Source organism: Thamnophis sirtalis, unplaced genomic scaffold (genome assembly GCF_051295495.1).
Source record: "Thamnophis sirtalis isolate CommonGarterSnake01/CBP01778 unplaced genomic scaffold, rThaSir2_p1.2 scaffold_4, whole genome shotgun sequence".
NCBI classification, from domain to species: domain Eukaryota; kingdom Metazoa; phylum Chordata; class Lepidosauria; order Squamata; family Natricidae; genus Thamnophis; species Thamnophis sirtalis.
The window spans coordinates 75,193,444-75,696,169 of record NW_028261384.1 but is presented as its reverse complement, the minus strand read 5'-3'; the positions used below and the strand labels follow the sequence as shown (position 1 = coordinate 75,696,169).

Genomic DNA, 502,726 nt, shown 5'->3' with positions numbered 1-502,726 from the left:
TCTGTAGATATAAATAATCTCCAACTGTCCATATCCTTTGTACTATTACAGTCAAATAAATTTGCTTTATTCAGAATGCCTTCATGACTTTCAGTTCATATCAAGGCACCCTACCATCTTTGTTTTTGCTTTATTAAGCCACACATCCTTTCCTTAGAAAAGTGCAGTTAATTCATACAGTTAACATACAGTTAATTCAAATATTTGAACAGCACTTACTAGTTTAGCTGAGCCTTTTGTCATATTTTTTAAGACCTGTCAACATTTTAGCCACAAAATTGTTTACAGCTCCACAGGTTTACCTCCTAGTAAAAAATAATATAGCAACATAATAGTGACTTTTTTGTAATGCACTTGTTTACATAAATCTCAGAAAGGTCAATTTTAATTATCCATAGTAAATAATTTTCAAAATGGAACCACAATTTGTAATGACATTGCATAATATTGTTTAAATCAAATAATAATGAAACTGAGGATAAAGAACAAAAGAAAACTGCAAATTCAGTGTTACTTTGTTCTCAATTCATGCAAGTGTGATGGGTAATATAAAAATGTAATAAATGCAAACTAAAATAAAATAAAAAAATAGTTCCTAAAATACAATTAGGCAGGCATCCAGATGAGGTAAGCTGAACTATAGAGGCTGAGCATTGCACTGTGGGGAAATGATTTAAGGTGCAATGACATTCTGTCTTTTGTGTGGTTTTCAACAAGTACCTGTTGTCAGGGCATTACATTGTCCTTTCAGAGTTCCAAAGAAAATGACAAAAAAGGCAATGCTTTTAAGGAAAATGTATTAATTCACCTTCTCAGCAGCCCTGCATTTTTGTGAAGAAGCAAACCATCCTTGTATACAGCATTTCAAGAGCATCTCAAATCCAATACCTATTAGATATTCAACTAATGTAATTAAAGAAATGGGCATTTAAAAATATCATTTGGAAGATATGTAGCATTGGGTTCAGGAGATGTAACTCTGTATGTAGATGAAACTGCAAATTGAATATGATAATTAAAAATGGGAAAATGTATTGTCTATTAGAAATATTCCTTCCAGCTATTTAATAATATGGAACCTTTGACAGGGTATTCAGCAGTGTGGCTTTGTGCTGGGAGAAATTTCATGATTTGTTATATAAACAAATAAAGTTTTTGCAACTACCAGAGACTACCAAATATTGACTGCTGCTACATTTTTGTTGTCAAATATTTTCATGCAGAAACTATTGAAAAGCCCCTACGTGTTCATGCTGTATACACATGATAGAATATCCTCAAGTCCATCTAACATAATAATAAAGTTTGCAGATGACACAATAGTGCTGGGGCTCATAACTGGAGGGGATGAATCAGCATACAGGGAAAAAGTCCATAAGGTATCCACATGGTGTTCAAAAAACAGCCTACATCTAAATACTAGCAAGACAAAGGAGATGTTGCTAGATTTCTGGAAGCACAGAGAGGAACCTGATCCACTGTATATTTAGGGGGGCTGTGTGGAGAGGGTTTCCTCTTTTAAATTCTTGGGAGTGCTCATTAGTCAAGATCTCATCTGGAAAAATGCCCCTGGTGGTTAATAAGGCTCAATCGGAGAGCGGCAGGGGCAGCGGACACCTGCTTAAGGCATCTGCATGGCCCATATGCTTACCTGGCTGGTAGTGCAGCCGGTAAGAGTAAGCAGAGAGAAACTCAGACCATTGGGACATGCGGGGCGAGAGAATGGGGGGGTGGCGCGATCACCCACCAGGATGCCGAGGAGGGGCTTATGGTCTGTCAGGAGGGTGAAGTGGTGGCTGTAGAGGTAGTGATGAAACCTCTTCACTCCAGCTACGGCCGCCAGAGTTTCATTGTCCAGGTGGCTGTAATTTCCTTCAGCCATGGACAAGGTGCGCGAGTAGTAGGTGATGGGTACTTCAGAGCCATCAGGGAAGGAGTGGCTCAAGACAGCACCCATGCCATAAGGGGAGGCGTCACAGGCTAGGAGGAGGGGTAAGCACTCGTCATACTGCAGGAGCACCGGGGCAGCTGTCAGAAGGCATTTGACAGCCCCGAGCGCATGCGTCCAGGCCCAGGGGGCAGAGGAATCCAAGAGGCAGTGGAGGGGCTCCACCACTGAAGCCTTATGGGGAATGAAGGCGGCGTAAAAATTTAACAACCCCCCAAAAGCTTGCAGCTCTGCCTTGTTAGAAGGGGTGGGGGCGTTAGTGATGGCTTCCACCTTGGCGGGAGAGGGGTGGATGCCATGGGCATTCACGCAGAAGCTGAGGAAGTCGACGGAGGGAACCCCAAGGTAGCATTTGGAGCGCTTCAGGTGGAGACCTGAGGCGCGGAAACGGGAGAGGACTGCCTGGAGGGTGGAGATGAGTCCTGATTGGTCCGGAGCGGCAATCAGGACATCATCCAAGTATGGCGTCATGCCAGGGATGCCATGAGCAGGTGCTCCATGAGACCCTGGAAAAGGCCGGGGGCGACGCTGATGCCAAATTGCAGGCCCGTGCATCAGATCGCCCCCCCCTGTGCGTGACGATGGTCTGGGCGGTGGCAGTGGTGTCGTCCACAGGCAGCTGCTGATACACTTGGGCCAGGTCCAATTTTGCAAAAAATTTGCCCTGGCCCAAGGAATGCAATACATGCTGGACGATGGGTACTGGGTAAGGGTGGGCCTGCAGCGCCTTGTTGACAGTGATCTTGTAGTCGGCACAGACCCTCAGGGAGCCATCTGACTTCAGGGGCAGAACAATAGGGGTCTCCCAAGGGGCATGGTCCACAGGTTCAAGGATGCCCTGGGAGATGAGCTTGTCCAGCTCTGGGTCTATCTTAGCCCGCAGGGCCAATGACACTCTGCAGGCTTTTAGGTGAATAGGGGACACCAGGGGGACAAGGGTTAAGGAGATAGGAGTGCCTTTATAACAACCCAGGGACTCGCTGAAAACATCAGCGAACTCGGAAACCAACAGGTCAAGATCAGAAGCTAGCTGAAGGGAATTAACGCCAGCGATGGACAAGCCGAAAGCCCGGAACCAGTCCAGCCCCAGGAGAGAGGTCAAGGAGTTCCTGACCACTATGAGGGGCAAGGGACCGTGGAACCGCCCATACTGGACCGGCAATGTGAGGCACCCAAGGACAGGAATAGGAGTCCCCTAGTAGTCCAGGAGGTGGCAAGGAGCGGAAGACAGTCGTTCCTGCGTGAAGCAGGGGAAGAGTCGTTTAAGCGTGTCCCATGAGATGATGGATCTCAAGGAGCCGGTGTTGAGCTCCATGTGGCAAGGGCGGCCAGCGAGTAAGACGCGGAGGTGCATCTTACCCCGGCCCCCTGAAGCAGTGGAAGCAGAATCCAGCAACCAGTCGGGTGCGAGCCCCTCGGGCTCGGAGATGGCGTAGCACTGGGAAGAAGAAGAAGGCATGGAGGCAGGACGGCAGCCGGCAGGAGCTCTGGTGGGCCATGGAGTCGAAGCAGGGGAGTGGCACACGGAGGCGATGTGGCCCTTCTTGCCGCATTGGCAGCAGAGCGCGGCCCAAAAACAGCAGGAGGAATGCGGATGGTGGCTGCCACAGCTGAGACAGGCCCCGGCGTCTTTGAACGAAAGGGACCGAAGCCAATCGATGGAGGCGTCGAAGTCTGAGCGAGGCTCATCGTGGGAAACATGGCACTGGAAGGATGAAGGAGGAAGAGATGCCGTGACCGAGGGCGGGAATCGGCGAAGATCCGGCGTGGACTGGCCAGCCATCTCGTACGCCCGAGCCTCATCAACGGCAATCTTCATAGACAACACAGAACCTGACAAGATGCAACGATGCAGGTTCAGGTCGAGGAGACCATAGATGAATTGCTCCAAGAGAGCATCGTCTAAATCAAGGAATTCACAGTCCATGGCGGCGGTGCGAAGAGCCGCCACATACTGGGTGATGGACTGGCCCTCCTGTTGGATACAGCAACAGAAATGCTGTCGCCTGGCATAGCGGGAGGGAGCCGGTTTGTAGTGAATCTTGAGGCGGGAGAGGAGAACGTCGAAAGGAAGAGCGTGCGACGGTGAAGGAGCAGAGAGGGTGCGGGCGGTGGCAAACATCTCCTCCCCGCAATAGTGGAGAAACACTCCCTTCTTGCGCCCCTCAGGTAGGTCAGTGAGCCCGTGGGCTTGAAGGAAGACTTTGAATCTCTCCAGGAAGGCATCCCAACTCTCAGCCTCAGGATGGAAAGGCGAGAAGGAAGAAGCAGCGGCAATGGCCGGAACGTGCACTGGGTTGGCGTCGCTCATCCTCGTCGCCAGGTTTTAAGTACGAAGACAAGGCATGAGGTAACTGCAGGAACGTTTATTCAACAGAAACAGTACAACTGACAGATCAGAACGCGTGCGCTGGACAGCGCCGCCTGACAGCTATTTATATGGATAACTGTCAGGCGGCCAGCCACTGGGAGAGCCACGATTCTCCCGCCGGCAGCCAGCCGCGCCTGGACCAATCGGGTTATTGCAAGGTGTGGCTTGGCTGCCGGCTGCGTCAGGAGGACGCAACAGGTTTCCTCTTTTAAATTCTTGGGAGTGCTCATTAGTCAAGATCTCACCTGGAAAAATGCCCCTGGTGGTTAGTAAGGCTCAATAGAGACTTCATTTCCTTAGAGTCCTGCGGAAAAATCAGGTAGAATAATGGCTGATAACTTCTTTCTAACGGTCCATGATAGAAAGTGTCTTCACATACTGTATAACAGTATGGTACACTGGTTTAACAGGTGTGGACAGAAAAGCATTACAGAGAGTGATCAATTCAGCACAAGAAACCATTGGCTGCCCTCTAACATAACTGGATGACATTGCCAAGTCATGCTATTTCAGCAGAGTAAGGAAGATTTTTAGGGATGATTCACATCCTGGCCAGTGTATCTTTTCACTTTTATAATTGGGCAGAAGACATCAAAGTATAGCCAGCCAGACAAACAGATTTAAAAATAGCTTCTACCCAAGGGCTGTCAGACTCCTAAACACAATCACAATCACTCCATGTATATATGGAAACGTATGACTAGCTTTCCCCACCCCAATTACTTGTATAAGAATTATTCTCTATACCATTTATATTGTCTTGTATTTTCTGTTATGGATTGCACCAGTAGAGGCTAAACCAATTTTGTTGTATACATGAATAAAGGCTTGTATTGTTTTTGATGTTGTTGTTGTTGTTGTTGTTGTTGTTGTTAAATTGAGTAATTTTTATTTAAAATGATGGGGTTCATTTCTGATTGAAGATGTAAAAAAAAAATGCTGCAAAACAGAAAGTCCTGATTCCTGGAAACGCTGATACCATGCTGCAGTGTAGGAATCCCTGAGAGAATAGGATGTGTTTTTTTTTTCAATTCATTCAAAGTACAAGAGCTTATATTCACATCCAATTTGTCCCAATCCAGGTATGAGCCAGTAACATTTATTGAGGGCAGAAATGTATGAATTGGTCCTGCTTGTCAAGAGTACACTTTTTCCATTTATACCAGCTTAAATAATGCTATTGTATAGACCCTAATTATATCTTCATTTTGTAAAGATTGATTTCACCATGTGCTTCATATCTTCCATTATTACTTTGTATTAGCTGGCAAGATGAATGGAGGCAACACTGAGGTAACCAAAACCCCTTTATTAACTTCAAACAGGCAACAGATCTAAACCACAACTTCAGCCTCATGCTCTGCCTGACACCTATTTATACTTGAGCTGCAAGCAGAGCAACCAATCAGCTCCCTGTAAAATTCCTGCTTTAGCCAGGCACATCTTAACCAATGGAAGCTGTCCTCCGGTTACCAGGCTGCAGTGACGTGCAGTCAGGGGAGGCAGGGGAGGCAGGGCCTCACCACTGTCATCATGAAAAGAAAAAAAATTAAAAGGAAAAAGGCTGAGGTAGTTGCTGCCAGAGTCACAGTGGATGACTCTGCTTAGTGCTTAACTGTTTAAAAAAGCCTCTTTAAAAAGTGCCCTCTGCAGGAGGAGACAAGAGAACCACGTGCCTCATTTAGTCTATCTTTATGATCACTTGAGCAGAGTTAATCAAGGGTTAAAAGCTGAAAAATTCCTTATGTAGATGAGGCACGTGGTTCTCTCGCCTCCTCCTATAGAGGGCACTTTTTTTAGAGGCTTTTTTTAAACAGTTAAGCAGAGTCATCCATTAGAGGCTCTGGCAGCAGCTAACACAGCCTGACTTCAGCAGCTCTTGCCTTTTTCTTTTTACATTTTTTACATTTTCATCATGGCAGACAAGAGCAGAGTTGAAATCCTCTGTGAAACAGCTGGAAAAGGTATGTGGGTCGGAGGGAGGAATTCAAAATTATTGTAATTTGTAAGTAATTGTAATTTGTATTATTGTACTTAATTTGTGTGTGTGTGTGTGTTTTCGTGACCCATCAAAACCGCGGAGGACAAAATCGCGCTTGACGAAAGCATGCATGTGACGTCATCACAGCGCGACGAAAAAAATTAAAAATTGAAATAAAATTAAAATTAAAGCAAGCCGATTCACATAAAGGTAAGGGTTAGGTTTAGGGTTAGGGTTAGGGTTAGGTTAAGGGTTAGGGTTAGGTTTAGAGCGTTAGGGTTAGGTTTAGGGTTAGGTTAAGAGTTAGCGTTAGGTTTAGCGTTACGTTAACGGTTAGGTTTAGGGTTAGATTTAGGGTTAGGTTAAGGGTTAGGTTTAGGGTTAGGTTTAGGGTTAGGTTTGGGGGGGTTTTAGGTTTTAAGTACGAAGACAAGGCATGAGGTAACTGCAGGAACGTTTATTCAACAGAAACAGTACAACTGACAGATCAGAACGCGTGCGCTGGACAGCGCCGCCTGACAGCTATTTATATGGATAACTGTCAGGCGGCCAGCCACTGGGAGAGCCACGATTCTCCCGCCGGCAGCCAGCCGCGCCTGGACCAATCGGGTTATTGCAAGGTGTGGCTTGGCTGCCGGCTGCGTCAGGAGGACGCAACAGGTTTCCTCTTTTAAATTCTTGGGAGTGCTCATTAGTCAAGATCTCACCTGGAAAAATGCCCCTGGTGGTTAGTAAGGCTCAATAGATACTTCATTTCCTTAGAGTCCTGCGGAAAAATCAGGTAGAATAATGGCTGATAACTTCTTTCTAACGGTCCATGATAGAAAGTGTCTTCACATACTGTATAACAGTATGGTACACTGGTTTAACAGGTGTGGACAGAAAAGCATTACAGAGAGTGATCAATTCAGCACAAGAAACCATTGGCTGTCCTCTAACATAACTGGATGACATTGCCAGGTCATGCTATTTCAGCAGAGTAAGGAAGATTTTTAGGGATGATTCACATCCTGGCCAGTGTATCTTTTCACTTTTATAATTGGGCAGAAGACATCAAAGTATAGCCAGCCAGACAAACAGATTTAAAAATAGCTTCTACCCAAGGGCTGTCAGACTCCTAAACACAATCACAATCACTCCATGTATATATGGAAACGTATGACTAGCTTTCCCCACCCCAATTACTTGTATAAGAATTATTCTCTATACCATTTATATTGTCTTGTATTTTCTGTTATGGATTGCACCAGTAGAGGCTAAACCAATTTTGTTGTATACATGAATAAAGGCTTGTATTGTTGTTGTTGTTGTTGTTGTTGTTGTTGTTGTTGTTGTTGTTAAATTGAGTAATTTTTATTTAAAATGATGGGGTTCATTTCTGATTGAAGATGTAAAAAAAAAATGCTGCAAAACAGAAAATCCTGATTCCTGGAAACGCTGATACCATGCTGCAGTGTAGGAATCCCTGAGAGAATAGGATGTGTTTTTTTTTCAATTCATTCAAAGTACAAGAGCTTATATTCACATCCAATTTGTCCCAATCCAGGTATGAGCCAGTAACATTTATTGAGGGCAGAAATGTATGAATTGGTCCTGCTTGTCAAGAGTACACTTTTTCCATTTATACCAGCTTAAATAATGCTATTGTATAGACCCTAATTATATCTTCATTTTGTAAAGATTGATTTCATCATGTGCTTCATATCTTCCATTATTACTTTGTATTAGCTGGCAAGATGAATGGAGGCAACACTGAGGTAACCAAAACCCCTTTATTAACTTCAAACAGGCAACAGATCTAAACCACAACTTCAGCCTCATGCTCTGCCTGACACCTATTTATACTTGAGCTGCAAGCAGAGCAACCAATCAGCTCCCTGTAAAATTCCTGCTTTAGCCAGGCACATCTTAACCAATGGAAGCTGTCCTCCGGTTACCAGGCTGCAGTGACGTGCAGTCAGGGGAGGCAGGGGAGGCAGGGCCTCACCACTGTCATCATGAAAAGAAAAAAAATTAAAAGGAAAAAGGCTGAGGTAGTTGCTGCCAGAGTCACAGTGGATGACTCTGCTTAGTGCTTAACTGTTTAAAAAAGCCTCTTTAAAAAGTGCCCTCTGCAGGAGGAGACAAGAGAACCACGTGCCTCATTTAGTCTATCTTTATGATCACTTGAGCAGAGTTAATCAAGGGTTAAAAGCTGAAAAATTCCTTATGTAGATGAGGCACGTGGTTCTCTCGCCTCCTCCTATAGAGGGCACTTTTTTTAGAGGCTTTTTTTAAACAGTTAAGCAGAGTCATCCATTAGAGGCTCTGGCAGCAGCTAACACAGCCTGACTTCAGCAGCTCTTGCCTTTTTCTTTTTACATTTTTTACATTTTCATCATGGCAGACAAGAGCAGAGTTGAAATCCTCTGTGAAACAGCTGGAAAAGGTATGTGGGTCGGAGGGAGGAATTCAAAATTATTGTAATTTGTAAGTAATTGTAATTTGTATTATTGTACTTAATTTGTGTGTGTGTGTGTGTTTTCGTGACCCATCAAAACCGCGGAGGACAAAATCGCGCTTGACGAAAGCATGCATGTGACGTCATCACAGCGCGACGAAAAAAATTAAAAATTGAAATAAAATTAAAATTAAAGCAAGCCGATTCACATAAAGGTAAGGGTTAGGTTTAGGGTTAGGGTTAGGGTTAGGTTAAGGGTTAGGGTTAGGTTTAGAGCGTTAGGGTTAGGTTTAGGGTTAGGTTAAGAGTTAGCGTTAGGTTTAGCGTTACGTTAACGGTTAGGTTTAGGGTTAGATTTAGGGTTAGGTTAAGGGTTAGGTTTAGGGTTAGGTTTAGGGTTAGGTTTGGGGGGGTTAGGGTAAGGTTTTCGCTTTATTTTTACATTTTTCGATCACAGCGCGATGTTTTCGTCGCGCTGTGATGACGTCAAATGCGCGCTTTCGTAGAGCGCGATTTTGTCCTCCGCGATTTTGTGGTGGAACCGTGTGTTTTACCCGCCTCTGCTGGCACGCAGCCTGGCCCTTTATTTTTTTTATTTTTTAAAGCCCTGCCGCTCTTTGTGCCAGAGAGCAGGACTCATAGATGCCGGATAAGGGCATCTGCATGCATTTTGCAGTGTTGCATATCTTCTGGGAAGATCAGAGGCACAATTGACATTACCGCCGCAACCTTCTCCTTTTCTTGCTTGTGTTTAATATTTTTTTCCCTGGTGGGATGTCTTTTAAAACAAAAAACAATCCTTAGTTCTGTTATGAACCTTAGTTGTTGATTTGTGTGTGTGTGTGCGCGTATCATATGAGTGTTAAGGTTTATGAGGCATCCCAGGTTTAAAAACAGGTGCACTGATTATCCGCTTGGTAACACTTCACAATTAGTTCATCGGGGAAAGGAATCGCTATTAAACAAAAGGCTGCCGGGGGGGGGGATGTCAGAAGGAGCCCACGAGGAACTCGGGATTTGAGTCATTTGACTGGCTTCCTCAGTGGTGCAAAAAGAGCCTTTTGTCTTTGACTTTCTTTGGGGAACCATCAAGAAGAGGCACAGCCAACCCGCAGAAACGACTAAAATTCAGGGAGGGAAGGAAGGAAAGATGCGGAGAGGAGGAAGGGAAGACCAGCTGTGCCTTATGTCCCTGTCCTAATGTCCCCATTTATTTGTACCCATTTCCTGTGTTCTTATTCATGTTTATTATTCTTAATTCCTGTTTTCTTGTACATGAGTGACAAAATAAATAAATTTTAAAACAAATACCACCCCTCGCCTTGTTGGTGCACAGGCTCGCTTCTCCCTCTCATTGAGGTCATAGCAGGCGCTGGTGGATTGCAAAGGGTTTCTCATAAATTAGCTGCAGATCTCAGAGCAGGGACTTTGCCTTCAGTTGTAGCCTTGAGCGCCAGTTTACCCGTAACTCTGCCAGGGAGGGGATTAATTGATGCAATCCGTCCCAGCTCGCTAGGTGAGGAGGCGTGAGATGGGTCCCTTATAGCTAATGCCCAGCTAGATGTGGGGTGGCTGTTGGCCCGGTTTTGCTCGGTCTCTTCCTGATCAGACCACCTCTCTGGGTTTAGAAGTGCTCAGTGTCCCCCTGGTTTTCAGCACGTCCTTGGAGGGACTCGGGTAAGGTGGAGAGGCTGGAAAGGAAGGGATCTGGAAGTTCTCCTTTTGAGATCCCTGGCAAGTAGCGTTGGGTAAAACCAGGCAGGGCCTTCCGTTTTCTGAAAAGGCTGGACGGTTGAGTGACATCAGCTTCTGATTTAAAGCCCACTATTTCAGATACAATAAAGCAGAGAATGGGTGTCTTTTTCTCTTTAAAGATGAAACAGAGGTGGGGTGGGGGAAGAAAGGGAGCAATGATGTTAAATGACAACTTTCTAGATGCAGTTCCGAAGGGGAAAGGGGAAGAAAAAAAGAACAAACACGTAATTTCGTGAATGTCACAGTGATTTTTCCTCTTTCTCGCATCCCCCGTTGCCTTCTCTTGCTGTCTTCTTTTGTTATTCGCTTCTTCGTCAAGGGATTTAGATTAAAAAACTGGTTTCTGTTACCATTGGCTGCCTGGGACTGAAAGCCTGTGTTGACGGTCTCCTCATTTGCATATGACATTGTGATGTCACCAAGGCCAGCCCTTTTCAATCTCCCTCCTGGTGCCTGCTTTCAAGAAAGAAGCTTTTGGCCGCTCCGGCGCTTGTCTGACATAGAAGCGGGATGCGTCGGAGTCAGACAAAAAGCACCTTTCTTTTTTCCTCACCAGCCATAAACCTCACCGCACATCACTGCCAGGCTGACAGGTCGTAAGTCGAGGACCTGGTGCTGGTCATAGGTTAAGGACTTTGTGCTGGTCATAAGTCGAAGACTTAGCAATTATTTACAGAGGTAGAAATGTCAAAGCTAATTTCACTGTGGGCTAATAAAAATAAAGGTAAAGTAGTCACTGAAGGTCTTACTCCACTTGTGCCAATTGTGGGGATGTTGCTCATCTTTATTTCAAGGACATTGAGCCAGCATTGTCCAAAGACATTTACGTGGCCATGTGGCCAGCACGACATCATGGAATACTGTTATCTTCCTATCAAAGTGGTATTTATTTATTTACTTCTTTTTATATGTTTTCAAATTGCTTGGTTGGTGAGGACAGGAGTTCATTCCGTCACATGACACTCACTGTTGAACATGAGCTGTTGGCTTTTAAACATCTTAACCACTAAGCCATTGTGCCACCCTGGGCTAATAAACAAACTTAAAAAAAGATCAGTGAAGGTGAAAGATGAATAGAGACAGAGACAGGCTCAACAGTGGAATAGCAACATATTAGCCTTTTCTTTTCTTTTACACATTCATAAATAGAGGATCTTTTTTCTTTTAACCAGGCAAAATTGACAAGTTCCACAAGTTTCCCCTTATAGACTAAGTGACAGTAATAACAATAAAACTAATTTCTTTTCTTTTTGTTCTTTCCTTATTTCTTTGGGACAGAGAAGTAATAGACTGTTATTTAATTTCTTTTTAAAACAATTAAATTTGAGATAAATTCATTAGAATCCACTTGTTTCCTCACCTTTTCATGGTATGAACTGGATACCAAAGAAACACTTTAAATTAATCGGCTTTGGCTTAAAAGGCAGATGATATCTCTAAACAGCAACAGCAAGTCTAACTCTGTAGAAAGCTGAAAGTGAAATTTCTTGAGATGTAGAAATGAACTGGCTCATATAGTCATATTAACCTTCTATTAAAGTTATGGAGAAACAGTATATTTTGCAGTCTTTCTGGAAAAAAACCTAATGGGCAAGTGCAAAACATTTCATACTTGCCTTTTCAAGTGACAGATAATAAATAGATTAAATCTATTTAATCTATAGCCTATTGGCTATAGAGGGACATGACCTCCCTCAGGGATGGCATGCCTCCGTCTGGCAAGAAAGAGACATCCCCCATAGGTACTTCATGGGACATTATATTCGGAAGATTTTGATGGGGGTCTGGGAAAAGATGAGGAAAAAATATATCTTAGGGTTCCGTGCTGGTTGGCACCATTAGAGGCCTTAACACATCCCAGTGTATTTAATTGGATAAGAAACATAACATATAAAGACATCATGACAGAAGATGGCAACATGAAAACAAAGATGGAATTAGAGCAGCTGGGCAGGAATCTGGAATGGTGGGAATATTTACAGGTTAGAAACAGGTTTAAAAGCAATAAGGTACGGTTTGGGATCTACCCAAACCCTCAGGGGCTAGATAAGATTTTGTTTGGTGGAGACAAGAAAATGTTATCGAAGATTTATCAATTTTTGACCTGCCAAGATGCTAATGAAGAGATGGATAAAAGCTTTCTAATAGCATGGGAGAGAAACTTTGGCTATGAAATTGAAATGGGCAAATGGTGGGATCTATGGAGTAAGACCATTAAACTTACAATATCTACAGCATTCAAAGAAAACATATACAAGATGGTTTATAGGTGGCACTTCCCCCCAACGAGGTTAGCCAAGATGTTCCCTGGGTTATCTCCATTGTGTTGGAAATGTGGAAGAAAGGATGGCACATTCTACCATATTTGGTGGTCCTGTACTGAGGCCACGAAATACTGGAAAAGGATTTAAAAATGGCTAAAAGAGGTTACCGGGGCAAACATGGAATGGAGACCCGAGAACCTTCTACTAAGCATTAAACCAGAAAACATGAGCAGTTCAATATGGCATTTGAGCCTACATATAATTGTGGCCGCAAGAATAACTTATGCACAATTTTGGAAATCCACTACCATACAGTCGGAAGATGCTATAATTAAAAAGATCTATGAATGTGCAGAAATGGACAGAATGACGGGTTGGCTGAGGGACAAAGGAGAAACGGAACATTACCTTAGCTGGAACTTAGGGTATATGTGGGCGACAAGGAGAACAGCAGGGACTTAAAATGGGGAAAGTTAAAAGTGAACATGGGTATTGTAATAGACCCCTGAACTTTGTAATGAGAAGCTTAGAGATCTAACAATGAGGAAGGAAAGAAAAAAGTTGGGCTGTGAATGACTGTCACCGCGGGGGGGGGAGGGGAGGGGGGGTTGTATGTTTAAAATTGTATTTGTATTTGTATGTTTTACTCTTAAAAAATGTATAACTAATAAAGATTACTTTAAAAAAATAGATTAAATCTATTTAATCTATTTTGAGCAGAGCAATCAGGATGATTAGGAAATTGGAGACTAAAACATATGAAGAATAGTTACAGGAACTGGGCATGGCTAGTCTAGTGAAGAGAAGGACCAAGTGAGACATGATAGCAGTGTTCCAATATTTGAGGGCGCTGTCACAGAGAGGAGGGGGTCAAGCTATTTTCCAAAGCACCTCAAGGCCAGACAAGGACTAATGGATGGAAATTGACCAAGGAGAGAGTCAACCCAGAAATAAGGATGAACTTTCTGACAGTGAGAACAATCAACCAATGGAACAGCTTGTCTTCAGAAGTTGTGGGAGCTTCATCACTTGAAACTTTCAAGAAGAGATTGGACTGCCATTTGTCAGAAATGATGTAGGGTCTCCTGTTTGAGTGGGGTTTGGACTAGATGACATATAAGGTCCCTTCCAACTCTGTTAATATGTTTAAAAATAAACAAATAAAGGAATAAAAAACAATTTTAAAAAACAACATAATGGAACAGAAGCAACTGCATGCCATCTAAATACATTCTAATCAGCACTCTAGTATCTAATTAATTTATCTAGCACACTAATCAGCTAACATACTAAAATACAAACATGAATTATAACATAATAAATGCAACAAAAATTGCAATAAAGAATAAAATGACCTTATTAGTAAAAAGAAAAATGTCTGTTGGAAAAATAATACCTTCAACTGCTCACATTACAGAAAAAGGGGAAAGATCAATCATATTAGGATTTCCATGCACAGATTTTTGTCCCATTAAGTGATTTACATTGTATTGAGATGTTGTTAAAACATCTATATGACTGTGGTTAGGAAGTGAACTTCCTGGGAGTATGGATGAAATTGAATAAAAATATTCCTGAGTCCTCCAGGTCTCTATTTCAAGATGAAAGCTAAATCACTGCTATTTTTAGGAGAGTTTAGCTTCAATCAAAATACAATGGCATTATGCCTCCAGTCTGATAGATCTCAAACAATAGCTAAAAGTAATTATTGATTTGAATATAGATTTCAATTCAGTTCATTAACCCTTGTCTAGTTAATGACTGGATTAAAAATGGCTCAAAAGTGCAAGCAGATAGCAAGAATTGTGGCTGAAAATATTTTATGGATAATTTGTTTTATACCTTCAGATGATCTGGTATTTTCATGCAAATGTTAAAAGAAGATAGGATGGAACTCTTGGATGTCATAATTTAGGTGCAAAAGTGTCACATCTAGGCCTGCTTTGTGGACATTGCTTTCCAAAAAGAACCTGAATTACTGTATAACTAGCCATCCAATTTCCCCTTTCAAAAATGTTAAAAGACTTCATGTTTTTAAGGTATCAAAAGTAACTGAGAGGTGAAACAGATGGGGGACAACCTTATTTAATTCTTGACCATTCATTATTTTAAATAAATGTTCATCCTAAAACTGACCAAAAGCAAAACCATATTTTTAAAGTCACTTTTGCTTTGCATGCCTGCTACCTAACTCTCTCCATTCCCTGGTCTCTGCTAAGTTGACTAAAAGTGAATTTAAAAGGCAGAGTTGTTTTTTGCAGACTTCATTAAATCCCTAAACTAAAATTTTTTGCCCTCATCTCTCTAGCAGCATCCTTGGTTCTTTTCATTGTTTAAGTAATAGATTTGTGAGGAAAGGCAGAGCTAATTCTAGAAGTGGATGATTTCTTCAGATCAAACATATCAAGAACCAGGAAGATGAAATGAGGAGCTTCAATGGAAATGATTTGTGTTTTCAACCCTGCTCTCATTATTGTTAATAAAAGTGCCCTTTTTGTCACCAGCTGGAGTTAAGTGAATATACAGTGAAATAATAGCTTGGGCTACAAAAAGCTTTTAGGAAATGACACTACCTGGAAAAAGGGGAGTTTTTAAATAGGAATGAGGCTTGATGGGTGTGCAGCCTCTGCCACTGTGAAATATAAGTGTATTATGAATAGAGCATTTTCTTTCGCTGTCGCCTGTCTTTTCACACTGCACAATAGGGTAATGGAAGAAACCTTGAACAGTAGATGAGGTGTTAGTAATCTCCCCTGCTGGAGTGGAGAATTTGAAGAGAATATGAGATCACAGGTGAAAGTTCACACAATGCAACAGGATTTTCAGGCACCTCTTCATTCTATTCTTTCTCTTCTTTAATCAAAATTCCATGGACTAAATATTTCAAAAGGAGCAGCAGTATAGTGTAACCATTACGAACAGTTCCTTATCTATGCCATATCTTGATTCTCTGGCCCTGGTTTTCTTCACTGAGGATTGTTGTTGGCCTCTAATTTCCACTTTGAGAAATGTTGAAAACAGCACACTTTAATTTTGCTGCCAATGGATAGTCTTGTTCTAATAAGCATTTTGCACCAAAAACATTTTGCACAAAAGCATTTTGCATCAAAAGTATTTTACCTGTGACTTTATTTAACTCTATCAAGTATTTCATTAAAGCTTTTTAGATATGGAAGAATTTGATTAAAACAAAAATTCTTTTAAACTGTAGTTCTAAGGACCCATCAGGTTCTTTCAAAAATCTTGTAACTAGAACATGGACTGAACACTCAGATGTTGAAAACATATACACAGTGTATAGGCAAGATCAGCTGGTTCTTCAGTATAGCTGAATTATTGTAGAGCTTTTATTTAGAGAATAATGCCTGGAAATTCAAATTAGCAGTAGTATAGTATGTTCGTGGAGGAAAATACTGGAAACTACCACAGCCATACAACCAGTCAGAATTGCCAGCCATTGTTTCAGGGATAACTTCACACTAAATAACACATATCTGCTTATTTAGTTATAAATCTATAATCTTACACTTATTTATTTATTTATTTATCCCTTGATACATGCATACAATGTATATGCTACTCAACTCCCATGGCTCTTGGTGGCTTAGGCAAGAATAGCAGAAAAAGCCATTATCAAAGCAAAAGTTAAGGGAGCCTGAGCTCAGGCCAAAAAAGTAATAGTGTGTGGGTGTATGTGTGTAAGTATAACAATAGCAATAGCACTTAGACTTATATATCACTTCACAGTGCTTTACAACCCTGTCTAAGTGGTTTACAGAATCAGCATATTGCCTCCAACAATCTGGGCCCTCATTTTATCAACCTCAGAAGGATGGAAGGCTGAGTGAACCTTGAGCCTGATGAGATTCAAGCTGCCAAATTGCAGGCAGCCAGCAGTCAGCAGCAGTAGCCTGTAGTACTGCATTCTTACCACTGCACCACCGTGGCTCACATGTATGATACATTGTCCCCTGTATACAATGTTAGAGGGAGGGAGGGGGAGGCAGATTCAAACTGGCAAGATTCTGTCACTATATCCATTACATGTAGTCATAGACTTACAATCAGAATTAAAGTTACAAAATTACAGTTGCAGAAGGTATCTTGTGATTTTTTTATATTTTTGTGGTGATTATTAAGCAATTTGTATGGTCATTAAGAGAACACAGCAGTTGTTAAGCAAATTAATTTTTCCTAGTGGGTGTTTTTTGCTGGAAACCAAAAGTAAGTGCTGGAAACTGGCAAACAGGGGGGAAAAACACCATATGTCAAGACTGATTCGCACTTTTACCTGTCCTTTCTGTCCTTCGGTCACAGCTTGACAAGAACCGGAAGGGGAGGTGGATCGACTGCAAGGGAGGAGAATGGTATTCATGCATCCATTAGCACCATGGAACATTGCTGGCATCCCAAGGACACACTGAGCAGATGTCCCAGTGTGGCTGGCTGTTTCTCATAACAAAATGAACAGGAGTGATTGGTGGACGTTTTGGACTGTGGGTAGCCTGTGGGGTGGAAGGGAAATTAACTATGCTTGTTTTTGCACGGGAAACCCAGCTGGTTTAACTTCTTCTGTGCTAATGTGGTTTACTCAGTAAAGTTTTATACTGTTGTAAAAATAATTTCCCAGGAGTTCTTTTTCTGGACTTACCAATTGGACAGTTGACACCATAAATCACGATGATAGGTAAATGGCCATAAAGGTGAACCAGTTCCCAAGTTCCCAAAATGTGATCACATAACCATAGGGGGATACAGCCATCATAACTTCAAAAATAAGTCAGAAGTAGCTTTGGGAAAGTTGTTTTAGCTTTGAAGAATTGTTAAGTAACTGGTCACAAGTTGAGGACTACCTGTACAATAAAAGTAGTTATTATCTACATCACATTGGTTTCTTAGTCATGCCTACTTTGGAGAAATCACAATTTAAAAAGTAAAATACTACAGAGGATAAAAAGAAATCATAAACAGCCCGCAAAACAACATATAACTATAAAAATCCATTTTTCATTCCACTGAGTCTGGGAGACTTTATCCAGACATATCCAGACATATAATAGTTTATGAATATCATAGGATAATACTCCAGAGGGAATATATTGCAATTAAGAAAGGCATAACCCAGAGGATGACACTACTTAATTGACGAGATTGGAAGACTTTGCCTGATTGTACTGACAGGCAGAACCAAGATTATAACTGGACTAGGAGGTCCTGCTCCCAGTAATTCATGCCATTGTAACTTCTTGTTTAGACTACTGTAACATGCACATGGGACTGCCCCTGAAGAGCATTTGGAAATTTCAACATGGCTGAATATGGCTGTGCAGGTCATAAATGATGCTAGATATACAGCATATGTATCACAACTATTGTGTGAGTAGCATTAGTTATTGGTGTGTTTCTGTGTGCAATTCAAGGTGCTGGGTTGTCACTTTTGAAGCTCTACATGGCTTGGGTCCATCTTACCTGAGTGGCTTTTTTCAAGAATCTACCTGTCCAACATGATTTAGTAGAATAGGCAGATCCCATTAGCCAAAGAATGTCAGATGGGAGAGAGTATAACATGGACTTTTTCTGCAGTGGCCTCTATGAAATATCCTCCTTTGGAGATCAGAATAGCCCTAACTCTGTTAGTCTTTCTTAAGGTCCTAACATACCTAATCCTCTTTTCTCTTCCTATTTTCCCCACAACAATCCTGTGAGGTGAATTGGGGCAGCAGAGAGTAACTGGCCTAAAATCACCCAGCCAACTTTCATGCCTAAGGCAAAACTAGAACTCCGTTTCCTGGTTTCTAGCCTGGTGCCATAACCACTAAACCAAATTGGCTCCTTCTCCATTCCACCATTTATTGGATTTTTAAAAAAATAAAGTCTAATGATTCACCATTCATCATATTTCCAGCCACTTGAAGTAAATGCCAATAAGAAAATAAGTCAAAGTAAGAGTATGGACTCTTTTACTTCAGTTATTGGAGAAGTGATGAAACAGTGCATTGCTACGCTTGGCAATAATAATAATAATAATAATAATAATAATAATAATAATAACAACAACAACAACCTCAACAACAACAACAACAATAAAGACGTCGTGCTAAAGTACAGTAGCTACAGTAGTAGCTCAAGAAAACAATAACTTCTTGAATTTTGTATATATAATGAATGTATACACACAAACATATGTAAAGGCATAGGCATTCAATAAGTCTCGTCAACAACAAAAAAGTGACACTGTTAAAACTGTTTCAAGACAATATTTTTAAGCCATTTTACAATCAATAAGACCCTTTCCTTCTTTTGATGTTAATTCTAGGCCCACAGTTCCTTGAACTCTCATTTCTTCGAATTTTTTAGTCAATGCTATCAAATATATTGTGTTTGGAGCACCTCAACCAAAGTCAAAAGAGAGAATTTGCTGTTTGGCAGCAGGGAGGTATGACAATCATCTTATGCAGTGAAATAATATGGGGAACTGCATTAGTTCTCTATTGAATTTTTTTTGTATAGCATTGCCAGATTCCTGTGAATAGAATTTAAAGAGTTTCTGGCCTTTTTATCATAACACTTAAGGCAGAATATATTTAGCTTTCTATATACTTTGCTTTCAGCATTTGTCAGCCCCAGACTACCTTAGTTTCAGCAAGCCTAAAGCTTAAATTAAGAAATCTTTTCTCTGTTATGACATTACCTTTATTCCCAAACAGCTGGATGCAGTTAATAGCTATATCATCCTTGCCAGAGCAAACAAATTAGTAATCACTGTGCATAATGTACAAAGTATGATTCTAACATCAGTTGTGAAGCACATAACCACAGATAGTCTCATCTGTCTCTGTTCCATAGCGATATTTAATGAGATACTAAATTTGTTTTTAGCTTGCAGATTTTAGCTGTTTTACTATCATTACGGTATTTGCATTTTATAGGGGATAAGTATTTTAAATCTGTCTTTTTTATTTTTTTATTATTTCTTTTTTCTCTTTTTGTAAGCCGCCTGGAGTCCCTCGGGATTGGGCGGCCTATAAATCTTATTAATAAATAAACAAAATAAATAAGTAGGGTGAAGGACTAAAAAAAACATCTTTTAATAATGTTTTAAAGATAGGGGACTTGGTTTAATATTTTCTGGGCATCTATGAAGTTGGATGAAGAAAATATTCACCTATGTTTTCAATTTCAACTTCCTTTTTTGTACACATATATATGTATAAGTGTACATGTATATACATGTATATATCATGCATATGTGTATGTATATATGTGTGTGTGTATATACATATACATACACACACACACATATATATATATATACATATATACATACACATACACAAACACACACACACACACACATATTCGTAGATTTTCATGGGTACAGATATGCAGGTCTTGGTGTATTCGGGTCTTTTCCTGTGTAAGATTGAGAGTATCTTGGCAACGTTTCGACGAGGTCCCACTCGCCATCTTCAGACTGGTGTCTTGGGCTTCATGCTTGTGCGAGCAAAGCATGATTACATACATATCAGGGGTATGTTGCTCCCGGTTCACACCGGTAAGGCAGGAGGGGTTCATCAAATTTACTGTACATTTTAGAACCCCTTCATCCGGTGGGACAGTACCAGAACGCTCCCTCCTGCCTGCCTCCCCTCGCTCGCTCCCCCTACCCATCAGGTCGCTGCTCGCTTGCCCCGCCCATTCCATCACCGCATGCCCAACATCCCTCCGGACAAAGCTTGCCCCGCCCACCATTCACTGATTGGCTGCCTCACCAATCACCCCGTCTCTGAGAGGTAGTGGGGAGTGCTTTCTTGCACACCTTTTTTTCTCCGAAGGCATGCAAGAAAGCCCCCCCCCCATTGCCCGAACATGTGAAAGAAGGAAGCTGCAGGCTCATTTGCCTCGGCTATGCTATCTCCTTTCATTCTCCGTCTGCTTCATTCATTCGTTCAGGCAGCAGAGAACAAGAGGAGATAGCGTAGCTGAGGCAAATGAGCCCGCAGCCTCCTTCCTTCAGATATTCAAGCAATGGGGGGGGGCTTTCTCGCATGCCTTCGGAGAAAGAAGGCATGTGAGAAAGCCCCCCCCCCCAATGCCTGAACATGTGAAGGAAGGAGGCTGCAAGCTCATTTGCCTCTGCTACGCTTTCTCCTTCTGTTCTCTGTCTCTCTACTTCACTCGTTCAGGCAGCAGAGAACGGAAGGAGATCACGTAGCTGAGGCAAATGAGCCTGCAGCCTCCTTCCTTCACACATTCAGACAATTGGGGTGGGGCTTTCTCACACGCCTTTAGAGAAAGAAAGAAGGCGTGTGAGAAAGCCCCCTCCCCATTGCCCAGATGTGTGAAAGAAGGAATCTGCAGGCTCATTTACCTTGGCTACATTATCTCCTTCCGTTCTCCATCTGCCTCATTCACTCATTTGGGCAGTAGATAACGAAAGGAGATAGCATAGCCAGGGCAAATGAGCCTGCACTGCAGCCTCCTTCATTCCTTCCTTCCCTCAGTGCCCACCAAACTGTTCCCCCTGCTCGGCTGCTGTTGCTGCTGCCACACCCCCTCTGCGTGCCCACCCAGCCTCCGGCCTGAGTGGTAGCAAGCGATGGCAGTGGTTACTCCTCCTGGGCTAGTTGTGGGTCATGCTGCTTGGAGGAAAGTGCCCCGACTCCCCTGCCACTGCTGTGCCACCTCAGCAGCAGCACCTCTCACCCACAAAACCAAAGCAGGGAAGAAGATCGAGAGACATGGAGCCACAGACTCTCATTTCCAATTTCAGTGGTGAGCCTAAATATTATTTGTGTGAGTTTCACTAAACCCTGCCTTTTAAAAAGTAATGTATTCATTTATTTAAAACTATTCATCTTTTTCATCACTCAAACAATACCAAAATATTTTTTTAGCTGGTAGGAGCCAGGATTATTTATTCATTTTTATTTGTACTCTGCCCTATCTCATCAGAATACTCAAGGTGGTTTCTAACAATCAAATAAAAATTAAATTAGAGTTAACTCTACCATTTTAATGTTTAATTAAAAAGAAAACAATTCTAAAAATATTACAACTCAATTTAATATTCACTTTCAACAAAGTATAGAAAATATTTGTGTCTCTCTCTATGTGTGTGTTTTAGTTTCACAATGTGAGTTAAGGCCTTCCTTTCTGTTTGACCTCTTTGTTGCACTTTTTTCCCACTGTAAGTGGAATATGTGCCCAGTTCTGAGGAGACATGAGACTCTTTTCAAAAGAAGCTGTAAATCATTCAATTTCAATTCAATTTCAATTTAATAAAATTTGTATGCCGCCCACTCCCTTGGGACTCTGGGTGGCTTATAGAGAGATAGAAAAGCATTTAAAAATTTAAAAATAAAAACATACAATTATTAAAATTACACGCCATCCATTCAGTCTAAGTGGGGCTGGACATTGATCAACAGCCCCAGGCCTGCCAGAACAGCCAGGTCTTAGTGGTTTTACGGAAGGCCGGAAGAGTGGTAAGGGTCCGGATCTCTATGGGTAGATCGTTCCACAGGGCTGACGCAGCTACAGAGGAGGCTCTTCCCCGGGGGGGGGGGGGGGCGCCAGCTGGCATTGTCCGGTCGACGGCACCTGGAGGAGGCCCAACCTGTGGGATCTTGTTGGTCATTGGGAGGTATGTGGCAGGAGGCAGTCTCTCAGGTAGCCAGGTCCTAAACCATGTAGTTGGCTCAATGTCACCAGGAATATGAGAACTGGCAGGAGGTTATTTTTATTTGTCTGCTTGGTATAACCACATATATATTGGATATATATTGGATATCTATTAATAATAATAGACACAATGTACATTGCCATGAAGAGTAAGCTTATTATTTCCCTCCCACTATCCATAAATTAAAGCACATTATTTTATTAATATTATATCTATTTGGATAAATAGGTCATGACAGGTTTGATTGCTACAAAAAATTAATTCCCAGTTTTTTCCATTATGCAATCTATCATATTGTTACAGGTGCATATCAACCATTGCATGTTTACAAGAATTTTATCCTTCCAGATTTCTCTTTTACTTGAGGAAAAGAAAGAGGGAAATATATTTTTCCTTAAGGAATAGTAGACAGGGAAACCAGATTTCAACCACTTCCTGCCTTTAAGAAGACTTGCAATATTCTATGAATGGTTGACCCATGTATCACCTTGATCATGGGAAGGATTTGTTTTGGTTGTCTGCTGTAGCCAGCTACCTACTGTGAAAATTCCTATTCAAGGGAATTCTTAAAACTCCTTAAAAGAACATTAATTGGTGGTAGATGTTTTTGAAGAAAGACTTTAGCTTTATATCTAGAGAGAGAGAAATTGCTTTCCAAATTCATATTTCAATTTTTAGTCCTTTGTTTACTGTATGGTTGAAGTGTTCTTACATTTGCTATCTAAATATTTTAGAGTGTGTTTAAGTAATTATATTATAAAAAAATTAAAAATTGGAAAAGAAAATCTCACACACAAATGAAAAACAGTTTCAACTGGCACAGAGCAGAACATATATTTGTAGAGTAGATCTAGGAGCATATAAGGGAACATGGAGGTAATGTAGTCCAATCCCTTCCCAAGGCAGGAGTCCTTCCTTCTCTCTGAGAACTGTCAGTGGCGGACATGAGGGAAATGGTGTGAGAGTGAGTGTGTGTGTGTGTGTGTGTGTGTGTGTGTGTGTGTGAGAGAGAGAGAGAGAGAGAGAGAGAGAGAGAGAGAGAGAGAGAGAGGGAATGAGAAAGAGAAAGAGAAAGAAAATTGGCGAGAGAGAGATAAGACAGAAGGAGAGAGGGAAGGAAGGAAGGAAGGAAGGAAGGAAGGAAGGAAGGAAGGAAGGAAAAGAAAGAAAGAAAATAAGTGGGGGAGAGAGACACAAGAAGGAAAGAAGGAAGGAAGAAAAAGAACTTATGTTCACAATTGGGCCCAAAATTTTGGCTGCTAAGCAAGAGTGTTGTTAAGTGAGTTTCACCACATTTTCCAACTTGGCCATGCCCACCTGGTCAGATGACCACCAAGCCACTCCCACCCAGTCACATGACCTGTTTTGTGAGCCCTCCCACAAAACAGGCCACACCTACAGAATAGATTCTAAAATTTTTGAAACCCACCACTGCTACACACACACACAGACACACACACACACACACACACACGATATGTATGTGTGTGTATGTGTGTGTGTGTGTGTTGTATTTAAGCTGATAAATAAATAAAGGGAGACTAGTATAGATCTATTTCAAGCTATTTAGCTCTCATCAGCTAGCCATACCCTTACTGGGATTTGAACCTGTGCTGTATTACATATTAAGCAGTTATGTGTGTATGTATATACATATATACATATATACATATATACATATATACATATATACATATATACATGTATACATGTATACATGTATACATGTATACATGTATACATGTACACATGTACACATGTATACATGTATACATGTATACATGTGTACATGTATACATGTATACATGTACACATGTACACATGTATACATGTATACATGTATACATGTGTACATGTATACATGTATACATGTACACATGTACACATGTACACATGTATACATGTATACATGTACACATGTATACATGTACACATGTATACATGTATACATGTATACATGTATACATGTACACATATATACATGTACACATATATACATATATACATATATGGCATAGAAATTTTTTAACTGAAGGATCTGAAACATACTACCTCACCTGCCCCCGCATGGTTGAGTGGCACAGGTCAATAAAATTGGGGCAAGACAGTTCTTCAGGTGATGAAGTTCTATGCCAAGAATGCCTTGAAATGGATCTGGAACCAAATCAATAATAAATGCAGCTCACACAGCAGAGATGTCACATATGCAGCCCCTGAGTGTCCAAAACTGCTTGCATGGCTGCATTCTGCACATCTGAAGTTTCCAGATACTCTTCAAGGATAACCTCATTTCAGTAGTCCAAATAGGACAGTGGTGACCAATCTTTTGATTCTGCATACTTGCGGGTGGGGGGGGGCAGCAGCGGGGGGGGGGATTATTCCATGCAGGCAGCAAGTATGCCCACTTGCACATGCACCTACCACTTGTTCAAATGGAATTTTGTGTGCTTTCCCACTTGCCCGCTATTTTCATGGCCTGGTTCAGACCAAGCCATAAGTGGTCTAGTGTAATAGAACCCTATTCAAGACCAAAGATAGTAAACCACCAGATGCAAAGAAACCCACAATCTCCATATCTTACTGTGATGCAATTGAAGCCTGTTAGTCTCCATCCAGACTTCTACAGCCTCTAAGTATAATGAAAGAACATCCGTAGCACCACTTAATTCACTCAGGATGAAAATATACAACTGGATACAATATATATACTGATGAAGCATAATCCATTCATGATGGAAGATTTCACCAAATTGTTCATATAGATGTTGAAAAAGAGCAGAGAAAGTACTAAGTACTAAGCTCTACAAAACCCCACAAAGCAAAGACCATAAGCTGTACCTCTTGTCCCCAATCAATAAAAAAGGGTCAGACAATGAAGGAAGGAGGTGAACTAGCACAAAACTGTGCCCTTCACCTCAAATCCCAATTGTATCAAAACCAGCTGAGAAGTTAGAAGGAGCAAGGACTGATGCACTATTTTCATCCTGTTCCTGATAGAGATTACTCAATCAAAGCTGCTTTGCCCCATATCCAGGCCTTAAACCTGCAAGGGGACAAGGCAATCAATTTCATTCAGAATCGTCTTGGAGTACAGGAAGGTTGACTCAGGCTTCCATCCTTCCAAGGTCAGTAAAAGGAGGACCCAAATTGTTGGGGGCCATATGCTGACTCTGTAAACCACTTACAACGTGCTTTAAAGCACTGTTCTCAACCATATTTCATAGAAAGGGTGAACTAGATGAAAAATATTCAACTTTGTGGAGTCCAATGGCTTCTTAAGAAAAATGGACCAAAGGGTGCCGAGAATACTCCCTCCCTCAAAGATGAATTAACCATCACTAAGACCCACTCCCCACCAGGAGGAGACTGAGTCTAGATCATAGGTGGCTATGTTTAGAGTTCCAAGGATCCTGTTCACTTCAAGTCCAACAGGATCAAACTCTTCTCAGGTAACTGGGTAAATCTGCTCCCCAGGCATCTTCAAAGTATTTGCACTTTGCTTAACCTCCAAATGGAAACCAATTCGAGAAATTTCATTGACTAGAGGCAAGGCAAATAAACCTCAAGCTTCATATAATCTGGAAACAAGACCACGAAATAGCACTGTGAATGCAGTCAGAGTAGAAAAATACCAAACATTTTGATTGTTTATGACTATTATTATTTGGTTATTCTACTTCTCAAACTGTATCAATACTGGAAGAATCATAATTTATCTGCACCATGGATTAACTAATCACCCATCCATCCAAAAATACATAAACTTGGAAACAAGAATTATACTCCAGTTTACAAATTAGATTTTAGAAATGTGATCACTCTACTTGCTACATGAAATAGAAAAATAATAATTGGAGGCTATTAAATCATCCATATCTCTACAAACATCCTTGGATAATCTAACATATTATACTTTTGATGGGCTTCTGCCCAAGACCTATCAAATTGTTAATTCTAAGACTAAATAAATATATTCATGAGCTTATTCCAGCTCCAGGGACAAATTTGATCAGTCCCTCTTGTGAAGATAGTAGAGGCAGAGAACCTGAAACTTTTGCAAAATACTTATTGTACAATTGTAATAAATACATCACCATGATCAACTTAATTTGCTACAGCAGTCCAAAAGCTGAAACGGGGTGTTGGGTGAGATTTCATGACAGAAATGTGGTAGTTATCAAGGAGACTAATTGCTTTATCCTTTATCTCTGGTATAACTAATGAAAATGTTTTAATGCATGTTATGTTTTTTCAAGTGATACCCACTTGCAGATCTCAGAAGCTGTGTTCTATTGCTCCAGAAATGTTTTTGATGTATGACAGGCTGTACTATATAGTTGGTCTTATACCTGCTTTCTTCCTTTGTCTTCCTGGCTTCTTGCACAGAGATCTTGTAATAAATGCTTGTTTGTACCCATTCTGATTGTTTATCTACTGTAGGTACCTTCTCTCCAGTTGTTTAGCTTTTTGAGTATTGCAGTGGGTTCTTACCCTGACATATAGCATTCTAATACAGCTCTGTGTGACAGTGGATAGTGATTGTTAAAACTAAGAATGTGCAGACTGTTGGTGCCCTTGTGATAAACCATGGTTTCTAGTCTTCCATCTTCCTGCCTGCTGATAAGCACATCTAAAAATGATAGTTGTCTTGTTGCAGCAGATTGAGGCTTTCACCACAATGCTCAATAAAAACGGGACGTGAGACCATGAAGGTGCAAGAGAAACAGGTTTATTGATGCATCGAGTTCAGCGTGTTCACAGACCAAAATCTGAACTGCCTGGGCTCTGCCCAGGATGCTACTTTTATGCCGTGTTCCACACTGAGCATTCGCAAGGCATTTCCATACATGAGACAAACATGACATTTCAAAAAAAAGAAGTTCATTTTGGAATGTTACAAACAGAGAAGTACATAGGAAAAATACAAAAAGAGAAGTTCCTATAATGTCCTAAGCTATCGGCAGTTTCACCTCTGTTCTATCTTACACCCACGCTTGGCTTCCTGTGCCCCTCCTTTACAGCGTCTTGCCACACTATTCCAGTAACATTTGTTACAACTTAATAAAAATCCATATTAAGTCTATATTGATATTCAAAAGCTAGTTAGAGCCTGTGGGCTTATATACCCAGGTGATATGGTCATATTTTGGCCGTTTTCTCCCGGCTGCCTCATTCCCCCCTTTTGAAACTTCACCCTAATCAAAGGATTAATGTGTAGTTTCATAAAATGTTTCATTTTAGGGTGGAGGTGTATTAGAGTGCATGTGCCAGTCCAATTGGTGGGTAAACATAGACATGCATTTCTCCCAAATAGAAAGAAAACACAATTTTCTCCTACATGTACACCGATGTTCACGGAGAAGGCATGGGCTCGGAGGTTCCTTTCATTAGTCCAGACTTGTAAAGTTCTTGCTAGGAACATACCAGTCAGGGGCTGTAATGGAACTTCTTGATTAGGATCCATTAACTTATTCCTGAGGTCTGGCCCTTCAAAGAGATATTGCAAAAGCAAACACAAACTCCCATAGTAGATTGTATTGAAAGCCAAATGGGAAGTCAGGGTGGTTGGAATGGCCTTGGGCAGCTTCCAGTGGTCAGATTCCCCTCCCATCGGTTAAAAACAAGTGGAGGTGGGAGCAGAAAAGTGACTTTCTGTTGGAAGATATTGTGAGCAAAGGGAGACATGCTGCAAGCCAATTTTACATCTACAAGGGTTTTCCTGGGAACAAGATACAGTTCAGATGGGCATTGTTCCTCTGATAGTGACCCCACAGGAATGCCAGGCTCCTAATACCATTTGATGCACAAGGAGGGTGACGCTATAATTTCTACACCAACTGCTATGGGGCCAACGATGGGGAGACGGCTCATCCCCAGTCTTTTCGCCATGTAGCTGGACTCCTGCCGTTTTACCTTACCATCTACCTCCCTTGTTAAAAACGATCGTATCTCTGGTCATTTCCCCAAAATCTGGCTCAACTGGGACAGCATTGTAAGATTCAGAAGTTGGAGACAAGCACAACAAGCATTTTTGATCTAGGTCAGGGTCAGATCAATTGATTAGGCTTTGACCCAACTCCAGCACTCTTAACTTATAATTCCCTTTTCTCAATTGTTGCAGGGGCCTGTTTTCCATCTGCTCTGCCCTTTTTCTTGCAGGGTTTGTCATGACTTTAGGTGCTGGAATTGGCTTATGTTTCCATCCTCAAGCATAAATGATGCACTGTTGGTGGGAGTAGACCTGTTCCACATCCTGTAACTTGATTCCACCCTGTTCTCTGGGATTTTTGACATCCTTGGATTTCTTCAAGAGCAAGGGGGGTTGCTCGGGTATTTTCACAACATTGGGAACTACTATTCAAGACATTATCACTTAGCAAGCTCTTTGCCAATAACAGCCTGAGCCACAAAAAGCTCATAATCATCCCTCACACAAAACTTCTCCTAACACAATTCTTTTAGCCTACTGAATCACCACATCAGGGAGAAGGCAGGGGTTCTATATAGTTTGAGGAAGGGCAATATCATCTTTGGGCAATCTATAAAACCAAATCTTATTTGCTAAACATATCACCCACAATCCAAAAACTCCTATTATACTGCAAAGAAACTCACTCCCATGGTTCCTCAAACATAAGTGTCATCAGAAGATTCACACTCCTCTTTGTCACAATCAATGATTTTAGCCTCAGCAATTGTTTTCCTCTGGAGGGGGCAATTCCTGAGGGATGAATATGCAATACAAATATGTACATTCACTAAAGCGAGAGATAGAACAGTTATAACTATGAATACTTGGCTTGCCATTTCCTGACAGGTGCTCAAACTTTCTAATACATCTTATATCTAATAAATGGAACGTTGTCTTCCTTCCTTCAATTCTTTAGCCGTATGTCAAGAAACCAGCTTCCGGTTGTGGTTCAGTAGGGCTTCTTCTGTTGCCGGTAGGGAAGCTTATAGGGAGCGTTTCTTTAAGCATATCACTAGAGGATGGGCTTCATCCTGGTCTGCCTCCCAATAATCAGCAGCAGCTGGCTACGCATTCTGTAGGGAACCCAGCTACTTCGAAATCCCAACAAAAGAGTTCCACTCAATGCCATGGTCCTGGGACATATATCCTTCAGTAACCTTTTTGGTTTCCTTCCTCCTGGCCCCACCTAATGAGACCATTTGTTCATTCTAACCAATATCTGATTCCACCTTTTGTCTCCCTGGGTCTACTACCTTTTCAGTGTCAACCACTTCATGTTAAGGCTGCACAGATGGAGGGCACTGTTATCAGAGACACACTCTCTCTTTCTCTTTTTAAACATTTAAACACATCAACAAAGACAAACATGCAAGCTAAAACAGCACAGGAACTAAATGTTTCGTTGAGACTCTCTGTCTTTTTTCCTTTTCCTTTTTGTTTCTTTTCTGTTATCTATGTCTCTTTTGTGGACGGTGGTTTGGCTAGAAGGGCAAAATTTGGTATCCATATTCTACAATACCCTGCTACAACCAAAAACCCTCATAATTGTCTCCTATTAGTTGGTTTTGTCATTAAATCAACTCATTAATTTTTTCAACACCACTACTCTGTGGGGAATAGACAGCATGAAATTTCCACTTAATTCCAAAAGCCTAGGAAATAGTTTGTGTCACCTGAGCTGTGAAGTATGGGTTCTCATGCTTCAGGAACAAAATGAACGGGTAAAATCATTTAACAATAACTACAAGGATGAAACTTTTCTCATGTCCTTTTGGATTGGAGACATCTTAGTTTCAATTACCTTGATGGTACACAAAGACTTAGACACACCTAAGAATTTCAACAGACATTACATTAAATTAATCAAGTTCAATTACCTAGGTCTTCCCATTCAATAGACTTTTCCTTCTTATTACCTGCTAAATTTCTTACTTTTGCTCAAAGTTATGCCCGATGTTCTATCTCCTTAAGCACTAGATTGTTATATCTGTCTCTGTCCTGGGGTGTTCTATTTCTAATTTGAATCTGCCAGCGGGCACTGGCTAATTTTTAAAGATCCAAACTCTTCTATCTTGATCTCCCAGCCCGCGCTGGCATATTTTTAAAGGTCAAAATGTATGGAGACTTTCATTAACGCATCGTTTGCATGTTCTCTGAGGTTTTGAGTCCTAAGTTATGTATGCTTTATATGCTCATTCCGTAAGTTCAGAGATGCTTTTTTCCGGGCTTCCAACCCTGAAGGTAGTCCATTCTCCCTCACAAAACTTTCTGAGATCATGTCTGCTCCACTCAATTGCATGGTCCTAGGACATATATCCTGCCTTAAAGTTTTTTTTAACATACATTGTAGGGAGGTAAGGGGAACACTTCCACCACCACCCATATTCCTCCCGGGGCACCAGACACAACAAATAATGGTTGAAACGATCACACATCTGACCCAGGCATCCGGATCACCATGGTCTCCGATGGGAACTGCGGACGGCACATGCACTTGCTACTGGCCCAGGGTGCCGGATCGACACGGTCACCATAAGGAACTGCAGTAGCCTCCCAGTGTAAATACACTTAAACACTCCTCCCACAGGTATCTTTCCTTAAGCAACGGGGGATCAGGCCATGCCTCCAGCTCAACTAGGAGTCCGGGTCTACACCTCCGGCTCAACAAGGAGTCTGGGTCTGCTCTGGGTCCCCAGCAATACTTGCCTGTTTGGGTCCCTTCTTCTCAGCCAGCTGGTCCTTTTTGTCTATGTGCGCATGTGCAGGAATGGAAGATGGCTGCTCGAGTGGAATGCTCAAGCCTCGCGAAGAGAGGAAACCAGAATGGTGAGGGATGGAGCTCCTAGACCTTGGAAGGGAGAAGTCCCCCCATTGAGGCTATTCATCAGGCAAGCCGAGGGAGCATTTAGTTGAGAGGGGGTCGCCTTAAACGCCCCCTAGATGCTTTAAACACTCCTGAAACTCTCCCACCCCCCATGCTGGCTTGCGACGAGATGGCGGCGCTTTGAGATCGGCGCTCTGAGATGACGTTTTGAGTTTGGCAGTGGAGGCAGCGACAGTGCTGGGATGGCGGGCTCCTAGATTCCAAAGGGAGGAGTCCTCTGTGTAAGACTATTCCATCCATCAGGCAGGCCCGGGGGAGCGTTGGGTGGTAGGGGGTCACTTAGGCGGTCCTGGACGATGAACGCTCCTGAAACTCTTCTATCTCCATGCTGGCTTGTGATGATGATGGAGTCGCTTTGAGATCGGCAGCGGTGGCGGCAACAGCGTTGGGGCGGCATGTGGCTCCTGACCTTGATACTGGAGGGGGACACCGAAGTGAATGCCGGTTTGAAGTTCCATCTGTGTTAGGCATTGAATGCGAGACTGAAGCCTTCGGTGAATGGTAGCAGCAGTGGCGTGTTTAGAAAGACGTGAGCTTCTGATCTGGGCTTATTGGACCCTAGATTTGGATTGCTGGACTTTGGAAATAGTGTGCTGTATTGGGGCCCTGAGGAGGAGCGGTGAGTGGATTAAATATTGCCAGGATTGGTAATAATTGCCAGGATTGGGTGGCTGGCCTGTGCTGTTGCTGCTGCAACAGCCTTTCCAGGATTCCCCCCTCCTCCTCATTCTCTTTCTACTTATTATCTGCCATCTGCTGCTCCTCAAGAAGACTTTCTACGACCGCACCCCAGGCTGGGTTGGCCATCATCGTGAGGTGGGAGGGGACGAGACTGTGATCCTTCTATCTATTTTAACAGGCGTCCACCCCCCCCCTACAACCACTCCAGCCATTCTTAGACTCTGGACTTTGGGACCTTTTGCCCTCGCCCTCCCCTTCCCTCCATCTCCGGACTTACAAGATGGAGAGGGGCTGTGGAACTCTTCCCCCTTTTCCTTCCACTATCATTGATTTCCGACTGTGATATTTTTGCACTATCCCACTTGAGTGGCACAATTTTATGGATGAGGTGTGTATGGTGTGATTGTTGATGTTTGTACCCACTTTTATTAATTTTTATTACCATTGTATTTTGTATTTTTAATTGACTTATGTGGGGACTGTATGGGTGAGTGGCTGTGTATGTATGAGAGGACTGGGAGTACAGCCTGGAGCCTCCTCCACTGAGTGCTATTGCAGAAGTGGTAGGGGACCCAGGCCTACCTCTCGTCCTAGAATGAATGATATAAATGGCCTGCCGGAGAGAGTGGAGGCTACGGGAGGGCAAATGGGGTCTACGGGTGCGGGGGTGGGCCGGAGCATTATGGTCATGATGGGGAGGGGCAGGTACGACGGGAACTTCAGGGCTAGCCATTACCGGGGAAGGAGGGTCCGTTACGTCACAGCGATCCCTCCTTCTGGCTCTGTTAGCTCCACTCCAGGACCAGATGGTGAGAGTTGTCAGGGCCCTGGTCTCAGGCTGTTGTTGCTAAGTGCCAGGTCTGTGGTTTACAACCTCCCCTCATCTGGGACCTAATATTAGACGAGGGGGCAGACCTATATTACTGAAACCTGGCTGGGCCAGGAGGGAGGAGTCCCCCTCACTGAAATGTGCTCAGAAGGGTTTCAGCCGCAACTCCAGAGAAGGGGTGGGGGAGTGGCTGTCATCATCCAAAGGTCATTAGTTCCTCGTAGGATCCCTGCTCCGGAGCTTGTCGGGTGTGAATCCCTGTTGGTGAAGTTGGACCTTGAAGGTCAAGTGGGATTGTTGTTAACGTACCTACCTCCCATCAGCATTACAACATCCCTCCCTGTGCTCCTCGAGTCAGAAGCCGAACTGGCGGTAGAGTTCCCCAGGATTATGGTGCTGGGGGATTTCAACCTGCCTTTGCTCGGCGAACGCTCTGATGGAGCGCAGGAGTTCATGGCTTCCATGACAGCCATGGACTTCACCCAAGTAATCCGCGGTCCGACTCACTCAGCGGGTCACAAGCTTGACTTTGTATTTCTCTCGGAGCAGTGGAGACGAGATCTAGATTTGAAGGGCATTAAGACCTTGCCCTTGTCATGGTCTGATCACTCCCTACTGAGGCTTGACTTTCGGAAACCAATCCCCCACTGTAGGGAGGGGGAACCGATTAGGTGGTTCCATCCCAGGCGCTGATGGACCCTCTGGGATTTCAGATGGCGCTTGGTGAAATACCTGACGCTCTCGTCCACAGTCCGACAGAGTCCTTAGTCACTGCTTGGAATACAGCGGCGGTGGGGGCTCTAAACCAGATTGCACCTTTATGGACTCTCCGAGGTAGTGGATCCAGGAGGGCTTCTTGGTTCACCAAGGAACTCCGGGAGATGAAGGCCAAAAGAGATGCCTAGAGTGCCGCTGGAGGGCCAGTAACTCTGAATCTGACCGAGCACTGATGAGAGCCTATATCAGGACCTATCTTGTGGCGATACAGGTGGCAAAATGTGCGCATTTTTCCGCTCTTATTGCATCCACAGAATCATGCCCAGCCGCCTTGTTTAGAATAGCCTGCTCCCTCTTGAAAGGGAGGAATCCAGACGACCCATTTCAGGGTAGAGCTAAGGAATTTGTCCAGTTTCTGTCGGATAAAGTCACTCGGATTTGGATGGACCTGGACTCCAATTGCACAGTACCAGCCGAGGTACTGGGGGAAGGTCGGTTTTATGGAGCGAGTTTCAACTTGTCGCTCCTGAGGAAGTGGACAAGGCCATGAGAGCAGTGAGTGCCTCCACCTGTATACTGGACCCGTGCCCCTCCTGGCTGGTCTCGACCAGCAGGGAGGTGATACGTGGTTGGCTCCAGATGATTGTTAACACCTCTCTCCAGGAGGGAACCTTCCCACACCTCCTAAAGGATGCGGTGGTGAGACCCCTCCTGAAGAAACCTTCTCTGGACCCAGCCATTTTGAACAACTATTGTCCAGTCTCCAACCTCCGCTTTGTAGGGAAGGTTGTTGAGAAGGTGGTGGCCTTTCAACTCTGACGGACCTTGGATGAAACTGATTATCTGGATCCCTTTCAGTCGGGTTTCAGGCCTGGTTACAGCATGGAAACTGCTTTGGTCGCGCTGATCGATGATCTCTGGCGAACCAGGGATAGGGGTCACTCCTCTATCCTAGTGCTTCTTGACCTTTCAGCGGCCTTCAATACCATCGACCATGGTATCCTTCTGCGACGGTTGAGAGAGGTGGGAGTGGGAGGCACCGTCTTACGGTGGTTCTCCTCCTACCTCTCGGACAGGTTGCAGTCAGTGTTGGTTGGAGGGCAGAGATCGACCCCTAGGCCCCTCAATTATGGGGTGCCGCAGGGCTTGGTCCTGTCCCCCCTCCTATTTAACATCTACATGAAGCCGCTGGGTGAGATCATACGCCGGCACGGGATTAAATACCACCAATATGCGAACGATACTCAATTGTATCTGTCCGCCCCGTGCCAACTCAGCGAAGCGGTAGAAGTGATGTGCCAGTGCCTGGAGGCTGTCAGGGTCTGGATGGGAGCGAACAAGCTTGCACTCAATCCCAACAAGACTGAGTGGCTATTGATGCTCCCTCCCAAGGATGGTCCAGCTATCCCATCTCTTAGCCTGGGGGTGAAACTATACGCCCCTCAGAGAAAGTTCGCAATTTGGGAGTCCTCCTGGATCCGCAGCCGATGTTAGAACATCACTTGTTGGCTGTGACCAGGGGTGCCTTTGCCCAGGTTCACCTGGTGCACCAGTTGCGACCCTATCTGGACCAGGAGGCTCTTCGGATGGTCACTCCCGCCCTCATCACCTCAAGACTGGATTACTATAATGCGCTCTACATGGGGCTGCCCTTGAAGAGTGTTCGAAGACTTCAGTTAGTCACCTGATTTCTAGTCTGATACCTTAACAATAACACTACCATATTACAAATTTAACCACCTAACTATTACACCAAACTGGCTCCAAGCCCCATTAATTTTCCCAAAAACTTCATTAAGCCATCACAAATCTAGCTGCAGCCATTCTGAGATGTATAAACTCATCTCGATGATTCAAGTCTTGTCAATATTGCTGGTAAGCAGTTTATTTAACTCTACTTAAATAATGTTCTTTCTTTTTAGAAAATGTGGATATATCTCAGATCCACATGAAGGACTGAGTTATTAATTAGGCCTATCCTGACAAAATCAGGGTTTTGAATTAATATAGTATGAAGCTATGGATAAAAAAAGAAGGGAAATATGTTCTTCGTGTAACATCAGAAAAACATTATGGAAATTGCCTGGGGAATTCAGGAAGAAATTAGGAATAAAAAGGCAGTATTTCTTCAGATAATGTATAATTAATGTATGAATCTATACAGCACACAAGTGCTAACTTAGAAATGTTTACAGCAGTCCCTTAATTATGAATTTCAATGATCATGGCAGCCCAACTATATGGAAGCTGTAGACCATCAAAGCTGGAAAGCAGCAGTTGAGAAAAGTACTTTAAATAGGTTCTATTATCAAGAATTCATCATATATAATTAGATCAATAAACAGTTGGATTTTATCTGGATATTATACAGAAAAATAACGATCTTGCAAAAAGTCAGAGCACTGTATATTGTAGTCATTCATTCCAAATGTACATTTAGAGGTGAAACAAACAAAGAGTATGGTTGATGGAATAAACTGCCAGACATATACAGTATAAGAAAGAAAGTATTGTTTTGAATGACATATAAGTAGTTCTGGATGTATGATCAGAATTGAGCCCCAAATAGCCTTCGCTAAGCAAGACAATTGTTAAGTGAGTTTTGCTTCTTTTATGACCTTTCTTGTTAAATGAATCACTATAGCTGTTAAGTTAGTTAAATGAGTCTGGTTTCCACATTGACATTGCTTGTCAGAAAGTCACAAAAGATGATCACATGACCCCAGGACACTGCAACCATCATAAATATGAGCCAGTTCCCAACTGTCTGAATTTTGATCACACAACCATAGGGATGCTTCAAGAGTTGTAAGTGTGAAAAATGTTCTTTACTCTAAAAAATAAACTTTCTCCACTGTAATCTGTTCCAAATGTAGTCTTTCATATTTTCTAATGGTGCACATATCATTGCATCCATATACCTTGCTGCTGTCCATCATCTTTACTTTTCTTCCAATTTCCCAGCATAATAGATTTCTCAAGGAGCTGATTCTTAATATATTAAGTTGAACACAAGGGTTTTTTTGTTTCTAGGAAGAACTCTAGATTGATTTTTTTATGATGCGGTTGTTTGCTTTCTTACTACTATTTCATGATATTGTTTTCTTTCTAGCCTGCTTCTTCAAGCGGATCAATATTCTTTCTATTCTGCTTCTGCAAAATTTAGCTTTCACGTTCATAAGATGTAATATTGCCTGGATAATTCTGATTTCTGATTATTGGCACATACCACGTCTGAACTTTTGTTCAAAGATTTCTTCACTATGTTACCAACTACTAATTTATGTGATACTGTTTGATTGCCCGGTCTATTCTGTTGACAGTCAAATCTAAAAGGCAGAAGTTATGCACCACTTCAATCTCTTCATTGTCACTGCTAAGACTGATTTCTGTTCCTGTGCTCATTAGTTTGATCGTCTTTATATTTAATATTAGCTTATTTTTCACTATGTTCCTTGACTTTCTTTATTAAAACTTTCTGTATATATGTATATTCAGCTATCAGAGTAGTCTAACTGGTGCTTCTTCTGCCAATTTAAAACAAGGCTCAACTTCTTTTGATAGTTTCTCACAATATATATTCATAATATACTGTATATTGAATAAATATACAAAATTATTTCACTCCTCTGTTATCCTGAAGCCTATTCTACTATGTTCTGCCCAGATTATGGGGTTTTGTCTTATGTATACATTTTAGAGATAAGTAAACATCTGGCAAAACTAACTGGAGTACCTCCTGAACACTATTGGCATTGACAAAATCACCATTAGTCTTTTTTGGTATTGTTTTTTTCTTTTCATCTTGGCAATCTCCATCATTTGTTTTGATACTCAGTCTGCTTTCTTCCATTTCTTGGTCTTTGGCAATCTCTTTTCACATTCATTCTTAATAAGTTTTTTGACTTCATTCATTCCAGAATTCCTCTGATTCCATATAATATAAGATTCAGAATTTCAAAATATTTTCTGACATACATCTTAAAGGCTCAAAATCATATTGTAGAAATTGCTGTTATTGTTTTTATTTTTTTATTAACTTGACTTGCAATTTGCAAGTGAGAAGTTTATGTTCTGTTTATGGAGTTTATGTCAGTCTCTGCCCATGCCTTTGCTCTTATATATGAATCTTGTATCAATAATATAAAATAGTCACTTTGTTGTATTGTATAATTGGATAATTTACCTGACTATAAGCAACATCTGTGTTGTTTGATGACTCTGTTAGCAATGAAAATATATGCATACATATATGCATATAATCTGGTCTAAAAAGGCTGCCAAATTCCATAATACATACCAACTCGCAAGAGAGCAGCTGCCCAGCAACCCCCCTTTTCAGCTGGGCAAAGCGCTGCTCACCAACCTAGCGGTATCCTAAAGGCACCAAGCAATGCAATCACCTTTGCCACCCCTGGTTCCCACGGCTTGGCATCTTCAGGATACCGTTAGGTTGGTGAGTGGCACTCTGCCTGGTCGGAGGTGGGGGGGGTTGTCCAGGGGGCTTATTTTTGCCCACCAGAAAAATGTGGCATGGCCTTATTATCAGGACATGTCGTATTTTTGGGGAAACACGGTAGTAAAGCACAATGAAGATTGTATTTTAAAATTACATTTTTTTAAAATGGCATAACAAAGACCAAGCCTCCAAAAAGATATCTCAATCCATTATACTCAATTGCAATTGTGCTTTGTGACTATAACAAAGACATGACAGGATGCTTTTCCTTGGTATTGGAAATACAAATTTAACTGTTTTTTTTAAAAAGAAAAATACTTAAAATATATGAAAGTATTGTTTCTTTCTGTATCTTGAAAATGGTGGGAAATGTACCCATGTGTATTGTTGGTTCAAACAGAAAATGTATATATTGAAACAATAATGTATTTTTCTATAGCCAAATTATTTGCTAGTGAATTCAAGTAAGTCTGTTACTTTCAGTCTCTTCATGTTGTCTCTTTTTGCCAATCATCATATAAAGTTGCAAAGCCATAGTATTGCAATGGCATGATGCATAATTTTCATGAGTGTTTATGTCAAACCTGCTCCAATCCAATTTCTTAAGGAATCTTTGACTCCATTTGGTGAAAGCAAAGGGTTCTTTTATTAAGGATGTTAAAGTCAAGCCAGCTCTAAAGTTACCACACTCACTGGATACAAAAGAAGGTGTAGGTTTGCCCCCAGCCCATCTCTCCCCTCCCCAACCAATCCGTTTCCAGACAACCGGAGCGACCAAAATGTTTTGAGAAATCTGAGGTTTCTAAGAGGTAATCCCCATATTTCTCAGTGTGCCTGGTTGTGGAATGCTGGTACAACAGGATCCAGCTGCTCTGGTCCTTATCACCTGTCATTCCTTCTTTCCACGTTCTTATCACATAGTCACAGGTTTTATTGCCTTTTCATCCTCCCTCTGCCCTTTTTGTGGCAGGATGCCTGTGAGGCCCCAAGCCAAGCCAGGCAGAGTTGACATTCTCCTTCCCCCCTTGACAGAGATATTAGTCCTGCAAAAAAAAGAGAGAGAGAGAGAGAGAGGGAAGGGAGAAATCAATATTTCTCATTTAGTAAACTGTTCAATGTGGCTTATCTGGGTATTGGTCATGAAATTTTTAAAGCAGTTTGGGGGCTTTAATATGTTGGGAGTTGACATTCAGTTTCTGAGGGGGAAAGTCTTTCCAGACTACTTAACACAGGGTTAGGGTTAGGGTTAGGGCAGTTCTACAATGAAGTCCATTGATATCTAAGGTGACCAGATTTTCAGATTGGTAAAGAGGGACACCATTGATCGGGGGGGGGGGGGGGGGGCTTGATTAAAAATTTTATATTTTGTCAAACATGACCCCAGGACACTGAAACCATCATAAATACGAATCTGTTGCCAAACATCAAAATTTTGATCACGTGACCATGAGGATGCTGCAACAGTCGCTAAGTGTGAAAATGGTCGCTAAGTGTAAAAATGGTCATCAGACACTTTTTTCAATGCCATTGTAACTTTAGTCACTAAATGAACTGTTTGAAAGTTAAGTCTAGCTTGCATTATAATGCCTTATGCTAGCTTACATTTTCAAGAGAGAGAAGCTAAACTCCTTGTTAGAATTGAAATAGAAATGAATAGAGTAGAGTAAAATAGAATAGAATAGTTTATTAGCCAAGTGTGATTGGACACACAAGGAATTTGTCTTTGGTGAATATGCTCTCAGTGTACATAAAGAAAAATAAAATAGTAAGATAGTGGGATCCTTGCTGCACCAAGCCTTCACTAATCCTCTCACTTTCATCAAAAACAGTAAAAATCAATCATGCTTTTTTATTTCTATTTATTATTTTGCTATGGCCACATATGAATATATATGCACATTCCAAACAGATTTTCTTACTAAACAGCCACCATTCTCATCCATAGGCCACTAAATGCCTCACCAACCTTTTCTGTATTCTTTCATTTCCTTCCATCCATTTTATTTATTTAACAGAGTAGATTAGGCTGTCAGCCTTAGTCATTCTTCTAACATGACAACAATTCTTACCAACAAGGACGGTATTGGCACATTTTAGCTAATGTGACCTAAACATAACCAAAGCCTATTTCACTTCAAGTATGCTAACTTTATTCTATGCCTTCCCACGCATTACATGGCTTGAACGTTCGCGGATTGCCACCAAATTGCACAGGTGGTTGTTCTACCAGATGGACATCCTTACTTTTTCTCGAAAACGGAAGAGAGGCTGCCTTTCCTAGTCTAGCCCCATAACAATAACCCTACGAGGTAGGCTGGGTTTAAAAAAAGCGAGTGTCGGGGAATTCTGCGACTGCACCACCTCTTCGCTGCTCTCGCTTCCCAGGGAGCCCCCTTTCCTCTCGCCGAGCAGCCCATTCTGGGAACAAAATGGAGAGGCTCAGAGGCGGATACGCCTGGCAGTCGGTGGGGACGGTGCCAAGAGGGGCTTGCGCTGGGAAAGGGAGCTTGCACGGTCCGCCGCACGCCGCCCTTTCCCAGCGCAAGCCCCTCTCGGCACCGTCCCCACCGACTGCCAGGCGTATCCGCCTCTGAGCCTCTCTGCGCAGTCACCCCCTTCCCCGTTGTGCCCCCCACCCCAAAAACAAACCACCAGTGCTCCTCCCACTCCCCCACTCCTCAGGCCTGCAGTGCCTTTTCTTCCCATTCGGCTCCGAGCCACCGTCACGGACCTCTTTTGGCTCCGCTCTAGGCACTGGCCGCCGCGCCGCCATCCTCCCCTCCATCATTCCCCCTCCTCCCAGAGCACCACTGGAAACACGCCAACCTCAATACGGATGCAAAGGCGTCACATCACCGCCACTCATGTTCACGAGGCGCCGGGCATCGCAGGGCGCAGAGGAACCCAGCAGACAGACGGGAGACCGGGGGAGGGGGGAAGGAAGAGATCCTGTCCAGGGTAAAAAGAGGGAAAAGCGGAGAGCCTACCCTGGATGGGATCTCTTCCTCCCCCTCCCCCCCAGTCTCCCGTCTGTCTGCTGGGTTCCTCTGCGCCCTGCGATGCCCATCTGGGTTGGCTTCCTTGGACACTCAGCCTCCACCACCACCACCACCTTCCCTCCGACCAACTGTCAGTTTATTCTTCGCTAAAAAAACACCCCCTCTTTCCCGAAATACGGAAAAATTGCTTTGGAGAAGGGGGAATAGAGTGGGGGGGAGACGTCCGCACCACCCGGAGGTTGCCGGCGCCTCGTGAATGTGGGTGGCAGCGATGTGACGCCTTTGCAGGTGCCTCAGTTGCCCCCGATCGTGGGCGGATCTCCATTGACGAGGAACTCAATAATCCTGGCACATAAAGCTTCCCCCCCCCTCGGAAACTGAAGCTCGTTTAAAGAAAAAGGGAAGGGCGTGGTGCATCAGTGGGGTGCGTGCTGGGAGGAATCTCTCTTCTCCCTGCACGCACCCCACTGGTGCCCGCATCAGAGCTCGGGCGTGATTCAGGCGAAGGAAAGCACTTTTCTTTCGCCAGCATCAGAGCTCGGGCAAGCAAAAGCAAGTATTTTAATCAGTGGGCTATGAATATATCCCCTCCTCCCTGCACGCATCCACTGATTAAAGTGCTTCCTCTGGCCCGCCTGATCTCTGCTGTGGGCGAAATGGAGCTGGGAGGACAGGAGATTCCTCCCTGCACATGAAAGCGCTTTAGTCAGTGGGGTGCGTGCTGGGAGGAATCTCTCTTCTCCCTGCACGCACCCCACTGGTGCCTGCATCAGAGCTCGGGCATGATTCAGGCAAAGGAAAGGACTTTTCTTTCGCCGGCATCAGAGCTCGGGTGAGCAAAAGCAAGTATTTTAATCAGTGGGCTGCACGCAGGGACGAATATATCCCCTCCTCCCTGCACGCATCCACTGATTAAAGTGCTTCCTCTGGCCCGCCCGATCTCTGCTGTGGGCAAAAGGGAGCTGGGAGAACAGGAGATTCCTCCCTGCATGTGAAAGCGCTTTAGTCAGTGGGGTGCGTGCTGGGAGGAATCTCTCTTCTCCCTGCACGGACCCCACTGGTGCCTGCATCAGAGCTCGGGCGTGATTCAGGCGAAGGAAAGGACTTTTCTTTCGCCGGCATCAGAGCTCGGGCGACCCCTTTTCTTCCTACCTCCTTCCCTCTTTTCTCCCTCCCTTCTTCTTTTTCTTCCTTTCTTTTTCCATCTTCCTCCTTCTCCTTCCATTCTTTCTCCTTCCTTCCATCTTTTCTCCTTCCATCTTCTCCCCCCCTTCTTCTTTTCCTTCCCCCCTCCCTCCTTCCTTCCTCTCCTTCCCACTCCTTGCAACTGCAATCGGAACTGCAGACAGGGAAGAAGAAGAGGAGGAAGCGGTGGCCGAGCCGAATCCTTTTGAGAGGGGACGGGCACGACCTGGGAGACACAGGGAAACTCTGCAAAGGGGGAGAAGGAGAGGAGGGCCATCTCCTCCCCCCAGCACCTCCCGATTCCCACCGGTACCGTTACTCACCAGTTAAGCTGCAGCAAGCAAAAGACGAAATGAAATGGAGACTCGCGCGGTAAGCTAAGCGGACTCCAGCCAATCAGTGAGCTGGCTGGGATGGAAAACTGCGTGCTTAAAGTTTTCCATCCCAGCCAGCTCACTGATTGGCTGGAGTCCAGGCCAATCAGTGAGCGGCAGGCTGGGCTGGCTTAGATTTTTAGTGTAGATAGAACGGAACGAGCGAGCAAGCTAGCAGCTGATGGGCAGGGGAGTGAGGGAGCTGCGAGCGCCAAAATAAAGCGGGTTTTTTTAAGAACGGCCCAGGACGCAGGAAAAATTATGAAAATGCATGCCTGTCCCACCAAATGCGGGACGTCTGGTCACCCTATTGATATCTCTTTCCAGGGAGCTTTGGACTTTGCTACTGGCTGGAAAACCCCAGGTATATTCCCTTGTCACCTTTTGGCAGAGGCACAAATGGGGCAGCTATCCATGTAGTTCTCTTTATACTTTTTCAGTGAGTCACCAAAATTGCTGCATGATTAGTTGCAGGCTTTTTACATAGCTAAAACACCACTTTTGAATCATGTTTTTGTTTTTTTGTAGAACCATTAATCATTGGCTTTGTGGGACATATAATTTGGCTCACACCCAAGCTAGACCATCTTGCATTGTACATTCTCCCTTGTGTATTTGGAACCACTTGTCCTCTTCCAAAGCTGCCTTTAGGGTACCCTTAAGTCATCAGCTAGCTGGGTTTTCATTTTGGCTTGTGCCCAGGTGGTGATTGGAGCTGCCAGTTGCCTGCAGGGAATGACGGGTTTAATCACCTCTGGCTTTGAACTACTGCATTGTGGCAGTCTGGATAAAGCATCTGCTAGAAAGTTCTTCTCCCCTGTGAGGTATCTTAATGTGAAGTTGAATCAGCTAAGTACTGGGCCCTGTGAGCCTATTTGGGTGATAGTCTCCAGGGGGTTTTCAAGGCTTCTAAATTTTTATGGTTAGTCCATACTTCAAATGGGGTTTTTCCTTCTTCTAGAAAATGCCTCCAAGTTAGGAGCACTCAGCTTCCCACCCATTTTTTTTAAATTTTCCGCTTATTCTTTTTCAATCTATCCTGGTTGTAGCAGTATTTTCCTCAAGCTACTTGCTTCTTATTTTTCTCATATCTTTTTCTCATGCTACATTTTCATCACAGGCAGATTGATAACCTCCCTGGATTTCAAACTGGGAATTGTGTTTTTTAAGGAATTGAATATTCTGAACTATTCAGCCAGGTAATGTTAGTAGTTTCAGTATCAAACTATTATATGAGTTAGCTAGTGTTGCAAGTTTGGGCTGCCATATATTGCTTGGCAACTGTTAGGTGATCTGGGCTTAACAAAAAAAAATAATATTGCTTTATGGATCAAGATTTATCTCTCCAGTTTTAGAACGTTTTGGTTTACAGCTAATGATAAGGTCCTTAAAGTAATACTGGTGCTTAAATTGGGACTAGACCCTGATAATGGATTCTTTTTATGCTTTTATTTTTTTTAACTGAATTCAAAAGGAGGATTAGCAAGTGGTGTTTTCTGCTCTGGGTGCCAGTTTGCTTCCTAGATGCTATGCTTATAAATAAAGAGAGGCTACCAAAACCAATGCAGATTTTTGAATCTAGTATGCTGGTTTAATTTAAGGCAACAGAGCCAACAAAGAGACCTATATTGGATTTTGCTATTCCCCTCGGATGAAAGGCGATGAAAATAAGCACAAACTAGTTTTGAACATTTTGTTAAATGATATATGAAAGTTAAATGAAACTCTTTTGTTGCAAATTTCTGTAAAATCAAACTTTCAAATAGATGAGCTCAGATTGATTCTTAGCAGCTTAATTTAGACGCTTGATGTACGTTACTACACAGTATATGGCAATATTCTATATATAGAATGAGTGAAATCTCATTTATTTCTGCCATCACATAAAATACTGCAACATTCTTTCTCTTTTTTAAAATCCCTTGGCACAGAAAGAGTTTTTAATTCAAAAACTGTGTGTGCCACTGTGTGGTCTGAACAGCCATTAAATATTGATCCTTTCATTTATGTAAAAAATGCATAAGTCATAGAATAGCCTTTGCAGGATGATAAACACAAAAACTCATTTAGCCACCTTTTATTTTATTCAAATTGGCAATAGGCACACTTATTTAGGGCAGAGCAAGCTAGCAAAATGGCATTTTTCTTGGGATCAGTGCCATGCATATATTATATTCAATCTTCTATAGAAAGTAGTGTTTAGAAATAGTTTTATATCTTGCTTTTTTATAATGGTATCTGCCATCTTTCTCCAGGTACATATATGAATATTAAGCTAGTTCAATAGGCCTCTGTTTCAATTTCCTAAAGCCATCCAAAGGGTTTTGAAATTGTTGTATCTTTAGTTTATTCTTTTGCTTGGAACAATGACAACAAACTGGGAACTTCAAATGAAGCACTCAGTGATTAACAGAGTTCAATCAATCAATTACTTAGTTGTTACTATGGCCACAGAGCAACAGCTCTTTCTGAATTAATCAAAATATCCTTTCGTACTCCTGCTACACTTATGCGGTAGAGTGGCTCTTTTCCTCTTTATGCCTCTGTTTTTCCAAACTCAACATTGTGCAAAAATTCAAAGCTATGAATGTAATATGAAAACTGTCTGGTTGTCAAAATGCCACTCTTCCTGCAGTTAAGTTCCCAGTTAAAACTATAATGATGGAATGATACTATAGTTTGGCAATCACTGTTTTTCCCAATACTGATACAGAATTCCATTTGTGTCATTTGGGCAGGGAGAGAAAGCACAAGTAGTCCTCACTTATGACTACAATTTAGTTTAAAATTTCCATTGTTAAGCAATACTGTTGTTAAGTGAGTTTTGCTCCATTTTACAACATTTCTTGCTATAGTTGTTAGGTGAATCAGTGCAGTTTTTATGTTAATAACACGGTTAAGTGAATCTGGCTTCCCCTTTGACTTTTCTTCTCACAAAATCACAAAAGGTGATCACATGACCTAGGGACACTGCAATCATCATAAATATATGTCAGTTGCCAAGCATCCAAATTCTGATCACGTGATCACAAGGATATTGCAATGGTCATAAATATGAAAAATGTTCATAAGTCACTTTTTCAGTGCCATTATAAATTTGAATGGTCACTAAACAAATGTTTTGCCATTGGAGCTGGCCACAATTGGGCCAGAAGAAGGTGGGATGGTTTGTCAATATAAGATATTGTGGGAACAGAAGAGTAGGGTACCAGAGCAGAAATGACACATTCTGAACAGAGAATGTGTTGGCATGCACCTTTTTTCCTTAGAAAGAAAAAAATATCATAGTATTCTTTATATTTTTCAAATCAACATGTTTTCCTTCAAATATTATCTGATTATCTGGATAATTTTTTACATATGTTTCATGTTGACATATAGGTAAGCCTGAACATTGTTTTTATTGAAAAGAAACTGACTAGTTTTGTGCCGAGGCTGAATAGCTTTGCCAATGTTTGCCTGCATATTTATACCAAATGATGGTGGTTCTAGAGTTCTTAATAATGATAATCCTCTGTTGGGTCTCATTATCATCACCATAAAATCCATTCTGCACAAGTCTGAGTGTATTTGGAGAGATTGTCCAGCTGGCTCCTTCAACACAATAGGAGTCTTACGTGCATAGTAACTTGTGGGTTTTGCCTTATTGAAGTATAACTGTCAGCCTCTGTTTTGCTGCTTGCTTTTCGGCTGCCATTGAAACGGGGATGGAGGGCATGGTATTTGGGTGTGGGAATTAATCTGTACAGGAGGACTGGCAATTGGGAGTTGTTTTCACCATCTACTGCGCATGTGGGAAGGAGGGAGTTTCCCGCCAAGGCCAACTGTCCGGCATACCAACCTAGTGATGATTTTTGAAGATGTCTCCCACCTGACAGCTGTGGAGATATTGGATTGGACTATGGACTGGGGTTACCAAGGGGATGGTAATGGGTCATGTATTGATATCTACTGCTTGTGCGCGCTTTTGCTCAGATCCAGCTTTACTTAGTTTCTATTTACTTATAATCAGTAAAAGTACTCTTAATTCTGCAAAATGGAGTTGAGAGGTTTCTTTCTTGGTTATTAAGTGAAGCAGCCTTGACATTAATATTAAAAGCTGGAAGGCTTAGCTCATGATATTTTTCTATCAGTTACCTTTTTTGCTTTGTGTCTTGGTCTTTGCATATAGCCATTTTGTTCCCTCAACCTACTATTTTCACTAGCATGTGAATTTGCTCAGCAGACTTTAATCACTTTATTTCAAATTCCTTGTGCTTCCTTTCACATCCCTGATTACTAGGATTTTTATTTCATTATCTCTATGCCTGGACAAATAGAAAAAATACATATCTCTCTATTTAATTTTAATATTTGTGGGATCATATGATCTTAGCAGAAAAAAATGATATTAGCAAAGGAAAAAATGCAGCTAGGGGAATGGTTGAATAAGAGGCAGCCTATCCCACAGCAAAAAATGTGCATATGATAAATGTCTTAGAAGGGACCATGCCTAATTTCATGTGGGAGGGGAGAAAATCTTCACAGCCTTTAGATACTAAGTCCAAGCAAAAGCCACTAGATAACCAATCACATAAGAAGGTAGGAAGTAAAGAGAAAGAAGAACTAAAAAGAAAAAAGAAAAACACAATGAAGTAGAGAGAGATTAAAAGGATGGAAATCCCAATTACAAAGTAGGAGATATAAGAAACATATCCAAGATCCATAAAGGATTAAAATGCCTATACGGTAATGTTCAAAGTTTAGGGAACAAACAGAGTGCAATTGAAGTATTAGTACATGAAGGAAGATATAGTTGAACTTTTTGCTAATCAATTAACGAATGTAGATAGGAAACATGGTCCAGTAGTAATGGGAGACTTTAACTACCTTGATATCAACTGGGACACAAAGTCTGCAGCAGGTGGAAGACCAAACAGATTAGTAACCAACTTAGCTGACAACTTTGTCATATAAAAGGTAGAGAAGGAAACTAGAGAAACAGCTGTACTGGATCTAATTCTTACTAATAGAGAAGAAGTGATAAAGGAAATTGAAGTTGCTGGAACCTTGGGCAAGAGTGACAACATCATATTGGAATTCAATGTAATGCAAACACAAGAATATAATCCAACCAGTGTCTTAAACTATAAAAGAGCTGATTTTAATAAACTCAGAGTCTAAGCAAAATTTCATGGATAAAAATCCTAAAGAGGAAAGCAACTCAAGAAGCATGGGAAACTATGAAAAACATGATCATAAAAACCCAGTCCAACACAATACCACTAAAAAGAAAAACAAGAAATTCAAGAATAAACCAGGATGGTTGCACAAATATGTCTTTCATAAACTGAAAGACAAAAAGGATAAATACAAAAAAAAATGGAAAGTGGGAGACATAACTAAAGCAGAATATCAACAGATAGCTCAAATTTGCAAAGATGAAGTTGGGAAAGCAAACACTCAGAATGAACAAAGACTTGAATAAAAGGCAAATATAAGTTTCTTTTAATATATAAATAACAAGAAAAAAGTCAAGGAAACAGTTGGTTCACTAGAAAGAGAAGATGGCAAGGAAGTAAAAAGCAGTAAAGAGAAAGCAGAGCTACTTAACTCATTCTTTACATCAGTTTTTAGACAGAAAGAAACTATAGCCCAACCTACCCAACGTGTCATAACTGTAAAACGGGGGTGTCAAACTCAACTTCATTGTGGGCTGCATCAGGGCTGTCTGACCTTGGGGCGGCCTGGTGGACATGGCCAGGGAGGGTGTGGCCAGCTCAATGTCACTCATCAAAGCTCAGTTTTCAGCCATGCTGGCCCTCCTGGGCTCCATTTTCAACTATGATGACTCCTGCAACCCTCTGCCAGTGAAAGTGGAACTTGGGGAGGTTGAGTGCAGCTCTCCTTGCCTCTGTTTTGGGCCACGACAGCCTCTTGCAACCCTCTGCTGCATGGTCCTCCTGGCTCCCTTTTAGCTGGCAGAGGCACCATGGGCTGGCCCTTCACTGTTTTCAGGGTGGGCCTGCAGGCCAGATCTAAGCACCATGTGGGCCGGATCAGGTCCCATGATTTGACACCCCTGCTGTAAAAGACTAGAAATCCAAATTAAAATAAGCAAGAAAATGATAAGAACACCTATCTGACCTTGAAGAATATAAATCACCAGGAACTGCTGGATTATATCTCAGAGTTCTGAAGGAAATGGCATATGTTACCTCAGAACCATTGTACCATATCTTTAAAAAATCCTGGAGCACCAGGGAAATATCTGAGAATTGGAAAAGAGCTGATGTGGTTCCCATCTGCAAAAAAAAAAAAGAGGGGAGGGGGAATACAGATCTAGGAAACTACAGACCAATCAGCCTAACATTAATACCTGAGAAAATATTGGAAAAAATAATAAAAAAACAGATCTGTCCACATCTAGAAAGAGTAAAATAATAACTAACAGTCAGCACGGATTTGTAAAAAACAGATCATGCCAAAGCAAAAGAGATCTGTGAACATCTAGAAATAAATAAAGCTATAACTACCATCTTTTCCTGAAAATAAGACCTATCTCAAACATAAGCCCTAGCTTGACTTTTACATGTGCGTCCAATATAAGCTCTACCCACAAAATAAGCCCTGGTTAAGACACCATTGCACTTGTACAAGATGTGGTGAGACGCATGGGTAAAAATAAAGCTAGGGTGGGGATAGGGGGTGGAACTGCCCCACATGCCCTGTATCCACTTACATTAGGACAGTTACAACCAGGCCTCCCACACCCCAACACCTGACTCGTCTTGCCAGCCCACTTCTTCTGCCGCCACTTGCATGTGTCACCCCCTGCCTCCATTTCACATCAGAGACCTTCAGGAAAGGTCTTTGCAGTCGAGAAATGAGGTCCAGATTGATGTGCATAGTGCTCCCTTTCAGAAGGCTTTGACAGACTTGAGCAATGGGCCCTATCCAACAACATAAACTTTAGACAAGAAAAAACAAAGGTACAAATACAGATTAGGCAAAGCCTGGGTCAAAAACAGTAACTGTGAGAGGGATTATGGAGTCCTAGTCCAAGATGTTGAGACTTTGAAAAAAGTGCAAAAAAGAGCAATTAAGATTATTACGGGCCTGGAGATAAAAACAGTTCTATTCTGATTGATTGATTGATTGTTACAGGATCCTTATCCTAAAACTTTACGAAGTCTTTTATAAAATAGTATTGCAAAGATAAGGTCATATGAGGCTCATCAAGTGGCAAAATTCAGAATGCAAAAAGCTAGCTAAAACACTTATGTCAGGGGTTGTCTTTTTCTTACTGATACTTGAAACACCACAGAATGTTCAGCATTTTCTAGATGTTGGGTTTACCCTATCATTCATACATGTACATACTTATGTACGTACATGTATTTATATGTATGAATGATAGGGTAAATCGAACACCTGGAAAATACTACGTACATATGTATATATGTATATGTTCTTTATATTCTTTCAAATATGTGCAATGTAATTCCTGACCGCTTGTAAAATAAGTCGATAGGATAGAAGCACACAGAATCAGGAAATACAACAGGAGTTATAGTACAGATAATGATAAAAGGATTTATATAAAGGTGGTCCCTTAAACTATGGAATATCTGAAGTGAGACAGAAAGGGGAACCAGGTGATGATAAGTTATTTGTGAAATGTCCAACTTTCACTTTATAATTTAACAAGCTAAGAAATCCTTTCTGGTTTCTACTTCTTATTTTATGAATTTTTATCACCATCTTGAACATATTTTTACTGAATGTGAATTCCTCAGAAAGAAGATAGGCAGAAAAGCATCAATTTCACAGAGGAAATAAAGAACATCCATTTGTCTGATTATGCTGAAACAATCTAAGCAATTAGTATAAAAATGAGTCCTATTTTTATTCCACAATAAAAAGGCAGATGGCTTCATCTACAGAATGCATCCAATATAGCAGCATATATTTAATTTAATTCCTAAATTTTATTCACAACTGAAACAGAAAAATTGTTATGTGTATCTTTGATGACTTTTAAAGAGTATTTTCAAAGACCAAGTGAACTGTGCCATTACCCTTATAGTCTAATGTTATGCTGCATTTAATACATTGCACAATGTATTTGCTTTAGTAGTATAACTTTTATTGTCATTGTACAAAATAAATACAACAAAATTGGTTTTAGCCTACTGGTACAATTCATGACAACAAATACTTGTTGTTTAAATGTATTTCCCTGTCATTCATTTTATAACTGTGTAACTGAATCTTTATTCTATTACTATATTTTCATTCCACGGGAATAAAAATGGAACATATGTTGGAAACATCCCCCCCTTGGAATATTTTTAATTTTATGAGTTGAAATAACAATTTTTTCAAATGTAGAGGATGCTTTGCTCGAAAGATGGAAAACAATTTATTTCTCATTTGATTCTTTTTAGAACTAGTGACTATTGCTGATTTTTTTAAAAACCTGACTGAATAGTATAGTGCCAGACATTTTTGGCATGTGTAGGGCCTGTATATTGCATCATCTATTACTGATCCTATCAGAATTTCCTATGTTCTCTCTACTCAGAGTTAGTTGTTTCAAGTTCTATATAAACATTTGCATTCTAAAGTTTTCTTCTTGGTTTAAGACAAATTAGGATGTTATGTTGTTTCAGAGGTTCTGATGTCCTGCAATTGATTTTTTTTTAAAAAAAAATCTCCAATCAATGAAGATCAGAAAAATATATTTACCAGTAAAATAGAAAAGCCAGGTCCCAGGTCTGCTACCAAAAATTGAAAGTGATTGAGAGGAATAGAGGAATTATGTGGGTAATTGTGAGCAAGGACTGCTTCAATATATGTTCATTGCCTTGAATTATTTTGGTCTCTTGGTTTATGTAAAGGGATACACTATAGATCAAAGATAAATGTGCAAACCATTAACTATGGATTAGTCAAGCACTCCCCATCTGTATTATAGTTCACTGCATGTGCCGCATTCTATGCCACTTTGTATAGATGCCCTTGGTTTGAAAGAAGTCTTCTGTGAAAAACGTGTATCATTTGTGAAGAAACAATATATGGTTTTAGAATATTTCCATGAATGTAAGTGAAGAAGATGCCAGATAAGAAGCAGATCATGTTCATGCTACTCAATTACCTTTCTATAAGATGCTATAAATAGAATAAAATAGAAAATTTTATTGGCCAAGGTTGATTGGACATACAAAGAATTTGTCTTGGTGTATAAGCTCTCAATGTACACCCAAATACCAAAGCGATCAGTCATAGATGATAAATCATAGTTACAATTATTAATCATAAGATACAAACAAGAAGTGATAAAACATAAAGTGCCAATAGCAGAAGATAGTAGGAAAGATGAGAAGGTGAAAAATGAGAAGATGAGAAGATAATAGCAATACAGTCTATTACATGGTTAAATATATTTAGGCCTAAGACTGTGCTATGTTCAGCAGTGTGTGTGTCTTCGTGTCTAATTGTTTTGCACGCAGTGCCCTATAGCAGAGTGGGGAGAAGTTGAAACAGGTTGTGTCCAGGATGCGTGGGGTTTGTAAATATTTTCTCAGTCCCCTTTCTGGGTCATGCAGTATACAGTTATTCAATGGAAGGCAGACTGGTTGCAATTGTTCTTTCTGCAGGCCTAACTATTTGTTGAAATCTGTATCTGTTGTTGTACCATTACTACTGGTACTATCTTTTCTTTCTTTTGCCACAGTTCTTCTACTAAAGTGAAGGTAGGGCTGGCGGTTTGGATATGACATGCAATCATAGCAACATTCTTTTGTGAGTGAGTGCAACATTAGTGTGTATATGAAGAGTTGGGTTTAATCGCACATTCAGACTTAACATCTTGGCTTTTGGTTCCCCTGCTAAAGCTTCATTATTAATCAAGAAACCTGATTTTGAACAATGTTTGTACTCAAGAAACTAAATTAATCAATTTAGCTGACTTGCTCTGGTTAACAAAACAAGATGTCATTTATGCCATAGTATTTAATATCAGCACTGTAGCATTTTTTTAGATTCTACCCATTAGACCAATACAAGGCTCAATATTTGAAAAACTGTATCAATCTTTTTAAGTAAACCAATTCATTGTTACTGAAAGCTTTTGAATTGTCATTATGGTACATAGGAATCCTTCTAATCCCTTGTTAAGTCCTCGGACTTACGAATGACAGCTCGGCAACAGCCAGGTGCGCCGGAACCAATCAGGTGCGACCTGCGGTTGCCGGGCTGTCAAAGGCGCGGCTATTGGTCTCCCTGTCTGACAGCTCCGTATAAATAGCTGTCAGACAGGGAGGAGGTGCCGGTTTACTTGTTCATGCTTGCGAATGCCTGTTAATAAAGTTGGTTGTGTTTAACTTACCTCAGACGCCTCCAGCCTCCTTCTTCTAGGGAACTTAACACTGGCGATGAGCTGGTGGGATTTTGGGCTCTGAGATTCAACCTACAGAGGCAAGTAAGCGTAGTTGTTAGGTGCTCTGCACTGCCGGCTAGTTCTCGCTGCGTCTCGCTACTGTTTAAAAGGCATTTAACTATGGCCACAATGCCTACGTTCGCTCCGTTCGGGACAGCCGGCGAGTCATGGGCCGCCTTCCTGGAGCATTTTGAATGCTTCCTTATTACTAAGAACTGGCAGGGATATTCACAGGCTCGGAAGTGCGGCTTCTTCCTCAGTGCCTGCGGCCCCGAGATGTTCGGGACGGCCTGCTCCTTCGCGCCCCCGCGCCCTGGGACGAGCTCATGGAGGGGCTAAAGAATCATTACGCCCCAACTCCCTCTAAGATCACACGCCGGTACGCTTTCCGCCTGTGTGTCCAAAAAGCATCTGAATCAATCAGCCAGTTCCTCCTGTCGCTACGGGTTGCTGCCATTCAATGCGAATTCCCCAATCTAGAGGACAACCTGGTTGAGCAATTTCTTTGCGGGGTGAAGGAGATCCACCTCAAGCGGCACCTCCTCTCCAGGGCAGACATTACCTTGACTCAGGCTGTCGACGAGGCTAGGGCTGCGGAACTCTCGGAGCTGTCAACAGTGGAGATGGCCAGCTATCTGCCTTCCTTGCCTGCATCACCATCTCTGCCTCCGCCGCCTTCCCCGCAATCGACCTGCCTGATAGACAGGCTGGCCCCCTTGCCGGTTCCGATCTATGAAGACCAGGTCGACCGCCTCCGAGCCGTTCCCCGGCGGCAACAGCCTCCACAAGCCCGAACCGCAGTGGCGGTTGCCGCCTGCCTCGGCTGTGGCGGCAATCATGCCCAGGCGTCCTGCCCCTTCAAGGCTTTGATGTGCCGCCATTGCGGCAAGAAAGAGCACCTGGGCCAAGTCTGCTGGACCACCCTGCCACCTCCAGCTCAAGCTGACCCGTCTCTTCCGGTCTACGGTCCGCCTGCACCACCCAGGAACCAACCGCCCTGTCGCCAGCAGACCCGCCGAGCCAACTGCTACGCCCTGGGAGAAGACCTTCCTGCCACCCCTGCAGTGTCGGTCAGCCAAGCCGCAGCTGGTATGAAGAAAATTATCATCACCGTCTCCATCAAGGGGTCCCCCTGCCTCATGGAGGTGGACTCGGGCTCCTCCCGGTCTCTCCTGTCGTGGGCCACTTTCTCCCGCCTGTGCCTGAGAGTCCCCAAAGTGCAGCTGTCTCCCCCGGACACTGTACTCAGAGACTACCAGGGGACTCATATTCCTACCCTGGGCTGCTATGGGCTGCGGGTACAGTACGGGGCAAATGTTGTTTCCTACAGGTTTTGGTGGTGCAGAAGCCTCTACCGGCTTTCTTGGGCCTAGATTGGTTCACCCCCCTGGGCTTATCCCTTTCTGGGGTGAATTCTGTGGCGGACATGCCCCCGGACATCGCGGACATCCTGGCGGACTATGCCGGTGTCTTTAATGGCGAGCTGGGGAGGTATAAGGGGACCCCTATTTCTCTCAACCTAGACCCACAGGTTGCCCCCATCCAGCTGAAGGCCCACAGGTTGTCTTTTGCCTTGAGGCCTAAGGTTGATGTCGAACTTGATAAGTTGTTGGTGCAGGGGATCCTGGAACCCATCGACCATTCCCGCTGGGAGACCCCCATAGTGGTCCCCGTGAAGGCCAATGGGTCCATCAGGATATGCACCAACTACAAGTCGACCATCAACCTTGGCCTCCAGGCAAACCCCTATCCAATCCCTGTCATGCAGCACCTGCTCCATTCCTTGGGGCAGGGCTGCACTTTCGCCAAACTGGATATGGCGCAGGCCTACCAGCAGCTCCCGGTGGATGATGATGCGGTGGCTGCCCAGACCATCGTCACCCACCACGGGGCTTTCCGTTGTCGCCACCTTCAATTCGGCATTTCCGTTGCCCCAGGGATCTTCCAGAGCCTCATGGAGCGCTTGCTCCATGGGCTCCCTGGCATTGTCCCGTACTTCGATGACGTCCTGATCGCTGCAACCAGCTGCTCAGGGCTCATCGAAGTACTTTGGAAGGTCCTCGACTGTTTCAGTAGACTTAGTAGACTTAGACTTATATACCGCTTCATAGGGCTTTCAGCCCTCTCTAAGCGGTTTACAGAGAGTCAGCATATTGCCCCCAACAATCTGGGTCCTCATTTTACCCACCTCGGAAGGATGGAAGGCTGAGTCAACCCTGAGCCGGTGAGATTTGAACCGCTGAACTGCTGATCTAGCAGTAGCCTGCAGTGCTGCATTTAACCACTGCGCCACCTTGGCTCTTTCAGGGGCGTGGGTCTCAAATTAAAGCTCAGCAAGTGTTCTTTTGCTGTGCCTAGGGTGGAATTCCTGGGCTTCATGATTGACGCCCAGGGAATCCACCCCACCCCTTCTAAAGTCGCGGCCATCAAGAACGCCCCTGCACCCACCTTCAAGGTGGAGCTGCAAGTGTTCCTCGGTCTTTTAAACTTTTACGCACCATTTCTTCCTCACAAGGCATCACTAGCCGAACCGCTGCATCGGTTGCTTGACCGATCCGCGGCCTGGCAATGGGGCAGCTGCGAAGCGCATGCATTCGCGGCTGTCAAGGCCATGCTGACATCAGAGGCAGTCTTAGTGCAGTATAGCGACAAGATGCCCCTGAAGTTAGCCTGTGACACCTCTCCTGTGGGTTTAGGGGCGGTCCTGAGCCATGTTCTGCCCAATGGCTCGGAGGCCCCCATCGCTTTTTACTCCTGGACACTTTCCTCAGCCGAGAGGAACTACAGCCAGATTGACAAGGAGGCTCTGGCTGTGGTGTCCGGGGTTAAAAAGTTCCACAATTACTTATATGTTCTGCACTTTACCCTCTACACTGACCACAAGCCGCTCCTTGGGCTTCTGGCCGGTGATAGGCTGACCCCTCCTATCCTGTCTCCCAGTATGACCCATTGGACGGAGTTTCTCGCTGTGTATTCCTACGCGCTGAGATACCGTCTGGGCAAGCAGCTAGGGCATGCTGATGCCCTCAGCTGCTGCCCCCTTCCCTGCTCTGACCCCCAGCTGGTCCCTTGTCTGTCGGTTCCTCTCCATTGCTGAGCTGGACCTCCCTCTCTCTGCCACTGACCACTGACGTGGCCGCCCACTCTCAAGCTGCCCCTGTGCTCTCCCAGGTCATGGCATGGGTCCTGAAGGGCTGGCCTACAGAGGGCGTCTCTCCCGAGTGCCGCCCTTTTAAAACCCGTCAGTTGCAGCTGTCACTCCACTGCGGTTGCCTTCTATGGGGCGACCAAGTGGTCATCCCTTCCGCCCTCCGCTACCAGGTCCTCGAGCGTCTCCATGCAGACCACCCCGGAGACGCGCACATGAAGGCGCTGGCCCAGAGTTACATCTGGTGGCCCTGCTTGGACGACGACATCGAGGCCTGGGTTACTGAAAGCTTTTGAATTGTCATTATGGTACATAGGAATCCTTCTAATCCCTGATTTGCGATAGAGCATTAATTATACTCTTCATTGCTCAAATCTAGAGAGACCTATAAATCTTTTAGGATTTTGATATGCAACCTGAAAACCTTTAAGATTTGGGGCAATAATGCCAAAATCTCATAAGATTTCAATTCAGAATATCAAAACCTTGCAGAGTTTAGTTATCTTTTCAGGGTTTTTTTTAAGTTTTATTTGTTTTTTGGGGAGCACCATGGATCAGTTAAATGTTCAGTACGAGAACAAATAACAGCTGGCTACAGGAATTCTGTTTCAGGGCCTTTATCAGCATTGAATTCATCTTTTAGATGGCATGGAATACCTATGAGCATTTTGTAAGGTCACAATAATCACAGTAACTTGTTGACCGAAAAGAATTAAGCCTGTGGGAGAGGAAATATGAATCAATATAAATGGCTAGAGTTATTGATTGTAATACAGAAGTGACATTTATGAAAATGTTTTTATTCAAGTATAGGTAGTCCTTACTTATGTTCACAACTGAGCCAAAAATTGTTACTAACTAAGACAGTTGTTAATTGAGTTTTGCCCTATCTTGCAACCTTTTTTTACCACATTTATTACAAATCACTGGAGTTAAGATAGCAACACAGTTGTTAAGCGAGTTTGGATTCCTCATTTAGCTTGCTTTCAGAAAGTTTGAAAAGAAGATCATATGATTCAGGACATTGCAACCATCATAAACTCAGGCCAATTGCCAAGCATCGGAATTTTGAACACATGATTATGGAGATACTACAATGGTTGTAAGTGTGAAAAAATGGTTATAAGTCACTTTCTTATGCCATTGTTACTTTGAACAGTCACTAAATGAATGATTGTAAGTAAAAAACTGGTACTAGGTTTGAATAGAGTAAATCGTTCTATAAAGCAGCAGTCTCCAATCTTTCTGGCTTGATGGAGACAGCAGCAGTGGGGAGGGTAGAGGCAGGGATGAAAGAACCAGCAGGTTCTGACAGGTTCTGGAGAACTGGTAGCAGAAGTTTTGAATAGTTTGGAGAACTGGCAAATGGCACCTCTGGCTGGCCCCAGAGTGGGGTGGGAATGGAGATTTTGCAGTATTGTTCCCCTGCCACACCCACCAAGCCACACCCACAGAATCAGTAGTAAAAATACTTGAATTTATCCACCGGGTAGAGGGGATGGCTTCTGTCAGTGTAATTATGAACGGGGATAGTCATAATGACAAGTCAGCCAACGGATGACTAAGAACCATGTCAGACAGCTCAGATCCTTGGCATGGCTTAGCTAGACTGATCTGTGTGTGTGTGTGTGTGTGTGTGTGTGTGTGTGTTTGTGTGTGTGTGTGTGTGTATGTATGTGTATATATATATATATGTGTGTGTGTGTGTGTGTGTGTGTGTATGTATGTATGTATGTATGTATGTATGTATGTATCAGTGACGTGCAGTCAGGGGAAGCAGGGGAGGCACAGCCTCACCACTGTCAATCATGAAAAGGAAAAAAAATGTAAATGGGAAAAGGTGAGTGCTGAGGTTAGGCTAGCTAGCTGCTGCCACACCATGAATGTCTGCCTGTTTTAAAAAGCCTCTAAAAACGCCCTCTACTATGAGGCAGGAGAACTGCATGCCTCATCTATTCTGACTTTTTAGGCGCTCGAGCAGAGTTAAGTGAGGGTTAAAAGCCTAAAAAATCCTGAGGTAGTTGAGGCATGCAGTTATCCTGCCTCATAGTAGAGGGCGCATTTTTAGAGGCTTCAACTCTGTCATTCTGTTTAAAGCTGCAGTGTCGCGTTCACTCTTCCTCCTCTCTTTCTCCATTTCTGATGCTCCCCAACCTCAACCCATGCTCCCTCTTTTCCTTCAAATTTCCTTTTTTTCTTTTTTCTTTAATAAATGCAATGCTCAGGCATTCTCTCCTCTCCCGCAACATCCCACTGACTAAAGCACTTTCTTTCGCCCGCCTGAGCTCACGGCAGCCCGCCTAAGCTCTGCTGCAAGCTCAGGTGGGCAAAAGAAAGTGCTTTAGTCAGTGGGGTGTCGGGGGAGAGGACTGCCTCACCAGCCATGAACCTCACCGCACATCACTGGTATGTATATGTGTATGTGTGTACACACACACACACACACACACACACACACACACACACACACATATATATATGTGTGTGTGTGTGTGTGTGTGTGTGTGTGTGTGTTTATTTGTGCTGATAAATAATATATATACATACATACATACATACGTATGTATGTATGTATGTATGTATGTATGTATGTATGTATGTATGCCTGCCTAGTATGTAATATAGCCCAGGTTCAAATCCCAGTAAGGGTATGGCTAGCTGATGAGAGCTAAATAGCTTGAAATAGATCTATACTAGTCTCCCTTTATTTATTTATCAGCACAAATACAACAAAATGTAACAAAAAGGCAACAGTAAAAATATTGGGTTTCTGCCTGGATGGTCTCTTGTGACGAGCCGAAGGATAGAGAATGGAAGTAGTGATCTTCCTCCCATATTTGGGCATACCTGGGGTTGTAAAAATCTAATAGATACCTTTCACCCTGGCTTGGCTGATAACGGATAAGAGCCTGTGGCCTAATGGCTAAGATTCTGTGAGTTCTGGTTCTGGCTTCTGCTGCATGGGTATTGTATACATGTGTCATGCTTTATATTACTGTATATAAAGACGTTTTCTTTTATACATGAATTCTGCTGAATTATTTACTTGTATGCTGGTTGGATTGCTGCAAACTCTAATAGTTTCCTGTGCCCAACTTAATCTCGCATTTCTGCAAATGAAGCTTTGCACATTTGCCCACCACTTGCATAGCCTAATTCCCAATGGGCTGCAGGCCAACATTGGTCCATGACCTGGGTTGGAGACCCTTGCTGTAAAGGATTTTTGAATAATTTAGCAAATGCAGAATTATATCTAAAAAATTAGATGTTGATACTGTCATTTTATAGTAAACCCTAGCCCTGTGATGGTGAACCTATGCAGGTGGCACACGAGCCATTTCTGAGGGCACAGGAGGCGTTGCCTGTCAGCTCCAGCGCACAAGCACATGCTGGCCAGCTAATTTTCGGTGGTTTTTCGCTCTCCAGAGGATTTCCTGAAGCCTCCAAAGGGCGAAAAACAGCCCAATGCAAACAGGAAATGAGGAGAGAGTTGCTGCCACAGAGGAAAGACAAGCGGCAAGGAAAGAAGAAAAGAGGCTTATTTCCCTCATGCTGGATGCTCTGTTTCCCCCCGTCCCCTGTGCTACTAAAGAGGATCCTGCCTGATCGCTGGAATCCAAAGGGAAATGAGCAGAGAGCTGCCTGCATGGGGAAAGACAAGTGGCAAGGAAAGAAGAAAAGGGACTTCTTTCCCTCATGCTGGCTGCTCTGTTCCCCATCCCCCATGCTACTAAAGAGGATCCTGTCTGATCGCTGCAATCCAAAGGGAAATGAGGAGAAACCTGCCTACACGGGGGAAAGACAAGCAACAGGCAAGGAGGAAGGAGGAGCCACGTCACGATGTCACAACATGCAGTCTCGATACTCCGAAACCGTCATTGACACTTTTGCTGCTGGACGGTCCATTGAGACCTAAACTGTCCCGTAGAGATGGTGATCAGGAAGACAAAGCCTTGCTGGTCTCAGGGACATCGCAATGTCCCTGATTGACCCAAGGGAAGTGCTTCAAGCCAGCGGTAAACAGGTAATCCCCAGGCTGATGAAATTGGGACGTTCCGGAAGGAAGGAAGTGAAAAGAGAAAGTGAGTCCATCTGGTGAGGTATTTTTTCTATTTTGTTAAAGACTGCCCAAAGAAATTTTTCTTTAAAGCCAAATTAGATCCTTAAGCAAAAGAACTGAGCGGCGAAAATAACCTTAATTGGATTGCTGTGGAAAGTTTTTTTTATTTGTAACTATTCTTTGTGGATTGAAGTGGTCGCAATGTTTTTCATTTCTCCTCTTAAAGTGAACGGATTGATTTTTTTCTTCTGTTTTTTGTTGCTTTATTTTTTGACTTCTGGATTAAAACCTTCCTTCTTATTTTAACAATTTTTCCTATTACTTGTTATTAAACCTCACTAAAAGAAACCTAAATAACTTTGTTTCCTATAAGCCAGAGATAAATATTAGAAGGTGAAAAATTACCACACTGCCACTTGGAGATCAGAGGCTGGAGTTTTTGAAACAATGTATCTCTTTTCTTTCCTTATTTGACTTCACTAACTTTGTAGCTGAAGCGTTTGCAACTTGTTTACAGAAACTGATAAAGAGCCAAGGGCACGAATTGTTTTCACAGGTGCCTCTGAGAACTATTTTGGCAGGGGAAAGAAAGGGTGGGAATCAGAACCCTTCTCCTTTGAAGAGCATAAAAGAACTTGTGTTCAAGTCATTCTAAAATAAAAAATAAAAGAGGCCTGGAAGGCTAGAGTGGCACTGGTTATTAGGGTTGTTTTTTTCTCTTTCTTTTGTTTTGGAAACATGGATCAATATTCAGATGAGGAAACCTTAAAATTCCAAAATATCTTGTCTGGAATTCAAAATCTATTGGAAGGATATGGGAGAATTGAGAAGATAGTCTTCCTCACAGCAAAAGATGATGGGGTTGGAGCCCCCAAAATTAAAGGGGAGAATGAAGATATAGAAGATAAAGACAAGACAATAAATGAATGTACTAATGGAGCAAATATGGGTGAAAGTGGAAAGAAGGGAATATGGAAAAGGGAATTTGACAAATTGTAGCTCTACCCCAGATTCCAGGACACAGAAAAAGAAAAAATACTAATGATGATAGACATAAGAAGAGAAACTTTTTCAGAAGCAAGAATGACAACCAAAGACAAGCTAATTTTAGTAGCAACTGGTGGGCAACGAGATTATCTGAGAGACCCTTCAAGCAACAAAGTGTGGAGAGAAGTCTATAAAAACCTTATAAAGGAGATAAAAAGAAGACTGACACCACAATTGGCAAGAGAGATAAGATTGTTTTGTTACTGGAAAGATACAGGTTGACAATGAAAGTTATTAAAAAAATAGTTTAATTGTTAAAAATTGTTTAACAATACATACATGCTATGGTATTGGCAAAAGTAACTTGGATATAAATTCTAAACAGTGAGTTAGAAAAAAAGGAGGGAAAGGTTTAGAAACTTTATTAATTGACTTTTATTTAAAAGATGTTATAAAGGTGTAATGTTATTGGAGGATTTTTTGAAATAGCTAATGAATGCCATTATGTGGTTGTGTTTTTAAGTATGAATGATTTGTGGTAAAAGCATGTTCAAGTAATTTTAGTCAAATGAGAATTGTGGTACATTAATAGTAAGATATACAAAGATTTTTGATTTAAAGTGTATAATCTAATATGAACTGTAAGTAATGACTGTGGAAGAAATGCACGAAAGTTATCTGTAACCAATGACACGCTTTCTACAAGAATAATGAAGGGTGATTCTTTTTTTGTCTTTTTGTTCAATTAAAATAAAAAAAATTCAAAAAAGGAAACAACAGGCAAGGAGAAAAAGAATGTTGGTCTTTACCTGAACATGTCTTTTCAGTAGAATAGAGGGAGGGGTAACGCATGGGTATTCTCAAAGCCTGATTGATCCAAAGACTGAGGAAAATTTCTTTAATGTTCCACCATTCCCTATTGGCTCCTAGTTTCCTTGAGGTCGGATGAAGAAACCTGCAAATAGAAGCAGACTACAGGACCTCCAAGACCTGGCTAACCATCACAGCTAACTAGGATGTAACCCCTCCCTCTATTCTACTGAAAAGACACATTCAGGTAAGGATCAACGTTCTTTTTCCAGTAGAATTGAGGGAGGGGTTATGTGTGGGATATACCCAAGCTCAGTCCCAGGGAGGAATACTTAAGACCCACTACCTGCTGTAGAACCCTATGCCCAAAGGATGCCTCTGCAGATGCGAAAATGTCCAGATGATAGTGCCAGATAAAGGGGATCGGGGATGACCAAGTGGCCACCCAGCAAATGTCCTCGAACGGGGCACTGGTTGCCCACACTGCCATAGTGGTGGCACTCCGCGTGGAATGGGCCATGATCCCCAAGGGAGCCTGACCTGATGCCTCATAGGCAGTGACTATGGCCTGTCTTAACCACCTGCCAATTGTGGCAGAAGAGACCCTGGTCCCCAAGGAGCCAGGTTGAAAAGAAATAAAAACAGCCTCAGATCTGCGAATCGCCAACCTGCATCAGAGATAGATGTGCAAAGCATGGCGGATGTCCAGGCGATGCCAGAGGCGTTCCCTCTCATGAGAGGGAGAAGGGTCCCCGGAATGAGTAGGAGCAGGGGAAGGCGTAAAATAGGCCTAGTGGCCATCTGCTTCTGAGAGCATCCGTGCCTTCCGTGGTCTGTGCCAGGAAATGGGAGAAGAATCTTGGTAGTTGTGTGTTCGCTGGGGTGGCAAACAAGTCCACCAGCAGAATGCCAAACTAGAGACAGATCTTCTGGAATAGTTCGGGTTGGAGCTGCCACTTGCCGTGGTCGATTGTTGCGTGGCTCAGCCAGTCAGCCTGGTGGTTGGCTATGCCCGAGATGTGTTCTGAGATCACTGATGTCAAGTGTCTCTCTGTCTAGGAGCCGAGGTTCAGGGCCTCCAGCCAGAGACTCCTGGAATGGGTGCCCCCCTGATGGTTTATGTGTGCTTTTGTGACTACATTGTCTATCAGGAGGAAGACGTGGTGGCCAATGTTTGAGTCTTTGAAATGCTTTTAGCTCCAGCCAGTTTATGTTGTGGCACAGGTCTGAGATTGTCCAGCGACCCTGCGCCAGTTTGGAGTTCATCAGGGCCCCTCAACTGAACAAGCTTGTGACCGTAGTGATCATAACTCGATCCGGCTCCCAGAACTCAACCCCCATTGCAGGGCCAGAGATAGCCACCAATGAAGGGACAGCCGTGCTTCCACTGACAGAGGAATGGAATCCAGGGAATTGCTCCTGCATTGCCGCTGGTATGGGATGAGAGTCCATTGGAGAGTTTGGGAATGGAGACGGGTCCAAGGCACTATTCCTATGCATGACACCATCTTGCTGAGCAACTAGGACAAGGCCAGGATGGAAACTGATTGACCTATGTGTACCCAGAGTGCCAGCAACTGAACGCTGACGAGACATTCTGGGGAGAGGTGGACCACCCCCACAACTGAATTTATCCGTCCCCAGATGAAAGATCCGCGTTGAGGGAGAGAGGTGACTTTTGGGGAAGTTGATGGAGAACCCCAGGGATTGGAGTGTCTGGATGGTCAGATGAAGGTCGAGGACTGCCTGAGCATGTAATTGGGCCTGAACTAACATGTCATCGAGGTAACATTGGAATCTCACCAAGGTGGACTGTAGGTGAGCCGCCAATGCCACTAGGACCTTTGTGAAGGTGCACGGGGCTGAGGCCAGGCCAAAGGGAAGGGCCCGGTACTGATAATGGAGCCCCTTGTGGGAGAATCTCAGATATCTGCGATGAGCTTGCAGAATCGGAATGTGAAGATAGGCCTCCAGTAGATCCACGGAGGCCAGAAAGTCCTCCCGCCAGATCCTCTGGAGGATAGATCTGAGAGAGGACATCTTGAAGCACCTGTACACTAGGAATTGATTGAGGCGCTTGAGGTCCATGATTGCCCTCCAGCCTCCTGAGCTCTTTGGGACAGCAAACAGGTTGAAGTAGTGGCTCAACCCGTGTTCTGCCTTTGGAACCAGCTCCACCGCCTGAATGTCCAGCAGTGCTGAATGGATAAACCCATCAGGTGCCATCAAACCAGATCCCGAGACGGGGAAAATGTCCTGAAGAACGTCAGAGACAGGGAGAGAAACTCCAGATGTAGGCCGTTCCTGACGATCGACCTGACCCAGGCATCTGACATTATCTGGTCCCACTGGTCCACGAACTGTTCCAGGTAGCCGCCTATGGGGAGATCCAGATTGGAGTCATTTCCCCTTGTGGAAAGGACGGCCACCCCCTCCACGAAATGGCCACCAGGACTGACCCTGTTACCTACCCCTGTCCTGGTAAAAAGGGTGTTGAGGCTGCCTATTGGATCTGTAGGAGAAGTGCCATATATGGGGCAGCCACTAGGTTCCATTTGGCCTTGTTGTCCATCTGCCAACTGCGTAGGCAAAGCAGCCGCCTGGAGATCACCGAGGTAGAAATCGCTCGGGAAGCATATTTAATAGAATCCAGGGTGGCATTGGTAGAGAACTGTGTGGCTGCAATGATCTTTTTGATGTCCTGTAGGAGGCGCTCATCCTGGACAGGAATGCAGTAAGTTCTGCACACCTGTCCTCTGGCTTCATTTTGTCAGCTGCATCCCCTGACACTACCGAGGAGGAGGAGACAAGGGCAGCAACTGCAGGGCCTGAGTGAGTGGGCCTGCTCCATGTTGAAGAAGTGGTGATTGCTGCTCCTAGGATTGGGAAATGTGGAAGGGCGGGCCCACTGGTTCTTGACCACCTCTAGGAACAAAGAAGGGGCAAGCACCACCTCCTTGTTCTTAGTGGTGTTGGATAACATTGCCAAGTTTGGCTGGGAGACCGCAGGGTCCCCTGTCCCAATCTTAGTGGTCTTTCTGGCCTTGTGTAAAAGTGTCTTAAACATGGATAGAGGGAAGAGCCCAGGGAAGGCTGGGGGTGTCAGGAGGAATGATGTCTTCATCCTCTGAAAACCCCATGTCCTGTTGAGCCTCCTTCCCAGAATGAAACCCTCAGTGACCATTGAAGGGGAAGAAGGTATAGTGTTCTTGTCTGCGAGATGTAGAAGAGGACTCCTGATACTGATGGTCTACAGAGGGCCTGCCATCACCATGGGAAACATGCTCTCGCTGGGACAGACCTGTCGCAATGCCCTTTGTAATAGCTGTGGAAATAAACTGTCTGATGCTCTTAGAGAGAAGATCTAAGTCCTCAAGGTCATCCTGAGATGGGCCTGCCACTGGAGGGCCTGGGGAGCCAGTCCAGGGGCTGATAGAAAGTCCCTAGAGAAGCTTCTAAAGGGTCCCCCCATCACCCATGAGGGCCCACATGGAGATAGGCAGGAAAGGGGACACCTCCTGTCTGGAGTGCCTTTGTGGTCTAGCAGGGGAAACTGAGGAGGAAGAAGGACTGAATCCCGTTGGGGGAGAGCCAGACTGGTGAGATGTAGGCCTGATAGGAGACCTGGACCTACTGGCAGAACTGGGCCTATTAGTCTGGGCCTGCTTTTCTACCCTGGCAATTCTCTTCTCCAGAGCTCGTTGTCTCCTGAATTCATTCCTAACTGTGGCTTTGGAGGGATGAAGGCTTGGAGGCTGCAGCCCTAGTTCTGGGCCTGTCCTTGTCCCCTTCTCTGGTCTCACTTTGGGCCTCTGATGAGGTCTGCGCCAAATTGAGTATTGTTACTGCCATTGCAGCCATTCACGTGCGCCTCACTACAGAGTAGGTCACTAGGATGCCCACCGGTGTCTGGACCCTTGGAAGCTGATTGTGCAGCAGTCCTTCAGATAGTGACCTGCCGGCCTCAATTAGTGGCTGCAATGCAGGGCTGCAGCGCCCACCACTAGAGGCTGTAAAATGGTCGCCTCCACATGCTCTGCTAGAAATGGCTGCCGGAGCCACTGTTCGGGGCGCTGATTGTAGAGCCGACCGCAGTTTGTCTCTTTAAAAGTGCAGCTCATCCCTGCAAGCCACGGCACACTTTGAAGTGCCGGAGGCTCTGATCGGAACTCAGATAGCTGTAAACAGCTGCGGCTTGCCTTTTAAAGCTGTGGTTCGCGTTTCCAAGCCGCAGTGCACTTTGAAGTGCCAAGGCTCCAATCAGAACTCAGATAGCTGTAAACAGCTGTAAATAGTTGACAGCCTCGTTGATCATCTGGTCGCGTCCGTGGAGATGTGGTCGCTCCCATGGAGCAGCTCTGACGAAGCCTATCATCCCCGTTCGCCCGGGGACCAGACAGAGCTCCCAAGCCCTGAGGTAGGAGGGAATACCTCACACAAGACAGAAACAATGGTCCCTGAGGGCAGCTGCTCAGTCAATTTAAATTACTTTAGGTGCAGCCAATTAGTCAAATTAAAAATTTATTTATTTATGTAAATAATTGCTCCAAAGAAGCCAAAGCAGTGCTTGGATCGAAGACTGAGAGGAAACTGGGAGCCAATAGGGAATGGTGGAACATTAAAGAAATTTCCCTCAGTCTTTGTCCAATCAGGCTTTGAGAATACCCACGCGTAACCTCTCCCTCAATTCTGGAAAAAGCGGCCTTTTCCCTCCTTCTGTTGCCCTTTTCTCCATTTCAGTGCCATGTCATCGAGGTTGCCCCACCCACCATCACCCAGGCCCTCGCTTCTCCCAAGCATTTTTTTGCCTACCTGATTTCTAGCTCCATCACATTTTTTGCCACTGTGTGCAGAGAAACAAAGTTTGTGGGAGTAAAAAACCTACAAACAATCAATTCCAACTTCGGGGCGGGGGGAGATATTGCAAATTTGGAATTGATTGATTGAAGATTATTTTTAATCCTAAAAACTTTGTTTTCCTGCCCAAAATGGCAAGAAACACAATGGAAAAATGCGACGGAGGGGAAATCAGGTAGGCAAAGAAATGCTTGGGGGAAGTGAGGACTTGGGTGATGGTGTGTGGGGCAGGCTCCATGGCGTGGTGCTGAAATGAAGAAAAGGGCAACAGAGCAGCCTCCTTGAGAGAAAAAAAAACCTGCTTTTTCTTCTTTCCTTGCTGCTTGTCTTTCCCTCATGCAGATAGCTCTCTTCCTCATTTCCCTTTGGATTGCAGTGACCAGGCAGGATCCTCTTTGTTACCACGGGGGAGGGAGAAAACGCACGGACTTGCTTTGGGCACCCAACACGAAAAAGGTTTGCCATCACTGCCCTAGCTATAGATTGCTAACATTATTGCTGCATAGCAGAATCTGTCCTAAACTACTGAACACAAATTACCATTATATTACAATAATATATTCTTTAGATATTATATTTTCTCTAAATAATGATGTATTAATATACTGCAACGGTTTGGTAATGTATCAGATTATTTAATTAATATACCGTAAGTTTTATATATTTCCTATAGGTTCTAATATAACTATGAAAATCTATGGGGTTTTATTTGGTGTTTGAATTTTAGATATATTTAGTTTTAATTTTTTATCAAAACATTTAAACAAGAAGTTAAAAATTAACAGAAATTAATATAAGATAAAGAAGCAGAAAGAAATAAAAGAAACAGCAAAATGCATGAAAAGAAAAAGGTTGAAGAAAGACAGAAAAATATATAAAGAAATGGCTTCTGGTACTCTTCATAATAGTTATAAGTACAAATATATTTCTGTAAAATTATATTCCATTTCTATCTATGCTGTCTAATCATTACAACTGTAAATTACATTTTTTGTCACTTTTTCACAATTTAACATATCAGCTTTGGATTTTTAAAGCATGGATGTAATTTTAAAAAAGCTTACTCTTTTGTGATAAAAAGATAATGCTAAGCTAGCCTGCCGACTCCTGAAAAATTAATACAATAATTTGCCAATGAAAAAATTAATGGCATGAAGTATTTTGCTAGCTGAAAAATACTGACAGACACTGTTTATCTAGGTATCCTGCCAAATAGTAGATGATGCCATATATACAACTATGGATTAAGTTAAAATTTCCGTTGTGACTTATTTTAAATGGCATTTTCACAAAACCTCCATTTTACCCCACACAAAGAGTGAATAGTTTATTCTGTTGAATATACTGAGCCTTTCTACAGAAATATAACTGTGAGGTTTTTCATAGATTTTTTTCTTTTTATTCTTTGCTTGGTATTTGTTAGGTGTTAGGTTTGATACTTAAATGACTGAATCTTGGGCTATATAATGCACCCTCTAATGATTAAAAACTAATCCTGCCAGGTCCAACAATTAGAAAAGGTTTTGCCAACATATCTCCTTTGAGAGTTTTAGTGTATAAAGTATTTCCCTCCTCCTCCCCTCCCTCCCTCCCTTCTTTCCTCTTCCTCCTTAACAAATATAACTGCAATAACTGAACTAGGCTATTCATGTATCAGCTGCAAAGGTCTTTGCCAATAGCCAGCTTAATACAGCAATTAAAACAGATGAAGTTTGAGTTTAATCTGAGGGACAAGTAATACGAGCTGATGGAATTGTGCATGCTGTATTTCTTGAATTGTGTATTAACACATTAAATGGTTGCAGTGCTAGCAAGGTGATGGTTCACCCCCTCCTGTTTTAATCTTTTTCACTTTGCTGTTTCTAAGGAAACAGTGATAAAGGATAAAGTGGACTTGACTGCTTTGGGAGATGCAAATTTCACAAGTCCAGATTTCAGGTGCAGAAGAGATTTGCAAGGAATAGGCTCAAAAAAACAACAGCCTATCATTTTGCACAGAGGAGTTTGATCTCATTGCCAGCATACAGAGTCAAAATCTGGGCTTTGTTCATAGCCTCATATCCTTCCTAGTACCCTAAAACCTTCTGGATTACCTTAGAATCTTCATAGGACATTTTTCTGCATGGGAAATTATTCAAAAGGAAATCAGATATTTTAATATGTCAATTTCATATTTGCTTGATTCCATCATTTATTTATTTTTTGACTGTCACATCCCATGATTCTCAATAGGTGAGTGAATCTAATTATTCCAAACTCTGATTTAACAGAGATTACCAATTAAAATTCTGTCAACCCATTCCATATTTTTTTATTCATTCCCATCATCAATCTATCTGAGCGTTTATCAGATATTGATTAATACATCCATGTTGTTTCTGTCCAGGAAAGGCTACTGCTCCCTTAAGGCACCCCCCCAAAGTTTTCAAATAACTAAGATGGATCTAGTAATTCACATGAGCTGCATACTATTATTTCACAAAGCCACTGCAGAATGTATTTAACACCTATTCCCAGGGAACCAGGACCTTTTGCTTTGGCAGAATTTACTATGGTTCACTGAGTCTCTCTAAACAATTATGAAATTGTAGCACATTTCCTACTGTTTCACATGACGGTGAGAAATAGTGCTGAGTGCTATCATTTTTTTAATCTTTAAAATAGGAGAAAAATTTCCAGTACAAATCAATAAAATGATGGGTCCGTTTCCTATTATGTTCCTCTGGCTTCTATAAGTAAATAATATTTTCTCAATGTTCTTGGAGAGTCCATATGGCTCATGGCTATTGGTCAGTGATATATTCATAAATCATTGTTCCTTTTAAAAAATTCCCTATGCCAACAGGCAAATGTAATCAGAGGTGCGCTGCATTTACCTTAACAGCTGGTTCGCTGGTTGTGAGCACATGCTCACAACTCACTCTAAAGCAATGATAGATGATTGACCACTAAAAGAGAATATAGAAGATTCAATGCAAAATCCTTAGGCCTCTGAATCTGTATATCTCTAGATGCAGACAGACTATCTGCAATCTGTACAGCATTTCCCCAGCTTTGCCCCTTATTTCCTACGTTGTTTACTGACTCCCTTGACTTTGCTTCATAAAACTAATTGAAAAAAGCATGCACAACAATCTAATTAGTAATTTAATAATTAATAATTTTAATATGTTTATTAAAAATTACTACAATGATGGAAAACTAATACAAATTTAAAAAAGAAAAATAGGTCAGAAAAGAAAAAAATAGAAAAGAAAAAAGAATATAGTAAAGAAAAAGAAATATATAGCATGATTTAATCTGGGTTAATCACTAGACCAGAGGTTTAGTCTTCTGAACTTTTGGATTCATGCTGGAGTCTATCCTCAGTATACTTCTCTATAGCAGAGTATGTGCTAGAGAAATGGGAAAACAGACCCCTCATCAGTCAACAGGAGAACTGATTTACCACCAGTTTTTCAAGTACTTAGGAGGCGAGGGCTTGGCAGCGCAAGGAACAACAGCCAACAATTTAATAGCTGGCCATTCACATCCCAATGAACAACTAAAAAGACACACACAATCAGGCATCATATAAATACCACACAGAGGATAGGTTAAAGCACACAGTCTGCTAGAGAGAAGTTCCCTGAGGAAAACACACATTCTGCTACAGAGAAATTCCCTCCAGTGTGAATCCCAAACCTCTGGTCCCAGTGACTGACTCAGATTGGATGTTGCAACATTATCCTAGGACATGTTCAGTCATAAAAAAATATATGAATGATTTTCCCTTTAGTCACAGCAAATATAAACAATTTTACTAACACATCATCTTGCCTTAAAATACAACAAACTATTGCTTCTTCTAATATCCCATCTCTTATCTACAAACAAATTCTTAAAAACATCACCATTCAAATCCTGATAAACAAAAGTCCATTAAGGGTTACCATTGATCATTCATAGGTAGGGTGTTGGTCTTTACCTGAGACACCTCTTCTCATAAGGTGAAGGTAGCATCCAGGGTGAGTTGACCTTCATCCACTCATTGCGAGGACTGAACCTAACAGTTGTTGAAACCACGCCCCCTGTCACTAGGCAAAGCCCAGTTCCGACGAAGGATGTCAGACTCAATGTACCATTGCTTCCCGAAATCCAGCACGTCAATCTATCAAGTGTCCAGTGTAGAGAAGTCCTGTAGAGATGTATAAAGCAAAGTTCAGTCACAAAACCATATGCACCAAAGAACCACAATGAGAACAAGCTCAACAAGAGATCTTGAGCAAAGGAACCAGTCATGCCATGGGAGGGGCTGGATGCTACCTCCACCCTATGAGAAGAGGCATCTCAGGTAAGGCCCAACACCCTTTCTCCGTAGTGGTGGAGGTAGCATCCAGGCTGGGATGTACCAAAGTAACATTCGTCCCCTCGGGAGGGCTTATGACTGGTTCTGCAGAGTGCTTGTCCTATGCACCGATTGTAGCACTCTGCAGCCAAAGGCTGCATCTGCAGATGCGAAAATGTCCAGTTTATATTTCCTGATATGGGGTAGCCCAAGTTGCCGCCCTACAAATCTTCTGCAAGGAAGCTTGGGCCGCCCACGCTGCCAAGGTAGCAGCGCTCCTTGTAGAATGTGCGTTCAAGCTACTTGGAACTGGAGCACAGTGGGAGTGATAAACTGCAGCTATACAGCACACCTTTGGGATGAAAGAGTGGTCAAGACTTAGGACAACCCAGTCCGGATGGAACATACACAGGTCTTCTCGTACCAAGAGTGCTTGCAGCTCTGGAATCCTCCTGGCAGAGGTCATGGCCACCAGAAAGGATACTTTCAAGGTTAAGAACCGCAGTGAGACCTCCCATAGTGGTTCGAATGGGGCTGTTGTAAGAGCATCAAGAACTCTGGGCAAATCCCATGAAGGATATCTGTGCACTGCCGGTGACTTAAGGTTGGACGCTCCCTTAAGGAAATGATGCACCGTGAGCTGTTGGGACAGTGAGGAGTCCCCACAAGTCAACATGGAGGAAATTGCGGCCAGTTGGTGCCGGATCGTGTTTGTGGCCAAACCCTTGTCTAACCCATCCTGGAGGAATTCCAGGACGTGGGGAATCGTAACCATGACAGGATCCAAAGTCTTACCGGCATACCAAGAACAGAAGGACCGCCAGGTGGACTCATAGATGTGATCAGTTGAGGGATGCCTTGCGGCTTGGATAGTTCGGAGGAGTAGTTGTCCTCTCTCAAGACTCTCTGCTTAAATACCAGGTGGTTAACTGAAACCATTGGGGATCAGGATGTTCCAGCGACCCCTGGCTGAGGGATATCTGGTCCTGAGGGATCCTCCAGGGCCTGTCCACTGAAAGTGTCCATAGGTCTGCAAACCAATGTCTGCGCAGCCAGTGAGGGGTGACCAAGATTATTTCCACCTTCTCTCCCATGATCTTCTGGATGATGCAAGGCAGAAGAAGGAGCAGTTGAAAGGCATAGAGGAGACCCAACGGCCACCTGCATCTCAGAGCATCCACCCCTTCTGACCGCTGCGCCGGAAACCGAGAGTAAAACCTCGGGAGCTGGGTGTTGAGAAGGGTGGCAAAGAAATCAATCACCGGCATGCCAAACTTATTCACAATGTCTTGGAAGATCGATGGGTGCAGGCGCCACTCACAATCTTGCAATGCCTGCAGGCATCCACAACCTTGTGGCTGAGCCAATCCACCTGCACGTTTGCTACCCCCGAAATGTGCTCCGCAATAAGAGACAGCAGGTGCCTCTCGGCCCAAAGTCCCAACTGCATGACCTCGTCCATCAGGAAACACGATCTGGTCCCCCCGATGGTTTATATGCTCCTTGGCTGACATATTGTCCGTCAACACCAAGACATGTTTGCCTACCACCATGTCCTGGAAGTGGTGGAGAACAGACAGTTTATACTGTGAGTCTGGTCCACCTGGTCCCACTGCCCCTGAGCCATCTGCCCATGGAGATGCCCCCCCCAGCCAAAGAGGCTGGCATCTGTGGTAAGAGTCAATGAGTCCTGGTCCTTGAACAGATGGCCCTTGGTGATGGCCTCAGACATCCAGCACAGGAGAGAGCGGGAGGCCTCTGCAGGAATTCGAACCTTGGCCCAGGAGCAGCTCAATAGTCTCTTCTGAAATGGTAAGAGAAACCACTGTAGCTGCCGGGAATGCAAGTGGGCCCAAGGGACTATCCCAATGGTGGATACCACGGTGCCCAGCAGTTTAGAAAGGGTGGCTAAGGTGTCCCTGCGTTCCCTGGCTACCTGAGATGCTAAAGACCTCCTGCGATAGGAATACTCTACAGTCAATAGTATCAATTAAGGCACCGAAGTGCACCAACCTGGAGGTTGGATGGAGATGACTCTTGAAAACCCATGCACCTGAAGGGCCTGCATAGTGGTCACCAGGTCCCTTCACGCCTGACTAGGTGAAGAAAATTGTATAAGTATGTCATCTAGGTATGCCTGTAATCTGATAGGGACCTCCCGGAATGCCATGACCAGGGCCACAAGCACCTTGGTGAACACTCAAGGTGTGGAGGAGAGCCCAAAGGGCAATACCGTATATTCGAAATGATGACCAAGGTAGGAAAAATGTAAATACTGCCTATGCTGGGGCAAGATAGGAATGTGGAGGTATGCCTTTGTTAAATTAATTGATGTTAAAAAAATCTCTGTGTCTAATGCTACTCAAAATAGTCTGTAAGGAATGCATCTTGAAACATTTATAATGAATAAACTTGTTTAATTTTTTAAGATCAAGGATGGCTCTCTAGCCACCCGAGGCCTTGGGCATGACAAAAAAGAATAGAATAAAATCCTTAGCCATGTTGGTCCACCGGCACCATCTGAACTGCCCATATATCCAAGAGATGTTGAACTGCCTCTTGCATGAGATGTCATCAGGTTGGGTTGTTTGATAACAGGCAGGCCCTGAAAAGCCTGGGGGGCTTGGAGATGAACTCAAGGGCAAGCCCTGAACGAACGGTAGATCTAACCCAAGCATAGGAAGTGGTTTTATCCCACTGATTGGTGAAAAAGGCCAATCTACCTCTGATGGGATAACTGGCTGCCTGCAAGTTAGGAGCGACGGTAAAAACATCCCCTGCCACCGCGAAAGGGGCACTTGGAGGGTTTCCCTCTCTGGTAATGGTCTGATTGACTCCTCTGCCTAGGGAAATATCCCCCCTGTTGCCTATACCCCTTTCCGCCCCCCGAAAGGACGAACCATAATCTTGGTTCCAAAAGGATGACAACCCCCCCCCCATCGTGGCCACGAAAGGAAGGCCGCCTGGGGTATGGAGCAGAGTGGGAAAACTCCTTCTTGGGCACCATCAGTAGGACCTTTCTCTTGTCCTTGTTCTCAATGAGATAAGGATCCAAGGCATCCCCAAAGAGAGATTTGCCCTTGAAGGGGGCCGAAGCCAAACGCCATTTGTGTCACACATCTGCCTGCCTTTGGTGGAGCTACAGCAGCCTGCGCGAAGCCACAGAAGATGCCATGGCATGGGAGGCAAACCTGGATGATATAAGGATAGCATGTGATGTAAATTGCACTGCCACCACAAGCTTAGCGATGTCTTGATGGGTGCGTAAGTCTGCGATTGGAATACACTGTTGCAGGTCCTGCAGCCAGAGAAGACAGGAACGGGTGAAAAAGGAGATAGTGGTTGACTCCTGGACTGCCCATGCCACTGCCTGGCAGCCATGCTGCAAGGTAAGGTCCACTTTCTTGTCCTCTGGTTTTAGGACGTCTTCGGGGGCCCCCAGCATATTGGCCGAAGTGTAGAGGGCAGTGACTGGGGCATCAATTGATGGGAGTGACAGAACTGTGCCAAATCGTTGGCCACATTAAAGAATTTTTTGTCAGAAGCTGATGGAGTTGGTCCAGAGGTGGGGGCTTCCCACTGCCATTGAACCAGGTCAATGAAAATCTTGGGGGTCGGAATCATTTCTGAGGGAGGCTCTTGCTCAGAAAAGAGGGTGTCAGCCGAAACAGCAGTGGGTTGAGGAGCAGTCGGTGCCGGCTGAGCACCGAAATTTGAGGCCATCTTGGCCTTATATAACAGTGATGGGAAGATGATTGGAGGAAAAAGGCCAGAAAAGGACTTCTGGTCCAGCTCCCTGCCCTCATCTTCTGACTTTTCAGCTTCCTTTATCTCCCCCTCCTTGGAATCAGAAGAGTCAGCTGATGTCTCCTCATTTGGTACCAAGACAGCCGCTGTAGGCAAAGGAGCTGGGGGCACCATAGGATGAACAGGAGCTGGTGCTTGAGTTGCTAGTTTTTGGGATTGGGTATCCCTCTGCTGCAAGCCAGCTGCAATGTCCTGGGAAATAGCAGTTGCAATGATGTCCTGGAAATTTACCATGCATAGAGGGTTTGGTTGGTTAATACCTGCTATGGCTGATGACCCAGTTGAAGTAGAGGGCATAGTGTCCATCCTTTGCAAATTGGGAGGCATTGTAGGAGAAGCAGAGGAATTGCTCTCCTGCGGTGGCCCCCAAATGCTAGAGACATCAATGGGAAAAATAGGGTTAAGGGAAGCTTCCCTACCCTGCCTATCCCCAGAGGAGAGCTGCAAAGCCCGTTGTATTTGAGCAATTTGTGGAGTATCAGTAGGTTGCAGGGGGCGGGGGGTTGCCTTAGAAGCAGCCTTTTTGTGAAGTTGCTCCAAGGTATTCTCCTTCCATTTCTCATAGAAGACAGTTTATGCGACTTTTTAGCCTTACTAGCCCTGGTAGATGACTTTATGGGTTTCTTATTCCCCTTTTCAATGTCAGAAACATTAGAGGTTGAAGGTCTAGGGGGTGATTGTGAGCCTCTATGTCCTTCCACCACTTGAGGGCACTCACTTTCACTAGGATTGGAATTATTAGTCTCCAATGGTTCGGTAGAAGTGGCAGTCACCATTTTGAATGTAAGGGAAAGGCGCGAAAATGCAAAAATGGCGCTTTGCGCCTTTTTTGCAGCCATTTGGAACTGCTGAGAGGCAAGGTGACTCACTGAAATACACGCTGCTTCACTCAATGAAATCTGCACCTTAAAGGCTCGGGTTGCTCCGTGGTAGCCTAAAGTCACTTACAAGTTGATTGAATAATTAAAGCTACCATGGTTCGCCACTCAACTGCAATCAGGAGACACGGAGCATTTTCCTGAGCCTGGCTGCTGATTATAGCGCGCAGGGTAGGTGTGCGATCTGAGCACAATAGGCAAAAACAGACGGCGGAGTCTGAAAGACGCGGCAATGGTGGATTTTCAAACTTTAAACTTCACTGCCTGTAGGGCTATTAGAGCCACATTCATGTCACAAGTCAGTCAAAAGCCAATTTTAAACGAATGCCGCCTCCTGCAGCCTTTATGCCCCAAGGGGCTTACAGGCACAGACCCACAAGACTCTTGCTCCTTAAAGGGGCTTCAGCCATCCAGGGTTGCTGCCAATGCGATTCAATTCTTCTTCCAATGTTCTCACAAAACCAATATTTTTCAATTCAGTCAAGAACAAAGCGATGGTGCATCCATCCTCATTGAGGGACTGAGTCGGAACTGGGCTTTGCCTAGCGACAGGGGGCATGGTTTCAACAACTGTCAGGCTCAGTCCTCGCAATGAGTGGATGAAGGTCAACCCAGCTTGGATGCTACCTCCACCACTATGGAAAATGCCCTATTTTCATTATTTTCAAATAAACTAACTTTCCTCTTAATTTTAGTATTTTTGATCTTCAAGTGTCTTCAACTAATGTCCTATTTTTTTAAAAAAAATCTTTGTTTTTTATCACAGAATTCTTCACAAAATAAATGATCCAACAAATTAGAGATTGAAAATAATGTGTTGTGTCTGATAAAAATAAAAAAAACGTGAGAGACCGCCTACTGCCAATTACCTCCACTAGACCAATAAGATCCCACAGACTAGGCCTCCTCCGAATTCCATCAGCCGCCCAGTGTCGACTGGTGACTACCCGGAGGAGGGCCTTCTCTGTGGTGGCTCCGACCCTGTGGAACGAACTCCCCGTGGAGATTCGTACCCTCACCACCCTCCAGGCCTTCCACATAGCCCTTAAAACCTGGCTGTTCCGACAGACCTGGGGCTAAAGACTTGCAGCCCCACTCCAAATGGTATGATTGTTGTGTTTTTTAATTGTGCATGGTCTTTATGTTTTGTAATTTTGTTTGTTTTTCCCCCTTCCTGAATTGTGAGCTGCCCTGAGTCCCTTCAGGGAAAAGGGCGGCATACAAATAAAGTAAAAATTCAAAAAAATTCAAAATTCAAATTCAAATAAAAATACTTGATCAGACACAACACATGATTTTACAGTATGACAGATAAAAATCATCTGGTTATTATTCTGCATAATATGTAAATAATAATGATCTCTGAAAGGTCACAAAAAATAAGAAATAAATGAAATAGGTAATCTACACCAGTAGTTCCCAAAGTGGGCGGTACCACCCCCTGGGGAACGGTGGGATGACTTAGGGGGGCACTAAGAGGCAAGGGAGGTGGCAGAGGAGTGCTGGAAGTATTCTGCTGTACTGTACTCCTGACTCGCCTAGCTTAGCGTGCAGGCGCGGAAGGGAATGCAATGGAACCAAAAGCAAGAGTCCTTCCCGACGTGGCTTGTGTGGAGGTGGCGGCTCAGTCTTGCCTCACCAGAAACCAGCGACACTGCGCCTTTGGAAAGGCTTGGGTCTTGCACATGCCTTCAATGGGTGGAAGGACTGGGCTCTTGTTTGTTGTGCGAGACTGGCAGTGAAAACTACTCATCCAGCTTAAACGTAGCGATGAAGGTGTCTTCCCTGCTTCTCGCTGGCTTTGCCACCTTCCTTCTCCACGGCCCGCTGTTATTTAATAAATGGGTGTGTGAGTGAACAGCTTCACAAGAGCTGAAAGTCCTGTCCCACCTGATATGAGCGCACGGAGACCCTCGGCCAGACTGTCATGCTGTGTAGAAACTGAGCTGCTGCTTCCGTAAAAAATTGCAGGGGCATGATTTTGCAACTACTTCATAGATGCACATTTTTTCTATAGTATTAGTATTGTTAATAGGATTCTTTTTAAAATCATCTGGATTAATAAACAATCTTAATCTTGCCCACTGCTGGAAATATTCCAATGTGTTTTAAATTAGTAATAATTTTTATAGCATTAGTTGGCTGGCTGATCTGCTAAAAGAGGGAGGCACATTTTGTTCAGAATAGTTTGTGGAATTGAGACAAGTGGTTCTCAAGCATTGACACACCTAATAAAAGTAGCTTATAGTGAAGTTTAACATCATGTCCTGACTACATCCTTGTGTTTCCCCTCAAAATGAATTGTCATTGCCCTGATCTCATTCCCAGTAATGAATGAAATATCTTTAATCATTAGTTGTACTAGCTATAAAGTGGCATTTTTCCTCCTTTCCTATTGACTTTGCTTGTCAGAAGGTCACAAAAGTGACCAATATGACCCTGGGACACTACAACCATCATAAATATGAGTAAGTTGCTAAGTGTCTGAATTTTCATCACATGGGCATGGGAATGGTGCAACAGTTATAAGTTTGAAAAACAGTCATAACTCAATTCTTTCAGTGCCATTGTAACTTCATACTGTCACTAAACTAATAGTTGTAAGATAAGGACCACCTTATTTCACAAATTGCTAGGGAAGATACAAACTTGCTCTCTTCCTGCCTACATTCCAAACTCTGCTATCTCTTTGCTCTCTGAAAAGCCTTTTCCCTTCTGCTGCAGACTACAGGTAGTCCTCAGATTATGACTATAAGTGAGCCCAAAATTTATTTTGTTAATTGAATTTTGCCCTATTTTATTAAGTGAACCTGGCTTCTCCATTGACTTTGCCTTGTCAGAAGGTTGCAAAAGATGATCATAAGATCTCGGGACACTGCAACCATCATAAATACAATATGAGTCAGTTTCCAAGCATCCAAATTTTGATCTTATGACCATGGGGAGCTACAATGGTCATAACTGTCAAAAATGGTCGTAAGTCACTTTTTCAATACCTTTTCAAGTTTTTTGTGACCATTTGGACATGCTGCATAAAGATATGTCTGAGCGATATCAGGATCTTCTTTTGATGGAAATTCCAGATTGGGTGATAAATCCATTTTCAGATACTGAGGAAGATGGGGTAGTGGAGGAACAACTCATAGAGCTGTAAAATGACATTGAGTTGAAGCCAAAGTTTAAGAAATCGTACCAAGAGTTTTGGTTACAGAAAGAAATTTCTGATAGCTATCCTACACTACGGACAGTGGTTAAGAAGTTCCTTGTTGCATTTCCAATATCATATTTGGTGGAATGTGGCTTCAGTGTGGTCATCCAACTTCTCTCCAAGCAAAGAAATTGACTCCAGATTACTGAACCTGGTGATTTAAGACTCCTGCTAAGTGACTTAAAACCAGACATTGGGAAACTGGTATCTCTTCATCAAACCCATCAATCACATTAAGAATTAACTGAACAGTGAAGTAGTTACTAAATTTTACTGAGTTTACTAAGTTACTAGTCAGAGGTTTTTGATAAATGACTATCAGACTTTGAAAACCTAGTATCACTGGCTCATGTTCAATAATTTTGTTGAATTAACATTAACTAAAAAGGTTTTTAAATTGGATTTTGAATAAATATGCAATTAATTGTTACAGTTTTGAATTTTACTGTTACTATCTTCCTTCCATCGTGCAAACTGCCCAGTCACATGACCCCACCACCACCACGCCCACCAAGCCATACCCACAGAAGCGGTAGAAATTTTTTTTGAATTCCACCACTAGATGGGGGCACTGAGGATCAGTTCGTAGCACCAAGGGGGCGGTGGACTGAAAAAGTTTGGGAACCACTGATTTACACAAATGGCTTGCAAACTATTCTGTCCAATCCAATCTAATCTAATCCAAAGAGCCATGTTGGAACATATTTCTGGCCCAACATTCTGGTTCCATGGTGGTCAATTAAATCTATCTGGGAAGAATGACTGTAAGAATATTTTCTAAATAACTCTTCATACATTCTCATTTGTTTTGCTGAAAAACTAAGTTCTAAATGCTCAAAAATGTTGAACTGCCCTTGGCACTGTTGCTGATTTGTTAACTTATTAACCAAATAATCTTGGGTTCCTTCATAAATATATCAAATTTTTGTCTCAGATTTCTCTGTCAAATGTCCAATTTTCCCATCCGCTCTGTTATTTTACAATTGCAAACTGTTGCTGTAGCTATGTTGCTTGATTTTTCTTAGCAGAAATTTAATCTCCACTTATTTGGTCTATAGCATTTTGTCAAGAAAAAAATTAACAATAGCAATAGCACTTGGACTTATATACTCCTTCACAGTGCTTTACAGCCCTCTCTAAGTAGTATACAGAGTCAGCATATGTCTCTCAATGAAAGGCTGTGTCAATCTTGAGCAAGTGGGACTTGAACTGCTGGCAGTCAACAGAATTAGCCAGCAATACTGCATTCTAATCACTACATCACCATGGCTCTGTCTAAAAAAAGAGGGCGGGGTGGGGAGAATAAACAAACAGGGCAACAATAGTTCTATAATTCCAAATAAATAATTTGAAACAAAAGTAAAAAAACAACCACATTTAGCACTGAGCTTATGTTTTTGAAATTGTATAAGCTTCTTTTCTAGATCCATCTCTACCTCTACCTTCAAATCTTGGTTTCATCCACATTCTGCTGGAAAGCTTTCTACTGCTTAACTCTGACATTGTTCCCTTCTCTTTATTGGGATTAGGAGGTGATTCATCCATCTCACTGGCTTTTTTAAATTTAATAGTGCTTAATAAATTGATCCTTATTTTTTTCTCATTTAAATTTAGACAAATCTGGAAATTATGTATTTTATAAGATACATCTATTTGCCACTGAAAGTAGTTATATACAAGACCAATTTGAAAAGCTCAATTCCATTACAGTTATAACCATAAATTGTAATGATTTTTGACTTCCCTCCACTCCTTTATTTGTAAATCCTAATGATGCAGCCCAGTGATGTGCAGTGAGGTTTATGGCTGGTGAGGCATAAAGTGGAAGTGAGGTATTATGGAAGTGAGGTATTTATTTATATTAGATGGAAAATCTGTGATTGTAAATGTAATTGAGAATATGGATGCAAAAACACTTGTAACCAAAAGACATGCTGTATGTAATGGATGAGAATTTTTTATGTTGTTTTTTATGTTTAAAAATAAAAAAACAGATTGCAAAAAAAAAGAAAGCTTGATGCCAAAAGCCCTGCCGTTATGTCCAAAAGCCCTGCCGCTATGTCCGACATAAAAAATGCACCAGCCTGCGCACCAGCAGAGACAGGTAAAACACAAACACAGACACAAACAAAAATTACTTACATTAATACAATTACTTACAAATTACAATAATTTTGAATTCCTCCCCCTCCCTCCGACCCACATACCTTTCCAATTGTTTCACAATCACAGAGGATTTCAACTCTGCTCTTGTCTGCCATGATGAAAATGTAAAAATATAAAAGGAAAAAGGCAAGAGCTACTGAGGTCAGGCTGGGTTAGTTGCTGCCAGAATCCGCAATGGATGACTCTGCTTAACTGTTTAAAAAACCTCTTAAAAACACACCCTCTACAGGAGGAAGCAAGAGAACCATGTGCCTCATCTACATAAGGAATTTTTCGGCTTTTAACCCTTGCTCGAGTGATCATAAAGATAGACCAAATGAGGCACGTGGTTCTCCCACCTCCTCCTGTAGAGGGTGCTTTTTAGAGGCTTTTTTAAACAGTTAAGCACTAAGCAGAGTCATCCACTGTGACTCTGGCAGCAACTAGCTCAGCCTTTTTCTTTTTAATTTTTTTTCTTTTCATGATGACAGTGGTGAGGCCCTGCCTCCCCTGCCTCCCCTGCCTCCCCTGACTGCATGTCATTGATGCAGCCATCTATCTGTCATCTATCCATCAAGCCATCCAGTTTACAATTTATTTAATATATGAATAAACTTTATAGTTTAATCGGTTCAGGTAATAATGTGTCCAAACCTTCTAATTACAGTAAGTTTTCATCATTCCAAATTGCAGTTATTTAGCACTACGAAAAAAATACTTTGCATATCCATAATAACATGTTTTCCCAAAATAAGTTCTCTCTTTTCCCTTATTTTAGGTACCTAATTTATTATTTATTCATCCATCCATTTAATTGATTTATAGTGCCCCCCTCTTCAGCACTCAAGGGAGGTGGTGTACATCACTTTAAATAATAATAATAATAATAATAATAATAATAATAATAATAATAAAAAATAAATAAATAAATAAATAAATAAATAAATAAATAAATAAAAACTTCGCCATTGCCGGTCCCAAGCCCGGATGAGAAAGGAGGAGGGTTGGGGTCAGGTTGGCATCTGGTCCCGTAAAAAAAAAACCCGCCAACCCATACAATATGGTGAAAAAAACAAATAAGAATTCCATACCGCATCGGTCGTCGCGCGGGTTAACAAGGGCCGCGGCGGATGTTGGGGTCCCTGGACATCCGTCGACAAGTGGGCTACAAGTGGACCAGCCAACAAAACGACAAAAATATAGTGCAGATGAAAACCGTGCCATAATGGCCTGTTACTACAACTCAGAGCCAGAAAAAAGAGGCTATTTAAAGAGAATGTATGAATTATGGAAACAACAATATCCAGATTCAAATGTTAGTGAACAACGACTAGCAGATCAAAGGCGATTTATTATACGGAATAAAGTGTTTAGTGAAGTTGAACATGAGGAAATTCAGGCAAATTGCAAAACCCCAAAAACAATATCACAAGCGGAAATAACTGATATTCAAGACACAACTAAAGACATTATAGTAGAACTCCCAGAAGAAGCTCTCGGGAAGGAAATAACATCACCACCACTAGAACCAGTTATCACTGAACCAACTGATGAACTAACTCAAAAACAAAAAGAATTGAAGGATAAGATCATGGAGCATTTTCTGCTTAATGAGGAAAGGCAACGTTTACCACCACTAAAAACTGTGCTTAAGAAAATTTTGGGCCCTATCATGAAAATGGTTAATGCAGTGTTTTCAACAATTGAACCGGGATCCATCTTGGAAACAAACCAGTTAATGTACAGCGCAGCTGTAATAGTCACTAATGAACTAGGCATTAAAATTAAAGTACCTAGTCACACAACAGAAAAAGCATCAAAGCCAAAGTGGAAAATCCGTTTAGAACAAAAAATCAAAAAATTAAGGGCAGATGCTAGTAACTTAAAGAACATGCATGAGCAACGGCTTAAAAACAACAAAATCATAGATCGGCTAATCAGGAGATATAGATTGGATACAAGAAACATCAATGAAGCTGTAGAGATTGTAAAACAGCAGATAACAGCAACAGCTAGAAAAATTGAAAGATATGAGGCACGAATCATCCAATATAAACAAAATCAGCAATTTCGATCAGACCAACGGCGTTTTTATCAAAGTCTTAATGTAAATGGTGACACCAAAAGTGAAAAACCAGAAAAACAGGCCACAGTTGAATTCTGGAAAGAATTGTGGGAAAATGCAAAGGACTACAACAAGGAAGCAAAGTGGATACATGACTTTGAGAAAAGCATTGGCAACAAACAAATGCAAGTATTAGAAATAACAACTGAGATGGTCAAAAATCGAGTTAAAAAGGTAAAGAATTGGACATCACCTGGAAAGGACCAATTACATGGTTTCTGGCTCAAATATCTGACCAGTTTACATGCAATATTGGCCAGGCAACTGAATGAAATTTTACAAAAGGGCCAAATTGATGAATGGTTGACAACTGGAAAAACATACTTGATTCAGAAAGATGCAACTAAAGGAACAACACCTGAAAACTACAGACCAATAACATGCTTGCCAACAACCTTCAAATTACTCACAGGCATTATTGCAGATAACATAATGGATTATTTGGAAACAAACAACATCTTGCCAGTAGAGCAAAAAGGCAACAAAAGAAGGAGCAGGGGCACGAAAGATCAGCTTCTAATTGATAAAATGATATTAGAAAATTGTAAGAACAGAAAAACAAACTTGAATATGGCCTGGATTGATTACAAAAAGGCATTTGACTCACTGCCACATAGTTGGATCATAAAATGCTTAGAAACAACTGGCATTAGCAAAAATATTACATCCTTTACTGAAAAGGCGATGAAACAATGGAGAACTGAGTTGGCAGTGGGGAATGAGATCTATGGAATGGTTAATATCAAGCGAGGAATTTTCCAGGGTGATTCACTTTCACCTCTTCTCTTCATCATCGCAATGATCCCACTATCAGTAATCTTAAAAAAAATGAAATTAGGCTACCAAACAGCCAAAGAAGCTGAAAAAATTTCACATTTACTATATATGGATGATTTGAAACTCTATGGAAAGTCAGAAATAGAAATCCAATCATTGACAAACACAGTCCGAGTATTCAGCACCGATATTTCAATGCAGTTTGGCATGGAAAAATGCGCCACTGTATCCATAAAAAGGGGCAAAATCACTGCATGTGAGGGAATTGAAATGCCCAATGGCCAATTAATTAAATGCAAAAAAAATGAAGCCTACAAATACTTAGGCATTCTGCAGTTGGATAACATCAAGCATGGAGAAGTAAAAACTATTGTCAGGCGAGAGTACACCAACAGAGTTAGGAAAATTTTAAAATCTAAATTGAATGGTGGAAATACAATCAAGGCCATAAATACCTGGGCAATACCAGTTATAAGATACACAGCTGGTATAGTTAACTGGACACAAGCTGATTTGGACCTTTTGGACCGAAAAACCAGGAAACTAATGACAATGCACTACAGTTTACATCCACGTGGTGATACTGATAGACTATATCTGCCCCGAAAATCAGGTGGCAGAGGATTATTACAAGTGAAGCAAACAGTTGAAGAAGAAAAACATGCACTGGCTGATTATTTAAAAGAAAGTCAAGAACATCTATTAATCGAAGTAAAGAACAAAAATCTACTGAAGGCCCAACAGACGAAACAAGAATACAGAAAAGATGTGATAAAATCAAGAATGGAGAGTTGGCAGAACAAAGCACTGCATGGCCAATTTCTGGAAAAAATAAAAGATAAAGTGGACAGTGAACAAACTTGGTTATGGTTAACAACAGGTACATTAAAGAAAGAAACAGAGTCACTAATCCTGGCTGCGCAAGAACAAGCTATCCGCACAAATGCCATTAAGGCCAAAATCGAAAAATCCTCTGATGATGCCAAATGCAGACTTTGCAAAGAAGCTGATGAAACTGTTGATCACATACTCAGCTGCTGTAAAAAAATCACGCAGACTGATTATAAATTGCGGCACAATTCAGTAGCACAAATGATCCATTGGAATTTGTGCAAAAATTATAATATCAAAACAGCAAAAAACTGGTGGGAACATCAGCCTGAAAAAGTCACCGAAAATCAGATGGTCAAGATCTTGTGGGATTTCCGTATACAAACCGACAAAATACTGGCGCATAATACACCAGATATCACACTGGTTGAGAAAAATAAGGTCACAATCATAGACATCGCAATACCAGGTGATAGCAGGGTCGCCGAGAAGGAACATGAAAAAATCGCGAAATACCAGGATTTAAAAATCGAAATTCAACGACTATGGCACAAACCAGCAGTGGTAATTCCAGTGGTAATTGGCACACTGGGTGCTATTCCAAAAGCACTGGAATTACATTTAAAACAGTTAAAAATTGACAAAATCACCATCAGTCAAATGCAAAAAGCCGCACTGCTTGGATCTGCATGCATATTACGAAAATACGTTACGACGTCCTAGGCCCCTGGGTGGGGCCCGACTAGTAACCAATGCCAAATCCGGCGAAACAACTGGCCGCTGTGATACAATTGTGTAATAATAATAATAATAATAATAATAATAATAATAATAATAATAATAATAATAATAAATAAATAAATAAATAAATAAATAAATAAATAAATAAATAATAAATAAAAACTCCGCCATTGCCGGTCCCAAGCCCGGATGAGAAAGGAGGAGGGTTGGGGTCAGGTTGGCATCTGGTCCCGTAAAAAAAAAACCCGCCAACCCATACAATATGGTGAAAAAAACAAATAAGAATTCCATACCGCATCGGTCGTCGCGCGGGTTAACAAGGGCCGCGGCGGATGTTGGGGTCCCTGGACATCCGTCGACAAGTGGGCTACAAGTGGACCAGCCAACAAAACGACAAAAATATAGTGCAGATGAAAACCGTGCCATAATGGCCTGTTACTACAACTCAGAGCCAGAAAAAAGAGGCTATTTAAAGAGAATGTATGAATTATGGAAACAACAATATCCAGATTCAAATGTTAGTGAACAACGACTAGCAGATCAAAGGCGATTTATTATACGGAATAAAGTGTTTAGTGAAGTTGAACATGAGGAAATTCAGGCAAATTGCAAAACCCCAAAAACAATATCACAAGCGGAAATAACTGATATTCAAGACACAACTAAAGACATTATAGTAGAACTCCCAGAAGAAGCTCTCGGGGAGGAAATAACACCACCACCACTAGAACCAGTTATCACTGAACCAACTGATGAACTAACTCAAAAACAAAAAGAATTGAAGGATAAGATCATGGAGCATTTTCTGCTTAATGAGGAAAGGCAACGTTTACCATCACTAAAACTGTGTCTAAGAAAATTTTGGCCCTTATCATGAAAATGGTTAATGCAGTGTTTTCAACAATTGAACCGGGATCCATCTTGGAAACAAACCAGTTAATGTACAGCACAGCTGTAATAGTCACTAATGAACTAGGCATTAAAATTAAAGTACCTAGTCACACAACAGAAAAAGCATCAAAGCCAAAGTGGAAAATCCGTTTAGAACAAAAAATCAAAAAATTAAGGGCAGATGCTAGTAACTTAAAGAACATGCATGAGCAACGGCTTAAAAACAACAAAATCATAGATCGGCTAATCAGAAGATATAGATTGGATACAAGAAACATCAATGAAGCTGTAGAGATTGTAAAACAGCAGATAACAGCAACAGCTAGAAAAATTGAAAGATATGAGGCACGAATCATCCAATATAAACAAAATCAGCAATTTCGATCAGACCAACGGCGTTTTTATCAAAGTCTTAATGTGAATGGTGACACCAAAAGTGAAAAACCAGCAAAACAGGCCACAGTTGAATTCTGGAAAGAATTGTGGGAAAATGCAAAGGACTACAACAAGGAAGCAAAGTGGATACATGACTTTGAGAAAAGCATTGGCAACAAACAAATGCAAGTATTAGAAATAACAACTGAGATGGTCAAAAATTGAGTTAAAAAGGTAAAGAATTGGACATCACCTGGAAAGGACCAATTACATGGTTTCTGGCTCAAATATCTGACCAGTTTACATGCAATATTGGCCAGGCAACTGAATGAAATTTTACAAAAGGGCCAAATTGATGAATGGTTGACAACTCTTTCTTAGGAAAGAAAAACCAAAAGTACACTTGGGTGAAACCAGGCTTGGTAGCAGAAACTGAGAGGCAGATCTCCAGCTAAATATCAGCCAGCAGTGTGCAGCAACAATACTAAGCTGCATTAACAGAAGGATACAATCAAGATCACATGAAGTACTAATACCACTTTATAAAGGCTTTGTAAGACCACACCTAGAATACTGCTATAAAAAAGATGATATGACTCTAGAAAATGTGCAGAGAAGAGCAACCAGGATGATTAGGAGACTGGAGACTAAAACATATGAAGAACAGTGACAAAAACTGGGTGTGGCTAGTCTAGTGAAGAGAAGGATCAAGGGAGACATGATAGCAGTGTTCCAATATTTGAGGGGCTGTTACAGAGAAGAAGGGCTCAAGCTATTTTCCAAGGCACCTGAAGGCCAGACAAGGAATAATGGATGGAAACTGACCAAGGAGAGATTCTTCCTAAAAATAAGGATACATTTTCTGACAATGAGAACAATCAACCAATGGAAGAGCTTGCCTTTGGAAGTTGTGGGAGTTTCATTACTGGAGGCTTTCAGGAAGAGATTAGACTGTCATTTGTCAGAAATGATGTGGAGACTCCTGTTTGGGTGGGTGGGGTTGGACTAGATGACTTACAAAGTCCCTTCCAACTCTTTTAATCTGATTAAATAAAAAATATATTCTAAAGAATATCAAGACACTAATTACATGTACAACATAGATTGTTGTGGCCAGGTGGCTAAATACTAGAATGTGCAAAAATTGCTAGGCTAATATTTACAAGAAAAAGAAAAAAACTGAATACTTTTTGACTTGGAACTTATTTTATCAATTGTTATCTGACAAAAACAGAAGTTAGAATCAGGGAAATATATGGTCATATAGTCTATGAAGGTGGGGAGATTAGTGATCCTTAAGTGACTTCCTATATTTTTATGCATAAAGCATTTTTCTATTAGAGTCTTCTTTCATAGATATGCTGCTCAGGATAATCTGTAATTTATTTTTATTTTTTTAAAGGAGACCAACGCACAGATCCCTAAAAAGGATCTTAATTTGCCCATTTTTGACAGGGTTTTTCAAACTTGCAATCCTAAAATGTGTGGATTTCCAGAATTGCCTGGACAGCATTCCGGAAGTTGAAGATTTGAAAAACACTGATCTATCAGAACTTCTAGCTCAGGGGTGTCCAACCTTGGCAACTTTAAGACTTGTGAACTTCAAAACGGGCCAAAAATGGATGGGGGAGGGGGAGGGGCCAGACAATCGTGGGATTAGCACTAATGGGTCCAAACCTGCTGAATCTCAGCTCTGCCTTTGAGGTGAGTGGCTGGCAGGTGGGGGTTGGTGTGATGAGTGATGTCGAGTTGGCTATGCCCACCTAGTCACATGACCATCCAGCCACGCTTACACAGCCAGTCTTTAGGTCAGAGAACCGGTTGTTAAATTATTTGAATCCCACCATTGAAGAGAGTTATGTTAAAATGGTTAAGTAAATATCATCGTCATCATCATTATTGATATTATTATTATAATCAATATTAATGTAATGAATACTGTTGTAAATATTTGGATTATTATTTTCTAAAACTATTTCTACCCAGACAATTCACTGTTTAATTGAAAATGGAATTTTTATATGTTAAAAAATAAAAAATAAAAAGAAGTTGTGGATACGTTTTAATAGGAGGTTTTAAGAAGCGATTGGACAACCATTTGTCCAGAATGATATAGGACAGTGATGGCTAACTTTTTTGTAAAGACATGCCAATCTAATTCAAGAGATCTTAATCGATTAATTGGCCTTTTTAATGGCGGACATACCGCCAGAACGGCCAAAAGCCTCTTTCTTGACAGCACTTGACAGCGTTGTTGGGGCCCAGGGATCAATTATCCCAGAAAAATTGCCAATTAAATTGATTAAGATCCCTTGAATTAGATGGGATCCCTAATTGAGGGCAGCTGTCACAAAGAACAGACGAACTTCAATTTAAACCCACCGGGTTTCCCTCAAGCGGGAATTCTCGTCTTTACCTGTCCTAATTCAGACACTTTCCTTTCCTTTTTGGATCACATTCTCTTCAGCCAATCAAAAGGCATGCTGGGAATCAAACCCAGTTCGGGGCTGAGGAAAAAAGCACCGGTCATCCTTGCCAATCCCTTGTGGCTGCTGATCCCTGAATCACCAGATCAAAGCCCCGCATCCGCAGCCCTGGGATCCTCCGCTTCAAGATCTCCCTCACAAGCTTCAGCAGCCCCAATGACAGCTCGGCATGCTTCTTCTTCTCCGCACACTCCCCTCCCTCCATTCTTTTCCTCAGTTCCCACGCCCCGGCAGGTCCACACAAGTTCCTTGCCTAGTTAAGCGCGCCTTGGATCCCAGCCCCAGGGCACCTTTCCACGGATGGCGAAGCTCCTGCTCTCCCCGCAAAAGGCAGCCTCGTCGCCACCTCTCTCTATTCCCTTTGCCCGCTGTCAGTTAAGAACAAAGCCCATGATGGGGAAGCTGCTTGTTTGTCTGTCTGGGATTCTTTCTGTGTGTGTGTGTGTGTGTGTGTGTGTGTATGGCGGACCGCCAAAGCGGCCAAAAGCCTCTTTCATGAAAGCGCTGTCAAGAAAGAGGCTTTTGGTTTTGGACCAAATTTTTAATCAAGAACCCCCCTCCCCCCCCCCCCGGTCAATGGTGTCCTGCTTTACCAATGTTAAAATCTGGTCACCTTAATATAGGGTCTCCTGTTTGGATGGGAAGGGGGTGAGTTGGAACAGAAGATCTCTAAAGTCATTTCCAACTCTGTTATCATGTATTCTATAACCCTTGTATTTGAATTATTACTCCTAGCAGTATAAAAAGTAGATATGAACAATATTCAATCATATCAGAAATACCAGAATATATATCTTTATATATCTTTATGCATGCATGTTTCTATTTTTCAATTAGTTTTGCTTACACTTTTTTTTCTAGTGATTAGAATGGTTTCTATGTCTAAACATAGCAACATAGCATCCATGTTGTGGATGTGTGTCTGTTTATGCAGACAGGTACAAATAAATTTTTCTTCACTTATATCTTAATTCTGTAAATTGTTTCAGCATCTGTAGTTTCCAATGGGCTTGGAATCAATGAACTTGCTGATAACCTTGCTTTTTTACTGTATTCTGCCCAGGAGTAAAGAATTCTGGAATAATAAATTGGTGGAAGAGGATTATTTAGAGAACTGTAAGTTTTTCTAGGTGATGGTACACATCCTATTTTAACTGCACTTAAAGAAGAGGGTACGGGCCACCAAGCTGCAGCTGAGAATTATGCTCTTGATTAAATTCAATTAATCTCCAAACTGCAATTCATTCATAGATAGAAAAAAAAACTTACATTTTCTTAAATGTACACTACATTTAAAAGTCAGTCTTTCTCTGCAATTTGAGATACTTTATAGCTCCTGACTCCACTAAAGTATACTGTTTCCACTCCCATGCTTGCTCACATTGTATAATTAATGTCCCAATTTCCAAGCTTGAAAAAACAAGAGATGGTCCATTTGAAGGTGGGTAACAATGATGCTTTTTTCCTAGCTATCTCCCGGAGAAGCAAAATCAGATGAAAGATGCAGTAATTGTGAAAACGAGGGAGATAAGTGGATGGATAAAAGAAAGAGGGTGATTTGACCAAAAATAATAGACAGAAGATCAAAAGTGAATAAGAAAAAGAGAGGAGATGGTAAGTAAAAGAAAGGTGATGTCTTCCCCTTTTTTATTTCTTTCCCCTCTGCCTATCAGATTTCATTTATCAGGTACTAATCAATAATAGACAGATAGACAGACAGATTGACAGATATGCAGAAAGGAAGGATGAGAGAGAGTCTTTTATTACTTTTAACTTAGGAGAAGAAAATATCAAAAGCTTCATTAAAAGTCCATGAAGTGTTTCAAAGTGAGAATACAAATGTGATTTTTAACCACACACACACACACACACACACACACAGAGAGAGAGAGAGACTTATGGAGCATTCAAACACAGTAAATAAATAAATACAGAGAAACATACAATCTAATTGTTCAAACCATAAGTCATAATTGGGGGGAAATGGGTGATAGAAACAATGAGAAGACTAATGAATAGTTTGACTGTGATGAGGGAATTATTTGTTTAGCATAAGGTGACCAGACGTCCCACTTTTGGCGGGACACCCCCGCTTTTTAATGCATTTTCCCGCGTCCCGCACGCTTTTTAAAAAAGCACGCTTTTTTTGGCGCTCGCAGCTCCCGCCCATCAGCTGCTAGCTTGCTGGGCTGGCTCATCGTTCTGTTCTCTATCCTACCTACCTACCTACAAATTTAAGCCAGCCCAGCCTGCCGCTCACTGATTGGATTGGCCTGGACTCCAGCCAATCAGTGAGCTGGCTGGGATGGAAAATGCGGCGTGCTTAAAGTTTTCCATCCCAGCCAGCTCACTGATTGGCTGGAGTCCGCTTAGCATGCCGCATGAGTCCCCCGCCCATCCGTTGCCGCTCGCATGGGCGGGGTAGCATAGCGAGTGAGCGGGGAGCGAGCTCGCCTTTCCAGCTCCACTTCCGGACAAGCTGTGGGAAAACCTCTGCGAAAAGTGCCACCTGGGGCCGCCGCTTCTTCTCTGAACTCAGAGTAAGTGACGGGCGGGGCGAGTGAGCGGGGGGGTGGTGGGATCGCCGCCTGCTGCACTGCAGCTGACTCACCCCGGGCCGGGCGGGCTGGGAGGCTCTGGGCGTCCGGGCGGGAAGAGCGCAGAGAAAGGCAGAGCGGCGCTCGACGCGACTCTGCTATTTCTGCTGGAGGAGTCCCTAGATAGGGAAGGCGGGTGGCGAGGCAGAGCAAGGGAGCGCAAACGGCGGATCCCGGGCTCATATGCAGAGGGAGCTCTCCAGGCACAGGAGCGCTGGAAAAGTGCTCCGCTCATGCACTCACCGGGACGGAGCACGCTCGCTCGCTCGCTCCAGCCCTGCCTGCCGGCACGACTTTGAAGTGTTGGCTTGCCGCTTGCCTTCCATGTCGGCCCGCGCGGAAGGCAATCCAGCCCTTTCAAAGTCATGCCGGCAGTTTAGAACTCGCCCACCATTCAGCGAAACATCTTTCGCTGAATGGCGGCCGAGGGGCACGCTAAAGTGCCGGCATGAGTTTGAAGGGCTGGCTTGCCGCTTGCCTTCCACGTCGGCCCGACGAGCCATGTAGATCCCTTCTTCTTTTCCCCCCCCCCTCCTTCCTTCCTCTCCTTTCCACTCCTTGCAACTGGTGGCGGCAAAATCATAGTGATCCGAAGGGTTTGATGGCTGGCACAATGAAGGTCTTCTTCATCTCCTTTACCTCTGCAGCGTCCCCCATTTTCCTCCCCTCCCACACCCGCAGAGCCTCTTCCCCTCCCCTCCCCCTATAAGGGATCTGCAACCCATGCGGGAAGTTTGGGGGCGGTCAGCGGTCCCCCAAGGACCGCTCTCCTCGCGCCGCCGCTTCTTCTTCTTCCCCGGCCTTCCCAGTTAGCTTGCTTGAAGCTCCGAGGAGGCGGGAGGAGGGTCGCAGGAGTGGAAGTGGGGGGAGGTCTCCCCGGCCGGGAAGAGCTGAGAGGCTGCCGGCCCTTTCACAGGAAAGTTAACTTTTCTTGGCGAAATCCTGCCCCCCCCCCCCGCATGGGTGAGTGGTCGGCTGTCCTCTTCCCGTAAGCCGCCCGGAGTTACCTGTGTGTGAGGTGGGCTGCCCTATGCATTTGCGTGTGTGCGCTGGAGAGAGAGTGAAAAAGAGAGGGAGAAATAATTATATTAATTAGATAGATCAATCTTTCTCCACCTTGGAGACTTGAAAGTGTGTGGACTTCAACTCCCAGAAAGGGAGTTGGGAGAAAGGGAGAAAGGAGGAGAGAATGAAAGGAAGATGGTGGAAAGAAGAAAGAGGTAAGGAGAGGAGGATGGAAAGGAGAGAAAGAGGGGGAGAGAGGGTAGAAAGGGGAAGAGGAAGAGCAGGAGAAAGGTAAGGGAAGAAGGAAGGGGAAGGAGAGGAAGAAGGAGGCAAGTAGAGGAGGGAGGGAGGGTGAAAAGAAAGAGCTAAGGAGAGGAGGATAGAAAGGAGAGAAAGAGGGGGAGAGAGGGTAGAAAGGGGAAGAGGAAGAGCAGGAGTAGGAGAAAGGGAAGGGAAGAAGGAAGGGGAAGGAGAGGAGGAAGGAGGAAAGTAGAGAAGGGAGGGAGGGAGAAAGGAAAGGGAAAGGAAAGGAGGATGGAAGGGAGAAAAAAGGAAGGAGAGAGGGTAGGAAGGGAAAGAGGAAGAGCAGGAGCAAAGGAGAGGTAAGGGAAGAAGGAAGGGGAAGGAGAGGAGGAAGGAAGAAAGTAGAGAAGGGAGAGAGGGTGAAAAGAAAGAGGTAAGGAGAGGAGGATGGAAAGGAGAGAAAGAGGAGGAGAGAGGGTAGGAAGGGGATGAGGAAGAGCAGGAGTAGGAGAAAGGTACAGGAAGAAGGAAGGGAAAGGAGAGCAGGAAGGAAGAAAGTAGAGAAGGGAGGAAGGGAGAAAAGAAAGGGAAAATAAGGTGGTGTTATAACAGGAGGAAGGGATGGTAAACAAAGCAACCCAAACTGTATATTATAACCTATTAAATGAAATAATAAATGTATAAGAATGATAAATGTTAAAACACTTGTAACCAAATGACATGCTATATGTGATGATGGGTTTTTTTCTTTTTGTTTTGTTTTTATTGTTGTGGGTATGTGTCGTCTATGTAACAAAAAAAATAAAAAAGTTGATAGGCAAGAGGAAGGAGGAAGGAAGGAAAAAAGAAAAAGAGGGAGAGAGGAAAGAAGAAAAGATGGAACTAGAAAGGAAAGAAGGGAGGGAGGGAGGAAAGGGGAAGACAGAGAAAGAGCAGAAAGACAGAGAAGGTGAAGGTAGATAGGCAGAAAGAAGGAAGAAGGAAGAAATAGGAAAGGAGGGAAGGAGGAAGGAACAGAAGCGAAGAGGAAGAGAGAAATGGAAAGAGCAGAAAGACAGAGAAGGTAGATAGGCAAAAGAAATGAAGCTGAAAGAATGGAAGGAGGAAGGAAGAGAAAAAAGGAGGAACGGAGTGAGTGAGGAAAGAAGAGAGGATGGAAGGAGAAAGGAAGGAAGAGAGGGAAAGAGCAGAAGACAGATAAGGTGAAGGTAGATAAGCAAGAGGAATGAAGGAAGAAGTGAGGAGTCTCGAGGAGGGGGAAAACATTTAGTGACCAAAGTTACAATGGCATTGAAAAAAGTGACTGATGACCATTTTTCACACTTAGCGACCGTTGCAGCAACCTCATGGTCACGTGATCAAAATTTTGTTTGGCAACAGATTTGTATTTATGCTGGTTTCAGTGTCCTGGGGTGACCTTTTGACAAAAAATTTTTTTTTAATCAAGCCCCCCCCCCCCCCCCCGGTCAAAGGCGTCCTTCTTTTCCAATCTGAAAATCTGGTCACCTTAGTTTAGCAGAGTGATGGCGATTGGGAAAAACTGTTCTTGTGTCTAGTTGTCTTGGTGTGCTCTATAGCATTGTTTTGAAGGTAGGAGTTGAAACAATTTATGTCCAGGATGTGAGGGCGTCTGTAAATATTTTCATAGACCTCTTTTTGACTCATACAGTGTACAAGGTCTCAATGGAAGACAGGTTGGCAGTAATAGTTTTTTCTGCAGTTCTGATTATCCTGTGAAGTCTATCTTGTTCGGTTGCAGAACCAAACGAGACAGTTATAGAGGTGCAGATGACAGACTCAATAATTCCTCTGTATCCTTGGGCAGTTTCATCTTTTTGTTGGTTCATGTCAAGATTTGAACTCCTTTGTTTCTTTAGAATCTTATCATTATTCAACTTGCCATTGAACTAGGGGAACGGAAGGATTGGAATGCTGAGATTTTATGCATAAATCGTGAGAGCCTGGAAACCATCAAGGTCATTACTGCAGGTGCTTGATAAGGAGGTGGATTATTTCCCTAACAAAAGGATGTCTCATAATTGGACAATGTGAACACCCAGGGATGGGAAAAGGGGAAGCTATTGCTTAACTAAGCAAGCCTTTGCACGGGAAAAGCAGAGCTGGTTTTCTTTCTTCAGTGCTGAAATGGTGCATCCAATGATTTGAATTTTGGGAATTCAAAGCTTCCAGGAGTGTTTACTTCTTTTGAGTCCCTAGTTGGACAGTTGACATTCACATAGCATTCAGAAGACCAGGCTCATTATTATTTGCTGAGGTTTTTATTACTTGATGCAGAAGTTTCTGCTGTTATAAAGAATCAGTTACAAATTCAAGTTACTACTAGCCTGGAATGTGAGAAATGTTATGGAAAATCCAGAAATCTAACCATACTAGTCAGATCTCATTAAAGGAAAAAAGTATCTCTCTCATAAACAATACAGTGAGAGATAGTTCATGCAGCTCATGCAACTTAATGAAAAAAGTTCACTATAAATATCTAGGTATTCTTCAGCTTGACAACATCAAGCACATTAATGTTAAGATTGGTAGTGAAGAAGATCTTAAAGTCAATTAAATGGCAGAAATACCATCAAAGCAATTCCAGTCATTAAATATACAACTGAATTAGTGAACTGGACCCAACCTGAAATAGAATCCCTGGAAGCATAGAAAAATAATGATAATGAAATATACTCTTCATCCATGCAGCAATGTTGACAATGATGAATGCTTACTGAATACTAAAGAGACCAAACAGGCCTACAAGGAAGAGCAAATGAAGAATAGAAGGGACATGGTAAGGAAAAGTATTACATGACCAGTACATTAAAAACTAGATAGTAGATAACCAAAAGACCTGGCAATGGCTTAGAGCAGAAAAATTGAAGAAAGAGGCAGATTCTGCCTGCATAAAATCAAGCCTTAAAACAAATGCATGGAATTGAAAAAAACAGTAACAGACAGCAATGTTATCTCTGCAAAGAAGCTGAAGAAATAATAGACCATTCAGTTAACTGCTGCAAAAAGATTGCACTGTCTGATTTCAAACAAAGGCATGACAAAGTGGTAAAAAGGTACATTGGAAAATATGCAAGAAATACCATTTGCCTGGAAGCAAAAGCTGTTGAGACCACAAAATACTATAGATAAATAAATAGAGAATGAAGAAAGTAAAGTACTCTGTGCTTTAGAATTCAAACAGACAAGCATCTTGTGTACAATAGCCAATCTTATTTTTTTTAAAAAACCAAAAAGCTTTAGTTAGTGGATGTTACAGTACTTGGAGTAGAAAAGAAAAGGAAAAACAGAAGAGGAAAAAAGAATAACATAACACAAAAACCTGCAAACAAAAGTAGAATGACTGATTAAAATAAGACAAAGTACCAGTAGCAATAGATGTCTTGGGTGAAATCCCAAAACAACTGAAGCATCACTTAGACACCATCAGCATTGACAAAATCATTAGTCAATTGCAAAATGCAGCTTTATTTGTAAGAACTTATAAGTAATGTCATCTTTAATACTATTAAACAAAAACTTTTGCTATTGCAGGTCCTTGAGAAGGACTCAATAGATAGAAATGCCAAATCCATTCTAAATATCTGACTGAATGTGTGACAAACAAAATTTAATGTTCTGTAGAATTGTGTGTGTGTGTTGTGTGTGTGTGTGTTCATTCCTTCATTCCTATTATTTATGGACATCCATCAGATTTAGTATCTTTTTAATATTCTAGCTCATTGTTTGTCTTGACTTCTTACAGAATTTTAATTTTATTCTTTCATTTTAAGTAGGGTTCTCTTTGGAAATGGACTCTTGGGAGATCAACAAGCAAATGCAGGAATTGATGGAGATTACAATATATGACATATGCATTGCATATGATCACTTTGGGCAAAAGCAAGAGCAAGGCAGTGGCAACTACCTGGTCCTGATCCTAAACACGGACTTGGCTTACTTAATATAAACTGCATTCATCCATGAACAAAGAGCAGCAAAATTCAATTGCTATATTTATATAATGTGTTATGTCCCAATATATAATAGTATGTCTTAATGTGAGGGTCAGGTCAACATATTGCGTATTAAGACATTAACTGGGTTGATTCAGTATGTTGAACCCAAAAATGCCATCCCAATTCACTTTAGTTTAGCATGTTGTGTAAATTCAACTATAGACTCTCAATCTCTCTCTCCTCCCACCCCTCTCTTTTATACTTCCAGGTCTTTTTTGGACTTTAACAGTAACAATGAAGTAATCTTTATTGTGCTATTTCAACATAATTCTCCTATACCTTGATATTTGTTTTTAATTTTATTGAAGGCTGCCATGATTTTGCATAGAGTTGGTGATATATAAATTCAATATAAATTATTATTTCTGTTTATAAAGGTGGATAATAATTTATGATGAGTTGAGCAAATAATTAATTGAAAGGATTACTAGATCAAAAAGTGCCTTTGTTTTAAGAGGTAAAAAGCACAATTAAATATTTTTCTTTGCATAGCAAGGCATGAAGCCTCCAGCAGGTGTGCAACTATTATTGCAACATTTAAAAAATAATAGCCAGCCTTTCAATTTCAAATGCCTGAAAGGAAGACCAAATGTTCACTTTATATTCATCAACTACATTTGTTTGAAGCTCAGATGAAAAACCCTGGGAAATGTTGGCTTTTAATTAGGACTATATAACTAGCTCTTGACTTCTGCATTTGTTATGAATAGCTTTTGATCTATCATAGTTTACCAACCTGCTGTATCTAGCTGAGAATTATAACCAGATTAGTAATATTATTGTAAGCTTCCATGTGCTGGAAGGCTAACTTACATGCTTGTAGAACCCTGAATGACAGTGATTTGAAAATGAAGTGAATACTTCCTAAGACTATATACTCTGTAAATAAGCAGACTTACAGAGTGAAGTTTACATTTGATTTTTCTCCTGTAATTCATAAGGATCTTCTTTTTAAAATTCTATTTTAATCTATTTAGAAATATACAAGAATATTACAACAGAGGAAAACAACTAATAATAAAGAACATGGGAAAATATTATGGAAAAACTTCTTAGTGGTGCATTGGATTTAGCAATTGGGTTTAATTAGGGATATACCCAATGCTAAACAGCACTATTAAATATTTATACTCTTAAATCTGTTATTGCTGGAGTTATTGCTTGAATCTGTTTAAGTAATTTCATCTGTTATTTTGATTGGTCTCATAACTTTCATTTGTACTATTGTTGCATATTCTCATTTTGATCTCCCAATCTGATTCTATTAGCAATATTATGCCAAATATGTTTTGCATCTGTCAACAATTTTAATAATTTTTTTCATTTTTTAATTTAGGCATTTTACTTAATAAAATACAGTTCAGTTTTTGAATTTTCTGATTATTTTGATATATTTATTTCCAGTAATTTTGTGTTTGTTTATCTGTGCACCATTTATAATAAAAAAAAATCTCTGTTGTAACATTTGTTCTTGTAGGATTTATCCATCTTGCTATCTATTGACCTTCTGTAAAATAATAATAATGTGAAAAGCATAATCTAAATGACTATATTATTTATACTCCTATATATTAAGGAAGCTAAGTTATACTCCTATATATATATATATGATTAAAATACTATATAAGACTCACAATGAACAAAGGCTTGCAACAAAAGTAAAAAAATAACAAAAAAAGCTTCTTCCAACATATTTAAAAAAAAAGAAAAAAGTCAATGAAACAATTGGTCCATTGCTGGGAGAAAGTGATTAAGAAGGTGACAAGCAACAGGGAGAAAGCAGAATTACTTAAGTAATTTTTTGCATCTGTCTTTACACAAAGGAAAAAAATAGTCAAACCTATCAAAAAATAGCACCCCAAAAAACAATTAGGAACTTATTTAAATAGGAAGAAAATGGTAAGTGAGCACCTGTCTACATTAAACAAGTTCATATCACCGGGACCCGATGGAATATGCCGCAAGGTTCTGAAGGAACTGTCAGATGAGATCTCAGAGCCAATGAACGATATCTTTTAAAGATCCTGGCGCACCGAGGAACTGCCAGAGGAATGAAAAAGAGCTGATGTAGTTCCCATCTTCAAAAAAAGGGAAAAAATAGATCCAGAAACTACAGACCTATCAGCCTGACTTCAATACCAGGAAAGATTCTGGAAAACATAATCAAGCAACGAATCAGCGAAAACCTAGAAGCAAACAAAATAATAAGCAAAAGCCATGGCTTTTGTCAAAAACAGAACAGATATTTCCAACAATCAGCTGTGACACATGATTTATATTAGCTAGAATCGACGGATTTTCTGCTTTCTAGCTAATCTAAATTGTATGGCACAGTGGATTCCCCACCTCTTGCTATTCTACTTACGTTTGCAGACTGGGAAGGCTTCAAAATGTTCCTTTTTTAGCATACCTCAAGCACGCCTGAGACATGCATGCACACATAAAGTGCGCACTCGTCAGCTAACCAGTAATAGACTTCAGATGATTTCACCATTGGTGTAGTCCTCAATTGAACTGCATCTACATGGAGGGAAGTATGCAGTGGGGTACCTCAAGGCTCTGTTTTAGGCTCAGTACTCTTCAACATCATCAATGATTTAGACAAGGGTATAGATTGGGAACTCATCAAATTTGCAGATGACACCAAGCTAGCAGGAATAGTCAACACTCCAGAAGATAGGCTTAAGATAAATTTCCTGACAGTTAGAACAATTAATCAATGGAACCACTTGCCTCCAGAGGTTGTGAATGTTTCAACACTGAAAGTTTTAAAGAAGAGATTGGATAACCATTTGTCTGAAGTGGTGTAAAGTTTCCTCCTAAGCAGAGGGTTGGACTAGAAGACCTCCAAGGTTCCTTTCAACTCTGTTAATATGTTAATTTAGGCATGAAAAAATACTATAGTATGAGCTTTTCATAATACATACTAAACTTGCATTTGAAAATTAAATGCAGACTTGCTCATTATGAATTTTATTTATAGTTTAGTTTATATAATTTATATAGGAATTATTCATTATTTATAAGTATGCTTATTATTCCATGATTATCATTACTAACTTTACCACTTTTTAAGATGTACTTGATATGCAGCACTGCTAGTAAATCCTATGACTATTATTAAACTAGGGAACGGGAAGGAGAACCCTCTTATTTGCAACATTGAAAAACCACATTTCTTTACACTGCTTTTGCCAGCACCATCTCTCTGAATTTGTTACTAAAGTTATAAATTGCTTGCCAGCTGTTTAATATCTATGTTTATGGTACTATTGCAAAGGGGAAGGCAGAAGGTAGGTTTGGAGTATATCATAAGAACTTCCAATTCTTTTAAGAAAAATTACAGTTCCCCCCCCTCCCAAATTGGATTGCAGAATTAAAAAACAAAACAAAACAAGGGGAAAACTGGTTGTGTGAGAGAGAAAAGATTTGTGTGCAACATCAATTCTGTATTATACAATGCACATTTTTAAGGATTAACATACACTCAGAAATAATTTCTTTCATCGTGCAATTTGCCTTCTTTTTTAATTTGCCCTCTTTTTTAATTTGCATTTTATATGTATTCAGTGCAAGGATTAAATACTTTAGCCACCTAATGAGAACAAAGGACTCGCTGGAGAAGAGCCTAATGCTGGGAACAGAGAATGAGGTGGCTGGATGGAGTCACGAAGCAGTAGGCATGAGCTTAAATGGACTCCAGAGGATGGTAGAGGACAGGAAGAAGAAACGTTGTCCATGGGGCCACGATAGGTCAGACATGACTTCACAACTAACAACAACAATACAATAAAATAAATATATACAACTTGATTTTTAAGTCATTATTCTATCAACTTAGTATCACAGAGACATAGCATGCCAACTATATTAAACTAACTTATTTGGCTATATCTAACCATATTTTGTCATATATTCTTTGGATAATGAGGTGAGACTATCCTTAAAAATCATCCCGAATTCCAAATGTTATGAAAGATGTGTCCAGGGTATTGACAATAGTGGGAGTATTTGATTGCTAGTTACACTAACTACCAATCTGAAACAAATTCAATTCAATTCAGTGGACTTAGAAAGATCTAAATGGTTAAAGATCATGCTGCTTAGGTTATAACTTTCTCTTCTATTACCTTGCTCAGATGAAATCTGAAGAAATTCTTGTTTGTTTTGTAGCAATATATAAAAGTTGTTTGTGAATGGAAGTCTTATGCTAATATGGAATAACATTCTTATTAAAGCTTAAATTTATCCCTTCTGCTAGTCTTTTTAAAATTAATGATGGTTTTATTAGAATGCTGTTTTTATAAATTGATGTGCTCCTACCTGACTTTTATCTGACTTTCATTATTTTTACAGAAACTAATATCTTACTCTGTGACTTTTGAAATTACAGATGGCATTACCGGTATTCTTAGTTGTCTTTTAATATATTTTATAAGAGGAAAATATAAGAAAAGAGGAAAATAATGAAAAGCTAAATTAAAGGAATAAATGAAGACATTTTTTGGCATATGCTATATATATATTTATTTACCTTAACTTTGCTTAGTTAAAAGCATTTGTAATGCCTTGAAAACATATGGAACCAAGCTATTGGAACAAAACAATGTTATGGGAGATAATGATGACCACAATTAGCAGCTTAAGCTGCTATTTGAAATGTTAGGTTCAATGGATTTCTTTTAAGATGTGGCTGTTAATTAGTAAATTAGTCCTTTCTGAGGGGATGCATCCTGTTAAAAAAGGTTCTAAGAGAGAAAAAAGACTGAAACAAATTACATAAAACTATAGATAGGAAGAATTGTGGCAGCTCTTTTGCAGATTCAGATGTTTATTAAAAAGTAAAACATATAATTACACTCTTTCCATGTCACTTTTTCTAAATATTATCAAACACATATAGTGAAATTCTGTAGCAATTTGGAGGAGAAATGGATTTTTATTCTTATATTATGCTTTGGAAAGAAGCTTTGAGAGAGTAATACTATATTCCTTTTGCAACAGATATGGATGTGTTCCTGGGGTATTTGTATACTAGTATAGAGATGATTCTTTTTCTGTATATACAGAATGGCTGTAGTTTTAAAGCAAAGTAAACCTTAACCTAAAGAAAATAATTCATATTTTCCTTTTCATTACAAGAGGAATGATATGCAATAGCAAATGTGCATTTTTAATTAGTGAATGTAGTTATTTCCCCAGAAATCTGCCTACTATTAAATTATACTAATACAATATGTACAATAAATAAATACCCTACTATAATAAAAATAGCTACTCAAACAATAAACAACTAGTAATTGCTATACTAGATGGGGCCATAATTAAACAGATATATTATTTCATCCTGTTCTCAAAAGGCCTTTTGAAACAATCAGATTTTAAAATCTTCTAGAAAAATATGAAGGAAGCAATGTTTTTTTCAGAGGAAGGGAGCACTGACAGAGAATGCCTGCTCTAATGACCTTTCCCATTAAACATCTTGGATTTATTGTCCCTGTTCACCAAATTTTCTTTCATGGTACTGAATAAAGGTAACCTATTGCCTACTTTTCATCTCTGTTTTGCTGTTACAGGTAATCTTGCTTATTGATAATTCATTAAAGACTATTCAATGATGCTTAGTGAGTAGTACTTACAACCAGTTGTTGAAGTTGCAGCTATACTCCTGCAGCCAGATGGTTGCAATTTAGGCTCTTAGTAACCAGCTTGTATTTCTGATGGTATTAAGGCCACTATCATGTCCTGTCATTCTGTTGGAGGGGAGGGAGGAAGGAAGGCTGGTATTTTTCATATGCTTTTGCTTTTGCTGTACGTTTGGGAATAAGGGAGGGGGATTGTCTTTGGAGGCAGAGCAGACTTTCTCCCAGCTAGTTTCAGTCTGGATCCAAGGTGGTTGTTCCCTGAGAGTGACTTGAGAGTGTCTAGCACCTCAGCATTCTTAAAACAGCCTTGTGGCATCACATTGACTCCTAATAGACTGGTCAGTGGAGTTGGGTTTGGGAAAATGGAAGAATTGCTTCTTGCTTTGCTTGGGACCTTCAGTTTCTGCCTGACTTTACTTTCTCTCAGTAAAAGTTCTTTTGATTCTTTTGATGGAGCCAAGAGTTTTGCTTTTTTGAGGGGCCAGCTGGGTCAGGTCCTTACAGATGGTTGCAACTCCTCGTGGTCACATTATCATCATTTTCAACCTTCCCTGCCAATTTCCCACATGCCAAGTCAATGGAGAAGCTACAGAGAAGGTTGCAAGCCTCTCTGGTAAGTCCCCCTGGCTTTCCTGTGCTTCCAGTCCACCCCCGATCTCACTGTGTTTATACCCTGCCACACAGTCCAACCCCTGGTTTTCCTGTACTTGTCCCCAATCCTTCCCAGTTTCCCTCAACATATACATAGACTGCTCTGACTCTTTCAGGGATTCCCCTAGTGTCTCCCACCCCCTTACATAAGACTTCCACTACTTCTCATTTAATGACCAGGGGGATATAACAACAACAGGGCCTAGTACCATTGTTATTACTAAGCAATGGGGTCATTCTACTTCATGGAAAAATCACTTAGAGAGGGGAATACTGGTCCAAAATGCTATTGTAACTTTATGGTTACTTGTTAAAAAAAACAAAAACAGTTACGATTAGACTAACCAAAGACTACTTCCTTTGGGACTCTCCATGCTAAATATCTTCAGTATTTTTCTAGATGCTCCACAAAAGTCTGTGGCTTTTGATATATACATAACTATTGCTATAAATAATGTAGAAAATTGATGTTAAAACCTCTGCCTGTGGTTCATCATTCATTTTCTACCTCTCTCTGCTGTGGCCTGCTTTTGTCCCATTTTCCCACTAACTATTTTTGATCTTTGCTGATGCTTAATAAACATCTAGTTAGCTGAACTGTACCATGACCTAGATAAAAGGATTGGCTGGGAGTATGTTGGGTGCAAGCTAAACATATTATCCAATATAATCTTCAAATAGATAGAAGGAGATCTTTAGCAGGCATACTCTACCTGCATGCAACTGTTGGGCACATTTTATTTGAAACAATATTCTTGAAGGTAGGACTGTGATTGTGAGCTATATCAAGCCATATATAGCTTTATAGGCAATAAACAACATTAGACCTTGAAACATAGTGATAGCTTTGTTATGTGATAATACTGGGTCTAGCCTTTTATCAAAAGAATAGATGTTTTCTAGACCAACTGAAGTTTCTAGGCATTGCTGATTTTGGTCCCCCTCCTTCTTTCTTTCCCATCAAGTGACCCAAATCAGAGCATATGCAACTGCTCCATGTAGACGTCTGGACCGACAGAAAAGGCGACAGACTGGCTGAGGTAAAGTGGAAGAGCTTTATTGCAAAGAACAACCAATGAAGTAACTACGGAACACTTCAGTACCCTGCTCTGCTTAACAGCTATTTATACGGGAGCTGTCAAACAGAGCAACCAATAGCAACACAGCAAAAAGCCCACTTCCATCCTGGCGCGTCCTAGTCAATAGACACTAGCTTTTGGTTGCCGGACTGTCAATCGTAAGTCGAGGACTTTAGACTGGTCACAAGTCAAGGACCTTACACTCCAGATCACACATACACTCAAAAATACAGGGATGCAACGTAAGGGGAAAGTAGAAACATTTATACAAAGACAATACATTTGTACTTTCGTAATTAGAACCTTACAAACATGTTTCTACAAACAACACATATGCCCAGATAATGATTATCCCTGGTGAGAAATGTATACTCAGTACTTTCTGTAGACACAAAATGCAGCTGTCTCCTATGGCCACAGTGATAAAGACAATAAAAAAAATTAAACAATGCGTCTACCTTTTGAATTTGGAGTGCATTTCAGTCTTGGTATATCCATCCCTGACTTTCATACTGAAGTTTAATATTTTGATGCTTCTCTCCATTCCCACCAAATGTCTCATATGCCAATCTGTATTTACTTTAAAAGCAAGCATTCCTCTCATCCTCACATGAGCATTCATGCTTTCAGCATTAGCATAAAAACCTTAATAAAACCTCAATATAATGAAAACCGTAAATTGCATTTCCATTTCTACTATCAATCTGTTAACTAATTTACAATAACAGCGTTGGAAGGGACCTTGGAGGTCTTTTTGTCCAACCCCTTGCTTAGGCAGGAAACCCTACATCACTTCAGACAAATGGTTATCCAACATCTTCTTAAAAACTTCCAGTGTTGGGGCATTCACAACTTCTGGAGGCAAGTTGTTCCACTGATTGATTGTTCTAACTGTCATAAAATTTCTCCTTTGTTCTAAGTTGCTTCTCTCCTTGATTAGTTTTCATCCATTGCTTCTTGTCCTACCCTCAGGTGCTTTGGAGAATAGTTTCACTCCCTCTTCTTTGTGGCAGCCCCTGAGAAATTGGAACACTGCTCACCCCTCGTCCTTCTTTTCATTAAATCAGACATACCCAGTTCATGCAATCATTCTTCATGTCCCCTAATCATCTTTGTTGCTCTTCTCTGCACTCTTTCTAGAGTCTTAACATCTTTTTTACATTGTGGTGACCAGTAGAGTGTGGATACAGTATTCCAAGCGTGGCCTTATCAAGGCATTATAAAGTGGTATGAACACTTCACCTTATTTTGATTCTATCCCTCTGTTTATGCAGCCTGTTTATGCAGCCTAATTAACCAACTGGTAAGCAGAGAACATAGATATCCACAAATTTCCTTTGTGCAGACTACTACGTTATCATCAGAAACTTCTGAGAATCAGTAATGTGACACTTTAACATTAAAACTCAGACTGTCATTGCAATGCCTGGGAACTATGACATATCAAAGGAATAACACTCTAAGAAAAGAATCTGAAATTTTTTAAAGGAAGAATTGTTATTTTAACACAGTGGATACTTTAAAGCCATTGAGAGAATAGCCAAGTATATTTTGACTCAGAAAGCAAGGAGGAAAAAATTAAGAGTTTAAACCATGGCGCATGCTTACATTCAGCCTTTACCGAGCACTATTAAAAGCTTGCATTGGAGCATACCTCTCGGCAATACGGACAGCCAAGAACAATTATATTGCCGCTCTGATAGCGTCCGCTGAGTCACGCCCTGCCGCCTTGTTTGGGGTGACCTGCTCCCTCCTAAATGCGAGGGTTGCAGATAACCCCTTACAAGGTAGAGCAGAGGAATATGTCCAGTTCCTCGCGGACAAAGTTGCTCGGCTTTGGATGGACCTGGACTCCAATTGCGCAGAGCCAACTGGGGTACCGGGGGAAGGTCTTGAACGACATCTCTGGACTGACTTTCAACCTGTTGCTCCTGATAAAGTGGTCAAGGCCATGGGAGCGGTGAGTGCTGCCACGTGTATACTGGACCCGTGCCCCTCCTGGCTGGTCACGAACAGCAAGGAGGTGACACGGAGCTGGATCCAGGCGATGGTGAATGCCTCTCTTCGGGAGGGCTTCTTCCCACCGGCATTGAAGATAGCGGTGGTGAGACCCCTCCTGAAGAAGCCATCGCTGGATCCAGCCATTTTGAATAACTACTATCCAGTCTCCAACCTCCCCTTTATTGGGAAGGTTGTTGAGAAAGTGGTAGCCTCTCAACTCCGACGGTCCTTGGATGAAACCGATTATCTGGACTCCTTTTAGTCTGGATTCAGGCCTGGCTACAGCACGGAAACTGCTTTGGTCGCACTGACCGATGATCTCTGGAGAGCCAGGAATGGAGGCCATCCCTCCATCCTAGTGCTTCTCGATCTCTCAGCGGCCTTCGATACCATCGACCATGGTATCCTTCTGAGACGGTTACGAGAGGTGGGGGTGGGAGGCACCGTTTTTCGGTGGTTCTCCTCCTACCTCTCGGACAGGTCGCAGTCGGTGTTGGTCGGGGGGCAGAGGTCGACCCCTAGGCCCTCGGGGGGCCGCGAGCCCCTAGGGCTCGCAACTTGGGAGTCCTCCTGTATCCACAGCTGACCTTAGAACATCATTTGTCGGCTGTGACCAGGGGGGCATTTGCCCAGGTTCGCCTGGTGCACCAGTTGCGTCCCTACCTGAACCGGGAGGCACTCGCAACAGTCACTCATGCCCTTGTGACCTCAAGACTGGACTACTGCAATGCACTCTACATGGGGCAGCCCTTGAAGAGCATTCAGAGACTTCAACTTGTCCAGAATGCAGCCGTGTGAGCGATTGTAGGTGCACCTCGGTGCACCCACGTTACACCTATCCTCCGCGAGCTGCACTGGCTACCGATCGGTCTCCGGATACGGTTCAAGGTGCTAGTCGTCACTTATAAAGCCCTTCATGGTATTGGACCTGGGTACTTGAGAGACCGCCTGCTGCCAATTACCTCCCAAAGACCCATTAGATCGCACAGGGTTGGCCTCCTCCAGGTTCCGTCTACTAGCCAATGCCATCTGGCTATGACCCGGGGGAGGGCCTTCTCTGTGGCAGCTCCAGCCCTTTGGAACGAACTCCCCGCAGAGATTCGGACCCTCACCTCTCTCCAGGCCTTCTGAAAAGCAGTTAAAACCTGGCTGTGTCGGCAGGCCTGGGGTTGATGAGCTCCCTTCCCCTCTCGACCTGTGTGGCTGTTGGCTATTTTAAATGCTTGTCTTGTACTTTTGTGTTCCCTTTCCCCCTTGAGTTGTTCGCCGCCCTGAGTCCCACTGGGAATAGGGCGGCATATAAATAAAACAAATCTCAATCTCAATCTCTACTGAATGTCAGCCAAGGTGGCACAGTGGTTAAGGTGCAGTACTGCAGGCCGCTTCAGCTGACTGTTATCTGCAGTTCAGCAGTTCTAATCTCACCGGCTCAAGGTTGACTCAGCCTTCCATCCTTCCTAGGTGGGTGAAATGAGGACCCAGACTGTGGGGGCGATATGCTGACTCTGTAAACCGCTTAGAGAGGGCTGAAAGCCCTATGAAGCGGTATATAAGTCTAACTGCTATTGCTATTGCTATTTATTCTGCAACAAGTGAAAGTATTGTATTGGGTTTTTTTTTTACCTGCAGTAACTATACAAATCTTGCTTAGCTCTATTTTGAATAAAAGTTTGAATGTTTGGAAGGGTGAGATTTACTGTACATCTATATGAAATATTGTAGCTAGATCTGCTGACTTTACCCTCATCACTGTGGGAAATAAGGAATTCATAGCACCCTAAATCTCAAAGGCTAGGAAAACCAGAAGAGAAGCAATGAGTAATAAATGCAGACATGCACAGTTTTACTTAGACTTTCTGTTATTCCTGAAATATTGCTACTAGCCTCTAGTATCACAGAACTTTACTGAATTCTGACTGACATACAAATATGTTCTGTCCATTCAGCCTTCATACTGGAAAATCCACTATCCATTAACTAGGAAAGATAGGAGGCAACAGTCTAGAATTTAAACCCCAGGATATAAAACTTTATATAAGCTTTGATTTTGACGTACTACACATCTATGTGAGGGTAGCTTCATTCATTTTACAATAAAGATACTGATCTTATCCAGTTGTATCTGTATCTTCTGCATAAAATAGTTTTGAATAAGGCATTAACTATTTAGCGAACTGTGATTGAAGATTGTTCCTGATGTGAAATACAAATGATCCCTAATCTCCAAAAATGAATAAATAAATAAAAATAGTAAATAAATAATAGTAAATAAAACAATGTAAGCTCAGTGAAATAGCCAGCGCTTGTAAAATTGCCAAATCTCAATATGTTTTTCATGACATATTGCAAGACTGGCTAAAGGCAACAAATCCTATGCAATTTCAGATAATACTGTACGGGAATTGGAAATTTCTGTTAATTTAGGTCTCTAAAGACAACGTTTATCTTGCTTCGGAACCTGTACGAATGATCAGCTTTAGGACTCTTGTGGACCAACAGTGGCTCCAAAATATAGACTGGGAATCTCTGCTTTTATAAAAAAGGCTAAAAAATAAGCAATTGACAGTATTAACATCAAAGAACATTGTGTGTGTGTGTGTGTGTGTGTGTGTGTGTGTGTGTGTGTGTGTGTGTATGAGAATGAGGGGGGGGGGTAGATAGAGATAGACAGAGGCAGCAAATGTATGTGTGTATATATGTTTTTCCTACAAGAAAGTTAAAGTGATATTGATTCTGAAAACCTGTCAAAAAAATTCTGAAATCTGCTAAAGCAATGCTCACTTACCATTCATTTCTAAAGTTTTATAAATTGGTGGTTCTCTTCTTCTCTAACTTTTTAGCTTACAGTACAACTAATATATTTATGTAAACTGTATCACTAATTAAAAGAGCATCCCTCAGTCTCCTTTTCAAAGTTGCTTCTTTCCTTTTGCAAGTAATTTCTCGTTTCAAAACATGGATATCTTTGTTGTTCTTAAATAAGCATAACATAAACAAAAATTTGAATACAGAATATAGCAGTTTAAAAACTTGGTTGCCTTAGCCTGCAGCTGGTAACTCACTGGCATATACATATCAAAAAGCATATCAGGATTATATTTATGACTTTTTAAATAACTTCCATGACTTTGTTTTTATGTCCTTAAATAAATATCTCTTTTTTATTTTAGTTGTCTTGGTAATGTATAAATAAGGAAATATTAGTACACCCTTCAGCAAACAGAGATTTTTTTAAGAATTATTTTTACAGCATACTCCATGTGATTTTGTTGCTGTAGGAGCTAAGAATGAAGTATTTTAAAGTAAACAACTGAAATTTGCAAACAGATTTTAAATATATTCAGTACCTTTAAATATTGAAGGTATTTTAAAAGTCACAGGAAGATGGAGTAGAAGTAAGGATCAGAACAAAAAAGAGGGGGTCAAACTATTCTCCAAGGCACCTGAGGGTAGAACAAGAAGCAATGGGTGGAAACTAATCAAGGAGAGAAGCAACTTAGAACTGAGGAGAAATTTCCTGACGGTTAGAACAATTAATCAGCGGAACAGCTTGCCTCCAGAAGTTGTGAATGCCCCAACACTGGAAGACTTTAAGAAGATGTTGGATATCCATTTGTCTGAAACGATATAGGGTTTCCTGCCTAGACAGGGGGTTGGACTAGAAGACCTCCAAGGTCCCTTACAACTCTGCTATTGTATTGTAGAACTTTCATAAATTGAAATATTTCAATTATTCTCCACTATTGGATAAAATATACACAAAGCTATTCACTCACTGGCTGAGTTTACACACTGTAATATTATGTATTGTTTAATTTTGGCTTTGTGATTTAAAGTTTGGTGCAGCCCTTTCCTGTGGCCATTATAACATCACCCATATTATCTTCTAAATATGAAAGCATTAATTTTTAAAATAAAAGTAAGTTTTATATGTGAGGAAAATGTTGAATTTCACACTAACATTTAATTCTAATGTTGATTTTGTTTTACTGGGAATTCAATAATTTATTTGAAATAGACTGAAAGATGAACACCTATCTGCTGTCTTCAACTTGCTTGTTTTAAAAGATGTAACTCCAGCAATTTAATTATATTAAGTAGGCATCATATAGCCATTGTACGGAAAAAACAGAATGCTTTCACATGAAGAGCTTTTTAATGTTATACATACATACATATCTCCCTATTAATGCATTTAAGGTGACTGTAATAACAATAGATAATAAAGCAGGCATTTGTGGCTTAAATTTGAATAACACTGCACTTTAAAAATTAATCTCATGAAAAAAAACAAGAATGATATGTGGATAGGACTTATGGCTACAGGCGACAAGCTGTTTGGTAAACAATTTACAGAGTGTCTCCTCTCTTAACCATGGGCATTGCAAGCTCATTCTATTAACCTTAATAGGTTGGCTTTCAAAGTGTTTTACTTGGAAGATTAAAATATAAACATTGTAATATGTCAGCTTAGAGGGAAACCAAAACAGTAAACAGAAAAGTAAATCCAGTGTATTCATCAAATTTTGTACATGAAGGTTATTGACAGCCTCTGCATGATGAAGCAAACTTTCTATTTTTCTGATTATACAACAATGCAATGACAATACATGATACTTAATGTTTCAGAAGATTAAAAAAAGGCTTGATATTTAATCCAGTATTATGTTTTCCAATAGGCCAGTATCTATGGCAAACCCATTAACGAGACGTAAATGAAGTAGAAACTCTAATTGTGTTTCCTTAACATATTGGAGATAGTTCATAAATATTGTGATTATTACCCAATGAAATCCTTATTCTCCTGTTTATGTTTTTGAATACTTTTATGTTCCCTTTTCACAGAAATCAGTGGGACAAGGTGAAAAGTCCTATGCAAAGAAGATTCAGAGCATTGTTTATTCTGCCATTCTGAAAGGCTTTTTAAAAATTAATAAGAACAATAGTGGCATCTAGAAAAACTGTCTAGAATTCTTCAACATTGTAACATATAATAAAACTATGCTTAAATATTTGATGTCATCAGCATTGATTTCCTGTGCAGTGCACAATGATCAGAGACAATGGTGGGGATTCGAGAATTTGTGTAGAACAATAAGAAGATTCAGAAGATCAAACCAGTGTTCTGAGAAAAAGTAACGCTTTTCCCCCTATCCAGTTGTTTCTGACTCTAGGGGACTGTGCTCATCTCCATCTCTTAGCCAAGGAAGCCAAATGATCAGCATTAACTTCTCACTGAAGTGGTACCTATTTATCTACTCGTATTTGCATGCTTTCAAACTGCTAGGTAGACTCTAAGAACTGATCTGCTTCAAAATGTTCTACAATTTGAGAGAAAATTCAATGCCTGGATTAACTAAGATAAACAAACCAAGTTGTATTATGACTTAGCTCAATGTGTCAACCAGACTTGTGCAGAAGACATTCCAGTGTGTTTATTTGTTTTCTTTCTTTCTTTTTCTTTCTTTCTTTTTCTTTCTTTTCCTTTTCTTTCTTTTATATTTCTTAACCATCCATCTCTTTCCTGCCCAATCATCCCTTGTTTATCTATTAACGATATTTGCAGGTAGCCTTTTCTCAAAGTTCATAATTTATAATAACAAATCATAAATATTGGTATTATGGCTGTGACCAGTTTTTTTTTGTTTTATGCAACTTATTCATATACTGTTTCTCCCTGCATATTTCTGAAGGGTCCCAATGTATTTCTAATGTATCAGTAAGTGATAACTGTGAATGATACATACATACAACCTATATTAGTGGAGTATCATGAGAGACATAAATTAATTCCATATAATTTAATTCTAGAAGAAAAATAACATGGATGTGTTGTACAACGCTTTTTCTTTTCTTTGTAGCAGCTTTATACTTTTACCAAAGTTTCTGAATTCTTGCTCCTGCTTCTTTTCCTTTATACTTTTAATTCCATCACTGTCAGCTATGAAAAGGCGTGGCCAATAAATTTTTGCAATTTTTCCTTTTCCCTGCCATCTAGTCACCCCATCATAATCTGGCAATTGCAGTTTCTGAGTAAAATTGCTGCAAAGCTTCAATTTCCTGCTCATGATGGTTTTCATAATATCTGACATATTACACTTGTGTGTTGCACTGTTTTCTGATAATATTTTTGGGAGATAACTGTGTATCAGTGATGCACTGTTTAGGAAACAAGTTCAAGGTGGGTATTTTTTTTGCTCTTGGCTGTTACCGATTTTGTCATGTCCTTTTTTTCTGCTGGTTCTGCAGTTTTAATAGTAATGCAATGCAATACTTCTGACTGGAGTTCAAAACAGATGATTCAGCTCACATGCAAAGTATACTGCTTGTACCACTATTCTGTAATACTTTAAAATATATTTATACCCCAGGTGCTCTAAAGCACTTTTCTTACTCAAATCCAAAGTGTTGCACAGTTCTATTGTATACTCATCTCCTTCAAGTCTGAAGTAAACAAGAAAATAAATATCTCCAAAATTTGTCACCAGAGCAGTTATCATTTCTTTTCCCTGCATTGATTTATCATATGCCATCAAGTCAGTATTGATTTATCAAGCTGAATTGGTCTCTTCACATGTCATCCTTAGTGAAGCATACAAACCACGTCTGCATTTCCTGCGTCAGATGAGGAAAGCACATCTTTCTCCTTCTGTCCTGGCCACTTTTTACAGAGGCACAATTGAGAGCATTTTAACAAACTGCATCACTGTTTGGTTTGATGGCAGCAGTGCCTCAGATAAAAGGTCCATACAGAGACTGGTAAGGACAGCCAAGAAGATTAAAGGAAGCTTGCTTCCTGTTATTCAGAATATTGCTTATATGTACTATGTGCTTAGAGTTCTAAGCATTGTTAGAGACCCCCACACATCCACTTTACGGTCTGTTTCTGTTGTTCCTTTCTGGGAGGACGTTTCTAAGTATTTCTAGCAGGAGTACCAGATTCTGTAACATGTTTTGTTCCCTATGCCATCCATCTGGTAAATTCACAAGATTCATTTTTCTTGCCATGTACATTTATACATTCAAACTAGACTGTGTTGTTTCTCTGTCTCATATGATATATGTAGATATACACATAATTTTCTATTTATTTATTTTGGCATTTTATATAGTTATATACTTGTCCAAAATTTAAAATCTTATTTAGTTTTCCTTTTCTCTTTTCTACTATCACCTTTCTTTTCTTTGACTCGTAGAGTGTTGTGTTGGATAACATTAATAGTCCAAATCCAAGTTAATCCACTAGATTTCTTCAATCTTTCAAATCCATAACCCAATAGCCAATTTTAATAAAGTTTAGTTATTAGTTTCTTTTAAAAGTCTTCAGAAGGGAAAAAACCTCATTAAATGTTCTCAAATTATCCAAGTTGTCTTCTAGCATAAAATCAATGTCAGGTCGTCTTCCAGGTGTTATTACTTCTCTTCTGTGTATTAGACTTTGTATGTATTGAGTTCACTTTAACGAAGTAGGCTATGGCAATAGTGCTGTAGTACTTCTTCCATTAGATGGCACTCTCATTCCCAAATCCAATGTTAAACAGTCTGTCAAAAACAGCTGATTATCAATAAATCCAGGTTTTTAAAAAAATAAAAATAAACAGAACAGTTTCTCCCAAAAATCACTGTTCAAATTGTTTGAGCTTTTTCCAAGCTTTCTGTGTTGTAGAGCTTTCAATTCTTAATTTTCAGGGTCTTTTTCTCTGTGTGTGTTAAGTCGCCACTTTCTTAGGCTTAGGAGTTATCTTTTAATATTCTTGTATTTACATCAGTTCTTTAGAGTAAAAGTTAGTAATTATCTCACCCAATTTCAGTGTTCTGTCCATGAAGCGCTCCAGCACAAATCTTGTGGCCCTGGTTGTCTCAGCTTTGTGACTGCCTAAAATAGCCATTGTCCCTGCTATTCGGGAGAGCTTGCTTCAGACTTAATGAGGAAATTGTGAGTTCCTCATGGTCAGGAACGTGCCTCTCCTTCCTTCACTGCCCCTACAAGGCAGCCATGGCCTCTTAGGGTCTCCTGGCACTAGTTACCGGCTGGATTTCTCAGAGCTTGGCAGAGCCCACTATTTTCCAGCCGTTCTTGTCACATCGTCAAACGGAAGTCAATACTATACAAATTTTTGTGCACTCTGTAAAGTATTCTTTATTGGCATATCAATCTAGAGTTACTTCTTCCAACCTGTTGACTACTGTGTTCTTCAACTAGCAATAGCAGTTAGACTTATATACCGCTTCATAGGGCTTTCAGCCCTCTGTAAGTGGTTTACAGAGTCAGCATATCGCCCCCACAGTCTGGGTCCTCATTTCACCCACCTCGGAAGGATGGAAGGCTGAGTCAACCTTGAGCCGGTGAGATTAGAACCTCTGAACTGCAGATAACAGTCAGCTGAAGTGGCCTGCACTCTAACCACTGCGCCACCTCGGCTCTTGTTTGGTATATGGTTGGTATAGTTTAGTAAGAACCTTTACCAATTATTCCTCAATTGCTTGCCATATTTCTGTATACATCCCATTATTTTCTATTGACTTCCAACTTGATAATGACCTGAAATGCTGCTATAAATTTATCTTCCAGTTCTGGAAACAATTAAAAGTCTTTGAATTGGCAGAAATAAGTAATTCTCCTGCTTCATTTTTCTTTCCTAGACTATGCAGTCCAACTATGTTTTCCTTCTTAATATTTCCAATTTTGCATTCCTCATCTTTCTTGCATGTTTTATCATTTTTTCCTTGAATTTAACCATAAAACTCACCAATCTCTTCTTCTTCTGCAGTGTATTTGGAATATAAACTTGCATAATTAAATGTAAAGATTGTTCACAAAGCTAATTTACTAATTTAATTTATACCTGAGAGTATATCATCTGGCAACACATCATCAGTCACTATTTTATCTATCCATATAGTTTTCTTGACAAAATCCAGGAATGATTTACTGTTGCTTTCTCCAATGCATTATGAAATGATGTCTTCACCATAGTCATCCATGTTCAGCATTCTCCTATCAATCATTCCTAATAAAGGTGCTTTAACTGGCAGTTGGGATGATCTTGGGTGATCCTGCTGTGTGTATATACTTCCAATGTTCTTTGCTCATTTCTTCCAGAGGTATGCCACTGTTTAAATGAGGCAGCACAGGACTTATAGGATGTGATATGTACTTTAAAGAAAGAAAGGGTACTGTATTTTTTGAGTATAAGACACTCCGGAGTATAAGACGCACCAAGATTTGGAAGCGGCAAATTAAAAAAAAAGTTTTTGCACTCTGCAGACCTCCCAAAAATGGCCTGTTTTTTTGTAAAAAAAAAAAAAAAAGGACATGCATAGCCTTTAGGAAGCTTGTAGAGTGCTCCTGGGAGCTGGGGGGGGTGCCAAAATGAGCAAAATTCTGCCCGTTTTTTGCTCATTTTTGCCCTCCCCATGGAAATTGAACTTGTGAGATATATATTTTTTTTACAGGGTGCTTCCCTGGACAAAACAGCGAGAAACATGACAGAGCTGCAAGTCTTGGGTAGGATGCCTGTCTCACAGCCCAACTTTTCTCTCCCCACCACAATGCTAACAGAATCCAGGCTGCTTCCCTTCCCCACTGTCTCTTTAGCGAGACAGGTGGCAGGTGGGATGGAGGAAAAGTGAGAGGTGTGGAGCGAGACATGGTTTCTCTGGTTGTCTCTTCTCCCCCCCCTTGCCGGGCATGGCAGGCTTCCTTTGCAGCTTCCAAGCCAGGGCAGAGAGGAGGCAAAATGCTCATCCCGGGGGATGAATCAGACGCTTCACTGGAGAAACTGCCCCACACCAACCCCGGCTTCCTAAATCTCTCACTCCCCAGATTGTTCCCCTCGCAAAGAAAGCCCAACCCGATGCAGGGCGGTGACAGGACACGTCAGAGCAGTGCTGGCCAGCCGCTTGGCTGGGGCAAATAAGACCCCCCCCATAATAAGACCAAGACCATATTTTGTGGGTTAAAATAAGACCCTGTCTTATTTTTGGGGAAACACGATATATTTGCCTTAATTCATGACAGAACACCTTCATTGCATATGAGCTTTATCTGAGTGGGGAGAAAGATCTTTTTTTATGACTTCCGGCGGGAGGGCCTTGCTGTCGCCGGTAGCTCAACGGAGCTGCCCTCAGAGTTCTGGTTCATATATCTATTTAAGATCTATAGATATCTCTTTTTTCAGGCAAGAAAGAAGCAGGGAGGTACTCAGTCGTTAGAATCCTCTTTGTAGTTCACAGCTTTTTTTTTTTTTTTTGGCTGTGAACGGAGAAGAAGGTTCAACAAAAGCTGAGTCATTCACTCCGGCCAGATCTTCTCAGCTGTTTTTTTTCAGCTCAAGGCAAGTTACCCCCCCCCCTCAGGACAATTTTTTGAAACTAAGTTATTTAAAATCAATCCGAGCAGCGACCATTCCTGATAACCCTTTTTTTAAATTATTATTCAAAATACCAGCTTCAATTTTATAAAAAACTCCTTTGTTTAATTGTTTTTTAAAATGGCGATTTTATAGCTTCCGCATTTGTTATATGATATATTTCCACCTTCCTGGCACAGAATCAAGGGAATAACTTCTCACAAACTAATTAGCCCTGTTTCCTTGAAGACTTCTTTTTATCAATTGCCAAAAGTTTATTGAAAGTACCTTATCTTAAACCAACGTGAGCAGAGACTCTGTTTGTTTCCTTTTTATAATGGCTCCGAAATCAAAGCAGCCGAGACGTTTTTTTAACAACACATCCCAAGCAATTGCTACAAAGCCGCAGCTCTTGCCTTCTACGCCCTCTACTGGAGATTTGTTAACGAAAGAATTTCTTTTTGAAACTCTTAAAGAATTTAGAGAGGAAATGAAGCAACTTATTTCGGAATTATGTGACAAGCTTGATGCCAAGATTGCTCAAACAAAGGAGGATATGATCGGAGTCATAACTGTAATGACAGACTATATTGCTGGAATGGAAGATAAGCTGGAGCTCCTGGAGGAAGCTAATTCTAACCTGACATCTAAAATTGAAGTGTTGCAACAGGAAGTTGAAAACGTAGAAAAACAACTTGTTATGACAAATTATAAAAAGACGGCGCTTGCAATAAGAGTTAGGGGATTGCATGAAAATGAACAGGAGAATTTGAAACAGACTTTTTCTGAGGCTTTCAGTCGTTTGGTGGGAAGACCGGGACTCAACTTTGATTGGCAGATCCAAAAAATTTACCGCCATAATTCGTGGGCGGCAAAACAGAGACAGCTTCCGAGAGATATAATTATATATTTTGCTACAAGAGAATCCAGAAATGCGATATTACAAGAGTTTTATAATAACAGGCTGCGAATTGATGGACAGGACTTGATCGTTTTCAAAGAAATACCACCCCAAATGTTAAGAGCCAGGAGAGACTATGCTTTTTTATCTAAAGAACTCAGAAATTGTCAGATACAGTACAGATGGGATGTGCCATTTGGTATTATAGTTACATTTGATGACCAAAAATATCGTCTCAACTCTGTTTGGGAAGCCCGAGATTTTTATTATAAGATCCTAAAGGCGGGACATCCTGAATCACCTGGACTTGGAGAAAGACAAGGAGAAGTAGAAGAGAAACAACAAAACACACAACTACAAGGCAGGAGGTATCGCTTTCCCCTTCCGGAAGAGCAGAAGAGCAGAGAACAAGGACTTGCTTCCAAAACATTTGCTTAATTCTTAACTTGAACAATACTCTGTGACTTTTGTCTTGCATAAAATGGTATAGTTGTATATCGATGAAGAGACATTAAGGCTGAAAGAACTGATGCTGATTTCCTCGGAAAATATATTGTATGGGACTTAAAAAAGACTTGATGGATAACTCTGAACTTTTATATAAATTGCTCATGATTTATTTTCTAGGGTGAGGAGGGCGGAGATCGTGGTGTTCCTGGATCATGGTTCAGGTTGAATGGAGTTGGGAAGTGTGGTGTAGATGGGAGGGTAGTGAAGGTTGAATTAGAGCTTATTTTGAGCCAGAAAGTAAGTTGATTTTTGTATAAACTGTTACTTGAATATAATGTTTGGAAGGATATACCCAGGGAGTTTGCAGGAAGGCGGAGCAAATATGAGAGGAGTACGGATGAAAATAATATATATATATGGACATGGGTAGAGGCAGGACGAGAAGAGTTGGAAAAGGAAACTGAGAGAAGAATTTGAGATGTGTTTAAATTGCTTCATAGAGAAGGAGGTATAAAAGGGACAAATTAAAGGTTTGGAAATAGATAGATATTTAGATAAAGAGATAAGGCCCCTAGCTAGAGTAGAATTCTATTTGATCAACTTATTTGGTTTCAATATAGTTTGAAATCCTGCAAGCAATTAATTAATTGAGATCAGGAATGATGTACATTGTTTAAGTTCTAATAATGATGGGAAGCTGAGCTCAATGTAGAGAGTTTATTGATTTTTCCCTTTTTTTTGTTTTTTGTTTTTATTCCTTTCTTTTTCCCTTTTTCTTTTATCTTTTAATTTTTAACCTATTTGGTTCTAATATACTCTAGACTGTGTTTGATAAAAAGCTATGCCGGGTATGGGATCTGGGAAGTCGGAAGGGGGGTAGGGAGGGGGGTTTACAGGGGGGAGGGGGGGAGGGGAGAAACATAGTTTCAATTTCCAAAACAATAAGAATGCACTCGTATACTGTTGCTCCTTTTTCTTTTTTTTCTTTTCCTTTTTTTTTCTTTTTTTTCTCTTTTCTTTCAATTTTAGTATAAAATACAAATCGAATAGATTAATGAATAGTAGAAATACACCGAAGTAAGGAGTAGAGGGAAAGAAGAGGGAGGAGTAGAGAGGGAGTGAGAGGGGAATGTAAGGAGGGTGAGATGGAGGGAAGGGGAGAAAGGAACGTTTGAGGGGGAGGGGAAGTAGAAGAGGGGAATGCTGGAGGGGAGAAATGAAAGTTGGAGGGGGAGAAGAAAGGGTGTATGGAGGGTTGAAGTGTTATGTTGGTTTTCTATGGTGGAATATAAGCTTAATTGCACAGTATATAAGTGATTGTATAAAATGAAAATGAAAACGAAATAAAACAGTCTTCATGAGAACAAAAGATCTTTTTTTATGAGAGCTTTAAGATTTTGCAAGGGTATTTGTATTTGCTATTTATTTATAAACAATGACAGTGCTTTGAAGTTTGCATCATGCAGAAACTGTAGGGAAGGTCCAAGAATGGATTTAATTTATAATCTCAATATATTTGATGGCAGATCTCACATTTGAATTGTCTTGGTATCATTTTCTTTTCCTTATCAATAGTTCTATTGAACCTTTATGGCTAAATGGAATTAAATTAATCTCTGATAACATCATTTTCATTATTTCCCTCTCTTCATCCTTCCAGTATCTGTAATATTGAAATTAAAGTTTGTGGAATAAAAGCATACTTTTTTTCTGGTCGTCTGTAGGGAATAGCCAGACATCTATTGATAATTATTTAGTTTTTTAGAATATCAGATATTATAATAAACACAACCTTTGAACAAGAAGTTCAGAGTGACACTATTAATTTTGGATTAAGTTTAAAAAAGAAATAGAACTTTCTTAGATCCACATATGAGATTAGGCAAGAGTTGTTATCTATATATGATTCTGGTAATAAATCCATAATCTATGCTACCACATTTTACAATGCCCTAAATCTAATTCAAAACAAATTCATTATGTTAGCCTTGCATTGCATATGTCAATGTACATAATTATTTCTTAATAATAATTCTGTAATTCCTCCTGCCTAATTTGTTTTGGCAATGCTTAAAAGAGATTGCTAATGATATCCACGCATTCTGTACAAATTACCATATAATTCCAGTAAAAGTAGTTATTAATAGAATTATTTATTTAAAAAGTAGTTACAAATGTCAAATGTGATATATCCTCATTAATCACATATATAATCAAGAGGCAATTTTGCCTAATAATATATGATATGTGGGAATCTTTTCCTGTGTATCTCCCTCTTTCAGATTTGGTATCAATGAAGGATCAGTTTTCTTGCTGCTGCCTTGTTCTGAGAGAGAGAGAGGAGGAGAGGTAGAAGGGGAGGGAGGGAGGGAGGGAGGGAGAGAGGTAGAGAGAGAGAGAGAGAGAGAGAGAGGGAGGGAGGGAGGGAGGGAGGGAGGGAGAGAGAGAGAGAGAGAGAGAGAGAGAGAGAGAGAGAGAGAGAGAGAGAGAGAGAGAGAGAGAGAGAGAGAGAGAGAGAGAGAGAGAGAGAGAATTCTAAATTGGAAATGACCTAGTACAGTGATGGTTAACCTTTTTGGCACTAAGTGCCAAAAGCGTATGCGCTTACATACTGCAAGCATGCCAGAGCACCAGAACCCAGAAGAGAGTAGCTAGCTGGTGCTAATGCACGCGATGGCCAGTTGCACTTCTGGGTTCCATCACACGCATATGCGCCGGAAAGCTGATCTTTGCGCATGCACATGCCAGAACCCAGAAGCAGCTGGCTGCATGCACATGTGCAAGTACAAGAGAGCAGCTGGCATGCGCACTGGACCAACTGGCCAGAATGCATGCACGTGATGGAACCCAGGTGGCGACAGCGTACATGCCCACAGAGAGGGCTCTGCGTGACACATCTGGCACATATGCCATAGGTTCACCATCACGGCCCTAATGGTTTTCCTGCCAAGTACTAACTAATCTTCTTAATTTTAAAGCTCAGAGAATATTGGTTACTTTTTTTTGTTTCCTGAGAAAAAGCAGGGTACAATAATTACTTAACACTACTAGAAAGTCATTGCCACTATAATTAGTATTATTATTAGTCATGTACCAATTAAAATAATGTTAATCTCGGAATGGATTTAGGTATAATAATAATTTCCTTACTTTTCATTTTTTAAAAAGAAGTGAGGTTTTATTACATAGCTCTTGCTTTCATCTTGACTCTTTCAAGACTGTATTACTATATGTCTGGTTAATTCTGCACATTGCAGATATAAAAACAGGGCTCTTCCCTCTACAAACAGAACAGATAAGAGTTGAAAGGGACTTTGGAGGTCTTCTAGTCCAAGCCCCTACTCAAGTAAGAGACCCATTTCAGATAAATGGCTGTTAAATCCCATGCTTATTTGATTCACCCCCCCCCCCCTTTTAAGGTGGGAACTATGTAAGTTATTTTTCAGCTCTCTGGTAGTTCCTGGTGCACCAGGACCTTTAAAGATATGGACCTTTAAAGTGGTTCTGAAATCACTTCTGCCAGCAAATGAAAGCAATATTTCTTAAAAGTATGGTGTTAGGACCCCAAGGGTCTCCCAAGATTCTCACAAGACCCATCAAAATTATTTGCCAAATTATGTTGAAAAATAATACTCATCAGAGTGAGAAGTGGTGGGGGCAGCAAATGAGTCAGTTTTAATTTTTAATATAATAAATATTGATACTACACATAGAAAGAAAAGTTATTTTGAGGTCCTCCATAATTTTTCAAAATGAGAAGGGGCCTATGAGAAAAAAAAAATCAAGAAACATTAAGAAGGATAGTTCATTTCTTTTCCACTGGACAATTTCCATAGGAAAACAACCTTAGTCATGAAAGAATAAATGGCATTCCTTCTTGGAGAGATTATGGATTTCAATCAAGCCAAAGCACCATTTACAGCACCAACAGACAGGATGATGGTGAAGTTTTAATTCTAGAAAAGTATTTGAGGTCCAAGAGTAAAATTTAGCATTATTCTATGACCTTGTCTTTTAAAAAGACGGCTATTCTAAAACTAGTCACACATCCACAAACAAGTAAATTGTTAGAAAGGAAGGCAATGTTGGAGGCTTATTGGGATGATTCACTTTGTTGCTGGGTCACTAATACAGAGTTTACCATAATTTGGGGACAGGCCTAAAATAAACAATATTTTAAATTTTGGAAGACTTCTTTTCTTAAGCCAATTCCTAACTTGATAAAGCATGTAAAGTAGGCTTCTAAGAAGGTATGCAATTATTTGTATTACACACTTGTAAAGTTTTTTTTCCTGAAAAGTGAATAAACTTTTAGTAAAAGTTTTAGCAATTCCCTAGTAATTTCTAAGAAGAGTTCTTCAGTTATTAGAAATTAGAGACTACTAAACTCTAAAAGAAACATACAGAAAACTTTACTGATATTCTATAAAAAATGGGAATATGGGTAACTTAACTTAACAACTACCGTCCAGTCTCCAACCTCCCCTTTATTGGGAAGGTTGTTGAGAAGGTGGTGGCCTACCAGCTCCAGCGGTCCTTGGAGGAAGCCGATTACCTGGACCCCTTCCAGTCCGGCTTCAGACCTGGTTACAGCACAGAAACCGCTTTGGTCGCATTGACCGATGATCTCTGGAGAGCCAGGGATGGAGGCCACGCCTCCATCTTGGTTCTCCTCGACCTCTCGGCGGCTTTCGATACCATCGACCATGGTATCCTTCTGCGACGACTGCGGGAGGTGGGGGTGGGAGGCACTGTTTTGCAGTGGTTCTCCTCTTACCTCTCGGACAGGTCGCAGTCGGTGTTGGTCGGGGGTCAGAGATCGACCACGAGGCTCCTAACATATGGGGTGCCGCAGGGGTCGGTCCTGTCCCCCGTACTATTTAACATCTACATGAAACCGCTGGGCGAGATCATTCGGAGGCACGGGATAAGATACCATCAATATGCGGACGATACGCAGCTGTATCTGTCCGCCCCGTGCCAACTCAATGAAGCGGTGGACGTGATGAGCCGGGGCCTTGAAGCCGTCAGGGACTGGATGAGGGCTAACAAGCTTGTACTCAACCCAGAAAAGACCGAGTGGCTGTTGTGTTTCCCTCCCAAAAATTTGGTTAGTGTTCCAACGCTCAGGCTGGGGGGCCAAAATTTACACCCCTCAGACAGGGTCCGCAACTTGGGGGTCCTCCTGGATCCACAGCTGACCTTTGACCACCACCTGTCGGCTGTTTGCCCAGGTTCGCCTGGTGCGCCAGTTGCGACCCTACCTGAATCGGGAGGCCCTCACAACAGTCACTCGCGCCCTCGTGACCTCTAGGCTGGAATACTGCAATGTGCTCTACATGGGGCTGCCCTTGAAGAGCATCCGGCGGCTTCAGCTAGTCCAGAATGCGGCCGCGCGAGTGATCGTGGGTGCACCTCGGTTCACCCACATAACACCTATCCTCCGCGAGCTGCACTGGCTACCTGTTGATCTCCGTGTGCGCTTCAAGGTGCTTCTTACTACCTATAAAGCCCTTCATGGTAGTGGATCTGCGTACTTGGGAGACCGCCTCCTGCCAATCACCTCCTCTCGACCCATAAGATCCCACAGATTGGGCCTCCTCCGAGTGCCATCTGCCAGCCAGTGCCGGCTGGCAACTACGCGGAGGAGAGCCTTTTCTGTAGCAGCTCCGACCCTCTGGAACGATCTCCCCGTGGAGATTCGTACCCTCACCACCCTTCAGACCTTCCGCACAGCCCTCAGGCCTGGGGGTAAAGACCATAATTTGCCCCCGCCCGAATGTTGAATGAATGTTGTTTGATTTTAACTATATACTGTGTTTTTATGTCATTGTATGTCTTCCCCTCCCATAAGTTGTTAGCCGCCCTGAGTCCCCTCAGGGAAAAGGGCGGCCTATAAATAAACGCAACTGAACTGAACAACTGAAAAGAGATTTCAATTTAGTGAATTTATTAATAAGGAAATTTTTATTTGCACCATAAATCATTAACAGAGCTTGGCAGTTTACCATTTCTGTGTTATTTCTAGTATAATGGATCTTATATTCCTTTAGAATGGTATTTAAAGAGATAAAGCACTCAAAAAAGTAGATTGCAATTAATCAAATATTGCACTAAGGCTTTATTACTGAAAGTGGAAAGTATGCAAGTTGTACAAGAAAATGAAGGATAGTTTGCTTTCATCAAATTTATTTCTTGCTTTTTCAATAATAAAAACAATCACAGCAAAGGATATAATTCATACAGTAGTTCATTGGATACTTGTTTCTGCTCTCCCCTGACAAATAATTTGATTTCACATCAGAAATGAATTTTTCCTCCTACATCTGACCCTAAATTTTGATAGAAAAATACAGTGTTATTTAAGTCAAACATGACTCTCTTATGATAACTGTAGTATCTAGTGAGATCTTATAATAAGATTTTTACTGCATTTTTCAGAGCTATTTGCCCAAGTTAATGAAGTCTTAAAAAGAAAGGAAAATAGAAGTTGGATTCTACATAAATATGGATGCTGAACTGCTCTCAGTTTTAGGGAGGAAGGACATGGAAGGCAGGTATAAATATGGCATTAGATTGTTGCTTCTAAAGCTCAATAGTCCCTCAACACCAATCCTATCTTATTTAGCAACATATTTGGCCCTTATATGTACTCACATCATACACGTCAGAAGCCCCGAGGGGCTTCCAGATTGAAATGATTGGCCAGTGATATCACTGTTGCCTGGGGATGCCCAGTTGGGGACTCTTTTCATGTAGCCAGCAGGAGCTGGAGTAAAGGAGGTGAACTCATCCCATCCCATGGCAGCACAAGAGTCTCAAATATGAGCTTGCTAACCTCCAACCCAGCAACCTAACCATATGAGCCATTATAACAGAATTATAACATACTCTCGGGTAGTGTGTGCTTGGAATAAAAGAATCCAAAGTACCAGAAACTGAGAAACATGATAATTGATCCTTAGAAAATAATAATTGTGCAAATGTGGAATTTTCAAGGTCCAAACATACCCTAATTTAATTAAATAAATGGTACATTTTATTTTAAACTAGAATGCAAACTTTTTCTAGCATGCACAATTTACCTAGCTTTCAATATTCACATTTCCTTTATTATATATTTTGTATACATACACATATACTGTACATAGAAAACAAAAAGAAATGAAGTGAAATATTTAACATATAACATTATATAACAATTGTCTTGAATGATTTCATTCATACATAAAACAGCAGTAGAGTATTATGCAATTTACTTTGCATCAAGAGAGATACCTACAATTTTTGGTGTCCAATATATTATTGGTGTCCTTTCACTTATGCAGTGATGTTCCTTTGCTGCCCCCTACTGCAGAGCATAGCATCATTTTCCAAAGGACCTCTCATTCTGACAAATTAGTGGAATGAAATCATAGACTGTAACTTTCGTACTAAGGCCTACCCAAAGTTATATACTAATGCTAATTTCTTCATATCAATCATCCCAGTAAGTTTAATATACTAGTAGAAATCAGTGAATACTATTTATTATTTTCTAACTGCTGAAGGCTTTTTAATATTAGTGTAATCAAAATATTCCCCAATTGATACTTCTAAAAAATAAAAAGATTTAGTTGGCACATATCTAGTCAGGTAGCAATACTATCTACAAACAGGAAGTATGACCAGTAGTGGGATCAGCTGGTTTGCGCCAGTTCAAGAAACCAGTAGCTAACTTTCTGAGCAGTTCAGTGAACTGGCTGAAGCCCATCACTGCACTGCTTGTTTAATTAAGGGTGGGAGGGGGTAAAGGATTAAGCTTAAAGAACTGTGCCTTTAGCTTTAAAGTTTCAGATACTTGAAGAGCATAAAAATATGCTACATTTGAAGGATTAAAATACAAATATTTTTTCCCCAGGCATATATAACAACCAATAAGGATTCATGATAAAAACATCTGAATTAATGGTTGAACACACATACAAGTCTGCTGCCATCCATCAAAGCCTTTGTAGGAATGGCATCTACAACATAATGCTCTATTTGTATTTTTGTACAGGTTATCCTTGACACAATAGTTCATTTAATGACCATTCAAAGTTACAATGGCACTGAAAAAGATGACTTATGACCGTTTTTCACATTTACGACCATTGCAGCATCCCCAGAGTCATGTATCAAAATTCAGGTGGTTAAACTGTCTCACATTTATAACAGTTGTAGTCTCCCAGGGTCATGTGATTCCCTTTTGTAACCTTCTGACAAGCAAAGTGAATGGGGAGGCCAGATTCACTTAACATATGTGTTACTAACTTTAACAACTGCAGTTATTCACTTAACAAATGTTTGGCAAGAAAAGTTATAAAATGGGGCAAAACTCATTTAATAAATTTCTCACTTAGCAACATAAGTTTTGGGCTCAATTGTGGTCATGGTGAGGAGAGGCCGGGCGAGGCAAGGCTGGGCATGACAAGGAGTGGCTAGGAGAGGAGGGGAGGGGTGAGGCATGGCTGGGCGTGGCAAGAAGGGGCCAGACGAGGTGAAGCGGCCCTCAACAAGAGTGATGTCAAGTTGACTACACCACCCGTCACAGGACCACCCAGCCGCACCTACCCAGCCAGTCATTAGAGCAGAGAATCAGTTGTTAAATTATTTGAATCCCACCACTGGGTTGGTAAGATTGGCAATGGCTTCCACTATCAGTTTATTGGGAAAAAGAGATTAGAGTCACAGTTCGTTCTTTTAACAAACAGGACAATTAAAAAGAATAGGAATATTGAAAAATAAGTATTATTACCTGCATATATCATCCTTACTCTTTTTATAAGCTGAAACGTTATTTTTGATTAATTTGTAATGTGGGTTTGGAGACTTTGTGTTACAGAATGAATAATTGAAGACAAAATGATGAAGCTGGCAGATTAGATGCTCCAGATTTGGAGGCAATAGCCGCTACAAAAGATAAAAAACAACAAGAAGATACAAAATTTTAAGTGGGTAAGAACGAATAAAATGAAAGGTATGTAAATAATAACAAGCTACATGAAAATAGAGTTGCAAGTTAGGCATATGAACAGAATTCTACGCAAAGAGTATAATAATCTCTGAACAGTTCTCAGTTTGTGCGTAGAAATATTGTTTTACCAGTAAAAATGATTAGCAAGGCATGAAAAATCAATATACAATTAGAAGCCTCTGCAAGCTCAAAGCATTGATCCATTGAGATTCTTGCTCTCTACGTGATTTGCTGATCTCATCTTGTGTAATGGCCCCTTCTGGATAAATTTGTCCAATTCCTTCATTAGATATAGGGGAGCATTGGTTTCCGGGATAATAATATGTGTGTCATAATTATGAAAATGTTGCAATTGATGTCATTCTGACTTTGATGCTTCTTTGCAGCAGACACTAAGCAGGAACTTTCCATTATTCTTAGTGCAGCTGGTTCCCCCTCCCATATGGTTCGTAACTGCATTTCCTAAATTCTTGAGTTTTCTGTGGATGGAATTATAAATTAAATAATCATCTAGAGTAACTAGTTGGTTACTGGAGGGTCTGTAATTTTGCAAAGGTGAACAGGCTATATATGTACTATATGGCTGCACGATTTGAAACTTTTGTATCTGTACATAGGCCATGGTTCTGGTAGAGGATGTGAGGACATATTTGGCATTTCTGACCACTGCCTATCTAGTCGAGCTCTTCAAGAATCCAAGGTATTTTTATTTATTTATTTAATTTCTACAAACACCCCCCCCCCTCCAATCCCACCTAAGTGATTTTGGGCAGCTCAGAAGATATACACGTGAAATTCTCTATGTACCCATTTTCCATCTTTACAACTGTTTCAGATATGTACAAACACCTAAATTGTGTTCATGACCTTGGACAACCAATTCAATCATTTAACATTAGTTTCCACAGAAAATGGAGAATTTATTACAGTATGATTTGCTTAAAATCATTGTAGCAAAATATAGATCTGCAAATAATTGCAGATTATACCAAGATATTCAAAACAATAAAAGCCTCTCAGAATTTATTTGCAAAGTACAGACACTAAACCTACTTTTAAAATCTGTAGCAGAAGAGAGCCCACATAAGCTTTTTAGGGAAACAAGGGAGAAATGATCCTTAATTTTAAAGTAGTTCTTAGGAATACATCTAGGGCTGAAAAAGTTATGACCTGAAATTTTGTGCTCATAAATCTGATTTTAGAAGAAAGCTTGTAATTTATTCTTCCAATTGCAAAGATACGGTTGTACCTTTGATTTGTCGCATGGCTTGTCGCAATGCTACCAAGCACTGCGGAGGTTAAAGTGTTAACGCTCGTTTCAAACGTCTGTGTTTTCCTGATTTGGAATAATGAAAGGCCCACGAACGGGAAGCCACGCAGTTGGCAGTAGCAACTTTTTCTACGAGACATCCTCCATTCTATAGGTGGTGCTTTTCTCATACCACCTATTTATTTATTTTTGCTTCGGTTTCTCGGCAATAGGGACAGCCTTCCTTCCGCTTCCTCTCCGGCACTGTTACAAATCAAATGCCGAGTCGGTGATTACCGTGGCAATCGATGTGATCGCTCTCTCACTTCTCCTACACGCTGCGTTTGCGGCGCGCCAGTGTAAAAGGAACATTTGGAGAAATGCATGACTGGGAAGGTGAGCCGGCGACATCAGGTTCTCTGCAGAGCTAAATACCCCCCCCCATCTTTGCTTATTAATTCCTTCGTGTTTTCTGTAAGGGGCGAGAGACAAGCTATAGTTTCAAGAGACGGCTGTAGCGGCGACGACGACGACGACAATGATTTTTTCAAACTCTACAATTACTTGGCAGTAAATCCCTCTGGAATTCCTGCGACCTATCTCTAAGAAGAGCGTGTAGGAACGTGGATCTTGACCCTAGGTAGTGTTGTTTTTTTGTAGCGTCTTAACGTTTCTTTTGATTTCTGCATCTCTTTCACAACCTGTCGAGGGATAAAGTGAGAACGTAGAGGCTCTTCCTGTCCTTAATTAAGAGAGGCCTCCAGAGATCTTGACGGATCTTAATTTCTACAGCGAGGTCCTAAGTTTCAGACCTGCCGCGAGATTGCATGTTAACTTTCTCAATCCTGATCTCATTAGAAACAGGTTTTTAACAAGAATTTAATCCCTCTGCCCACCTTTTCCAAATATACCACAACTCAGACCGTTGTATACCTTCCAACACATCCTTTGATAAAGAACGCTCTGGTTGCCAGTGAGGGGTGTTGTGGCGTTAAGGAAGAGATCTGTTTTATAAATAATAATTCAGATCTCCCCAAATGCATCCGAGGAGGATTTAAACAAACAAGTTTGTCACTTGTCAGCGAAATTTTGGGGCACTATGGGGAAAAAAATCCTGGAAATACCATGAATGAATTATCTCACAAGCAGGATGATTAAAAGAAACATCAATTAAATTTTTGGATGTCAATATCAAAAAAAGAAACCAAAGAATGTTAAATGTTTGCATTAGCACTTGATGAGGGGGACTGTGTTTTAAGCTCCTTATGCTATTTTTCCCCTATCATAATTGTATCCTTGCTTTTATTAGACTCCTAAAAGTAGAAATGGAGGGGTAGCAAATGACTCAAAAATCCCAAATGAAAACAACAAATCCCAGATGCAAAGAAAGGCAGACTAATCAGAACACATTTGTCCTGTATCTTAACTGATTTATTATGTATCATGGTTTTATTTTATACATAAAAAGAGCACTATAACATTTTTACACATGTATTCTTTTAAACTCTAGTTAGTTGAACATATCAGTACAACATGAAACTAGAATAGGGCAGATTAAAATTAAACCCAAGACAATATTGGTAACCTTGATTAACTGTCTTATCAGTCTAACCCGCCTCCCACAGTTTTCAAGAAGATAAAAAGATTAGGTTGCCTACTTGAAGAAAGGGATAGCATCTTTGTTTTAAAAATAATCTGCTTAGAATGTATAATTTGGATAAGAATATTTTAGAGAAAAGTGTAAATATTTCCTTTACAGCCATTGCCAAAATAAACAAATGGGGTCTTATTTTAATTTTTTTGGGGTGGGGAGTCAACGTTTTCCTCCTGCATCTGTTCTCTCCTCACAGCAACCCCCACTTAGGCAGTCTGGTCTCAGAGAGAGAAAGTGGCCCAAGGAGCTTCTATGGATGAAGAAAGACTAAAATCTGTGTCCCCTTGGCTTTATTCAATACTTGTATTGAGAACTTAGGGAGTCTTCCAGTTTTTGACTGCAAAAACCTAGAGACTACTACATGTATTTCTCTAGAGCAGGGGTGTCAAACTCAAGGCCCACAGGCCAGATTTGGCCCTTGGTGTGTTTAAATCCGGTTTACCAGGCTGACCTGGAAATATCAAAGGACCAGCCTGTGGTGCCTGCTTTTGGCCAGCAGAGTTTACAGGAGGCCATGGAGGGTGAAAGTGAGGCATAAGCCACATCCCGTTTTAACTGGTAAAATACTTCAGGAGGCTGTTCAGGCTGAAAACAGGCAGAGTTTTGGCCAGCAGGGTGTTGTAGGATGCCTCCATCCTATCTCCCCCCCTCCACCCCCCCTCCCACTGACCTGTGGAGGAGATCTACAATGCTGATCTGGCCCTCAAATAAATCCAGTTTGACACCCCTGCCATGTAGTGATTATTGTGACTTTTTCAGCTGAGGTAAGAGCAGTATAAATTTTTATTGACTGAGTTTTAAAGAAGATATTGCTGAAATGTCTTCATGGAACTAAGCTGTAACTTAGCACTAAAGGAAAAGGACTAATGCCCTGCAGTTTTCACTTAGATCTGGATTCAGTTTGTATTATCAAAGCTTTTCCCATGTCAGGAAGCTACAGAATAGAAACAGCTCCACTATTCTCTGTATTTGTAAGATGCACATATTACATAAAATTCTTATATTATAATGTATTATATATATAATATAGAACAGTTTATAATATTTTGATAGCCAGGTTGATCTAGCAGTTAAGGCACCTGACTAGAAGTTAGGAGATTGGGAATTCTTGTCTTGCCGTGTGTATGAAAACTATCTGGGTGACTTGGATCAGTCACTTTTATCCTAAGCAACCTCACAGATGGGGAAAATAAAAGAAATCAGTTATTGAGTTATTTATAAAAATAATAAAAAGTGTATTATAAATAAATGATACCACAATATCTTTAGCAACATCAAATAACAACATATGTGTATCCCATAAGGGTGCAATAAGTAGATGAAAAATCCAGTTTAAAGGTCTCACTGACTGTAACAGAAGGCATGCATTGGCTTGCTTGGCTAGGTTAAATTGTTCAGTAAACCATTATTTTGTTTCTTGGCTATCCAAAGTATTGTCTGAAGTCTCAAGAAAACATGTTGGGTCATATTTTCTTATAGATTTGCAAATTTCATAAATCTTGCTTTTTAAAGATGTGTATATGTGTGATTCTTACAATCTTTATACACACACACCTGCTTCTATCATACATTTAGTGCTTTTAAATATGTATTCCTTTAAACCACAAAACTTTATTGATTGTACAATCATTATTGAAGAGAGTGCTTTATTTAACATGACAATTCTGACAGAGTTTTTATTATTGTATAATTATTTAAGCACTGCATAAAACTCAGGAAACTCCTTACAAATAATAGGCAGATAAATAATTACAGATCTTTTGTGAGTATAGATTTTTCCTATTCATAATCTGGTTCATCTCTGCTGTTTTCAGAATTCATTTGCTTTAATAAAGCCATTCCAGGGCCATCCCATGAATGCCTACTCAGAACTCATTGTTCCCAAGTGATACACATAGGATTACAGGTTAAATAATACTGCTTGTACAGATATCATTAATGTACTGATTAACTGTATTTTTATATACTTTAGTTTAAGCTGTTAAATTTGTGGCATTCCAGTTTGGACTTTTCCCCAATGATTATTTTCAAAATATACCGGTAGGTGATAGATAGAAGCTTTGGATGTACTTCTAAATTCGTGAGCCTTGAGGGAGATACTTCAAGAGGGATGCTTCTTGTGCTCAGATATATTTTTCTCTTTACTGTTAGTTTAGCTAACTTAAGTACATGGTTTGGGACTGAATAATACTATAAATTAAGGTGTGTTTTTCCTATAATAAACAATAGTAAACTGTACTCTTGGTGACTATTATGGTAGGATAGTTACATAATATTTCTTGCTGTTAAATGTTCCTTCTTTTGGACTGAATGTATTCCCATTTGGAAAGGCAGGCAAGGAATAGGCACTTATTAATAATAGTTTATTACATCCATTTTAACTACAGATCTTAGGTATTATAGCCTTTGCCCAACAACTGCTGGCAGAGAAAATGCATCAGATAAAACTCAGTAAGGTACAATAAAAAGTTCAAAATCCAGAAACAAAAGAGCAACATGGAGGAAAACTAGTTAGAAGTACTGCTTAAAATTAACTAAATAAAAGTGGGAAATTATGTAGCCTCATCTTAAGAGTGGTTACTAGGGAGTTCACATGTTTCTAGGGCTTATGTCTAAAATAAATGAATATCAACTATAAAATGCTGAATTGTAATACTGTACAATAATGCTTTATTTGCTAAGGTTTTACCTGTATAGTTTTGAGCAGGACTGGCTCTCTAGTAAACATGCTAGAAATAATTCTCCTTGTCTTCTGTGGGGTTTATAGGGGTGTGCTTTAGATTATAGTCTGATAACCAAAGCCTAGCCCTAAGTATATGTTTGATTACTTCTGCATCCCTGTTTTTTAATAAAACTTTGCTTCCTAGAGAGTGAGTAAGGTGTTTGCAGGATGGAGAGAAAGGATGAAAGCAGTACTGTGCCGCTCTGATGCAGGCTCCTCGATTTTTGTACATGCATTGTGTCAACAATGCAGCTCTGGAAAGGGAAAACACTGGCCTACCCTTATTAGACCATTGTTTTTGGCATTTTAATTAAAATTGGTGCTTGCAAATATTTGAAAAAGAAGCAAACTAGGCAATCTGTATCAGTGTGTGGTTCATTTATGAGGAAGAATCACACAAAAAAGAATGGCTGTTTTTATGAAGAACTGTATGTACTCATCTCTGACTTGAAACAAAATAGAATTTTAATAAAACCCTTTTATTGCAAGGAACATACCATTACTCCCTAAAATACAGATAGATTCAACTTCTACAAAGAAACCAACTTCCTTGCATGCTCTTTACTCAGTAGCATTATTTATTCATGCAACTTTCAACATGATTCAATTAGTCTTTTAAACTTTTTGATTCTATGTCTGCTTTCTGTAACTCATATAACAGCATCTGAGGAAGCATTGCTTCTTTTAGAAGAATCCTACAACTGCAAAATAGATGTTGTACTTAGAATTCTTTAAGTTCTGATGAAGCCCAATGCCAGATAATCTATATTCTACTAAAACTCTTGTATCTGATTGTTTGTAAATTCAATTAGGCAAAACAGTGCATAATAGGGCAATAATTTTTGAATCAACTTATCTGAAATGGGCTATCTGGGACCATAATTCCTATATGATTGAAATTTGAAAAAGCTGTGGTTACTTCAGCATCACTGCACATTCTGACTGCACATATCCTAGATACCTGTAGTTGTGTGGCAAAAGGGAAAAGAGGAGAGATGTATCCCCATCTTCTTTCCTGCCTTCCAGTGAGTTGGCTGGGGCAAGGCCTTATGACCTTATGATGGTAGGATGGCTGGGGACTACTAGATGTCAACCCTTTTCTGGAATGGGGAGTGAGGGCATAGTTTTCTGTATAGTTCCTCACTTCCTAATTCCCCCCCTCTCCAGAAAAATAGCAGACTGTGGATTAGCTGAAGAGGAAGAGTGATTTCTGATGCTCCCTGTCAGCTTCTGATATAGTTAGTGAGGAAGTTGGCAGGTAATCATAAGTCAGTACCGATCACATTGCTTTTTTGTCTGCCCATAATCATTCTGTTTCGCTGTTTAGATAAGAAAACATCTGTAAAAGAATGGATTAATAAGTCATTTAGAGGAGGACACCCTAATTGGGAATAACATTTTGAGATCCAATTTACCATTTACCATTATCAATTTACCATTATCATGATTCTCTGTATCTCTTTCTTGACAGACTACTTTGGCATATCTTCATTTGTGTTTACTTCAGGTCCAATTTACTGCAATCATTCATTATTATGTCTCCTAGATTCTATGCATTATTTCATGAACTTTAAAATGAATATTTTGTTGTTATTCAATATTTAAGGACATGACTTTTCTCAGTACCATCATATATTAGTGATCATGTTCTTCTATTGTGGTACCTCCTACATTGCTGATTTCTGGAATCGCTTCCAGAAAAGTTGAATTATAAAACACTATTGCAGCATTTAAAGCTATACCAAGTATATCATATCTTATCCACAGACATATTTTTTTTTATCCAGTGATGTGTAATACTAGAGTTGAATCCAGTGGGGAAATTCATTTTTTTTACAACTGGTTCTGTGGGCGTGGTTTGGTGGGGATGACAGGGGAAGGATGCTGCAAAATCTCCATTCCCACCCCATTCTGGGGCCAGCCAGAGGTGATATTTGCTGGTTCTCTGAACCAGTCAAATATTCCACTACTGGTTCTTGAAAACCTGTCAGAACCAGTTGCTGAATTTCACCCCTGGTCTAATCCTAATCTGCATCACACATGCTATTTAACTATAGCCCAGCAACAACAGACAGCCAGTCAAACAGTCTGAAATCAGACCATAATTCAGAAATATCTGAACAAACAACATTCAAACTACTTTGCATCTCATCAAAAGGTATTTAAAGATCTGTGTTTTGACAGACAAGCAAAACTCAAAACACGCTGACAATGTCTCCTCGAATGATGATGAAACCAAATTGTCTCCTCGAATGATTTGCAACCAAATTGCCAGGCTCAGAAGTCAAACCAACAAGCTACTAATATTCAAATACATTTCACATCCTTCAGAGTGTAATTACTACTTATCTCAAAGAGTAATGGCTGCTCTTAATGCTGCAGTTAGCTTTCTAGCTTTTTGGTGTGACTGGACAGTGACCATTTCCTTCTTTCAACAAGATGCCCTGGATCTGTTTAGAACATCATCACTGCCAGTGAAGGATTCTGCTTCATTTTGACATATTTATTACCTTTAAGATCAGTTTGGATTAACCTCTTACCCTGAAAAAAGAGGAAGTGTATTGTGAGGAATGGATTTCCCATACCAACTAATTTAAAATAGTGTCTAAAATCAAGAGGGTTAGTATTTTGACCCTTCAAAAATGTGGAACCTCTAAGAGAGGTTCTAAGACAAGATTTAAAATATTTCTGACAAAGATGATTTACAGAGTGGTGACAAATGGTGGAAAAATTATAAAACAACTTCAAATGAAAGCCAGCATTTGGATATATTTAGAAGATAGTTCCCAAATATATCATTGCCATGCAATGGGTCTTAAGCATTTCCTTTGATTAGTTTGCTGCTTGCAATGCTCTGTTTTAAATCTTCTAAATTTGGCTTAGTAAAATTATTGGAAAGTATTCACTTTCTAGGCTGCTGATTGTCATTTGGAATGAACTTAAATCAGTCATGTTTTTGATGCAGTGATGATATATACTATAGGACTTATACTTGTCCCTTAGTAGGTATTAGTTGTATCTATGATTATTGTTCTTTTCTTTACCAAAGTTTTTTGTAGGAATACTATGTCCTATCTATGTTAAAAAAATTATGAAATCAGAATCAATTATTAGGCCAAAGTGATGTTGCAAGACACAAGGGAAAGAAGATACTGTGGGGCTTAATGTCATTCTGACTGCTATGAGAAAGCCTCAATGGCTGGGACCTTTTCTTGGATGATCCAGAATTTCTGCTAAATATTATTATTCATGATGATCCATTTGTTGTCTAAGGTATTATATGCATAGGTAAGTAGGTTTCTGGAGGTTCTGATACATTTATCAGTAGATGACATTCTTGATCTTGCGTTAGTTGCTACAATATCAGATGGAACTATGGATTGAAGTCCTTGGATACAGGATGTGGGGATGTGATATAATGGGCTTTTTAAGTGGGGGAAGTGATGTGCCAGTGCCTGGAGGCTGTCAGGGTCTGGATGGGAGCGAATAAGCTTGCACTCAATCCAGACAAGACCGAGTGGGTATTGATATTGCCTCCCAAGGATAGTCCAGATATTCCATCCCTTAGCCTGGGGGATGAAATTGTACACCCCTCAGAGAGGGTCCGCAACTTAGGTGTCCTCCTGGATTCGCAGCTGACGTTAGAACATTATCTGTCGGCTGTGACCAGGGGGGCTTTTGCCCAGGTTCGCCTGGTGCACCAGTTGCGGCCCTACCTGGACCGGGAGGCACTTCGAATGCTCACACATGCCCTCATCACCTCAAGGCTTGATTACTGTAATGCGCTCTACATGGGGCTGTCCCTGAAAAGTGTTCAAAGACTACAGTTGGTCCAGAATGCAGCCGCGCGAGCGATATTGGGTGTACCTAGATACACCCATGTCACACCTATCCTCCGCGAGCTGCACTGGCTTCCTATCGGTCTCCGAACGCACTTCAAGGTGCTGGTCATCACCTTTAAAGCCCTACATGGCATAGGACCTGGATATCTGCGAGACCGCCTCCTGCCACATACCTCCCAACGGCTGATAAGATCTCACAGGTTGGGCCTTCTCCGGGTGCCGTCGACTGGACAATGCCGGCTGGCGACCCCTCGGGGGAGAGCCTTCTCTGTAGCTGCTCCGGCCCTGTGGAACGATCTACCCGCAGAGATCCGGACCCTTCCCACTCTCTCGGCCTTCCGAAAAGCCACGAAAACCTGGCTATTCCGGCAGACCTGGAGCTGTTGACCTCATGAATGAGGTCCGGCCCACAAAGATTGAATGTATGGTGCGTTGCTTTTAAATTTGTTTTCCCCTCTCCCTATTTTTAACTTTTTATCTTTTTAGTCTTGTTTTTGTAAGCCGCCCAGAGTCCTACGGGATTGGGCGGCATATAAATTTATTAAATTACAATTACAATTACAATTAATTCTGCTTAGCTGAATTGTCAAGTAAATTAAGATGAATCAGATCATTGGATAAGAATGATAGCTTATTGAGGAGTCAATTTGGTTTTAAGTAGTTAGACTTGCATGTTTGCTGTGACATTTCATATTTTCCTGACTTTGTAGAATTGTCAATTTACAGGGGTATGAAGGTATATGGCAATTCTTAATATGGCAGCCATCAGATAGGAAGTCCAGATACACCAGCTCAATCATGGTTTAGGGATTGTTTAAGTTCATTATGTCCTTTCAATATTTCTTCCTATTCCCAGTTTGGTAGAATTGCAAAAGAAGTAATTAAGTCTGGTCCTAAGATTTCAAGAGTTAATTAAGCCTGGTTCTAAGATTACAACCCTGATTTCATGTTATTTCTGTGTTTTTTTGTAAGTTGTCTTATCAAGCACCATGATCGAGTTATTTTGTCATCATTTGACAAAATGCCCATAATAAGAGGCAGCATAAATCCAACCTGATAATTTCTGAGAAATTGACTCCTTTTCTCATCATGAAACACTTCCAATTGATGTATTTGGGAAGAGCTCTGGAAATATTTCATTTTGGAGGACATTTAAAGGATTGCGAGGTGATCAACATAATTATTTTGTAATCTGCCATGCTTGGAAGTCATTCAATAGCATGCACATTGAGCATATGATGTTGGCACTGAAGAATATGACTAAGAGAGTGAACAACAGCTTTTCTGGTAACCAGTGTGATCAGTAAGGCAGCCTCATTTGTTTGAAGTATGCAGCTATTCCTATATGATTTTGATCCTTTGGAGGCAGGGGTGGGGGGGTTCATCATGCCACAGATTGATAATTCTCCATACTGTTACTGTTTTGAAGATGTCATCTGTAGACTGCTCCTTCCTTTGCACGAACAATTCAGATGCTATTGTTAAAAGATCCACACTTTCATGTATGGATAGAAATTCAAAAATTACTGTTTGTGCAGTCAGTAAGCATTGCCTGGCAGCAAGATTTGTGCATTTTGTGTTTCTGCTTGCCCCTCAAAGAAGAAAGATTTATTGAAGAGGTAGCAGTTATTTCAATCCCAGCAGCATAAGAAGCTAAATGGTGCAGGGAATCATGGTGCTGTGACTCCTCATGCAGAGAAAAGGAAAACTTCAGTAATTGGTGTTTCCCAAGTTGAGGATCATATCTATTTGTGGTATAGATAGAGTAAGTAGAGTAGGAGGATTTTTTTAATCAGTTTTACTTACAGATTTCTCATTTACTTCTCCACTCCAGCTGTCTTAGAGTCTTTCAATAATAAACGTGTGTCAATTTTTATCTGCTTGGCTGATGTAGGTATTGGTTGGAGTCCAAGACAGATACCATAATTATTTTTCCTTTTGTCAATATTATGCAAACTAATGATAGGACTTTCTCCTTCTTCTTTAGCTTCCTTCTTGGTTTTCTTAAAATCCTTAAATTCTTTGGAAAATTTAAAACTTTTATAGGTGTTAAGTATTAAATGTTTTAAAGAGGCAATTATACTATCCATTTGATTTAATGGTTAACGTCCCAGGCCAGAAACCAAGAGATTGTGAATTCTAATTCTGACTGAAATATAAAAGCCAGTGAGTGACTTTGGGCTAGTTACTCTAAGCTTAACTCATCTAGTTGTGGGAAAATAAGAAAAAGGATGAAAATTAGATATGTCGCTATCTTGCGTTATGTATAAAAATAATAAAGGCGGAATAAAATAAATCTTTAAAAAAGGAACAAGAGGCAGTGAGCAAATAAACTTTCATGTTAACTGAATATCACCTTGCTGCTCTCTTCTCCGTTCCCCTCTCCCCATTTTTTGAGCCAAGGTGGCGCAGTGGTTAAATGCAGCACTGCAGGCTACTGCTAGATCAGCAGGTCAGCGGTTCAAATCTCACCGGCTCAGGGTTGACTCAGCCTTCCATCCTTCCGAGGTGGGTAAAATGAGGACCCAGATTGTTGGGGGCAATATGCTGACTCTCTGTAAACCGCTTAGAGAGGCCTGAAAGGCCTATGAAGCGGTATATAAGTCTACTGCTATTGCTATTGCTATTTTTTTTTGCTTGATATGCACACGTTCTTATTGCCAGCCTCCTTTATTTGATTCTCCTAGAGTTTTGGTTATTGAACTATATTTATTCTTTCTACACTACTCATAATTATAAAGAATGAGAAAGGTGGATCTATACATTTTAAATAAATACATTATTTAGTTTTGACTTCAGGGAACAACTTCTACAACAATCAATATTTGCCAGTTAAAAATTGAAGTCAAATTTGGGTCCTTTATGTTACAATTTTCCTGCTTATCTAGAACACAAGATTTACAAAGCTGTTGAATTGTAAATTGTACTATCTATCCATCCATTTGATGTCTAACATACTTGCACATTAATCTCAATTTGGAATATGCTTTCTGCTACCTGCTGTATGTAACAGTCTGTGGTTTTCTAGAAAAAGATTTTTTTTGTGGCTATCTCAGAACTAATCTTTTATACAAATATTATGCTCTGGGCATGATTTAAATATAGTTAAATGTTGCATTAATAACTAGGTTTAATGAATTTTAACTTATTTATTTTGATTTCATTTTAGTTTTAAAAGCCCAACAGCAATCTGCTATGGAACGGATGTGTACTCCATTGGAATGTCTACTTCCCACTGGTATAGTACCTACTCCTTACTTATTTAGTTATTCATGTATATATACATATTCTGTGTATAGTATTTTAGAATTTAGTGTAATGTTTTGATTGCTAGTGGTATGATTTTACACTATTTTAAAACAAGATAATGCATCACTGAGTCATACTTTAGTAGAGTAAGGTAGAGTAGAGTAGAGTATGGCTACAAACTATATCGTGATCATTTCAGAAGGATAAATAGGCACTAAATTTTAACTTGGAAAATCTACATTTGTCTTAATGATGTATAAGCAAGAATGCTACCATTGTACCAACTGCTGCATTTCTTCCCAACTCTCCTTGCTGGGCTGCTTGACTCATACTTTGGGTGAGAGTAAGAGACTACCGACAGCCTGCTTCCCCTCCTTTCTCATGCTGCACCAAAGAGAGTTGCCTTCTTGCACTTTTATGTCTGGCCAGACTGAGGCAATTTCAGCATCTTGACACTCCTCTAATTGCCCTGCTCCACCCCTCTCAAAGCAAGTGACAGCCGCATAGGCAAAACTACTAAACAGGTAACCAAGCTAAGTGCCAAAAGAATTCATCCCATTACCGGGAGTCCAGGTGTCTCTTCCTAAAAGCATGGGACTTCTTGCGACCAGAAATGCTGACTTGAAATTGGGTCTGCTTCAGCCTCCTAACTTGGGTCTTTGGGCGAAGGCTGGAGGGAAGTGCCTCTGGTGGTGAAGAGCCGAAGGGCTTAATTCCAGTGGGACTGCATAATGGCTTTGAACTGGCTGAGCATCTCATCCCTGCTAGGCCTCCAGGCGCCAGGACCTGGCCGTGCATTCCTGCAGGTCATCCCTTTGCTTGGAAAGTCTATGCTTATAATAATCAGTGAGGTGTTTGTGCTGAGCCTCCTTTTCGGCTAGATCCAATTTGAATTGTGCCAGATGTTTGCCAAATCTTTCTCGTGATGGCTGCTTAGCTCCAACAACTGCTTTCTGTTGGGACCCTAAGAAGACTGGGCGGTGAGATGAGGAGTGGCTGGAGGAGAGGGGCAAGGAGAGACTGGGCGAGGCAAGATACCCCTCAACATGAGTGACGTCGAGTTGCCCACACCCACCCAGTTACATGCCCATCCAGCCATGCCCACCCAGCTGGTGATTACGGCAGCGAATCGGTTGTTAAAATTATTTGAAACCCACCACTGCATTCATCCATTGTGGAAATTAAGTAGACCTTCAAAGGATGGAACAGTGAGTCAATCTTGAGCCAATGAGAATCGAACTACTGAACAGCTGGCAGTCAGCAGAATTAGCCTGCAATACTGCATTGTATCCACTGTGCCAATAGCAGCTTATTTTCAGTTGCTTCTAGACTATGCTGTGACTCTAAAATTGAAGAATTACTTTGTGACTAAGCATAGGAAGTCCATTGAAATGATTGAATGACTCAGTCTATCAAAATTAAAGCTTTTATTTAAAACTCTTTTTATATAATTTTTTTATTAGTTTTATTACAAACAAACAAACAAACACACACACACAAACATCATCTGTCATTACATCTTGTAGAAAGCGTATCCATTGGTCACAAGTACATTTCGTGCGTTCTGTCCACAATCACATATATTCCATTCAGTCTAAATTGTACATGTTAAAAATTTACATATTTTACATACCACAATTTCATTTAGTTAAGATTTCAAAAACACAGCCACCTGCTGGCATTTTTTCCCCTTCCCCCAGTTGCAGTCAATATGCCATATCTCTATATCCTTATAACATATATAAAAAATAAAATAAAAAAGTCAATTAGTAGGACATCTTATATTTCCTTTCTCTAACATATCTTTGTTATTATTATAGTTAACTAAGGGTTATTTACATTTTTCTCTTCTCTTCTCTCCACAAATGCAAAAAGCAACAATCTCTAAACAACAATCTATTAATATGTGTTAACGAAATGACCATTTAAAATCTAAGACAATCTAAAGAAAAAAGAAAAAAATATTGACATTTCTAATTAATAATCACCAAAATATATGTTAACCTTCCCTTTTGTTTTTATAGTTGAAATACGGGGGGGGGGGGGACCAATTGTTTGCCATTTCCACTCCAAATTAAAATTTCTAATTGAAAATCTCCAAGATGTGCATTAACATTCCCTTTTATTATTGTAATTAGAGAAAGACAGAGAAGGAAAGAAAAAAAAACAGTTGTTTGCTATTTATGTCACATCACCTCTTATTCTAATCCAAATTATTTATAGCTTCATAACAAGGTCTAAAGCACAAATTTATAGGTTTTATCATTCCACCAGATCTCAGTTGCAATTTGTGGCCTGGTTATTTATCCTAATTAAGGTTATCCTTTCATTGTTAATATCATGATATATTACATGTTAGCGACTAAACATTCAATAATAATCTATAAGAGTCTACAAAATACTAAAATCCCTACTTATTAACCATCAAAAATTAACTAATTTTTATCATCAATTGGCATAATCAACCAGTGTCCTTCCAGTAGCAAAATAAATCTTTCTCGCCAGCAGCTGTGTCATCTCTCTTATTAGAATTTTTTCAGAATTTATCATTTCTCGCCGCACTCTGTAGCTTGAAGGATCTCTCATGTAATTTCGTCGCTCTTTTATTGTTATTAACGTAGGCTTAATTTTGGTTATCAAACTGGTTTCTGGATATATGTGTCTTCTTAGTTCCATCTTTTTCACTCTTTTTTTCCCTCCTGCATCTTGAAGTTGAAAGAAAGGCTCCAAGTTGTCAAAAACACTTTTCCAGCTTCCCTTCTTTTCACTTTCGCTTGTATTTAGTCCATTGATAGATTCATCTGACATCTTATCTTTATTTTCTATATTTTTATTATTATCTTTTTATTTTCTATATTTCCATTCTCTTCTTTAATCTCTGGGGCTCCAACCCCCTCCTATTTAACTGTAGCACCCCATAAACTGTCCCATTTCTTGTCAAATCTCTTAAGTCCTTCTGCAATATTTTGAAGTCCAGCCAGGATGTTTTGGATTATTACATTTTCTGTCTGAATTTCTGTCTGAATTTTGATCCATTTTTCAGAATGCACAGAAATATAAAGGAAAAGAAATAGGAAGAGGAATCTGCCACTCTAGCCTGTCAAAATTTTAGGAAATGTGTCTGTATTTATTTTGAATCTTAAACACCAGTCCTTTCAAGGTTTTTTTTAAAAAATAGGAGGGTTTTTATTCTTGCTTGTCTTTTTCCTTCTCTTGCCAAAATATTGCTTTTATTTAAAACTTTTAATTGCACTAATTTTTCTTCAGAATGGTTAGATTTCTTTTTTCCATTAAGTTCAATTGGAGTTAAATGAGTAGATACTTTGAGCTGACGATTCTAGTGTTTCAACTGAAAATCATTTAAAACAATTTGTTTTATTTTCCAAGTTGTTGGTCTATTGCTGCTATTTTATTTTGTAGAAGTGATAACACAATTATCTGTGTTTAATTCAGTTTAACACAAATTATTCAACTTCCTATGTTTTAGGTAACTGGAATATTTACAGTATTCATTGACCTCCCCTCCCCTCCCCTTCCCATGTTTCTCTCACAAACATATAATTTACTGCATTTGACACAATAAGATGACACTGCATTTAAGGAGGTCCCCATCCTCAAAGAATCAAAGAAACGTCATAAAAAATAAACTTAAAAATCTTGAACATTGCATGGCTGGTCTATCTTGTCAATTAAAGTTAATTCTTTAAAAAAAGAGCCTAGAGATCGTTTATTCTCTAACGAATGTGGCATGTGACAGTTTTGTGAATATGCATTTACATATAAGCGCTGGCCATAATCCAAAATGGTGTGTTCAATGCTAGAACTTAAATGAATATTAGCATATTTCATAGCTTTTTGATTAAAATTAACAGCACTCCATTTTTGAAATTATCCACCATATAAAATAGAGAAGAAAAAACTAAGCTCCTTTTCCTGTACGCTGCTTGGAGATCCAAGAATGGGTTAAATTCTGCCTGACTGCCCTGGACTGAATTGAAAGCTCTTTAGCCACGCCTCCTCTTCCGGCTCCTCAGATTTTTTTCAGTTCAGCCCAGCCCAAGGACATGTTTTAAGTGGTTCCAGACTATCAACAGATATTTAACCTTAACTTGGATTTTCCAACCAAATTCTTCTTCATCCTGCAAAGAAATAAGCCTTTCAGTTCTTGTATTTGAGTCTATTGCTGCTATTTGTTGCCGGCGCTTGTCCCAGGCTTCTCCCGGCGCGCACAATCCCTTTAAATTGCTGGGCAATGCGAGCCGGCTTGGGAGCCACCATGATCGCCCTTTATCTTCGCACAGCAGTCAGCGGTGAGAGGGCCCAGCTGCTTGCGATATACTTGAACATTTGGCAGTGGTGCGAGGACCCAGCCGTTCACGCCATCACTTTGTAGATTTGAATTTTGGCACCATTTTTCCAGCAGTTAGTCATTGCAGTGGCCATTTTGATTAAGGGAAAAACTTCTGGCAGCCATTTGGTTTGCAGTTTTGCCATGTTTTTCCTTTCCATTAGTGAGTCAACATTGGAGAGTGATGGCAGCGCAACTTGTTCTGTCCAGCAATCTGGCGGTCAGTCGCTCCCCACCCCACTGATTGTTAATTGATCAATAACAGCGAGGTGTTGGTCCTTGCCTTAGACCTCCCTTTAGCTGTTAACCCTGCAGGCGCTGGAAGGTTGGATCTCGCCCCAGAGGTTTCCTTGTGGCAGCACCAGCTTAATTACTCATTTTAGCCATCAATCTTCACGACTCTGAATCAGCAGCTGCAGCTACCCTCACATCCCCAACTGTGTTCCAGGTGGTGAGTGGTGCCCAGATTACCCTTACTCACAGCATAATGGCAGATAACACTAATCAAGAGGCAATGCAGCCAGGGCCCTCTAGCAGCAGGAGCCTTACCAGACAGGCTAGCAAAGCAGCTTCAGAGCTGCTCAGCAGACAGAGCCAGGTTGGGGAAAAGAAAGGAACAAAGCCTCAAGACCAAGTTGCCCCCAGGCGCCAAAAAAGCACCAGAGAAACAATCTGAACAAGCCCAGCAACAACCGGTGGCTAGTTCTCCAATTCCTGCAGTAGAATCCCCGGAGGCCCGAGGGCCAGGAATTTTCATCAGATGACTACTCTGAGTCAATTAACTCCCCTAAACCATCCATGGGAGATAATGCTGATTTATTTCATTGCTCATTAGAAGCAGAGGATTCTCCTCCAGTTTTATCACTAGCTCCACAACATCCTCTGCTCTGCTGGGCCACTAAGCATAGGCAGCCTATAGAAGACCAAGGGTCGGCCCTCTCCCCTGAAATGCAGGAAGTCATAGCCAAGGCTATATCCCAAGGCATTGCAGAGGGCCTCAAACAATGTGCCAAACGACCTCGCAGGTCCAGGTCTTCTTTCTCTGGGATTGTTCCTTCAGAGGCTCCCCAGGGATCTGCCTCTCTCCATTCCTCACTGGACAGCGAGGATTCGGCTGTAGATGAGGAGGTCCTTCCAGAGCAGGAGTTTTCCGGGGACGAGGGAGCCATCACGGATAAGCCAGCCTTTACTGGATTGTTTAAACATGCTTTGTTCAAATCTTGAGCAAAGCTAAAACAGCCACGTGTATGGTAGTAATGGCCTCAATAGACCCATCAGACCCTAGCAAAGGTCTTTTTGAGGAACCAGTTGTTCCCCAGGAGATTGTGCCAATTCCTAAGTTATTTTTGAATGAAGTACAGAGACAGTGAGTTCAACCGGGCAGTCTAGCCACGCCTAGTAGCAGTGATAAAAAGGTTTATATGGTGGATGTCTCCCTGGAGGATTTATTAAAATTACCTCAGGTGGATCCTCCAGTACAAGTCCTTACATCCTCCTCAGTCTTGACCTATTAGAGGACTTGAAAGCAGAGGACAAGAAATCAGAAAGGGCATGTCACAAGACCCATCAGGCGGCTGCCTGGGCCATTAAGACAGCCACCTCGGCATCTTTCATGTCCAACGCATCTCTTCTCTGGTTCAGACAGATATCTGCCAAGCTTCCGACAGGTGACACCAAACTGAGGCAGGAGTTCAATAAAGTCTTAGCGGCAGCAGAATACACTGCAGATGCCACCCTCAACTCCACTAAGTTCGCCTCCAGGGCCCTAGCCTCAAATGTCACCACCAGGTGGCTCTTGAGGCTTCGCCACTGAAACGCTGACCTGAGGTCCAAGTGGAAGTTGGCCTCTGCCACATTTAAAGGAGGGAAGCTTTTCGGGGAGTCCTTGGACCCTGTCCTAGTCGAAATCAAGGACAAAAAGAAAGTTATGCCGTCCGTCACCAAGAAAAAGAGCGCAAAGGCTCTGGTTATTTTAGAAAGCAGTCTTTTTGTTCCTCAGAACCATCCACTAGCACCAGTCAATAAGACCGTCAACCCTTTTGAGACAGGGCCAGACAGCAATCCTTCTCTAAGCGGCCCTTTTGTGGCGGATCAGGCTCTAGGCCTTTCCATCGCTATAAGTGACAGCCAATTGACGGCTCCTTTCAGAGGGCGCCTGCGCTTATTTTAGGACCAATGGGAGCAGACCATATCAGCCAGTGGGTACTTCAAACAATCCTCCTAGGTCTGACTCTAGAATTTATTTCCCCCGCCACTTCATTTGCTTCTCCACTCCCTTCTCCCCAGCCAAATGGTCCCTAATGGAGCAAGAGATTCAGCACCTTCGGGAGATTAGGGCAATAGAACCAGTACCAGCAGATCAAGAGGGGTCAGGTTTTTACTTGATCCTTTTCCTTGTCCCAAAGAACTCTGGAGAGTGGAAGGGAATATTAGACCTCAAAAGACTTGCTTAGTCGATCTTGAGCTGTATCAGGCCAGGGGATCTACTAACATCAATAGACGTCCTGTCTGCAAGGCTCACCGCAGGTTCCTGAGATTCTACTATGGAGAAACGCATTATCAATACCGAGCACTACCATTCGGCCTCTGGCCCCCAGGACCTTTACAAAACTTCTGCCAGCCGTGGTAGCATCCCTGAGGTCACATCCAGTGAGACTTCAAGCATACCTGGACAACATCGTCATATAATCGCCGTCCCACCAGCAACTGGTCTGAGACCTCCAGGTGACCATGAGAGCCCTGCAAGATCACGGGTTCTCCGTCAACATGGACAAAAGCCATCCCACTCCCACCACCAGGTTGCTGCATCTCGGTGCCATAATGGACACTGTAAGTTGCCAAGTCTTTCTGTCGCAAGAGCGAATCTCCAGCCTCAGACAACTGATCCTTCAGGTGAGAACCTCGTGGACCGCGCTCAGCGTCCTGCTGTTGAAACTGCTGGGCAAGATGATCTCTTGCCTATCGATAGTACCGTGGGTGAGACTACATTCACGACAATTGCAATGGTGCCTTCTACCCCACCAAAGGGCCAAGAAGAGCAACTCTCCTCCGATCCCGGTTCCTCTCAAAGTCCAGCAGTCCCTGAAGTGGTGGGATTCTCCTGCTCTGACTCTTCCGCAAACCGAATCGGTACAAGTCTCTGAGAATAGAGGGAGTCAACACCCTTCTTTGCCACTGGCCACCCGGCCTGCTCTACGCATTTCTACCATTGCCTCTACTTCCCAGCGTCATCCGCAAGACTCTCACAGAACAGACAGAGGTAATTCTCATAGCACCATTCTGGCCCAGATGGGCTTGGTTTGCCAACCTTGTGAGCCTCTCCATCAACAAGCCGTGGAGGATTCCTCCAGGTGAGGTCTCTCTCAGCCAGGGGGCTCTATCATATCCGGAGCCCCAATTGTTGCAGTTAGCCATCTGGCACTTGAAAGGGACCTCCTAGAGAGGGACAGGCTCTACTCCAAGGTCATCCAAACCATCCAGGCTGAACGACGACCATCGACTACCAGAATTTATGAGGCCACCTGGGCGGCATTCGCAAAATGATCCGTACCTAGGCAGATAAATTCAACTTCACCTCTATACCGCAAATTTTGGACTTTTTGCAAGATGGATTGGACCAGGGGTTGGCAGTAAACATGCTCTGTCATCAAGTGGCATCTACTGTCTTCGCTCCCAGCAACCATCTATCCCCAGCATGTCATTCCAAGGTTAACAGCTTCCTGAAGGGAGCCTCCAACTTGCGGCCCCTGGTCGTTCATTGATATCCGACCTGTGAGTTGAATGTGTTACTCTGGGCTCTAGTCGAGTCCATTTGAGCCCATTTGAACCTGTGATCTGAAGCACATAACTTTTAAGTATTCCTGACCGCGATCACCTCGGCCCGTAGGATTTCAGAGATGGCGCCGTGTCAGTCAGAGAGGACTTGTGTGTCATACATTCAGACAGTGTCGTTCTCCGCTTAGATCCTTCGTTTCTCCCAAAGGTCAACTCTTGGCTTCTTCGGAGCCAGGAAGTCATTCTTCTGGACTTTTGTCCTCACCCAAGACATCCTACAGAGCTCAGATGGCACAAACTTGGTGTGCGTCGAACCATTTGCAAATACATCAAGCGCACTGCGGTGTTAAGACGATCGGAATCACTTTTAGTTTCCTTTCAACCTGCTACCATGGGTTGCAAAGTCACCTCTGCCACCATCAGCCGATGGTTGCGTCCTTGCATCACCCTTGCCTACCAGTTCCAGTCTAAACAAGTACCACGCCGCATCACATCCCACTCTACAAGAAGCGCCACGTCCACAGCAGCCTGGGCAACCCAAGCGCTCATGGAAGAGATCTGCAGAGCGGCTATGTGGGCTTCACCATCCCAATTTGTTAGAGCCTACAAATTGGACAAGTTTGCATCAGTGGAAGCAGCGTTTGGGACATGGGTCCTTCAGGGTGTCCATGCCTCTGGAGAGACCACCGAAACATTCTTCCCGCCCTAGTGACATTTAGCTTGGGTATGTCCCATGCTTGGACTCTCCAAGCAGCGTACAGGAAAATGACCATTGGTTTACCTGAAGGGTCCTTTTCTGTATGCTACGAGGAGAGTCCAACCCCACCCTAGGGTCTTTCTCCCAGCTTCCATTTGTATCTGATTTGAACTTACATGATGTGGATTTGTAATTTTCGTTTCCGAATTTGACATGCAATCTATTTGACTTGACTAATGGAACTCAATGGAACCACCTTCGAAAAGTGCCTTCATTGACAAAATCTGAGGAGCCGGAAAAGGAGCCATGGCTAAAGAACTTTCAATTCAGTCCAGGACAGTCAGGCAGAATTTAACCCATGCTTAGACTCTCCTCACAGCATACAGAAAAGGACCCGTCAGGTAAGCCAGTGGTCATTCTTTTTACAAAAAATAACTGTGCTCTAGATACTTTTGCATTCAGTTTGTGAATCCAAGGCTCATTGAATTCAAGGATTCTTACATTGGAATAGGTATGCTTATGATTTCCACTCTGTTTCAGTTATTTTGCTAGTCTCTTGCTCTTTGCCAGGTTAGAGAATGTTTGCAGTGAAGAACTTATTCTGATTTTTGTTATCCGCATGGGCAGGCTTTCCATTGTAGATGCTTATCCATTGCAAGTGGAGAACGCCAGAGATGAAATATCTATTTTCCTTGAAGTAATTCTTCACTTTCTATATTACTGTATTTTCAGAGACTGTAGGATTTTCCTTCATTTAATCTACAGGAAAAATGTATCTTTCTGATAAATACAGTAACTAAATGCTAGAGACATTACTTTCAAGGATGAGAATGGAGAAGACTTTATCTATGTCTCTGTGGTTTAATTTATGATTCTCACTAAATAACAATCATCATTATCTAGATTCTGATGGCCAATAATGGATTAAACTTTAGATGAGCATTTTTTTGGCATACGCACTTGAAATGGCACAGAAAGGAAAACAATGGCATATTTGAAGAGCTTACTATGAAAAAAATGATCTTTGTCCTGAATTCTAAAGTGTTTTGCCTTAGAGATAAAAATTTTCAGATGTAGCATGTCTAAATATGTGTACGCACATATGCGCACACAAATAACTGTGTTTTTTGTGGTTTATTAATATTACCCAGCAACTCCCTTCACAGTCCAGCCACAAGCAGACTAATGCTAGTACACAGAGCAATGGCCAAGGAGTCTACAAGGCACTTGAGAGTTTCCCAATCAAAATAAACCCACCAGGCAAAATTAAATCCACAGTACAAGACTCCAGAGTTCATAAGGCATGATTCAAGTCAAGGCAGGGTGGCAATCCAAAGCAAGTCAAGAATCACAATAATAGAAAAGAAATAGCTAGGAAATAAACTTGTTGTTCCAAGCATCGCTTCCCTCTGACTGCTATGCTAAATTGCCAGCTTCTGGTGCAGCCCATCAAGAAGGGCAAGGGAAATCTCTTTTAACCTCCTCCTTTCCCTGTTGGCTCCCAGTCCTCTCAGTATTTTCATCTAAACACTGCTTTTGGTTCCCAGAGAGAGTGAGTAAATTCTTGCTATTTGATTCTTGATTTGATCTATTGGCTACTCTAAATCCTAAAACATTGAGCTGCTAGCTTTCAGGGACTGGGTCCTCTATCTTGCAGCAAGCTGAGGGAGAGCTAATTGGTGTTCTGCTCTCTCCTCATGAACTCCGAGAGCTCTGACTAGTCCCTGGAACCGTGGGGGTGTCAGGCTCCGTTGCAACAGTTCCGTGGGTAGGACTGCGAGCTAGAGGCACCGATTGGGCTGCGGGCGGCTTCAATTCAGGAAGCCGCGCTTGAGCACAGTGAGCCGCAGCTAGCTAATTCAAGCCGTGACCGGAGATAAAAACATTTTATTTTGGAAGCGCGCATGTGGTGGCGGCCATTTTTTCTAGCCCTGAGTCATCGGCTTGCATCGCGGTTGGGTCAAGCCAGTAAGCTTCAGCCTCTGCAGCCCGACAAATTCCCGCAAGGCCCTTGCACCGGCTGGTGACTTTGGGCAGACAAGAACTACCAGGACACATGAGTGGCGCTAATGGCAGATAGCAGGCTGGCCACTTCACAAGCCCAGGGGAGTGCCCTCAACGAGGCCCAGGAGAGAGAGATGGTGGGGACCAGAACCAGGGCAGCAGCAAAGTCCAAAGCAGCCCAGTGCCCCTCCAGGGCAACCCAGAGGGATGGAAGCCGGCGTCAGAAGTCCCTGGAGAAGAGGATTGCCAAGACAGAACACAAACCCAGGCCAATAAGCCCCCTTCTCCAATCAGATCCAGATATCCCTTAAGGTCTGGATCTCATCAATCGGCCTCTCCTCACAGGGGGTTTAGCCCTTCTTCCCCTTCTATCTCTCTCACTGGGGCACTCAGGCAATCCTGTCTGGAGATTTCCCCATCCCCTCCTGCCTCTCTTCCAGGGCCTAGGGAGGTGGTTAAGAACCCATTAGAGGGTTCATCTCGTGATTTCCTCCCTCCCTACAATCTAGCTCTGCAGTTTCCTCCTCCAGGACATTCTGAGGATGAGTTTGAGGATCTGGAGTTGCTCCCTGAGAGCATTAAGAGACTTATTTCCTCAGCCATTTCAAAAGGGGTTGCCACTGCAGTTTCCTTAAGGGAACAACAGTCTTCAAGGGAGCCTATGCCCCAGGTTTCCCATCAAGCCAGGAGCTCTTCTGAACCTAGACATCTAACTGCGAGACCCCCTTCTCCCTCAGTGGTTAATGAGGGCCCTGTGTTAGGGGATGACCCTCGCCAGGACATGGAGTTTTCAGAAGATGAAGAGACTGTCCTCCCGGATCCTCCGGCTTTTCCCAATCTCTTTGCCTCCCCCAATGTTTAAGACTTTGTTACACAAAGCTACGAAGACCACTAAGGTCGGGACAGGGGAGCCTGCCATTTTTCCACCCAGAGACCCTAACTTAGTCATGTTTTCCAATACAGTGACCTACAAGGAGGAGGAGCTCCTCCCCCTTTTTTATAGGTGATGTAGAATCAATGGGCTCAGCCTTCCACCTTTCCCTATCCCAGGAGCAACAACCGCTGCTTCTACAACATGGAGCAGGCCTTCTCCTAGGCACTTCAATTGCCTAATGTGGACACTCCAGTAGCCACCCTTGCCAATGCCTCTTCAGTAGTGTCAGGGGACGTGGCTGATAAGTTGAAACCAGAAGACAAGTGGGCGGAACTTAGGTTGCGTAAGAATTTCAACGCCTCCGCGTGGGCTATGAAATACACTGCAGCTGCCTCTTATTTCAACCGATCAGCGATCATGTGGCTTCGCCAGTTGCAGGATCGCATTCCTGTTCAGGATGAACGACTCTGCCAAGATATTACAAAGATAATTGCTGCCATGCAGTTTTCTGCGGATGCCACTCTAGATGCCATAAAATACTTGTCCCGAGCCCTAGCCACCTCGGTGATTTGTAGGTGGTTGTTATGGTTACGTAACTGGCAAATGGATAAAAAAGTCCAAGTGGAATTTGGCGGCTGCCCCATATACGGGCACCAATCGTTTTGGCGAATCCTTAGATCCGATTGTCAGAGAATAAGGACAAGAAGAAAGTCTTGCCGCTACTATGGTGGTGTAGGCCATGAGGGCTCCATTTGAAGACATTTGTCGGGCGGCCATTTGGTCATCCCCGATCCCATTCATTCGACACTATCGGTTGGATACCTTTGCATCGGCCGAGGCATCCTTTTGGCATAGGGTTCTACAGCAGGTAGTGACTGCCCCTCCCCCGGGTCTTAGTTTTCCCTCCCAGGGACTGAGCTTGGGTAACTCCCAAGAGTCACCCCTCCCTTGAGTCTACCAAAAAAAGAACATTGGTCCTTACCTGAACGTTTCTTTTTGGTAGATGAGAGGGAGGGGCAACATCCCACCCCAGTTAGACACATGTGATAGTCAGTGGGGGTGAGGGGCGGCAGGGTAGTTTTTCCTTGCTGTTGACTGTTTTTTCGGCAGCATGCGACTTCGAGGAACTGGGACCCAACAGGGAAAGGAAGAGGTTAAAAGAGATTTCCCTCAGTCTTTTGGACCAATCAGGCTATGAGAATATCCCAGGAGTCACCCCTCCCTCTCGTCTACTGAAAAGAAATGTTCAGGTAAGGACCAACATTCTTTCTCTGCCCTACTTGGATCAGGGGCAGAAGGCAGTTCTTCTACCTCATCACTGATGGCTGTAGCTTCATGCTTTCCCCACCTGAAGCCTCAGGTCTGTTGTGCTACAACTGTGCTTCAATCAAATCCCTCTCAGATAGCTGCTAGGAGCCACTGACCAGCTCCTCTCCTTATGTGCCTGATATTGCTTCATCCTGGGGATGCATAAGTGAGAGATATAACAACATGACTTTTGGCTTATTTCTTTCACCTTCAGACATACTTCATTCTGATTTCAAGATTATGAACAATTTCCAGCAAATTCAAAGCAAATGACTATTATTAATTTTGTTTTATTTTATTTTTTTCAAAAAAAACAAACACCCACACATATTAGGTTCGCCCACAAACCCTGTGTGATAGATTAAAATGAGAAAAGGTTATTAGCCTGTAATCACTCAAGTTAGTTTCATTGTTGATTGGGGATTCTAGATCTTAACCTTATATAGTAATTCAGCCTTAGTCCTTATCATGTGCATACTGGGTTTGTTGCTTGTATAGTATGAGATTTTGATGAAGATTGCTAAATTAATTTTAGAAGATACAAGGGTCTTTTCCCGTGTAAGATTGAGATTGTCTTGCAATGTTTTAGTGAGGTCCCATTCGCCATCTTCAGGCTGGTGTTTTAGTGAGGTCCCATTCGCTATCTTCAGGCTGGTGTTTTCGGCTTCATGCTTGTGCGAGTAAGGCATGGTCGGAGTGGTCATCTTTCTATGAATCTTGGTGTGTGTGTGTCTGTGTGTGTGGAGTGCTGCTTTTTGTTGCTGTAATTGGGTTGATTGGCTGTGTAGTTGCATCCTGATTGGTAGATGGAGTTGATGTTTGTAGATTGGTTGGCTGTTTCGTATCAACCTGTGTGGATGAGGTGTTGGCTGTGTGTCCGTTGTTCTTTAGTGTTGTAACGACCTGGGTGATGGGTGGGGTTTGTTTGTTGACTAGGGCTGGTTTCTAGATGTTCGGTAGGTTTATTCATGTTGTGGGGGTGTTTATTTTGATGGCTTCCATCAAACTCCAACTTCAAGTGGTGCTGCTGCTGCTCGTGCTAGTGGTGTTTGTGCTGGTGACTGTTGTGGATCAGCTGATTGCTCCTCTCGGTTTTATCGAGAAGAAAGTGGTCATACTCTGATGCCTCTTCTTCATCCTGTTAAATAATACTAACTGCAAAAGAAATAAAACAATATTGGACTCGATTGTGGTTGTAAGCTGAGGACTACAGGTAACAGAAGGGACCTCTGTTTTCACCCAGCAATGTACAGACTTTTCAGGAAGGATGTCTCCCAACAAACAGGAAAGATATAGTTTTTCATCTAAGAAGTTAGATCAAGAAGAATGAATGTCATAGGTAGATTCACAGAGCAATACAAATTTCTTTTTCTGAAATTTATTCCTCAGTTCAAAAAACAGGAATATATGAATTAGGCTCCGTATTTAGGTCAGTCCAAGTAGCTATTCAAGAGTTAGTGGTGTCATGGTTAGAAGGAATGGTAAAGCAAGATATGGATTTAAAACCAGAAATATTTTGGGGGGTATTTCAAAGGGAATACAATACATATTTAATTTTACAAATGTTAACAGTTTCTGGAATTTTGTTTGCACAACACTGGAAAAACAAAGATATGAAAATGAATAAATATTAGAATGTGCAGGAATAATAAATTGACAATTAAAATCAAGAAGGCTTCGAATACTTTTTCAATACAACATATCAGCACAAATACAACATATGTAACAAAAAGGCAACAGTAAAAATTTTGGGTTTCTGCCTGGATGGTCTCTTGTGACGAGCTGAAGGACAGAGAATGGAAGTAGTGATCTTCCTCCCATATTTGGGCATACCGGGGGTTGTAAAATCATATATATATATATATATATATATATATATATGATTATATTTGTTATATATAACAAATATAACAATATATGATATATATATGTTATATTTATGCTGATAAATAAATAAAGGGAGACTAGTATAGATCTATTTCAAGCTATTTAGCTCTCATCAGCTAGCCACACCCTTGTTGGGAATCGAACCTGTGCTCTATTGCCTCTCAGGCAGATGTGTTAACCATTGAGCTACACAGCTCGACTCCTTATCAGCCAGCCAGGGTGAGAGGTATATATTTAAAGTCACAACCCCTGGTATGCCCAAATATGGGAGGAAGGTCACACTTCCATATATATGTTTTTTATTTGTGCTGATAAATAAATAAAGGGAGACTAGTATAGATCTATTTCAAGCTGTTTAGCTCTCATCAGCTAGCCATACCCTTACTGGGATTTATCAGCACAAATAAAAAACACAAATATAACAAAGGCAACAGTAAAAATATTGGGTTTCTGTCGTGATGGACTCTTGTGACGAGCCGATTGACAGATGATGGAAGCAGTTAGCTTCCTCCCATAATTGGGATACATATACATATACATACACACACACATATATACATATATATATATACATACATATACATATATACATACATACATACATACATACACACACACACACACACACACACACACACACACATTGTTATTGTTATGGTATACAGTTTTTTATATATAATTTTATGACCAATTCTTAGTTGTGGAGCATTTATGGTCTCGTAGTGTGATGTTTAACATAGCAACATGAGTGAACTTCTGTGACATTTTAAAGATCACTGTAATATACTTAATCTTGTTCTGATGGATGTACAGTTCTGACAGATAAGTAGAGAGAGGAGACAGAGGGGAAGGGGAAAGTCAGACATATTCAAAATTCATTTGCAGTTATTGGATTGATGCTGGAGTCTAATTTGACATCTATTAAGTACATGATTTTGAGGAAAGAAAGATACTCTTAATTCACACTGCAGACTAAAATGTTGTGCATGCTTTTCTTATGTTTTTGTATTATCTCTTCCTTCTTCCCTCCCTCCCCCTGCAGTTTGAAAGTTCATTTTTGTCCAATATTTCTTTTAGGATTTTTTAAATTTATTCTCCAAGTTATCATATCTTTTATGTACCCCAGGTTGTTGAAAATCTATATTTCCAAATATCCCTCATTAGCCATTGCTGATTATACTGGGTAGATGAAAGAAATCAAGATTCTGAAATTCAAACACCAATGGAACTAATCAAGCTTCTTACTCTAGCACATTCTTCCATCTAAAATATAATTTGTTATATTTGCTTTGCAAGCAGTTTCTCCATTTTATGTTTTATTGTTTATATTGCATCTGGATTTGGACTCTGAATTTTCCTCAGATAGAATGTTTGAAACCAGCAGTATTTTTCCTAGTTGCCAAATATATGCTTTATATATGCATAGTAATCAATAGACAGTCTTTAATTAAGTGAATCGAACTTTGTTGGGTGGATGGTAACTACGCAAGTTTAATTCACCAAGATAACTTCAGCCATTACTTTAAGAGACTTTAACAGATAGTCAAGTGCCGTGATGGTGAACTTATGGGATGCATGCCACAGGTGGCATGCGGAGCCATTTGTTAGGACACACGAGGCATTGCCCTGTCAGCTGATTTCGGCCTTCATTTTTGGCCGTTTTTCACCCTCCACAATCTTCCCTGAAGCCTCTGGAGGGTGAAAAACAACCCAATGCGCAAACCGGAAGTCAATTTCAGGTTACAATCTTACGGGTAGTTACTCATTAAGGAAGTGACAATTTGCTGCAACATTTTATTTTAAGAAAGGTTCACATGACTTTTGTGTAAGAACTATGAAGTGCACTTGGTTTTTTTTGCTTTTGTTTTGCTTTCTTTTTAAATAACATACACATTGCTGTTCTCTATAAATACCTCATGCTCTTAAAAAGTTTAACCAGTTGTATATGAAATGTTATTTCATTTTTTTATATGAAACCCATTGGCTTAATTTTTCAGCAGGAGTTAATATTTGGTGTTTATGAAAATAAATATCTTAAAATGTCTCAATTTCAGTTTCTAACACATACACAGAAATAATCCACATAAAGGTAAGCTCTTTTGGGTCTTTGGTCATTTTTCAGAACGCAAAGGGGTCCTGAGACAAAAATGTTTGAGAACTGCTGACTTAGACATTCTAGGATACAAGTCAGAAGACTATTTTCTTTATTGTCTTCTTGAAAACATGAAGGGCAGACTTTAAATTTTATCATTATTGATTAAAAGATTGTGGCTGATAGATTTTGCACCTCTTTTCGGTGCAGCAATTTGGTTCCTGTTTAACTCTTTGCTTTTATTGCTCTTGAATTTGTTTTCATATTCATGTTTTATTTTTCATTTCACTTTTAATTAGTATCATTATATTTGATGGCAGAATGTTAAGTTTATCTTCATTGTTATTAGCCTAATTGTTTCTCTTGCCTTAAGTAATATCTCATTAACTTTATAAGCCATCTTTTCCACATCATCTACAGAATTAATTTCCTGTGCATAGACTGCAGTCAGTCTGCAGCATTTCCCCAAAAACTTTCTTAATTAGTATTTTTATTGCTATATATTTTTTCTTCTTGTTTTCTGTTTAGAACTAAGCTTCTGAGGAGATCTAATAAAATAAGCATTACTGGTTCATTGTCTCTTTTTTAACATGTCCAAAAATCAAATTATTAATACTACTATTACTATTATTTTTTCAGAAACACTAAACATTTTTAAAAGATATATAATAGCACTCTATTAAAATATTTTTATTATTTCACAAAAGAACAGGAAAATTCACAATGTCAAAATGAATTATTCTTCATAAGTAGTAAATAGATATGTTTACCTGAAATTTTCTTCAACTACACAGCAATAATTGCTTTCACTTCTTCCAGTTTAAGTTAAGGACACACATGAAAATGTCATTTCATAATCTTTACACTGTCAGAATTCACAGACTATTAGTGATGAACTCAAGAATGAAATTATATTAGCATTATATTACACAACTAAGGTATTGATAATGATGATGATAATAATAATAACCCATTGATAATCCAAACTGCTGACTTTGCAACAACAAAGTCAAAAATATTTCACATTTAATATGTGAATGCTCACTTGACTGAGTTTCATGTTTAATGAATAAAAGAAACAACAACAACAACAACAACAACAACAACAACAACAACAACAACAACAACAACTGGAAGGACATTTTTGATGCAAAAAGATAAAAAAAGAAGAAAGGACCCTGGAAACTATAGGTCAATCAACTGCTTGCCAACAACATACAAGCTCCTTACTGGCATCATTTCAAATCAAATTTACAAATATTTGAAAAGAAATGATTTTCTTCCTATAGAACAGAAAGGATGCTGCAAAAATTCAAGAGGAACAAAGGACCCACTTCTGATTGACAAGTTAATCCTAAAGAATTCAAAGAAAAGACGAACCAACCTGTTCATGGCTTGGATAGAATATAAGAAAACATTTAATTCAGTTCCCCACAACTGGATCAAGAAATGCCTGAAAATCTTTGGCATTAACAGCAACATATAAAAATTCATGGAAAATTCAATGAACTTCTGGAAAACAAAGCTTTTGGCTAATGGAAAAGAACTGGGTGAAGTTGAAATTGAACGAGGCATTTTCCAGGGTGATTCCCTTTCACTCCTACTTTTTATACTGTCAATGCTACCACTGACAACCATTTTGAAGAAAGTGAACTGTGGATACGAACTTGCAAAGAAAGGATTGAAAATTTCGCACTTGGTGTACATGGATGATTTGAAGCTGTTTGGTAAAACAAAAGCTGAACTGAATTCATTAATTGAAAGCACAAAAGAATTTAGCCAAGACATTGGCATGCAGTTTGGAATTGACAAATGTGCAACAATGGCAATCAAAGCAGGCAAGGTCATAGAAGATGATGGAATAGAACTTGAGAATGAAGAAATGGCAGTAAATCCAGAAAAAGGTTACAAGTACTTGGGGATTTTAGAGGCCTATGACTTAATGCATAATAAAGTCAAGGAATCAACTTCAGCCAAGTACATTCAATGAATCTGCAAGATATTAAAGTTCAAATTGAGTGGAGGAAACATAATAAAAGCAATAAATTCCTGGGCTATACTTGTGATTCGATACACTGCAGGAATAATTGACTGGACCGTGATGGAGTTGGGTAATTTGGACAGAAAAACAAGGAAGTTTATGACAGTGAATCATGCCTTGCACCCTAAAAATGATGTTGACTGATTATATCTACCAAGAGCAGAAGGTGGTCGAGGACTCCTACAAGTAAAGCAGACTGTGGAAGAAGAAAGACACAGCTTGAATGACTACATCCAGAAAAGTGAAGAACCAATGACTAAGAAAGTAAATAAAGGAGGCCTTTTGAAGACAACTAAGTTGAAAGCTGAATACAAGAAAGAAGTAATTGAGAAGTGAGCTGAAAATTGGGAAAGCAAAGCTATGCATGGCCAATACTTGAAAAGTATTGAAGGCAAAGCTGACCAAAAGCTAACTTAGAACTGATTAAAATCAGGAGTACTGAAAAAAGAAACAAGGCTTTATTTTGGCAGTTCAAGAACAAGCCTTAGCCACAAATTGCATGAAGGCAAAAATTCAGCCTGTTACCACCAACAGCAAATGTCGCCTATGTAATGAGAAAGATGAGACGGTCAACCATTTGATCAGTGGGTGAAGCAAAATTTCACAAACTGACTACCTACAATGCCATGACCGGGTTGCTAAAATCATTCATTGGAAATTGTGCCAGATGTTTGGATTTGAGTGCAGCAAAAACCACTGGGAACATCAGGTTGAGGTTCTAGAAATGAAAAAGTGAAGAACTTGTGGGATTTCAGAATTCAGACTGAAAGGCACTTGGCCTACAACACACCTGAGATAACAATAGTTGAAAAGGAAAAAGTTTGGTTCATTGATATTGCAATATCTGGTGATGCCTGAATTGAAGATAAGCAGCAAGAAAAAAATCACAAAGTACCATGACTTGCAAATTGAAGTTGAGCGACTGTGGGGAAAAAAACCCGTGTTGTCCCGATTTTAATTGGAGCCCTTGGAGCAATATCTAAAGGGTTACCTCACTATTTGGAAATTCTACATTTATTGGACTTGAACATTCTGATTCTACAAAAAAAACCACCCTACTTGGAACAGCTTATAGAAAGAAAGAAGGGAAAAAAATGGAGGGTTGAATCACTATCACAAAAATGAGTCATTTGGTTTAAATAATTTGGACAAAAAGGAGAAAGCAGAGAAGTGACAGATCCATTCAAACACACACTATAAATTTTTAAAAGATACTAGGAGGGTGAAACAGAAACCAAAATTTCAAGGAGAATTGCTTTGTTGAGTTACTTCTAACTAATATATTTTAAGCAACCCCAATTAATGAGAAATTGAGTGTAACAAGGGAGAAAAACTTCAAGAAGAAAGCACTGTTTTCTCACTGATAATCTAATCTTGTCTGTGCGGCGAATGGGATGCGAAACTCTGAGCAGAAAGTTTTAATTAACCAATTGCCATAAATCAGAATTTGGAAAAGCAAGAGGCAAAGAGAAACATACTGGAGTTTGGCTGTATTTGAGTTTGTTCCAATTAATATATTTTGAGCAACTATAACCAACGAGAGGCAGAAGGGGGAAAAATAATAAAATCAAGAACTGGGAATATATGAAGGGTTTTTTTTGCTGAAGGAAGAACAAAAGTTCAAGATAGCTCCTGCTTCTCTTCCTCTTCACATCAGCTGAATTAGCTAAATTTAAGGTGGACCAGAACTCTGAAATAAGAACTGTATAACTAACTGTAATTTTGGAACTGGACATTAAGGTAACAAGGGGAGGGGTGATAAAATCAAGACCAGGGAAAGGACAACGTTTTTTTTCTTTTCTTTTGGTTTTTTTGTTGCTGAAGGAAGAACAAAGGATCAAGATAGCCCCCTCTCTTCCGCTCTACATCAGCTGAACTAGCTAAATTTAAGGTGGACTAGAACACCGAAATAAAAACTGTATAACTAACTGTAATTTTGGAACTGGACATTAAGGAAAGGAGGGAATTTGAAGAACTACGTGAAATTATAAAAAATATGCATAAATTATTAAAATCAATCTAAATAGAATTTTGAAGATAGATATTGACGAGAACCAGGAAGTGAAGGAAGAAGTAAAGGAAGAAGAGGGCGGGATAATAAAGGGGTAGAAACAGTGGAAAATAAAAAGCAGACAAAAAACTTCATTGGGTTTGACAGTGATACAGGGAAAATTGAAAAGGGGGGATGTGTCTCAACAAAAGGAAATAAAAAGCAGACAAAAGATCTCTGTGAGTTTGACAGTGGCATAGGGAAAATTGAAGAGGGGGGTTACACCCCAACAAAGGAAAATACAAAAGATTTCACTGGGGTTGACAGTGGCTTGGGGAAAATTGAAGAAGGTGGGCCTGTCAAAACAGAGAAAAGGGAGAAGACAGGAAGAGAGAAGTGGGACAAAAGACTTACTAGGAAAAAATCAAACAATTAGAAATCGTTATAGGGGAAATATAAAGCTGATATATGTGGTTTATTCCTATATATGATAATAAAGCTGAGTTGCTAACTGCTTGAATATGATAATGGAAAGATAATTAAATAAAGATTAAAATTTATGGAATATGGACAAATATGAAACTATTATATGGAGAATGTAAAGTAGAGGTATGTGATTCACTTTTATACACGATAATAAAACTGAGTTGCTAACTGATTGAATATGTCAATGGAAGGACAATTTAAGTATAGGTTAAATATATGAAATATGGACACATATAGAAGTTCTAAGATGATTAACAAAGTGAGATGTATACTGCTTGTTTTTTTATATAGTAGCTTAATGGAATTGTAATGAACATTGAACAGTAAGGATTATTATTTAAAGACAAGGGGTAAGCTAATTCAAGATATGGAAAAATGGAGATGGAACATGAAATATACTTACAATGGGAAATTATTGAGATTATAAAGACAGAATTACAAAATTGGGGTGTGTAAGGATGCATAGCTATATAAAAATAATGATGAGAATATCTGGGAATCGTAACCAGGTCTACATTTCGGCCAAAAATAGGCATTTGTGTGTATTAAAAATACAATTATTATATATGTATACTTTTTTCTTTTAAAAAAGGAGGAAGATATATATTAAAATTAAAGATGTATATTGAAAAGGAATTATAATTACCATCAACGTAAAATGGAGTTTACTCAGAGACTGAAATACAAGTAAATGAGGAAGGGTGTGAACTAGAGAAGAGAGGTAAGGGAAGAAGAGAGGGATAGGAGAGAGGGTGGGGGGAAAAGGAGGAGAGAAACGAGTGGAAAGGGGAGAGAGGAGAAAGAGAGGAGGGGGAAGTAGAGAAGAGGAGGACGACAGAGGGAAGAAAGGAGGTAGGGAGGAGGAGGAGAGAGGGAGAAGAAAATGATGGATAGGGTATAAATATGGTATATGGAGAGCAGAAAAGCCAATAATTGTTTTTGGGAGTTGATGGTAAGACAAATTGATGTAAACATTTACAATATAATATGATGTTGGTTATGTAATAGTATACATGTGTTTATTGTATGAAAATGAAAAAATAAAAACCTTTAGGAATAAAAAAAGAACAAGCAGTACAAACTAATGCAATGAAAGTGAAGATATAAAAATCCACTGATAATCCAAACTGCCGACTATGCAATGACAAAGTCAAAACTGTTTCACATTTAATATGTGAATGCATTAAAATTGCACAAACTGATTACAAAGGTAGACATGACCAAGTTGCTAAATTAATCCACTAGTCCCTATGTAAAAAATACAACTTACTTGTATCCAAAAAGTCATGGGAACACAAAGTGGAAAAAGTTACCGAAAATGAGAAGGTGAAGATTTTGTGGGACTTTCAGATACAGACGGATCGTCATTTGGAAGACAACATGCCAGATATCACCATTGTTGAGGGCTGAAGCGTACAGTTTATTGATATCACTGTACCAGGAGATGCCAGAGTCAAAGAAAAAGAACTGGACAAAAAAATATGAAATATTACAACTTGGCCATCAAAACTATACCGCTTTGGTTGAAACATGTAACAGTGATACCCATTGTCATCGGGGCACTTGGTACCATGTCCAAGAATTTTATAAGAAGCATCAACAAATTGCAGTTTCCTGCAATAACACCAGCTTAACTGCAAAAAGCTGCGCTACTCAGAATATCATACAACTTAAGAAGGTACTTGGTTGATACTTAGGATGCTGGCAGCAACCCGAATCAACCATAAGCACCAGTGATTGGTATTTGTGATGCATTTTTGAATGTTCAGTTGACTGAGTTTCATATTTAATGAATATAATTTATAATTTATAATCTCAAGCCAACATGGCAAGATAAACCATCTACTATACATGAATGATTTTAAAATGTATGTGAAAAGCGCTACTGAACTTAAATCAATGCTAGACACAGTTCAACTGTTCCGCAGTGACATCAAAATAAACTTTGGACTTGAAAAATGTGCTATATTATCCATGCAGGAAAAATGTAAAAAATAGAAGGAATAGAACTAGGAAATAGAAGCAAAGGATGACGGTTACAACTACCTAGACATATTCGAAACAGATAACATCTTGATGGGAAAAGTCAGTGTCTTTTTAATCTTATGGCAGCTTCTAAAACCATTTTCCGTAAGAATATCTATGATATGTAAATGAGAGGAAGAGTTGTTGGGTTTTATCTTTCTTGAAGAATAATAGTAGCACAAAGTGCTCTTCTGTGTCACAAATTCCTAATTTTGTTCCTGTGTTGAATTATCCTATTCTTGTTTAATTATTGAATGAAGTTTGATAATGGTCCAATGAAATATAATCAATATAATGATGCCACTTAAAGAATAACATTTACTTCCACTTGAGTTTTTGTGCTTTTGATGAAATGGGCTATGATTCATGTAGGCTTATTCCTTATACTTATCCAGTATATGGTGTTTTTTTTAAAAAAACAATTATGAAGGTTACCCTCCTGGAAAAGTCATAATATATTCATAATATGCTCCTCCTGATTTCTCTTTGAGACATAAGATGTGATTATAAAATGGCAAACAACTATATTTTATCTGGAACTTGTAAGTTATCTCTACATGAACTCATTTATATTTATTTACATGAACTACTTTTCAGTCAAAGCTCCTCTGAATACAAAAGCAACACAGTGCAATAATAACTAGCATATAGTAGCAGAAATGCAATATAAGGTTCTGATAAAACAATACTAATATAATTAACTTGGCACTGGGAGTTTCACAAGAATTAAGTTGCAATGGCCTTCACTTTCCTAGTAAAATATGTTTTCTAGGAAAGTGAAAGCATATTTTTTATTTAGACAAATAATTCCAGAAGAGGTGAATTGCTATCGAGAATATCTGCTTTTATATCATTTGGTAGATATGTAACTTTATTTAGTAACTAGCTTTGCTTATTTTATTTAGAGTAGTCTTATGTGTATGGCTGTTGGTTTTACTATTTTTCCTTGTTTTCTATTTTCCACAAATTCATTCTATGTTGGAGATTCAGCTACTTTTCAGGGGAAAAAATCTTATTAAAAATACAATTAAGTACAAGACCTCAAAGGTTGCACAGATATTATCAGGATTTGTTTAACTTTGTACTTCTTGGTTTGGAAAAACCTGGAACACTTTTCTGTACTTTCTTCCTTATAATTTGGTTGCACAGAGACTTAGAACTCCCCAGCTGAGTATGGGTACCAGGTTCATCCTGACTGGTGGCAGCTGATTATCATTTTAGGAATTTTAGTACTTGACTTTATGAAAACGATAAAAGATATAATGTGTGAGACTCTGCTTTAGTTTTAATTCCAAAATTGTGCCTCTGAATGTCCTTAGGCACAAACATTACATCTATCTGCAAGTTGATAAAACTTTTGCTCCTTTTTCCTGGATAATAGGTAGATAAATTGATAGCTGCACATTCACAGGAAAAGTGGTTATTATTCTCTTTTCACAGATGCCAGTTCTTTTACTGGTGTCTGTCTATAGTCATCAATTTTTTTCTTAAAATCTAGGATAGTGTTTCTCAACCTTTGCAGCTTTAATAGTAATAGCACTTACATACCACTTCATAGTGTTTTACAGCATTCTCTAAGTCCGGTATGGCGAACCTATGGCTAGGACTAAAACGACCCTACAAGCAAACTGGAAGTCACATCCGGTTTGCTCGTAGGGTGTGTTTAAGCCCTCCGGAGGCTTCAAGGATCTTCAAGAGGCTTCCCAGAAGCTTCCAGAGGACTAAAATTGATCCTACGAGCAAACTGGAAGTGACTTCTGGTTTGCTCATAGGCTCATTTTTAGTCTCCTGGAGGCTTCAGGGAAGCCCCCTGAAGGTCCCTGAAGCCTCCGAAGGGCCTCCAGGTGGGGGCAGGGGAGGCTGTTTTTGCCCTCCCCAGGCTCCTATAAAGCCTTTGGAGCCTGGGAAGGGCAAAAAAAGCATGCAAAAAATGGGGGGAGCCCTCTCATGCACACATGCACACTGGGGGGTGTCATGCATTGCATTATGGGTGCAGCACGCCAGCGCATGTCCCCCTGCACTCCCCCACTTACGGCACATGAGTCAAAAAAGATTAACCTCGCTGCTCTAAGTGGTTTACAGATCAGCATATTGTCCTCAACAATCTGGATCCTCATTTTACTGACCTCAGAAGAATGGAAGCTGGAATCAACTTTGAGCCGGTCAGAATCAAACTGCTGGCAGTGAGCAGAGTTAATCAGCAATACTGCATTCTAAGCACTGCACCACCATGGCTCTTTTAAGCTTTCTGGACTTTAATTTTCAGAATTCTCTAGTCAGCATGGATAAATATGAAACATAAATGTGCCGTTTTACAATTTGTAAATTGTACATTTTACAAATTCTGTCAATGGGCAGATTTTCTAATCAATATTTTTGTTAGTATGTTACCAAGTGTGCTGATAACCATTGGGACTATCACTGCAGATTTATGCCATATTCTTTAAACGTTGATTTTGTGATTTCCAATTCTTTGATTCTATTCTATTATCCCACAGTGTTGTCACAACTGTTCCTCAGATTTTCTACTTTTCAGCCACTAATGTATTATGAACCAACACTTTATCAGTTTGTATTAAAAAAATCCAACTATATTGTTGTTATGGTTGATCACACACACACAACTATTGTTAGATTTCTGTTTTGCCTTTTTTATAAATAACTAAAAGTAGTGAACAAAGTTTTTCAGATAGGCATTAGGTCTCTGCTTTTGTTGGATATAAAAATCTTTTCTAGATTTTTGTGCTGCACAAATCTAATAAAGAAAATAAGAGACAGCTAAATATGTGTCTTTAAAATGTTCAGACTTAGCCAGACATTACTTCTGAGAAATAGACTTGGTGTCAAGTAACTTTCTTCCTGTTGGATAATCAGACTAGGTTATCCTTGTGCTTCTGCATCATGCTGAGGTTTTTATTGAATAATTACATGATCCCTTGCAGGATACTAATGTAAGATTAACTTCAAGCTTGTTCTCAAAAATACCTACAGTTAAGAGAATTCTATTACATTTAGATGAAAGTAAACCTATTTTTTTGTAATTTGGTATCTGACCTCTTCTTGAGGTATACATAAGCATTCTTTTCTCCAGTTCTTCCTCCAAAGAATATTTTTGGTAGGAAAAGTAACTGACTCAGAGAGTTCTCATAGCTGAAGATAGACTTTAACTTGACTTTGCTCAGTTCAGATATAACACATTAACTACTAACCCACATTAACTTTCATCTTTCATCTTTCTTGAGCTTAGATCACACTATCAATTCATTCTAGATTTAATTTGCAGGAACAAAATGTAGCAGAATGTGCTTTCGAAGTTGTTTAGCTTTGGTACATCTATAGCTCATCCAGCTGACTCTTGTGGATGATTCCTGATAGTCCTGCCATGCCTATTTGTGCAACAGTATGGAAGCCAAATGGTGATCTCTTAGGTTATGGCTGTCTACATTATTCAGTCAGAAATCATATGGCTCTTTTGTTCTTAATTTAGTGAAGGATTAAGTAGCATATTACTACTTAGATCCTACTGAAATCCAGAAATAGAATCTATTCCTTTGCTCTTTGCAAACTGCTTTGGATTCACATAACTCTTTCAAATGGAGTGACACAAACTGGCTAGGGAAGGATAATTATCAGTCATTTTCTGAATTCAGTCAAAACTTTCAAACTATCATTTTTCTTTCCAAAGGTAATAAAATAAACATAGGATCAAAGGAAGCAAATCTTTATGGAAGAACAAAAATTTAATGTGGAGAAGAAGATTTAATTTTTATATCCGACATGACAATATTCTAGTTAAGTTTTGATTATTAAAAACCTGTTTACATGCATGTATAATTAATGTTACAGAGTGTCAGAATCAATTTTAATATAAATATGTGTAGCATAATTAGCCATTCTTACTCATCTTAAAAATAGGTAGGGTATTGTGTACTTTGCATCTCACTGGTTTTTTTTTCATTATAGGGAGGCTATGACAATCCCAAAGAACTCCAATTGCTGAAAAAGCTTTTATTTAAGTACTTATTTGAAGATACATATTCCTAAGAAGCATCTCTTTCTAAGGTGAAATAGATTGCTGGCCTCAAAAATCTTGGGCACTCTTTTTGAATCCCGTTGGCAGGATTTAGGTATATATGAGATATGTGACATTAAATTCACTTTGGCATTTAACACAGATACTTTTTAAAATGCAAATAAGAATGGCAAGATAAGATGTGCATAAAAGAGGTATATAATATACACTAGGAGAATTTCATAGGTTATTTTTGGTTGCTTTTGGAATTATTTTAGGAATTAGACAAAAAATTGTGGGGAGGAAGGAATTTGGATGAATACCATATTGCCTTTCCAAAAAGTGTTATTCTGGAGGTACTTAATAGCTGTAGAAAAACACTTTAGAGGGCGGGAAGTGTATTCCTATAGCACTTATTTTATTTATTATTTAGCTAAGTCTTTAAAAAGGCAAAATTAAGCTTCTACTCGAGCAATTGAAGCAACTGATTAGATATGTCTCTCAAAATCCCATAGACAATTTATTTGAAAGTAGCTTAAAACGGATCTCACATCATTTTTTTGCAGTAGATGGGAAAAGAATGAACACTTCTCCTAGGTGCTGCTTGGAGTGTCCAAGCTCGGGTTAACTTCAGCTTGCTGCCCAAGGAACTGAGTTTAATTTTTTTTGTAGCTCCGCCTCCTGGTTGCTCCAGAGGCTCAGTTTTAAAAAAACTCAGTCGCCCTACAGGACATTCTTTCCAGGGGCTCCAGTCCTTGTGCAGCAAGCTGGACCCCACTTCTTAATATTTCCTAGAGATATTGTAGCTCCTTAATTTTGTTAGAGGTTATTTAGAGTTAGATAGGTTTCTTGCCTTTCCTACCTCTGCAAAGAGTTTCTCAGTTCACCTCTTCGCGCAGGGAGGCTGCCTGGGGCGATTGCAGCCCAGCCTCTTCCTGGGACTGCTGCTAGGTTGGGTTTTCCCTCGTGGCAAGCTCAGTGAGTATTGGGGAAGGGGCGATCGGCCAGCCATAGCCCTCCTAAGCCCCTGACAGGAGCACTAGGCTCCAAAAGACCTGACGATGCTCCAGGCACGCGGCGCGAACGAACGCCATTTAAAACGGCCCGTTTTGGCGCGATTCGATTCTCAGGCCTCTAATCTTGCCGCGCAGCCTCCTTTTGAGTTGCGGATCGCCGCGGAGGGCCGGCTTAAGCCTGGATCCTCACGTGGGGAGCCACGCAGGCTCTTGTCCTCCTTTTGCCTTTTAGCGGCTGCAGGGAACCCGAGCTTCAAACCCCCGCCTACCTGCCTCAGCGCGGATCCGCAGGAGCTAGGCCGATCTCTTCAGCCAGCTCCAGCCTCCCTCTCCTCTCTTCAGCTGACTAGGCCTCTGAGCCATTAAAGGCCCATCGCTTGGATCAGGCTCTGGCCTACCTCAGGCCTGGTTTACTGCCAATGCCACGATGGATCAGCAGCAGAATTCTACCACCATGGAAGAGAGGCATGGGGAAAAGACCGGGCCCACTCCCAGTAAACGTAGTAGGCCCAATCCATCAGGCAAGGGAGTTGGGGGGGGGGGTATTTCCCCAAGGGAGAAGCAGCCTAAGGTAGGCTCGGCCTCCAATGCTGAGGAAAAGATGGCACTGCGCCGCCAAAAGGCCATGGAAAAACAGTTCCAGAAGGCCCAGGCCGCACAGTGCAAGATTCCTGGGGAATCCCCCCACAGTGAGTTGGGGGGTGGATCTCCCAGGGGCAAATCCCAGAGAGGGGAATCTCCTTTAGGCCAATGCAGCAAGGATTTTGGGTTCTCCCCCAATCCTCATAGGGCATCCTTGGGATCCCCTAGCCGTTCCATGGCTATGGATTCCCTACCAGATCTGGATTCGGGGGCTGAGGAGGAACCCCTAGCCCCCTCTGAATTGGAGCCCCCTCCCCCTCAGGGTCAGGAGTCACTCCTATCCAGGGCCATGGAGGAGGTTGTGGCTCCTGCCATTTCTAAAGGTATCACCGATGGCATGGTGCAGTTAGCGACCCAGTTGCCCTCTGTGGCTCCCAAGCCTACTGCCAGCCAGACCAAGGCCCCTAAGGCCTCTGAGGCCAGGGCTCCCTCCCTCACCCCATCGGGGCTCAGTGAGGTGTCAGACCAGGAGGAGGCCGAGTCGGAGGCTCCGGCTCTTTCCGATGATGAGACCCCTGGCCCCCGCACAGGCCACGGGCTTAGCCCTATTTAATCCGGCCATGTTTAGGCCCCTTCTTACTAAAGCTAGGGCTCCAGGTCCCCAGATGGGTCTCCCAGCCCCCGCAGCCAAACCTGCATCAGATCCGACTGCAGGTGTAGTCATAGGTCCCCAGGACCCCGGCGCAAGCCTTTTTAATGAGGTGCCTCTGCCCTTGGACCTCGTGCCAGCCCCCCAATTATTTTTGGACATCATCCAATGACAATGGGTCCAGCCGGGAACTCTGGCCAATCCAAATGGGACAGATAGGAAGTTATTTACCATGGAAGCTCCCATGGAAGAGCTCCTCAAAATCCCCCAGGTGGACGATCCAATTATGGCTCTCACATCTCCCTCTTTCCTTCCAGCCGAGCTATTGGAAGGGCTTAAGGCTGAGGACAAGAGAGTGGAATCCGTGGCTCTAAAAACCTGCCTGGGTCATGCGCACTTCCGCCAGCTCCTCTTATTTTGGCAGGGCAGCCCTCTTCTGGCTCTGCAAACTGCGGGCTGGTCTCCCGGCAGGCAACTCCAGAACTAGGCAGGACATCACCAAGATTATTGCCACCGTGGAGTACTCTGCCAACGCATCCCTGGCGGCCACTAAATTTTCTTCCAGGGCGCTGGCCTCAAATGTCACCTTGAGGCGCCTGCTGTGGCTCTGCCACTGGCAGGCCAACGTGAAAGCAAAATGGAAGGTGGCTTCCGCCCCCTTTAAAGGGGGTAAGCTGTTCGGCGAGGCCTAGATCCATTCTTTACCGAGAATAAGGATAAGCGCAAGGTGCTCCCTCCGTTCACAAAAAAGCAGGAACGGAAAGGTCAGCCCTTTCGCAAGAATTCCTTTCGGAATAATGAGCCCTCCACTTCCACTGCCAGTCCCAGTCGTGCCTACGGCACATTGCAGGATCATGCCCAAGATAGGCCCTCCTTTAGAGACAGAGGGAAGCAGCAGGGTTTCCGCAAACCCTTCTGGGGAGGCTATTCCAACAAGCCCTTTAGAAAGTCAAAGTGACCGTCACAGGGCTCCCCCCATAGGCGGCCACCTCCAGCTCTATGCCACCCAGTGGGAGGAGACCACGATGGACAGCTGGGTCAGGAACACAGTCTGCCACGGGCTGACCCTGGAGTTCCTGTCCTTCCCCCTGAGAACCTTCCTCCGTTGCCCTATCCCCAGCTCCGCCCACAAGTTACAACTGATGAGGACAGAGATAGAATATCTTTTAGAGATAGCGGCCATAGAAGAGGTCCCCAGAGGTCAAGAAGGCAGGGTTTTTTATTCCATCCTCTTCCTGGTCCCCAAGTCATTAGGGGGGGGGGTGAGGGCGATCCTGGACCTCAAGAAGCTGAACAAGCATCTGGCGTACAAGCGCTTCAAGATGCAGTCCCTCCAGACCATCCTGGGCTGCGTCAGACTGGGCGATCTGCTGACATCGATTGACCTGAAGGAGGCGTATCTGCATATTCCGATCCACCCGGCGTACCGCCAGTTCCTGAGGTTCCAGTTCGCCCATCGCCATTACCAGTACAGGGTCCTTCCCTTTGGGCTCTCGTCGGCCCCGCGGACTTTCACCAAGCTGCTGGCAGCTGTAGCCGCACGACTCCGGTCTCTGCCCGTCAGATTGGAATGCTACCTGGATGACATACTTATCCATTCGTCATCCAGGGGGCAGGCCCACACAGACCTGACCCCCACCATCAAGGCCCTGCAGCTTCATGGGTTCTCCGTCAACCTCACCAAGAGCCACCTGAACCCGACCTGCAGGATCCAGCACCTCGGAACGATCATCGATTCCGAGACCTGCCAAGTCTTCCTCACTCAAGAGCAAGTCAACAGCATCTGGACCCTGGTGAGGAGCATCCGCTCGACCGGGTCAGCCTCGATCCTCCCTCTCTCACAACTGATGGGGAAGCTGGTGTCTTGCATCATGGTGGTCCCATGGGCGCGGCTGCACATGCGAGAACTGCAATGGTTTCTGCTCCCTCTCCAAAGGAAGAAGGCCAGCAACTCCAAACGGGTGGTACGGGTCCCACCGAAGGTCCTCCGCTCCCTCCGATGGTGGCAGATGGAAGCCCTTCTCAAAGGCACACGCTTCAGGGAGCCGAAGCGGCTGATAATCACCACAGACGCCAGCCTCTTCGGCTGGGGTGCTCATCTGGGGACAGCGGTGGTCCAGGGCAGGTGGTCGCAGGTGGAGCTCGCCCACAACATCAACTGGCTGGAGCTTCGTGCCACAAGACTCGCCCTGCACCACTTCCTCGACCAGGTCAGAGGCCACGATGTACTGATTCTGACAGGCAACATCACCGCCAAAGCCTACATCAACTACCAGGGCGGCACGCGGTCTCTGGCGCTGATGTCGGAAGCGGAGACTCTGGGTCGCTGGGCGGAGAGCCATCTGGCATCAATTCGAGCAGACCACATCTCCGGCGTGGACAACGTGACAGCGGACTGGCTCAGCAGAACCACCATTCAGAACTCGGAATGGCGTCTGCACCCGAGACTGTTTTACCAGCTATCTCAGAGATTCGGCCACCCGGTGGTCGACTTATTTGCCTCGCCGGCCAACGCCCAACTTCCCAGGTACGTCACCCGGTTCCATTGTCCCGGGGCGGAGGGCACGGATGCTTTAAGATCCCGCTGACCCCTGGGTCAGCTGTACGCCTTCCCCCCGCTTCCTCTTATACCATATGTCATTCGGAAGATTCTGGAGGAGGCTGTGGAGGTGCTTCTAGTTGCTCCTCACTGGCCGAGGAGGACTTTGTTTGCCGACCTTGTCAGCCTGTCGGTGTCCCGGCCGTGGCGCATACCTCAGGAGCAGATCTCCCTCAGCCAGGGGGTCGTCCAACATCTGGAGCCCCAGTGGCTGCAGCTGGCCGTCTGGCACTTGAGGGAGACCTCCTGAGGCTTCATTGCTTTTCCGACAGAGTCATCCAGACAATTCAGGCCTCCAGGCGACCGTCCACCGTCAGAATCTACAAGGCTATGTGGACGGCTTTCTCCCGTTGGTGCCTCAATCACCACCTTGTGGCATCCTCCGCGACCATCCCGCAAGTCCTGGAATTTCTTCAGGACGGTTTGGACAAAGGGCTAGCGCCAAACACTCTCCATAGACAGGTGGCTGCCCTGAGCACCATTCTGTCTTCTGACACTCAACTTCCGATCTCACGACATTCTCAGGTAAAGGGATTCCTGAAGGGGGCGTCCAACCTTTGCCCGCCCACCATTCACAGTTATCCTACCTGGGACTTGACTATTGTTCTGCAGGCATTGACCGCATCACCCTTTGAACCGTTGCGGACGGTGGGCCTACGTCACCTTACGCTAAAGACTGCCTTTCTGATCGCCATCAGCTCCGCCCGCAGAATTTCGGAGTTGGCAGCCTTATCTGTCAGAGGCGACCTTTGCATTTTCCATTCCAACAGAGTCATATTGAGACTGGACCCTGCCTGTGTCCCGAAGATTAATACCATCTTCCACAGAGCGCAGGAGGTGATACTCCCTGACTTTTGCCCTCGTCCCAAGCACCAGAGGGAAGTCACTTGGCACAAGTTGGATGTGCGGCGGGCGGTGCGCATTTACATCAAGCGAACGGCTCCTTTCCGTAAGTCGGAGGCCTTATTTGTGTCATTCCAGCTGGCTTCTTTGGGGAAGAAAGTCACGTCCTCTACCATCGGACGCTGGCTCAGAGCGTGCATCAAGATGTCTTACGAGACTCAGGCCAGACCGGTTCCCTCGCGCATAACAGCACACTCTACGAGGAGCGCTGTGACTTCGGCTGCCTGGGCTACGCAAGCACCAATTGAAGAAATCTGCCATGCTGCAACGTGGTCTGGTCCGTCTCCATTCATACGTAACTATAGACTGGACACTTTTGCCTCCGCTGAGGCGTCCTTTGGGAGGAGAGTTCTACAGAGGGTCGTGGCAAGCACCGCGGCCCCAGACATTTCTTCTTCCCTCCCAGCTTCGACATGTCCCGAGCTTGGACACTCCAAGCAGCACCTAGGAGAAAGACCATTGGCTTACCTGAATGGTTGTTCTCGAGGCGCTGCGGAGTGTCCAAACCCACCCATAAGGTGGGGCCGCGAGGTGTGTGAATTGCACCTTCATGTCTTGGACTTGGACTTGGACTGGTTCAGTCATGGACTATTGATCTCCTTCCTTTTTTAAAACTGAGCCTCTGGAGCAACCAGGAGGCGGAGCTACAACAAAAATCAAACTCAGTTCCTTGGGCAGCAAGCTGAAGTTAACCCGAGCTTGGACACTCCGCAGCGCCTCGAGAACGACCATTCAGGTAAGCCAATGGTCTTTTACTTTCTTGTAAATGGTCTAGTAACTCAATTAAGTTATTTGGAAAAAGTTGAGAGGAGGGTAATTTCACAAAACCATTTCTCTAAAAATTCTGCCCATATATTTTTTGTGAAGCCACTTATTTATTTATAGCTCTAGCTACAAAATAAGATTGCTGTAAATGAAGAGCATTCCTAAACTTCCAACTGGTTCAGAACATGGCTGCACAGGTAGTAAATGAGGCCAGATATTACAGCACACATAGCACCACTTCTGTGTGAGCTGCATTGGTTACTGTTGTGTTTCTGAATTCAGTTCAAGATGCTGCTTGTCACCTTTTAAACTCTAGATTACTTGGTATCTGGTTATCTTAAGAGTTGGCTTTTTTTCAATAGTCTTTATCCATCCAACCAAATCAAGCAGAATGGACATGCTGCATCTCCTGTCAACCGAAGAGTGTTAGCTGATAGGGATTAGAAGTGGGGCTTTTTTTTTTGCAGTGGCCTCTCTGCTCTATGGAACATCTTCCCTGCGGAGATTAGAATGACCCCCAGCCTGTTAGTCTTTTATAAGTCCATAAAATCATGGCTATGTTCCCAGGTTTGGGACACTGAATGTGCTAAGAATTCTGTTGCCTAACTGACCAAGTGTCTTGGCTGCTATGTACATTTATTTTGGATGTTTTTATTGTTTTTTAATGTTTTAAAATATACTTCAATATATTCTGAATAGGCATGGCTGCTTTACAAAAATTTGAAACGTGTGTTTTATAAGTCAAAAATAATTTCTAATGTGCATATACTCTGAATTTTAGTATCTTGACAGAATCAAGTAAAATATTGATTTTGTTTTTAATTAGGTCAAATAAATCACATGCAATACAACAGAAAGAAACGGAATTTACATGGAAAGACCATGGTCCACTAAAATCAAAAGAATATTTATTGTTTAATGTAGTAAGTTGGAAATCATATTCTCATGAGTTGAATCACCACAGGTATATTTAAATATTCCTCCTACAGAACAATTTTTGGGAGAGCAGGAGAGAAGAACTGAACTATAGTGGAGAAAGAAGAAATGATTCTCCAACCTGCACAACCCAGTGTGATATGTGTATATTTGAGAAATTACTTTGAGAGCTAGCTTTTTAATCTAATGTGTTTAGTACTAATGATTGAAAGTAATTTAATTGTTGCTGAGGTTAATGAGTTCCTTCTCCAATCAAATCTTTATTATTGCCCTTGGTCAGAAAGCCTGACAATAAAATACATAAGCCTACAATTATTAATAAAACTAAAAAAGACATAAAAGGCAATTCTTATTCAGCACATTAATATTGCATTCTCTGCCCGAATTGGCATGTCAAAAATCTAAAAATAAAGGCATCAGTTTTAGAGGTTGATTCCTTTAGAAAGAGGAGGCTATTTCAATTGATGGCAATATTTATATTGAAAGTTCTTTGTGTGTACATTAAAAGTGACATAAAGGCAAATTCACAAGAGGCTTTCATATAGTCTATGTTATGTTATTTGGGGAACTTTTTAAATTAACATAATATGTTAATTTATGATAATTTTGCTCTATGTTGTATAGACTTTAGGACTGTTTTTATCTTAACAGCGACTTTATATTACCAGTAGATTCTTTCTACTTTACTGAGGAATGTCAGGTTTTACCAACTCATATTTACCTTGCAATTGATACTCTTCTTCATATGGATTTGTAAATGGTTAGTTGCTGCCATCCATTTTCTTGAATCATTAAAACCATTTGAAACAATTTATTGTCACAACCAGTGATATAAATTTTTGGTCACTTGTTAGGTCAAGACTGTTGAGACTCAAAAAAATTCTATCTTGTTGTGATTTCAATATGTCTACTAAACCCCAGTTTGACAAAGCTAAGTGGATGATAATTTTACTCCATTTCTACAATGATTCTCTCTCTTAGAAAATCTTGATTTGTTAAAAAAGAAATATTAAAAGGTTTTGAGGGGCAAAAAACAAAGTTACTCAATACCAAATTGGTCAAACAGTAACGAATTAGGACAATTGACTGTTTCTCAGCCATTATTTAGTATAATGCTAATGCCAGTAATTTAATGTTTTTGGAATTAAATATTTTAGTGATTTTTTTCATTTATTGATTAGATTTATATTATACTTTTCAGTCAGGAGCTTAAGAAGCATAACCATTATTCCATATTGATTCTCTGAGTTTCTTCTTCCTAGGCACTAAATGTTTATTACCTGAGCAATAAAGCCATTCATTGGTGTCTTAACAGTCTGTTATCATTTTTTTTTATTTTTCTGCTTTGGGATGTTTGTGTATGTATGTATATAAATCTGAGTTTCATTCCCATGTTACTCTGACTTGAGTTATTGACACTGCAAAATGTTCACAAAGTTACCAATTGTGTTTGAGCAAGGAAAAATTCCAAATTAATTGAGGCCATTATTTTAATTAGAACAGGTTAATTAATTAACTGATTCTATGAATCAATTAATACTGCTCATTATAATGGTGGCTCTTTAACATTACAGCCATAAATATTCTTTTGTTTTAAATATGAAATGCTCAACAGGTGTGTAAATAATGCTTTTAAATCTTGTTGCAGTTCAATTGTGGCACACAGCAGTGAATCTAAACCTTGGGCATTTTGGTGGCAGAGGTTGCTTTCCATTTGTTTCTGTCTAGCTCTTTATATTAGCAGAAACAGCCAAGGAAACCCAAAATAAAATTTAGAATTTATCACTAAATTTCTGTTATGTTCCATTTTGTCCCACTGTCTTAACAACTGTACTCTCAACCCTACCAAAAAGCATTAAGTGTTGCAATAAAGACACCATTCCAACAGGCCGTAAAATCCCCAAAGGTTTATTGAATAATCATATTTTTCTAACACTATAGTAACCCTGCATGGAGGACATGATCTAGAAGTATGAAGACAAGCTGTTCTACAGATGGGGATTGCCATGAAGATTATAGGATCCCTAGAGGCAGAATTCCTTCAGTTTGCATGTTATAATTAACTAAACAGCATATTTCTATCCTCTTAATTTTATTTTCCTAAAGTAAGCTTCGGTCAGATTCAGATACTAAATGAAGAAAATTTGAAATGATAGCATAAGTATCAACAATATTTTAAGGAATTCTGCAATCATAATTTTCTAGATGAGTTTATCTGAAACATTCCTGAGAAACAAATGATTGTAGGTTTCTTTAAGCTAGCTAAAACAAAAATCATAGTATAGACTCAAAATACCTTTTCATTGAATAGGAAGACCCTTTTATTTGGATTAGGAAGTGGAGATTCTTATTTAAACAAAAATAAATTATTTTTGGTTGTTTTCATTTAAGTTTTTGTACAGGTAGTACTCAATTTATGATCACAATTGATCCCAAAATTTCTGTTGCTAAATGAGATAGTTGTAAAATGAGTTTTACCCCATTTTATGACGTTTCTTTCCACAGTTGTTATGTGAATCACTACAGTTGTTAAATTAGTAACACAGTTGATAAGTAAATCTGGCTTCCCCGTTGACTTTGCTTGACAGCAAAGTGATCATATGACCCCAGGACACTGCAACTATCCTAAATATTGCCATAGGTCTATACTACAGGCCACCCAACCAAGCAGAGGAAGTAGATGAACTTTTTGCTAGTTAGCTAACTAAGGTATGTAGGAAGCACACCACAATAGGAATATGGGATTTTAACTACCTTGACATCAACTGGGAAACAAACTCTGCACCAAGTGGAAGATCCAACAGGTTCCTAACAAACTTAGCAGACAACTTTGTTTCCCAAAAAGTAGAGAAGGGAACAAGGGGATCAGCCATATTTGACTTAATTCTCATTAACAGAGAGGAAATGATAGAAGGTGTTGAAGCCATAGGAACCCTGGGGGCAAGTGTCCATGCAGTATTGGAATTCAACATTATGCAAACACAAGAAGTATAACAAAGTCAAACTGGAGTCTTGGACTTTAAGAGAGCCAATTTCAATAAACTTAGAGAGAGCTTGGGAAGAATTCCATGGATGAGAATCCTCAAGGGGAAAACAACTCAAGAAGCTTGGGAAATTTTGAAAAATGAGATTACAAAAGCCCAGTCTAGCACAATACCAATGAAGAAGAAAAATAACAGCTCCCAAAAGAAACCAGCATGGCTGCATAAAGAACTCTCTGACAAATTGAAAGATAAAAAAGTTAAGTATAAAACATGGAAAGAGGGGGACATAACTAAGGTAGAATATCAGCAAATAGCTCGAGCCTGTAAAAAGAAAGTAAGGAAAGCTAAGGCTCACAATGAAGAAAGGCTGGCCACAAAAGTTAAAAATAACAAAAAATGCTTCTTCCAAAATGTTAAAAACAAGAAAAAGGTTAAGGAAACAATTGTTCCATTGCTGGGAGAAAGTGGCAAGAAGGTGACAAGCAACCGGGAGAAGGCAGAACTATTTAACTCATTTTTTGCATCTGTCTTTACACAAAGGGATAAAACAGTCCAACCTATCAAAACAGCACCACAAAAATCAGATTAGGAACACAAGTTAAAATAGGAAAGAAAATGGTAAGTGAGCACCTGTCTACCCTAGACAAGTTCAAATCACCAGGACCGGATGGATTACATCCCAATCAAGCAACAAATTATCGAACACCTAGAAGTAAACAAAGTAATAGCCAAAAGCCAACATGGGTTTGTCAAAAACAGATCATGCCAGACTAATCTTATTTCATTCTTTGACAAAGTGACAAAATTAGTGGACCAGAGGAATGCCATTGATATAGTTTACTTGAACTTCAGTAAGGCATTTGATAAGGTAGACCATAACCTAATATTAGATAAAGTAGAAGAATGTGGGCTAGATGTGGGCCATCACCACCAGATGGATTCATAACTGGCTTACCAACCGCACTCAACGTATAGTCCTCAAAGGAACTGCATCTGCATGGAGGGAAGTATGCAGTGGAGTACCCCAAGGCTCTGTTTTAGGCCCAGTACTCTTCAACATCTTCATCAATGATTTGGATGAGGGAATAAATGGGGAACTCATCAAATTTGCAGATGACACCAAGCTGGCAGGAATAGCCAACACTCCAGAAGACAGACTTAAGATATAGAAGGATCTTGACAAAGGGATAGAATCAAGATCACGTGAAGTGTTAATAACACTTTATAATGCCTTGGTAAGGCCACACTTGGAATACTGCATTCAGTTTTTGTCACCACGATGTAGAAAAGATGTGGAGACTGTAGAAAGAGTGCAGAGAAGAGCAACAAAGACGATTAGGGGACTGGAGACTGAAACACATGAAGAACAGTTGCAGGAACTGTGTATGTCTAGTTTAATGAAAAGAAGGACTAGGGGAGACATGATAGCAATGTTCCAATATCTCAGCGGTTGCCACAAAGAAGAGGGAGTCAAACTATTCTCCAGGGCACCTGAGTGTAGAACAAGAAGCAATGGATGGAAACTAATCAAGGAGAGAAGCAACTTAGAACTAAGGAGAAAAATCCTGACAGTTAGAACAATTAATCAGTGGACCAGCTTGCCTCCAGAAGTTGTGAATTCCCCAGCACTGGAAGTCTTTAAGAAGATGTTGGATAGCCATTTGTCTGGAACGGTATAGGGTATAGGGTTTCCTGCCTAGGCAGGGGGTTGGACTAGAAGACCTCCAAGGTCCTTCTTGTATTGTATTGTATTGTATTGTATTGTATTGTATTGTATTGTATTGTATTGTATTGTATTGTATATGAGTCAATTGCCAAGCACCTGAATTTTGATCACACAACCATGGAAATGCTGCAATGGTCACATGTGTGAAAAACAGTCATAAGTCACCTTTTTCAGTACTGTTGCAACTTCAGTTTCTGAATGAATGGTTGAAAGTTCAGGACTATTTGTACCATATTCCCCATTATTCCAAAGCATCCTCAACCAGCCTTTCAGAGAATAATAGAAGGGGAATGGGGGGGAGTAGCAGTTCTTTCTATTTCTCCAACAGCTGCATCCTAAAAGCAGACATAACAGAAACTCTTAAACCTGTTCAATTTCTGGCAGTAATGCGAAAAACTCAATTTGTTTTATAACAATTTTGAATTTAAGGTAGAATGCGAAAATGTGTTTAAAAAACTGAAATCATTTATTTATATTTCATATTTTTAAATCACCTGTCTCCCCCAGAGAGTGGCTCTAGGAGGTGTAAAATATAATCAATATATAAACAATGTATAAATTTTTAACATTAAAATATAACAAATAATTTAAGATTTAAAAATTACAAGATTATGACATAAAATTTCAAAATATAAAAAAATCAAAGATACCAATTTACCATTAGTTAATACAGTCAGGGGTTTTTTATGGGTCTGCCCCCTACTGAAGGATGCATTAGTTCAGCAAAATATTTCACAAAATAAAAGGTTTGATTTTTTTAAATGAAACTCAGATATCATCTTACAAATTGCAGAATAGACATTAAAGCTTAAATCGTGTGCTCTAAAATGAAGCTGTATATTTGATATTATTTTACAAAGAGAATTGGGAAAAAACCTGAGAAGTACTGAGAGTTGAATGCAAGCAAATAAAACTGATGCTTTTATTGGAGGATAAAGAAAAGGTGATAGAGTTAATTGCTACCACATCCAAGTCACTTTAGAACTAGCAGGAGGAAATTAGTTGTTGTGCAAAAAGAGCATGAAAAGTAATTCACAGCAGCTGTCTAATTTAGCAGCAAAAATACACTGCTCATATTCTTCAGCGTTGTTCACTTTGAGCACTTATTTTGGCCTGCTCAGATGGCTAATGCTTGCTGTAGCCTGAAAACAAATTTGCAAGATTTTATTTTATTTTTAATTGGACCAAAAGAAGAATCTTTGAATCTTGCAATATTCTTTTCATTAACACTTCAGTAGGATTTCTGCTAGAGAGATCCACATTTTCTATTTACATAATTAACATTTTATATTCTGTTTCCACCTTGCATCAGCACAGAAATTCTTGAGTGATTGGGTGAGCCTTAAAAAGAGCAAACTTGTTCCAAATAGTCAGCTCATAAGTGTTGGTTTTGCTTTGTTTTATAAAAGGGATTTATAGTCCAAAGAACCAAAAAGAATCAGTTGTTTAAAAAGCTCTCCATAAATATATGTAATGTTTTAATTATAAGAGATACATCTTCCCTTTCTTTGAATAAGGATTACAGGATGAATAGAAGTTCCAACCTATAGCAATTTTAGCATCTGTTGCAGTATATAGGCACAGTGTCACCTAGGGGAGAATAGAATTGCGTATCCCAGTATATTTTTGTGGTTAGCTTCATAAGTTTGCTCAATTATCTGCAAAATGTGTATAATTTATTCTTTGTTATATGAAGTGCATTTAAAGCAGCACCTATAGAGAAATATGAGAGAAATATACTGTGTGAACTGTGAGAAATATAAACTGTATATTTACTTTTTGGTTCTACAGCTGATCCTCATTTAATGATTACTTGTTCAACGTACAATGTCAACTTACAATGTTCAGCAAAGTAGCTACATCTGTATTTCATACCATGATCATGATTTGCAATCTTCTCAAGCAATGAGAAAGCTGGCAAGAAGTTGTAAATTACGATCATGTGAGGTCCTTGCTTTTGACCCATGTAATCCTTATTTAATAATGGCAGTGAGATCTGCTAGAACTGCTGTCACTAAGTGGCATAAGTCTTCAATTTGCAACCACTTTGCTTGATAAATTTCCTTTCCCATTTGCCACTATGAAATGATGACGACCTATATTCTGAAGTTGATGGTCTTCTTAGTGCTTTATGATTAACATATCTGAATTGTCAACCACTGTATTATGCTGTTGCAGAACAAAAAGCACAATAAAAGTTTCATTAAATTATTCATGATATAAAGAAAATAAAAGAAAAAAAGGCCATACTCCTTTCTCCACTTTATACAGGTATTCCTTATTTAGCAATTGAATCAGAAAACAGTTGTTTGCAAATATGACAGTAATAAATGATAATAAGTATAATCATTTTCTGACCACTGTTGGGATTTACAACAATAAAACCCTCAGTGTGAAATTGAGTATGGTCTAGTTCAGGGGTGTCAAACTCTGGGACCACACGCTGGAGGTATCACGCCCATGGCTGGTTTAGCGAAGAGGGAAAAAGTCCCAATACATCACGTGGTGCCACTGTGACAATATGAGTTTGATTTCCCTGGTCTAGTCAGTTTCAAGCAGCAAGTAGGATGGACGGGAGAATTCTAATCAACTAACTACATTCACAGAGCTGAGCTTATTAACTTTCTGCTAGCACTTTTGAGGGACCTGCTGCGGAGAAAAGCAGATCAGGAAGAGATCACTTCTTTAAGTCATCTCCAAACACTGTGAGGGAGGAATAAAGGGGGGGGAAGGGCACCTCATGAGAACTTAATTTGAACAAGAAAGCACCAACTAGTGATTTTCACAACTTCTCTGTCTCAGTTACATAGTTTGATTAGTGATTGTGTCACTTAAGCAGTGGTGGGTTACGACAGGTACACCCCGGTACGGGCGTACTGGTGCCTGCCGGAAGCACCGGATACTGTTCTAGTACAGTGCTCCGGAGGGCCTACCCACCCACGCTCCTTACTGATATTTCAGGTCTTCGGGGCTTACGTGCACACACACGAAGCATACAGCACCTGCGCGATGCTCCGCTGAGCAGCTGGAGCATTGTGGAGGCATCGCGGAGCATCGCAGGCAGTAAGTACGCATGCGTCGGTGGGTGCGTGCTATGAACGTTCATGTGGTGGACGCCGGGCCCCGTTGCACTATATTGGTTACAACGGGATCCAGAACCCGCTACTGTATTTAAGGATCATTTTGCAGTCACTAAATGAGGATTGCCTGTAGTAGAACTCTGGGATCCCATGTGATAGATTGCTTCTTTGTTTCTTTTTTTATCACCGTTTTAACACCTAGATAATGTTCTGCTCTGACAGTTGTAATAGGTGAATTCTGGTTCACAGAAGGACTGAGAATGTTATTCTCAATAAATGTTTTATATGAACTGGATTTGATTTAGCTTGTTTAATTGATTTTGGAAATATATAAGAGAGTTCATTTTTGCACATCATTCAGTGTATTTGTAAGAAAGCAGAATAGCTGGTGAGTATATAATTATAAAATTGTGACTTTTATGAAACTTTGCATATAGGATTACATTTTAAATTGCTCATTGCTAATCTTTAATTACTAGTTTATATCCAGTTTTTCTGCCAGTAGGGCATTTCATGTGACTGCCAAGCTAAGAATTTGTGACAAATAATATGTGGTGATTATTATGAAGAATGATATTGATTAACTACTAAATTGGGTAATTGTAGCTAAGTAAAACTCCCTAACTGAAGCATGTACTTCATCCTTTATTAATTGTAGTTCTATCTTCTCTGTGGTCTTGGAAGGGGTTATCATGCATCAAAAACGTGTGTGCACAGAAACTGAAATTCTGTACACAGAGCATTTTATTAGAATTGGAGAAGGAAAACTCTTTTGTGTCTCAAGTGTGACCAAATATCACTTTTTGAGTTTGGCCTATTTTATTTCCAAGAATTATAAGGCCATCATGGGAAATACAAAATAGAATGCCAGATTATAGTCCCCAAGTTTGATGATGTTTTTATTCATTATCATTTATTCATTATCATTTATTCTCAAGTTTTATTCATCATAAACTGTAGATAATTTTTAACTGAGCAGAAAATTATGCCAAGAGCAGGAAAAAGTGTTTCTTTAATTATGTGTTATTGTGCATGCTACAGCTGTTACCTTGTCTCTCAAGAGTTAGTTGGAAACAGTCAAGACAATAACTGAAGTAGAAAGAAAATCACCCCTCATGGATGATTTTTTTAAAGTCACAAAGTCTTCAAAAATGATATTTTCAGTTCTTGCTGTGTTACTGGAAATGTGGAATAGAAATGTTTACTTTGAAAGCACCTGTATAGATGTTTTCAGGTTATTGTCCATACATATAATGAATATCAAATATACTTTTATCTGTTCATAGGCAAAGTTAGCTTATACATAGTCTAATTGGCTTGTTCTAAATTCTATTTCCAGTAAAAATGGCCTTTGGCTGTTCTCATGTGAAATCCAGGACCAGAAACAATGTATGAGAACTCTTAGTATGTTCTTTAAGCTTGTCAAACATCAGGTTTTTGTGGATTCACTCCAGGCCCTTAGATGTGAGATGCTTATAAAATAGAACAGATTATTTCATTGAATGATGTAGTCATGATATAGCACCTAGCATGTGTATTTCCAAAATAGTTTGCCAGTCAGCATCTAGAATTTCCTCATTAAAAATACAAATGCTTTTAAATATGGACTATTTGGATTCCTGCTTAAATTTAAGATAAATGATCACCTATTGTAATAGATATTTGTTGAAGATTCTGGACATCCCTTAGTTGAATGATTAGTGGACATGTATAAGAACTGAAGCTGATGTTGGAACTAGTGATTTTCTGACTAGATAGAATGCTAAATTAACGTTGAGGACATGTCCTTCAGTCTCAAACACAAAACAATGACAGCAAGATTGCATATACTGCATATACTGATTTGCAACACTAAAGAGACTGTCTCGTTTATACCAAAATTGAATTTGGGTACAAATCCTCTTGCAAGCTCATTAAACACTGATTAAATCACCAATGCCTTGAAACTTAGATGTATCAGGAAATTTAGAAAGAATAGTCAGCTAATTACGAGCTGGTGTTTCAGAAGCATCTGGATGGTGGGCCAAGAAGAGGTGGGAATGGTAAAGGCAGCATTGTGATGAATAAATATTGCTTTTAGTTTTTTGATTGTGGACTCTCCTGCTTGTGGTTCTTCTTTCATAAGCCATGCATGTATGGAAAACTTCAACTGCATACAGCATTTTTTCTTTTTTTGGCAGGTTGGATGTCCAGTAGTACACATATACTTTGTAGAAATAAGGATGAATATGTTTTTAAGGCAAGATACAGAATTATTTTGTATATGTCTTTTTTCTTGATTGTTTGTATATATTGCTAAAAGTCTGCATTAGTAGTAGATGCTACTTCTGCTGTTGCTGTTTGAGGAAGATGGCCTGAGATGATACTGGAACATACTTTACCCCGGAGAGGCAACTAAAACTTTTCAGAGCATTCAAGAGTAGAAAAAATTTGATAGAGGAGATTGCCTGTGGGAGATATGTCATTGCAGCTGTAACTTGGAATGAATAGTACAAGGAATAGAAATCAATTTGACAAAAGGGGGATGAGTTCATTAAATTGAAGAATAGCAAGCAAAAAAAACCAATAAAAACAACAAGAAAGAGCTCCCAAATTTTTTCTCATGCCAGATGAGAGAGAAAGAGAAGCTCTTTTTTACATAAAGAAATGGATCGTATCAGCATGGAACAATTACTGTGGAAATGAAACACTCATAAAACACATTAAGACAATTCTAGGTATATATAGAAAAGAGTTGAGCATAAAAATTACCAGATGCATCTAAGATTAGTAACAAAATCTATATTGCAAATAATTTTGTTATAAAAGTTGCCCCTTTGCTAAGTTTAAATTGTTTGTTTCCCTTGCTTGGGAATGAGCATCATACAAAACCTTTTATCTTTCTCTTCTCTGATAAAAACCCAGACAGTAATTCACATTTATAGTAAAGAAGTTATAATTACTGTTATAATATTGTTACCAATCCCAGCCCAAGCTACAATAGTTATTGCTGGATGATCTGCACAAATTCAGCTTTCTGATACCATGTACCAGTTTCTGCCTGATAATTAGGATGGATGTTTACTAGCTTCTCCCCTTATGTGAACTATATAGCTCCCTTAAGGGAAGAGTATTTTCTAACCATCTGATCCCAAGTAGGCTTTTTAATAACTTTAATGATAGAGGCAGCTACAAAACTCTCCTGTTGCAGAACAGTTGAACCACAGGGCAATCATTTTATGTGACAGGATACTACTGATTTTTGGCTGTTAGGTCAGGTTATGATTTGGAATAAAAAAGGATTGACAGATCAATTCACAGAGGAACTTCAGTTGAAATACAAAAAGAATTATTCATAAAGTTATCCCGGAAATTTTATCTGCTTTAATCCTGGTCTATCCGACTATTGATAGAAAATATGAAAATTTGCTACAAAGTACATGCAAAAAGGGAAGATGCCACACTACTACTTTATTTTGTTCCTTTCTCATGCTGGCACATCAAAAACTTTGGAAGTAGAACAAGTCAGCAGAATTCCATCTGTTTGATAAAAGTTGTGGCAGTGTTCACAAGACTGTGTTTATATTGTGAACAAGTCAACCACTTTATATATGATCAACTTGCTAAGGTTTTCCCTTTTGAAGCATATGTTACCTTGCATGTGTAAGGAAAAGGGACATTTGACAATTAAATACATCTGTTCCAGTTGGCTGAATAATAAAGTTACAATGATAAAGTTGGGCCTTGTAGTTGACCATAGAATAACACATTGACATTTATTTGTTGCTTTGTAATCCCAGACTTATTTGTAAGCACATGTTCAGGCCTTGGTAGACAGATGCCATGGGAAACTTTTTTGAATCTTACATCATATACAAGTATATGGTCATAACAGTCTATCTGAACTCTGTTAGAGATAAGACAATTGATAACTTATAATTATGCACAGGGTCCATTGATACCTCAACCTATTTTTTGCTATTGGCAGTTTTTTGTTTTTTGTTTTTATTTGTTTGTTTACCTTCCTTCTGTTTTTCCCACAACAACAACTCTGTGAGGAGAGTTGGACTGAGAAAATGGGACTGTATCAAATCATCAATAGTCTCCTAGTTTCTATCCTGAACCCTTAACCAAGTATAAGTAGTCCTCCATTTATCATCACAGTAGAGCCCAGAATTTCCATCCCATGTCATGATAGTTGTAAGTCAAGTACCAATGTGACAGACCTAATTTTATGATTTTTTTTTCAGTTTTGGAATCATGGTGGTTGTAAAGCAAACACCACAGTTGTTACTGTGTTTCCCCGAAAACACAACAGGGTCTTATTTTCTTTTGCCCCACGAAATATGGCCTTGGGCTTATTATCAGGGAGGGCTTATTGTTTTGGGGTTGCTGGGCGGCTGCTTCCTTGTGAGCGGGCTCCCGAACTGCCGGCCACAGCCTCAGGGGCGAAGCAGCCATGAGGTAATAACGCTCATGAGTAGCTGCCCGGCAAATACCCTCTCCAGCTGGGCAGAGCGCCATTCACTGACCTAGGGGGTATCACTAAGGCGCGAAGCCACGTGGCACTCTGCCCGTCCCCCAGCTCCCGCAGCTTGGCACATTTGAGATACCCTCTAGGTCAGTGCATGAAACTCTGCCCGGCTGGAGAGGGGGGTTGTGTGAGTGCCTGTTCCGCCCCCAGCCTGCACAGCTCTCCCAGGGCACCACTGTCGCTTGCCGCCGCCATGCTCCGAGCATAACTTCCAAACTCCAAAAATCAACTGCCGAGTCTTCCAGCATTGGCCGCTCTAGGAGTGTTCTCTATGGTGAGTTGGCTGCTGGAAGACTCTCTGTCGGAAGACACTCTGTCTGGAAGACTCTCTGTCTGGAAGACTCTCTGTCCAGCAGCCAACCCACCATAGAGAGGGGGGGGGTTGTCCAGAGGGTTTATTTTTTGGGGTGGGCTTATATTTTTGCCCATGTGAAAAATGTGGCAAGGCGTTTTGGGACAGGTTGTATTTTCAGGGAAACACGGTATGTGAGCTCATTGTCCATAATGGGCATTTTTTTTCTCAGAAATAGCAATAGCAATAGCAGTTAGACTTATATACCGCTTCATAGGGCTTTCAGCCCTCTCTAAGCGGTTTACAGAGTCAGCATATCGCCCCCAACAATCCGGGTCCTCATTTTACCCACCTCGGAAGGATGGAAGGCTGAGTCAACCCTGAGCCGGTGAGATTTGAACAGCCGAACTGCAGAACTGCAGTCAGCTGAAGTAGCCTGCAGTGCTGCATTTAACCACTGCGCCACCTCGGAAGTAAATGCTAGTTTCTGGGAAAAATATAGCAACTTATGTTAATATGTCTGCAGAATGCCAGTTGTTGAATCCCCAGAGTTCAACTGCAGGGGGATGTAGTGATGGTTATCAAATGCAAGTCATAAAAACTGTTTGAAGGTTTTGACGATCTGTCATAACTTGGACAAATCTACACACACACACACACACGCACACACACAGAGAGTATATAAATTTTTTGTTGGTATAGCCTACCGGATAGAAATCAGGAAAGCCCCAGTTTGAATTTTGCCTCTCTCCTATTAACTTTCCTATTAAGATGTTAATAATAAAACATTATTTTTCAAATCTAATGTCTCTTTCTGCATGATCAGCATCATTTAATGCAAGAAGTGAAAAGTAACTTGGCTCCTGGGAAAGGCCAGGCATAAATAAACAGGGCACTTGCTCAGTTATAATCTATAATATAAACTTTGTTCCAATTTGAATTGCATAGTCTGATTTATCATTTGTCCAGTAGCAGATAAAACTGCAGTCTAAATGTAAATTATTATTTTATTTATATGGCTACCCATTTTATGCTTGTTATTAAATGCCTCAGTGTCTCAGGGAGAGAAGCAACTTAAAAAGAAACTTTCTGACAGTAAAAACAATTAACTAGTGGAACGGCTTAAATTCAGAAGTTGTGGGTGATCCATCACTGAAGGTTATTAAGAAAAGTTTGGACAGCCATTTGTATGAAATGATACAGGGTTTCCTACTTTGGGGGGGGGTGGACTGGAAAGCATTTGGCATTCCTTCAAACTCTATTATTCTGTTCTTTTACTTTGTTATTCTTTTTATGATTATATTTATCCATCCCATGAAGTCCAAAGAAAGTCTGGAATGGTATAGGATCTTCTGCCATGATTAGGAGTTTGGACTCCAAAATCCCTTCCAACCCTATTATCCTATATTATATGTTTGAAAATATGACAACATGATGACATCATGTACATATGATGTGCAATAGTGCTTTCATATTTCACAGAAGAATAACATCAAATAGAGATTTGCAGTCAACTGAAAAGGGAAAAACCTTCATTAAATGAAATGTCAACTGAGTCAATATGGCAGAGTCAACAACATTTTCATAGAGTTTTGCAATCTTGTATTATAGTGCAAGTGTTAAAAATATTTTGGAAAAAGTATTATAGAATGTCATAGCTTATCAAATATCAAACTTTACCCATACATTCTTATATGGTCTTCACAAAAATCATGATTTGTCAGTCTCTCAAATTCTGTTCTATTTAATATTTTTGTTAAAAAAAAGATTATTCAATTTTGGAAATTCTGTTAATTTCATTTAGGTGTGTTGTTGATGTTATAATACCAACAGTCGCCATGCTATTAATGCCTGCATGTTACTAATCCATTGCTATAGAATAATGCAGATTTTAATTTTCTAGATACTTAATAAAAACAATGCAACTATAGTTTGGAAGAAATATTATTGGTATAAAATGGCAAATTTGTGTTTGGATGTTATTACTTTATCATTTCATATGGCACTGTATGTTGCTTAGTTTCTGTGTAATAGAAACAGCCTTTCTTATAAGAGTAGAAGAATGGTAATCGAATAGAAGGCCTGTTGGCGCAGTAGTTACAATGCAATATTACAGGCTAACTCTGCCTACAGTCAGGAGTTCAATCCTTTCATCTTTCCAAAACTAGTAATAATAATTCAGATTGTTTGGGGTAATATGCTGATAATGTAAATTGCCAAGAGAGTTCAGTAAAGCACTATGGGGCGGAATATAAGTGCTATTGCTATAATAACTCTGTTCTTCCTCATCTGTGTGAGAAAATATTTAACCAAAAAGGAAAGTATAATTAATTCACACTAAGGTAAAATAGGGAAGGTGTGCAGTATAACTTTCAAATGTTTTTCAAAGTCACAGTGAGTGCATATGTACAGCAAGATCTACATAGCTCAGAGGCAGTTGTCGAACCATGGCATGGAGGGGGGTAGAGGATGACCGAGCTGTGCAAACAGCATGGACGGCACGGCGAGCAGCAAATGAGCCTTCGATGGTGGCAGCTATTTCCGGCTGCGCCAATCAGCTGTTCATTGCTACACTGTCTGTTTGTCAGTTGGCCGGGAGCCAATGCCCACCTGCCTGCCAGCTGATCGAGCTGGGGAGCGCACCGCCACCACCAAAGAGGGATCCAGATGCCACACCTCAGGCGCCATGCGCAGCTGCTGCCCTGCATTTCTGGAGCCTAGAAAGTTTGCCGGATGGTAGCTGCCAGGCTGGGTGTGTCCTGGCAGCTGGAGGGTGTGGACCTGAAGGTTGATGCTTGACCTGGGCCGAACTGAAACAAACATGCTCAGGAACCATCAAGCCAGCAATACGTTTAATCAGACCAGAGCCTTGGTACGCAATGATGCTTGAGTGTTTCAAACACTGCATCAATTATTATCACTGATGCAGGTCTAGTGGGCACAGAATTTCCAACGGTTCCGGTTTATCCTGTGTTACGTTCCAGCTGGTAGGAACTGCCTTGTCACAGATGCCCCAATACAACAGCCACCGGGAAGAGATTGTTCACGCCATCATACCCTTCTCTTCCCATTTTGTGCTATGCCATGGACTTCCCTCAGTGCGACGGTTGGCTAAAATATGTATTTTATGTGTCTACCGCCTCCATGGATTTCCACGGCAGACAGGGAGGTCAGTTCAATGCAAAATTTGGGCAGGAGTTCAGACAGGGAGGTCAGTTCAATGCAAAATTTGGGCAGGAGTTCATCTGCATGATCGGCTCCTCCCAAGGCCTTAGTTCCATGTTCCACCCTAGCAAAATGGTGCAGCTGAGAGACTGAATGCTATGGTGAAATGGTATCTTAGATGTTATATCACCTATCATGAAACCAACTGGGCAGAACTCCTGCCATTTGCTGAAGTGGCATACAATAACATGGTGCATAGCAGCACCAGTTTCACCCCTTTCTGAGTGGTTAACAGAGTGGAGTTCATGCCCATTTCTGTGTGCCCCCAGTACCCTTCTGCACCAAGCAGCCCAAACGAGTGGATGGAGACAATATGGAGCTCTGTGAAAACAGCATTAAAGAAAGCAGCTGAGACCCATAAGGCCCATGCCAACAAAAAAATGTGCTTCCCCAAAGCTGTTCCAGGTGGGAGATCAGGTATATCTCTCAATGAAATATTTAAGATTAAAGGTGCCTTGTAAAAAACTGCCCCCAAAATATCTGGGTCCTTTTCTGATTGTTACAGTGATCAATCCGGTTACTATGGAGATGAAACTTCCCTGCCTATTGGCTCGAGTTCACCCAGTGTTTCACAGCAGCCTGCTAAAGCCAGTGGAGGCCAATATCTGATGCCTCCCCCAGTTGCTGGGTCTTGTGGCGGGGGACGATTACAAAATTGACCAGGTGTTGGATTCCTGACTCCATAGGGGCAGGCTGCAATACCTAGTACAGTGGAAGGGGTATCCCTCCACAGACGCTTCATGGGTGGGGGACAAGGATATGAGGGCCACATGAGTCCCTAGGCAGTTTCATCAGCAGTATCCCCACAAACCTGGGGGTTGCTGGTGGCAGATTGGGCATGCCTGGAAGGTGCCATTTCTAATGCCTGTGTTTACTGTCTTTCAGGTGCACCCCTGATAGAGGGGAGCCATGTGCGAACTCCAGTGTGGGGTTCGCCATACCTGGGGGTGGGGAATAGGTAGCTGGGCGGCTGAACTGTGGCAACAGCATGGACAGCGTGGTAAGCAGCAGGCAAGGCTTCAGCAGCGGCACCTACTTCTAGTCAACCTAATCAGTCCTGATCTGCTTCCGGCATTGCTGCACTGCCTGTTTGTCAGCCGGCCGTGAGGCCACTGCTCACCCATGTGTCAGCTGATCGAGCCGGGGAGCACACTGTACTGCTACACCACTTGTTTGTGCTGGTACTGCGCTGCTACCCCTGATAGAGGGGAGCCGTGTGTCAAACCCAGTGTGGGGTTCGCCATACCTAGAGGGGGATGGGTAGTGGGTTGGCCGAGCTGTAGGAACAGCATGGACAGCGTGGCAAGCAGCAGGCGAGGCTTTGGTAGCAGCAGCTACTTCTGGCAGTGCCAATTAGTCCCTGACCTGCTTCTGGTGTTGCTGCACTGCCTGTTTATCAGCAGACGGGGAGGCCACCGCCCATCCGCATGCCAGCTGATTAGCAGTTAGCAGTTAGACTTATATACCGCTTCATAGGGCTTTCAGCCCTCTCTAAGCGGTTTACAGAGTCAGCATATTGCCCCCAACAACAATCCGGGTCCTCATTTTACCCACCTCGGAAGGATGGAAGGCTGAGTCAACCCTGAGCCGGTGAGATTTGAACAGCCGAACTGCAGAACTGCAGTCAACTGAAGTGGCCTGCAGTGCTGCATTTAACCACTGCGCCACCTCGGCTTGAGCCAGGGAGCGCACAGCCGCTGCTAAAGAGTGGTCTGGATGCTATGCCTCAGGCGCCCTGTGCAGCCTGGATGGTAACTGCCAGGCTGGCCATGTATGGCCAACTGGAGGGCGTGGACCTGTGCCATTAAAGCACAGAAGCTCCCAAGGCTGACTTTACAACAAATTTTGCTCAAGGATTGGACTCATTGCGTACTGAGGCTCTGGCCTGAAGAATCTATTGCTGGCTTGATTGTTCCTGAAAATGTTTGCTTCAGTTTGGCCCAGGTCCGGCCTTGGACTTTTGAGGGAAGTGGTCAATATGTGAAATATTTATAGTAATATTTATATTGCTCCTGTAATTGGCTAATATGTGTACAAAACTGCTTATATTTTTTGATAAAATCTTTAAATCACTCATATGAATTAGAGCTCTTTGGAGAGGGTGAAAAAGAAGCCTAAGGAAATGATGACAAAACATTTCATAAGGAGTTCAATGATCTGCATTTAAGACTACTAGAAAACTTAGTAAGTTGTTTTTTTAAAAAAAATATATGATAAAGTAGTTATGTCTATATACGAGCTGTGTAAAAAAGTCCTGCACACTTTATGGTTTATGGTTTATGACATTTTTTGGATAGGCCATTGATTTTATAATATTTTATGCTAATTGCTATGCAAATATTGTTATATTTAAATAAATACTGATGGTTTTTAAGTGAAAAACAATAAGCTTTTTGCAATGTGATGCTATTTGGATGGGGATTGTGAATTTTCTTGCATGCTTACAATGCATGCTTACAATGACTATGAAAATAGATTAACTGATGCATACACAGTGGCATACGTGTTGCAATTATTAAGGCCAATGCTAATGTTTTGTTAACATTTGTTAAACAGCCCTGAAAAGCCCTTTTTGCTTATTACCAGGCGGCATTGCTTCGTCATAGACTGTATAAGTCTTTGCATGTGATCTTTGGTGACAATGTGGTGCCAGGCTGAAATAATGGATTCAATAAGCTCCTGCTTGATCTTCGGATGCTTCTTGCTTATTTTGTAACCAATCTTGGCCCACAAGTTCTCAATTGGGTTCAAATCTGGGCTTTGAGCTGGCCAATCCAGAAGTTGAACACCATGCTTCTTCATCCACTGCTGGACAAACTTGGCTCGATGACAAGGAGCATTGTCATCCTGGAAGTAAAAGTCCTTCTCTACAAGTTGCTGAGCTAAAGGAAGCATGGTCTTTTCCATGACTTCAACATACTCCCCATAGATCCTTGCTGCTTTTGCACCTTTTTCTTCCACACTTTTCCCTTGCACATAACTTTCTATTAATGTGCTTTGATACAGCACTTTAGGAACATCCAACTTTTGCAATTAGCTTTTGAGGCTTTCCCTCCTTATGGAGGGTGTGAATGATGGTTTTCTGCACAACTGTCAGGTCAGCAGTCTTTAAAGGCTCAGGAACCCTTTGCAGGTGTTATGGCTTAATTAGCTGATTGGAGTGGAATACTTTGAGCCTAGAATATTGCACCTTTTCACAATATTCTAATTTTCTGAGATTGTGGATTTGGAGTTTTCATGAGCTGTAAGCCATAATCATCACAATTATGAGAAATCACGGCTTGAACTATCTTGCTTTGCATGTAATGAGTCTATCTTATATATTAGTTTCACCTTTTAAGTTGCATTACTGAAATAAATGAACTTTTGTACGATATTCTAATTTTTCAAGTTTCACCTGTAAATATTATACAAAATATTATACTGTACTGAAAATTATCTGAGCAAAACATTGCCTTGTAATAAATATTTATAGAAGAGAATTATCCTTGCTTTATGAACTGGGATAACTTCCATAAAATGTTTTGATTACTGAGAACATTTTGGAATTGAAATTACTTTGCATACTTTTTGAGAGATAAAATTGTTGTATTCAAGAATTTTTTCAAGATTGCACTAGCATGTGTTTTATAGGGTAAGCGTTAATTTACTTTTAACGCATAGTGTGCCATTTATATTCAGAGGCTTATATAGCAAGTTCATAGATCATTTAAGTACAACAGGCAAAATCATTTTGCTAATGTGAAAATGATTATTAGATTTTTCTTTAATTTGGATTGGTTTAATGAAACAAGGTCAGAAAAGTGTAATGAAAACATACTTGCGGTGACATTAAGGGTTTTTTTCTCTTAATTATAATATAGTATGATTAATATATTCAGTAATTGGATGTTAAATAGACCTTCTTTGTTTAAAGATTATGCTTTCCAGGGCCTGCTTGTGTTCTATTTACAATGGACAGATTTGATTGTAGCACGGAATTTTATAATCTGACATTTAAAGTTATTTCATAATTTTGAAAAGTAAATTGATAAAATTGTTTCAGAAAAATATGTGTGTGTGTGTTTTCAATCATACTTGATTAGATTGTATGCAATGATTTCCCATATAGAGAAAATAATTTGATCATTAGCCTGAATTCCCGACTATTTATACAGAAATATAGCACCTTCCACAATATCTGAGTCAGATTTACAATCTGTCTACCTACCATGATTTCAGATATTAGATATGTCTGGTCTTCAGCTACAATTAAGATTCATTCATTCATATTGGGGAATTTCTCTACATTATGTAATTTTATGTTCATTGTTGTTAGTTATGAAGTCGTGTCTGATTCATTGCGATCCCATGGACAACATTCTTCCAGGCCTTCCTGTCCTCTACCATCCTCTGGATTCCATTTAAGCTCACACTGATTGCTTCAGTGACTCCATCCAGCCATCTCATTCTCTGTCATCCCCTTTTTCTTTTGCCCTCAATCTTTCCCAACATTAGGCTCTTCTCCAGTGAGTCTTTCCTTCTCATTAAGTGGTCAAAGTATTTGAGTTACATCTTCAGGATCTGGCCTTCTAAAGAGCAGTCAGGGTTGATCTCCTATAGGGCTGATATAATGGTTCATTATAGTAAGTAACTATATGGAACCTAATAGTTTATACATATATACACTCGCTATATAGAACCAAAAATATATTCTTAGCTGTTCATTTATTTGTTAGAAATGCATCCTACTTCTAAATGAAATCCTATTTCATTTAGGGACTTATAATTGAACAGATAGCACTCCCTCCTACCCCCCCCCCATTTCTCCCCACAATTTAAAAAAAAAGGTATGAAGAAATTTGGACTGAGAAACAGTTACCCAGTAAATGTCCATTCTAAGAATAAACTTGAACTCGGATCAACACTTTGTACAACCTCCTCTCTCAGTATTCTTCTTAAGTTAGTCTTACATAAACTTAAATATACTCTGAATATGAAAAAGACATTTTTCTTCAAACAGAGAAAAAATTAAAGTGACTTCCTGCCTTTTGAGAAAATATTATAATGAAAATGTTCTGCAGACTTCTCGGATATGTGTGAATGTTTCTTTGCATATAACATTGCTTCAACTTTATTCCACTTGGAAAGAATTTGGCAGGGGGTTCACGCCATTATCTTTAGGCTTGAGATACAGAAGGATCTTGACAGACTTGAACATTGGATGCTATCTAACAAAATGAAATTCAGTGGTGAAAAAAGTAAGGTTCTACATTTAGGCAAGAAAAATAAAATGCAAGGGGAAAGTATATATGGTTCCTTGCTCAATAGTAGTAACTGTGAGAGAGATCTTGGAGTCCTAGTGGACTCCACCATTTAAATATGAGCCAGCAGTGTGCAGCAGCTGCCAAAAATTCCAACACAGTTCTAGACTGCATAAGCGGATAGAACCAAGATCACATGAAGTGTTAATACCACTTTACAAGTAAGGCCATACTTAGAATATTGCATCCAGTTTGGGTCGCCATAATGTAAAAAAGATATTGAGAGTCTAGAAAGAATGCAAAGAAGAAGAACAAAGATGATTAGCGGACTGGAGACTAAAACATATGAGGAAACTCGGTATGTCTAGTTTAATGAAAAGAAGGACTAGGGGTGAAATGATAGCAGTGTTTCAATATCTCAGGGGCTGCCACAAAGAAGAGGGAGTCAAGCTATTCTCCAAAGCATCTGAGGGCAGGACAAGAAGCAATGGGTGGAAACTAATCAAGGAGAGAAGAAACCTAGAACTAAGGAGAAATTTTATGACAGTTAAAACAATTGATCAGTGGAACAACTTGCTTCAAGAAGTTGTGCAAGCTCCAACACTGGAATTTTTAAAGAAGATATCAGATAACCATTTTATCTGGTGGGTTCCTACTGGTTCAGACTGGTTCAGCCAAACCGGTAGTGGTTTGGCGGCCTGGGTCACTGGAACTGGCAGCAACCAACGCCTGCTACGCCCCCGAACCAGTTCCCTGGTCGGCACCATCTATGCTGCCATCTTGTTTTTCAGTTCTGCGCATGCGCAGAACAATTTTAATTGGATTGTGCATGCACGCGCAAAGCGAGCACACAAGCAAACTGGCAGTAGTGCCAACCAGAGCCCACCCCTGCTTTGAAGTGATGTAGGGTTGCCTGCCTAAGCAGGGGGTTGTATTAGAAGACCTTGAAGGTCCCTTCCAACTCTAGTAGTCTGAATCTCGCAAACATATCTTTGAGCCTTGAGACAAAGAAAACAGAAATGCCATTTGTGCTCAGTGCGCACCCATATCCAAACCCACACAAAGTTTTCATGTCTTCTTCAAGAGCATCTCCATAGTGTGCAACTAGAGAGTCCATTAGATGTGAGGTGACAAAGATATGAGTGACTACTTGCTACAGGATCTTGGTACAAGACTTTCAATGAATGAAGCAGCTGGAAATGAGGAAAGACCACCTTGGCCAGAATCTGAATTTGCACAAGTTTAGGAAGGCTTCCAAATCACAGACCACTTCTTTCTCTGGAAGTACATCTCTATCTAGAAATAAAAGGGTTCAAACATTATCTTTCACTTGAGAAGGAGGATGTTTTTGTTTAAATGGAGTATCAGTTATAAGTATTGATAAAATCAACACTTAAATAAAATAATATTTTTGGTAGAACATTCATCTTAATTACAGAGATTCTACAGAGTAAGGATAATTGCAATATTAAGTGTTTTTGATATCATTGCACACAGAAAGTTGTTTTGAAACCATTTAGAATTTGTCAATGTAACCCAAGACATTTCACTCCTTTCTCCACTTTGAAACCAGACCTTTTTTTGGTCAGTATTTCAAAATCCTGAAAAGCCATATGTTGACAAGAATTGTTGTTTTCTGTTTATTTTGAACATGTTAAAGCTCCAAAGTCATCTAGTTTCTTCATCAAGCATTATATACCATTTTAGGTCTTGCAAAAATATGATTCAATTGTCAGCAAACGTTCTCAATTTATAAGCTTCCTTTTTAATATTTATGCCTGCTTTTTTCTCACCATCAGCAAAAGAGATGAGACATCCTTGTTTCATACACTTTTGAATTTCACACAGTTTAGTTAAGTTTCCATTAATAATAATCTTTGCTTGCTGTAAAGTATAACTCATTTTAACCCTTTGAATAAATATTTCCCTGAAGTTCATACCTTCCAGGACTTTAAACAGAAAGATCTAGGACGTTTACGCACCAACCCTTCACCCCTAGTCCCCCTCCTCAGCCAATTTACCCAGCTTTCCTCCTCCACTGGCCCACCCCTGACCTTTCTCCACAGCCAATGGGCCCCTGACCCTCCACCCCTTGCCCTTCACCCCTGCCTATTCTTTCAGACACAGTTTGACATGGGAGTTTTACTGCATGGGATAAATAGCCCCCAGCCAATTAGATGGCAGGAAGAGGCAATGGTGCTGTGGGGGGCAGTGTGCTATGCAAGATTTGTTTTAAAAAGTCCCATGGCTGCTTCACATGTTTTTTTTTAAAGAGGCTGCACTTTCCGACCAATTGGGTGGCTCCAGAGCTGTGGTTTTGACAGGTTGTGTAGAGGGGAATGGTGCCTGAATTATAAAAAGAAGGTGTCAGAGCGGAGCAGACAGGCAAGGAAGGGAGGGGTGCCTCTAGGGGGCATTGGAGAGATAGCTTGCTCTTAATTCAGCCAGCTTCAATGAAACAAAAAGGAGGAGGAGGAAGAGCAATCTCGGCACTGTTTCTGGTCCCCATTTCCCCATTATTTTCATTTTTTCTATTTTATTTCCTAATAAACTTAATAAAAATGTAAATGTCAAAAAAAAATGGGAAGAGGTTTGTATAAGAAAGGAAAGAAGCAGATGGAAAATTCACCGATTAAACTTAGTATACTTAAAGTCTGAAATAAGTTACTATGCTTCAGCCCATTTGTAAATTTCTATCAATCCCACAGTGGATGCTTCAACCTACAGTTTGAGAATTGATTAAAATGTTTACTATTTGGGAAGAGGAAACTGAACAGCTTTTCAGATGCTTTTGAACTAGAATTTTAACTTCAATAATAAACTAAAGTCAGGGTAGAAACATTTGGCAAAATTTCAAGCACACTATGATTTATAATGAAACAGAATCATATTTGAAATTCTAAAAACAAATAATTCACCAAGTTAGTACTTGCACTTTAACCACCAGTTGAGTCTGTAACTCAGTAATAAAATCCGGCCTATGTACTATAATAGTTCAGTTATTAGACTCAATAACTTCAGATTTAAATCCAACGTCAGGCATGGATATTCACTGAATTAATCTTTTTCAATCTGTTACAAAGTCTGTCAGCCAAACATTCTTTGCAGGATTCTTAATGTAAAATGAAAGGAGATCATGAGAATATGATTATTAATCTACTAGATTCTCACCCTGATGATAACACTTTTAGTTTCAAAGTATTTTTTAGAAAATATGCCTAAATGGAGAGGTGATTTTTTAGAGAATTAAGATATTTGATGGAACCGGACTTCCGGTGGTGACATCATTGTGCTTAGAGCGGTGTAAGGGAGTTCTCCTAACCCCTAACTCTAACCTCTTTGTTTGGGCTCTTTTTTGGAGCACTGCTGATCCCGAAGAGATCAGCAGATCAAAGGGGATACTCTGTAGACGCTGGGGTGATAAGGCAAATCCCCTGCGGATATGAGAAACCTCCTAAACGGGCGAAGAAATATCCTACCTTTTGGTTAGGACCTTAGCAATGGCGGCCGCATAGAAGGAAGAACAGAGATAGAAGCAGTTGAAATCGGATGCTTGTTATTATTGCTGACAATCAGAGAGGAGAGCAACGTGAAACTGGCAGAGAGGGTGAGCTGGAAGAAGAAGTAGCCGGGAGAGAGGCTGTTTTTACAGTACAATTTTGCCGAGAAGGAGCGGAGCAGAGATGTTGTGTTAGAACGGACAAGAAGGGACATCCGGAAGAGCCTAAAGATCAGCAACAGTAAGAACGAAAACCCGACATGGACTTCAGAAGATAAAATTTGCTGAAAAGAGTTGGAAGGTTCAAAGAAGTGACTGCTTAATAGGCGGGTTGGTAAACGGAGTTCCCTTTTTTTTCTGCTCACCAGTCCTCCTGCTGCTGTGTTGAATTTTTAAGTATTTGATATTTATCTGACTAGGAGCTTGGAACAGTGCCAGAGACAATAAATAGAGATCTGTCTGGAAATAGACTTTTGCTTCGTGGATATTAACAGTGACACTAAGGAGAGAGTGACAACTAGTGGACTGTAAATTTGAATGGCAAAGCTTGTCATAAGAGAACATAGAGAGATTAATTATTAGAATTGAATACTTGTATAACCGATAAAATTGAGAAACATTTATTGATGTAACATAAGTGTGATATATAAATTTATTATATATATTAATCAAATTAATTAAATAGCATACTACATAGGAATGTTTAAGTATTGAAAGGTGATATCAAGGAAGGTTAATAGTTGAATTGTTGCTGAATATTGGATTATACAATTATTTATATTATTGATATTACTGATAAAGTATAAACAAGGTTAAAGTTATAGCCAATTGTGGGCAAGGACAAATAGGGGGTTAAAAATGGCAACCTCAGTAAAATTAGGGAAAAAGACTATACCCACTGTGAGTTCAGCAACACCCCCCTCCTCAAATCAAAGGTCAATCGAGAGTGCATGGGGTTTGGAGAAAGCTGAAAAGAGGGCAGAATCAGCGGGACCAGCACCAACGATGCAGAACATGCAATTGATGCTCCAATTGATACAGGAGACTTTGGCAAAAAGCCAAGAAGTCAAGGAAGAATCATGAAGAATTAAAAAATGAAATGGGAGAATTGAAAGGAACTATCAAGAATGTAGATGATAAAGTCAAAAAGATACAGAATGCCTTAGCAATCAATGAACAGAAAACTCAATGTATGGAAGAAAAAATACAACATTCAGATCAGAAGATGGGAAAGATGGAAATAGAATATAGACAACTTAATAAGGAATTAGAATTATCAATAATCCGACTTGAAAACAAAAAAGCGGCATTCTACCTAAGATTTCAAAACATACCGGAAGAGAAGGAGGAAGACCTGAAAGAAAAAATGATTAATACCCTCACTGAATTTCTGCAAAAAAAAAGAACAGGAAGTGAGAGGGAATATTGATGAGGCTTACAGGGTGAATACTAACTATGCAAGAAGACATATGCAAGAAACTCACATGGAAGACGGTGGAATCCGGGTCCAGGAAGGTGGTTCCGGGCGCGAAAGGAGTAAGAACTCCCCAGGATATCCGAGCCAGCAGTGGACTGAGGTGACTTGCCTCCTCAGAGCTGTTAGGCTCGGAAGACGCGGGCGACGTGGGGTGATTGAAAAAAGCCGAAAAAGACCGAAAAAGGCTTTGGGGCTGGGCGGAGGCGGAGGCGGAGGCTGCCGGCACTTTAGAGGCGACTGGGGGAAGCTGTCGATATCGGCGTGGCCTTTCTGTGCGACTGAAGACGTTGCTACCGGGAGGAGCTCGGAGTTGAGCGCGGAATTGAGCTAGGAAGAACTGGACAGTCGCAGGTGGCCTTCGGTGGTGTCGAACACCCTCCCCCCTTCTTGTACGAACAGCAGCTCGGTTGCCGGCACTGTTGGACGCCTCCCCCCCCTCCACACACGGGCGACGGTTTCGGAGTTTGCCGGCGTTGTCGGGCACCCCCCCCCCATACAGACCACTGCCTCTCAGCGTGCTATAAGCTGGGACGACGGTGGCAGCTGCTTTAGACAACTGCAGCTTGAATTGGTGTGGGTGAGTGGGAAGTGGTGCTAGTGGATGGCCAGCGCTCTTCCCCATTGTGAGAGACTTAGATCAAGATGTGGGCTTATTAGACCAGCACCCCATTAAAGAGGGAGTGGTTGAACTGTTTACACCTATCTGACTGAGTTTAGTGGCTGGTCTTCGGCCACCTTAATTCTCCAGCCTCCCCCTCCTTGTTTTTGGTGCACCCCTCCCCTCTGCTCGCTGTTGCGAGTGGCATATGTACAATGGCGGCATCCCTTGTGACCTTTTGGAAATTGCAATACTTTCTCTCTACGCCCACCCGGTGGCCCAGCCTGTGGGATCCTTTGAGGACCGTTTCGGACTACCATTACCATCCTTCCATCAGATGGAAAATCTATAAGAGGGCACATTGGACCCTTGGACTTTGGACTTCCACTGCTACACCCCCGTATCCCACGGCTGGTACACAGCTACCTGAACTTCATTTTTAACGACTGCGTAATTTCTCTCTTTTCCTTTTTTTCTCTCTCTCCTTTTTCCTTCCTTTGTATGGGATATACATGAGATATGCGTGCGATTGAGTGAATGCTCCCACTTTTTACTACCCTATATTGTTGTATTTATGTGTTTTTAATTATCACGTGGGGATTGTCTGAGTGAACGAATGAGTGTGTCTGATTCGGAGGGCCTGTCAGGGAATGCGGGAGCTATAGGTGTGGTTGGGGGGACCACGGACACGGGAGTGGGCCGGAGCATTACGGTCGTAACGGGGAGGGGCAGATATGGCGGGGACTTTAGGGCTGGCCATTACCGGGGAAGGAGGGTTCGCTACGTCACAGAGATCCCTCCTTCCGGCCCTATGAGTCCCACTCCGAGGCCAGATGGCGTGAGTAGTCAGGACCCTGGTCTCCGGCTGTTGTCGCTAAATGCCAGGTCTGTTGTTCACAAGGCTCCCCTCGTCCGGGACTTAATTTTAGACGAGGGGGCAGACTTGGCATGTATTACTGAAACCTGGCTGGGCCCGGAGGGAGGAGTCCCCCTCGTAGAGATGTGCCCAGAAGGATTTCAGGTGCTTCATCAGCCGAGAGCTCAGGGAAGGGGTGGGGGTGTGGCTATTGTTATTCGGGAGTCTTTAGTACCTCGTAGGATCCCTGCTCCGGAGCTTGTCGGGTGTGAGTCCCTACTGGTGAAGCTGGACCTCAAGGGTCAAGTGGGCCTGCTGCTAACGTACCTGCCTCCCAACAGCGTTGCAGCAGCCCTCCCCTCGCTCCTCGAGTCGGTAGCCGAGCTGGCAATTGAGTTCCCCAGGCTTATGGTCCTGGGGGATTTCAATTTGCCTACGCTCGGTGAACACTCTGATGGAGCGCAGGAGTTCATGGCCTCCATGACAGCCATGGGCTTGACCCAGATAATTCGGGGCCCAACTCACTCTGCGGGTCACACGCTCGACCTCGTATTTCTTTCGGAGCAGTGGATTTGTGATCTTGGTCTGAGGGGTAATGAGATCATACCCCTGTCGTGGTCAGACCACTGCCTACTGAGGCTCGACTTCCGAAGACCAAACCCCCACTGTAGGGAGGAGGAACCGACCAAGTGGTTCCGCCCCAGGCAACTTATGGACCCTTTGAGGTTCCAGACGGAGCTTGGGGTTATTCCTGATACTCTCGCCCACAGTCCGGTAGAGACTCTGGTTGCTGCCTGGCATTCGGCAGCATCGGAGACCCTCGACCGGATTGCGCCACTACGGCCCCTCCGAGGCGGCGGATCCCGGAGGCCTCCTTGGTTCACCGAGGAGCTCCGGGAGAGGAAGCGCCGGAGGAGACGCCTAGAGCACCAGTGGAGGTCCGATAAATCCGAATCGAACCGAGCACTCTTAACAACCTGCACCAAGGATTACATCAGGGCACTTAGGGCAGCAAAGAGATCTTATATTGCCACCTTGGTTGCGTCCGCCGAGTCCCGTCCAGCCGCCCTGTTTAGGATAACCCGTTCCCTCTTAAATAAGAGGGATACGGGGGACCCCTTGCAGGGTAGGGCTGAAGACTATGCCCAGTTCTTGGCGGACAAAGTTGCTCGGTTTCGGTCGGATTTGGACTCCACCTATGCAGAGCCAGCCGTGACACGAGAGGACGATTTGGTTGACCATCGCTGGGTTGAGTTTCAGGATGTTACCCCCGGGGACGTGGACAAGGCCATGAGGGCTGTGAGTGCCTCCACCTGTGTACTGGACCCGTGTCCCTCCTGGCTGGTTGCTAACAGCAGGGAGGTGACACGAGGCTGGATCCAAGCGGTTATTACCGCCTCGCTTCGGGAGGGGCACTTCCCCGCCGCACTTAAAACGGCGGTGGTGAGACCCCTCCTGAAGAAACCATCCTTGGATCCAGCTATACTTAACAACTATCGTCCAGTCTCCAACCTCCCCTTTATTGGGAAGGTTGTTGAGAAGGTGGTGGCCTACCAGCTCCAGCGGTCCTTGGAGGAAGCCGACTACCTGGACCCCTTCCAGTCCGGCTTCAGACCTGGTTACAGCACAGAAACTGCTTTGGTCGCATTGACCGATGATCTCTGGAGAGCCAGGGATGGAGGCCACCCCTCCATCTTGGTTCTCCTTGACCTCTCGGCGGCTTTCGATACCATCGACCATGGTATCCTTCTGCGACGACTGCGGGAGGTGGGGGTGGGAGGCACTGTTTTGCAGTGGTTCTCCTCCTACCTCTCGGACAGGTCGCAGTCGGTGTTGGTCGGGGGACAGAGATCGACCATGAGGCCCCTAACATATGGGGTGCCGCAGGGGTCGGTCCTGTCCCCCGTACTATTTAACATCTACATGAAACCGCTGGGCGAGATCATTCGGAGGCACGGGATAAGATACCACCAATATGCGGACGATACGCAGCTGTATCTGTCCGCCCCGTGCCAACTCAATGAAGCGGTGGACGTGATGAACCAGGGACTTGAAGCTGTTAGGGACTGGATGAGGGCTAACAAGCTTGTACTCAACCCAGAAAAGACTGAGTGGCTGTTGTGTTTCCCTCCCAAAAATTTGGCTAGTGTTCCACCACTCAGGCTGGGGGGTCAAATTTTACACCCCTCAGACAGGGTTCGCAACTTGGGAGTCCTCCTGGATCCACAGCTGACCTTTGATCACCACCTGTCGGCTGTGACCAGGGGGGCATTTGCCCAGGTTCGCCTGGTGCGCCAGTTGCGACCCTACCTGAACCGGGAGGCTCTCACAACAGTCACTCGCGCCCTCGTGACTTCTAGGCTGGAATACTGCAATGTGCTCTACATGGGGCTGCCCTTGAAGAGCATCCGGCGGCTTCAGCTAGTCCAGAATGCGGCCGCGCGAGTGATTGTGGGTGCACCTCGGTTCGCCCACATAACACCTATCCTCCGCGAGCTGCACTGGCTACCTGTTGATCTCCGTGTGCGCTTCAAGGTGCTTCTTACTACCTACAAAGCCCTTCATGGTAGTGGATCTGCGTACTTGGGAGACCGCCTCCTGCCAATTACCTCCTCTCGACCCATAAGATCGCATAGATTAGGCCTCCTCCGAGTGCCATCTGCCAGCCAGTGCCGGCTGGCAACTACGCGGAGGAGAGCCTTTTCAGTAGCAGCTCCGACCCTCTGGAACGATCTCCCCGTGGAGATTCGTACCCTCACCACCCTTCAGACCTTCCGCACAGCCCTTAAGATCTGGCTATCCCGCCAGGCCTGGGGGTAAGACCATAGTCCGCCCCCACCCGAATGTTGTATGAATGTTGCTTGGTTTTAATTATATATTGTTTTTATGTTATTGTATGTCTTCCCCTTCCATACAAGTTGTTAGCCGCCCTGAGTCCCCTCAGGGAAAAGGGCGGCCTATAAATAAACTAATAAAATAAATAAATAAATACATAAACTCCCGAGAGAAGTGCACGTAAGATTCACTAAGAAAACTGCCAGAGATGAAGTGTACAAAAAAACCTAGAGAAGAGACGATTATACTACAGGGAAAAGAGCTGACCACGCTTAAACAGATCCCACAGAGAATTCGGGAACAACGTAGGCAATACCAATTTTTAACAAACGAGTTAAATAAAAATTGAATAATGTACAGATGGCTGGTACCAGAAGGGGTTCTGGTATCTTGGCAAGGAAAGATATAAGATAGAGAATTTAGAAGAAGCACACAAATTCTATGAAGAACACTGCAATAGGGAAGGAGAACAACGAAGCAAAGAGGAACTAGAATGCAGAGGTCAAGAGGAAGAAACATCAGAAGACAGCGGAAGAAGCAGGAGAGAAGAACAGAGGCAAGAAAGAGAGAGAGCAGAGAAGGAAAGCGCGAGAGGGAAAAATCAGATACAAACTAGAAGTAAAAGAAACAATCCCAGCTAAAGATGGATAAAAAAAATAACAATTATGTCGATAAACTTGAATGGACTGAACACCCCCCCCCCCAAAAAAAAAGAGCCCAGATGTTTAATATTCTTAAGAAATTGAAAGTAGACCAGATATGGCTTAATTGGTATGGATGGATGGAGCAAAGAAATAAAAAGCAATGAAAGAATAGAACAACTCTCAAAAATAATAATTATGAGTAAAACAAGGGGGTCATGATTGGTGAAATCAAATCAGGATGATAGCTGGCATATAGACTATAGAATGATAGAGAAAAAAGGAAATGATATGAAAAAAATGGACTTGTGGAAGTAACATCCTCAAGAAAACAAACTGGATTTGAAAGAGTCACCTATAACAATAGAAAAAGAAAGGAAGGGAAGAAGGAAGGAAAGGAGGGGAGGAAGGAAGTAGGGAATGGAGGGATGAAGGAAAGAAGTAGAGCGTGGGAGAGAGAGAAGGAGAGGAAGAAGAACTGTGGAGGAGAGGTAGGGGAAAAAGAAAGAAGTAAGGAGAGGTGGGTGGAAGGGAGAGAGAGAAGGAAAGGAGGGAGGAAGAGAGAAAAAGAGAAGGAGAGAGGGTAGGAAGGAGAAGAAAGAGGGTAGTAGTAGGGGAGAAGTAAGGGAAGGAAGAAGGGGAAGGAGAGGAGGAAGGAAGGAAGTAGAGAAGGAAGGGAGGGAGAAAAGAAAGAGAAAATAAGGTAAAATGTGGAGGAGAGGTAGGGGAAGAAGAAAGGTAAGGAGAGGTGGGTGGGAGGGAGAGAAAGAGAAGGAGAGGAGGGAGGGAGAGAGAAGAAGAGAGGGTAGGAAGGAGAAGATAGAGGGTAGGAGTAGGGGAGAAGGAAGGGAAGGAAGAAGGGGAGGAGAGGAGGAAGGAAGGAAGTAGAGAAGGAAGGGAGGGAGAAAAGAAAGAGAAAATAAGGTGGTGTCATAGCAGGTATGAAGGATGGTAAACAATACATTCCAAATTATACTTTATAACCTTTTAAATGGAATAATAATAATATAAGAATGGCAAAGAAAAAGAATAACTATGTGAATGTATACCTATAACTGTATGTAAGAGAATAAATGACAGTAAAAATATAAGGCACAATATAGGTAAATAATACTTGATCATAAGTAGCTAAGTATAAATAAATAAAGAAATGTATATAAAAATGGATAATGAATAACGAGATTATGAACGCAAGATAGAAATGTATAGAAGGGAAAATACTAACTGCAAAGAAACCGATTCGGAACTGCTGTATGATATACGATGGGACTTATTGTTCCTATGTTGTTTTTAAGTTATGTGTTTATTTTTGTTCATGTGTTTATCTGTTCTGTTGATGTGTTTATGTGTATAAAATAAAAATTCAAAAAAAATATTTGATGGAACCAATTTCAGGAGTTTCAAAATGCTGATCTGTCATTCAGTAACTTACAGAGCAGACTTATAGTTTTACATTTAAATATCTCATAATATTCAGTAACATTTATTTTTTAAAAAAATAATAACATTATACAGGTAGTCCTTGTAGCCACATATCGCAATGGCTGTTAAAAGAAGCATTTCACTTAATAATCTTCCCATCCCTGTTCTCCCTAATGAATCGTTAAACAAATGTGGCGATCATTATGTGTAGCATTTTGGTGCCTCGGGGGTTGAGAAGGCTCTTGAAGCCCTAGTGCAGGGTATCGCACCTATCCCAAACCTCTCCTGCCCCTGAGACACCTTGTGCTATGCTTTCTGTCTCTTGGGTCCCCAGAGGAATTTTGCCACTCCAACTGGGTCCCCAAGCATTATCACATAAGTTCATGAATCTTTGGGAAGGGGCTAGCAGTCAGCTGGGCTTATAGTAAAGTTGTTTCAGACATGCCATACATCTTGTGCAGAAAATTGTTGTGATGCATATCTTGCTTACTGTGATACAATGCACTATTTTAATTTTCTGTAATGCTTTGAAACATTGTAAAAATGTAAATGAAAGAACCTTATAGTTGCTACACATAGTTGCATAGATATTGCAGTATGCTAATACTATCTGTATCTGTGGTGAATATAGCAATCTATACAATACAATACAATACAATACAATACAATACAATACAATACAATACAATACAATACAATAGTAGAGTTGGAAGGGATGTTGGAGGTCTTCTAATCCAACCCCCTTCCTAGACAGGAAACCCTATTCCGTTCCAGACAAATGGCTGTCCAACATCATCTTAAAGACTTTCAGTGTTGGGGCATTCATTCACAACTTCTGGAGGCAAGCTGTTCCACTGATTAATAGTTCTGTCAGGAAATTTCTCCTCAGTTCTAAGTTGCTTCTCTCCTTGATTAGTTTCCACCTATTGCTTCTTGTTCTACCCTTAGGTGCCTTGGAGAATAGTTTGACTCCCTCTTCATTGTGGCAACCCCTCTATAAGATTCAGTCTAATACCTCATTTTACTGTAATACTTATAAATCTATGGCTAATGTACTTTCTACTATTAATTTATTTCATGTACTATATTAATACAAGTGCCATATGTCCCTATTAGAGTTTTTAAACATATTGTTAAAACATATTCAAAATACTTTTTTGCTTTCTAATCATCATACAATTTGATGTAAAGTTTGCCTTTTTCTTCAGAAATGATACAGTAATGTGATATTTCTAGGTTATCTTAGCTGTATGTTGAGAGGAAACAAATGGTAGAATTTTAAATTCTGAACAATTTGTCAATATTACCTGTTTTTCAGGAAACCTAAAGTTTTGCCTTCTGATTCTTAATCAGCCTTTGAACAAAGAACATTTTTATCATTTGTGGAATAAAGGTAAGAATTAATGTATGGATTCTTCTTTGTCTTTGCTGTCTGGATTCACGGAGAGTGTTTTAGCAACTTTTCAGAGTATGGGAAATTAGAAATCAAAGTCATTGACAAATACTAAAATAATTTTAGCACAGATATAGCAATAGAATTTATCCTAGAAAAATGTGCTACAGTAGCAAAAAATCAAATCAAATAACAGTAAATCAAAAGCAATAATGGAATTGTTGCAGAAGCTATCAGGAGCAAAACAGGATGAAGCCTGATATTTAGGCATTTTACACTTTTGACAACAAGCATGGAAAAATTTAAATTTAATAAATAAAGAATATATCAGAAGAGTGAAAAAAATGTTTGAGGCAAATTGAATAGCAGAAACCCTATCAAAGACATCGGCAATACCTGTGATAGAATATATTCATGGAATTTTTAATTGGACACAAGCTGTACTCAACAATTTGAACCAAAAAACCCCAAGAATGACTATTCACTATTCGTTACATCCTTGTAGTATTGTGAAAACTTTCCATTAGTCAATTGCAAAAGGCTACACTTCTTGCATCTGCACATATGCAATACTGACAATTCTTGGGAAGATTGTGATGCTTGTGAAGGCCACTACTAGCTGATGAACTAGTATCTATGTCTTCACAACATTGTGAACAGATAATAATAGACAATTCAATAAAGAATTTAGAAGCTAAATTGCTTTGGAACTTAAGAATTCGAACAGACAGGCATCTGCCATATAATATCCCAGATTTAAGAATTGTTGATAAGAAAGAGCAAAAAGAAATCTGTATAGTGGAGATTGCACTACCTAGAGACAGCAAATAGAAGAGAAAGAACTGGAGAAAACCACAAAATGCAAAGTCTTGCAAAAGTAAAAAGTCTGAATATTCCGTTCTCCTGTGTGCTGCTTGGAGAGTCCAAGCATGGGTTAAATTCTGCCTTCTGCCCAAGGACTGAATTGGAATTTCTTTGTCCACGCCTCTGGTTCCTTGCTAGAGTCAGTTTTTTCAATTCAGTCTAACCCAAAGAGATTCTAGCAGTTCTTGATAGATAAGTTTGGACTCTTCTCTTATAATTGTCTTTTGATTTCTTCCTTGATTCTTCCCTTTTTTCTGAATTTCCTTTATTCATATTTTTTTTCCCCCTTGGGGTGGGTTGGGAGTCTTTTTAGCTTTAATCTCCCTCATCGGCACCGTGACGCTATGGGTTAACTCAGGCGCCGCAGCAGTCAGCCAGAGTGCTCAGCTCGCCTGTGACTTTGATGTGGCTGATTGAACCCGTGCACAGGGCTCTGACCAGGTTCTTCTCCAGATTGTCGGAGGTTGGAGTGCTTCCTCACCAAGTGGCAAGGTGGCCATTTTGAGTTCTGGAATTTTTTGCACCTTTTTTCTCCTTCACGCTTTCTTTTGGCTGTTTGCCTGCCCCACAGCCGATCGCTGCCAGCATCTTCTCCTGTCTGGCAGGGTTGTTTTGCCTGAGCCTTGCTCTGCGGCTTCAGAGGTCTTGGTCTGCCTGGTCAGCCTCCATGATCGGAAATGTGCTTTGGCACTGGGAGCAATTCCGGTTCATGTTAAAAGCTATCATCAACCTGCAAACTCCTGCAATCAGTGAATGCCCAGCAGCCTCACCCGCAACCCTTGGATGAGTGGCAATGCATCTCTTCGCCCCTTGTGAGCACTGAAATCAGCCTGCCTTGCTTTCTGCATTTCAAGAGCCACCTTCTGCTCCCATGGCTTCCATAGACCCCAGAAAGGAGGCAGATCAGCCAAGCCGCTCCACCAGCAGATATTAGTCCAGGGAGGCTGGCAAAAAGGCTTGTGAGGCCCTGAAAGTATCAGGACTCAATACCAGGGCAGGAAGCAGGCCAAGGGGCAGAACAGGATAGCAGCTAGGCACCAAAAAATGCTGGAGAAACAATTTGTCAAGGTCCATTGACAGGCTATGGCTACTTCCCAGCAATCTTCCCCTCCAGGCTCCCTACCAGGCAAGTTTCCTCTCGCATAGACCACCCTATATCTGATAGTGAGGAGGAACCCCAGGATCTATCCCCTAATGACGCTTTGGGGCACCCTGGTTCTGCCTTAGAGCCGAGGTGGCGCAGTGGTTAAATGCAGCACTGCAGGCTACTTCAGCTGACTGCAGTTCAGCAGTTCGGCTGTTCAAATCCCACCAGGCTCAAGGTTGACTCAGCCTTCCATCCTTCCGAGGTGGGTAAAATGAGGACCCAGATTGTTGTTGGGGGCAATATGCTGACTCTGTAAACCGCTTAGAGAGGGCTGAAAGCCCTATGAAGCGGTATATAAGTCTAACGATTGCTTGCGATTGCTTAGTGGGGCTGGGGAGTTATTTGCCTGGTCTCCAGGAGGAACAGCTGACCATTTCCTTGCCAGTGGTTCCAATGCCTACTATAGCTGCAACTGTGGCTCCATCACGCATGGTGGAGGATCAGGTATCTTCGCTATCCTCAGAGATGCGAGAGATCATAGCTAAAGCCATTTCCCAAAGTACATCCAAAGATCTTCAACAATGAGATCATTGCCAGCTCCTCAACTAGCCCTCAGTCCAGGGCAGGACATGGCTACAGCGTTCATCATCTCCCCACACCTCTCTGGCTAGAGGAGAATCTGTCTGGGGGGACAATGATACAGCTGAGCAGGAATTTTCTGAGGACGAAGGCTTTGTTCCCGAGTTCCCTTCCTTTGCAAGGCTCTTTAAGCCGGCCTTATTTAAATACATCTTATACAAGGTCAAGGCCTCCAGCTAATTGGGGGTGACCCCAGCCCCTGATCAGGGCACTAAGGCACCCCAGGATCCTAGTGAAGGCCTGTTTGATGACCTGGTCCAGGCTCAGGAGATCATTCCTTTGCCTAAGTTATTTCAAGATATAATTCAGAGGCAGTGGGCACAGCCAGGCGCCATTGCTACCCCAGTGACACTAACAAAAAATTGTACACCATGGACCCTGCATTTGAGGAACTCTTCAAGTTGTCTCCAGTGGATGCCCCTGTGACTTCCCTCACCTCATCTTCTGTACTTCCTCCAGACCTTTTAGAGGGCTTAAAGGTGGAGGATAAGAGATCTGAGAAAGCCTGTCACAAAACTCATCAGGCAATGGTATGGCCCATTAAAGCGGCCATGTCCACATCCTTTTTTAATAGGGCTTCCCTTTTATGACTTTATAAATTGCAAACTAGGTTACCTGCCGGCGAAGCCAGGCTGCACCAGGATGTAAACAAAATAATAGCGGCGGCAGAGAATTTGTCGGATGCCATGCTTAATGCCGTCAAGTTCGCCTCAAGGGCTCTGGCCTCAAATGTCACCATGTGTCGCCTTTTGTGGCTTCGATATTGGAACATGGACATGAGGTCCAAATGGAAATTGGCATCTTCCCCCTTCAAGGGGGGAAAATTGTTTGGGAAATCCTTAGATGTAGTCCTTTGCCCTCTGTCTCCAAAAGGGCAGACCATTGATCCCCTTGTTACTTCCGCAGGCAGGCACCCAGGTGACTGGCAGGCACCCAGGTGACTCCTGAACCGGTAATTAGTTCCACTTCCTTCCAACGCCCCTATTCTCAGAGCTTTGACCATCCCAGGACTGGCAGTCCTTTTGGGACAGAAACAGGCCACAATTTTTTTTCAGGCGGTCATTTCAAGGGGGGGGTCAGGCTCCAGACCCTTCCATCAGAATAAGTGACCATCATCAGATCCCTCCCATTGGGGGGTGACTACAACTGTTCGCCAACCAGTGGGAGTTGATCACCACAGATCAGTAGGTCCTCCAGACAGTGAGGCAGGGCCTCACCCTGGAATTCATCTTCCCCCCACTGCGCCACTTCATTTGTTGCCCCACTACCTTCTGCCCAGTCAAGAAAAGTGTCCAAAAACCAAGATCCTTCATCTTCTCGACATCAAAGCCATAGAGTCAGTGCCCCAGGGACAGGAAGGTAGGGGGTTCTATTCAATTCTATTTTTAGTCCCCAAGAACTTGAGCAGGGTGAGAGCAATTTTGGATTTGAAGCTGCTCAGCAAACATCTAGCATACGAGCGTTTCAAGATACACTCCCTACAGTCGATCCTGGGCTGCATCAGGTAGGGAGATCTGTTAACATCCATAGATCTGAAGGAAGCATCCCTGCACGTTCCCATTCGGCAGTCACAAAGATTCCTGATGTTCTCAATACCGAGCCTTGCTGTTTGGTCCGTCATTGGCCCCTAAGACCTTCACCAAGTGCTGTCTGTGGTGGCACCTTTCTCCAGTCGCACCCTATCAGGATCCAGCTTAGCCTGGTTGCCTCCAACTTTATGACAGACACTTTGCCATGTCTGCCTCCCCCATCGCCTGGTGATAGAGCTAGTCTTCCGAGGAACCAGTTTGTTCTCTTGGTTGTTCGAGATGCCGCTCTTTTTTCACCTTCACTCCAAGAAGGTTCCTGACTAAAAGACCCCCAGGCAATGGTTTGTCAGCCTGGATTCCATGGGTCACTCAGGATCTGTTTCCCAGTCTGTCTCGTTGCAGTGCTAACTGGAAGTTGATCCAGGCTCCAATGCTATCTGGCCGACATCCTGATCCCGTCATCCTACCGGCAGCAAGCTTTGCGCGACCTCACCATCATGATGCACAGTCTTCAGATCTACTATTTCTCCATCAACCTGGAGAAAAGCCACCTGACTTCCAACACCAGATTGCTTCACTTGGCAGCAGTAATAGACACCTTGTCTTGCCAAGTATTTCTCTTCCAAGACCGCATCAATAGCATCAAGTCGCTGATCCAACAAGTTCAGGCCTCGCATCAGGTGACCATTGTCATCCTTTCCCAGTTGCTCAGAAAGATGATCTCCTGCCTGGCCATAATACCATGGGCACAACTGAGGGAGCTCCAGGGGTTTCTTCTTCCACTTCAAAGAGCCAATGTCAGCAACTCCCTTGCCAAGGTTCAAGTTCCACAGAAAATCCTCAGGTCCTTCCGTTGGTGACACTCTCCATCCATGATGAAGGGCAGTCTCTTCAGGGAGCCTGTCATCTGACCATCATGATGGACACGAGCCTATTCAGGTGGGCCATCCGCTTGCACAACCAGGTGGCGCAGGGCAGATGGTCCCCGCAGCAGCTGTCCCACAATATCAATTGGCTGGAGCTGAGGGCAGTTACACCTCACTCTATGATGCTTCGGGTGGAGATACAACATCAACATGTACTAATCTTAACATATCAGTCGCTAGGGGGGCACTCATTCCAAATCCCTTTTGGCGGAGGCAGAAACTCTGGGAAAGTGGGCGGAACTGCATCTCAGCTCCATCAAGGTGAAACATCTCTGAGGTCAACAACATTCAGGTGGATTGGCTGAGAAGGGCCACCATCAATCAATCAGAATGGTGCCTGCACCCGGGCTTGTTTCCACAGCTGTCGTTGAGGTTTGGCCATCCAGTAGTCAACCTCTGCCCGCCTAGAGAACACTCACCTTCCCAGGTTCTTCTCCAGATTCCTGACACCTCAGGCAGAGGGAGTCAATGCCCTCTGCTGCCCTTTGCTCCCTGGTCTCGTGTATGCATTTCCGCCACTACCTCTCATATCCAGGGTGATCAGAAAAATTGTAGTGGAAGGAGCAGACATTCTTCTGGTAGCTCCTCACTGACCAGGTGAATTCCCCAGGACAAGGCCTCTCTCAGCCGGGGGGTCTTCCTCCATCCGAAGCTTCAGTGGCTCCAGTTGACTGTCTGGTGCTTGAGAGGAACCTCCTGAGAAGGGACAACTTTTCCACCAAAGTTATCGAAACCATTCAAGCCTCCAGATGAATTTGTACCATCAGAATCCACGGGGGTGACTGATTGGCTTTTTCAAGTGGTGTTCCACCAAACACATTGTCTCTGTGTCTGTGTCCATTCCACAAGTTCTGGACTTTTTGCAGGATGGCTTCGACAGTGGTCTGACTCCCACCACCCTCAGGCAACAGGTGGCAGCCTTAGCTATAATTCTCTTGGGTGACTCTCAACATTTCTTCAGCCACCACCCTAAGATGCGTAGCTTTCTGAAAGGGGGCACAAACCTATGCCCAACTGTTATCCACTGGTTTCTGTCTTGGGAGCTTCCCATCATGTTGCGGGCTCTTACCTGCACACCGTTTGAACCACTCCATGCTTCTAGCCTCAGACATTTGACATTTAAGACAGTTTTCCTCATAGCCATCACATCGGCCAGAAGGATTTCGGAGTTGGCCGCACTATCAGTCAGGGAGGATTTATGCATCTTTCACCCTGACAGGTCATCCTCCGTCTGGACCCTTCATTTATTCCTAAAATCAACTCCTGGTTCCACAGGGCCCAGGAGGTTACACTACCGGACTTTTGCCCCAAACCTAGACATCCCAGGGAGCAGCGTTGGCACACCCTGGATATCTGTAGAGCCATAAGGAGATACATTAAGTGGGCCGCTTCTTTTAGGTGATTTGAAACACTCTTCATCTCCTTCCGACCAGCTTCCATGGGCCACAAAATCACCCCTTCGACCATTGGACACTGGCTCAGAGCTTATATCGCCTTAGCATATGAACACCAGGCCAGACCCTTGCCAGGTTGCATAACAGCTCATTGTTCTAGGAGTGCAGCTACCACAGCAGCCTGTGCAACACAAGCCTCGATTGAGGAAATTTGTAGGGCGGCCACTTGGGCCTCCCTCTCTCCCTTTGTTGGAAACTACAAATTGGAAAAGTCTGCATCAGCAGAGGTATCCTTTGGGACGCAGGTGCTACAAGGGCTCCACTCCAGCATGGAGACCCGCAGCTCATCTGTTTCCTACCCTAGTGCCTTCATTGAAAAAAACTGACTCTAGCTAGAAACCAGAGGCGTGGCCAAAGAAATTCCAAATCAGTCCTTGGGCAGAAGGCAGAATTTAACCCATGCTTGGACTTTCTCGCAGCACCCAGAGAACGATCATTCAGGTAAGCCAATGATCAGTCTAAACATCTGGATGACTGTAATCAACCATAATAATAAATCTGTATTAGAAAATGAGTTTGTCAGGAAAAAAAGATTGAATTTTCTTTGCTATTAAGTAGTTTTCTATACTGAGCAATGTTTTGGTATAGAATAGTTAGCTTTTAGTTAACTATTTTAGTTAACAGAAGCCTTACCTACATTATAAATCCACATATAAACTAAACTAACAGCTTTATGGCTTCAGGTGAAAATAGTCAAGATAAATCTTTCTCTCTTTTTTTGCCAACAGCACTAGTTAACCGATGAAGCAAATTCTGAATTTTATGTGTCAGTTCCCACTCAGCAATAAGGTAAATGCACTTATGTGGGAAAAACAATTTTAGGAATATTTGCTAATTAAGTTTGTAATAAAATTTGTTCATCAACGATGCCATTATATTTTGGGAATATTTGTTTCAGAAAGTTATCAAGAAAGGTGGCTGGTTTAATTAACATGTAAAAAGCTGGTAACCTTTTATCATTAGCACTGGGAGTTAGTTACCTCCCATCCTTCTTTCAGTTGTGGATCTATGGGATTCGAATAAGCACTATAGAACTTGGTGCCCTTAGAGATATATAAACCATGAGAAGTTTGAAGTTATTTCCATGGGAGAATCAATGCTGAGTATAAATTCTTACTTTCAAGATTCTTACAGCATCTGTAAGCTGAGCTAGAAACCTATTTCCAACACTCATGTATTGAGTTTCTAATAGCCAGAAAAATTGAAAGTGAGGCAAATTAGGATTTTTGGTATAATTAGACAACAATAACAAAAGCTATATTCATTTATCAGAACAATTTATAAAGGAGGCAAAATATATATAAAGCCTGCAATTTTATTAAGCTGAAGCATCTCTGTCATCTTCATCATTTGTAATATGAAGATCATAATGCTATTTGTATTCTGCTTATAAATACCTGTCTTCTATTATATGATATTGTTGCATTTAAGACTCATTGAGAGATGAAACTCCTAACATTACTATAGTGACATAAATACCATTATAATAATTATTTTATCTTTAAGTGTTGCAAATTAAGCACGTTACTATGGAATGGTTTTTTTCTAAAATTGGGCCTTAAGAGATAGTAATATTTTTTAATCTTACATCAGATCAGACTGGTATTCCAGAAAACAGGAATTAAACTTCTAGGAAGTCCTGGAAGAAATTTCTGTCATTGTGTAACATTGCATTTGTAGTAGATCTTCTTAGTCTTGCGTACTCCACTGGAGACAATATGGGAATTTAAATCAATATTTCTGGAATATTCCCAACTTCTCCATAATACTTCAAGCTTATAAAGATCAGCAGCCTAGTTCGTCATTTAATAATTGAAGTTTTTTCACATATTAGCATCCATTTTATGAAAGATTTCCCAAAAGATGCTTAACAAAACAGGTAAGTATGGTTCAGCCCAACTTAACAAAGTTATAATACAGCATGAGTTTTCTACTCATTCTCAGTGGCCTCTCAGACAAAGGAAATTTTAAAACAGGTAGTACTAGATATCAGTGCTCAAACTGGCATAGAATTATTGGTTTAAAACAATTTTCTAAGTTGGTTGTCTAAGAGCAAAACTGATTTCCAATCAGAAAAATGTCAATGAATCTGTCACCATTTTCAAGAAGGGCCTACTCTAGAGAAAGATTTGTTGGATTCCATGGCAAAATCTGGGTGGTTCCACCCCTTGCCATATCATGAGAGGGCTTACTTATCTGCTACCCCAGCCGTTGAAAATATTGCTCATCTGTTGTTTGATTTGGGAACCGAATTACAGATTATTTTATTTCCTCCTAGGTTCTAATGCATATATTGTAAAGAGAACTGCTAAGTTTTTAATTAAGGCTGTTGAATCTAATGCATCAAACAAATTAGGCTATCCTGCAAGGAAGATTCATTTATTTGATTGCTGACTCATTGTATTATCAAATATATATTTTACCACTGTATTACTATCTAGTTTATTCTGTAATCAATTTTATTTTTCTTTAATCTTTTTGATAATGTCATAAGACTAATCAATAAATAAAATGTTTATTTTCTACTTCCTAAGGACAATGTAATGGTATTTATGTATGAACATGGGATATTGATAAAGAGATGCTACCTAAGGAAAGGTCATATAAGCGACAGTATAGGCTACAGGTGCAAAATGAGCAGGGCAAGAGGTATGGGCTGTATAAATGATGGTCAATGGTGGAGGAGTTCTATTTCAGTTTCTGTTTTGACATGCAAGTTTTATTAATTTTGTTTTACCTAACATCAGAGGTAGGTTCCTACCGGTTTGAACTGGTTTGGCCAAACCGGAAGTGGTTTGCCGGCTTGGGTCACTGTAACTGGCAGCGACCCAGGCCTGCTATACCTCTAAACCGATTCCCTGGTTGGTGCACATTGTATTTTTATTTTTATTTTGCTTTTTAAATGTTCTGCACATGTGGGGAACTGAGCATGCGCATAGAGCGCACACCGAATTGCGCATGAACCGAACTGGCAGTAATGCCGGCAGCAACCCACCCCTGCATAACATATAATTAATTTATCTGGTTGTGTTTCTAGCTGGACTACCTGGTAAGATTGCAAGCCATTGGCAGCATATTTTCAAGCTCTTAGGTTATTTTTTTTAAAAAAATACTTTAAAAAAATACTTTTTCAAAGGGTAAATTGACTTTTTCAAAGGGTAAATAATATGAAATTCAATTTGGCTCAGTATGCGTATGATTCTAACTCAAAAGATTTAAGATAGTTAAAAAGATAGTTAATTAGTGTCTGATGGATCTTAATACAAGAGCAAGAGTAAGCGTATTGTTAGCTGCTTATTAAGATTTTGGTGGATTGTTTTATATTTCATAAAATTCTCTGTAAGAGAGAACATAAGAAATAACAGACCTCTATTAGGCAAAGTGTTTTGATCAGGGACACTGCATTCAGATCATCCCTACCTTAATTAAGTATTACTTCTGCACTGGGACTTTATTAGTAAAATCCACACAAATATTTTAACATTTCAGAGACGGGATATGCTGAATTCTTGGAAAAGGAATGTTGTTTGCATAAATAATAAGAGATTAGTCTTCTGTGTTATTTTAAAATGAAGGGAAATGAATAATTAATATTTCAATACAATCCTTTGAGGTTCTGACCTTAAGTTCTTAATAACTGAACAATTACAATGGAGAATTGCTTTGAAGTATTTTTCGGGGTATATGACGCACCTTTTTTCCTCAAAAAGAGGCTGAAAATCTGGGTGCGTCTTATACACTGAATACAGCATTTTTTGCCTCCCGAAGCCCCACCCCTTTACCAAAATGGCTGTGCATACCCTTATGGGGGCTTTCAGAGAGCTCCTGGGGGCTGGGTAGGGCAGAAATGAGCAAAAAATGGGCTATTTTTGCCCCCCCCAGCCCCCAGCAGCACTCTATAAACCTCCATAAGGCTATGCATGCGGTTTTTTTGACAAAAGGGCCCATTTTCGCAAAAAGAGGCTGTTTTTTGCTCGTTTTGGCCCCCAGCCCCCCCCCCCCCCCAGCAGCATATTTATTTTTATTTTTAGTCATAAAACTAACTTGTCTTTGCTATCTGTTCAACCTTGCATCAAATCTAGATGTGTTCTCATTAGTGCTCAGCTGTTATGGACAGAGGGTGAACTTATAGACTTCATTCTATGTATAGAGACATTAAGGATTCTGGTAGCTGACCTGATTCCAAGGGCACTGGCTTTGGAGCTGGCAGTAGAATATTTGCATCCACAGCATATTACTAAAAGAAGGAGGGAACATTTCAAGATGCCATAGCAGAAATATGGACATAGCCATAGTCATAGAATTTCAATGATCTTGGCATACTCTATGGTGTTTTGTGGAGGATTTAAATTCCTTGCCTCATAGTATGGTGTTTATGGGGACTTTGCAGTGTCCAAATATATTATGGGATCAACAAGAGTTCTCTATTTACAAAAAATACATTCAGGACATTCTCGAAAGCCATGGTTTAGTCCCATTATGGCGAACCTATGGCACGCGTGCCACATGTGGTACACAGAGCCATAATTGAGGGCCTACAAGGCGTTGCCCTATGTCATCTCCAGAGTGCATGCGTGCGCTGGCCAGCTGATTTTTGGCCTTACGGTGGGCCCATTGGGCTGTTTTTCGCCCTCCACAGGCTTTAGGAAAGCCTCCAGAAGCCTGGGGAGAGCGAAAAATGGACCTACTGGACCCATTGGAATTCGGAAAAATGGGGCATTTCTGGCCTCAGGAAGGCCTCAGGGGGGAGGGCATTTAATTACAGTGTGACCATGCACACATGAATGGTAGCGTGGATTCACTTTTGGCACCCGAGGGGAAAAAAGGTTCGCCAGCACTGGTGTCTATGGTTGCCAAAAATCAGAGGAGTCTGGTAATGGTCAGAAAATATGCTCTTAGTAGAACCAAGAATATATATAATGCAATTTATGGTAAATGCTTATCAAATTATCAAGTAGGAGTAGTGTCACATTTTTCAACACTCCTACCTCCCAGCAGACACATCCCATTTTCACTAATAGTCTTATCTTCAATAGGAGTTATGTGACAAAAACAACACTGTCCCTTTGATAATCAGATTAAGCAAATTTCCATCTTTTAATATTCAGGCATTGAAGCCTAATAGGAGCAAATTAAGGCTCTCTACAACAAAACCAAAACAGTATAAAGATGTTATTTGGTTTCTTCCACTATAGACAGTGATAGTGCATTCTGGCTTCTATGAAGCCATTTAAAATTAACACTGTTTCTCAGATGCTTTATGGCTCACAGGTATGCAGCTATAACACTCTTAAACCCTAAAGGTTGTTTAGTTCATTTTTATATACTCCTGTTCATGTTCTATATTGCATTCCAAACACATGTTGCTGAATTAGGATTCTGTCTGTCTGTCTGTGTTTGTTTGTTTATTAAATAAATGTATTTCCCATCCATCTCTTATTCAATGACTTATAATGTAAAAACATTGAAAGGCACACACATCCCACGGATGTTAGGAGTCTGTATTAAGGCTGCTGAGCCTGAATTAGTATTCCCTAGCAATTCTCTGTGCCGCACCATCTCAACCCCAATGAATTCCACAGGCTACTCAAATGAAGTCTAGCCCTCAAGGCAAAAGCAAATTCCCAAGGCAAAGGCAAGTCCATAGACAAAGGCAAAGGCAACAGCTGAAGACATTTGATCCAAAGTTCAATGAAAGAACACACAGCAAGGAAACAGACATCCCAGCATTGTCTTCATCTATTTGCTGTGCTAAATAACCAGCTTCTGGTCATCCAGAGGGACGAAGCTGTCTCCTCACAAGTAATCTTCTTGATCTTCACTGCTCCTGCCTTTTCTCTGCCCTATGTGTTCTTGGATCAGGTGCAGAATGCAGCTCTCTTCCTCATCACTGACTGGCTCTAGCTGCATGCCTTTTTCACCTGAAGCCTCAGGGATACCCTGCTGTAGCTATGCTTCAGCCAAATCACTCTCAAATGGTTGCTTGTAGTCATTGACCAACTCCCCTCCTGACATGCCCAGAACTGATTCATCCTTCTCTGAGCTGACATCTGGAGAGGTGAGGGAGGGGAAGCATCCAGAGTAGTCATGAGAAAAATATTAAAATCATCCTTTATAAAAATACAGCAAATAGCAACTTTAATAGACAAAATCAAGGAGACAAGATGGCAAGTAGGGAGACAGACATATTGGGGAGGGGAGGTTTGGCATTGAATTTTAATTAATCAGCCACATCCAGTGTGAATCTCCCCTATTGGGTCACCAAGCCATCTTGAGAAAAGAGCCTGATCTTGAGGTTCTTTTGAAACATTAGTATAAGTATAATTTTTATTGTCATTGTACTTAAATACAACGGAATTTGTTTTAACCTCACTGGTGCAAAATTATAACAGAAACAAAAAAAGAAAGAAAAAGAAAAAAAAAACTACCATGTGCATGGAGTGATTGTGGTTGTATTTAAAAGTCTCACAGCCCAAGAATAGAAACTATCTTTAAACCTGTTCATTCGTCTGGCTATACTTTGATGTCTTCTGCCTGATGGTAGAAGTGCACTGACCAGTATGTGAATCATCTCTGAGTATCTTCCTTACTCTGCTAAAGCAGCAAGATCTGGCCGATGTCATCCAGTGGTGTCAGAGGGAAACCAATGGTTTATTGTGCCAAATTGATCACTCTCTGTAGTGCCTTCCTGTCTGCAGCTGTTAAACCAGCATACTATGTTGTAATACAATATGTGAGGACACTTTCTATGGTGGACCGATAGAAAGAGGTCATCAGCCATTGTTCCACCTGATTTTTTTCGCTGGATTCTAAGGAAATGAAGTCTCTGTTGGGCCTTTCCAATCACCAGAGACGTGTTGTTTTTCCAGGTGAGATCTTGACTAATAAGCACTCCCAAGAATTTAAAAGAGGAAACCTTCTCCACACAGCCCCCCTCGATATACAGCGGGGCAGGTTCCTCTCTGTGCTTCCGGAAATCTAGCACCATCTCCTTTGTCTTACTAGTATTTAGATGTAAGTTGTTTCTTGAGCACCATGTGGATACCTTCTGGACTTCTTCCCTGTATGCTGCTTCATCCCCTCCAGTTATGAGACCCAGCACTGTTGTGTCATCTGCAAACTTTATTATGATTTTGGAATTGGCAATTGGAAGTGAATTTCACATGAGAAAGTTAAATGTTCCAGAAGGCAGAAGCCATGGCAGAAAATGCTCCTCTTGAAAAATTCCTTGTCAAAATTTCCAGTCAAAATTCCTTGACTGACAGGATCTGCAATATGATCCCTCTGCCAGTGAGGGTGGGACAGGCCAGTCCCATCAGGGTGAGATGTTTCCTCAAATAGACTGGACCCATGCTAGGCAGGTAACTTTAAAAATGATGATCAACACCTTGAATTGCACCCAGAAGCAAACTGGCAAACAGTGCAGCCCACGAAGCAGTGGTATAACATGGTCTTAAGAACTGCCCACATAGTGTGAAAGCCCAATTTAGTCTAAGAAAGAATTATTAATCTGGTTTTCATGTTTAAGAGGAGACTGAAACCTGAGAATCCCTGTTCCTAGTTAAATCATTACAACTTAACTAGTTCAGGATATACATGTAAAGCTGCATATACTAAAATTCCATCTATAAATTTATCCTTTATTACTTTAATGCAATTCACATTTAATACAACTATTTCAAGAAAACTTTACTTAATATAAACATATTTGGAGGATTCTCAGAAGTGCACCACATGCAGTTCTTACGTAGTTGAAAACTAGTTTCCATTCAAGAATGGACTTTGAAAGTTATGAACTTAGCCGAAATGGCCAAAATTTCAGCATATCTCAAAGAACATTCAAACGAGAGATATAAACGAGACTGGAAAAAATGGATTGATTACATAAAAAGTAAATATGGGACTAAGAAACTCCAGATAGCTTATGCTTAGTATCAGTAACAATTTAAATTGTTTAAAATTTGGGTAACAGTAAGAAGCTGAGCTCAATGTAGAGATATTTTAGACTGTGATTGTCCAAAAGTTATACCACGTATGGTCTTTGGGAAGTTGGGGGGAGGGAAGGGAGGTGGGGATTTAGGGGGAGGGGGGAGGGGGGAAATACAATATGTGTTAAATTCCATGATTGCATTTGTATACTGTGGCTTTTTAATGTTAGTGCGAAAACAGAACAAACCGAATATACTGGAAGGTAATAGAAATATACCGAAGGAAAGAGTCGAGTGAAAGAAGAAGGAGGGTGGAGAGGGGGAGAGAGAGGAGGAGGAGAAGGGAGGGAGGGAATGGATTAGAGGGAGTGATAGGGTTAGGGTTAGAAAGAAGGGGAGGGGAAGTAGGCGTAGAGGGGTGTGTGAGAAGGAAGAATGAAAGTTGGAGGGGGTTGAAAGAGGGTGTATGGTGGGCCAAGGTGGTATATTGGGTTTGTATTGTAGGGGGCATTTTCTATATAAGTGAGGGCCGTGTTTATTATTCAATGTTATATGCCCTGATTAAGCACAGTAAATATGTGATTGTATAGAATGAAAAACATAATAAAATATATATTAAAAAAGAAAAAGAAAACTAGTTTCCAACCTGATACCTTCAAGATATATTAAAGTTACAACTTTGAGGATTCTCAGCCAAACCTTTGGCCATTTTACAAACAAATTTATCAAAATAATGTTGCTTTCTCTGGCTTTTCTCTGACAAATCCTATAAAATCCATGCCATAGAAAGAATTTATTTGAAGCCTGAAACCAAAGAGCATTTGCTAAAATCCACTCTAGATATTTTTAAACACCATCAAGTATTTCTAAATTTGTTTTGTGCCCTTGTAAACTATAAAATACGATTCTATGAAAATAATTGGTTATTGGAATGGTGCTGCTAAAAAGAGGTTTTGTTAAGTACAGTGAAAAAATCTGGACATTTAAAAAAGACCTCAACTACAAAATTCTCTTCAAAACTTTTAGGAGACCTTTTAAAATAAATAAAAAAGGAAGACTAAAAAAAATCCTTTTCTGGCCAAATAATCTATCAAAGGAAAACTGGAGCTGCAGCATGGAATTTCTAATAATATAAAACATTTTTTACGTGTAGCAGTCATTTTTTAAGTCTGCATGCATATACAAAGTAAACGTTTTTAAAAGTATTTGCAGTCATTTATCCACCCAATTAAGAAATTTTATTTGGTTTCTAAAGTCAAAAGTTACCTTACAATACAATACATAGCAGAGTTAGAAGGGACCTTGGAGGTCTTCTAGTCCAACCCCCTGCCTAGGCAGGAAACCCTATACCATTTCAGACAAATGGCTATCCAACATCTTCTTAAAGACTTCCAGTGTTGGGGCATTCACAACTTCTGGAGGCAAGGTGTTCCACTGATTAGTTGTTCTAACTGACAGGAAATTTATCCTCACTTCTAAGTTGCTTCTCTCCTTGATTAGTTTCCACCCATTGCTTCTTGTTCTACCCTCAGGTGCCTTGGAAAATAGTTTGACTCCCTCTTCTTTGTGGCAATCCCTGAGATATTGGAACATTGCTATCATGTCTCCCCTAGTTCTTCTTTCTATTAAACCAGACATACCCAGTTCCTGCAACCGTCCTTCATATGTTTTAGTCTCCAGTCCCCTAATCATCTTTGTTGGTCTTCTCTGCACTCTTTCTAGTGTCTCCACATCTTTTCTACATCGTGGCGACCAAAACTGAATGCAGTATTCCAAGTGTGGCCTTACCAAAGCATTATAAAGTTGTATTAACACTTCACGTGATCTTGATTTTCTCACTGAATTTTATATGAATTGCTTAACAGTAATAGGAACCATTGGAGATTTTCTAGTCCAACCCAGTGCACAAGCAAGAGACCCTATACAATTACAGACAAATGGCTGTCCAGTCTCTTCTTAAAAGCCTCCAGTAATAGAGCCCCCACAACTTCTGAAGGCAAGCAGTTCCACTGGTTAATTGTTCTCAGTGTTAGGAAATGTGTGTCTTCATTTACAATACCTAGAAAGACTGTGATAGCATCCTAATTAGTTAAAAAAGCGGGGAGGAATCATGTTATCAGCATGCAGAGTTCTTGATTACGGGGGGGGGGGAATCAACATTGCTTGTGCATGGATTTTTCTAGTTTAGTTTGGTGCCTTTGTGGTTAGAAAGATGCCAGACATGACTTCTTCAAAATCTAAACATGTTTATAAATATCCCCATAAAATTATGTTTGCATGTATCTGCTCCCACTGCCATACAGAGTACCAAATATTTACATAGTTAACTTATACTGATTGCCAAAAAAAATGATAATGTGTGATTATGGAAAAAAAGTTTCTTTTTAAATAGTGTTTAATCCTTCTTTCGGAAGAAATAATTTGCAGAGGCGACTACATGAATAATTAAGGCAAGCTAAATAGAAAAAAATCATTATCTGTAATTCAGTAAAAGGCAAAAGCTTCACTAGGAAAATATCTCTTGTATTCCTGCCCCCATTAAAAATATTTAATCATTTTCATTGGTATTTACATGCTGACTTTTGTTCTACTGCCTTGATTTTATTAGCGCTTATTTACCTTAATTAAAACTCATTGATGAAGATCATTTTGGAAGTGAAAAAAAGGATAGTATAAGTGCATGTAATCTTACAGGCTTTCAAGTTGTATTTTGTAGTACATAGGATTATATTGTTAGCATGACTTGTAGATGACATTAATATATTGTACTTACTACTCACATACAGTCTTCGTAGAATAAATATTCTCTCATTAAAGATAATAAGCATTTAAAAGTATAAATAGGAACATCCTCTAGATGAATTATGCTTATAATTTTACTGGCCAGTTGTTTATATTTATGTATTTTTACGCAAGTGTATCTGTTTTAATATTTTGATATGTTTTGATATTTTCTTTATAGGTAGCCCTTGATTTATGATGGCAATTGAGACTGGAATTTGCTTTGTTAAGTGATGCAGTTATAAAACACAACTGCATTGTTTGGCAATGGCAGTTCCTGTAATCCTGGCTGTCATCATTAATTGAATTCCATGGTAGTTAGACAAGGCAACTTCCTCTGGCTTTCTACAACCAAAGTCAGTGGGTGAGCCCATAAGCAGTTTCAAGTCCTAACTCTGGCAGCCAGGTGATATAAACCTTGTTATTTATTTATTTATTTATTTTATTTATAAAATTTATATGCCGCTCAATCCTGAAGGACTCTGGGCGGCTTACATAAAAGAGGGGGAAAAAAGACACATAACGGGAAAAAAATGGTTTAAAATAGCAACACCTCATACATTCATTCTAATCGGGGCTGGACCTCAACAGTGAGATCAACAGCCCCAGGCCTGCCAGAACAGCCAGGTTTTTACAGCTTTCCTGAAGGCCATGAGAGTGGGTATGGTCTGGATCTCTGGGGGTAGCTGATTCCAAAGAGTTGGAGCAGCCACAGAGAAGGCTCTCCTCCAGTGGCCCACCAGCCGACACTGACTGGCTGACGGCATCTGAAGGAGACCCAATCTGTGGGATCTTACTGGCCGCTGGGAGGTATGTGGCAGTAGGCGGTCTCGAAGTCATGTAGGGCTTTAAAGGTAATAACCAACACCTTGAATTGTGTCCGGAGACCAATTGGTAGCTAGTGCAGCTCGCGGAGGACAGGTGTAACGTGGGTGTACCTCGGTGCACCCAATATCGCTCGCGCGGCCGCATTCTGGACTAACTGCAGTCTCCGAATGCTTTTCAAGGGTAGCCCCATGTAGAGCGCGTTGCAATAATCCAGACTTGAGGTGACAAGGGCGTGAGTAACCGTTTGAAGTGCCTCCCGATCCAAATAGGGCCGCAATTGGTGCACCAGATGAACCTGGGCAAAGGCCCCCCTGGTCACAGCCAATAGATGATGTTCCAATTTCAGTTGCGAATCCAGAAGGACCCCCAAATTGCGGACCCTCTCTGAGGGGCATAAATTTTCACACACCCCCCCCCCAAGGTTAAGGATAGACTGTCTAAGCTGTCCTTTGGGGGCAGCATCCAAAGCCAATCAGTCTTATCGGGATTGAGCACAAATTTGTTCATCCCCATCCAGATCCTAACAGCCTCCAGGCATTGGCACATCACGTCTGCCGCTACACTGAGCTGGCACGGGGCAGAAAGATACAGTTGAGTATCGTACTTTACCCAGTGCTGTCGCATGATCTCACCCAGCGGCTTCATGTTGATTTCTCTGTGTACATTAATTTGAAGATCCATGGGTTATTTTCTTGGCTATCCATGGTAGTTTGAAGAGACGTCATTATTGGTTTTAAAATTGCTTGTTTGATATGATTGACAAAGTCACCAAAATATATATTGACTACTTTTTTATATTCTTTGGCTTTCTCACTTATAAAATATGTATCAGCAATAATGTCTTGCTCCTTCTTCAGCTTCTCCTTAAAAAATTCAGCATCTTTCTTTCTAATTTGCATTAGATGATCTTAAATATTATTCTTCTAGCATGTGGAATTAAGGGTAATTGTACAATATTTTGCATACTCTGTTAAGTATCCATTCTTTAGCATTGACATGTAGGCTTACCTTTTCCAATCTGTTGGCCACTGTATCATTCTCCAATTTTCCTGGAATGACTTCAATATAACCTTTACTATAATTCTTCCTCTTTTGTTTGCCATATTTCTATAGATATTCCTTCAGTTTCTGTAACCTACAAACTAAATTCCACAGTGCTGAGCTACTTCATATTACAGTTCTAGAGGTTTCTGTAACTAGGGAATAACTTCTCAGATATCTTGGATATTGATGTCCTTACTGTACAGATTTTTAATATATTCTGATCTTGGTACTAGTCATATTTCTTTTGTCTTTTCTTGCCACGTTTCCCAGCATTACATATTTTTTCAGTTCCTTGAATCAGTTACAAACTACTGGCAACCTTTGGCATACTAATTTGAAATTGAATTTTCTTTCATAGTTCAAAAGTCTTTTGGAATAATTTCTTTGTTTTTCTTTGATTCCATCTTAAGTGTCTTTATAGAAGTTGATGCAATTTTTCTTATTTTTTCTAATGTTTTTTCTGAAATTCCTTAAAGTTTTTGTGAGATTTTTTCCCCCTTGGCTTTGTCTTCTTTTTGGCAATTTCCATGGTTTGTTTTCATCTCTAAACTTATTTCTTTTTCTTGGTCTTTGGCAGTCTAATTTCATATTAATCCTCAACAACTTTTTAAATTAGAGACATGACAGATTACTTTTGTATAGTTATCAAGTACATAGAATTTTTTATAAGCTCACCAGGAATCAAGTGTACTTGAAGAAGCTTCTACTTTGACAAGAGATGATAGCCATTATATGCTAAGATAAAAAGCAGTCTGATTTTTTTGATATTTTTGTAAGGTGATCACTGATGCTTCAGTGAGAAAAATTCATTGCTAGTACCAGAAAGTAAATTGCATGGAATGAGCAATAAGGATTTAAGATGCAAGCCTCAATAGTAATTATTTTTGTTCTGTTAGATTAGACAAAAATGAAGTTCCATCTCTAATTTTCCTAAGATGGATAATGCAAAGAAACATGTCTTTATAGTACAGGTATAAATCATATTTTCTGCTTCAATAATAATTTATGTTTATTAAACAGATCCTAAATATTATTAAAAATGTAGAGCACTTGGATTGCATTTATTTTAATTATTGATTTATAAATTAAAAGCACTTTTAAAACATGTATATATATAAAGGTTATACTTACACTGTGTGTGTGCGCACACACACACACACAGTGTAAGTATAACCTTTATTGTCATTGTACTTAAATACAACGAAATTGGTTATATAAGTACTAATCATGCATCTGAAATTATAAGCAGAAATTGGAAGAAAAAGGAGGACAAAGAGAAAAGTCTTGGTTGGTAGGCTGTATTGGAAAGACTGTCAACCACAAAAATGAGAGGAAAGTTCACAAATAAGGTTTTCAAACTATTGTGAATGGTCTTCAAGGTGCTGCTTAATGAGTAGAACACAGAGGTCACCTCATCTCACAGCTCTTCAGATTGTGCATTAATCAGTTAATAAGGCATGCTCCGTCAAGCCTGAAAGCTTTAGCAAAACACTATGAAACATTGACAGTTTCTGATTAATTATTTCCTATTAGTGAGAAGCATTGTCATTAAGCTTCATCAGAAAGCAGGTGTTCTGATTCACAGTAACTCTGGTATATAGTAGGCAAGGACAGTCATTTAGGACTAAAAACAGAATACTATCAGAGTATTAAATACAACAAAGTATATCTGTTTTATATCAATGGAGGCTGATTAGAACAATGCAAAGATGGTTAGTTTAGCCTCTCCATTGGTATGCTATAGATTTGCTGATACAATAAGTAAGTACTTGAAAGGGAATATGTATTGCTTCTGTGAATTTGTTATACATTGTGCATGATGCCAATCAATATGAGCTTTTTGGTCACACAAAAAAGTATAGATTGAAGCTACATTTGAAGCTCATCCTTTGAAAACTGCCTGCTTTTCTGTTTATTAACACAAGTTGTATTTTTATCTGCCTTTTTTGTGCTCAAAAAATAGAAAGAATGAGTAAAAATATATGGCAATCCTAAAATAATGACACAAAGAACCATAAAATATGTGCAAATAATTCTGTAATTAGAAACATAAATGTACTGTAATAGCCCCATCATTTATTGCTGAACAGGTAGGCTCTCCCCGCCCTTCTAAAAAAAAATAGGAGGAATGTGCAGGATCTGTAAATATTACCAGTTGCTTTGGAGATATTTTGGGTAGTTTGAGGCAAAATTATTTTGTATGTTTGATAACTGATAGAATCAAGTGGATCTTAAGAATGCAGAAGTTTGCCATCTCCCCTGTTTCACTAAAGAACAGTTTTTAAATATGACTTTAATTATAGAGTTAGGTATTGGACCAAGCTAAGATTACTGCAATTTGCTGTACATGGATCTTACATTGAAGACTAAGTAGAAAATTCATTGCATGCTGATCTTGATACTGAAATGTTATACCACTGCTGCAGGAATTGCATTGGTCACTATCAAGTCTGTCAAGTGCAATTCAGAATGGTAGTGACTATTTTTAAAGCCTGTAAAATTTAGGCCTGGGTCTTTAAGAGATCACCTTTCTCATATAAATTTTGCAGCTATTGATGGCAGAAATATTTTTGTTGTATTTATATATGTAATATATTTTCCTTATAGAAAAATATATAACACAATATAAGTACTTGAATTACAATAGTTTGCTTAGCAACAGTTCAAAGTTATGACATCACTCCCCAAAAGTACTTACAACACAGTTCCGAAGTTACTATGTTGTTGCACCATAGCAGTCGTTTACCCTTACAACTAATGGCAGACACACTGCAACATTCCCCCTGTCTATTCGCACCCACCACAGGGACCTACTAGGCACTGCCTCTTCTATGCTAGCCCATTGGTTCTTCCCCACCCCATTACCGATCACTCACTTATCGTTTGAAAATCCGGAACAGGCTGACCGCTCCTTTTTTATCCTCAAGTGAGCTGTCTCCTCTCCAACCTCTCTGCTTTGGGTTTGCATGGCAGTGCAGTTTCTTAGTCTGCTCCCAGCACTTCAAAAGCAGAGTGGTGAGCGCACCCTGCTCAATTTGGTTGGCGCACTGAGACTGCCTGTACTGGAGACCCAATCTGATTTTGTAACATTGGGCAACTCAGAGAGTCTGAAGAAATGTAAGATCGTGTCCCCAAAGGCTTCTGTTCCCAATGCCAACAGCTTTTGAAGAAGATGGAAGGCTTTGGGGAGTGATCTCCTCATGCTGCTTGAAGCCTTCTGTTGATTGGAAAAAGCTATGGCATGGAGGAGAGAAGCCTGAAGGAGCATGAAAACACTCTCCCGAAGGCTTCTCTTCTCTGCACCTAAAGTTTTTGCAAAGGAACAGAAGGCTTCGGGGGATATGGTCTTGTGCTCCTTCAGATTCACCAAGGCTGCCAGCACTCCAAAAGTAGATCAGGTGTGCTGAATAGGTACCCTTGGTGAGTCAGCCAAGCTGCGCAGGGCATGCTCATCCCATTCTATCTCTGCTCTCACTACTCTGCTATTGGAGCATTAGGTCACCATGGTCCTCCCCACCCTGAGATACTTCCTGTGCACTTAATGGCCTGCACATTCGATTAGTGAATGCATTGGGTAAAGCAGGAGGGATCACGTTCATTTAATGTGATCTAATTAAAATATCTTTGGGTTACGAACTCAGATGTAAGGCTTTATTACATTTGTAACTTGACACTTACCTGTACTGCTACAGTAGCTTTCTGACACTAAGGTTACATTTTATAATATCTATCCTTGAAAGCCCCATAGAATTGAGACTGGTGTATTATACAAAGAACATAAGCAAGCTCAAGATGTTTTTGAGTTGGACTCAATTCTGAAAAACCAACTAACTTAAAGGAATTAGTTCTAAGAAGAAATATTTGTACTGTACACTTATTATCTTCAGTAATTTTGTGCTTTATTAGCCAAGAAATATATGGTTCAATCTATATATTTGATAGAGCTCTACCTCACTCTCATATTTTTTCTTTTGAGATTTAAGTTGTCATATATTATTGTAGTTATTAATGTGTAGAAATGTTTAGTTTGAATCACTATACTGGGCAGAATATAAATAAATGGATACTTATTTTTATATTCTATCAGAACATATCATTTTTTCTCCTGGTCTTGTCCTGCAGAACAGATATTATTGGCCCTTTATTTATTGTACTGCATGTTCATTTATTAAAGTATATAAATCTTGAATTTCAGGTATATCATTCATGTACTATTTTCAGTATCACTTTGGGTGCACTTATGAAAGAGTTTATAGCTACATGGATTCTTATCATATGTTTAACAAAATCTTATTTTTCAATGGTACCGATGTTTCTGGTTCTACCTGAATAATGTCAATTTCCCATAATCATTTTTTATTCAGATATATAGTAAATTCTTGATAGCTGTAATCTCTCCCCTTCCTCTTCCCTTTGAAGTAAATAGTTTTAGGTAGCTTTTAAATTTAAAATCTGTGCAGTTTTCTGAAGAAAGAAAACTGACATCTAGCAATATTGTGAGCATTTTGTGGAACATTTTATACATTGTTCTGTCTGCATATTTGCACTTTCATATTCATTGTAGTTGTCAGCTGATGAAGTTGGTGGTTGGAGTGGGGTGTGAAGCGCTAGCTTATCTATAGAAAGCAGATGATAATTGTTAATCCTAATATTTCCTTCGCATTATTCTTTGTCCTGCTCTCATAGTGCTCCTATTAAAAACAGAGACTCAGATAATAATTTTTGAAAAGCAACGTTGTTCAGTATTGAGCTACTGAGGAAAGAGGCAGATGTTTTCAAACAGTAACATGTTTATTGACAACTTGGAACAACTAACTGCAACTCTCTATCCATCTGACAGCTTTTTATACCCAGCTGGAGACTCCACTCTTGTAGGCGGAACCGACAAATGAGTTTTCCGATGAGAATGCATCGGGCAGTGGTCTCATAGCACCAGTTGGGGAAGTGTCATTGGGTTGGTAGGAGGCTACTGGCATCTGGTTGTGTAGTCTTTGTGGGAGCAGTGGCCTGGCGTCTGTGCTTGTTGGCCGGTTGCGGTCCTGCAGCTGTTCTGTGTGTTCTATGGGAATGCAGCCCCCCTTCTCCACCCATCAGAAGGAGGTTGAAACCAGTGCCTCCCCCACGTAGCAGGCAGGTTGCCCAGGGCAGACAATCTCCTCCATCCCTCCAGTCTAGAGCTGAGAAATATAACCAGACATATCAAGCACAAGCATACAGAGGCCAACAAGAGGAGGGAGGAGCAGTGCTGATCAGACTGCCCTGGTTCAAGGGAAAGTTTGATGGGGACCTAGAATGCTCTGGACACCTCTGCTCATCTCCCAGAGTACTCCCAGAATACTATCACAGAGGGACTAGAGGGAGAAGCAAGGGAATGGCTAGCAACCCTTCACAAGAGGAGAGCCCCCTAACTGCAAGGCATAGATGACTTTCTACCACTGCTAGAGGCCATGGGAGGAGCTCGCAATGGACTTTATAGTAGAGTTTCTGAAAAGTGGGGGAAACATGGTAATTTGGACTGTATTAGACCTGTTCTCCAAACAGGCACATTTCATACCATGCAGTGGACTACCCTAAGGTCACCAGCTGGCCAAATGGTTCCTGAAGCACATCAACCACCTGCATGAAGTACCCTGAAGAATTATCTCAGACAGAGGGGACCAGTTCACAGCTAAGTTATGGAGGGAGTTCCTGCAGTCCATTGAGTCATCCCAGGGCCTTAGCTCGGCTTTTCACCCAAGCACCAATGGGGGTGGGCGGGCAGAGAGACTGAACGCCATGATAGAGCAGTACCTAAGGTGCTACGTGAACTATCAGTAGTTGAATTGGGCAGACCTTCTGTCTTTTGCTGAGGGCGCGTATAATAATGTTGTTCACAGTATACAGGACTAATACCATTCAAAGTAGTGAGCAGCATGGACTTCGTCCCAATGCCTGAGTATCCAAGAGATCCCCCCTCCTCAATCAGCTTGATTGATTGGATGTCAATGCTAAAAGCAACCTGGAAGAATGTCAAAAAAGCACTGACTAAAGCGGCACAAACTTATAAAACAGGCAGATAAACATTGAGCTCTGCAATGACCATTCTTGGCAGGAGAGATGGTTTACCTCTCTACAAAATATTTGAGGTTAAGATTCCCTAGCAAGAAACGGGGGCCAAAGTTTATGGGACTATTTCCCATAGTAAAGATCATCAACCCAGTCACAGTGCAATTGAAACTGCCTCAACTGCTAGGGAAGATACACCCGGTATTCCACAGTAGCCTCTTAAAACCCGTGGTTGGATCCACTCTGAGACCACTACCCCAGGAGCCCCCAAGTCCTGTGGTCATAGGGGGCCAAGCCCATTATGAGGTGCAGTGAATCCTTGATTTGAGGAGGAGACAACTCCAATACTTAATCAAATGGAAGGGCTACCCCTTGTCAGAGGCATCTTGGGTAAAGAGTAGAAATATACATGCTGATCGCCTTATAGAAAAATTCCATGCAGAAAATCCAAACAAGTCTAGAGGGAGGACTTAGCCTTAAAATCCTATACTTGTACTCAAATTGTTTTTGGTTCGCACAGGATCCTTTTGGAAAGTGAGGGGAGCCGAATGTCAACTCCCAAAGTTGTCATGGTGAGAGAAGGAGGGGGAGCACATTTCATGCATATTTTCAGCTCAGATTATTGCAGTAGGCTTGGGAGGGGTGCACCTCATTGGGGAATGTGATTTATGATAAAAGACTGAGGGGAGGAGAGAAACAGGGGTAAAGTTCAGCTATAGCTCAAATAAAGCTTAGAGAGATCTGCGAAGAGATCTTGCCAAAAATAAATGCTCCTAATAAATGACTAATTTTCCTTTTAAATTTGGTCCACGCCTCATGAATCAATTAGGGCATTTTTTGGAAATCTGACAAATGGATTCATGACCACAGTCCGCGGGATGTTTCCCACTCTCTGAGAGGTGCTGACTGCAGTGCTGTACATGACAACTGACATGGCCGGCATCTGGTGACCTATTTAGTTATAGCTTTATCCATCTTGGACCACCAGACATAGCTACAACGTCTTCATTCGCACTATGCCTGGGTGGTCCTCGTGGAGGAAGCTGAGAACCGAGGCCCGAAGCGATGGTGGAACCACCACTCTGCTTCTCCATAAAAGGCAGTCACTTAATACAAAGAGCTCTAACCACCTCCTGTAATAGGGCAGAAAGTCTTCAGCTACTCCCTCCCCCTTTGGGGCCATCCCTGGTGTACCCAATCCACTACTTGGAAAAGAATAAGATTCTTGCTTGAGTTGTGAGCAATGTCAGTAGCAGAGAGGCGCATCTCGAGGTCATCTATTGAGAGGACCGCAGATGCCGGGGCTGGATCTTCCATCTCTAGGGGAACGGGGTAGCGGCTCAAAGCGTCTGCATGTCCCATTTGCTTCCCTGGAAGGTATTCCAGATGGTAGGAGTAGACAGCCAAGAAAACTGTCCACCGCGACCTGCGTGGGGACAGTATGGCAGGTGTTTGGCAGTTGCCTGACAATAAGCCTAGAAGAGGCTTATGATCTGTTAGAAGCAGGAATGAGTGGCCATAGAGATAGTTATGGAATCACTTGATTCCTTCCACCACTGCCAGCGTCTCCTTATCCAATTGGCTGTAATTTCTTTCAGCCTTGGGTAAGGTGCAGGAGAAATAGGCGATAGGGGCTTCAGTCCTGTTAGGGCAGTAGTGGCTTAGAACTGCTCCCAACCCATAGGGCGAGGCATCACAGGCTAGAATTAGTGGCAGGTCGTCACTATATTGCATGAGTACAGCTGATGACGTCAGTAGGCATTTGACAGTCATGAATGCATGCACCTCGCTTCCCTATTTCCAGGCTGCTGAGCTGTCAAGCAGCCTGTGCAAAGGCTCTGCTACAGAAGCCTTATGGGGCAGGAACATTGCATAAAAATTTAAAAGGTCTAAGAACACCTGTAGTTCTGCCCTAGTGGTTGGGCTAGGAGTCATTTAAATAGTTTCAACTTTAGCTGGAGCAGGATGGATTCTATGGGCATCTATCAGATACTTAAGGAATTCAACTGCGGCAACTCCAATGTGACACTTTGCCCTTTTTAATGTGAGTCCTGCACTACGGAACCATTGCAGGACACTTTTCTATTTGTTTGGAGTTCCGCTCGACTATTAGCTGCGATCAACACATCATCGAAGTAGGGAATAACCCCAGGCAGCCCTTGGAGCAGCTGCTCCATAATACTTTGGAAGATGCCCAGTGCAACGCAGACTCCGAATTGGAGTTGGCAGCACCAGAATGCACCCCTATGGGTGACTATTGTCTGTGCATTAGCCATGGTGTCATCAACAGGCAGCTGCTGAGACGCTTGGGCTAGATCAAGTTTAGCAAAAATTGACTCTCTTCCCAATGAGTGCAGCAAATTCTGCACTACTGGGACAGGGTACAGGTTGCCCTGCAGCGCTTTATTGAGAATTGATTTATAATCGGCAAGATCCTAATGGACCCGCCCACCCAATGGGAATGACTATGGGAGTCTCCCACTTAGCACAGTCTAGAGGTTCCAAAATGCCTTGCGCCAATAACTTGTCTATCTCGGCTTCCACTTTAGCCCACCTAGCCTTTAACCTGACCGGGATGACTTGAGGGTCTAAACTGAATGATATGGGGGACCCTGTATATTTACGTAGGGTGTTGCTAAATATATCTGAAACTCCCTGGCGAGGTCAGTGTAGTCATCAGTCATCATGGTTGCATGGACTCCTGCAATAGAAAGCCCCAGGACTGCAAACCAATCTAGCCCCAATAGAGTAGCTAGGGAATTTTCAACTACAATTGGCGGCAGGGGGCCTTTAAAAACAGCATACTCCACTTGAAACGAGTTGCTACCCAAAATTTGAATGCTGCTGCCTTGGTAGTTTTTTAGCTTGCAGCTGCATTTGTCCAGCTGGCGTTGGGTGATAGATGGTAATAGGCACTTGAGGATGCTCCAGGCAATGATAGTCTTGGCAGATCCCATTTCTATCTCCATCCTGCATGGAGCTACCTCAATGAGGACATTGAGGTACATCTTTGGTTAGCCCGGTTTCTCTTCAGATGCACTGCTAATGGACCACTCAGACTGCTCATGGCTGCCATGAATGGTGTAACAGTCCTCTTGGGGTCTGCAGGACTGCCTGTCATGTTGTCTGTTGGGAAAACAAGTCCCAGGTTGGTCTGCTGAGGAGAGATTGGCCTTGCAAACAACCTAGGTTGCCATTTTTACCATAACGCCTGCAAGTGACCGCCTTGAATCTGCAGGTAGACCTCAGGTAGTTCCTGCCACAACTCAAGCCACCAGTCTGAGGCCCTCTCGAGGGGATTGTTCCTCACTTCCCGGCATGTAGCTTGAGACGGCTCACTTCTTCATCCTCCCCTGACTCATTGTCGGCCTTGGCCTCTTGCTGATGAATCACAGCTGAAATTGAGACTTGGCGGTGAGTTGCCTGGTATCTTTGGATTTCAGCCGCAGACCGGTTTGACAGCTCTGCCATGTGAGCCTCATCCATCGCATCAATTCAGAGCAGGCTAGCAAACGGCGTTGAAGCTGCAAATCCCTAAATCCGCAAACCAACTGCTCCAACAGTGCCTCATCCCGGTCCTGGAACTCGCACTGAATGGCTGAATTCCACAGGGATGCCATATATTGGCTGACCGTTTTGCCCTGCTGCTGCATGCATTGGCAGAATGCATGCTGCCTAGCTATGCAAGACAGGGCTGGTTCATAATGTCCCTTCAATTTCCTCAGCAAGACCTCCCACTGTATCGTATGCACTGGAACAGGAGCTGACCGGGCACAGGCTGTTGAGAACATCTCTGGCCCACAGGAGCTCAAGAAATAGCCCCGTTTCCTGTCATCTAATATGCCTTTGAAGTTATTCGCCTGAAGGAAACATTCAAACCTCTCGATGAAAATATCCCAGGATTCCTGTCCTGGTACAAATGCGGCGAACTGGTTAATAGCTGCCATAGTGAGGAAACTGTCAGTTCTGAGGTGATTTTTGTCACCTTACAATTCAGCTTGTACTGAGTTGGTGGGAGATGTTTGGTTCTAAGGAGATCCCATCTTCATCGCCAGCACTCAGTATTGAGCTATTGAAGAAAGATGGAGACGTTTTCAAGCAGTAATACAGAACAGCTAACTGCTTAGAACAACACTCTATCCATCTGACAGCTTTTTATACCCAAGCTGTCAGATGAGTAGCCAATCAGATGGCTATGATTTTCCAGCAGGTGCATTGGAACCAATAGGGAAGGGTCCTTCTTTGATGGACACCCATGGTTGTAAACACAAGGACTTAACAAACCTCAATATATTTAGGCAGATTTAAATTGTTTGAAGGAACAAGCTAGATTCATGTCATATTCACAGGCATTATGTTCCAATTTGATGCAGGTTTTAATCTTTTGAGACTAATAATAAATTCATATATATCAGCTCAATTTTGTCACATCTCTTTTGATTTAAGGAGAAGTGTTATTTTATCTCGATGGATAGAACTCCAATAATTGAGAAACAAAAAAGCACATTATTACAACAAAGGTATCCAAAATTCATTAGTTTGGGGGTGGGGGGTTTCAATTGAAACCTGATTATGTCCAAGAAGTAATCTTGCTATGTTGACTCTGATCATCACATATTCCATAAAATGACTGCTGTTGCTAATTGACATTCAAGAAGGGATGTCTGGATAACAATGTAACCTTATTTAAAAACCAATCTTCTTATAGAAAGTTGTATGAAAAGATAGTGTGTATGTGATACCCAAACTTACTTATATCTATATCCCATTACTATGTTGTCCTGAATATTTTCACTTTTAAATTACATAGTATATCTTCCTATGCATACTTGTGAAAATATGGATATATCTTCCACATGCCTACATTTAATATGAGGGTGTTTACTCTTTGACTTTTCCATTCAAGATGTTATCTACTTCCAATATACCTAATGTGTACTTGTAAACATTATCCTTTGCAAATGCGTTCTCTATGTTTCCATTTCCGAGTTCTACTTCTGTTTTTTCCAGGAGAAAGGAGGTGTGTGATAAAGCAGCCCCCACCACCAAGGGTGAAGGGGAGCGCCCCAACAAACGAAGAATGATAGCCACAAACCAGCCCACCTCCTCTCTCCCTACACGGGCTGTCTGGAGGGGGAGGGAAAGTCTCTCCCAAGACCCGCTCCCCTTGCCGCTCACCACCACTGCCCATTCTGGACAGTCCCAGCTGCTCACCTACCGCTTTCTCAGCTGCCCAGCTGACCAGGTGGGACCTGGGTTGCAGCTGGTGGGGAGGCGCCCTGCTGGCAGAGACTCCATGTGGACGGTGAGGGAAGGGTGCACTGGTGGGGCAGGCTGGCCATCCCCCAAGCAGGGATGCTGGCCCAGGGCTCACTCGCTTACTGCTCGCCACTGCCACCCATGCTGGATGGAGCATTGGAGCCAGGCCGGTCCTTCCCACTTGCCTGCCACTTTCCCAGTTGGCTGCCTAGTTGACCAGGCAGGGACCGAGTTGCTGCTGGTAGGGAAGAAAATGGGAGGTGTCCCAGGACGCGCTCCATTATCGCTTGCCATCTCCACTCATGCTGGACAGAGCATTGGAGGCCAGGCTGGTTCTGCCCGCTCGTTTGCTGTTTTCCCAGCAGGCCGCCCAGGTGACCAGGGGAAAGGTTGAGCAAGGATTCCCCTTAGCATTTTTCCTGCTAGTGTAAAAGTGCTGAGAGCCCACCTCCATCGCACCGCTTGGAGCCGGAAGCTTCGGGAGATGCTGTAACGCCAGCGGCTTCAGTAGACACTGCAACGCTGGCAGCTTTGGGAGGCGCTGGTTGGTGGAGAGGGGCTAGGCTAGCCTGAATGCTTACCTGTGAGTCATTTCTGTGGATGCACATGGCAAAGGCGAGGCAGGGTGAGCATCCAAGCAAGCCAGTTTGGGAGTGTGGCCAGCCAGCCATCACTACCAGTTCGGCGACCCATGCCCAATTACTACCACCGGTTCTCCTGAACCAGTCCAAACTGGGAGTAACCCACCTCTGTTCCAAACCTTCTAAAATTTAGCCACTTGGTGGAAAAATGAGAAGAACTTAGGAGAAAATTTATACAGAAACTCTGTCACTGTTTAGTGGATAGTTCCTTTCCTATTGTTTGAGGTAAACTGTTCTTCTGTCTTTTGGAGTGAAGGTTGCCAGAACACAACCGAATCTAGGTAAACTGGATAAAGAGGATCTATTTTGTGCATCAGTCTGAGCAGTAGATATGCATAATAAAAAGACAACATCCCTGCTACTACCTTTATTGCTTTTCATGCTGAAAAGAAAGTGATTAAAGAACCTTTGGCTGCACATTGATTTATGTAGGCAGTGCACAGTATGCTGGCCCTTCAGTTGCTGAATTTAAATTATGGCCTCTGCTTCAAGATGAGTTGCTGATTAGGTTTTGTTAAACTTAAATTTATAAATAGATAATGAATCCCTCTTTGGAATTTATTCACCTGACTATAATTGGACAGTATGTTATTTTTAAAGAAAAATGCTTAAAAATTCAATTTTAAGCCACCTTTTATATATCATGTTAGACCTGTTGACTAAACAAATCTGTAACTTTAAGCAATAATCAAACAAGAACAAATCATTAGCAGTTAATCTACTATAAAGGAAAGAATATCTTCAAGTCAAATTTGACTCTTGGTGACTACATAGCATAGAAATACTGTTTGTTGGCAACATCTCAGAAGTGGCTTGCCATAGCCTTCTGGGATGTCTTTGAATCTCCAAAGTCCAGCCTACAATCCTGTCTGTGCTCCAAATTTAACTAAAAATCCAGATTTTGTGACCTTATATTATGAGACCAAAGGCATTTTGAAAAATAACTCTAGTGCTAAGATGAATGAACAAATGTTCTGAGAATTAGATATGTTCCAAGAAAATGGTAGGCAGTCTTTTTCAACTTAAAATTTTTAGGAGTATTTGAAAATTGCTATTAAAAATTCATTTTCTTTATTTATTCAATCTTATAGCCACTTGATGGTGAACCTATGGCACACATGCCACAGATGGCACATGGAGCCATTTCTTAGGGCACACGAGGCATTGCCCTGTCAGCTTCACCATGTATGTGTGCGCTGGCCAATTTCAGCCTTCATTTTTGGCTGTTTTTTGCCCTCCGGAGTCTTCCCTGAAGCCTCCGGAGGGCGAAAAACGGCCCTATGGGCAATCCCGAAGTCCATTTCTAAACTTTATGCATTGTGTCATTTTTCACCCTCCGGAGACTTCAGGAGGCTTCCCTGAAGCTGACCTCTGGAGGGCCTGCGGGGTGGGTGGATGGGGGAGGCTATTTTCTACCTTCCCAGGCTCCTAGAAAGCCTCTGGAGCATGGGGGGGGGGGGCAAAAAACGGGTCCACTGTGCCATCACATGCCAAAAGCAGGGTGGGGGAGGGTCACACTTGCATGTGCAGGGATAACACATGGATGCGTGGAGGGAGGGCATGCATGTGCACGACCATCCTTCTGCGCTCTCCCCACTTTTTGAACATGATGGCAAAAAGATTAGCCATCACTGTTATAGCCACTCATTTCAAGGAAATGACTCAAACAAAATGATATTCTATGAATATCAATCCCCGGTACCCACTCTAACATCTTAGAATATCAATCCCCAGTACCCACTCTAACATATTCAGGCATATTCTGATTATTGGCTCCTTTTTTGAAAAAGATATCAGAGAGATATAAATGCAAATATATTCCCAAATTGAAGTCATCCAATGTTTCCATCCTAATAGATTTCTTGATGATAATAATTATACAAATCATTTACATTTTGTTTTGCACTGATATAACCAGTTAGGTCTAATGGTTAAGGCACTAAGTTAGAAGGTAGAGGATCATGAGTTCAAGTCCTGCCTTAGCAATGAAAGCCAGCTGAGTGATTTTGGGCCAGTCACTTTCTCTCAGTCCAACTCAAATCACAGGGCTATTATTGTCCTATTGCTCCCAAAAGCTTATACCTTTTAATAATATTTCTTGATTTGAAACGGTCAACCCAATTTTTTGGGGGTAATATTCTGACACTCTAAAATTCTTAAGAGTGGTCGCAAAAGGGATGGCCAGCTTCTCAGCAACAGGACCTGTTTTCCAGGCTCTCCGAAGAACCATCAGACTCCCCACTGTTTTTTTTTTTAAACCATAGCTGTCCCGTAGAGACAGTGAAGAGAGGAGGCGCAAGCGGGTGTGGTCAGGGAAACCGCAATTCCCCTAAAATGCCCACAATTGCCTCCAGACCCAAAACTGGGAAGGCAGCCATTGTGAGCTGCCACAGCCGAGCGGCTGCAACAATGCGAGAAGAATAGCTTGAAGTGCAATTTTTCTGTAAGTAACTTTAATGTCTGGTTGAAAACTTTTAAAAGAAAGAGTGGCAGGAGACAGGGGGGAGGGGGAGTTAGTAAGTTCCCCCACTCCTGGCTAGCAGCGAACAAACAAACAAAGCCATTAACAAAGAACAAAAGGAACAATAGATGTTGAGAACTGCTTAAGTGTTAGAAAGCAAATTGGAATCTTTTGACTTTTACTCTGTGCTTTCGATTCTTTTGATAACAACTCTGAGATTTGCTTTCGAAGCCAGGACCTATTGTGAATTAATTGTCCACATTGCCATCTAGTGGTAATTGCTGGCTGAATAAAGGAAGCTGCTTAAGAAGATATTGGCCTTGAACTGCTACTGACAATACAGGCTGATGATAAAGTCCCTCTAAAAGAAAGAAAATAAGACCAGCTGTGTAAACGCTGTGCTTTTCTCTCCTGCTACATTTTAAGGCTGCTGAGAATGCTTTTCTTATAGTGCACTTTTCCCCCTACTGGAAGAAACTTGGATAACCCAGACAACCTATATTAAAGTTTCCTTTTTTGTTTGCTATTTTGGTTCTCTTTTACCTACCCTATTTTTTCCCCCTCTCTTTTTTTCCCTGCCTTTTTGCGACAAGGTGTGGATTACTATTGTGGAATTAATTTTGTGGCTTTCTTTTTCTTTTTCGGTGTGTGGTTTTCTTCAATCTTTTTTCTTGTTTCTTTTTTCTTCTTCACGTTGGCATTATAAAGTGAATGGATTAAGGTAGCAAGAACTTTAATACTGGGTCCAGGAACAGGGATTGGTCTATTGGAGGCTGGAGCTTGGGCTGCTGTGGGTGACTCCAGGATTACAAGTAATTTGCTCTGAATTGTAAAATTGGAATACAACTCAAATACAACAATGTCAGAACCAAATACCAAGATAAAGAAAATAACACCATATAAATCATCAGCTACTGCCTGGTTCGTCGACACAAAAAGCAACAAGTACAGCAACACAACAAGATAAAGCCACCTTGGAGTTAAAAAGTATGTTGCAAGCTATACACATGGATCTCAAGGACCAAATAAATAAAGTAGAAGAGAAAATGGACAAGGTGGAAGACGAATTGAAAGAAGTCAAGGAAATGATGGGGAGAAATGAGCAGAGATTGCAGAAGGTGGAAAAAAAAGGCAGAATTAACAGAGAAGAAATTTGAGATGGATTATAGACTGATAAAAATTGACAAAAAACATTCTATTCACAGACATTTATCATGGTCAAGAATAGATATGATGTGGATATCAAAAGAGCTAACACTCAAAACATTTAAAATAGACATAGACATAAGCACATGGGCTGACCATAATCAATAACAATGACTTGAAAAGGACAGAGGAAAAAGGGGGGATGGACTTTAAATCCAAGAATATTGTATGAAAAAAGTTTACAGCAATATATGGAAAAAGAATTGACATTTTTCCAGGAAAATAGAAAGGAAGACACATCATTACAGAATTTATGGGACACTTGTAAAGCATACATCAGAGGCTTTGCAATGACATACTTAGGGAAAAAGAATAGACAGAACAGACAAATTCAAAAGAAGTTGGAATCAGAGTATAAGAGTCTGGAGACGGAGCTGCAGAAAAATCTACAAAACAAAAAAGTAAAAAATAAGATGGAAATGCAAAAATATAAATTGAACCTGATAGAAAATGAAGACTTGGCAAATAAAATTGGCAAAACAAAACTTTTTTGAAATGCAAATAAGCCAGGATGTTGGCTGGCTTATAAGATGAAAAAGGAAAGAGAAAAAAGGCTGATAAGCCAACAGGTGGATGAAGAAGGGAATCTACAACATTCAAATGAAAAAAAGAAAAAAATAATTGAGAACTAATACAACAATATGAGAAGGTTCCAGAAGGGAAAATAAGACAATTCTTAGGGAAAACTAGAATAACTAAAATTCCAGGAAAATGTAAGAAGGCACTAGAAGAAAGAATAACAATGATGGAGGTAACGGAAGGCATCAAAAGGCAAAAGAAGGGGAAAACACCAGGACCAGATGGATTACCGGCAGAACTGTACCAAACATTACAAGAAGTATTAAGTAATGTAATTTTGGAACTATTTAATGAGTTACTAAGGGACGCAAAGATGCCAGAAACATAGACGGAGGCATATATTACTCATATGCTAAAAGAAGAGTCAGATCTACAACAAGTACAGAACTTCAGACCTATTTCACTATTAAATGTGGATTATAAAATTTTTGCATCAATAATGGCAGAAAGAATAAAGGACTTTTAAATGAATTCATACACAAAGACCAAAATGGATTTCTTCCTAAGAGATCAGAGACAATATGTGAATTGTATTGAATACGCTAGAGTTCTATGAAGCCCACCCAGAAAAGCAAATCACATTGCATTCCTGGATGTGCAAAAGACCTTTGACAAGGTGAAGTGGCAATTTATGATAATGTAACTACAAATGATGGGATCTGGTGAGGGATTTATAAATATGATCAAAATGATATATAATAATCAATCTGCAAAGGTAATGGTAAATAGTGATATGACAGGAAAGATAGCGATTATGAAGGGAACTAGACAAGGATGTCCACTTTCACCATTATTATTTATATTGACATTAGATATTTTGAATAGAGAAATACGACAAAGCAAAGAAGTAAAAGGTATTAGGGTCAAGAAACAAGAATATAAATTATAAGCATTCGCAGATGATTTGGTGTTTATTATGGAGGATCCAACAGAAACATGGCCAAAACTAGTTGAAATAATAGAAGAATATGGAGAAGTAGTGGGTTTGTAGATTAATAAAGATAAAACAAAATTTTTGGTGAAAAATATGACAGAAAAAAAGAGAAAAGAAACTGGACATACAGGTGGTGAAAAAAGTGAAATAGTTGGGTATCCAATTGACCTCAAGGTGTGTAACACTAAAGGGGACAACTATTATAAGGTGAGAAAAGAAATAGAAATACATCTGGAAAGATGCAAAAACCTACAATTATCATTAATGGGCAGAATAGCAGTAGTAAAGATGAATATATTAGCAAGATTGCTATATCTATTCTAAACAATGATAAAATTAGAGAAAAGTGAAAGTATGAATAAAATAGTGGGGAAATATATATGGCAAGAGAAAAAAGCAAGAATTAATATAAAAATGTTGCCAGATGCAAGAGTTCGAGGTGGATTTGGATTACCAAACTGGGAATTGTATTATCAAGCAATGGGACTTGCTTGGGTAGAAGAATGGATCTTATTGAGAAATACAAGATTATTGACATTGGAGGGTCATGATTTGCAACTGGATTGGCATGCTTTTTTGTCCTATGGTAAAAGTAAGGCATATGGCTATTTTCAAAGACATTATGTAATGATGGATTGTTAACAATATGGGAAAGAGTGTAAGGGAAACACTGTTTAGAAATACCAATGTGGCTTTCAACAATGAGAGTATTGACACATCCAAATATTAGTAGCATGAAAAATATTATTAGATACAAAGCTATCTTAACAGAAAGGGGGGAACTAAAACAAAAACAAGAATTAGAAAAACAAGGGATTGATATAGGATGGTTTTCACAATTGCAAATACAATCAAGATATGAAAAGGATAAAAGGGAATATGGCTTTAACTTAGGAAGTTCGGAGTTGGATAAGATACTTATGGGAATGGAAGAAAGAATAATTAAGAAACTATATAGTCATCTATTAAGAACTAGTTTAGAAGAAGTGGTTAAAGATACATTGTTAACTTGGGCAAAGAACATTGGCTACCCGATTAAACTAGAAAAGTGGCAACAACTATGGGAAAAGAACTATAAATTAACCATGTCAATAGCTTACAAAAAAAACTTCTACAAAATGTTTTATAGAAGGCATATGTCACCGGAAAAATTAGCAAAGATGTTTAAAGACAAGTCAGCAAAATGTTGGAAATGTCAACAAGCAACAGGTTCTTATTATCATATGTGGTGGACATGTGCAGAAGCAAGGAAATATTGGATTAAAATAAGAATATGGCTAGAGAAAATGTTACAACAAGAAATAGAATTTAGACCAGATATATTTTACTAAGTATTATCTCAGAGAAACTTAGGAAAGAAGGATATTTGTTTGATTATACATGTAATTACAGCAGCGAGAATTGTATTTGCCCAAAACTGAAAATTAAATAAATTACCAACAGATGAAGATATAATAAAAAAGATTCTACATTGTGCAGAGATGAACAGGTTGACACTGAAAATAAAGGATAAAGAGGAATCAGTGTACTTCAAGACATGGGGAAGATTTTATGATTAGCTAGAGACAGAAAGCTAGAAAAGAAAGTAAGGAGAAGATACAGAACCCAGATGATGCACTATTAAATGAAAAGGGGAGGGAGAAGGACAAAATAGAAAAGAAAATATTAAATATACAAGTATATATTCAAGAGCGAGGTATAAAGGGGGGGGGGGGACATAGGATAGATTAGTGAAAGTAAGGGAATAAGAATTGATACTAAATTATATTTGGGTTTTTGGAAATATCCCAGGAAACATAAACTGAGATTTGAAAGAGACATCTATAAAAACAGAAAAAGAAAGGAAGAGAGGAGGAGAGTATGAGGAAGTTGAGGGAAAGAAGAAAGTGGTAAGGAGAGGAGGGTGGAAGGGAAAAAAAAGAGAAGGAGAGTAGGTAGGAAGGGGAAGAAGAAGAGTAGAAGCAGGGGAGAGTTAAGGGAAGAAGGAAGGAGAAGGAGAGGAGGAAGGAAGGAAATAGAGAAGGGAGGGAGAGAGAAAAGAAAGGGAAAATACGGTGGTGTTACAACAGGTAAATAAAGAAACCCAAACTGTATATTATAACCTGTTAAATGGAATAATAAATGTATAAGAATGATAAATGTAAAGAAGAATAACAATTATGTGAATGTGTACTTAAAATGGTATCTAAGAGAATAAAAAAAAAAAAATGGGAAAGCACTGTGAAGCAGTATGTAAGTGATATTGCTATCATATTATTACTGATAATCTGATTTTAGTAAACTAAAATCTGTCAAAACAGCTTTCCTCGTACAATTTGTCCCTATGTATCTATTATTGTGGGAAAGAAGAATGGAACCAAGATGGTAGAGATCTGGGACTAATTGCATGAACAGTCATTCTCCATGCCCAAGTATTTTTCTCTCTAATTCTGGAAAATTCTAGCATTCTAAGCTAAATACCAAGTGCACATTACAAATCAGCAGAATCCTATTATACTTTACCTATCTATTAATCACCTGAAGAACACTATTCATCCATTTAACTTTATCACATAAATGTTTGTCCTTTAGGCAATGAAGAAATTACCTTTTATGTATTACGTTGCAGATTTATAATATTTAGCTGTTTATTCAGTGATAGGTATATATTTAATCTTTGTAAACAGCCTTGAACATTTTCTTTAAATGGAAAGACTCTAGAGTGCCTAGACAATTTAAATTTATATATTAAATAGTATTTATATCACTACAGTATGTGCAGTTTATTATAATTATTTTATAAAACCAGCCTGTAGCTAGATGGAATAAACTTTGATACATTCTTTTGGAACTTATCAAATTTTGTTACATTTCACTACTTCTCATTTGGCCAGCTGTAGCAAGTGCTGATGGATGGATGCTCTGCAAATCTTGTCAGACTTCACTAACTCACACCTGTTCTTCAACCAGAGATAGGTAATATGTTCTATAAGTCTCATAAATCACTGCCAGACCCATTTTGTCTACTTTTTAAAATCCCATTTTTTGCCTAGTTCTCTGTTTCTAGTATCTAGGCAGCATTCAGCAGTAAAGGATTGGTTATATTCTAAAATAAAGCAACATCCAAATAACATTTCTGGTCTTAGCAATTCTACTTGCAAAATCATTTGCATTTCTTCCCAATTTTACTCTATATAAACATTTAGGAAAATTCAGTGTTGTTATAAGGCATTATGTTGAATTGAAACACTCATCAGCTCCAATCCACTATAGTAAAAAGTCAGAGAGCAAAGAGAGACTAATAATATCCAGACGCTCCAGTCATCGATGTAAAATATTTTTATCTTTTCACTTTTAAATATTTAAAATAAAGAAAAAATGAATAGTGGGTGCTGGAGTTCTTTATAATTGCAATATATTTGGACATGTAAAAGCCTAAAAAATAAATAAGAGCATTTGAACTTTCTTTCCCTCACATATATTGATTTGCTAAAGGAGCACAAGGAAAATAAATTTCTCTGCAGAAAGGTTGGCTGTTCAATATGATTTTTAAAATACTTTTTCTGGAACAAAGAAGCATGAAACATTTCAAATGCTCATTATATGAGAATAGCATTTTAAAATAATGAAATAAAAAGTAATATTTATATTGATTTCATTGGAAATATTTAATCAACCAAAAAGTTCAAAAATATGGCTATTAGTCATGTCTGAATCATAGTAAAAATTGTAAGGTAATTCTTGAAGATAACAGCTAGAATAATGCAGATATAACAATTGATCCTGTCAGGCTTATACTGTTTTAGGGTGTATTCTGAATTTGCTTAATAGTGCCGCTGTTTTCAGAGTAAAATAATGCAATTAGTAGAAGGCAAGGCTAGAAATCTGAGTTGTATTAGGCCTTCTATGTATCTGTTTAGTATTAAGTATTGCTCTGCAGCTCTTCCCATATCAAAGCTAATTGAATGTAAAAACTTTATCTCTGAGCTGCTACATTTCATTTCTCATTGCTCAGATATGTATACAATATTCTATATGATTTGTCTCAAATTGTATTTATGCATTAAACACATGATTGATATTCTAAGAATCTAATTTTCTTGTTTATATTTTATTTGCTTCAAAGATCAGCCATCTGTTTTTACTGTAAGGATTTATATGCTCTGGATTTTTGGGGTGGGTGGGGGAGGATGTAAATACACCTGTTCTATGAACTTCATAGTTTGTTTCTGTTCCCATAGTAGGATTTACCTAGTAAGTGGGATATCCTATGGAATAATTAATTACATTATACTTATTAGTACTTGATCTGTAATAAAATTCTATTTGGATGTGTATTGCAGAAATATAATTACAGAATTCCTTCTTTCAATTTTTGAAATGAAGAAGGTTGTCCTGAGTAATTTGTCCAATTATATGGGTGCCAGAAGGAAAATACATGGACTAAACATGAAGCAATCCCATTAACTGCAACTCCTTGCCAATTCTGTTATTCAGGATGCATGACACATCTTAAACTTTTTTCCTGCTCAGGGCAACTCAAGAAATACAATTGATATCTGAAGTACAGAGTGATTGCTGAACTGGCCAAATTATTTCTCCCAGCATACAAGTTCAAGTTATGACATTTCCCCCCGAAAGTACAACACAGTCCCAAAGTTACAAATGTTCAGCACCATGGCAGTCTTTCACTCTTACAACCGACCACTGCCATGGTACTGAACATTAGTAACTTTGGGAATGTTGCAACATTCCCCCTCTTATTCCCTCCCCCCGACAGGAAGCTAACAGGCATTCAGTTAATTCAGTTAATTTGATCCAATTAACAAATCCTCAGGTTACAACGCGCTCTACATGGGGCAGCCCTTGAAGAGTATTCGGAGACTTCAACTCATCCAGAATGCAGCTGCGTGAGCGATTGTGGGTGCACCTCGGTACACCCACGTTACACCTATCCTCCGCGAGCTGCACTGGTTACCGATCAGTCTCCGGATACGCTTCAAGGTGCTAGTCGTAACTTATAAAGCCCTTCATGGTATTGGATCTGGGTACTTGAGAGACCGCCTGCTGCCAATTACCTCCCACAGACCCATTAGATCTCACAGGGTTGGCCTCCTCCGGGTGCCATCTACCAGCCAATGCCATCTGGCTATTACCCGGGGGAGGGCCTTCTCTGTGGCAGCTCCGGCCCTCTGGAATGAACTCCCCACAGGGATTCGGACCCTCACCTCTCTCCAGGCCTTCCGAAAAGCCGTCAAAACCTGGCTTTGCCGGCAGGCCTGGGGGTGATGAGTTCCCTCCCCTCTCGACATGTATGGTTGTATGACTGTTGCCTATTTTTATTATTTGTATTTCGTTTTTATGTTTCCCTTTTTCCCCTTTTGAATTGTTCACCGCCCTGAATCCTCCCGGAGAAGGGCGGCATACAAATAATAAAATTCTATTCTATTCTATTCTATTCTACAGATGTAATTGGCAGGCTCTATTATATTATAACTCAAGGATTATCTGTACAGTAAGTAAGGAGTAGAACTTGCTCTCAATTTATATTCTATGGCTTTCCCTTCAGTGTTGATGGGAGTGGTCTTGGTGGTTTTTGGGTTGGGCTATATACTATTCTTTGATTAGGATATTATTTAGATCTTGATTGTTTATCTGACGTTAATCTTGCTGTTAATCTATGCTGATCTGGGTGTTGATTGCTGGTGGAGAGGTGTTTTACTCTTTTTGTTTCCTTTTTGGCTTTTGAATTGTATGTAGATATTATTTATGTGTTTATGATGGCTATTTGTAAGAGTGCCAGACTTCCAGGAATTTTCTAGCATTTTTCAACTTGGTCTAGGATGGTAATGGTTTTCCAATTGAAACTATTATTGTCTGTGTGGTGATAAGCTAATAAAAGTCAGTTGGGTCATCTTGGGCCAATCACTTTCTCTTAGTCCTAGGGAGGAGGCACTGGCAAATCACTTTTGAAAATTTCTTGTTGCAAATTTCCACTTCCACTAATCATGTACTTTGGGGTTTGCTGCAGTGTTTGTATAAGTGCTTTTGCTGACTTAATTTAAAATACTTAAAAACTGAAACCTTAAATCTTATGTCTAATGACAGGTATATAACTTTTTTTTTCTTTCACTCAAATTATATCTGATTATTGGAGACTGTCTGGACACTGCAGTTTTCTTGGCAAGGTTTCCAGAAGTTACCATTATTTGCCATTGCTTCTGTCCAAGAGCTAAAGAAAGTGATTGGCCCAAGATCATCCAACTGGCTTTGTATTTGAAACAGGATTAGAACTCATGGTCTCCTAGTTTCTAGCCTGATGCCTTAACTGCTACATCAAACTAGGTCTCCAGCATATAACATTTCAGTATTATAAAATAGAGAAATATAATAAGGAAGATAAAATATACAGAAGAAAAAAACATTTTTGTCAGTGTTGCATATAAGCCAGAAACCTCATGGTCTTGCAAGCCATCACACAAAATTTTGCTATATATTGTAGCAAAATTCTTAGACAATAGGAGAGTTGTATAAAAATGCCTCAGGTGTCCTGGGAAATCTACTAGCAATGTTGCTAACCCAATAGTGGCTGGGGGTATGATGTAGATTGATGTGCTAAATACTGTTGTATTGCACAAAATATCTTCAGAATAAAATTACAGATCATTATAACTTGCCATTTTTCAGGCATTCCTGCCATAAGCAATACCCTTTCACTCTACCATTGTGAAGCTCATTATGGATTTCATGCCAAAACACCCTTCTCCAAATAAAACCTCATTCCATTTTAAATGGGAGTTTTCAAACATCAGAAACATCCATCACAATTGGAAGGAATGGAATTGGTGTGAAGGAATGCAGTCCTGGCTTTGGGCATAGTGAAGGAATGAAAGAATCTGTACCGGGGCTTTCTTTAAAAAAAAAAAAAACCTCAGTTCTGAGAAAAAGGAAAATATGAGAAAGAAACATAGAATAATCCCCCTTGATTTTGTTTGGTATGAGGGGAAACAAATAAACTTTGAGAGGCTTTCAGGGTTCTCCTACTTTTCTTACAACAATGGAGAATGCCTCTGGAAATGCTTGTTCCTTGCTCTTGTCTACTCTGAAAGGTTGAACAACAATCTTGACACTTGATCCTTGATTTATATTAGTAAGCAAGATAGATAATCTGAGTTGCACAACTGGTTTATCCCTTTGAATTCATTAAAATGGTTCCATCATCGTATAAGATCAGCATCTGCCAGTAAAATTTCCTGATGTTGGATTCAGAATAAACACTGTGTTGATTTTCTTTATGAAATTCTACTGAATTTCTTTATACCTTAAACCAGATCCAAGACTTCCTTGACTGTTTCAAGATGATTATATTCTGCATCACGTGTCTTCAGGTAAATGCTACAGATTGTTTTTTGTGGTCTCTAGGATCTGCCATAATCCTGCTCTTATACCAACTAGAAAAGTATCACGTGCTAATTGAAAGACATGGGCAGAAATAAATGAAAATATTGAATACTGTACAATATTTTCCAAAACCAATTTATGTGAATGTAAAAAGGCTTTTTCATACTTATATAATAACCTTACTCACAGTTAGGGTATGAAAAAAAGATTGAAAATGTATACTGGTATACACGTAAAGTTTTTTCAGATGACTTAACCTTTCTTTTGAGGGAGAATTTTTTCTGAAAAGTAGTAAGTCTCTATTAGTGGCTGGCTATGACATGTTAACTGAATATGGGTTTTCCTCCTATGTGACAGAGAATTGTCTATTTATGGACAGCATTTGTTTTGACCTTTGTGATGCTTTTAAACTGACAATGTAACACCCCACTAATTCATAGCTGCTTGATTAATTTGCTAATTTCTGACTTCAGGATGGAAATATAGTTTCAATAAATCCAAATAAAAATGTATCTGATTCTTGGAGAGTGCCTGGACAATCTCTGCAGTTTCCTTGGCAAAGTTTTCAGAAGTAATTTGCCATTGCTTCCTTCCTAGGGCTTATAAAAATGTGAATGATTGGCAGACTGCCTGTAGAGTGCACTTTCATTTCTTTCCTCGATTCCCTTCACTTCACGGCCGTTGCCTCTCTGGCTAACCTTTTCAATCTCTGTGCTCCCACTGCTGATGAGGTGTAGTGCTCCTAATCTTTTGTAGGGTAGTTCCTGAGCACACATTTTCTTGAGATTAGATGTGGCAGCTTCCTCACCAGAACTCAGGAAGAAGAACTGTGGCCAGCAGCTGCCTCCTGAAGGGCCAGTCTTAGAACAATTTATCAGCAGTGAGAGAAAAGGGCAGCAGAGTTTAGGATGGCAGGAGCCAGAGAATATACGGCATCAAGAACAGCTTCACCCAGGAATTTGTACCGTGGGACTCAACTTGGGGTAACTGGGATTTCATGCCAGGCTACTGCAACCACTTGCACATCCTCCTGATCCTGGCCATTCTTGTTTGAAGCTGGCATGAAATTACAAGGAGGACCTTGCCTAACAGCCCATGATTCTTGTTTAACAGTCATGTAACATCACACTTTATGTTTACATTGCTTAGTGCTTATGTTTTCAGCCAAGAACTAAAACTTCCTTCCTTTCTCCTTTACTTTCTTTACACTTTACTTTTGTTACATTTTACTTTACATTCTTTACACTTAAACTTTCTTTATACTTAAACTTTCTTTACACTTTACTTTCTTTACACTTTATTTTCTTTACACTTTACTGTACTTTACTTCCTTTACACTTTGCTTCTTGCATACTTTGATCAGATTTATACTTTTTTCTATAAAGTTTTGGTGCAACCTTATTTATATGTATGGACTGCAACATGATGTTCAGGATATATTGTTCTATATGTTGTATAGATATTCTTTGAATAATAATTATTTTTCAGAGTGGTATGAGGACTTCTAAATATAATGCTGATTCTGAATGAGAAGTATGGCCAAATTTGAATGTTCCAGGAGAGGAAAGAAAGCTTTCCTCCATTTTAAACACAGTTGAATTTCCAAATTTGAAGGAATGAGAACATTTTACTGTTAAGCATACCCTGAAGACAAACTCCTAGAGCTATTCGTAACTATTCATTTGATAAAATATGCTGTGTATTTTAAATATTCCACTAATATAATATTTTCTGCATATGGTGATGAATGTTAATGTTTTTTTCTCTTTTTATTATACTATTTCTAAAGGGGCTGGATATTCTCACACCTTTATTATTGAGGTTAATGGCATGGTTTGGTTTTATTAAAATGCATTTATCTATATAAATAACAAAACTGTTATTGTCTTTATTACTTCATTTTTGTTGTCTTTAAAACAACAAATAAAGGAATTAAATCTACATATTAAAATCATATATCAATCATACTGTTCCTTTTTGAGGATATGGACCTAGTGCAAAGTAAGACGAGGAATCAGAAATATGAAACTAGATAAAATTAATTAGGTAATGGAAAAGAAACATTGTGAATCAAGGCTTTCATTTATAACACAATAGGGCTATATTTTGGGATTAGTTTGTGTTAGCTTTGCTGATAATTAGATACTAGTTTCTAGGTTGCCATAGGAAAGCTTATTTCACAGAGAGGAGTGGTTATTGGATCAAGGGAGAAATCTTAAAATAATATCAGAACTAGAATCGAGTTTTGGAAAATGATACAACTAAAATGCAGTAGACACTCATATTATTGAATATGCAGGGACGTGCAGTCACTGGAGGCAGGGGAGGTGGGGCCTCACCAGTCTCAGGAGGAAAAGGAAAGAATTTTTTAAAATAATTAAAAAGGCCAAGGTAATTGCTGCCAGATTCCAAATCACAGTGACTTTGAGTCTGCTTAGTGTTAACTGTAGGAGGAGGCTAGAGAACTATGGGCTTCCTTTGCATAAGGAATTTTTCACCTTTTAAGAGTTAAGCAAGGGTTAAAAAGTGAAAAATTTCTTATGCAAATGAGGCATGTGATTCTATCGCCTCCTCCTGCAGAGGGCACTTTGTTTAGAGGCTTTTTAAAAACATTTAAGCAGAGTCATCCACGTGGTGACTCTAGCAGCAACTATCCTAGCCTGCCTGGCCCTGGCTAGACCAAATCTTGCATTTTTGACACAGCTGGAAGGTATGTGGGTCAGAGGGAGGGGGCAGGGGGGAGGAATTCAATATTATTTGTAATGTAATTGTAATTTGTTTTTATTTGTGTGTGTGTGTTTATTTTTTAAAGTGCCTTCCGGGCCGAGTGAAGCAACAACCTTCAGACAGGAAAGCATACAGCTGGTTAGAGAGGTAGATTTTAAGGGGGGTTTGAAACAATAGCAATCTTACAAGCTCAAAAGTTGGCACATTAATACAAAGTTTCTGTACAGGCTCCAAGCCATCTTGTTTCATTTCCATATTCAACATAATCAGCTAGGAAAAGTTGTTAGATCAAATCAGAGAAAAGAACAGACTTTCTGTGGTGTGAATGGATGTGTACTTGATGAAACTCCTGTTAATAAAGGGTCGTGATGTGCATTTTGAAGGCAAAACTGCTTCAGATAAGCTGCAGCTTGGGGAAAGCCAGGGCTTGTGAGTTTGCCAACCGTGCAGGTGTGTATGTGTGTGTGTGTCGCGTCGGGGCAGCGCCAAACGCAGAGTCTGACCCTCCGACAACCTAGCTGGAAAAGGGGGGGGGAGCGGAAAAACAAGAGGCAGTTTGAGCCCAATCTAACGGGTTGTGGGGACGAGGAGGAGTGTCACCTGTTCCTTTAATTTGCTCTGTTTCCTCCCCGCTCCATAATTGGCAAACCGCATCTTCGCAAGCCAGGACCGCGTGGTTCTCTTGGGGAGAGAGAGGGAGGGAGGAAAAGGAGGGTGCCTTTGGAAAGGGGACTGCTGACGCAGAAATCCTCCCTCCCATCTCTCAGGTCTCTTTCCCCACCCCATCCCTCCGCTCCCCCGCAAAATCCACCCTCCACCTCGCCAAGCCGCCGCAATGCCCTTGGAGGAAATGGGTGAAGAAGCACCCTGGAGACATGGGAGGGTGGAGTGGGAAAAACCACATGGGGGAGGGAATTGCGCATGCGTGCATGTGCCACAGAAGACCTCCATCTCCCCTCACCCTCTCCAAGCCCGGGAGGGGGGTGGGGTAAACCAGCCGGAGTGCGCGGGGCTAGCAAAAATGCCACGCGTGTAATTCCCACGCAAGCCTGGAGGTGCATTGGCGAGGGAGGAGAGGATCTGGCCAGATCTGGAGCAGGAAAGTTTTTGTGTGGTGCAAGGGGCAAAGTTGCAGTCTTTGGGAAGGGGGTGGGGTGGGGGGAGGGAGGGAGGGAGGGAAAGAAGAGCCACATTTTTTCTTTCTCTCTGCCTCACCGGCCATGAAGCTCACCGCACGTCACTGTGAATATGAGTTACTGATTTTAATAAAGACAAATGGATGGGAAAGCCTGAAATTGGGCTTTCTTTATAATCCTAAGGGTAGTGTTGAGCATCATTTGAAAAAGTTTGTTAAAACCAAAAGAGGATGAAAAACTGAAAGTCACAGTGTTAATTCAGAGCCTATAGATTAGAAAAAGACTACTTGCCAGAACAAACTTGAGAGACAAAAACTTTGATATATTTCTGAATGCCCTTCTTGGACTCAAAAAATAAGAATGTAGTTAGAATGAAAAATAGTGTAATATACATATACTGTACATTAAACTTGTGTCATAACTTTTTCCTGCATACATATCTGTGTGTCTCTGAATTCTCTGACTGTAAGCTCAGAGTTACATTATATAGTATTGAAATCTTCAGTTTAGGAAAGAAATGGCTTTTTGAGTTTAGGAGACAAATGACTTTCCTCTCTCATCAGATAACACTAAAGAGAGAGCAAAAATAATTCACAGTGATATAGAGTACAATTAACTGTGCTTGAGATTACACTTTGCGGTTCATCGGAGTCTGCTTTATCACAGTTTGAATTTTAAAGAGCTGGAATGCTCGAGTTTCTTCTGAATTCCCTGAATTCAATAAAATCCCCAGAATATGTAATTCTCTCCATTTCACAGTCATAAGCCCTCTTTTCAAATGTTTTATTTCCATGGAAATTGCTTTACGTTTTCTGTATCTGTTTTAATCGTAACTTTGTTATTTTGGACTATATATTTGCAACATCTTTTTCCTACATATGCATTAATTATTCTTTTTCAATAAATTTCCTCAGCACTCTTTCTGTTATATGCATAATTATATATGCATATATATATATGGACAATTTCTCATACAAAACCTTTTTTCTTTTTATGATTCTCCTAGGCAATCTTTTTCATATTTTTTGGGCATAACTCCACACCCTTATCTAGCAATCTTGTTCCATGGGGTAAACTCATCTTTCTTTTGTCACTTTCCATTCATTTTCTTGTGAAGTTAATTATCTTCTAATTCTTTTTTCATATTAGGCTCTTACTATCTCTTCCTAAAATCATCATAGCAGAATTATTTAAGCATTTTCCCGGTTGGTGGGGTCCAGTACTTGCAGGTCTTTTTACACATATAAATAATACCTGCCATATTCCAGCTGGGTGGAAGAGGCCAAAAGTTGTCCCCATAAAAAAGGAATAAAAAGAACCCTAGTAATTAGAAGCCTATCAATCTGATTGACATTGTAGCAAAAATATATGCTAGGTTCCTTTTGAATATAATTGAAACCTGGGTAGAGAAAAATCATATCCTCGTAGAACAAACAGGTTTTAGATGAAGCTGATTTACCATCGATAACTGCTTTGTCTTGAACAATCTAATTGCCTATAAGAAGAGATCCTTGTTGCCAGTTTTATAGATCTTGCAGATGCATTTGATATGGTAAACAGAAGTACTATGGAATAAATTGACAGCTCTTAAAATAGACCTGGACTGCTGGCTTTGATTAAAGCCCTTTACACAAGTACCTGTTTGAAAATGTGATATGGGGTTAATGGAGCTCTGACTAACAGGATTCACACAAATAAAGTGGAAAGCAAGGGTGTGTCTTAGCTCCATTATTATTTAATTTATTCATCAATGACTTGCCAGGATTAATGAAGGATCCCATAGTACATATTCCAGTGATCCTAAATATACATTGTAACATTTTGCTCTATGCTGATGATATGATTTTATTACCTTATTCACAAAAGGATTGCATAGGCTATTAAAAATATTTAGCGCCTACTGTCAGAATAACACTCTATTAGTAAATCCAAATAAAAAATTATGGTGTTTGGAAAACTAGATGGAAATTAGAGAGTGAACCACTAGAACAGATTAACATCTTTTTATATTTAGGTGTAATTTTTCCAAGACTGGACATTTTCAACAGAGTCCACTTTGAACAAAAGCTTGTTTGAATTTACTGCTTAAATTAAACAATCATAGTCCTTTTTATTAAAGTGTATAAAGCTAAGGTTACCCTTGTATGGAGCAGAAGTTTGGGGTCTATGTTCTACTACAGAATTAGAACAAACACAGTTCCAGCACCTGAGATGTATTTTGGGTGTAGCTCTAAGGATATTTGCTGCAGCAGTTAGAGCTGAATTTATGCACTGTCTAAAATCAGAGCATGTAACTACTGGTACAAAATCAATGAAATGAACACTGATAGAGTCCCCAAATTATATTTTTTGGAGCAGATAATTTATGATGTAGACTATTATTTGATTCTAAGTACTGTCATTGAATTTTAACTATCATTTTGTTTTGTTTTTTAAATAGTAATAATTGTATATTTGAATCTAAGTAATAATATCTAAGAGTAACTTATTTCAAAAAAGATTTTTGGAGTTTTGATTCTCCTGCTTAAAAATGCAAGGTAGAAATCTTCAGAAGTTTCTGACATTGTCAAAAGTATTGATGGATTGAAAGTTATCAAGTTGTCAGCACTTAGGATATCTTTAAAGACACACTAATTCCCAAGTATGATGTTCAGTGGATGTTTGAGATAGCAGAAGAAATAATTGCTGACATTTCACATTCTCTAAGAGTAGAAAAGTTATATAGAAGTCTCCTTAAAACGTTCACCATTTTAATACTAAATATAATGCAATATTTGAAAGTGGTCTTTAAAAAAATATTATGCTTTATGCTTTGAAATTCTTGTTATTTTGTTAATGCATAAATTAAATCAGTATGTTTCAGTGATGGTACCATGTGTTATTGTTGCTTTTTAATCTCTTTTTCCATACTTTCAAACTTCTATATGAAATTCATGGACAGAAGTTCTTATTTAGCATGCTTAATGCTTATACCCTTTCTAACATCATGTTGGTCCTGAACTTTCTAAAATAATGACAGAATAAAATGAGGATGAACAAATTTAAACTACACAAAGAGTTTGGGACAAACAGTCTGAAATTCCATGGTCAAGATATCTGATTACTTTACCCAAGTTTTAGCTAAGTTTCCCCTTAATGTTTTGTAGTAATATTGAGAAATATAGATTAAATTACTATTCTTATTATAGCATTCCCTATCATACAACAAAAGTATATTCTTCTCATGTCTTATCTCATATTTATAAATGAATCTTTAAAGCCTCATCATTCAAACTTAGTCAAGAAAAAATCCATTTAGAGCTACTAGAAACAACATATTGAAATTTTTAATCTTTAATCCCTTCAAACAATGTTTCACAAGTTTATTGTCATTTGAAACATTTATTTGCAACCATATGTTTTAGCAAAATTCATATAAAATTAAAGCAATCTGTATCAGTTCAATATATCACTCTAATATTAGCAGCATTATTTGTCAGCATGTGCTTTTGTTTCTTGCATACAGCCATTGTTAACAAAGCATTTTTTTACATGTTCATTTACATCAGACAATAGAATTCACAATTCACAAATCAATAAATGGAGTCTCAAAATATGTATATTCAGCATTTATTGACTTACCACCTGCCTTTGATACAATGTTCCACAAATTAATTATTTATCACCTTTCTCTTTAGCACCTTTAAACTTTGCTAGTTTAACACTGCCCTTCAATTTAATGCCATAGTTTATCACTTTCTCGAAAAATGCAACAAAAAAAATCTCTTCCATCACAAACGTTACTTATAAACAAATCCTTAAAACCTCAGCATATAGTCTTGATGAAGAAAACTCCATTAAAATCTGTTAGGAGATAAACATTATGTACTTTTTAACTTTGCTGAAATAAGTAAATGTTTTAACATTTTTACCTTTATAATTCTTAATGATTATTCATCTTAAGTAATATTCCAAAAGCTGATGTCTTTTTACTCCCTTGTCTTTTCTCTTTTCTTTTCCTTCTTAAGTAAAGATAGTCCTCAATTTATGAACACAATTGGGACTAAGTTTTCTATTGCTAAGCAAGGTGATTGTTAAGTAAGTCTCAATGATTTTTACAACTTTTGTTAAGAGAATCATGTAACATATATCTTTTGTAAGTCCAAAGTATGAAACTTGTCTAAGTCACTCTTCTGAATTGAAATCCACACATCTAAATCATCTTCTGATTTATTATTTGTGTGTCTTCTTAAACTATTAAACCTCAGCTGATTTCATTTGTAAGTCTACATAAAAACTTTGTCAATAACATTCTTGTAGCCTGTCAATTTTAAATCCTTACTCAAAGCATCTGATTTTCAGTTGAATCCTCTCCTGTCTCCTATTCTGAATCCAGTTTTATAGTAACAGACAATCTTAAAAGTTATATATCTGTATTGTTTCCCAATACCTTCAATTCTTTCAGAGCTGTAATACTTTTTTTCCATTCTGTATTAGTAGGTCTTCTCTCTTAATTATAAAGTTTAACCTTTTCTAGTTCCCTGTAGTAACCTGTCTTTAAGGTCTCTGCTTAAATTTTTTCACTAATATATTTTCCCAGAGAAAAATTTCTGATACTTAAATTAAAAGTCTTATTTTTAATAGAATTTTAAATAAACTACAGCAATTATTTTTATAATTATTTCAAAATAATTCTTACTTCCAGTTAAACTGTCTCTTTCATACATTAAATATTTTCCAAAATTAACCTTCTAATAACCCCGTTTCTGCTTATTTCCAAATAATAAAGTTCTTTAAATTTGCCTAAAACCTTTTACTGAAGATTAAAGCAAACTTAATTACCCATGTAAAGAAAAATAATGGCCCTAACTTGAATCCCCAATGATGATTTCACAAATCAAGATGAATCAACAATGTAATTAATTTGTACAATTTTTTTCTCTCTCTCTTTCCCCTCTCCTCCTCCAATGCATACACTTGCACACACATGTACATATGGCCTACTGAGGATCTTATTACATTAGAATCAGGGGGGAAAAAGCAGCTGAAACAGAGAAGAATATTTTTGTTTCCAAGAGCTGGGAACCCCTTTAGTACCCCTTTTATGAGTACAAAAGACCTTTCATATTAATATATTGTACAATATTACAATTGTACAATTCAATATTATATATTGAATCTTATTTATCTTTATTAATAACACTGTAAACAACAAGTTAGTGGAGTTATTTTTATTAATTATCCTTTTACTTCTATTTCTTCTGCTTTAGTATTTGCATCATGGTCTATCTATTGCAAGGGTGCCCAGGATGCAGTGCCATATGAAAATGAAGTAAAAAGAAAAATCATTTATATATATTAAAGAGAACTACAAAATGCATCCTCCTTCTTAAAACTGAAGATAAAAAATCAACAATTTAAGAATATGTGAAGTGAATGATAAAGTAGAATATAACTGTATTTTTCTTTAAAATTCTAGAAAACAATTTTATGTAGCTGAAGGACCATGCTTGTTTTAATATGATAGCCTATCACAACTCACTAATTTTAATTTCTAGGCAACTTTTCAGTTCATGACTTTTTATATGTAGAATAGTACATCTGGAATTTTCTTGTAGTTTTGGCGGGAGGGGCTACAATAGGGTTTAGTCACAGCCTGATTGGTCCAGAGACTGAGGGATTTTTTTTAAGTATCCTCCTTTCCCTCTCGGCTCCCAGTTTCCCTCAGTCTTTGGTCCAAGCACTAGCTTTGGCTCCAGTGATGTACGATTAAAGTATTGATTCGATTAATTGGATATCCTAAATTTGATTAAAACAGACTGTGCCCAAAAGAGACTGTTTCAGTCTCACGGAGAAAGGGGAGGGCTTGCCTCCTACCCTGCGGCCAGTCAGTAAACTGCCGGCTCCTTCAGAACTCAGCAGCGGCAGTTTCTCAAGTTACAGTCTCTGCAGTTCAAGAGTGGCCCCTAGCGACTTAAGATTTACTGCTCAGCTGATCTGCTTTCAGTGTCACCGCCGGAACTTCGCTGCGGCTTCAAAGAGCTGCTGTGGCCTGATTTACTATCAAAGGCCGTGCCTGTTTAAATTAGCTGAACAGCATGGTGTGGCCTGTGGAGCCTGGAGGACTGTGAATCCGGGCGCAGGAGTCTCAAGGACTCGGCTCATTGTGAGGCTAATCCCTCAGAGCCAATTTTCAGAGCCCTACGATCGCCCGTTTCACCACCCACGAGGCGTGGCAGCCATTTTATGTGTGACTTTGTGGGCGATGGCCTCTTGCCGCGATACCAGCAGTGGCCTGCTTTGGGGCTGCGGATTGGGGCCTGCAGGCGACAGGATTCGCTCATGTCTGCAGCACAGCCAGGGATCAAGGCCGGCAGACAATTGCAGTCCATCCAATAGACACGTGAGTGAGGCATGGCCTCTACAGTTCCAGAACCACAGGCCCAAGGAGATCTAGCGGAGCAGGGCCAGGACAGACTTAGGCCCAGGGCAGCAGCCTCCAGCCCTACAGTTGATCAGCGCCCTTCCAGAGCAGCCGCTAGAGATGAATCCAGAAGACAAAAAGCTCCGGAAAAACAGGTGGCTAGGGCAGAAAGGCCCCGCAGGAGGGTGGCTTCTTCTTCTCCCCCCATCTCACTCAGAACCTATAGGGAAAGGGTGGAGGACCTGGGAGAATGGGGATCCTGGCCCCCAACTGGCCCCTCGAGGGTCTCCATCATGGGGCCCTTCCAGGGAGGATTTAGAGGATTTAGACCAGTTGCTTGATAGCATCAGGAGACTCATCTCTGAAGCTATATCTAGGGATATTTCCTCGGGCCTAGCCCAGAGGGACAGTTCTTCCCAAGGGGTGCCCAGACCACCGGCAGTTTCCAGGAGGAGGTCCCCCTCTTCCAGAGGCCATGATAATCCTAGGCCTCCTTCCTCTTCAGTGGTCAGTCAGGGTTCCATCTTGAGGGAGGTCACACACCCAGACTTGAGTTTTCAGAGAATGAGGATTCCGCTACCCCAAAGGCCCCAGCATTTCTGGGGCTTTTTCCTCCCCCCGCTTTCAAGCCTATGTTACACAAGGCCAAAAACTACTCAGATTGGCATGGGGGCTCTGCCAGTCTCCCAGCACAGAGATCCCAATTTGGCTATGTTTATAAATCCCAACATGGATAAAGAGGAGGTCCCAGCCCCTCCCCTTTTCCTGGAAATGGTAGAGAATCAACATGTCTTCCTGACAGACAATGTGGCAGCAAAGGCTCGCATAAATCGTCAAGGGGGGGACTCATTCCAAAAGCCTGTGGCAAGAAGCTTTGAAGCTCGGCTTATGGGCGGAAAAGAAGTTGGCGTCCATCACGTCGGAGCACATCTCGGACGTTGACATTGCCAATCACCAAGCCGACTGGTTGAGCCAGATGACATTAGATCACAGCGAGTGGCAGCTGGCTCCAGAGATATTTCACAAGATCTGCCTCCACTTCGGCGATCCGCTGGTGGACTTGTTCGCTGTTCGCCAGTCCGACCAATGCCCAACTTCCCCGATTCTTCACCTGCTTTCCTGCATGCAACGCGGAGGGCACGGACGCTCTCAGGAGCCCATGCCTCCCCCGGTGTCCTTTCCCTCCCCTTCTCCTCATCCAGGGAACCCTGAGGAAAATAGTGTTGGAAGGGGCCCACATCATCCTGTTGGTCCCGTTTTGGCCGAGGCGACCTTGGTTCGTGGACCTAGTTCAACTATCCATCTCTCCACATTGGATGATTCCCCGGGAGGAAGTTTGCCCTGTGCCAGGGGGTCCTGGTTCATCGGGAGCCCCAGTGGCTCCAACTGACCGCCTGGCACTTGAGCGGCGCCTCCTGAGGGATGCTAGCCTGTCTGCCAAGGTTATCTCCACCATCGAGGTGGCCAGGTGCCCATTGACCACTCAAATTTATAATTCCACGTTGTCGACTTTCGTGTCCCGGTGCAGGAGGTTCCACATTTCCCCGGCTTCAGCCTCAGTCGCCCAGGTCCTCAAATTTTTACAACACGGTCTGGACGGTGGCCTCTCTCATAACACCCTACGGAGGCAGACGGCTGCCCTCTCTTCAGTCTTAGCGAGGGAGAGTCATTCGTCACTAACTCAATCACCGTTGGTGAAGCGTTTCCTCAAAGGGGCGGCAAACCTATGTCCTCCTCCTGTACACAGGTTCCCCCACAGTGATCTCTCACTGGTTCTTAGAGCCCTTACTGGGACCCCCTTTGAACCATTGAGGACCGAACACCTTAGGTTCCTAACCCTGAAGTTGATCTTCCTTGTCACCGTCACCTCAGCTAGATGGATTTCCGAACTGGGCGCCTTGTCATCCAAAGAGGATTTGTGCCAATTCCACCAAGACAGGGTTGTTCTGAGGCTAGATCCAATCTTTCTTCCAAAGGTTAACTCCCTGTTCCATAGATCACAGGAGGTCACAGGAGGTTGATTTCTTCCAAACTTCTGTCCTTCCCCTTCCCACGAGAGGGAGGTCCACTGGCACCGCCTAGATGTCCGCCGCGCCCTATGCATTTATCTGAGGTGTAAATCTCCTATCAGGAGTTCAGAGGCCCTGTTCCTGGCCTTCCAACCTAGCACGCTAGATGCTAGTGTGTCTTTGGCCACCATAGGCAGGTGGCTGCAACAGGCCATCATGGAGGCCTATCAGGCAGTACACCAGGTTCCACTGCAGGGCATTACTGCCCACTCCACTAGAAGCACGGCTACCAGGGCTCCGCTGGAGGATATTTGTAGGGCGGCCACCTGGGCCTCACCATCCCCCTTTATTCGACACTATTACCTCAATTGTTTCGCTTCAGCGGATGCAGCCTTTGGCCGTTGGGTGCTCCAACAGATGACTGCTCCCCCAGAGTCAACGGCCCGCCCTGGGACTTAGCTTGGGTATGTCCCTGTTATAGCCCCTCCCACTGAAACTACATGAAATAGAATATTGGTCCTTACCTGAATGTTTCTTTTCTGTAGTAAAAGTGGGAGGGGCTACTTCCTGCCCATGCTTGATCAGATGGAGTCGGGGTGGTCGATGTCTTTTCTATGTATGTGTGGTGTTGTTTCCTTACATAATGTTGTCAGCTTCTCCATTCGACCTCGTGAAACTGGGAGCCAAGAGGGAAAGGAGGATACTTAAGAAAAATCCCTCAGTCTCTGGACCAATCAGGTGGTGACTAAACCCTGTTGTAGCCCCTCCCGCCTTTACTATAGAAAAGAAACGTTCAGGTAAGAACCAACATTCTTTATCTTTCAGCAAAGTTCCAATAAGATTTGTTCACATTATGCATTGTAATATTCCAATTCATCTCTAAAAGAAGCAAAATATGATTTTGCTAGTTTGAATTTTAAGAATTCTGTGTAAAAATTCATAATAGAGTTGGGGATGAATCCTGAGATCTGAAATGTATTTGGCTGCAATAAGAAATTGTTCTTTTCAATAATTTATGAAAGTTAATTCAGTCTATATTATTAAATGAACCATGCATAAACAAATAGCAACAGCAATCAGATTTGGCAATTTGCAGTCCATACTCAGTTCAGTTTAGAAAAACAGATAATAGAAAAGGAATCTGTCAGAATTATTGAAACAGTATTCAGCATATCTATCGATTCACCTATTTATAAAACACAATTTACCTGCAAAACCATGTCATTCTGAAGAAGAAGGATAAACTAAAATCTGTTATAGGTATAACAGAATAGAATTGAATCAAATTCCTTTTTCCTCTTGCCTAGTCTTGGGAGAGAGTCTGAATGACATAAATTAATTCTTTAGGTCTTCCTTTTTATCACTCATACTTTCCAGCACAGATATGAGTGACTATGATTTATGGAAGGAGATTCAGATATTCCACCTTCCCCATTTCCTATTCATGTTAGAAAACCAAGTAATCAACACAGAAATAAGAAAGAACAAGCTGGAATGTTAAAATATATATAGTGGTTTGTGCTAGACTACAAATGATGGTACCAGGTCTGCATAAAGCATTCATCACTATAGGCTGCATTGTGATTCACTTTAAGTTCTTTTTAGAATAGTGGGTCCTTTTGGAAGTCTAAATATTGCTCCCTCAACAAAGAGAAGGATATCAAGTCACGTTGACCTTTATAACTGGGCAATATCATTCAGTAGATTTTAAGCAGTATTTTTGTGATCTCTTGAATAGGAATGTATTAGCAATTAGTAAGAGTCAACATGAGTTTATTAAAAACAAGTGGTGTCATATTGATTTTACTTCCATTTCTGACAGAATCTCTAGTTTAATAGCTTTGGGACACAAATGGTTATAATATACTTTAAGCCCAGAAAGCATCCAATAAAGCTTTTAAAAATGTTAATATTTTTTTTTAAAAAAATACATAAATAAAATAGTAAATTATGGGTAAAATGATGCATCTATTATATGGATTCATAATTGGTTGAATGGTTACCATCAGACAATTTTCATAAATGGCTGTATAACAAACTGGAAAGTACTATTGAGTGGAGTACTTCAAGGCTCTGGCCTTGGAATGAAGGGACTAAGGGGACAATTATCAGAATTGCAAATGGCCCAGAGTTTGAAAAATAAAGCACAAATTCTACTTTCTATAACATTTTACTTATAATACCCATAGATTGGAATCGTATAGTTTGCATCTCATCAAATTAAATGTCGTCAACTTGTAATATATAGTTGCTTGCCAGATATACATTCTACTGTGTAATTTATTTCAGGAAAACAGTAAAATCAGGAGATTTCTCCAGCTTTTGGTATGCTGGGTTAGAAGAATCAAAATGTTCTCAGATTCACCAAATTCACTGAAAAATAACAACTTTTTATTGTAATTTCTCCTTTTATAAAACACAGTTAAATCTTTTATTATTTTGTGATTAGTGGAATAAACAAAAAAAATCTTTTTTTTTTTAGAATTAATTACCTTAGTACAAAATGAATAATTTTCATCACTTTTAAAATCTGTTTGATGGAGATTTTGAAATGGTAATTATAATTACTTCAGCAGTGGGCACTCCATCATAGTCTTAGCTGCTTGTCTTCCTGGTGTCAGCAATCAATACTGCCACTTTTGGGGGTGGGGGTGAGAGAAATACTTAGGCAATGGGGAAAAAAAGAAAATCACAAAGTTCACACATGATCACAATGAATTATTAAGCAATCTAATTTTGAAACTTCAGAAATACTGTTTATTCTCAGGCATTTGCATTTTACTGTCAAACATAAATAACTGTTATAGTAGAAAACTGGCAATTCATATTTTCAAAGCTTTTTAAAATTATTATTTGATTTATTTTTCTTGTTATGACTTTATGAGTATAATAAAATGCTCATATTTCATATTTAGACAGTAACAGTCTGAACATTGAAACAGTGAAGAGATTTTTAAAAAGCTATGATGTGGTAATGGATATGATGGAAATATGAAAATTATGAGCAGAGGAACTAGAGACAATCTAACTATCCCATCTCATTGTTTTAATGAGGCAGCACAGAATATCACACATTCTATGAGATTATCATCAGTTTTTGGGGGAATATTTTTGCTAAACATTGACCAGATAAGTTTCTCATAACCATTCATTCTGGTTGTAAGGCAGTCTTTGGGACCAAATTGTTGGAATTGAAGATTCCAAAGCTATTCTAGTTCCCTTATCGTCTGTGCTTTCTAAATTTCCTACCTTGGCCCAGAATTGCTTGGGACTTTTTTGTCCTTCTTGATACATAATCAAGATCTCTATTTAGAGTTATAAATCTCCTACCCTCTTCCACGTTGCTGTCTTTTTCTTTTTCTCTAAGGATAGACAGATTTGATTCATTTTCCATCCTGGCCACGGCCATCTTCACTAACATTAACACTTCCATTGATTTAATCATCCAAACTATTCATTCTTCTGCAGCCTTTTACCAAGCTCAGAACTTAATTTTGGAAGGAAAATGTCATACTGTAGGTGTGAGGAGTTCCAGGATTGGACAGTCAAATAACAACATGCAAGGACTATTTTGTAAACTGATTAAAACTTGTTGTATTTGGAACATTTAAAGATAGAAAAGTATTGAGTTTACTAGGAGTTTACTCTTTCAGATCAGTGGAACTATTTAACTAAAGTAGAATAAATAAATATTCTTTAATTAGAAGTCCTTTAACTTTGATTTCTGAAACCTCTTCTCTCTCTTTAGAATCTACATGAAATACATCTAATCCTGTACCAGTTTCCAGAGTGAGGTGTGGGAGGAGTAACACATGGGTATTAACCCAGCCCTTTTGCCCTGGAGTCTGAGGTAATCTTTTGAGGCCACACCTCCGATCCTCCTTCTGCTGTCTCAGATTAACCTCAGACTCCAGCCCAGAAGGAGTGTTTCCTGACTCTCCCTCACCTAGGAAATCTAGGGGTTATTTTTGTGTAAGTTTTTTTCTTCTAACATTTTTTCCTTTACCAAGAAGTTCCGATCGCTGCATCTCTCCTCAAACGTGCTCTGCGCTGCTAGCGAAAGCCTTGCTGCCTTGCTAGCACGCGCGCGCTCCCCAAGCGGCCGGACAGCCGCATAAGAGGGGAAGGAGCCTCCGCACCGATCGAAGTGCGTGGAGAGGCCTTTGGTCTGCAGCCACCCGACGAAGACTTCAGAGGACCGGGGATCCGGAGGGAATCGCTCCAATGCTCTCCAGCTTCAGGGAGGCTCGGGCCACGGGTCGGCAGTAGCCATCTTGAATCGCCATTTTAGGAGCACGTGGGTGAGCGCGTGACCGGCAACCATCTATGGTAGCCGGGAACACTCAATAGGCACCAAGGAGGCCAGAAGAGGCCTAGAGCGGCCCCCACTCTGCCGGTGATCCGCAGAGGGGCTTGGATTGCAGTGCGGGCCGGCACTCAAGCCGTGGATCGACGGCTGGAAGAAGAAGAAGTGCTAAACAGCTGAGCTGGCAGAGAACGAGGAGGGATGACCGGGAAAAATAGTAAGTGCAGGGCGGACATGGTGAGGAGTGGGGGTGCTGGGCCGAGACCCCTAGGGGACCCAGATCCAGCCGAAAGGAACTCCATCAGGAAAGGCACCCCCAGGGCATCCACTAAGGAGACCCATTCTAAAGGAGGCAGAGTTTCCAGGGCCTCCTCTAGGAGATTTAGGGCGACCCTCAGCCCATCGCCTTCCAGGTCGTGCTCCCCCCTAGCAGCGGCACAAGTGGGACAACTAGCCACATAAGATTCATTGTCTTTTTTCAATGAAGGCCACCAAAATTGTCTCTTAATGAGATGCAAGGTTTTGATGAACCCAAAATGTCCAGCCATGCGAGAGTCATGAGCCCATTGAAGGACCGTGGATCTAATGGATGCAGGCACATATAATTTAGCACCAATCCAAGCCAGTCCATCTTTCATGGTGCACTCATTCATATTTTGCTGGAACCACTCATCAGTCGTAAGAGCCCCCTTGAGTTCAGAGACAAAGTCCTGTGTGACCTCTAACTTAGAGGTCGTCTGACTCCTAGTGACAACAGGAGCAGCCAGACTTCTCGTGGGCACAACAGCCTGGACAACACTAAGCTTTGAGCTGTTGTACTGCGGAAGTCTGGACAAAGCATCAACCATAAAATTCTTCCCTCCCAGAATGTATTTCAAAGTAAAATTGAACCTATTGAAATGTTGTGCCCAGCGCATCTGTTTGGGAGGTAGTTTCCTGTGGGTTTTCAAAGCCTCTAAGTTCTTGTGGTCAGTCCACACCTCAAAAGGGTGTTTTGCGCCCTCTAGAAAGTGACGCCAGGTCATCAAAGCCCAACGAACAGCAAAAGCTTCCTTCTCCCAAATAGCCCAATGTCTCTCAGTGTCGGTTAGCTTGCGAGAGGTGTAAGCACAGGGTTGTAACTTCCCTTGAGCATTTGCCTGAAGCAGAACTGCCCCCACTGTCACATCACTAGCGTCAGCCTGGACCACAAAAGGTGCGTCCATGTCTGGGCGTTTTAGGACTGGTTCTTCTGCAAACAGGCGTTTCAACTTCTCGAAAGCAGCCTGACACTCCATAGTCCAGTTCAAAGGCTTGCTAGGAGGGGCTTTGCTCCTCCTTTTGATTTAAGGAGGTTAGTGATTGGTGATAGAAGTTAGCAAAACTCCAAAAACTCTGTAACTGCTTAAGTGAGCGTGGGGCTTCCCATTCGGTGACAGCCTTAACTTTTGCCAGGTCCATCTCTATCCCTTTGTGGGAGATCTGATAGCCCAGGTAATCCACCCTCTCCTGATGAAATTCGAATTTAGATAATTTGGCATATAGTTCTGCTGCACGGAGTTTCTTCAGAATTGTGCGGACAAGCTTCACGTGTTCTTCACGTGTTTCCGTATAAATAAGGATATCGTCTAGATAGACCATCACGCCTTTGTAAAGATGGTCATGCAAAACTTCATTAATTAACTGCATGAAGACCGCTGGCGCCCCCTGGAGGCCAAACAGCGTTACTCGAAATTGGAAACAACCAAGGGGGCAGTTGAAAGCAGTCTTCCATTCGTCCCCCTCTTTAATTCTGACTTGATAGTATGTTTCCCGCAGGTCCAATTTAGTGAAAATCTTTCCCTTTCCTAGTTGTGCCAGCATGCCCTTCATCAGTGGTAAAGGGTAGAGGTTTTGGGCAGAAATGCAGTTAAGATTTTTAAAATTAACACATAAACGAAAGGAGCCATCTTTTTTTTTCTTTGAATAACACTGGGGCCGCTACTTTGGGTCTTGCTGGTTCAATGAAGCCCCTTTCCAAGTTTTTATCAATGAATTTTCTCATTTCATCCATCTCCCTAGGGGTCATTGAATAAATTTGGGGTTTCGGAAGCTTCACCCCAGGTAGAATATCAATGGTGCAATCTGTGGCCCTATGAGGAGGCAACTTATCAGAAGATTTTTCACTGAAAACATCTTTCAGGTCCCAATATTCCTTCGGAATCCTCTCCTTCCCCTCAATTCTCTCCTGCTCTCTGGCTGCTAGTTTGGGGACAGTTTCAACAGCCTCCGGATCCTCCATCCTCCCCTCAGGGGGTGTGGCCGACCGAATTCGTAACCACCCATCTCTCCAGTTAATGCGTAGGTTCCATTTCCTGAGCCAGGGGAATCCAAAAATAAGGGGCCGGTCCATCCCTGGGGCCACAATAAAAGTTATCATCTCTTGGTGTGTCCCCAACCACATTTTGAGGGGCTCTGTAGTAAAATGAGCAGGACCGCCCCCCGCAATAGAGCCATCTAATTGGCAAAATGCAATTGGCATTTTTAAAGTTTTCAGTTTCAAGCCCATTTTTTCAACTATATCTGAGCTTATAATGCAACATGAGCAACCAGAGTCTAAAAGAGCCAGAATTTTCTCTTTCGTGTCAGAAGAGGGCACTCTTAAGTTCATCTGGGATAAGCATAGGCCCTGAGCAGGAACTTACCCAGCGGTCTGTGTCCTTAGAGTCACTGTTGTCAGACGAACTGGGGCTTCTGCTCCCTCCTTCCTCCGGCCCGAAGCGTCGAGAAATTTCCTTCCCCCTCAAAACAGGTTCCCTTTTCTTGCTAGGAGGTTTCTCAGGCTTTTTCTCCCTCCGGGGGGGGCGGAGCAGTGTGGGTCATCTTGACTCGGCAATTCACAACACGGTGCCCCTCCTTCCCACAGCGGAAGCAGACAGAAAGCTTGGGCTTGCCTGTGAATCCTCCCTTCCCTCTTTTTGCACCTTTGGGAGGGGAGATTTGATGATGGGAGGGGAATCTTCAGCTTCTCCCCCTTCCTTGTAACGGAGTCTGGCCAAATCAACCTCAACATCTGCAGCAGCCTTGTACCAAGGTTCTAAGTGGTGGGGGAGCCTCCTGTTTACACAGTGCTGGTAAACTTCTTTGTTCAAGCCATCCGCGAACCGTTCTAACATGGCCTCTTCAGACCATCCTCTCATATAAGCTGACAATGCCTGGAATTCCTGTACATACTCAGGCACAGTCCTTTTGCTCTGCCTAAGGATCGTAAATTTAATTCTAGCCCGGCGCTTGGTGAGAGGGTCATCAAAGTGTCTTCTCAGGGCTGCCATAAACCTGTCAAAATTTCTTAGGAGAGGGGAATCACTATTATGTAATCCAACCATCCATTCAGCTGCCTTCTTCTCCAGAGCCATTAACACTATTCTTACTTTAGCTTCATCTGAATTCAGGTCGGGCCCATATATTTGCATATAATCCAAACCTGAATTATAAACAACCCCAGCTCTCCGGGTTCTCCAGGATATTTTACGCTTAAGGGTGGGACCTTAGCCATTCGGCGTCTCCTGCCCCCCCCTGCTCTCGGAATGTTTCTAGCTGCAGGGGGTGAGGTCGGTGCTGGGTCTTCTTGTGCACATTCCCCTTCAGCCCCCCCCCCCGCCTCTCTTAAACTAATTCCTCCTCCGGTCCTCTTTCCACGCCACTCTCTCGAGCCGGCGTTGTCCCCACGCTTCTCCGGGGAGTTTCATGGCTTGGGACATCATGAAATCTTCCTCTTCAGGTCCACGCCAGTCAGCAGCTGGTTTTCTGGGCCTCCTCATCATGACCCCAGTTATTGGTTCTTCAGGTTCCTCTTTCTATCCCACTCCCCAAGTCCATCTGGGTCGAACAGTAGGTTCCTCCACTTGCAGGTGAGCCAACATTTCCGTTAATGATGGTGCTGCAGCTGCTGCCAAATCTTCTTCTTGGTCACTGCCGTGCAAAGACATTGTTTTCTTTTTCGTTGAATGCACCCCCCCTCGGAAGTTGTTCGCCCCGGGTTGGGTGCGAGGTGAGACTCAGCTTAATATCAGGTGCATCTTCATTTAATAATCAGGAAAGAAACCACTCAACTCCATGCCTCAGAATTAAGTGTACTTTTACTAATTACAAACGATGAGAAGCAAAGCTGAGTCTGAGTAAAAAAGCGTGAAAGCAATAGATATCATGTATGATCCAATCCCCTCCCCTGGCACCCCAGTTCATAGTCCAATAATAATTCACCCAACCGTCAGGTAGGAGAGTCTTCAAAAAGCATCATCAGGTTGGAATGATGGACAATTGGCCTTGGCGGGAAGCTCCCTTCTTCCACATGCGCAGAAAGGTAGTCAGAATAACTCCTAATAACAATCCTCCAGTACATAATGATTCCCCTCCCAAATACCATGCCCCCCTCCCCATTTCAATGGCAGCCAAAAAGCAGCAGTGAAGCAGAGGCTGACAGATACTTTGTTTCCCACAATGGACTAATGGCTGCAAAAGTTGATAAAGTTAGCAGAGATGGCAAAATTGAGTGCTCTGATTTTAAAAAAAAGAATAAAATTAATTTTGTTTCCATTTGGAAACTGCTTTTGGTCTTTACTCTTGAGGTAGAAAAAATGAAACTTTGATTTTGAACTTTGCTGCTTAGAAAGGTGTGTTGTTATAGATATCTTTTCCTTCTGTGAATGACTTATCACCATCAGTCTATCTCTAAAGGTTCATTTTCTGTTTTAATTAATTGTTCCTTATTATGTTCAGTTTGGTTGCAATCTTCTTCCTTTAATTGTGGTTTCCTATTTTATTGTTTGAGTCAGAATGGCTAGACGTGTCTCTAGACTCTGCTTTTTGATCTGTTTCTTATTATGCTCAGATTGGATACAGCCATTTTTTATTGGAGTTTCTAGACTGTTTACTCAGATTCTGTGAAGGAACATCTATGTTGAACATTCAGATGACATAATCCTAATTAGTAGCTAATAATACGCACATCATTTTTTCTAGTATTTCTAAAAATGAATTGCCATTTCATTATTAAAAAGAACATTTTGCATAATATATCATTAATGGGAAATTCAACACTATAAATATCTTCATATTTAAGAAGAATTAGTCCATATTGCTGAAATCCTTTGTAGACACACTGCTCTAACTTGACTCATCCAAATAAGCTACTGTAATAGAGGATAGTTGGGGATCAATCTGATATGTAAAATTATAACTGTATTATATGCCAATTTTTAGTTTAAATAAATGGATATATTTTCTGTTTCTGCAGAATCTCAAATTTTGTGAAAGTTAAGTATGATCTGCCTATAGAAAATGGTGAAATTGAATTTTTCCCCTGTAATTTAATTTAATCCCCAAAAAACAAATTAGAGGTTTAACAGCCATTTCACATTCTTCATAAAACCGTTATACTCATAAAACCATGCACTTAGCAGGAAGCTGAAACCTACCATGTTTTTCACAGTCACTGTGCATATATTAGCTATACAAATGTCTCAAGTGCAGAATTAAAATATAATGTGTGAAATGGCCTTGTGTGTTCATTGTGCATGTCTCTTGGTGTATAAACTCACAAACATATTCATGTTTTTTTTATCATGTAAGATGTTAAGCAGTACATATTCAAGAAGTGTAGTTGTAAATTGCTACAGTATTGTGATGAGCAAACATCATGTATATTATGTGCACATTATGAAGTACTAGTGTGTTCGTATAGACATTAGCAGAGCTACGATTAAGCTCATTATCAATACCACGATGTTCTTTCATTCATGCAACTCTAAAAAAATCATTTTTAGTATTTGATGTTCTTTTCTCCCAAGAACACCTTTGTCCATTTGCATTTGAAATTTAAAACTATTATTCCAACAGCAGTGTTAAACAATGCAAACATCATTATATATGGTATTTATCTGTTAAATAATAACAAGACTGCACTTTGTTCCATAGCTTGTAGAAGTTATTGATTTGCTTGTCATAAATTGATGTACACATAACTGAAAACACCTTTGGGTGGGTAGTGTTGGTGCAAATCATTAATTTGCTATAAAAGATCAGGTTTGTAAATTATTTTTTAAATAACTAAGTACAGAATGATTGAAATGCTGAGAGTAAATATGTAGCAGATAACTTGAAAAGTCTGTTAATATAAAACAAAGATTTTAATTATCCCTGATGAGTGATGCTTAAACTGCTTCCAAATTTATGCCTAATACTTTCAAAATGATCTCAAAAAAATTCATGGCAGAATGATGTTTTATATAACTGCAGAGTGCAGAGGTTTCAAGTGTATTTGAAATCTGCTTCAACTAGCAAGGATTAATTTAAATATATGTTAAATAAAGAAATGAAAATCTTAGTGGCAGAATGTTTAAGTAGTAGAACACCGATCAGATAAAAAGAGATAACATATAAAAAGAGCATAAAACTGCTAAAACTTTTTGGCAAAGTTTTATTTTTCCTATTATAAAAAAAAGAGAAATTCTTACTGCTTTTTATGGCTATGTATTTTTAAGGATCTATTAACAAATTACAAAATTACAAGTGATTTTTATTTATTAATAAACATGTGTTTACTACTTAAGTACAACCACAATCTTAGCATATTGAGTTACAGTTACTGAAATGTTAATGTTAGAAATAAATTTGGCCAATACAAGTGTTCAAGGACAGTGGCAATAAGAAAAGGAATTCAATTTCAAGAAATGAATACAGTATGGTGAATATCATGCAAAAGTACTTCGGATACCTTGACTTAGTTACTGCTTTCTTATCTAACATATTATTGATATTAATGTATTTATTTTAAACCTGAGGCATCTACTACTAAAACAAAATTGTAGTTTAAAAATAATTAACACAAATAATTTACAAAAAAGAGTGGCATGTGGATATACTGTTCTTTCAAGGCATAAAGTTGGGAGTATTAGTTTGAATTTAGGAGAAAGCCCAGTAGAAAGCCCAAGTAGAAAAAAGGGTTTGGAAAGAAACTCTTGCAGCTCTGAATGCCTAGATCTATTTATATGGGGCATACTTAGATTCTAAACTGTTTAGTCCTTAAATAGTTGACACATTTGTGCCTACAATTAATGCAGATATTTTTTAGCAGGGTAATAATTTAATCACAGTATTCCATCTATGCTAATGGATGTTGCAGACATTTTTCAAAGGTAAACTCATGTATAGGGCCTTAAACTATCAAACAAGATACAACAATGAAGCAATATATTTAATGGTAGTTAAATTCAACTACCAGTAACAGGATCTACCAGTAACAGATATTACGTAAAAATGAAATTATTTGAAGTTCATGTTACAAAATAAGAATTGTATGTAAATAAATTATAAATTACAGCTTTTTGACAACAACATCCTCTTTTTCCAGCGGTTCTGAGAGTATGTGTTGATGGAGGTGCTAATCATTTGTACTGTATCACCAATGGAAACCGTGACAGGTATGCTTATAATAAAATGTTCTAATAATTTTGCATATTTTATCTTCACAAAGCATGTTGATTAATTTTTTTTTCATTATCTAGTTTGTACATAAAAACATATGGGATTACTTAGGAAGTACCTTGAGGTCATTGTGTTTTCTCATTTCTATAAGAAAAAATACTGATGTGAAGCCATGGGCTGTAGAAACACAAATAATAATATCACAAGATAGAAAGCTTTACAATTCAACATAGAAATATCTTTTTATATTGAAGCCCTATAATTCAAGTTTTAATATTACATTTCTTCACCTTATTCTATTAATTGAATTTAATAGATATTGAAGTGAGACTTGGAAAGACTTTGTTTAATACAAGGATGATAATGCATGGTATAATAAAAAGCATACATCGGAACACAAATATTACTGATTGTTTTTGAAGATGCTTTTTCATCTTTAAGCGTTGGTAAAGGTCTTGTGATGACTCTCCTGGATGCTTTCCAGTTACTTCTTCAGATGTCAGTTGAGGGGAGGATGAATCAGTTTCTAGTAGGTCAGAAGGGGACTTGATCACTGACTCCAAGCAGCTGTCTGAAAGTTATTTGGCTGAAGCACAGCTGCATCAGGACAGCCTTGAGGCATCAGATGGAGAAAGCATTCAGTTACAGCCGATCAGGGATAAAGAAGAGGAACTGCCTTCTGTATCTGATACAAGAACACACAGGGCAGAGAAAAGACATGACCAAGTTTACTCACACAGATAAAGCTTTTTTGATGGGCTGCACTAGAAGCTGGCTCTTTACCACAGCAGACAGATGGAGACAATTCTGGGGGCAACATGTTCATTTCCTAGCTGTATGTTTTGTTTGGTCATTGTGATTCCTGCCTTGCTTTGGATTGACACGGTGCCTTGACTTGGATCGTGCCTTGTGAACCATGGACTTTTCTTGCCTCGTGAACTCAAAGGTACTATATCAAAAGGCAATTGGACTTTCTGTTTTTTCTTTGAAGATGTTTTGCTTCTCATCCAAGAAACTTCTTTAGCTGATTGGATGATGGGGAATGGAAGGATTTATATTCCTTGCAGACAGCTAGTCACTTGCATTCTATTAGCAAGTTATTAAGGCCACCTGGAGCTTTATTCATGTCATCAGGGTGACCTGAGTTGTGCAAATAGGTGTGGAGCCTATTGAAAGGACTGTATTGTAGACCCTGATGACACAGATATACCGCGTGAATATATGACAAAATTATATCATCTTGGCAGGTGTGAAGGGCAATACAACTACCAAAATACTCCAATAATGACAGCTATATTTTGCTCAGGAGAAGTCAATAATCCTGTATTTTTTTAAATCACATCTATATACAGTATAAAGATATTGATGATACAAAGTCCAATAATAGACTCATATGACAGATTCCATTCAACATGCTATTGAAGAAGAGCTTTCAAAGTACTATCAATGTTAATAATATGGGTAGATTAAAGCCTTCAGCTCATCTAATGCAAAATGCAAATGCAAAAACAAAAAAAGATAGAAATATAATATATGTTTGTAATTCTTTGTACCCAAATCTATCTTTCCCATGTATTACATGGTACCCATCCAATCCCAGAGAATTCAGATGGTTTAAAGCAGTGGTGTCAAATTCAATTTCATTGAGGGCCACATCAGGGTTGCGTTTGACCTTGGGGGGCTGGGGTAGGTATGGTCTGCTCGATATCACTCGTGTTGGGAGCACCTGTGGTGGCCTGGGAGCTCTGCCAGTGAAAATGGATTCCTGAGCTTCATCTTTGGCTGCAACCCTCTGCCAGTGAAAAAAGAGCTCAGGAGGGCTGCACGTGGCTGGAGGCTAAAACATATGAAGAACACTTGCAGGTATTGGATAGTGACTAAGCAGTGTTCCAATATTTGAGGAGCTTCCACAAAGATGAGAGGGTCAACCTACTTTCCAAAGCAAGACAAGAAACAATGGATGGAAACTGAATTGAATTGAATTTATTTAGCTTGTATGCCGCCCACTCTCGGAAGACCCTACAAATAAGAAGGGAAGGGGAATACAAGAAATAAAACACAACAATTTAAAAAATTCAACAACATTCATAACTTAGAATGGGGCTGATAATTCAACAGCTCCAGGCCTGCTGGAACAGCCAGGTCTTGGTCGCTTTGCGGAAGGCTGGAAGGATAGTAAGGATCCGGATCTCAACGGGGAGATCGTTCCATAGGGCCGGAGCAGCTACAGAGAAGGCCCTCCCCCGGGGGGTCGCCAACCGACATTGGCCGGCAGATGGAATCCGAAACTAATCAAGGAGAGAAGCATCCTAGAACTAATGAGAAATTTCCTAATAATGAGAACAAAACCATGGAATGACTTGACTTTAGAAGTTATGGGTGCGCAATTACTGGAGAAGAGATTGGACAGTCATTTCTCCGAAATAGTATAGGGTGTCCTGCTTGATCAGGGAGTTGGACTAGATGACTTCTAAGGTCCCTTCCAACTCTACTATTCTGTATATATATTCTATGAATTGATAGAATGTTTCTGGTTTGAATGAAATCTGCCTATATTGTCAATTCAATTTTGTGTTGTTATTTCCTGCTTTATTATTTCTTCTACTTTAGGTGATTTTTTGATTAGGTATTCTCTGGACTTCTTGTTTTTAAGCTTCTTCTTTTTTTAATCAATTCTAGATTGCATATGATCTTAGCATAATGATCTTATATTCCAGTCTGTTTTCCATTTTGGTACACTGTTTGGCATTTTTCTTTCTTCATTGGTTTTGCATTCCATGTATTCAGTTGTAACTGCAGCCATGTTGTACATTAGTTTGTTTGTTTCCTAGTGTTACTTATATTTGATATTACCGTATTGGCATCTTTTGATATTTGTGATAGCTATTTTTTTAAATTGAAAATTTTAAAAAGCTTTTACAAATATTTACCTCCCTTCCCCACCCTTTCCATCCAAGCCCATCTCCCCCCACCCTCCCCCCCGACTTTCCATTTGTGCTTTAACTCCTCTTTTGTTAAGCTAACTATAAACAAATTAAATAGCAATAGCAATAGCAGTTAGACTTATATACCTCTTCATAGGGCTTTCAGCCCTCTCTAAGCGGTTTACAGAGTCAGCATATTGCTCCCAACAACAATCTGGGTCCTCATTTTACCCACCTCGGAAGGATGGAAGGCTGAGTCAACCCTGAGCCGGTGAGATTTGAACAGCTGAACTGCAGAACTGCAGTCAGCTGAAGTAGCCTGCAGTGCTGCATTTAACCACCGCGCCACCTCGGCTCATTCCTTGCTTTTTCAGTCATAAGCTATCTGGAATTTTTTAGTCCTGTATTTATTTTGAATATAGTCAATCTATCTTCTCCACTCCAGTTTATATTTCTCATCTGAATGATCCTTAAGATATGCTGATATTTTAGCCATCTCTGCTAAGTTTGTGACTTTTAATGTCCATTCTTGAATAGTAGGCAAATCTTCCTTCTTCCAGTATTGCGCCACCAACCGTCTCACTGCCGTTGTTAGGTTCAAAATCAGATTAGTCTCTATAACAGTACAATCAGTAATTATACCTGACAAGAATAACTGAGGGATAAACTTTATCCTCTTTTAAAAAATATTTTGCATAATACACCATATTTTTATCCAAAATGCTTTAACCTTTTTGCAAGTCCACCATATATGGTAATATATAGCATCAATACAATCACATCTCCAGCATTTAGGTTGTAAATTCGGATACATGCAAGCCAATTTTTTAGGATCTAAGTGCCATCTATAAAACATCTTATAAAAGTTCTCTCTCAGGTTTTGGGCTTGTGTAAATTTTACATTTCTTACCCATATCTTTTCCCAAGTGTCCAACATTATTGGTTCTTCAAAATTTTGTGCCCACTTTATCATACAGTCTTTAAATAATTCTGTTTCAGAATCCATTTCTATTAGAATGCACTCTTTTTATGTGCATTCGACTTTGATCCCTAATTTGTTTTAGTAGATTGTCCTCATTTTGCATGATACCAATTTTCTGATCTTTTTTCCATCTGGCCAGCAACTGTCCATACTGAAACCATGTTTGGATTACCTTCTTCCCTTTTAATACGTTCAAGGGTTTTAACTGAAATACACCTCTTTCTATAGTAAGAAGCTGTCTATATGTAGTTACATCATGTTTTTGTGCTATACTTACGTTCTCTATTGCATGTCTGGGAATTGCCCAGATAGGTATCTTATCATTTAATTTATATCGATATTTTTTCCAGACACGCAATAAAGCATTGCTTAATATATGACTTTTGAATGTCTTATCCACCTTCTTGTCGTATATCAAATAAGCATGCCAGCCGTATATCAAGTCATGTCCCTCGATATTCAATAACCTATCCTCTGTTGAATTAATCCAGTCACTATTGATAAATCTACTGCTTCATAGTATAGTTTAAAATTTGGCATTTTCAAGCCTCCTCTCTCACGTACATCTTGCATTATTTTAAGTTTTATTCTCGTTTTTTCCCCTGCCCAAACAAATTTGTTAATACCCTTCTGCCATTCAAGCAAATTTGCATCTTTTTAAAGTATTGGTATCATTTGAAATAGCTAGCTGTGCTAGTTATTTTTTTTAACAGGCTTAAATCATATTCTGTATTGTTCAACAGTTATTTATGTTAATTCCTTTTATATTGTTGTTACATAGAAGGTTTTGTTCTTTCTGTAGAAAAGATGGTGGTTTTTCTTTAATTTCTCTGTAAAAATAGGATAAGTTAAGTACATTGACATATAGTGGAAATACACCAAGGGGAGGAGGAGTGGGATAGAAGAAAGATGGGTAGAGAGGGATGGGAGAGAGGGGTGGGAGGGAAAGTGAGAAGGAAGGGAGGGAGTGGATCGGGAGAGAGGAGTGGTAGAGGGGGTGGGGAAGTAGGCTAGAGGGGGATGATGGAGGGAATATAGAAAGTTGGAGGGGGGTGGAAAAAAGAGGTGTATGGAGAGTGGAAGAGGTATATTGGGTTTCTATTTTTTGGGATATTGTTGACAAGACAAATTGCTGCGATTATTGTTTAATGTTGTATGGCGTTGGCTATGCACAGTATATATGTGAGTATATGAAAATGAAAAAATGGAAAATAAAAAACATTATCTCCAGGGGAAAAAAATAGTGGGGAAATATATACGACAAGAGAAAAAAGCAAGAATTAATATAAAAATGTTGTAAGATGCAAGAGTTCGAGGTGAATTTGGATTACCAAACTGGGAATTGTATTATCAAGCAGTGGGACTAGCTTGGATAGAAGAATGGATCTTATATTGACATTGGAGGGTCATGATTTGCAACTGGGTTGGCATGCTTTTTTGTGATATGGTAAAAGTAAGGCACATGGCTATTTTCAAAGACACTATGAAAGGAATGGATTGTTAACAATATGGGAAAGAGTGTAAGGGAAATACTGTTTAGAAATACCAATGTGGCTTTCAACAATGGGGGAGCATTGACACATCCAAATATTAGTAGGATGAAAAACTTTATTAGATACAAAGCTATCTTAACAGAAAGCGGGGAACTAAAACAAAACAAGAATTAGAAAAACAAGGGATTGATGTAGGATGGTTTTCACAATTGCAAACACAATCAAGATATGAAAAAGATAAAAGGGAATATGGTTTTAACTTAGGAAGTTCGGAGCTGAATAAGATACTTATGGGAATGGAAGAAAGAATAATTAAGAAACTATATAGCTACCTATTAAGAACTAGGGTAGAAGAAGAAGTGGTTAAAGATACAATGTTAACTTGGGCAAATAATTTTGGCCACACGATTGAGCTAGAAAAGTGGCAAGAACTATGGGAAAGAAATTATAATTAACCATGTCAATAGCTTATAAAGAAAACTTATACAAAATGTTTTATAGATGACACATGTCACCAGGAAAACTAGCAAAGATGTTTAAAGACAAATCAGCGAAATATTGGAATTGTCAACAAGCAATAGGTTACTATTATCATATATGGTGCGCATGTGCAGACGCAAGGAAATATTGTACCAAGAGTTTGGTTAAAGAAAATGTTACAAGAAGAAATAGAATTTAGACCAATAATATTTCTACTAGGTATTATCCCAGAGAAATTCAAAAAAGAGGATACTTATTTGATTATACATGTAACTACAGCAGCGATAATTGTATTTGTCCAAAATTAGAAATTAAATAAGCTACCACAGATGAAGAGATAATAAAAAAAGATATTAGATTGTGCAGAGATGAATAGGTTGACAATGAAAATAAAGGATAAAGAGGAATCTGAGTACTTCAAGACATGGGGAAGATTTTATGATTGGCTAGAGAAAGAAAGCTAGAAAAGAAAGTAGGGAGAAGATAAATAACCCAGATGAACCACTATTAAATGGAAAAGTGGGGGGGGGACAGAAAAGAAAATATTAAATATATAAGTATATATTCAACAGCGATATATAAAGAGGGGACATTACTAGGGTAGACTAGCGAAGGTAAGGGAATAAGAAATGATACTAAATTATATCTGGGTTTGTGGAAAAACATTAACTGAGTTTTGAAATAGATATCAACAACAATAGAAAAAGAAAGGGAGAAAGGGGAAAAGAATGAAAGGAAGACGAAGGAAAGAAGAAAGAGATGAGAGGAGAATGGAAGGGAGAGGAAGAGAAGGTGACAAGGTAGGAAGAGGAAGAGTAGGAGAAAGGTAGGGGGAGAAGGAAGGGGAAGGAGAGGAGGAAGGAAAGAAGTAGGTGAGGGAGGGTGGGAGGGAGAAAAGAAAAGAAAAATAAGGTGGTATTACAACAGGAGGAAGGGATGGTAAATAAAGCAACCCAAACAGTATATTATAACCTATTAAATGAAATAATAAATGTATAAGAATGCCAAGTAAAGAATAACAATTATATGAATGTATACTTAAAATAGTTTGTAAGAGAATAAAAAATTAAAATTCTTTTTTAAAAAAAAGAAATGATACCAATTATATTTGGGTTTGCAGAAATACCATCCCAAGGAAACATAATCTGAGATGAAAGAGACACTTACAACAATAGAAAAGAAAAGGAGAGAGGAGGAGAGAATGAAAGGAAGATGGTGGAATAAGAAAGTGGTAAGGAGAGGAGGATGGAAGGAAGAGCAAGAGAAGGAGAGGGGGTAGGAAGGGGAAGAGGGAGAGTAGGAGTAGGAGACAGGGAAGGGAAGAAGGAAGGGGAAGGAGAGGAGGAAGGAAGGAAGTAGAGAAGGGAGGGACAAAAGAAAGGGAAAATAAGGTGGTGTTACAACAGGAGGAAGGGATGGTAAATAAAGCAACCATAACTGTATATTATAACCTGTTAAATGAAATAATAAATGTATAAGAATAACAAAGGTAATGAAGAAGAATAAATATGTGAATGTATACTTAAAATGGTATGTAAGGGAACAAAAAACAAAAAAAAAATCTGGAAAATTTTTTTGGGCATAAATTTGTTCTAAATATAATTAAGTTTTGACTCAACAGCTGCTGGTTTATATGCACATTCAGTTTAAGCCTGAAGGCCTTTAAAATGAGAGTAAGCATTTTCCATCATGTTAAAATATCCTATGGAGAAGATGAAACTAGGGAGGGCAGTACTTCCATTCTGATATTTGGGAAACTGTATGGGAACATTTTTCTTTCATTGTTTAAATGAATTGATGGAGAGAGGAAGCTGAATAATATGCTTTTTGCTTGCCTGCAGCCCAATTTCTAACTCTGATAAATGAAGGGTTGTACCTTTGCTCTAATATATTCTGTCAAACATTTGCTGCTTGCATAAATATACAGAGCACTCAATCCTCACTGTGAATGGTGATGGCTGAAATTTAAAAAACTTGGAAAATATTCTGACTTTTCTTAGACTTTAGGGCTTAATGCACTGGAGGGAGAGAGTGCTAGTTTGTCAAATATATGGAAAGACATTGCAATAGATATGAATATAATTCATAAAAACAAGTGATTGAATATGAGCAACTTCATAAGGCTGTATTCCTCACCTCTTCGTTTTTCTTCTTTCATTTCTATGAATAGCAAGTGCCTGATATTCTAAAACATTTTGCACTGAAATGAATAAATATATTCTGAAAACAGATTCCTATTTCTTTGAAATCTGTTAAATCTGTTCATGTTAATGAAGTCTGAAGGCCAGAGAAGATGAACTGTAAACTGGATATAATAAAAATAGAAACATTGTTTCAAGTATAAATGCATTTATCTTTAAAGCTTTTCCAAAGATTTGTTTTTAATCTGATTTTGATGTTTCTATTTTATATATTCCTTCCTTCAGCTTATTGCTTCCAAAATTCTGCATATTGTAATTCCCTTGTAGAAAATTAACTTCCAGAGTTAATAACGACCATGTCTCTACTCCTGAGAATGTTCTTTATACTGGATAAATAATATCAGAATGAAAATTGATGTTTCTTCTCAGTGTGTTTCTATGTGCAGGGATTAAGTTTCATATCTGCATATTTATTACGTCAATAAACTACATGCATATATATATTCAGTATGGGTAATTTTGTTTTGATTTGTCCTATTCTGTAATTTATTATTTAGAAAAAAGAAATTCATCCTTTCTTGATGTAAATGTTAATTGGATACCATTTTATCTTTAAATATGTTTTTATTGTAGAACAATAAAATGTACATCCTGATAATTGCAGATGTGCAGAGGAATAATTTATATTGCGTAGAAAATGCTCTTCTAGATTCTCTTGAGTTTTGAAGGTCAGCTATTCTCATTACCATATTATTCCACCTAAACTATGCTTTAAGATTTAAGCATAATTTCCCTGTCCCCTGTATTCATTTCTTTATCAATATAGAATAAATAGTGGCATGTGGAAAAATAGTGTTTGTGAAAGATTAATCTCCAAATACTGAACAATAATTATTCAAATGTAGAATAATATACATTAAGAAAGAATTGCTTGCAAGATCAGTACTGATATATAAAATCAGCATAATATTGCACAAAAGTTAGAATAATGAGATGCTTAACATTCAGTACATAAGAATTTCTAAACAGTATTAGGGTTTTTATAACTTAACTATCATTCATGTAGATGTGCAGTTAATATCAAATCTTAAGGAAAGAACAGTTGTAATTATTATACAGAAGCCTGTTTATTTTAAATTCTAAGACAAAATGTCTGATGCCTTACAACATTGGATTCTGCTGGGCTAATTGAAAAGGATTGTATGTCAGACCAACAGGACTAAAGTGTCCTGATTGAAGAATCTTCTTTTTGATATCTATGCACACATGGTTGCATCATCTTACTGCAGATGGTTTGTCCCTTTCTAAAGCAATGATATTAGAAAAAACAAGACATATCTTCTAATAGTATATTTATATGGATAGGAGGGAGCTTTGTATTTATTCTTCATAGCATGGAAGAATGTACGAAGCATTATTTAGTTTGGTTATGAATGATACTGGTGGGCATTTTTGCATATCTCAGTCCCCCCCCCCAACGCCCACTTATTTATATTTATTTAGCATATGGCATTGGTTCATTGAAAACCAAGAGTCTACAGTGTTATTACTGAGTAACAGTTTCACTTTGGAAGGGAAGCTTTGGTTTTATTAGTCATGATGTCTGCAACTGGTCCAATGAAAAACTGTACAAAAGAGATGGTTTGCACCCATCCAAGAAAGGGACTGATTACTTAGCATTAAATTCACAGATTTTCTGGATAAACATTTAAACTGAACAGTGGGGACAGAGAATTAATTGATAAAGAACATTTCTGTCCCCAGCAATCTAAAATTCATAGGGATATCAGTGCATGTTTGTGCGGGTAAGATTATCACTCCTGCTGTCAAGCAAAACCAAGCATTTAATAGTGAGTGCCATACCATGTGCATGAATTATACAAGTGGCAAGAAAATAGGGGCAGTCAGGCATAACGCAGGTTATGTAGACAGTAAACACAGGGTCAATCAAAATGGACTCAAATGTCTGTACACCAATGGACAGAGTATTAGGAATAAACAGGGTGAATTAGAAATTCAAGTAAATGAGGGCAGATACAATATTGTTGCCATTACAGAAACTTGGTGGGATGAAACCCACAAATGGAACACAGCTAGAAGGATTTAAATTATTTAAAAGAAATAAACCAAATAAAAGAGGAGGTGGAGTTGCACTGTATATAAGAAATAACTACATCTCTACAGAAATAGAGCACAACAATGATGAGAACTATCTTGAATGCATTTGGGTCAAAATTAAAGGTTGTGGGGGGGGGAATGACATTGCCATAGTTCTATACTACAGGCCACTCAACCAAGCAGAGGAAGTAGCTGAACTTTTTGCTAGTCAGCTAACTAAGGTATGTAGGAAGCACACCACAATAGTAATGGGGGATTTTAACTACCCTGACATCAACTGGGAAACAAACTCTGCACCAAGTGAGAGATCCAACAGGTTCCTAACAAACCTAGCAGACAATTTTGTTTTTCAAAAAGTAGAGAAGGGAACAAGGGGATCAGCCATATTGGACTTAATTCTCACCAACAGAGAGGAAATGCTAAAAGGTGTTGAAGTTACAGGAACCCTGGGGGCACCTTCCACCTTGCTTTTTATCCTTATTTTTATCCTTACTTTTTATCCTTAATCCAAAATTAAGCACCACTGTAATTTTGTCATTTTTTTTTACACATATTCCTCTCATGGGTCTCTGTTCTTTTCCAGCATAGCCAGCCAGAGCTTCCGGCCCTCCTGCCATCTACCTGCGCTTGGCACATCAGTTTGTGGGATCATTGACTATGGACCTGTCCAACCCATCGGGTTACTCGGATGGTAGACCAGGTCCTTCCCAGGCCCCTAGCAAGGAATCTTCCTCTACTAGGGGTGGTGGGTCTGGCAAAGTCAGGGTGGCTATCCAGGACAATCAGCCTCCCAAGGCCCTATCCGTGGCCAAGGCCAAGGATGCTGAAAGGCGTTAACAGGCACTTGACAAGCAGTTTGAAAAGGCCCGGCGACAGGCTGCAAAGGACTCTCCCCAGGCCAATCCTCCTGGGCACTCCTTTGTTCTCCCTCTTCCAAGGGGAGACCCTCTGTCCTTAATTGCTGAAGAGGTGGAGTCCCAAGACCTGTCCCCTGACAGATCACTGGTGGAGCCGGCTTCCCTGGCCCCTTCTTGGGCTTCTGAACAGGGCCCCCTCCCTAAGGGTCCCACCCGGGGTGGTTCGCCCGGATGTCTTCCCACTCACATGGAGGAATCCATTGGACAAGATCCCGAGTCAGACCAGGAGCCCAAGCGCTCTGCCCACATGCAGACCATAGTTGCCTGTGCCATTGCCAAGGGCATTGCGGAGGGCATGCAAAAACATTACCAACCTTCCGTTGCTCCCAGCACCTCTCAGCCCAATCAGAGCACTACTCTCCCGGCTAAACGGGTTCATCATCCCCCCTTGGAATCCTTGGTGGTTAATGAGGCTTCCACCCTGGAGGACCCTGACCAGGAGGAACAGGAACTCTCGGAAGATGAGGACCTCCCCCCCCGACACTCCTGCCTTTTCAGGGCTTTTTAAGCCCAGTCTCTTTAAGTTTATTTTGCATAAAGCTAAGGCCACTACCCAGGTTGGGATTAAACCCAAACCCACGCAGAGCCCCTCTGATTCAGCTCTGGTCAATCCAAATGTGAGCATGTTTGATGTTCCGGCTCCCCAGCAGGAACTTGTCCCAGTCTCTGAGTTATTCTTAGATGTCATTCAACGACAATGGCCCCAACCGGCCACACTAGCCTCTCCCAGTGGTGAGGATAAGAAATTGTATGCAATGGAACCTGCCCTGGAGGACATCCTGGTCCTTCAGACCGGGGACCCTCCCATAGCGGCCATTACTGCTTCAACTCTCTCTGCAGATCTGCTGGAGAGCCTTAAAGCAGAGGACAAAAAGGCGGAGAAAGCTTGTCACAAGACACACCTTGCGGCTGCTTGGGCCATCAAGGCATCTTCCTCTGCGTCCTTCTTCAATAGGGCCTCCGTCATCTGGCTGCGCGAACTGCAGGCCAAGCTCCCGGCGGGAGATGTCTATCTCCATCAGGACATATCCAAGATTATTGCTGCATCCCAGTATGCAGTCGATGGTTCCCTCAATGCCACAAAATTCGCATCCAGGGCGCTGGCATCCAATGTAACTTCCTGTTGCCTGATCTGGCTCAGCCATTGGCAGTCAGATCAAAAAAATAAATGGAAATTGGTTTCTGCCCCATTCAAGGGGTCAAAATTGTTTGGGGAGGTCCTGGATCCCTTCCTTATTGAGTCTAAGGACAAGCGGAAGGTGATGTCTTCCTTGTCTAAGAAGCAGGACAGCAAGGCCGCCCCTTACCCCAGAAGGCAGTCCTTTCATCCCTCAGAGGCATCTACTTCCTCCTTCTCTTCCTCCAGCAGACCGACCAGCCAATTGGGGGATAAGGCCCAGGACAGACCATCCTTTCGGGACAGGGGCAGGCAGCAGTTTGGGTACTGCAAGTACAACCATGGTGGGGCCTCCAATAGGCCCTTACGCAAATCCAAGTGACTACCCCAACTCAACACCCATAGGGGGTCAGCTCCAGCTGTTCACCCCCCATTGGGCCCAGACCACGGAGGACACCTGGGTCCTCCAGATTGTCAGGGAGGGACTCTCCCTGGAGTTCCTATCCCCTCCACCTCCGAACTTCATCTGCTGCCCCATTTCCTCCTGTCCCCTCAAGAGGGAGCTCATGAACCAGGAGGTCCTCCACCTTCTGGAGATGAATGTAATACAGCAGGTGCCCCTCGACCAGGAAGGGAAGGGGTTTTACTCCATCCTCTTCCTGGTATCCAAGAAATCAGGGGGGAGGGGGAGGGCCATCTTGGATCTCAAGAATCTCAACAGGCACATCGCCTATCGAACTTCCTGGGTGGGACTTACTGATGGTAGCAGCTAAACATAGCTGGTCCAGTGTTACCAGTCGCGTTATCTGTTAAGATGATCACCTACTAGACATCTGACAGACACCTTACTCTTCGGGAAAAGAAGGGAAAGGAGAGAAGTTTTGTCAAGCAAATGCCTTTCTGATCTTTGCAGCTTCTGTGTCTGTGAAGAGAAGGGGGGCCAGCTGAAGGCAGAACTGCTCCATGCTGGAATTCTCCAGCTGCTCTGCAGCCCCAAGTAAGCTTCCCTCCCACTCAGTTCAAAGATTGAATTACTTGATTTCAAAACGAGCAAAATTCGTATGCGAGAGCATTAATTGTTTATTTAAATCCTAGCTTCTTTTTTTTACAAGATCCTCTTCCGTTATTTTATCTATTTAAAGAGGCGTCTAAAATGGCGATGAGCCAGTTGAATTGCTGAGTAACAATGTTTATCTAATTATACGGAGTTTCAAAACTTCAAAGAAAGGGAGTGAATTATTTTGCCTCACAGCCGGCCAACAGATCTTTACTAATTAGTTTCACTTTTAAAGTTTTAAAAGACTCTTTGTTAATATAGAGACATTTAAAGCAGTGGTGAATATGCTGAACTGTTTTGTTACAATGCTTATTTTTTTAAACCTTCTGCAAACCTTCTGCAAAGTCCTACGAAGTTTATAAAAAAAAAAAGTACCTCATTCCACAACTGTATAGCGGGCCAGTAGAGTTTTCCTAATTGCCTGAAGATAAAGTTTGGAATGGCATCAAAACCAAATCCTAATCTGAAACCGCCCTCTTCCTCAACCCCCAGAAGTACATCGCCAATACTTGGTACAAAGTCACAGCCACCGCCCTCTATGCCCCCTGCTGGAGAGTTACTAATGACAGAACTCTTTCTGAGAGAACTGAGTGAAGCCCATAACAAGCTGACTAACAAACTGACAAACAAAGTGGAAAACAAACTGAAAGAGTTCAAAGAGGAAATAAAAGGGGAGATAAAAGAGGAGATAAAAGAGCTTAAGGTTGACCTGTATGAAAAAATTGATACCAGGGTGGCTAAAATGAAAGATGATATGCTGGGACTTGTAACTGTACTGACAGAACATGTTTCTGGAATCGAAAATAGTCTAGAGGATCTTAACGAAGCTAATACCAATTTGACATCCAAAACTGAGGTGGTGCAACAAAAAGTTGAAAACGCTGAAAAAGAAATTATTATGATACAGTACAGGCAGATGGAGCTGACATTAAGAGTAAGGGGGTTGTGAGGATAAACAGGAGAACTTGAAACAGATCTTTTTAGAAGCTTTTGATTGTCTGGCGGGAAGACCGGGGTCTAACTCTGACTGGCAGATCGATAAAATTTATCGCGTTAATTCTTGGGTGGCAAAACAGAAGCAACTCCCCCGTGATATAGTTATATATTTCACTACAAGAGAGCTCAGAAACATGATACTACAAGAGTCTTATAACACTAGGCTCCAAATTGGGGGACAGGATTTAACTGAAAGAAATACCACCTCAAATGCTAAGAGCCAGGAGAGACTATGCTTTTTTAGTGGAAGAACTCAGAAACCGTCAGATACAGTACAGGTGGGACGCGCCATTTGGTATTATACTTACTTTTGACAGGCAAAGATATCGTCTCAATTCTGTATGGAAAGCTCGAGATTTTTATCACAATATTTTGAAGGCGGGACACCCTGGCCCTTCTGGATCTGGAGAAAGACCACAAGATGGACAAGACAGACAGCAAACTACACAACTGCCAGAGAAGATGTATCATCTCCCCTCTCCAGAAGGGCAAAGTGTTATGGAACAAAGACCCAGCCGTATGATTACCAGACGAATGGAAAAACAAGCTAAAAGGCAACAACCTCAACAATCTCCAGCCATCGATCAAGGAGTTACAGCAACAAGCTCAGAAGCCGTGTGAGGAGCTAGGCCAAAGGTTAAACAGGCCATGCGGGAGGCTCTAAAAAAGCTTCAGGTAACCAAAGATGACAATTAAGATTTTAACATGGAACATCAATGGATTGAATTCTCCACAGAAGAGAAAGAAAACATTTCACTATCTCAAACAGTTTAAAAATGATATAATTTGTTTGCAAGAAACTCATATCAAATCAACTGATCAAAAATATTTGATTAACTCAAAACTTGGTCAACATTTTGCAGCCTCTGCTATGGAAAAGAAAAATGGTATAGTCGTATACTTAAGAAAAGACATCAAAGCTGAACTAATTGAAGCAGATCCCTTTGGAAGATATATCGCGCTGGATCTAATCTTAGAAGGGAAAAAGACATTACTTTTGGGAATTTATGCTCCTAATCAACAGCAAGACGGATTCTATAGAAATCTTCATGCTAAATTAGTACAGTGGGATTATAGGTCTTGTAGAGATAAGAAGACTTCTCACCCAAACACTAAAATGCGAGCTAAGCTACCCAAACCTTTTTTTGACATGATGGATGACTTTGAATTGAGAGACATTTGGCGAGAAAGAAACGCAGAGGAATATGACTTCACCTTCTTTTCTGATAGACATCAATCCCTTTCAAGGATTGATTTTATACTAATCACTAATGATTTGCTTTCTAGGGTGAAGAGGACAAAGATTGCAGCTAGGGTCCTTTCGGATTATAACCCAGTTTGGATGGAATTGGGAAGGGCAGTGCAGGCAAGAAGGTCTTGGAGATTGAATGAAAACTTATTCAGACATGAAAAGTACATTAATGATTGTAAAAAATTGTTATCTGAATACTTTGTTTTGAATATGAATAAGGGTACACCTATGGAATTCGTATGGGATGCAAGCAAAGCGTATATGAGAGGGGTGCTGATGAATATAAATAAAATACATAGACATAAACAAGGGCTAAAACGAACAGAATTGGAAGAGGAAATTAAGATGAAAGAGCTGGAGTTAACAATGAATCCAGGCGATACAAAGGTTAAGGAAGCAATTACCATATTAAAATCCCAATTTGGCATGTTGATCTATGACCACGTAGCCACTAGTTTATTATATGCAAAACACAATACTTTCTGTAACGCAAACAAACCTGGCAGATGGTTAGCATATCAGATTAGGAAAAAAAGGAAAACTCGAAATATAACCAAACTGATTTATAGAGGGAAGGAGGTCTTTCAACAGGAGGAGATTCAAAAGGCATTTCAGGAATTTTTTACAGAATTGTATAAAGGGGATAAAATTAATGGTTTAGATATAGACAAATACTTAGATAAAGAGAAAATACCCTCAGTTAGAGAAGAGCACAGGCAAAAATTGAACCAACCAATAACCTCGGGGGAAATTTTGCAGGTAATTAAGCAACTAAAGTTAGGGAAAGCACCAGGTACAGATGGTTTGACAGCAGTTTAGTATAACAATTTACAGTTAGAAATGGTAGAACCTCTTAGAGAATTATTTAATAAGATTCAAACGGAAGGTAAGGTGCCTCCATCTTGGAAGGCAGCGTTTATATCTTTGATACCCAAAGAAGATCAAGATACTATCCAACCAAAAAATTATAGACCTATCTCATTACTTAATGTAGATTACAAAATGTTTACTAAAATACTAGCAAATAGGTTAATGCTGGTTATTCAACAATTGATACACACTGACCAAACAGGTTTTATACAGGGGAGACAGATGAAAAGTAATGTCAGATTAATTATTAATGCATTAGAATATTTGGGAAAGAACAACCAAATTCCTGCTGCGTTCATATTTTTGGATGCTGAGAAGGCCTTTGATCGAGTTAACTGGCAATTTCTGCTGAAGATATTGCAAAAAATGCAGATAGGAGACAGGTTTTTACAGTCAATGAAAGCAATATACCAACAGCAAACAGCACAAATCATAGTCAATGGAAGTCTAACAGACTCTTTTCAAATTGGAAAAGGTACAAGACAGGGCTGTCCTTCGTCCCCACTATTGTTTATTATAACTTTGGAAGTATTGTTGAATAAAATACGGGGCTTGGATGGTCTAAAAGGGATCAAGATTAGGCAGCAAGAATACAGAGTCCGTGCTTTTGCGGATGATTTGGTCATAATATTGGAACAACCGCAGGAATCCAGTATGGTTTTAATGAATACAATTAATCAATATGGTCAAGTGTCTGGTTTTAAAATAAATTTAGGAAAAACAAAAATAGCTATAAATATGAATACTAAACAAAAGGAAGAACTAGGAGGGATGCTAGGATGTGAGGTAGTCAAAAAAATCAAATATCTTGGGGTTAATATTTTAACCTCAAATGGGAAACTATATAAGCATAATTATGAACCACTTTGGCATAGTATACAGATAGAGATGAAAAAATGGGAGAAATTGCACTTATCTTTGTTGGGTAGGATAGCGGCAGTGAAAATGAACCTTCTACCAAAATTTTTATTTCTCTTCCAAATGTTACCTATACTTTAAAAAGATGCGAATCTTTTAGAATGGCAGAAGGGTATCAACAAATTTGTATGGGCAGGAAAGAAGCCAAGGGTAAAGATGAAAATAATGCAAATGTATGCGAGAGAGGAGGCTTGAAATTATCTAATCTAAAACTATATTATGATGCAGTGGCGCTATCTGTAATTAGTGATTGGACTCATTTAACTAATGATAGAATACTGAATATCGAGGGACACGATCTGGTATATGGTTGGCATGCTTATCTGTTATTCAACAAAAAATTGGATAAGAATTTTAAAAGCCATATTTTAAGAAATGCTTTACTGCAGGTCTGGAAAAAATACCAATATAAATTAAATGACAAGATACCCATGTGGGCAATTCCTAGACATGCAATTGAAAATATGAATACAGCACAAAAACAGGATAGAACTACCTACAGACAGCTTCTCATTCTGGAAAGGGGGGTTCTACAACTAAAATCTTTAGAGGTATTAAAAGAGGAGAAGGTAGTTCAAACATGGTTCCAGTACGGGCAATTACAGGCCAGGTGGAAAATAGATCAAAAAATTGGTTTTATCCAAGTTGAGGATAATTTGTTTAAACAAATAAGAGATCAAAGCTTAATGCATATAAAGAGGATATATAATGTACTAATACAGATGGATTCGGAAACAGAATTAGTCAAAGATTGTTTGATAAAGTGGGCTCAAAATATTGAAGAACCAATAATGTTGGATACATGGGAAAGAATATGGGTAAGAAATGTGAAATTTACACAAGCTCAAAACCTAAGAGAAAATTTTTATAAGATGTTCTATAGATGGCATTTAGATCCTAAAAAGCTGGCTTCTATGTATCCAAATGTACAGCCTAAATGTTGGAGGTGTGGTTCTCTCGATGCTACATATTTTCATATATGGTGGACCTGTAAAAAGGTTAAGGCATTTTGATTAAAAATATGGTGGATTATGCAAAATATCTTTAAAAGAAGGATAAAGTTTACTCCTCAGTTATTTTTACTAGGTATGTGTACTGACTTTACAGTGATAGAGACTAACTTGGTTCTGCACCTAATAACGGCAGCAAGACTGTTGGTGGCACAATACTGGAAGAAGGAAGACTTGCCTACAACTCAAGAATGGACATTGAAAGTTACAAACTTAGCCGAGATGGCTAAAATATCGGCATATCTTAAAGATCATTCAAATGAAAGATATAAACGAGACTTGAAAAAATGGATTGACTATATACAAAACAAATATGGGACTAAGAAATTCCAGATAGCCTATGCTTAAGATCAGGAATGATTTAAATTGTTCAAAGTTAGTGTAACAGGAAGAAGCTAAGATCAATGTAGAGATGTTATTAACCCTTTTTCTTATTTCTTTTGTCTCAAGATATTTTAGACTGTGTTTGTTAAAAATCTATACTGTGTACGGGCCCTGGGAAGTCAGGGGGAGGGAGGTGGGGTGTTTGGGGGAGGGTAGGGTAGGGGGGGGACATATACTATATGTTAGATTTCAACGTAATGCTATTTCACATATATACCGTTTCTCTTTAATTTCTCCGTAAAAGTAGGACAAGCTGAATACATTGACATATAGTAGAAATACACCAAGGGGAGGAGGAGTGGGATAGAAGGAAGAGGAATAGAGAGGGCAGGAGAGAGGATGGGAGGGAGGGTGAGAAGGAAGGGAGGGAGTGGACTGGGAGAGAGGAGTGGTAGAGGGGGAGGGGAAGTAGGGTAGAGGGGAATGATGGAGGGAAGATAGTAAGTTGGAGGGGGTGGAAGAAAGAGGTGTATGGAGAGTGGAAGAGGTATATTGGGTTTCTGTTTGAGTTTGAGTCTTATTTTATTTATATTTCTGGGGGTATTGTTGACAAGAGGAACTGCTATGATTATTGTTTAATGTTGTATGGCCCCGGTTATGCACAGTATATATGTAACTGTATGAAAATGAAAAATGGAAAATAAAAACATTAATTTTCAAGAACAGGCACATCGCCTATCGAAAATTCAAGATGCAATCCCTCCAGTCCATCCTGGCAGGGATCCGCCAGGAAGACCTCCTCACATCTATTGTCCTAAAGGAGGCCTATCTCCACATCCCCATCCGCCCTCAACACATAAGGTTTCTGTGTTTCTTTTATGCTGGCCGACACTTCCAATACAGGGCCCTCCCATTCACGAAGGTCCTGGCGGTAGTTGCAGCTCAACTCAGGTGCAGGCCCATACAGCTCCAATGCTACCTGAATGACATCTTCATTCAGTCGTCATCCAGGCAGCAAGCTTTGCGGGACCTCCACATCACCATTAGGACTCTCAGGGGTCACGGGTTTATCCTACTGCAAATATCATACAAAATATAAATAACTATACTTTTCATAGAATGTAAATCTGCACCCACAAATTGATATACTGTATTTTTCGCAATATAAGATGCAATTCCCCCCCCCAAAAAAGTGAGTGGAAATGTCTATGCATCTTATAGAGCAAATATTGCGGTGGGGGGAGAGGGGGTGGTGTTCACCACCGCTGCTGCCAGGGAATGCTGGCAACTTTGCTGCTGAGCAGATGATTGGCAGTTGGATCGGCGTCCCGGAATACTGCCAGTCAGCTAGGTATCGCCACCTGTTCACTGTAGATGCTCGCCGCCCATTTGCCGCCGTCTGTTCACTGCCAATTGGCAGTGGTGAATGAGTGGCACGATTGGCAGCGGCAAACAGTGCCAGCAAACAGGAGTCTTATAGTACAAAAAATTCTATTTAATTCTATTTAATACTAATACGCTTAAAATCTTTTCCAGAATGAAACTGCTCTATTTTACTATCTACAAACATTCATAATAAACAACAGATGTGACCTTATATCTCCCTTAATCATTTATCCATTTATTAATTCTACTCCAGCAAGAAATGGTTAACAGAATATCAAATACATTAAGGATTTTAGGATTGATTAAATTTGTCCCATTTTATTAGAGGGAATTAATAGAATATCAGAAATAAAGATGAATACAAAGAAGTCTTGTTGAAGAAAACTTTTATTTTCATTTGTGACAGAATTGTAATAAATGATTTATTGCACATTCTGTTGTGACCAAATTGGTTTTGTGTTAAACTTCTTGAGGGCCTTAGTCGCGTGAGCAGTTGAAGTGTAAAAATAGAATTTCCATAATAAGGTGAAATAGTAAGTTATCTTATAAAGTAATACATTTTCTAATTCTCTTCCTTGCACATAGTTGTTATATATACTAGCATATATATTTCCTTTGTCCTATATCCATTTATCGCAAATCTATTACCATATTTTTCGCACTATAAGATGCACTTCCCTCTCCCAAAATAGTGGATGGAAATGTGTGTCTTAAGAGACTGAATATTGTGGGGAGAAGGGGTTGGTCCCCACTGTCACTTGCTGCTGCTGTTCACTGTCGCTGGGAACGCTGAAGCGATCCCCTCCACCTAGAACAGCTGATTGATTTATTCCAGGAAGCTGATCCAACTGTCAATCAGTTGCTCAGCAGTGAAGACTCCAGGGTTCCCCGGCAGCTGCAACAGCTCACCTCAGTTGACTGGTGGTGGGGTCAAAGCAGTGGAGCCCTCATGAGCCACGTCCTGGGGCTGCGATAACGTGCTGAAGCTGATCAGGCTGTTTTCTGTTTGCTGCAAGGACGCTAGCCAGATGAATACCGGATGGATGTGGGAGGCAGAGGCAGATTTTTTTTCTTGGTTTCTTCCTCTAAAGCTAATGTGCATCTTATGGTCTGGTGCATCTTATAGTGTGAAAAATACGGTATATCTGACTGCACTTGTCATTTTCTTGTCATTGTCTCTTTTTTCTTTTTCTTTTTTGAACTAGTTTTAATTTCAGTTCACTCTAAGAAACTTGTTCATTTCCTATGTCTGGTTCCCTCCATTCTCCCTGTCCCTGTATTAGCTGTGAATGCAAAGTTGCTTTACAGTGATATCTGTGTTTCACTGCAGATGCAGTGAAATTACTGTCAATGCCATGCCCAATCTGTGCAACATTTCTCAGTTGATGCTATTTTACTAAAAATAAATATTTGTTACAGTAGAAAATATATTTTATAGAATTCTGTGGAATAATTGGGAGAAGGGTTAATTGGAAACCTCATTTGATAGCATATTGGTGGTATTTTTTTAATGTTACCACAGAAATAATAAATGTTAGCATGTCTCTTGTTTTCATCCACAAAGACACAGAAGAATCTCATTTTAATGGACTTGTTGCAGAAATGTTGATTATATTATTCATGTGATGACACCAACACGCAAATGCATTTGGGTTTTTTATTGTTTCATTCAAGGTAACATGCAAAGGATATGGATCAGATAAAACTATCCTTGGAAAGCTAGGATAAGTAATTGTGAAAAAGTAGGACATGGAAAAAAAAAGATAAGGAATGATTTCCTTTACTTTATTCTGGTCTTTACAAGTAAAACTCTGTAAACTGTGTTTTTGAAAAAGATCAACTTTAGATGTATACTTTTCAAACCTATACAATTTCTCATCTATCACACATGTACAAATGCTTCCCTCTTTTTTACGCATTCAAGATTTCTCATTTTCCTCTCTCTGTTATGCACAGATGCACAGCCACAGGATTTTTTTCTTCTTTAGTAGAAATTCATGTCAACATCAGCTGTCTCAACAGTGAATTTAATAAATTTGCAGTGACAGCTACTAGGAGAAAGACTTAAAATTTGCTTAGGACCACAAATCCAAACAGATACAGAAAATCTCAACCCAGTGCTGCATTCTAGTGACCATCTGGAGTTTGGAAGCCCAGATATAGTAGCCTCTATAAAGATAAAAGATAAAAGGAAAGCTGGCAAAAAGACTAATAAAAAGGCATTTCTTTCAGGGTGTCAAGAAAAGGAGAAGACAGAATTTATTGCTCTGTGAATCTTAACTAGAGAACAAAGAAGCAGAAAGAAACAGGAAAGACATTTTCTGGATATTTCAATCCAAGGGAGCAACACTGCCAGAGAGCCAACTTAGCATGGCAGTTCGTTGACAAGAGAAACATATCCTTACTGTTCAGCACCCATCTTGGGGAGGAATCATTCTGTCTACTTTTTAAAGGAAGCTCTGTGGATTATCAGCACTGGAAAATAATTTGTAAATATTTGTAAATATTCCATTCCATCACACTGACGTAGTAAATGGCTGTACAGTTTTGTAATTGACAGCAAAGTCACAAGGTTATACATAGATAACCCATAGATAATATAAATCTCTACAGATCTTATTTTGTACTAATAGACATTGTAGGAGTAATTGATATATTTGACAAGGCTTCTCTACCAGTCATAGGCATGTTTATTTTGTAATTTCTTTTTTAACAAATGAATGAACTTATTTTTCAGTAAATTTGTTTCCTAAGATTGAATTTCAACTTTTAATTTAGGTTGTATGCTACATGCGTTAAATCTTATTTATTAAGCAGGAATGTAGTTTTAATTACATATTTCTACATTTCATTAAATCTGAAGAAAATTTCCCTATGGAACAATTCTGCTATTATTCCTCTTGGCTTCAAAAATGTGCAGAAAGTACCAAGGTCAGAGCTTCTTTGGAAAGGTTAATTAAGCCTGAAAGAAGAATATTATGTACTAATTAAATAGTGGATAAGAAAGAGTATGGTTGTGGTGTACAACCTAGTATTGCATGGCAAACCTGAGGAAGTATATCCTATAGATTTATTATTTTATTACCTTTTCTGTTATATCTTGGGTTTCCAGTGTAATTTTTATTCTTTTTCAACCTGCATTTGACAGAAATGGAATTGAGTGGTCAGCACTATGCCATACATATATGAAATCATAATTAATCTCTAGAGAAGTTCAAAGAACTTTTATAATCATCCTGGTTTATTTAACAACTTTGATCAAAATTGCCGTAGCTCTAAAGCTAGCTGAGTCTTGTCCAAATCATAGTGATATATGATTTTTTAATGTGAACACATCTATGTGTCCATATTCAAGAAGCATATATCCAGCTACATTCCTACTTAAAAACAATAAATCATGTAGTATACAACCTTGCTTGCTTGCTTGCTTGCTTGCTTCCTTCCTTCCTTCCTTCCTTCCTTCCTTCCTCAAATTCAGGGAGAAAGTCAGTGCAAAGCTGCAAGTCCAAAACCATTAGGCAGTTAAGGGCTACTGTGATGGCTTCTCCTGATACTGACTCGGACAATAAGGAAGTATCAACTCCTGGGACCTTGTAGGAGAATACAGGGGAGCATCAGGAAGATGCTGAGGTCTGAACAGGGAATAATGGGCCAGAGGAGGAGGAGTGGCCAGAAACCTCAGAATGAAATAATAAAAAAAACACTGACTGAAGTTGAAGGCTCGGGTGCTCAGTCAAAAATGCAGGGCAGAGAAGGAATGTAGCTGCAGTTGGTCAGTGAGAATGAAGAAGAATTCCCTCCTCTACTAGATCCCAGGACATGTAGGAATGAAAGGAGACAGGTACAACAGAGATTGGCAAGGCTACTTGCGACGAAGTAGCCTCACCCTTCCTAATGAGTTAAACCTACTTAGCCTGGTGGGTGGAGCAGTGCAACACTGAAAACAACAGTTTAATTTCCAGCTGTGTCTGTGTTCTGACTTTGTGGATTTTAATCTTGTTTCTTGACTCTGCACTTGGACTCTGCACTTGTGAATGGATTCTGGACTTGTTACCTTGGATTTGGATACAGGTAGTACTCGACTTACAACAATTTGCTTAGTCATGCAAAGTTACAATGGCACTGAAAAAAAGTGACTTATGACCATCTGTTACACCACGATCATGGTCATGTAATTTACATTTGGATGCTTGACAACTGGCTAATATTTATAACGGTGGCATTGTCCCGGAGATGTATGACCAGTTTTTGCATCCTTCTGACAAGCAAGGCAAATAGGCAAACAAGATTCACTTAACAACCATGTTACTAATTTAACAACTGCACTGATTCACTTAATAAATGTGACCAGAAAAGTTGTAAAATAGAGCAAAACTTACTTAACAAATTTCTTTATTATTTTAATTATTTTTATTTTTTTGTTACATAGACAACAATGGGAAAGGGAAAGGATGGAGAGAGAAAAAAAAAGGGGGGGAAGGGAAAACCCATCTTCACATACAATATGTCGTTTAATCACAGGTGCATCCCTACTAAGTTTATACATCCCATATCTCTCTATTGTATATTTAATAAGCACCACAATAAGCTAGGGTTTAAAAAACAAAAAACAACAAAGTAGAACAAGGGAGAGAGGAAGAGGAAGAAAGAAAAAGAAAAAAAAAAGAAAAAAAAGGGGGGGTGGGGGAAGGGGGGGAGACCAAAAAGGACAAAAAGGAGAAGAAAAGAAAAAAAAAAGTTCAAAAAGAGAAGGGGAAAAGAGAGAAAAAAAAGGGTGGGGGGAGGGGGTAAGGCCAAAAAGGACAAAAAAGGTCCAAAAAGGAAGGGGGGAAAAAAAACAAAAAAACAAAAACAAAAACAAAAAAAAAGAAAAAGAAAAAAAACCATCGTCACATGCAGCATGTCGTTTGATTACGGTTGTTTTAACATCTACATCTTCAAATAATGTTTACCATCTCAGATATTTCCTCTAATGTAACTAAAGGTCTCATTTTCCTTCTACCATATATATTCAGTTAACATTAACATTGTTTTCCCCCAGAGAATATACTTCTATTCATTGTTAACCTTGCATTTCATACCTTCAAACAGAGATCTTATTCCTTCATTGTTCAACAAGGCATCGCTGCCTATATATACCAGTTTTCATTTGTTCCCCTACTACTTACCTTATCAGCAGCGAAATATCATTATAATAAATTCTTAACCTTATACATTTTATCACCAGACCTTATATTAGTACTTCCTTATATCATTGTTGAATTATTTCACAGCATAATTATATCATCATTTACTTTTTCCAATTAAAGCATAAGTATATCATTTTTCATTTCCAAAATTTTTTTCTTTTTCCCTTAGCCATTGATAAAACAGGTCCCATATCTTATAAAATTGTTCATCCTCTTGCTCTCTAATTTCAAATGTCAATTTACTCATTTCGGCACAGTCCATTATTTTTCGAATGATTTCTTCCTCTTTTGGTATTGTTTCATTTTTCCAGTTTTTTGCAAATACAATTCTGGCTGCTGTTACAACATTTACAATCAAATATTTTAAGTCTTTGTTGTAGGTTTCTGGTAAAATTCCCAATAAAAAGACCTCTGGTTTAAAGTCTATTTGTTTATGTATCATTTTCTCCAACCACATGTGGATTTTAGTCCAGTATCTTTTAGCTTCAGTGCAAGTCCACCACATGTGGTAGTATGAGCCAGGTATCTGGTGACATTTCCAACACTTTTCTGATTTATTCTTAAACATTCTTGCGATTCTGGTCGGGGGTAGATGCCACCTATAAAACATCTTATACAAGTTTTCTCTATATGCAGTAGACATTGTCATTTTATAATTTTGAGACCACAATTTCTGCCAATTCTCTAAATCAATCCCATACTTAAAATTTTTCCCCCACGCAATCATAGTTTCTTTAACTTGTTCTTCATGCAATTTAAACTCCAATAAATATCCATATAGTTATTTCTAAATTTATGTTCTTAGCAACATAAATTTTGGGCTTAGTTGTGGTTGTAAGTTAAGGACTATCAGTATTGTGCCTTTGGACTTGGATCTAGACTATGGATTTGGTATTTTGGTGGATTGACTTTATCCCGCACTAATTTGAAAGGGTGCATGAGGTGTCCAAGATGTCTGCATGGGTCTGGGAAAGTTTGCAAGGTAGGTTGTAGTTCAGGCAAGAGTTGCGATGAGGGTTAGGAAAGATACAGGTGGGGGCAGCATTGGTTGGGTAGGATGCATGATGGTTTGTAAGAGGTACAGAATGATTCAGAAATACAAACAAGGGGGTTGCATGGGTTTAGAAGGGCGTTTCAGGTATATAATAAGTGCTATGTGGGTCAAGAAAGGCGGAGAGCAGCACAGGTTGCATGTGGGGCTGTATAACTTGGGGAGCACATAACGCAGTGGAATGGGTTGAGAATGGTGTGCTGTGGTTATTTCCTCCTTTATCTCCCTCCCTTTCTCTTTCCATTTCTTCCTTTTCCCTTCTCTTCTTTTTCCTACAGGTAGATAACTGGCTGCTTCTAGGTGGGGGATTGAAAGATCAGCTGGGAGAGTATCATGAAATGTTGAAAATGAAGGTTATGTGACTGCAGTAACAGCAGCCAATAGGACTGAATCAGTGCTTTTGCAAATTTCATTTTATCAAGTATCTTAGGTCCTGGATTTGGGACATATTCTATAAATTAGGGTATCTGGGGTTGTTTGTTGTTATTATTATTTTTATTATGCAATTTCCTTTCTAATGTATAAAATTTGCATATCCACAATGGCAGTGTACTGTCTGGGTGCAATCTCTTTTAATGGATGTCTTGAAAGTATATTTGACAGCCTTTATATCAAAAATTGTTGCCCTATAATGCAGGGTTCACCCAGTTAGAAGTCATGAGAATGAGACATTTAATAGCATAAAGATTAAATTTAAGATATAATTGTTGTCTGCCAGATGCTCTGAAAACTGTATGTCAGTTTTCACAGCCACTTTGAACTGCAAAGCTATTCTATTCTGATAAACATTACAGGAATCAGTGTTATCTGTTAATAATAAATTTCAGAACAAAATATGAACAGCAAGTAAAAGCTTATTCTAGGTCTTTGGGAAGCACTCAATAGAATATAAAACTGCCAAATCCAATCTAAACATCAGAATGTCTGTGCAATGAATCATAACAATTTCTAAACAATTGAAAGAATAATAATTAAAATATATGTATTTTGAAAACATAATGTGAGGACTGACTTGGACTTTCACCTATATTCCACTTCACTCGCAGCTTGACAGAAGAAAGGGTGGTAGTGGACTGGAATGCAAGGGTGGGGGAATTGGCATCCAAGCATTGTTGGTTCCCATGAGAGATTGCTTTCACTGGCAGAGGGTTGCAGGAGGCCATCACAGCCAGAAACAGAGTTTGTGAGTCCGTTTTTGCTGGCAGAGGTAATCGCGGGCTGGTCCCTCACTGTTTCCAGGGTGTCCCTGAGAATGAAAGAGTTCGTATTTTAAGTGAGATATCTACCCATCAGCTATAGGGACTAGTACATTAGCTTGACTCTTTCCACAAAAGTAAGATGACAGTGAAGTGATTACTATTCTCCTATTCACATTATACTCTAGTTTCCAATGGAAAAATGACTGCAATGCAATGCAATGCAAACCTATTTTCACAGTTGAATTATCTTGTACATCTTGAAAAAGTAGTGCGCCATGGCCCAAGGTTGTAGTTCAGATTGTAATCATGTAGCTATGGGGGGTGCTGCAATGGATATAACTTTGAGCACCTGTCATAAGTGCCTTTGTTCAGCACCGTTGTAATTTTGAATGGTCTCTGAACAAGCAGTTGTAAGTTGAGCATTATCTATATCCCCTAAAAAGTGAAAACAGATATATCAGTCATTTTTATTTCCTGCCTAGATGTAAAATAAACTTAATTTTAATCTGATTTCTATTTCCCAGCATTATTGCTATTGTTTTTAGTGCCTTTGGAGTGGAATATTTCACTCAGAATATTTCACTATAAAAATACTCAGGTACTAAATTTAAAAAAAAGAGTATACTTGCTATGTTCAGTATTAAAATATTTTTATCAGTTAGAGTCATATCTATTGGGACAATGGCATTATTTCTATTTTACAACTAATTATTTAGCATCTTCATGGGGCTCTACATGGGGCTGCCCTTAAAGAGCGTTCAAACACTTCAGTTAGTCCAGAATGCAGCCGCGCGAGCGATAGTGGGTGTACCTAGGTACACCCACATTACACCTATCCTCCGCGAGCTGCACTGGCTTCCCATTGGTCTCCGGACACGTTTCAAGGTGCTAGTCGTTACTTTTAAAGCCCTACATGGTTTAGGACCTGGCTACTTGAAAGACCGCCTCCTGCCATTTACCTCCCAGAGACCTATTAGATAACACAGACTAGGCCTCCTCCGGATTCCATCTGCCGGTCAATGTTGGCTGGCAACTCCCCGGGGGAGGGCCTTCTCTGTAGCTGCTCTGGCCCTCTCCCCGTAGAGATCCGGACCCATTCATAATGTGAAACTCTTTCCACAGGACTATCTGTGATTTTTTACACTGAGGTCTGACTAAGTAAACAACTTTGTTTATGACTTCAGTTGGGTGCAATGTAAAAAACAAAACAAAAAAGCCATTAAATGGCTGAATCCTGAGAATGGTAAAACCAAAATCAGTTAGTGAAAGAAAATTTATTTAAAATGCCTTCATCCAGAGTGTTTTCTGAGGAAAAAAAATAACAATTTATGATAAACTCAAAGATATATTGGTTAAGTATACATCTTAATGTATCTGCCCTCAGTGTAGAAGAGATTGTCACTCTCAAAATGACCTTTTTAGCCATACCATGCTGTTTAGGACCTCTTTTCAGAGCACGATACCAGTTTTTTGAGACTGAAGGATGCCAATAATTGGTTAAGTAAAAGTTTCTATTCTATAAAGGGAATGGACCCTATTTAATATATCATTTAATAAAATATTGGAATCTGTATTAACACACCAATTAATAAAGGTAATTTAACTAATATTTACAATAGCCAATAATATTGATGATTAATTGTACTTAGTGACGTGGTGGCACAGTGGTTAGAATGCAGTATTGCAGGCTATTTCTGCTGCCTGCCGGCTGCCTGCAATATTACAGTTCAAATCTCACCAGGTTGACTCAGCCTTCCCAGATGAGTAAAATGAGGACCCAGATTGTTGGGGGCAATAGGCTGAATCTATAAACCACTCAGAGAGGGCTGTAAAGCACTGTGAAGCAGTATATAAGTCTAAGTGCTATTGCTATTTGTATCTTAACCAAACAAATGGAAGAGTCATTTCCATATGTCAATAAAGCTTTGTGACACAGCTCTCTCCCCAGACATTTCTTTTGGCCTCTAATAAAATATTAATCATTTTTTTGATACAATAATGTAACTTTGTCCTCGTCCCAAATTGAAAAAACCCTATTAAAGCTAAATGTTTCTATGGCAAACTGCAGATTGAGGAGCAAAATTGGTAAGATTTCTCCTACTCCTTTGTGTTGGTAGGAATAATTTCAAGTGTTGTCCTGAAGGAATTTGGTGACAATACCTGCCTTTTGGATCAGTTTGGCTATTCTGAAGTTGAAGTGTGGCAGTAGGGCAGGTCATTTAATGGCATAATTTTTGCAATTTTTTTCAGCTTATATTTAGCCAGCCTTTGTCTCTCATCACCTTGCCACTTTTGCCTTTTGACTAGTAGCACATCTGGCAAACCAATTTAGTGCGATCCCAAAAAACCCAATCTTGTCTTTCTGACCTTCAATAAAAGCATGTTCTTTCAATTATATCTTTGTCTCCTTAATTTGAGCTTCCTTTTTGCAGCCCCCAGGGCAGCTGCATTTAGCACAAAAAACAATTTGGCACATGCAGTTGAGAATGACAAATAGTTTGTCAAGTTTCACAGTGAAAGTCTCTTTGACATTAGCTTTCCTCTAGCAAGAGATATGCTTTTGGCTTAATCCCAGCTCTCTTGGATCTTGTTCAAGATTGTCATTCGTGAATTTCATTTCATTTATTGAATTTATAGGCCGCCCAATCCCGAGGGACTCCGGGCGGCTTACAGAAATGAAAAATATTAAAAAAAAGGATTAAAACAGTAAGATACAACAAGATTAAGGAGAAAACACAACATGCACCCAATCAAAGGGGGGCTGGACCTCAATCAAGAGGTCAACAGCCCCAGGCGTGCCGGAAAAGCCAGGTTTTAATAGCTTTACGGAAGGCCATGAGAGTGGGTAGGGTCCGGATCTCTGGGGGTAGCTCATTCCATAGGGCCGGAGCAGCAACAGAAAAGGCCCTACTCCGAAGCGTCGCCAGCCGGCATTGTCCAGCTGAAGGCACCCGGAGAAGGCCCATCCTGTACAATCTTATTGGTCTTAGGGAGGTATGCGGCAGGAGACGGTCTCGTAGGTATCCGGGTCCTAGGAGATGTAGGGCTTTAAAGGTGATAACCAGCACCTTGAATCGTGCTCGGAGACCAATGGGAAGCCAGTGCAGCTCGCGGAGGATAGGTGTAGTATGGGTGTACCTTGGTACACCCAATATCACTTGCACGGCTGCATTCTGGACTAATTGTAGTCTCCAAACACTTTTCAGGGGCAGCTCCAAGTAGAGCGCATTACAGTAATCCAGTCTTGAGGTGACGAGGGTGTGAGTGACTGTTTGAAGTGCCTCCTGGTCCAAATAGGGCCGCAACTGGTGCGCCAGGCGAACCTGGGCAAAGGCCCCCCTGGTCACAGCCGACAGGTGATGTTCCAAAGTCAGCTACGGATCCAGGAGGACCCCCAAGTTGCGGACCCTCTCTGAGGGGAGCAAATTTTCTCCTCCCAGGCTTAAGGACAGACTAGCTGGACTGTCCTTGGGGGGGCAACATCCACAGCCATTCGGTCTTGTCAGGATTGAGTGTGAGTTTGTTCGCTCCCATCCAGATCCTAACAGCTTCCAGGCACTGGCACATCACTTCCACCGCTACACTGAGTTGGCACGGGGCAGACAGATACAACTGAGTGTCATCCGCATACTGGTGGTATTTAATCCCATGCCGGCGAATGATCTCACCCAGTGGCTTCATGTAGATATTAAATAGGAGGGGGAACAAGACCGACCCCTGCGGCACCCCATAATTGAGGGGCCTAGGAGTCGACCTCTGTTCCTCCGACCAACACCGACTGCGACCTGTCGGAGAGGTAAGAGGAGAACCACTGTAAAATGGTGCCTCCCACTCCCACCTCTTCCAGCCGTCGCAGAAGGATACCATGGTCGATGGTATCAAAGGCTGCTGAGAGGTCAAGGAGCACAAGGATAGAGGAATGCCTTCTATCCCTGGCCCACCAGAGATCATCGGTCAGTGCGACCAAAGCGGTTTCGGTGGAGTAACCAGGCCTGAAACCAGACTGAAAAGGGTCTAGATAATCTGCTTCATCCAAGGACCGTCGGAGTTGGAGGGCCACCACCTTCTCAACAACTTTTCCTAAAAAAGGGAGGTTGGAGACTGGGCGATAGTTTTTAAAAATAGCTGGGTCCAGAGAAGGCTTCTTGAGGAGGGGTCTCACCACCGCCTCCTTCAGAGGTTGTGGAAGAGGTCCCTCCTGCAAGGAGGCGTTCGTAATTCTCTGGAGCCAGCCTCATGTTACCTCCCTGCTGGTCGAAACCAGCCAGGAGGGGCACGGATCCAGTAAACAGGTGGAGGCACTCATCGCTCCCATGGCCTTGTCTACTTCATCAGGAGTGACAAGCTGGAACTCATTCCAGAAAGTCTGAACAAGACCCTCCCTCGGCATCTCTGCTGGTTCTGTCCAAATGGAGTCCAGGTCTGTCTGTATCTGAGCGATTTTGTCCAACAGAAACTGAGCAAACTCCTCAGCTCGTCCCTGCAAGGCATCTGCCGTTTCCCCCCCTTTCAGGAGGGAATGGGTTATCCTAAACAGGGCGGCTGGGCGAGATTCTGCGGACGCAATAAGAGCGGAAAAATGCGCACATTTTGCCGCCCATATCGCCACTAAATAAGTCCTAATAAAGGCTCTTAGTAGTGTTCGGTCGGATTCGGAGTTGCTAGCCCTCCAATGTCGCTCTAGGCATCTCTTTTGGCGCTTCATCTCCCGGAGTTCCTCAGTAAACCAAGGTGCCCTCCTGGATCCACTGCCGTGGAGAGGCCGCAAAGGCGCAATCTGATCTAGGGCGTCGGTCGCCGCTGTATTCCAGGCGGCGACCAAGGACTCTGTCAGATTGTGGGCAAGAGAGTCAGGTATCACCCCAAGCTCCTTCTGAAATCCCAATGGGTCCATCAGGTGCCTGGGGCGGAACCACTTAATCGGTTCCACCTCCCTGCAGTGGGGGAGTAGCTTCCAAAATTCAAGCCTCAACAGGGAGTGATCCGACCATGACAAGGGCGAGATGTCTACTCCCCCTTAACTCAAGATCACATCTCCACTGCCCCGAGAGAAACACTAGGTCGAGTGTGTGTCCCGCTCTGAGTCGGACCCTGAATTACCTGGGTCAAGTCCATGGCTGTCATGGAAGCCATGAACTCCTGGGCCCCATCAGAGTGTTCGCCTAGGGACAGCAGGTTGAAGTCCCCCAGTACTAACAGTCTGGGGAACTCAACTGCCAACCCAGCTACTGACTCCAGGAGCGCAGGTAGGGCTGTTGTGACATAGCTAGGAGGTAGGTACATCAGAAACAAGCCCACTTGAACCCCTAGGTTCAACTTCAAAAGAAGGGACTCACACCCTACAATCTCCGGAGCAGGGCTCCTGCGAGGAGCCAATGATCCTCGGATAATAATTTCCACTCCCTCACCCCTTTTCTGGTGTCGTGGTTGGTGGAGCACCTGAAACCCTCTGGGCACATTTCAAAGAGGGGGACTCCTCCCTCATGGCCCAACCAGGTTTCAGTAATACATGCCAGGTCTGCCTCCTCGTCAAGTATTAAGTCCCGGACGAGGGGAGCTTTATGAATCACAGACCTGGCATTTAGCAACAGCAACCTGAGAGCAGGGCCCTGGCTTCTCTTGCCACATGGTCCTTGAGTTGAGCTTACAGGGCCGGAATGAGGGATCGCTGTGACGTAGCGAGCCCTCCTTCCCCGGCAATGGCTAACCCAGTAGCCCCCGTTGTACTTGCCCCTCCCCATCATAACCAGGATGCTCTGGCCCACCCCCATAGCCGAAGACCCCCCTCCCATGGCCCACACTCTTCCCGGCAGGCCGCATCTATCACTCATTCTAGGATGAGGGGTAGGCCTGGGCTCCCCTACCACTTCTGCTTATGCACTCAGTGGCACCAGGCCGCACCCTCAGTCCTCTCAGATGCACTCTCAGTCACTCTCTCATACATACCCCACTGTAGTCCATTAAAAACATATAAAAAATACAATAGTATAATAATAAAGATAATTAAAATTAGGTGGGTTCATTCATCAAACACTCACACCATACACACTCCATACACAAAAGAATTGTGCAGATCTTTAAAAAATTCCACTCAAGTGGATTCGTGCAGAAATGGCGGTCAGAAACCAATGATGATAAAATGGAGGGAGAGTTCCACAGTCCCTCTCCCTCTTGTAGGTCCGGAAATGCAAAAGGGGGAGGGGCAAAGGCCCAGAGTCTGAGTTGGCTGGAGTGGTTGTAGGGGGGGTAGGCACCAGTTGAAATAGGTAACAAGTTCGCAGTCTCATCCCCCCCACCTCTCGTCGCCAACCCAGCCAAAGGCGCTGTCGAAAAAGGTCCTCGAGGGGGCAGCAGATGGCGGATAGTAGATAGAAAGAGAAGGAGGGGAGGGGGAGGCCTAGAAGGACTGTGGCAGCAGCAAAGGCCAGCTGCCCAATCCTGATAAGCATGGCTATAACAACTCACCGCCCCTCCTCGGGGCGCCACTCCAATAACGCCCAGTCCCAGTCCAGGTCCAGAGGTCCAACAGGCCCAGATCAATAGGGGTCAACAGGGGTCACAAAAGAACTGTTTACTCATTTCCAATCACTTTTGGATATATGTCTTTTGCAAGACTGTTTCTAGCATCATCACTACTTTGTTGTCTTTTATATTTTATATTTTATCTATTTTTTATTTTAAATACAAATAATACAAACATAGTACATATACATCTAAATATAAAAAGTGGGGGGAGGGCATTACAAATATTACAATGCACACCCCTGAGACCATTTTACCCCCTTATATTTCTTCTTCTTTAACAACTAAAAGATATACAATATATGCCAATTGTGCCCTTATTCCCTCCAAAATAACATATATTTTTGAGTAGGTTTATACTCTTTGCCTTCCACCAACACAGTTTTTATAAAATCCCCCCATATTTCATTATAATTGTTTGCTTTAATAATCTCTCTTTAAAATTTAATTTCTGTTGTTAATTTATTATTTGTTGCTATACTCCAGATTTCATTGTACCACTCATTTCATTGAATATCCCAATTTCGTCCCCAATATTTAGCCGTTACTAATCTAGCTGCCATTATCAAATTTATAATCAATTCCCTTTTTGTTTCATTTATATCCTGTTTTTCCACCAGCAACAGTAATGCAATCCTCGATGACGTATCTAAATTTACATTCAAAAGTGCTCTAATTTCTCTAAACACCATATTCCCGTATTTTTTGTGAACTATCACAATCCCACCACATATGTTTATATGTTTCAACCTCTTTCTTGCACCTCCAACAAATATTTGTATATTTAGTATCTATTTGATTTAATTTATGTGGTGTTAGGTACCACCTCTATATCACTTTATATCCATTTTCCTTAACTCTAACTGACATATTCATCTATACTCTTCTATTCAAAATATTTTTCCAATCATTATCATTTATTTCTCCTAAAGCTGATTCCCAAATTAATTTTAAACCTTTTGCCTGCTATTCTAATTCAGTTAATATTCTATATATTTTCCCAATTCTTCCTTTGCCTATATATTCTTCATTCACCTCACATTTTTTTTATAATCATTTCAAATTTTGTTAACTCTCTTTCTCCTTGAATCTTTCTTCCACTTTTATCCATTTCTCTAATTGTATTAAATTCAACCAACTTAATATCTGCTAAAATGTTCTTTAGTTTGTTATATTCTTTATCTTGTTCTTCCAGTCTTCCCATTTATACATCTGATTTTCTTTTAGTTTATTAATCCATTCTTTCAATTCAATATTAGGAAATTTCCCCATTTGCATCACCGGTGTTAAAGGAGAAATTACTGGCATTAAGGGCATCTCTATATATTCCATAATTCTATCAATTTTTTTAAAAAAGGGATTTTGAATTCTAAAATTTTTTTAAAATATCATTTTTAAATAAATATGTTTCTATAAGATCACCTATTTCCCTTAATTCTCTCAATTCTATATCCCTTCATATTAAATATCTAGTTACTGCTATATCTGGGACCGCCTTTAATTGATTAGCTGCCCAATAATTTCTAACATTTGGAAGACCCAGCCCACCCTTTTTAAAGGATTCATACCATAATGCATTACCTATCCTTACTCTCTTATACCCATTACAATACACCTCCAGCAACCTCTATATTTGCTTTAATTCTTGATCCAAAAATTTAATTGGGATCATCCAAAACAAAAAATTAATTTTGATAAAACTTTCATTTTTATCATTGAAATTCTTCCAAACCATGATAACTTTACTTTCTTATATTGATCTATTTTATTTTTTATGTCTTTCTTTAACTTTTCATAATTTATTTTCTTTAACTCTTGAATATTTTTTGGAATGTCCCTAATTGCATTTGCCAAAAGCTCCATCAATAATGCAAAAACTAAATTAAGGAAATAAATTAAGATTTGACTGAAGGAGCAGGATTACTCTGCAAGTCTGATTCTGGATTGATTGAAATCAATATTGGCTTAGCATTATGAGCCCATAGTTATTGATTGTATTTCTGCAAGGACTTTCCCAATATATATATTGACTTTTTGTTACTTTTAACATGCCAAAGTAGCTGAAAGAACATTGATTTGATCTATAAATAGAAATTCTATGTATGATACTTATTCATATATGATACTCTTCTGGATGTTGATTTGTCAGGATGAACTAGGAAGTTGATTAAGATCAAGCCTGGCTAGTACTTGTATAGAAAGCTTCCTGGGAATATCAAGAAATATCCATGCTAATCTTGGAAAAAGAAAATAACAACTCCGCATTTCCCTGTTGTTGCCAAAGAAATTGCATAACATGTCCACAAAGTTTCCAGGAGTTGAGCTCAACTTAAAGATGAATTTGCTTATTTTCCTTTCTGCATGCTTCAGCCTGTTTCTAACAACATCTCCACAATGCTATCTATAGAACATGTAATGTATCATTGTAAATGCTAATTGTGGGGAGAATAGATTGCACAAACCATGCCAGTATTCATAAAATTTATAAGTTGATGTAAAATACCAAGTAAGATGATTAAAATAAATTAAATATCTCAACACAACAGCTCTTATGTTGTTTACTGCAAGATGACATATATTTAAGAGAGATGTTATTATAGGTTTAAAACAGAATAAAATGCCCATGGGTCTTTTTTGTTTGTTTGCTAGCATTATGAATCTCAGACATGATGGATCATTAACTTTTAGGGATACTTTTTACTAGCAATGAGAAAGAACTAAAACCAAAATAAGAAAAGATCAGTAATGTGCACTAAAGAAACATTGGAGGCTTTTCTCTCATTTTTGATAGAAAGATCAGCGCATAATTTTTCAGACATAAAATGCAGTGTTTTGGCCTCTTAAGTACAGTAGCAGTTTCTTCTGTTTCTCAAAACACCACAGCTGGAGATTGTGTTGCATTTTGCGGTAACTTTCCAGGAGAGCAAATTGTTTCTCAATGAGAATATATATGAGAACATTTCTACCCTTTGAATTCTGACCTCCGACTGGCATTGCTTTGAAGCAGTAGTCCAATGATAATCCAATTATCCCCACTAAGATGATAAATAGTACTTAAAAACAGAAATCATAATTTAGAAAATAAAATATTTCATCTCAATTAAGAGAAAGGAAACCCTATAAAATTATATTCTATTTGAATAACTAATTTATAAATTTATAAATACAGTGATACTCATTGTGAACTGGTTCCAGGAGGTGTGATCAGGTACCAAAAATGATGAGTACCAAAAATGATGAGTACCAAACAAAGAACCAAACATAAGGAATAATGTAGTGAGTCACAAGGAAGCCAACAATAACAAGTTCCAGCTTGTGCATTGAGTGCAAACAAATGATGAGTATTGAGACAAACTTTTCATAGCAAAATGCATTAAGAACCAAATTTGAAGAGTTTCAAAGCAGTTGAGTATCAAGGTACCACTATAATTCAGTAAACAGCAAACAACTGATTATCTTTTGACAGTCTAAAAAACAAATACATCTTGATAACTGTTACCTCACAAACAATTTTCAATTCTTGGCTAACCAGTTATTGCATATGCTATTGAAAAGAGAAGAGAAACATTAACCTATCTTCTACTTTTTAAAGCTGTTGATGCAATCTCAACAACATTTTGTGTGTTACTTTGTTTGTTTTTGTTTCACTGCATCAGGCAGATGTATAATCATATCCATTGACAAAAGTATATGGCAAAAGTATGTAGTTAAATAAAATATTGACACATAAGTATTGATGCTTAAAATGGTTTTTAAAGGGTTTAAATGGTTTTGATTTTAAAAAATCAAACACTATATTTCATTGTTGCTGGCGTATGTAATCCTCACTTAATGATTCCAATTGGCACTGGAAAATTCATCATTAAGCAGCTGGTCATGAATGAAAAAAATCTGACCACTCCACTTAACAATAACAGTTCTGGTGATCCTGTTTAGCATGAGGACCCAGATTGTTGGGGGCAATATGCTGACTCTGTAAACTGCTTAGAGAGGACTGCAAAGTACTGTGAAGCAGAATATAAATCTAAGTGCTATTGCTATTGCTATTGCTATTAAATGAGGGCAACATGGATCCCTAAATGTAATTGTGTCTTCCTGCAATTAACTTATTGCATTAAGTGAGAACACATGGAGCCTCATATAATTGTGTCTTCCTGCAACATCTCTCTTGACTTTGTTGGATGCTTGTAGGGAAGTTTGCAAATCATGACTGCAGGACACTATGGTGGCCATAAATATGAAGAGCAATCAATCATTCACCACCATCATAATTTTGAACAGTCACTGAATGAATGGTTGTTAAATAAGGACTACCTGCATTTTAATCCTAATTCAATACTTAATGTCAAACTGTTGTAATTTCTGTTTTAGGATGGCAGATCCTGGTATGTGTACATAAGTGTTAATTCTTAAGTGAAAATATGTTTGCTTTGGAACAAATGCAATGCAATGATATACATCAAATTCCATCTTGTTCTATAATTCAGTGAAGATATGAAAAACAAAAAGAGCAATTTATATTCTGGTATTACGGAAATAAGTTTTAGGCTTCAATATTTTAGTATTATTTCTTGTGTGGACTAGCCTAATTTCTCTTTCTGGTTTCAGTTCTTTGACTTCAATGCTCTATAAATTTTCTATACTTTCTGGTAGTTCATTGTGGAAAGTAAAGAGCAGGTTTTGCCATTTCACAATATTTAATGCATGGACAAAATGTCTCACAAATTGATTATTGTTATTTTTTTGCCTTCTCTTGCTAAACCAACATAAATATTGTGAATTATAAGAAGGATGTCAGCTTTGCCGAGCCCAGAGGCCTGGAGCTGCCATTCGGGTGGGGGAAAGTTGGGCAGCTGCCAAGTCTCATGCTTACCAGATAGAGATCTCCCTCCTCCACAAGCAGTCCAGCTGAGAACTCTATAAAGCTCTTCATGAATGACTTCCAGGAGGTTTCCACTGAGAACATTCCAGAACAGATAACTGACTGAGAACAATCCATGATTAATTGCTAGGTAGTTTTCACTCTGGATCACGAGGTGATGGGTGTGCGCATGCATGGGGGTGAGGTTTACCAAGTAACTGTAAAAGGTAGTAATGAGCACTGGATGTCAGCTCTGAAAATTTATTCATTGCCTTAGTGCTTCGTTGGTCGGCCTTAGTGCTTCGTTGGTCGGTTCGTGCCATAGGAAGATAAACTGCATTTTCAAACTGTCTCTGTGTTTGGCTGTTTTCATTAACCCTTTGGAACCTGACAGTTTGTCAGAGCCCTCACCAGAGCTTACACCAGAGCTCACACCATGGCTGAAAGTACAGTGCTTATGTTGGAGGCTGTGGACTTGTAGGAATCTGCAGTGGCAACTGATACAACTGTGCTGGAGGCTGTGTCAGGTTCAGCAGGAGAGGCACCATTGGATGTAAGGTTTAAGGACCACTCAGCACTACAGCAGAACCTCTAGAGGCCGATGTGGGCAGGCCCATACAGGAATAACAGGGGATTGGTGTCTCGGCTCACCAGTGGCTCAGGACCACAGAGGCTTTCCACCCCATGCTCTCCCGCTTACCCCTTCTGAAACCCATTTTGTCCAATGAAAGGCACAGCTCAGACAACGATTGGAGTTACTCCACGTGGTGGGCAGCCAAATCCTACAGATGCTGCAGGAAATGTTTGTGGCAGTGGACTTCCGAGATAATGGATGTGGCAGTGGTTGGAGAGATATTGTGGCAGGGTCCCTGGAACATGGACTCTGACAGGTAGGGGAGTCATTGGACAGTCCAGGATAACCAGTTCAGAACGGTATGGTGCCCAAGGGGCTGCAAGGGTAGGAGATCAACAGCCCAGACTAGGGGTACCCTAAGCTGTCTGGGACATTTGTGGGAGATGAGCGGCGCAAGAGAGCTATGCACCCCATCCTCTCCTTACCCAGAGGGGGTCTCCAGCTGGTTATGGGCCCGGAGTGATGGGATACTGGCGCCCACTGGCAATACAGGCTCTGCTTTGCTGCTGCCTCGGCTGCCATTGAAACGGGGAGGGGGGCATGGTATTTGAGAAGGGAATCGTTATGTGCTGGAGGAAGATTCTAGACGCTGACCTGACCATCTCATTGCGCATGTGGAGGAAGGGAGTTTCCCGCCAAGGTTAACTGTCCAGCATTTCATCCTGGTGATGTTTTTTGAAGATATCTGACAGCTGGACAGAAAACACCCATCCAGCCACCCGTAACATGTTTTTGATGCAGGAGGCCGGGGCATAGAGTGGCAGTGTGCCATGAGACCAGTCCTATAGTGTCCATGAGCACATCAGGAAAAAAGGGGGATGGCCAGGAAGAGCATGAGGGGTAGCCAGGAGAAGTTACACAGGACGAGTCAACCAGTTCCTACACCAGCTGACTCCAGCCCATTGGGTGATATGCTCCACAGCGGTGGAAGTGACAGGGAGGACGGTTCCGACCCGATGGAAACTAAGCCTATCAAGCCTTTTGTGATACTGGTAGTGGTGGACAGGCAACGACAATGTACAGCCCTTATCAATTCAGGGTGCACTTGTTGCTTAATGAATGCCACAGTCATTGATAGTATGGGGATGGGCCTCAGGAAGTTGACTAGGCTGATCTGATTCAAACAGATGGTTGGGTTGTTATTGGGGGGGGCAACCAGCCACGCATGTAACTGATCAAGTGGTATTGCAGATAGGGACTCATTGGGAGGTCCTGCATTTTGCAGTGGTTCCAAATATTACAGAGGAGATTGTACTAGGCCTGACACAGTTGGACAAATGGGTCCCCACAATATGGTTGGGTGGTGGTGGTAGTAGACATCTCAGAATAGGCCTCGGCTCTGACCCCCCTCCTCATGAGACGCAAACCATGGCCCAGGGCCCAGTGGGATTGCAAGCTACAGTGCCATTGGTACATACACCTGGGGAGGAGTGATTTCCCCAGGTATATGCAGACTTAAAAGATGTATGCAGCGAAAAGGAATGTGATACCTTGCCCCCTTACCGCTCCATGAATTGTGCTGTGGAACTACTCCCTGGGGCTAAACTTCCAAAGCCCCAAATGTATTCTATGACCACGCAAGAGCTAGCAGAAATGAGGGCATACATAGAAAAGAACTTGAAAACAGGCTTTAATCAGCCAGCTAGATCAAGGGTAGCCACCCCCATTCTTTTCTGTGAGAAAAAGGATGGTGGCTTATGCCTCTGTGTTGACTTCCAGGGGATTAATGCCGTTTGTGTGGAACATCTGTACCCTCTCCCTTTAATGAAGGACATGCTGGCTAGGTTAGCAAAGGGACGCATATTCACAAAATCAGATCTTAGGGAGGTGTACTATAGGGTACCCGTTCGGACTGGTGATGAATGGAAGACAGCCTTCAATTGTCCTCTAGGCAGTTACCAGTTCCGGGTTATGCCCTTCGGACTGCAAGGAGCCCCAGCAGTGTTCATGCAGGTAATTAACAAGGTGCTGAATGAGCATCTGTATCAAGGGGTACTCGTCTATTTAGATAATATCCTTATGTATACCAAGACCATGGACGAACATGTAATTCTTGTATGTCAAGTGCTTAAAAAGCTGCTGGAAGCACATTTATACATCAAATTGTCTAAATGTGAGTTCCACAGGATGCAACTGGATTACCTTGGGTTCTGTATTTCACCTAAAGGGGTGGAAATGGACCCCGTGAAGGTAAGGCAGTGTTGGACTGGCAGGCTCCTAAAACCCGCAAGCAGTTGCAGATTTTTTTAGAGTTTGCCAATTTCTATCACCAGTTCATCCCGTCCTTTGCCCAAGTGGCCTTTCCATTAACCAACCTCTTACGTACAAAACATCTCATGATGAACCCTTGACCAGGGAGTCTGGTTGTGTGGACAACAGTAAGCTTTTGAGTGTCTAAATCCTTGTTTGCACAAGAGCCAGTACGGAAACTCCAGATCCCACTAAAACATTTGTGGTTCAGGCAGATGCCAGCGATGTGGCAGTGGTCGCAGTCCTCTTACAAAAGAACAATGAAGGAGCCCTACAGCCGTGTGCCTATATCTCGAGAAAGTTGACAGGGACCAAATGCAACTGGCCATTTGGAGAAGGAGGTGTTCACGAACTGGTGAGCCCTGTTGACATGGTGGCATTTACTAGAAGGGGGAGGGATACCCTTTGAGGCCTGGATGGACCATAAGAATTTGGAAGCCCTCCAGACCCCACGAAGATTGTTGCCAAAACAAGTTAGATGGGCCTTATATTTCTGGTGATTCAACTTCCAATTAAAATATATATCAGGGTGGCAAAAACCTCTCAGCCGATGCCCTCTCCAGCAACCCACAATATTGTGATAAAAGGGAGGATCTAGTGCAGGCTATCATTCCAACATCACAGCCTAGGGTGTTAGCCACTCAACAGACCCCACTGGCACCAAACCTGTATACCCAGGGGAGGACCTCTCTAGAGCAATCCACGCAGTACTCCCTCTGGACCAGTGGTTTCAGGGAAATCAAACTTTATTAACACAGTGAGAGAGCTTTGCCTGGAAGGGGTTGAAGTTATATGTACCAAGTGTGGTACGGGTAGCGGTGCTTTGGCGCCGCCACAACATTTGCTCAGCTGGACATTTTGAGTTCCTCAAGATTCTGCATTTAACGAATCACCAGTTCTGGTGGCCCCACATGAAGAGGGACATAGAAGAATCTATAAGGAGTTGTGTTGTTTGCACTTCCATGAAGTCCTGGCCTGGCCGGTCTCCTGGTCTTTTACAGCAAGTGGCAGATCCGATTCATTCATGGGAACAGATAGCCATGGACTTCATCATGGATTTACCGGACAGCCAAGGGAACAAGGTCATTTGGACGATAATAGGCTGTTCTCCAAGCAGGTTCATTTTGTAGTGTGTACCAGCTTTCCATCTGCTAGGAAGCTGGCCAAACTGTTTATTGCCCATGTCTATAGACTCCATGGCATCCCCAAACTGATAATTTCAGACATGGGAGTGCAATTTATTACCCGGTTCTGGTGTAGATTTGTGGCGATGGTGGGGTCTTCACAGGGAGTTTATACAGCCTTCCACTCCATAACAATGATGCCATGGAGAGGGCAAATGCAATGATGGAGCACTATTTAAGATGTTATATTCAGTACCAACAGACCAATTGAGCAGAACTCCTCCCCTTTGCAGAAGTTGCATATAACAATGCAGTGCACAAAAGTATGAGTTTTACCCCATTTCATGGGGCTACAGGGAGGGAGTTCATCCCAATTCCAGAGTGTCCCCAAATGCGCCCAGATGATATGACCTTTCAGAAGGGGATAGCCCGGATGCAAAAAATTAGAAAGTGGTGAGGAATGTGTTCCGTCACTCTTTTGCCACATATAAAAAGAATGCCAACAAAAGGCGGAAAGCCAGAGGTTATACCTCTCCACTAAATATCTCAGGCTGTCGTTGCCATGTAAGAAACTTGGGCCCAAATTCATTGGGCCTTTCCCAATCATGTGAGTTATTTTTTTATAAAAAAATTTATTAGTTTTATTACAGAAAAAACACAAAAAGAAAAGCATCATCTTTCATTACATCTTGTAGAAAGCGTATCCATTGGTCACAAGTACATTTCGTGCATTCTATCCACAATCACATATATTCCATTCAGTTTAAATTGTATATGTTAAGATTTTATATATTTTACTATCACCATACCACAATTTACTATCACCATACCACAATTTTCATTTAGTTAAGATTTCAAAAACATAGCCACCTGTTGGCATTTTTACCCCTTCCCCCAGATCCAGTCCATCTGCCATATCTTTATATCTTTATAACATATTCTAAGAAAAAGAAAAAGTCGATTAGTAGGACATCTAACATTTCCTCTCTCTAACATATATTTTTTATTATTATTATAGTTAACTAGTGGTTATTTACATTTTTCTCTCCTCTCCACAGACGCAAAAAGCAACAATCTCTAAACAACAATCTATTTATATGTGTTAACAAAATGACCATTTAAAATCTAAGACAATATAAAAAGAAAAGGAGAAATTTCTAGTTGATAATCACCAAAGTATATGTTAACCTTCCCTTTTATTTTTATAGTTAAAAGACAGAAAAAAAAACAATTGTTTGCCATTTCTAATCCAAATTAAAATTTCTAGTTGATAATCTTCAAGGTATGCATTAACATTCCCTTTTATTATTGTAATTAGAAAAAGACAGAGAAGAAAAAAAAGAAAAACAATTGTTTGCTATTTACGTCACATCACCTCTTATTCTAATCCAAATTATTTATAGCTTCATAACAAGGTCTGAAACACAAATTTATAAGCTTTATCGTTTCACCAAATCTCAGTTGCAATTTGCGGCCTGGTTATTTATCCTAATTAAGGTTATCCTTTCATTGTTAATATCATGATATATTTACATGCGAATAAACATTCAATGATGTTATGATAAGAGTCTACAAAATACTAAAATCCCTACTTTTTAATCATCGAAAATTAGCTATTTTTTATCAATTGCCATTATCAGTCAGTGTCTTTTCAGTAGCGAAATAATCCTTTCTCTCTTGCCAGCAGTTGTGTCATGTCTCTTATTAAAATCTTTTCAGAGTTTAACACTTTTCTCCGCACTCTGTAGCTTAAAGGATCTCTCATGTAGTTTCGTTGCTCTTTAATTGTTATTAACGTAGGCTTAGCTTTGGTTATCAAACTTGTTTCTGGATATATTTGTCTTCTTAATTCCATTCTTTCTACTCTTTTTTTTCCCTCCTGCATCTTGAAGTTGAAAGAAAGGCTCCAGGTTGTCAAAAACACTTTTCCAGCTTCCCTTCTTTTCACTTTCACTCGTATTTAGTCCATTGATGAATTCATCTGACATATTATCTTTATTTTCTGTTTCCATTCTCTTTTTTGATCTCTGGGGCTCCAACCCCCTCTCTTTAAATGTAGTACCCCATACACTGTCCCATTTCTTATCAAATCTCTTAAGTCCTTCTGCAATATTTTGAAGTCCAGCCAGGATGTTTTGGATTATTAGATTTTCTTCCTCTGAATAATGATCCATTTTTCAAAATGCAAAGGAGTATAAAGAAAAAAGAATAGAAAAAGGAATCTGCCACTCTAGCCTGTCAAAATTTTAGGAGATGTGTCTGTATTTATTTTAAATCTTAAACACCAGTTTTTTCAAAGTTTTTAGAATAGGAGGGTTTTTATTCTTGCTTATCTTTTCCTTCTCTTGCCAAAATATTTACCAGAAGCACTAACAAAACAGGTTTCATGCTTTTGAGTCTTATCAGGTTTTAAAAACATAAGCGAATTCCAAATCCTTCCATTGCAAGATCAGTGAAACCAAATGAAGCACAACAAAGGATACATTGTATCCAAAACAGAAACAAAGTTCAGACTTTGGCTTCCAGATGGCAGATTCAATAATTAGTCAATTGTTATTTCTTTGCTTTCCCTTAAATATCTTTCATATAGTTTTAACCAATAGAAGGAAAAATTTGTTGAAGTAAGTGAAGAAGTTGAATTTAGCCAAAGAAAAAAAAATTAGTGTAGTAAAAAGGAAAAAATAGGAAAAAAAAAAAAAGATCAGTCCATAGACTACAAGCAGGGAGACAGGAAATGTTGTAATTACTTCAATCCACAAAACATTGTTACTAACCAGAGCAGGAAATCTTCTAGTAACAGTCCAATAAGTGTCAAATTCGCCACTTTATTCTTACTTTGAGGACTAGTTGTTATTTTTTTTTAAGAAAAAAGGTTTCTCAACACGGATCTTCTGAAAGTAAAAAAAAAAAAAAAAACCTCACCAGATGGAATGCTTTCGCTTCGTCTCTTCCTTCAGGAGCCGTCTCCGACCATGCCAGCCTGGGGGCTGCCTGTTTGTCCTCAGTTGGAAGCACTACCCTTGGGTCAGACAGGGACTTTGCAATGTCCCTGTGACCAGCAAGGCTTTGGCTTCCCTGTCACCATCTCTTCAGGATGGTTTAGGTCCTACCGGACCGTCCAAAGACAAAAGTTTCATCGACGGACTCGGACTGTTGGGTCCGTACGATGCGTCGTCACGACGTTGGCTCCTCCCTTCTCAATCATGTGAGTTATTAACTCTGTCACAATGCAGCTAAGGCTCCCCCCCCCCCCGACTGGAGAAAACATCCAGTTTTCCTCTGCAGCCTGCTCCGATCAATTCAGGCATCTGATATCACAGGAGACCCGATACGGCCGCCAGCCCCAATTACTGTAGATGGGGAATAGCACTATGTAGTGCAAGATATACTATATACCAGGTGGCACAGAGGGTGATTACAATACCTTGTTTTATAGAAAGCTTATCCCCTGTCGGAGGCATCATGGGTTCATAGTAAGGAGTGTAGAATGCCCACCAGGTAGCGAGATTCCACCACAGACATCCCACAAAACCAGGGGGAAGGGTCCTTCGGCTCCTAACTGATAGTAATTTTTACCTCCCCAGTTGCTGTCTTCATGGTAGAGGGGCCACATGTCAGCTCCAGCGAGCCCAGAGGCCCGGAGCTGCCATTCAGGGGGGGAAACTGGGTGAGCTGCCAAGACTCATGCTTACCAGATAGAGATCTCCTCCACCACAAGCAGTCCAGCTGAGAATTCTACAAAGCTCTTCATGACTGACTGCTGGGAGGTTTCCACTAAGAACATTCCACAACAGATAACCAACTGAGAACAATTCATGATTGATTGCTGGGTGGTTTTCACTCTGGGTCATGAGGTGATGAGTGTGTGTGCTGGCAGGGCCTGCAGAGCTTGCTTTTTTTCCAGCCAGTCTTGTTGCGACGCTTCTGGCTTCTCCTGTTGCAATTTTTTTTCAATAATGTTATAATACAGTAACTTGGCTTTCTTTCTGAGACCAATCTTGTTATTGAGTTCTTTAATAACTAACATTTCTGTACTGGAGCCAAAATTTAATGTAAAGCATGTTAAAAGATGCTAGTAGATAATTTTCTTCCAGGAAAGAATGTTCTTGGTCTGTAGCTGAATCTGAAAAATGATTATGTTTTTTATTGTTTAAATCCCTTCTATTTCTTCTTTTATGAAAATGTGTATTCAGAAGAGAAAAATGTACCATCTTTGTTGTATATTGGCTCCTTATAACTAATACCTATATCATCTTGTAATTCACTTTCAATTTATTATCTTCCATGCAATTAAGTACTGGCAGAAAGCCACACTTTACCTGAAGATTGTTACCTTATCCATCTCCAAATATCCTGGTCATATACCCCCAGCATTTTCATATTGTTATTAAAAAGCGTTGTTCATAAAATTTAGGCAAAGAAACATAATAAGTTGAGTTTTGAAGAATAGCTCTTTTCTTCTGTCTCCAAGTGACACCATCAGAAGTCTATCTGATTAAACTATCAAGAAAAATACCATGCTTGATATTATTAAAAGCTGCTAATAGGTCAAAAACACTAGCATTCAGGTTTTCTAAATTATCTAGCAAGCCATTCAAGACAGTTTCGCTGAAAATTTCATTGGAAATCAGCTTGGGTCAAGATGTTCTGATTCCTGCTTCAGTTACTATACTTCCTAGTTATGAATCTAGTTTATCTCGGCATCTATGCAAATTATTACAACATAATATATTCATTAGAAAATTAAATAAGAAATGTGTAGCTATTAATCTGATGTTAATTCTAGATGATGATGCTATTTCAATGGTTTTGCATTCACTCACTATTCTATTCTGATTTTTGTTAATATTTGATATTTCTAAATGTAATGCTTTTATTAAAAAGAATTGATTGAATATTATTATTTTCATTTCAGTTTTCTGCCTGATTATATCAGTGGAGACTTTGACTCTATTTTACCTGAAGTAAGAGAATATTATATAGAGAAGGTAAGTAAATTCTTAAAAAGAGGTAAAGGCTTTCTCTAGTAGCATAAACTCTGTTTATTTATTGACTGAAGCACAGAGAAATTTACATGGAGAAGACCCAGGACAGATAGATAGAAAACTATTATTAAGAGAAAGAAAGGGGTAAAGTTGCATTTAAAGTATTTATCTTGTTTAAAGCAAAGGAAACTTAAAAGGATTCATTTCTTGATTAATAATAATTACTCATAAGCTCACAGCAGAAACACTCTTTGGACATCATGGGTTTTAATTTGGTCCAAAAGGGGCAGGACCTCAACGTGCCACTTTAAATGCCAAAGATTTAACATTGACCAGGAGCTCAGGAGCTAGGTAAGTCATTTGTTAAGCACAATGGTAGAGATCCAATTCAGAGTAGTATTTGGAATAGATTGCATTGAAACAACATTTTAGCTTTTATTCTTCCTTACTTCACAAAATTAGAGTGAGAGAAATAGAATGGAAATTAGAAAGTATGGAGGATGCTCAGCCAAAATTCCCAGGAAATACAAAGCTGTTTCAGCAACCACCTGTCATTACCTTTGGTCAGTGGCTACTGTTCTTAATCTTTGAACACGAGTTATGTATTTCTGTTTAGTGGCCTTATATTGTAAATTTCCAAAAACATATATCATTTAATATGCACATCCATATTTTCTTAATAATATCTGTGGAAACCTCTCTTCCCTTCAGATATTGTTGATTTATGTTAAAATTGAGACACACAATTTATCTTATCTGTTATCTCAGGTCCTGTTCTGAGAATAAGAAATAAAAATATTTCTTTAAATCTTGTAATAAAAATAGTATTGAATTCTGTTTCATGAGAATGGAAAAGAGAACAGATTATTTAAAACCACTAACTTTTAATTAGAAAAAAAAACACATTACTGTTAGAAATCAGTTAATTCATTTCACATCAAATAAGCAGAAAATGATTTTTTCCTTCCTTCCTTCCTTCCTTCCTTCCTTCCTTCCTTCCTTCCTTCCTTCCTTCCTTCCTTCCTTCCTTCCTTCCTTCCTTCTTGTGTCTCTCTCCATTCTTTCTTTCTCTTTTTTTCTCTCTTTCTCTCTTTGTCTCTTTTTTCTCTCTCTCTCTTCCTTCCTTCCTTTTCTCTTTCTCTCTTACTCTTTCTCTTTCTTTCTCTCTTCCCCCCCCCCCCCCACATCTCTGTCACACACACACATCCCTTCCAGTTAGCAATAATTTATGTTTTGCCAGCTGGGAGGCTGGCAAAGAAGCCTCACTATCCATTTAAAACAAACCCTATCACTCTACACACATTTAACTGGAGTGAGTGGAATGGGAGTGATTTTCATGGGGGCAGAAGAGGGACTCGGCACTTGGCATCAAAGGCTTCACTCCTGAGACATCCCCATCTTCCTACCTGTATTCGTAGGCATTGAAAGTCTGAAAATACCAACCCCCGCATTTTCATGAGGGCAAGTAGCTCCACAAATTGCATCAGGGAATCGGGCCAACGGGCAGTGATGACTGGAAAGGAGAGACATTTCGCTTTCAGGGCTCCTTATTTGCTCAGCTCCCAGGAGGGTTAGATGGTGGCGGTGGTAGTTCCTGGGGAGTGAAATCATTGTGGTCATTGTCTCCCCTGAGCTCCCTGCCAAGTCTCTGAGGTACCTCTCGCTTACAGGAGGAGGAGGAGGGGCGGCGTAAAGCAGCGCTACCTTAAACCAAAGCCTCTGAGTAACTGGGAAAGAAAGCCGTGCTTGGAACCTGCTGAAAACTGCTGCTTGAAAAGCACGGCTTTCTTTCCCAGTTACTCAGAGGCTTTGGTTTAAGGTGGCGCTTCTTTATGCTGCCCCTCCTCCTGCTGCTGCATTAGATTTCTTTTCTTCCAGAATAGCAGGAGGGAAAAAATCCCACCTCACCTCCAAGGTCCAATACTACAGCTCTGCAAGAAGAGTGGGGGGAGATGGGGGACTTCTGCTTGCCAGCGGGGATTACTGGGTCTTGACTGCCTCATGCAAGTACTGTAGGTGTGTCATTCCTCTCTCAAACACACACAAACCATTTCCCTCATGTCTGCCACTGAAAGTTCTCAAAGAGAAGAAAGTGTAAGGACTCCTGCCTTGGGAAGGGGTTGGATAGATTACCTCCATGTTCCCTTGCATCACTCTATGTTCTCTGTCCCATTTAGTCACAAACAGCCCCATTCACTTTGAAGTTGGTCGCAAACTCTACTCTTCCCACCTACACTCTGGCCCCACCCAAGGAGGCGAGCTATGGGGTGGGGGAAAGAGGGAGTCTTTGGCTCCGTGTCTCTCAATCTTCCCTGCTTCAGACCTGCGCATCCAGCACAACCAACCTCCCTGCCTCACCTGGGACTTTGCCTTTCTTGGGTGGGTGGGCGGGGGCTGCACCAGGGAGGCAGCAGTTGTCTGTCCTGGAGCTGAGGGTGAAGGAGCAGCCAGTGCTCGGACCAGCCAAGATTGGTGGACTTGGCTCCCCCCGCGCCCTGACTTTTGATGCTGAACCTTCGGTCCTCCCCCCCCCCCCGCAGGCTTTGGGCACCAAAGGTGCCAGGTGAGGTTGTGCAGGTGCCTGCTGCCCTGCCCGGCTCCTGCGACAGAGGGCGAGAGAGAAGTGGCGGCCGGAATGAGGTCCACCATGGTCCCTGGCTCTTCCCCAGAGGATCCCATGACAGGGATCCTCCTTCGGGTCCGCTGTTTCTGAGGATGCACAGCTCTGGGTGAGCCAGGCGGAGTGGACTTCTTCCAACCGCAGAGTCCTCCACTCCTGTTCCTTCCTCTGCTGTGGAAGAAGCCCATGTTTCCTTCTCTTTGTCAGCTGCCTCGTTTCCAATGGGGGGAGAAATCCATACATGTGAGGGAAGAGAAAGCCAAGCTTCTGCTACAGACTGCCTTTCCTCCCTCCCCCCCCCATTGAAAACAAGGCAGCTGTCAAAGAGAAGGAAGCGGGGACTTCTTCCACAGCCGAGGAAGGAACAGGAATGGAGGACTCAGCGGTTGGAAGAAGCCCGCTCTACGAGACTCTCCCAGGGCTCTGTGCCCTCCAGAAACAGCAGGGCTGAAGGAGTGTCCCTGTCACGGGATCCTTTGGGGAAGGGCCAGGGACCTTGTTCCAGCTGCCACTTCTCTCTCGCCCTGTTGTTGCTTCAAGCCCCTGGTAAATTCTTGCCTGTCCTGTGCCACTTGGCACGCCTGCCTGTTTAGTTGTATACTCTTGTTAGTGCGCTGATTGCATTCTAAATACCCCATCAATCTTCCGATGTAACATTTAACCATTCCTGCTGCTAATGAGATGAGTTCTGGTATTGATGGGAGGGGGAATTTAATTTCTAAAACAACAAATGCTATGTATTGGATACAGAAACGACCCTCATACTGATGGTCTTGTCTGCATCCAATACTCAATCTTACACAGGAAAAGACCCGAATACAACAAGATCAGCATGCATACATACACACACACACACACACACACACACACACATACATATATACACACAAACACACACACACACACACAGACATATTTTTTCATTCATAGGCATATTGTTTTCCAAAGGTGGAGCTTGTCTTCTTTTACTATCAATAATAGTAATAGTACTAATAGCAGTTTAAGGAAGCAAACCTTAATAAAGGCAATTGACAAGGGAATAAAGATCTTGCATACCTATTGTACAATATCTAACAGCACACTTTTGTGCTTGCAACAATTAGCTGGGTTAATTAAGGCAGAAGGATCTTTTCTGACCACTTACTAGTTAAGCTTCGAAAAGCATTTTTTGTTAAATTATCAGGTTCCTGAAAAAAATACTGGGGAGCAGATGCAAAGAAATAGTGAGATATGGATTAGCAGCTGATATTATGTATATATTCTGCAGTGATGTATGACATTCCTGTTTTCTTTAGCCTCTGGTCATCCTGGAAATGCATAGCAGAAGCGCCTGTAGAAGCAAACAGGGGAGAAAGTGTCCACAGTATGCTAGCCTTGTAACATTCACATGGCTGACAGGAATAGCTCTGTATGCCACAATATAGAATATGAATTCTGTACTCTGTATTCCAAATTCATGAGTTTTGTTAGTAGGACTAATCTTCTGCTCACTTAGTTAAAACAATTCCCATTGAGTCCATTGAGGTTTATTTTTCTTTATTAGAATATCATACATTTCTGCCTTGCTTGATTAGTTGGGGATCATTTCAATTTCAAAAAATATGAAACAAAGTTTTCAACAAACTTGCTATGAAACTACAGCCACGGATACCTTAGTGTTGATAAACAGTTTATAAAGAGATTTTCAGGAGCAATATATCTTTAGAACAGTACCTAAAATCCTATTTCTGTTCATTATATTTAATTACATGTTTTGAAGACTATTTCCCCTCAGGATAGCGTAATTCAAAACAAAAGAGAACTGGCAGAACATTCAAACCTTTTGCGACTAATCCCAAGAGGTTATCTTTTAGACTCAAGGTACTTTTCTCCTCTTGAAAATGCTTGTTTAATTGCTTTTTGCGCTTATCTATAGATAGGTATGATAAGTTAATGAGTATTATTTATTTATTTATTAAATTTATATGCCACTCATCTTACTATCCAAAGTGATAGCGAGAAGCTTACAATACAATAAAACAGCAATATAAAACCATTAAAATTAACAGGAACTTAGATAAAATTAGGAACCCAGTATATGAGTGACAATAGGTAGATATTTCACTTTTACAATGCTATATGTATATGATATACTATGTACGTATGTATACACATACACACACACACACACATACACGATTGTAAATCAATTTGAATTCAATATGTAATTGTATCCACCTAATTTCTTTATATTAACATGAAGTAGGGTTGTGGGGAGTCAGAATAGTCAAGATGCTGGTTCCAGCCTATAATTGAAAACTATCTTTTTTGATCTCCTATTGCAGATGTCCCCATCTTGAAGGCTGTGATATATGTTACAAGGGCTGATCAGACTAATGGTTATGGGGTTATATGGTTACAGGTTTTTTGTTTAAAACAGTACAGGTAGTCCTTGACTTACAACAGTTCATTTAATGACTAATCAATTTACAATAGCACTAAAAAAGTGACTTAGGACCAGTGGTGAATCCTACAGGTTCACAAATGTGAGCATGCACACGTGCTCACTTTGCTCATATGCACCATGTCTGTGAATGCGCAGTGCTCACGCATTATGTCGGGGTGGGTAGATGGAGCCTACTGCAGCTGCCGCTACTGGTTTGCCCGAAGCAGAGAGAACTGGCTGAATACTACCTCTGCTTATGACTGTTTTTCACAGTTAAGACCTCTGCAGCATCCACATAATCATGTGATCAATATTTGGAAACTTGGCTCATATTTATGACCGCTGCTGTGTCCCAAGGACATGTGATCCCCTTTTGCTAAGGTGACCAGATGTCCCGCTTTTGGCGGGACAGTCCCGCTTTTGAACAATTTGTCCCACGTCCTGCGGCATTTTTTTTTTTTTAATTTTAATCAAGAAACACACATACCCCGGTCAATGGTGTCCCTCTTTACCAATGTTAAAATCTGGTCACCTGCTTATCCCATTAAATAGTGCTCGGTTCTCAAATCCCGGCTGTCTGCTTCCCAGCTGACAAGCTCAGCTCTAACTGCTGAACCATTATGCTCTCTAGTATTATAGCATTATATTTAAAAAAAATCAATGGAATTTCCTATTCTTAGCCATTTTATTATGGGCATCTGCTAAAACCAAAATATAGAGCAACAAATATATTCAACTGCCCCTGTATTTGAAGGAAGAAAATTTGACTATTCTAGTTGGGTATCACAAATAGTCCTTATACAATCATAGCAAACTCTTGATAGCAAAGCTATATCTAAAATATTGTTCATGCAATTATGTCAAAGTCTATTTGCATATATTTTTGAACAATAATTTCATTTTTGAACAATAAAAACAATTTTCTATAAGATAACCAGAACTGATAACAATGTATTGTACACACAGATACATTGTTTGTACAACTGTTCATAATCTTTCTCTCTCCTTCCCCCCTCCCCCTTGAAAAATGAAATAAATATGATTTGGGTAAAATTTTGAGTAATTTCCTTTCAAACTGCAGGCAGAAGAACTACATAATAAAAAAATCTATCAATTTAGAAGTTTAGAAGAAGGGAGAAAGATATTTGTTAATTCATGTATTCACATGTTTTACTAATTCATGTCTTTACATAAAATACTTTTTAGAGATATTACGAACTGGGATCTGGAATATTTAGAAGAAGGACTGAGATCTCTTTTCCTTCTCATAGCTCCAGATATTAGTGGGTTACCTACATATAATGGGGCTAATGATGAAAATAGTGTTTTCAGTTTCTCAAATCAGATCTGAGAATTTGACATTGTAATTCTTTTATATATTTTCAGAAGAAATTATATAGTTAAATTACTGAATATTGATTTAATTTTTATGCACATAAGCCATTTGGCTTACTAGAATTGGCAGAATAGAATTATCCCATTTTTATTGTATCATCATATTGCAAACATTAAAAAGTTACAAACTCTTGAGGCATAGTGTGTACCATAGGCTTACACACTGGAATCTCACCAATGAGAATTTTCAGAGGAATCAAATGTAAACCCATTAATTTCCAAGAGAGATTAAAAATGCAAAAATAATCTTGGAATTTTAATTTTCATGACTCATATGCTTTTTCAAAATATTAATTAAAAAGTAGGTGACTTATAGAGGCTTCTCATTAATTGAAGGAATTGTGTGCAGGTTTGATACAAGAAATAAATGGAATTTTCAATGGTGCAATAGAATTATGTGACTATAACATTAGAACAGATATTTGACTTACTATCAGCTATATTCTGAAGAAAATAATTAAAGCAAGAAAATAAGTAAAGCAATTACTGGCCGAGGTTCTTAAGAAACCAATATATTTAGTTTATTTAGTTATTTGCATTTGTTATACCTTTTGAGGTGAGATCAATGTAGTAGTGAAAATACCAACCTCTGAAAAACATGAATATGGTAGTTTTAATCCCAAATTATATTAAAAAGATAATAATTCTTTACAGAGTTGTTTAAAGGAAATAAAAAGTCGTATAGATCAAATCACCACCAATCATTGCTAAAAAGTTTCCTCTTCAAGAATTCCTGTGAAATTCATTTAAGCCAACACAATTTTTTAGAAATTTCCTGATAATTATTTCATAATCTAAAAATTAATTCCTCTACTTCAGAAAAATACCTTCTGTGTTTTATGTTAGCCCTTTATGTGACTGTAACATTAAAGGGTATCTTCTGACAAATATAATCTTCATTGTTATCTCTTCCATGTTGATGGAATTGTATATATGAACATGATTACTTTCAATTGGTAAATAAATGACTTGAAAAAAGAATGGCATTTTGTCCCATTTTCATAAACAATGAAAATGTTTAGAAAGTTAGATACACATTTACATTTTAAATTTTTAACTTTAATTCCTCAAGTCCTTTTTATGTTACAAAGCTAAATAAATATTTTTCAAATAAGTTCTAGTATTACTGAATGAAGAATTAAAAATAACTTTATGTTATGAATCTAAGCAATTCTTTAGATGCAATTATTTAGATAAAACCATCAAAGTCCAGGTAAATGAGCCAATTTATCTTGTCTGACTTTACCTAGTTGCCGATATAAACAATAATCTTATGACATGGAGGCTAGCACCCCACTACCTGTTTACAATTCCTTACCTATAGAGTACTATTATCTAAATTATTGTATGCTGCCAAAACCTCCAATTTGTTTTGTTTGATTTCTCATTTGTAGCAGTTAGGTCAGGAATAATATAATATGGAATATGAAAGAATGATTAAATCAGTCAGAAATATTAATTGGAAATACAGTGAGGATAATATTAATATCAGTTATAATATGAATAGTTTATAATTTAAGAATAAACACTACTAAAAACTTTGGAAATTATATGCAATATTTGTGTTATTACTATCATAAAATATTTATTTTAAAAGGTTTTTAAATTGTAGAAAACAGTTGGTTACGGCACATTATCAATCCTAATCAATGCACTGACTAAAATGTATTTGCTATATGAAAGTTGAAGTCATCTAAAGTCACTTTAAGTTTACTTGAAAACACAAGTAATAGCTACTGGGAACATCACACGTTTTGCTTCATTTAATAAACACATTAGTATAAAGTTTGCTGAAATGTCAGTGTTTCTCTGCTTAACCTTCACACCTCTGTCACCTCAAATTAATGGAATTAAGCTCCCTGTGAATCTGTCAACATGCTTGTATTCAAATGTCAGCAAGTTTATGTAAATATTATACAGTAGTTCCTTTTAATCCATAATCATTTGACAAGAGGATAAATGATATCAATTTGATTTCTCTTGATGTCTGATTATCTTTCTTGAATAAAAGGTGAAAGTATCAGACTGAAAAAGAAAACCTGCTTAAGAATGAAAATTAATGGCATGTTAATTACTTGCAGAGATAATATAGTATGTTTTACATTTACTTTGCATTCATTGAAAGTTTTTATGGATGTAGATATTGGAAGAAGTTTAGAAGTACTTATGAAGAAGCTTCTGTTGTAACAATATTCCAAGAAATATTTATGTATTTCAACTGCAATATAAACAAGTATTTGTAACATCTTAAGTGTCAGGTTTACAAATTTTAACAGTCTGATTTAGCAAACTCTTGATAAGCTCAATCTCCTAGGTCCCCGTCCCCCCCAATGTACTTATTATCCACGAACAAACAGGAGTCACACTTCTGTTCAATGTGGAATAGCAAATGAGTGATGGTAATACCACTTAGCTTCCCATGGTAAACATAACAGCACTAGTTATCTAAGTTACACACTAGAGGTGGGTTGCTTCTGGCATTACTGCCGGTTCAGTGTACATATAATTTTGTGCGGGCGCTCCGCATGGGTGTGCAGTTGTACAGTTGCCCATAAATAGGTCTGCGCATGCGCAGAACATTAAAAAATAAAAAAAGGATGCACACTGACCAGGGAACTTGTTTAGAAGCATAGCAAGCCTGGGTCGCTGCCGATTCCAGGCCAGCAAGCTACTACCGGTTCGGCTGAACTGGGCCAAACCGGTATGAACCCACCTCTGTTACACACCCCAAATAAGAGAAGGGCTTTTATCTTAGTCTGGTGTAATGCTCTGTCTTTAACTCTGCTGGCTGGAAAGAACAAAAAGATACAATATTGATTAAAAGTAGGCTCTTGTGAGGATAGGTAGAAAATATTGAACATGTTCTTCTTTATTGCTACATAGACTCTTGAAATCCTCTAAATACCCCATGTGACCAGCAAACTGGATACAATATTTAACAGTATATGCAATTGCTACTTTTTGATATCAAATAACATGTGAAGTTGCCAGTTTTTGCATGGGTGCATACAACATCAGGCAAAGAATAATGAAGAGTAATTGAACCTGCCTGAGCAAAAAGGTAAAAGTTTCCATGTTCAGTCATATCTGATTCCAAGGCACAGTGGTCATCTCTGTTTCTTGGTTGAGGAAACCAGCAGTGTCCAAAGATATTTTCTGTGGTCACATGGCTAGCGTGGCTATATGCCAAAGGCACACAGAACATTGTTACATTCTTACCAAAGTTGTACCTATTAATCTGCTTACATTTGCTTGCTTTCAGGCTGCTAGTGGGCAAGAGCTGAGGCAGGGACAGGAGCTCGCCCCTTTGCACAGTACTCAGCTCTTTAATTGGGGCTGTCAGCTTTCCTGTCTGAGTATGGATAGCCAAAAATGGCTTTGGCTCAGCATTTATCATAGGTTTTGGGGTGTACGTGCCATGTCATTATTGTACTATATTTTTCTCAGACTTGACAGGGCTGTGTAAGAGAGGTTACCATACTTAATTCCTTTTGGAGAATTTTATGGTTTTATTTTTGAATATATATATATATATACATACACACACACACACACACACACACACACACACACATATAATATGTACATGTACATGTACATATATTTGTTTACATTTGTACCTTAAACTGCTATTTCAAAATTTATATTATTCAGATTACTAATTTTAATTTCTATGTTGCATGTGTTTTGCATGAGCAACCTCTTAGCACAATGGTGGGTTCTGGATTCTGTTCCAACCGGCAGGGTTGGAACGGCCCTGGCATCACCCACATGGACGCGCACATGCATGCATCGTACTTGCCTGTGACGCTTCCGCAAGCCTCCATGACACTCCAACTGCTTGGTGGAGCATCACACAGACACCATACGTCCCATGTGTGTGCATAGAAGCGCCAAAAGCTTAAGCACAGGTAAGGAGCATGGGTGGATGTGCCCTCCGTAGCACCCGGTGCTCCGAGCAGGATCCAGTATGCCCATACCAAGGCGTACCACCTGCAACCCACCACTTTCTTAGCACCTCTTAAAGGTGTCTTTTAGCCAAGCTTTTTGTCTGTATGTTTTCTTAATCTTGCTGATATTGTTTGATTTAGTTTTGAATATCATGGATGTTTTATTGTACTGGTTGCTGACAGTAATAAAGTTAAGCTATATAAATTACCAAATGCTTCTATTATCATCAACAGTATACATTACTATAGGTTTTTTTCCCCTGCATTTCTTTTCCTTTAACTTTACATGTTACAACTGTTCCAGTTCCCAGACTTACAGACATAAATATGTATGTATATGTATGCCCACACAATCAGGAAAAGGTTTATGTTTCCAGTGAATTGAATGTGGTATAGTTATAATAGCAAAAGTTATTAAACAGTGTACCATGTTAACTGTCAGTAAATAATCTTTTCATGTTGCTGATCCCACAAGCCATTCTCAGTAAAATGTGAAATTTTTTCTAACAATGATCTCATTAAAATTCTGTGGTTGTTTTAGATTAATTGATATGATTCAAATACTCATAGGAAGCTACCTAATATGGAAATTGCATACAGGTATTCTCCTGTGTGCTGCTTGGAGAGTCAAAGCATGGTTAAATTCTGACCATGCCTCCTAGTCTCCTCTAGTTCAGTTTTTCAATTCATTCCAGCCCTTTCGGACATCTTTATAACAGCGGATCAGCAGCAGGAGCCTTTTCATCAGATCGCGAAAAGCCGCTAGCAATGAGCAGTGAGGCAGGCACATCAGAGGTCTTGACAGTAGCCACCCTCCATGAAGCGCCTCCTGCCACTTGAACTGTGGGCTGGAAGCCTTCCTGATTCTGACATTGTCATGATCACCATCAGCACACTCTTGCACTACACCGCCCCAGGCCTCGGTGAGTGGAGCCGACAGACACCACCTGCCTACAATTTCAGCTGTCGGTGGTCAAGCAGCTCACCCCCACTATGGCAGATGAGCATGTGCAGGGCAGGCAGCCATTTGGGGACAGGGCCCGACATTAGCCCTTTTCCTGACAGCCATTTCAAGGGAGGTCTGAGAACAGACCGTTCTGTTGAAATAAGTGACCACCATCCCAACCCTCCAATTGGGGGGCGGCTGTAACTCTTTGCCACCAGTTGGGAGGAGATCACATTGGATGCATGGGTCCTTCAAACAGTGCAACTGGGTCTCACTTTAGAATTTCTCTTCCCCTCTCCGAGACATTTCATTTGCTGCCCAATCCCCAGATGCTGCACCAAGAAAAGCCTCATGGAGGTCAAGATTCTTCATCTGAGGGAAATCATGGCCATAGAACCAGTCCCTTCTGGGCAGGAGCGCAGGGGGTTCTATTCCAGCCTGTTTCTGGTTCCCAAGAACTCGGGGGGGGGGGGCTGGAGAGCAATATTAGATTTAAAAAAGTTAAACGAACATCTGGCCTACAAGAAATTCAAATTAGAGATAATATGCGAATTATATTGAATGCATTAGAATATTACGAAGTACACCCTAGGAAACAAATGGCATTGTTATTTTTGGATGCACAGAAAGCTTTTGATAATGTAAATTGGCGATTCATGATAATACAACTGCAAATGATGGATTTGGGGGAGGGATTTATAAATATGGTTAAAACTATTTACAAAGAACAACAGGCTAAAGTGATGGTAAATGGAGATATGACAGAAAAAGTGCCGATTAGAAAAGGGACCAGGCAAGGGTGCCCACTATCTCCACTATTATTTATATTGGCACTAGAAGTTTTGAACAGAAAAATAAGACAAGATAAAGATATAAAAGAAATGAAAGTTAAAAAGGAAGAATATAAATTGCAAGCATTTGCAGATGACTTGGTATTTATTATTGAAGATCCAATAGAAACAGGTCCAAAACTACTAGAACAAATAGAAGAGTATGGAGGAGTGGCAGGATTGAAAATTAATAAAGATAAAACAAAAATGTTAGTGAAAAACATAACAGAAAAGAGAAATAATGGAGAAATTAGATATTCAAATAGTAAAAAAAGTGAAATATTTGGGAATACAGTTGACTTCGAGATGTGTAACTATTAAGGAAGATAATTATTATAAACTAAAAAATCAAATTGAAATCGATATAGAGAAATGGAAAATAATAGGAAGAATAGCGGTAATTAAGATGAATATGTTACCAAGAGTATTATTTTTATTTCAAACAATACTGATAAAACTGGAAAAAAGTACTTTAAAAAACTAAATAAAATAATAGGAAAATATATTTGGCAAGGAAAGAAAGTGAGAATTAATATAAGAATGCTACAAGATTCCAGGATTAGAGATGGATTTGGTGTACTTAATTGGGAATTATACTATCAAGCAGCAGCTCTAACGTGGATAAAAGAATGGATATTACTAAGAAATGCAAGGGACACGATATGCAACTGGGTTGGCATGCATTTTTATGGTATGGGAAAAATAGAATACATGGTTATTTTCAGAGACACTATGTAAGAAATGGTTTATATGCAGTATGGGAAAAAGTAAAAGAAAAGCACTGTATGGAAGTACCAATGTGGTTTTCAACAGTAGAGGCTTTGACACATCCGAATATTAGTAGTACGAAAAAGATTATTAGGTACAAAGATATATTAAAAGCCAGGGAGAACTAAAACAGAAGAAAGAATTAGAAGAACAAGGGATTGATATAGGATGGTTTAAACAAATGCAAATACAAACAAGATATGAGAAAGATGTTAAAGAGTATGGTTTTAATATGGAAAACTCAGAATTAGATAGGATACTCATAGAAACAGATGAAAAAAGATTAAAAATTGTACAGTTATTTACTTAGAATATACATAGAAGAAAAAGAGGTTAAAGAAACAATGATAAGGTGGGCAAAAACTTTGGATATACAATAGAACTAGAGAAATGGCAACAACTGTGGGAAATTATAAATTGACAATGGCGATAGCATATAAAGAGAATTTATGTAAAATATTTTATAGATGGCACAGCAAAAATGTTTAAGGATAAATCAGCTAAATGTTGGAAATGTCACCAATTGTCAGAAACGTATTATCATATGTGGTGGATGTGTAGGGATGCAAAAAGCTATTGGGTTAAAATACAAGCATGTTTATAGAAAATGATACATAAACCCGTGGAGTTTAAGCCAGAGATATTTTTATTGGGTATTCTACCAGAGAAATACAGTAAAGAAGATTCATATTTGATTGTACGAATAATAACAGCAGCTAGAATTGTATTTGCACAAAACTGGAAAGCGGACTAAATCCTATCGGAAGGGGAGGTAATAAAGAAGATATTAGACTGCAGAAACCAATAGGTTGACATTGAGAATAAATGACAAGGAGGAAACAAGATATAAATAAAAAGAAAAAGGAATAAAACATGAAATAAGTATCTCAGATTACACATGATAAATATAGGGGGAGGGGAAATAAAAAAATCTAAATGTAAATATACAGGCAGAAAAATGATAATTGACAAATGTTAAATAACAATTATAAGAATGTATATCTAATTTGAAAGGAAAAATAAAAAACATTTTTTTAAAAAAAGAAATTCAAAATGCAGTCCCTGCAGTCCATCCTGGGCTGCATTCTGGAGGTGGATTTCCTGATGTCAATCAACCTGAAGGAGGCGTATTTACACGTTCCCATCAGACAGTACCTGAGGTTTTTTTTGTGGGGTCCCACTTTCAGGACAGGGCCCTGCCACTTGACCTGTCATCGGCTCCAGGACCTTCACAAAGATTCTGTCAGCAGTAGCTGCTCATCTCCGGGTGTACCCGATTCGTGTCCAATGCTATCTGGACAATATCTTGATCCAGTCCTCACTGGTTCAAGTGGCACACGATCTTCGGATCACCATACGAACCCTGCAGAACTACAGGTTTACCATCAACCTCAAGAAGAGTCACCTGATTCCCATAACCAGACTGTTACCTCTGGGAGCAGTGATTGACACCTCTTCTTGCCAGGTCTCTCTTTCACAGGACCATATCGTCAGCCTCCAGGGCCTTGCCCAGCAAGTTCGCCAGTCTCCCAGCGTCCAGATTCTAATGCTCTCACAATTGCTAGGCAAAATGATTTCATGGTTGTCAATAGTGCCTTGGGCAAGGCTACACACAAGGGACTTGCAATGGTTTCTGCTCCCGATGCTTAGGGCCAGTGCCAGCAACTCCTCAGTCAGATTGTGTCTCCCACCCAAGGTTCTTCGCCCCCTCAGGTGGTGAAGGGAACCTTCAAGGAACCCATTTGACTGACCATCATGTCAGATGCTAGTCTATTTGGCTGGAGTGCCCACCTTTACAACCAAGTCGCACAGGACCAGTGGTCAGCTCAAGGACTGGTCCACAACATCAACTGGTTGGAGCTGAGGGTGGTGAGGCTTGTTCTTTGAAGCTTCCAGAAAGACATTCAGGGCCAACATATCCTGATACTCACAGACAACATAGCAACAAAGCCACACATCAATCGCCAGGGGGCTACCAGGTCCAAATCGTTTATGTCAGAGGCAGAGACGATCGGTTGCTAGGTGGAGAGGCTGCTAGAATCCATAAGGGCAGAGCACATCCCTGGGGTGAACAATGTTCAAGAAGATTGGATGACCAGGACCACTCTGGACCACTCAAAGTGGCATCTGCATCCATGCCTATTACATCAGCTGTCACGGATGTTCGACCATCCCCTGGTCAATCTGTTTGCCACTGGTCGATCTGTTTGCCACTATGGAGAATGCTCAGCTTCCTTGCTTCTTCAGTGGCTCCAGCTGACATCGGCACTTGAAGGGGACCTCCTGATAAGGACCAGATCTCCAGCAAGATCATCAGAACTATTCAAGCTTCCAGGCATCCTTCTAGCATCAAAATCTATGATGCCATCTGGTGCGCGGAACATCAGATTCAGCCTACTACAGCATCTCTACTGCAGATATTGGAGTTTTTCCAGGAAAATCACAACAAGGCCTCATATCTAACACACTGAGGTGCCAGGTAACAGCGTTGTCCATGGTTCTTCCATCTGACACACAGCAACCACTCAGGAGACATCCTAAGGTGTGTAGTTTCTTACGAGGGGCTTCCAGTCTAAGCCCCCAAGTTGTCCATCGCTAACCTACCTGGGAGCTACACACCATGCTCAGAGCACTTGCCAATGAGCTCTTTGAGTCCATCCACAATTCTTCCTTAAGACACTTGACTCTTAAGACTACCTTCCTTATCACCATTACATCAGCCCGTAGAATCTCGGAGATGACAGCCCTGTCAGTCTGGGAAAATTTGTGCATCATCCATCTGCACGGGGTCATTTTCCGCCTTGACCTGTCCTTCCTGCTGAAAGTCAACTCATATTTTCATCGAGCCCAGAAAGTGGTTCTTCCAGATTTTTGCCCTAGACCTAGCCATTCTAGAGCGTGTCGCTGGCACTCTCTAGATATTTGCAGAGTGCTTAAGAGGTATCTCAAGAGTACGGCCTCTTTTTGTCATTCTGAGGCCTTTTTTGTTTCTTTTCAACCGGCATCCATGGGCCGAAAGGTCACATCATCTACCATTGGGCGTTGGATCAAAGCTTGCATTTCTCTTGCCTACGAATACCAGGGCAAAACAGTTTCTTCACGCGTAGTGGCACACTCGACTAGAAGTGCAACCACGACAGTCGCCTGGGCTACCCAGGCCTCTGTTGAGGAGATCTGCAAGGCAGCGACTTGGGCGACTCCATCACTGTTTATAAGACATATAAGACATCATAAGTTGGACCAATTTGCTTCTGCAGATGCTGCTTTTGGCAGAAGAGTTTTGCAGATCATTATTTCTCCGTCATAAGTAGGGTTTGGGTTGGTTTTTCCCACCCTAGGACATTTTTTGCTTGGGTATGTCTCATGTTTGGACTCTCCAAGCAGCACACAGGAGAATAACCATTGGCTTACCTGAAGCGTCATTCTCTGTGCACTACAGGGGAGTCCAACCCCTGGGATATTTAAATTTTTTGTCTTCATCTGAACGGGCTTGCCCTAGTCGGTTGGATACTATGGAATTACTACAGTGGGTTTCTCTTCCACGGGACCATGCCTTCATTGAAAAATTGAATTCAGAGGAGACTAGGAGGCGTGGCCAGACAATTCAATCCATTGGACAGAGGGACAGAGTTTAACCATGCTTGGACTATCCCGAAGCGTACAGAGAACAACCCTTCATGTAAGCCAATAGTCATTTCTCCACTATAACAACAATTACGACTTCTTTCTTAATTGAACTCTGTTGCTAAACAATGGTGTCATTAAATGAATCCATTTTTATGAGCTTTAAGCTTTAAGTGGTTAAGTGAACCATAGTGTTGTTAAACAAATCCAGTTTCCCTCATTGTCTTTGTATATTGGAAGCTTCCCGGGAAGGTCTCACAAATGACAATAATCTGACCTCAGATTGCAACTGCCATAAATACATGCCAGTTGCCAAGCGCTCAATTTTTTATCACAAAACTATGGGGAATCTATGATTGTAGGTGAAAGAACTGGTTCCAAGTCACCTTTTCACTATATGTCCAGAATTGTATATATTAAATACAATTGTATTGTATATGAACAAGTATAAAAAATTATATTAGCCTCGGTGGCGCAATAGGTGGCCTGCAGAGTACAGTACTGCAGGCTACTTCTGCTGACTGCCAGCTGCCTTCAATTTGGCAGATCGAATCTCACCAGGCTCAAGGTTGACTCATCCTTCCATTCTTCCGAGATAGGTAAAATTAGGACCCAGATTGTTGGGAGCAATATGCTGACTCTGTAAACCACTTAGAGATGGCTGTAAAGCACAGTAAAGTGGTATATAAATCTAAGTGCTAATGCTATACAGATTTATGAAGTTAGAAAAACCATTCAAAATAGTGTTTATGTTAAAGTGGGAATTCAGATATAAATATTCCAATGTAATGTTTATAGTACAGCCTCTATGAATTGTTAGGATATTTTTCCTAACATTGAGTTGGAATCTGCCTAATTGCAACATATAATCATCATTATGTATCCTTGCTCAGTTTTTAACCATCTTCTCTGTGAGAATCCTTCAAGTTCTTAAAAATTGCTATGTTGGTTCACTCATCTTTTCCCTAAGTTAAATATATCCATTACTACCAGTTGCTAATACAGTTTCCATATTTCTCTGCATTTGTTCTTTTTTATGAACTTTTGTGATCACTAGTACTGGAGATAGTATTAAAGAAGAAGTCTGACGTCTGCAGAATATAATGGAATTATTTCCCATTAATTAATAATTGCTCTTCTGTTAGTGCTGATAAAATTGTGTTTGCCTTTTTAGAAAACATGTCACAGATATTAGTTATATTTGTTTATAATTCTGATCCTTTTCTGCTGCTAGTCCCTTGGAAAACTTGAACATGTTCTTGAGTGAAGAATGTTGCATTGACACTTATTCAATTTTATTCCATTACTTTTAGCCAACATTTCTATAATTTTGAAATTTGTTTCTTTTCCTATCCCCTGAATCTGAAACTTGATCAATATTTCTCCACCTCTTAATCCAAAGTCATAAATGATTAGTGTGGAAGTGTACTTGAGTCATCATTGAAATTGTGGTATTTCATTTGATATAGATTTGCAATTTGGTGAGGAGCTCTTTGAATGTAATTGCCAAACTCCTCTAGAAAGTTACCTGTACAAATATGAAATTTGCATAGGGATGATGCGTTCTTGACAAATCCAGGGTGACTTATATTAATTCCTGCACTGACATGGATATACCTACAGTGATCTCTTCCCATTTTGCTGGATTTCTTAGATAAGCTATAGCATTTCATCTAGACCACAATCAAAACTGTTCAATATTCTCTGCAATTTGTATCAACCTGGACAACATTTACTTTTATAACTCCACATCAGATTTCAACATTATACTTTATTTGGAGCATCTCAAAAAAGATTTCTTATATGACAGTGAACATGAGGAAAGAGATAATTTGGTAAGTTTTCAATATCATTGAGATTTGTTGATTTCCAGAGATGGGAAAACAGCACAGTCTAACTGACAGCTTGTTGAATGGAGGCTTGTAGTTAAGAAGCAAAACATGACAAAAATATTAAATAAATTGGATATGCTGTAATTGAAAGTAAATAAATATCTTTGAAGTCCTACCCTTTAATTTGTATGGCAGTGTTTTAGCATATAAAATAAAGTGCCATTTCAGGTTAATTTCTGCCCTGCAGAACTTCATGAAACAGTTTGATGTTGACTAATAACAGCAATTTATCATATGAACCTATCAGAATAATTGGCTTGCTTAATTGGTGATAGCTGAGCAGTCTGCATAGCAATACCTTCTGTCAGCAAGATGATCTACAGTAAGTGCACAGATGTTATTTATGGCATCTCACTAATTCTTCTTGTATTATGGACTGTATTTCTTCCTATGCACAATCAACTTGCTATTTTTAAAAGAGTTCTGTTCAACCTACTCAAATCAATGAGAAACAATGGATATTCAGATAATGTTTTAAATCATATTTCCTTTTGAACTGCATAAGTATTAGCAAAGTTTTGAATACTGTTTGAACAAAGGGAAGAAATAAGAAAATAACCTTAAAATATTATAAAAAATTCTTTTTTAATTAGAAGAAACTTAATATATATTGAACTAAACTACTAAAATAAACAATTACAATAAACCAATTGTTGAACTCAAGGACCATATCAAATTTATATCAGATAGTTAGATAAACTTATATCATTCCAACAGTCTTCATAGGAATTTGTAGGGCATTAAATGATGTAAGACAAGCATACAATGTTTTTGAAGTAAACAAAGTTCAATTCTAAGCTTATGCTAATATGTTCTTTTTTTAAACAGTTTTCCCTTTTTTAGTTTATGCATCATATAGTATTTTTATTAGGGTTGTTTATGCTTCAAACATTCCAAACAAGTGAACCTAGTTGGACCTTACTCAAATTAAGCACTTTTCTGATATATATTAAAATAACCCAAATATATTTAAGCTAATTTGAGAGCTTGAAAAAAATATATCAGCCATATTAGCTTTAGTGATTCCTTCTTAATATTTTTTAAAACTAAATTTTACAATGATACAGCATTCCACACTTCAGGTAGAGGATACCTTTTTTATTGTTTTCCTACTTTAAAAAAATTAGTAGAAAAGTAGCATTTTTTAGCTTGTTAATATTTGCAATCCCGATTTTCCACAAATAGGATATTTTGCAGCAAACATAATACTTTATTGCTAGATAACTTTATTAAAAAAATACAGATCTGATAACTATGACTTGGAGCATTCTAAGTTGCTATCCTTACTTTAATACAATGGGGCCTATAAATCATGTACAATAGAACCTGTGGTCATGGAACGCTTCTGACCACGACCAAATTGGGTTCCGACCAAAAAATTCACAACTTTTTTTTTTTGCTGCCGATTTCCCCTTCTGAGCCATTGTTTTTTGTGAGTGCCAAATTTCCAAAATTAGGTTCAGATTACGACCAAATTGGTTTGTGACCAAAGTTATGAAACAAATTATGGTCGTGACCAAAGGTTCTATTATACCTTTTTTAGTTCATACTTTTGTCACATTCATATATTTGAATATTTGATATTTCAAAGTTGTAATGGTAAAACTCACATTTTTTCTTCAACTAACTGCAGACCTGTTTCATCCTGTTGAGGTTATTCAAAGAAATGTAAGTAGCATATACGGAATGTATGTCAGGATCCTATCTTGCACAAACTTTCCATTTTTGAAAAACACAAACCTATGAAATGTCAAGTTTCATGGCAATTTTGAGTGATCCATTAATTCTCTGTAATCTTTTCATCAATCTTTCTCACATGAAATTTCTCAGGTGCTATTACAGATCATGCACTTTATTCTTTTTTTTACAATTTTATTGAATGTTTTAATGTTTAAAAACAGAAAGAAAAACACCATAAGAACAAACAAAACACAAAACATACATAACAATATAAAATAATTGTACAGTCTTCTGCATCAGATTTCCTGTTTAGCTTATAATTCTCAATTCTGCATTGCCTTCCTATTGCTTTAACCTTGTCCTATAATATAACAACAGAAGTGCTAACACTTATAATAATATTGATTATTTATATCACCATATATTTGCATTCTCTATTTTCTGTTTTGGCTTCTGTTTTCTAGCCACTTATAAATTTTATTCCATATTTTATAAAAATCTGATTCTTCTTTTTTTTTTTACTTCTATTGTCATTTTGTCCATCTCTGCACGTTCGAGTACTTTTCTAATTATCATTTCATCTGTGGGTGTATTAATTTTTTTTCCAGTTTTGTGCGAAAGCAATCCTGGCTGCAGTGAATATGTGTATTATTATGTATTGAGATTGTTTATCCATTTTTTGGTCTAGTAGTCCTAATAAGAATGCTTCTGGTTTTAGTTCTATTTTTCGCTCTGTAATTTTTTCCAACCATTTCCGAATTTTGCACCAGTATTTCCTTGTGATGGGGCACGTCCACCACATATGGTAAAATGTTTCAGACTTTTGGCTACATCTTCAACTCCATATTTATTTATCTCTCTCCATCGCTCCCTCTATCCCTTTAATACAGTTAAGTTAAGTTAGACACTCTATAATAATTAATTACAAATATAATAATTTTTAATTGTGATTTACATATATCTGTCTATATAATTGTCTATAGAAAATTGATATTAAAAATTGGATTTAATCAGTGATTTATATTACATTACCATTGTTAACTATCAAATTAAAAAAGAGAGATAGGAGAAGGGACAGTGACTAGGGAAAGACCTAGAGTGAAAGATTGAAAACTTATGGTATTGTGGAATATTTTTTTCCAAAAGTTAAAGATGGCAAACACATCTACAGCTACCAAAACTGTAAAGAAAATGCTGCCAATGATAGCTTCTCCAGCAGGACAGAAGTTAACAACAGACATGATGAGCAGTGAAAAACCAGGATCTGCACCAACCCTACAAAGCCTACAAGCTTCATTAAACATGATTCAGGAATTTATGATAAAAACACAAGAATCAATAAACAAAAATCATGAGGAAATGAAAGGTGATCTAGGGGAAGTGAAAGATGATATAAAGAAGTTGGATGATAGAATGGGGAAGATACAAGAAACAATAGCCAAAAATGAGCAGAAAATAAAACTGGTAGAAGCAAGGACAGAACAAACTGAAAAGAAATTGGAAGCAACAGAAGAAAGACTCACAGCAGAGAACTCTGGGAGGCAATAGTCCATTTAGAGTTAGAAAGATCCTCTTTCTATTTAAGATAACAGAACACAGTAGAGACAAAAGATGAGGACCTACCAAAAATCATGAGGGATCTTCTAGCTGACCAATTGCAAATGGACAAAAGTGAACTGAGGAATAATATTGATGAAATCTACAGAGTGCATACTAATTATGCACGAAGACATAGGTTGCCCTGTGAAATACATATAAGATTTGCAAAAAAAAGCTGTCAGAGATGAAATCTATAAAAGAATGAGGGATGTTGGTCTAAAAGGGTCATAACCCTTATAGAAGTCATAACCCTCAAACAGATACCAAAGAGAATCAGAGAGCAAAGAAAGAACTACCAATTTTTCTCTGCACAATTGTTAAAATATAAAATAATGTTCCGCTGGTTGATACCGGAAGGCATGTTAATATCCTGGCAAGATAAGAAAATAAGGATTGACACCATAGAAAAAGCCAAGGAATTCTATGAACATTACATAGAGGGAGAATCAGACAGCAGAGAGGAGTTGGAACCCAAAACCCAAGAGGAGCAGCAGATGGAGAAAAAAGGATTAGGCCAAGAAGTGTGAGAGAAGACTGATACAGAATTTCAAGAAAGAGAAGGAGCGAGGACAAGAAACCAAAGGGAAACAAAACCAAGTAGAGGAACAAAGGCGACAAATAAGTAACAGAATGGAGGAAGAAGTGAAATTAATATTGGTCAATATAAATGGACTAAATTCACCTATAAAAAGAAGACAAACAATTTCTAAACCCCAAAAACAAAACATCGACATCACATGCCTACAGGAAATTCATATTAAAAAAGGAAATGGTAGTATCCTGGAGTCTCCAAAGTTAGGGAAATTACATCTGGTCTTGGCCAAAACAAAGAAAAGGGGAATTGCAGTATATATAAAGGACTGGCTAAAATCTAAATAGGTATATGCAGATGAAGAGGGAAGAACATTACTAATTGAAGTATCAATAAAACAAAAAAGAGTACTAATTGCAGTCATATATGCACCAAACACGAACCAGAAAGAATACTACAGTAAATTACATAAGCGGATTGCAGAACTGGAACTGGACAACATAAGTTTATTAGGGGATTTCAATAAACCCAAAGAAAGACTATAAAACTGATAATTAAAAAAAATTATGAAAGGAGAACACTACCAAATGCATTCTTTGAAATGGCCCAGGAATTAAATCTAAAAGATGTCTGGAGAGAAATCAACCCACAGAAGTGTCAATAAACATCATTTTCAAATCCCCATAATTCATGGTCCAGGATTGACATGGTGTGGATGGACCCGGAAATGGAGAAAGATGTAGAGGAAGTAGAAATAACACTGAACATGTGGGCGGACCATAACCCATTAACAATCAAATGGAAAGGAGAGGCAAAAAGGAAAAAGAGATGGACCATGAATCAGAGGGTTGTGAAAGAAGAAAAACTATGTTCAATATGTGGAAAAAGAATTATTTTTCCCATTAAATATTTATTTTTAGAAGAAAAAGGTTAGGAAATGTTAAACTATGGGATATAATGTCACTGGTATCAATAATATTCAAGAATGTCATTTGATGTCTATGTAAATACAAAATGGTAATATCTTCATTTATTGTCATCATGCTTGCTGCAATCAAAGCACATCATATCTAAGATTCTTGATGAATCTAAAGTAGTGTGAATTGTGGGTAGATTTTTCTAAACCTATTTGAAATGATTTAATTAAAAATGAAATGTTGAAACATGTTCTACTTATACTTTGCCTTGTAATTATTGAATCAAATTACAAATTGACTCCTTTTTCATATTTCTGAACTTAAAAAGGATTTCAGCATGAATTTGTTCAATTCTACGTTAGTGGGAACACTGCTCCCAAAAAACATTAGCCATCCCTCTTATCATCTGCTGTATAAATTCACATTTATTGAATGTGAGAAATACAATAATTATCATGAATCAATGGGATTTCAAACAAAATCCTATGTTGATGATTATACTATTTCACTTTTTCAAGCTGTCTAAACACACTACATTAAAACTAGTGTCAAAAGACAATGTATTTTGAGGGGTAGCACTACAGATGTTCTTCTACACATTGCAACAGACCATACTGTACATGACAAAGCTTTAAGATAACAAATTTGTTTGCTATTATTATGTCATGATTCCTCAACTTGTAGTGACATGCTTGTAGTTGAATTAATTAAAGTTGAAGCAAATCCTACTAAAAATAATTGTAATGTGCTGATATATTTGTAATGAAATTTGTTTATTTTCCCAACAGTTAAATATGTATCTGAATAGTCCACAATTAATTTGCTGCAATGTGCAAATTAATATTTTAGTTTAGTAACTGTGACTGCACAATTCAAAAGACGTATTTATGTTTGTGATATCTTGTCATCAGACATACAGTTGTTTAGCCATTAGATGTGTACCTTCCAAGCAGATTATGTTAGCTTGGAAGTTCATTTTGTTTTAAAATATAAATACTTCTTGATATGGTTCTTCATTCACATAAAAAATACCAGTAAGAGAATAAGCACTGTTGAACCTCCATATGAACATGGATTTTCACATCTGTTCTTATGAATCATTCACCAGTAATTCACTCATACAATGACAAGAATTGCTCAATATTAGTAAATACTTCAAAGTAATCCTGAGAAAAATTAATTATGAGGGATAAATTTCCTTAACATAGATTTCTCCTCTTTTCCTGATACTGTACATAGATTATTTGTTTGAATCTTTGAAATTTGTCCAATATTTATATTCCTGAAACTTTTCTCTTAGATTAAAAAGAAAAAGAAAAGTTTTTGCAGTTGTATAACTATCCTGCATAGTTTAAAGAATGATCTTCCATTCATGTGGAAGAGAACTATCATGATTCCAAGCACTTTAAAAACTGTAGGCATCAGCCCCCCTCCAAGCTGAAATGATGACTTAGTAGAGAAATTCATCTTATGTGGTGAAGGACCAAACTTCCCCATCAATCACTTTACGACTCTATAATGCCATTTATAGATGTGATACAGCAGTATCTCTCCCTCCCCTATTAATCAGGTTAAAATATTCCTTGGAAGTATGAATGTATGTATGACTTGGAATCTTACTATGGTTCTTACTGTTTCCTCTCTGCTATCGTTTCAGCAACATATCAATGAAAAGATTAATAGGTTCATAAACCAAAAAATATTATAGCTGAAAATACTTCCCACAATATTCCAACAAAATATTGCAATGAAGAATTTAACAGTAAGTTCTATGTGATGTAGCAATAATTCAATATCCAAAAGAAATAAGGTGTTTGTAAAATGTCAAAATACTCACAGAACAAAAGAAATTATGTCTTTACCTGGCTTAAATAGAAGGAACAAGAAATTTGTTTGATTTTAACAGGTCCTAATAATTGCTACCAATGTGCACACCTTGCTCCAGATCCCCATTGCACTTCAGTCAGGAAGTCAATTTAAGACAACACACAAAACCATCATGGGCAGCATATATTAAGATGCACTATCCCCATTGCTGTTCTGTATAAACTTGAACCCCCTTCAGCCAGATAATCACAAAGGCTAGATACAGATCTAAGTTCAAGAGTGGAATCACCATCAACCACCTCCTCTACATAGCCGACATTAATGTACGCTAAGAATGAATGCGACATCAACTTGGTGATGCACCTAACAGTAGATCTACAGTGTGGACATTGGGGTGTTACCTGACCTAGAGAATTGTGGCTGGCTGGTAGTAAAAAGAGAAGTGGTTAAGACTGACGGCTATGTAACTGCCAGCAAGTCACATAATAGATATACAGAGCAGGTACAAGTACCTTGGTATCCCACAGTGACATGGGCACCACAATATGGAAGCAAAAAAGACAGCAACATCACCTGAAGGAGAAATTAGACAGATGTGAAAAATAATGACCAATGTGTTCCCAGTGGTGGTGGGAGCACTGAAGGCTCAAGCTGGGAAATGTGTTCAACAGGTCCAAGAACAATACCAGATCTTTCTGTCCAGAAGAATGTTGAAATATTGCATAGAATCCTCAAAGTCCCAGGTTTCTGATAGAAGACCCAAAATTGAGGAACACACATAAAGTAGCACATAAAAAGGTTACATGAGGTAACTATGCATGCCTTGTTTGCACTGGTGAACAATAAATTTTGTGTTGAATCTTAAATGTTCAATCATACCCTATCAATAATCGCTTGTTTCAAATGCCGTCCTGCTGTTATAATCACAACTATTACATGATTAAAAACTTTTTCATGTAAAACAGAGTAAAAGAACTTTGGTTTTGAAGGTTTTTAAAATACTTGTCTATCAATGCATTGAAACCCAGTTTTGTTTTCATTTATCCAAAAATTTAATCTACCCTTCAAATCATGCCACCATCAATGGAAGGAAGGAAGGAAATCTAGTAGTGATGTTGAGTTTTTAAAATGTATTTATAAGATGTTTTTGGTCTCTGTTTCTGTTTTATCTGTTATTGTTGCTTCCTAAGATTTTTCTATAATTGTGACAGAATATAAATAAAATAAACTTCTTTATCATTGAATTCCAATTAATAAGAGCTGTTACTTAGAGTTAACTGTACATTGTCAAACATCATGTATGTATATACAGTTATACACTTTTATACAGTCAAGTATAAAAATGTATAATGTTTTCAGATGCCTTGATCCAGGGGTGGGTTCTGCCAGCATTACTGCCTGTTTGATGCACACACGTGCAATTTTGGTCCGGTTTGGTCTGCACGCGTGTGCAGTTGCCTATAAATAGGTCTGCACATGCACAGAACACAAAAAAAATGAAGAAAAAAAACATGCCACACCGATTGGGGAACCGATTTGGAGGCGTGTCAGGCCTGGCTCGCTGCTTGTTCCGGCAACCCAGGCTGGCATATCACTACCACTTTGGCAGACCCAGTCTGAAATGGTAGGAACCCACCTCTGCCTGGATCCCAAACTTTAAGAGAATGGAATGCAGTTTTTTCCACACCAGGTGTAAACTCAAAAGATAATGAGTACACCAAAATTAATTTTGAATTGTTTTTCTTTATACTTTACTTGAAATGAATATAGTAACCAAATTCTTCTCCGAAGGATTTAATGTTATCTGAGTCTGATCTCTCTTTTATATCTCTTTTTGAGGGAATTGTAGATCATATACTGCATAATGTGTAATATTCAAAGTCCTTAATTTATTTTTGTTTTAGTTTTAATAATATGAATCTCTCTTATAACCAAGTTTTCACAGCAGTGTAAACACTTCTTTTTCAATAACAAAAATAATTCCATATCAAATTAACCACAGAAGAAGCTAAATAGGCTTAATAAAATAAGTGTGTTAAAAAAACTTTTCATTTTTTAAAAATAAAATAAAAAAGAATACTTTATGCAAAAATAAATGAAGCAATGGAATTATTTTAGAAAAAATTCTAAAGTAGAATAAAATAGAATATATATGGCAGAGTAGAAATTGGTATAAATCAGATCAAATCACTTTCATGAAAAAAACTGTTAACAGGGAAATTATTTTCAATCCATCCAATTGCGTGGCTGATTTAACTGTTGTTGCCTGTATCTGGATATTTTCTTTAGGAAGCTGTCAGGCTGGTCATATCTTCTTCCCTAGGAAAGAACGATCCTTGACTACATAGAGGTTAGAGAAAATGTACTTTTACTAGAGATGCCGAGTGAGCAAGGCAAGCTTTGTTAAGAAAAAAACTGCATGAAAATCACACATTGAAAGCAATCCCCAATGTTCCAAACCTTCCTTCCTAGGAAAATAGTTCAATCAGGTCTTGTTCTGATGTTTTGGGAACCTGGCGCCTCAAGCTCCATAGTAATTCCTTTCCCAGGGCCATGTCCCTGAAGGCAGGAAGATAGCTGAGTTTGTCATCTCTGGTTCCTGTCAGTGTCCATACTCCCCAATTTCCCATAGCATTCCTTTTCCACCTTCAGCACTCTTCCCTTCCCAAATGCCCCCTCCGCTCCTGGTTATTGCAGTTGCCAACGAGCTTCAAAGAAAGCAAACATGACGCTGACAAATGATTTAAACCCATACTGTCTACTTTCTTGCAATGAAATAGAAAGTATTTTAAAATTCTAAAATAAGACAAAGTTTACATTTGTAACCAAGCAGAAGGGTGTAGGCAAATCAGCATGAAGCCAGGCTATTAACAATTAAGCTTCAAAAAGTGATATTAAAAATAGAGGCACACCTAAAAATGCTGCAGGTGAGTTGATTACCTCTCCAAGCAGCAGATGGAGGCAGAAGTAAGGGGTGGAGGCAGTCATCCAAATGCACCACACAGGCTGCTGGAAAACCAAGAATCGGTGAGCTGGAGTAGTGGATGGCCAGCTCATCTTTGTGTCTCACGCAGCACGTTGGAATTGCCTGCCTTCCACCCCATGCCTCTGCCTCCATCTGCTGCCAATGCAAACACTGCCAGTGCCACAGATGAGCGTCCCGCGGCTGGCCATTAACTCTCAGCTTTCCCATGGTGTATCCATATCACCTACCTCCCCCTGTGCCTCTGCATCAGTCTGCACCTTGGACAGAGAAGCAACTCACCTGTGCTGCACCGGTTGTATAGCCCCAGAGTTGACCAAGGGACCGCAGTTGCCGCCAGATACCATCGGTCCCCGCACACTTGCTGCCTCTTCTGCACACACCAGCAGATGGGACGCCCAGCTGGACTGATCACCCTGAAATCGTATTTCCCCCAAAATGAGCCCTAATGCTTATTTTGGAGCCACCAAAATATAAAACCAGGTCTTATTTTGGGGAAAACATGGTAATTACTCCTGTTCAAATCTGGAGAACACACTGCCAAAGACCTGGCTTTGGCAAAAGAATCAGTTGTTTTTCAGCAGGGAGGGGGGGAAAAGCTTCACCATTCAGCGTGCCATTTTCTGGGAAAGTCCTACTATTTCAGGAGGAAATCCTAAAGATTATACTTTCAATCTAAGCTCTGTCCTATACATAGTCTAATTTAAATGTGATTCCTAAATCATCTTCAAATGCTGCTCTAAATAATACTGGATTTTCTATATCGGCAATTATGGGAACCAGTTTCAGCTGTGTTTCAATAGATGCCACAGAATTTAGTAAAGCTATATGAACAATTATGCTTCATTCTAAAATTGTAAAGTAATACAGATTTTTCCTTTTTTAATTTCCTTCTCTGTAGGGATGTGAGCTCATACAGACACCAGATCAAGACTTAACAGATTTCACCAAGTGCCTTCAGATACTTCAACAGAAGATAGAAAAAAGTAGTTTGCAGGTAATTCTAGCAACTCTGTCGATACACATTTTGGCATATGACTCTTCCAGTTATGTTCACTCTGTGACATAATGGCAAATAAAAATATAGAGGAAGCAGGAACAAAAAAAAACACCATTAACTGCCAAGAAGATATATCTTATTGTTTCTGCTGGTGAAACTGTCTTCTGAAGAGTGATCAGAATTGAATCCGCATACTACTAAAACTACTAAAACTCGCATGAAGTTTACCTGGGTGAAATGGTGTATCATATGATTCATTCACAAGGGAATGAAACCTGGGAAAATTGTGGCTGCTTCAGTGCTACTGGCTGTTGCTGTGCTGCTACTTGCAATCATGTGATCATCATTTTCAATGTTTACTGACAGTTTCCCAACCAGTCCTGCATTCCATTGCTCTCTCCATATCCAGCAGCAAGAAATTGACTCATTGTGGCTCTTAAAGAAGCAACAACTTTAAGGTGCATGAAGAAAGGCCTGGATATTTGTATTGTTTTTGTGTCCCTTCTGTGATACACAATATGCATATGTATCTATTTGCCATCTTTGTTCAGGAATTCAAGACATAACAGTGTTCCAGTCTCCTATATTTCTTTACAACAATCCTGTGAACTAGGTTGGTCTGAAAGTTATCAAGTAAGCTACTGTGAGTGCAAATGGAGTAGAAACTGGATCTTTCTGATGTCAGGAAAATACATTAATCCATTTTTCAAATACTTTCATTCTGAAATTGAATGTAGACCACCACCACTACTTCAGCTGTTAGAGAGCAAGCAGACTAGTCCCACTCTAGCTCATAGGAAGTCACCTGTATCTATTTTTTAAACTGTCTCTGGTGGTTTTCAACAACTCAATAGAAAAATGGAGGAGAGGAAGGGAATTCTAAACTGTTCTGAGATGAGAGTAGCAACATACAATATTGTGATAAAATAAATTACCGTAAAATAAAATATTGTCAGCATAATTGTGCCATGTGGAAAGTGAAGGGGAACCTCATAGTCAAGATGACATTAAACATTGAGATGCAGCAAGGAAGAGTATAGATGAAGAAAGGGCTGTACATTTCCAGAATCACAAGGAAAGGTACAAAATAAGGAGACAAGATGCCAGAGGAAAGAGAAGGTCAACTCAAGAATACGTAGCAAACACTAATTATTGTGAGAGTTCTTCAACACAACAATACTCACCTTCATTGACAAAACCTCAGTAGAGAAAGAGCTAGGCAAAAGGCATGACTTGCACAATGTAATATTTATGTCAGTTGGTGCCATGGCCAAAGTCTACCCCACTATCATATGTTTCTATTCCCTGAGAAATTACCAGTTTGTGCTCTATGAAGAAAAAGGTCAAGATTGGCAACTTGCAACTTCTACCCTAATGAGTTTCTCAATTTATGTAGCAGCAATGAGCCTTTTGCAGACGAGTTCAGGAATAACATTAAACAATAGAACTGCCTCTTTCAAATGACGACAAGCTATAGAGAATGTGCTGATTTATTTGGAGAACTAGTATTCCAAAACTGTCCGCTGAATGTTGCTTTAAGCTGAGGAAAAAGAAGTGAAAATGTTAGATTCGTGGTAGATCAATTACATATTGTCATCAAAATTTGTTAAGCAAAAAGCATCTATATTTGTCTTGCTGTAGACCTCTCTTCTTTAATGAAATGATGTTTTCTTCTTGAATTTTAAAAGCAGACAATAATAGTCAGCTATGGTCATTCTACGTCTCTGTTTAGGTAAAAAAAATACCTCTGAAAGGACAATCAAAGGTGTACTTGTTATCTTGTAATAAATAATATTCTGTAATTCATTTATTCTACTTGTGCATGATCAAACATTGTCACTTAGTTCCTCTCTTCTGGGTTGGGTAGTAAATCAAAATCCTTGTTCTTCCAGACAGTTGGGAAAATGAACAAAGATTGACTCACTCTTTACTGTTTATGGATAATATCTATGCTTATTGAATCATAACTAGTTTCAGGTGGGACAGAAATATGATTGATCAGAATACATCTGCTTCTAGAATTTAATTGAGCTTTGAAAACAAATCCTATAATACTTCAAAACTGTTCTACTATCCAGTTTCAGTAATCCATCAGTAAAAGGCAATATCAAGCAATTCCCATTTTCCCATCCATTACATATTGGTCTGTCATTCATGCTGATGATAGTCCTGCATTTTTGTTGAACTCCATTCTTAAAGTAAACATTCATTAGACCACTTCCCACATAAAGCTGTCCATGAGTTTTCTTTGCAAAGAGCAATGGCTCATTAAACTCATTTCTGAAGTTGTGCAAGAATTTCTTAGTCCACTCTGTAGATGCACATGCCAGTTGCTTTTTTCCCACTCATTATATGCTATTCCTTCCCTGATGCTTAAAAATAATTTTATATATGTAGTACTGCTGGAGAAAAAATAGCGACCCTCTTTTCTTATGACTTCACTTGCATTCTCCTATAAGAAAATACAGTGAATTTTCTTATTAGGCTAGCATATTTGAACTCCAGGTAGAAAATATATTTACTAAGGTTCTGCTGTTTTGTTCATTGTAGCTTCTATGAAAGAATGGGTTGTTAGTTCAGATGGTGATCTCTCCAAAGAATTCTTAAAGCAAACACAGTGAGAACAATGCAAGCCATATGGGCTGTTATGGTGTTTCAATAATATATCTATCACCACGTGCTTTTCCTAATAATGCAATCCATTGTTGAGACTGTTGATGGATGTTGTTCTCCATAAATATCTGATCTTTGAAACTTAACAAGGCTAATTGTAATAGCATGGACAAAAGAGAGAAGCATCTCTTTTGGGAATTATAAATGATCTGAATGCATGTTACAATGCACAGTATAACTTTTCTCTTCAATTATATTGTGACACAACTTACATGTAATGTCAGGTAGCTTTTTTTTTTAAAGGATGGTTTTTATTTTTCATTTTCATAACATATAATCACATGTATACTATTACATGGCCAATATTGTGTTGTATTATTGAATATTTACATCAATTCATCTTACCATCAGCTCCCAAAAACAATTATTGGCTCTTCTGCTCTCCATACTTGTACCTTATTTGTACCTTATCCATCACTTTCTTCTCCCTCTTTCCTCCCCCTCCCTCCCTCCTTTCTTCCCTCTATCATCCTTTCCTTCTCTACTTCCCCTTCCTCTCTCCTTCTCCTCTCTCCCCTTTCCACTCCTCTTTATTCTCCTCCTCTCCCCCCCTGCCCTCTCTACTATCCCTCTCTTCCTCCCTTACCTCTCTCCTCTGCTTCCCACTCTTCATCTCATTCACGTAGTGTATTTCAGCTTCTGAGCAAGCTCCCTTTTATGTTGATGGTATTTATAATTCCTTTTCAATATACATATTAAATTTTAACATACCTTCCTCCTCCTTTGTTTAAAAAAATAGAACAAAAAGTATACATATATAGTCATTGTACTTTTAAACCCAAGACCCCCCCCACGCCTAATTTTGTTAATGAGAACTTTGAAAAACAAACTTTTACAAATATTTACTTCCCCCGCCCCCCCGCCCTCCCCACCACCCCCCCCCTTCCCCCACCAACTTTCCAGAACCAATACAAGGTATAAATCTTTAATAAAAGCAATCTAAAATATGTTTAGAAAGAAAAAAAAGTTAATAACGTCTTTCAATTGATCTTTAGCTCCTCCTTGCTAGTCTAACTCTAGACAATTTATATCATTCCTGGTCTTTAATCATAAGCTATCTGAAATTTCTTAGTCCCATATTTATTTTGAGTATAATCAATCCATGTTTTCCAGTCCAGTTTGTATCTCTCGTTTGAATGGTCCTTAAGATATGCAGATATTTTAGCCATCTCAGCTAGGTTTGTTACTTTCAGTGTCCATTCTTGAATAGTAGGCAAATCTTCCTTCTTCCAGTATTGCGCCACCAACAGTCTAGCTGTGGTTATTAAATGCAAAATCAGGTTAATCTCTACAACTGTACAATCAGTGATTATACCTAACAAAAATAATTGAGGATAAACTTTAACCTTTTTTTAAGAACATTTTGCATAATCCACCATATTTTTATCCAAAATGCTTTAACCTTTTTGCAAGTCCACCATATATGAAAATATGTAGCATCCACACAATCACATCTCCAGCATTTAGGTTGTAAGTTCGGAAGCCAGTTTTTTAGGATCTAAATGCCATCTATAAAACATCTTATAAAAGTTTTCTCTCAAATTTTGGGCTTGTGTAAATTTTACATTCCTTACCCAAATCTTTTCCCATGTGTTCCATGTGCCTAATCTTGATTCCCTGTAAGTCCTCTGAACCCCGTTGTCACTGCCCCTTCATTTAATAACCAAGAAAGAGACCACTCAAGTCCATATTTCAGAATTAAGTGTACTTTTACTGGCTACAAACGAAAAGAAGCAAAGCAAAGCTGAATCTGAATAAAAGGGCGCAAAAGCAATAGATATCAATGCAAGATTCAATCCCCTCCTCTTGGTACCCCAGTCCATAGTCCAATCATAATTCACCCAACTATCAGGTGGGAGACATCTTCGAAAATCATCATCAGGATGGAATGCTGGACAGTTGGCCTTGGCGGGAAACTTCCTTCCTTCGGCATGCGCAAAGAGATGGTGAGAATAACTCCCTAATTAAACAGTCCTCCAGCACAGAATGATTCCCCTCCCAAATACCATGCCCCCCCTCCCCGTTTCAATGGCAGCCGAAAAGCAGCAGCGAAGCAGAGGCTGACATCCAGCCCTCCTCCAGAAAAGGACGGTCACACCTGCAGAAACAAAAGAACACAGACAAACAAACGAACAACATGACATAGAAGAGAAAAGGAGAAGAGGGAAATTAGAAATCCGAAGTGAGGTCAGGGTTTGTCTGGGTAAGTAGAGTAGAACTTGCGGAGCAGACGAGGAGCCCGCACATGGGATTTGTCAACCCATTCAATGTGAGAAGGGGGAAAATGTTTCTAAGCCACAAGATACTGAATATGGTTTCTCCGTTTACGAGAGTCCAAAATCTCCCGAACTTCAAAATGTTGCTCACCCTCAACCAAAAGCGGAGCAGGTGGAGGCAGAAACGGAGCCCTCAATGGAGAAGTACGTTCCGGTTTCAGGAGATTAACATGAAAAACAGGATAAACGCGGTTGAGATACTTGGGCAATTGGAGACGGACAGAGACAGGGTTGATGACTTTGATAATTGGAAATGGGCCAACGTATTTGGGACCCAATTTTTTAGACTTGAGTTGTCTGAAGAAACTTAGTGGATAAATAGACACGATCACCAACTTTATAGTCATTAGGTATTGCCCTTTTCCTAATCTGCCTGTTTCTTGTGCGCGCGGTGTGCAGCATCCAGCTCCCGGTATGTCAAAGGCCACATCTCTCAAAGGCGATCACTCCACTCGGAGAGGGACGACACCTGTGGTTTCTCGCGAGGAATCTTGGGGATGGGCACAAAATCATGTCCGTAAACCACCCGGAAGGGGGTAAAGCCCGTGCTACTGTGCACTGAATTGTTGTATGCTACCTCAGCATGAGGCAACAATTCCACCCAATTATCTTGCTAGTAGTTGATGAAACAGCGAAGGTATTGTTCCAGCACAGAATTAGTCCTCTCGCAGGCCCCATTAGTCTGAGGATGGTGGGCGGAGCTTAACCCCTGGGCAGAGCCAATCAGTTTCAGGAATTATTTCCAAAATAGTGAGGTGAACTGGACCCCCCTATCCGAAATGATGCGGTCCGGAACCCCATGCAAGCGATAGATATGTGTGATGAACAACTTAGCCAGGGATTTGGCGGATGGGATCTTGGAGCAAGGAATAAAATGAACTTGCTTGGAGAATAAGTCAGTGACAACCCAGATCACTGTATTTCCCTGACTCTCCAGAAGTTCAACAATGAAATCCATAGAGATCTCCTTCAACGGGGCTTCCGGGTGGGCTACCGCCTGGAGCAACCCCTGGGGTTTACCCAGTGGGCGTTTTGCTGCAGCACAAGTGGGGCAACTAGCCACATAAGATTCAATGTCTTTTTTCAATGAAGGCCATCAAAACTGCCTCTTAACGAGGTGCAGGGTTTTGACAAACCCAAAGTGTCCGGCCATGCGAGAGTCATGAGCACATAGAAGGACCGTGGATCTAATGGATGTAGGCACGTACAATTTAGCACCAATCCAAGCCAGTCCATCTTTCATGGTGCACTCATTCTTATGTTGCTGGAACCACTCATCATTTGTAAGAGCCCCCTTGAGGTTAGTGACAAGATCTTGTGTGACCTCTAACTTAGAGGTCGCCTGACTCCTGGTGACAACAGGAGCGGCCAGACTTCTTGTGGGCATGACAGGCTGGACAACACTGAGTTTTGAACTGTTGTACTACGGAAGCCTAGACAAAGCATCAGCCATAAAAAATTTTCCACCCAGAATATATTTCAAAGTAAAATTGAATCTATTGAAATGTTGTGCCCACCGCATTTGTTTGGGAGATAGTTTTCTGGGGGTCTTCAACGCCTCTAAGTTCTTGTGGTCAGTCCACACATCAAAGGGGTGTTTTGCACCCTCTAGAAAATGACGCCAGGTCATCAAAGCCCAACGAACAGCAAAAGCTTCCTTCTCCCAAATAGCCCAGCATCTCTTAGTATCAGTTAGCTTACGAGAGGTGTAAGCGCAGGGTTGTAATTTCCCTTGTACATTTGCCTGAAGCAGTACTGCCCCCACTGCCACATCACTAGCATCAGCCTGGACCACAAAAGGTGCGTCCATGTCTGGGTGTTTGAGGACCGGTTCCTCTGGAAACAGGCGTTTCAATTTCTTGAAAGCAGCCTGACATTCCATAGTCCAGTTCAAAGGTTTGCTAGGTTTGGGCTTTGCCCCTCCTTTTGACTTCAGGAGGTTAGTGATTGGTAGAGCGATCTTAGCAAAAGAGGGAATAAATTGACGATAGAAATTAGCAAACCCCAAGAAGCTCTGTAACTGCTTACATGTGCGTGGGGCTTCCCATTCGGTGACAGCTTTAACCTTTGCCGGGTCCATCTCTATCCCTTTGCGGGAGATTCGATAGCCCAGGTAATCTACCTTCTCCTGATGAAATTCGCACTTGGATAATTTGGCATATAGTTCTTTTTTTTATATATAAATATTTTTATTTCCATTTCCATTTTCATAACACACATTCACATGTATACTATACATAGCCCATATCGTATAGTATTAAATAATAATTATTTAATTATTGGATTGCTGTTGATATCTATGTTACTGGATGGTCCTTTTGGACCTAAACTGTTCTGAAGGAACAGTGATAGAGAAGAGCATGTTCTGCTGATCTCAGGGACAGCGCAAAGTCCCTGATTGATCCAGAAAAAAGCTCTTTTTGCCAGCTACAAGAGAAGCAGCCAAAATGGCTGCAGAAAGTTGGGACAAGCCCCTAAAACAGAAGCAGTACAGAAGAGACAGTGTGTCGAAATGGTGAGAAAAAAATGTTATTATTAGAGAAGAGAACCCAAAAACTTGGAATTAAAATAAAACTAAAGATAGAAGAAAGCAGGTAGTGCATTAACCCTGGTTTAAAACTATCCTGTTATCTCTTTCACTTTAATTTTGTTTGTTTTCTATGGATGGACTTTTTAGAAATGCCTCTTACTTTTAAACTGGACTGGTCTTTTTTCCCTCTTCAAAGACGGTATCTTTGCCCCTGATAGGTGAGTGCAAGTCCAACTGGCGCGTCCCATCTGAACTGTAACTGACGATTTTTAAGCTCTTCAACTAAAAAGCATTTTCTCAGCATTTTAGGTGATATCTCCTTCAAAACAGTCACCTCCTGACCCCCAATTTGAAGCTTAGTTTTGTAAGACTTGCAGTATCATATTCCTCATGTCTCTTGTAGCAAAGTACATCACAATGTCTCTTGGTAGTTGCTTTTGTCTGGCAATCCAGGAGTTAACACAATAAACCTTTTCAATTTGCCATTCATAGTTCCCACCTGGCCTTCCCATCAATTGATCAAAGGCTTCTGAGAAAATCTGCTTCAAATTTTCTTGGTTATTCTCACGGAGGCCTCTTATTCTTAAGGCAAATTCCATTTGTCTATACTGTAACATTATAATTTCAATTTCAGCATCGCCAACTTTTTGTTGAACCACATCCATTTTCGTTGCCAGGTTGATATTAGAATCACTAAGATCTTCTAATCTGTCTTAAATTCCCGAGACGTATCCCGAGAGGCAGTTAAAAGCCACCAAAATATCGTCCCTAATCCCCTGGTTCCGAGTCACAAACTCTTTAGACAGTTCTTTATGAGCAGCAGATATCTCTTCCTTAATTTTAACTTCCATCGCAGCTGCATGATTTTTTAAAGCTTCAACCAATTCTTTCTGCAAAATTTCTCTGGTCAGGGGCTCCCCTGCAGAAGTGGGGGGGGAGTGGTGACTGTAATTTAGTAGTTGGAGCAGGTGAGCTGCCTGCACTTTTTGACATGTTGGGGGGGGGGGACTTTTGCTTAGAAGCCATTCCAAATTTAATCTTCTTTAGCCAATTAGTAAGTCTATGCAAGCTGATTATACAGCAACTGCTGTTTAGTTTGATAATAAATCACTTCCTGTTCTTTAAATGTTCTGAGCTCTGTAAAAATGTTTTCAAAGCCCGACCCCTGCTAAAAGCTGCTTGGCGCCATTTTGTGTGTCTTTCTGGCAAGTAAATTCGTAAGGAATTCTTTAAAAATGAAGCTAAAGATTTATACATACAATTAGGAGTTCACGAGTATAAGTTCTGCCCGTTCTGGAATCAGCAATAAATCAAACTTTGTGCTGAGGGTGGGCGGATGCCTTTGTTCTGCAGATAAAAGCAGAAGAAATTCTGGACGCAGAGAATACTATGCTGTCAGGTGCCCCCCCATCCTGACGCAGATCTATAGTCTGGGTGGGTTAGTTGGAGCACTGCCCAAACATAGTTAACTTGCCTTCTTCTCCTAAGCCCGAAGAAGAGGTAATAAAACTGCCAAATGGCTGATGAATTGCTGTTTAGACAGTTTAACGCAGCCAAGATTCCGGAGCTGTTAAAAACAACAAGCTCCCTCAGCCCCCCCCCCCCAAACCAGAAGTCCAGCAAATTTGAAATCAGTATGAACATGCTGCTTTTGCAAAGATACAAATAATAGAAAGGGAATATTGAACTGCTTCCTTATTTTTTTTAATCACGTTTCTTTTCTATCAGATTGTTTTCACTGAAAATACAGTCACATATAGTGTTTTGTTTGCTTTTGTTTACTTTTTACTTTTTTTACTTTTTCAGAGGGGCTCGATGAAAGTCTGTCACTTTTTATTTTTGATAATATTGCTCAGTTAGCCTGAGCATAGGTTAAGTGGCTTACTTTCAGAGTATGATGAAATAAATATTTCTTAGAAGAGAGCGACATCTTTTATTTTCATATATAGGCAGGAATTATTGCATACATTGCTTATGGCCAAGTCAAACCCACTATAAGCCTCGGGCTACAACATTATCTCTAACTGTGAGCCGCCCAGAGTCCCAATGGGAGTGGGCGGCATACAAATTTCATTAAACTAAACTAAACTTTTGAAATCTTTCTCCTTAAATTTTCTTGAAAAACATTGGGAAATAAATTAATTTGTGTTGACTAACATCACCTTTTGTATCACATATTGCATCAATTTCCCCTTGATATAATTTAGCAGCACAGCAATGCATCAAATTAATTTAAATTCTTAGATATTAGTTCATAAGAATGCAAAACAAATCTTTTATATATAAAATTGGAATGTTTTGTGTATGATTTCACAATCTTGTAGCACATAAACATACTGGAGGAAAGGGAAGGAATGAAATAGTGTTTCCTCACTACTTGTATCAACCAGTTATCTTAAATTTATATCATATTTACAAAACAGAGTCTTTAAGATGCTAGGAGCTACTTCAATAACCACAAAGAAGCAAAAATAGATCAATTTGTTTCCACTTCCAGAATTTTGAAAGGCAGCTAGTAGATTCTAAAACTTTTGTGAACAATACAGGAAAAAAACTTTTTCAATTTGAGATTTGTGATTTCAGAACTCTAACTGCTTTTCCAAGAGAATAATGTCACTGAAACCTTGCTGAAGCTATTTATAGAGTGCTGACCATTTAATTATACAGAATTCTTTCTGCATAATATTGGACTGGAACCTTACACATTTGGAGAGAAAATGCCATTAACACTGTGTATAAAGTAATAATAGAGATGTTTTACAATTTCTTTCTGCAATAGATTAACATAGCATAATTCAGGATTAAATTAAGAATATGGACAGCACAGTTAACATATGTAACTCCTGCTTCTTGTGCTATAAAACTTAAATGCTAGAATACAACCCCCTGTTCCATAATTTACCTACTATTTTATTCTCATATTATATTACTCATGGAATCCAAAGAGTTGATCTACAATGTTCACATATCCAGGCTGTTAATGAGTTTTATGGGCCAAACAAGTTGTTAATTGATCTTCTGTGGCCAAATAGCCTCTTTTATCTTTATCTTCTAGCATTCATTCACTTGCTGTCAATAGAGATTTAGTTCAACTAACTGATTTCATACCAATATCTTTCCTGGTAACCATACTTACAGGGGGGAAAAACAGACCTTTATGTATGTTACAATTCTATCCTTCACAGAGTTAATCAATTCATTTTGTATGTCAGGACTCAGTTACCTTGCTGTTCCATCCTTAACCTTGTCTAGCACAGAATTATATTTTCCCAGAAGATTGGTAATACAGAAAATGTCCATAGATTCACCTGAACTTTATTGTAAATTTACTTCCCTGTGAATTCTAAAGGGCAGTTTAGAGAGAGTGTCAGTGTAACTTTATCAAATATTTGTTTCTATCTTAGCAGCAGCTCCTGGATTCTATACCTGCGTAACAGTAGTATCTCCTGTGAGCAGCTCTTCTCAAAGATCACACTGATTACAGGCATCTAAAGTTTTACATTTTAAGTGAACCAGACCACACCATCAAGTGGAGCCCTATTCTTAAACATATGGGATTCATGCAGCATGTAAAACCACACACCCCAGTCCACAGAAAACTGCCCTGAAGAACTGGTCCCTGACACCCAAAGGTTGGGGGCTCTGTCATACAGTGTGATTGGCAGACTTATGTAGCAATAGCAATAGCAGTTAGACTTATATACCGCTTCATAGGGCTTTCAGCCCTCTCTAAGCGGTTTACAGAGTCAGCATATTGCCCCCAAAGTCTGGATCCTCATTTCACCCACCTCGGAAGGATGGAAGGCTGAGTCAACCTTGAGCCGGTGAGATTTGAACTGCCGAACTGTAGCTAACAGTCAGCTGAAGTGGCCTGCAGTACTGCACTCTAACCACTGCGCCACCTTGGCTCTCCACCACCATAACTACAAAATGGCTATGTCAGACTTTTAAGATAGACATTATTATTATTATCTTCATGCTATTATTAATCCATGAATTAGTGAAATAAAGCAGGCATACTACAACTCTACAATCCAGTCCAATATTATTATACCATAGTATAATGATATTATGATAATTCTATTTTAAAGGCAAATAAAGTGCACTTTAAAATAGTGTAGACAAGACCAAGCTGATCAGGAGTGGGTTTCAAAACTTTTTATTACCAATTCAGTGGGCATAGCTAGGTGGAGGTGCATGTAACTGAGTGTACATGGCCAACTTGATGTCACTCATGCACACTTAGTCACATGACCCACCACCACCAAGTTACGCCCACCAAAATGGTGATAAAATTTTTTAACAGGTGGGGGGCACCAGGCTGGGGCTCTTTGCTATCTCCTGAACTGCGCTGGGGGCGAGCTGAGCAGCCTGCTCTTGTAACTGGTAGCTGTGGCAGATGGGCTTGGCCATGGGCTCTCTGCCCGGGAGCCCAGGGAGGAAGGTAACGGCTGTTTGGAAGACAATGGACTCAGTGTCTTCCACTCGCACCTTCACAGCAGCGCCTGCCGCTCCCAGCTGCCTTTGGAGGCAACAGAGGCAACCGCTCCTCTTGGTTGGGCGACCATGCTCGCACGCTGCTGGCCTGAAGCCTTGTGCTCCCCTGCCAGGCCAACCGTGGCTCACCTGTGCTGGGAGGCCTCCCTGGTAATGGTTGGTGGGTTCCAGGCAGTCCTCCAGCCCAGACGAGTGCCTTCGAGCCAAGGCTTCGGGGCTCCTGGAGTGGCCCATATGGCTCCGGCTGCACCCGGGTAATGGAGCACCCGCAACCGCCTGCCCGTTATCAGGGACACACCAGCGCTGCCAGGCACCTCCAAGCGCAGGTGAGCTGCGATTGGCTGGGCAGGGTGGTCATGAGACTTTGGGTTCAGAGTGGGACAGCACGGCTGCCCAACCGAGAGAAGAGCTTGCTTCCGAAGGTGGTGGAGAGCATGAGGCACTGCTGCTGTGGGTGGAAGGCACTGGGAAGTGGGGGGCATGTCTGCCTCACAGAAGTTGCCTGGCTCCATCCAGTAGGTAAAGCGCAATGGCGGTGGCGGCAGTGAAGGTCAGGACGGGCTGGCTGGGCTGGCTGAGTCATCCTGGGCCGGCTATTTATACCTGCCAGCTGATGGCACCCATACATCTGCCTCCTCCCTGGTCCGACAGTTCCGCCCCGTCCCACCTCCAGCACCGCTTCCAGGCTGGCTGCCTGGAAAGGCCTTGGGAGCGGGCCATCCCTGCCAGTTTGCAGCGGTGCCGAGTAAACCACAAGCCTAAAGGCACACTTGCGTGCAAATCAGAATCTCTTCACCTCCTCGGCTAGGACCCGCTAGGTGCCAACTGTTCCAATGGAGCCCCTTGGCTCACTCTTCTGAAAGCCAGGTGGGGCATGAAGGCACTGGGGCCCTCCGCTGTGCCACAATGGAAAAACACTGCCCCGCGACTCCCAGATGGGATGCTTCAACTGGTCCTCAGTGCCATTCTCCAGCAGCTATCATTAAAACTTCTTCTCCTCTGATTAGCCTCCTTCAGCTGTCACATGGCATCCAAATGACGCCCTGCCTGGTTTGCTTCTCAGCCCCTGCGGACCCCCTACTTAAGTGTGCGACCCCTGGGAATGTAGGGGCAGGTGGGGACAGAAAGCTGCCGCCATCTTCATGCCTCCGCATGGCTTGGACTTGCAGTGGCTCTTTCTTCTTGTCAGAAAGAAGAAAGAAAGCAGCTGAAAAGTGCTTTGTCCTCATGTTGTTGCCCAGCTCCTGGAGAGCCACACTCATGTTGGTGATCCAGGAGGCAGGAGGAACCTGCCGCTGCCTCCTAGCTCGGGAGCCAGCCGGGGGTGAGCCAGGCAGAGGCAATGGCAACGGCGGAGTTCTATTCTAGAGATCGGGCCATCTATTCTAGAGGTCGGTGTTTGATGTCGCAATGACACGACATGCAGTCTTGGGGCTCCAGGATTGCTGTTGATATCTATGTTACTGGATGGTCCTTTTGGACCTAAACTGTTCTGAAGGAACAGTGATAGAGAAGAGCATGTTCTGCTGATCTCAGGGACAGCGCAAAGTCCCTGATTGATCCAGAAAAAAGCTCTTTTTGCCAGCTACAAGAGAAGCAGCCAAAATGGCTGCAGAAAGTTGGGACAAGCCCCTAAAACAGAAGCAGTACAGAAGAGACAGTGTGTCGAAATGGTGAGAAAAAAATGTTATTATTAGAGAAGAGAACCCAAAAACTTGGAATTAAAATAAAACTAAAGATAGAAGAAAGCAGGTAGTGCATTAACCCTGGTTTAAAACTATCCTGTTATCTCTTTCACTTTAATTTTGTTTGTTTTCTATGGATGGACTTTTTAGAAATGCCTCTTACTTTTAAACTGGACTGGTCTTTTTTCCCTCTTCCTCTATACTTTTTCCATTTTTTTGTATTTGTGGATTAAAAGTTTCTACCTTCGTAAGGCTCGGTCGGATCGTAATCTTTAAACATTTTTTCCTTCCCTCTTCAGGAGTGTGGAGCTTACAGAGAAGGGGAAAAAACAGAGGAAAAATGTGTAACACTGCCATCTAGGGGCTAGAGACTTGGCAACATCTGATAGTACAAAGCTATAGGCTTTGTTTACTGAAAGGGCCACTATAATTTAAACATCCCATCAGATTTTCCTTTTTTTAAGGAAACGCTGTATTAAAATGTTATGCCAGCATGGAAAAAATTACATCAATTTAATCAATTTTTGTTAAGTTGATTATGCAGTTATTATTTCTGATAAATACTTGAGATAATATTGTGCATTATTTATGTACAGTTATATTGATAAAATGAAATAGATATCCTATAATGCATGCAGGTTTTTATGTAATGTTTATGATTGTATTTGTGCTGATAAATAAATAAAGGGAGACTAGTATAGATCTATTTCAAGCTATTTAGCTCTCATCAGCTAGCCATACCCTTACTGGGATTCGAACCTGGGCTGTATTACATATTAGGCAGATGTGTTAACCACTAAGCCACAAGGTTCTCCTCCTTTATGAGCTGAGCCAGGGAAATAGGTATGTATTAACACATCTGGTTATACTAGTCTTTCTTTATTTATTTATCAGCACAAATACAACACAAATGTAACAGGCAACAGTAAAAATATTGGGTTTCTGTCTGGATGGTCTCTTGTGACGAGCCGATAGACAGAGAATGGAAGCAGTAAGCTTCCTCCCATATTTGGGCATACCAGGGGTTGTGACACTATATATATGTGTGTGTGTGTGTGTGTGTGTGTGTACGTGTGTACGTGTGTGTGTGTACGCATGCATACATACATACATACATTATTCTTCTAATTTTTTATCTAGTTTTTTAAAATGCTGAATTGATGGATACTTTTAATTTATACTATATTAATATTTCTTTGATTATATTATACACATCCTAAGAGGAAATTAAAACTAATTATCCCTTCCATTAGACCCAATAGGAAAGTTAACATGGGTTTCAAATTTTTTAGAACCTATTCTGTAGGTGGGGTCTGTTTTGTGGGAGTGGCTCAAGAGTCATATGACTGGGTGGGCATGGCCAACTTAGAAAACGTGGTGAAACTCACTTAACAATGCTCTTGTTTAGCAACCAAAATTTTGGGCTCAATTATGGTCATAAGTCTTCTTTCTTTTTTTCTTTTTTTCTTTCTTTCTTTCTTTCTTTTTTACTTTCTTTCTTTCCTTCCTTCCTTCCTTTTGTCTCTCCTTTTTTCCTTCCTTCCTTCCTTTCTTTCATCTCTTTCTCCCACTTTCTTTTTCTTTCTCTTTCTTTGACTTTCTTTCTTTGTCTCTCTCTTTTCTCTCACTCTCCCTCCATACTTTCCTTCCTTCCTTTCTCTCTTCCTTTCGCTCTTTTTCTCTCTCTCACTCCCCCCCCTCTCTCATACACACACATATCTCTTCCAGTTATATTTGTAGATATATTCTATGAACTAAAACCAGTGCCCAATAAATCCTATGATCACGGCATTCTGTGTCCTACAAGCCAATTCACAGAGCTCCCATTTCAGCATCTTATCGCTCTGAGGATTAAACAAATATGGTTAGCCGTCCTGTTATCTCTTGGCCTTGGTTCCCGCCTTTTTAGCAGAGTGGCAGAGAGGGCTTCAAATGGCTTTTTTTCCTTTTGCCGAAGCCCGATTTCTCTGCTGCTCGGCGGGTGACCTGGTGGGTATCCAAAGGTGTGGGGCACGCTACGTAAGGCACACACATCACGCACACACAAACAGAGGGAGAGACACACCATGCTTGCCACAATGCGAATATGTGTAAGGAGGATTGGATCAGCTGGGAGGCTGGCAAAAAGAAGCCTTTGTTTCTCCACTGCCGCAGCTTGTAGAGAAAGAAGACGGGGATGCTGGCCAGCGTTCTCTTAATTTACCGCTTGCCCCTGAGGCCACCAGCTGCTGGTGGCTGGCTGGAAGAAACAGAGGCTTCTTTTTTGCCAGCCTCCCAGCTGATCCAGTCCCCCTTATACATGTGGGGTGTGGGTGAGTGTGTGTGTGTGTGAGAGAGAGAGAGAGAGAGAGAGATAGCCGCCTTGTTTTCAATGAAGGGGGATAAATCCATGCAGAGGGAAGAAAAATGGAATTGAGGCGGCTGTCAAAGAGAAGGGAGCAGTGTGCACAACATGGGCTTATCCAACAGCCAAAGAAGGTTGTGAGAAGCCCATGTGGCGCGTGCTCCCTTCTGTTTGACAGCTGCCTGGTTAAAAAGCGGGAACTTGTTCTCACTTGCCCGGGCTTGTGCAGAGGCTTCCCTCCAAGAGCCTTTGGGGCTGTAATTCTGCATGGTATGCACATGCCTATGTTTTCCGTGGGGGCATGGCCAACTTTTGGGTCACTAGCTGCTACCTTTCAGGAAGCGCATAAAAAGAGGAACCGAGTGGGGAGAGAGTGGGAACAAAACCGCTGGCCTGAACTGCAGCACCGATAGCAGGGAGCTGGCAAGGCTCTGCGTAGCTGGCAATGACTCTGGAGCCAATCAGTGGGGGCAGGAAAACAAGGAACATGAGGGGAACTAGGGAGGCCTCGTCCTTCTGAAGAGGACCTGCCGGAGAGGGCCTATACCCGAAGAGGGCAGATTTGGTGGCATTGGTCTTGGGATGTTCCGCGGAGCCCCCCAGGGAAAAACACCGCTGCCAGGTACTTTTAAGCGGGGATGGCTTTTTAACCAGGCGGCTGTCAAAGAAAAGGGAGCATGTACCACGTGGGCTTGTCCAACAGCCGAAGCCTCACCTCCTGTTACTTCTTCAGCTATTGGACAAGCCTGCACATCATGCACAGACACACAGACACAGACACAGACACACCGCGCTTGCCACAATTCAAAGCACAGAGAAAGGAGGCGGGGATGCGGCCAGCGTTCTCTTCATTTTCTGCTCGCCCCTGAGGCCCACCTGCTGCAGCCCTGCCTGGCTGGAAAAGCAGTGAGGGGACAAGCGCCGGCCATCATCCCCGGCTCCTTCTTCTGTGAGCCACAGCAGAGGAGAAACATTTCTTTTTTGCTAGCCTCTCAGCTGATCCAGTCCCCCTGTGGTGTGTGTGTGTGTGTGAGAGAGAGAGAGAGAAACAGCTGCCTCGTTTCAAATAGGGGTGGGGAATCCATGCACAGGGAGGAAAATGCATGGATTCCCCCCATTGGAAACGAGGTGGCTGTCAAAGAGAAGGGAGCAGTGCACACCATGTGGGCTTGTCCAACAGTCAAAAAAGGAACAGGAGACAAGGATTTGGCTGTTGGACAAGTCCACATGTCGCACGCTGCTCCCTTCTCTTTGACAGCCGCTTTACTTCCAATGAAGGAGGGGGAAAATCCATGCAGAGGAAGGAAAAATGCATGGATTTCTTCCCCACCCCCATTGGAAACCAGGCTGCTGTCAAAGAGAAAGGAGTGTGCATCATGTGTGCTTCTCCCAATTCTCTGCTCCGACAAAGGAAGTGGGTGGGCAGGGCAAGCCTGACAGGCAGAGCGAGAGGGCGGTGACTTGGCAGATGAGGGGAGCGAGCAAGGGGAGGGCAGGGGAGAGAGCATTCTGGTATGGGAAGGCACACTAAATTTCACCATCCAGTATGGTGGTTCCAATCCGTACCAGTTGAAACCCACCCCTGCATACACACTATTTAATCCCACATATTTTTGACAAGCAGTTACCACTGTTAAAAACTCCTAAACCAAGTTTTTATCAAAACAATAAAATAAGTAGGGATAGCAATGTCTTTATAAATTGACATACTTCAATTCTCTTCACTCTCTTCTCATTCACATACAAATGTGCCAAAATCTTTAGACCCACCCTGTCTTGTGGGCTGTATCACTGGAAAACAACCTGTGCTCCATAAGCTAGTTTGAAAAGTCAGTAGTCCATTCCTTCTTGGATAATTGTGAATATAGAGAAAGTGTTTTTGCAAGAACAGCAATGTAACAGATACTACAGAGTTATTTTGGATCTTGCCAATACATTTAGACAATACAGGATAATGTAATAAAGAGAAATATTAATTCAAATAAGATTAAAGTACAATGTTATCATAGAACTGTGATGCTTTACATTTTTAAATGAAATTTAAATGTTAAAAAATAATGATATTTATGTAGTTACTTACCAAGCACATCTAAATTATATTAAAGTGATAAAAATATCTTTACAACCCCTGAGGCATGTCACAACTATTGAGCAGCCCTAATATTTGAAAATTGAAAGTTGAAAAATTTGATATGTCCATATGTAAAAATTAATAGTTATTTAAGAAATTCTTTATTTTAAACTGATTAAGCTAGTTGTGCCTGTCCATAGTTGTGGATGAATTATTAGCTTTTAAATAGATAGAAAGCAACAGATGAAGCTAAAGAAAGTTACATATAATAACTGCGCAATTAACATAAGCACCCCCCAAAGCTGAGTATTCTCAGCTTTTGCTAGGTAAGCAGCAACTCAAAGCTGTTCTTCACTCTCTATATATCAATGACTGCATCTCTAGGAATCCCTCTGTTAAAGTACTGAAGTTTGCAGATGATACAAAAGTCATGGTCTCATTTGAGACAATGATGAATCTGCAGATGGGAGGGTGAACAACTGACCCTGTGCTGTAGCCATAACAGTCTGGAGCTGAACATGCTTAAAATAGTAGAGATGAGAGTGGATTTTTAAAAGAGCCCTTCTATTCTACCACTTCTTACTATATTCAACAGCACAGTGTCCTCAGTAGAGTCCTTCACGTTTTTGGGTTCTATAATCTCCCAGGATTTGGAATGGACCCCCAACATTAGAACCATTATTAAAAAGGCACAGCAAAGAACATTCTTCCTACATCAACTCCAGAAGTTCAGACTGCCCAGGAGTTTTGATACAGTTTTATACAAAAATTATTGAGTCTGTCATTTGTACTTATATAACTGTCTGCTTCTGAAGCTTATAGCTATGGTGCAGGCAGATGACAGAAGAGACAAGGCCACCATTTTGTTATCAGCACCTCAGGGTGCAGCGGTAGAGCAGCAAAAGGCACAAAGCGCCATTTTGTACAGTGGGTGTAAAACAGAGGTGCGGCTGCCATTTTGACTCTCTGAGACTCTCCCCAATGGCGGACAGCAGCATGTCCGGGTCCTTCTTGTCAAGAAATGGGCCAAGGTTTCTTAGCAGCAGCGCAGGCTCCCCTCTCTCCAGAGAGACCCTCTACCTTACAGGGTGGAGAGGGAGCCAGAACCCACAATAAGGCCTCCAAGGCCAACAAGACCTCTAAGCCCAAGAAGAGCTTGAAGGTGACTGCTAAGGTCAAGCATACCAACACGGACCAGCAGCACCCCTCATCTTTTTCCCAGCCGGACTGGAGCCAGTCAGCAGGCTCCAAGCCAGGTCACAGATTGCCAGTCTGCCTGGACTCGGGCTCGGGACTATTCAGCCCGATGTTGGCCATTGATATGGCCAGCCTTTGGGGCAGTGGTCCAGTGGGTCCAAATCCCATCCCCTCCAGGGCCAGGATAATCAGACATCTTCAGGGCTCCCAAGGGTTCACCCACAGAGACGATTCCAGCAGTGGTGGAAGACCCATCCCCACTTCGGTCTCCCTGCAGCCCATCCCCTGTTTCTGAGGACAGAGAAATCAGGGAAGCGGACCCCTCTGAAGAGGAGAGTGCTGCCCCAGACAATCTCCCTGTATGGAGCTTTTTCCACCTGCCCTTTTCAAGACTTTGCTTGCCAAGACCAAAGCCACATCAGCCATGGGAGATCATGTGGCTCCCACAGCCCTGGCGCCATCCACATCTGCCAGCGCATGGTTCACAGAATGTAAGTGGGAGGCCGACACCATACCTGCCCCACAACTGTTCCTGGACATGGTCCAGAGACAATGGTCTTCACCCACGGCTGGTCTGGCCTCCTCCACAGCCAACAGGCACTACTACACTTTTGCAGAATGGCTTGATAAGTTGCTACAATGGCCATCAGTGGATGCCCCAATAGCAGCTCTCTACTCCAGCACCACATTGCCGGGTTCACAAGAGGAGGTTCTTAAGCCTGATGACAGAGCTGACCAAACCCTCCAACAAGGACACTAGGTGGCTGCATGGGCAGTCCGGGCTTCAACGGCCGCCTCATTTTTCTCTAGGTCCAGCCTCTTCTGGCTACCGCAGCTGCAAGAGAGGTTACCGGTCAGTGATTCCAGGGCGCACCAAGATCTTAGCAACATCATGGCCGTGTTTCTATTCTCTTCATATGCCACCCATAGTGCCATGAGGTTTGCGTCCACAGTAGCCTCCCGTCGGCTCCTTTGGTTGAGACAATGGCAGACTGATGTGAGACACAAGTGGCGATTGACCGTCGAAACCTACAAAGGAGGGATTTGTTCGGGGACACCCTCACACCATTACTAATGGAGGGAAAGGACAAACATAAGGTTTTGTTCTCAAATAGCAAGAAGGATTTCTCCTGTCACGGTCCCTATTCCAAAAGACAGCAGTATAGGCAGCAGGAGTATGGGGGCTCCTTTCGGGGCTATGACTATAACTCTCCAGGTTTCTGATCACAGGGCAGCTTTGGCCAGCGCCAATGTCAACAACCTTATAGGTAGCAGAGGGGCAACCAAAACAAATGGCCCTTTCGAGTGAGGGGGACAGGTACAATCGTAAGCCATAAGCAATTACAGGATCGGTTCCTCATTGGTGCGCGATTGCTACATTTTGCTGATAAGTAGGACTCCACTACTTCAGGCAGTTGGGTAAGGTCCACGGTTAGGGCTTGTTTAGTCCTGGAGTTCATCTCCTCCCCCACACAGTTTTTTATCTGTTCCCCAGTTTCCCACAACTCACAGATGCACTCCTGATGCGCTCGGCTGTCCAACACCTTTTGGATATTGAGGCCATCCAGTAGGTGCCAGAGGGCCAGCACCATCAGGGGTTTTACTCCATCCTGTTTGTTATCCCCAAGTCCTCTGGGGGATGGAGGGCTATTTTGGATTTAAAATTACTTAATATGTACTTAAAGTATAGAAAGCTCAAAATGCATACGATTCTAGAAGGGTTAAGACAAGATTTTCTTACTTCTATTGACTTAACAAGCGTACTTGCATGTACCTATCCTCCAAGGTCACTGTCATTTGTTATGCCAATGTTCATTATCAATATACCAAACCTTGCCCTTTGGTTTTTCTTCGGCTCCTCGAGCCTTTACTAAGATTTTAGTGACACTAGCGGCACATCTGAGAACCATTCCCATCTGGGTACACTGCTATCTCAATGACATTTTGGTGCAATCAGTCTCAAGAGAAAGGGCAGCCTTGATTTTTCCCTCACAGTTCAGGCCCTCCAGTCACATGGTTTCTCTATCAATGGGGCAAAGAGTCATCTTATTTCCACCACCAAGATTCTGCATCTGGGTGCTTGGATTGACATGCAGACAGAGCAGGTATTCCTCTCTTTTTTAAAAAAAGTTTTTTTTATTTTTAAAACAAACAAAAACAAAACAACACATACAAAAAACTTTCCTCAATTTCACCAAGCATGTTATTTGGTTACAAACTTTTGTGCATCAGTTTTTACAATTAAAAATAACATCACTGGTTATCCATCAAACATAACTAAATACATCATTATCATTGAACATTATGTGTTCAGATTACCGCTAATATTAATCATCCATAGAATATACAATACTTATAGTGTGGCATATTCAACTCCAGAATAGTTTTCCATTGTTAATCCAAGTAATTATTGAATATTTCAATTCATATATGTATCAATTATTCATTACATCATCATTGGTCCATTTAACATATAAAAATCTTACCAGTATAACATGATCAATACTTACAATTAAACATAGCGTTCAAATCATCCCACTCTTATACATTAAATACATTATTGTCCTTTATATGTCATATGATCAAGCACTCTATTTCATAGCAAAAAACCTTCATAACAATGACTATAACTTTCTGGTATTACATAAATAAACAATTTCAATTCTAATTTTTTTTGTCTAACCATTGGTAAAACAAATCCCATACCTTATAAAATTGCTCATCCTCCTGTTCTCTAATTTCAAATGTAAATTTACTCATTTCAGAACATTCCATTATTTTCTGAATAGTTTCCTCCTGTGTTGGTGTTTTCTCATTTTTCCAATTTTTTGCAAATACAATTCTAGCAGCTGTTAAGACATTTACAATCAAATATTTCAAGTCTTTATTGTATGATTCTGGTATGATTCCCAATAAAAAAGTTCTGGTTTTAAGTCTATGTGTTTATGTATCATTTTCTCCAACCACATGTACATTTTAGTCCAATATTTTTAGCTTCAGTACAAGGTTACTTTAGAAGACATTATATAAGAGAGACTTTGTTATTAAACTGGGAGAAGGTTAAGAAATTACATTATTTAAAAATTCCAGTCTGGATATCAACCATTGAAGCCTTTTCATATTCAATAATATACAAAAAGGAACAGTTAGATATGCTGAACTATTAAATACAGAGGGTGACCTTAAATCCATTCAAGACTTGAAACAGGAAGGAATTGAAATTAATTGGTATTCATATGTGCAAATACATTCTAGATACAACGAAGGAGGATTTCTATGATAAAATGACTGCATTAGATAAAATGTTAACAGGTACTGATGAAAAAGTAATTTAAAAACTTTATGGCTACCTATTAGAGGTGAAGCTACAGGAAGAATAAGTTAAAGAAACTATGTTAGCTTGGCAAAAATGGCAAAAACTGTGGTCTCAAAACTGTAAAATGGCAATGTCAACTTCATATAAAGAAAATTTGTATAAGATGTTTTACAGGTGGCACTTATCCCCAACGAGAATAGCAAGAATGTCTAACAACAAATCCGAAAAATGCTGGAAATGTCATCAGCTCATACTACCACATGTGGGGGGCTTGTACTTAGAGCAGGTATTCCTCTCTGAGGAGCGTCTGGTCAGCCTACGACAGCTGGTGACCCAGATGCAGGGAGAGAACAAAGTCTCCTTAGCTAAGCTCTTGAAACTGCTGGGGAAAATGGTGTCTACCATTGCAATTGTGTCCTGGGCTAGATTACACTCCAGGGACCTAAAATGGTTCCTTTTGCCTTTTCAAAAGAGACAAACAAGCACTCCCCTATCTAAGGTCACCATAATGAGGGGGGTCTGCAATTCCCTCCACTGGTGGAGGTCCCCAGTCATTGAGAAGGGATGTCACTTTAGGGTGGACCATAGGGTCACCATTATCACTGACGCTAGTCTCCAGGAGCTGGGGTGCACATCTTGGTAAACATATGGCACAAGGTCAGTGGAGCCTGGAGGAGACAACCCAGAGCATTAACTAGCTGGAGCTCAGAGCCATATGCCTGGCCCTCCAGTGGTTCACACACTACATCAGGGATCAGCATGTTTTAATTCTGACTGATAACATGATTGCTAAGTCATATGTGAATAGACAGGGGGGCACGAGATCGAAACATCTAATGAGGGAAGCCAGTCAACTAAGCGGCTGGGCAGAGGCTCACCTCCTATCCATCTCGGCCGAGCCCATCTCGGGGATGGAGAATGTTCAAGCCAATTGGCTAAGTAGGGCCATGGTTGACCAAGCGGAATAGCGAATGCACCCTTGTCTCTTCCAGGAGATCACGAATGCTTCGGGGTTCCAGTTATGGACCTATTTGCATCCCCAACCAATACACAGCTGCCTAGGTACCTTACCAGGTTCTGCCTGCCGGGTGCAGAGGTAGTGGATGCCCTTCATTATCCCTGGCCTCTGGCGCTCCTATATGCTTTTCCAACCCTGCTGATAGTCAGAGTCATACACAAGGTCATCTCCGTCAAAGCAGAAGTCATCTTCATGGCCCCACACTGGTTGCGTTGTTCGTGGTTCGCAGACCTCCAGGCATTGTCCGTGGAGAGACCCTGGAGGATCCCGCCAGACAAGGTGTCCCTCAGTCAGGGCTCCAGCTGACCACTAGCACTTGAGCGGGGTGTTCTGATGCAGGACATGTTCTCCCCCAGGGTCATAGACACTATTCAGGCCTCTAGAAGATCCCCCACAGACAGCATCTATAATGCAACCTGGCGGATCTTCTGTTCATGGTGTTCCATCAAAGGGATTGTTCCTACCTCTTCCTCTGTCCCTCAGGTCCTGGAATTCCTCCAAGGTGGTTTAGATAAGGGATTATTCCCCAATACACTAAGAAGACAGGTAGCTGCTCTCACTACTAGCACCCCACCATACAGCAGTTCTTAAAAAGAGCTTCCAATATCAGGCCACCTACAGTTCACAGGTACCCCACATGGGACTTATCAAAGGTGCTCACTTCTCTCACCAAACCACCATTCGAACCCCTCCGTACTACCTCACTGCAGTTCCTCACCTTGAAGGTGGCCTTCCTGGCAGCCATCACCTACACCAGGAGGATTTTGGAATTACAGGCCCTGTCAGTTAGAGAGGACTTGTGTACCTTCCACGAGGACAGAGCGATGCTCAGGTTAGACCATCGGAACATCGGAATTCCGACATTCAGAGACTCTTTTCGTATCTTTCCAACCCACGTTGGGATGTAAGGTCTCGATACCTACTATAGGTAGGTGGGTCAGGAAATGTATAGCTACAGCTTACCATTCTAATCAGGAAACGGTTCCTCAGGAGGTCACCACTCATTTAACGAGCACGGCCACTACTGTTGCTTGGGCAACGCGAGCCTCCCTAGAGGAAATTTGCAGGGCAGCCGCATGGGCATCACCTTCACCCTTTATAAATAATTATAAATTAGATAAATTTGCATCCGCAGATGCGGCATTTGGCCGTCGGGTCTTGCAATCAATACATTCTGACAGATGATTTCAACCAGTCTTGGTCCCTTCCATATGGACAGCCCAGGTTGGTTATGTCCCATGCATGGATGCTATCCCCACCTCTATTGAGAAAGGGCATTGGTACTTAGCTGATACGCCATTTCTAATAAGGTGGAGATAGCATCCAGCCCCTCCTGAGAGGTGACTGGTCCTCATCACTGTATTCAGGAAGTGGGGTTGCTAACTACATGTATAAGGACGGTTATATTCGTACTTCAGATTTTCATATGTTACTAAATTGACTTCCTTGGATTACTAAACTTTTAACTTCTTGCATAACACGATGAGTCTGTGTGTGTGTGTATTTTCTTTACCAAAAGCTGGGTGGAGCTACCCACAGGGTGGATTATAAAGGGTATTAATTAATTATTAATCAGACTCAGTCCAATCAGAGAGCGGACAGTGTTAACCGATGCATGGATGCTATCTCTACCTTATTAGAAGAGGCGTATCAGATAAGTACCAACACCCTCTCTCACACTACTGTTTATGTGTATTTACCCAGGTTATTTGACCATAATATTAGAATTAGCCTTCTTGTTTTTTTATTATTCCCTCTTTTTGGTATTATGATGATGATTACTCTATTGTTTTGCAAGTATACTTAGAGCTTCTGCACCAGAGACAAATTCCTTGAGCATCTAGCCACACTTGGCCAAATTATTCTATTCTATCCTATTCTATCCCATCCCATCTTTTGAAAAGTTCTATTGGTTCCAGGATGAAGTACTTAATCTAGTCGTTTCATTCCTCCTATTCATATTACTTAGCAACTGATTTTCAAAATCTACTGCCACTGTTATTAGAGATAATGCATGGCCATCACAACTCTGAGCTACTATTTGCTTTGACTTCCATGGATCTGTCATTAAGATGTATTCAGAAAACCAATGAAATGTTCCTATTTCTGTTCATTCCTATGTTATTACAACCTAGAAAATCAAGACCAATTTGTATCATCATCATCTATAAAAAAGAGGATCAAAATGAATGAGGCTAATATATTCAAATATGCTTATTTTAAAAATTCTCCCCATTGTAAATATATTATTGATATTTTTAAAATCTGTTCAACATCTCAAATATTTATGCTTTGTAAACATGTGTATTTATATTTTATAGGAAAGATGCAAAATGTATTTTTGGATCTTTCTTCAACATTATATTTATTTTTTTCTCTATGTGTGTTTTGTATTTCTGTTAGATGGACACGATTATAACTTTGGGTGGACTTGGAGGTCGCTTTGACCAAATCATGGCATCTGTGGAAACTCTCTTCCATGCAGTTAAGATAACCTCTTTTCCCATCATAATTATTCAAGAGTGTTCCTTAATATATCTACTTCAGCCTGTAAGTTAAATGAAACTTGTTTTTTAATCAATGCATCTTATACCTTCCATAGAAATTATTACACTTACAGCTGTGAAATCAATGTATGCAATCAAATACAGAAAAAAATGTTATGAAATAAAATATAACTGGCATCACCTAGCTAAGCTTATTTTAAATCACATTTGTTTCAGGGCAATAATTATAATAATAATTTCCTAGTAGCTAACTATAACTACCCGTGTTTCCCCGAAAATAAGACAGGGTCTTTATTTTCTTTTCACCCCCAAAATAAGTGCTTGGACTTGTTTTTGGGGAGGTCTTACTATTTTTGAGGTGCAAGAGGCGGCAAGTGTGGTCACCTCATGGCTGCTGCTGTGTTGCAATATTTTCAGGGAGGGCTTATTTTTGGGGAAGGGCTTATTTTAGCCCATGCGCTTAAAAGACCGATTGGGCTTATTATCCAGGGAGGTCTTATTTTCAGGGAAACAGGGTATGTTGCTTGTATCTTTAAAATTTATATTGTTTTATTTGTTTCCTAGTATAATGTGATTGCTTATGACTATTAACCTATGACTATCACTAAGTGTTGTATCTTATGATTCTTGATGAATTCTATTCTATTCTATTTTATTTTTTCTTTATGTACACTGAGAGCATATGCACCAAAGACAAATTCCTTGTATGTCCAATCACATTTGGCCAATAAAGAATTTTATTCTATTCTATTAGCTAACTCTCTGTTTAATACTATATTTAACTGACATTGTTGCGCTAAAATTATGTAATTATAGCCACAATGTAGTTTTTAGTTTTTACCTTACTTTGTTTTTATGCAGATGGTTGATTTGTAATTTGGTAGAGTTAAAAGTAGCATAAAGAGAATTCTTGTGTGTGTGTGAAAAAGAGACAGAGACAGAGACACTTTGCTTTGGCTGAAGCACAGAAATATAGTTTTTCTAGCCAAATAATTTTCTGCCATGGAAAGTTCCTCAGAAGTATTTAATTTCAGTACTCCATCCATCCACCCACTCACCCACCCATACATACATCTCTTAAACTTAATCTGAAACAGAATACTTTTCAGGATAATGAATTGAAATGTAGAAGTAAACACTGTTTTTTAAACTTACAAGATTTAAAAAGAGTGCTTCATGCAAAGTTCATTTGATATTGAAATAAGAAATTATAATACTGTACCTTTAGAGCCAAAAAACTAGAATATATTCACAATTGAGGTTAAATAATTGCTTACTGCAAGTTATTGTGAACATGTAAATAATTTTGCAAATGAGACAGAATAAATACTGTATTTACAAACTGTTTTTAAATGCAGCATTGGACATGTTTTATGGTAATATACAGGCAAGTCCATGTAATCTCCTAAAGTAAGAAAGAATGACTGGCTCAAAGTCATTCATTTGATTTCTATGCAGGATTAGAATCAGGTCTTTCTACTGTTAGTCCAGTGCCTTAATCCAATAGTCCAAACTAACTTGAGGTAAATTTAGAAATCTGAAATTGATGTAATTTTGTTGACAACAGATAGTCATCTAAATTCTTTTTTTAAAGAGAAGTGCATTTCCTACAGTAAGTGCTGATGAATAAATCGTTATGACCGGGGACCTTACAAAATTGTTACATCTTGGTCACTAGGTTCCAAAACTAAGTAAATATCCTGTGCTGTTTGTTGTTTACCAGGCTAGAGTCTTATTAATAGAATCAAATATTCTGCCTATCAATGGGAAAATGAAGAGTCAGATTAAAATACCTAAATATTTCAAATCCAATCATAGATAATATGTGCAAATAAGATCGACCACATTTGGGATCTAGTAAGACAAATACAAATCATTGTTAACAAACATAATACTACATGCAACTAAGGAACTCAGACTGTTATGTAGTGAAAGTAGACTATGACCCGAATAGTTGCATCAGGGAAAGAATTATGAAAAGAACCAAATAGGAGGCGTGCTTACTAATGTATTAATTTTTCCCTGTAATGTAACCATGTATGAATTGTTGTCGTGTATATTAGAATAGCTCTTTTACAGTAAATGTTGAAGTTCCACCTACTTTCATATCATAGGTAGGCCTCGAAACCAGGGATAGGATGCCTTATCTGGCTTTTCAGTTATATTTGATTCCATAATTTATAGATAATATAAGCTATGGATTGCTTTCCACCTATTCTTTGTGATGTGAAAAATTCAAGATAGTTTGTTTTGCTTTCATGTCCTGAATCAAAAAAATGGCCTGGATGTTTCACTAGCTTATTGTGGGCTATTTACTAGCTTATTGTGGGTTTCCCCCCATGCAATAGGGGGAAATAAAATCCTTAAATTTGTTTTAGATTGAGTGTAATTTCTAAATTTGAGCACTTACCTCATACTTACTATCGTAGTATATTTTTTTGCTATATTTCATACCACGGGTGAAAACTTCTATCATACATCGATTTCAAAATGGCTGCAAGGTGAGCAGTCATGGAATATGATGAAAGCTTGACCATTTAAGTATATAATGTTATACTAAAGTCAAGCTATCCATTAAGATTGTTATAATCTGATGAGCTGTTTGTACAGAAAACCTGTTTGAATTCCCCCTCAGAAATCACTTTAAACTGTGCAGGTGAAAGACTGCTTAATGGAAAACAGTAATTTCTTCATTCTATATTGTACTTTATGAGAAGGGAAATAGAAAAATATTTTATGTGCAAATCAAAGCTATTTCTTTCTCTATTTTAAAAGAGCAGTTATGTCTTTGAAGGAATTGCTAAAATGCTTATGATTATGAGTCATTCAGATTATGAGCTTTTTAAATACATGTAAACACATACACTTTATTTTCTGTTATTGTTGATCTTAGATATATGAAACTTCAGACTTTTTATACATTTTATAAATTATATTTTATATTTATCTTTTTTGGATCAAAAATAAGATGATGTCCTATTGTCTTCATATCTATATTTCTACTTGAGGGGTCCTTTCTGGTCTCTGAGCTTGGTTGTTTTCTTACAGATATTTCATTACCCAAACTAGGTAACATCATTGGAACTACTAAGGAAGTAGGCTTGTTCTCAATTTATATTATAGTGACTTGCCGTTCAGTGTTGGTGGGAGTGATCTTGCTGGTTTTTGGGTTGGGCTGTTTACTGTTAGCTTATTTGACAGTTATTTATATTATTTACTTTTTGATTGTTGGTCTGCTGTTAATCTTAGTATAATCTATGCTTATTTGGAGAGTGTTTGCTGGTTAGGGTTTGCTGGTAGATGACTCTTGGTTTTTCTTTAGAGGCTGCTATGTTTTTTGATTTACTTAGAATATTTTGGAGGACTTTGATTGGTTTATGTGCTACAGTGACAGGCTAGGCAATGGCAGTGGGCTGAGTGACATCGGCTGTAGACCAGATGGTGATAGGCCAAGTAACAGCAGAAGCTGAGTGGTGGTAGGCCAAGTAGCAATGGTGGGCCAAGCAGTGACAGACCGTGTAGCTGTAGCGGCAGACCAAATATCAGTTGGTGAGTGGTTAGCAGCAGCAGACCAAGCAATCATAGCAGTGCTGGGTTGAGTTTTGGCAGGCATATGCCTATCTAGGAAGCATGTCTTGGCCCCACTCAGGAGCCATAACTACAGCAAAGCAGTTGATGGGTGTGACTAGGAGAGCTTTTGCACAGCTCTGGTTTATGCACCAGTTGCAACCTTTCTGGGATCATGAGTCCCTGTGCTCAGTTACTCAAACACTGGTCATCACTTTTCTGGACTATTGCAATGTGGTGTACATGGGGCAACCCTTGAAATTCATTCATAAGCTTCAGCTGGTACAAAGTGCAGCCATGAGAGCAACCTTTGGCCTCCCAGGTTACCCATATTACACTGTTGTTTCACAAACTTCACTGGCTACCAATTTGCTTCCAAACACAATTCAAAATGTTGATTTTGACCTTTAAAGTTTTAATTGCATAGGTCCAGATTACTTGATGCCCTATTCCTCTAGAACAGGCCTATCCTGCCCACAGAAGTCGTACTTCGGATCATTGGTCAAAGAACTCCAAATATTGGGATTTAGAATAAAAGACTTCTCTGCTGCAATGCCAATTGTTGGAACACCTTACAGTAAAATCTGTTTCCATTCTTCTATCCTTCTGCAAGAACCTGAAGATCTGGTTTTGCCAGTAGACCTGGAGACCAAATGTAAATAGTTAACACATTTATATTGTATAGAGAAATCATCACAATTTTGGGGTTTTAGCAAACAAATGATTTAGAAATAGGTCCAGGAAAAAGACAGTACAGGCATCCATCCACCATTTGCAAGTTAGATCTTTTTCTTTCCCAGAAAATGGTTAGATATAGTATCACTAAAACTGTGATTTGGCCTCCAAAAGTGAATGTAAGCTGTTGTATTGGATAATTATATATAAAGCTTTTCCAATCAAGCTGTGCCTGATTTTGTGCCAATAATTTCAAAGCCATTAACTGCTGTGTTTATGCAAGATTTTCTTTAACTTCAGCATGAGCACCTCACTGATCGTAAACTATATATTGTTGCAATCATTATGTAGCTTGAGATGCATAAATCAAAAGCAGTTTTATTCACGTTCTTTTGAATTGTAGTTTGGAGCATGAAATTGTGATATATATTTGAAAGTACCATTAGCTGAAATTGCACTTAAATTCATAATAAATGCACAAGGTTTTATGTTAGGGAACCCTAACTAAATATGCTGTTGCATTTAGATGCTACTAAGTAGCTTCCAAAGTATTTCATTTCTTATAAATCTCTTAAACACTTTATAATTATGTGAATATGGTTTCTGTATTCCTGTTGAAAAGATTAAATGGAAATGTTGAAGGCTACCTGATAAATCCATTGCTGTGATAAGGTACATACTTCAAATATAATTTTAGTCCAAATTCTAAAGGCAGTGACCAATGAAGTTGAATAGGGAATATCTGTCAGCTGTCTCATGAGCTCAGCTAGGATCCCTAGGAAAGCCATTATCAATCAGTATCAGGCCTAGCTGCATTATGAGATAATATATAGCAGGCATTGGTGAAATTCATTTTTTTTTTACTACCAGTTCTGTGGGCATGACTTGGTGGATGTGGTGTGGCTTGGTGAGCATGGTGTGGCTTGGTGGGCATGGCAGTGGAAGAATACTGCAAAATCTCCATTTGCACCCCATTCTGGGTTGGCATTTGCCGGTTCTCCGAACTACTCAAAATTCCACTACCGGTTCTTCACAACCTGTCAGAATTTGCTGGATTTCACCCCTGATAGCAGGGGTGTCAAACTCAATGCCTGCGGGCTCGATGCATCACACACTGGCCATGCCCACCCCCAGTTTAGCGGGTGGAGTTGCAATACGTCACATGATGACAATGTGACATCATGAGTTTGACACCTCTGATATATAGTATTAAAAAATCATTGTAGAGATTATTGAATAATGTAATGTGTAGGACATTTTTAGTATTTAAGACGTATAATATATAGAGCTTGCTGCTTGAGCAGGGGAATAGACTAGAAGACCTCCTAGGTCCCTTCCAAGTCTGTTATTCTGTAATTCGGTGATGGTGATGATGAGAATACATGGGTTTTTTGTTTGCTTTCTTGGCCTTGCCTCCTTTGTTTATTCATTTATGTTTCTATTTCTGTGTGCCATTCTAGTTTTCTATTATTTTGAATGGTGAAACAAGAAAACCAACAACAAAACAGTTATTAAAATATAATTGAAAACAAACTCCTAAATATACTAAGGGCCAGAGTATTTGAAATAAAATAGTTTTCATCAACTTTGAAACAATAGGAGCCAGGCATAGAGTTAGCCTGACAATAAGAAATGCAAAGAATGCAGGATACTCCTGAGAAGGCTTGGTGCCTTACACATATTCTCTGTGCTTTGAACAGATGTGTGACTCTCGAAAGAATGATTTTAGATGTTCAGATGATGAAATCATGCATTGGGCAAGCTGATTCCTGTTAGGTCACAGTACCTTCCTATGTATGTTTGATCAGCTGTTAACCATTCTTCCTTGTTATATTTTGAAGCATTTGATCAAATTGAGTGGCCATGCGATGATGGAGACTGGTTGGGTGTTTTAGCCAGGATCCATGCAGTTCGTCCAGGCCAGGTGTATTTTCCAGTTCTTGACCTTTTTTGATTGTTTTGTAAGCATGTCAGTTTTTATTACAATATTTTCCATTTTGTTTCGTGTTGTTGTTGAATATCTTTGATCCAGGAAGCAATTTTGTTATGTTCCACTGGGTTTTCCCACAGTTCTTTCCAAAAGTTCAAAGTTTTTTCTTTACATGGATGAACATTAGTTTAGACTTGATTTTCATCAAGGGACCAGTAGAAGAGATGTTGGTTTCTTCTGAACTGGACATTTTCACAATATTGTTTTATTCGTCCTTCGTATCTTTCAATTTTCCTTACTGTTGCTATTGCATGTTGTTTTAGTTCTTTCATGATTTCTGTTATTGTTTTTTCCTCCAAGTTATATTTTTTGTGTAAACTATTGTTCAGCTTTTTCTTCTTTAGTTTTCTTTCTTTCAAGTACTTCAAATTGCTGACATTCCCTCGTAATTCTTTAATTTTATTTTTAAGTTAAATTTTCTACTTTGGTGTTCCAGTGAGTTTCTTTTTTGGCATTTTATAACCTAGTTCTGCAGTTATAACGGCAGCTGTGCTATACATTAGTTGGTTGGTTTCATATAGTGTGCTGGATGGGATGGAAGTTAAAATGTTGTTACGGCAGTTCTTTCACTCATTTGCTATCACTTCATGAATGGTAGGTAGTCTTTTTCTTTCTACATTTTCTTTGATGTGGTTTTCAATTTTTCTTTCAGCATTTTTGCTAGATCACTTTAACTCTACATTTTCGAGTTATTGCACAGGAGGGTCTTCATCCTATATGTTGGTTTCTTCCACTGGCTCGTCAGTTTGTTCAGGTGTTGGAAGAATTTCTTCAGCCTGTTCATCTTTACTTCTTGTTTTCTTTTTAGCCAAAATTTCTAGATGTTGCATTTCCGCTTGTGTGAAAACTTTATTACGGATGATGAAGCGCCTTTGATCCATTAATCTTTGTTCAGTTATGTCATTTTCCAGGTTTTTTCCTTCCATAGTTGCATCATTCTTTTTTAAAATCCCCTGGCTTTTGGTTCTGCCTTGTAGTAATATTTGATGATTTCTTGATTTTCTTCAGTTGTCCAAGTTTTGCACTTTTGTTCCAATCGCTTTGCAGTTGCACATTCTGGTTCCTTGGCAGTAACAACTGAGCCCTATAGCCCTATAGCCCCTTTTTCAACAGATGTCCAGGAGCCATCTGACATGGTCCTTGTTGACCCAGGCAACGACCGACCCAATGTGGAATTTTGATGATTTCTTCTCATCTTTAGTGATGGTAGGTGGCTGGGTTGGTACACGTTGGCTAAACTACTACTGATCCAAAGACGATAATTCCATAACCATAGAAACCACACTGGATAGCTGTCCAGGCCCAGCCACAGCAGGAAAGTGGTCTACCTTCCTGTTTGGTGGTAGGAAGGCAGAATTTTTATTTATTATTATTATTATTTATATTTTATTCATTGAACATGAAACTCAGCCAATGGAACCTTCAAAAATGCATTACAAATATCATTGATTGGTGCTAATAGTTGATACGGATTGCTGCCAGCGTTCTAGTATCAACCAGGTACCTTCTTAAAATATAAGATGTTCCGAGTAGCCCAGTTTTTTGTTGATGTATCTTATAAAATTCTTGGAAATGGTACCATTTTGCTGCATTCACATATTAAATGTGAAACAGTTTCAACTTTGTTGTTGCAAAATCGGCAATTTGGATTGTCAATGGATTTTTGTATCTTCGCTTTCATGGCATTAGTTTGTAGTGCTTGTTCTTGAGCAGCCAGTATTAGACCTTCCATTTCTTTCTTGATGGTTCCCATCTTAAGCCATGTCCATGTCAAGTTGTCATCACATTTTCTTTCAATGTTTTTCAAGTGCTGTCCATGCAAAGCTTTGGTTTTCCATCTATTTAATCTGTCATCTACCTGTTTTTCCTATTATTATTATTATGTGGTTAATCTTTGGTGAGATTCACAGCCTTTGGGGCTGGTTTTGGTAACTTAACAGCTCAACAGCTCGAGTCCTAACCAAGGACTTAGGAGGATACAAGCTGTTCCAAGTAGGATGGTTTTTTATAGAATCAGAATGTTCAAGTCTGATAAATTTAAAATTTCCAAATAGCGAGGTAGCCCTTTAGATATTGCTCCAAGGGCTCCAATTACAATCGGGACAATATACAATTTTTTTCCCCACAGTCACTCAACTTCAATTTGCAAGTCCCGGTACTTTGTGATTTTTTTTTTCTTGTTTATCTTCAATTTGTGCATCTCCGGGTATTGCAATGTCAATGAACCATACTTTTTTCTTTTCAACTATTGTTATGTCAGGTGTGTTGTGGGCCAAGTGCCTGTCAGTCTGAATTCTGAAGTCACTCAAGATCTTGACTTTCTCATTCTCTAAACTCTTCTGAACCTGATGTTCCCAGTGGTTTTTGCTGTACTCAAATCCAAACTTTTGGCACAATTTCCAGTGAATTATCTTACCAATGCAGTCATGGCGTTGTAGGTAGTCAGTTTGTGAAATTTTGCTTCACCCACTGATCAAGTGGTCTCATCTTTCTCATTACAGAGGCGACATTTGTTTTTGGTGATAAGATGTTGAATTTTTGTCTTCATGCAGTTTGTGGCAAAGGCTTGTTCTTGAGCTGCCAAAATAAAGCCTTCTGTTTCTTTTTTCAGTGCTCCTGATCTTAACCAGTTCCAAGTTAGCTTTTGGTCAGATTTGCCTTCAATATTTTTCAAGTATTGGCTATGCATAGCTTTGTTTTTCCAATGTTCAGCTTGCTTCTCAATTACTTCTTTCTTATATTCAGCTTTTGACTTAGTTGTCTTTAAAAGGCCTCCTTATTTACTTCCTTAATTATTGGTTCTTCACTTTTCTGGATGTAATCATTCAAGCTGTGTTTTTCTTCTTCCACAGTCTGTTTTACTTGTAGGAGCCCTTGACCACCCTCTGCTCTTGGTAGATATAATCGGTCAACATCACTTTTAGGCTGCAAAGCATGATTCATTGTCATAAGCTTCCTTGTTTTTATGTCCAAATTGTCCAACTCTCTCTGGGTCCAGGCATCTTTTTGGATCAAAAATGTCTTTCCAGTTGTCATCCATTCATCATTTTCAGGTGTTTTTAAGATTTGGTTCATTTAGACTGCCAATTTTTTGTGCACACTTGTAAATGCCTTTAACCAGAAGCCATGTAACTCGTCTGGTCCAGGTGGACTCCAGTTCTTCACTTTTCTTGATTGTCTTTGCACCATTTCTTTTGTTATTTTCTTCCATTTTATGCACTTTAATAGAATCCTCAATCTGTTTGATCCATTTTGCATTTCTGTTGTGCTTCTTGTTGTTTTCACACAAATTCTTCCAGAATTTCAGAGCTTTCTCTTTATCTGGCTTTTTATTTGTTGTTACTCCATTTCCACTTTTTAAGCTCTTATAAAACAGGTGCCGATTTGCTCTGACCTGTGAGTTTTCCTTGAATTGAGTTACTTGGTTTTCATATCTTTTCATCTTTTCAGCAACGGCAACAACCCTCTGCTTCAACTCTTCAATTACTATCGCTTTATTCTCCAAATCGTGTCTTGCTTCCAGGCTGCTTTTGACCTGCTTGTTCTTTAGCTGACCTTGCCTTAGGTTCTTCAAGTTGCTCAAGTCTTCACGAAAATTTTTGATCTTCAATTCCAACCGAATTTCCCATTTAGGCTTCCTCTTCTTGCCTCTTTGATTCTTTTGTATTTTCAAACCCAATTCTTTGGTGGTTATGAATGCTGCTGCATACATCAGCTGGTTTGTTTCAGCTAATGTAGTGGTTTGAATGGTTTGCACAGCCTCATTGACCTTTTTTAGTACCTTTCTCAATTCTTTCCAGTTCACTTGGTTCAGCTTTGGCAAACGTGTTCTTTCAGCATCTTCCATTTGATGCTTTATTTTCTCAGCTAATTGAGCACTATCTGTTGGTGTTTGTTCTTCAGTGCTTCCATGTTCTTTGTCTTCATCCATTTCAACATTCCTTTCCCTCCCTCTCTTCCTCAGTTTGCTTTTGAGCCTGCAAACCATTCTTGATGTTACTCTTCTTTGTTGGTATACTCAGACCATTAGTTGCTTTCTCTTCAATTTCTGTTAATTCTGCTGTAGTGAGAAATTTGTGGCTTAGAATTACACATCGTTGGTCCATTAGCCTTTGTTCACTGATATCACAGTCCGTGTGGTTCACCTTCCAAATCTGATACATTCGTTTTTGAAAGCCACATTTTGCTGGCTCAGACTGATAGTAAGCTTTCATAATAACCATGATATTTGGCATGTTGTGCTCCAAAAGACAATCCGTTTGCATTCAAAAGTCCCACAAGATCTTCACCTTCTCATTTTTGATAACTTTTTCCACTTTATGCTCCCATGACTTTTTAGATACTGGTAATCTTATTTTTTACATAATGACCAGTGGATTAATTTAGGAACTCAGTCATTTCTAACTTTGTAATCAGTTGGTCCGATTTTGCTGCATTCACATATTAAATGTAAAACAGTTTAGACTTTGTTATTGCAAAGTCAGCAGTTTGGGTTGTCCATGGATTTTTGAATCTTTTGCCCAGTTCCTGCCAAACTGGTAGTGAAGATAACAGTGCTTCATGATGTCATGCTGGCTATGTGACAATAGGAATGATTTCAGACAGTGCTAAGTCATTGGCCATTGAAACAGAGATAAGTATCAGCCCCTACAGCTAGGACTAGCAGAGTAAAATGCACAGGGATTCCTCTTTTTTTTTAACTAGTTCTACCTTTTTTATCATTAACTCAAAATGGTGCGCATACCTAATGCTGCTGTGTCTTATTTTTCCTACAACAATCTTGTGTAATGATTGGATTAAGATAAAGTGAATGACCTAGAGTCACCTGGCAGTCTTTGGTGCCTAAAGGTGTCCCAGAACCTATGGTCTTCTGGTTTCTAGCCCAGTATTTTAATCACTACACCAAACTGGCTCTCTGTTATGCATTCATTAATCCATTAACGTAAAATATGATGTTGGTAAATTTTAATATTGAGTAAGTGCATTTCCATATACAGATTCTCTGGCACTGGGTCACTCAAGATAGCATTTGCAACCCTATCCAACAACCTGACTTTTTGAATTATTCATGGATTTTCTGCTTTGAAACCATTAATTTTATTACAAATATGTATTACATCAAATAACATTTAAAATATAAACAACAATTCAAGAAGCAAGAAAAATTAATTTTGAAAAGTTTACAGCTACTAGTTTCCTTCTCCTTGTACTCTATAATCACCTGTCTAGATTTTTTTTAGATGTCTTCACACAGAGAGACAGATTTGCAAAAAAGCACAGTAGGTGATGTATTTTTAATACCCAGTTTGCTTACTACTTTGTTTGAAATCCAGGTGAGTTAAAAGCAGACCCAGAAAGTTGCTCTTGAAATAGCATAGACAATAGTTGATTGTGTTGTATCATGGGTTTGATTACGTTTGGCTTCATACTATTGAATTGCGGTTTCCTGGATAGTGCATCTGCCAGAAAATCCCCCCCCCCCGGAGGTATCTGAGCGTAAATTCAAACCGTTTAAAGTACTGAGCCCATCGTGCTTGTTTTGGAGAGAATTTCCTTTGGGTCTTTAGGGCTTCTAAATTTTTATGATCCGTCCAGACTTCAAAAGGGATCTTACTCCCCTCTAGGAAATGTCTCCAGGTTAAAAGAGCCCATCGAACTACATAAGCCTCTTTTTCCCAAATGGCCCACTTTTGCTCAAATTCATTCAATTTTTTGAATGTGTAAGTGCATGGTTGTAATTGGTCTTTCTCATTTTTCTGAAGCATGACCGCTCCTATCGCCACATCGCTAGCATCTGCTTGTATGACCAACGGTTTCTCTGTGTCCAGGCTCTTTAGGATTGGTTCTGCTGAAAACAACAATTTAAGTTTTTCAAATTGTCCAGTTCAAAGGCTAGTTCAGTTTTGAGTTACCCCCCCCCCCTTCGTTTTTAAGAGCTTGGTGATGAGGAGAGCAATTTTGGCAAAAGCAGGGATAAACTGCCGGTAAAAGTTGGCGAATCCCAGGAAGCTTTGCAACTGCGTATTCTGGGTGGTTCCCAGTCAAGTACCAATTACACTTTCGAAGGATCCATTTCTATGCCTTGGTGTAAAATGTGGTATCCTAAGTAATCAATTTTTCTTGGTGGAATTCGCATTTGGAGAGTTTAGCATAAAGTTTTGCAGAGCGAAGTTGGTTCAGAACTGCCTGGACTAGTTTTATATGTTCTGCCTCGGTCTCAGAATATAACAAAATGTCATCAATACAGACTATGTAACCCTTATATAAATGCTCCTGCAACACTTCATTTATTAATTGCATAAATACTGCAGGGGCCCCTTGTAGCCGAAATGGTAGCACTTTGAATTGATAGCATCCAAGAGGGGTGTTAAATGCCATTTTCCATTCATCTCCCTCCTTAATTCTGATACGGTAGTAAGCCTCCCTTAAATCCAGCTTTGAAAACATTCTCCCTTTAGCGAGGTGTGCTAGCATATCCTTCATAAGTGGGAGAGTATGTATATTTTTCATACTGATAGAATTCAAATTTCGAAAATCGACACATAAGCGTTTAGAGCCATCTTTTTCCTCTCTAAACAACACTGGAGCTGCAACTTTTGGCCAGGCTGATTCAATGAAACCCCTTGCTAGGTTTTCTCAATGAATGCCCTCAGTTCTTCCAGCTCCCTTGGAGACATGCTATACATCTTGGGTTTAGGGAGTTTGTCTCCGGGTAGAATTTCTATTGCACAGTCAGTGGAGCAGTGGGGGTGGGGAAGCTCATCAGATGCTTTTTCGCTAAAAACCTCAGCCAAGTCCTTATATTCTTTGGGTATGCCCTGGGTTGGCATAGTGTAAGCAGGCATTGATGTTTCTAGGTGCTCTGCCCCCTCAGTTTCTATGTCTGGATTCTCAGCAAAAGTCATGTGCATCTGCACTCTTATGATGCCTTGCTTCCAATTAATTTGGGGGTTCCATTTTTTCAGCCATGCAAGACCCAGAACTAGTGGCCATTACATGCCAGGCTCCACTATAAATGTAGGCATTTCCTCATGGCTTCCGATGCCTATCTGTAGAGGCTCAGTGGCAAATGAAGCTGGCTCCCCCCCCTGCTATTGACCCATCTAGTTGGCAAAAAACTATGGGGCTTTTCAGCTTCCTTACATTAATCTTCAACTTCCTTAGCAGGGTTGGGCTGATCAAACAGCGGGTGCACTCCGAGTCCACTAAAGCTGAGATTTTCATCCCCCTCTCCCAGTTGGGGATAAACATTCTTAGGGAAAGGGGAAGCGGTTTAATTGGTTTGCTTACCAGTGGTTCATCCTCTGGATCACTTCTGGATGAGTATGGTTCCTCCTGCTGTGAAGCCAAGGTTTCCTCCCCAAAGAAGGGAGCGGGTGGTGATTTTACGGTCTGCCTACTCCTCAGGGCCGTCTCCTTTCTGCGCTGGCCAGATTTCGTGGGCTTTCCCCCAATGGGTGGTCTGGTTTCTTAGCCAGTGCCTGAGAACGGCATTCTGCAGCTCGGTGCCCCTCTTTTCCACACTTGAAACAGGCTAAGGATTTCGGATTTTGTTGTTTGTGGTTTAAAAGGTTCTTGTTTCCATTGGGGTGGGGGATGTCTTCCACATTTGTCCTGCTCGGTACTGATTTCTGGCCATGTCAATCTCTGCCTCTTCAGCAATGAGATACCACTCATGTAGGTGGTTTGGGGCACCTCAGGCCACACAAGCATTGTAGAGGTCAACACTCAGCCCATCCTTGAACCAGCTTACCAGGATATCATCTGGCCAGTTCACATGACATGCCAGGTTTCAGAATTCTTCAATATACTCTGCCACTGGCCAGCATCCCTGCTTCACAACTTTAATGTGGTTGCGTGCTTTGCAGTCTGCGAGGGGGTTCTCGAACCGTCATCGCAGGGTCATCATGAAACGGTCAAAGTCCTGCAGTTCTGGTGCATTGGCATCATGTAAAGTCACCATCTGTCTGGTGACAGCTTCTTCTAGGGCTAGGGTAACCACTTGCACTCGGGCTCCTTCGGTTCAAATATCACACCCATATTCTTGCATGTAGGTGAGCACGTGTGCCACAAATAATCCCAATTTTTTCAGATTCCCATCAAATTTTACCCCCAGGGAAGGAGTTTTCCTTTCTAACTGCAGGTTTCAGGGTCAGTTAAGGGTGGGCCCCAACCCATGCGCCAACTGGGGGGAGAGTTTTCTGTGTTCCTTGCTGTTGCTGCTGTGCCATCAGCTTGATCAGCAGGGACCAGAGGGGGTTAGTTCCTCTGGCATCAACCCCGTTTGCCGCCCTTCCAATGCTTCTCGGTTGCCGGTCTGGCTCCCCCCAGATGTTGAGATTTTCCAAAATTTCCATCACCAACTGGGTTACATGCATCTTCAGAGGATCCTCTCTCAGCAAGGCTTCATTTAGCTCCTCCTGATCAGAGGGGGCTTCTAACTCCAATTTCCACTTTGGTTTTCGGCTACCTCGGGTAAGAGTGACTCCTCTGGTTCTCCCTTCCCAGCCATCTTTCATCCCGATTCCGATTGACCAACGGGGTTTTTTGGGGTCCTCCAGGCTCACCTCGTTCTCTCTCCCAGGGTACAAGGAGCAGATCTCTGGTTGTGGAGGGGTTCCATCTCCCTCCAGCAGTCAGTTCCCCCTTGTTCACTGTTATGCTCAGACATGGTATGCAGAGTCCCCTCTGTAGAGTAAAATGTTGTCTCTCCTGGTTGACCACTTTGCAGAGAGATGCTGCTTTATGTAATGGCTCCTCTCCTAACTTAAGAAAGTAATGACTCTTGAAACGGATTATTTCAAAAGGAACCTTTAATCAAGCAGGATGGAAACCATTAGAGGCAAAGCAGCATCTGAAACCCTTTAGGCAATACAAGTGGGATTAAACTGATAATGAACCCTACCCTTTGTCCGAATGCAGATTCCGACCAATACACAAGTGTGAAGATGTTTCCTTAACTCTTCTGCTCTGAAAGACGAATAAAACACACATTCCCATGGCTATCTCTAGTTAGACATTAAAGTAAGATATCCCACATGGCCATCATAAACATCCCTTCAGAGGTGCTGGGATCTTCAGTTTTCTGTTGACAGAAAACCAGTTGTAAAGTTGTAAAACTCAGTTGATCCAGGTACAGCTAGTGATTTAACTCCGAGCCCCCCACCTCCCAATTGAATGGCAGTATCACTTTTAGGGATCTGACAGGCTTTTCATAATGAAAAATAAGACAAGTTACATTTTTAAATAATATAGTTTTATAATCTGTTATTCAGAACTGTTTCTCGGGGAAGAAGAAAAAATAAAATAAAATTCATTTACTATTCCAAAACAATTAATTCATAAAACAATAGCAGAAGTAGCAAAAACACATAGTCAAGCATGTGACTATGCCTAAAAAGCAGTGGAATTAAAAAACAGATAACCTATTCTTTTTAAGAAGGAGTTTATTCTTCATAAAATTGACTATCCTTCCCAATCTGAAAGATAAGATTATCTATGACTAAATAACATGTTTTAACAGAAGTTAAAATGTATTAAATCTAATTCAATTTCAGCCTGTGCAGATGTCCTTGTATATGAGGATATATCATTTTTGCTTCATAAAGATTCATTTTCAAGTAATCTGTTCTATTTGTATGCTTGTATGCTTACACTTGCATTTATGTAATCTATTTTATTTTATCATCCCATACTATGTTACAAATTCATTCCTAATATCCTTTGTAATCTTCCAAAAAAGTAGAATTCTGTAGAATTAATTAATTAGCCCTGTGACTGTGGTGAGAAATGAGATGTCAGGAAGAGCCACATTCTGCTTTAAGACACTTGCATAGGTTTGAGGAAGTACTGTCATTTGAGCTACTGCAATATGTTTAGTAACAAGTCACTGAAATAGGACAAGGTGAGAGAGATATTTAATTTGACTATGCCTTCTCCATGGACAAAATTTTACTTTTAAAGTATAGTTTAAAATGGGCAACTTATATGTGCTTGTTTCTGATATTACATATTATAACCTAAAACTAAATAGTATAAAAAGAATAAGGATCATGTTCAGGAGTAGAATAATGGCAATGACAATGGCTCAGCAATTCACAAGAAGCCCCAGTAATTCCTGGACAGTTTTAATGGGGACTTGCTAGTCAGTTAAGATTCTAAATATAAAGCAGGAAGACACTTCACATCTGCTTTCACATCAGTGAGAAACTGGAGCACAACAAGCCAACTTCTTTTCCTTTCCAGTGTCCTCAGTTGTTTAGCTGCAAAGGCACCATCTAGTTTGTAGAGTTGCCTACTGCTTATATATAAGAGAAAATTGTTCCAACCAAATGATACATGGAAATTCTTAAATCATAAAAGAATTAATTAGTACCATGTCCTTCAACAGATACTAGCCAGCCAAGCTGATGCTGAAGAAGAAAAGCCCAGCCTAGTCCTGATTATAACTATTGGGTAGAAAGAACAGGATTAGTCTCAGCATGAAGAACAGCCTGGGCTGTTCCAGAATGACATTATCCTTAATTTCCTTAATCTTCACAACACTTAGGACTGGTTTGTTACTTTAGTATGACATGCATCCAGCAATATAAATTATGAGTATTTTGATATATTTGAGAATTATATACTTCAGGTCTGTTATTAATATACATGCAGAAGAAAATATGTATCTCAACTGAATTGTGCATGCACTTTTTGATTGAATTTATTGAATCATTGAGTGGCAAAAAACAGCAAACCCCAACCTTTGTCGCTTGGTGGGAGGGGAACTGTGCTGCATAAGCAGTGAGGCAGTGTGCACATACATGCACAGCTCAAATTGTGTAAATTGAACTGCACGCACATATGCATATACCCTGGCTTGCCGTTCGCACAAGTCAAGCTGTGTATACATTCACGTGCACCACCCTGACATTTGGGTGGTCTGATTGCAAATAGACCACGCACGGTAGTGGGCTGTGGCCCAGGAATTAGGAATCCCTGGTATACAATATACAAAGATTTTTTTTTGTCTTTATTCAATTTTATTCCAAATGAATTCATATCAGCCCACAATACAACAAATAACATTAAAAACAATGTAAGTAATAGGAAAACCAAACTAGAAAAGAAGAAAAAGAAGTAAAAATAATACCTTATTAGATACCACAAAGCATCATATCTAACATTTAACAAAGGAGGCTCCAGATACTAGGCCAAACCCTGGGAGAACAGCCAAATCTTTATGGTCCTCCGGAACACCAACCATATTGGATCTTAAGTAGAACCTTATTCTAGAGAGCAGTGCTGCAACAGGGAAGCTGCACTTCCTGGGTCTTGATATTGTTTAATTAAAGAAACCCATAGAGTTGCAAACTTGTCATTTTGAATTAATTCATTCAGTATGGTGATAACCTAAATGGTAATGCACTATATGTACAATAGAAATCGATTGAGGAAAAAATAATCTCACAAATGGATTTGGCCCCATAGTCCTCTCATATAGTACCATACAGTTATGTCACAAGAAGGTAGCCTTGCTGCCCTAATGTCTTTTCAGAAGAGTAGAATGTGGAATGGCATGAGGGCAACTATGGAGAAAGCAACTACACACTGAGTATCTGAATTCAATCACTTTCACTTATGGCAACAGGAATAATCATATTAAATTATATTAAAATCTGAGCTGATACTGTAGTTTGTGTTCCATAGAACTGAATGTTCTTTATAAATGATTATGTGATAACCCGGTGTTGTCTGGGTATTTATTTATAGGGGGAAAATGTCTGTACCAAACGTAATTTCTAATGTTAGATTTTCTCCCTTACTAGAGGGAGCCCCCTTATGGAGTACTGTAAAGCCATTACCAGGGCAACTCCACTGTGTTGTACACTAGAAACCATTTTAAGGCACAACAGGCTATATCGTAACAAAACACACATCCCGAGAGTTATTAGGGGTGTCTTACCCCCACAATATTTGTTTCCAGAGAGTAAGTCATTTGTGTACCAAATTTGGTTGAGATTGCTCAAGGCGTTCCAGAATTATACTGAAACATACACACGCACACAGCCATTTATATATAGATAGATAGATTTTACTGGTCAGAAAACCAGATGTTGAGAAAATAGTGCCAGCCTTTGATATGCTATCTAGAAATTCTGGTGAAGCTAGTAATCCAACTTAAAACACCGATCAAAGCCAACAACAACATTTCCTTCACTAGAGATCATGGAGACAGACCTATAAACAACAAATATGTAGGATATTTAATGGCCAGCAAGGATCTAGGCAAGCAGTCCAAGGTTATATTTACCTTTATGTTACAGATTGCAAGGATGCAAGCAATTACCAATTTGTTCGTGTTAAAGATGTTTTCATTTTGTTTACCACTAAGTAAAACAGATCATTAAAAGAACCACCTCCCCCAAAGCATGCCACTATACAGTAAATTAATAATAAACTGTGGGTTACCATAGGACTAATTTTTTCAGCCTTCAATTATGTATTATTTATGTTTTAGTTTAAAGCCAAATGTAAAGAATTTTTAGGGTTGTTAAATCAAAATATTGTATAAGTGTAAGAAAAATTATTAAAGCTGCATAATAAAGACAATGTGGAAAAAAACAGATTTGGTTTGGATTAAATACTCCTTGGATCTTCTTTATATATCTGAAGTTAAAAAATGATCTTTATCTTCCATCACCAGATATAAAATGAAAATAGAGAAAGACCAGAATCAATTTTTCTGATTGATCAAGTTTGTTGTTGTTGTTTTTAAAAATGGTTTAATAAGATAAAAATCAATATGGTCACATTATATAACATGTTTTTGTCAGCAGTAACATTCATAAAAGCATAGTCGGAAAAAACACCTGGAACATCAGAAAGAAAGAAATTAAAGGTTTTTTTGACTTTGCCAGTTTGGAACTGGCTAAAGCATAAAAGAGAAGTGTCAATATTTCCTCAACTTATTTTTTCTCTCTCTCTCTTTTCAAATTTAAAACTGAAGTATGAATCTACATCAAATCACATTGCTTTATTTGTGTCCAAGAGAGATGTCTCTTCTGTGCGAGGGTCAGATGAGAATCAGATTAGATTTGGTAGATAACTGCACTTGTGGATCCAGATAACTTAGGTTGCTTATTTATTTATATTGTTGTGATATGTGCTAGACTTTATATGCTCCACCTAACTAGTTTTTGTAGTGTAGCCATCCTTGTGCTGAGGCAAGAACCCTCTAGCAAAAAAAAAAAAAACATTGAAATTCTATCCCAAAGATGCTTTTTCAAGAGGCAACTGGACTTTCTAGTTCTTTGAAGACATTCCGCTTCTCATCCAAGAAGCTTCTTCAGCTGCTTGGATAAGAAGCTGAACATCTTCAAAGAAAAACCAAAAAGTCCAGTTGCCTCTTGGAAAAATACCTTTGGGATAATCATGACCTGGATGACTGAGAAGCCCCATAGACCTTTGAAATTCTATTTATGACAGTGATAGACTTTTAACATGTACTTAATATTTCAACATTTTTAAATGTATAGCATTGTATCTTCTTTTTTAATCGGTTTTAAATAATTTAAATGAAAGCTCTAATGGACAAATAAGATGAATTAATAACTGGTTACTTAATCCAAAATATAAAATAAGATACATGATTAAAACCTTCTCACTGTTTTTTTCTAAAACTGGAAATTTGAATGCATTGTTCTCTCGAACTGTACTAAACTTGCTCACGATCCCTCTTGCTTTGGTCACCTCCCATTTGAATTATTGCAATACACTTTACATGAGAGTGGTGTTGAAGATCTCAAGGAAACTTCAACTGTTCTAGAATGCAGACATATAAACAGTAATTGGGACCCCAAGGTTTCCTCATGTAACACCTTTATGTACAAACTGCACTGGCTTCCATTTTCTTGTAGAACACAATTCAAGGCCCTGGTTATCACCTTTAAAGCTCTATATGGTACAGGGCCATATCTCTAAGGACATCTACCTATCCTATGAGGTCATATAAGATGGGTATACTTAGGGTGACCAGACGTCCCGCATCTGGCGGGACAGGCATGACTTTTCATCATTTTTCCCGCGTCCCGCCCGGTTCTCAAAAAACCCCGCTTTATTTTGGCGCTCGCTGGCTCCCCCGCCCATCATCAGCTGCCGCTAGCTCGCTCGTTCCGTTCCCCTATCTATTCTATCTACACTAAAAATCTAAGCCAGCCCAGCCTGCCGCTCACTGATTGGCCTGGACTCCAGCCAATCAGTGAGCTGGCTGGGATGGAAAACGCGGCGTGCTTAAAGTATTCCATCCCAGCCAACTCACTGATTGGCTGGAGTCCGCTTAGCACGCCGCATGAGACGCAGGAGTCTCCATTTCATTTCGCCTTCGCAGCCGTTTGCTTTGTTTTGCTGCTTCACTGGTGAGTAAACCAAGAATTAGTAACCTGCGCGGGGTTAGTGAAACAGCCGCCGCCGCCCTCCTCTCCTTTCTTGTGTGCGAGAAAGGCGCCCTCTCGCCAAGCGCCGCCGCGCTGGTTCCTTCGCGCCCCTCCCACCCCTCTGCCTCCTCAGACCTCCACGCAAGAGCGGCAGAACGAACGAGCGGCCACGGCCGTCGTTTTAAACAAGGCTCCGCTCGCTGCTCATCCCACTCCGAGCTGGGAAAGGGGCACTTTGGCAGGGCTTCCGCAGCGCCCCCAAGGACCGTCGCGCGAAGTCGTTGTCGGCTGCTGCTGCTGCTGCTGAGGGCCTTTAGTAACCTGCGCGGGGTTAGTGAAACAGCCGCCGCCGCCCTCCTCCCCTTCCCTGTGTGCGAGAAAGGCGCCCGCTCGCCAGCCCGCACCAGCTCGCTCACCCTTGGGCTCCGGGGGCAGCACCTTCCCAGCTCCGCCGCTGCCGCGCTGCTTCCTTCGCGCCCTGCGGAGTTTTCCCTGTGTCTCCCAGGTCGCACCCATCCTGTGTGCGACAAACTAAGCAGGGCGCGAAGGAAGGCACTGGGGAGATGCTGCCCCGGGAGCCCAAGGGTGGGCGGGCGGACTGGCGAGCGGGCGCCTTTCCCTGTGTCTCCCAGGTTGCGCCCGTCCTGTGTGCGAGAAAGCCATCCAGGGTGGCTTTCCCAGCCTCCTTTCTGTGCCCCCGCCCCGGTTCCACCTCCTCCGGCTGGCGGCCAATGGGAGGGAAAGGCGGGAGAAAGAGCGAAGGCGACGATGGCGCTTCTCTTCTCCGCCCTCCGCTCGCGCCTCCATGCCCACCCCAGCTTCCCGTTCACCCCGGATCCAGCCACCTAAGCAGATCCCTCGCCGAGCGGCTCTTGCAGGAGATCCTCTAAGGAAAGGCTTGGCTCGCAAACTGTCTTCAGGAGCTGCGCAGGGCGAGCCCGGTTCTCGCCCTTACTTAAGACTGCGGGCCCGTCCTCGCTTGCGGGGAGCCGCCCTAATCTTGGTAACCGGCCGGACAGGCAGCAGAGCTTCCCGGCTGTTGCAAGATAAGGCGCACAGCTTCCTTGGGGAACCAGCGCTCACCGCCTCCTGCCCGCAAAGGGCTTGTTTGCTCTCTTCGGAGGATGCTCCCTTTTCAGGGCAGGGATTCCTCTTCCTCTCTCTCTCACACACACAAACACACACTCAATCATACTCTCTTTCACACACACAAACACCCCACTCATGCTCAACTTCCTTTCTCTCTAACACACACAAACACACTCAGTCATTCTCTGTCTCACATACACACACCACTCACAATCACTCTCACTCTTCCTTTCTCTCTCTCCTTCACACACACACCCCATTCTTAAGAGAGCTTTGTCCAGTGTATCTCAATTAGGGGTGGGGATGTTTTAAAGCTGGCCCGTTGCAAGATTTTTTTTTTTTTTTTTTTTTTTTTGGAACAGAGAACTGCCTGAATACAATCTGTATCATTCACTGGAACCAGAGGTTTACTCTTCCAAGCTTTGGGACTTGTGCTGGAGAGCCCATCCTTAGGGAACTTCTCTCTATTTGAATGTGTGTATTGAGACAGAGGGCTGTCTGTTTTCTTTTTTCCACTGAATTGGTGAAAATTACTTTGTAAACTTAAAAAAAAGAAAAGAAAAATGGGCTGGAAGGAAGAGAGAACACTATGAGTTAAGATGAGCCACAAGATTTTAGGGAAACAAGACAGGGAAAGAGCAGAAAGACAGAGAAGGTGAAGGTAGATAGGCAGAAGGAAGGAAGAAGGAAGAAATAGGAAGGAGGGAAGGTGAAAGGATGGAAGGAGGAAGGAACAGAAGTGAAGAGGAAGAGAGAAATGGAAAGAGCAGAAAGGTAGATAGGCAAAAGAAATGAAGCTGAAAGAATGGAAGGAGGAAGGAAGAGAAAAGGAGGAAGGGAGTGAGTGAGGAAAGAAGAGAGGATGGAAGGAGAAAGGAAGGAAGAGAGGGAAAGAGCAGAAGACGGATAAGGTGAAGGTAGATAAGCAAGAGGAATGAAGGAAGAAGTGAGGTGTCTCGAGGAGGGGGAAAACATTTATTGACCAAAGTTACAATGGCATTGAAAAAAGTGACTGATGACCATTTTTCACACTTAGCGACCGTTGCAACCATTTTTCACACTTAGCGACCGTTGCAGCATTCTCATGGTCACGTGATCAAAATTTTGGCAACAGATTCGTATTTATGCTGGTTTCAGTGTCCTGGGGTGACCTTTTGACAAAATATAAAATTTTTAATCAAGCCCCCCCCCCCCCCGCCGCCGGTCAAAGGTGTCCCTCTTTACCAATCTGAAAATCTGGTCACCTTAGGTATACTCCTAGTCTTTTTCCCTAAATATTGCCATCCGATGAGAGCTAGGAAGTGTGCCTTTGCCGTGGTCCCTGAAGTTTGGAAGACCTCTATCCTCTTAACCTTCTGTAAAGCTTTGGTGACATGGCTTTTGCCGTAAGTGCTGGGATAAGTTGGAATAATTGAATATTAGAAATTTGACTGGCACCAGGTCTTTCTAATGTTTTCATCTGTTTAATTTATAGTTTTCATATGATTCTAAATGTTGTTTCAATTTTTGATTGGAAGCTGCCCAGAGTTGGTTAGAAGATGACGGCTATATAAATGTTTTAAATAAATAAACTAAAATCATCTTGAGTGGAGAGGACTATATAAACATATGCAACCTAAAGCTCCTAAGAATCCAAATTGGGGGATAGATTAAATGATAAAATGTGTGTCATAATACAGACCTTTGACTCCTTGCATCCAATCTTTGTAATTTTTTGTCATTTTTTTGTTTTGAAACTGAAACCAATAGCTTTAGTAAAATTCATAATGAGTCATCAGATCAAATCTACATCTAGCCCAATAACTTGTACCAATAATGAGAAGAGAGATTCTCATGAAGAATTCATAAGCTTAGTTATTTGGGAAACTTATGTTTTAAAGTTAGATAGGCAATTAAGTAAATAAGTTTTATAAATCATTACAGAGACCCTACCCCCTTTTTCTTTTAGCAACTGATACTCAAAAATTTTGGGCCACTGAATCCAGAGATTCTTGGCATTCAAGGCTAATAGCCAATTATCCATTTCATTTCATTTAAAATTGTATAATCCTAAATGGTTCCCCATTTCAAAAAGCTCTTCTTCTGTGGTTCAATTCTTGTCTGGAATGCAAATATTCTCCTGTTATTTCCAAATCATCTGCAAAGGGGAAGTTGGAAACTTAATTGACTGGGTTAGGACTTGATCTGGGTGATCCACAATGCAATCAATAAATAGATTAGGTCAAAACCTATGAGAATTTAAATTGATTTTGGGTTTACATTATATTAAAAATACATTTCATCATAGAAGAGCTTTCCATATTTCATCTATATTCTTGTAAAGGTACGAATTTCATGTATATTCTGTTTTGAACAAAACAGCAACACTAAATTCAATGGCACTTATAAGTGTGAATAAATTCAGAGGGGAAAAAAGATTTTAAAAAACCCTATACCATATTTTAATGTCTCAGATTTGACTTATGTCTGCTTTACTTGTTTTAACATAGCATTTGTGTTTGCGTACTTTAAGCCTGCATCAGCGTTCTCTATGTGTTACAGGGCAAGCACAAACTTCTTGTGAACACAGGACTTGAAGGAAAGTGGTGTGGTCTAATTCCAGTTGGGAATCCTTGTGAATGTGTAACAACAACAGGTCTAAAATGGAACCTCAGTAAGTAAGATATATTTTTTCTACTCTATAAAATATAATTTTATGAATTAAAAATATAATTATACAGGGAGAGAATCAATAATATGTGAAGTTCTAGTACCACTTTACAAAGCCTTGGTAAGAGCATACTTGGAATACTACATCCAGTTCTGGTCACCACAATATAAAAAAGATGGTGACACTCTGGATGGAGTGCAGAGAAGAGCAACAAGAATGATTACGGGGCTGGAGGTTAAAACAAATAGACAACCATTTGTCTGAAATGGTCTCCTGCTTGAACTTGGACTAGAAGACCTCCAAGGTCCCTTCCAAATCTATTATTTATTATGTTATATAATATTTTATTTCAAATAGGGGTGTAATTAACTATATGATTTTAGTGCATTTAGTTAACTGTACATTGCAGTTAGCATTCCATTCATATTAATTAATTAATATTACAGTATTCATTTTGGGGAAATTGCATTTTGCCTGGAAACAGATAATTAGAGAAACCTTAAATATTTGAGGAGAAGGGCAAGAAAGACTGGGATAATTATAGTTCTGTTAGACTAGGAAGAAGGCAATATTTGCTCCTAGCCAGTATTATCTTTTTCCTTTGTCAAGAAACTTTCAATGACAAAGGTTAGAAGTACTCCCAGTCCTCAGCAAAGCTCACCACTCTTGTCACCCAGAAGGGCCTAGGAAGAAGGATAGTCATCTGTATAGATATAAATGAATACATATATTTACATTTATAGATGGAAAGCAGGCAAATAAAAGATTTGAACTTACATGTAAATTTTATAGCTAAGGGAAAAGATGATTAGCTAATTTTAAATATTTAGCATAGTTCATAGGAAGGTGTTTGTTTTCCTGTTTGTTGAAATCCTTTTTAATCATAACAGTATTGAATAGGAGGGAAAATAAACCATTTGCCCCTTTCACTTCATTGTATTTCAGATGTTGGAGGATTCCTATAGAATAGAACTTAACCCTCTCCTTCCAAATGAGTTTTACTTGCATAGAGATTGGTAGCCAGTTTGGTTTAATGATTTAAACACCAGAGTAGAAACTAAGAAACAGTGAGTTATAGTATCACCTTAGGCATGAAAACCAACTGGATGACCTTGGGCTAGTTATTCTCTCTCATCCCATCTCACAGGGTGGTTGTTGTAAGACAAACAGAAGGAGTGAAGAGTATATTAATTGCATTATTTATAAAAATAATAGAGGATTTAAAATGAATTATAGATATATAAAGAAGGGCAATTAAATAGACTGCTAGATCTGAGCTACAGAGATTCAGATGATCATTAGATGGCAAAAAAGAGTAAGCTGTTTCTGTATTGTTTGTGGAGATTCTCAGACATCCAGGTTATGGTTTTCCCAAAGATGCCTTTTCCAAAGGCAACTGGACTTTCTTTGTTTTTGCTTGAAGATGTTTTGCTTCTCATCCAGGCTTCTTGAAAAAAGCACCTTTGGAACATGTTTCTGTATTCTTTCACTGCCAATTTGTAGACAGCCAATATTTTTCAGCTCAAGTCTGATACAACTATAATTAGCACCATGCTGGAAAACGTCTGATGTAGGGAACACATGCTGACCATGTGCCACCAATTTCCTACATTAAGCTTTAAAAAAGAGCAGAGGATTAAAAATTCCATTGAGGTCATATAGATTCCTATAAAGAAACTGGAGCCCAGACCATGTGCCCCATTGATTTTAGTATGCGAAAATGCTGCACCATATTGGGATGGATGTCCTACACATCCTGCTGGTAAAACATTATAAATAAGGTATATCTCAGCACATATGCTTTGATTTTCACCCTAAATTTGCAGTTCTGTTTGTCTCAACTTTTCAAACTTTAAAAAAGTTGTATAACCAGAGGCTATTTTTTGTGTTTGTAGTTTTGCTTTCTGGAAGTGAAATAATGGAAGTGAAGTGCCTTGTGTTTTTTAAATTGCTTTTTCAAAATATTTAGCATATATAAAGTTTATATATTCTGTACATAACTCTGTTCATGAATCTATAACTAGATCTCTATCAATCTGCCCTATCAATTTTACTACAGATTGAACTGTTTTGATAATTTGCATTGTAATAATACACACCCACACATACAAGCATCAATTAATTAAATATAAATCTAGATAGCAAAACAAATTTTGGGATAGCAATCAAACTAAAATCTATCTTGCTTCAGCATAATTATTACAAAGAAGCTAAATAGTTTATTTACATGTCTAACTCTATAGAAATAGCTGTGTATTAACAATTATAGAGTAGGTCTTTTCATTTTCACTTTCTGGGTAGGAATTCACTGTACAAAGACAGATGCCTAACCAATTTTTGATTTTTGACATATTTGTTTTTCTTAGCAAATATATTTGGTGAGCACTTTATATTCATGAAAACTTGTTTCTTGGAAAGTAGAAGCTAAATTATTCTAAAATAGTATTTCCAACAGACAAATAAACAACTGAACATTGGGAGAAGATAAATTATATAAGAAATTTATTATTCTTCAATTATGGATATTGAATTTTCTCCAACGGCCATTTCTTTTGTTATTCAAAAGAAAGTATTTGGGCCTAAATTTTATCAAGCGTACATATATTATAATAGTTCCGATTTGAAAGGGACAGAATTTATTTCTTGATAACATGTCTCTTCTTAATTAGGATAGGTTGGTCAAGATTCCTTTCTGATCTTGAAAATAAGGATATTTGCATTGTAATCTTATGAGATATTATCATAAAATGAATGGTTTGGTGTTATTTTAGAATAGTTTTTCAATACCTCATTAGCATATACACAATCAGTAGATCAAAATGTATAGAACTTCTTGCTGTTTAAGAGCATATACTATGAGTAATTATTTATTGCATCAATGCATTTAAAATAAACTTTCAAAAAGTAATTAAATCACTTAACCTTTAGACAATTTGGTTGGGAAAATTATGATCATCTGGATGGAGCAATCTGTCAGATGTAATTCCCTCTACATAGTCACATGGTCCTTTCCATGTGACAAATGCTGATTACATACTGTAACCAGGATTCTTTCAATTGGAGCCAATCCTCAAGAATGTATCACTCACACGTTATCTATTAATGAATATGGGTTCATTGATTAGTAAGTTTGACTGCCTTCCTTTGTATATCTTCTACTTGAACTGGGGAATGATATCAGGAGTAAGGAACCAGAGCCACTTGTAAATAGTTAAAGTAATCAACTTTATTGTCTTCTACCACTGTTGCAAGAATATCTCCAGACTGCTTGTCTTTCCTTGAGAATGTGCAGAAAAAACTTTATAGATCTTCGGGGAGGTCTGAATGCTGCTTGCAGCTATCTAATGATTCCAAGCTGGATAGTTGCTTAACCCTTCTAGTCTAGCTGGCAGTTTCCTAACATAAGGTTCAAATAAACTAAACTCATTTAATAACAGTCCAACTTGCTTGCTGAATTTTCCTACATTTAAAACCAGCATGTCTTCTTCACAGACATTTGCTGCTTTCTTGTGATTCTTTAAAGATAAGATGTCAGTCCTGATGCCATGGCTCTAATCTCTTGAATTCAATAGCCCTGAGCAACTGTTTCAGTTATAAATATTCTGCTATTTGCCTTTGGGAATCAATCCTTTATTGTATATGTATCATCTGTATATGAATTCAGTAAAACAGATGTTGTATCATAGTTCATGCTATGCAAGGTAACTATACTAGACAACCAAGTTTAGAGAGAGAAGTTCTTTTTACAATTTCTTATAGAAATGTACAGAAGTGGCACTCAATAAAGTACACTGAGGCTTACAGTTTTATATTTATATAAAATGCTGAATGCTACTTCTGCTGATTGCCAGCTGCTGGCAGTTTGGCAGTTCGAGTCTCACTGGCTCAAGGTTGACTCAGCCTTCCACCCTTCCAAGGTCAGTAAAATGAGACAGACATCTGACCCCAACACGCCTGACATCACTATTATGGAAAAGAAAAAGGTCTGGTTCATTAATATTACGGTACCAGGTGTTACCTGAATTGAAGAGAAACAATTAGAAAAAATATCAAAATACTGCAATCTGCAAATTGAAGTTGAGCAATTGTGGTGGAAGAAATCAGTGGTTGTACCAATATTAATACCCAAAGGGCTGTCTAAATGCATGGAAATTCTGAATTTATCAGACCTGATTTTGCCCCTTTTTATGGATACAGTGGCACATTTTTCCATGCCAAACTGCATTGAAATATCGGTGCTGAATACTCGGACTTTATTATTATTATACAATTGTATCACAGCGGCCAGTTGTTTTGCCGGATTTGGCATTGGTTACTAGTCGGGCCCCACCCAGGGGCCTAGGACGTTGTAACGTATTTTCGTAATATGCGTGCAGATCCAAGCAGTGCGGCTTTTTGCATTTGACTGATGGTGATTTTGTCAATTTTTAACTGTTTTAAATGTAATTCCAGTGCTTTTGGAATAGCACCCAGTGTGCCAATTACCACTGGAATTACCACTGCTGGTTTGTGCCATAGTCGTTGAATTTCAATTTTTAAGTCCTGGTATTTTGCGATTTTTTCATGTTCCTTCTCAGCGACCCTGCTATCACCTAGTATTGCGATGTCTATGATTGTGACCTTATTTTTCTCAACCAGTGTGATGTCTGGTGTATTATGAGCCAGTATTTTGTCCGTTTGTATACGGAAATCCCACAAGATCTTGACCATCTGATTTTCGGTGACTTTTTCAGGCTGATGTTCCCACCAGTTTGTTGCTGTTTTAATATTATAATTTTTGCACAAATTCCAATGGATCATTTGTGCTACTGAATTGTGCCGCAATTTATAATCAGTCTGCGCAATTTTTTTACAGCAGCTGAGTATGCGATCAACAGTTTCATCAGCTTCTTTGCAAAGTCTGCATTTGGCATCATCAGAGGATTTTTCAATTTTGGCCTTAATGGCATTTGTGCGGATAGCTTGTTCTTGCGCAGCCAGGACTAGTGACTCTGTTTCTTTCTTTAATGTACCTGTTGTTAACCATAACCAAGTTTGTTCACTGTCCACTTTATCTTTTATTTTTTCCAGAAATTGGCCATGCAGTGCTTTATTCTGCCAACTCTCCATTCTTGATTTTGTCACATCTTTTCTGTATTCTTGTTTCGTGTGTTGGGCCTTCAGTAGATTTTTGTTCTTTACTTCGATTAATAGATGTTCTTGACTTTCTTTTAAATAATCAGCCAGTGCATCTTTTTCTTCTTCAACTGTTTGCTTCACTTGTAATAATCCTCTGCCACCTGATTTTCGGGGCAGGTATAGTCTATCAGTATCACCACGTGGATGTAAACTGTAGTACATTGTCATTAGTTTCCTGGTTTTTCGGTCCAAAAGGTCCAAATCAGCTTGTGTCCAGTTAACTATACCAGCTGTGTATCTTATAACTGGTATTGCCCAGGTATTTATGGCCTTGATTGTATTTCCGCCATTCAATTTAGATTTCAAAATTTTCCTAACTCTGTTGGTGTACTCTCGCCTGACAGTAGTTTTTACTTCTCCATGTTTGATGTTATCCAACTGCAGAATGCCTAAGTATTTGTAGGCTTCATTTTCTTTGCATTTAATTAATTGGCCATTGGGCATTTCAATTCCCTCACATGCAGTGATTTTGCCCCTTTTTATGGATACAGTGGCGCATTTTTCCATGCCAAACTGCATTGAAATATCAGTGCTGAATACTCGGACTGTGTTTGTCAATGATTGGATTTCTATTTCTGACTTTCCATAGAGTTTCAAATCATCCATATATAGTAAATGCGAAATTTTTTCAGCTTCTTTGGCTGTTTGGTAGCCTAATTTCATTTTTTTTAAAATTACTGATAGTGGGATCATTGCGATGATGAAGAGAAGAGGTGAAAGTGAATCACCCTGGAAAATTCCTCGCTTGATATTAACCATTCCGTAGATCTCATTCCCTACTGCCAACTCAGTTCTCCATTGTTTCATCGCCTTTTCAGTAAAGGATGTAATATTTTTGCTGATGCCAGTTGTTTCTAAGTATTTTATGATCCAACTATGTGGCAGTGAGTCAAATGCCTTTTTGTAATCAATCCAGACCATATTCAAGTTCGTTTTTCTGTTCTTACAATTTTCTAATATCATTTTATCAATTAGAAGCTGATCTTTTGTGCCCCTGCTCCTTCTTTTGTTGCCTTTTTGCTCTACTGGCAAGATGTTGTTTGTTTCCAAATAATCCATCATGTTATCTGCAATAATGCCTGTGAGTAATTTGAAGGTTGTTGGTAAGCATGTTATTGGTCTGTAGTTTTCAGGTGTTGTTCCTTTAGTTGCATCTTTCTGAATCAAGTATGTTTTTCCAGTTGTCAACCATTCATCAATTTGGCCCTTTTGTAAAATTTCATTCAGTTGCTTGGCCAATATTGCATGTAAACTGGTCAGATATTTGAGCCAGAAACCATGTAATTGGTCCTTTCCAGGTGATGTCCAATTCTTTACCTTTTTTACTCGATTTTTGACCATCTCAGTTGTTATTTCTAATACTTGCATTTGTTTGTTGCCAATGCTTTTCTCAAAGTCATGTATCCACTTTGCTTCCTTGTTGTAGTCCTTTGCATTTTCCCACAATTCTTTCCAGAATTCAACTGTGGCCTGTTTTTCTGGTTTTTCACTTTTGGTGTCACCATTCACATTAAGACTTTGATAAAAACGCCGTTGGTCTGATCGAAATTGCTGATTTTGTTTATATTGGATGATTCGTGTCTCATATCTTTCAATTTTTCTAGCTGTTGCTGTTATCTGCTGTTTTACAATCTCTACAGCTTCATTGATGTTTCTTGTATCCAATCTATATCTTCTGATTAGCCGATCTATGATTTTGTTGTTTTTAAGCCGTTGCTCATGCATGTTCTTTAAGTTACTAGCATCTGCTCTTAATTTTTTGATTTTTTGTTCTAAACGGATTTTCCACTTTGGCTTTGATGCTTTTTCTGTTGTGTGACTAGGTACTTTAATTTTAATGCCTAGTTCATTAGTGACTATTACAGCTGCGCTATACATTAACTGGTTTGTTTCCAAGATGGATCCCGGTTCAATTGTTGAAAACACTGCATTAACCATTTTCATGATAGGGGCCAAAATTTTCTTAGGCACGGTTTTTAGTGATGGTAAACGTTGCCTTTCCTCATTAAGCAGAAAATGTTCCATGATCTTATCCTTCAATTCTTTTTGTCTTTGAGTTAGTTCATCAGTTGGTTCAGTGATAACTGGTTCTAGTGGTGGTGATGTTATTTCCTCCCCGAGAGCTTCTTCTGGGAGTTCTACTATACTGTCTTTAGTTGTGTCTTGAATATCAGTTATATCCGCTTGTGATATTGTTTTTTGGGTTTTGCAATTTGCCTGAATTTCCTCATGTTCAACTTCACTAAACACTTTATTCCGTATAATAAATCGCCTTTGATCTGCTAGTCGTTGTTCACTAACGTTTGAATCTGGATATTGTTGTTTCCATAATTCATACATTCGCTTTAAATAGCCTCTTTTTTCTGGCTCTGAGTTGTAGTAACAGGCCATTATGGCACGGTTTTCATCTGCACTATATTTTTGTCGTTTTGATGGCTGGTCCACTTGTAGCCCACTTGTCGACGGATGTCCAGGGACCCCAACATCCGCCGCGGCCCTTGTTAACCCGCGCGACGACCGATGCGGTATGAAATTCTTATTTGTTTTTTTCACCATATTGTATGGGTTGGCGGGGTTTTTTTACGGGACCAGATGCCAACCTGACCCCAACCTTCCTCCTTTCTCATCCGGGCTTGGGACCGGCAACGGCGGAGTTGTTGTTGTTGTTGTTGTTGTTGTTGTTGTTGTTGTTGTTGTTATTATTATTATTATTATTATTATTATTATTATTATACAATTGTATCACAGCGGCCAGTTGTTTCGCCGGATTTGGCATTGGTTACTAGTCGGGCCCCACCCAGGGGCCTAGAACGTCGTAACGTATTTTCGTAATATGCGTGCAGATCCAAGCAGTGCGGCTTTTTGCATTTGACTGATGGTGATTTTGTCAATTTTTAACTGTTTTAAATGTAATTCCAGTGCTTTTGGAATAGCACCCAGTGTGCCAATTACTACTGGAATTACCACTGCTGGTTTGTGCCATAGTCGTTGAATTTCGATTTTTAAGTCCTGGTATTTTGCGATTTTTTCATGTTCCTTCTCGGCGACCCTGCTATCACCTGGTATTGCAATATCTATGATTTTAACCTTGTTTTTCTCAACCAGTGTGATGTCTGGTGTATTATGCACCAGTATTTAGTCCGTTTGTATGCGGAAATCCCACAAGATCTTGACCATCTGATTTTCGGTGACTTTTTCAGGCTGATGTTCATTATTATTATTATTATTATTATTATTATTATTATTATTATTATTACTACTACTACTACTACTACTACTACTACTACTACTACTACTACTACTACTACTACTACTACTACTACTACTACTATGATTCGATTCACAGTCTGTTACTGGTAAAAACTTAACAGTTCAAGCCCTAACCAAGGAGCTAGGAACTGTTAATGTACTGTTTGAATATATAGGCAGTTTATCATCAGGGAGATGGTTACTTCTTCCAGAAGAGTTAAATTCCAGATTGAATCCACAAACATCTAGCAGTTAATTTTGCTGAGAGGCTACTATTCTCCTGAATCTCAATCATAAGAGAAAAGTGGTAGATAAATAAATGAAAAATAAAATAAAGCATGTGCCTTTAAAACATAGTGCAGGATATATTATATTTAATGTAACATTATGTACAATATACAAAAGAAAAATTGTTACAATAACTAGAGATCAAAACTTACAAGAATAATGATTTTAAGAATGCAAGTTTTGAGGCTTTTCTTCAACATCTATTAGACAACATATTTCCAGGAACTTCCCCACTCAAATGCACATGAAAAAATCCATATTATAATAGAGATTCCTATTTAAAATATATTCAAGATAGCTTTTTATCTGTGGTAGTATCTTCACATTGACTGAAAGAAGGTGTTAAAAGGGGGCAGGTTTAGTCTTCACACTGCAGTAAGAGGCACAGGCCTGACCTTCCCCAGAATCTCTAACTGTAGAAATTCTTTATAAAGGATTCTTGTAATAAACCTTCTGTTTGAGACTATTCATGATGGGTTCTGATTGCTTGCTCCTGACACTATACAATATACAGTATGCTTTAATTATAGAAGCTTAAGTGTTAAGCTAGAAGTGTAGAAAAATGCCCTTAGGGGAAATGCTGCATTCTAAATATGGAAAGGTAGGTAAATGTCATATTCTAAAGCTTTCATTTCAGAACTGAATTTATTTTAATTATATAGTACAGAGCACATAAAGCCACAAGTCTCAAGTCAAGGCTGTTGTTCTTCAAAGGTCTCACATATTTATATATTAGCTTTAATTGTGAAATCAGTTTAAGAATGAATACAAGGCAATTATGAAGAACCATGCAGAAATACAAGATTGCAAAGATTTTAATGAATTTCCCTGTTGCACCTATGCTGCCACTTGCAGGTAATATGAACGCTTATTTTTTCTCATTGGAAACATTAACATTAGCAAGGCAAAGATGAGCTTTGACCTAACCACTAGGCAAGGATTTATTTTACAAAATTCATAAACTATTCTATTCAAGAGGCTAACTAGATACAGTATACTTGGCTTTGATTAATCTGTGGCAATATTTTTGGTAGCAAATACCAGTTGGTTGCTTGAATATTTCAATTTCATTGTTTCTTCGGTTGGTAGGAAAGGTTATAGTCCTATGCAAAGTTACCTGAGAGTAAGTCTTGCCTATGAATACTTTTAACTTATCTGGGCACTTAACCTGATTTTCAGTTGCACTGTCAGACAAGATTCCTTTAAATAGTATTAACTTATATAAAGAAAAATGTAAGTTATCATGTGTAATAAATGCATGGTTAATTGTTTGAGTAATTATATTCTTGTGAATGTACCCAGTAAGTAATGGGTATACAGCTGCTACATGTGTAAGCAAAATTATACACGTTTATGAAGAATCGTTGCATCCACTCTCTATAAACTATAGAAATGAAATGTCATAATGAGTCATTATTAAACAGCATGGAAAATTGCTTGTAACTTTTATTAATATGGTATAAAAATAATGTGCAATATACTTCAATGGGGCATAAGTCTGTGGTGCCCATATCTTTTATTTACTGGAAACATCTGTAATCTTAACTTTTGTTCCATTTTGAACCTTGCAGTGGATTGTTTGAAATTAAGAACTTGGCATGCATGAGACAGCTGTGACTTTTCAGATGGTGACTAAAGCTTCTAAATAAGAGTCCAACTACAATAGTATCCTCCTGTTTTGACCAAGGAAGGGCATTTCAAGGAAACCAGCCACTGGCAAAGAAACCATTCGTGGCAAAGAAGCCTTATTGACTAATAGGTCAGAACTAATCAATAGTACTTCCTGCTCCTCATTTGAGTTCCAATTTGCCTTTTCCTGATCTTAACATTGCATGAGTTGCAGTTGTGGGTTTCAAAAATTTTTAGAACCTTTTCTGTAGGTGTGGCCTGCTTTGTGGGAGTGGCTTGCCAGCAATGTGACTGGGTGGGAGTGGCTTGCCAGCCATGTGACCGGTTGGGAATGGCTTGGCAGTCATGTGACTGGGTGGGCATGGCCAACTTGTAAAATGTGGTGAAACTCACTTAACAACGCTGTAGCTTAGCAACCAAAATGTTGGCTCAAAAACTCTGGCATTTGAAGCACGCAAGTATTAAAGCTGTCAAGTTACAAGACCCTTGCACTCCTAACCCTTTAGGAAAAAAAAACCCCAGGTGTGTTCAAACTTGACAGCTTTAAGACTTGTGGACTTCAACTCCCAGAATTCCTCCTCTAGTCATGTTGGCTCAGGAACTCTGGCATTGAATTGTGCAAGTCTTAAAGCTGTCAAGTTACAAGACCCTTGCACCCCTAATCCTTTAGAAAAAAAAACCCAGGGATGTTCAAACTTGACAGCTTTAAGACTTTAAGGTTTAGATAGGACTCTTAGAGGTGGGTGGGGCGATTGGTGAGCCAGCCAATCAGTGAGCGGTGGGCGGGGCAAGTGTGATGTGGATGGGCGGGGGGAGGGAGCTGGAACCGGTTCTAAATGGCACGGTAGATTTGTGGAACCTCTTCTATAGAAGAGGTTAGAACTGGCAGGAACCCACCCCTGATGAGTTGGGTCAAATAAGTAAGCAACAAGAAATACATTGTGAACATGTTGCTATTCTGTTCGGTACTTATGTTTCTTCCTGAGAGTTAACATAAGACAAATTTCCTCTACTGTAATTACCTGAAATCTTCAAAACATATAAGCAAAGCAAAATTCTATGTGTAGCATACATTTAAATGTTAGTGAATGCTAGGAAAATGGACCATAGAAGAAAATTATTGTTTTTGTGGCTAGCTTCTGGCTTTCTGGAAATACTAGCCAATTACTATTACAGTAGACAAAGATTCATCAGGCATCTTTATATTATGTTTGTTTGTTTGTTTGTTTTATTTATTTATAGGCCGCCCTTTTCCCTGAGGGGACTCAGGGCGGCTTACAATCAAAAAAGGAAGGGGAGTGTAGGACAATACGAAAAAAGAAATGTGCACAAAGTAAATTAGACAATAAAACTCAACATTCACTCAGCATTCGGGAGGGGCGAAATAAGATTATCCCCAGGCCTGACGGGTTAGCCAGTTCTTGAGGGCTGTGCGGAAGGCCTGGACGGTGGGGAGGGTACGAATCTCCACGGGGAGATTGTTCCATAGTGTCGGAGCCGCAACAGAGAAGGCTCTCCTCCGAGTAGTCGCCAGTCGGCACTGACTGGCGGATGGAATACGGAGGAGGCCAACTCTATGCGATCTGATGGGACGCAGGGAGGTAATTGGCAGAAGGCGGTCTCTCAAATAGCCAGATCCACTACCATGGAGCGCTTTATAGGTGGTGAGTAGGACCTTGAAGTGCACCCGGAGACCAACAGGTAGCCAGTGCAGCTCACGGAGGATCGGTGTTATGTGGGCGAACCGTGGTGCGCCCACGATCACTCGCGCGGCCGCATTCTGGACTAGCTGAAGTCTTCGGATGCTCTTCAAGGGCAGCCCCATGTAGAGCACATTACAGTATTCCAGCCTAGAGATCACAAGGGCTCGAGTGACTGTTGTGAGGGCCTCCCGATTCAGTAGTATTACATACTATTAGTTCAGGTTGGCTTTTTATTTAAGAGCTGTGGTTGCAAGGCTAATATTCTAATCAACTGAATTAACACGAGTATTCATTAAAAATAAAGTTCTTAATTTTGAAGTAGAACAGCTGGAAATCATCTACATAAGGTGATTGTTGGATCTAATGTTTGAAGAGGAGAAACTGGTGTTTTTTAATCATAAACACAGAAATCAGTGTAATTGCACAATACAAAAGTACATTGTCAAAGGATCTTATTAACACATTATTAATCAAAAGATTTTCTCACTTTTGATTATGCCTTTATTATCACTTTGTAGTTGCTAATCAAAAGCTGATTTGTAGATGTGATTCAGTAATTTTTAAACATGTAGTTTTTTAATTGGTTGGCAATTACCTTCAAATTAAAATATCCTATTTGCAAAGTATTGCTCTGCTTGTAATTATCAGTGTATTTCACAGCAATAATAAATCATTTCATGTTCTGGGAAACAAAATGAATCATTCAGATCATGATCGCTTTTGTAAATAAGAAGTTTTGTTTTCTCCCCCTTCCCAAATATTTAACCTCAGAAATTTGTTATGATGGTGTGATTTTTGTCCTTTTTAAAATGTAGCTTCATCCCTAAAATTCAATTTGTAATGTCAATAGTCCAGTACAAGCGAAAGACTTCCATTCTTTACCTCATATAGAGGAAACAAATAATTTCATTTGTAAAAAAAAACCACCTCATAATAGCTTTTATGATTTAAATAAAATTGAGGTAAATTTCTAGGGTTAACTTGGCAACTTTTAAGATTTGTGGATTTTAAGTCTCAGAATTCCCGAGCCAATATACTAGGTCTTGTCCTTTTTTCTATTTGTGTTCCCCCCCACCTTTGGGATTCAGAGGTGCTGGGACTGCAACTTCCAGAATTTCCCTTAGTTGCCTTGGCAGTTGCAGTCCTAGCTTTTTTGTTGTTTTTTTATTTTTTTCATTTTCCTAACAAATAAGCTTTATAAACACATGAGGTGTTTTCCTGTCAGCTCCAGCATGCATGATTTCAGCCTTCATTTTCAGCCGCTTTTCGCCCTCCGGAAGCTCCTCTGAAGCTTCCGGAGGGCGAAAAACAACTCAATGTGCAAACCGGAGGTTTGGGAACTGACTTCCTGTTTGTGCATTGGGCAGTTTTTCTCCCTCCCAAGGGCCTGGGGGGAGCCGTTTTTGCCCTCCTCAGGTTCCTAGAAAGCCTCTGGATCCTGGGGAGAGCAAAAAATGGGTCCTCCATGCCATCGCCAAAAACAGCGGAGGGGGGATCACATGAAGATGCGTAGGGGGAGGGCATGCATGTGCACGACCCCCACACACACACACACTTTTGGCATGCGATGGCAAGAAGGTTAGCCATCACTGATCTATATAAATAATATTTCCATTGCCACATGTTTGGTCTTCCAGTCTTAAATTGGCAACAAGTTTTCTCTTTCCCAATATGGTGCCAGATTGATTCTTACCACTGTTAGCATATATCTTAATAAGTTGTGTGTGGCTTTTCATTTGTACTCTCTGGGATCATACCTAAAAAAATAAATGTAGTTTCGATTCAAATTTTATTTTCAGAATTGCCTGGAAATTAAACTTTTTAGCATACCTGTTTCAGTCAAAAGATAATTCCTGTTTCAGCAATTATTGCCTACCTTGACTGCATTGTAAACGTGGAAGGTGATTTGTCAATTTCCCATTTGCCACTTTCCCATCTCCAAGATTTGCTCTTTAATATTTAGGATAGCTCAGATGTTTATTTTATATTAAGATTCCTAAAACAGTTTACAATAGGAAATAATAATTTCCAGAATAATGTGCAAAATATACTAACATATTTGGTAAAAATCATACAAAATTATTAGTACAAAACTCATTATCAGTACAAAACTCAACCTATGACCACAATTGAGCTCAAAATTTATGTTGTTAAGTGAAAATTTGGTAAGTGAGTTTTGCCCCATTTGAAAACATTTCTTGCTACTGTAGTTAAGTGAATCTCTGAAGTTGATAAGTTAGTAACTTGGTTGTTAAGTGAATCTGGCTTCCCCATTGACTTTGCTTATCAGAAGGTTGCAAAAACTAATCACATGACCCTGGGAGGCTGCAACAGTAAGAACCAGTTGCTAAGCATGTGAATTTTGATCACATAATCATAAGTCACTTTTTTCAGTGCTGTTGTAACTTTCAGTGGTCACTAAATATTGTAATTCGAGGTCTACCTATACTTGTAATACTGCATCTAGTTTTGGTCATCTCAATATAAAAAGATGTTAAGACTCTAGAAAGAGTGCATAGAAGGTGCTTCATTATTAGTCTTTTAAGAAGAGACTGGACAGTCATTTGTCTAAAATGGTTGAATAGAAAGAGCTTGAGCAGGGGGTTAGACTAGAAGACCTCCAAAGTCCTTTCAAACTTTTTCTATTTTGTAATTCTGTTAATATATACTTTAGTTGAAACCTCATTAATTTAGGTAGACATCAAGAAAAATAGAGCATAAGTAAATATACTACTTTTTTTTTCCTTCCACAGAAATACATTAGAAACACAATTTAATTCTGAATCTGTTTACGTAAAGTATTTGGATTTAGTTATACAATACAATAGCAGAGTTGGAAGGGACCTTGGAGGTCTTCTAGTCCAACCCCCTGCCTAGGCAGGAAACCCTATACCGTTTCAGACAAATGGCTATCCAACATCTTCTTAAAGACTTCAAGTGTTGGGGCATTCACAAGTTCTGGAGGCAAGCTGTTCCACTGATTAATTGTTCTAACTGTCAAGAAATTTCTCCTCAGTTCTAAGTTGCTTCTCTCCTTGATTAGTTTCCACCCATTGCTTCTTGTTCTACCCTCAGGTGCCTTGGAAAATAGTTTGACTCCCTCTTTTTTGTGGCAACTCTTGAGATATTTGAACACTGCTATCATGTCTCCCTTAGTCCTTTTTTTCATTAAACTAGACATACCCAATTCCTGCAACTGTTCTTCATATGTTTTAGTCTCCAGTCTGGCCCTTCCCTTTTTGTTCCTTATATACTGGTAAAACCTCTGAAAAGATAAGCCTACAAGCTATACTACTAAGTTCATACCGCAAGCTTTGGAAATCATTCTTCACAGAAAGTACATTTTTTGGGGACAGATCATTTGTGCCAAGATGTATAATAGCATCAACATCACAGTCCTTGCTTGCATTCTTGACTATCTTAAGAATACACCTCTTGTCTCTGCTGGCAATAGCACCTGGCAGACACCTGACCTCTTTTAAAACTGCCATATCCTTTCCTAAATTTACACCCCTTATGAATGAATCACCAACCACAAGGTGACTTCTCTTTTTGCATACCTTGCTCTTCTTGTGTGACTGATGTGTGATACTTGGTTCCCCATTTTGCCTTTCCGAAGAAAGTTTTTCATTTTGGACCACGATCCCCTGCTTATTTGAGTCATCATTATCACAACTACCTTGACCTGTCTCTTTAGTGTCCCCATTAGGGTCAGCAAGGGCGCTATATCTGTTATGCTGGGTCACAGCAAAAGCTTTGTCTTTATGGTTCACAGCTCTCACCCTGACAGATCCCACAGTTGTCCAGACTGCTCTTCTCCTGCGGGATCTTTACGGTAGGGGGGACTGATACATGACATCTCCTTAGAGGGGAATGACCGAATTGGACACCTAATTTCTGCTTAGAGAGCACAGATTAGAGATTCTAGATAGATAATCTGTCTATGTAGACTAGTAATTTGTTTACAAAGGGGACAGTATCCAAATTTGAAAAGAGTACTGTGAAAGACAAGTGCAAGACAGCTATTACATTGAACTAAACCAGTCATTTTGAAATAAATAAAATCACGATTTCAAGCGCACTAATCCAGAATGTATTATTACTATTTTGGTTTATGGACATATGATTCACGCGGTTAGGTGCACAGGCCACTACCTGCTCCTCTTTTTCTCTCTGCTCCCCCCTTCCAGCCAGCAGCTCCAATCACCACAGCCACAGGAAAGTTGATTTCATTTTATATCTAATTTAGGAAGATAGTTCAGTTTTTTAAAGTCTTTGTCAGAGATTGGGGGGGAGGGATTTTTTCACTCATTTTGTCCTGTAGAATATAGGTGCTTTTCTAATTCTCAGATTTCATTTTTAGTTAAAATCCTTGATTACAAAAGAATTTTTATGCCAATCTTTATTTTCATTTATTAACTACTCTGTTTGTTCCAGCACTTTATTTTAGAAGCATTGTGCTAAGCAGAAAGTACAGTATTTAGGATGTTAATAATGGGTAATTAGAAATGAAATCCAAAAGTAGTGGAAATTATCCATTGGTTCTTTTTCTAATATTTTAACTGTTGTGATTTATAGATTATATGAGACCATTTGAATCATCATTTTTTGCTATCCCTACACATTTCAGGAAAACAACATCCCACTGCTTGACATATACTGCCATCTGTTGAACAAACCACTCAGCTTAAGAATGCCATGCAATACGTTTGATGTCTTTGCTACAATACAAATGAAATTTGTGGTTACAGTTTATGATAAACCTGTACATTCAGAACATTTATCAGCTCCATTGTCATGGTAAATAAATGCTAAATTAAAATCTATAAGAAATGTCTGTCAATGTAGCCATTCAAATTGTGGAGGTCTTTTCTGATGACAAGAAATGGAATGAAAATCATTAATTGTTTCAGGGATTGCAGGGCCCTGACCTTATAGCTATAATAATGTCTTTGACCATAAAATTATTATCTTTATGGACTAAGAGCTGACTATATTGGCTAGGACCTATATATCACTGATATAAGGACTGGCAGCACAATACCCAATGATATGGGTAATAATATTTCATCCCATATTATAGACCTAGACTATGTGGTTCTTATTACATTACATATATAGTATATAATATGTAATATTTTCTAATATGTAACATATATGTTGGATAAATGATACATATCAGTCAGAGGTCATGGGGTTCAAGTCACAATGGCTTTAAATTCCCTACATTAGCAACTTTGGTCTAGTGGTTAAGGCACCAGGCCTGAAAGCAAGAGACCATGAGTTCAAGTCCTGCCTTATCCATAAAAGTCAGCTGAGTGACTTTAGCCAATCGTTCTCTCAACTCAAGACACCTCACAGGATTGTTTTTTGTGAGGAAACTAGATAAAATTTCATTGCATATGTTCACCATATTATCTGTAAAAATAATAAGAGTGAGATATAAGCAAACCAACAGACAAAATTTCTGTTCTTCATGTTAGCACAATGGTTGAAAAGAAGGAGGACGTATGATGATCTGAGATGTTCACACTCTAACCTAAAAATCTTATAGCCCTCAAAATCAAATGCAATTTCCAGGCAAAATATTAAATGTAGGAGGGTATGTGTCTATATATATTTATTGTTCAATTTCCATGCATATTATATTAAAAGTAACATAGTGAAGAAGTATTAAACATTGGGAGTATTCACATTATACACAGATGTCTAATTTTAAATCAAATTGAATATTTGTCATAGTGCTGTCTCTTTCTTTGCCCTGTACTTCTCCTCTTGAAGTAAGATCAAGTGCTGTTCTCAATACCAAAATACAACTATGTTGTAGCCCAAAACCTCAGCTCATCCTGAGCTACCAGTTCTATTTCAGTAATAGATCTATATTCATAGTTAGATATCTACCTCCCCTCAAACTTCTTATTAAGGATAGTTACCAATTTTTCTCCTATTGCTGTAAAATTAGCCAAGATTGCTTTTTCTGCCCTTTTCAAATTTTGACTTCATAAATAAACCTTTTTAATATGAGTGGGAATTAATTAATTAATTACTGGTTGAGTATTACCTATAATTAGTTGTTTCAATAAATTTATTGATATATAGTATTTTGTGAATTTCTTAATCTAATATAAATCTTAGGGGACAGAATCAACTATAGATAAACATAATGTTTGAGCCTATTCATTTTTCATTATTCGCTTACAGTTCCAATAATTACTGTACTTAAAGGTGGAAAAGAATTATTGGGACTGTTTAGGCATGGAAACACCTACACTCTGGGGTTAAAGAAATGGACACAAATACTAATTGCAACTGATGGCTTCAATGCTTGTATAGCCTTGAAAAAAATACTTTCCCTATGAAGGATGGAAATCTATAAGATACTACAATTGGAATTTAGGACACTGTTCTTTTAACAGCATTAGAAATATAGAAATCAACACTAGGATGTTTTCAAGGAAAATTATAATTCATTCTCTAAATTAACCATTGAAGTCAAGATGTTCAGTAGCACATCACATTAAGATATATACACAGCCCAGAAGTATTTGGATCATATTCATGGACACAACAGAATAACACAAAACCGACAGATTTTGAGAACTCATACAGATGGATTATTAGATTTGGTTGAAGTATATGGATATCATCCATCCCTCCATTATGACAGTTTTTTGGGGGGAAATAGAGCCAGGAAACTATAGACCTATCAGCCTGACCTCAATACCAAGTAAGATTCTGGAAAAGATAATCAAGCAACGAATTAGCGAACACCTAGGATTTTTAGGATTTAGGATTTTATTAGTATTTATAGGCCGCCCTTTTCCCTGAGGGGACTCAGGGCGGCTTACATAAAATAAGGAAGGGAGGGTACAAACAATAGACACAAACAATACATAGAAGTAAAATAGTAAGCAACATTCATTCATCATTCGGGTGGGGACAAATTAGCTTTATCCCCAGGCCTGACAGGCTAGCCAGGTCTTAAGGGCTGTGCGGAAGGTCTGGACGGTGGTGAGGGTACGAATCTCCATGGGGAGATTGTTCCAAAGGGTCGGAGCTACTACTGAAAAGGCTCTCCTCCGTATAGTTGCCAGTCGGCACTGGCTGGCAGATGGAACTCGGAGGAGGCTCAATCTATGCGATCTAATTGGTCGCAGGGAGGTAATTGGCAGGAGGCGGTCTCTCAAGTACGCAGATCCACTACCATGGAGGGCTTTATGAGTGACAAGTAGCACCTTGAAGCGCAACAAAGTAGAAGTAAACAAAGTAATAGCCAAAAGCCAACATGGGTTTGTCAAAAACTGATCATGCCAGACTAATCTTATTGCATTCTTTGACAAAGTGACAAAATTAGTGGACGAGAGGAATGACGTTGATATAGTTTACTTGGACTTCAGTAAGGCATTTGATAAGGTAGACCATAACATAAAGTAGAAGAATGTGGGTTAGACAGCATCACCACTAGATGGATTCGTAACTGGCTGACCAACCACACTCAACGTGTATTCCTCAATGGAATGGCATCTTCATGGAGGGAAGTATGCAGTGGAGTACCCCAAGGTTCTTTTTTAGGTACTCTTCAACATCTTCATCAATGATTTGGATGTGGGAATAAATGGGGAACTCATCAAATTTGCAGATGACACCAAGCTGGCAGGAATAGCCAACACATCAGAAGATCTTGACAAACTTGAACATTAGGCACTATCTAATAAAATGAAATTCAATGGTAAGGTTCTACATTTAGGCAACAAAAACAAAATGCATAGGTACAGTATAGGTGGTACCTTGCTCAACAATAGTAACTGTAACTGTGAAAGGGATCTTGGAGTCCTAGTCGAGAACCGTTTAAATATGATCCAGCGGTATGTAGCAGCTGCCAATAAAGCCAACACAGTTCTAGGCTACATAAACAGAGGGATAGAATCAAGATCATGTAAAGTGTTAATACCACTTTATAATGCCTTGGTAAGACCACACTTGGAATACTGCATTAAGTTTTGGTCAGCATGATGTAAAAAAGATGTAGAGACTCTAGAAAGAGTGCAGAGAAGAGAAACAAAGATGATTAGGAGACTGGAGACTAAAACATATGAAGAACAGTTGCAGGAATTGGGTATGTCTAGTTTAATGAAAAGAAGGACTAAGGGAGACATGATAGCAATGTTCCAATATCTCAAGGATTGCCACAAAAAAGAGGGAGTCAAACTATTTTCCAAGGCACCTGAGGGTAGAACAAGAAGCAATGGGTGGAAACTAATCAAGGAGAGAAGCAACTTAGAACTGAGGAGAAATTTCTTGACAGTTAGAACAATTAATCAGTGGAACAGCTTGCCTCCAGAACTTGTGAATGCCCCAACACTTGAAGTCTTTAAGAAGATGTTGGATAGCCATTTGTCTGAAACGGTATAGGTTTCCTGTCTTGGCAGGGGGTTGGACTAGAAGACCTCCAAGGTCCCTTCCAACTCTGCTATTGTATTGTATTGTATTGTATTATTGTATTGTCATTGTAGGTTTTCTACAGTAAAAGAGAACAAAAATATTGTTTTTATTTCCAATGGCAAATCCCTCCCTCCGTTTCTTTCTTTCTTTCTTTTCTTTCTTTCTTTCTTTTCTTTCTTTCTTTTTTTCTTTTTGATATCCTGTATTGTATTCTTGTTCTTAAAGTCTCCAAAATGGTTCGTAATTTTTTTAAAATATTATTTAAAAATTATGAGTAAGGGACAGTTGGGAAAGTAAGCCTGTGTCAGCGTTCCAAGTATCATGTAGAATTAAATCAGAGTCCAAGGCAAAACGATCCTTAAAGTTCCAATTTAATAAAGCAGTTATCTTAGCACATCTGTAAATCCCAATTCTGAAAATTACATCAAAATTCCACCCAGTTAAAAGTTCATGATCTTATCCCCACACCCACAATCCATCACATGGTCCAATCTTCTTCTTCCATGCTGGCATCTCCACCCAGCTGCTTCCGGTCAGGTGTAAAAGTGCAGAGACAAAAGATGACCTTGGCTTCTAGAAAAGAATGACAACAATATATTCCACAACCCTACTCCTGTCTATTCCCCCCTCCCATCAACTATACTAAAGAAACAGCATAATGAAATAAGAGAAAGTGTGGCAGGCCAAAATTCTAAAAGGAATATAATTGCAGGCCTGACAACCTGTTTCTTGACTCAAAGGTTAATTGACCTGTATGTGTCTAGCCTATGAAGCAATAGTATTCACTTCTTTTGAATTATTGACATACATCCTTGGGCTATCACTGGCAAGCTCAGTAAGGATAGTAATGGGCCATATTTAAATCTAGGCAAATGTGGGATGTTGCTTTTTCAAGATATTTTGCTGTCATTGAGCATTATGTATTCAAATTACCATTAATATTCTTTCATTTGTAACAATCTTTATTTCCTTAAATTCATAATTATCTATCAAATAACAATGAGTCTTTAAAGTATTATAGTGTCACCTATCTCTAAGGAGAAAAAGCGAAGAATAGAACAAAGAATTCCCATTAATTTATAAAATACATTCACATTTTCAATTGACCATAATGTCACCAATCATCCCGAATTCCAAGAATAGTTTCCCATTATTAATTATTAATCCATATAGTGGTTAAGTATTTCCATGTATATATCAATTGTTCCCTTACATCATAATTGATCTGTTTAATATACAAAGATCTTTCTAATATAAAATGGTCACTACATACAATTATACCAAAGTATTCAAATCATCCCATTCTTATACATTAAAATCATTATTGTCCTTTATATATCATGTGAGTAGTACTCTATATCAAAACAAGAAAAGAAAACACAAAAAACTATTACAACATAAGTAAACAATTTCATTCCCAGGTTTTTTTATCTAACCATTGGTAAAACAAGTCCCATACTATAATAATATAATATTGGTCATCCTCTTGTTCTCTAATTTCAAATGTAAGCTTACTCATTTCAGCACATTCCATTATTTTCTGAATAGTTTCCTCCTGTGATGGTACTTTCTCTTTTTTCCAATTTTTGGCAAATACAATTCTAGCAGCTGTTAAAACATTCACGATCAGAAATTTCAAGTCCTTATTGTATGTTTCTGGTATTATTCCCAATAGAAAGAGTTCCGGTTTTAAATCTATATGTTTATGTATCATTTTCTCCAACCACATATGGATTTTAGTCCAATTTTTTTTTTTTTTTTTTTTTTTGCTTTGGTACAAGTCCACCACATATGGTAGTATGTGCCCGGCATCTGATGACATTTCCAACATTTTCCGGATTTATTCTTGGACATTGTTGCAATTCTTGATGGGGATAAATGCCACCTGTAAAACATCTTATACAAGTTCTCGTTATATGCAATTTACATTGTCATTTTATAGTTTTGAGTCCACAGTTTTTGCCATTTCTCTAGTTCAGTCCCATGCCCCAAGTTTCCCCCCCAAGCTAACATAGTTTCTTTGACTTGTTCCTCGTGGAGTTTCACCTATAGGGAGTAGCCATAGAGTTTTTTAATTGCCTTTTCATCGGTACCTGTAAAGATTTTATGTAATTCAGTCATTTTATCATAAAAACCCTCCTTTTTAGATCTTCATTATACCTAGAATGTATATGCACATATGAATACCAATTAACTTCAATACCTTCCTGTTTCAAGTCTTATATAGATTTGAGTTCACCCTCTGTATTTAATAGTTGAGCATATCTAACTGTTTGTTCCTTCTTGTATATTATTGAATATGAAAAAGCTTCAATGGTTGATATCCAGACTGGAATTTTTAAATAATGTAGCCTCTTAAACTTCTCCCAGTTTAATAATAAAGCCTCTCTTATATGGCGCCTCCTAAAATAACCATGTTCTTTAGTTCCCTTATACCATAAAAAAGCATGCCATCCCAAAAACAAATCATGTCCCTCTAGATTCAAGAGCCTACTATTTCTTAACATTATCTATTCCTTGATCCATGTCAGACTAGCTGCCTGGTAGTACAGCTCCCAGTCAGGTAATCCGAACCCTCCTCTTGATTTAGCATCTTGCAAAACTTTACGTTTTATTCTTGCTTTTTTCCCCTGCTCAGCGACAGCAGCAGGTTGCCCGGCGTGGGTGTGCCCAGCAGCAGCTTCCCGCTACCCCCCCCTTTTGAACACTGTCAGCTCCCCCCCCCCCGTGGATGTCATCTCCTCGTTCCATCTCTCTGTGATTTCATCCCATTTGGTTGATGTCACATTCTCCTCTATACTGTACTGCGACAGAACTTTATTCCCTTCGGGAACTCCCAGGGATGGCCTTCTTGCCTATCAAGACTCTTCCTCAATGATGGATTTTGGGATCCCGAGAGGTGGCATGCCAAGAAGAGACTGCTTAAGGGTTTTTTACAGGGGTTTTTAAATCAAATTTTAAGGGGGGCGGGGGGGTTGATACGGATTACTCAGACAGGCTTGGGGGGGGGAGTCTGCCAGGGCACAGGCCAGAGCTAACTAAGGGTGCAGGTCGGGAGTGCTGGGAAGGGTTGGGATTCTGGGGGAGACATTAAGCCATTCCATTGGGGGGTCTACCATCTCTACTGTTTGTGGGAGAGGCAGATATGGTGGGGGCCGAGGGCTAAATTATGATCAGGGGACGCAGGTCCGTTGTTTAAGAGCAATCGCGCATTCCGATCCTCATCACCCTTCTCACAACTCTGGGTGCTCGCGATTACAGGACCCTGGTCTCCGGCTGGTGTTGCTTAATATCAGGTTCATGGTACATAAGGCTCTCCTCATTTACGACCTCATACTAGAGGGTGGAGTGGACCTGGCGTGCATTACGGAGACCTGGTTGGGCCATGAGGGGGGTGTTCCCCTTAGTGAATTATGCCCACCAGGCTTCCGGGCATTTCACCAGCTGAGAGCCCAGGGCAGGGGTGGGGGGTGGCAGTGGTTATTAGGGAAAGTCTCAGACCTCAGGAGGTCACTGTGCCTCAGATGAGCAGGTGTGAGTCCCTTTTTGTGAAATGGAGCCTTGGAGTTCAGGTGGGCCTTTTTGTTACGTACCTGTCTCCCTGCTACGTTTCATCGGCCCTGCCGGAGCTGCTGAATGTGTTAACTGGATTGGCGGTTGATTTCCCCAGGCTTATTTAGAGTATTTTATTTAGAGTATTTATTAATACTTATAGGCCGCCCTTTTCCCTGAGGGGACTCAGGGCGGCTTACATAAACTGAGGGGGGGGTATACAGACAATAGACACAAACAATACATAGAAGTAAAATAGTAAGCAACATTCATTCATCATTCGGGTGGGGACAGTTATCTTTGTCCCCAGGCCTGACGGGCTAGCCAGGTCTTAAGGGCTGTGCAGAAGGTCTGGACGGTGGTGAGGGTACGAATCTCCACAGGGAGATCGTTCCAAAGGGTCGGAGCTACTACTGAAAAGGCTCTCCTCCGTGTAGTTGCCAGTCGGCACTGACTGGCAGATGGAACTCGGAGGAGGCCTAATCTATGTGATCTAATTGGTCGCAGGGAGGTAATTGGCAGGAGGCGGTCTCTCAAGTACGCAGACCCACTACCATGAAGGGCTTTATGAGTGACAAGTATCACCTTGAAGCGCACCCGGAGATCAACAGGTAGCCAGCGCAGCTCGCGGAGGATAGGTGTTATGTGGGTGAACCGAGGTGCACCCACAATCACTCGTGCGGCTGCGTTCTGGACTAGCTGAAGTCGCCGGATGCTCTTCAAGGGCAGCCCCATGTAGAGCACATTGCAGTATTCCAGCCTAGAGGTCACAAGGGCCCGAGTGACTGTTGTGAGGGCCTCCCGGTTCAGGTAGGGCCGCAACTGGCGCACCAGGCGAACCTGGGCAAATGCCCCCCTGGTCACAGCCGTCAGATGGTGGTCAAAAGTCAGCTGTGGATCCAGGAGGACTCCCAAGTTGCGAACCCTCTCTGAGGAGTATAAAATTTGACCCCCCAGCCTGAGCGATGGAACACTGATCGAATTATTGGGAGGAAAACACAACAGCCACTCGGTCTTCTCCGGGTTGAGTACAAGCTTGTTAGCCCTCATCCAGTCCATAACGGCCTCAAGACCCCGGTTCATCACGTCCACCGCTTCATTGAGTTGGCACGGGGCGGACAGATACAACTGAGTATCGTCCGCGTATTGATGGTATCTTATCCCGTGCCTCCGAATGATCTCGCCCAGCGGTTTCATGTAGATGTTAAATAGTAGGGGGGATAAGACCGAACCCTGCGGCACCCCATATGTTAGGGGCCTAGGGGTCGATCTCTGCCCCCCCACTAACACCGACTGTGACCTGTCCGAGAGGTAGGAGGAGAACCACCGTAACACAGTGCCTCCCACCCCCACCTCCCGCAGTCGTCGCAGAAGGATACCATGGTTGATGGTATCGAAAGCCGCCGAGAGGTCGAGGAGAACCAGGATGGAGGCATGGCCTCCATCTCTGGCTCTCCAAAGATCATCGGTCAATGCGACCAAAGCGGTTTCTGTGCTGTAACCGGGTCTGAAGCCTGACTGGAAGGGGTCGAGATAGCTTGCTTCCTCCAAGGACCGTTGAAGCTGGAAGGCCACCACCTTCTCGACAACCTTCCCAACAAAAGGGAGGTTGGAGACTGGACGGTAGTTGTTAAGGACAGCTGGATCTAAGGATGGCTTCTTCAGGAGGGGTCTCACCACCGCCGCTTTAAGTGCGGTGGGGAAGTGCCCCTCCCGAAGAGAGGCGGTAACAACCGCCTGGATCCAGCCTCGTGTCACCTCACTGCTGTTAGCAACCAGCCATGAGGGACACGGGTCCAGTACACAGGTGGAGGCACTCACAGCTCTCATGGCCTTGTCCACATCCCCAGGGGCAACATCCTGAAACTCAACCCAGAGGTGGTCTACCAATTCATCCTCTTGTGCCTTGGCTGGAACTGCAGGGATGGAGTCCAAATCCGACCGAAACCGAGCAATTTTGTCCGCTAAGAATTGGGCATAATCCTTAGCTCTACCCTGCAAGGGTTCCCCCGTATCCCTCCTATTTAGGAGGGAACGGGTTATCCTAAACAGGGCGGCTGGGTGGGACTCAGCGGACGCAACCAAGGTGGCAATGTGAGATCTTTTTGCTGCCCTAAGTGCCCTGATGTACTCCTTGGTGCTGGTTGTTAGGATTGCTCGGTTCGATTCGGATTTATCGGACCTCCATAGGTGCTTTAGGCGTCTCCTCCAGCGCTTATGATCCTGGGGGATTTCAATCTGCCTTCCATTGGCGAGACATCTGAGTCGGCTCGGGAGTTCATGGCTTCCATGACAGCTATGGACCTAACTCAGTTAATTCAAGACCCCACCCATAATGGGGGATGCACGCTCGACCTGATTTTTGTCTCTGGGCAGTGGTTGAATGATCTAGATTTAGGGGATATTTCTATTTAACCTTTGTCATGTTCAGATCATTTCCTCATCAGGCTTGACTTCCATACTGCTACCCCTCACCACAGGGAGGCAGAACCGACTAGATGGTTCCGCCCCAGGCGCCTGATGGACCCTGAAAGGTTCCTGATGGAGCTTGGGACTTTTCCTGAATCCCTTGCTCACAACTCGACCGAAGCCCTAGTGGAAGCCTGGGATAGGGCAGCCACTGGGGCTTTGGATTGTGTTGTGCCTTTGCAGCCTCTGTCCCAGTGTCGATCCCGGGTAGCTCCCTGGTTTACCGAGGAGCTCCGGGAGATGAAACGCCAGAAAAGATGCCTAGAGAGTGGTTGGAGGGCCAGCCAGTCCGAATCTGATCGAACACTAGTAAGGATTCATATTAAGCCTACCTAGTGGCGATAAAAGCGGCAAAACAGCAACATTTTTCCGCTCTTATCGCATCCGCAGATAACTGTCCAGCCGCCCTGTTTAGGGTGACCCGCTCCTTACTTAACCAAGGAGCTGGGAAAGACCCCTTGCAGGGTAGGGCTGAAGAATTTGTTCAGTATCTGCAGGATAAAATCGCTCAGATCCGGACGGGCCTGGACTCTGACTGGGTAGATTCGGGCAAGTCGACGGGGATGAATCTTGTGGGGACCATCTGGGATGAGTTTGATCCTGTGACCCCCGAGGGCATGGACAGGATTAGGGGGAGACTCAGTGCTGCCATTTGTGTGCTGGACCTGTGTCCCTCTTGGTTAGTCTCGGCTTCCTGGGAGGTGACTTGAGGCTGGCTCCAAGCGATTACTAATGCTTCTTTGAGAGAGGGGTTCTTTCCCACTGCCTTGAAGGAGGTGGTGGTGAGGCTCCTCCTTAAGCTTCTTTAGCCAACTATCATCCGGTCTCCAACCTTCGCTTTGTAGCGAAGGTTGTTGAGAATGCGGTAGCACCCCAGCTTCCCCAGTCCCTGGATGAAGCTGTCTACCTGGATCCGTTTCAGTTGGGTTTCAGGTCCGGATACAGCACGGAGACGGCATTGGTCGCGTTGGTTGATGATCTCTGGCGGGCCCGGGATAGGGGCTGTTCCTCTGTCCTGGTCCTATTAGACCTCTCAGCGGTTTTCGATACCATTGACCATGGTATCCTTCTGTGACGACTCGAGGGGTTGGGAGTGGGGGCCACCGTTTTACAGTGGTTCTCCTCCTACCTGTCGGATCGGTCACAGTTTGTGTTGACTGGAGGGCAGGGATCGACTCCGAGGCACTTCACTTGTGGGGTGCCCCAGGGGGTCAGTTCTCTCACCCCTCCTGTTCAACATATATATAAAACCACTGGATGAGATCATCCGTTGTTTTGGGGTATGGTATCATCAATATGCTGATGATACCCAACTTTTCTTCTCTACCCCAAACCACCCAAACAATGCCCTCGACGTGATGTCCCAATGCCTGGAGGCTGTGTGGATCTGGATGGGGAGGAACAGGCTCAAGCTCAATCCCTCCAAGATGGAGTGGCTGTGGTTTCCGTCATCCCGATTTGTACATCTTGTTCCATCTTTGACGATAGAGAGGGCCCGCAATCTGGGCGTCCTCCTGGATACGCGGCTTAGTTTAGAAGAACACCTGATGGCTGTGACCAGGGGGCTTTTTACCAGGTTCGCCTGGTACGTCACTTGTGCCCCTTTCTGGATTGGGATGCTCTGTGCACAGTCACCCATGCCCTCGTCCTTTCTCGCCTGGACTACTGTAATGCTCTCTACATGGGGCTGCCCTTGAAGAGCACCCGGAAGCTTCAACTGGTCCAGAATGCGGCTGCGCGGGTAGTCATGGGGGCACCATGTTACACCCCTTTTAGGCGGCCTGCACTGGTTACCGGTTGTCTTCCGGGTGCGATTCAAGGTACTAATTATGACCTTTAAAATGCTCCATGGCTTAGGCCCAGGGTACCTGCGAGACCATCTACTGCCACCGGTAGCCTCCCATCGTCCAGTGTGATCCCACAGAGTTGGCCTCCTCAGAGTGCCGTCGGCCAGACAGTCGACTGGTGACCCCCAGGGGGAGAGCCTTCTCTGTGGGAGCGCCTTCCCTCTGGAATGAGCTGCCCCCGGAGCTTTGTATAATCCCCAACCTCCAGTCCTTCCAACGCGCCCTAAAAAGTTGGCTTTTCCAGCAAGCCAGCCTGGCCTGAACAAAACAAATCAAAGTATTGATTATTGTTAATTTTAATTTGAATTCTTTTTTAAAAATTGTGTCATTGTTAATTTTAATTGGGTTTGGGGATATCCTATTTAATTTCTTTTTAACTTTTGTAGTATGTGTTTCTTTTAATGTTATATGCCGCCCTGAGTCCTTGGGAAAAGGGTGGCATATAAATCAAATAAACCTCAAACCTGCCATATGAATTTCAACACCAATTTATTTAAGTCTTCAAAATAATCTTTCCCCAACCTAATTGGGATTGTCTGGAACAGGTATAGGATTCTAGGTAAAATGTTCATTTTAATTGTAGAAATTCTCCCGATCATTGATAGTTGAAGATTTTCCCATTTCACTAAGTCCGTTGCGATTTGTTGCTTCAATCTAAAATAATTGTCCTCTTTGAGGGTACTGCATCTAGCTGTTAAAAAGATCCCCAAATATTTGACCTTGTTCGTAACTTGCATCTCCGAGATTTCTTCCTATTCTCCTTTGTGTTTTGATGATATGTTCTTTGTCATGATTTTTGTTTTGTCTTTGTTTATTTTCAAACCTGCTACTTTTCCATATTCCTCAATACTTTCTATCAGTTTGGGTGTAGATTCCAGTGGTGCCTCGAGAATGAAGACTAAGTCATCTGCAAACGCTTGTAACTTATATTCTTCTTTTTTAATAGTCATTCCCTTTATTTCTTCCTCTTCTCTGATTCTTATGTTTAAAACTTCTAGCGTTAGGACAAAAAGTAGCGGTGACAATGGACAGCCTTGTCTCGTACCTTTCTTTATTTCAATAGGATCTGTCAGTTCTCCTTTTATCATTATCTTAGCTGTTTGTTTGTGGTATACTTTTGTATAGCTTGAATAAGGTTCTTGCCAAAGTTCATTAGTTCCATTTGTTGTATCATGAATAGCCAATTCACATTATCAAAAGCCTTCTGCCCGTCAAGAAACATCAAGGCCATTTGAGATTGAGATTAAGATGCTTTATTTGTATGCCGCCCTTTTCCCTGGGGGGACTCAGGGCGGCTCACAACAAGGGGAGGGAGGACAAACGAGTCACAGACATAAAAACGATACATCATTAAAAACACAACAGTCATACAATTCGAGTGGGGTTGAAATCTTTAGCCCCAGGCCTGTTGGGACAGCCAGGACTTAAGGGCTACACGGAAAGTCTGGAGGGTGGTGAGGGTACGAATCTCCATGGGGAGATCGTTCCAGAGGGTCGGAGCAGCCACCGAGAAGGCTCTCCTCCGGGTAGTTGCCAGCCGACATTGGCCGGCTGATGGAATTCGGAGGAGGCCTAATCTATGGGATCGTATCGGCCTAGTGGAGGTAATTGGCAGTAGGCGGTCTCTCAAGTACCCAGATCCAATACCATGCAGGGCTTTGTAGGTGACAAGTAGCACCTTGAAGTGCACTCGGAGATCAACAGGCAGCCAGTGCAGCTCACGGAGGATAGGTGTTACGTGGGTGAAACGGGGTGCACCCACGATCGCTCGCGCGGCCGCATTCTGGACCAGCTGAAGTCGCCGAATACTCTTCAAGGGCAGCCCCATGTAGAGCACATTGCAGTATTCCAGCCTAGAGGTCACAAGGGCATGAGTGACTGTTGTGAGAGCCTCCCGGTTCAGGTAGGGCCGCAACTGGTGCACCAGGCGAACCTGGGCAAATGCCCCCCTGGTCACAGCCGACAAATGGTGTTCAAAAGTCAGCTGTGGGTCCAGGAGGACTCCCAAGTTGCGGACCCTATCTGAGGGGCGTAGTATTTGACCCCCCAGCCTGAGAGATGGAACACTTGACCAATTAGTGGGAGGGAAGCACAGCAGCCACTCGGTTTTATCTGGGTTGAGTACAAGCTTGTTAACCCCCATCCAGTCTCTAACGGCTTCAAGGCCCTGGCTCATCACATCCATCGCTTCATTGAGTTGGCACGGGGCGGACAGTGGGCTTCATAATATTCCAAAGTGTCCAAGATTATTCTTATATTGTCTCTAATTTGCCTCTTTGGTAGAAAACCATTTTGGTCCGAATGGATAAACCCATTTAAATATTTTTTCAGTCTCTCTGCCAGTATGGATGCAAATAGCTTGTAGTCTGAGTTTAACAAGGAAATTGGTCTGTAGTTCTTAATTTGCATGTGATCTGCCTCCTCTTTGGGTATTAATGTAATGTATGCTTCTAGCCAAGAGTCGGGTATTTTACTTTCAGTCATTACTTCATTCATAACTTCTAACAGGGGAAGAGACAAGGATTCCTCTAGCATTTTGTAAAATTCCACAGGTAAGCCATCCGGGCCGGGGGCCTTGCCAAACTTTTGTCTTTTGAGTGCTTGAGCTAACTCCATCATTGTTATTCTACCTTCTAACATAGTTCTAATATCGTTGGGTATTAGGGGAAGATTAGCATTTTGTAGGTATTGTTTAACTTCTTCCTCTTTTATATTCTCTTGTTCATACAACTTAGCATAGTAATCTTGTATGATTTTCTTCTTTTCTGCGTTTCCATAATGGATTTGTCCTTGTTCGTCTTTTAATTGTTGTATTTTCTTTACTTCCCTCTCCTTTCTCAGTTTGTATGCCAACTATCTACCTGGTTTGTACGCATTTTCAAAATAGTTCTGTTTAGTGCCTCTATTTTCCAGTAAGTCCATTTTATGTTTCATTATATCCATTTTTATTTTGTGGAGATTTCTATAGTTCTTTTTCCAAAATACTATAATCTTTTTCTAGGTTTTTGGATGTTTGTCTTTTCTTTGAGTTTCTCATTCTTGTATAGTCCATTATCAGACCTCTAGAGAAGGCCTTCATTGTATCCCAAAGGTTCTGCAAGCATGTGTCTTCTTTTTTATTTTCTTTAAAAAAGAAAGTCAATTCTTTTTCGATTTTCTGTCTTTCTCTTTCAGTATCTTGTTGTTTAAAGTCCATCTAGCTCTTGTTCTTTGTCCTCTCCATCTTATTGTCATTGGGTTCTGGTCGGCCCAAATATTTGGTTCAATTTCAACTTCTTGTATACTGCCAAGTAAATCCGTTGAGGCCCAAATTGTATCAATTCTAGGAAATGATAGGTGTCTATTTGAGTAGAAGGTATGTTGTTTTGGGTGGGGTTTCTTTCTCTCCAGATATCTTTTAGATTGATTTCATCCATCATCCTAAAGAAAGATTTTGGGAGTGTTTTTCTATTTGATTTTATTGTTGTATGGGTTTTATGATCCATGTTCTGGTTTATAATACCATTAAAGTCTCCCATCATACAAATATCAGCATACTCTAAGTCAATTATTTTCTTGTGGAGTTTTTTATAAAATTCATCTTGTTTTTCATTAGGTGCGTAAATTGCAATTAAGAGTATTTTCCTTACATTGTCCATAATTTCCACCATCAAAATTCTTCCATCCTCATCTGTATAAATTTGTTTTGCTGGGATTTTATCTTTAATATAAAAAGTCACCCCTCTTTTCTTACAGTCCGCCAATGAGGTGAAAGTTTTGCCAAGTTTTGGTTGTACTAATAAATAATTGTATCTTTGTTGAATGTGTACTTCTTGTAAGCATATTATATCTTTTTTTAGCTTTTCTAATTTATGGAATATTTTCCTTCTTTTGATTACTGAATTAAGTCCATTTACATTAATTGAAAGCAATTTTGTTCCTTCCATCTTTATGTTTTATAATTAGGATTTATGGCTCTAGTTGTTCTTGGTTCCCGTTGTTCTCTAATGTCTACCCCTCCTACAGCACCTTCTACAATGTTAATCCACCTACGGCACCCTCCACCTTCTCAGATTCAGTTATAGGAATGTCTAACAATTGCACCAGAAGTTCTTCTTTTCCGGACTTCTCGGCCTTTCCTCTCAGATGTTCTGTATAAAAGGCTTCTGCTTTCTCAAATGTACCTTTGTCCTTTCCATATAAATATTAAACCTTCTGGTATCAGTCATCTATAGTTAACTCCTAATTTGAGTAGAATTGTAGTCAAAAATTGGTATTTTCTTCTTTTTTCTCGCACTCTTCCAGGGATTTGCTTTAAAATTACAATCTCCTTGCCTTTGTATTCCAATTTTCTATCTCTTATTTTTTGAAATATTTGTAGTTTAAGTGCTTTTTTAGGAAATCTTACATGGACTTCCCTTGGAAGAGAGTTTCTCATTGCATATCTTGTATTTACTCAAAATGTCTCATCTATGCAATCCAACATCTTCTCTTGAAATATCTCTAACATGTCCATCAGGATTTCAGATATTATTTGTGGCAGATTCTCTCCCTTTTCTTCTGTTATATTTTGAAATCTTAAAAAATACTCAGAACGCTCCATCTCCCGTCCTATTATTGCGTTACTTTCTATTTCAATTTCGCTCAATCTACTGTTGAGTTCTTCATCCCTCTTCTCTCTTTGTTCCTCTTTTTCAGCAATTTTTTGCATTCTATCTTCAGGTTTCACAGTCCAGTTTTGTATAGTTACAATCTTTCCCTCTGTTTGGTCTAGTTTCTGATCTATGTTTCCAATTCGCTGATCCATTGTCTCCATCCACTTTTCCATGTTTTCAGACTTCTTCACTAGTATATCTAATTTTTCATCTGTGCTTGTTTGTAATTTTTGTAGTTTTTCATCGGAGCTTGTTTGAAATTTTTGTAGTTTTTCATCGGTGCTTGTTTGTAATTTTTGTATTGCTTGCATAATTGTCTCTAGTGTTGTAGCCTTCTCTTTTTCTTGCTGGATCATTGTTTGTATTGAACTTTGCTCCCTTGCTGGAGAAGAGGCAGGGGTCATGGTAGTGGAGCCCACTGGTGTTACCTTCCAGCTCATCTTCCTGGTTTATTCTCTCTTTTTCTTTTTGAGGCTCAATCTAATTATAGTTAACTATAAAGAAGGAAGGGGAAAAGAAAGAAAAAGAAAAGAGAAGGGAGGGAAGTAAAAATTAGATAGAGAAGTAAACAGATAGAGATCAAGATTAAGATTAGAAAAAAAGGGGATAGAGAAAATATAATAAATAATAAGAGAAGGGTGGGTAAAGAAGAAAAGGAAAAAAATAGTCAAAATCTTGGCCACCTTGTCCAATCAGTTCCAGATTTTAGGGCCCAGGTTTGTTTGTTTTTTAAAAGAGGAAAGAGATAAAGAAAAGATAAGCAGGGGAGTTGAGTTCTTATAAAAAATAAGTGTGAGTGAAAGAAGAGAAGAATGTATGTATGTATGTATGTATGTATGTATACATGTATGTATGTATGTATGTATACATGTATGTATGTATCTCGAATATTTAAAAAAGGTAGGGAGGGAGATAAGCCAAAAAAGAGGGGCAATAAAACAAAACAAAACAAAAATATTCAACACTTCAAAACTTCAGGGCTTCTACCAAAAAGAAAAAGAAAAAATGCAAACAGGCAATCAAAAAGAAAGAGAAAAACCATCACATCCCAGGCAGAGTGGTGTAAACATAATCAGAGAAAAATATGATGGAGAGAGTTCAAAGTATTTTCTTTTCACTTTTGGTTAGAATTTTCACCCAATTTTGTCTTATAGAGATTTTCATGCATTTTCCAAAATAAGTTTCCAGACACTAAGAATCTGCAAGAGACACCTGCGTAAACAACTGTGGCTCTTGCCTCTTATCATGTCTTGACCTTGAGAAGGAACATTCTCACCAAATAGCTCCCCCAATAAAGTTTGGTACCATTGTTTCAAAGTCCACAAGGTGGCAGTGTTAGATTGTATCAATTCCTAGCCCCTTAACTCTGCCTTTGGGGAAAAGAAAAAGAAAAAATACTCTTGACAGAGAATCATGGGGCTAGGAAAGCATAACAAAAGAAATAAAAGAGTCTTTAAGACATAATAAAGGCAAAAATACCCCCAGTCAAATCACTACCAAATGTCAAAAAAAGCTTCCTCATTAAGTTGAAATAAGTTATAACAAGAGTCTAATCTGGTTTCCAGTGATAAGAAGAAACGGAAAGCCCGGACGATCTCAGTTAACCATGCTCAAACCCACCGATAGTTCTCTGTTTATACTCTATTTTCTTTAAATCTTCAAGTTTAGGGCGTTCTCTTTAGCATAAAAAAAAGTTTGTAAAAGATCTCACCATAACAGCATGCTTCATTTGCTCTCCAGCTTTTCCTTTGTGGAGCTGTCTGCAGCTTTGGCAGCCTAGGGGCTGGCTCTTGATCATGAGGAAAAGGGGTTTTCCCCTTTTTTCCAGAGACCTTGCAGGTGAGGGCTTCCCCCTACCTCCCACTGCCTCTTTGGGACAGCTTGGGTCTGATTCAGACTGTCCAAACGACCATATTCGACATCTAATCTGGAGTAACCAGAAATAGTTGTAGTCCTGCTGTGACCCGTAGCTCCTCCTCCTAAAACTTGAAAAATTTTAAAGCGCTCCTAAATCCCTGATCATTTCTGATATGAAGAAATTAGATCACCTTCATTAAGCTTGCTTTTGGAGAGAGATCAAGTGTCTTGTCCACAGCAATGTATCGGATTGATCTTTGAGTCCTCTCATTTGCTTAGTCAAAAAATTCTAAACAGATGGCTTCTAAATTTAGAAATTGGAAAGGGGACATTTGTTTTCAGTAAATAAGTCTGGAATAACAGTGCATTTTTCAGATAATCTATAATTACTATCTAGGCCATATTATAAGACTTGTTATTGATGTTATATTATATCAACAAATGTATTTTACCAATTTCTGATAATGGTAAGAATCCAATCACATTCTGGGTTTTTAAAATAATTATTCCTGAGGGTAGGAAGTAAGCTTTTCTAAAAGTTCATGACAGATTTATATTTGTTTTTACTGACAAATTGTATTACATATTTACTGTGCTATATTTTCATATTATTGTATATAGCATCCCATTCTATGCTATAGTTTGGTCAGCTTTTATGGGTTCCATACAGAAATCGTGATTTTGAGGTTCAGTGTTGTTATCAAAATTCTAACTCCTGCTTGGTACATCTGATTACTGTACTCACTTCATATATCTGTGCTAACACATGGATGCACAGATGCCATTAATCTCTCCTTAATAGATAATTGATCATAAAATTCCATTCTAAACCAAGAGGCCAGCCAAGGTGCTTAGAAGTAAAAAAACTATTTTAATAAAGTGTTCTCTGTAATTAAACATTATAACTCTCCCTTTATTTGTGTTTAATAGCTATTATAATGCTTACCTGCTGCTTCTTTCAAGAGCACTAGAAGCTTGTTCAATCTTTGAAAACTGTGCTCAGGTCCTAGAATGTGAAAGAGCACTATAGCCTGCAGCTGATGTTAGTGTTTTATTAAACAACATTAAATATAAATTTGGCATTTGTATTGCTACAGAATAGTATTCAGTACCTCTGATAGAATGCATCTTATTTTCCTTACAGCTTTAAATCTGGGTTGCTTTCTATATCCACCTCTCTGGAGTTCATTTTACTTTTTCTCCCTATTAATATCAAGCGGAAAATATTTGCTGAGCATCACTTTTAATGTGACACTGAGCATTAATTGTATCCTGTTCTGCAAGATATATAAATAAAACACTAAAATTGAGCAAAATGAATAGAAATCAAGAGTTCCTTGCTACCCCTCTTTCATAATTTAGGGTACATTGTGGCTCTGTGAAATTGTGGTGGCATCACACTGCATTATCCTTTGTGTTACAGTACTAGTGAAAGCAAAGGCCTTCATCTTTGCCCGCAGTCAGAGCTAAATTAAATTTCTCAATGCTTTTCATGCCTATTTATAGTCAGAGAGTATGACAACATTGATTGGCTCATAGATTTAGCCTCTGTGCATTTTGATTGGTCAGCCAAAGCTCAATGCTGATTGGCTACTTTCAATCCTAACATTCTCGAAAATTCAAGTTGTGTTTGTTTTAGCACATAAACTCACTCAAATCCTTAAAAAAACTTTGGTTATATTAATAAAAATTATGCATCTCAATCCAGCTACGGAAATTTTCATCAAAGTACTAATTTTGTGTGGTTTCTATGAGTGAAAAGTTGATTAAACATGTAAATACAGTTTAAAACTGAAAGTGTGCAGGACTTTTTCACACAGCTGTATCATCAAAGAGAGGGAGGTGAGAACAAATGGGCAATTTATGGCATGAAATTAGGGCAGGATTGACAGTTGAGAAACAACAGAGGCAGTTGGAATCTGGTTCATGCTGGCCCAGGCATGTTCAAGGCCGTTCAAATTTCTCATAACATCTTGGCTGTGCTGGATTGGCTACACATTGATGGACCACCGGGGAGAGGGAGGGGGGGCTTAGGGAAACCAAAGGTTTTATTTCTGTATTAGTGCATGGGAATTTTAGGTTTTGCTTGACTTTCCTGTAATCAGCCTCTCTTAGTAAAAGTGCCTTTTCCCTTCAAATAGAGGGTACACAGACATACCCTAGTTGAGATGATTCAGTTATTCATTCTTTTGCTATCTCTTAGGCAAAGAGCTAAGATGTTTCAGTTGTAACCAATATGTACTGTATTTTTTGGAATATAAGATGCATCTTCCCCCCTCCAAAAAAAGAGGGTAAAAATTTGGGCACGTCTTATACACCAAATATAGCTCCACCCACCCCCATCAGAGGCCAAAAATGTGAGCCATGGAGGCAGTGATGATCTGTGGCAATCCCTGCAGCCTGGAACAACTGATTGGGGGTATTTTGGCAGTCCGATCCACCCGCCAATCAGCTGTGCTGAATCAGGCTGCAATAATTGCAAAAGCTGACCTGACTCGTCAGAGTTTGCAGCAGCAATCACATTTGGAAAGCACACATGAGCATAACTGATTCAGCAGGATTCAAAATAATAATAATAATAATAATAACAACAACAACAACAACAACAACAATAATAATAATAATATACAATACCAAAAGCAGGTTTTCCAATGTAGCAGTAAATACAAGCAAAACACAAGCAGTTTCACTTTCAGTTCTCAGCTAAGCCAGGCTCCTTCCTGTCTCCTTATTGCTCACACAGCAAATACTGATTCAGAGTCCAAATAGCCCTCATTGGCTGACTTAATTGCTATTAATGCTATTAATTGGCTGACCTTGTTACCATGTTTTCCAAATCACACACTGACAGGAAGTTAGCCAGCTGAATACCTTGGATGCTGGCAAGCGGAGGCAGAATTTTTTTTCTTCTCATTTTCCTCTCCAAAAATTAAGATGCGCCTTATATTTCAGAGCATCTTATACTCTGAAAAATACGGTAATATGATTTCATTTTGCCTGACTTATTTTAGCTTGCTTACCGTAGGTTTTGTTAATTCTTTCTGTGATCATGGTATTATTTTAGTGAGCTGCTTTGAATCTCTTTATTCTGAGCCAAACATCTCTTTCTTTCTCAACTATGTGGATCTTGATAACATGGAAGCGAGGAAAGAGAAGGAGGCCAGTTGCTTGCCAAAGAACCAACAATTGCCTTGCCGTCTTTCCAGCAAGGACACTATAACAATTACCAGCATTTTTTAGGGTAGCTGCCATATGTTAGTAGCTGCTGTTCAAATGTTAATGAAATATTTAAATTCAATTTATTTATATATTTAGTGTAAAATTCTATACATTTTTGCAAGCTGCTTTGAACATTAGGTACACAAAGGAATTTTTTTTTCCAAAAGGCATTTTCCCAAAGTTTATTTCTTCCTACTACTATCATAGAATTTTCTTATTTTTTTCCATGTATAATGAAGAACAGTTGGTGATAGTTGTTTTTGCCTTTTTGGACTGACCTGCGTTTCACATTGTGTTCTGCCATTTCTTTTAACCCAGTCTTGCTGGGTTTGGCTGCAGATGACTGTACCACAGTCAGAAATTCATTTATTTTGTCCATCCTATTAGTCCAACTTCTCACTCCATCTGGACTTCTTAATCCTTAATTAGCTGTTTTCTAACTGAAAATATGTTAGAAATATATTAAATATGTTTAAAGTAGCTTGAATTTCTGAGAAAACTGCCAATATTGCCTCATATACCCTTCCCCTTTGGGTAGGTTACAAGGATTCTTTTTTTGATCACAGGCAGATGGTAGAATCAGTGGGTTGTATTAGAAAATTTAAGCAGCAGCTGTTTTTTCTACATTCATTTTGTAGAATAGTTGATTTTATGAAATTACAAAGAAAAAGTATAAAGTATACCAAAAAAGAAAAGCTTTAATGGATATTGTCCAAATAAGGAGATTAAAATTAATGAATGAATACACACAGACACAAACAATCACACTGTAACATAAGAATAGTGTTACCATCACAATTTCAGTAACAATATCAGCACTTGAAACGAACTTAATCAACTTATAATATATTGTATAGCCAGAGCCTAACATACTTTGTGAACTTATAATTTATATATGTTCCAATGTTTAAATGATCAAACCATCACTTCTCTTTCTGGGACTCATTAAAATTTGAAGAGGTTGTTCCTTCCTATACTAATACTATTAGTAATACTATTTTTCTACATGGAATACTGTGTATTTAAACTAGGGACACCTATCATCTTTTTGTCTAAAACAAGCATTGTGGGCTCTGAGACAAGCAAGAGAAAAAGGTGACTCTAGTGGAAATTATCACTGAAGTGGCATCCCCCATTGTTGCAGAAAATGGCAGGCTTTAGACTTCTCAGGGAACAGGAAAGGTTTATTTGGCAGCCAGGTTCAGAAAGTTAGCAAAATGGCTAACATTGCAAATTCTGAACAACCTTCATTATCAAAGTACGCATTGTTATACATTCTCAAAAGCAGCGCAACACGGAAATACTTAACTCATTTCTTATTGGTTATTTTGGGGGGAAAGCCTTATAAGTAGATGAGAGTCTTACTTCTCCTTTTATATGGACTACGTGCCATTAATGAAATTTAACTGAACCTTGTGGTTTGAACTTTTGACATAGGGACGTTGGCTAGAACATCTTGTGGTTAGAGACTGATGACATTTCTTTTAAGCAAGCTTCTAACTGTCCCTTCATTCTTATATTTTAATTCATATTTTATTCTACTTTACCATGGTTTTTGCAATTTCAGGACTTCTAAATTCTGAAAGATCTAAAGACACTTCCATGATAAATGGTTGCAAGATTCTTCTCCGTGTTCATAAGTAATGTAGCTTTAAGATTGACTTTAAAGACAATACAGCTTATCATTGCTTAGATGTGGAGTTTAATTTCTATCACTTTCAGCCAACTTTTTTTTAAAGCATTTATATTGCAGATAAATTCCCCTATGAAGAAGACAAATAGAAAATTCTAACATGATTTTCATTACCCGTTACTTCCCTCCCACCCAAGCAAAACTAATAAATGCAGTTCCAGTTACTAAATATCTCTTGTCTAATTTACTTGCCATGTGCTTCATGTTTTTAAACTATCTTGATTTCAGATTATTCTGTCACCCAATCTGACTTTCAATCATACTTACCAAGTTTTCCTACTTTTATCCATCTTTAATTATGTTTTAAGACCAATTGCCAAATGTTTTGATTGTATTTTTTTTTCCAAAAAAAGACAGCAGTATTGTCCTTATCCACAACCTCCATCCAGGGTTAAACGTTGTGTAGTATGAAAATATTTAATCAAATGATCTGTAATCCATTAGGAATTCAAAGTGTTATAAATAGTTAAGCACTATTTTCCTGTCCTTTGTTCTGTTTCTCATTATTATTTATGCATTGAAGCTAAATAGAATATAGCAGAACAGACAAGCTAAGTGTCTGCCCTTTTGATTTCTGTAATATTTTTTAAACAATTGTATGAATTAATTTTGTTGTACAAAGCAGGATTTCTCTTTCACATTTCATTATGATTTAAATGGATGATGCTTCACAGTTGTTTTATTATACTACTAAACTGAAGGCTGCCTTTGCTTTTTCATAAAACAGATGAAAAGGAAGAATGGAAACAATTCCCATTGTTTTTTTACTGAATGTTTTCAGTTATTCCTCTACCCAAATGTTTCCATTTCAAGTCCTGATGGATATTCTGCTAGTATCTTTTAGACAGAAGTATCATTTGAAAATTGAATAAATAATGTTCTAGTCTCCTATTGTTAGTATTAAGACCCATATAAAAGTGGATTGGAATTTGGGCAGCATGTCTCACACACTGAAAATCCCTGTGCAAGAGTGGTAGGATGCAGAAGTGAAAAGCAGAAAAGTAATGAAGCTATGGTTGAGTCTGCCAACAAAGCAGAAGACATTCATGAAAAGCTGCAACCTTCATTCTTCGTCAATTTCTTCTATCCATTCCAATTTAAGAATCATGTTTTTGTTGGAAGAGGGGAGAAGGCAAGCAGACAGATAGACCAGACCAGGTCAGCTAGTCAAATATTTTCTTATAGCCAGAAGTCAGCAAAATAAACAAGCATACTTAACTGAAAAATATAAAGCATTAGATAAGATTTATATCAATGGAATTTAATCTTTGGAACAAATCTGTTTCATTCTTGAAGCTAAGTTAGCATAATTTATTGTTTGGAATGGATATTCTCAGTTTTTATTTATTATTATTATATACTTTATTCGTTAAACATGAAACTCAGTCAACTGAACATTTAAAAATGCATCACAATTATTGACTGGCGCTGATGGTTGATACAGGTTGCTGCCAGCATCCTAGGTATTAACCAAGTACCTTCTTAAGATATACGATGTTCCGAGTAGTGCAGTTTTTTGCTGTTCTGCTGGTGTTATTGCAGGAAGCTGCAATTTACTGATGTATTTGTAGAATTCTTCAACATGGTACCAAGTGCCCCAATGACAATGGGTGTCACTGTTATATGTTTCATCCATAATTGTGTAGTTTCAATGGCCAGGTTGCGATATTTCATGATTTTTCCTAGTTCTTTTTCTTCTATTCTGGCATCTCCTGGTACAGCGATATCAATAAATTGTATGCTTTGGTTTTCAACAACTGTGATATCTGGCATGTTGTGTTCCAAATTATGATCCACCTGTAATCGAAAGTCCCACAAGAATTTCACCTTCTCATTTTTGATAACTTTTTCCACTTTATGTTCCCATGACTTTTTGGATCCAGTTAAGTTGTATTTTTTACATAATGACCAGTGGATTAATTTAGCAACTCAGTCATGTCTAGCTTCGTAATCAGTTTGTGCAATTTTGCTGCACTCACATATTAAATGTGAAACAGTTCCAACTTTGTCATTACAAAGTTGGCATCATCATCATCATTAATAGTAGTAGTAATATCTCTTTTGTTCATTAAACATGAAACTCAGTTAACTGAACATTTAAAAATGTATCACAAATATTATTGACTGGTGGTGGTGGTTGATACTGGTTGCTGCCAGCATCCTAGATATCAACCAAGAATCTTCTTAAGATGTATGATGTTCCGAGTAGCACAGTTTTTTTGCAATTCTGCTGGTGTTATTGCAGGAAGCTGCAATTTATTGATATATTTTCTAAAATTCTTGGACATGGTCCCAAGTGCCCCAATGACAATGGGTTGTCACTGTTACAAGTTTCGTACATAATTGTGTTCCATGACTTTTGGATACAACTGGAGGCTGGGGGGTCAAATTTTACACCCCTCAGATAAGGTTCGCAACTTGGGAGTCCTCCTGGACCCACAGCTGACTTTTGACCATCACCTGTCAGCTGTGACCAGGGGGGCATTTGCCCAGGTTCGCCTGGTGCGCCAGTTACGACCCTACCTGAACCGGGAGGGTCTCACAACAGTCACTCAAGCCCTTGTGACCTCTAGGCTGGAATACTGCAATGTGCTCTACATGGGGCTGCCCTTGAAGAGCATCCGGCAACTGCAGCTAGTCCAGAATGCGGCCGTGCGAGTGATTGTGGGCGCACCGCGGTTCGCCCACATAACACCCATCCTCCGCGAGCTACGCTGGCTACCTGTTGATCTCCGGGTGCGCTTCAAGGTGCTACTTACCATCCATAAAGCCCTCCATGGTAGTGGATCTGAGTACTTGAGAGACCGCCTCCTGCCAATTACCTCCCTTCGACCTATTAGATCGCACAGATTAGGCCTCCTCCGAGTTCCATCCGCCAGTCAGTGCCGACTGGCGACTACGCGGAGGAGGGCCTTCTCTGTAGCAGCTCCGACCCTTTGGAACGATCTCCCCATGGAGATTCGTACCCTCACCACCGTCCAGACCTTCCGCACAGCCCTTAAGATCTGGCTATCCCGTCAGGCCTGGGGATAAGGATTACGCCGCCCCACCCGAATGTTGAATGACTGTTGTGTTTTATTGTTATTATTTTGTTTATTCACGTATTGTGTTATATTGTCTTGCACTCCCCTTCCCATGAATTGTAAGCCGCCCTGAGTCCCCTCAGGGAAAAGGGCGGCCTATAAATAATAAACAATTCAATTCAACTGTAACATCAAGATGTTCTGAATTTGAAATATTTCACCTCATAGTAAACATATGGTAGTGTCATTCTTTCCTACAACTTTCTCTGTAAGTGACAAACGTTTTCCAAAGTGAACTAAAATACAGGAACAGAACTCAGTATCAGTTTGTTATCTCTGTCATTATTATTAAACTAGTTGGGCACAGAACAGAAATATTAAAACAACATTTTAGGCAGCCATTGCAGAATTATGATAAATCTGGCTTGCTGATTATTAGATATTGAATAGGGATGTCAAACTCAAGGCCCATGGACCGGATCCAGCCCACAGGATTTAGTCCGCAGGGCTGCCCTGAAATAGTGTAGGACTGGCCCATGGTGCCTTTGCCAGCAAAAATGGCGCTCAGGAGGCCCACATGGGGTCTTCCTGACTCCGTTTTCATTGTCAGAGGGTTGCTCAGGAGCCATTTTCTCTGGCAGAGGGTTTGGGCCGCCACAGGCATCCCCAACAAAAGTGATGCTGAGCTAGCCATGCCCACCCTGGCCATGCCACTCCCCCCCACCCGAGGTCAAACCACCATCCTAATGCGGCCCCCAATGAAATCAAGTTTGACACTCCTGATATAGAACAGTGTAAAAGTAAGCATAAAAGCTTGGGTCACTTCTGTTTTTCATCTCTACCTGTCATTCTTAATTGAATAAGTACATTTCCTCTTCTATAATACTAACCTCTTGTTTTCTCTCTTTTTGCTGAAATAATTTCATTCAGATGTCTGTGTGGAACCTAAAATAAAAAGTTATTGAGAGCACTTATATGGATTATTGTCTTGAATCCAGTGTTCCCCTTCCATTGAAACCAAGGAGCTGCATAGACATTTGATCAGATTACAAGCACAAAGTTGCTTGATCTTGAGTAGCACCTGTTATGTTAGAAAAGAGAGAGACAGTCTGCACTCTAAGGATAATACCATAAATTAGTTGTCCTAATGATTATTTCACCTTTTTTTTTTTGATACAATTCGTGTTTTTACATAGAACTGTTTTTTCATCTAATGACTCTTTCATCTAACAAAAAGTAGGGCTTTTTAAAATAGTGTAGTAAAGAGAACAAATTTCCCAATTGGGGAAAATTTTGCTAGGCTAGTCACTGTCAGTTATTAATGTATTCTTTCTTGCTAGTATGAATTACATAATGCCATATAAGTATACTTCTTCTCATAGGGATTATCTTGTAATTTTCCATCCCAAATTATTTATTTATTTATTTATTCAGTTTATATTCATAGACAAAATAAGCAAAGGAAATAAAAGGGGGAGAAAAGCCCTGGATATTTTGTTATTGTTTAAAAGTCAATAAAAAGAACATAAAAAGATCAAAGCAAGGTTTTTTTTAAAAAAAGACAATGGAAGAATATTTCTTGTGTGAGATCAGAATCTAACTTCCAATTTTAAAGGCTACAAAGTGGAACTTGATCATGCCAGAAATTCAAGATTATCTGGATCCCTTTCAGTCAGGTTTCAGGCCTGGTTACGGCACCGAAACTGCTTTCGTCGCGCTGATCAATAATCTTTGGTGGGCCAGGGATAGAGGACATTCCTCTATCCTAGTGCTTCTTGACCTCTCAGTGGCCTTCGATACCATCGACCATGGTATCCTTCTGCGACGGTTACGGGACGTGGGAGTGGGAGGCACCGTCCTATGGTGGTTCTCCTCCTACCTCTCGGACAGGTCGCAGTCGGTGTTGGTTGGAGGGCAGAGATCAACCCCTAGGCCCCTCAAATATGGGGTGCTGCAGGGCTCGGTCCTGTCCCCCCTCCTATTTAACATCTACATGAAGCCGCTGGGTAAGATCATACGCTGGCACGTGATTAAATATCACCAATATGTGGACGATACGCAACTGTATCTGTCCGCCCCGTGCCAACTCAGCGTAGCAGTGGAAGTGATGTGCCAGTGCCTGGAGGCTGTCTGAATCTGGATGGGAGCGAACAAGCTTGCACTCAATCCCGACAAGACCGAGTGGCTATTGAAGCTCCCTCCCAAGGATGGTCCAGACATTCCACCTCTTAGCCTGGGGGGTGAAATTATACACCCCTCAGAGAGGTCCACAATTTGGGTGTCCTCCTGGATCCGCAGCTGATGTTAGAACATCATCTGTCGGCTGTGACCAGGGGGGCCTTTGCCTAGGTTCACCTGGTGCACCAGTTGCGGCCCTATCTGGACCGGGAGGCCCTTCGGATGGTCACTCATGCCCTTGTCACCTCAAGACTGGATTACTGTAACACGCTCTACATGGGGCTGCCCCTGAAGAGTGTTCAAAGACTGCAGTTGGTCTAAAATGCAGCCGTGCAAGTGATATTGGGTGTACCTAGATGCACCCATGTCACACCTATCCTCCGTGAGCTACACTGGCTCCCCATTGGTCTCCGGACATGCTTCAAGGTGCTAGTCGTTACTTTTAAAGCCCTACATGGTTTAGGACCTGGCTACCTGAGAGACCGCCTCCTGCCATTTACCTCCCAACGACCAATAAGATCACACATATTGCGCCTCCTCCAGGTGCCGTCGGCCGGTCAATGTCGGTTGGCGGCTCCCTGGGGGAGGGCCTTCTCTGTAGCTGCTCCGGCCCTATGGAACGATCTTCCCATAGAGATCTGGACCCTTACTACTCTTCCGGCCTTCCGTAAAGCTACTAAGACCTGGCTGTTCTGGCAGGCCTGGGGCTGTTGATCAGTATCCAGCCCCACTCTAACAGTATGCATGGTGTGAAATTTTAACCTTTGTATTCTTATTTTAATTTTTTATATATGTTTCTTGTCTTGTCTATAAGCCTCCCAGAGTCCCAAGGGAGTGGGTGGCATACAAATGTCAATAAACTCAAACACAAACTCAAGATCACTCCACAGTAGTTGAATATAAACAAGATTAGTAGGTCATGAGAAGTCTTCAAAAGAGATGCTATGTACCTCTTCCTAATATTTATCTAGATGAGACAGTATAACAAAGCATGGTTTAGGCATTCCGTTGTGTCAACAAAGATATAACCAGTCATTTATAAAGAACTATTCTGAATTTCCCTTCCATGATTCAGTATGCAGAGCATCATATGAGGTCAGAGTGAAGAACCATCTAAAGTTGAGTATTGCTTTATAATTCAGGTAGCTGCTTCACCCACTCTAGATGGGGAAGCATTTCAATAGAATAAAATGCAAGGTTATAAATTTCTGCGTTAAAACATGAAAATGGCTCTGTGTGTAAAACAAGACAGGAAATGTTAGAGATAAGTGTAAATTTCTATTCAGAGCTATTAAAAGATCAAGATCACTCAAAAGTAACAACACAAAAGAGGAAGTGCCAGATATCCTGGTAGAGGAAGTATCAAGTGCCATAAAATCAATGAAAAAGGGCAAAAGTTCAGGAAATGACTGTGTTACGGTTGAAATGCTGAAAGCTGGTATCACCATTTAAATAAGATACTAGCAAAACTATACTCACAATGCCTCAGAAGAGGGGGGGAAAAACCTGATGCCTGAAAAAATGCTGAAGTGATTCTTATACACAAGGGGCCAATATGAAGAACTATCACCCAATAAGCCTTCTTTTAGTCATCTACAAAGTTTTCACCAAGATAATAGCAAAAAGAATATTGAGAACATTAAATGATGCACAGCCAAAGGAGCAGGCAGGATTCAAAAGTGACTACAGCACAATGGATCACATCTAGATTGTTCAGCAAATAATTGAAAGGCACAACAAGTGCACCATGTCTCTGTGCATGGCTTTCATTGATTAGAAAAGGGTGTTTGATTCAGTATTCCAGCAAGCAATAATTAAGGCATTTTTTAATCAAGCCGTAGACACTGCGTACATAAACTTATTACAATTTATATATGGAAAAACAATGGCAACAATTTGCCTTAAAGACCTTAAAGTGGAAATCAACATAGAACAAGGTATATGACAAGATGATACAATATCATCTATCCTTTTCTCAGCCTGCATTGAAGAAGTATTTTGCAAACTAGACTGGGCAAAAGATGAAATAAAAATAAATAGTACCTATTTAAAACACTTAAGATTCGTAGATGTTCTCTTCTCACAAGACCAAGAAGAGCCACAAAGACACATAAAAGAGCTGCCCAAAGTAGGAAAACCATTTGGCTTAAAAATAAACCTGAAAAGGAGCCGGGTTATGTTTAATAAATTTACCAAAGAAAGAAAAAAATTATATCTGGAGAAGAACTGGACATAGTAGACCACTACGCATACCTTAGCCAATGGCTCTCAATGGAAGATGATATAATAAAAGAAATTGAATGATGTATTAAATGTGGTTGGCAGGCATTAGACAAGATAAGAATAATTATCAAGAACAACCTGCCCCTGTGCCTGAAAAGTTTTTGATCAGTATGTGCTATCTGCTCTTATATATGCTGGTAACACATAGACACTAACCTCACAATCCAGTGGTGGGTTCCGGATCCCATTGCAATGGAGCCCGGCATCCACTAAATGAACTTGTGCAGCATGCGCGCACATGCACAACACACACATGTGTCCTTACCTCTTGCGACGCCTCCGTGAGCCTCCGGGACATTCCAGCTGCTTGGCGGAGCATCGCGCAGGCACCATGCGCTCCATACATGTGTGCGGAAGCACCAAAGAGCTCAAATAGAGGGAAGGACCGCGGGTGGGAGGGTGTGCCCTCCAGAGTACCATACCGGAACGGTGCCCGATGCTTCAGGCAGGCACTAGTCCACTTGCAACCCACCACTGTCACAATCGATACAAAAGCTAAGAGTGGTGCAAAGAGCTATGGAAAGATACATGCTCAGCACAAGATATAAAGATGTGCACATGGATTAGAGAACAAACAAAAATATACGATATCATCAAGAGTATAAAAGAATTGAAATGGAAATGGGCTGGTTACATAGCAAGAATTGCTGGCAGATGGACAAGGCAGTCATAGAATTGATCCCCCTTGATAAAAAGTGTCCACGAAAGAGAGCTAAGACAAGATGGATTTATGACAAGTATTGTGGGCCCATTTGGCAAAAGAAAGCTCAGAATGATATTGGTTGGAAACATGTGGAAGAGGCATATTTAGATCAGTTCAGTTTCTCCAGTATTCATCATTATTTATCATCATTTATTATATTTTTATTATTAATCTTACTGAAAACACCTTTTACAGAATAAAAACAATACATTTTTTAAAAAAGTAAAGAAAAGTAATAAATCAATGGGAAAGAAAAAAGAAATATAAAGAAGTGGCTTCTAATCTTTACAGTAATTATAAAAGTATTTATATTTATTCTGTTTCTCTGTAGTTACACTGTGGCTCCCTTATTGCCATCTTTTTTGGTACTTTTTAACTCACCTTTATTCTTTTTATAAATAACTCAAGGCTTTATTGCCCAAAGACTTCCATCCCTATTGTAATTTAGAGTGAATGTTAAGTAGCCAGGCATAAGTTAGGATTACCTGTACAACCTTTGCAGTGTCTGTCTCAGTTACGTGTTTGCCATTACAGTACATTCTTTCTTTGAACATCATAGCAATTATCAGTTCCTGCCAATCTTCATCCTGAGAGAGAATGATTCAGTCATTTTATATGAACAGAGACATTGGATCTCAGGATAAAAATACATCTGTGTTATGTTAATTTCCTCTTCCAGTAGCCCCCTTTGTTTTCTTTATTGCACAATAGGATTGGACCAATTTAAATAGTAGTATTTGGTCTGTGTTCACTAATTCACACATGCAAATCATTTTATAACTATGTACCATCCCATACAACTTTCCAGGTTGCAACTGGCTACAGAAAGAAACACAAGTATGGTGTACAGATACTCCTAGACTCACAACCAGAGTTGGACCAGCATTTCCATCACTAAACAATGTAATTGTAAACTGAGATGTCACATGACCACATCACTTAGCAACTTCAATCCCAGCAGCTCTAATTGTCATTACTAAGAGTTGTAGGTTATTAAGTGACTATCCCCCTCAATGCAAGCCATTCTAGGCTTTGTCCCTCCCAGCCCTGAATCAGCAAAATAAGGGACTTCCTCCAACTCCCCCCATTCATTCATCTATCTGTCCACCTTTGGTCACCCAGCACTCTGCCTTGCAGGGAAGCAAGCAGTGCTAGAAACTTGCAGATGTGGAGCTGCTTGCCATGTCCCAGGAAACTGCAGCCACCCCATCCAGTCCTAGCCACTTCAGCCCAGTTCTAGCACTCCTAGCCACTCTACATTGCCCTGCCCTGTGTGCTGCCATTCCAGTTGACTTTCACTGTCTTGTAACGAATTCTGGCTGCTCGGAACGCATGGCTGGCTTGGCTACCGGGCTGGGCTGGGCTGGGCTTTTGTTTTAAGTTATTTTATTTTTGGAAATTGGAATTTAGCCCCACAGAGCAAATGTAGCTGCTTTCTTTTTGGTAGACAAAGTAAACTTCTCCCAAAAGCTCTTTGCAAAGAGACTGCTTGGTCTTTTCTTTTTTCTTTTTCTACAACCAACCCAGCCCAGTAGCCAAATCAGGCATGTCTTGTAAGCAACAGGACCAAAAAAATGGCAAAAATTAGCTGGTGGTGAAACTCAGGGCATTAAGGGGGCACAAGGGAATAAATGGTGAAGGAATAAGTGAGTAGAACAGTTAAAGCATTCTTGTAGTTGCAAATGCAATCTTGCCACTAAGCACCTGACTTTTGAACACACCATCACAGTGATAACATAGCACAACACCATAACTTTGAGCACAGCCCTTTGTTCAGAGCCATCACACTTTGAATTGTCACTGAACAAATACTCATAAGTTGAGATCTATCTGTACTCTTAGAGACATGGACATACATTCTGAAGGCATACCAGTATGTATAACATTAAACCAAACTGTTCTGGCCTGTTAAGATAGATGTCAGGGTTACATTTTCAGCATTTCTATACCTCTCATTCTAAATTTGCCATAAGCAAACTTGTCCTTAAGCAATCTCTAGGTTATGAAAAGATAAGAATGTCAACAAAGTTCACTGATACATTAACCAGTTTATATCCTCCAAAGTCACATCAGCTTTGGTACTGTAGCATACCCTAAAGTCAAAACGTGTTTTGTAAGGGGAACACTTGACTTTAGAAGGCAATTTACACATGGCCACATCTACACAAATATTGCTTGATTATTGATAAGTATTTAGCTGTAAATTGAATGTATTCATTTTATTTAAAGAGAAAAATGGTATTTGAATTGATGTTGGGTGATAACTAAATTCTGTGCCTGATGATTGAACTATGATGACTATTTAACAGTCATACTATTTAGCAGAACTTGATGCTCATGTTGACAGATGATGAATGGATGTCTTCTATTTATGCGTGCATTGAGGCAAATATACATGAAGCTTCAGTTTAATAAAAAGAGATTTTAAAAACATTTAAAACCTCATTTTCAACGTTTACTTTTGAAAACAGCTTGTTAAGAGTGACAAATGCTTATAGGCAAAGCAGTATTATAAAATTTAAAAACTTTGCCTTCCCCAATTTGTTCTTTCCAAGGTAGCTGACATCTTATCCTGTGTATGTTTACCTGGGAGTAAATTCCTCTATATTTTGTGGAGATCTTTTTATGAAATAATTTAAAATGCAATTTAAAATGTACAAAGAAATACCCAGCATCACTGTATCTCAGCATTGGCAGAAACTAGAATTAGAGCAAAAATTCATTCCCCACTCAAGAGGCCATGTTTAATAAAGTAGATTACAATTTTCCATTAATCATTATGCCTCTGGATATAATGTGGGTCAGACTTCCGTTCCCCTTATTTTGCCAGCCTCAAGTATACTTCTCATTCTGCAGGACAAACAAAATTGGAAAAGATTACCAATTCGGAGTATAAGACACACCTTTCCCCACCCACCCACCCCACCCAAAAAAGAGTGTGGAAATGTTGGTGAGTCTTATACACCGAATGGAACCATTTTTTTTTCCTTCTCCCAGCCCCCACCAACATTTTGCAGGCTTCAGCAGGGCTAGGGGAAGGCAAAAATGCCTCTGTTTTTTGTGGAAAATGGCCTGTTTTCCGCAATAACAGGGGCATTTTTTTCTTTCCCCAGCCCTGCTGAAGCCTGCAGAGTGCTCCTGGGTTAGGGAGGACAAAACCTTTTTCTTCTTTATTTACCTCTTCGAAATCTTGGTGCGCTTATACTCCAGTGTGTCTTATAGTCCAAAAAACATGGTATATGTTCTGATAAGCAGCAATTCAGCTCAATTGTTTTTAGTTTCATGGAAAGTGATTTGAAAGTACATGAATGCTATAAATTGTTTGGTGATTCAACTTGATGAGGTAAACCTTTGAAATCATCTTTCTTTTCATGTTCCATTTTTGTTTTGGAAAAATCAGAAGATCCTCTAGAGGAGAAACTAAGTGAGAGGTACATTAATTCCAAAGAGGATTGGGGGTCAGTCCTGGCATGTTGGAACCAATACAAAGTGTCTTTAATCAATAGATTAATTATTGCTATGGGAGCAAAAGAAAGTAGAGAATAGCAAGGCATCTCAGTTATTTTCCATCTAAGTATTTTAAAAAATTAAAGATAATGGTGATTTTTTTACTTGAAAACAATGTAAAGATCAGCCAAGAATGAAGGGGGAAGCAGCTTTGCTCTCAAATATTTTAATTTTCATCTATGTAAATAACTTCTCATTGAAACCAACAAGTAAGTCTGTGCCAACTATTCTTCCATCCAGCCTGCTTAATAAAGTCAGGGGAATTGGAGATCTTGATGGCAAATACAGGTAGTCTTGGTCTTATGACCACAACTGAGTCCACAATTTCTGTTGCTAAGTGAGAAAGTTGTTAAGTGAGTTTTGCTCTGTTTTATGACATTTCTTGCCTCAGTTGTTAAGTAAATCACTAAAGTTAAGTTAATAACATGGTTGTTCAATAAATCTGACTTTCCCATTGATTTTGCTTGTCAAAAGGTGCAAAAGTTGATTATGTGATCCTGGGACACTGCAATTGTCACGGGTCAGTTGCCAAGTGAATTTTGCCATGGAACCATGGAGATACTGCAATAGTTGCAAGTGTGAAAAATGGACACAGATCACTGTATTCAACACCATTGTAACTTTGAATGGTCACTAAACAAACTGTTTTAAGTTGAGGACCGTAGATGTGCTGCTGCTTACCATTACTCATGACTTTTTGCCTTTATGTCCTTTTGGAATATAAAATATTGGAATAAGAAAACACTGACTATCGAAGGAGATCAGGCATGGTGTTTATTTTTTGTTTTGAATTATTTTGTAGTTGAATGATCCCTAACTTTTCTTTTTGAACAGATTAAAATATAATAATTAAATGTGAAGTATTTACATTTTTGTGTTTTTTACAACATATTCAGTTTCATAAATGCTATTAATATCCTTTAATAGTAATGGGCTATATCTTTAGCAACAAAGACATAACATTTCTGCACAATATAAATGTTCTTAGGTAACTGGAGGGAACAGCTAATGGAGCTTGCTTAGTAGGAGCTTTGCTTATATCATATTCTATATTAAAATCAACAGCATGCACAGGTAGATCAATCATAAAATAATGCATGCAGTACAATAGGCTCATGAAGTAGGAGCTCCACCTACTGGTAGGATTTACTAAACTAACTAGAAAGTCTCCATAAAAGATAAACTGAGGCTAATGCCTCAAGACTTTATGAACATTCTGATGCAGTCCTCTTTGCAATGGTAAGGAAGTTGTTTTCAATTATTTCGATGTTTTTCAACTTTGTAAGTTAGATTTCAGACTACTACTACTACTACTACTACTACTACTACTACTACTACTACTACTACTACTACTTATTATTATTATTATTATTATTATTATTATACAATTGTATCACAGTGGCCAGTTGTTTCGCTGGATTTGGCATTGGTTACTAGTCGGGCCCCACCCAGGGGCCTAGGACGTCGTAATGTATTTTCGTAATATGCGTGCAGATCCAAGCAGTGCGGCTTTTTGCATTTGACTGATGGTGATTTTGTCAATTTTTAACTGTTTTAAATGTAATTCCAGTGCTTTTGGAATAGCACCCAGTGTGCCAATTACCACTGGAATTACCACTGCTGGTTTGTGCCATAGTCGTTGAATTTCGATTTTTAAGTCCTGGTATTTTGCGATTTTTTCATGTTCCTTCTCGGCGACCCTGCTATCACCTGGTATTGCAATATCTATGATTGTAACCTTGTTTTTCTCAACCAGTGTGATGTCTGGTGTATTATGCGCCAGTATTTTGTCCGTTTGTATACGGAAATCCCACAAGATCTTGACCATCTGATTTTCGGTGACTTTTTCAGGCTGATGTTCCCACCAGTTTGTTGCTGTTTTAATATTAAAATTTTTGCACAAATTCCAATGGATCATTTGCGCTACTGAATTGTGCCGCAATTTATAATCAGTCTGCGCGATTTTTTTACAGCAGCTGAGTATGTGATCAACAGTTTCATCAGCTTCCTTGCAAAGTCTGCATTTGGCATCATCAGAGGATTTTTCAATTTTGGCCTTAATGGCATTTGTGCGGATAGCTTGTTCTTGCGCAGCCACGATTAGTGACTCTGTTTCTTTCTTTAATGTACCTGTTGTTAAACATAACCAAGTTTGTTCACTGTCCACTTTATCTTTTATTTTTTCCAGAAATTGGCCATGCAGTGCTTTGTTCTGCCAACTCTCCATTCTTGATTTTATCATATCTTTTCTGTATCAGCCAGTGCATGTTTTTCTTCTTCAACTGTTTGCTTCACTTGTAATAATCCTCTGCCACCTGATTTTCGGGGCAGGTATAGTCTATCAGTATCACCACGTGGATGTAAACTGTAGTGCATTGTCATTAGTTTCCTGGTTTTTCGGTCCAAAATGTCCAAATCAGCTTGTGTCCAGTTAACTATACCAGCTGTGTATCTTATAACTGGTACTGCCCAGGTATTTATGGCCTTGATTGTATTTCCACCGTTCAATTTAGATTTCAAAATTTTCTTAACTCTGTTGGTGTACTCTCGCCTGACAACAGTTTTTACTTCTCCATGCTTGATGTTATCCAACTGCAGAATGCCTAAGTATTTGTAGGCTTCATTTTCTTTGCATTTAATTAATTGGCCATTGGGCATTTCAATTCCCTCACATGCAGTGATTTTGCCCTTTTTTATGGATACAGTGGCGCATTTTTCCATGCCAAACTGCATTAAAATATCGGTGCTGAATACTCGGACTGTGTTTGTCAGTGATTGGATTTCTATTTCTGACTTTCCATAGAGTTTCAAATCATCCATATATAGTAAATGCAAAAAATTTTCAGCTTCTTTGGCTGTTTGGTAGCCTAATTTCATTATTTTTAAAGATTACTGATAGTGGGATCATTGCGATGATGAAGAGAAGAGGTGAAAGTGAATCACCCTGGAAAATTCCTCGCTTGATATTAACCATTCCGTAGATCTCATTCCCTACTGCCAACTCAGTTCTCCACTGTTTCATCGCCTTTTCAGTAAAGGATGTAATATTTTTGCTAATGCCAGTTGTTTCTAATCATTTTATGATCCAACTATGTGGCAATGAGTTGAATGCCTTTTTGTAATCAATCCAGACCATATTCAAGTTTGTTTTTCTGTTCTTACAATTTTCTAATATCATTTTATCAATTAGGAGCTGATCTTTTGTGCCCCTGCTCCTTCTTTTGTTGCCTTTTTGCTCTACTGGCAAGATGTTATTTGTTTCCAATTTCCAATTCGATTTTTGACCATCTCAATTGTTATTTCTAACACTTGCATTTGCTTGTTGCCAATGCTTTTCTCAAAGTCATGTATCCACTTTGCTTCCTTATTGTAGTCCTTTGCATTTTCCCACAGTTCTTTCCAGAATTCAACCATGGCCTGCTTTTCTGGTTTTTCACTTTTGGGTCACCATTCACATTAAGACGTTGATAAAAACACCATTGGTCTGATTGAAATTGCTGATTTTGTTTATATTGGATGATTCATGCCTCATATCTTGCAATTTTTCTAGCTGTTGCTGTTATCTGCTGTTTTACAATCTCTACAGCTTCATTGATGTTTCTTGTATCCAATCTATATCTTCTGATTAGCTGATCTATGATTTTGCTGTTTTTAAGCCATTGCTCATGCATGTTCTTTAAGTTGCTAGCATCTGCCCTTAATTTTTTGACTTTTTGTTCTAATCGGATTTTCCACTTTGCCTTTGATGCTTTTTCCATTGTGTGACTAGGTGCTTTGATTTTAATGCCTAGTTCTTTAGTGACTATTACAGCTGCACTGTACATTAACTGATTTGTTTCCAAGATGGATCCCGGTTTGATTGTTGAAAGCACTGCATTAACCATTTTCATAATAGGGGCCAAAATTTTCTTAGGCACAGTTTTTAATGATGGTAAACATTGCCTTTCTTCATTAGACAGAAAATGCTCCATGATCTTGTCCTTCAATTCTTTTTGGTTTTGAGTTAGTTCATCAGTTGGTTCAATGATATCTGGTTCTGGTGGTAGTGTTGTTATTTCCTCCCCGACATTTTCTTCTGGGAGTTCTACTACAATGTCTTTAGTTGTGTCTTGAGTATTGGTTGTTTCCGCTTGTGATGTTGTTTTTTTTATTTTTGCAAATTGCCTGAATTTCCTCAAGTTCAACTTCACTAAACACTTTATTCTGTATAATAAATCGCCTTTGATCTGCTAGTCGTTTTTCACTAACTTTTGAATCTGGATATTGTTGTTTCCATAATCCATACATTCGCTTTAAATAGCCTCTTTTTTCTGGCTCTGAGTTGTAATAACAGGCCATTATGGCACAATTTTCATCTGCGCTATATTTTTGTCGTTTTGTTGGCTGGTCCACTTGTAGCCCACTTGTCGACGGATGCCCAGGGACCTCAACATCCGCTGCGGCCCTTGTTAACCCGTTCAACGACCGATGCGGTATAGAATTTTTATTCGTTTCTTTCACCATGTTATATGGGTTGGCGGGTTTTTTTTATGGGGTCAGGTTGCCAACCTGATCCCAACCCTCCTCCTTTCTCATCCGGGCTTGGGACCGGCAACGGCAGAATTGTTGTTGTTGTCGTTGTTATTATTATTATTGTTATTATTATCCCAGTTTATTATTGTGACCTAGGCTATAACAGCATCACACAGGGTTTATTTTTCATTTTATTTTTTAAATAGTTTTTATTAAACATTTTAATCTTTAAAAACAGAATGGAAAACATACATAACAATATACAGCCTTCTGTATTTCATGTTTAGCCTTTATAATTCTCTATTCTGTATTGCCTTCTTATTGATTTTACATTGTCCAATAATATAATAATAGTACTAGTAACACTAATACTAATATTAATTATTTATATCACCATTATATTTATATTCTCTATTTTCTGTTTCAGCTTCTGTTTCCTAGCCACTTATAAATTCTATTCCATATTTTATAGAAATCTGATTCTTCTCTTTCTTTTAGTTCTATTGTCATTTTGTCCATCTCTGCACATTCAAGTACTTTTCTAATTTTTGTGTCGTCTGCTTGTGTATTGATTTTTTTGTGCGAAAGCAATTCTAGCTGCAATGAGTAGCAATTCTAGCTGCAGTATTATGATGTATTGAAATTGTTTATCCATTTTTTGTCTAATAGTCCTAATAAGAATGGTTCTGGTTTCATTTCTATTTTTTGCTCCTTAATTTTTTCCAGCCATTTCCGAATTTTGCACCAGTATTTTCTTGTGATGGGGCACGTCCACCACATATGGTAGAATGTTCCATACTTGTGGCTATATCTCCAACATTTGGGGAATGAATTTGGATACATTTTGGCCAGTCTCGCTGGGGGCAAATGCCATCTATAAAACATTTTATAAAGGTTTTCTTTGTAAGCTACTGCCGTTGTAAATTTATAATTTCCCATAATTTATCCCATTTTTCTAACTATTTTATGGCCAAAAAATTTTCCCCAGCTAATCATTGTCTCCTTCACCATCTCTTCCTCCATTTTATATCATAAAAGAAAATTTTATAATTTGCTAATCATTTTTCCTCCTGTTCCTAATAATATTTTATCTAATTCCATTTGTTTCTCGTGTATTCCATATTGTTCCTGATCTTTTTTAAATCTTGTTTTAATTTTTAAATAGGGCCACCATTCTATATTTATTCCTTATGTTTTCAGATCTTGTACTGATTTTAGTTATCCTTTTTCATCTAAGAGTTCTGCATAGCTTACCATTTTGCTGAGATCTATAATATTTGAATATGTCATTGCCTCCCTCATTGATAACCAGATTGGTATTTTCATGTAATGTTTTTTTTGTTTTTCTCCCACACCTTAAACAGGGCATCCCTTACTATGTGTCTCTGGAAGTATGAATGAGATTTATTCTTTCCCTCCGTAGAGGAAGCCATGCCAGCCTAGTTGGAGATCATGGCCTTCTAGCATAAGATTCTTTTTATTTTTTTAGTTGAATCCAGTTCTTCAGCCATGTCAGGGCTGCTGCATGATAGTAAAGCTGCCAGTCTGGGAGGCCAAACCCACCTTTGTTTCTGCTATCTTGTAGAAGTTTTATTTAATACACGTTTTTTCCCTTACCAGATAAATGTGGATACCATTTTATTTAGTTGTTTGAAAAAAGAATTCTCTTATTTAATCGGTATTGTTTGAAAAAGATAAAATAGTTTGGGTAGCACATTCATTTTAATTGTTGAAATTCTGCCAATTAGTGATATCTATAATTTAGTCCAATTATCCAAATCTTTTTGTATTTGTCATAGTAATTTATTGTAGTTGTCTTTTTTTATTGTAATACATTTTGTCGATAACCATATTCTCAAATATTTAATTTTCTTGGGCCTTGAAATTCCGAGTTTCTCCCCCAGTTCTTCATTTTGTCTTTTGGTTAGATTCTTAGTTAATATTTTAGTTTTCTTTTTATTTATTTTAAGCTCTGCCACTTTACTAATTTGGTTTTATGTCTTGTAATAATATTAGTCCAGTTTCTAGGGGTTCCTCTGTGATAAATGCTAGATCGTATGCAAAGGCCTACACTTTGTATTCCTGTGTTCTAATTTTCAATCTCTTTATGTCCTGGTTATGTCTCAATATCTCTATTGAGAGGATAAATAACATGGGGGACAGGTTTTTTTTTAAAAAAATGAAAGCCAGTAATATTTTTAAAAAGGGAATATGGAGGAATATGTTGCTAAGACAGTATGTTCACTTTTCATCAAAAGACTGGAGAAAAAAGTGTCTAAATGTTTAAAGATGGAACATTACTGTATGAAATGGATATTTACTTATGTTTAACATTCAACCCTAGTATTATTTCCTGGTAGTCCATGATTTAGGTATTAATAAAACTTGAGATTATTAGTTAAATTCCCTCACATGCTGGTCTGAGGAGACAGAGGGCTTCTATCCATGATAAATTTAGTATTATAATTAAACTTTGTTTGCTGTTATATATAAAGTTTTCTTTTAAACAACTAGTATATAAAATAAGTAGTCCCCACTGGCACTGGACTCCAAAAAATCTTTGTTTTATTGCATATGATACCAACAGTGCATTTAACAAATATATTTTTACATTGTTTTTGAATTCTCCTTCCGGTCTATCCTTTTGCAATTCATTAATCACTAGTCTATTAAAACAAAAAAATAAATTGGATATTTTTCTTTATTAATCAATTTACATAAGGGAAATAATTTTCTCTAAAATCATGTGAAAGAAATCTTTCAGATGTATACTGATTGATTGCTTTCACTTTATCCTAATAGCATGAATCCAACAGACATGAAAACTGATGATTTTTGTTATTTTTCCCTCCAGGAATGAAGCAACATTAAATATCATATCTGAATCTCATCTTAGGAAGTGTTAATGAATTTCAACAGACTTATAACATTTTACATTGTTTATAGTTCTCTTACCATGTATCCTCATAATCATGTGAAATATGTTATACTGAATAATTAGCACAAAGTGGAATTGTCCACAAAATATTGAGTTGGTCCATAGTTAATAACCACGTTGTTAGCAACCTTAATTATTGTAAGATGCTTAGTGTCACCTCCAGGCAAAATGAGCAGCATATAAATTAAACAAATAAAATAAATACAACTGTTTAAAGTTATGACAGACACTCCCAAAAGATATTTATGACCCAAATTCAAAGATCTTGAGTCGCCCTCACCCTCATTTTGGGTGCTGAGCAACCATCACATGCTTATAGTTGTTCACAGCATCCTGCAATCTCATCACTGCAATATACAATGTGTATGGACGGAACATTTACTTCCAGTTTCTAGCTGTATCCATTGCAAACAATGGATTCACTCAACAATCCTAGTGCTCGCTTAATAACCATGGTGCTCACTTTACCACTGTTGCAACAATTACCTGCAAAAAAGGTCATAAAATTGAGTTGGTCATATAATGATCCATTTATGGCACAACCTACAACTGTAATTCCAGATAAATTACAGTCATAATTCAAAAAATATCTGTAATCATATAGTGATAAATGTTTTCTATAAAATCTTTTTCAACCTCAAAATGATCATTGTTTAAATTGAAATTCCATTAAATATTCCATTTCTCTTTGATTACATCCAATAAATTTTGTTTATAACCTGGTAACTGATTCCATTGTCAAGTTTCTATAACAAGTAAAGTATTTATTCCTATATTCAATATTTATCTTATTATTTATTTATATTTCTTATTTATAAACCAGCTACTTCCCTCAGAAATATATCTTTTAACAAAGATTTTAGGTCTAATAGAATTATTAGGGAAATTCACAGTAAAGCAGGTATTGGATTTGGGTTATGCTCTGCCATGTCTAAGGTGACCAAACGTCCCGCATTTGGCGGGACAGGCACGCCTTCTCATAATTTTTCCCGCGTCCTGGGCCATTCCCAAAAGATCCCGCTTAATTTTGGCGCCTTCTTCGACTCGCCCCCCGCCCATCCGCTGCTGCTCGCATGGGCAGGGTAGCGTAGCGAGTGAGCGGGCGGAAGGGCAGGGAAGCGAGCTCGCCTTTCCAGCCCCACTTCCGGACAAGCCATTGGAAAGCCTCCGCGAAAAGAGCCACCTGGGGCCGCCACTTCTTCTCCAAACTCAGAGTAAGTGACGGGCGGGGCAAGTGAGCGGGCGGATGGTGGTGGGATCGCCGCTCGCTGCACTGCAGCTGACTCGCCCCGGGCCGGGCGGGCTGGGAGGCTTTGGGCGTCCGGGCGGGAAGAGTGTGGAGGAAAGCAGAGCGGCGCTTGACACGACTCTGCTACTTCTGCTGGAGGAGCCCCTAGATAGGGAAGGCGGGTGGAGGGGCGGAGCAAGGGAGTGCAAGCAGCAGATCCCAGGCTCATATGCAGACAGAGCTCTCCAGGCACAGGAGCGCTGGAAAAGTGCTCCGCTCATGCACCCACCGGGACGGCCCTGCCTGCCGGCATGCTAAAGTGCCAGCATGACTTTGAAGTGCTGGCTTGCCGCTTGCCTTCCATGTCAGCCCGCGCGGAAGGCAAGCCAGCACTTCAAAGTCATGCCGGCAGTTTAGAACTTGGCCGCCATTCAACGAAACATGTTTCGCTGAATGGCGGCTGAGGGGCACGCTAAAGTGCCGGCATGACTTTGAAGTGCTGGCTTGCCGCCTGCCTTCCACGTCAGCCCACGCGAAACGTGTCGCTGAATGGCGGCCGAGCCCTGCCGGCAGCCTTCTGGGCCAGCCGGCCATTCAGCACTTGCACCCAGCGCTCGCACGCCCACAGGACAGCGCCGGGGAGGAGAGGAAATGTGCAGGTCCCGCCGCTCATGGTATGGATGAGGGTTGGTTGGCTGGGGGTGGGGGTGGCTGCTGCCGAGGCCTCCAGCCTTGCAATCCTGGGCGGGGAAGGCGAAGGTTCGCTCCGGAGCTGCGGAAGACCGTTGCACTGGGAGGCCTCCGCCCCGGGGATCCCCCGCTCCACCCTTTCGGATTACCCCCAAACCCAAAGGAGCCTGGGCGCAGGCCAGGGAAGACGGGGTTTGGGGGCTCGGAGGAGGAAGGGGCGATCTCCCTCTCCATTCGTCTGTCCCGCTGCAGAGCTCCTCCTGGGGGAGGGGGAGGCGGCGAGTGCGCTGATCCCCGTTTGCAAGACCAGCCCTCCACCTTCTTGTCCTGTTGGAAAGGGGGTGATTGGGAGACAAGAAGGGGGCAGGCTTTATGCGGCCGGCGTGGAGGTGGCGTTCGGCTCCGTCTGAACTCGGGCACCGTTGTTGGCTTGAGAAGCGCTCTCTTCGGTTCGCAAGGACCCGCTGGTTTCGTCTATTTCAGCAAACGCGGTGACGCTAACTGCGCCGACAGAAGCTACTGGTTGGTGTGGGAGGACCCGGCTGTCTTGCCTCCACGGCTTTCATTGACGCCGCCACTACTGGTGCTGCTTGTGCAAGGGAGGGATTCAGGACAGGACAAGGAGCAGCTGAATGCTTCTCTTAACCTGCTTTCAAGCGCTGCCTGGGCAGAAAAGACACGAGAGCTCTCCCCAACCGCTCTAAATTGGCTGGAGGAGGAGGAGGTGGTGGTGGTGGTTGATCCGCTGATACTCAGATCCATTCCATTGTATTTGTATCCCCCGTAAGAGCCGGCGTGCATATTGCCTGGATCTCTATAGGATCCATCCATGGATCTGCCAGCCCCATAATTTAACAGCTGATAGTCTGGGGCATTAGGGTAGCGTCCTGAGAACGAATGTACAAAGTAATAACTCATGTGGGTTTGTATCTTGGAGGGCTTGATTTGTGGGGTTTGTGGTGGTTATAGCCCCCGTGCTTGAGAATTTATGATGTATTAAATTCCCCCTCCTCCGCTAGGAACACCTCAGCTGGGCAGGCAGGGGTGCTGGGCTTTGCCGGCTTCAGCTCAGCCGCAGCGTCGGTCAGCAAATTTTAAGAAGAGGCACTGGACAGCCGCTTGTCTAAAATGGATAGGCTCTCCTGCTTGAGGGGGGGAAGGACTAGAAGACCTCCAAGGTCCCCTCCAGCTCAATTCTGATTTGACCAGAGCCCTGGTCAACAGTTGCAACACCGACATTGTGGAATGAGGGTTGCAATGGCCATTGCAAGCCACTAAATGGACTTTCCAGCCCCTGTTGTCTTTCTTAGAGAAGAATGCAGAATACCGGAGCTGGAGGTCATCTAATCCGAGGTGGCGCAGTGGTTAGGGTGCAGTACTGCAGGCCACTTCAGCTGACTGTTATCTGCAGTTCAGCGGTTCTAATCTCACCGGCTCAAGGTTGACTCAGCCTTCCATCCTTCCGAGGTGGGTGAAATGAGGACCCAGACTGTGGGGGCGATATGCTGACTCTGTAAACCGCTTAGAGAGGGCTGAAAGCCCTATGAAGCGGTATATAAGTCTAACTGCTATTGCTATTGCTATAATCCAACCCCCTGCTCAAGCAGGAGACCTGATACCATTTCAGGCAAACTGTTGTACATTATCTTTTTCAAAACCTCCTGTGATGGATCACCCACAACTTCTGGAGGGAAGCCGTTCCACTGGTTAATTGTCCTCACTGTCAGGAAATTTCTCCCTAGTTCTAGGTTGTTTCTCTCCCTGGTTAGTTTCCATCAATTGCTTCTTGTCCTTCAGAGGCTTTGGAGAATAGGTTGACCCCTTCTTCTTTGGGGCAGCCCCTCAAATATCGGAAGACTGCCATCATGTCACTCCTAGATCTTCTTTTCTATAGACTAGAAATCCACAATTCCTGCAACTGTTCTTCATATATTTTATCCTCTGGTCCCCTAATCATCTTTCTTGCTTTTCTCTGCACTCTTTCCAGAGTCTCCACATCTTGAGACTGATTGATTGGTTGATCTCAAGTAGCTTCTATCCACCTCAAAGCCACAAAGTGTTTCCTCCAGGCTCTTATTACAGATCACTTATGTTACTAACTTATCAGCTGCAGTTATTCACTTAAGAACTGTGGCAAGAAAGGTGGTATAATGGGCTTAGTGACCAAAGTTACAATGGCATTGTAAAAAGTGACTGTTGACCATTTTTCACACTTAGCGACCATTTTCACACTTAGCGACTGTTGCAGCATCCTCATGGTCACGTGATCAAAATTTTGATGTTTGGCAACAGTTACAATTTATATTTGTAAATTGTAGTTATGTTGAAATTAAAAAAAATTATAATACTATTTTTGTGTTATATGAAAAATTTTGTTGCTCCGTATAAAATTTTTAATCAAGCGCCCCCCCCCCCCCGGTCAAAGGTGTCCCTCTTTACCAATCTGAAAATCTGGTCACCTTAGCCATGTCCAATATTATGAATGAAACCCTCAAATATATTTGGCTCACAATAATTTTACCTCATGTACTGCACCAAGTTTTCTAGGACTATGGCTATAGAAAAAACAAAACAGCAGCTCTATGTTAACTTATGTAAAACATTTACTAATTAAAATAAAGGAGGGATATCTAAGACACTGTGATCTTGTTTCATGTTTTCTGATCTCTCCCCTAAGCAATATATTGCAATATCTGGATATAAAAATGATTTTCATCTGGATATCAATAGTATGTGAATATTATCCAGGGGTACCGCGAGGTCCCAGTATCACTGGGTTTCTGCATCAAGGTATTTGTTATCTGTAGGCATCAAGTTCTTCAAAAACTAAGTTCATTATGAAAAAGGACAGTCGGCAATTTTAAAAAAATCACTGTCTTCATATGGCAGAAAGTTTGCAGCAAAGCAGAGTAATTTGTGATGATAAATTGCAGCTGTCAGAATGTCAAGATCACTTTGTGGAATTTATTTGCAAACTCATATTTCAGGTTTATGTGTTGGTAATTCCCTTTCGCCCTTACACGGCAAACTTCCTAGGAAAGAAAAGCAAAATATTCATAGTCCTATTGTTTTACTAGAGAAACTAGAGAAAAAATAATTCTAGTTTCCCTTAAAAATAAAAAAGTTGGTCTTTTTTTCAGAATACAACAGTAGCAAAGTGGAAGAAATACCTGTCATACAAATGTCTCTGAATTTTAAAGAATTGCCCTTTTTAAGGCAAATGCGTTGTTGGTTTTTGTTTGTATATTCTTGTATTTATTTGTACAAAAAAGGTCTTTTTTTTCTTTTAAGGAATACTATTAATTTTCTAATGCTAGATTGTTAGGGGGAACCATCTTACAATTCAGGCATAGTTTTTAATTATGTCACTAAAAGTAGAAGAAAAAAATATGGCCTGGGCTATTAGTACACAACGATTGAGGGCAAAAGAACACAGGGACGACAGAGAGTGAGGTGGCTGGATGGAGTAACTGAAGCAGTCCCTGTGAGCTTAAATGTTCTCCAGGGGATGATAGAGGACAGGAAGGCCTGGAGGGACCTTGTCCATGGGGTCTCAAGTCTCAAGATAGGTTTGGGTGACTAACAACAACAACAGATTAGTACACAACCTACAAATCACTTCTTCATTTACTCAATTTGTTCTCCAAAGTAATTCCTTTATTATTTGAAGGATGCTGATTAGAACTGATTAATTTTAAACATATTGCTAGTATTGTTAAGCAAATTATTTAAGTAAATATCTATGTGGAGGTTAAATTCTCCTATTATCTGTAACATGCAAGTAGTATTATGAAGGAAAAGAACGCTGGGTACCTTTCCTTGACAACTGGATGTAATCAGTTGAAAAATCTTTCTCTTGAGAAGAATTTTTCTGTTTTAATTGATCTGAGGTATTTTAGGATAGAGAAGAGTTTTTTTCAAAATGGGAAAAACATTTGCTTTATGGTGCCTAGGTATGTCATACATTACTCTTCAAATTCCAGTTGCTGGTCTCTTTCTTTCTCAGACTTCTAATACAGGTAAGATCACAGTTCTAAATTCCACACAAGGATGAACTAAACATTTGGAGGACAAAGAAGTGCTGCCATAGCTTCATCTCCTCTTTTTTTTATTTTAATAAATAAGTATAGTACTGAAAAAATGTATTATGTTACTTCAGAGCATCATTAGAGCACAAACCAGGAACTAAATTGCATTTTTGAGATTACAAAGCCTAAATATATTTGAATTTGAAGTGGATTGGATTGACTATGGATGTGCTTCACAAATACTTCTGTCCTGATTTCTCTGTAGTATGGTGGGGGAGGAGGGAGCTGACTGTATCTATGTGCATTTGTAGGAATGTGAGAAAGAAAATTTCAGACAAGATGATAAACAGCCTCGTCTGTAAATTAAACATATTTGATAAAAACTCACTAAAGTCCTTGGACGGGGAGAATGAAAGGAGTTGTTTCCTGACTTTTCAATTGTTCCTGTCACTGCCTTTTAATCCCAAGTGTCTGGAATAAGTTGGGAAATGATAGAAATCTAAATGATTTAAAATACTTCAGTTAAAAGATGTAGGTAGCCTGCAATGCATTTCATTTAATCTATTATTATCTTTTTGCTCTTTTACAGATGGATTTTTGTGTAATCAATCTTCTGTTGTAGTTATAGTTTTTCTTCCAAGTGCAGACTAAAACTATACTTTAACTAGGTTTATTGATTAATTGAAAGCTAGCTTCATATCCTTCATTTTCTAGAAACAGGCAGTAGTGACATGCATCACTGCCCCTGCTGTGCAACTTTGGATCTTATCTTTAAAAGTGATTATTTGATAAGAAAGATTCCCCACATTTAAGTTCTTTTATTTTTAATCAAGTTATAGAGGCTTTTCTTGTATCCATTCCAAACCACCCCAACCTTAACTGATGGGTTGCTGTAATCAGGATTGCTGAATTCCTAAATTACTTCATTGCAATAAAAGATGACTAACAACAAAAGAACCAAAAAGGGATAGAGAAGTTATGCAGTCACTAAACCATAATTTATTGAGGCAATTCATTTCCAAATCTGAGCAATTTTTATCCATTCTAGCATCTCAGAAGCTGTGTACAATCCTTTGAAGTGTAAGATGGATTGGGATGGCCCAAACCATCCAGTGAGTTTCCATGACTGAAACTGGATCTATAACTGAGTCTCTTCTGTCCTATCTATTCTATTACTTCGTCTTGCCATCAGGTGCTTGTAACAGTGCCTCAGGTACTCAAAAACTGTTATCACATCTCCCCCCAGTCCTTCTTTATTAGACTAGACATTCCTAATTCCTGCAACTGTTTATCATACATTTTAGTCTCAGTCCCCTAATCACCTTTGTTGCTCTATCTAGAGTGCAGAAACTTTTGTTAAAATTTTGTACTGACTCCACTAGATATTCAGACTACATACTTCGGTGAACATTTGCTACTTAGAAAAAAAGTCAGTGAATAGGAATTTTTAATTAAAAGCTTTATTAAAATGAACACAAACTCCCATCTTTTCCCATGAGGAAAATTGCTTATTTAAAATGATAAAAGTGAAGTCCAAGAAGCTAAAACAAAGTTAAATACAGAACAATAATTTACCCGCCTATTACCATTTATCTGAAAAAGTAATCCCTAAAGTCTCTATATAGAGGACATTTTGCACTGAAAAAAAACTATGTTAGAATTATTTATTTCCAAAACTCAAAATATCAAGCCTTGGAAAGGCTTTTAAGTAATCATAACTATCCAATTTTCATTTTCAATAATGAAAACAAACTAGTTTGGCTTTATAAGGACTATGAGAGAAAACACTGTAATAATAAAATATCCTACTCCTAAAGGAGCAGTACAAGAACTAGAAATCTGCAGTAATTTCATATAGATTCTTGCAGTATTCTGGTGTTCAAAATAAATACCAGCTTTTTTATTGGTTTATCTTCAAAATCAATGTATAGAGCTCATGTTAGTTAACTTATTTAAATTTCTCAGGTCTTCAAACCCCCTACCTCTACCACAGTATTGGAAGAGAAAATTGTAAAGGAATTTAATAGTATTTATCAGCAAGATAATTCTCAAAAAACAAAATAGAATGCTGGTCAAACATGGGTTGGGAAGAGAAGCCAATAGAAGGAAGTTCAGTTTCAAAAAGTGGCCCAATTCAGTTGGGAACCATGAAGAAAAACTCTCCAGAATGACAGCACAACCGTATGGCAAAAGCAAATGTACAGCTTTTTAAAATGCTGGCATCCTTATCATTCTGAGCCTCCCTAATTACACAAACAAAGCAGAGCAGTTATTAAGATATTGGAAAGAATCCCAGAACCCACATTCTGTATTTTTTTTCTCTATCTTGTTTTCATTGTACCCTGATAAAGCCAAGTTAAATAATCATGCTGAAGCACTCATGGCTTCAGTTGGGGTTGGCAGGAAGCCAGTAAAAGCAATGCTGTCCTATTGTAACATAGATTTTAATCCTTTTGTATATGTCAACATTGCATGAAAGTTTGTAAAAATAAAAGCTCATATTGCGATTTTATTTTCATCATTTTGACAAAAACCTTCACTCCTGCACCTAGCCAATTTTGACTGATTTTGAAAAGCACAGAAACAGAGTAGTGCTTAGATAGGATATACCAAGAACCTGAAGAGCAAAAGGCTACTTGAGAATTCAAATATGCATATGGGGAGGTGGCAGTGGTGAAATGCTTCTCTATTATGGCCAAGAATACTTATATAGGCATGTCTATATAGTCACCATGAGCTGAATTTGATTTTAAGTCTTTACTTATGTAATCAGTAAGCAGAATTTATTTTCAGATAGCAATTTAGACTGCACTTAAAGGATTACATTTGCCCACATTAAAATAATCCAGTTAGAAATTAGCAATTTTCTGTAATATTGTAATATTCTAAGAAAGTTTTTTACACCAGAAAATTAAATCCTTTTTTTTCAGAGATTATCTTACAGATTTTCCCTTTTTAAATTTTTATATCTAGAATATTTTCCCTAAAAGTAAATTCAATCCCAAACTCCTAGCTTCCTCTTTCTTACTCTTTGTAGCCATTTAAGATTAAATTAAACTGCTTATTTTATAACACCAGCTTTTACTATCATAGTTATCAAGGTAAATTTATTTTAAACTACATACAGCCTTTTAAAAATTGATTTAAAGTTCAATTAGTTGAAATTTGTATGTATTCTTATTGCTTCCAAAGTAATATTAATATGCTTGCATTTACTGATTCCTGAGTCACCATCTGCAATAATTCCTAATTAATATCACCTTATTTCAAGATTCATCCATCCACGTTGAATGTCCTATCATCTGTATTTTGTTCTTTGTAGAAATCATCTACTTAACACATGCTCACTAAAAGACGGTAAAAATTCTTATTAAAATTGTAGCTTTCTTTAGAAATTCTCCCATGTGTTTAGAATGCTTCAAGGGGATAATGGAAATTCAAAGCAAGAATTCTTCAGATAGACACTTCCATGGGATTAGTGCTGCCAATCTTGCTACAAGTGTTACAAGAGGAAAGAAACTATTACAAATTCAGCTGTGTATGCACAGAGACATCAAGGAGCATGTGAGCTAGATAATGTCCAGTATAATATTGCATTAGTCATGAATCCACAAGGCACCTTCAGGCAATTTTCAATCCAGAGCAATGTAGAATGATAGCTGTTTTATGGCCTGTGTTAGCAAGCAAGATGAAGATAACTGTTCAAAACTCAAAAGCAAGCACAATATTTTTTTTCATCTGGAACATTTTCTCCCCAGCCTTTAAGAATTGCAGATGTCGATTGAAACTAAAATAATGGCTTTTTTTACAAAAAATGTCTTTTGTTTTGTTTAAGGCTTCAAAAAACCCATCAGATTTATTCTAGACCAAAGCATGCACCTGAAACAGCTTGCCTTACCACATGTTGCTCCAAAAGTAACCTACCTCAGCTAACCTCTGGAGATGAAAGAAAATGACTTTTTCTTCCCTAAAATGTTTTTTTTTTTAATCATACCCAATGTAAACTGTTGTGGCCCTGTTTTTGCAGGGATTATTTGAACAGGACATTTTATATAAAATCAGACTTGTTAAATTCCATATCTATGTTTTTCAGTTTCCATCAGAATAGGAAAATGATAAGGATACTAGAATTTTATGCAGGAATGAATAGTACCAAATTTCATAGAAATCAATAAGTTTCAAGTTACATGCTTTTGATAATTTGCTCGTTCCAGTTATACTGCATTTGTTAAATTACTAATCTCCCCTTGAGAAGATTTGGTATGATTGAGGATGAGAGAGGATAAAAAAAAGATGTGCAATTTACATAAAGGGAAAGGGTTTCAAACCCATGCAGAGGTTATTATATGATCCTGTTTGATGTCCCTCCCCCGTGAACACCTGACCTTTTTTGTCTTGGCTGTCCTACAGTTCGCATTGTCTAAGATTCTCATACACATGCAAAGGCCAAAATGGGATGCAGACTGCTACTTCCAAGAACGAAAGGTAGAAGGAATCCAGATGCATAGAACTGTATTATCTACAATTACTTTATAGATTAAAAAATACAATGATTTGCCAAAAAAAAAAATCAAGAATAAAAAAGTAAAAAGAAAACTTAAGATAATACTATTTTATTTAAAGGCAATTCTGGTAAAATATTGCCTTTAAATAAAAGAAATTATTAGAATATAATCTGCATTTCTCAAAGGTGCTTTTTGAAAAGGCAACTGGACTTTGTTTTTCCTTGAAGACATTTTACTTCTCATCTAAGAAGCTTCATCAGTTCTGATTGGATGGAGAGGGGGATGGAAGGATTAGGTTGTTCTGCATGTTGTAAAAGTATAGATAAGAGGAAAAAGTATGAAGAGAGATGAATAGAAAACTAAATAAAAATTCAAACAGGGATCGATTTTTAAAAATGATGCAGTACATAGTGTTAAATATACAGTATATACAGTGGTTAATATAGTATTCATCAGAGACAGTATCATTAGCAATCAAGAACAGAGAGAATGGAACAGAACAGAACTGAACTTTATTACAGTCAGACCAGCAATAGACATCACTGCTTACAATATATTTAAAAAAAATAGTACTGACCTTAATAGTGGAAATAACATCCCTGTTAAGAAAATACATGTTCTCAGACTAGGGTCACTCCCTAGTCTACCTGAGTGAAAAGCTAATGTTGAAAGTCATTTTCCAGGAAAAGTGGAAGGCAGGAATGCAGGCCCTTTCAGTAACATTTTTCCCCCTTAGAAGACACACTGTGAAGAATGCATATTATCGCACATTATTTAAGATGTTCAGTTGTTTCCCTTTATAAGTTGCCACTGAAAAAATTGATGTAGAAAATGTGGGGACAGTATTGTTTCCAGAATGTTTTTGTTTGTTTTCCATCTTCATTAGTTTTACAAATATCTCAAGACTGAACACCCCACCTTCCTACCACCATTTCCCTCACAACAACCTATGAAGTGAATAGGGCTGAGAGCGAGTACCTGGCTGCCTTTCATAGTGAAGGCAGGACTTGAGCTTTTACTTGTCTAGCCTGGTGCCTTAACAGCAGATCAAACTGGCTCCTATATATAGGATATATTATATCCTCTAATGTCAGTTTTGCTACCTTACTTTAATCCAAACCATGTTTTTGACTAATTTTTATATTCTTAGTTAGAGTAATAAAAATGTGCTAAACTTCTAATCACTTTTTACAAGTGTCATGAATTGCATTTTTCCAAAGTATTTTATAAAAAACGCAAGAAAACCTGCCTGGAAAATCGATGAAAAGAGCCATCTACTGGATAGGAAGTTATTACTAATTTAGCTTTTATACAATACAATACTGTGCTGTTATCTTTGGTAATAAGGCTGTGTATAAAACATTAGAAAAAGATGCTTATGCTCTATCACAAACAAAACACCCCTTCTTCAAGAACAAAATCAGCTGCGTCTTTTGAAAGACTCATGAGGCTTGCTGCTTCAACTGTCTCTGCATGGACTTTGTTTTGCTGACAAGGCATCTCTTGGAATGCTTTACAGTCCTACATTGTTGTGATAAATGTTGAGGCATACAGATATCCAGAGTTGAGAATAAGCCCTTATCCACAGACTTTAGAGCCTGTAATTTTTTTTCTAAAGATTTCAAAAAATCTAGACGTTGATTTAAAAGGTTTTTCTGGATGCTTTATTTTTTTAAAAGGTTAGTTTTCTAAAATCTTGGTATCTTAATATAATTGGAATATTTAAAAAAAGTTCATTAGTCAGGTATGAATTACATTTCAAACCTTTAGAAGAATCCCAATTTTGGGGAAGGGTCATGGCACATATGCAACAAACCATCATGATTTGGATAATAAATTTCATCAAAAAATAATTCTAGAGAGATAGCCTTCAACTTACAACTATTCTTTTTACGATCATTCAGTTACAACAGTACTAAAAAAATGATTTGAGACTGGTTTTCACATTTTGACTGTTGCAACATTCCCAGTCACATTGCCAAAATTTGTATGCTTGGCAAATAGCTGTATTTATGATGCTTGTACTGTCTCAGTCACGTACTCATGTTCCCAGCCAGCTTCCGACAAGCAAAGTTAATGGAGGAAGCCAAATTCATTTATCAACCTCAGAATTCATTTAACTGCAATGATTCACTTAACAACTATAGTAAAAAGGGTTGTAAAGGGGGGCAAAATTTACTTAACTATCTTTTTTAGCAATGGAAATTTTAGACTCAAATGCAGAACTACCTAGGAAGCTACTGCTGGTAGCCCTTGTTGAATGACCATTCATTTAGCAATCACTTGAGTTTACAATTCATCCTTATAGTTATAGCTGCTGCTATTTCCCCATGGCATGGGATCGCAAATCTGACAACCACTTCACAATTAAAAAGACATTGCAATGCCCTGTAATCACATGATCGTCATTTGCAAATCTTCACTGCTGGCTTCTGAAAAGTGAAGTTAATGGGGAAGCTGGCAGATCACAAATAACAATGACTACAAAGCTGCAACCACACAGGATTCTTCTAATGAACCAGAATCCTAAGTCAGTGCAGTCACATGACATTGCACTTCATAACTAAGTCATTTAATGATATGCTTGCAGGTCCTGATTACCATAATTAAATGAAGATTACCTGTATATAAATACATATAAGTTGAAATGATGTAGAAAAAATCTTCACCTTTTTTTCTTAATTACAGGTAGAAGTATTTTGAAGTTTGGAACACTTGTCAGCACATCAAACACTTATGACAAAACTGGGATAGTGACCATTGAAACAGACAAGCCTTTGCTTTGGACAATGGGAATCAAAGAAAAAGGGTGTGCTTAAAAGATGGTGACCCTACTTAAATCAACTTGAAATTCAAAAATGAAATTCTCTGGAATCCCACCCACTAGGCAACTGATAATTATTTTTCTGCAATTATTTCATTATGCTTTTATAAAAATTCAACATTTTACGTAGTTGGTTTTTAAAAATTTAGCTTCATTCTATTGAATGCCATAGATTTTATGATTTTCTTCTTAATGCAAAGCTGTATCCATGTTTTTAAAGCCTGAAGTTGAATGTATTTTTAAATGTAACCAATGCATAGAAAACTTGTTTAAAGATATGTATCGGTAAGATGATCAAAAGTAGATATATACAACATTCTATGCTGTATTCCAGCTGTTGCTTCTATGCTCAAACTCTTTAGCAAAACTTTGCTACTGGTTAGAATAAGCAGTGCCTCCTATTTGTTACTAATTAATACCCATGTAATAAGTAATTGTGACTTAAAAATGCATGCAAAATTAGTCTAGATGATGCTGTACAAATCAAAAATTGCATAGGAGTACAAACACCTACAGCCCTCAATACACATCTAGGCATAAGCACAAAGCCTGGCTTCACGGACTCTCTGCTCTATCAGATATCACCTCTTTATTATCCACAACAAGGAAAAGAACTCAGTAAATTCTACTCCCACTGATAGTGCAGTAATTTTTATCTCCTAATTATTGGTCTAACCACAAATAGCTGCGGTTTATTTGTGATAAGGAGGACACACAAATAAATGGCCACAATAAACAATTTTGCTTGCATTAAAACAGCATAGGAAAGATATAATGAAACTGTTATGTGCTTGCATTAAAACAATGTAAGAAAAATATAGTGAACCTGTTATTTTGCTTCATTAAAACATAGGAAAGATACAGTGAAACTCTTATTTTGCTTGCATTAAAATGACATAGGAAATTGTATGCCGGTACTAATAGAAGAGGAAATGTGTTTGTATGTATAGTATCTAATATGTGCACTTTATCTCCTAATCCTATGGCAGCTAAATATCATATAGGTCTCTGCAAATAAAATTAAATCAGAATAAATTCTACAATTTAAGTAGTGTTAATTATATTTTATCTTGGCTCTATTCTTACAAATGCTGTTTCTTAAAGCTTGCCAAATGTAATGGAATTAGTTCTTTTGGAAAGCAATGTCAATTAATACCATATTGTAATGAGATCTACAATTGCCTTAATAAAGATATAATTTAAAATATATTTGTTAGTTACATTTTTGCAAAACATACACATTTTTTCAGCATGAAGATTAACAGAAGTTGGGCATCTTCAGCAATAATTCAAGTTAGGCATATATAAATAAGTCAATTGTATAGATAACTGCTCAATGCTGTTCAGTTTTTTTTTACAGTACTGATGTTTTCCCAACTTCCAAGAAGAAATGGAAGTTATCAGCTCTTTCCTAAAAGCTCCTATCAGTGTAATCTTCAAGAGTTGGTTAGTTAAGCAAGTAGGACACCACACAAATTTGATTTTAAGATCTAGTTTATATTGACAAGTTATAAATGAGGAAGATCTACACAGACAATTAAGTCAGAAAGTCCACATTGATCTGCTATTCTACCATGCACAAAGTAATGTCTTCTTGATGTGTTTAGCCACCACTGTAAAAAGAAAAAAGAACATCAATTGAGACACTGTCACATGATAGTCAATGATATTATTATAGAATTATATTTCAAGAAACATAATTATTACCCTAAAATTAACAAACTCAATGAAAGAATAAGAATATATTCATATAAAAGTATGTAATAAGAGTGTTGATCAGTAGACAATTCAATGAGTTCAAGATGCTGGATTAATTAGTAAATAGTAAGGTTACACACAAACTGCACACCAAAATATCTAATTAAGGTTCTAAAGACTATACCATCTTATGGAAGATGTTTATATGAAAAATAGATCTAATTGACTAAAACTAAATTTCAATTAAAATGCTATTTTGGATCTCAATTATGAAAAACTTTTTGATTTTGCACGCACTTTCATATTGTCTCTGGATTCAACAGAAAGATATAGAAGAAATTAGTAGTCAAACCTCAACGATGCCAGATAAACCAATATCAAGTTGTTTTTACATCCACTCTCTCGTTCATTGGTGATATATCTCACCATCAAATAGTCAGCCCCATATTACTAACAAAATAACCCACCAAAATGGATAATTAATGTAGTCCAAAATGAAACATAAAATTATTCCACAAATAAAAGCATTTTTTCTGCAGAAATAATTTATTACAACTGAATGGCAGGGCACACATTGTAACAGATGTTCCACTGAGACATGGGTAGAGATCCTAGAGTATCATGCAATTATCCCATTGTATGTATCATATAATGTACAAATATAGAAATGACTTATGGAATCAATTATAAAAATAGGGGACTTATATCACTGAATAAATTAACCACTTCTATTATTATGTTTCCCCAAAAATAAGACTTGATCTTTCTTTTGGGCCCCAAAATAAGCACCAAGTCTTATTTTCAGAGGATGTCTTACACACTTACCTTAAAACTACTGCAGCTAGGCCTCCCAGGCACCAACACCTATCTTGGTGCTGCCTGACTGCTTCTATGGCCAATCGCCACATGGCTCGTCACACCAGTTCTGCTGCTTGTGGCAGGAGGCTGAATGGTATATTGTGCTGTTGCGCGCACAAGAACAGCACCGGCACAACGTGTCACATTGTGTCCTGCTACAAGCGGCACCACCAGTATGTACAACCAGATGGTGAGTGGGACTTAATTGGAGCAGTATTTATATTAGGCAGAGACATGAAATTCACACTAGGGCTTGTTTTGGGGATAGGTTGTATTTTCAGGGAAACACAGTAGCTTGCCTAAGAAATGCCCCTTTTCAAAGGAACTACTTTATTCAAGAAATATGTATAGTGGTGTCTTAGTAGTAATAACATATTTATTTCAAAATATATTTTAAATATATTTATACATTAAATATAAACAAAAAAGACAGCAGCAAATGTTTTTAATTGTGGCTTTTATTAACATGGCACACTATTTCTTTTCAGCTTAAGAATCAGAGGCAACTGCAGGGACCCTGAAATGTCATGTTTCCCTGAAAATAGAACATATTCCAAAAATAAGAACTAGCTTGATTTTTTTATGTGTGCTATTATAAGCCCAAATAAGCTCTAGTTAAGACCCGACCCACTCATCCCACCATCTGATTGTACATGGGGTGAGGCACATGCATAAAAATCAAGGGAGGGTGGGGGTGGAGCTGCCCCATGCACCCCACACCTGCTTACCTTAGGACAGCTGCAGCCAGGTCTCCCATGCCCCAACACCTGTCGCACTGCTGCCTGACTTGTGGCTGAGCGTTGGCCCGAATGCGATGTGTCACACAGCGTCCTGCCAGAATCAGAGGCACTGGCGTGAAAAGCCACGCATCCTACCAAAAGCGGTGTCATCAGTGTGATGTGACACATGGCATCTGGCTGCAAGCAGCCAGACAGGCAATGGCATGACAGGTGTCAGGTCGTGGGAAACCTGGCTGCAGTGGTCCTAAGGTAAGCGTGTAAGATACCCCCACACACCCCCAAAAATAAGACCGGTTGCCTTTTCTGGAGGCAAAAAAATAGACTGGGTCTTATTTTGGGCAAAACATGGTAGTCCTGGTGTGAGGAAATATCTTTTGGATTTTATTCACAATTTGATGGCCCTTATTAGCTCTTACTTTGGAGCTCGTGCATTAATAATATGAAATTGTTTTTTCTAATTGAAATTGATAAAGCTGTTATGATTCTCCTTTATACTCTTGTGAATATATGGGATATTATGTTATGGTATATGAATATTGTCTAGCTTTGTGAATTAGTTCAAAAGGCAGGAGTCAATTTACTCATTGAAATATGTCATTCTGTTTATAAAATAAATGCTAATATTCAATCTTTTACTTGAGTGGTATTATTAAATAACTATGAGGGAGAAGGCATTTTCACTAGTAGTGTCCTGCCTTAGAAATGCCCCTTTTTAAAGGAGTTCCTTTGTTCAAGAAACAAATAAGAATATAGCAGTATCTCAGCACTATTAACATGCTATTAAAGTCTTTTATTTTTTTAAAAAAATCATATTGTTAATTTCTGTATTTAGTTTCTTTATAATGCATTAGCATTTTTTAAATAGCAAACTATCATTGAAATATTCTAAGTAAATGCATGTATCACAGACTATTTTGTTGTCACATACAAGATTCTCAGATGACACTAAAGAGGGAAGAGGATATTAGGAACTATTATTAACTTTTTGTCAGATCTTTTCCAACAAATAGCATTTAACACATTTACTTACACAATAATATTGTTGATTGGAATGTGGATCAATTTTACGAAGAAACCAATAAATCCCATTATTGCAAAACCTATTGCTGTTGCCATGGCAATCTTCTGGAATTCTGGAATTTAAAATTACATATATTTATCCAATTCCTGAGTCACTGTGATCCAAAAATAATAATGGGCAGCTTTATAAAAAAAAAATTAAAAAGCACCATGATATTTAAAAGTACACATTTGCTTCAAAAGAATTATTTAAAAAATATTCCCAACTGAGAAGAACCCACCAGGTACCCAACCCAAGGGGGCAGCCACCTCTTTGGGGTTCTTTTGAATTGGAAAGGTCGGATCCAAATGAATGCAGGTGCTCCGAAAAAAGAGGGTCACACTAGATTAGATTGCTTAATTGGTAGAACCTGGAGTCAATTAAGTCATACAAAAGAGATAGGTATTACAGAATATTATGTCATTTCCTAAAGCGTTTAGAATACTTGAATTAGTGGTATTTTTTTTTATAGAACATAAGAGTTGGACCATGGAGGTCTTTTGGTTCAAACCCCTTAGGCAGGGGACCCTATACTATTTCAGATAAATGATTATCCAGTCTCTTTTTGAAAGCCTCCAGTAATGGAGCATCCACAACTTCTGAAAGCAAGTTTTTCCATTGGTTGATTACTCTCTTCATTAGGAAATTTCTCCTTAGTTCTAAATTGCTTCTCTCCTTGGTTAGTTTCCATCCATTTTTTATTGTCTTTTGGTGCTTTGGAAAACAATTTGACATACACCCCCCCCCCCCATACACACACAAACACATTATTTGAGGGGCTCTTTGTAGGAACACTGCTATCGTGTCTCCCCTGGTTGTTCTTTTCATTAAACTATTCACACCCAATTCCTGTAACCATTCTTTGTAATTTTCAGCTTCTAGCTCCCTAATCATTTTTACTGCTCTTCTCTGCATTCTTTCCAAAGTCTCAGCATCTTTTTTATATTGTGGTGATTAGAGCTGGCTGCAGTGTTCCAAGTGTGGTCTTACCAAAGCTTTGTAAAGCTGTACTAGCACTTGACATGATCTTGATACTATCCCTCTATTAATTCAGCCTAGAATTGCATTGGGTTTTTTGGGTATTGTCAAAAAAAAAATCAAGAGCAATCAGATACTTAATTACTTCCTCAGTATTTTCTAGACTCAGCATTTGTGTAAGAACTATCTTCTCTAAATCTAAGAAAAAGGTCAATTTTTTCACTTAGAAAAAAATTTGCTCACTACTGATAAAGTTAGTATTACATATTTCTGGGCTCCAGTTCAAATCACTCTGCTCACTTTATAAAAAAAAGTCCCCTTGTAGCCCCTATTTCAAAAATGTACCTCTTGCATTGTTAAAATAAGAACTGAAGAAAGCTTCAGTATCTTTTTAAATGCAACTTGTACTTTAATATCTCCTCTAGAAATCTTTTGAGTACTTCACAAATGAAACAATATACTAGAGAAGTGTTTTTAAAACTTTTTTCTTTCACACTATTAAAAATTATGGAGGATCCCAAAGTTGTTGTTTGTATGGATTATGTTTATTGACTTTTATCTTATTAAAAATTAAATTAACACCTTTGCTTCCATTATTGCTTCGCATGATAAACAGGGTTTTAATATTGCATTATTTTTTAAATAATTTTGAAGATTTCCAAGAGTATTTTATGTGACCATACTTTAAGAACATTGTGGAGTATAATAGATATATATTTTAGATTTGTTGACTGTCCACCAGTAAACATAGTTTACTGTTTATATTTGAGTTTTTTAATCTGTATTTTTATTACTTTCAATTTGTACTATTATTTGTAGTATTTTTACTTTCACTCGTTTAGAGTTAAGGTTTCATTATTAGAACGAAAACATGTGATTTGATATAGAAACCTGACATGAATCCACTGTGATTATAGAAATGGTTTGTTTCTTGCATTTTATATTACCATTGTTTCCCCCCTTTTTCCTCTTGATTACTTTACCTTTTCTATCTGGTTTTGTGCATCTTTTAACAAGTCTAATGGAATCTTTCACAAACTGGCGGCTGGGCTCTACAAATTGCATTACTTGATCCATGATGAACTGAAAAACAAATTAAATTTCAAAATAAATGGAAGCAAAGATAAATTTTTAATCAAAAGTATCTCTGATATTATTGATCTTGTATAGAAAACTTAAAAGCTGTCACCCATGGTTATTCTTTCAGAGGCTATTAATCATAAAATTAAATCTGAGAATATTCCAGAGGTGACCTCATCTCATTTGATTAAATATGTCTAAATGCTGAGTGATCAGTATAAGCAAAAAAACTTAATTCTACCAAATTGAACACACTGCCACAGACTGCTACCCTGGTTTAGAAAGAAGTGTGTCAACTACTACCTCATAGATACTGGGCAATCAATAGTTAGTAGCTCCGGTCTTTTCCCCTGATTGATTGTCTTGGCAACGTTTTGGTGAGGTCTCACTTGCCATCTTCAGGCTGGGTTTTGGGCTTTATGCATGCATGCATGCATGCACGCACGCACGCACGCATGCATACGCATTCTACAATAATGTACAATAAATAAGTTGAAGAATTCAACGTATATACAACATACAAAACGCTACCAGGATTCATTTAAGATTTGCTTACCTATGCATAAATGGGGATAATATGGTTCCATTATTTTACAAATTACGTTAATAGACAAACTGACCTGTTTGTACAGATATCAGTTTTTACAGGGGGGGGGGGGAGAAAGCAATGCATTCTGCGCATATAGAGAATGGTTTTCTTCTGCAACCACTCTGCCGCCTTCTTCTGGTTGTTTTCTCTCGGACTCCGTTTGGTACGAAACGGCATTATATTCGTTGAGGCTTTATAGATACAAGTGCTTGTTTTAAATTAAGATTACCAGTCATTCGCGGAAACCCAAAAACCTGTAAAAAGTAGGTACGGCTTTCGATACCAGAAAAGAGCGAACAGGAAACTGTAAACAATCGTCTCTTGGGATTAATTTAGGAAAGACAATTAATTACACATTAATGTAATTTTAAAAGCGGCACGTCTGAAGTCGGGAGAGCTAGAATACTCTACAACTAGCCAGAAAAGGAAAGAGCTGCGCTTTAACTAAATCTTGACACTGAAAACGCCAAGGTGTCATTCTTTCTTTCGGCAAAAAAATCGAAGAAAACACAGAAAAAAAATCAGAATTACCCGTAATTAAGCCATACTCACAGTTGCGGATAGAGGCTCGCTACACTGAACACGCTGCAGCCAACGAGGCCCTTTAAGACACGTAGCAAAAGAGAACGCGAAACCGGAAGAGGCGCCTGCGGAAGAAGCGCACACTTCCGAGTCTCAACTCAGCCACGTAGGTTTCTCCCAGAATTCTGGGAGTTGAAGTTCAGAAGTCTTAAAGTTGACGAGTTTGGAGCCCTCTGGTCTTACGGGGCTACTTTATTTCAAGCAAGGTAGCGCGAATTATTTTTCATAATAAAACCCCACATTTTCGAATTTGCTTTTCAGGGTGTGTTAGGAAAAGGATACAGATTGGTTTATCTGTTCATTTATTTATTTATATCCCGCCTTTATTGCTTTTATAAATAACTCAAGGTACGAACATATCTAATACATATCTAATAATATCTAATAATATTTAATTCATAAGATCCTTGCTAGGATTGGTTGGAGTGAGAGAGTGACTCCTCGAGGTCAGACTAATGTAGGACTAGAATTCACGGTTTCTAGCCTGGTGCCTTAACTTCTAATCAAACGCACCCCATATATAACCGAACCGCTAAAAATACAACCTCAGCATTGATATAATAATGAAAAAAGAAGCAAAGAGGGGCGAGGGGGAGAGAGAATGGCCTATAAAATAGAATCAGGTCTTAAGAATTAAACATTCTTCCTTATCCCTTCAGGGGCGGGGAGGGGGGTTGAGAGTGAACAAAATCATTGTTCAACATAATAAACTAGAATATAAAAAAGTAAACTACACAATGAAATAAGAATTTAAACTCTGAATTCAAAACACAATACCTCAGTTTTAATCCATTTTGGTTTTTGCTGAAATATTCATTCACAAGTCAACTAATGTGGCACAGATATTATTTATGAAATTAATGAGGCTCATAGATAATTGGTGACATCTAAATACTAAAAGTCAAATCATGCATTTCTACCCCAAATCCCTGCAGTGTCTATTTTGCAGAAACAAAAATTGTTACTATTCAAGAAACAGGCAAAATCACGCATATCACACCCTAACAAAAATAAGCGTAAAGCCAAACAAAACACAAAATACTGAATTATAAGCATTTATCTTCACCTTTGTTTCTGTTTTAAAATGTTTTTCAGAAATGTAGATGATTCTGAGGGTTGCTATTTTTGTTCGCAGTCATGGATGAAGAGTTTTTCTGCATAGCAATAGCAATAGCAATTAGACTTATATACCGCTTCAAAGGGCTTTCAGCCCTCTCTAAGCAGTTTACAGAGTCAGCATATCACCCCCATGGTCTGGGTCCTCATTTCACCCACCTCGGAAGGATGGAAGGATGAGTCAACCTTGAGCCAGTGAGATTAGAACCGCTGAACTGCAGATAACAGTCAGCTGAAGTGGCCTGCATTACTGCACCCTAACCACTGCGCCACCTCGGCTCTTAGCAGTCATAAACTATTTCCCTCCTGCTAAACTAAAATCAACTGAAATTGAAACAGGTTTAACAAAGAAATAAACCAAATCGTTTTCCATTTGGACAATAATAATGGTTGTTTATTGCTAAGTCCTCCGGCTACAAGTCTTCGACTTACGACTGACAGCCGGCAACAGCCTAGCAGCGCCTGATTGGCTAAAGCGCGGCTGGCTGAGCACGGGCTGCCAGAAGCACTCCCATTGGCCGCCCTGCTTGACAACTCCCATATAAATAGCTGTCAAGCAGGGCGAGGTGCTGAATCCTGTCTCTACATAATTACTTGTTGCGTTTATAATAAATTGCTGTTCAACTCACCTCACCCGCCTCACATCTTGTCCATCCTTCGATCTTTTACAGTTATTGTGTCCAAATGGCTTTTATCAAGGTCTCCAACTGATGGCTTTTATTCCCAGGTTGGTTCAGCAAGAACCAATTAGTGTAGTTGGGATTTGGAAGCATGTAGTTTTCATTGACTTACATTTTGTATCCTATCCCTCCCCCCCTTTAACTACCAAGTTTCCTTCATGTGTGATAACATCCATCTGGCATACCACACCCATTAAGAGGCAGGGGGAACACAATTTTATTGTTCTGGAGAGAACTATAGAACATCAGTCCATGGGGGAGGGGATCTTTCAGTGGTTCATTGGCCTAAATCCGGGATGGCGAACTTATGGCACATGTGCGCAAACGGAGCCATTTGTCAGGTCACACGAAGCGTTGCCCTGTCAACTGGCCAGTGCACATGCATGTGCTGGCCAGCTCAGTTCAGCATTTTTAAAAGCCATTTTTCGCCCTCCCCAGCCTCCAGAGGCTTTATAGGAGCCTGGGGAGGGTGAAAAGAGCCCCCCCCACCCCCCTGAGGCCCTCCAGAGGCTTCAGGAGCTTCCCTGAGGCCTCCAGAGTGCAAAAAAACGGCCCTATGGGCAAACCAGAAGTATGTAGGGCTGGTTTAAGTCCTCCGGGGGCTTCAGGGACCTTCAGGAAGTGGTTTATAGTCCTCCGGAGGCTTCAGGGAGGTCCTGAAGGTCCCTGAAGCCTCCGGAGGGCCTCGCGGGGGGGGGGAGGCTGTTTTTGCCCTCCCCAGGCAAAATAAAGCCTCTGGAGTGTGGGGAGGGAGAAAAAACCATGCAAGAAATGGGGTGTCGCTTCTCTCATACATGCATGCGCACTGGGTGTGTGTTGCACTTTACATTATGGGTGCGGCAAGCCCACGCACGACCCCCATATGCTCCCCCCTTATGGCATGTGAGCCAAAAAAGGTTTGCCATCACTGGCCTAAATCATTAAAACCCTTGATGCATGTGTTAAAAGAGTCTAAGGATTAAAGGTAAGGTAAAAGTTTCCCTCACACATATGTGCTAGTCGTTCCTGACTCCAAGAGGCAGTGCTCATCTCCGTTTCAAAGCCGAAGAGCCAGTGTTGTCCAAAGACGTCTGTGGTCATGGGGCCGATATGACTAGACGCCAAAGGCACACGGAACACTGTTATCTTCTCACCAAAGGTGGTCCCTGTTTTTTTACTTGCATTTTTACATGCTTTCAGACTGCTAGGTTGCGCAAGCTGAACAAGTAATGATTGGAGTTCACTCTATTACGCAGCATTAGAGATCCGAACTGCCAACCTTTCTGATTGACAAGCTCAACATCTTAGCCACTGAGTCACTGTGTCTCCGGGCTTATGATTAGCGATACTTTAAAAAAATCAATAAGACCTAAATAAAACTGTCCCCACAAGTCATAAAACTACCACAAAAATATGTTCCCAAAAAGGCTTCACATGGGCATCATTTCAATTTCTCATGTACAATTTAAATGCTTCATATTTAATTATACCTATATTGGAATTCATCATCTCAGCAAGATCAGATTGCCTTTATTCGGTTCTATAACATCTTGTCCCTTTATATTAGTTTCTCATACAATATTTCTTGGGCATAAGTCAGCCAGAAATGAAGCTGTGCGATCAACTTGGTTCTGGGTGAGTATAAACTATTGATCATTCAGAAACTGATTTCTTAACCAAGCTTCATTTTCAACTACTTAAGTCTAACTTAAGGCTGATGTGCCAAAAAAAAAAGATTTTTTTAGCCGTATCCATGCCACATATAGCGTTTGATTTTCACACCTTATAGTCCCGAAATGGCAAACCTATGACATACGTGCCACAAGTGGCACACGGAGCCATTTGTCAGTGTTGCCCTGTCAGCTGGCCAATGTGCATGTGCGCACTTGCTAGTGGCCTTCCAGCTTCAGCGTACCTTGGAGGAAGCTAACTACCTGGACCCCTTCCAGTCCGGCTTCAGACCTGGTTACAGCACAGAAACCGCTTTGGTCGCATTGACCGATGATCTCTGGAGAGCCAGGGATGGAGGCCACGCCTCCATCTTGGTTCTCCTTGACCTCTCGGCAGCTTTCGATACCATCGACCATGGTATCCTTCTGCGACGACTGCGGGAGGTGGGGGTGGGAGGCACTGTTTTGCAGTGGTTCTCCTCCTACCTCTCGGACAGGTCGCAGTCGGTGTTGGTCGGGGGACAGAGATCGACCATGAGGCCCCTAACATATGGGGTGCCGCAGGGGTCGGTCCTGTCCCCCGTACTATTTAACATCTACATGAAACCGCTGGGCGAGATCATTCGGAGGCACGGGATAAGATACCACCAATATGCGGACGATACGCAGCTGTATCTGTCCGCCCCGTGCCAACTCAATGAAGCGGTGGACGTGATGAACCAGGGACTTGAAGCTGTTGGGGACTGGATGAGGGCTAACAAGCTTGTACTCAACCCAGAAAAGACCGAGTGGCTGTTGTGTTTCCCTCCCAAAAATTTGGTTGGTGTTCCATCGCTCAGGCTGGGGGGCCAAATTTTACACCCCTCAGACAGGGTTCGCAACTTGGGAGTCCTCCTGGATCCGCAGCTGACCTTTGATTACCACCTGTCGGCTGTGACCAGGGGGGCATTTGCCCAGGTTCGCCTGGTGCGCCAGTTGCGACCCTACCTGAACCGGGAGGCTCTCACAACAGTCACTCGCGCCCTCGTGACCTCTAGGCTGGAATACTGCAATGTGCTCTACATGGGGCTGCCCTTGAAGAGCATCCGGCGGCTTCAGCTAGTCCAGAATGCGGCCGCGCGAGTGATTGTGGGTGCACCTCGGTTCGCCCACATAACACCTATCCTCCGCGAGCTGCACTGGCTACCTGTTGATCTCCGTGTGCGCTTCAAGGTGCTTCTTACTACCTACATGGTAGTGGATCTGCGTACTTGGGAGACCGCCTCCTGCCAATCACCTCCTCTCGACCCATAAGATCTCACAGATTAGGCCTCCTCCGAGTGCCATCTGCCAGCCAGTGCCGGCTGGCAACTACGCGGAGGAGAGCCTTTTCAGTAGCAGCTCCGACCCTTTGGAACGATCTCCCCGTGGAGATTCGTACCCTCACCACCCTTCAGACCTTCCGCACAGCCCTCAAGATCTGGCTATCCCGCCAGGCCTGGGGGTAAGACCATAGTCCGCCCCCACCCGAATGTTGTATGAATGTTGCTTGGTTTTAATTATATATTGTGTTTTTATGTTATTGTATGTCTTCCCCTCCCATACAAGTTGTTAGCCGCCCTGAGTCCCCTCAGGGAAAAGGGCGGCCTATAAATAAACTGAACTAAAAACTAAAAAAAACTAACTACCTTGACCCCTTCCAGTCCGGCTTCAGGCCCGGTTACAGCACAGAAACCGCTTTGGTCGCATTGACCGATGATCTCTGGAGAGCCAGAGATGGAGGCCATGCGTCCATCCTGGTTCTCCTTGACCTCTCAGCGGCTTTCGATACCATCGACCATGGTATCCTTCTGTGACGACTGCGGGAGGTGGGGGTGGGCGGCACTGTTCTGCAGTGGTTCTCCTCCTACCTCTCGGACAGGTCGCAGTCGGTGTCGGTGGGGGGGCAGAGATCGTCCCCGAGGCCCCTAACTTATGGGGTGCCGCAGGGTTCGGTCTTATCCCTATTTAACATAGGGATAAGACCATTTACTATTTAACATATACATGAAACCGCTGGGCGAGATCATTCAGAGGCACGGGATAAAATACCACCAATACGCGGACGATACACAGTTGTATCTGTCCGCCCCGTGCCAACTCAATGAAGCAGTGGACGTGATGAACCGGGGTCTTGAGGCTGTTAAAGACTGGATGAGAGCTAACAAACTGGTACTCAACCCGGACAAGACCGAGTGGCTGTTGTGTTTTCCTCCCAACAATTTGGCCGGCGTTCCATCACTCAGGCTGGGGGGGGTCAAAATTTATACCCCTCAGACAGGGTCCGCAACTTGGGAGTCCTCCTGGACCCACAGCTGAGTTTCGACCATCACTTGTCAGCTGTGACCAGGGGGGCATTTGCCCAGGTTCGCCTGGTGCGCCAGTTGCGGCCCTACCTGAACCGGGAGGCCCTCACAACAGTCACTCGAGCCCTTGTGATCTCTAGGCTGGAATACTGCAATGTGCTCTACATGGGGCTGCCCTTGAAGAGCATCCGGCAACTGCAGCTAGTCCAGAACGCAGCCGCGCGAGTGATTGTGGGCGCACCACGGTTCGCCCACATAACATCGATCCTCCGTGAGCTGCGCTGGCTACCTGTTGATCTCCGGGTGCACTTCAAGGTCCTACTTACCACTCATAAAGCGCTCCATGGTAGTGGATCTGACTATTTGAGAGACCGCCTTCTGCCAATTACCTCCCTCCGTCCCATCAGATCGCATAGAGTAGGCCTCCTCCGAATTCCATCCGCCAGTCAGTGCCGACTGGCGACTACGCGGAGGAGAGCCTTCTCAGTTGCAGCTCCGACGCTATGGAACAATCTCCCCGTGGAGATCCGCACCCTCACCACCGTCCAGGCCTTCCGCACAGCCCTCAAGATCTGGCTATCCCGTCAGGCCTGGGGATAAGACTTTACGCTCGCCCCTCCCGAATGTTGAATGAATGTTGTGTTTTTACCGCTAATTATTTTTACTCACATTTTCTTTTTGTGTTTTGTCCTGCACTCCCCTCCCCTATTATTGTAAGCCGCCCCGAGTCCCCTCAGGGAAAAGGGCGGCCTATAAATGTTTAATAAAACTAAAAAACTAAAACTCAGTTCAGCATTTTTTAAAGCCATTTTTCACCCTCCCTAGGCTCCAGAGGCTTTATAAGAGCCTGGGGAGGGCAAAAAGAGCCTCCCTGCCCCCCCCCCCCCCCCCGGAGGCTTCAGGAGCTTCCCTGAAGCCTCTGGAGTACAAAAAAACCCGGTCCTATGGGAAAAGGGGAAGTTCGGGAACAGACTTCTGGTTTGCTTGTAGGGTCGATTTAAGCCCTCCGGAAGCTTCAGGGGAGCCTCCTGAAGGTCCCTGAAGCAAAAAGAGCCTCCCTGCCCCCCCGGAGGCCCTCCGGAGGCTTCAGGGGAGCTCCTGAAGCCTCTGGAGTACAAAAAAACCAGGTCCTATTGGAAAATGGGAAGTTCGGGAACAGACTTCTGGTTTGCTTGTAGGGTCGATTTAAGCCCTCCGGAAGCTTCAGGGAAGCCTCCTGAAGGTCCCTGAAGCCTCCGGAGGGCCTCCGGGGGGCGGGGGAGGCTGTTTTTGCCCTCCCCAGGCTCCTATAAAGCCTCTGGAGACTAGGGAGGGTGAAAAGAGCTTGCAAAAAATGGGGGGAGTGCCTGTCATGCGTGCATGCACACTGGGGGAGGTTGTGCATTGCATTATGGGTGTATGCATGACCCCCCTGCACTCCCCCCACTTATGGCACGCGGGCCAAAAAGTTTCACCATCGTTGTTATAGTCAATCTGCCGTAATATGACATACCAAATTTTGAAGTCTGACATCTGAAATCATGACAATTTATAGTTTTTAATTAAAAAATATTGGTAAGACATTTTAGTAAACCAGTGTATTTTTTTGCTTATACTGATCACTGCCATTTTCTATAAAAGAAAGTAATTTAGAAGCATTTTTGTGCATTATAAAAAATTAGCACCTCCATTACATATTTCAACATTAACCTCATTCAAGAACAATCAATAAAGGAGATAAAATGCTTCTGTTGAAATTCTTAAAACACAATACTTGAGGATTCCAGTGATGACATGATTGATGACATCACAAAACTGTCTTTGTGGTTGAATCTAACACAGTTTTACTTCATTAAGTAGTAATGGTAGTATATAGTAGAAGTAGGACCATGGCAGAGAGGAATGAAGCCCATTTTTTATAAGATCATTCATTAGAATAAGGATTAAATCCTCTCTTAGATCATTTTTTTAAATTCTTCCTTCCCTTTAAGATCCAGCTAAATCAAAAAATTTTCCTCATCATGGGATCAAGTAATTTTCCGAGGTTCAGGTCTGATTTCAGCTTTACAAATTCTGAAGATCGTCTTTTTCTCCGAGAATCATTAGAAACTGTAGCCAGTTCCTTGACATTTACTGCAAATGACATCTGTATAGAAGAGAGGGGCAGTGAGTGTCTGGAAGATGCATGGAATGAGAACAATTTGGAGAATTATAGTGAGGAAAACATGGAACAATTGCAGAATAATAGCCAAGAAATAGAATACGAAAATCTTTATATATCTGATGAGATAAGGAATCAAATCAATGAAAAGAATAAAAAGGCCTTGGAAGCCCTAGCTAAAGTTGAACTTCAAAAAGCTGTTGATCTATTCTCTGAAGCTATTGAGTTCAACCCACACATTTCTAGTTCTTACATCAACCGTGCCAATGTCTATCTGCAATTGGAAAAACCAAATGCTGCTATTAAAGATTGCAATATAGCCATTGAACTGAATCCCAAATCATCAGAAACATTAAAATTGAGAGGAAAAGCATTCAAGAAATTAGGCTGTTTAAAAAAAGCAGCCCATGATTTTGTTTTAGCTTCTAAGCTAGAATATGATAAAGAGGCCAATTCAGTACTAAATGAATTAAAATCAGGATTTCAAAGAATTTCTGAAAGGCAAGCGAAGTGCATCCTTACATATAAGAAATCTGAGATACTGGAGAAGATTAAGAAAGCACAGATAATTTTAGAGGATCAAAAACAAGACCAGAGAGAGGAAAGTATTAGCATAGAACTGGAGAACAAAGTAGTAAGGAATAAAGAAGAGAAAGTGAAGCTAGACCATAATAAAGACTCCCAGGAAATAATATATGAAAATGTGCAGACAGATGAGAAATGGAAGCAGACGAGTGAAAACAAGAAAGCAGCTTTGGATGCAATGGAGAAAGGTGAATATAAAAAAGCAGCTGAGTTATTCACCAAAGCTATCAAACTAAACCCCCATATTACTAACTTGTATATTTGCCGAGCCAGTTCTTTTCTGAAACTTCATATGCCAATTGCTGCTATAAAGGATTGTAACAATGCCATAAAATTAAATCCTGGTGTGGCCTTACCATACAAGTGCCGTGGAGAGGCATTTTGCATGTTGGGTTATTGGCAGGAGGCTACTAAAGATTTCTCTGTGTCCTGTCAACTAGATTATGATGAAGATACTTATGCCAAGATGAAAGAAATGCAAACAGAAAATGAGAAAGTTATTAAATGGTGGACAAACCCAGATGAAAGAAGTAATCAGAGAGAATTTAAAGAGAAGATAAGCAAAATGAAAGAAGCTTCTGGGAAAACACAAGGAAATGATCCCCAAGATAAATCAGTTATTCATGAGTCTTGCAAAAAAGAACTGGATCCAAGAACATTTCACATTTCTGAGGAAAAAACAATTCTGCATAATTCCCAAAACTATAAAATATTCCCTCTTTATTGTTCAGAGGGTCAAAATGAAACTTATCCCATGTCTGCAGTACAAGACCAAGATCAGTTTATGGATTATGAAAAACAAGAGCACGTTGAACTGCATGAAAGAAGGGCTCAGAAAGGACCCACGAGGAAGCAAAAATATGAAACCGAATCAGAAAGTGAGGATAGTGAATTGGAAATTGATACTGAAGAAGTTATTGAGTCAGATGAAGATTTTCCTCAGGAGATGGGAAATGAAAATTTGAAAGTAACTGATGAAATGAGAAAACTAGCCAATGAAAAGAAGAGAGAAGCTTTTGATGCAGTCAATAAAGGAGAACTTTTTAAAGCTTTAGATTTGTTCACAGAAGCTATTAAGCTCAATCCACATCTTACTATCTTATATGCAAACCGAGCCAGGGTCTATCTGAAGCTACAAAAGCCAACTGCTGCAATTAGGGACTGTGATAAAGCCATACAAATAAACCCTGACTCAGCCCAGCCCTACAAGTGGCGAGGAAAAGCACTGAAAATACTTGGTTACTGGCAAAAGGCAGCTAAAGACCTTGCTTTGGCCTGTCAATTAGATTACGATGAAGAATCCTATGCTTTGCTAAAAGAGGTACAACCAAAGGCTCAGAAAATTGCCAGGCTCAGGAGAAAGCAGGAACAGAAAGTTGATGAAAAGAAGAATAAGAGTCTTTTGAGTGAACTTCAAAAAACTTGTAAGAAGCAACAAAGATCTCAAATGACATCTGCAGAATTAGGAAGAAATGACAAGGACATTGTGGAGAAATGGAGAGAAAATTGGGGGGGAAACACCAAAGAACAACAAAGAGTAATAGTTCTGACAAAACAGAAGAGCATGGCCCAAGACAACAGAGGGACATGCTTTCAGGAAAGCAAAAGGAAACACGGTAACTTTTTTGAGAAGGAGGAAGAGGAAGAAATAGAAGAGGAGGAGGAACAACAACAACAACAAGAAAAATTCCAAGAGAATTTACTAAAAGAACAAGAGAACCTTAAACAGAAAGAAATGAAACACCAAGTCCATCAGAATGAATTGGAGGAACAAGTAAGAGCTCTTCAGCAAGAATTGGATGAAAAATTCAAAAGTTATCAAGAAGAAATTGATGAAGAAAGCACTTGGCGGAGATTATTAGATGAGCAGGAAAAGTCACAGCAAAAGGCACTCTGTGAACAAGAACAAGCTTTTAAAACAATCTTGGAAGAACAAGAAAAAATACAGAAGGCAACCTTGAGGGAACTGGCCAGCGCTCAACAACAGGCTTTAGACGAGCTTGAAAAAGTCACAAAAAAAACCCTGGAAGAACAAGAGAGAGTTCAGCAGCAAGCTCTTGAAGAACAGGAAAAAGCACAAGAGGCCCTGGATGCTCTGGAAAGAGCACATAACAGGGCTTTGGAAGAACAAAAAAAAGTCCTTATAGCTGCAATGGAAGAACAGGAGTACGCTCAGAGAAAGTCGCAGGAAGAAAAAAGGATGACTGAGGCAGCTTTAGAAAAACTTGCAGAAGCTCAAAGAAAGGTCCAAAAACAGCAGGAAAGAGCTGAGAGGCAAGTTAAAGAAGAAAGAGAGAAAGCACAAAGAGCTTTAGAAGAATTAGAGATTGCTCAGAAAAAGGCTTTGGAAGATAAGAAAAAAGCTGAGAAAACTCTGGAAACTGTAGAAAGAGCCCACAGACAGGCTTTAGAGGAACAAAGAAAAATGCAGGTGGTTGCTGAACAACAGCAAGCAAAAGAAAGTTACCTAGAAGAAAAAAAGCTGACTGAAGCCACCATGAAACAACTTTCAAGGATGCAAAAAGAATTTTATGAGGGACAAGAAAGTTCAGAAAAGAAAGCAGTAAAAGAGAGAGAAAGTGGTCAGAAAGCCATAGAAGAATTGGAAATTGCTAAAAAGGCAGCCCTAGAGGAACAAGCAAGAGCTCAAAAAGCTCTAGAAACTTTAGAAAAATCTCATATGTGGGCATTAGGCCAACAGAAGAAAGCACAGGAAAATATTCTAAAAGAAATGTTGATGGGAGAAGTAGCTGAGGAACACTTCTCAGCAGTTCAGAACAAAGTCCAAGAAGGGGGAAAGAATTGGAAGGTGGCCAAAGAAGAAAGAGAAAGAACTGATAAATCCCTAGAAGAATTAGCTCTGGAAAACTTAGAAATTGGTCATAAAATGGCCTTAGAGGAAAAAAAGAAAATATATGAAGAAAAAAAGGAGTTGGTGGAAGAAGCTCTGGGAAACACTTCTGTGGCTCAGATAAAGGAACAGGAAAAGCAGAAAAGATCTGAGAAAAAGGTAATGGAAGAAAGTCAGAATGCACAAAACACTTTAAAAGAATCAGAGATTCTTCAGAGGAAAACTATAATGGGACAGGAAAGACAGAACATAGGTAAGACCCTCAAAGAATTAGAGATTTCTGAAAATAAATTTCTGGAAGATCAAGACAGAGATCAGAATGCTCTGGAAGTAGTAGAAATAGCAAAAATGACAGCGTCAGAACAAAACATAGCATTAATGGAAGTACAAGAACAAACAAGGGGGGGGAATCCAGAAAATAAGTCTGAAGCTGATCTGGAAGAAATATCCATGGCTCACAGAAAAATCCAAAAAGAACAGAGAAGAGGTAACAGAAACATCATTGAGGAAAGTGTGCAAATATCAAAGGCCCTTAAAAAAGTTGAAAATGTGCAAAATAATTTCCTAGAGGAACAAGAAAGTGACCAAGGCACTCTGGAAATTATAGAAAATGCTCACACAAAGATTCTGAAAGAGCAAAAAGGTGTTCAGACAGCATTGATGGAAGGGCCAGAACAAATAAGGGGAAAAATTCAAGAAGAAAAGAAGATGGCTGAGGTAGCCCTGGAAGAGCTTTTCAGAACTCAAAAAAAAATTCAAGAAGAGCGAGAAGAAGCTGGTAAAAAAATGCTGAAAGAAAGGGAGATCATACAAAAGGCCCTCGATGAATTGGAGATTGCTAAAAAGAAATGTCTTGAGGAACAGGAAAGAGCTCAGAATGCTATGGAAGCTTTAGAAAGGACTCATATAAAAGCCCTGGAGGAACAGAAGGAAGCTCAGAGAGCAGTGATGGAAGAACAAGAACAAATAAGGAAAAAAATTCAGGAAGAAAAGAAGATGGTTGAAGTAGCCCTGGAAGAGCTTTTCAGGAATCAGAAGAAGTCCCAGGAAGAGCAGGTAAGGGCTCAGATGAAAGCAATGGAAGAAAGAGAAGCTATACAAAAAACCCTAAAAGAAGTAGAAGTGATGCAAAACAAAGTCCTAGAAAAAGAGAAAAGAACTCAGAATGCATTGGAAGCTGTAGAAGAAATGCGTAAACAGGCTTTAGAGGAGCTGAACAAAGCTAAGAGAACTGCCATAGAAGAACAGGAACAAGAATGGAAAAGAATTCAGGAAGAAAAGAAAATAGTTTTGCTGGCCCAGGAAGACCTTGTCAAGACTCAGAAGACAGTACAAGAAGAGAGACAAAGGGCTGAAAACAAAGCAGCAGCAGAAAGACAGTTAGCTGACAAAAACCTTAAGGAATTACAAATTGCTCATAAGAAAGCACTGGAAGAACAGGGGAAAGTTCAGAAAGCTTTGGAAGATGTAGAAAAAGCTCATAAAAAAGTGTTGGAAGAACAAAAGAAAGCTCAAATGGCTGTGATACAAGAACAGGAAAAAATTTGGAAAAAATCTGAAGAAGAAAAGAAGATGGCTGAGGAAGCCTTAGAAAAATTGTCAAAGATTCAGAGACAGATTCAAGAACAGCAGGAAGAAAAAGCCTCTGAAAGAAATGCTCAGGAAGCCTTAAAAAAATATGAGTTTGCTCAAAAAGTGGCTATGGAGGAACAGGAAAGAGCAGCAGAAGCTCTGGAAGCTGTGGAAAAAGCTCATAAACAGGCACTGGAGGAACAGAAGAAATCTCAGATGGCTGCCATAGAAGAACAAGAAAAACTGAGGAAAAGGTCTGAAGAAGAAAAGAAGATGGCTGAAGCTGCCCTAGAAGAAGTTTTCAAAACTCAGAAGAAACTCCAAGAAGAACAGGAAAAAGCTGAAAAAACAGCAATGGAAGAGAGAGAGAAAGTTCAGAAGAATCTAGACGAATTACAAACTATTAAAAAAAAAGTCCTTGAGGAACAGAAACAGGCTCAGAAGGCTCTGGAAGAAGTAGAAATAACTCATCGACGGGCTATGGAGAAGCAGAAGGCAGCTCATCTGGCAGCCATGAAGGAACAGGAGCAAGGATGGGAAAAAATGAAAGAAGAAAAGCAAAGGATGAAGGCAGCTCTGGAAGAGCTTTTAAGGACACAGCAACAGTTCCAAAAAGAGCAGGAAATGGCTGAAGAGAAAGCAATGCAAGAAAAAAAGATAGCTCAAGAAACCCTTGGAGAATTAGAGATTGCTCAAAAACAAGCTCTTGAAGAACAAATGAGAGCTCAAGAAGCTTTGGAAAATGTAGAAAAAGCTCATAAACAGGTATTACAAGAGCAAAAGAAAGCTCAGATGGCTGCCATTGAAGAATGTGAACAGGCACGGAAAGAAGCGGAAGAAGAAAAGAAGAGGGCTGAGGCAGCTTTAGAAAAACTTGCACAAGCTAAAATGAAAATGCGAGAGGAATATAAACAGGCTGAGAAGAATGCAATGCAAGAAAGAGAGAAAGCTCAGAAGGCCTTAGAAGAATTACACATTCTTCAAAGGAAAGCCATTGAGAAAAAGAATCAGAGTCAGCAGTCCCTGGAAGCAGTAGAAATAGCTCATCAACAGGCTGTGGAGGAGCAGAAAAAGGCTCATCGGGAAGCCATGGAGGAACTGGAAAAAGAATGGGAAAAAATGAAAGAAGAAAAGAAAAGGATGGAGGCAGCAGTGGAAGAGTTTTTAAGGATACAACAACAGTTTAAAAAAGAGAAGGAAATGGCTGAAGAGAAAGCAATACAAGAAAAAAAGATAGCCCAAAAGACCCTCAGAGAATTAGAGATTGCTCAAAAACAAGCTCTTGAAGAACAAATAAGAGCTCAGGAAGCTTTGGAAAATGTAGAAAAAGCTCATAAACAGGCACTACAAGAACAGATGAAAGCTCAGATGGCTGCCATTGAAGAATGTGAACAGGCACGGAAAGAAGCAGAAGAAGAAAAGAAAAGTGCTGAAGCAGTTTTAGATAAACTTGTACAAGCTGAGATGAAAATGCAAGAGGAACATAAGCAGGCTGAGAAGAATGCAATGCAAGAAAGAGAGAAAGCTCAAAAGGCCCTAGAAGAATTAAAGATTGCTCAGAAAAAGGCCCGAGAGGAGCAGATAAGAGCTCAAAATGCCCTGGAAGCAATAGAAAAAAGTCATAAACAGACTTTAGAGGAACAAAAAAAAGCTCAAATGGCTGCATTGGAAGAACAGGAACAAGCATTTAAAATATCTCAAGAAGAAAGGATGAGAGCTGAAGCAGCCCTGGAAAAACTGTCACAATACCAAAAAAAAGTCCAAGAAGAGCAGGAAAAGGCTGAAAAGAAAGTCCTAAAAGAAAAAGAGGAAGCACAAAAGGCTCTCCAAAAATTAGAAATTGCTCAGAAGAAAATGTTAGAGGAACAGAAGAAAACTCAGATGTCTGCCATTGAAGAACTTGAGCAAGCACGGAAAAAATCTGAAGAGGAAAAGAAGATGGCTGAGGTTGCTTTGGAAAAACTGTCAAGCATTGAGAGAAAAGTGCAAACAGAACAGAAAAGAGCTAAGGAAAAAAACATGGAAGAAAGACAAAGAATTCAAAAGGCCCTAGAAGAATTGCAGATTGAACAGAAGAAAGCCATAGAGGAATGTACAAAAGCTCAAAAAACTCTGGAAGCTCTTGAAAAGGCTCAAAAAGAGGACCTGGAAGTACAGATGAAAGCTAAAATGGCTGCCATCTATGAACAGGAGCAAGCACGGAAGAAATCTCAAGAAGAAAAAAAGATGGCCGAAGCTGCTTTGGAAAATGTTTTAAGAGCTCAGAAAAAACTTCAAGAAGAGCAGGAAATTGCCAGGGGGAAAATTATGGAAGAAAAAGAGAATATACAGAGGGGCCTCAAAGAATTAGCAATTGCTCAAAAGAAAGCACTCGAGGAACAGGAAAGAGCTCAGAGTGCTCTAGCAGCTATAGAAAGATGTCATAAAATGGCCCTGGAAGATCAAAGAAGAGCTCAGATAGCAACAATGGAAGAACGAGAACAAACAAGGAAAAAAATTCAGGAAGAAAGGAAGATAGCTGAAGCAGTCTTGGATGAACTTTTAGAAACTCAGAGGAGATTCCAAGAAGAGAAGAAAATGGCTGAGAAAAAAATAATGGAAGAAAGGGAAATAACTCAGATTGCCTTAGCAGAGTTAGAAATAGCTCAGAAAAGAGCTCAGGAGGAACAGGTAAGGGCTGAGAATGCATTGGAGGCTGCAGAAAGAGCCCATAAATGTGTCCTGAATGAACAGAGGAAAGTTCAGTTAGCTATTCAAGAACAAGAGCGAGCATGGAAAAAATCACAAGAAGAAAAGGAAATGGCTGAGGCAAGACTAGAAGAACTCTTAAGAACCCAGAAAACTTTCCAAGAGGAACAGAAGAAGGCAGAAACGACAATCATAGAAGAAAGAGAGAGACTTCAAAAAAACATTAAACAATTTGAAGAAGTCCAGAAGAGAGCTCAGGAGGAACAGGAGAAGGCCCAGACATCTCAGCATGCTCTAGAGATTGCCAATGAACAGGCTCTAGAGCAACAGAAGAAGACTCATTTGGCTGCCATGATGGAACAGGAAGAAGCACAGAAAAAATCTGAGGAAGAAAAAAAAATGGCTGAAGCAGCCCTAGAAAATCTCTTGAAACAAGTAGAAAAGGAGCAAGAAACAGCTGAGAAAAAGGCAATAGAAGAAAGAGAGAAAGCTAAGACATTGCTAAAAGAATTAGAAATTGCTCAGAAGGAGGCCCTAGAAAATATATTGACAGCTAAAAAGAAGAGTCTGGAAGAACAGAAAAGAGCTCAAAACGCTTTGGACAGCCTGGAAAGAACTCAAAAGCAGGCATTAGAGGAACAAAGAGATGCTCAAAGGAAATCTCAGGAAGAAAGAAAGATGGCTGAGGCTGCTTTGGAAGAATTATCAAGAGTTCAGAAAAAGATCCAGGAAGAGCAGTATTCAGCAGAGCAGAAAGCAATTAGAGAGAGAGAGAAAGCACAGAAAGAGTTAGAAGAATTAGAGAATGCCCGGAAGAAGGCCATGAAGGAACAGGAGAAAGCTCAAAAAACTCGGGATGTTCTTGAAAGAGCTAATAAGCAGGCACTGGAAGAACAGAAGAAAGCACTAAAGAAAATTCAAGAGGAAAAAAGGCTGGCTGAAGATGCTCTGCAAGAACTCTTAAGAACCCAGAAAACATTCAATGAAGAACAGGAAAAGGTTAAGAAGAAAACAAAGAAAGAAAATGAGAGGACTCAGAAGATTATAGAAGAATTGGAAGTTGCTCAGAAAAAAACTCAGGAAGAAGAGGAAAAAGCTCAGAAGGCTTTGGAAAGGGCTCATAAAGAAATCCTAGAGGAGCAGAAGAAAGTTCAGAGAGCTGCTATGGAAGAACTGGAGCAAGCACGAAAAAAGTGTCAAGAAGAAAAGAAGATGTGTGAGGCAGCTTTGGAAGAACTCTTGGAGACTAAGAAAAAATTCCAAGAAGAGCAGGAAATATCTAAGATGCAAGTAATGAAAGAATTAGAGAATGCACAGAAAGAGCTAGAAAAAATAAAAATAGCTCAAAAAGAGGCCTTGGAAAAAGAAGCGAATGCTAAGAAAGCTCTGGCTAATATAGAAAGAGCTTACGCTCAGGCCCTAGAGGAACAAATGAAAGTGCAGCAAAAGTGTCAAGATGGGAAAAAAATGGCTGAGGCAGCCCTGGATGAACTCTCAAATGCTCAAAGACAATATCAAGAAGAACAGGAAAAAGCTGAGCAAAAAGCAACCAGAGAAAAAGAAATAATTAATATGAAACTAAAAGAATTGGAGATTGCTCAGACAGTGGCTCTGGAGAAAGAGGAAAATGCTCAGAAAGCTTTGGATGCTCTGGAAAAGGCTCACAAGCAGACCCTGGAGGAGCAAAAGAAAGCCCGGATGGAAATGGAAAAAATACAAAAAAAATATGAGGAAGAAAGGAAAATGACAGAAACTGCTCTGAAAAAATTGTCATGGGCAGAGAGAAGCATCCAAAATGAGCAGGGAAGTACAATGGAAGGGACAATTGGAGAAACAGGAAAGTCACAGAAGACCTTAGAAGAATTAGAGATTGCATGGAAGAAGGCACTGAAAGAAAAGGAGAATGCTCAGATAGCTTTGGAGGCTCTGGAAAGAACTCATAAACAAATACTGGAGAAAGAAGAAAAAGCACAAAAAAAGTCTCAAGAAGAAAAGCAATTGGCTGAGGCTGCCCTAGGAGAACTTATAAGAACTCAGAAAAAGTTTCAAAAACAAAAAGAAAGAGCTGAAAGAAAAGCCAAGGAAGAAAGGGAAAATGTGCAGAAGTCTCTAGAACAATTAGCAGTTGCTCAAAAAAGAGCTCTAGAGGACTTGGCAATAGCTCAAAAGATGGCTATGGAGGAAAATGAAAGAACACAGCAGAGGGCATTCGAAGAAAAAAGGGCAATACATCTGGCTATGAAAAAGCTGGAGGCAGCACATGCTAAAGCTATAGAAGAACAACAGATAGCACAGAGGCTGGCCTTTGCAGAGCAGCAGAGAACTAAGGAGATGTTTGTTAACCTAGAGGAATCACGAAGAAAAGCCCTTGAAGATCAAGAAGAAGCAAAAAGGAAAGCTGTAGATGAACAAGTAAGAGCTCATCATGCTATAAATGAATTGGCCAAGATACAAAGGGAAGTTTTGGAAGAACAAGAGCAAGCACAGAAGATAGCTTTAGCAGAACAGCACAAGGCTGAGATGATGTTTAAGGAGCTAGAAGAAAGACAGAAAAAAGTCCTCAATGATCAACCGAGAACATGGATGAAGGACTTTGATGATAAAAAAAATGCTCATGTTACTTTAGGAGAAGTTGCAAACACTCAAATGGTGGAACAGGTGAATGTTCATGCTAATACAGTAGATGAGCAGAAGGAAGCTCATAAAGCTAGCAAACTGGAGAAAGCAAAGAATCCAATATTGGAAAAAACACATAATAAACATGCAGCACAATTTTCAGAGTCTGTTCTAAAAACAGTGAATGAAGAGGGCACTGCAGTATTTGACAGTGAATTTGAGGAAGCACAAAAGAAAGATTTGATCATACTTGGTGGTAAAAAGTTCTATATGGAGCCAGGAAAAATTCTTAGGGATTTAGACAAGAAGGAATGCCAGCAATCCATTAGGAACAGAGGATATGACAAGAATTCTCGAAGACCACTCCCAAACTCTGTCTTGGACTTTTTCCCAAACTGACTAAATTCTAGAATTCTGATCCTGAATGAAAGTTAGAGAAAGGATGGATCAATCTTAAGGTCATCTGCAACCCTTAATGGAAGTAAAAATGGGAAGGAAGAAATAAGGAGAGAATGTTTCTATTTTTAAAGGTTCTTCCCCCATAAACGGTATACTTTGTTTAGGATTAAATTAACACCCATAGCATTAGGTACAGAGGTGGGTTTCTGCCGGTTCGTCCCAGATCGGGTGAACAGGTAGTGGCAGCAGCGGGAGGCTCCACCCACTCACCAGGATGCTTCTGCGCAAGCACAGAAGCATCATACGAGCATACGCACGCGTACGAGCAAACCAGTAGTAAAATAAATTGAAACTCACCACTGATTAGGTACAAATTTTTATAAACATTCAAGGTTTGGAAATGCTTCAGACAATTTATTCATGGGGAGGAGTCAAAACTATGTTGGCTGTTTTTCCATTCATCCAATGTAGATTTTTAGAACAGGAAATGTTTAAATATTGACCTAACAAATTCATTATATTTCACCACCAGTATCCAGCCTGGATTCTTTTTAATCATGCCATAAAATGAGAACTAAATAAAATTACTGGCCTTTAG

At 40.2% G+C, this 502,726-nt stretch overlaps 4 protein-coding genes, 1 long non-coding RNA gene and 1 pseudogene across 13 annotated transcripts; 3 read left to right on the top strand and 3 right to left on the bottom strand.

Moving 5' to 3' along the window:
* The first annotated feature begins 64,412 nt into the window (after positions 1-64,412).
* Positions 64,413-85,649, top strand: LOC148045920 (uncharacterized). The gene is made up of 4 exons (XM_087714409.1): positions 64,413-64,586; positions 64,679-64,705; positions 83,652-84,167; positions 84,894-85,649. Exons 1-4 carry the CDS (start codon positions 64,413-64,415, stop codon positions 85,647-85,649), a joined length of 1,473 nt encoding a protein of 490 aa, XP_087570535.1.
* A 38,848-nt stretch (positions 85,650-124,497) lies between these two features.
* On the bottom strand, positions 124,498-128,863 carry LOC148045919 (uncharacterized). Its single transcript, XR_015696395.1, has 4 exons — positions 128,607-128,863; positions 127,139-127,293; positions 125,642-125,749; positions 124,498-124,691 (listed from the first exon to the last, which is right to left on the bottom strand). It is a non-coding gene; the product is annotated as an uncharacterized LOC148045919 (long non-coding RNA).
* Positions 128,864-128,869: 6 nt separating this feature from the next.
* Positions 128,870-477,132, top strand: TPK1 (thiamin pyrophosphokinase 1). 8 transcript variants are annotated; one of them, XR_015696394.1, is made up of 10 exons: positions 128,870-129,002; positions 139,994-140,062; positions 208,771-208,845; positions 276,381-276,450; positions 324,185-324,257; positions 353,144-353,239; positions 379,253-379,399; positions 403,636-403,747; positions 473,005-473,079; positions 475,788-475,887. XR_015696394.1 is itself a non-coding variant. In XM_014072348.2 (10 exons), exons 3-10 carry the CDS (start codon positions 140,020-140,022, stop codon positions 475,916-475,918), a joined length of 747 nt encoding a protein of 248 aa, XP_013927823.1. In that variant the 5' UTR covers positions 128,928-129,002; positions 129,086-129,246; positions 139,994-140,019; the 3' UTR covers positions 475,919-477,132. The 8 variants fall into 8 exon arrangements, 7 of the variants coding, with proteins under 7 accessions (XP_087569266.1, XP_087569265.1, XP_087569269.1 ...); XM_014072348.2 differs by lacking the exon at positions 473,005-473,079 and adding an exon at positions 129,086-129,246 and having other exon boundaries at positions 128,928-129,002; positions 475,788-477,132; XM_087713140.1 differs by lacking the exon at positions 473,005-473,079 and having other exon boundaries at positions 379,253-379,333; positions 475,788-477,132.
* On the bottom strand, positions 464,937-465,574 carry LOC148045918 (homeobox protein Hox-B5 pseudogene; annotated as a pseudogene).
* Positions 477,133-477,399: 267 nt separating the features above from the next.
* On the bottom strand, positions 477,400-483,580 carry SEC61G (SEC61 translocon subunit gamma). Of its 2 annotated transcripts, XM_014072352.2 has the most exons (4): positions 483,479-483,580; positions 482,241-482,340; positions 480,250-480,352; positions 477,400-477,536 (listed from the first exon to the last, which is right to left on the bottom strand). In XM_014072352.2, exons 2-4 carry the CDS (start codon positions 482,332-482,334, stop codon positions 477,527-477,529), a joined length of 207 nt encoding a protein of 68 aa, XP_013927827.1. In that variant the 5' UTR covers positions 482,335-482,340; positions 483,479-483,580; the 3' UTR covers positions 477,400-477,526. The 2 variants fall into 2 exon arrangements, with proteins under 2 accessions (XP_013927827.1, XP_087569272.1); XM_087713146.1 differs by lacking the exon at positions 477,400-477,536 and having other exon boundaries at positions 480,246-480,352.
* A 7,517-nt stretch (positions 483,581-491,097) lies between these two features.
* LOC106543174 (uncharacterized) lies at positions 491,098-502,234 on the top strand. The gene has a single exon (XM_087713138.1). The coding sequence runs from the start codon at positions 491,278-491,280 to the stop codon at positions 502,126-502,128; it is 10,851 nt and encodes a 3,616-aa protein (XP_087569264.1). The 5' UTR covers positions 491,098-491,277; the 3' UTR covers positions 502,129-502,234.
* Positions 502,235-502,726: the final 492 nt, after the last annotated feature.

What these genes read in the sequence shown, in the direction of transcription:
- LOC148045920 (XM_087714409.1), top strand. Translation starts at nt 64,413, where the DNA reads ATGGCCACCAGGACTGACCCTGTTACCTACCCCTGTCCTGGTAAAAAG. An exon ending in GCCGCCTGGAGATCACCGAG is followed by an intron (nt 64,587 to 64,678) that starts GTAGAAATCGCT and finishes GATGTCCTGTAG; the next exon opens with GAGGCGCTCATCCTGGACAG. An exon ending in TCATCCTGGACAGGAATGCA is followed by an intron (nt 64,706 to 83,651) that starts GTAAGTTCTGCA and finishes TACTTGATTCAG; the next exon opens with AAAGATGCAACTAAAGGAAC.
- TPK1 (XM_087713139.1), top strand. An exon ending in GAGAATATTATATAGAGAAG is followed by an intron (nt 324,258 to 353,143) that starts GTAAGTAAATTC and finishes CCTTCTCTGTAG; the next exon opens with GGATGTGAGCTCATACAGAC. An exon ending in TAGAAAAAAGTAGTTTGCAG is followed by an intron (nt 353,240 to 379,252) that starts GTAATTCTAGCA and finishes TATTTCTGTTAG; the next exon opens with ATGGACACGATTATAACTTT.
- SEC61G (XM_014072352.2), bottom strand. Translation starts at nt 482,334, where the DNA reads ATGGATCAAGTAATGCAATTTGTAGAGCCCAGCCGCCAGTTTGTGAAA. An exon ending in CACAAAACCAGATAGAAAAG is followed by an intron (nt 480,353 to 482,240) that starts GTAAAGTAATCA and finishes TTTAAATTCCAG; the next exon opens with AATTCCAGAAGATTGCCATG.
- LOC106543174 (XM_087713138.1), top strand. Translation starts at nt 491,278, where the DNA reads ATGGGATCAAGTAATTTTCCGAGGTTCAGGTCTGATTTCAGCTTTACA.